The sequence below is a fragment of the Miniopterus schreibersii genome (genome assembly GCF_964146895.1).
Source record: "Miniopterus schreibersii genome assembly, chromosome: 12".
Taxonomy (NCBI): domain Eukaryota; kingdom Metazoa; phylum Chordata; class Mammalia; order Chiroptera; family Miniopteridae; genus Miniopterus; species Miniopterus schreibersii.
This window is the reverse complement of record NC_138112.1, coordinates 67,062,703-67,622,797: the sequence shown is the minus strand read 5'-3', so window position 1 is coordinate 67,622,797 and position 560,095 is coordinate 67,062,703. Positions and strand designations below refer to the sequence as shown.

General features: G+C 53.8%; 16 protein-coding genes and 1 pseudogene across 38 annotated transcripts; 8 read left to right on the top strand and 9 right to left on the bottom strand.

Moving 5' to 3' along the window:
* Positions 1-29,631: 29,631 nt before the first annotated feature.
* SCGB1A1 (secretoglobin family 1A member 1) lies at positions 29,632-32,991 on the bottom strand. The gene is made up of 3 exons (XM_081154932.1): positions 32,884-32,991; positions 30,872-31,104; positions 29,632-30,532 (listed from the first exon to the last, which is right to left on the bottom strand). Exons 1-3 carry the CDS (start codon positions 32,936-32,938, stop codon positions 30,485-30,487), a joined length of 336 nt encoding a protein of 111 aa, XP_081011058.1. The 5' UTR covers positions 32,939-32,991; the 3' UTR covers positions 29,632-30,484.
* A 19,016-nt stretch (positions 32,992-52,007) lies between these two features.
* On the bottom strand, positions 52,008-61,803 carry ASRGL1 (asparaginase and isoaspartyl peptidase 1; the record flags this gene model as incomplete). The annotated part of the gene is made up of 6 exons (XM_081154428.1): positions 61,608-61,803; positions 60,838-60,980; positions 59,860-60,017; positions 53,498-53,616; positions 52,635-52,745; positions 52,008-52,213 (listed from the first exon to the last, which is right to left on the bottom strand). Exons 1-6 carry the CDS (start codon positions 61,795-61,797, stop codon positions 52,008-52,010), a joined length of 927 nt encoding a protein of 308 aa, XP_081010554.1. The 5' UTR covers positions 61,798-61,803.
* Positions 61,804-87,173: 25,370 nt separating this feature from the next.
* LOC308564862 (mammaglobin-B-like) lies at positions 87,174-89,703 on the top strand. Its single transcript, XM_081153628.1, has 3 exons — positions 87,174-87,359; positions 87,748-87,935; positions 89,502-89,703. The coding sequence occupies exons 1-3, from the start codon at positions 87,305-87,307 to the stop codon at positions 89,538-89,540; spliced, it is 282 nt and encodes a 93-aa protein (XP_081009754.1). The 5' UTR covers positions 87,174-87,304; the 3' UTR covers positions 89,541-89,703.
* A 2,131-nt stretch (positions 89,704-91,834) lies between these two features.
* LOC308564861 (mammaglobin-B-like) lies at positions 91,835-96,842 on the bottom strand. Its single transcript, XM_081153627.1, has 3 exons — positions 96,582-96,842; positions 96,006-96,193; positions 91,835-92,036 (listed from the first exon to the last, which is right to left on the bottom strand). Exons 1-3 carry the CDS (start codon positions 96,634-96,636, stop codon positions 91,998-92,000), a joined length of 282 nt encoding a protein of 93 aa, XP_081009753.1. The 5' UTR covers positions 96,637-96,842; the 3' UTR covers positions 91,835-91,997.
* Positions 96,843-119,483: 22,641 nt separating this feature from the next.
* On the bottom strand, positions 119,484-142,359 carry INCENP (inner centromere protein). Of its 2 annotated transcripts, XM_081155112.1 has the most exons (19): positions 142,192-142,359; positions 139,171-139,320; positions 138,655-138,768; positions 136,949-137,751; positions 134,023-134,074; positions 133,104-133,158; positions 132,612-132,729; positions 131,517-131,568; positions 130,971-131,088; positions 130,765-130,899; positions 130,258-130,269; positions 126,830-126,939; positions 126,639-126,759; positions 126,139-126,261; positions 125,107-125,273; positions 123,278-123,356; positions 123,005-123,097; positions 121,446-121,596; positions 119,484-120,008 (listed from the first exon to the last, which is right to left on the bottom strand). In XM_081155112.1, exons 2-19 carry the CDS (start codon positions 139,308-139,310, stop codon positions 119,794-119,796), a joined length of 2,658 nt encoding a protein of 885 aa, XP_081011238.1. In that variant the 5' UTR covers positions 139,311-139,320; positions 142,192-142,359; the 3' UTR covers positions 119,484-119,793. The 2 variants fall into 2 exon arrangements, with proteins under 2 accessions (XP_081011238.1, XP_081011239.1); XM_081155113.1 differs by lacking the exon at positions 130,258-130,269.
* A 36,540-nt stretch (positions 142,360-178,899) lies between these two features.
* Positions 178,900-182,059, top strand: FTH1 (ferritin heavy chain 1). Its single transcript, XM_081155111.1, has 4 exons — positions 178,900-179,744; positions 181,076-181,222; positions 181,526-181,651; positions 181,739-182,059. The coding sequence occupies exons 1-4, from the start codon at positions 179,628-179,630 to the stop codon at positions 181,898-181,900; spliced, it is 552 nt and encodes a 183-aa protein (XP_081011237.1). The 5' UTR covers positions 178,900-179,627; the 3' UTR covers positions 181,901-182,059.
* Positions 182,060-182,174: 115 nt separating this feature from the next.
* BEST1 (bestrophin 1) lies at positions 182,175-191,680 on the bottom strand (the record flags this gene model as incomplete). Its single annotated transcript, XM_081155110.1, is given in 12 exon segments — positions 182,175-182,535; positions 183,782-184,420; positions 185,782-185,933; positions 186,242-186,322; positions 187,646-187,798; positions 188,134-188,211; positions 188,593-188,747; positions 189,283-189,356; positions 189,358-189,403; positions 189,406-189,510; positions 189,988-190,082; positions 191,529-191,680. Coding segments are annotated over 12 exon segments (1,749 nt in total). The 3' UTR covers positions 182,175-182,516.
* Positions 191,681-204,081: 12,401 nt separating this feature from the next.
* On the top strand, positions 204,082-224,314 carry RAB3IL1 (RAB3A interacting protein like 1). Of its 5 annotated transcripts, XM_081154606.1 has the most exons (11): positions 204,134-204,296; positions 215,319-215,577; positions 215,955-216,050; positions 216,120-216,197; positions 216,811-217,029; positions 217,581-217,727; positions 218,182-218,310; positions 218,396-218,508; positions 219,999-220,098; positions 222,226-222,292; positions 223,304-224,314. In XM_081154606.1, exons 1-11 carry the CDS (start codon positions 204,145-204,147, stop codon positions 223,384-223,386), a joined length of 1,443 nt encoding a protein of 480 aa, XP_081010732.1. In that variant the 5' UTR covers positions 204,134-204,144; the 3' UTR covers positions 223,387-224,314. The 5 variants fall into 5 exon arrangements, with proteins under 5 accessions (XP_081010728.1, XP_081010732.1, XP_081010729.1 ...); XM_081154602.1 differs by lacking the exon at positions 217,581-217,727 and having other exon boundaries at positions 204,082-204,296; XM_081154603.1 differs by lacking the exon at positions 217,581-217,727 and having other exon boundaries at positions 223,307-224,303.
* A 6,774-nt stretch (positions 224,315-231,088) lies between these two features.
* FADS3 (fatty acid desaturase 3) lies at positions 231,089-246,394 on the top strand. Of its 3 annotated transcripts, none has more exons than XM_081155562.1 (12): positions 231,089-231,546; positions 240,251-240,337; positions 240,808-241,005; positions 241,750-241,851; positions 241,982-242,104; positions 242,421-242,481; positions 243,087-243,163; positions 243,598-243,695; positions 244,080-244,176; positions 244,337-244,416; positions 244,600-244,725; positions 246,038-246,394. In XM_081155562.1, exons 1-12 carry the CDS (start codon positions 231,316-231,318, stop codon positions 246,087-246,089), a joined length of 1,332 nt encoding a protein of 443 aa, XP_081011688.1. In that variant the 5' UTR covers positions 231,089-231,315; the 3' UTR covers positions 246,090-246,394. The 3 variants fall into 3 exon arrangements, with proteins under 3 accessions (XP_081011688.1, XP_081011687.1, XP_081011689.1); XM_081155561.1 differs by having other exon boundaries at positions 240,227-240,337; XM_081155563.1 differs by lacking the exon at positions 241,750-241,851 and having other exon boundaries at positions 240,227-240,337.
* Positions 246,395-251,096: 4,702 nt separating this feature from the next.
* Positions 251,097-324,095, bottom strand: FADS2 (fatty acid desaturase 2). 3 transcript variants are annotated; one of them, XM_081155566.1, is made up of 14 exons: positions 324,017-324,095; positions 323,253-323,367; positions 281,829-281,946; positions 270,190-270,300; positions 268,205-268,402; positions 267,993-268,094; positions 263,365-263,490; positions 258,653-258,713; positions 258,244-258,320; positions 254,473-254,570; positions 254,149-254,245; positions 253,771-253,850; positions 252,977-253,102; positions 251,097-252,653 (listed from the first exon to the last, which is right to left on the bottom strand). In XM_081155566.1, exons 3-14 carry the CDS (start codon positions 281,877-281,879, stop codon positions 252,602-252,604), a joined length of 1,179 nt encoding a protein of 392 aa, XP_081011692.1. In that variant the 5' UTR covers positions 281,880-281,946; positions 323,253-323,367; positions 324,017-324,095; the 3' UTR covers positions 251,097-252,601. The 3 variants fall into 3 exon arrangements, with proteins under 3 accessions (XP_081011692.1, XP_081011691.1, XP_081011690.1); XM_081155565.1 differs by lacking the exons at positions 323,253-323,367; positions 324,017-324,095 and adding an exon at positions 283,738-284,125; XM_081155564.1 differs by lacking the exons at positions 281,829-281,946; positions 323,253-323,367; positions 324,017-324,095 and adding an exon at positions 276,719-277,422.
* On the top strand, positions 307,269-319,869 carry LOC308565601 (small ribosomal subunit protein eS27-like pseudogene; annotated as a pseudogene). Its single transcript has 2 exons — positions 307,269-307,277; positions 319,566-319,869. The product of its transcript is annotated as a small ribosomal subunit protein eS27-like pseudogene (transcript).
* Positions 323,508-337,643, top strand: FADS1 (fatty acid desaturase 1). The gene is made up of 12 exons (XM_081155567.1): positions 323,508-324,161; positions 326,116-326,226; positions 326,821-327,018; positions 327,722-327,823; positions 327,929-328,057; positions 331,551-331,611; positions 332,921-332,997; positions 333,923-334,020; positions 334,232-334,328; positions 334,618-334,697; positions 334,799-334,924; positions 335,285-337,643. The coding sequence occupies exons 1-12, from the start codon at positions 323,970-323,972 to the stop codon at positions 335,334-335,336; spliced, it is 1,323 nt and encodes a 440-aa protein (XP_081011693.1). The 5' UTR covers positions 323,508-323,969; the 3' UTR covers positions 335,337-337,643.
* Positions 337,644-339,680: 2,037 nt separating this feature from the next.
* FEN1 (flap structure-specific endonuclease 1) lies at positions 339,681-344,226 on the bottom strand. The gene is made up of 2 exons (XM_081153364.1): positions 343,887-344,226; positions 339,681-341,578 (listed from the first exon to the last, which is right to left on the bottom strand). The coding sequence occupies exon 2, from the start codon at positions 341,555-341,557 to the stop codon at positions 340,415-340,417; it is 1,143 nt and encodes a 380-aa protein (XP_081009490.1). The 5' UTR covers positions 341,558-341,578; positions 343,887-344,226; the 3' UTR covers positions 339,681-340,414.
* Positions 344,227-344,267: 41 nt separating this feature from the next.
* On the top strand, positions 344,268-347,512 carry TMEM258 (transmembrane protein 258). The gene is made up of 4 exons (XM_081153365.1): positions 344,268-344,345; positions 345,997-346,106; positions 346,657-346,793; positions 347,404-347,512. Exons 1-3 carry the CDS (start codon positions 344,343-344,345, stop codon positions 346,781-346,783), a joined length of 240 nt encoding a protein of 79 aa, XP_081009491.1. The 5' UTR covers positions 344,268-344,342; the 3' UTR covers positions 346,784-346,793; positions 347,404-347,512.
* Positions 347,513-348,094: 582 nt separating this feature from the next.
* Positions 348,095-381,774, bottom strand: MYRF (myelin regulatory factor). Of its 10 annotated transcripts, none has more exons than XM_081155596.1 (27): positions 381,620-381,774; positions 369,378-369,465; positions 368,913-369,176; positions 366,291-366,352; positions 365,101-365,380; positions 363,881-364,131; positions 363,665-363,788; positions 361,856-362,055; positions 360,559-360,631; positions 360,266-360,376; positions 359,743-359,833; positions 359,164-359,364; positions 358,829-358,940; positions 358,168-358,277; positions 357,258-357,418; positions 357,108-357,180; positions 356,761-356,849; positions 356,433-356,501; positions 355,933-356,013; positions 355,673-355,761; positions 355,363-355,554; positions 354,861-355,112; positions 353,149-353,251; positions 352,842-352,916; positions 352,410-352,512; positions 350,857-350,931; positions 348,095-350,667 (listed from the first exon to the last, which is right to left on the bottom strand). In XM_081155596.1, exons 1-27 carry the CDS (start codon positions 381,663-381,665, stop codon positions 350,587-350,589), a joined length of 3,456 nt encoding a protein of 1,151 aa, XP_081011722.1. In that variant the 5' UTR covers positions 381,666-381,774; the 3' UTR covers positions 348,095-350,586. The 10 variants fall into 10 exon arrangements, 9 of the variants coding, with proteins under 9 accessions (XP_081011722.1, XP_081011725.1, XP_081011724.1 ...); XM_081155599.1 differs by having other exon boundaries at positions 353,149-353,236; XM_081155598.1 differs by having other exon boundaries at positions 355,673-355,758.
* A 4,638-nt stretch (positions 381,775-386,412) lies between these two features.
* On the bottom strand, positions 386,413-445,886 carry DAGLA (diacylglycerol lipase alpha). Of its 4 annotated transcripts, XM_081153058.1 has the most exons (21): positions 445,781-445,886; positions 415,485-415,602; positions 410,028-410,166; positions 409,472-409,683; positions 408,292-408,393; positions 407,736-407,874; positions 404,586-404,673; positions 402,622-402,756; positions 401,922-401,999; positions 399,678-399,802; positions 396,179-396,332; positions 395,520-395,603; positions 395,362-395,439; positions 394,837-394,917; positions 394,309-394,451; positions 393,975-394,043; positions 393,531-393,603; positions 392,706-392,902; positions 391,802-391,931; positions 391,114-391,301; positions 386,413-389,815 (listed from the first exon to the last, which is right to left on the bottom strand). In XM_081153058.1, exons 3-21 carry the CDS (start codon positions 410,120-410,122, stop codon positions 388,864-388,866), a joined length of 3,123 nt encoding a protein of 1,040 aa, XP_081009184.1. In that variant the 5' UTR covers positions 410,123-410,166; positions 415,485-415,602; positions 445,781-445,886; the 3' UTR covers positions 386,413-388,863. The 4 variants fall into 4 exon arrangements, with proteins under 4 accessions (XP_081009184.1, XP_081009187.1, XP_081009186.1 ...); XM_081153061.1 differs by lacking the exon at positions 415,485-415,602 and having other exon boundaries at positions 445,781-445,803; XM_081153060.1 differs by lacking the exons at positions 415,485-415,602; positions 445,781-445,886 and adding an exon at positions 412,504-413,082.
* A 56,633-nt stretch (positions 445,887-502,519) lies between these two features.
* Positions 502,520-559,741, top strand: SYT7 (synaptotagmin 7). Its single transcript, XM_081152936.1, has 13 exons — positions 502,520-502,602; positions 526,143-526,246; positions 530,366-530,445; positions 533,968-534,099; positions 534,978-535,202; positions 538,883-539,251; positions 542,939-543,061; positions 547,807-547,942; positions 552,132-552,402; positions 555,494-555,663; positions 556,114-556,228; positions 556,669-556,868; positions 558,925-559,741. Exons 1-13 carry the CDS (start codon positions 502,572-502,574, stop codon positions 559,027-559,029), a joined length of 2,061 nt encoding a protein of 686 aa, XP_081009062.1. The 5' UTR covers positions 502,520-502,571; the 3' UTR covers positions 559,030-559,741.
* Positions 559,742-560,095: the final 354 nt, after the last annotated feature.

Sequence of the window (560,095 nt, the reverse complement as noted above, 5' to 3'; positions counted from 1 at the left end):
ACCCCACTCTGATGTGACCCTATTCTTGGGCTCTGGCCTTGGGAGTCTCCTGTAATCTGGGGGCTGTTCAGGTTCAGGAGGAGCAGGTGCTGGCTGAGTTCCCTGCCTCCGATCAGGCCGCCCTCCGGACAGCGCTTCTTGCTGTGAAAACCAAGCCTTTCAAATGCCATCTTTTTGGAATTCAAATGCACCAGATGGATGAGTTTCAGAACCATCCCGGGGGCATTTCCATGTCTCAATGTCTCTTGTAACTTGTCCCCATCTTTTTCCTCCCAGTTTCTTGGGGTTAAATCCTCCCAGGAGGAATGAAGAATGTTTTCCGTTCATGAATAAGCTATTGCTTATTGATGTTCTGATTACAGATAAAATGTTCTTGTTCTGCCTTGTTACGCTTGAAACTGCAGGGAACTGTATGATCGACTGTAATTAAGTGCTTGAGTGATGTGGCCTCTACCATGTCAGGTGTAGAAATTCAGGGGAAAAGAGAATTGAAGAGGGTCAGGTGGTTAGGTAATAATAAAAATTAAAATAGCCCTAGCCTTTGTGGCTCAGTGGTTAGAGCATCAGACCGCAGACTGAAGGGTCCTGTGTTCGATTTCAGCCAAGGGCACTTACCTCAACTGCAGGCTGGATCCCTGGCCCTGGTCGTGGCATGTGCGGGAGGCAACCAATGGATGTGCCTCTCTCACATCGATGTTCCTCTCTCTCTCTCTCTCTCTCTCTCTCTCTCTCTCTCTCTCTCCCCCTTCCACTCTCACTTTAAAGCAATGGGAAAAATATCCTCGGGTGAGAATTAAAATAAAATAAGTAAGTAAATAAAAAATAAAATAAGAACTAACCCTTATCAAGCATTTTCTATGTGTCAGGCATGATACAAATACATTATGTGACTTAACTTCATTTAACCCCCATAACAACCCTATGAAGCAGGTGAAATCCTATCCCCGTTTTATAGTGGAGGCACCTGAGGCACAGAAAGAGGGAGAAATTTGCCCAGAGTCAGAGAGAGCCGGTGAGGGCGAAGCCAGAATTTGAACCCAGACCAGCTGGCTCCAGAGTCCTTCCTCTTAAGGGCTACATCCAGTGGCCCTTGTGAAGGCTTCATGAAGGAGGTGACACTGGAGCTGTGCCTTGAAGAAGGATGGGCCCTACGGCATGGGGACAGTCTCACTGATGGCCCAGGGATGGAGTGGGTATGGCAGACCCCCAAAGGAAGATGACATTGCCCTCACTTGTAGAGAGGGTGCATTGGAGAGCAGTGGGGAAAGTAGATGGTGGGGCAGTGGGGTGGGGACAGATGGTAAAAGGTCTTAACATTTAGGCAGAAGGTCAAGACTTGATTTGGAAGGATATCGCCTTTGAAGAGCCTTAATGACCTTATTTTAATGTCACTACTTCTTTAAAGACATATCCTCGAATACAGTCACATTCTGAGCTACTGGAGTTAGGACTTCTCCAGGTTACCTCACGGTGAGGGGTCAGCCGGCGACTGTACCAGCCGCACGGTTCTTCCACGTGGCTGCTCATGGACGGCGGCCCCTGAACCTTCCTGGAGGGTGGAGAGCGTTGTTCTTTGAGGCCTGTTTTCCTGTGCACGTCTGTCTTTGCGGGGCAAGAAGTGTCCCTCTGTGCTACACATTCCAACTTGGTCAGATCAGAAAGCGGCAAATCCAGGGGGATTTTTTTTTTTTTTTTTTTTTTACTGCTTGTAGAATTCCTTGCATAGCAGAGAGCCAGCAAGGAAGGCCCTGTTTGGGGACAGAGGTCAGGGCTGCGGAGTTCAGGGCCCTTGAGAAAGGGGCAGACTCTCCTCTGCTAATTCCAAACTTGCTTGGTACCTAGAATAAACTCTGTCACAACCAGCAACCTAATTTAACCCTTCAGCTTTATTTTCTCCCATCCCTAAAGTACAGTCAATGAGGGGAATTGAGGACAGCTGGCCACTGGGTCCAGCCTACTCTCCCAGCGGGCACAAGCGGGGAACGGAGGGCCACCCTGCCTGGCAGGAAGCCTGGTCTGGGCTAGGCTGGAGGTGAGAAGAGGAGTGTGATGCCCTCCTCCAGATCTGGTAGAATCAGCCCGAAGGGCCACCTGGCATCCTATCTTCCCCTGCCTGTGGATTCTTGCTCCCCGGGACTGGCCAAATTTGCCATCACCTTTCATTGAAGTGAAAAACAGGTGAGATGGGAATATTCCCTAAAGCCACTTTGGAATACTTTCAAGAATAGTTTCAAACCAAGCGGGGGAAAGGACAGGGTTGCACACAGGGCTCGTCACCCACTTGGAGCGCTGGTTCTAGACAGAGAACTGGGATTTCCCGCTGGGGCCTCAAACAGGGCGGAGGAAGGCCCGAGGCGCTGGGTCGGAGGGATGGGGGCCAGGCGGCCCCCTCTGTGCCCCAGCGGCATCTTAGGGAGGGACCTTAATAAAAGGGTCAGGAGCAGCCTGGCAACCTTCCAACCCTCCTTGTCCCCGAGACGAAGATGTTGGCCTGACCAGACTGTTTAGGTAATTTTCTAGCGCATTAGCCACTTTACAAACCTCCAACTACTCAAGTAAATTGATCTCTTAAAAAAAAAAAGCTATTAAAGGGTGGGTCCAACTATCTTATTACAGTAAGTGCTCAAGTGGAGCTCTTTGTAACCCTAACTGTTGACATTAGGGAGACAGTGCGCCGGAGGCCTAGGAGGCGTTGTTCGAGTGCCTTCCTTCCGTCCTGGTGCGCGCTCCTCCTTCCTGAGCATGGCCAGGGCGGTCCACTTGGGAAAAGCAAAAGAAGCGTTTTCCACCAGCGCTCTCCTGAGGTCTAGAAAATGGTTAAAAGGGCCCAGAGGCCTACGTGTGCGTGTGCATGGGGGGGGTGGAGGGGTGGGGGGGGATGGGGGGTCAGGGAGAGCTGGGCAGTCGGAGCCCCGCCCCTGGGGCCCTGGGGTCTAGCTGGGAAGGAACGGAATGTGTGTTCCGACTCCCGGCCCCGCCTGGGCCTGGGTGGGGCTGGGGGGGGGGGGGGGGAGAGGCCATCCCAAGGAGCTGCAGGCAACGGTGGGTGAGCAGATCAGCAGGCCTAGTGCTTTGTGCTCTAAGATAACCCTGCTCTGTAGGGGAACATTCCCTGGAGCCAAGGCAGCTGGAAAAGATGCTGATGTCTGGGGGCCTCTAGGATGCAGAGGATTCTGAGTGAAACCATCTGACCAGGTTTCCCTTTGATGTGGTTACATTCCCCAGCCTTCCTGCTCTGTCTTGGAAGTTCCAGAGGCCCCTCGGCCTTTGCACGTGCTAGTCCTTTGGCCAGGAATGGCCCGGCTACCCCCTAAGGCAATTATCCTTTAGGACTTGGTGCAGCCCTCACCCCCTCGGGCAAGCCTTAACCCTGGACTGGATTGGGATGCTCCCCTTTTTTAAATCCTCACTCAAAGATTTTTTTTTTTTTTGGAGAGAGAGAGAGGGAAAAAAACATTGATGTGAAAGAGAAACATCAATCGGTTGCCTCCCACGCATGCCCCGACTGGGATCGAACCTACAACCTAGGTGTGTGCCCTGATGGGGAATCGAGCCCCTCAACCTTTTGGTGTATGGACGATGCTCCGACCAACTGAGCCCCCTGGCCAGTGTGGGATCCCCTTTTGAGTGTCTTCTGTCTCCCTGAACTTTGCCTCTGTGACTCTTCTCTCCTTCGCCAGGTTGTAAACCTGGCCTCCGAGAGGTCAGGCACCTGACGCGTTGCCAGGGGTTTCTCTCTGGTAGGGACTCCTGCTTGTCTGCAAGACATGGGACTTGGGGTTCGCTGTGTGCTGAGCCTGGTGTCTGGGGCCGCTCAGGAATGTTTGTGGACGGACTGAATGTTGTTTTGTTGAGCAGCTGCCACACGCCTGCACTTTATATTCCTTACCTTGTGTAACCCGCACAAGAACTATGCGAGGAAGGTGAGCCCATTCCCAGATGAGGACATGGCAGCTGGGCTGAGGTGACAGAGCCAAGGAGCTGTAGCAGCTCCCAGCTCTCTCGCGTAGGGTGCATGAGAACCAGGGGGAGCCTTCCCTGCACCGCCCCAAGATTTCCATTTTGTCATAGCATTATTTTCTATTGTGGTAAAATATACATAATATAAAAATCTACCACCTCAACCATTTTTAGGTGCCCATTTCTGTGGCATTAAGCACATTCGCATTAATGTGCATCCGCAGCGCCCATCTCCGGAACTTTCTCATCTTTCCAAACGGAAACTCTGTCTGCATTAAACACTAACCCCCACCGCCCCTGCCCCTGGACCCACTGTTCTATTTTCTGTCTCTATGGCTGTGAGTACTCTAGGGACCTCCTCTCAGTGGAATCACGTAGTATTTGTCCTTTTGTGTCTGGTTTATTTCACTGTCACAGCATTTTAAACAAGGGCCCCTGGTAATCCTCTTGTAGGGGCCTGGACCATTCTTGGGGAAATTCTGGGAGAGCACGGGGGCGGGGTGAGGGACACGCCATCCTGGTCCCCGAGCGGGCTTCGAGGGCCGAGTTGATGTGGATGGGGACGGCTGGGGCGAGTAAGAGGGCAGTGTGGGCTGAGAGGCAGAGGGGGCGGGTGAGGGGACGGGTGACAGAGGGGCTCCGGGTGTGCGGTGGCTGGTTTCTGGCAAGTATTGCTCAGGGGTGGTGTTGGTCAAGGCCTGAGAGCTCAGAGTGGAAGGATGCGGAGGGACAATTGTGTGGACTGGTCAGTTCAGGGATGGTCTGTCCGTGAGCTGTGGGTCCCAGGCCAGGATGAGCAGCTGACAAAGGAAAGCCGAGCAGGGGGGGAGCCTGGGGTGGGGTGGGGTGCGGGGGCCACAGAGGGCGGGGAAAATCAGAGTGGGCGGCAGCCCGGGTGGAGGCACCCAGGAGGAGCAGGGACCCGGGACCTGAGGCAGGTGGCTGGTGTGAGGGTCTGGGGCAGTGGCGAGGTCTTCAGGCCGCTCAGCAAGCAATGGGGGTGTGGGTGGCGGCCACCCACGGAGGGAGACGCTGAGGCGGAAATCACGGCCGACCTTTCGTGGGAGCAGGTGGGTCTGCTTCGGAGACACGTGAGCAGCCGTGTGGGGACTTCTGGAGTAATTGTGTGTGTGCACGCGCGTGTGTGTATTTAAGGGGGTAGATTTTGGAGAAGGCTGGGACCCCATCAAACGCATCGGAGGCAAGAGTCATTGACATCCACGTCATTATTGTCAAATGGTCCGACCTTCAGCCCAGATGGGTGGCCAGGCAAATGCAAGTCTGCACGTTGCATTACATTTGCCAGTTACACACTGATGAATAAAAGATGTTACCTCTTCCCACTTAAGCGGAAAGTTTCCTCTCTACGTCAGGGAGTGAGATGTGAGCTGGCTTCCCACCTTTAAGGGGTCCTTGATATCCCCCCTGTGCATATGGAGCTGGATCTGCTCTCAGACTTCCAGCCTCCAGAGCCGTGCGGTGGATGGTGCAGTTCCAGCCCCCCGGTCTATGGCATTTTCGTCATAGCAGCTTGAACTGACTCAGACACCAGGGATGCTGCTAAACACCCTACCACGCACAGGACAGCCTCCCACACCCTAGAATTATCCAGCGTGAGTGTTTTAGTGTTCCCATTGAGAAATGGCTCTCCGGGGGCTTGGACCGTGTTTGCAGTCAGAAAGCACTCCTGCAGGATTGCCGCCTCCCCAGGGTGCGGGTTCCAGCACCTCTGCCCCCTTCCCTGTGGCTGCAGGAGGCTGAAGCTCCTGCCCGACAAAAGGTCCTCCCTGACTCTTTTCCCTTAAATGAGACGGGACGTTCTTTTAACTCGCAGCGGCGACCCCAGGTGCAGGAGGCACCTGGGCTGAACGACAGGGCGGGCTAGGTCCAGGGGAAGTGCAGCAGGCCCAGCACCTGGTGTCGCCTGTTTGTTCTATTGAAGTCCACCAGCTGGGTAAGCGTGGGATTCTGGTGCACAGTTCAGCTCTTTAGAAGGTTTGTTTGTTCTCTGAAAGAATAAAGAGATGAGAGATGAGGTCTGGCAGGAGACAAGGATCTGATGTACACAGTCGTTCACAAAATTACTGACCTTGCCCGCCTGGGATGGCCGCCCAGCGGGCCCTTTAATCGGCGCTCGAGCCTCATTGTGTGGCTGTGGCACAAAGCATTTGGATGATCAGCTGCGTTTTCTCTGCTCTGCGTGTGTGGTTTGGGCAGCTAGGAACCAGAGCTCTAGTTACAGGAGGCATCTGCAGGCCCACAGGCTTTTCCACGCCATTTTTGGTTTAGGATCCAGCACTCAGACCTGGGGGACTGTGCTCCCTGCTTTCCCCATGCCGTCCACTTTGTGGTTTCACATGTCACCTTCTCTCTCCCTCTCCGGAATCACCTGGTCCCTTACCTGTACCCACACAGCACCTGAGGCACCCTCAACCGTAGCTCTTGTTATAGTCTGGTTATGTGAATACAATCCCAATATAATGACCGTAACTCGTATCGCTAGCCCCCGGTGGAAGAAGGCTCTGGAGGGCAGGGGCTTTGTGGTGTTTCCCACCTCTGAGCCCTCGGCACCGGCGCTGGGTCTGAGGTCAGGCTTCAGGTAGTGTTTGTTGAGTTGAACTGAATTTCAAAGGCGTGAACTATAAGCAACAGTTTCATGGGGAAAAATGGCAAATTTGGGCCACTGCATGCGTGTGGAAGAAGGCGCTGCTCCTTGTTTCAGCAGAGCATGCTGCGAACTGCCTGAGAGTGTCCGTCCCTCCTTTTCAAACCAGTTACAGCTCCAAAGATTTTTTTCCTCCAAGTCAAAAGGCTTGAGTGTTTCAAGATGCATTTTTGGAATGCTGGGCGAGCCACGCTGGAGACCAGAGGCACTGAGATTAAGGTGTTTATAGCACGTGCTTTCTAATGAGGTCACTGCAAAAAGTTCAATTGTGGAACATGTATTTTCTCTTAAAGAAATGCAGTCATATGACTTTGAAGGATATCCTGTGAATGTATTGAACTAGGCTGAGAGAAGAGACGCAGGCTTTGCATGACCACCAAGTAAAGCAGGTCTTTTAGAAAATAAACCTGGGGCCATGGGTACACCAATGACTCACAATCAACAGGCGTGTTGTTTGTGAACAGTTTATTATCCCACATAGTGAAAGCGCTTCCTTATTTTAGTTATACCGTTCATTTGCTTAGTAGCCTCTGTTTAAATGATCACAAATTCTCAGCATTTGAATGAAGAGGGGTTTATTTCATTCATCAATCTAACAAGTATTTATTGAACACCTATTATGTTCCAGGCCCTGGGACTAGCAATGTACAAGACCATGTCTTTGTCTTCTTGGAACGTTCCAGTGGGGCAAGGCATGCTGATGGTTGGCCGAGAGGAGGGAATACGTTGCGTGTAGAGCTGATGGCTGCCGCTTATGGACCAGCCATGTGGGGGTGGGGGCGGGGGTGAGAGAGAACTCAAGGATGTTGCCTACATTATTGTCCTGAACAACTGGCGGCGGGATGGCCTTGCCTTTTACTGAGTTGGGGGAAATGGGGAGAAAGGATCTGAGAAAGAAAAACAACTGAGAGTTCAGTTTGGGACACGTTAAGTTTGAGATTCTTTAACAGACAGCCAAGGGCAGATGCCAAGGCCGCAGCTGGGTGCGTAGAAGTCTGGTGTTCAGGATCGCGGTCCAGGCTGGGGATATAAATTGGGGCTTGTATTAGTTTCTTAGGGCTGCTTAAAACAACAGAAATTTATTGTCTCACATGCCTGGAGGCTAGACGTCTGAAGTCAAGGTGTTGGCAGAGCCATGTTCCCTCGGAAGGTTCTAGGGAAGTTTAAAAACGGGAAGTCCCATGTCCTGGGAACCCTCCAGTCCCGGGCAGGCCAGGGTGACAGCCCTGAAGGAAGAGTCGGATGAAGGGAGGCTGAGGGTTTCATGGAAGAAAAATGAAGCAGCCTTTGATGGTGGCTCTATTTTCTTGGTGACGTGAGGAGCGAGATCATGACTGGAGAGCAAAGACAGGGAGGGGGCTGGAGGAGAGAGACGGTGTGGAATAGCCACCTCGGGAAGGGGCAGGGCCTTGTAAGAAACGGGGGAGCGTTTCCGGGCAGTGCTGGGTGGCAACTTGAAATCGGCGGTCATAGTTTAAAGTGACGCCAGTCAGTGTGATTGTGGGGTGGATACTCTGCAAAAAAATCCAAACAGCTAACATTCTGTTGTAATGAACTTGTTAGATACATCATCAGAAACACGCTCCTGGGCTGCAGGACTGGCGGATGAAGGCAGAGATTAACGACACCGTCACCGCGGCCTGGGGGCTCGTCACAGATACACTGCAGACCCGCGCACGTTGTCCACACCCTTTGCCAGCACGTCACCCTTCCTTCCATCTCCGCGGCCGACGTGTGCCAAACACTTGTTTGCAAGTAGCAATGATAACGATTAGCACAAGCAACACGAATGGAAATAAAAAAGTCGTTGCCAGGCTTCGTTCTACTGATCTTCATGTTAAAGGGGCTCAGCTGGGCTGCCACGTTTCACTTGGCAGATTTTAGGTCACAGATATTTAATCAAAGTAGGTGATTCAAGAACAGCCAAGTATGTGGACTTGGAGTGAGAAGACCTGAGTTTAAACTGTCCCCCTTTTGAAGCTCATCTAACCTATAAATTTGAGTTTTGTCATAAAAATGTGCCTGAAGCTGCCTGTGCTGGCTGCGCCAGGACGGCACCGGATCTGTAAACGAAAGTGCTGTGTGTCATGTGAATGGGCTGTGGCTAAGATTATCTGTAGCACGGCTCGGTGACTCTTCCGAGGTTTCCAGTCCTATGGCTTTAATAAACAGGGACAGAAACTGCTGAGCCACTGGGCGTGGCAGCCGAGCTTCAGTAACCGTAGCAGGCGGGGTGAGGTGCTGGACTAGAGACCAGAGGTGAAATGACACGAGGCGCAGGGTGGTGGCCCTGAGGCACCGCGGGGGGCAGGGTGGGGAGGCCCTAGGGATTGTGGTGAGAGAGGGAAAGTTCTGAGTGCAAGAGACTGAAATTAGAGTAGATCCAGGTGCTGACAAGCCCCGAGTGGCCGCCTTAGCATGGGCTGCTGGGACAATGTCCTGCGTGCTCCGTTTTAGGAAGCAGGAGGTAAAAAGGCCGTTTTAGAAAGACTTCTATTTAAAAATTTCAGTGTCTATCACTTAAAGGTTTCACCTTTAGCTATTCAGGAAATTCTACTCTATAAAGTGACTCATTCATTCCCCAAGGGCTCGGCCAAGCCAGGGCCGACCGCAGAGACAGCCATTCCTGGAAGACTGTTCCAGTTTGTCATAGGCTCTAACTTGGAAAGTAATATTTTTGAATTCTCAGTTAAGGAGAACTCAGAATACTTTTTAGAAATTAGTTCTGCAGTTCTTAGGTGTTGTCCTTCTCTCACGATGGAGTGTGACAAATTCTTTATCTCAGTGTTCATAAAAAGGCAACTAGAGTCCAGCTCTGCCACGACACAGACATCTGGTCTCCCTGGCTTTCCAAAGCTCAGGGCTGGGCCTCCTGCTCTTTTCTCACTGTCTGCTAAGGAAAGTTCCCCTCCTTTTATCATTTTATAAAGATATCAATAAAACCTAATTCTTTTCAATTATTTTATACAACTCAAAACTGTTTATGCCTGGCCGGGTGGCATAGTGATTGAGCTTCGACTCATGAACCAAGAAGTCACCAGTTCGATTCCCGGCCAGGGCACATGCCCATTGCAGGCTCGATCCCTGGTAGGGGGTGTGCAGGAGGCAGCCAATCTATGTTTCTCTCTCATTGATGTTTCTATCTCTCTCTCCCTCTCCCTCCCTCTCTCTAAAAATCAATAAAAACATATTCTAAAAAACTGTTTAAAGTGAAAAGTGAAAGCCACCTCCACTTGGCCTGGTGTACTCCCTCTCTGGACAAGCTCTCCAGGCTCAGTGGCTATGGATCCAGCTCTCCTGTTCCAGCTGTCGGTGCCCTAGTCCCCCCCTTTCTGCTGGACACTGTCACCAGGGTCTCTCATCTCAGATTCAGGGTCTTCAGAGTTGTTGACAGTCCCACTTCTGTAGCGACTGTGGACAGACCTTAAGTGACCTGCAAGAGGGCTTCCCAGGAAATATATTTGACCTCCGTGGGCCTCAGTGTCCTCATCTGTGACATGCAGGGGTTAGGACACCCTGACCCCTCAAGCAGCCTTTTGCTCTGGCCCGTCTCTGCGTCCAGCCTCCGCTTCCCCACAGGTATATGTCTGGTTTCCTTCTCTGCTCTTGTCATTTTTTCCCGGCGGGAGGGCCTGCGCAGAGGTGCGGAGGTCAGGGCAGCTGGAGTCATCTTTTGGCTGGCCAGCCGTGTGACCCTGCCAATCGCTTGGCCCTTCAGGACTTAGTTTTCTCAGCTGAGAAACGAGAGACCAGGACTGTTTGGTGTCCAGGAGACTTGCTGGTCGATACCCCATGACTCTCACTATCTCCTTCTACCCAGGGTGAGCCCACTGATCCTGAGGGGGCAGTCGGCTCAGGGCAGGCACAGGGTGGGGGGTGACAGTAGGTTTTGGGGCGGGGGCAGACTGGGGAAGCTGGACTTTTTTCCAGAGCCCTGAGTCAGTTCCTTGTGGCCTAACTTCATTTTTTATTTGAAGTGTTGTGAAATCCCAGAATGTCACCCACGCCCACTTCAGCTCCAAGTGCTGCGTTCCGACACCGTTCCAACAGCACGCAGGAGCACTTTGCAGAGAGTCTCTCTCACCTGTGAGCCTGGAACCCCTCTCCTTGTGCTTGTGTGGGGTCGGAAGGGGGCCTAGGATAACCAACTGCCCAGCTTGTCCTGGACCGTCCTGGTTTTAGTGCTGGAAGTCCCATGCCCCAGGAAACCCCTCAGTCTCGACCAGATGGTTGGCTCCCCTGTTGATGTTCCATGTCAGGGCCTGGCCGACTTCCTTAGTGGGACGGGTCCTGGTTAAATAAAGGAGCTGGCAGGTCAGTGAACCTCAAAATCATCTGGGGTGCTTGACAGACACAGGTTGCTGGGCCCCACTCTGGAGAGTCTGACTGAGCAGATCTGGAGTGGGCACTGGAATTCCCACTTAATAAAGGCCTCCAGATGGGTCTGGAGCAGGTGGCACAGGTACCACCCCTGGAGAGACACGCTGTGGAGGAAACAGAGCCAGCTCCTGCCCTCCCGGAGCTCCTGCCCAGGCGGGAGCAGCCACGCAGGGAACTGACTCGGGAAACGCCGAGAAGGAAATGAGAGCTGGGACTCAAGTGACATCAGGAACGGCCTGTTTTTGTCCCGCGCTTACTCCGGGCTCACAGAGCTCGGCTTTGTTCATTAGAGGGTGGCCTTGGCCTTCTTTGGCAGGGGGCTGCAGGGAGGAGGGGCTGTGCCAAGTTCAAGTCCTGCACCAAACCCCGGCTCTGCTGTTGACCAGCTGGATCTCCTGGGTTGTTTTCAAGCCTCCGTTACCTCGTTTCTGAGTTGTCGTGTGTCCCCCACACATTACATACTCAAACAATGATGGATAACTTCTTATTTTCACTCATCCAGCCTCCTCAGCCCCAACGGCTTTGAGTATAGTGGTCTCCCCTGGACTGGAGAAAAGGTGGAAGAAATTACCCTGGGGCCACAGTGGTCATCAGGAAACCTGCCCAGTGACAAGAGCAGCAAAGGCCAGCTTTAAGGCATTGCTTGGTGAAAGATTAATCTGAACTGTGGGACAAAGTGGACACAAGCTTCATGTCCTAAGCACTCCTCACATGTCCAGGCCAGGCTGCTTGCCCCCCTGGAAATGCAGGACAGAGGTGTGATGGGCTTGGAAAGGGGTACTCCTGGGGCAGCAGACAGGCGTAGGGTTTTCACATTCTTGTAAAATTTGCTGAAACACGTGTCCCCGTGTGTGAGGCCCGGAGGAGCTAGAAATGGGGATGCAAAAGCCATGCACATGACACTATTGTTGCAAGGATGAGATGAGATTATAGAGGTGAAATGCAGGGCTGTGGGAAGCACTCAGTAACTGTTATCTGTCACTGTTATTACCCTATGTGAGATTTGTGATCTGCCCGCAGGCCTGAGTATGTCGCTGCCCCAGCGGGTGGCTTGGTTGGTCGGAGCGCCATCCCTCACACCAAAAGGTTGCAGGTTCAATTTCTGGTCAGGGCACGTACCTAGGTTTCAGCTTCGATCCCCTGTCGGGGCGCATACGGGAGGCAACCAAATGCTGTTTCTCTCTCACATCAGTGTTTCTCTCTCCATCTCCCTCTGTCTCTAAAATCAATAAAAAACATATCCTCGTGTGAGGATTAAAAAAAAGAATATATTGTTAATTGTCATAGGTCCTGAAGAGCCATCTACTCTGTGAGATTCATTTTTTTGAGACTAAAGGCTTTTGGTTTCCCAGGGATTCTTGTAAAGATGCAACCACTCTAAGCGATCTAGCAGCTGTCTTGCCAAGTGGCTGGCAGGGCGAGGACCTGGGCTGGGCAGGGTGAGTGCCTGGGGCTGTGCTGGGCACCTAGAATGCAAATACAGGGATGTCCCGGTCTGTGAGCCCAAGTCCAGGGCCGGTGGCTCTTGGGCCTCTCCGCTGACAACTTCCCGCCCCCTGCCTCGTGGAGAAGGGCGAGGAGGGTGTTCTGGGCACAGAGGCAGCCAGAGCAGAGGCTCGGAGGGGTAACAGCTCGTGGAACATCCAGGAAGCGAGTGGCACTGTGTGGCTGGAGGAGCTTGTGTGGGTGAGCCAGACGCTGAGACCAAGACCAGTGGGGGCCGCTAGAGGTTTCCGTATAGGGAAGTGACACGAGCTGTTTGGTTTTCCATTATAATTATAACAGCAGCCTCGCCACGATCAGTACCGAGCACTCTCTTTGTGATTGGCATTAGCTAAGTGCTTTAACATGGTTACCTCCCTCATTTAATCCCATTTCACAGATGAGGCTGGGAGAGTCCGCAAAGCGCACTCGTGTAGCAGCAGAGCTGGGACAGACCCACATCCTGCCAACCCCGAAGTCCCCGCTTGTGAACGGCTCCTCAGCCTCCCCAAACCTCAGTGTCCTCCTCTATATATCGTATCTCCCGCACAGGGTTATTTTATTCAATTGGGGGATATAGTAAAAGTGCTTGGCACGGAGCCTGGCACACTGGCAGCGCTCACTGAACCGTGGCCTTTGCAGTCTTTGCTGTGCAGCTAGTCTCTGGTTTAGCGCCTCTTGCTCCCAGGTGCTGGTAGTACCTTTGCGTTTGAAACCACACGGGCCGGCCTGAGTAAGCTGGGCTGAAAAGCCGCGGCCGCCCGAGCGGGGTGCTGCGCAGGCGTCTCCTGCGCCCGCCTGGTGCTGTGGTTACCAGCTGGGGCGCCGGCTCTCTCTGCGCGCAGGGCAGGGGCACGTTCCCACCCGGCCTCGCTCCACCGCTGCGCTCGGAGGCCGCCTCCTGCGCCCTCTGGTTGTGGTTTTGCTCCAGCTGAGCTGGGGCGACGGGAGGCTGGTGAAAATCTCCAGGGGAGACGAGGGGAAGGCTGGAAGGGCACTGGCCGTGGCAATGAAGAGAGAGGACAGCTTTAGGAAATATTTTGGATTTAGAACTGACAGGAGGTGACAATCTAACATCATGAGGAGAAGAGAGGGGGGAGAAGTGAAAAGTAAACGATATTTCTACCTTGAGTGACCTCACGGCTCTATGCGGGCCTCTTTCTCTGCTTCGCGTAGTAGATCTCACCCATGCCCGTGGCCTTCAATGCCATTCCGAGGCCCACAGCCTCCCAGTTCCCAACTCCCCGGGCTCCAGCCTCGAATACTTGCCTGTCTCTTGCCCTCTTCACTTGGATGTCTCTCTGCATTTCAAACTGAGTGTTTCCAAAATGGAACTCCAAAAGCCACTCGACTCCCTCACTCCTAAACGTGCGTCTCCGTCGCCATCAATGGCACTACGTTCCCTCGTGTTGGAGCTAGAAAATATAAGTGCCATCCCCGATGCCTTCCTCCTCCTGGCCCCTGAATCCCACCCATCGGTAAGTCCCGTCGTTTCTACCTTAGGAAATACATCACCTCTCACCACCTGCAGTGCCACCTTCCTAGGTCAAGCCACCCCCACGTCTCACCTGGGTGACAGTCCACACTGTCTCCCCACTTCTACTCTGGTTCCAAATTCCAGCCACAGCGAACTTTTAGGACCACAAATTTGACTGTCAACTGTTTTACCTAATGACTTCCAACTACACTTAGCATAACAACCACCACCCCCCCAGGACTTACGAGGTTCTACCCTGGGACTTCCCTCCTCCCCACAGTCCCCTTCCCTAGCCTCACGGGCTTCCCTGTGATCCCCTAACAGGCCAGGGCTCCCCTTCCCCTGCACCATGGCTCGCCACTGTCCCCACGGTCTGGAAGGCTCCGCCTCATCCCCGCACGGCCAGTTTCTTCTCATGCTTCAAACTTCAGCCTAAATGTCCCCTCTCAGGTCACTGCGCGTGACCTCAGGAGGCTCCGCATTCTTTTCAGCCTCCTCCTAGCCAAGCATTTCATTCAGAGCACACGCTGGTCGCCGCTTGGCATGTTTCATGTGTTCATCTTGTCTCTCCCACTGGGTCTCACCTCTGCAAGGGCAGCCTGGCACATCAAGGGTGCCAACAGGTACTTATTGACAATGAACAAGCGCGCACCTCGTCGACAATGTGGGCAGCACCCAGGAGCGCAGAGGGCCAGGAGGACACTGATATTCACGGGGTGGGCAGAGGGCTGCCAGGCACTCGAGGATGCAGGACAGGAGGGTAGAGTCAGTGACCAGGAGAGGAGGGACACATCAGTTGGGGATGCTTTTGGCTGCAGGTAACAACAAACCTGTACAATGGTGATCCTGACAAGACGATCATTTTTCTCATGGCCGGGATGTTCAGAGTTCTGGTCAGTGTCTCTGAGGTCCTCTTGGCCTTCACTCAGCTTCCAGCCTCACATCCTCCCATGGCTGGCCAATGACAGGAAGCAGGGGCAGTGTGGGGCACACTCTCCTCACTCGGCTCCCTCCTGTTGGTGGGGCCGTGGTGATGGATGGGTTGTCCCCAGAAGGCCCCAACCAATCTTCCCCTATATATTCTTTGGTCAGAAAAGACACATGCCTGCCCCTGGACCGGGGCCTACGCCCATCTTGCTGAAATAAAAGACTCTCTTTCCTGTCCTTGAACAAAGTTGGGATTCTGCCAGCTAAGGAGAAGGGGAATGGCTTCTGAGTAAGCAATGATAGTGCCCTGAGCACATGCGCACAAGGAAGAGCTTTTTCTGTTGGGTTAATGGATGCAGGGAGGTGAGATGGGATGGGTCTTGAGAAGTGGCTGCTGGATCAGTGCTTAGAGACTATTCGTGACCCTTGAAAGGTTGTTCTCACAGAGCGGCTGAGCGGGGCTGCACACCTCGGGGGGCTGCGGAGTTACTGGGAGAAGTTCAGGAGATGAAGGGGGACTACCAGGAACTCTGGTGTTCAAGGTCAGAGAAGAGATGGGACCATCTCTGGGAGCAGGAGGCAGATACAAGGGTCTGAATTTTAAGTTTGGGGCAGGCTTGAAGATGTTTGTTTATAGGCTGAGCAAAAGAAACCAGCAGGAGAGAGAGAGCAGCAGTTCTGAAGCAGAATGGGGTAGTTGGTTCCCACGCTCTGAAAGAAAAGGGGATGGGGCCAAGCACAGGAGAGGTGAGGCTCATTTAGAGATTGAATCCATGACCTTGACCTTTCCATCAACTTTTGTTTTTACATTCTGATAGAACACACTGAAAAAACAGGTTCCATTTGTGTGGTTGTACTCTGGAAAGCCCACGGACAAAGCCTGGTCCTTGGGTTTTCTTGTTCAGATAAAGGCGGCTGCCCAGGGCCCCGGCAGGGGCGTGGCTATTGCATGATGCTGTCCAGAGGATGCAGGTCTCCCAACCGACTGCGCAGGGCCACCACACCCTGCAGCCCAAGGGCAGCAAGGCCAGGGGGAAAGCTGGGCAGAGAAGACTTGGGTTCCAGGCCCAGGTCTGCCACTTACAAGCTGGGGTTCATGAGCATCCTCCAAGCCTGTGACCTCATCTGCAGAAGGTTGGGTTGTGGCAGCTCAACCCCTCCCTTCTCTGCTCACAGTTATAAAATGTGCTGGCTCCTCATTAGGGAAAGACAGGAATGCCTTCTTGTCCTTCCCCCACCCCTCTCTGGGCACTTTGACCCTGACCAGTAACCCCCTGGAGCAGAACAGTGTAATCCTTCACCATTAGCCCCAGTCCCTCACTGCTGGCATCTTTTCTCCTTTGTTTTGGGGAAGGATGGCACAGGGCCCAGCTAGTAGGATTGGGAGCCAAACCTTCCTCCTCTGTTTATTCAGATGGTAGCTATGGATGCGGCGGAAAGCAAACAGAAGTTTGACTGGATATATGCGCTTGATATCCCACATTTAAAACTGGTGTCTGCTTGCGTAGGAGGCAGAAAACACCACCTTATGTTAAAATGAATAGCAGCCCGACAGGAGAGAAGAGTACATTATTAGAAAAACTGAGTGCACCGTTCTGACACTAAGCTGGTAAGATGGACACTCTGTGTGTCTCCTCCTCAAAGCCCCTCAGTGTTCACCCCCATCACGTGTGGTCTCTTGGGGTGGGAGTCCTGAAGGGGACACGCCGTCTCCTAGGTCACCCTCTTTCCCCGGTACCTGGGGTGGGGCTTTGACCTGAGCAGGGTGTCACGCTGGCCTCGTGGAGTCCTTGGGGGAGGTTGACGGTGGTGGGAGGTGAGGAGGAGGGTCATTGGTCCCATGGAAGCTGCCCCGATCCATCGATGGGTCCTGGCCACCTCACCGGATGGCTGTGGGGGTTCAGTGAACGAGCCTTTAGCAAAGTGCCCGATGGAAGCAGTTATTCAGGCGACAAACACAGAGCGCCTGCAACTTGCCCACGTTGTGCCCGGTGGGAAGGAAGCGTCAGATGTGGCTCTGCCCTCAATGAATAGCTGCCGAAAGGAACCGGACACCGGGAATCAATGGGGACCAGCGGGGCCTCGGGGACCAGCCCCTCCCTGCAGGCGGACGCCCTGGACGCCTGCAGCTGCTGGGTGGGGCGCGCTGTCAGCTTAATCTCCTGGCGGCCGCAGCAGGAGAAAGGAGAATCTGATATTCATTGTGCGGTTGTTTCTAATTTCCTTCTGCTTTCGAGATCCTCTTCTGAGAGAGAGCCGGGTCCCCAACAGGGCCCGGGCTTCCTCGCGGGCAGCGGCCCAGCTGCCAGGAAGGCGGCGCCTAAGGGAATGCAACGGCCGGGCAGATGGTTTTCATTCCGTGTCCTCTGAGAACCGCCGGGACAGTGGGATTTGGTGGACCTTTTGGGTTTCAGCCTATTGTTTTTTGTGCTATCCCCTTGCCTTGGAATAGGTCCCCAAGTCTCATTTATGAGTATTATTTTTAAACTGTCCCTATTTACTGAGGAAGGGCAGTCCTTCATGTACCGCCAGGGTCCTTCTGAGGCTCGGTGGGCGAAGGGGGCCCTGGAACCCTTGGGACTCCCTGTAAGATGGAGATTCTGGAGCCACGAGGCCACTCCATGCCCCTGTGTTGGGCCCTTGAGCGCATGGGCCAGGCCGAGTCCAGCTCACAGGCCAGCGCCTGGGAGGGATCCTCAGCAGAGGACCCAGGTTGACACGTCCCCAGCCAGGGCCTTGTAAGGCCAGCTGGGGGCAGAAGGTCCAGGACAGTGTCCAAAGAATGGGGTGGAGTTTCCTCATTTCTTTCTCTCTTCACACTTGGCTTCTACTTGTGGATTTCAGTGCATTCATCAGCCTTGTCTCGTTTATCACCAAAAGCGAGTGACTCACATGTGTAAAGGGGCAGAAGGCCGAAGGGCTATTTGACTGTGAGCTTTAAGTCTATAGGGTTTTATTGAGAAAGATGCTATGAGAACAGCAGGTGGGAATGAGAGGAGTAAGGGGGTGACACAGCCCTGAAAGGGGCTAAGGCAGGGTCTTTAAGATGGGATGAGACCAGAGCAAGGTTGCCCATGCTTGTCACTCAAGTGCCATCATCACTATTTCTGCCACATTCATATACTATTTTTAAAAAATATGTTTTTATTGATTTTTTTTAGAGGGAGAGGGAGAGAGAGAGAAACATCGATGTGAGAAAGAAACATCAATTGGCTGCATGCCCCCTACTGAGGATCGAGCCCACAACCCGGGCATGTGCCCTGACTGGGAATCAAACCGGTGACCTTTCAATGCCGGGGGTGATGCTCAACCAACTGAGCCACACGGGCCAGGGCATATATATACTATTTGTTTAATAGATCTCTTTAAATGAATTTTATTATTTATTTATTTATTTATTTATTTATTTATTTATTTATTTATTTTTAAGCGAAAGCAAAAGTTTATTGAAGGAGAGACAAAAGCTCCCGCTGCAGTGAGAGGGGTCCCGAATGGACAGCCTTGAATTTACTTTTAAAACCTTACACTTAATTGAAAAGAAATCTTTATGTTACTACCATAAATAAAACCTGGTGTTTTTAAAATAAGCACTGAAGCAAGTTCATAACCAATAAGGACAGTCATCACGTCCCACTAAAATCTTGACCGCCACCCACAGTGTATACGCTCATGGTGGAGGCTTTTACACGTGGGGGGGGCGTCTCTGTGCGTGTCTGATGCTGACATTGGGGTGAGATGATGTTGGCAAGAAGTAAGGGGAGGGTGACTTGTGCCGACTGTGACCCCATCAGAGATGCTCTGGGAGAGCACCTCTGCCGCTTGACCAAGGGTTCTGGCTCTGTGTCAGCACGTCCAACATGGGAAAATGACAGTGTCTCCTTCAGAGGCTGGTGAAGGTGAACAGAGTACATGTGTTTACAAGGCGTTCAGAACAGTGTCTAGGGCATGGTAAGTGCTCAACGAGCGTTACCACCCACCTTAACTGGGGAGATCCCGGCTGAGGGCTCTCAGCCTCCCTGAGGGGCCCCATCACCTGCCTGCGGGGAGACAGGGCCCGAGACAAGGTCCCCAGACTTCCCCTGCCCTCCACGGATCTCTGTTGCTCTGAGACACGTGTGGCCAGGTGGCATGGTCGTCATTTCTCTCGTGATTATAGGCTTGAACTAAGATGTGGTCACTGTATTAGTCATCATGAGACATCCCATTGGAAGTGGTGGTCATCTCTGCCCACTGGAGGCTCTGGAAGGGGCTTCCAGGGATGGCCACTCGCGTGCACTGCTGGGGGCTTGTCAGATCCGGGTCTGCCGCTCCATCTGAGCAGCCTCGGGTTATTTCTGGAAGGGGACTCGTGGCTTGGAGGAAGATAGGAGCTGTGGGAAGCAATCCCAGGTTTCCCACTGGAAATTCTGCCTCAAGCCCTGGAATTTTGACTTCCTGTTTGGCCTGGCACTTGTCCCCCCACCACCCCTACCCCCCACATACACATATTTGGCTCTGACACATCCTCTCCCTCCCCTTCTCAGGATCTGTTTCCTCATGTGTCAAATGAGGGGGTTGCTTGTACTAGATTGTATCTAAGGCCCCTTCAAGGTTGAGAAAGCTATGATTCACCTCCCAGCCACCCCTCACTTTCCCCTCAGGCCTCTTTACTGGCAGAGGAAAGGTAGGAAGGAAGGAGAAGTGGGGAGAGCTGTGCATCCCCCCACGTACAGGACAGGCCCCACAACACACGACTGTCCCGTCCAGAATGTCAGTAGTGCTGAGGCTGAGAAAGCTGCTTTAGGGGAAGGGAGGCAGAAGGAAAGAAAAGATTTAAAAGGCAAATGCATAATAAATGCCCTAGAGATGATAAATGGTTGGACAAATGATAATGAAAGGGAAAATTCAGGGAGCAAAGGAAATGCATAGGGAAAGATCATTAAAAGCAGGAAAAAGAACTTGCTAGGACGGGGAAAGAAGTTTCGCAAAGTGATCACAGCTGGGGCTGTTAGAGCGAGCGGCTGGCCCGAGGGTGTAAACCAGTGTGGGGGGCTGCTAGCCTCCCCTCTCCTTCCTGGTTCACTTTGGAGGGTGTCACTCCCCATCCCTTAGGGGCTCCGCCTACGGAATTTCAGCAGGGCCGCCAGGCAGCAAGGGTGCCTGTTGGTGCCACGAGGTGCCCTCGGATAACCAGCTGGATGGTCCGAGACCAAGGCAGTCATCGTCATATGAGAACTAACGTGTGAGTCAGTCAGGTCTGGTTTCCTACGAGACCTTTGTTCCTTATAGAAATAACAGCAAATCGGTTATCCCCGTTTGGAGGACCTGTGGTTTCCTACCTATCCTGCTCATCCTAACAGTTCTGTGTTGTAAACTCTGTGAATATTGAGAATATTGAGTGTTGACTATAGCAGGTAATATTGTGGGCCCAGTGCGAACCCAAGGCCTGCCCCCCTTGAGCTGTGAGGCTCTGGGGAAGTTACTGAATTTCTCAAAGCTGTTGTTTCCGTGGCTGTAAAAAGGGGACCGTGGCACTTGCCTTGCAGTTTCAGTGTGGGGGTTCATGATGTCATACACAAGAAGTGCCCAGCTCAGCATCAGGGGCACGGCCAGTGCTCAGTCAAGGGTGGTGTTAAAATGTCAAAGCTTCCACTCTATTGATGCCCAGTGCCTTCCGAGCCTCTGACAGGGGCTTAGCATCTTTCTTTTCTAAAGCATTCAGCACATGCCCTGCCAGTGTGGCTCAGCAGTTGAGCATCGACCTAGGATCCAGGAGATTGGGTTCGATTCCCCATCAGGGCACATGCCCGGGTTGCGGGCTCGATCCCCAGTCAGGGGCGTGCAGGAGGCAGCTGATCAATGACTTCTTCATCATTGATGTTTCTCTCTCTCTCCCTCTCCCTCTCCCTTCCTCTCTCTGAAATCAATAAAGACATATTAAAAAAACCACAAGCATTCAGCATACATTTGAAAGAGCAGCTAGACTAATGATTTCTCCACAAAGCAGAGCTGCTGAAGGAATGAGGGAATCTCGGAGCTGCAGTGAGGGAGGGGACGGGCAGGTCATTTCAGTGAGATTGGCCAGCACGAAGGTCTCATGCGAGAGGGCCTCCAAGATCGGGCGGGGTTTAGTCACAGGCAGAGGTCCGGGAAGGTCATCCTAAGCTGCGGGGAGGAGGTGGCACCTAGAGAGCAAAAGTGGAGTTTCGAATGGTGAGCAGGCCATTTTGGTTGGCGCCTAAATTTCTGCAGGAACTTGATAAAGTTGGAAAGGAAGACTGGCTCCCGATGGGGTCCCACCAAGAAAACGGGACTTTTTCTGTAGGAAAAGGAGTCTCGGGATGTCCCTGAGCAGGGGGGGTCTAAGAGGGAGCCGGGGCGTGCGCCCTGGTGGGAGGTGAAAGCTGCTGGGCCGGGCGGCCAGGCAGGCGAGCAGGGCGGGCGCAGTGCGGTGGGTTAGAGGGGGAGGGAGGGAAGGACGGCCTAGGGGGGCGGAGGACTCCCGAAGTTGTGGAGCCCATTTCCCGAGTTTCTGAAGCAGAAAGAGGGAAGCAGAGACAGTGAGCTTGGAGGTGATCATGGAAGGAATTTCTTACTGTCTGAGACTTAAGGGGGTGCCGCTCATCCCTTCCTGACGCCTCACTTTCTTCCGTCTGCTGTTTGCACGCTCTCAGGAACACGGTGTCCTTTTCTGGTCTCAGCCTTGTCGGGGGCACCCAAAGGACAGACACTGGCTTCTTACAAGCTTCCTTTCCACCCTCTCGACATGGAACTGCACAGAAGGAGGCGTGGCAAGACCAAAACAGATCCAAGGCAGAGTCCTTTCCAAGCCTACCCCTCCCCAAGACAGGGGTACCTTCACCCAGGGGTGGGGTGGGAACCCTCTCCAGCCCTGCAGAGTTAACCAGCAGCCTCCTGATTTTAGGGAGAGACGCAAACAGTGTTTTGAATAAAAATCTCTTTGTTATTGTTGCTTTGCAGGACTGTAGCCAAGGCCAGGAAGAAAACCGCCCCCTCGGAAGGTTGTTTTTGTAACTGTTCTTTGGAGCATTGTGCTAAAAATGGGAAATTGCATGTTGCCGTGCCAAAGCACACGAACACCTGCAGTGAATGGGACACCTTCCACCAGGCGGCTGTGAGGGCCCTGGCGGCGCCCGGTGTGCCGCCTGGTGCGCTTGTCCCTTCTAAGGGGACTCGCGGTTGTAACAGGGGGCTTTGGCAGCTGTGGCCTCGGTGACTGTCTTCCACTCCCCCACTCAATAAACACCTATCGAGCCCCTGCGCTGGGTCAGCCCTGGTGGTTTTCTCTCGCGTCGCTGGAACTGCCAGGACAGCTGGCTGTTGGCAGGTGGCGGGTCACTGTATTTCCATTTCAGAGTCGGTGCATGACTTAGAGAACCTCAGCCCGTTCTCTCCTTCCTCTCCTCTTCTTTCTCCCCCCTTCTCTTTCTTCTTTTATCAGTCCACAAAAATAAAAATGTTATTATTTTTTATTATTATTGATTTTAGAGAGAGGCGAAAGGAGTAAGAGGGAGAGAGAAACATCGATTTATTGTTCCACTTATTTATGCATCATTGGTTGATTCTTGTACGTTCCCTGACCGAGGATCGAACCTCCAACCTTGGCCTATCAGGATGATGCTCTAACCAACTGAGCTACCCGGCCAGGGCCATAAAAATGTTATTTTTAACATGTCAGTCAATAGATTTCTTTAGGTGTATGATTTTTTCCCAAAGTTACCAGTCACTGAGGTACAGTCAAAATTCTTTTTCCAAGGTGTTGGACATCAAAAGATACTTTTCTGGTTATCTGGTTAATATTTAACATCTGTCCACATTGATATAATTGCAAAATAATCATGTCTTGAAATTTATCACACATGAAAATGAATACATTTCATGAAATGCATACGTTTCAAATGGATTTGTGGTTTAAAAAGAGTCCAGTTTCATAAGTGGATCTCATCTTTATTAGAAACAAACAAGAAGACGGAAGCAACGGGAAACAACGAATTTCAAGCTTTGGGAATGTGTTGACTTTGGCTGGAACTGCCTGTCCACGAGGCGTGTGCATTCCGCCGGTGGGTTGGCCTGTGTGACGGCGAACCTGCTTTGGGAGCCAGGGTTGTCTCTTGGGGACCACTTGGTTCCATAACCACGTCAACATGTGGTCCCACCTGGAAGAGAGAGGAATAAAAGCCTCTCTAGTCCTGTGACATACTTAATCTACTGTCTTAGTTTCCACGTTGGCTTCAACTTTCCCACTGGAGGCCCCAAAGGGGGACTCTGCTATGAGGGGACCTATAATGCAGACTCATGTCCGAGTGATGAGTTTTCCTTTTGCTTATCTGGATTTTCCAAATATTCTTCAGTGAGGGGCAAGAGAACAAAAAATCGGATCACGCCTTCCTAGGAATCAGGTGCAAGCAGATGTGTCACAGTGAGGTGGATGCCCGACAGAGCCCAGCTCAGATGTGGTGGGTGGTAGAGAGAGCCCGGTCCTCGGGGCGTCGGAGGGGGTGCGGCGAGCCCAGGAGCTGAGTCTTGAAGGAATCTTAAGGTTGCCGGATTTAGCAAGTGAAAATACAGGATGCCTGGTTAAATTTCCATCTTAGCTAAATAATGAATTATTTTTTAGTATAAGCATGTCCCAAATATTGCATAGGTTACAAAGACTGGAGTTTGGGTGTTTAGGTGACTTTGGGAAGGGGAGGCACTTCAGTCAGTGGAACAGCCTGTGTAAAGATATGATGTGTAAACAGCATAGATTTGTTGCCTGTTTCAAATATTAACGTGTGTGAACCATCGTAATGCAAGTGTCACCTGAGGAAGGAGGTCTGCCTGCCAAGACCTGCTCTGGGCTGGTGGCATCAGGAGATTTCTCCTTTGCTCTCCCTTTTTTGCATCAGCCCCTCTTCCATGGACCACACACCTAGGGCTGGCGGGAGAATAGATGCCAAGCGGGATGTGGATTATTCTAGAAAGCAATGCCAGGCTCTGTCTCATGGCTTTGTGGCCTCAGAATCTGCTTGGGGGAACAAAGGAGAAGGGTTCTGTCTCTCAGAGGTGCATACTACCCAAGCCTCCAAACCAACTGCAACCAGAAGCACGTTCATTAATGAGAAATGCGATGGCCTAGTGGCCAGACAGGCGCACCCTCGCCCTGTGCACAAACCTCGTGAAGGCTCAGCTGCCAGCACAGACTTAGACTGAGGGGCTGTTGGAAGGGTGCCCAGTAGAGGTGCCTCGTCGTTGGCTCCTCCATTGCTCCTCCCTGCTCAGGACCCACCTGTCTCCCATCCCCCCTCTCTGGCCCTCCTGCCCTTCTGTTCATCCAGTGGGTGCAGTACCTTGGATTCGATTTCCACTTACTAGGCCACACCCACATTGGAGTCCTGTCCCCTCAGGATTCCTTGGTCACCTGGGTGCCGTGTGGAGTGTGGCTGAATTCTTCCCTCCTGGTTAGGGACAGTCTCTTGGTTCCTCCCTGCAGATGGCTCACCCTATCCATTGTCTATGAATCTGCCAGCTTGACTCGGAGGACAAGCTTATTCCCAGGCCTCGTGCACTGCTGCGCCTTGATGTAGGTGGGGGAAGCCGCAGGATTTGAGGCCAGAGCGAGAGGCAGGGCAGGGGTCCCAGGAGGGCCTCCGGAGCCGGGTGAGGAGTCTGAACTTTATCCTGTGGGAGTCTGGTAGTAGGGAAGGGTTTTAAGCAGAAGCATGAAATTACTGCCTGATGTCTGGCAATTAGGAGAAGAAAACAGGCAGACCTCGGAGACACTGTGGGTTTGCTTCCAGACCACTATGATAAAGCGAGTTTCGAAATAGAGTGAGTCCTAATCTTTTCCCTATAGAGGATCTTGCCCTCGTTTGTAAAAATATCTGATCTGTGAAGCGCAATAAAGCTAAGGGCAATAAAACAAGGTGTGCCTGTGGTGCGGAAGGGGCAAGACTGAAATCTTAGAGACCATTTAGGAGGCAGAAAAATGGTCCTCCAGAGATGTGCATGTCCTAATTCCCAGAACCTGTGACTATGTTAGGTTACATGGCAAAGGAAAGTGAAAGTTGCAGATAGAATTGAGAGTGCTAATCAGCTAGATGGGCCCAATGGAAGGGTCCTCATACGTGGAGGAAGGAAGGAGGCTGAAGAGGAGGCCAGAGTCCGAGAGAGAACTGAAGAGGCTGCACTGCGGCTTATGAGGGTGGGGGAAGGAGCTACGAGCCAAGGCTTGCAGGTGGCCTCTAGAAACTGAATAGGAGAGGAACCGAACTCTCCCCTAGAGCCTCGGGACTGCGGACACCCTGACTTTTAGCCCAGGGAAACCATTTTGGACTTCCGGCTTCCAGATCTATAAGATAATAAATTTGTGCTTTGTTGTTTTTTTTTAATGCATTAATTTTGTGGTAGTTTGTTACAGCCACCTTAGGACAGCAATTTAGAGGCTATCTGCAATAATCCAGGCCATAGATGGCGAAGGCCTGATATTGGCAATAGGAGTAGAGAGAAGGCAACAAGTTCAAGGTAAATTGAGAAGGTGACAGACTTAAAGAGCCATCGGACACATAGGGTCAGTGGGTCAGGAGATCTTTCCCCTGCCCTGAGGCCTGCTTCCCATCTCATCTCCACTGGGGAGCCCCCAGCCCACATCTCCATCTTCTCCTGGGGCTGAGGGAGTTCCCACGTCTGTTACCAGGACCATGAGAGGGAATTCTAAAGGCGCTCTGCAGTGACGTGCCTCTCCATTACTCAGGATGGTGGGTACTGCAGGCACATAACTAACTGCAGATATTTTGAGTTAACTAGGCTTTGTGATAGGATAGGAATCTGATCTGTCCATTTGATGGAGACAAATCTGAGTTCCAAACCCTTGGTTTATCCGTTCCTACGCTGGCGACCAGCATGCTTAGCTGAAACTATTTTCAGATTTTTTTTTTTTTTTTTGCATGTATTATAGTTTCATAATTTTAGTTTGGTCATGGAAATATGTTGGGTGGTTAACTCATGACTCACCCTCATATTGTTCCCCTGCGCCTGCTGGTGCACTCTGTAAGTGCTGGGAGGAACGGGCCCTAATTACACGTTTCAGGACGCCTCGTTTGTGTGGCCCTGTCACCTCAATCAAGGCCTTCTTTATCTTCCATCTGAAGCCATTTTGCGCCGCAATCGCCCTACGGTGAATTACTACCCACAAGCTCCCTGGCACTCGCCCACAGCGTGCCTGGCATTAGCCACAAACTGGACATCATTCTGTCCACATCATCTTGATAAAGTTGGTGAGGGCTGGTTTCATGTCCCCTTCCTGCCCTGCGAGTCATTTATAGATTTTCCTGCCCAGCTCGTGTGGTGAGGGTGTAAAATGCAGCTTTCCTACCCACCAATCACTACGGGTAGGGCAAGCCCTGGGATTTCGCAATGTGACAACCATGTTTGAGAACTACCTTTCCTCTTCAGCTTTCTTCAAGGGTAAATGTTCCCTTGGTTGTAGGTTGGGGGAGGTGGACCCGTAACAGGTAATTTTGAAAGAAAATTTTCACTCAGGTTGACAGTGTAGTTGACAATGTGACCAAGACATGTGAACTTTCCCTGGAATCCTCAGAGGCAGGAATGCTACAAGGAACAGAGTGCTAAAAATACATTTCTTGTTTTTAATCTTTTGTTTTGTTTTGTTGAGGTACATTTTACGTTTTTTCTTTACATAGTTGGTGCACAGTACTTTTCAAGCGCAGGAAGCTCATGTTGGAACGTCGTTTCTGGGCTTGGCATAGTCACAGTAAAATGACCGACCCTGTGATTGTGTATTTCTATGCGACGGGGGTGGGCAAACTGTTTCTCCCCCTCTTTCTTCTCCAAATGTAAAAGCTATTTTAGTTTGAATTTGGCCCGCTGGCCATAGTCTGTGACCCGTGCTATAGCATCCGATTAAGCCCATGCATAGGAAAGAACCCCATGAGCATTCCTCCAGTTCTCTCTGTTTCCTTCTGCTTTCTGGCAACGTGACTCACACAGTCTGCTCCTTTTAAATGGAATGCACATCACCTACATCTCTAGCCCCCTTGAGGCAGAGACGTCCCTCAATACAATTGTCCTTCCTTTTATCCCCACATACCTGGGTTGTATCTGCACCTAGGTAAATATTTTCCCAGCTGTGAATAGGTAATTACAATTCTGACCCTTTGATGGGCTTGGATCCTACCCCTTTGAACAATGCTCACCTAGGTGGGTGGCTCACCCAAGGCGAAGATACGTGAATTAATGATGACCCTGGGTGCAGAAGAAGCCAGGGCTTTAGCAGTGAGGGGGTAGGGGAAGTGGGGGTGGCAGGAGAGCTCCACCCTGGGCCAAGAATCTCTTTTGGAATTGTCTGTCCCCCTGACCTGCTCTGGAATTCGTACAATCTCCAGCCCTCCTCTGTGGCTGGCGATGTAGGGCCCCTTGGCGTGGCTTTATAGTTGGTGAGTGCACCTGTGTATTTTGGGGGTGGGGGGACATTTCTCATCAGTTTCATTTCATTTATTGTCTCAGGAGATTCCCACATTTGGGATCCCACTCTCCACAGGGCCGGGGTTGGGGCTGGGCTCTGGAGTCTGGGCTGTGCGAGGAGGAATCCGTAGATGAGAAATTACGAAAACAATCAATAAAGTAATTACTAGGTTGTGGCTTCTGTCTCCAGACTTTAAAAATGGGCAAACAGAGGTCAAAGTTCTGCCCCGCCCCAGGGCCTTGGTCCTCTCTGCATTCTGGGCCATCTCCGGTCCTAGGTGCTGTTGGACTTGCCCTTGGCATCCTCTGGGGATGAAATTATTACTAATTCCAAAAGGGCTGACGCATCGCTGGCAGGGCTCAGCAGGCAGCAAGTTTGTGTGGCTGCCTCTGTTTTCCCTCTGAGTTCTGATTTTAAAAAACCTCAAAAATAAAATTAATCATATAGATGATAAAAGATCCCTAGAGAGGGGCTGTGTTTCATCATCTTTCCCGCAGAATGAGCCTCGCCGCGTGTGACGTGCAGGGTTAGAAGCCCCAAGGCCAGGCCGGTCGCACGTCCGCTCCTGGACGCCTTGGGCGACACTGCCCCCTAGTGGTCGGCGGCGGCAACGGGCGCCGAGGGCGGGGAAGGCGCGTCCCTGCGGACCTTTCTGTGCTGCGGGGCTGGGGCCGAGCCCGGGACCCACCGCTAAGCGACTGGGGGAGGGGGGGAAGGGGGGGGCTTTATATCAGACACGGGACCTATCTTTATGAGTTCTGCCCTTTGCACATTTTGTTCTAGGGCGGTTTTAAAAAGCGATCAACAACACTTTTTGAGCGGCTGGTGCTGCGTGGCGTGTGCAGAGGGTGGGAAGGGGCGGGGTGGGGGAGAGGGGCAGGGCCCTGGGCCGAGCTGCGGGAGGGACCAGTGGGCAGGAGGCTGGGAGATGAAAGGGTAATGGGCACGTTCTGCATTTTGAGTTTTATTACAAGAGTGCTGGGAAGCTTCGGAGGATTTTATGTGCGGGTGGGTGGGGTGGGGTGGAGGGGGTTCCTTTTGATAAAAATTGCTTTGGGTGTGTGTGGAGAATGCACTAAGGGGGCGCTAGAGTGTGAGCTGGCAGCCAGTTAGGAGGTCCCCGGGCCGTGCAGGGGAGACCGCGGTGTGGTGGAGGGTGGGCCTGTGCCACCTGGGGGTAGGGGGAGGCTCTGCAGGGAGACTTGCTTGACCGGACCGACGGTCCTGGAAGGGGCGGGTCAGGATGCCCCTAGAATTTACTGAGATGAGAAACACACTAGGGAGGGGGATCATGACTTCTGCTGGACCAGTGGGGGTTGAGATGTTGGGTAGATGGTAGAATATAAGGGAAGGAGGTCTGGGCTCTCTTGGTGGCAGGTAACAGACACCTAGAAGGAAGGATCTCCAAAAGGTTTTGAGTTTTCTCCCTGGGCCCCAGGGCAGGACTCAGTGGGACCTCAAGGAGGGTGTGGGGCGTGGGAGGGAGCCCTGGGCACCCTCCACACTGCCTGTCTGTGCACCTGCCCGCTCTTCCTTCTTGCTTCCCTCTCTGCCCAGAGTGCCCTGCTCGGCCCCCTCGCCAAGTGACTGGCTCCTCTCATCGCCCCCACTCTCTGCTTAAATCCTGGGAGGAGGTCTCCTGAGCTCAAGTTGGCTGCCCCTGCTACTCTTGCTCTCATCACTCCACGTATTTCTTTTATGGCTTTAATCACAGTTTTACCCATCTGTCTGTCTGCTTGTTTATTTTGCTGGGCCTACGGCCTTCCCCGCTAGAGTGCCAGCTCCCCAGGAGCAGAGGCCACTGTTTCCTTCACTCGGCTCTATTTGGGGCTTAGTGCTTCACACATAGTGGTTGGATTATGAAATCTGCTCCCAGTGCCTCAGATGCTCAGTACCATGAGCACCTCAAAAGTGTCAGTCAATCTTAGGGATTAATTTCATTCCTGAAGACTCTTTGCCACAAGAGAAAAGAGGTCTTACTCTCTTCCTGCAGGAAAGTTGACTGGACAGGGGCTCAGGGAAGGGGGCAAGTTAGAGGGGCACGGGGTCAGAGCCAGAGCACTGCCCGGTGATCAGCAGCAACCAGGTGCTGAGCAGTCTGGCCATGACACCCCTCCCCTTCCCAGCCTCTTCTTGGCAGAGACGGCCATAGGCAAGACTAATATGAATGTATGGTTTGACTGAGAGGCCTCTGCAAATTAAGCCTGGAAACAGGATATCCTTAATAGTGGTGACAGATAAAGGGTCTAGAAAATGAAAAATTTTTGGTTTTTTCTTCAGTTTCTACCCCCTTTAGAAAATAGTTTGACAAATGATTTCATGTAGCAATTATAAAATGAGTAAAGAAAATTAACCCAGCATCTCTGGGGACTCCCCTTAGGGTCTGTCACGCCTCAAAGTCATTCCCAAGACCCTGGGTCCCTAATCAAGGCATCAAGTCCATTTCTTCCTCCAGCCTTTGCTTCCTGAGTTTTACAGGAATCTGCTTCCTTCCAGAGGCGAGGGCCATTGTCGTGTGCTACGTGTGCTCTGGGGGAATCTGACACAGGGCCACCCAGCCCTAACAGGTCCCCCAGTACTCTGTCAAAATGTGCACCCTTTGTCTTTGGGAAGCGGAACGCTCTGGAAAGCTCCATCTTTGCTCTCAGGCATGTTTGGGTAGCATAGTCACCTTAAATATATTTCTTTCTACCCAAGAGCTGAATCCCAAGGGGACTGCAGGAAACAGAACAGTTAATCTCATCACTAGATGGTTGGGGGTTGGAGGGTCAGCCTTGGGTCGGCCCCCGGTAAGCTGCCACCCCATATGGACCCCCCTTTCTCTGCAGGTCAAGTCTGAGCAGGGCCCTGGTACACGGCCAGGTGTGCTGGAGGCTGTTCCTGTGGCCTGTGCCCAGCCTGGTGGGTGGACCAGAAGTGAGGCCCACTGGAAGTGGGCTCCATGTATTTGCATGCCTACTGCCTTTGTTTTTTCTCTGGCTCGCATTTCCTCCAGCAGGTAAATAAAAAAGAGGCTGGGCACAAAGGTGAGATGCTTGTACTTTATGGAGGGGGGCCAGGCAGGCCAGGCTGATGGGGATGGGGTGAAGGAAGCGCCGGGAGCGGCAGGAGCTGCAGTGGTTGGAGATCTTCAGCTTGTAAATCCTAAGCACAGAGTGGGCTTTTTAATTATTTTGTCCTAAAACAAAGAAACAAAAACCCCAAAACCCTTAGTATAATAGTGAATGAACCTCAGCATTAGACCAAGACCCCAATACACAGAAACTTTGGTGTCAATTAAGAGGCTCAATTGCTGTGGGAGGAGCTAAGCTCCTAAGGGCTTGGGTTGTTTCTCAGCAGCCTGGTAAGGGAAGGGGAAATGGCTGTGCCTGCCCCCCACACCCAACCCCCTCCGCAGGGGACACCTGCATTGTGACCCTCCTCTCTGGGTTAGGAAAGGGTCCAAAACTGGGCCCACAGTGCAGCCGAGGGACTTGGGGACCCACCACCAAGCAGCTCGGGCAAAGGAAGCTCATACCATGGCCCTCCTGATGTTGTCCCTGTCCTGCTGGGGCAGGGTGTCCACCAGTCCCTTTATCTTGATCGCCACATCTTTCATGTCCTCATCAGGGCTGAAAACCTCTACTGAGGTCTCATAACTGGAAAGCGTGCTCATGAAGAAGGTTTTAATGATAAAGTCCAAGCAGATCTCAGCACTTTCCCATGGTGGCAGCTCCTCAGCTGAGTCTCTCCCAGCTGCAGACGCCGGGCCTGTCAGCAAGAGATAGCAGCCTTTTCATCGAGGACACAGCATGTGAGAGCTGGTGGTGCTCCAAGCTCTTTGGTGCTGTGTGGCAGCTTCCTGGGCTGCAGCCCACTTCTGTGGCTTGCCCGAGCCTCCCTTGCACCTTCCTGGGTTGGGGTGGGGGCAAAATGCCACTTGTTCTTTCTCTTAGGGCTCTAGGCAGACTATCGATCGCAAAAGCTGCTGATCTGATGCAGTGTGTGTGTGTGTTGGGGGGTTGGGAAGAGACCATTGAGGGTTTCCAGTTGTTGTTTTAGCAAAACGTGTCTCTTACCAACGGTTAATGAGAGTCTGAGCCACTCCTCACTGGGGCACATGGCAGAGTCAGGCTCTGGCAGAAAGAAGGCCTGTACCCCCGAGCGTGCACCGTGAGCGCTGGGCCCTGTGGGGCGCTCACCCACAGACAGACACTCTTCTTGTGCCTGTGCCTCACCCCACTGTGGCCCTTTCACCCGGTGTGCTCCCAGGCCCTGCTCCCTTTTCAGGTCCCTGCCCCCCGGGACACGGGGAGAGCCCCAACGTGGCCAGTCCAAACCAGATCTCTCCAGAACTTAGATCCCTGCTTTGCAACTATGTTCTCAGGCAGGTGACCGTAGCTCAGTTTTCTGGTCTGTGAAATGGGGATAACATCCCTGCTTTGCAGGGTTGTTGTAAGAATGAAGCGAGATAGTGTGTGAAAGGGGCTCAGAACAGGCACGGGCACATGGTAAGCACTGAATAAATGTTAGATGTTGTCGTCATTATTAGATGTGGGACACAAACGCATCCCAGACCCACCCCTTAACATATTTCAGTGCTATGTGGCTGAGCCACCCCCTCTGTACACAGCACTGAGACCTCCTAATTAATATACATTTTAGTCCTAAATGTTATTTTTCCTTAAAAACAAATATCTACACAATAGCTGTTGCCACTGCCTCTTAGTTTTGGTTTTTTAACTCCCCCACTATTCTTCAGGGTCATAAAACTTATCACCATGGGTATTATGAAACTTTCAAAGTCAATTAATTGGAGTGTGTTCAAAAATATATTTTTTTATTGTTTATTGAAAGGAGTAGAATGGCTGATACAGAGTAAAAAACAGTTAGGTGACCAATTCCCAAAAGAGATGAAGGGTTTGGAGGGAGGTGTGATCCACTTTTCTCCCTTCTCTCTCTCTCTCCCCCCTTTCCGATCAGTGACATCTGCAACTATTCAGATTCCTAATCCCTTCTTCAAAGGACAAAACTGTTTAGAAAACTCCACTCTGGGCTGGTAGTTTCCTAAAGGGAAGATCCCTTTCTAGAATATTCCTCTGCCAGGAATGGGAGATCTTGCCTTAGCCTGGGTTTCTTTTGGACACCTGAGGCTCTGCAGCTCCTTCCAGCTCCCGTGGCTGCCAGAGTTGGGTGGAGACCTCAAACCTGGAGGCTGCACCAAGATCTCTAGGCATCTTGGGGTCCATCCAAGATTGGGCTTTGGGGAGCTCATTACCTCACTTCCCTCCTTCCCTCCCGTCTAGTCCATTCCCTGGAACTCTGAGGGTGTTGGATGTGGAAGATTAGATACTTTTCAGGTTTCCTCATAGCCTCGGGGCTCTTCCCAAGTTTTCAGATGGGCTGGTCACCAGACCCAGCTTCCTGGCTTGGCCTCAGCAGTCCCAGGCCTCCCAGCAGCTGAGCAGAGGGTGCAGACAGCTGGCCCTCTCCTGGGCGGCAGGGAGAGTTCCTGAGCCCAGCTTGGGGCGAGGGGCTCTGGGTACTCACCAGGGCTGCAGCAGAGAGCCAGGGTGGCCAGGGCGAGGGGGAAAGCAGTCTTCATGGTGGCGGAAGGCTGGTGAGGGAGGCTCTGGCCCTGTCACTGGGCTGTGGTCTTGTGTGACCATCGGGTGCTTTCTTATATCCCTCCTCCGGAGGGGGGGGAGGGGGGGCAGGGCTTGGGCTCCACTGAGGGGCCCATGATATTTATTTGGGTATTGACTCGGTGGGAAAAGTAAATATTCTCTTTTCTTGGCACAGTTTCTGTCCCCACTGAAACCGAGCTCACACAATGAGCCACTTGGTGATGGTGGGGGAAGAGCCCAGAATCCTGTGTGGGGAAAGCAAGGGGACCTGAGTCGGAGGGTGTGGGGACCTGGCCGCCTGTGCCACTCTCTTTGAACCTGAGCACAGGGGCAGTCGGACCAACAGAAGCAACTGTAGAGCCCCCCTGGGCCCTCCACCCGAGGAGAAACTGAGGCTCACAGCTCTCTCAAGTGGCAGTGACAGGACTGGGCCTGGGGACGCCCACTGCTCCAAGGCAGGCGGCTGGACCTCCAGCCTGAGTGTCGCATGGTGAGGGCATCGTTGTGGTCAGACTCAGGGAGCTCCTGAACCGAAGCCTGGTGACGGATGGAGGACTTCTCCAGACAGACGCCCATCAGGAGCCCGAGAGGCGAGGCGTCAGGCTGCAGAGTGCACCCCCCGGGCTGGGCTGCGCCCACCGAAGCTGCTCGGGGCCTGCCCTCCTGGTGGCCAAATCCAGGGCACCTTCGGCCCTTATCTCGCTTGACCTCTTCGTGGCCTTGACCCTCTTGACATTTCCTTCTCGAACTGTTTTCTCTCCTGTGTTCCCATGGCTCAGTTCTTTTCGGTTTTCCTCCCGGTTCTTTAGACCTTTATTTTTCACTGACGCACTGACGTGCTGCTGGTGCCAGGCTTTGGCCGTAGCCCCCTCTCTCCTCCGGTCTCCCGTCCCCTGGCTGCTCCCTCCCCCTCCCCTCTCCAGCCCCGCCTGGGCACAGTCGCCTCTTAAATGGCCCCCACCTCCTTGCTGGCCCCTTCAGCCACCCTCAGAAAGACCAGCAGAGAGATCTCTCCAAGGTTGTGTCACTCGCCTTCTTGAAACTCTTTTAGAGCTTCCTTTTGCGGCGGGATGAAACTCAAGAGTGATTTAGGAGACCCCAGTGCCCGGCCTTTGCCTGCCATTTGGCAGCAGGGAGCTGCCCGGTGCCCGTGACTTTGGGGTCTGCCCAGCGACAGGGAGCTGTGTCTCTCAAGGGCACACCCTTCCCGGGCTGCTCACCTTTGGTGACTGAGCGAGAGGGACACTCCCTGGGCGGGCAGGACAGCTCAGAGGCGGACCCTTTGCCAGGCCCCTCGCAGGCCAGCTTTCCCTGCTGCCCAGCCCGCTGCCTTCCGCCCCCTTCCCTTCAGTCTCGGGTCCCTAATAATCATCGCGCACCCCGGGCTCCGTCGCAGCAGCTGCTTTCCTGACAGCAGCCGCCCACGACCGGGCTGCAGCGACGGAAGAAGTGGGCCCAGCTCCCCGCTGCTGTGGGCTTCCTCTGGCGGGGAGACAGGCGAGCAAACTAACTCCGGGGTGTGTGCTCAGTGCAGAGTGCGACCTGGTCCAGGGGGACTCAGGGCCGGCTGGTCCTCTCGGAGCAGGCCAGGCGATGCTGAGGCCTGTGGAGGGGACGCCCAGCACGTGTGTACCCCACGCACAGGACCAGTGGGGCCAGATCTCAGAGGACCTCCGCTGAGGCCTTTATGGACAGAGCCAGAGGAAGCTCACATTGTTCTACAGCCATCACGTAACTCTTTTCATCCTATAAAACTGAAACTTTGTCCCCATTAAACACTAACTCCAGGGGCTCCTCCCCCAGCCCCTGGCAACCGCCACTCTACTTTCCGTCTCTATGACTTCGATTGCTCTGGGGCCTCGCGTGCGTGAATCATGCAGCACTGGTCTTCCTGTGACTGGTTTATTTTACTGAGCCTAAAGTCCTCCAGGCCCATCCGTGTAGATACTGCAGAATTCCTTTCCTTCTAAGGCTGGGTAAGGTCCCATTGTATGTATAGGCCACATTTTGCTTATCTATTCATGTCAGTGGGTACTTGTCCAGGTTTAGGTGGTGTGAGTCATGCTGCTGTGAACGTGGTGTAGGCTCTGATTGGGAGTGACAGGTCTGATTTCCCTCTTGATAAGATGACCGTGAGGACTCTGGGTCGTCTGAGGTGGGGTGGGTGGAGTGCCAGAGCAGCTCAGCAGAAGACATGGTGGGGTTGGGACCAGCTGATGGCAGTGGGGTGAGGACCTGAGAGGCACATGGACAGGATATCGGGTAGAAGAAGGCGGGTAGGGGAAAGGGAGGTGTCAGGATGAGCCTGAAGGTTTCTGGTGGGGCGGCTGGGTGCCTGGGGTGCTGTTTCCTGACTGAGAAGACTTGGGAGGGGAGGGCTGGGCTAGGGAGGGACGAAGCCTCGTCCGACCTGTGGCTGTCGTCAGGATCGCTCTCACCCAGGCCCCTGCTCCCTTATGCTATGTGCCCACTGCACGGTGTTTTAACTTGGCAGGTTCTACACCAGCCACTCGTGCTATGCGGTTGTAATAAGGGAATAAAAGCTCGAGTGTTACTTTCAGAAAACAAAACACCAAACTTGCCACCCATGAAGACTTGTCCAGTAAATCACTGTGCGTCCACACAATGAACACCCTGTAGCTGAAAAACCAGGGAGGAAGATCTTTGGAACTGATAATGAAATCATGGCCAGGGCAGGCGACAGAGAAAGGCAAAACAGAACAGAACGAGGCAGAACAGAGTGAGAAGCAATAAAAAGGGGCAGAAAGGATCCACACGCGTAATTGCCTGTATCTGCAGAAAGCGCCTCTGGAAGCTGGTGATACTGGCTGTTTCCAAAAGGACACCCGGAAGGGACACGGAGGGAAGGAGATGCCACTGTGAGCACTTCGGTGCCCTTTGAATTTGCAATTGTGTAAATATATTATCGATTCAAAACAAAATTTAAAGAGACAGAAGCGGCCTGACACCTGCTAGAACATGGATGAGCCTGAGGACACTGTGCTAAGGGAAGTAAGCCCGTCACAGGGGACAAGTGCTGTGCGATTCCACTTACGTGAGGCTCCTAGGGCAGTCAGATTCCAAGTTTGAGGCTGGGGATATGTCCCGGTTCTCGGTGGGACCTGGACAGCCACACCCAAATGTGCCAAGACGGGCTCTCCCATCCCGCCCCTGGGAGAGCCTCCGTTGGTTCTGGCCTTTCTCTCCCTGCCTGGGAGGTGCAGGCTTCTCTGACTTGCCTGTGGGCCAGTTTGGCCAAAAATGTTAGCCTGCTCCTCAAATCCTTAACCCCACACACTGGGAGCTCCAGGCCCGAAAGCTCGAGTTGGCCTTAGCACATGGCAAGGACTGGGAGCCACGGTTACTGGCTGCATGCGGGCAGTAGCCTGGTCACTGTGCAATGACAAACTGTCTGGGGGATGGCAGTGGACTGGCTCAGCTCCTGCAGGGCCCCTCCAACCAGCAGCAGCCTCTGTGCTGGCTGGGTCTGGGTGAGCGCAGATCCAGGCTGCTGGAGCTGTAAGGGCAGGTCCTGGCTACAGCGGGGGAGTGGCCAGGGAGCCGGCTCTGGGCCCAGCCTTCCCCGGGCTCCAGCTTAGAGGGTGTGCCTTGTTGAGGGTGGGAGGGTCCTGGGGGATCTGGAAGGCCTGACCGGGGGTTTGGACTGTAGGGGTTGGACTGTAAGGTTTGCTGACCCCTCTCATGCATTTGGTATGTGTGGGTGCACATGTGGTGCCAGGCTGATCTATGTTCAGTGCCCCTAGGGAGCCTGCCTGGACCCCACACAGAGGTCTGGTAGCAGTGGGAGTGAAAGGGCCCCACCAGCAGCGGCCCCAGCCTATGCTGCCAGAGGTATTGACTCAGACCAGATGTTCGCCCCCTGGGCTCAGTGCTTGGCTATCCTAACAAGCAGGAAGCTGGAGTGCAGCTAGTGCTGGCATCGGGCTTGCTGCAAGTCCCAGCATGGCCCAGAAAACAGGTTGGATGCTGTGGGTGGACCATTCTGATCCTATCCATCTGGCTGGGCTGCTGGGGAGGGACTGGCCAGGCCACAGGCTCACTGGTCAGCTCCTGGGGCAAACTGTACAGTAGGCCCTCCTCCCTCTACCCTGAGCTTTTGGCTCTGTGTTCTCTCAGGAAGCAGCCCCCGAGCAGAGACTTTGGCCAAAAGTGTTAGTCAAGGCTCGGGGTGCAGAGCTGCTTAGGCTCTAACACCTGCCCCTCAAATCCTTAACCCCAGGCCTGTCCCCTGCATTGACACCCCCCCCCCCCGCCCCCTGCCAGGAGGGCTCTGCAACTTCTGTATGGTCCAGCATTTTGCCCCTTGGCCATGATGTCTAAAGCCTGTGAACTTTTGGAGGGCCTACAAATTCGTCATGTATCTGTTGGCTCCAGAATACAAAAAGAAAACCTTGAAGTTGTAGTGAATGAGTATTTATGTAAGTAACATTATTTCAGCTAGCTTATTGCAACTCAGTTCAACAGTGCCGTAGTTATAGAGAGACGCAATAAAATTTCAATCATGGGAACCAAATGTGTCATCTATTCCTAGTATCAGAATTATTAAATTTATACAAGCCTCTTCAAAAGTTTATAGCCAAAAAAAAGCTTATAGCCAAAGTGATACTTATTTGTGAGTGCCTATATTTTGACGTGTTTGATATGCTTTGGGGTGGAAACATCAAAACGCAGAGGGCCTCACGTCCTGGTCCCCGTAACTGCAGCTGTGGCCACAGCAGAGCACAGTGGCCACCAGAACAGGCAGGGAGGGACAGGGAAGAGTACCCCGCTCGCCTCTTGCTCCATCCCCTGGTCTATAGCCGGAGCCTTCCATTGGCCTAACCAGCTGGCTTTTAGCCAGCAAGGGAGCCCCGGTTTTGTGGTCCTTAGAGGTCGGCCTCCTGGGGCACAGAGCAGATCAGAGAGAGGTAGAGAGCAGGCGGGTAGGTGAGTGTCAACTGTGCACTAAGCGGCCCACGGTGGTGTCATTCTCTGTCCACACAGCTCTAGACCTTGCTTCTCCCACTTAATATTATGTCTCAGATAAGCTTTCAAAACTTTGACACTGAATAACTACACTTGATTTTTTTTTCATGCTACAGAATCTCCCTTTGAGGGATGTAATATAATTTAGGTCACCAGTCCCTTAGTGATGGGCACCTGTATTGGTTCTGGTTTTCTGCCCTTATAAACCGCACAGTGACCTACGCTGGGGGTTCCTGCCTTGGGAGAGCCACCTACGCCTGGTTTAGACCTGCTGCCTCTCTCCATTGCCACTGACTTTCCCAAGCCGAAGCCCATCTGTCACCACCCACCCCAGGCACAGGTGACCTGCCTTCTGCTGTTTCTGGGGTTTCAGGGAGGGGTGAGGGTGCGCCCTGTTGACCTGCTGAGGATCTGAGCACGTTCTTGGCTCCCCAGACCGTCTGATGGATGAGCTACAACTTGAGGGGTAGGAGGGTGGGGTGGGGCTGGGGGGTGGGGAAATGCCTTCGAGAGACCCAGGGCACCGGCAGAACCAGCAGGTCCTTAGCTCTGGGATTAGCTCCCTCCGAGGGGTAGGACCAGTCAAGTTGATGGGAGGCCCTGTTCTGCAGGGTGGAAACTGGTTCCCCTCCACTTTGCAGGCTGGCTCTGGGGATTTGGGCAGTAGATTTGGGGGTTGGCAGCACCTGACACAATTTACTTCTTGCCCTTTTCCAGGAAGCTTGCTGGCTTTATTGCCTAACTCCGCAGGTTCTTTGTTCTGCGGTGAGTCACACAGGTCCTGTCCTCCTGTCTGCCCTCTCCCGCCGTCCCCACCCTGCACTTGCTCTCACCGTGGACTTGGCAGGGCACTGCTGGGACCCTCTGCCCCAGCACCTCAGGGTGGGTTGTACGGCCCTGCCCTTGGCTGTGATGGGGACATGAGCCCACCTGGTCAGCAGACATGGGTCAGGGCCCAGCTCCCCTGCTGGCCTGCCGAGTGGCTCTGCAGGGCTGCAGGTGTCTTATGCATCATGTCTTATGCAGGTGACCCAGGCTCCTTCTAACTCTTAGTCTGAGGTCCAGAGGAGCCTGATGAGCCCCTGGCCCTGCGTCCCCCACCCAACTGCCTACCCTGTCCCCTCTGAGTACCATGTCACATTCTGCCCCAAGATTCTTCAACCCCATCTGGGGGCTCTGCCACCTCACTGAGGTTTGGTCTCTCTAGTGGCTTACCTGGCAGATTTGACGCCTGAAGAGGACCATTTAAAATTTTATTGATTGATTGATTTTAGAAAGAGAGAAGGAGGGGGTGGGGGGCGAAGAGAGATGTGTTGTTCTACTTACTTTTGCATTCATTGGTTGATTCTTGTATGTGCCCTGACTGGTGATCAAACCCACAACTCTGGCATATCAGGATGACGCTCTAACCAACTAAGCTCCTGGCCAGGGCTGGAGAGGACCATTTAAAAAAAAATATGTCTTTATTGATTTCAGAGAGAAAAAGGGAGAGGGAGAGATAGAAAACATCAATGATGAGAGAGTCATTGATCCGCTGCCTCCTGCTCGTCCCAGACTGGGGATCGAGCCCGTACTCCAGGCATGTGCCCAGATCGGGAATCGAACCGCGATCCCCTGGATCCTAGGTCGATGCTCAACCGCTGAGCCACGCTGGCTGGGCTGGAGAGGACCATTTTTTAACACTTCCCTGCTCCACACAACAAAAATTATTTTCAGTAATAACTGTGGAATGAAATGAAGAATTAAGGCCAGAAAGGAAATGCAGACAGTGATTAATTTTCATTTATTTATTTATTCAAGGTCATTTTCCTTTATTGAAATATACACATACACATGCAGATGTATAAAATCATGCCAATAAAAACATAAATATTAGAGCACACACAAATATTCACACATTAAAATACAATTTATTCGGTAGTCTGTATATTTACCTAATGAATTTTGATTCCTTGGAAATATTTATGTTAGTATTTTATGAGAATAATTATCCAATTAAAATTTACCTATAAGTGAATTTTTATGATAAGAAATATCTGCAAAATGTAAAATTTAAGCAACTACTAAATTGTACCACCGAGGTAATGGTTTATTTTTGTGATTTGTTCTTTAGTTCTAAAACAATCACCAATTGAAAAAGAATACATTTCAACTTTAAAGATATTATGATTCAAAAATATTTCACGTACAAACTAAAGTCTTCACTTTCCAAACAAAAATATTACGCCATTTTACTCTTTGGAATTTTAAACCCGAATACAAACTCCCAGTGCTCTCCTATGCGGCAGAATTGAAGCATCTCGTGTTCGATTTCTCGCTCTTTATAGCCGCGCGCCCTTGCCCTTTGCTTCCCATTTCTGTCTGATCGCGGGCACGTGAGAGCTGGAGATGAGCAGTGAATCTGAAGCCGCTTCAAGGATCTGAGCCTGCATAACTGGTGAGAGCCCAACTGTTCTTGGAAATAACTTCCATGCAGAATACAATGGAATAAAAGATAAGCAGTAAACATGCGCTCGTTTGCAGCCTGCGCCTATATTATGGAAACTCAACAGTAACCGTAGCAAATGCTTACGACTAGACGTAAGGAATTTTTCAAGTAGCAGGATTATTAGCTAGGACAAGGGTCTCAAGGTCTGGGTGGTTCTTACTAAATGTTATCTTGCTAGATGTTAAAATGTATAGCATAGTGTCTTCACAGCATAGCCGGAGGCTCGGGGAGGCAGCCCCCACCCCTCTGCCCCGTAGGCCGCATCTGTCCGGCACAGGCCTGGGCCGCTGAGGAGCCGGCTGCTCACCATGTCCTTGCCTGACCAGTGCGCTTCCACCTCCCGCCTCTGGACGGAAGGATACGTGCTCTCTAGTGATCATAGTTCCTGGAATCTGGATCCACCCAGAAAAGACCCACGGTGACAACCAGCTGTAAACAGGAGGAGCATGTCAGGAGCCCAACCATAAGTGTAGCCAGCGGCAAAGAGAAATCAACGTGTAATTGGCCAAATACTGTAAATAAGCGACAGCTAAGCCACCCTTGCAGGAGACAGCTTTGGATGGGAGTGTCGCCTCCTTTACTTGCTCAGGTAGCTAGAACTGCCTAACTACTACCAGATAGCCGCGTCTTGTTCTTGACTAGAACACCCCGAGCTGCAAAGCCCTTGAATTCGGTGACAGTATTTTATCACTGACGTCGTTTGGAATTGCTGGCGCGTAGTGGGGATATAAAGCATATTTTCTAGTGGGTCCTATCATTGCTTGTAGATCCTCTTACCCCCTGCTCCTGGAGTGGGCGGCAGGCCACTGGTTTCAGAGGGACCACCCCCAGTGGTTTTTACTTCCCTCCCACCCCGGGAGTCCTTTTCTAGTCTGGGGGTGTGGTGGGGGCTCTGGAAACCTGGCTCTTACACAAAACCGGTTCCTAAAGGCCTTTCCACTCCTTGGAAGGCCTAGGCTTTTGAACTCTACCTTCCTCTGCTTTCCTCTGTCACAGCCCTTCCCTGGGGCCGCCTGAGAAAGGGAAAGAACCAGGAGAGGAAAGGAAAATAGGAGAAAGTCACATAGGTTTAATGTTTCTGCGTCTGCCATGGCGGGGAGGCCCGGGTGAGGTCCTTGCTGTCTCTCCGGCCCAGGTCCCGGCCTCACAGGTAGCCGGGTGGTTCTCGGCAGCTGCCTCTGTCTTCCCCAGATGTGAACTCGGGGGAAGGTGCCTCTGTGATCTGGAAGGGCCGTAGGGAACATCAGCGCCACCCTCCTGTGTTCTGGAGAAGGGGTCTCAGGCCCAGAGAGGTGCTGGAAGTTATGCGAGGTTGCACAGAGTTAGAGGCAGAGACAGGACTTGGAGCCGGGCCCTGGGATGCTCTGCCCAGGGGATCTTCCTGCCGCTGTGGCCAGCAGAGCACAGCTCGGCCCTGTTGTTAACTGCTCAGCTCTGAGTGTATCCAACATCTAAGGAGCAAACTCACTTTAATGCGTTTATGCTCTGAACCTCACAGACCCTTGGGGCCTGTAGAAATGCTGAAAAATAACCACTGAGTGAGCTGTAATTCACTTTCCTTGAAGTCACTTTTGGGTCTTTTCTGGGTGGGTCCAGAATGCCAGGAACTATGATCACTAGAGAGCATGCATCCTTCAGTCCCAGAGGCGGGAGATGGAGAAGCATGGGTCGGGCAAGGGGCAGCTGTGAGCAGCCTGTTCCACAGCGGCCCAGGCCTGTGCCACACAAATGGCCGGCCTAAGGGGCAGAAGGTGTGGGGGCTGCCTCCCTGGCCTCTGGCTCAGCATGGGGTTTAGGTCCAAAGTTAAGGTCTCCACCCACAGTGTCCCCATGAGGTCAGTTCTCCCTGGAGGAGCCAGAGTGTGATCTTTTAAAAATGTAAATCAGCCCTGGCCTGTGTTCTCAGGGTTTAGAGTGTCAGCCTGTGCACCCAAGGGTCGCTGGTTTGATTCGCAGTCAAGCAAAGTACCTGGGTTTCGGGTTCACTCCCTGGCCCCGTCGGTGTAGGAGGCAACCAACTGATGTGTCTCTCTCACATCAGTGTTTCTCTCTCTCTCTCTCTCTCTCTCTCTCTCTCTCCCCCTCCCTCCCTTCCACTCTCTCTCAATGGAAACAATATCCTCAGGTGAGGGTTAATAAAACACACACAAAAAATGTAAGTCAGATCATGTCACTGTTCTGTGTAAACCCTTCCTGGCTTCCCACATGACCTGGAATAAAATCCCAAATCTCACCTGGTCTACTGGTGACCGATACCCCATCTCTCCAGTCCCATCTGTGTCACTCCCCCTCTGACTCAACCCTGAGGCCACACTGGCCTTCCCCGAAGCTAGCCTCCGGCCTTTGCTCTTACTTTCCCCTCGCCCGGCTGCCCACCAGATTATTTCCTGAGTGCCTTCTGTTTCTTGGTTACCTTCTATCATTGTCATAGAGGTGTCAACTTACAAGTCCCCTCCGAAGATAGGCCTTCCCTGATCTCCCCAGTCACTGTGGGTCTCAGGGTCCAGCTTCTCTTCTTCAGAGCCTTGGTCACCATCTGAAGTGATCTCGTTTATGTGTTTATTTCTTACTGGTTTCCCCCTAGGTCTCCCCCTAGAGCTCATGATTCTCCAGTGCCCAGCACATTGTAAGTGCTTATTAAATATTTGTTTAATGAATGAATGGGGCTCTGAGCCTTCCACCCTGCAGCCCCAAGCACCCCTTCCAGGTTCATTTCCAGGTGTTCTGGGAGCATCAGTGGAAGGATGCGTATAGCACATACTAAATATCAAAGTGCTCAGTGTTTTTTCCTGTGACAATTATTGCACTCAGCCCCCCCACCCTGCCCCCTCAACCCGGGGCCTGGCCTCAGTAATTTCTCCATCTCCTGAAATGCACTCAGCTGTCTTGCCCCATCTCCCCGTCCTGAAATCCTTCTTACCTTCAAGACCCAGGCCAAAGGCAGCCTTCCACCAAGTCTCCTCTCACCTCTTCAGGGAGACTATGTCATTAACAGTGACAACAGCAGCAGTAACTCATACAGACTCTGCAGGCCCAGCTAAATGCATGGTGACAATTCCATGACTGCGTGCTGTAGGAATCACCGGGGTGGGGTGTCAGAGGAAGTGTCCCTTGGGTGAGCTCTGTGGGGTCAGTGGGCAGTGTCTAGTGAAGGGGAGGAAGGAGCGATTTGGGCAGGGTGGAGAGTGTGTGTGCAGCTTGGTGGCCAGAGGGGTCCAAGCACACACACAGGAAGCCACCGTGGCCGGACTGATGCGCTAGGCGAGGCTCCAGACCTCCGAGTAGGGCCCGTCCACACAGAGCCTGGAGTGCAGAGGGGCGGCGTTTGGGTTTAAGTTGGTCATAGGACACTGCAAACGGTATTGAAGGGGTCGAGAGCAGGCTGCGAGGGAGGCTGGAGTGGGGGCGGGGGGGTAGTGGGCACAGGAGGGAGGAAGTGCTTTGGATGACTGGTGAGCCGAGGAGAGCAGGGTTTGTTGGGGGGGGTGGCAGGGGGTGAGCAAAGCCTGGCACCAGTTGCACGGTTCAATTCACAGAGCCTTCTAGAAGCACTGAATGCTGGAGGATGGCTGGGCTTGGTGTCACACCTATTTGAGTTCATTGACATTTCTATTTTGTGGCTCAGGCCTCTATGTTTGCTAAATAAATGTGAATGGTTCCCTTACTGGACTCATAAACTTGGATTCAGGCAGGGACCCCGCCCGCACATACACAGCCACACAGGCCTGGACCAGCCCCTGCCTCCCCTGCTCTGTTGGAGCCTGGCTCTGCCCTCAGCCCCACAAGCCCTGTGTCAGCAGGTAGGAGAGTTGCCTGGAGAAAAGGCCCCTGAGGGAGGATTTGGGGCTGGTGACTGGGTGTCTTAGACCTGGACCTCTCTTCTGCCGGTCTGGTGCTCAGCTCCTCGCCTCCCCCATCCCTGCTCACCTGCCCCCCTGGCATTCTCACAAGCCCTGCCCCCTCCCCCCAGGCCCTGACCTGCTGGAGGCTCTGCCAACAGAGCTTTCACTGCTGCTGGGACCTGACCTGTCTCCCTCCCAACAGCAAGAGGGCCCAGTGACTTGGCCAGTGGGGGACAGGGCATCTGGTGGGCTCTGCCTCTGGGCTGGGGTCAGGAGGGATGGCGGGCAAGGCCGGCAGTGTTTCCCTAGGTCTCAGGGTGGGTTTGCCCAATGGTGGTGATGAGGGCTGAGGCACAGGCTGTCACCCAGCCTTCCCCAGGCATCCCCACGTGGTAGTTTGGGAAGACACATCTCTCCAAGCCTCGATTTTCCCATCTGCACAACAGGCTTAGCACCTGGCTGGCAGAATAATTAGGGTTCGAGAGGGTTAGTGGCAACACAGCCGGCCTTGGACACTCCCTGTTCTGACCCCGGGGCTAAGGAGCCCTGCGCTCTGGGCTTTCTGGGCCCGGGGGCTCCTCAGGCCTTCCTCGGTGAGGACCTTTCTGCCAGGAGCTGAGCGCACGGGTGGGCCCTGGGGCCACATATCAGTTGTTCTTTCTTCCCTGGGAGCTGGTCCAGAGACCAGGGAGGGTTCTGGCTTCCATCGCGCGGCTGTCTCTAATTCCTTTGGCATCTGAGCTTCTTTGCAGGAGGAGGAAGCACTTAACTGGTTGTGCCCCAGCTCGGTGCTGGGGACAGAGCAGGGCTGGGAGTCAGGCAGGGCGGACTCGAAGCCCACCGCGCCCCTCTGAGCTGCACCACCCGGTGGGGCGCTCATTGCCTCTGTGGCCAAGGGCCCCATTTGGGAAACGGGAGTAACTATTTCTGCTCTGCCTCCTCCATGAAGTAGAAAGAGACGTGAAAGCGCTTTGTAAACCATAAAATATGAGAGTGGGGTCGCCTTTGTGTTGCATCTTCGTGGGCGGGGCTCTGCCCAGGGACCTTGCCCCACGCGGGACAGCCGGGTCTGCTGGCTGAGTAACTGGCCCATGTGTTCATAATGGTGAAGCAACCTTCTGTCCATGTAACAGGCCCGTTGGGGAGCTGGTGGCCCTGAAGAGTGGCAGGGGCTCAGAAAGGAAGGGCCGCTCTGGTTGGCATGACTTGGGAACAAAACAACAGTAACAGTAACTAACACTTACTGAGCACTTACTATGTGCTGGGCACGCTTCTAAGAATTTTCCACGTTAACGAATTAATTCTCACAACAACCGGCTGAGGGAGGTAACTATTATTCCCCCTTTAAACACTTTAGGGGGAGAAAGGCATTTTGGGAGAGGGATTGGGGCTGCAGAGGCCTGCGGAGCCCCTTGTGAACTGGGGGCAGTGGGGCCTTGGAAGGCAGCCGAGGCCTGAGGGCTGAGAGTCAGCAGCCAGAGCCCCAGGCTCTTGGGTGGGCCGGATGGGGCTCCTGGGAGGAGGGGCCTTCATGGACTGGCTGTGAGGGTGCAGAGTCCAAGGAACGAGGTGGGGGTTCCTCATTCTCTGTCTTCATAGTTGAGCACTGGCCCAGCTGCCACCCAAGTGGCCCATGGGAAGACTTGATGCGAAGACACGCTCCGAAGCTGGGCGGTCTGTGGTGCAGGAACCAAGGTCTCAGGGACCGGGTAGGCTAGTGTGGCAGCCAAGTGGCCTGGAGCAGGTCCCGCCTGCGCCAGACCCACCCTGGGAGCTGACCCCGGGAGGGCAGGGCAGCCCTGCCTGCGGGTTTGGGAGGAGTCTGGAGCATTCTGCCCACACCAGCAGGACGAGGGTGCCTCGGGGCCTGAGCCCCTGCGCAGTAGCTGGAACCTTTTCTCTTAAATAGGGTGAAGCCCCTTCCCGAGGGGGCCCAGCAGAGCTGGCCACAGCCAAGGCCTTCCAGGCGGAAAATTCAGGTGCAAACCCCGCTGTGGGGCCCTCAGATAACCTAAAGGCAGCGAGTCACACTCTCAGGAACTGGCCGCCAGTTTCCTGTGCATATCGGAGCCGAGCCAGGACTTGGGGCGGGAATGCTGGGTGCGTGCCGGGGAGATTCAGTTCTGCAGGGCGCCCTACCCCGTGTCCCGACCATTTCTGCCGGTCAGGACACAGTTGACAAACCCTGCTGGAATTTCTAAAGAAGACAGACAGGGTGGGGAAGGGCTTGGGGGGAGAAGAGCAGAGTTTTTAGTCATGAGGCACTCAGGGTGTGATATCTGTGCAAGAGCCAAGATGAGATGCAGGGAGATGGCCGGGAAGATTGGGGAGGCCTGGGGTGAGTGGGGTGAGGTCACGGGGCAGGCATGTGGGCCCAGAAGAGGGGAGGAGAGCAGACGAAAGGGGGGAGGAAGGGAAGAACTCTCCTCGATCTTTCTGACTTTTTAAAAGATTCAATACTTGATGTCCAAGTAGAACGCTGGGAGAGAGAGGTCAGGGATCTGGCACTGAGCGGACAGTGGAACGTTGTTCTCGAAGGCAAGAGAGCCCCAGCCTTTGTTCCCACCCCCTGGTGTATATTCCTGGATCTGCTGGAAGACAGGTCATCCACCGGTGGTAGGAAATACTTCTGAGAATGGCCCTTTGCCAGGGGGCACGTGGGGCAGCTCTGGCTTATTGTGTGGCAGGTCAGGCCTGGGGAGAGGTTGGTACACAGCTGGGAAGAGGAAGTGACCAGGGAAGAGGTGGCTGGAGAGGCTCCGAGCAGGACGGGTGGTGGCCAGTCCTTTCCTGGTGGCTTGGACAGGGTGAACTTGCTCCCCACCTGCTCTTCCGACTCGAGGTCACTTTTGGCTCAACCCACACTTCCCTTCCAAACCTGAAGCCCAGCGGTGTTCCCACAGCCCGGCCCTGCAGGCTTCTGCTGCAGAGGGATGTTGACGTGGGAAATGGCCCGCCTGGCTCCCAGCCCCTGGGATATGTTCTGGCCTAATGCCCACCTTGTCCCCCACCACCAGGGAAGGTATGACACTGCTGGGGACCGGCCCTGGACAACACTGCTGAGCTTAAAATGGGGCACAGTCACCAGTCAAGGCAAGGGAGCAGGGCTGGGCAAACCTGCCGTCAGGAGCATTTTGGAGAAAATGCAGAAATTTGACTGTTACATAAGTTGAAAGTTCGATGTGCAAAAGCGATTAACTGGAAAAAAAAGCATGCACAGTATGATCTCATTTTGGAAAAGAATACTTAGGAATGAGGTGCTAATAGTGACGTCCACTGGGTGCTAGGAAATCGCCCCCTTATCTCTTATTTTTATGGACCTATTTTCTCACTTATTTTAAAATTTTTGTTATCGTTTAGTTTTTCCAACTTCTCCAATGCTGCTGTATCCCTTCTGTCATATGAAAAGGTTGTTTTTAGCTTTAAAATGTTCAGTAAAACATTGCTACACTGCACGATTTAACAGTCCAGGGGGCTGCTGGGGCCTCGGACCTACGGGATGGGAGAACCAGCCTCCTTTCCCCTGGGCCCCCCCACTGCTCAGAACCCAAACTGCACAGGACTCAGAAGTGCTGACACTGCCTAGTGAGAGTTAGCTCTGAGATGGCCAGTGATTTAAAAAAAAAGGATTCTCAGCCTGGTTTCCTCTACCAACCGAGCCCATGCCTGGCCCTGTCTGAAAATCCAACTGCATGTTAATAGAGGGTTGGAAATAAAGGGCAGGATTTGAAGGGTAAAGTTGCCCCAAAAAGCTGGTCTTTCCTGCTTCTCACCTGGGGTGCTCCTGGGACTGCCCTAAGGTCTGGGGGTGGGGGGGAGGCTGGTCTCCATGAACCATGTGACAAGGACTGTCACTTCGGGTCCAGAGGATTTGGGACTGGGGAGGCTGAGGTAAACCTCAGTTTAACCTGAGTGGCATGACCGTCCTGGAGGGAGCTCCAGCTTCTCTGGGCCGTTTTTCATCTTTTAGGGCAGAATCATCCCTGCGCCTCTGCTCTGGCTCCACTCTTCTGGATGCCTGGATGCGGGACAGGGTAAGGTGGAAAGGCTGCATGCCCGTTTGGGTATGAATGGTATTTATACTCTGGATAGAAGCACGGATGGGCACCGGCCCCCACTCCCGGCCCCCACCCGACCTGTGTTCCAGGCCCAGGCCTCCTCCCACCCAAGCCCATGCCTGCACCTGGGTTTGCCTCCGTCCTTCAGCCCAGCACCCATTCCTTTCTGGGTCCCGCCTACACCTGTGCATAGTGGCAGGGACACCTGTATTCTTCTTAGCTGGACAGGCTCTGTCGGGGCACGTCCTTGCTCCCTCAAAGTCACTTCGAGGTGTGAATGCAGGGATGGTGTGGGGCTGACCAGGACCATGAAGATGTGGCTGGAAGGACCGTGTCCCCTGCCAGCTTCCCACACGCCACCCACTTCTGAGGAGAGGGACACTGGTCACCGATGAGGACGGGAGCACGTCCCACTCTATTCCCGCCCTCAGGTTATACACTCGCATGCTAGAAGGGAGCACGCGGAGAACGAACATCATTTGAAAAAACATTTATTGGGCAACAGCTACCAGGTGAGAGCCCTTCCTCCCCGGCTGACAGGTGTGCTGACGCTGGGCAGGCTCCGCTCCCGGCTCCGGCCCATCTCTTCCTCATCCCAGAATTTCAGTAATTTAGGCCAAATTACAATTTATCTGTCTTCCTGGCTGGAAGGAGCAACGGAGGGCAGAGGCTGGGCGGCCCGAGCGTGCTCACCTCGTCCCCGCGGCAGGCAGCAGGCCCCGCAGAGCGGGCTTCGACGGCTTAGTGCTGGACGCGGCGGATGTACCGGGTTCTGCGGGGCATTTGCTAGAGCTTGTGTTTTGGACGGTTCTGCTCTAAAATAAAGGGTCGTATCTGGATGGGCTGAGGGTCGGGAACAGGAAGCCTCTTTTGGTTTTATGTTCTCTGAGTAGATTGTTCTGATCCAGAGCCACCACCAATCACCTCCCCTCTGGCCGCGGAAACCTTTGGACATTTTGTAGTTTGCTGCCCTCTGCTGGTTCGGGGTGATGAAAAGATTGCAGTTCCCTTTCTGATACTATCTTGTACATACATGTATTTGTTTGACAGTTACACAGAGCAAGGCGCGCGACAAAGCGTGGGGCAAAAGAGAGACCCGTATGTGGTCTCCGCTTATGCACTTCCCAGGCCGGTGGAGGTGACTTATCACAGAACTTAGGTCCAGGGAGCCGACCCACACCGTGGCTTGCAGGAAGGGGCTGCCTCTTACTTAATGGGGCTGCTTGGCCAAAGAGGTCAGGGGGCCCCCGAGCTGAGCCTCTAGCGGTCTGATAACCAGAGTCACTTCCCTTGTGAAGGCAGAACTGATAAGCGCAAGTCAGATCTTTCAACTTTCCTCCGTCTTCCTTTCCCACTGAGTGCTTGTTACTGTCTCCAAAGAGCGTCTCCTTTCCCGACCGCTGAAGTGATTCGCTCGGCCTCCTGCGACGGGCTGGACAGTGCCCCCGCAAAGCCCCTCTCTTGAAGCCCTCACCCGGACTGTATTTGGAGACAGGGCCTCTTAAAGGGATTATTAAGTTAAAGTGAGACTGTTAGGGTGGGCCCTGCCTGAATCTGGCTGATGTCTGTATAAGAAGGGACACCTGGCCACAGGATATACAAAGGAAAGGACGCGGTGAGAAGGCGGCCGTCTGTAAGCCAAGCAGGGAGGCCTCAGGAGAAACCAAACCTGCCGACGCCTTGATCTCCCAGCCTCCAGAACTGTGACAAAATAACTGTGTTTAAGCCATGGTCTGTGAGATTTTGTTGTTGGCAGCCCCAACAAGCTAATACACCTGCTAACAAAATCCTTATTTCTAAGGGTAGGTGTTGCATGTTGAGGTTTTCAAGGACATCAACACACAGATTCCCTCCTGGGCCTGGCCAGTTTTACATTTGTCCATAGGATCCTTAAGACAAACACTGAGCAATTCTTTTTTTTTTTTTTTTTTTAAATGTTTTTATTGATTTTAGAGGGGGAGAGAGAGAATCACCGATGTGAGAGAAATAATCAATCGGTTGCCTCCCGCTGAACTCCCAACCTGGGCATGTGCCCTAACCGGGAATTGAACCTGTGACCTTCCGATGCATGAGTCGACACCCAACTGACTGAGCCACACTCGCCAGGGCCCCTGAGCAATTGTTTAATTTCATTTACTCTTCATAATGATCTGCTTTATAGATGAAGCTAACTTGCAGAATTAAACTCAGTTCTGCCTCCAAGTGCCATCTCTTTCTCTTTAGTTGTGAGCAGCTGGCATGGGCCCAGGGAGGGTCAGGGGGCAAGAGCTAGAACCCTGTGCCTGTCTGGCATGAGCAAGGACAGACTGCCAGCAGGCTGAGCCATAAACCCTGCTGGTACGTGCAAGTGCTCGTTTGGTTCCTTCCTGAACCCACTCAGAAAAAGTTCAATTTTTCTGAAAAACCCTTGCAAGTGCTCCACGAGGCAGGGCAGACTGTCACGCCCACAGGCCACCCTCACCTTGAAGCCTGTAGCTGGGACACCTGCCTGCACTGACAGACCAGGGAGCTCCTGCACAGCTGGTCTTTGTCAACGGGACTCCTAACCACACTGTTAATCTTTCAAAATACATTTTATTAGTGGCACATGGAATTTCAAGTTAAGCAATTTCTTTCCAGAGAGAAGGGAAGCCCTGGCAGACTGAAATACTGAGCAGATATGAAATACCATTCCAGTGTGGAGAGAGGCTAATCGGGATGCTCTCTGCTAAGGAAATGACTTTCTTCACCATGCGGGCCACACTGTCCTCACACCCAGCTCAGTGGGGGCCCCAGCACTGGAAGCACGAGAATGCGCTCGGCCACAGCCGCGGCGATGGGAGGCGGAGAGGTCGCGAGCCCCAATACTCACGGTGAGGACCCAGGGGGTCTGCCGCTGCCATGAGGGCTCTGAGCGGCCCCGCTGGCTGCGTGGGGAAACACGGGGTGAGCGGGCTCGTGTGTGAGCCCAAGAAACCTCTCAGACTTGGAGGAGCTCCAGCCACGGTCTCCACGATCACCCTTCATCCCCAGAGTAGGGAGCTACGGGTTACCAGAGGGTCCTTTTAAAGCATCTGGAAACATCTATATTAGTAAGTCAGGGAAGATCTGAACTTTCTTAGAAAAACCAGCCTATCCTCTCCTAGTGCCTTTTACCCAATGTCCTTCTGAGTCCAGTGGAGGCTGTGACATTTTGGGCTCAACTGGACTTCGCCCATTAGCTCTGCTGCTCCTGCCTGCTTTCAGGTACCTCCATGGACTCTCTCCTTCCCACCTCGCCCCTCAGGGTCCTGTCAGAAAGTGCAACCAAGACAGCCTGGGGGGAGGGGGGCACACAGCTCTGCCGCTGCGGGGCTGGCGGGTGTCCCAGTTCCAAAGGCACGCCGATGCCAAGGCAGTTTCCGTTGGGTTAAGATCATGCCCCTCCTTCTTTCTAACCGAAGACAGTGGGACTGCTCCAGAGACAGGCTCAGGTGTCTGCCATCTCCGCTTGTCTTGTTTTGACCTTACTGTGGGCATCTCTCATCACCTCGAAATCCGCCCCTCACCAAGCACTTACTGATCAAGGCAACAAAACCAGTGACAGACCGCAGAGTTTTTCCATCTCTAGCTCTAATTGGTTAAGCTTAAATCTCCACACCAGGAAACTGTCCTTCACCTGCAGGCTGGCGCCTGGGATACAGTCTGCGGGGGCTTAGGGCAGGTCAGTGATGCTGGTCTTGTGAAGGTCGATGCCCGAGTGCAGCTTGCCGTCCTGAGCGGCCGCCCAGGGCATGGACTCCGAGGTCCACTTGACTGCCCAGTCTCCTGCTTTGTTGACCAGGATGACACCACCTAGACCTTTGACCTTTGACTTCATGTAACCCAGCGATATATCAGCAGCCTCTTCTAATGTCTTTCCTGAAACCAAGGAAAGGTTGAGAAACAGCTCATTACTTTCAAAGGAATCTGGTGGGGAAATCATTCGTGGTATGAAAAAGCAAAGCGGCTTGATAGGGTTTCTTGGTAAAAGATTTCTATCCGTGTACTTCCAAGAAGGGCTGTCCCCATACAGGCCCTCCTCACGCTGACGGCACCCTGGCACCGCCCAGGCAGAGCCACCTTTTCTCCCCACCCCGGCTCAGAGTGGCTGCTGCCCCTGACATGCGACAGGCAGCATTCTAAACGCTCTCCGAGTCCAGATCCTAAGGGGTAGAGTCAACATAGTGTTACCCTGAAAGCAACACCTGCAGCGAGGAGAGAGGGTTGCGATCCATCTCCACCTACTTACAAATAGCTTCCATTTACTCGTCTCCGGACCGCATGAACTTGCTCCACGTACCTTGCTGTACGTGGAAGAGAGTGAGTCTGGCTAGATTCACCTTCAGGATGCTCTCCCCGTGCCCCGTTGCTGAAATGGCTCCAATGTCATTGTCAGCGTAGCCTCCGGATCCTGCTCAGAGAAAATGGGTTTTACCTGAGCAAGAGCGAAGGTCAGATACACAGTATGAGTCTAATGCTACATAAATGTTAAATCCCAAAGTGTAGACAGAGGTCAGAGGAGTAGCCGTGACCTTGGGATGCAGAGGTGGACTAGTAAGCACCATGGGACCGCCCTGAAACCAGAAGATGAAGGGAACCCCGGGTGGGAGTGGGGGGGAGGCCTGACCTTTCCTGGAGCAGCTACACCAGGACAGCTCCTCCTTTGCCCCAAATCCCCCCAGTCTGCATGGGCTGGAACATGCATGACCCCCCCGCCCCCTGGGAATGAGACAGAATCTGCTTCAATCCTCATGCAAAGGGCATTTTAATTTGTAACGTTTCTGTAGCAGCAGTGTATCTAGCCAGGCTCACTTCCATGCCACTCAACTCTAATAACTGCAAACTTAACTTCTCAGCTTTCTTAGCTCATTAATTTGCACCCTTGCCCTTGTGCCCCTTTGGGACTAAGTCTGTACGTCCTGAAACTGGAGCTAGAGAGAAGAAAGAGGCACTGTGGGCAGCTTGGGGGCCATCTCCCTCCCCAAGTCACCCCAACAGTGATGCCCTCAAGGGAAAACAGTGCCTGCTGGATTAGAGAGCAGCACTGCAGCCAAGCCCTCCAACCCACTGCCACTCCCAGAAATTCTGTAATGAAGCCAGAGGGGCAGTAAAATCAGGGAATGACAGGAAGGAGAGGAGGCAGGAGTCACCCATCAGCACTACCTATGCAGGGTGTGTCCCCGACTCGGCCGACCATTTTATTCATGGTGCCCCCCGTCGAGGTGGCACAAGCCACGTCTCCTTTGGAGTCCACGGCAACAGCGCCCACGGTTCCCAAGTTTCTGTGAAATGTTAACAGAAAAAAAGGGACAGGATGAAGGTGAGTAACTGTGTAGCTCCAAGTGCAAATTTCCACATTATATGCAAACTGCAAATGGGACACACTTTGACACCAGCATTCCTGGCTCAGGAAACGGCAGAGAAGGCCTGTCTGCTTTTTATTGGGCGAGTCGGTGACGGTCCCTTAGGCCTAAACAGTGAGGGTGCTTCCAGTCCCAGCACTGCCATTCTCTGGCTGTGCTCCTACGTGAAGTTTTATTGTCTCATTTCCCCCATCTATGAAGTGGGGATAAAAATAACAGTGCAGCTCAAACTTGAGCACAGATAAGAATTCCCTGGGTCCCTGGCCTTCCCCCAGCGACCCGGAGGTTTCAGATCCGGGGTGGGACCTGAGGCCCTGCACTTCCGTCAGCCTCCCAGGTGACGCCGATGGTGCCAGGCCAGACCCCACTTTGCCTGTTTTGAAGGGCTTGCTGTAAAGATGAAATAAGGTAATTTTCTCTACCATTTTGTTATAAATCTTCAAGTAGAAAAGTTGAAGACATTGCACATAAAACCCCAAGTGTACAAACCGTTCACAGCAATGTCGTTGTAATAACAGCAAACCTAAAACGAGACAAATGTCCACCAAAGGTAAAAAACACACACGAGTCCATTGAGATAAACTTCAGAAACCGGCAATGCTAATCCACGGTGTTGGAAATCAGGTAAGTGGTAGTTTTCTACCTCAATTTTTTTGCACAGGGTGTGACCACTGTCAGATCATTGTTCTTTTCTTTTTATCACTGAAAAGTCTATACTGCAATTGGAAGTAAATGTCTGATTTTCTCAGTAAGTAAAAAAAAGGGGGCGGGGGCCTGAGGGGGAGCTTCTGTGATAATTTTTCTTGCTCCAAGTGCTGATTCCATGGGGGGGCCCACTCCATGTAATCGACACTCATCCAGGCACACGTGACCTATGCGTTTCTGCACGTGCGCTAGCTACACTTTTTATTTTATTTTATAATGGTGGTTGCCTCTTTTTTTTTTTTTTAAAGATATATCTTTATTGATTTCAGAGAGGAAGGGAGAGGGAGAGAGAGGAACACCGTGGGAAACAGTTGGTGTCCTCAAAATGTTAGCAATGGAGCTGCCATTTGACCCAGCGATCCCACTTGTAGGAATACATCCTAAGAAACCCGAAACACCTATCAGAAAGAATACACGCACCCCTATGTTCACAGCAGCATGATTTACAATAGCTGAGATCTGGAACAGCCCAAGTGCCATCAGTAGATGAGGGGATAAAACAGCTGTGGGACATTCACACCATGGAAGACGACGCAGCTGTAAAGAAGAGGGATCTCTTGCCCTTTGCCACAGCACGGAGGGACCCGGAGAGCATTGTGCTGAGCGGAATAAGCCAGGCAGAGAAAGACAAGTATCACATCTCACTCATGTGGAATCTAATGAACAAAATAAACTGACCAACAAATAGGTCCAGAGACATGGAGGCATGGAACAGACTGACGGGGTCAGAGGGGAGGGGGGTGGAGGGGACGGGAAGAGATTAACCAAAGAACACAGAGGCATAGCCCACGGACACAATAGTGCGGCGAAGGCCTGGGGTGGGGCGGGGGCTGGGTGGAGGGGGCAGAGGGAGGGAAAACGGGGGACATCTGTAATACTGTCAACAATGAACCAAGTACACAAGAACTCACTCTCAAATATCAACTCCAGATAGCTAACCACCTAAATATAAAACGTAAAACTAATTTCTTCACGAAAATCTAGTGGCTTTATGTCTCGGGGTTGGGAGATCCTTCTAAGTTTCTCGTCTTACAAACCACCCAAGAAAAGGCACACATTTGATGACAAAAAATAAAAACTTATATATGGCAAAATACCATAGCAAAGTAGAAGATTAAAAACCACAGATTGAAGCCCTGACCGGGTGGCCCCGCTGGTGGGAGCATCACCCCCTACACCAAAAGGTTGTGGGTTCGATCCCCGGTTGGGGCGTGTGTATGAGGCAACGGATTGATGTTGCTCTCTCACGTCGATGTTTCTCCCCCCCTCTCTTGCACAAGGATTAAAAAAAAGGAGGAATGACCCACAAACACATGCAAAATGCTTAAACTTGTTAAGTCGGAGCAGAAATGAAAGAAACAACATTCTTCCCGGGTGAGGTAAGAAGTACTCGCAGCTACTGCGGGTGGCCGCCCGCCCCTAACGTGCAAGGGGTCAAGGCAAGAGGACAAAGACAAACGGAGGCCCGCACTCCGTATGTTTAATATGTAGTAGTTACAAATATGTGATAAATGTATCTCAAAATATACTGTACAGCTATGGTTTTCATGTGGCCGGGAGCTGACAAACTACCAGTGATGACTTAATTTTCACTGCTCACATCTGGATCCTCCGCTGATCAGCTGGGGACGCCTGGGTGAGTGAAAAAAGACACACACACAATACATAAGTTGTGTATCTATTCCGTAAAGTTAATTTTCCCTGCCCCATATCAGAGAGCACTATGTTCTCATAATCCACATTTCCACACAGGTCGCATGCCACAGAGGAAGTGCTGAAGCGGGCAACCTTTCCTGGGTCCACGCAGCTCTTGGCAAGTTTTTAATTCAGTGGAGTTTGGAGAAGCTTCACTCTGCTGAGGAGCAGCAACTGGCACTTCCAATATAATTCTTAGGTTTTAGCATTTCCACACTCAAATGCTATGTGGGACTACATATGCTAAACTGTTATCACAGAAGATATTATTTTCACTTGATTGCATACATCACAATCACTATTGTCGTCACTTTTACCATCTCTCAAGCAGTATTTAGATCCGTGCAGAATATCTTAATTTCTTTCCAATTTCAATGCTAGTTGACTACAAAGAAAACGGAAAATGGCAGTATGCTGTTCAAACCTCCCTTCAAATGATACTATCCTCGGATATATAATGAACAGAAAAGTAGCTTCTATAGAAACTGGTTTCAGGATTTTGTACACAAACCTTCTCCAAGTCAGGTCAATATTTTTGTTTCCTTGTTTCAATTTCCTTATATTTTATTGGAATATCATTCTTCATGCATATTTCACACGCAGTTTTGGTTTGTTTCTCTAAGCTTAAAATAATATTTTTAATCCTTAAAAAAATGAAATAACCAAAGTTGGGTGTTTCCAAAGCGAGCTGTCAATAGAAATGAACAGCTCCAAACTAAGTAACTGTAGGTAGCATACATTCAAAATTCATTTCACTTTCTGTCAAGGCCCATGATGCGTTCTTTGAGAATCTTCTGTGGTTCTGATCAACTCTTCTTGATCGAAATTGAATTAAATCACTTCAATAGCGTTTAGTTGGTGTTCCCACCATGCGTCTGAGATGCGTTATAAAGTCAGATATGCGTTTAACCAAGCTGCTCCATCTCTGGGCAGATCTGGAAAATCTTGTACTAGATCCTTGTTGTCCCCACACCGTCATCACTGTTGGCCTGTCTCCTAGAAAAAATCAGACTCTGAGCTGTACCTGTCACACAGAATACTTCTGGATCCTTGGCCCGACTCCCAACTCCAAATGTATACCTTTTATTTACTAACCACGTAAGCTCCATTATCATAGGCTTGCCTTCGATCACTTTTAAAAATAATTTTAGTCCAAGATAAAAAGCTTTCCCCAATTTTTCTCTTCATTCAAAATGCGTACTTTAAAAAGCAGGTGTAAAGTCATTGAAACGCTCATTGATTTAAACTTGTTTTTCCCCTCCGGGTAATGATGCATATAATGTTAGTGGTTCAACATGTCTTCTCACTGTGGAACGTTCTAGTTGAACTGAGTATTTAAAAAATTTTACCTATGATTTCATCTCTCACTTATTGCCCATTCAATCTGTTCGTATTATCTATTCTAGATAGTGATTATTAGTTTCATTATTATTTTTCCTAGTTACATGTTTGGCATTTTATCAAATTTTGAAATGTTACTAAACCTAGAAAATTTCTATTGTTTTTCTGTAAACGCTGTGTTGGTGGGACCACGAAAAGCGTCACTAGGCTCAGCTAAATACTGGACACGGTATTGTTCTTTCAGGGACATTACACTGATGTTTCATATCACTGTTTCTCCAGTATCATCAGCGGCCTGTTGTTTTTTCAGCGCCCCCACAATTTTAGTACCTGCTGTGTCCCTTCCTGTGCGTGATTCTTTGCGACCAGCAGTGAAACCTGCCTTTAGTGAAGACCCTGAGCTGCAGGGGTTTCCTCTGAACCGTCAAGTTGTGGATTTGGGGAGACAGGTTTGCTACTGATTTTCGTTGTTGTGATAAGTCAGTGACTCTTCACTGAGCAAAGAATCTGTACCGCCCTGTTTGTAGATTTTCTGGGGGCCATCCTGGAGGAAGGCCGCTTACTTCTACTGTTTTGTTTCTAAAGATGCAAGCAGAGTGCTTCTGGAAGATTTGTCTGCTGCTTTTTTCTTCTTGGTTTTTCTTCCGCGAGCTCTGCTATGGTATTCTTTTTCTATTAAGATCTGGAGACGTACACCCATTCCCGTAATCTAGGGATTAAGAAGTGAAACGCAGTTACATTGACTGTATAAAATTAGACAATTTCATCAAAAATAAAGAGAAAAAAGTTGAAAAAATGGAATCTGCAGATATAACTTCAAAAAGTTAGTTTTTTCCTAAAATATATATAATTATCTATTAATATTAATATTAAAGTCAAACCATGAATTACATTTAAAAGCAAAATAGCTTAAAAGCTGAAAATTCTAACATTATGCTTTTGAAAATGTAACTAAATCTTTTAAATACTCTTATAAGACCAAAGCCACTCCTAATTCTATATTCAGTGTCTGTTTAGTGGCCGACATAAAGAGCTGGCTCTCCTCGCAGGTTCTGTCTGGACCTGCGCTGCCCGGTCCAGCGGGCACTGCTCCGTGGGTACCGAGCATGGGAGACGGGTGTCCGCAGCTTCAAACATGTAGCGAGGACAGGGAACACACGTGGCCCTCCGAGAAACTACTCCACCGTGCAGGCCTTTGGCAAGTCACTCACCGCCTTTTCCTCTTACCTAAGCGTCGCTGTGCAGCTCTTCCCCACGCTCCAAAGCAGTGTCCACGTCTGACGTCGGAGAGGCACGATCCACGCACCTTTAGATCAGGTGGCCCTGGCTTCGAGGACTGAGAGCGAGAGACGGACAGACGAGCCGCCCTGGGGGCCGAATGGTGTTAGTCATGAGTGGACGATGCGGATTGTGGGTCACGCCGTGCATGCTGAGTGCCGGGTGCCCTAGGGGCCTGTAACACACCAAGTGCTTTGTGTATTTGTGACGTGAGGGTCCTCCGAAGGGTAGGGCCCAGGGCAGAAGCCCGGCGTGCTTTTGCCTTGGAGCGATACTGGCTGGTGGAGATGATGTTGCAGACTTTTTGGAAAACCATGTGGCAACATCTATGAAAAGGTACAGGAGCCATTGATAAAGTAACCCGGTCCCTGGGACTCTAGCCTATAGATACAACAGCACCGGGCCAGGTTATCAATCGGCACCAACCCTGTGAAATGCATTCTTAACCTGGGAAGCTTCTCCCTGATACACCTGCCTGGCCTCTCCACCTCAGCCCTATGAAATTGGATTTTTAGGGAGAGGGCCCAGCCATGTCGAGAGCTCCCTCGGTGATACTGAAGTACACCCCTGGTGAAACGGTACAGATCTAAACAACACGCAAAGGTAACAGACTACATTCCATCATAAACTCCCAGGCCATATCCAAATTTTATTTTTCACATTTTGTTTTGAATAAGGGGGGTTTCATTTGCGATGCTGAACTCTGTAACGCAGAAAACTGTAATTTAGAACATATGGTTAATTCAAACTTCTCAGAGCTGTGCTGATTTCTCTGCACCGTGAAAGAGTGTGGCAGGAAGGTCACAGGCACAGCAGGTGACGACCTGTTGAGTCTACTTGAGATAACAAGCTGGTCACGGAGCATCGGCGAGTTAATACGGTAACATAGGATTATTCTGTCAAACCACGCTGCAGAAGGACCGCTGCTCGCCTAGCTTGAGAGACTACTCACAGCAGTAATAAATGAGGTTAAATTTAAGAATCAAAAGAGCAGTTTTCCCATTATCTAGTGTGCATTATTTTGTTCAAAAACGGAAACTACCGAGTGATAGCGGACCTGTTTAAGAAATGTAAGTAACCAAACCTTTGTGAAACTTTCACACTTGGATAACTCCCCAAATGTGAGCCCCGCGTGGTACCTACTTTTCTTGGTGTGGTTTCTTAGCATCTTTCTTGTGCTGCTCTTTCTCTAGGTGTTTTCTGTTTCTCTCTGTTACCAGCTGCTCCCCAGGAACGGCTGGGACCCCCATGGCGGCTGCAAATTCTGCGGCGCCTCGGTCAGTCAGTAAGCAGTGAGGTGTCTGGACCAGAAAGAAATGGAAACCTGGTTAGTTTTTGAAAAAGTTGAAATTTTTTTAACTGTTCCTACTGCGTGGAGGTAATTACTCCTCTCTCCTGGTACAAAGCCTCAAAAATGCAAATTTCAGTGGCTTACTTTTCCGAATGTTGAAAGGAGCTGGGCTCTGAATTTTGTATTTAAAAAAAAAAACAACACCCAAAATGATGGTGTATTGCTAGGAAGGTGATTTACAGATGATCTTTTATTATTTGACCCTCACTCAAGGATGTGTTTATTGATTTTAGAGAGAGAAGAAGGGAGAGGGAGAGAGAAACATCAGTGTGAGAGAGAACCATTGATTGGTGGCCTCCTGTTTTGTGCCCCCACTGGGGACTGAACCCGAAACCTAGGTATGTGTCCTGACTGGGAATCGAACCTACAACCTTTTGGTGTACGGGACGACATTCCAACCTACGGAGCCACCCAGCCGGGGCTACACAGGATCTTAAATTTAGAGAACTTAATCCATTTTAATTTAACACATGCGATTAAACAGTTGGTCATTCAGTTTGTCTGCATTATGTTCTATGTGTCGAGAGAAGGCTGAGCAGAAGATTACACGGGAACAAAGTAACCACTGGTCAAGTGACATTGGTTACCAGTCAAATTCCATTGTCTACAGAGTCAGAGCCCTGGCTTATTGGAGAAACTTAGGGTTACTTCTGTTCTTTGATACAATTTTAGAAGGGTGAGCTCAAGTATTTCCCTACAGCCAGACCCCGCGTAGTCACTAACATACAGCAGTGTGGCACCTTAGGAAGGGGGTGCTTTGGTCACCAAACCTTTTCCATAACAAGCCGTGCAAGCTTAACGGGGTTTGCGATACATCGGACCGCAGACACGGCGCCTGAAGACAGGTCTTTTCCATTCATGATACTGGCATCCATTTCAACTTCACCATTTACGTTCAAGACAGATCCGCAGCCTAAATCCAAAACGAAGGTGAAAGCAAGAATTAAGAATTTAGAAATGGCTTCTGAGTGTCCTCTAAGCTGCCTACTTCAATTCATTCTCCACCTTGTTGCCAGAGGAACATTTCTTAAAACAAAAACCTGACTTGGAACCCCATGGCCTTCCTGACCTGGCCTCCGACTCGCTTTTCCAGCTGCAGCGCCTCTCCTTGGCTGCAGGTTCCTGAGACATCAGGTTTCCCTGAACGTGTCATCTGCTCTCACTACCCTGCCCTTGGCAATGCTGTTCCCTTTGCCACCAGAAGACACTCATTTCCTCTTTATTTATTTTATTTTTTGTTAACCCTCACCCAAGGATATTTTTTCCCTTGATTTTTACATCCCCCCAAAAGATGTAATAATAATAATAAAAAGGCCTCTTGGGATGTGAATTATAGGAAGCAGGTTAAAGAAAGAAAAAAAAAAGTCTGGAAAGGTTTAAAAATTCTTCAAGCACAACTTGGTCGAACAGGAAATAAAAGAAAAATCCAGCCTCTTGAGCGCAGTAAGCGCCCCCGCAAGGCTGCACCCCGGGGCGCTCCGGGGCGGCTCTAGCTATTCTGGGGGAGCCGCGCAGCCCCCGCGCCGCCGCGCACGGTCACCTGCGTTGAACTCGGGGTCGTCCTCCAGCACGGCGACCGCGCCCTCCACCGCGTCCACGGCGCTGCCCCCCGCCGCGAGGATGCGGTAGCCCGCGGAGGCGGCGCGCACCACGCCCCGGCGCACCTGCTCCCGGCGCTCCTCGGGGACGCGCCCGGCGCCGCCGCCGTGCACCACGACCACGGGGTTCATGCCGACGACCTGCGGGCCGGGCGACGGAGCGTGTTTTCACGGGGCCCCCAAAGCCGCCCGGGGCACTCGGTCTCCCCGGGGGGTTCCGTTGGGGACAAGGTGCGGTGCCCGCGCCGGGAGGAAGCGGGATTTTCAGGTCGGGCAATTTCTGGAAACCACGGGGCGGAGGGGGGGCGGGGGGGAGCGGCGCCCGGCCGGGTCCGAGCCGTGCAGGGCAGGCCCAGAGCGCCCCCTGGCTGCCCGACCTGGGGCGCCCGCGGGCCTCCGTTTCCCCGGAGCGCCCCAAGCCCCTGACCCGCGCTGGGCCGCCGGCGGGAGCGGGGCGAGGGTGGCGCCTGGGCCCCACGTCGGGTCCCGGTTTCCCAGGCGTGGACCCGCGGGGAGAACAGCCCGTTCCCCGCAGCCGCTTCTCCCGGGCGCGCCACCCCGGGGCGCCCGCCCGCCGCCCACCGCAGGCTGCAGGAGGGGTGCCTCCCGGGCCCGGGGCAGCTGCCGGACTAACCGAGACCGCCCCGCAGGACTCGGAACCTACCCGGCGGACCCTCGGCCAGGCGGGTCTGGAAACCGCCGGGCTCGCAACCGCCCCGCCCGCCCGGGGCTCGGGGCGCGCCGCGCGGAATTACCGTAAAGCCCCGAGCCGCGGCCCCGCCCGCCCGCGTCTCCGCTGCGTCGCCCGCTTCCCGCCGCCCCCGACGGCCTGGCTCCCAGAGCAGGGGGCACGCTGGCTCGGCTCCCCGGCCAGCTCCCTAGCGGGATGCCGGCACCGTCTCCTCCGTGTGAGGCGGGGAGAGGAGTGAGGGTGCTGGCGGCGAGAGGCGAGATGTGCCGAGTGTCCGCCAGCGGCCGTTGGTGCCCATTCAACACCAACGGAATCCCCAGTTTGGGGCTGGGGGAAGAAGGTTTTATAACGTAAAGTGTGAACCTTGAGAAAGAAGACAGCTACTAAGAAGGGCTTCTGGTGGCTAACTGGGCTCAAATTTTAAAAAACAGAGCTTACCAGCCATTTCTGCAGAGGGGCCTCTCAAGCAAACTGCTCTTTGGGGAGAACCCTGCAGGGAAACACGACCAGCCCCTGCACTGAGCTGTCTGTCCCCACAGTGTTCCCGCCATCTGAGCAGCCCTTATAAAGGAGTTCGTGGAATCCTTTTTTAACCAATAGGACTGAGGCCTTCCCCATCCAGCTGGAGCTGTGCAGCTCTACCAACCAGAGTGGCTCTCTTGTGACTAATCAGGACCTTTGCCTTTGAACCCAACCAACTGCAAGGATTTGGAGTCATCATCTGCATGAGAAAGGACCAATCAGGGATCAGGGGCAGGGACTCTTGTCTGTATAAACAAACTCTCTGGCTCTGAGAGCTCAGTTTCCCTTTGCACTGAAGATTAGGTGAAGCTAGAATACCCACAGCTAAGCTTCCCCTCGCCTCAGAACCCGACCTAGTGTGTAAACCTAGCCTATGAGCCCAGCCTAGCTTTGAGCCTAGACTTGGAGCATAGCCTTGAGAGATGGGATTGACATTCACAGCCTCCAACTCCCAGGTCAGATGCTATCTGGGGATCAGAACTTACAAGGCCCAGAGTCCAATCACCAATAACCATAGGGGTCCTTGGGTGCCACTGTTTTACAGAAGGAAGCCTGCGCCTCAGGGAAGAGACTGGCCCCGTACGCTCCTGCCAGTGTGGCCCCAGGAGAAGAACCAACTTTCTGCCTCTGGGGTTTCAACAGCCATGTCTACACTAGTGCTCAAGGCTGTGGGCACGCCTCCCGGGAGCCCCATTTCCTGAACATGCAGGGCAGGATGGCATGCCTCAGGGGGGCAGCCTTGCCTACAGAGAGCCTTCTGTCTTCCCTTTGCTTGTGGCCATTCGGTGATGCCGACCTGCCGTCCTGGTTGGCAGGCCTTCCCTATAGGCTCTTCAGTGTCTGCTGTGTGCCCAGTTTGTGTCTTATCCTGTATTTGTCTCCCATGTCTCACTCCTTCTCTGAAGAAGCCCGTCTTTCGCCATCTTGAATTGAGCACCTAGACTATTTTTGTAGAACCACCTGGCTGGCACCCACAAACAATACCTCTCCTTCCAGCAGGACCATGGGAGCCAGCCTCAGTGAGCGAGAGTGACTTGCACAGCCCCCTCTCCCTCGAGAGTCAGGAGCTCTTCCAACCTCTGGCTCCAAGGCCAAGTGTGCTCACTTAAGGGTCCTTTCCTGTAAGGCAATCTTTGGCACACCAGGACTTCCCCATGGCCTGGGTCATTTTGTGTTGAATGGATTCTGGACTCTTTCAAAGGGATCTGATCCTTTTGAATGTTGCACAGCCCTAGGTATAATCCCTTTTGATAACAGGGTCTTTGCTCCTGATGATAGGAGCATTGTGGAAGGTGTGTAAATGTTCTTATAATTCCGGGTAAAGTTGCTGTGCACTCAAATGAAACCAGTCCATGGCAGCTGCTGTCCTCTGTACAGGCCCATGATGGAACTCAGAAGAACCGGGGGGTTGGAATGAGTGTATGTTCCCTGCAGGCCAGTCTGGTGCTTGGACCTTTCGACTCACTGTAAGTAGCCACTGCCAACAGAAGACCAAAGCATGCGATTTGTCAATGTGCAGCGTGACATCATTAAAGACTAATACTAGCCTCTGAGCCTGGGAGAGTCAAGCTGAGCCCCATGGCTTTGGAGAGCTGAGCATAGCCTTGGAGCCCAGCCTCACAAAGCCTCACCTCACTTTGGAGTCTGGAGCCTGGCCTAGCCTAGCCTCCGGAACGGGTGACTTTTATGCCATGTAAATTGTATTTCAATAAAAAAACATACAGGAAAGTCCAAGAGCTCCATCTCACACCCACAGCCATTGTGCCATTACACAAACCTCTGGATAGGGAGCAGAAGATCCTACTAGGTCAGATTGCTTCAAAAAGGAAGGTGAGCCCGGCCGGGCGTGGCTCAGCAGTTGAGTGTCGACCTAGGATCCAGGCGATCAGGGTTCGATTCCCAGTCAGGGCACATGCCCGGGTTGCGGGCTCGATCCCCAGTCGGGGGTGTGCAGGAGGCAGCCGATCAATGACTCTCATCATTGATGTTTCTCTCTCTCCCCCTCTCCTTTCCTCTCTCTGAAATCAATAAAGATATATATTAAAAAAAAAAAAAGGAGGTGAAACCCCAGCGACCGTCTCGTTTGAGCTGCTTGACGCTATAGAGAACAAGGCCGGGGGAAGACCAGCTGTGTCGCGCCTGCCTGACAGTGGCAGGATGCGTCGTGATGGTTGGGGAGGGCACGAGGGCTGCCGAGAGAAACGAGTCTCGCACAAGCCTGAACTTAGAAAAGAGAGTTCCCCTGAGAGAGGAGGCAGCTGTAAGGCTAAAACAGAGCAGCAGAGGCAACTGTGTTGGCTGGGTTTTGAAAATCCAGGAGTAATATTTCCCCAACAAGTCTGTATTAAAGAGAATGTGGTGTAAGGATCCATTTCATGAAAGTATGATTTCTACAAACATACCTTTTCCCTATTTCTGCTCTAGAGGTACAAAGAAATTTTCTTAAAGAATTTTTTTTTTGGGGGGGGGGGGGGGATGGCCATGCATCTGCTCTCTAACGTTTTCCTACGATATAGTAAAAGAAAAACAAAGTCTCGGTCTCTTCACAAGTAGTAATTTAGATTGTCTGGATTTTTTCAGCCACAACAACTGGATTTTCTTTTCTGACTTTTGCTGTAGCTTCTGCTTTGTAATCACAAGGAATGGAAGGGAGGGAGGCAGAGAGAGAAACATCGATGTGCGGGAGAAACATCAATCGGTTGCCTCTTCTACGTGCCCTGACCGGGAATCAAACCCGCAACTTTCCTGTGCTGTACGGGAGGGCGCCCCAACCGGCCGAGCCGCCCTGCCGGCGCTCTCCTCTACTTTCAGAGCCAGCTGCCTTCTGTTCCCTCGCACTCCCCCCTTGTCCCCAGTCCCTGGAATTACTGCCCAGAGGCCACCATTTGAAAACTTGTTGCTGTATCTTCTCGGAGTTTGCCTTGCATCGCTCACCGATGCGTGCACACCGCTGTGACAGTCATCGGTGTCCGACAATGACCTCACGGCTCTCGGCGTTACCTCTTGACTTGCTTCCCTAGCTGCAGGCTGAGCTCATTTACTGGCTCTTCACCTCTTCTGCTTGCTTCTTGCCAATGGAGTTGCTTCGCTCTTTCCAGTTTCTCACTCAGTTCCATTTGTAAGGTGAAGTAATGTACTTACTCTGTCTCTGCTTCTGTCGCCTGGAGACCGCGTCGCTTGCCTTCCCACTTTGTCAGGCCAGGATATTGGTGCTGCCCCTTCCCTTCCTTTCGTCCCCCTTGATCTCTGACTCCCGTTGACGTGTAACTACAGTCAGCTCTCAAGTGCCTTGAAGACAGATTGACTCCAGAAGTTGGAGATCAGTGCCTCTCGTTTGCTTTATGGCCCTTCAATCTCCAAGCCCTGTGCCCTTGGTCTGAAATGATTCAGCATTCCCTGCATTCTAATAGTGCAACTTAAATAATTTCCTTGGAAAGAACTAAGATATAAATGATAAATTCAAAAAAATCCTGTTTGTTCGATTACTTTATCACTAACCAAATGCTTCCGATTTGTGTATATCTATCTTTTGGCCTATTGATCTAGCTCTCATTTTCTCGCCCTAGACTGTGCGTTCTGGGCCGAGGCTGTGTCCGGAGCCCCCGGCCTCTGTGGCGCAGGTTCCATGCCGAGCAGGTTCTCAACAACGTTTGTGCTCTGGTTGACCAGGGTAAGGAGCATGGTGATAGCGCGGTTTGAATCTCAGCTGTTTTCTGATGGGATAAATGAAAAAGATCTTTGGCTGGGAATTTATAGACCAGGCTGAAGAGACTTCTTTCAGAGCAGCAGCATCTCTTTCTGTCCTTTCCAGGGGCAGACGAACTCAAGCAGGTGCCTCCGCTGCAGCCTAAGCCAGCTCCTCCTGCAGAGGTACAGGGCGCAGTTACAGCTCTCCGGCCACCAGGGGGCGTTCCCTTGAGGAGCGGCTGGCAGAGGACTTGCGACCTACTGTTGGCCACTAGAGGGAGCCTTCTCTGCTCTGTACTAAGGGACCCTTTGGAAAACCTTAAAATCAATGTTATAAAATTGACTCCTTTTATGCGCTATGAATGTGTGTGCGTAATAATCTGTTCCCTGGTGGAAAGAAGACTTTTCTTTAAATAGCAAAGAACTATCCCCATCATCTATCGACAGTCAGATTTATTTTACTGAAAGTGTCATCCGAGATCTCGCCTTTTCCGCAGAATCTCCATTCTCCTTATCACACTCAATCTTCTGGGAAAGTTGGAAAGACACATGAGATATTTAAGTTAAATTTAATGTGTGTTAGGCACTGTTCTTGGCATTGGGGATACATCAGTGATGAAAACAGACAAAAATCCTTGCCCTCTTGAAGCTTATATTTTATAGAAGGGAGAAAAATAATGAATTAAATAAAGAGGTAAAAGATAAAGTACATTAAAAGGTGATAAAGACCATAGAGGAAAATAAGAACAGGAGGTAGGGCAGGCCTGCGGTTTTGATCAGGATAGACAGGGTATTTCCGCCCAAACCTGAAGGAGCATTAGGCGTCCAGGACATGAGGATTTCAGGTGGAGGGTCACTCTAGGATCCAGTCCTACAGCTCTCTTTAGTGTTTACATAAATATGTGGTGTTGTAAATTATTTTAGGGACCAGTATTCCAGGAAACAACAAATTTTTGAGGTCTTTCGGCCAACATATGCAAAATGCTAACAGGTTGTGCTCTCAATATAGCTGCATCCAAATCACCAGGAGGTCCAATGAGACAGCTTGTCAGGCCCACCCTTGGATTTTCTCATCAGTAGATCTGAGTTGAGGTCCAAGAAGTTACCTTTCAGGCCCGTTCCCAGGTAATGATGATGCTGCTGGTGTGGGGGAAATATTCTGAGAAACAGGCAACCTGCAGGTCTCCCTAAGGTGTGCTCGGGGAGTCTCAAGGCCCAGCCCCACGCCCAAGGCTGGGATGCGGGGCACACACATGGACGAAAGAAACCGCCCTCCTCCTTGTCACTGTGTCGGAAGCTCAGCAGAGCTCCGATGAACAATCTCTTCTGAGTGTGTTTGCCTGGCTGGGAGGGAGAGTGTCTTATTGAAGATCCTGTCGCTTCTCCTTCCAAACAGATGGCTTCCGTTGGTTTAAACCTCATTGATTTTACGAAAATGTATCTAATTTTAACAAGTTTGCCTCTTCATTTGCTTTAGCTCTTCTTAACCTGCATATGGCGAGAACAGCAAGCGGGATGTTTTACCTCTTTCCCTGTTGCCCTGGGCAGACCCAATGTATGTGCTCACACAGGGTGAGTTAATAGCGTCAAACTGCAGGCTCATTAGTTCTGCTGCGAAAGATGTAGAAGTACAGCTTCTAACTGGAATGGCTTGTCTCTCTCCCTCTCTCACTACTCATTTTTTCCTAGAGATTCAACAAAAAGTGGGGCTCTGATCCCTGTTCCTCTTCTCCAGGGAAGGCACAAAAAGAGGAATGGGGGTAGAAATCCCTAAGGACAATCTGAGGTCACTTTGGGAGAGGGTCCCTGCAGGCAGGTTCAAGGAACCCAGCGTCGTGGTGGAAGGAGCTGCTGAGCACCTGCAATAGTGTCAGTCAGTGTGGCCATCGCCTTCTCTGGAGCAGCCAACACTGATCTCGGATGATGTGCAGGGAAACCTGACACCCCTTCCGATGCCCTTGGCACTGCCCTGTAAACAGGGGTGTTGTCTTGAAGAGGTAGATGAAGCTCCATGAATGTCCCCATGTCCTTGGTCCTGACCTGATAGGTGTTCCTGCCACGTGAGCAACTCCCCTGCATTGTGCTCTCTGTGTTCTAGCAAATCAATAGGCAGCAGTATTTCAAGGACCAGGAGGGTCTGATTTTTTATTATTTTTTTAATTATTGATTTCAGAGAGAGGAAGGGAGAGAGAGACAGAAACAGCAATGATGAGAGTCATTGATCGGCTGCCTCCTGCACGCCCTGACTGGGGATCGAGCCCGCAACCCGGGCCTGTGCCCTGACCGGGAATGGAAACGCAGTCCCCTGGATCCTAGGTCGATGCTCAATCACTGAGCCATGGCCGGCCGGGCCAGAGGGTCTGATCTTGAGGATGCCAGGGCCTCAGGACATGTTCGTCCTACCCTCCAGTCCCAAGCCCATGCTAGACGGAGTGAGACGTGTCCCCTCTCCTCTGCTTCATGGCCAGAAGCTTGACACTGTTGTCAGGGGGCCAGAACCTTTCAAGACCCAGCCCAGCTGGGGGAATTGGCTCCAGCATTGAAATCAGACGTGCCTGGGACAGAATCCTCATTGTGCCTTGCTCTATGGTGCTGGGCAAGTCACATGGCCACACGGACAATTTGTTGTGAGGGCCAATGGACAAAATATATGAGAAAGTCCCCAACACAGTGCATGGCCAGGACACTTGTTCGAACATTTCCTTGCTTTTTCTCTCCCTGTAATTCATTCCCAGGGGAACAGCTCTCAAGGTTCCCAGCACAGAATGAAGCGGGTATTAGATGGTGTTTTTTCTTAAATAACAGCATCTTTGATTTGCACACCTCTGACCCACCAATCTCCTCCTGTTTGCCCAGGTGAGCCCACTCTCAGACAAAAGTGGATTTATCAAGAACTCACTGGACTTCATGAGATTCACCTGCAAGGTCATGACCACCCCAGTTACTTGTTAGTCAAAGCACAATAGAAATCAGCACGTCACCTGAGGCTGAACCAACAACACAGATTGACCAGGGTCCAATCTCTGCCCACCCTCCTTTTGAAATCACAGCCCCTGGCAAAACCACAGAATGATATTAGTACAACAGCAAAGAACAAAGCAGGAAACTCAACAGTGTTCTGGGAAAAGAAAGTGACAACATCTGATTAGAAGTGTTTTTCACACAGGTAGGGAGCAGTAGGTGAAATCTGCTGAGAAAGAAATCTGGAGGAAGGGAAGTCCCAGCATGGGCTGGAGAAAGCTCCCTTAGAGGGAGCACATTTCTGTGCAAAGGAGGAATCAAGGGTGAGGGTAGGGCTTGAATAACTATTAAAGTTAAAAATAGGAAAGGGCGAGAGAGAAGCACATGGCCAGCACTGGGCAGCTCCCTCACCCCCGCTCCCTCTGTTTGCTCAGGACGTGGTGTTTCACTGTAGGAGACAGAAGGAAAAGGCAGAACAACTGATTTCCTTTGGGTACAATAAGTTACAGGTCAGCTGATGACACCGAAATGACGCCGCATCACAAAATAATACTTAGTGTCCATTATCAAAGGAGCCATGGACGAGCAAAATTTCTGAGTATTGCTAATGGTGTTGGCTGCATGCCTTTGAAGATGTCAGAGTCTTTGTTCAGAGACTGTAACACACTGGGCCTTACTATAAGTTGACACTTTACCTTTTCCTCTAAGTGGCAGTCAGTGTGACCCACACTCAGTCCTGACGGTGAGGGGGCTCCTCCCTTCCCTGGTGACTGCAAGCTATGCATTTCCCCGCACAGTCAAGCCAGCTCTCAGCAGTCTTTCCCGGCGTTCATCAGCTGGGGTCCCATAAAGGAAATCGAACAGGTTCTAGGTGTAGTAAACGGGGAATTTCACCCAGCAGTTGGTAATAAAGGTGTCTGCAGGCTGGGGAAGCAAAAGAGGGGAGATGAAGGATGGAATCTCCCATTGATGGAAGATTGCGGCAAGACAGTTCCTAGAAACGGGAGAGAAAAGAAAACGGGGGTTGCCCGGACCCCATGACCGCAGGTGAAGCTGAGGCTGCTGTGGGGGCTGAGCTCACTGACCAAGGCCCCGGAGCCCGTGCACGGCAGCCGCCCCTGCGGACACTGCCTGCTGGGGTGCCGTGAGTATTCTGCACTCCGCTCCCACAGCCACTGCAAGAGGCGACGTGACCGCCGAGAGCCGTCACATCTCCCCTCTTCCCACCTTCAACCCCCCAGCGCCTTCCACTGGAGAAGCTACGAGGAGGGCAGCTGGAGGGGAGTCGGGATCCGTGACTCGCAGGCCTTCAGCTGTGACAGTAGCAGGGTGAGCAGGACAAAGCAATCCTGAAACTAAGACAATATGGGCCTCTGCACAGCCATGGTCATCCACAGTCCTCATCTTATTTCCAGCCAGTTGGAGGCCACGAGTTAATAACTGGTAGCTGGCTGCCCATAACATGAGAAACCAACTTAATTAACTTCCTAAATAGTCTAGAGGATCCTACAGTGAGTGTTAGTTAGCTCAGGAGTTTCCCTGTCCAACTCACAGATCCTGAGGTTATTTGGCTGCCTTCTCTGGGATGTTCTTCCAAGGTTCATAAACAACTTTATTCAGCCTGCTGTTGATGTCAGAAGGCGACTGTTTTCCTCCCGAAGCTAAAGACGTAGAACACATAGTCCCTTCTGTTCATCCTCAAAAGTGACAGCTGTGTGCACAGGGGACTTGAACTTCCCTGCGTGGAAGGTACCTTTGTGAGTTGTCCTCAAGTTCTTGTTGACACATGGGGCTGACCTACAGTAGGAGCATGTACCTCAGGATGGACCAGCAGGCCTCCTGGCTGGGGGATGGTCAAGAAGAGTGGTGAGGACGTGGCCTTCATGGCTCTGAGGCAGCTCTTCCTCAGCGATTGCTTTACATAGCATCAGCTCCCCAGGTAGAACAGGGGTTTAACAGAACCTCACCTTGGCCTGGTAACCTTGACTCCTGCTGAAAAGAACCTTAGGATGGAGAGAGAGTCCTTGACATTGAAGTGTCTTCTCCTGGAAGGTGCAAATCACTGGGGTGCCTGGAAATCTCACGGGCCCATGGCAATGTCGTCTGTGCAGAGCCCGAGCTCCTCTGGAGGCAGCCCGCACGGCCATCCTGGCACTGAGAGGGCTTTGGGCTCTCTCAACCCCGGGTGGTTTCTGTCATTTACTCGGGTCCTGATTTGCCACTGGATTTGGGCCTGACTCCCAGAGCCTGGGCGTGGGGTGGGGCGCATGGCCGTGACCGGATGAGTAAGACTTGGAGTATCTGTTGGACAATTTGTCTCATAAGTTGAGATTGTTGGTTTAGTCTCTCTTGAACAGAACACCCCAAGGACACTGCACACAAGACCAAAAGGGGTCCACGCCGATAACAGGTGGACCTGGGTAAGTGTGTGCAGGTGTTTTTCCAGCTTCTAGATCACTGCAACATTTCCGTAACTTTGAAGTTATTTTCAAGCTCAAAGTTGAAAATTGTTCTCCTGAGGCAAAGTGTATTGTGATGAACACACTCCTGCCGTCCCAGGAAGAAGGGTCCGCCACCCAGGGAGAGTCCAAGGTAGAGCTGGGTCCCGGGAGGACCCCTCGACGGGTGGCGGCAGGGGAGTCGATGTGCACTCGGAGGAAGGGGCCTCACTCTGCAGGTTGGGTCTGAAAGGGCAGCGACCTGATCCCCGGCCTTATGAGCACACAAGGGGGCGAGTGCACACAGTGAGACTAATGAGCCTTCTGGAGCAAACCAGACGTTTCTGACTTGTTCCTATTTTATTTTATTTTATTTTATTTTATTTTATTTTATTTTATTTTATTTTATTATTTTATTTTATATATTTTTTATTTTATTATTTTATTTTATTTTATTTTATTTTATTTTATTTTATTTTATTTTATTTTATTTTATTATTGTTTATTTTTTACCTATGTACAACAAGAAGAGATTTAGCCATCCCAGGAGAGCTGAGTTATGGGGAGAGCTGGTGAACAGGAGGCAGGAAACCACCTCTGATGCCCCACGGCCCTGTCCATGTCGGGGGCCTCCCTTTGCAGCTCAGGGCTCAGAACAAGAAGTCAGAGCACCGTTGGGCGACTGAGGACTGCGGGCAGGTGGCCTGTGGAGCGGTGAGGGGCCGGTGGCAGCTCTCACGAGTCCCTGAAGCCTCAGGGCACGAATCCCGTGGCTCTCAGTGCACAAGGGCTGGGGCAGGAGCAATAGCGCGGCTTCTGGAGTTTGTAAGATGAGGGGCTTTGGCGATTTGGGTGCCATCAGAGACCTTGCAGCTTTGCATAAAGACAAATGTGTATCTTTCAATTTTTGATTCTTTTTATAACAAAAAAATGTTCCCACGTCCATCTCTTAGTGAGCTGAATGAGGCCTGGTTTCGATTTTCTGCAAAGCAAGGACACGGGGACCACTCTCCAGAGAGAAAATTGCTGATCCCCCAATATTATTCCAGCTGTGTTCTTGACACTGAGAGTTGCATATGCAGAGTCACTGCTGCACAGGGTCTGACAGGGGACCTGTGGGCGTCTGTCTTTGTGAAATGGAACAAGGCTGTTTATGACAGGGGAGGTGGCGCATGGGAACCAGGGTCACCAGATGCTATGTACTGTAGCAGCCCACGTGGACATCATGATCCAGAAGTGATGTCTCAGGTGTCTCCAGCCCGCCATGATCCAGAGTGATGTCTGAGGTGTGACCCAGTTAGAGACTGAGCGCTGGGGGAGCCCTGGGATTCCAAGGGCACCAAAGGACACGTGTCACCAGCACATCCTGCTGAGGACAGAAGTCCACAGACCTGTGTGCCTTGGGATAAATTATACCTGTCCCCAGCTACCCATGCCCATGACCTTAGTTCCAATATCCAGATTTAGGGATTATAAAATCACAGTAACAGTCACTTAGATGGGATCAGTAAACAGTAGATTAAGTGACTGAAAAGTAAGCAGCTCTTTGTAACCAAGAGAAATCCCAACAAAACCAGAGCCAACTTCAGAAGCGCACTCAGTGGGCACCAAGGATAAACCAACCCTCGGCCTTGGCAGGGTCAGTTAGACCCGGTCTGATGTTTGCCTTTGGGGATGAGGTGATTTATTCTGTTTAACTTACTACTTACATTTTTTTCTGTTTTGTTGCATCATTTTAGTAGCTGACGTTTTCCCTCCGGATACCGTGCTGAGCATTTTTCCTGAATTAATTTACTTATCCTAACACTCATCTATGCTGTCGCCCCTATTTTACAGATGAGGAAACTGAGGCAGAGAGGGTCAGCGCCTCGCTGAAGACCCCACGAGCAGAAAGCTCCAGAGCTGAGCTTGAACCCAGGTACCCGGCCCTGAAGCTGGGCCCTTCCCCTCAACCCAGTGAGTGACGCAGCCTGAATTTAAAGGTCCAAACAGCTCTTGAGAATTCAAAACACAGCGTCCGACTGCCCGATGGGGCTCCGGCGGGGGCGGACTGAAGCTACAGTAATTTGAGAAGAGGTGACTTTAAAGTTTGTGCTATTTCTTCAGGAACAGGGTGTGAGCCCTGGTGGTTTAGACCCCTTCTTATACCTCTGAGTGAATTTTCCCGATTTGACCCTCAAGGTTTGCGAGCTTCAATCGTGTGAACGTCACTGTGGAGCTGCTGCAGCTCCAGCGGCCGACGGCGGGCTGTCTGCCTTGGGTCGCAGGGCGATCCCGGGTGTGGGGCGGGACGGGACGGGACGGCTGTCCCTGCGCCCATCTGTGCTCGGCGTTGTCACCTTCCACCCGGTCCAGCAGTTCCTCAGCGGATCCTCGGAGGTTCCCCTGGTGGCCGGTCGACTGTCTATGTACCTGATTCCCCCGGGGTGCGAACAGAATGTTTTCAACGAGATGATTCCTTCGTTTCCGACGAGTTTTGACTTTTACAGCAGTTTTAGGTTCACGGAAAAACTGAGCAGAAAGTCCAGCGAGTCCCACCTGCTTCTTTCCCGGGCGCAGCCTTCCGCAGGGTGGGCACCGCGCCCCCTGCCCTCGACCCCGCTGGGCCACGGCTGGCGCTTGGCGACAGTGCCTCGAGGTTACAGGACACCGCCACGCCGTCCCCTGGGAGGGACAGTTCCCGTGGCGCCACGTCCCCACCCGCACTTGCGGTGGTCGCCCGGGATCCTTTTAAAAGAAAAAGAAGGAAGAATTGAGCAGGGCAGGGACCAGGCTGAGTCACCTACGAGAGAAGCGGGTCGAGTTGGAAACTGAGACGCAAGTGCCCGCGTGAGAGCGCAGGGCTCGTGGTCTTGTTTCCGCAGGGCTCGTGGTCTTGTTTCCACCGGGCGTGTCACCTCTACCCGACACCCCGGCGGAAAGTCCCACTGAGTGACTTTCTCGCTCACATCAGTGCCCAGGCTGCACCTCGTGGCCTCCAGACTGTGCACGTTTGAGCAAAGTCCCACTTTCTGAAAGTTAGTGCACTCGCCTGTTGAACTGGGGCATGTGGTAGCTTATTGATTTGCAGCAATGATTAAATATGATAAATTATGTTGACACATGGTCCGACCAGAGTTAGCAAAAAAATATCGCTGCTCCTTTACTTACGACTATTATTAGCGACATAGTGTTTGTCACCCAAAGGACCTGTATGCAAGAGGATGGTGGGTCTCAGATCTAATCAGCTCACAGATATTTTAATGACATTATTTATTTTATTTTTTGTTAAGTCTCACCCATCACAGTGTGTATAAAAACCCATGTGATATTGATTGAGATCCGAGACAGCAAGAAAGCTCCAGGGCACAACATCCACTTGTGTCACCTCACCCACCCGTTCTGCCACCCGAGCTCCCGGGAGAAGGGACACTCTCCTTGGCGTGGCCCATCCTGTCTCTGCAGTCGCTCGGCGGCCCCCCTCTCTGCTCTGCTGTGGGCTGGGGGACACCGCTCCCCTGCTCCACAAGCCTCCCCGTCTGTGGCGTCTGGTCTTCCCTCAGGCTCCTGCCTCGGGTGGCTCCTCCGAACATTGCTTCATGTCGGAATGATTTCTGTCCAGAGTGGCTCTCAAGTATGCTCCCCTGTCACCAGACGGCTTCCCTGAGCCTTTCTCAGAGTGGTCCCTGCCCCCCTGAGTTTCCACAGAGCAGGTGCTCAGGGTGGGGGCAGGCAGAGGACCAGCCCTGGGGGCACTTGTACTGCTGGGACCCGATCACTCAGAGGGCCCTGTGCTCAGACTGAGAGGTGAGACTGTCCCAGGACAGTTCAGGCTTTGATTTGATGGGAACGTTTGCTTGGTAGCGTTAATGGGTTAGATTAGTTTAGGAAGTTAGGAGGTGGACGGGTTGTCTTCCTCTTGACACTGTTTTGTCTTGGGGACCAACCACCCCGGACTTTTTCACAATTGTCACCACACACTGACCTTTCCCCTCAACCGCCCAAAGGAACCCTGGCACAGTGGGCATCATTTTACACGAAAGATGCCCCTGAACCAGGTGGAGTGGTTTCTCCAGTCACAGTCATTCATTTATTCCAGGCTGAGACCAGGGAGCAACACCAGACACTGTCGGCGGCTAAGGCGCTGAATCCCAGGGGCTCCCTTCAATCAAGTGATTACACATTTGTCAAAGTCCAGCCTCGGTCTGTGCTGCAAGGCAGACGAGCACGGTGCCAGCAGTGCCTCCCTCTCTCACAGTCACTAGGGTGGGACCGTGTGGATGACATTGGCACTTACTGAGGAAGGTAGGGCTAGAAGCCAGGCCTTGTGACCTGCCACATCCTTTGTGGGCAGGACCAGCGAGGCTCACTAGGTACAAATAGACCCGGGCTCCCCAGGATGCTGAGTCCAGCTCCCAACTGTTCATTGTTGCCTAAAGCGGATCTCAAAGCAAAATCAGCCATGAGACTGTTCCTGCCTGTCCTGCTGGTCACTCTGGCCCTTGGCTGCCAGGAGGGTGAGTAGTATTTCCGATCGGACAGCAGCGGGCGAGTGAGTAACCCTCTGACCTAGGGGGCTGCTTGGGGAGAGTGGGGAACACATCAGAATCCAAGCCTTACAGAAAATCGCTGCAGAAAAGTGGAAGAGTTTTGCCATGGAAGCCCCCTCCCCCCCATGGTCTGTGTCCGGAAAGCAACAGGGCCTCATAAAACTGGTCTGTGAATCCTGCATCTGCTGCTTGGCAGTGCTGGGACCTCGAACAAAGGCTCCATCTCTCCAAGCCTCCCCAAATGCTTGGCTTTCCAGCTATAGCGGGAGAAGCTGTGACCATGAGTGACACGAAAAGTCAGAGGCCAACTCTGGTCTCCCCAGACGGTCTCTGTCCAGAGTCTTTTAGGTGCCATCGAGTCCAAGGCAGTTGAAATAGAGTCAGACCCATGGAAGGTTCCTGCAGGCGGGGGCTCAGCTCAGGAAGAGCCGCTGTTGTCTGAGTCTCGAGTCACCAGTGTTCCCGTGGCCTGAGGGTCAGCAGCACTCACTGAGGCCACACGTCCTGCTCCTGCAGGAGCCTAGCCAGGATGTGCAGAGCAGCGCTGTCGCCAGGCTGCAACTGCAGTGTTTCTAGGCAAACTGCAGACTTTCCGCCAACAGAAGGGCCCTGTGCTCGTGCCCTCGGGACTGAACCGAGGCCCTCTGAGCCTGTCTCCTGCACCTGACTTTCGGCACCTCCTCCCCTTCCCCGAGCGGCCCCTCTCCCCACCCCTCAGCCCTGCACAGCCGCTGTCTGACCAGGTGGGATTGGGCCCTGCAGGGGCGCCTTTGGAGATGCAGGTGGTTACAAAGCCCTGGGTGGGGGGGAGAATGCAGAGCGGGAAAAGGGGTCACTTCAGGTCTCAGTACAATCCCAGTGGGAGGAAAGTAGGCCCCAGTTCCTGCCTCCCCGCCCCAGGAACTCTGTCCGTCAATGCAGAATCCAAGAGCCAGACGTGATCTGTGTTTCAGCTTCAGAGGCATGAAGCTTCCAGACTTCTCTTCATAAGCTTTGTAGCAGTCTTCACCCACCGACCAAACCCCAGTGTAAAACTTAGTCAGAAAAGAGCGTCTCCCCTTGTTTCAAGTTTCCTTCACTCCTCCCCAGATGGACCCCGCTCTGATCTCTGGTAAGATCTGACCTCGCCCTTCATGGGAAAGACTGATTCCTAACATCTCCTCTCCCCCAGTGCCCAAGACAAAAGAAGGCATTGCCCTCCTAGAGGCAAACCTTCATGCCTGAGATCTAGGGAAAGCGAATTTCACCAAAGCAGGTGTCTCGGGAAGGCCTGGGTGTACTTGACAAAGGGTGAGAAGTGAAGTAGGGGCCGGTCAGCCTGTTTCCATCCTGGCTCTGCTGCTGGCTCTGTGATCTCGGGCAGGTCAGCACTGCAGGACTTTGCACTGACATTGGCACAATTTGGGGAAGACCACAGTCCCCTGGGGTTCCTTGTATCTGAGATCTGGGAGCCATGGGGGAGGCTGACCTTCGTTACATCAATTGTGTTTCTTTTTCTTCTACTCCAGCAAATGCAATCGCTTGTCCAGCATTTATTTCTGAAGTGAAAAGTTTCCTGTTGGATTCTGCTTCCATCTTCAATTGGAAACTTCAGAAGTTTGATGCACCTCCAGAGGCTGCTGAGGCCAAACTTGAAGTGAAGAAATGCATAGATAAGATCTCCTTCGGTGACAAATTAAGAGTTGCAGGAGTAGTGGTAATATCTCCTTTCTTCACAGAGGCAACTGCTCAGCTGCATGCCTGGAGGGAGGGGAGGGTGCTGCTCTGTGGGGGGCACAGGGTTGGGGTCCCTGCCCCTCTGCTCGCCTCTGATAGAGTGCCCGGGGCCAAGGGTGGATTATAACAAGACACCTGCTGAGCAGGACTAAGCCTGCACAGAGCATCTTGGGTATGATCCCCCTGGGCACCAGGTTCCCCACAGTGTCCAGAGTGAGGACAACCAGGGACAACCAGTGGTGATGTTGAAGGACCAGAGACTGCTGCCTCCCTGCCTGCGAGCTTCCCGAGGGAGGGCGAGTGCCCCTCACCCAGTGGCACTGTCCCCTGGGGACCCCCTGGCAGTGCTGGGAGTGGTGAAGGGGAGACAGTGGAGGGAGAGCGCTGGCCCCGCCCCTGTCAGGATGGAGCACTGGCTTCCTGGCTCTGGCACATTTGCAGAGCCAAGGCCCGCTCCCTGTCCCTGTGCCCCACTTTCCTGCCCTCCCCAATCAGGGCCAGTGGGCACAGACCCTGCCTGCTATGTCCTCTGCAACCCTTGTGGAGCTGACCCCTTCCTCAGGTGTCTGTGAGGGAGTCAGATACGGGAAGGTGTCTCTCAGCTCCTCTGCCCCCGAATGAAGTCGGGTTTCATGCCAATGTCCACACCAGCCGGACTCTCGGGGGGAGAAGTCCTTGGGCGGCCAGACTGCACTTCTCACCAGGAGGCTGGAATCTCCTGCAGGAAGATTTTCCCACTTCTCCCCCCAAACCCCATCCAGGTCCCTCAGCCCCGGGTCTACTCTGGAGGAAATACCCGGTCTTCAGACCCAGGACTCAGAGCAAGGAAATCCCAGGCTGCTCCCCCACCCTTGACCCTCCTACTGGCTCCAGCAGACACCTGAGCCCCTCTCTGGGGTCTCTGGGGTCTATGTGTGAGGCTGTGGTCATGCTCTTTCCTGACCTACTGGGTGCATTGTGCCTGCATCAGGACTATTGAGTCCCCACTCGCAGGGCCATCCTGCCTGGTGCCCGCTGGGCGTTTGCTGGTTGCAGTTTCTTTCACGTCTTGGTTGTGAACAGCCCTCTGTGTGAACCCTTCACCTCCAGGGCAGCATGACCGAGGCACCTCTCTTTTTCTATTTCAGGCAGGCATTGTGCTGAAGTGTGATCTATAGATTTACAAATTCTTACCCTCCAGTCTTCTGTTGCTCAACCATGACATGACCTTCCCTGGAAAATGTAGAGGTTTCAATGTCTTGCTTCAATAAATCACTTGACCTGTAATTCTCCTTGTGTCCTGTTTTATCCCAGCATCCCTGTCTTGGGTTGGGGCGTTTTCATCATGACATGGTCTTGGGTGGTGCCAATGGGGCATTTAATTGACTCCAAGAGCAGTGGCCGTGGCGTCTGAGGACAGGGATCAGAGAGGGAATGCTGCTCAGGAACCCCTGTGTCACTCACAGGTCTCCCAGGCCCGTGGCCCTGACAGAAAAGGAGGGTGATGGGTAAAAACACTCCACAGGGTCCTGCTACTGGGCTTGGTCCCCAGGGAACCGCAGCCCAAGCCCAGTCACCTGGTTCCCAGGAGCAGCAGCCGCCCTGCTCCCCCCTCCCATGAGCTCAAGCAGCCCGCTGGCCTCAGCCCTTCCCTGGGCTTGCAGGCTGGGAGGGGCCCGGGGAGCGTGTTTTCCCTCCACTTCTCCATCTGCAGGGACCGTCCAGGCTTCACTCTTTGCCCTGCACACACTCGTGTCGCTCACCACCCCTGGCTAGTGCCTCCTCCCCCAAATTCTCCCTAAAGCCCCAGAAGCAAGCAGGCAGCTGCCAGGGGGAAACTCCACTCAAACAGTGCACCCCGACCCCAGGGAGCCCGGCAGAGGAACACAGGGTCTGCGTAGCCCTCCTGTCCCCGGGGGCACAGGCACAGGGGCCCCCCACCCAGGGAGGCAGCAGCCCCAGAGCCCCAGATACACCCCTCAGAGTTCCAGGATGAGTGCCCAGGGGCTGCTGCAACACCCGCCACACACTGTGGCCTCAATTAAGTGATTGACCCTGTTGTGGAGGTCAAAAGTCTAAGATCTGTATCATTTGGGGAAATTTCAGTGTCAGGAGGAAATGCTGGCTGTGGACGGTAGAGGTGAACAGCTCTCCCTGGTCGCTGCCCCTGTGAGGGCTGCTCCCATCCTTGTCTGGTACCACATCGCCCCGTCTCTCCCCATGAGGTGACAATGCTGCGTCCTTTCTGGTGCTGAAAATCTCTCTGTGTCTCCTCCGTATACAAAATATGGGGTGGCAGTGAGAGGACCCCAGGAAATCCAGGATTATCTCCTCAACTCAACATCTGTAACTTTATCACGTCTGCAAAGTCCCCTTTGCCCTGGGAGAGAAATGACATGTTGTGGCTTTAGGGTGTGGAACTTGCTGGGGGCATCATGAGCCCACTGCAGCTTATCTCACCCCCGACACCTATGTGTCCACTACGTTCTGCCCCCTCCCTGGCCCCAGCATCCCTTGGACATCCTGTCCTTTCCATCCCCACAGCCATCATCATAGGCCAGGCCCAGTCCCTCCGGGCTTGTGTCAAAGTGTCATAAACTGTCCCCTGGGGTGGAAGATGCCCTTCCTGCAATCAGCTTTCGTTTTGACACCACAGTGACCTCCGACAACAAAATGGAATCCCCCCTACTCCTGTCGCCCTGAAACCCTAGGGCTCATGTGCTCCTACTGCTCCAGGAAGAGCACTTAGCTTTAGTCCCCTGAGCATTCTCCAGTTGTACAGGGTGCGTTTCTACAGGTTCTGATGCAGACACTAGCAGAGAGGCAGAGAGGACTACCTGCGGTTATCGGCTCTGGCCAAGGCTTTTACAGTAAGTGTGTACTTTGATCACGTCCGGAAGCATATATACTCTAATTAGTCTCTATTTTCTGAAACACATTATGTATTCAGTCTACCTCCTATGCTGGGTGGACACAGGACTCTTGGGGCTCTTGCAACAGCCTGAGAAACAGGGAGTGGAATTGCGCGGGGAGGACCAGGGCCCCGTCTGGCTTTGTACACAAGGCCCATTCCTGGCACCCTCTCACCTTAGCTCCATGCTCACCCAGTATATGTGCCCAACCATGGTTGTCTATATGCCATTCAGCCATGCTTTACCTTCGGTCACACCACTGCCCGTGGGCATGTCCTCCTCCCTCTGCCTCCACATTGTTCCCTGTAGAGGACAGCCGACCACCCCACCTATAAGGTCCACTTCACGTCTCCTTCTTGATGGTGCCCTATCTGACTCTTGCCCCCTAAAAAAAACCTTTATACACAGACATAATTTACACTCAACAACGCACACAGATACACGTTTTATACACACACACACCCCTGAGATGTGCACAATGAGACCCATACATTCACACAGACAGACATTCACACAGACAGACACATGCATTCACACAGACATGTACACACAGAGACATATATACAGATAGGTATAGTCATCCCTCTGCTATCACTGTATCTTTCTGTGATGTGGTGTTCATATAACAGAGTTGTTTGAAGAACAACTGTCTGCTTGATGTGCCTCCCGGGTTTTCCTTATTGACAATGTGACAACTTTTAGAAACTCTGCTTGTAACAAATGGAGTTTAACCAGGTTACAGGACTGACCTCTGCAGACTCTTTGTTTTACCTGTGAGCCTCTACTCCTTCCCTGGCAAGTGCTGTCACTGTCAGTCTCACTCTGCTCCTCACACATCTTCCCTCCCCATCCCACTTAAGCTCTTGGACAAGCTCTATATTCCCCACCCAAAGCACTGGTTTTGGCATAAGCTTAATTCAAGCAAACTTTCAATGGCTCTCCATTCTTCGAATATGAAACTCATTGTCTCCATTCAAAATTACTATGTGCAGGCCTGAATGACCATCAAAACTTCACCTTGTGTTAAAGTGAACACCTCCCCTTCCTCTCTCCCTTTTAATTCTACTTTTTCTCTCCCACATGCCAACCTTGTTTCTGACAGATTGAGGGTATAAAAGTGGAGAGAAAAAGAAGACAAGCAACTTCTTAATTGACACATATTCTTTGGAGACTGGTCTAAGTTCTCTGGGCCAGAAAGAACTTTCTCTCAGGGGATACAATCAGGGGTCTTCAGAAAGCTAAGATCACAATGATCTCCTGTTGTCTTCATGGGTCATAAATACTCAAAGCAAAACAAGTAGTTCTGGAAAAATTGTAAATGATTTGGAAGACAAAGCCAAATAGTGTAACAAAACTATAGGTACATGCAGGATAAAGAACAGAAAAGTGAGAGAAAAGCAAAGCATGATAAGGCATCCATTCATGAGGCCCAGCTAACAGGATTCCAAATGAGAGAGATCAGGGTGGGAGTAAAGTCACCAAAGAAATACATCAAGAAAATTTCCCCACAGTGAAGAATATGAAATGGACTAGCTCACCCATTCCCCACATCAAAACACATTGGTGGGACTTGGAAACAGTGTCCTGAAGACATGAGATTCATTCAGAATGCAAGGATGGGTTTAAAACTGAGTCAACACAAGTTTGGGAGACACAAAGTAATCCTGAAAATTCCAAGGCTCTGACCTATAATTGAATATGAATAGAATTCTATATGCAGTCAGCTACCATTTAAGCATGAAGATATACATAAAGGTATTTCAGAAATGCAAATCTTGAAGAGTTTTATCTCTAATGAGCTTGCTCTCAAAGGAAGGAGAACATATGCTCTACAAAGAAGAATAGATGGAAAAAACCAGAGCATGGAATCCAGTAAGCACAGGACATAAGCTACGTGCTTACAGATGAATCTGTACTCCTCAGAGACATTTCCACACAAGAAGACACAATGAAGAAGCTTGTCATGGAGATTGTCTCTCAGTATTTACTCTTTGGAACAATGCTCCTACACCATTATTTCCAAATAAAAACTTATAAAATTATAGGAATTTTAAAGACAGAAGTGAAAAGGAAAGACAGGATTGAAGAAAAAGACAAAAAATGGTTGGGGCCAACATTTGGCAAAAAATAGGTGAAGATGCTACAAACCATCTCGGGTCAACTTGGAACCGACATGCAACCAACTTAGGAGACACTGGATGTACTTTGTTGAAGGACTAATTGATTCCCTCAAGCAATTGATTATCATGTGAAATGACAAGACATAAGACAGAGAAGTGAATAGATATATTAGGTATGTCAGTAGAAGAAGTTTCTTTCATAGCAATTAGAGGCCTATAGACAATCAAGGAAAACAAAGTCCTTCTGAGCATACATTGTCCAGGAAGAAAATCTCTGAGAGGAGGTGAGGACTGAGTTGGATGTTGAAGGACAAAGTCAAGGAGGAAGAAAGAAAGGAGAAATCGAGGCCCTCCAGGAGTGAGGACAAGCCTGGCAAAGTCTCAACCATGAAGCTGAGCTGCAAGCACTAGAGGACACAAGTGCCCACACTCCTGTCGGCATCGTTCTGCATCGAGGCTCCACTCACTGTCCACCAAGTATGAAAACGCCCAGCACTTTATGAGGGCACATGCTTTCAGAGATTTCTCTGTCACTGGGTGACTCAACCATGGCTCTAGTACCACGGGACGTAGGAGGGTTGTTTTCCGAGTGGATGTCCTGGGCATCGCAGGCTGTTTAGCACCAAACCTGGTCTCACCCATTTGATTCAAGGAGCACACCCCTACCCTGTGGGGACAACACAGTATCTCTGGACATGAACAAATGTCAGCAGGGCGTGTGTAAGGAGAGAGAAAATCAGCCCCAGTAGAGAATCACAGATTTGGAAATTAGAAATACATGTTACTAGATCTCCCATATTCCTCTTTTGATACCCCAAAGGGCCAGAAATTCCCACTATGGAAGCCTACAAATATTGAGAAAATGTGGGCATGAGCTAGAGGGAAAATTAGTAATGAAAGAGAGAAGCTCATGGTGTAGAAATCAAATGAACCATATCAACTGTCAAATGTGTGGGGAATTAAATATATAACCACACATTTTGTATAAATGTCAAGTTGTGTAAAGTTCAGGGTTTTAGTGAATGAGCCAAGGAGAATTAGCTGGAGGTGACAACTGATCCTGACTCAGCTTCCAAATCTGGCTCCTTGTCCATAGTCATTAGATGGATCCGGGTTAGATGGATCAAGCTAATGTTTACTTCCAGGGAACAGAAGGACTGAGGTGGCCCAGGCCCTGGATGTCAGAGCTCCAACTTCTTGCTCTCCCAACCTGGCCCTATGCTGATCCCACAGTTCTCTCCAGAAACATAAAGTATGTGGTGTTAGCACCAGGATGTCAGGCTGATGCCTGGGTTTAGTGCTGTGAACGAGACTTGCCTTTATTAGAGTTTGTATTTGAAATAAGCTTCTCTTTCTAAATAGACCCAGTAATAAAACATGTTATATAATCAGAGACTTCTTTGTAGAATCTCAAAATCTGTCCCAAAAAACAGTTATACAACAATTAATTAGACACCTACTTTATCACTAAGGTCACTCACTCAAAACCCAGAAGAGTACAGGTCATGCCTGTAGGACCTGAACAAGGAGGAAAGAGTCATAGGGTCAGGTGCTGGTTGCCAGCAGGAAGGTGCACAAAAAAAGCCATGGGTCTGGAGAAGGTGATCCCTAGAGATTCACAGCCACAATAGAACAAAAGAAGTTGGCTGTCTGTGATGTGGCATCAGGAATAAATAATGAGTTTCAAGCTAAAGGGACTCAGGCAAGGACAGTGGAGAAGTAGACTTCACATGGAGCCAAGACCCGAGCAGAAAACTGTGGGGCCTGCACAGAAATCTACCTAGAGTCCACATAGGGCAGTTGGGCAAGTCAAGGTCATGAGAATCCATCTGAATCAGAAAGTGAAGGTCCATCAGGGTGAAACTAAGGAGGTCAATAGTGTTGAGCACTGTCTCTGATGCTAGAACACCTGGTTCCTTACCTGGCTCTGCCACCCATTAGCTGTGTGCCCTTGGTCAGGTTACTTGACCTCTCTTGTCGCATTGTGTGCAGCTCGTGAGAAATGGTATACCTAACTCATGGGGGGGAGACCACACATCTCAGTTTGCTCAGGAGAATCCTGTTTTTGGTTGCTGTCACAGAAACCTGTGAAGGGTCCAACGTCGCAGCAGACAACAGGGCAGGTCCATAACCATGGGGGCACCAGACAAAGTCCTCACTGAGTCCTGTTTAAGGAGACAGTCTTCCATTTCTTTACGAACATCTTTCACTTGCTTTTGGAATGAAGATCGCCAACCACTGTCACCTGGCAGAAAGTACACACATAAGAGCACATCCTTGTTTATGCCTAGCTTTTTCCTAAATCAATATTGTTCTTGACAACTTAAGATCCAGCTGATTGATGGAAAGAAATGAGTCTGAAATAATCCAGACAGAGAATAATGCATTCACAGGCAATTGCTTATTGGCTCATCTCTCAGGCTCTCTCATTTGTTTCTTTTTTCTTTACTCTAAGCCAATGTCATCTCTCTTTGTCCTTCATACCATCCAAGGTAAACTGATGTGGTTTTTGTATCTTATGAGGCTGTCCTGTCCCTCTCTGACACCAAGAGGCACGCTTTCCATGCTTCCTTTACCTTGCCAAGTGCCATCTGCGCTCAGGGCCTCTGTACTTGCCCAGAATATTCTTCCCCAGATGGTCCCCCAGATTTCACTTTTCACTCATGCAAGCTAAAAAGTCCTGGCCTGATAGCCTGCCTGGACCTCCTTGCAGGATGCTGCCCTAGTGGTTTTTCTGTTGTTCACGACACAATCACTTTCCCTTTATGTCATATTCTACTGCAGGCTTGTTTGTTGACTTCCTGTTAGAGGTAAGCTGCACAAGTGCAAGGTCCTGGTCTAACTTATTCCTACAACTGAATCTGTGACACGTAGCACAGGGCTTAGTCATAGGGTAATCATGGTTGTTATGAACATGGATGGATAAATGAATGGATGGAAGGATGGATGAATGGATGATAGATGAATGGCTAGATTAATGGATGGATGGATGGATGGATGGATGGGTGGGTGGATGATAGGTGAGCAGATGAAAACCTCTGATTTAGTCACGATCACCCTTTCTATGCCCTGTGCTGGGCTTGTACACTGACTGTCTGCTATTCTTACAAAACCAGGCTTGGTATCATTGTGCCCCCTTTAGAAATGAGCAAAGGGAAGCTCGGGACAACTAGCACCAACTTCCCCAAGGACACTTCATGATGAGCAGCTGCATCCAAGATTCACTCCACATCTGCAGGAGCCCAGACCCACCATTCAGCGCCGCCTCCCTTAAGCACCTGTAATTCTACTTCTCACGTCAGCTACTGAATCAGAGGACCAAAACCCCAGAACGCTAACAAAACTAAACAAAAATTAACACTACATTTATAACTAAATTTATGAAATTGACTTAACTAAATGAGATAGTCTTTGTAAAAACAGCCCTCGAAGAAGGTGAAGAATTATAGTACTTTTCCAACAAAGGTATCTGGCGGGTCAAGTCTATGGGTGACGAACGTCTGCCCTCCACAGGTGCTATGTGGTATCACACCCAGCCTAGGTTTCTCATGACTCTGGAGGAGCAGAAAGAGGGTAAGAAGAGTTTTGCACCTTGAAGAAACAGACCAAAAAGAGGAGTCTCGGGGTGTGGGGAGAGGACGAGGTCAAGGGGAGAGCAGGAGTGGCAAGGGAAAGGAGACCTGCAGGAGGAGAGAGAGGTAGTGAGGATCCCAATAACAATAAAACAAAAATGACAGCACAGGCTCAGGGCGTAATTTGCTTTTATTTAGCAAGGCCTTCAGCATTAATTTCACCTAATGTCATTTCCACTATTGCAGCTCTGAAATTTCTAAGGGTTCTTAAAAGTTCTGTCTCCTTGGTTTCTACAAACAGAGCACAGGCTGGCTGGGTTCCAGTTGATTCTCGAGTCCTTCCTGGGGCCCAGTGCCAGGTTTATCTGGTGACTCATTCCGCCGTCATTGGCAGGGATTCGGGTGCCCACCAGGAGAATAAAAGGAGGAGTCTGGGCCCTCTCCTCCAAAGTGAGTCAGTCTCTTCTTCCCTGCCACATCGGAGTGACCGGCCAACCACAGCTGCTTGAACCATGAAGCTGGTGACAGTCCTCATGCTGGCTGCCCTCCCCCTGTCCTGTTATGCCGGTGAGTACTGACAGGGCCAGGCTGTGGGTGAAGGCTGTTGTCGGGCCCCCTGTGGAAGATCTCCTGCCCCCAGACCCCAGTGCAGAGCATCTCATTTCTCTGGTGTCTTCTTTGTTCGCGGTTACATAGTGTTTGGTTTCTGGGCTGTGGAAGCCAGGCAGCTGGGAGTGGCGGTGGTCGGGGGGAAGGAGGCAGATGTTTTAGGGCTCAAAGAAAATCTCAGATCCTGAGATTACTCTCCTAGAATTGAGGGCGCAGACCATTGCCCATAATCTCTCTGAATATCTGTCTCTACTGGGGTGTAAGAGGAGGACAGGCATCGTCGCTATGTCCAACAAGGATGTGGTACCTCTGTGCTCCAGCCTGCTTTTGTGCACTTCCACCCCAGGCTCTGGCTGCTCCTCTTTGGAGGATGTGATCGAAGAGGCCATTGATCCTACGGTGAACATAGAACAATACATCAAACTTCTTCAAGAGTTCATACCGGGTGATGCCAGCACCGATGCCGTAATGCAAGTGAAGCAATGCTTTCTCAACCAGAGTAACGAAACTCTGGACAACGTCAGAGTGATGATGGTAATCTTGGTTTGTTCCTAACAGCTTTTACAGCACTGCACAGGGACAAACAGGCTCCCAGGTTGTTGCTAACTTTTTGAAAGCAAGTGTCGATCACATGCCATTTTATTTCAGTGAATTTAGTTGTTGGTGAGTGTGAATACTTTGACATCCAGAAAGCCACCCAAGGGCTGGGGTTGGTTTGCCTGCTCACGTTGTGGACTCTGTAGTGAGTGACGCATGGAGAGGGGAAGGAGGGCTTGAGCAGAGGCCTACCTACCTCTCAGCCTCTCAGAGACATCTGATTCTCAAGAAGACCCTCACTTGTAAGAGTGATCAGCAAACAAACAAAATCCTCTTGTTCATCAAAGCAACTAGTGAAACACTTTAAAGAATTTTCAAGAGTGCAGAAAATTCCATTTCAGGAAGAATGACTTCCATATTATTACTGCCACCCCAACGCACCTTCAAGCAACCACAGTTTGCTAGTGTGAGTGAGTGCATTTCTTGACCAGGAATTAAAGCCCCATGAGTGACAAGAGGACACCATGGCTATGCATCCACCATGGGTGATGGAATTGTTGAAAGCAAAAATCAGTAGTTAAACAATGAGATCTTTTCTATTTAGAACAGGTGTTGTTTAGTTTTTTTTCTAGTATTTATTCCCTGCCCTAACATACAACTGAAAACATTCCAGGGTAACAAGTTAGAAATATCGCCACAGCACAAAGATAAAAGTCTACATTGCTCAGAATTTTCTGACACAGGGTTTCTGACAACATGGATAAATCTGGAGGAACTTTGATTAAAAAAAAAAAAAAGCCAGTCATGAAAAGAGAAATATTGCATTTTGTGTATCAGGTGATCCCTGAGAAACAGAGGTAGAACTGTGGTCTCCAGGGCGGGTGGTGAGGAAACCGGGAGCTGTTCAGGGTCTGGCGCTGCACTGCAGCAAGGTGAGAAGGTCCTGGAGGTTGGTTGCTCTGCAGGGTGAATGTTCTTAACACGACTAAACTGTACCTTTAAAGTGGTGAAAATGGTCATATTTATGTTACATGTATTTACCATAATTACAATTTGAAAACACTAACAAGCCTTTCAGTGAAAGGTGATGGGATTTTTCCTTTGAAAACCCAGGTCAGACAAGTCACTGGAGTGCACGTCTCCCAAGGTCTGTAGCCACAGGGACGTGGGAGGCCTCAGTCTGTCTGCTCTCTTTCTACATGTAGGCCGTGCAGGATCCCAAAATGCACATGTTCTTGGGCTTGGGCTGAGATACTGAAAAGTGATAACACAGCATATTTATTGGATATGTTATTTCAAGGAAGAGGAGACATGCAGATAAGATCATCAAAGGGATCCCTGGTGGGGACCAGATCTGGAAGCAGCAGCACGTCTTTGGCATCAGGAAATGTCTCCTGAGCAACAGAACAAATGAGATCATTTTGACTTGGCTTTCAGCACCAGCTCTCTGTCGATGGCTGTGGACAAGTCCAGGAAAACAATGAGAGGCCATGTTTGTCTTTCAGGATTTTCCTTTGTAAGGAGAATTGAAATGTGAGTGATGTCTCTGCTTCTGTTTTCCAGGAAACAATATATGACAGTAAATGGTGTGCTAGGTATTAACTTCCCACCAGACCTTTGGCTCAGACTGCAGAGATGTCAGAAACCGGCTGTCAATGGGTGGAAACCACACCAAGCTTTCTTTTTTGTCTTTTGATCTTCAGCCTGTAAGACAGTTGTTGAAACCTCACATACATTTTCATTTCAATAAAGAAGCTGCAAACCTAAAGTTCCTTTTTGGTTATTGATTAGAATGGAGACTCTAGAGAGACTCACATCACACATGCGTTCCTCACACACACCCGCACACACACTGGGACTCAATCATTCATTATAGAAATCCATCATTCTGAGTATTTTCCAACCACTGTTTGTGCATTTAAGCAAACTTTGCCTCTCATGAAGTAGACTCTTGAATTCCCCCACTTTTCACAAGATACGTGAACAGCATGGCAATAGCCTGGAATAGACATGATAATAAACCTTTTCTTTCTAGATCTTTGAGGATGACAGGAATAGAAATGACATATGGTGTTTGCCTACAAAAATCAGCCATTTGCTCTAGATAGAAAGGATATTAAAAACAGTAACATAGCCAGTTTTTCTCAGTGGTTAGAGCATTGTTCTGTGTACCAAAGGGTCACAGGTTTGATTCCCGGTCAAGGGCATGTACCTTGGTTGCAGGTTTGATTCCTGGCCTAGGTAGGGCACATGCAGGAGACAACTAATAGATGTGTCTCTCTCACATCATGTGGATACTCTCTCCTCTCTCTCCCTTCCACTCACCCCTTTCCACTTTCTCTAAGGAACCAAGGGAAAAAATATCCTCGAGAAAGCGTTAACAAAACAAACAAACAAACAAACAAAAAACCACCAGTAACATAATGAAGCAGAAGAAAGAATATGTAACATCATAGACAACTCATTTGAAATTGTGTAGTTAGAGAATAAAAAAGATAAAAGATGAAAATGCTTAAAGAAAGCCTACAGCTCTACTGGGATATTATTAATTAAAGCAGTGCTTGCATTTTGGGAGTCCTAGAAAGAGTAGGGAAATAGAAAGTGGTAGAAAAAAAGGGTCTTTGCTCCTGATGATAGGAGCATTGTGGAAGGTGTATAAATGTGTTTTTATAATTCCATGTAAAGTTCCTGTCCACTCAAATGAAACCAGTCCATGGCAGTTACTGTGCTCTGTACAGGCCCATGATGGATCTCAGAAGGATTGCGGGGGTTGGAATGAGCGCCTGTTCTTTGTAGGCCAGTCTGGTGCTCAGACCTTTAGACTCACTGTAAGTCCCCACTGCCAGCAGAAGACCAAAGAGTGTGACTTGTCAATGTACAGCGTGACGTCATTAAAAACTGATGCTAGCCACAGAGACTGGCCTAGTCTCTGAGCCTGGGAGAGGCCTGCCTAGCCCCAAAGAGCGGTGCAGAGCCCCTCAGAGAGCCAAGAGAGGGCTGCCCAAGCAAGGTCTTTATCTCTGGTTCTGCGCTTCACCCCTGCTCTGGTACTTTCTTGGAACCATTGTTCAGAATCCCCAGTCCATTCCTCCCTTCCAAGCTGGTGACCACTTTGACTAGAGAATGGGAATCTCAGTGACTACAGTCATATTTCTCCTTCTGACTCCCCAACACAAGGCCTTCTACTGCTTCATCAAAAGGTCTACTCCACCTGCAAAAATATAGACCCCTCTTCAAATGGGCCAGGGTCAACCACTGAGCAAATGCAAACTTCTGCATATGAGTCAAAGCACCAAGACCGAGCATGGCCCATGAGTTCTTACTAAATAACTGAGTGTGCATGTGTGCGTGTGCATGTGTGTGTGTGTGTGTGTGAGAGAGAGAAAGGTAAAATATAAGCTGTGGGTGTGGGGAAAGGGTCATTTTGCCTGGGCCTAATGGTGTCACGAACCCGGAGGTGTTTTGGGAAGTAGGAGGGAGTTCAAGACAGGATTCAGCCCTGCTTTGCCTGAGTCACTTCTCTCACTAGCTCTTTTCCTCTCCCTGCACCTCGGGTCAGGGACAGAGAGCACCCAGGGAGGAGCCTAGCCCTGGTGAGCAGGGCATAGCCTGCACATGACATGGGTGGATCCGGGAACCTGAGCCCCTGAGCACTGCCCAGATGGCCCGGGGGGTTGGGGGTGATGAAGGGAGGACAATACTTTTCCTGAGACAGGATCAAAGCTGGACTACGGATGGTAAGGAGCAGAGGACCTTTCAGATTCTCTGGCCTTCAGTCATGGGGTCTGTAATGAATGATTCAGTTCTAGTGTGTGTGCGGGTGTGTGTGAGGAACGCATGTGTGATGTGAGTCTCTCTAGAGTCTCCATTCTAATCAATAACCAAAAAGGAACTTTAGGTTTGCAGCTTCTTTATTGAAATGAAAATGTATGTGAGGTTTCAACAACTGTCTTGCAGGCTGAAGATCAAAAGACAAAAAAGAAAGCTTGGTGTGGTTTCCACCCATTGACAGCCGGTTTCTGACATCTCTGCAGTCTGAGCCAAAGGTCTGGTGGGAAGTTAATACCTAGCACACCATTTACTGTCATATATTGTTTCCTGGAAAACAGAAGCAGAGACATCACTCACATTTCAATTCTCCTTACAAAGGAAAATCCTGAAAGACAAACATGGCCTCTCATTGTTTTCCTGGACTTGTCCACAGCCATCGACAGAGAGCTGGTGCTGAAAGCCAAGTCAAAATGATCTCATTTGTTCTGTTGCTCAGGAGACATTTCCTGATGCCAAAGACGTGCTGCTGCTTCCAGATCTGGTCCCCACCAGGGATCCCTTTGATGATCTTATTTGCATGTCTCCTCTTCCTTGAAATAACATATCCAATAAATATGCTGTGTTATCACTTTTCAGTATCTCAGCCCAAGCCCAAGAACATGTGCATTTTGGGATCCTGCACGGCCTACATGTAGAAAGAGAGCAGACAGACTGAGGCCTCCCACGTCCCTGTGGCTACAGACCTTGGGAGACGTGCACTCCAGTGACTTGTCTGACCTGGGTTTTCAAAGGAAAATCCCATCACCTTTCACTGAAAGGCTTGTTAGTGTTTTCAAATTGTAATTATGGTAAATACATGTAACATAAATATGACCATTTTCACCACTTTAAAGGTACAGTTTAGTCGTGTTAAGAACATTCACTCTGGGAGAGAAACCAGGTAGCGGCGTAGGTAGCAGCTGCGCCCGCTGCCTCCTGCAGCCTCATCAAAATTACAACTAAAATCCAGAACCACCGTCACTCAGAGCCTCCTGGGATCCGGCTGCACAGAAGCCCCACAACCAGGGAGCTGAAGCAGCACCGACACGGGTAGGAGGGGTGGAGACGCGTACGGATAGGGGATGAATCGCAGAGACGCTGCAGCGGCCCACACCTGGTGCCGCGGGGTAAACCCGGGAGGGAATCTCAGTGGCGGAGGTTTCCCGGAGGAGGGAGGAGGGAGGGGTCCCAGCCCCACAGCAGGCCCCCAGCCCAGGGCTCCAGGCCGGGAAGAGACGTCCCCACCACTCCGGGCTGTGAACCCAGCGGGGACTGTCCCTGAGGGTCGCGGAGGCCGCGGGAGCCCCAGCAGCTCCTCTAAAGGGCCCGGCTCGGACTCACTCGGACGCTCCCTCTGAGCCCAGCGCCGGGAGCAGCCGGAAAGGAACCGGGACACTCGGGAGGAACTAACCTGCCTGAGATCCGGGCGAGAGGCGGAGGGCGGCTTCCTCCCAGGCAGAAGGGCTGGCGGAGGCCGTGGCTCCTGTGGCGAGTCCTCCCCGCACAGCCGGCAGGCAGGCGCCATATTTGAGTCGCCAGCACCTGACTCACCTTTGGCCCCGCCCCGTGACTCCCGGAGGCCCCGCCCCTCCCCACCTGCAGCTCATCCGGCCGTTTCCAGGGGCTTTTCTGTGCAAGTGGCCTCTGGAGCCTCATGCTTAAGACTCTCCTAAAATCTCTCAAACAGGCAGCAGCGGGCCCCATATAGCTTGATAAGTGGCCCCAGGCTGGCACTAGAGGCAGCTGCACTGGCTCATAGCTTGGCCTCTCCTGGGCTCCTCCAAGTGCAGCATAAGGAGCAGCCAACTACAGTTGCTGAGTAGCTCATGCTGGGTGGCCCTGGGCAGGGCACAGGCACAGGCTGACTTTGCACCTCCCGGGAGGCCCCAGAGACAGTGCACCTGGTGCTCAGACTCGACCACGCTGGATTACAACCCTACCACATCCATAAGTGACACTCAAGGGGCACATTTGGTGAACACCAATGCTCCACTGAAGCAAGTCCTGCTCCATAAGGGTGTCTCCAGCACAGCAGCTCTCTGGCTGTAGGTGCAGCTGGTCCTCACAGCTGATTGGTCTGGGGGTCAATTCCTCCCAGTGACACCAGCAGCAACTAAGGCTCAACTACAACAGGACAGTGCAGACAGCCCACACAGGGGAGCACTTAGAAGGCCCAACTCAGGACTGGGGAGGTTGAGCCACTACAGGACACCTACTACACAAAGCCACTCTACAAATTCCAGGAGACATAGCAGCTTTACCTAATACATAGAAACAAATACTTGGAAGCAGCCAAAATGTGGAGGCAAAGACACATGTCTCAAAAGAAAGAACAGAAGAAATCTCTAGAAGAGGAACTAAATGAAATAGGTCCAAGCAAGCTAACAGATACAGAGTTCAGAACTTTGTTTATAAGGATGTTTAAGCAGACTATTAGAGAAATAACTGAGAAAATTGATAACATAATAAAGTACCAATTTGAAATGAAACCTACAGGAACTGAAATGAAGAATAATTTACAGGGAATCAACAGTAGAGTAGAGGACGCTGAGAATCCAATCAGCAATTTAGAACATGAGGAAACAAAAAACACCCAACCAGAAGAGAAAAAAGAAAAAAAAATCCAGAAATATGAAAATAGCATAAGGAGCCTCTGGGACAACTTTAAGAGGCCCAACATTCGTATTATTGGGGTTCAAGAGGGGAAGAAAGAGAGCAAGAAATTGAAAACCTATTTGAAAAAATAATTACAGAAAACTTCCCCTACCTGGGGAAAGAAATAGACTTACAAGTCCAGGAAGCACAGAGGGTCCCAAACAAGAGGAACCCAAAGAGGCCCACAGCAAGACACATCATAATTAAAATGCCAAAGGTTAAAGACAAAGACAATCATTTAGAATTGAAGGTCAAATAAAGAGCTTCACAGATAAGAAAAAGCTGAAGGAGTTCATCACGACCAGACCAGCACTACAGGAAAAGTTGAAGGGTTTTCTTTAAGAAGAAGCTAATGAACAAAAGAATCTGACTAACTAAATAGATCCAGAGACATTGACGCATGCAACAATCATATTTCAGAGGAAAGAGGGAAGGAGGGTGGAGGGTGGGAAGAGATGAACCAAAGAAGTTATATGCATATATGCATAACCCATGGACACAGTCAATGACAGGGTGAAGGCTTGGGGAGGGGGTGGGAGCGAAGAGGGGGGGTCAATTTGGGGGGAAAAATGGGACACCTGTAATACTCTCAACAATAAAGATAAATTAAAAAAAAGAACATTCACTCTGCAGAGCAACCAACCTCCAGGATCTTCTCACCTTGCTGCAGTGCAGCTCCAGACCCTGAACAGCTCCGCGTTTCCTCACCATCTGCCCTGGAGACCACAGTTCTATCTCTGTTTCTCAGGGATCACCTACTACACAAAATGCAATATTTCTCTTTTCGTGACTGGCTTTTTTCTTTTTTTAATCAAAGTTCCTCCAGATTTATCCATGTTGTCAGAAACCCTGTGTCAGAAAATTCTGAGCAATGTAGACTTTTATCTTTGTGCTGTGGCAATACTTCTAGCTTCTACCCTGGAATGTTTTCAGTTGTGTGTTAAGGTAGGGAATGAATACTAGAAAAAAAACTAAACAACACCTGTTCTAAATAGAAAAAAATCTCATTGTTTAACTACTGATTTTTGTTTTCAACAATTCCATCACCCATGGTGGATGCATAGCCATGATATCCTCTTGTCACTCATGGGGCTTTAATTCATGGTCAAGAAACGCAATCACTCACACTAGCAAACTGTGGTTGCTTGAAGGTGCTTTGGGGGTGGCAGTAATAAGATGGAAGACATCTTCCTGAAATGGAATTTTCTGCACTCTTGAAAATTCTTTAAAGTGTTCTACTACTTGTTTTGATGAACAAGAGTATTTTGTTTGTTTGTTTCCTGCTGATCACTCTTACAAGTGAGGGTCTTCTTGAGAATCAGATGTCTCTGAGAGGCTGAGAGGTAGGTAGGCCTCTGCTCAAGCCCTCCTTCCCCTCTCCATGCGTCACTCACTACAGAGTCCACAACATGAACAGGCAAACCAACCCCAGCCCTTGAGTGGCTTTCTGGATGTCAAAGTATTCACACTCACCAACAACTAAATTCACTGAAATAAAATGGCATGTGATCGACACTTGCTTTCAAAAAGTTAGCAACAACCTGGGAGCCTGCTTGTCCCTGTGCAGTGCTGTAAAAGCTGTTAGGAACAAACCAAGATTACCATCATCACTCTGACGTTGTCCAGAGTTTCGTTACTCTGGTTGAGAAAGCATTGCTTCACTTGCATTACGGCATCGGTGCTGGCATCACCCGGTATGAACTCTTGAAGAAGTTTGATGTATTGTTCTATGTTCACCGTAGGATCAATGGCCTCTTCGATCACATCCTCCAAAGAGGAGCAGCCAGAGCCTGGGGTGGAAGTGCACAAAAGCAGGCTGGAGCACAGAGGTACCACATCCTTGTTGGACATAGCGACGATGCCTGTCCTCCTCTTACACCCCAGTAGAGACAGATATTCAGAGAGATTATGGGCAATGGTCTGCGCCCTCAATTCTAGGAGAGTAATCTCAGGATCTGAGATTTTCTTTGAGCCCTAAAACATCTGCCTCCTTCCCCCCGACCACCGCCACTCCCAGCTGCCTGGCTTCCACAGCCCAGAAACCAAACACTATGTAACCGCGAACAAAGAAGACACCAGAGAAATGAGATGCTCTGCACTGGGGTCTGGGGGCAGGAGATCTTCCACAGGGGGCCCGACAACAGCCTTCACCCACAGCCTGGCCCTGTCAGTACTCACCGGCATAACAGGACAGGGGGAGGGCAGCCAGCATGAGGACTGTCACCAGCTTCATGGTTCAAGCAGCTGTTGTTGGCCGGTCACTCCGATGTGGCAGGGAAGAAGAGACTGACTCACTTTGGAGGAGAGGGCCCAGACTCCTCCTTTTATTCTCCTGGTGGGCACCCGAATCCCTGCCAATGACAGCGGAATGAGTCACCAGATAAACCTGGCACTGGGCCCCAGGAAGGACTCGAGAATCAACTGGAACCCAGCCAGCCTGTGCTCTGTTTGTAGAAACCAAGGAGACAGAACTTTTAAGAACCCTTAGAAATTTCAGAGCTGCAATAGTGGAAATGACATTAGGTGAAATTAATGCTGAAGGCCTTGCTAAATAAAAGCAAATTACGCCCTGAGCCTGTGCTGTCATTTTTGTTTTATTGTTATTGGGATCCTCACTACCTCTCTCTCCTCCTGCAGGTCTCCTTTCCCTTGCCACTCCTGCTCTCCCCTTGACCTCGTCCTCTCCCCACACCCCGAGACTCCTCTTTTTGGTCTGTTTCTTCAAGGTGCAAAACTCTTCTTACCCTCTTTCTGCTCCTCCAGAGTCATGAGAAACCTAGGCTGGGTGTGATACCACATAGCACCTGTGGAGGGCAGACGTTCGTCACCCATAGACTTGACCCGCCAGATACCTTTGTTGGAAAAGTACTATAATTCTTCACCTTCTTCGAGGGCTGTTTTTACAAAGACTATCTCATTTAGTTAAGTCAATTTCATAAATTTAGTTATAAATGTAGTGTTAATTTTTGTTTAGTTTTGTTAGCGTTCTGGGGTTTTGGTCCTCTGATTCAGTAGCTGACGTGAGAAGTAGAATTACAGGTGCTTAAGGGAGGCGGCGCTGAATGGTGGGTCTGGGCTCCTGCAGATGTGGAGTGAATCTTGGATGCAGCTGCTCATCATGAAGTGTCCTTGGGGAAGTTGGTGCTAGTTGTCCCGAGCTTCCCTTTGCTCATTTCTAAAGGGGGCACAATGATACCAAGCCTGGTTTTGTAAGAATAGCAGACAGTCAGTGTACAAGCCCAGCACAGGGCATAGAAAGGGTGATCGTGACTAAATCAGAGGTTTTCATCTGCTCACCTATCATCCACCCACCCATCCATCCATCCATCCATCCATCCATCCATTAATCTAGCCATTCATCTATCATCCATTCATCCATCCTTCCATCCATTCATTTATCCATCCATGTTCATAACAACCATGATTACCCTATGACTAAGCCCTGTGCTACGTGTCACAGATTCAGTTGTAGGAATAAGTTAGACCAGGACCTTGCACTTGTGCAGCTTACCTCTAACAGGAAGTCAACAAACAAGCCTGCAGTAGAATATGACATAAAGGGAAAGTGATTGTGTCGTGAACAACAGAAAAACCACTAGGGCAGCATCCTGCAAGGAGGTCCAGGCAGGCTATCAGGCCAGGACTTTTTAGCTTGCATGAGTGAAAAGTGAAATCTAGGGGACCATCTGGGGAAGAATATTCTGGGCAAGTACAGAGGCCCTGAGCGCAGATGGCACTTGGCAAGGTAAAGGAAGCATGGAAAGCGTGCCTCTTGGTGTCAGAGAGGGACAGGACAGCCTCATAAGATACAAAAACCACATCAGTTTACCTTGGATGGTATGAAGGACAAAGAGAGATGACATTGGCTTAGAGTAAAGAAAAAAGAAACAAATGAGAGAGCCTGAGAGATGAGCCAATAAGCAATTGCCTGTGAATGCATTATTCTCTGTCTGGATTATTTCAGACTCATTTCTTTCCATCAATCAGCTGGATCTTAAGTTGTCAAGAACAATATTGATTTAGGAAAAAGCTAGGCATAAACAAGGATGTGCTCTTATGTGTGTACTTTCTGCCAGGTGACAGTGGTTGGCGATCTTCATTCCAAAAGCAAGTGAAAGATGTTCGTAAAGAAATGGAAGACTGTCTCCTTAAACAGGACTCAGTGAGGACTTTGTCTGGTGCCCCCATGGTTATGGACCTGCCCTGTTGTCTGCTGCGACGTTGGACCCTTCACAGGTTTCTGTGACAGCAACCAAAAACAGGATTCTCCTGAGCAAACTGAGATGTGTGGTCTCCCCCCCATGAGTTAGGTATACCATTTCTCACGAGCTGCACACAATGCGACAAGAGAGGTCAAGTAACCTGACCAAGGGCACACAGCTAATGGGTGGCAGAGCCAGGTAAGGAACCAGGTGTTCTAGCATCAGAGACAGTGCTCAACACTATTGACCTCCTTAGTTTCACCCTGATGGACCTTCACTTTCTGATTCAGATGGATTCTCATGACCTTGACTTGCCCAACTGCCCTATGTGGACTCTAGGTAGATTTCTGTGCAGGCCCCACAGTTTTCTGCTCGGGTCTTGGCTCCATGTGAAGTCTACTTCTCCACTGTCCTTGCCTGAGTCCCTTTAGCTTGAAACTCATTATTTATTCCTGATGCCACATCACAGACAGCCAACTTCTTTTGTTCTATTGTGGCTGTGAATCTCTAGGGATCACCTTCTCCAGACCCATGGCTTTTTTTGTGCACCTTCCTGCTGGCAACCAGCACCTGACCCTATGACTCTTTCCTCCTTGTTCAGGTCCTACAGGCATGACCTGTACTCTTCTGGGTTTTGAGTGAGTGACCTTAGTGATAAAGTAGGTGTCTAATTAATTGTTGTATAACTGTTTTTTGGGACAGATTTTGAGATTCTACAAAGAAGTCTCTGATTATATAACATGTTTTATTACTGGGTCTATTTAGAAAGAGAAGCTTATTTCAAATACAAACTCTAATAAAGGCAAGTCTCGTTCACAGCACTAAACCCAGGCATCAGCCTGACATCCTGGTGCTAACACCACATACTTTATGTTTCTGGAGAGAACTGTGGGATCAGCATAGGGCCAGGTTGGGAGAGCAAGAAGTTGGAGCTCTGACATCCAGGGCCTGGGCCACCTCAGTCCTTCTGTTCCCTGGAAGTAAACATTAGCTTGATCCATCTAACCCGGATCCATCTAATGACTATGGACAAGGAGCCAGATTTGGAAGCTGAGTCAGGATCAGTTGTCACCTCCAGCTAATTCTCCTTGGCTCATTCACTAAAACCCTGAACTTTACACAACTTGACATTTATACAAAATGTGTGGTTATATATTTAATTCCCCACACATTTGACAGTTGATATGGTTCATTTGATTTCTACACCATGAGCTTCTCTCTTTCATTACTAATTTTCCCTCTAGCTCATGCCCACATTTTCTCAATATTTGTAGGCTTCCATAGTGGGAATTTCTGGCCCTTTGGGGTATCAAAAGAGGAATATGGGAGATCTAGTAACATGTATTTCTAATTTCCAAATCTGTGATTCTCTACTGGGGCTGATTTTCTCTCTCCTTACACACGCCCTGCTGACATTTGTTCATGTCCAGAGATACTGTGTTGTCCCCACAGGGTAGGGGTGTGCTCCTTGAATCAAATGGGTGAGACCAGGTTTGGTGCTAAACAGCCTGCGATGCCCAGGACATCCACTCGGAAAACAACCCTCCTACGTCCCGTGGTACTAGAGCCATGGTTGAGTCACCCAGTGACAGAGAAATCTCTGAAAGCATGTGCCCTCATAAAGTGCTGGGCGTTTTCATACTTGGTGGACAGTGAGTGGAGCCTCGATGCAGAACGATGCCGACAGGAGTGTGGGCACTTGTGTCCTCTAGTGCTTGCAGCTCAGCTTCATGGTTGAGACTTTGCCAGGCTTGTCCTCACTCCTGGAGGGCCTCGATTTCTCCTTTCTTTCTTCCTCCTTGACTTTGTCCTTCAACATCCAACTCAGTCCTCACCTCCTCTCAGAGATTTTCTTCCTAGACAATGTAAGCTCAGAAGGACTTTGTTTTCCTTGATTGTCTATAGGCCTCTAATTGCTATGAAAGAAACTTCTTCTACTGACATACCTAATATATCTATTCACTTCTCTGTCTTATGTCTTGTCATTTCACATGATAATCAATTGCTTGAGGGAATCAATTAGTCCTTCAACAAAGTACATCCAGTGTCTCCTAAGTTGGTTGCATGTCGGTTCCAAGTTGACCCGAGATGGTTTGTAGCATCTTCACCTATTTTTTGCCAAATGTTGGCCCCAACCATTTTTTGTCTTTTTCTTCAATCCTGTCTTTCCTTTTCACTTCTGTCTTTAAAATTCCTATAATTTTATAAGTTTTTATTTGGAAATAATGGTGTAGGAGCATTGTTCCAAAGAGTAAATACTGAGAGACAATCTCCATGACAAGCTTCTTCATTGTGTCTTCTTGTGTGGAAATGTCTCTGAGGAGTACAGATTCATCTGTAAGCACGTAGCTTATGTCCTGTGCTTACTGGATTCCATGCTCTGGTTTTTTCCATCTATTCTTCTTTGTAGAGCATATGTTCTCCTTCCTTTGAGAGCAAGCTCATTAGAGATAAAACTCTTCAAGATTTGCATTTCTGAAATACCTTTATGTATATCTTCATGCTTAAATGGTAGCTGACTGCATATAGAATTCTATTCATATTCAATTATAGGTCAGAGCCTTGGAATTTTCAGGATTACTTTGTGTCTCCCAAACTTGTGTTGACTCAGTTTTAAACCCATCCTTGCATTCTGAATGAATCTCATGTCTTCAGGACACTGTTTCCAAGTCCCACCAATGTGTTTTGATGTGGGGAATGGGTGAGCTAGTCCATTTCATATTCTTCACTGTGGGGAAATTTTCTTGATGTATTTCTTTGGTGACTTTACTCCCACCCTGATCTCTCTCATTTGGAATCCTGTTAGCTGGGCCTCATGAATGGATGCCTTATCATGCTTTGCTTTTCTCTCACTTTTCTGTTCTTTATCCTGCATGTACCTATAGTTTTGTTACACTATTTGGCTTTGTCTTCCAAATCATTTACAATTTTTCCAGAACTACTTGTTTTGCTTTGAGTATTTATGACCCATGAAGACAACAGGAGATCATTGTGATCTTAGCTTTCTGAAGACCCCTGATTGTATCCCCTGAGAGAAAGTTCTTTCTGGCCCAGAGAACTTAGACCAGTCTCCAAAGAATATGTGTCAATTAAGAAGTTGCTTGTCTTCTTTTTCTCTCCACTTTTATACCCTCAATCTGTCAGAAACAAGGTTGGCATGTGGGAGAGAAAAAGTAGAATTAAAAGGGAGAGAGGAAGGGGAGGTGTTCACTTTAACACAAGGTGAAGTTTTGATGGTCATTCAGGCCTGCACATAGTAATTTTGAATGGAGACAATGAGTTTCATATTCGAAGAATGGAGAGCCATTGAAAGTTTGCTTGAATTAAGCTTATGCCAAAACCAGTGCTTTGGGTGGGGAATATAGAGCTTGTCCAAGAGCTTAAGTGGGATGGGGAGGGAAGATGTGTGAGGAGCAGAGTGAGACTGACAGTGACAGCACTTGCCAGGGAAGGAGTAGAGGCTCACAGGTAAAACAAAGAGTCTGCAGAGGTCAGTCCTGTAACCTGGTTAAACTCCATTTGTTACAAGCAGAGTTTCTAAAAGTTGTCACATTGTCAATAAGGAAAACCCGGGAGGCACATCAAGCAGACAGTTGTTCTTCAAACAACTCTGTTATATGAACACCACATCACAGAAAGATACAGTGATAGCAGAGGGATGACTATACCTATCTGTATATATGTCTCTGTGTGTACATGTCTGTGTGAATGCATGTGTCTGTCTGTGTGAATGTCTGTCTGTGTGAATGTATGGGTCTCATTGTGCACATCTCAGGGGTGTGTGTGTGTATAAAACGTGTATCTGTGTGCGTTGTTGAGTGTAAATTATGTCTGTGTATAAAGGTTTTTTTTAGGGGGCAAGAGTCAGATAGGGCACCATCAAGAAGGAGACGTGAAGTGGACCTTATAGGTGGGGTGGTCGGCTGTCCTCTACAGGGAACAATGTGGAGGCAGAGGGAGGAGGACATGCCCACGGGCAGTGGTGTGACCGAAGGTAAAGCATGGCTGAATGGCATATAGACAACCATGGTTGGGCACATATACTGGGTGAGCATGGAGCTAAGGTGAGAGGGTGCCAGGAATGGGCCTTGTGTACAAAGCCAGACGGGGCCCTGGTCCTCCCCGCGCAATTCCACTCCCTGTTTCTCAGGCTGTTGCAAGAGCCCCAAGAGTCCTGTGTCCACCCAGCATAGGAGGTAGACTGAATACATAATGTGTTTCAGAAAATAGAGACTAATTAGAGTATATATGCTTCCGGACGTGATCAAAGTACACACTTACTGTAAAAGCCTTGGCCAGAGCCGATAACCGCAGGTAGTCCTCTCTGCCTCTCTGCTAGTGTCTGCATCAGAACCTGTAGAAACGCACCCTGTACAACTGGAGAATGCTCAGGGGACTAAAGCTAAGTGCTCTTCCTGGAGCAGTAGGAGCACATGAGCCCTAGGGTTTCAGGGCGACAGGAGTAGGGGGGATTCCATTTTGTTGTCGGAGGTCACTGTGGTGTCAAAACGAAAGCTGATTGCAGGAAGGGCATCTTCCACCCCAGGGGACAGTTTATGACACTTTGACACAAGCCCGGAGGGACTGGGCCTGGCCTATGATGATGGCTGTGGGGATGGAAAGGACAGGATGTCCAAGGGATGCTGGGGCCAGGGAGGGGGCAGAACGTAGTGGACACATAGGTGTCGGGGGTGAGATAAGCTGCAGTGGGCTCATGATGCCCCCAGCAAGTTCCACACCCTAAAGCCACAACATGTCATTTCTCTCCCAGGGCAAAGGGGACTTTGCAGACGTGATAAAGTTACAGATGTTGAGTTGAGGAGATAATCCTGGATTTCCTGGGGTCCTCTCACTGCCACCCCATATTTTGTATACGGAGGAGACACAGAGAGATTTTCAGCACCAGAAAGGACGCAGCATTGTCACCTCATGGGGAGAGACGGGGCGATGTGGTACCAGACAAGGATGGGAGCAGCCCTCACAGGGGCAGCGACCAGGGAGAGCTGTTCACCTCTACCGTCCACAGCCAGCATTTCCTCCTGACACTGAAATTTCCCCAAATGATACAGATCTTAGACTTTTGACCTCCACAACAGGGTCAATCACTTAATTGAGGCCACAGTGTGTGGCGGGTGTTGCAGCAGCCCCTGGGCACTCATCCTGGAACTCTGAGGGGTGTATCTGGGGCTCTGGGGCTGCTGCCTCCCTGGGTGGGGGGCCCCTGTGCCTGTGCCCCCGGGGACAGGAGGGCTACGCAGACCCTGTGTTCCTCTGCCGGGCTCCCTGGGGTCGGGGTGCACTGTTTGAGTGGAGTTTCCCCCTGGCAGCTGCCTGCTTGCTTCTGGGGCTTTAGGGAGAATTTGGGGGAGGAGGCACTAGCCAGGGGTGGTGAGCGACACGAGTGTGTGCAGGGCAAAGAGTGAAGCCTGGACGGTCCCTGCAGATGGAGAAGTGGAGGGAAAACACGCTCCCCGGGCCCCTCCCAGCCTGCAAGCCCAGGGAAGGGCTGAGGCCAGCGGGCTGCTTGAGCTCATGGGAGGGGGGAGCAGGGCGGCTGCTGCTCCTGGGAACCAGGTGACTGGGCTTGGGCTGCGGTTCCCTGGGGACCAAGCCCAGTAGCAGGACCCTGTGGAGTGTTTTTACCCATCACCCTCCTTTTCTGTCAGGGCCACGGGCCTGGGAGACCTGTGAGTGACACAGGGGTTCCTGAGCAGCATTCCCTCTCTGATCCCTGTCCTCAGACGCCACGGCCACTGCTCTTGGAGTCAATTAAATGCCCCATTGGCACCACCCAAGACCATGTCATGATGAAAACGCCCCAACCCAAGACAGGGATGCTGGGATAAAACAGGACACAAGGAGAATTACAGGTCAAGTGATTTATTGAAGCAAGACATTGAAACCTCTACATTTTCCAGGGAAGGTCATGTCATGGTTGAGCAACAGAAGACTGGAGGGTAAGAATTTGTAAATCTATAGATCACACTTCAGCACAATGCCTGCCTGAAATAGAAAAAGAGAGGTGCCTCGGTCATGCTGCCCTGGAGGTGAAGGGTTCACACAGAGGGCTGTTCACAACCAAGACGTGAAAGAAACTGCAACCAGCAAACGCCCAGCGGGCACCAGGCAGGATGGCCCTGCGAGTGGGGACTCAATAGTCCTGATGCAGGCACAATGCACCCAGTAGGTCAGGAAAGAGCATGACCACAGCCTCACACATAGACCCCAGAGACCCCAGAGAGGGGCTCAGGTGTCTGCTGGAGCCAGTAGGAGGGTCAAGGGTGGGGGAGCAGCCTGGGATTTCCTTGCTCTGAGTCCTGGGTCTGAAGACCGGGTATTTCCTCCAGAGTAGACCCGGGGCTGAGGGACCTGGATGGGGTTTGGGGGGAGAAGTGGGAAAATCTTCCTGCAGGAGATTCCAGCCTCCTGGTGAGAAGTGCAGTCTGGCCGCCCAAGGACTTCTCCCCCCGAGAGTCCGGCTGGTGTGGACATTGGCATGAAACCCGACTTCATTCGGGGGCAGAGGAGCTGAGAGACACCTTCCCGTATCTGACTCCCTCACAGACACCTGAGGAAGGGGTCAGCTCCACAAGGGTTGCAGAGGACATAGCAGGCAGGGTCTGTGCCCACTGGCCCTGATTGGGGAGGGCAGGAAAGTGGGGCACAGGGACAGGGAGCGGGCCTTGGCTCTGCAAATGTGCCAGAGCCAGGAAGCCAGTGCTCCATCCTGACAGGGGCGGGGCCAGCGCTCTCCCTCCACTGTCTCCCCTTCACCACTCCCAGCACTGCCAGGGGGTCCCCAGGGGACAGTGCCACTGGGTGAGGGGCACTCGCCCTCCCTCGGGAAGCTCGCAGGCAGGGAGGCAGCAGTCTCTGGTCCTTCAACATCACCACTGGTTGTCCCTGGTTGTCCTCACTCTGGACACTGTGGGGAACCTGGTGCCCAGGGGGATCATACCCAAGATGCTCTGTGCAGGCTTAGTCCTGCTCAGCAGGTGTCTTGTTATAATCCACCCTTGGCCCCGGGCACTCTATCAGAGGCGAGCAGAGGGGCAGGGACCCCAACCCTGTGCCCCCCACAGAGCAGCACCCTCCCCTCCCTCCAGGCATGCAGCTGAGCAGTTGCCTCTGTGAAGAAAGGAGATATTACCACTACTCCTGCAACTCTTAATTTGTCACCGAAGGAGATCTTATCTATGCATTTCTTCACTTCAAGTTTGGCCTCAGCAGCCTCTGGAGGTGCATCAAACTTCTGAAGTTTCCAATTGAAGATGGAAGCAGAATCCAACAGGAAACTTTTCACTTCAGAAATAAATGCTGGACAAGCGATTGCATTTGCTGGAGTAGAAGAAAAAGAAACACAATTGATGTAACGAAGGTCAGCCTCCCCCATGGCTCCCAGATCTCAGATACAAGGAACCCCAGGGGACTGTGGTCTTCCCCAAATTGTGCCAATGTCAGTGCAAAGTCCTGCAGTGCTGACCTGCCCGAGATCACAGAGCCAGCAGCAGAGCCAGGATGGAAACAGGCTGACCGGCCCCTACTTCACTTCTCACCCTTTGTCAAGTACACCCAGGCCTTCCCGAGACACCTGCTTTGGTGAAATTCGCTTTCCCTAGATCTCAGGCATGAAGGTTTGCCTCTAGGAGGGCAATGCCTTCTTTTGTCTTGGGCACTGGGGGAGAGGAGATGTTAGGAATCAGTCTTTCCCATGAAGGGCGAGGTCAGATCTTACCAGAGATCAGAGGGGGGTCCATCTGGGGAGGAGTGAAGGAAACTTGAAACAAGGGGAGACGCTCTTTTCTGACTAAGTTTTACACTGGGGTTTGGTCGGTGGGTGAAGACTGCTACAAAGCTTATGAAGAGAAGTCTGGAAGCTTCATGCCTCTGAAGCTGAAACACAGATCACGTCTGGCTCTTGGATTCTGCATTGACGGACAGAGTTCCTGGGGCGGGGAGGCAGGAACTGGGGCCTACTTTCCTCCCACTGGGATTGTACTGAGACCTGAAGTGACCCCTTTTCCCGCTCTGCATTCTCCCCCCCACCCAGGGCTTTGTAACCACCTGCATCTCCAAAGGCGCCCCTGCAGGGCCCAATCCCACCTGGTCAGACAGCGGCTGTGCAGGGCTGAGGGGTGGGGAGAGGGGCCGCTCGGGGAAGGGGAGGAGGTGCCGAAAGTCAGGTGCAGGAGACAGGCTCAGAGGGCCTCGGTTCAGTCCCGAGGGCACGAGCACAGGGCCCTTCTGTTGGCGGAAAGTCTGCAGTTTGCCTAGAAACACTGCAGTTGCAGCCTGGCGACAGCGCTGCTCTGCACATCCTGGCTAGGCTCCTGCAGGAGCAGGACGTGTGGCCTCAGTGAGTGCTGCTGACCCTCAGGCCACGGGAACACTGGTGACTCGAGACTCAGACAACAGCGGCTCTTCCTGAGCTGAGCCCCCGCCTGCAGGAACCTTCCATGGGTCTGACTCTATTTCAACTGCCTTGGACTCGATGGCACCTAAAAGACTCTGGACAGAGACCGTCTGGGGAGACCAGAGTTGGCCTCTGACTATTCATGTCACTCGTGGTCACAGCTTCTCCCGCTATAGCTGGAAAGCCAAGCATTTGGGGAGGCTTGGAGAGATGGAGCCTTTGTTCGAGGTCCCAGCACTGCCAAGCAGCAGATGCAGGATTCACAGACCAGTTTTATGAGGCCCTGTTGCTTTCCGGACACAGACCATGGGGGGGAGGGGGCTTCCATGGCAAAACTCTTCCACTTTTCTGCAGCGATTTTCTGTAAGGCTTGGATTCTGATGTGTTCCCCACTCTCCCCAAGCAGCCCCCTAGGTCAGAGGGTTACTCACTCGCCCGCTGCTGTCCGATCGGAAATACTACTCACCCTCCTGGCAGCCAAGGGCCAGAGTGACCAGCAGGACAGGCAGGAACAGTCTCATGGCTGATTTTGCTTTGAGATCCGCTTTAGGCAACAATGAACAGTTGGGAGCTGGACTCAGCATCCTGGGGAGCCCGGGTCTATTTGTACCTAGTGAGCCTCGCTGGTCCTGCCCACAAAGGATGTGGCAGGTCACAAGGCCTGGCTTCTAGCCCTACCTTCCTCAGTAAGTGCCAATGTCATCCACACGGTCCCACCCTAGTGACTGTGAGAGAGGGAGGCACTGCTGGCACCGTGCTCGTCTGCCTTGCAGCACAGACCGAGGCTGGACTTTGACAAATGTGTAATCACTTGATTGAAGGGAGCCCCTGGGATTCAGCGCCTTAGCCGCCGACAGTGTCTGGTGTTGCTCCCTGGTCTCAGCCTGGAATAAATGAATGACTGTGACTGGAGAAACCACTCCACCTGGTTCAGGGGCATCTTTCGTGTAAAATGATGCCCACTGTGCCAGGGTTCCTTTGGGCGGTTGAGGGGAAAGGTCAGTGTGTGGTGACAATTGTGAAAAAGTCCGGGGTGGTTGGTCCCCAAGACAAAACAGTGTCAAGAGGAAGACAACCCGTCCACCTCCTAACTTCCTAAACTAATCTAACCCATTAACGCTACCAAGCAAACGTTCCCATCAAATCAAAGCCTGAACTGTCCTGGGACAGTCTCACCTCTCAGTCTGAGCACAGGGCCCTCTGAGTGATCGGGTCCCAGCAGTACAAGTGCCCCCAGGGCTGGTCCTCTGCCTGCCCCCACCCTGAGCACCTGCTCTGTGGAAACTCAGGGGGGCAGGGACCACTCTGAGAAAGGCTCAGGGAAGCCGTCTGGTGACAGGGGAGCATACTTGAGAGCCACTCTGGACAGAAATCATTCCGACATGAAGCAATGTTCGGAGGAGCCACCCGAGGCAGGAGCCTGAGGGAAGACCAGACGCCACAGACGGGGAGGCTTGTGGAGCAGGGGAGCGGTGTCCCCCAGCCCACAGCAGAGCAGAGAGGGGGGCCGCCGAGCGACTGCAGAGACAGGATGGGCCACGCCAAGGAGAGTGTCCCTTCTCCCGGGAGCTCGGGTGGCAGAACGGGTGGGTGAGGTGACACAAGTGGATGTTGTGCCCTGGAGCTTTCTTGCTGTCTCGGATCTCAATCAATATCACATGGGTTTTTATACACACTGTGATGGGTGAGACTTAACAAAAAATAAAATAAATAATGTCATTAAAATATCTGTGAGCTGATTAGATCTGAGACCCACCATCCTCTTGCATACAGGTCCTTTGGGTGACAAACACTATGTCGCTAATAATAGTCGTAAGTAAAGGAGCAGCGATATTTTTTTGCTAACTCTGGTCGGACCATGTGTCAACATAATTTATCATATTTAATCATTGCTGCAAATCAATAAGCTACCACATGCCCCAGTTCAACAGGCGAGTGCACTAACTTTCAGAAAGTGGGACTTTGCTCAAACGTGCACAGTCTGGAGGCCACGAGGTGCAGCCTGGGCACTGATGTGAGCGAGAAAGTCACTCAGTGGGACTTTCCGCCGGGGTGTCGGGTAGAGGTGACACGCCCGGTGGAAACAAGACCACGAGCCCTGCGGAAACAAGACCACGAGCCCTGCGCTCTCACGCGGGCACTTGCGTCTCAGTTTCCAACTCGACCCGCTTCTCTCGTAGGTGACTCAGCCTGGTCCCTGCCCTGCTCAATTCTTCCTTCTTTTTCTTTTAAAAGGATCCCGGGCGACCACCGCAAGTGCGGGTGGGGACGTGGCGCCACGGGAACTGTCCCTCCCAGGGGACGGCGTGGCGGTGTCCTGTAACCTCGAGGCACTGTCGCCAAGCGCCAGCCGTGGCCCAGCGGGGTCGAGGGCAGGGGGCGCGGTGCCCACCCTGCGGAAGGCTGCGCCCGGGAAAGAAGCAGGTGGGACTCGCTGGACTTTCTGCTCAGTTTTTCCGTGAACCTAAAACTGCTGTAAAAGTCAAAACTCGTCGGAAACGAAGGAATCATCTCGTTGAAAACATTCTGTTCGCACCCCGGGGGAATCAGGTACATAGACAGTCGACCGGCCACCAGGGGAACCTCCGAGGATCCGCTGAGGAACTGCTGGACCGGGTGGAAGGTGACAACGCCGAGCACAGATGGGCGCAGGGACAGCCGTCCCGTCCCGTCCCGCCCCACACCCGGGATCGCCCTGCGACCCAAGGCAGACAGCCCGCCGTCGGCCGCTGGAGCTGCAGCAGCTCCACAGTGACGTTCACACGATTGAAGCTCGCAAACCTTGAGGGTCAAATCGGGAAAATTCACTCAGAGGTATAAGAAGGGGTCTAAACCACCAGGGCTCACACCCTGTTCCTGAAGAAATAGCACAAACTTTAAAGTCACCTCTTCTCAAATTACTGTAGCTTCAGTCCGCCCCCGCCGGAGCCCCATCGGGCAGTCGGACGCTGTGTTTTGAATTCTCAAGAGCTGTTTGGACCTTTAAATTCAGGCTGCGTCACTCACTGGGTTGAGGGGAAGGGCCCAGCTTCAGGGCCGGGTACCTGGGTTCAAGCTCAGCTCTGGAGCTTTCTGCTCGTGGGGTCTTCAGCGAGGCGCTGACCCTCTCTGCCTCAGTTTCCTCATCTGTAAAATAGGGGCGACAGCATAGATGAGTGTTAGGATAAGTAAATTAATTCAGGAAAAATGCTCAGCACGGTATCCGGAGGGAAAACGTCAGCTACTAAAATGATGCAACAAAACAGAAAAAAATGTAAGTAGTAAGTTAAACAGAATAAATCACCTCATCCCCAAAGGCAAACATCAGACCGGGTCTAACTGACCCTGCCAAGGCCGAGGGTTGGTTTATCCTTGGTGCCCACTGAGTGCGCTTCTGAAGTTGGCTCTGGTTTTGTTGGGATTTCTCTTGGTTACAAAGAGCTGCTTACTTTTCAGTCACTTAATCTACTGTTTACTGATCCCATCTAAGTGACTGTTACTGTGATTTTATAATCCCTAAATCTGGATATTGGAACTAAGGTCATGGGCATGGGTAGCTGGGGACAGGTATAATTTATCCCAAGGCACACAGGTCTGTGGACTTCTGTCCTCAGCAGGATGTGCTGGTGACACGTGTCCTTTGGTGCCCTTGGAATCCCAGGGCTCCCCCAGCGCTCAGTCTCTAACTGGGTCACACCTCAGACATCACTCTGGATCATGGCGGGCTGGAGACACCTGAGACATCACTTCTGGATCATGATGTCCACGTGGGCTGCTACAGTACATAGCATCTGGTGACCCTGGTTCCCATGCGCCACCTCCCCTGTCATAAACAGCCTTGTTCCATTTCACAAAGACAGACGCCCACAGGTCCCCTGTCAGACCCTGTGCAGCAGTGACTCTGCATATGCAACTCTCAGTGTCAAGAACACAGCTGGAATAATATTGGGGGATCAGCAATTTTCTCTCTGGAGAGTGGTCCCCGTGTCCTTGCTTTGCAGAAAATCGAAACCAGGCCTCATTCAGCTCACTAAGAGATGGACGTGGGAACATTTTTTTGTTATAAAAAGAATCAAAAATTGAAAGATACACATTTGTCTTTATGCAAAGCTGCAAGGTCTCTGATGGCACCCAAATCGCCAAAGCCCCTCATCTTACAAACTCCAGAAGCCGCGCTATTGCTCCTGCCCCAGCCCTTGTGCACTGAGAGCCACGGGATTCGTGCCCTGAGGCTTCAGGGACTCGTGAGAGCTGCCACCGGCCCCTCACCGCTCCACAGGCCACCTGCCCGCAGTCCTCAGTCGCCCAACGGTGCTCTGACTTCTTGTTCTGAGCCCTGAGCTGCAAAGGGAGGCCCCCGACATGGACAGGGCCGTGGGGCATCAGAGGTGGTTTCCTGCCTCCTGTTCACCAGCTCTCCCCATAACTCAGCTCTCCTGGGATGGCTAAATCTCTTCTTGTTGTACATAGGTAAAAAATAAACAATAATAAAATAAAATAAAATAAAATAAAATAAAATAAAATAAAATAAAATAAAATAATAAAATAAAAAATATATAAAATAAAATAATAAAATAAAATAAAATAAAATAAAATAAAATAAAATAAAATAAAATAAAATAGGAACAAGTCAGAAACGTCTGGTTTGCTCCAGAAGGCTCATTAGTCTCACTGTGTGCACTCGCCCCCTTGTGTGCTCATAAGGCCGGGGATCAGGTCGCTGCCCTTTCAGACCCAACCTGCAGAGTGAGGCCCCTTCCTCCGAGTGCACATCGACTCCCCTGCCGCCACCCGTCGAGGGGTCCTCCCGGGACCCAGCTCTACCTTGGACTCTCCCTGGGTGGCGGACCCTTCTTCCTGGGACGGCAGGAGTGTGTTCATCACAATACACTTTGCCTCAGGAGAACAATTTTCAACTTTGAGCTTGAAAATAACTTCAAAGTTACGGAAATGTTGCAGTGATCTAGAAGCTGGAAAAACACCTGCACACACTTACCCAGGTCCACCTGTTATCGGCGTGGACCCCTTTTGGTCTTGTGTGCAGTGTCCTTGGGGTGTTCTGTTCAAGAGAGACTAAACCAACAATCTCAACTTATGAGACAAATTGTCCAACAGATACTCCAAGTCTTACTCATCCGGTCACGGCCATGCGCCCCACCCCACGCCCAGGCTCTGGGAGTCAGGCCCAAATCCAGTGGCAAATCAGGACCCGAGTAAATGACAGAAACCACCCGGGGTTGAGAGAGCCCAAAGCCCTCTCAGTGCCAGGATGGCCGTGCGGGCTGCCTCCAGAGGAGCTCGGGCTCTGCACAGACGACATTGCCATGGGCCCGTGAGATTTCCAGGCACCCCAGTGATTTGCACCTTCCAGGAGAAGACACTTCAATGTCAAGGACTCTCTCTCCATCCTAAGGTTCTTTTCAGCAGGAGTCAAGGTTACCAGGCCAAGGTGAGGTTCTGTTAAACCCCTGTTCTACCTGGGGAGCTGATGCTATGTAAAGCAATCGCTGAGGAAGAGCTGCCTCAGAGCCATGAAGGCCACGTCCTCACCACTCTTCTTGACCATCCCCCAGCCAGGAGGCCTGCTGGTCCATCCTGAGGTACATGCTCCTACTGTAGGTCAGCCCCATGTGTCAACAAGAACTTGAGGACAACTCACAAAGGTACCTTCCACGCAGGGAAGTTCAAGTCCCCTGTGCACACAGCTGTCACTTTTGAGGATGAACAGAAGGGACTATGTGTTCTACGTCTTTAGCTTCGGGAGGAAAACAGTCGCCTTCTGACATCAACAGCAGGCTGAATAAAGTTGTTTATGAACCTTGGAAGAACATCCCAGAGAAGGCAGCCAAATAACCTCAGGATCTGTGAGTTGGACAGGGAAACTCCTGAGCTAACTAACACTCACTGTAGGATCCTCTAGACTATTTAGGAAGTTAATTAAGTTGGTTTCTCATGTTATGGGCAGCCAGCTACCAGTTATTAACTCGTGGCCTCCAACTGGCTGGAAATAAGATGAGGACTGTGGATGACCATGGCTGTGCAGAGGCCCATATTGTCTTAGTTTCAGGATTGCTTTGTCCTGCTCACCCTGCTACTGTCACAGCTGAAGGCCTGCGAGTCACGGATCCCGACTCCCCTCCAGCTGCCCTCCTCGTAGCTTCTCCAGTGGAAGGCGCTGGGGGGTTGAAGGTGGGAAGAGGGGAGATGTGACGGCTCTCGGCGGTCACGTCGCCTCTTGCAGTGGCTGTGGGAGCGGAGTGCAGAATACTCACGGCACCCCAGCAGGCAGTGTCCGCAGGGGCGGCTGCCGTGCACGGGCTCCGGGGCCTTGGTCAGTGAGCTCAGCCCCCACAGCAGCCTCAGCTTCACCTGCGGTCATGGGGTCCGGGCAACCCCCGTTTTCTTTTCTCTCCCATTTCTAGGAACTGTCTTGCCGCAATCTTCCATCAATGGGAGATTCCATCCTTCATCTCCCCTCTTTTGCTTCCCCAGCCTGCAGACACCTTTATTACCAACTGCTGGGTGAAATTCCCCGTTTACTACACCTAGAACCTGTTCGATTTCCTTTATGGGACCCCAGCTGATGAACGCCGGGAAAGACTGCTGAGAGCTGGCTTGACTGTGCGGGGAAATGCATAGCTTGCAGTCACCAGGGAAGGGAGGAGCCCCCTCACCGTCAGGACTGAGTGTGGGTCACACTGACTGCCACTTAGAGGAAAAGGTAAAGTGTCAACTTATAGTAAGGCCCAGTGTGTTACAGTCTCTGAACAAAGACTCTGACATCTTCAAAGGCATGCGGCCAACACCATTAGCAATACTCAGAAATTTTGCTCGTCCATGGCTCCTTTGATAATGGACACTAAGTATTATTTTGTGATGCGGCGTCATTTCGGTGTCATCAGCTGACCTGTAACTTATTGTACCCAAAGGAAATCAGTTGTTCTGCCTTTTCCTTCTGTCTCCTACAGTGAAACACCACGTCCTGAGCAAACAGAGGGAGCGGGGGTGAGGGAGCTGCCCAGTGCTGGCCATGTGCTTCTCTCTCGCCCTTTCCTATTTTTAACTTTAATAGTTATTCAAGCACTACCCTCACCCTTGATTCCTCCTTTGCACAGAAATGTGCTCCCTCTAAGGGAGCTTTCTCCAGCCCATGCTGGGACTTCCCTTCCTCCAGATTTCTTTCTCAGCAGATTTCACCTACTGCTCCCTACCTGTGTGAAAAACACTTCTAATCAGATGTTGTCACTTTCTTTTCCCAGAACACTGTTGAGTTTCCTGCTTTGTTCTTTGCTGTTGTACTGATATCATTCTGTGGTTTTGCCAGGGGCTATGATTTCAAAAGGAGGGTGGGCAGAGATTGGACCCTGGTCAGTCTGTGTTGTTGGTTCAGCGTCAGGTGATGTGCTGATTTCCACTGTGGTCAGGGCTTTGACTGATCATGAGCCTGTGGCCAATGGAAGTTTGTTTATGGGTTATTTTTTAAGCAAATAAAACTCTAACTCTCCTTTTGAAATTTTTTCTGTACTGATTTCTATATTGGATATTAGTGACAAAGATAAAAGATCTTTGCCACAGGGAAATAGTTTCAATATCGTTTAAGGGAGACAACTAGTCTGGTTTCCTCTGTCCAGTTTTGGATCCCTCTGTCTGTAGCACACCATTCAGGCTGTGCTGGTGCCTTCCCAAGGTCAACAGGGAAGGGGCAGGGGGACTGTTCAGTATCATCAGGGTTCAGGGTGTGGACCTAGTTTTTCAACTGGGGGTTATATGGTATATGTCAGCTTGAGAGAGTCTTTAATTTTTCTACGTTTCAGTAAATGGAAACTATTCTTTCTTTACAAGAAAATAATGGGAGTTAAATGATAGCATGTCTGTACAACACTTACAGTGTCTTGTTCAGATTATCCTTTGAACCCAGCCGGGCGTGGCTCAGCGGTTGAGCATCGACCTAGGATCCAGGTGATCGGGGTTCGATTCCCGGTCAGGGCACGTGCTCGGGTTGCGGGCTCGATCCCCAGTCAGGGCGTGCAGGAGGTGGCCGATCAATGACTCTCTCATCATTGATGTTTCTCTCTCTCCCTCTCCTTTCCTCTCTCTGAAATCAATATATATATATCTTTTTAAAAAATGACTGGATGTTTAAAAAAAAAAAAGATTATCCTTTGAGCAGGACCCATACATGCAGACACTGTCTTTCCTCTCAAATAAGGCGCTTCTGCGTCATCTCCTCCTCCCAGGCTCCATCGTCCAATTTTCCTCCGGTCCTTCCACACCACCAGTGCGATCATTCATCTGCCCCCTCTATTTCCTCTGACCTCAGTGGTCACGCCTCAATGTGAGCCCCACGTGGCTTTCGTCTCATGGCTTCAGCAGCCCATGTTACCCTCAATTTCTCGTCTGCTGCTCTGCGGGTGTGACATTGAAAGAGGCAGCCATTTAATACACCTGGCGTGACTCTGAAGAGCTTTCTTTTGTCAAGAAGAGATTGTCAGTTGCTGTGAACTAGTACAAATCCAAGTGAAATTGTCATTTGGAGTAACTTTGGTCGTTGCGTCCAGAGACAAATATTAAAGGCTCCCCTGGTGATTGATGGTAGACTGCAAGTGTTCAGGGAGAGTCCAGATTCTGCGTGAAATGGTGCCACCTGGTGGCTCAGACCTTAGAGTTGTGTTCAGTCTAAGAAAATCAGTGGACGTTTCTACTGTAAGCCAGTCCCACAGGTTGACCTGATTGTGCCTGACTCTTTACTCCATGATCAATTTAAAAGGTCTGACAGATGAATAATTAGGATCCACAAAGGAAATAAGTGAAACTAGTGGGATAATAAATATTTGAATTGATAATCCATGAGAAAATTCCGAAATTATGAAAGACATCCAGCGCCAGTAAAGAAGCCCTTCAAACGTCCACTTCTGCCTATGATCACATAGCTTGTATGAGACCAACACTTCACCCAAGAATAAGTAGAAAATCTAGACGAAATGCAAAAATCAGACATCTGAAACAGAATCAAACGTGTGATGAGTTGAAAAGTGTAGGGAGACTACATTTGTAAATGTGCTTTATCAAACCAAGGAAATTCCCTTTAAATTCAAATTTGCTTAGAGCTTTTATCATAAATTAGAGCTGAATTGTCAAGTGCACTTACAGTATCTATTAAATCACATGGTTTTCTTCCTGTATTGATATGGTAAGTTGTATTAGTTGATTTTCAAATGTTTAATCTACATTATTGGGATAAACTCTATTTGGTTAAGGTGTATTATTCCTTTTTATATAAGATCATTTGTTGGATTTGATTTGCTAAAAAATTTATTAAGAGTTTTATGCTGATGTTCATGAGGAATAAGTGTCTGGTTTTCCTTTCTTACAATATCTTTTTGTCTGGTTTAGGGATCACAAAAATCTTGGCCTCATGGATGGAGCAGGAACGTATTCTTTCCTCTTCAATTTCCTGGAAGAGGTAGTATAGAATTGGTAGTATTTCTTCCTTGAGTAGGTGGTAACATTGACTACTAAAGTAATTTAGGCCTAGAGTATTCTTTATAAGATTTTAAACTACAAATTCAATTTCTTTCGTAAATACGGCTATTTAGGTTTTCTATTTCTTCTTGAGTGAACTAAGATATTCTTGTATCTTTCAAGGAATTTGTGCTCATTTTACCTTAATGTTTAATTTTTTGTTTAATTTATTGATTTTAGAGGAGGGAGAGAAACATTGATGTGAGAGAAATACATTGATCGGTTGCCAACCATATGTGACCCAACCAGGGATTGAACCCACAACCTAGGTATGTGCCCTGACTGGGAATCAAACCTGTGACCTTCTGGTGCTTGGGAGGACACTCCAACCAACTGAGATACACTGGCCAGGGCCTAAATGTTTAAATTTATTGCCATCGTTGTTCATAATATTTGTAGAATCTGTAGTGGTATCACCTCTCTCATTCTTGGCATTGGTCATTTCTTTCGATCCTGTTCAGTTTTGGCACAGGTATATGAATTGTTTTTGAGCTTCTCAGAGCCAGCTTTTGGTTTAAATTTTTTCTATTACTTTTTTTTCAATGCCATTGATTTCTGCTTTACCTTTGTTATTTCCCTTCTTCTGCTTCTACTTTTATTTGCTCTTTTACTTAAGTGGAAGCTGGGACCACTGATTTGAGACTTTCTTCCTAACATAGCATCTAGTTCAGTAACTTTCCTTCTAATATTGCTTTCATTGCATCACCAGATACAAGGTCAACACACAAAAATCAACTGTATGTCCATACACCAGCAATGACAAGTAGAAACCAAAATTAGAAAAACAACACCATTCATAATAACTCCAAGAAAATACTTAGCTCTAAATCCAATAGAACTTTGTACAAAATCTGTATGTTGAAACTATACGATGCTGATGAAAGAAAGCAAAAAAATGCAAATGTGGAGACACATGTCATGTTCATGGTTTAGAAGATTCACCATCATAAATATGTGATTTCTCCCCAAACTTATTTATAGATTTAATGCAATCTCAGCAGGGCTTTTGCATAGATAAGCTGATTCTAAAATTTATATAGGAAGGCAAAACTGATAGAAAAGCCAAAATAATTTTGAAAGAATAAAGTTGCAGAAATCACACTACCAGCTTTTTAAGACTTACACAAAAAGCTACAGTAATCTTGCCCATATCAATAGATGAGAACACAAAGTCCAGAAATAAACCCATACTAAAATGGCTAATTGATTCTTAACAAAGATACAAAAGAAATTCAGTGGAAAAAGAACAGTCTTTTCAATAAAGGGTCCTGGAACAACTGGACATCCATCCATATGCCCCCAAACCAAACAGGAAACATAAGCCTCACACTTAAAATAAATTAACGCAAAATAGATCATAAATCTAAATTAAATGTTAAACTATAAAACAGAAGGAAATCTTCAAGAACTGAGGCTAGACAAAGATTTCTTAGACATGCCACCAAAAAGCACAACCCATAAAAGAAAAAAAATAAAATGGACTTCACCCAAATAAAAACTGTTGCTCTACGAGAAACACTGTTAAGTGAATAAAGAGACAAGCTGCAGACTAGGAGAAAATATTGCAAAGTATATAACCAGCAACTGATCTGTATCTGTAATACATAAAGATCCTAAGCTCAACAGTGAGAAAATTACCCAATTTAAAAAAGAAAAAACCCAAAAATAATAAAAAAGGCAAAAGAAATTAAAAAATAAAAATGAACATAAGATTTGGACACGTCATCAATGAAGATACACAGATGGCAAATAAGCACATGAAAAGAAATTTGCCATCATTCCAGTAGTGAAATGTAAATTAAAACCATGGTGAGATTTCACCACATCTATTAAAATGGCTAAAATAAAAAATACTGACAATACCAAGTGCTGGTGAAGACACGGAGCAACTAGAAATACCTTTTCACTGAGTGAATTTTTCTCAAACGCACTATATAAATATGCTCACAAGAAGTAATATTTTAACATTGCGACTTCAGGAAAACACAATCGCCAGTTGACTCAACAAAAGTTTCTAGTCAGAGAATATATGGATCAAATTTGAACCATGCACCAAATTTGAATGAAGTGTAAGATGCTTTCCTTGGTATGGGTGGAATCCTCTAGATGTCAGCATACCATGTATGGTCACTAGTTCCTCCTTTTTCAAGCACCCCTGAATTTAGCCTCTGTTTAGTTGTAAAGCAGGAGTCAGCGAAGGTCTTCTGTAAGGCTCATAGCATGTTCAGCTTTGTGGGCCATAAGGCCTCTGTTGCAACTACTTCACTCTGCCCTCAGCAGAGCAGCGGAGACAATGGGCATTTGTTTCTATTGGGTGGGTTCCAATCAAACTTTACAGAAACTGGCTGTGGCTTGATTTGCCCACTGACCTGATGTGGGGGCTAGAGCAGCAGAGGAAAAGGAGCTGGCCCTCACACAGTTAGAACTCAGCTAGCAGCTCTGGGGCAGGACCAGGGCCAGCGTCCATTAGCACTAAGCAATTAATTAGCAGCTTTCTGATTTTGTTGGGGAAATATCTCAACTGCTTGCAAACACTGGCCCCAAGGTACTTTCAAGAGACATCTCCTTTCTAATCCTACTTATGCAGCTCAACCCGTCACCATCCATGCAGCAAGGGGCTGAGGGACTGCCTTAAGCGGCAGAGCTGTACGAAGGGCCCAGTTGTCCTGACCTCGACCCTAGGTCTGTCCCAGTGAATAAGCACCCCCCTTAGCAAACAGGGGGCTCCAGAGAAAAACAGAAGTATCTTCTTCACCTGCCCATCATGAGTAGCAGAAGTGTTTCTCAGAGTTGCCCAGGATGGCACCACAATCACCCACTGCATCATTACCTCTGGGGGTGGGACCCAGATGACCTTGAAACACAAGGACAAGGAGCCCATCTGGTGGCCTGAGACATCTGGCTGCAGGGCCAGGGTCCAGCGTCTGCCAAAGCCCCTGGTCTTTACAAAACCCACAGCAGGCATGAATGAATAAACTTTATTAATCTAGCTCTCAAACACCAGAGGCTAAAATGAAGGCAACCTATTTACAGAGTGCTGCCAGCAGGCTGGTGAGGCTGGGCTGTCACTTCCCCAACACCCAACAAGTGCAGCCCCCAAACAGGCCGGGGCCACTTCCCACCTTCAGCACACAGAGGACGTTTATGTATATATACATGTGACCAACCCCTCGGTGACAGAATGCAAGGGAGAACACCAGACCAACAGAGAGATGGACAGACACAGATGGCCTGAGACAGACGGACCGAGAATGCGAAGGCCAGCGGGCATGCCTCAGAACTTCTTCAGGCTATAGGCCAGGCTGCTGGGGACCCGGGCGCCCTGCAGGGGCGGCGAGTTCCACACGGCGGAGCTAGTGCGCTTGTGGTAGCGAGGCTTGCTCTTCTTGAAGATGTCCTCCAAGTCCAGCTGCAGAATGGTGCCGAAGAGCTCGAGCAGGTTCGGGGGGTGGTAGTACTGGTGGATGATGGCCTGGCTGAGCTGGGTGCCTGTAGGGGAGCACCGGGCCGGGTCACTGCCCTGGGGTTCCCCATGCCCCCGCCCCACCCAGAGCCCTGCAGCCTCTCCGCACCAGCATGCCCATACCTCCTGCCATGCCAGCTCCTCTGGGCCCCGCTCCTCCCGCCCCACCACCAAACACCAACAATGCTCTCCCTGCATGTTCCTGTTGCCACCGTCTGGGAGCCTGTGAACACAGGTCCTCAGAAGCTCATAGGGGCCGGACTCTCCTTATCCACACACCCACCTGGGAGCCAGAGCCTTCATTCTCCCCATCTTATAACAGCAAGATATGCCCGAAGGCACATCGCTAGCAACTGGCAGAGCCGGGGTTTCGAGCCAAGTCTAGCTCCAGAGCTGCACAGGCTCCAAGGTAGAAGGTGCAGACTGAGGGGGCCTCAGGGATGAGGCTGGGGGTGGCATACCCTTGTCAACAGGGAGGATCAGGTGGAAACCGTGCCCAGCTTGCTCTGCACCAGGTCTCCCATATACTAACTTCATCCTTAATAACCCTTCTCAGCTGGGCACTATTATCATGCCCTTTTCACAGATGAGAAAACTGGGCTTAAGTAAGCTGGTGAATGTCAACTACAATTAGGGGGCTTTGCCAGCCATTTAGCTCCCTGGCCACACTGACCTCTGCTTGTTGACACCTCTCAAGTGACTTGATGCTAGTAGTTGGGGAGATTAAGTCAGATTCTGGTTACATGGGGTTCAAATGAGGTGGCACTCATAAGAGCATGCTGTCTTCTGTAGAGCAAGACCCCTGGGGAGTGAGACTGCAGCCCGCCCTGACCCCCAGCCCTGCAAACTCTGTAGAGCACCACTGTATGCACTGGCCCTACCCTACTGCCAGCAGGCTTCGGAGCAGTCACGCTCAGCCACGCTCCTGTTTAAACGCTGGGGCTTAGAGTTGGGGCCTGTAAACTCCAGGGGCAAATCCTGCTCAAGTGCCCTGCCCCTACCGCAGGGCTTTCTTTCCTGCCTCCCTCAGCTCACTGGAACGCCCAGACTAAGCTCGCAGTGTACTGCTAAATCCCATTACCACTCTTAGCTCTATTCCCACCCCAGGCTGCTTATTTGGGTCCAAATCTCATATGGCCTCCCAGGCAGGACTCCCAGGAGGGGCCTAGAGCCTAAGCCGGAACACCCAGCACCACAGTGCCCACAGCCAGATGCAATTTAATACATTTGTTGAGAACAAAGGTGTCCAACATCTGATCCAAAGATGAGTCCACTGGCCATAGAGTGCCCATCCTTCCCTGAGTGCATCCCAAGTCCCAAAACAGGCCTGTCAGGCCAACACATCAAGTTTCCAGCCCATGAGCACAGTCTCCCAACACGTGCATCCACTGAGCCACTCCTCCAGGGCCCCAGAAGTCACAAGTAAGGACCCAGGTCTCCAGGGAGCTCTGGGCCCTGCTTACCTCTGGCCCAGGAGGGAATGGGCTTCCGGGGATGGGACTCATCATCGGTGGAGTCATCGCTATTCAAATCCATCCCATAGTTGTCCGGGTTGATCTTGGGGGGAGCCCTGTGCCCTTGTGGAGTCATTTGATATGAGGTACAAGCTGGAGACTGGGGAAGATAAACAAGGCCGTCAGCTCCCCTTCCCCACTCTGGCACCTCCTACCATGGAGGAGTGCTGGGGCTTGGGGCACCTCCCCTCATTTCACAGGAAAAATCAAAAGGCTCAGGGTTGCTTAAAAAGTCACCCCACATACACTACTCTGTATCTTCCTTTTTCATGTTAAGTAAGTTGCAAACTACTTCTAGGCCAGCATGCCCTCTGTGAACAGTTCCCCAGGACTCCACTGGAAACCCCACGATTTGAAACTTAAACATCCACGTAGGTGAATGTTCAGCTCACTTCCCACTTTCCGACACTTTAACCTATGCTGCACTGAACACCCTGCGTCATAGTACGTTTTGTTTGGAAAGCATTAAACTGGAAGTCACCTAAAGAGTTGTCTACAGGCGCTGGTTAAAGAAAGTCTGGTACAACTAGCTGGTACACAACACTCAACGACAAGAGATTTACAAGTGCTGAAATAGACAGATGTCTACAATACGCTATATATACTAAAAAGGAAAAAAAGGGGAGAAAAAAATCAAGCTGCCAAATAGTATGTATTATAGAGTAAGTGTTGGTGTCCCCCAATTCCTACGTCAAGTCCTCAACATGATGGTATTAGGAGGGGGGCATTTTGGGAGGTGCTTAGGTCATGAGGGTGGAGCCCACATGAATGGGATTAGTGCCTTTAAGACACTCCAGTGAGCTCCGTCTCCCCTTCCACCGTGCAAGCGAGAAGACTGTGAACCAGGAAGAGGGCTCCCAGCAGACAAAGAATCTGCTGGCATCTTGAACGTGGAGTTCCCAGTCCCAAATAAGTGTTTGTTTAAGCCACCTGGTCTATGGAGCTTTGTTAAAGCAGCCTGAGCAGACTGGGACAGTATGTACAGTCTGTGCCAACTTAACCCTTTGTGGTCGTATGTCTACTCTCAGCCAACAAAGCTTTTTTACCGTTCCGGTCGTATGTCTGCTCTCAGCCACCACAGCAAGGAACCGTACGAATCTTAACTCTATTCATTCATGTATCAGTTCATAATTTCTCTGCAAGCTCTTAATTCCGACCAGGACGACACCCATGTCCAAATTTAATACGACTACAAAGGGTTAAAACTGTGTATAAATGATTGTATGTGTAAAAATAGAGAGAGGTGTACACCGGAATCAGTGTTCATCTGCGATATCTTTCTTCTGCTTTATCTCCTTTTATAAAGTTTAGTTTCTTTTTTTTTTTTAAACAACAAATTCTATTTTGATAATAAGAAAGAACACACGTGTCAAAAATAGTAAAAACTATTGGGCCAAGTGCATCCTTCCTCTTTCCTATGGTCCTTAGATAAGATCTGTGCCTCCAGGTACTGGGAAGAGAATAATTGGAGTTGGGGGCCCCTCTCTGCTCTGGGGTCCAGGACTCACCTGCACGTCCATGGTCGTGTTCAGGCCTTTGCTGGCCACTGCAGCCTCCTTGGCCTTCTTCTCCTGCTCCTCCTGTAGGCGCTGCTGCTCTTCCTGGGACCAGTGAACCCAGTGTTAGGGCCCATGTGAATGTGTTCTCCCCCACCCCCAGGCCAGCAGCACGCGGCCAGGCAAGCAAGGCAGCTCCCACCCCAGGAGCCACTAGATCAGGGCTCCCCAGCCCAAAGCTCAGCACAGACCCCGAGCGAGCCCCACACACCCAGATCCCTGTACCTTTCTCTTCTTCTCCTCCAGTTCCCTCTGCAGCTTCTCTTTCTGGAGCTGTAGGGCTTTCTCCCTCTCCTGCAGCTCCCTGAGGACCAAGCAAGAGCCTGTCAGGGCAGGAAGCTGAGCCCTGGCTCAGTTTCCATCCCTGCCAGGGAAGCCAGGCCCATTGGCACTGGCTGTAGAAGACAAAACAGCAGAATAGGCACAGCAGCCACGAGCCCACAGCTGCGCCTGTGCCCAAACAGCTGGAAAGCACACAGACGGGGTGCGGGGAGCACCCGGCTTTGGAGTTCACCAAATCTGACCCCTACGCTTCTACACAACTTAGGGCTCAGCATCAGTCTTGTCTGCTGTACAATGGGGATCAAAACCTCTCCTCCAGAGTCACCACAAGAATTAGATGAGAAAAATCTAAGTCCCTCCGATTGTCCTGGCCCACAGGGTGGCTGTTGGGCTCAAGCCTGGCATGAAGCAGGGCTGGGCTGTAGTCCAGCTTTGGAGTCACCTCCACTTATTAGCTCATGACCTGAACAAGTCATTTAACCTCTCTGCACCTATCTCCCGTTCTGGTAAGTGGAGCTGCTGGTTCCTATGCCACAGGGCCTTCAGGTGAGGATTCAACAAGGAAAACGTGTAGAGCTTGGAGTTCAGTACCACCAAAGCTGCCAGCTATTATGATCATCACGTCGTCACCCCCTAAAGCTCCTGGCATTGCCCGGCACACATCCAATTCTAAAACCACATCAACTATCACCCATCCATCCTTTGTTCCACTTCCAGACTCTAGTCTCTGACTCTGCCACAGGACCAAGACACCTTTGTGTCAATAAAGAAGCACAGGGAGCCCTGGCCAGGTAGCTCAGTTGGTTAGAGCATCATCCCGATACACCAAGGATGCAGGTTTGATCCCCAGGCAGGGCACATGCAAGACTCAACCAATGATGCATAAATAAGTGGAACAACAAATCGATGTTTCTCTCTAAAATCAATAAATTTTAAAAGAAAAAAAAAAGCAACACGGAGATGGCCCCGATGCAGTTCAGCCTGATGGCTTCTACTCCCCACTTTCCACTGGGCCCAAAGCCATCCAAAGACAGACACAGGAAGCGTTTCCTAGTGTTTCCAGGAGGTGGACGCAAGAGGCAGTTGCCAGGCCTGTTTGGATATTCCCACATACATGGGCACAGCTCTCTACATCCACACACAGCAGGTTCATCGAGACGTGGATCCCACCCATCCTGGCCAGCAGTGCCTGTGGCTTGTCCTCGTTGCAGCCTCAGGATCTGGCATGACCGAGCTCAGGGCAGGCCCCAGAGTAAGGCTTGTAGAGCTCAATGTGGGAATCTTGCCGCTGAGCATAGACCTCAGCCTCTGAGCACTGTAAGACCTCAGGGCTCTCTGCCACAGTCCCCAAGGGAGGCAGTCCAGGAATGCTGGGGGCGGGGGAGATGGGGGATCTCATCACCACAGAGGAGGCACATGTAGTGGGGAGGGCCTGCAATGCACCGTAAAGAACTCCTGCCCAAATGCCCATGGGGATCCTGTTGAGCCCCCGCCACGTCAGCTGAGGACTAAATGAACCAAAGGGGGCAGCACACCGGTTGGAGGCAGCTCTGAGTCTCAAGTGACTCCGCCCATTACATCTGCAATGTCCCACGGGCTGCAGACCCCGGAGTTTGGAGCCAAGGGAAGCGTGACCCTCTTTTGCAAACCCCAAGAGAAGGGGAGCCGCTTCTAGAGGACGGCGCCATCTCTCGTCCACACAAGCACACGGGCAGAATGGCGCCTTGGCCCCCAGGGGCTGGCCCACCGCCTGACCCTCGGGGCTCCCTCACCTCTCGGCCTGGAGCCGCTCCTGCTCCCTCCGCCGCTCCTGCTCGTGCCGCTCCTGCTCGCGCTGCTCCGCCAGCCTCTTGGCCTCAGCCGCCTTCCGCAGCCGCTCCTGCTCCTCCTCCCCTTTCTTCTTTTGCAGCAGCTCTTGGTGTCTCCTCTCCTCCTCTTCCTGTGGACGCAGAGCAAGGTCAGGGCCTCAGGCCAGGCTGTAGAGGTGCAAGAGGTGTGGGGAGGAGGGCGCATTGACGGGAGGCTGCTCCCTCCCCACAGCCCGGGGCCGATCACACCAGAGACACTCGGACTGAGCCAGGGTCACCCATGCCAGGCGCCACAGGATCATCGCCACCAGCCTGAAAAGGCATCTGGCAACAACCTCTTTTGCTGCTGCAGTAGATTTAGGAGTTAAGGGTACAGACTAGACCAGATGTGCTCACTGTGGGCACCGGGCTATCATTTAAATCCTCTGGCCTCAGTTTCCTCATCCATCAAATGGAAACAACAGTGATACCTACACCTCATGAAGTTGCTGACATACCTAGAACAGTGCCTGGCATGTAGAAAATAAATTTTAGCCGCTAGTATAACCCCAGACAGATTTGTGTTTCCTGGGTTTATAAGATCGACAGCTCCAATGAAGAGGTAGGTCCCTACTCTTACAGGCAGAATATCACTTCCTCACAATAGCCTTATCAAGTAGATACCACTGCTACCTGAAGGGCTCAAAGCACAGAGAGGTCAATTAACCTGTCTGGGGTCACACAGCTAACAAAGGGCAGAGCTGAGACTGGAAGTCTGGCTTAGAGTCCATGTACTTAACCCTCAAAGTGCCACCTCTACAGAAACACAAAAGCAGGTTACTGTCACCATCCCCATCTCCAAGGCATTTGTTGAACGTCGTTGGGGCTTGAAGCCACAGGACCCACCAGGATTAACCCAACGAAATGGGACATACCCGCCAGTCTTCGGGGGCAGAGGCAGTGCCCCCCCAGCCCCCCTTCCTTCCTGATGCGCCAGCCGTCCACCTGCGTTCGCACCTGCTGCAACCACCTGAGCCTCCGTGCCTCCTCCTCCTGCCTCCTGCGCACCTCCACCTCCTCCATCTTCTTAGCTGCTGCCTTCTTCTTGGCCTTCTCCTCTGCCAGTCGCTCCTCCTTGGCCTGCAGAGCCCACCCACACATGGCCATCAGAGCCCTCCTCACTCAACCCTATAGAGTGGCTCCCAGAGCTGGGACAGGCACCCCAGGCCCCTGCAAGCCCGCCTTGCTCCTCACAGCCCAGAGGAGGGGGCGCCTGGATGCCAGTCCTGACCGAGAGCACTGGCCCAGCCAGTCGCGAAGGGCTGCTGCTGAGACCTTCCCCCCTCGGCTGAGCTTGGACCAACTCCAGGGCCCCTGGACAGACAGGACAGGGGTCAAGGGCCTCAAGCCCACACCTTCCTGAGGGGTCTGGTTCTAACCCTCGGGCCAAGTTCGACCTGCAGGGCCCGGCCGGGAATAGCCCCCCGACACTGGCCACCACCAGCCCCGGCTCACACCTTCTCCGTCTTCTCATCCAGCTGAGCAAACTTCTGCTCGATCTGCTTCTTCTTCTCCTCCTTCAGCTGCTCCACCCGCTCCCGGGCCTGCAGCACCTTGCGGAGGCGCTCCTCGCGCTTCCTGAGGGCACAGGACAATCAGGGGAGCCCGGCCGGCCTGGGCGACCACGGGCTGGGGCTGGGCCACTTACAGCTTCACCTCCTCCAGCCGCCGCCGCTTGTCCTCCTCCACCTTCTGCCTGCGGAGCTGCTCCGCCTCCTCCTTCCGCCGCAGGGTCTCCAGGCGCTGCCGCTCCTTCTCCTGGGTGGGAGGGTGTGTGAGCGAGGGGGCTGGCCCAGGGGGCATGGCTGGCCCAGGACGATCCCAGGGCCATGGGCTCCAGCCAGGTGGACAGCAGCGTCAGGCTGCTTCTGAGGGCACAGCTGCCTCCAAACAGCCTCCACTCCCACCCAGTTTGAGGACTGGGCCTGCATCATGAGTGCCCTCCACTCAGCCCTGCCAAATCGTGGGCAGTACCAAAAAAGGCTCAAAACTGGATGTATGCTCTGCTGATAACTATATAAAAGCGCATTGGAAAGGAGAATGAAGAAGACTGGAGACTTATTACTATGCTTTATAACTTTCTCACTTGTGTATGCTTTAACAAGTAATCACAAACATGCTTAAGACAACTGGAAAAATAGAAAATCTCAACAAGTAGAAGATCTAAAGAACAAAACGGAAATTTTAGAATAATACAATAACTGAAATAAATCCAGTGGGTGGGTCCAAGAGCAGATGGAGAAGACAGACATCAGTAAAACATAAAGATAAATTAATAACATGTATCCAAGCTGAACACAGAGAAAAAATATTGAGGAAAAATTAATAGAGTCTGAGGTAACTGTGAGATGACACCAAAAGGTCTGTCATTTGTGCCATTGTCATCCCACAATGGGAAGAGTGCAATGCAGGAAAAAAACATGGAAAAATAATGGCTTGGAAGAACTCCAAATTCGATAAAAGATATAAATTTTACAGACTCATGAAGGTCATTGAAACCCAAGCAGGGCAAATGCAAGGAAACCCATTTCTAGCCACATCATAATGACACTGCTGAAAACTTAATACAAAGGGAGAAATTCTCAAAAGCAGACACACAAAAAAGACACATTATCTAGAAGGGGAGGGGAGGGGGTGAGGGGGGGGTCAATGATTTGAATGTCTGAAAACTTTTCATCAGAAACTATGGATGCCAGATGGAAGTGGTACAAAATTTGTTACAAGCTGAAAGAACTGTTAACTAAGAGCTCTGTATTGTGACAATATCCTTTAGAAATGAAGTGAAAGAGACTTTCTCAAGTGAAAAAAAACTAGACAATTTGTTGCCAGCAGACTCCTTCTCAAAGACCTTTTTTGTCTCTAGACAAAAAAGAAATGATACCAGAAGGACACACGAAAGAAACATCAAGAATGAAAGAATAAAAATGATCAATATCTTGGTAAACATACACTATTCTTCTTGAGTTCCTTACATGAATGACAGTTGAAAGCAAAAATCATAACACTGTCTGATGGGGTAGTCAATATACGAAGATGTAACATGTAAGGCAAGAGTGGCACGCAGTGGGGAGAGTGTAAGAGTTCCACAGAGGAATTGAACTGATATCGATTCTAAAGTGACTGAAAGTTAAGTGTGTATTGCCTAGAGTGACCAGTAACAAACTGGAAAAGAGTCAAAGTCACAATAGACAAATTAAAATGGAATACTAAAAAGTGTTCAAGTGAACATTTACAAAGTATAGACTTTACCATAGAATTTTAGACATAAACTTTACTGCATAATTTTTTAACATAAAAGTACCTGTTTTTGTTTTAAGATGGAGAAAGAAGTAGAAGGAAAGAGGTGACCATGAGCCACAGAGGCTGAGTGGGGTGCAGGAAGGCCCCAGAGGAGGGTGCTGGCCTTTGGGAGGCCCCCATGGGGAGGGAATAGGTGGCCTTCAGCTGGCTGTCACTCTCCAATGGCCCAGACACAGATAAGACCAGCAGGAGGCTGATCCTCCAACCATCACACCCACCTGCTCTTCTGAGGGAAGCACCTTGGAAGTGAAAACCGGGTAGCCCAGAGGATGCCCACCACTATCTCTTCCTGCGCCAAGAGCCCAACAGACTCCTGCTTTCAACAGGGCTCAGCAAGACAGGTTTTTGTCCCCAAACTTCAGTGCTAAAATTTCCCAGCATAGGTCAGAGAACTTATCCTGTTGCACTATGAACTTCCTCTCTGCCCCAACCCTTAAAGGTGTGCTGGATAGTCCCTACTCCCCAGAGGCTACCGTAAAGGCCAAATCAGAAGGTGGGAGGAAACCAAAAGCTTGTGCAGCCCCTTCTGCCTCCAGGATCTTCAACTGAGCAGTCTCCCTTCATGCCAAGCCCTGTGCTGGACGCTGGACACACATTACTCTGGTTCATCCCATCTCTATGAGGGGGCAAGCAAAGTTACTTGCAAACATTAGGAAATTAGTCCAAAGCCCCAAGGCCCTTGTGACCTACCGAGGACCCCTGGTCTCCTGAGGACTGTCCTACCCCCATCAGATGCCCTGGGCAGGGACCTGGGCTCCCTACAGCAGGAAAAGGCAGTTTCCTGGACCTCTCAGTCATCCCCATGAGCCCTGCAAAGCCCCACTCAGTCTGGATGGGGCACAGGAGTTCCCTATAGGGTGAATAGTCTGAGTCTGGTTCAGTGCTATGGGCCCAGGTGCCTAGCAGGGGCCTGGTAGAAAAACAAGCATGTAAGGCCTCCCAGTCTGCTTGCTGGCATATTGGAAGGTGTCCCATGGCCACATAGAGGGGACCAGCGTCCTTGCAGGAGAGACAAGTTCAGGGCCCACCTGACCAACTGCTGGGAAGCCCCTTGATCTGCCAAACCCCATAGCAGTGCTGCCGAGGCCCTCGGGCCTTTGGTGGAAGCAGAAGTCCTCCTAGCAGGAGGCCCTTCAAAGCAACAGCGGAAACTTAAGGAATGAAGCAGCTGCAGCTTTGCAACTCAGAAGCCCCAGAGAGCCAGGACTCAGGCCTAGCAGATCCCAGCTCTCCGTGGCTCCTTGTTCATGGCTGGTAGCCCAGCTCAGCCCTGAGGTGTCTGAGAAGAGAACAGCTTCTGTGGCAGAGGACACTGCTGACAGTTCCATCCTCAGTTACCTGCCTGGCCTTCAACCACCCATTGCTCCACCCTCCCCTCAAGGTAGTAGCTCAGGTGTGTGACCCAGTGAATCTCAGCTCAGACCCTGAGAGGAAGCCCAGGGCTGGGGAGGAGAGAGGGTGGTGACTGTGGGGAACTTCAAGCTGTAGCCCTGGTGACAGCTGCAGGTCACACACCCTTTGCTTCCTTCTGCCTCAAGGAGGCTCCAAGACTGCTCCTGGTAGGAGAGTCAAATGCAGAGAGGCAGGGAGGAGGCCTGGTCCAGAATGGCCTGAGCCTGCAGCTGCCACCCAGCGCCCCAGTTCACCTCCCACCTCCCTTACAGCTCCCACTTGAGTGTTAGTGCCTCTGTAAGTGCTGTCAGTTTTGCAAGGACAGTTACAGTAGCTAAGTGCTAAGCAGAGCAAGGTTACAAGGATGGGAAAGGTTTTACTTACAACGAAGCTGCACTGTGGAGAGGAGACAAGGAAAAGCCGAGTTAATGGCAGGCCAAGGGATGCCCCAGAAAGCTGGCCAGGCTCCTGGCTATGCCAGCGAGTCTGCTCGGGCCTGTACCCTTATCTCACTCAGCCCTCATCCCCAGTGAGTGAAGGAGTCACAAGTGTGTCCCTCACCTTAACCCTCAAGGCACTGGGGGTGTGGGATGGGTGGGCAGAGTGGGGGCCTGCTGGGCCAATTCTGTGACTTCCCAGCCTAGGGCCCAAGACCCAGGGGTCACACGGAGTTGGCCAACCTCTAGGCCACAGTACAGAGCCCAAGAAGCAGGACAGTCCCCAAATGCTGAGGCAGCTCAGGAGAGGCGTGGGCTGGCCACTGACCAGTAGCAGGCCATGCCTGTCTTGGCCCAGACCCACGCTGCTCCCAGAAGCACAGGGGACACCTAGGAGCCTCCAGCCATGCAGCCCAACTACAGCAAAGCTCAGCTTGGGGCACGGCTCCCTCACCTTAGGGTCCACGCGCAGGGGAGTGTTGCGCTTAATGAAGGATTTCATGACACTGCTGCGGGAGGCTGAGGTTGGGGTCATGAGCATCTGGTTCCTCTGCACGGTGTGCAGGAAGGTCCGGAGAGGCCGCACCACCTGCAGACGGAAGCAGGGTCAGGACTCGTGGGCAGCGAAGAGGCACTGAGGGAGGGCAGATGCCCACTCACCTTGCTGGCTGGACAGGGTGGGGAAGGGGTCTTGCTCCGGGGAGGCTGCAGCTCCTCCTCCTCCAGCTGCTGCTCTTCATCCAGCTCACTCACAGCCTGCTTGTAGCTGCGCTTCCTCCTGCAGGGGTGGCAGCAACATCACAGGGCTGACCTTGGGGACCCCCTCCAGAGCCCTAGCCACACCCCATAAAAGGTCACCCCTATGAAGAGAACTGGAACCAGCCCATAGGACTCTATGCTGCAGAGGTGGGGTCTCCCTGACCGACCCTCCACAGCCCAGTCAGAGAAAGGGAAGTGATCAGTCCAAGGTCACAGGGCTAGGAGGCCACAGAAGGATGGGGTCTAGGATCTGGTCACTCACTCCCAGGCCAGGCTTGCCCCGCAGCATCAAACTGCCTCCCTCACTAAGTCAGCACCAGGCCCCACTCCTGCTGAGAGGAAACGGAGGCCATGACCTCACACCCATCCTCCCCAAGAGGACTCAAGGTTCCTGCCCCTCTGGGCCCCTCAGAATAGTGGCCCACACACCCCTTCCCAGACACAAACCTGACACTCTGGGGTGGCTCCTTGGGTCCATCTGCTTGGTTGATCTTGGCCTCTATGAAGAGAGCAGTTTCAGTGAGGCTGCAGGGGCAGCATGGAGGGGTCAGGAAGGTCCCACTGGCGGCAGCCATGGAAGGAGCAAGGCTCTCCTCCAGGCCAGGGGGCGTCCAGAAGCATTGGCCTCAGCACTGACTGGCCTTGACAGGTCTGTGGACATCCAGAGCCCAGCACATGATCCCAATCTACAGACCACTCACCCCCAAGTCTGGCTTCTGTGACAAGAACTACAGGACAAACCACAACCTGGCCACCCCTACAAAGAGCTGGAGGGTACCTTTCAGGAGTGAAAGCCTATGGAAGGTGCAAGCTCTAACTGACCCATTGATAAGCTTGGAAATCCCACTCCTCCTGGTCCTTTCAGCTGGAGCCGATGTGACAGGAGGAGGGGAGGGCTCCTATACAGGGTCCACATGGGGGAGGGGGTCAGTCCATTTTGTTTCACTGCTGACCTCTCCCCGCCCTTTATTCCAGCAAGTCCTTGCAGCCCCCCAGGTGGCTATGGGGCTGGCATGGCCATTGTCCCTGACCCACCGTCACTGGGGGAGCCATGTTCAAGACCTGACAAGTACCGTGGCTCTTCCCACCAGGGAGACATGAGCTGGACCCAGGGCCTCTCTGGCAGACTGGGGATGCCAGAGTTCAGGGCCTATGGCGCTACCAATCTCAGTAGATAGGGACCCCCAGAGGTGAGAAATGAGCCAGAACCAAGGATAAAACAAGACCCCAGCATACAGTTCCTCCTGCTGCCCCCTGGAGCAGAGTTCAAGGCCTTGACCCAATTCAGGTCTTCCCCCCACCTCTCCCTATCTCCTACACCAACCAGCTATGGCCACTCACATGACACTTGGCAGGAGCTCCAACCAAAAGGTGGGAAATGAAAACTGCAGACTCAAAGGAGATCTGTGTAGCCCTGGGTCTCATGTGCCTTCAGCCTATCAGCCCAGAAAATGTGGCTTCCCTCTCCCCAGAGAGAAAGGCCGAGGCCCCCAAGGCCTGCATGGCCTGGGTATCTGCACATGGCAGGTCAAGAAGACTCACCTCGCTGCCCAACAGAAGGCGTTTCCTGGCCACCGGCCACAGGCTGCGAGCCGGGCGTGCTAATGGCAATCTTAGTGGCACTGCAGGATAACAAGGTACTTCCTTCATTCTTAGGGACCTGGGGGAAGAACCAAGATTTTAAGGGTCTGCCCATGAGGTCTGCAACCAGGGCAGCAATAGGCAGTGGCAGTTTGTTCCAGGCAAACCCCCTGACCCTGTCCCCAAGTCCCCCTTTCCTCTGACTTCTTAGTGAGCCAAAGCAGCCCAGCTCAGGCTCATTTCCACGTGTAGTCTCTCTTCTGTTAACCTAGGCCCTTCCTTGTTTCACTGTCCCCAGCTTTAACAAATGTCCTCTCAAATAAAATAAAATAAAATAAAATAAAATTTAAAAATAAAATAAAAAAGACTTTAAGGGTCTGCACCTGGAACTAACAGCACAGAGTACAAGCTCAAGGCCCTGTAGCCCCCCTGCCCCTCGCCTGTCTACCTTACCTCCAGCTCAGCTCCCTCCACAGGCTCAGTCACCTTGCTGGGGTCCTCCTCGGGGCTGAAAGCAGGAGACCATGTGAGACCCACCCAGTCCAAATCGTCCCCACACGAGCTCTGCCCCTGACCCCTGGGGTAGAGACCACAGAAGGTGCATGGCAGATAGCCTGGCCTGGGCCACAAACCCACAGTCCCAGGCAGGATGGGAGGACAACAGCCAGAGCCAGTGGCTCCCTGGAGTGTCTGCTGCCTCAGTAGATGAGGGATGTCAGCTTCTGAATTTGGCTTCATCTCACCCCCATCGGGGCTTTGATTCAGGCTGTGAGCCCTTTCCCAGCTCTGCCTCAATCCCTTGGGCCTGGATAAGCCACACCTCTTTTGAGGCCTGCTCTCCATTCACCACGGGGCCAGCAGAGCCAGCAGCTCTGCACAGTTACCATCTCACCTCCCAAGCACTGACCCTCTGTTCCAAAGCAAGGGTGCAGGCCTAGTTTTAGTGATGGCAGGATGTAGCCTCTAGGACAGGAAGCGGTGGCCCAAAGCAGTGCTGGGGTGTAATCCTGGAGCAGGGAGCAGCACAGCCCCCATGCTGCTACCATTCTACCCACCCCAATTTGAATGTGGTTCCTCATGGCTGCACTAGCTTATCTACAGACCTTTGGATCTGACAACCTATGGAGTCCACATCCCAGAATAAGGCTTCGAGGGGTCCAGGCAACACCAGAGCTGACAAGTGATACTGACAAGCAACGTAAGAAGACTTGACACCATGCCACTTGCTTCCTGGTTAGACTGGAGCAGGAGCAGGGCTGCAGCAGTAGGCAGCCCCCAGGAGGAGGGAAGGGTCAGGCATAGGAAATGCTTCCAATCCTGGGGTGCACCAAGACAATCTGGTTCCAGAGTACCCTGCCCAACCCTGACTCACCTGACTTTCTGCGGCACCTCAACATTCAGGAGCCTCTCCAGGTAACTGTGACCTGATGGAAAAACAAAGGAACAAAAGATGACCTCAGAAACTGTCCAGGTGCCAGGCCGACATTTCACAGTGGTTGAACGTCAATCCATGAACCAGGAGATCACTGTTCAATTCTCAGTCACAGCACATGCCCGGGTTGTGGGCTCGATTCCCGGTAGGGGGCGTGCAGGAGGCAGCCGATCAATGACTCTCACATCATTGATGTTTCTCTCTCTCTCTCCCTCTCCTTTCCTCTCTCTGAAACCAATAAAAACATATTTTTAAAAAACACACAAAAAACCCCCAGCCAGGTGCCACTCTGAGATGTCCGAAACCAGGCTGGTGGGAGCTTGGCCACTCCTAGTCTGAAGCCAGGCCCTCCCCACCTCAGAGACTCCTCTCTTCACCAGATAGACCCTCTCCATACTCACAGAACAGAAATGTCATTTCACTTAAGAATGTCCTTGATGAAGGAGTAGAAATAGTCACTTTAATAAATTTAAACTGAAGTACACATCTTTGTAAGATTTTGTGTGGTGCCCTGCTGGTGTGGCTCAGCAGTTGAGCATCAACCTATGATCCAGGAGGTTGTGGTTCGATTTCTGGTCAGGGCACATGCCCGGATTGTGGGCTCCACCCCCAGTGGGGGGGTGCCAGGGGCAGCTGATCAATGACTCTCTCATCATTGATGTTTCTCTTTCTTTCTTTCCTTCTCCCTTCCTCTCTCTAAAATCAATATATGTTAAATAATAATAATAAGATTCTCTGTGGTAAAACAGGAAGCTCGTAGAATGCCCAAGTTTTTGTGAAGAGCACTCATGTGTGAATTCCCAGCTAAACTAGTCACTCTTCTCACGAAACACTGTTTTTAACTGAAGGAACAACTGACAAACTGTGGTTATTCAAGCTTGGGTATTTGGCAGACATTTTCTTAAAAATGAACAAAGTGATACAGTCACTTAAAACAACTAACAGTATTTGTTGTCAATACTAAAAAATTGAGCCAAAAAAAAAGCCAAAAATAGAATTTTGGAAAAAGGATATCTGCCACCATGAGCTTCATAGCTTCCTAATACCTAAAGATTTTTCTGATGAGACCAGAACTGTCTTCTTGACTTTCTTCCTTCCACAACAAGGTGGAGAGGAGTCAGACACGCTTGAGCCAAATGCAAATCAAATGAGAAGGCTGAGGGGGAGGAGCAATTGGAATGGCTTAAGTGCTGGGGATCTGGATTCAGATCCAAAAGTAAGAACGAGCTCTAGAGTCTCTCCCACTCTCTCCCTGGAGCTCCAGGCTTGCCAGCCCCATGGGGCCTCTTGCTAGAATCCGATTCAGGCCTGAGGAAATCTCCAAGGCAGGTCACCACCTGGGCCCTTCTGAAGATCCGAAAACAGACCGTGGGTCAGACCACACACCTGCATGTGTCCCAGATTTAGTATCCCCAAGCCCCATGGCTCAGATCAAGCCTTTCCCCAGGTGGGGAAGAAACCTGGCAAGGTGAGGTACCTTCACCTGCCTAACTGAGCCCTACCCTGGGGCTTTCCACCAGGCCTCCTCAGCAAGCGGTTGCTGGCCAGTTTATAGACTCAGTGACCTCATTAAGCCTGTTTCCTTCTCTGTGAAATGGGGAAATTCTAACAGGCTAACAGAGCTGTTGTGGGAACCAAATGAGGTAACCTTGAGTTTTATAAATCTTAAAGTGCCAGGCAGATGTCAACTATAATTTTAATGCACATTAATATAAAACCTAGCCTGTCCTCTCCATCAATCCATCTCCCTCTCTGTCCTCTGGCTGGACCCTTGTAGCAGCCTCCTGCCTGACCTCCCTGCGTCTTTCCCTCCCTCCTCTTGGTCATTTTATACAGTGCCAGGAACCTCCCAATAAACATCAAGGGCCACATCCTCCACTTTAGTGGGATCAAGCCCAAACCTCTGTGTGGCACATGAGGCCCAGCCATTTCTTGCCATTTCATGCCTCAGGGTCTTCGCACAAGCTGTTCCCTCTGCCAGGAATACCTTTCCCCACATTTGTTTCACCTGGCAGGACCCCACCTCCTCCATGTAGCCAGCCCTGACTCTTAGAGCTGCCTGTCCTCCTCTGTGGCTCCCACTGGGACAACAGTCCTCTGAGCTGGGATTCAATGATGATAAAAACTGCTAAAGTTACAGGGCCCTTTGTACATGGTAAACACCTTTCTAAGCACCCTCCGTGGGATAACTATAGAAACCCCAACCCTTTCAGCTGATGCTAATATCAGCCCAGCTGACAGATGAGGAACTGAGGCCCATAAAGAAGTTCCTGTAATCTGCCCAAGGTCGCAGGGGAGGTAAATGCGTGAACTGGCACGCAAATCCACTTATCTGTCCCTCCCAGAATGAATCGGCTACAGTGACTATTCACATCTCTTCACCTCAGTATCTTCAGACTAAACAGTTTCGGTCCACGGAACTACCAGGAACGGTCCACGAATGTGGTGAACCTAAGAGAGCCTCTGCAGGAGGAAAGCAGAACACCCTGGCCTGGGTAAAGAGCGTGGGTTCGAGTCTCAGAGTGGCATTACCACAGGGACACATGGTCAACCTCCCTGGACCTCAGTTTCCACTAAAACAAGAGGGTTGGCTAAGATCTGCACTGTCCAATATAATATAATAAACACTAGCTAAGTGAGGCTATTTAAATCTAAACTAAGTAAAATGTAATAAAAGTAAAAATTCAGTTCCTCAATCACACCAGGTACATTTTGTGGCTAGCAAATATGGACATTTACATCACCACAGAAAGGTCTATGGACAGCTCTTTGCTAGATAATTAGATGGTACCCCAGAACCCCTCTGGCTAAGCTGGGCACCAAGGACCCCCCCCCACCCCACCCACTACTGAGCCCCCAGACTCACAGATGATGCGGGCAGAGGCAGCCGGCTCTGTGGTGGCCTTCTTGGCAATTCTTCTGCTTGACCTGCGGACAGCGCTCTCCGTTTTGGCCACCATGGAGTACTTCTGGGCCACAGAGTTCTGGGGACCCGGGGAGGACGGGGCAATCAAGCTGCGCCGCACTGACTGCCGGTCCACAAGGGAGCCCTTGGGCGTGGAGAAGTTATCCGGCAGGATGGGAGCCAGCACCCGCGCCTGCCATGGGGAGGCTGGAGAGCCAGGTGAGTCCTGCCGGACTGGGGAGGTCCGTGCAATCCTGAGCTTGGAGACAGACCGGTCTGCTTTGACCCCTCGGCCCTTGGGGTCCTGGGGTGTAGCCATCAAGGAGCTTATGGCGACAGACTCCTGTCTCCCGGCCTCTGACTTCTTGAGTGTTGATTCCTCATCCGATGTCAAGATGATCTGGGAGGTGGGAGCTGTGGCTGGAGCCAGGGTTGGGGATGGAGCCAGGGACAGAGCCCGAGCAGAACTGAGCTGGCTGAGGCACTGCTCGGCACTGCAGCGCTCACTGACGCCTATCTCCACCACCGGCACCAGCTGGCCCTGGGCAACACTATTCTTGGGCTTCCTGGTCAGCACTGTGGGTGACTCGGAGGTGGGCGAAGCAGAGGCCATGGTGGCTGCTGCAGCTGCAGCCGCTGCACGTGTCACCCTCCGCGGGATGGAGCCATTCTCCCCGACCACCATGGCCAGCTGCTCCACCTTGTCCTTGCTGTGCAGGTGCCGGGAGCTCAACCGGCTGCTCCGAGTCTTTCTGCGGGACAACCTGCCAAAGGCCACAGCGCAGAAGCTGAGAAGACCCAGCAGGGCAGGGAGGCACCCTAAAATTTGAGTGGGGGCACCAGCCTCCCCAGGAGCTGCTGGCTCAGGTGGCGTATAAAGAGAAAGGCTTGAAGGCAGAAGACCAGAGTTCTAGTCCACTCCTTGCCATGAGACTCTGGGCCACCCTCTCTGAGCCTTAGTCTCCCAACCTATAAATTGGGGATAATGCCAGTCTTCACTGCACCACTGGGAAGATTAAATGCATAGAAACCTCTAGCTGACTGAGCTCACACTGTGCCAATCACCCTGCTACAGGCTTTGCTCATGTTATCACTTAATCCACAAGAAGGTCCTGAGAGGCAGGGACCATTCTCACTCTAGATTTGAGGAAACAGGCTGAGAGAGATGGAAAATTAACATAGGACATATAGCTACTAAGGGGAAGAACTGGGGTATGTGCCCAGGACCTCCTGACCCCAAGACCCAGCCTCCTTTGCTGATAGTCTGCCGCCCACGGTATTTCCATGGGTAGCATATGAAGCAGAGCACAGGGACTAAGCAACAGACCCTCTGGTCCACAACTCTAGCAGCTCTCCCCCAAGCAGAAAATTGAATTATTTCTTCTCCCACCTCTGGAAACCCTTCCCATCGTCCAAGGCCCAGATCAAACACCCCTAGCCCAACACACACAGACACACACCCTCTGGACTCCATGGCCTTGGGTCATGCTTTGTTTCCCTTTGATATTTCACCCTTCAGCATGGCCCACATGGCACCCACCACCACTCCTACAGGCCTCTGCTCCCAATTACCACCTGGAAATCATACTCTCCTAGTGAGTACCAAGCCTCCAGACCCTGCCCAGTTGACCCTCCCCTGGCTAGTGGCAGCCCCCGACCCCTCCTACCTTTTCCGGATGGGATCTCTGTTTTCATCCTGAACATAAGAAATCCGTTTCTTCTTCCGTCGGTTCTTCTGAGAAGGTGTTTTGGGCATTAGCTCAGGCTCTTTGCTGAATTCTCTATTTGGTACAAGAAGGGTGATATTTGTGGATGCCTGGAAACCACTGGCCCCCTCCCCTCCCCAGCCCAGCCCCTACCCATTTCCTGGCAGTGACAGGTCAAGCTGGGGTGACCAGTACCTAGTGAGCTCTTCAAGGCCATGTGCAAGTCCCCTGCCAGGCACTTGGGGCTTCCTCCCAGGGATGTGGCAGGGGAGCAAGGTTGCCAGGCTAACATGTGCAGCTGCATCCCCTGAGACCCAGCCCAATACTTCTCCTTCCTCTTCCCATTATACTAGGTCGGGCCCCCAGCAAACTGGGCACTCAGGAGAGACCCCTGGCAGCCTGTCCATCTGGCCTGGCCAGTCCTCACTGGGTTGCTATGCCCCCACACTGTAGCAGCCAGGCGGCCCCCACCCTCACCTGGTGAACATGCGCTTGGCCTCCTCCTTGATCTCCTCAAGCCACACCAAGTCCTTATTGTCCACATTGCAGACAAACTCCATGAGCTTCTGGTCACATAGCTCCAGCAGGTGAATGGGCCCTGGGGCTGTCGTCCCCATGGTGTTCTGTCTGATGAAAAAGACAAGAGGCACAGGGGCTCAGGGCTAGGGACTAGAACCTTCCCCATCCCCTAACCACCACAAGACACCAAGTGCCTGAACCAGAGCCCCTCCTTGCTAATAGCTATTAGCCAGAGGTCCAGAATTCCAAATGCCAATCCACTAGCGTCATTTTTGCAAAAGGAAGGGCCCGTCCTACTCACACTCTTCTAGCACCTTCCCTCTACCCACCCATTAACAGCCTGTCTCCGTAAGTCCACACTTCCAAGCTAATTCTGGTTTCAACAGTCCTCCTTTTGGCCTTTTCTGGGGCTTAAAATGACAAGGCATAGCCAACTGCCTTCCTGAATCAGGGAGAAACTATGGCCACCATGGGTACCCTGTCTACTTGCCCAAACACAGCCCTGCTCTTACTCTCCTGTGGGCTCTCCTCTTCCTCCCTGTGGGTGAGCAAGGGCTCAGACACAGTCACCCTGAGCGACACGAGCTGACCCCAGGCCTCAAGCCAAAGAATATTGAATCCAACTGTCTCTTCAAGAGGCCAGTGAATGGAAGGGGTTCTGCGTTCCAAAGGAGTCAATAAGAAAGTAGGGGGCAGGCTGCTTTTCTCCAAGAGGCCCCCACACCTTCTCTCTCTCTTGAGCTGAAATGCCCTAGAAATGGATAAGGAAGCATGAGGGGAGCAGATAAGCAATAAGTTGTGTAGAAATACTGGGCAGGGGAGAAATACAAAACCAGTTTTCTCTTAATTTCTTAAAAACCAGCAGCTCAGGTGTCCTCAAGACTAGGTTATAATATCATCACCAAAGTCCCAGGCAAGGAAGCAGGGGCTCAGTAAATATTCCGACTGGGTGAATGAAAGAACAAGTGAATGGGTGAAGGTCAGAAGTTATAATAACGACCGCATGTCTCATGCCATGGCAGTGACCCACCACCCTGATCTATACCTTCAAAACCAAGAACCACGCAAAGTTCAGCCTCCCACCTAAGATAGAAACTCCTAGAAGAAGGGTCTAGGCTAAGTCAACCCTTAACACTCAACTGAGCTTAACAGCAGGTCATGCTGCAGCCTCATGGGACTTCCTGGGATCTGATTTCCAGGGCACACAGCCTTTATTCCTCAAACAAACCCTGCCCTCTGTCTCGAACCTCTGTCTCCTATTTTTGTACAGCTCTCTCGTCATCATTTGGATCTCAGCAACTCAGGGAAGAGCTGACCACCAGCCATGATCCCATCCCTCAATTTCAATTCTCTGCATGGCACTTGGGTGACTGTATATTTGTTTGCTTACTGACTCTCTCTGCCCACTAAACATGGTTCCCTGAGGGCAAGCCCTTTTGTTTCGCTTATAGCTTAAAGTCCAGAGCCCAGCCCAGTGCCTGGCATGAGAGAAATACTTGTTGAAAGAATGAATCCACCTATCAACTCAACACCTTGAAATAAACACCCTACAGGTTCACTTCCCACCCCACCCCCCACAGGGACACCAAATAAGCTCATTCTGCACAGGTTTGGGCACGCCATATCCAAAGTTCCTGTTCCTAGATGCCAAAAGCAGCACTAATCAGGGCAGGGCCAATTGGGCAGGATCACAGAGGCTTTGCACAGAGACAGCTCTGCAGCCAGCCAATCATGGCCTCTCCATTGCCATCCCTCTGGCTCCCTCCTGCCCCCTCTCTGGCAAAGGGCAAGACCCCAGTTCCAGGCCAGGAAAGAGATAATTATTTAAGGATGCCAAAACCAAAACAAAGGCAACAACTTGCTATGTGTTGTGGGGTTTTTTAAAGTATTTGTTCAAAATCGGAGAGTGGGTGACAGCTTCTTTCACAAGTACAAAAAAGTGTTTGGGCTTCTTCCATGGGGAAGTTTGTTTTTGGCAGTCCTCAGCTTTAAAAGGGGTCACCATAAGTTAGAACAAAGGTGACCCTGAGAAAAAGGAGGAATCAGTGTACCAAGAATGAGGCTCCTGGGAAGAGCAGCAAAAATGTCTTCAGCCCCTGTCAAAACCTGTGCACAAACCCAGAGCACCCCGCATCCCACGGATAGAGAAGGGGGCTCATCTTTCCCTTCCAGTACTTCCCTCACACCACACACCAGAGCAGAGCCCCCACCGCCCTCCTTTGCAATGCCTGTTCTTTTGAGAGTGCAAGAAGTTAGGGAGCTGCTCCCATCTACCGAGACCTACTCCATGCCCCGGTCAGGCGTCATCTGTCTCATTTGATTCTCACCTCAACCTCAAGGCTACCCATGTGCGAATGAGGAAACTGAGGCAATGAGAAATTAACTCCGTCACCTGGGGGCCTGGATTTCAACTGTGCTCTAAAGCACAAGCTACGCCGCCTACTCGATTTCAGCCTCTGAAAGGCCGGCGTCCAGTTTGGGCTCGGGGCACCCGCAATCTAAGGCCACGGAGTCTGGATAGAACTGAACCGCTGACGGCGAACGTGCCTGGGAAGTAACAAGGGGCGGCACCGGCATCGGAAATGGTTAGTTTAAAATGTTGCTCAGCTGAGGGCGGAGGTGTTGGGCGAAGGTTAACTGTACAGAAACGCCATCTGGCATAATTCTGTCACACGACCCGGTCGCTGTGCGCTTCCTCCGCGTCCCGGTCAATAAAACGGCCTCCAAGACACGCAAGGGTGCGAGGCACCGGGAGGGGATAGGGTTATTTTCTCGGACCCTGGTGGCCTAGATGGAAGGGGGGCGGGGGGGGTCATCTCAGGCCCCGGGACCAAAGAAGGTCATCTCCCACGTGGAAGAGGTGACCAGTCCATTCCCAGGCCGAAAGGGGACAGAGTCACGCCCCCGGCCCGGAGTTGGCGGAAGGAATAATAAATGGCTAACCACCCCACTCCTCCACCGGCCGCCCCGCGCACTCACTCGGTTGCACCGCGTCTCCTAAGTGCTCCTCAGATCCAAGTCCCGCGGCCTCCCCTACACGAGCCCCCCCGGCCCGCCCAGACCCTGAGCTGCCGGACTCTCAGGCTTACGGCACCGGGGAAGCAATGGAGCCTTGCAGCGCGGGCGAAACCTACGATTTTCAAAACTGAAGGCTCCACCAATCCCCGGCAAGTTTGTCTGGGCGGAAGCAAAACTCTCAGCCAATCAGGTAACAGAAAGCGCCAGTCAGGCGACCTATTGGCTACTTGGATTGGCATCTGCGGGTCTAAGAGGCGGGGAAAGGAAGCGTTGAAACTTTAACTTGCTCAACTTCCGGGAGCCGCGGCCCGAGGCCGGAAGAGAATGTCGCCCCGCGGTTGCGGATGCGCGCGCAGGGCTCCGCACGCCGGAACTACAAGCCCCAGCGTGCACTGCAAAAGCCCGGCTGGGCGTGGGCGTCGCGCCTGGAGTCTCAGTGAGGCGACACCTGTGGACCTCGGAGGTCGCGCTAGACCAGGGAGTCTTCCACTTTGCCTTCCGTACGGGAAGTGTGACTGACAACTGGAAGGTGTTTGACAGGGAAAGCTCTACAAAATCTCTATTAGTTTGCTAGGGCTGCTGTAGCAAAGTGTCACAAAGAGTGGCCTCAGTGACAGAATCGTGTTGTCTCACAGTTCTGAGGACAGAAGTCCGAGATCAAGGCGTGGGCAGGGTTGGTCCCTTCTGAGAGCTGCGAGGGAGCGCCTGTTCCATGCCGCTGTCCGGCCTTACGGCGGTTTGCTCCGATACCGAGCTCTTCCTTCACGTCCCCGGGCGTTCCCGTGTGCTCGCCCGGGTAGGCCTCGTGGCTGTGCCCAGGGCGGCCTCCCGCTGCCAAAGTTCTCGACAAGGGCTGGCATCCTCCTTTCGCTGCCGCAGGTAATAGCAGTTCCCGGCACTCAGGAAGTCTGCGGAGACAGGTGGAGTCCGTGCAGCCTGTGACGCCGCAGTGCCACGTAGCGGAATGGCCCCAGACTTGGGACAGATGGCCCTGCACCCCAGTGTGTGACTTTGAGCGTCAACATCCCCATCTGCAAAGTGAAGGAAGTGAAACAGGTGGCTACTCTAAGGTCCCTGCAGCTCTAAAGATGAGTTCTTGCAGCACCTGGGAAATCCTGTTATCAGCGCTGACTTTAGAAATGAGCCCCGTGCTGTGCCCACTGGGAGGCAGTAACTGTCTGCGTTTGGATCCACTGCCCTTTGAGCAGAAGCCTCGCCTTAGGAGATGCCAGTTCATGTGAGGGGAAAGGGGGGGGGAAGGGGCAGAGGGGAGATTAGGAATCTCTTCTCAGTTTTACCCCCAAATACTAAGCTACTGTAGACTAATAACTTATAAGTCATGTCCATTTCGGGCAATAAGAAAAAAATGAGTGTTTGGTTGCTTTCTGCATCAGTCTGAATTTCCCCAGATTTAACCCCTTACCCATGAGAAACCATCACTTTTTCCTACTATGTTGAACTTGGGCATCATTGTCACAAAATTTCAGGCCTAGAAGGGCTCTTTGCAGTTGAGGAAGCAGACCAGAGTAGTGAGTGGCTAGTTCAAGGTCACAGGGCAAGTGAGTGGGAGCCCAGGACCAGAAACCTTCCAAGGCAGTTTCTCAGTTCCATAATGAGAGGCAATCTCTGAAGTTCTTTGAGGCCTAACAGTCTGATGTTCTGGTCTCAGTTATATCTGACCAGTAATCTCTGCTCCCCCATGGTGGTTGTAACAAAGCATTGTTTGCTTGGTGGATCGACCTTTTGGGGAGGGGGAAGAACAACTTTTTAGGGTTTTATTTTAAAATACAACCCAGGGAATGTCATGGGCTGCTCCAGATTTAACCAAGCCACTCTTACCTTCTGCATCAACTGTACTGTTCAAGGAACACTGATGCTCAGAAAGGTGGACCTGAAGCATTTGGAATTCTGATTTGTCTGCAAAGTCATCAAAAAAATATTACATCTGGCTGAGGTTTTTTTTAATTGTCAAAATTCTAGAATGCTTTATTTTTCCCCTTTTATTGAATGTATTGAGGTGACATTGGTTAACAAAATTATACAGGTTTCAGGTGCACAATTCTACAACATATCATATGTACACTGTATTGTGTGTTCACCACCCCAAGTGACATTTTAAAAATAGATTTTATTTTTTAGAGCATTTTTAGGTACACAGCAAAATTAAATGGAAGGTACGGGGATTTCCCATATACCCCCTGCCCCCATACATTCATAGCCTTACCTTTTATGAACATCCCCAACCAGAGTGGTACATTTGTTACAGTTGATGAACTTACATTGAAACCTCATTATCACCCAGAGTCTATAGCTTACGTTAGGCTTCACTCTTGGCATTGTACATGCTATGGATTTAGATAAATTTATAATGATATGTATCTACCATTATAGCATCATACAGAATACTGTTCCGCTGCCGTAAGAACCCTCTGTGCTCTGCCTGTTCATCCCTCCCTCCTCCCAACATCTGGCAACCACCGATCTTTTCACTGCCTCTAAAGTTTTACCTTTTCCAGAATGTCATATAGTTGGATTCATACAGCATACAGCCTTTTCAGATTGGCTTCTTTCACTTAGCAAATGCATTTAGATTCCCTTCCTGTCTTCTCAAGGCTTGATTGCTCATTTCTTTTTAGTGTTGAACAGTATTTCCCAGTCTGGATGGCCTACAGTTTATTGATTCCATTCACCTACTGAAGGACATCTTGGTTGCTTCCAAGGAGGTTGGTGTTTTGTATGTACAGAAATGGATTACTCAAAACCTTCCTCATCAGAATGAGATTCGATTAAATCTTATTGTGGGGGGGAGAAAGAAACTTTTCTTTATCCTCGAGGTTCTTTCGACTAGTCTAATAATCAAATAGACCAAATCAATTACATACTATATATGGGAACCCCACATACATGAGAGAATCAGGGACTCCAAACATGAGAGGTTCAAAGACAAAAAGGAAATCCTGAGCTAAGGATGGGATAGGGTGCCCTGGGCTTCAGAGGGGAGGAAGGTATTGCAGGACGGTACAAAGAGCAGATGCTCAGTGATAAGAAGTTCGCTCTGCCCTATAGATTGGTTATCAAAAGTTATTTCTGGTGATAACTCTTATTGTGGGCGAGGCCCCTAATTTAAATTCTTTAAGGGAGAGGGAAAAGTTTCTCATGAGCCTGCAGGGTCTTGGTTGCCTTAAGCTCAAAGTATTTCACATGCCAAAGTGGTACATCTTGGGGTGACTTGTTCTGAACCCCCACATTGTTAAATCCATTGGCTCAAATTAAATCTCTGATTAAATCCATTAAAACGGTGGTTCTCTGGACTTCAGGATTTCACAAAGCAATAAAATTAACAAAAATGTTTGGGCATCTGCACTGGGTTAATTTTATTGTGTGGCTTTTTTGGTTTTTTTTTTCATGTTTTTATTTTAAACATCACTTTTTATGATCCTACTATTATAAAAGAAGACATTTTTACTCAAAAAGTAGAGAGTACACAATCTCAGAATATATCACAGCAAGATAAATTTCTTAATGAAAAACTTGCATTGTTCTTGTTTTTCTCACTTTGTACAAATCAGTAAAATCTTGGTCACCCACTGAATCCAGCCTACAGATCCGCCGGGGCACCACTGTTTTAAGGAACTGGGCAGAGTTACCCAAGTTCCTCCACAAGAGAGCTCTTCTGCCCGTGAATGGCTCCTTTCAGGAGAGCATGGAGGCTGAAGATTTCCAGGCTGGGTCAGAAAACAGTGAGCGATGGAAAGTGTGTCATTTAAAGCCGAACTTCCTGGGAGAAGACTCGAACTTCTATTCCTATAGTACATTCTTGAGGCCTAAAATGCACTAAAAGTAGAACGGGGGTGGGGGGTTTTCTTCTGTGAATGCAAACACGTGGGACCAGTAAAACAGTAAAATGTAGGTTAAGTGCTAGGTCCATGGTGGAGACCGTCGTCGCGTGGGCCCAGCACAACACTCACATTCGGCAAATGCAGAGAAGGCGGCGAAGGGAGAGGGTAATAATCCCAAAGAGAAACTGAGAAACCAGAACTCCTGCTTTTATTTATTAAGTGGCTTTTTGGCAAACTGCCTACTCCCAGTCTTCAGCTTTGCAGGACACCATACAAGTATTAGCAATGTCTGCTAGGACTATGCTGGAACTTTTTTAAACAATATCAGTTTTGACGGACTGCATGTTCCTCACCGTGGTGCCTGCACTTCACTTTATCTGTGTCTTACATATATTGCCTGAGAAAAGATGCTTTAAAACCACCTTTACCCCTTCATGGAATGTACTGGGTGTATACAAGTCAGGGAATAATAATTCCTATGATTTTTTCGGTCATAAGACTGGACCCATGTCCTGTGTGATTGATAGATAATGCTGTGCTTTGCTGTCCCTTACAGCACGCTGCCTCCCTTCTAATAGGTAAACATCACTCTGGGTCTCTTCCTGGATAATAGGGGCATTCAGGGCTCTCCCTGCACTGTGTGCTTCTGATCTCCCTACAGGAAAACAGGAAACCATAACTGCTTGAAACGTACAGGCGCTCTTGCCACAACCTCTCTCTTGAACTTGATATTATGCCCAAAGATCTCATTGCCTCAGAGAAGCTGAAAGGAAACATTCTGGGTGGGCTGAAAAGGGGGAAGAAGTTGAAATAAGAAGAAAAGTTGTTTAGGATCATAAGGTCTCTGCTAGAAGATTGAAGCTCTGGTGGCTTAGTACAGTTTTTCCCAAAGACAGGTCTAGCCTGTTCACCCGGGTAGGATGTGTAGCCCTGGTGGATGTTCTAGAATCTTCTAGAAAGTTGTGGACGGTTCAGCTGTCCCTGCAACTTAGGCTCTTGTCAACTTAAGAACTGAGATGTTTGAGCACTAGATTTTTACATAATTCAAACATTTTTTAACATATAAAAGAAAATACTAAAATAACATCCTTGTTAAAGAAACTCTGGGGAAAACAGAAGTAGAAAGTGGTCACCATAATCTCAGCACCGGATTCCACTGTCACTCCACTTCCTTCTATTACTTAGCTCTTCCTGGGTATTTTTTTTATGAACAGTTGTCATCATGGTATCCGAACACTTGTGTGTGTATATTTTACCATGTCACCACTCTGTGAGTCTCACTTCTACTGCCTGTGAACTTCCTTCTTGTGGGTGGCACATTTTAGTTAAATATGCCTTGTTGAGTTTGAGGATACTAAGGTTTTTGTTTTTGTTGCTGTTACCCACTGGAAATCTATGAAAGTGTATATTTGCCACAACAGTGCCTATTGCAACCATTGTTATGCTTCAAAATCTTTATTAATTAAATAGATACAAATAGTAGCTCATGTTCAATATGCATTTATTTGGTTCCCAGCGAAAATGAACACTCTTCCATATTCTTTTGTTTGTGCCTTCTATTTTGGTGACCTCTTGGTAAAGTCTTTTAGGCAGAACCAATTGGAATGATGTTTCCCATCGATGACCATTTAAAGCAGGGGTGGGGAATGTCCGGAACGAGGGCCGTGTAAGGCCCGAGAAATCATTTGGCCTGGCCCTGCCAAGGCAGGTGGGACTTGAAATTCAATAAATCTATGAGTTTTTTCATAGCTAATTTTTAAGCTGATAATTTTGTATGGCCTTCAAATGATGTTATAAATATCCAAGTGGCCCTTGGCAGAAAAAAGGTTCCCCACCCATGATTTAGAGATTAGCAGTAAGTGTTCAAAGGGGGAGCATTCCACAGGGAATGCAGCAGAGAGGGCTAAAATACATAATTATAATTATCAAACATACTATTTGAAATATAATTATAAATGTTGTTTTAAAATGAAAGACTAGAACTCCCTCCCCTGTTCCTTCCCTGTGTGGTTTTAACTTGGGTCAACACTTATATGTGACATTCAACTCATCTACCTGTGAAACAGACTGGTTAGTTTTCTGTCTGATTCCTTCTGTGGTCAGTGAAGATGAGAAAGCAGTTATGTACGAGGTTATTAATTGAAGGCCCCTAAAAAAAGAGATTCACACATTCAAAGATTCCAAAATATAATCTTAGGACCTTTTCTACTACTGTTGAAATGTCCCACCTCTAGTTGGAGGGCTAGCTCCAATTGTTCCCACTCGGCTTCCTGGCACAGGAACGTGACAGCATGTCATCTTTTTCTTTTCATTTTGCCTCAGCAAAGCCTAGGAAAAATCCCAGGCAGGTGCTAATGAAGAACTTCCCCCCTCGCCTGGCTGGCGTGGCTCAGCGGTTGAGCATCGACCGAGGATCCAGGAGATGGAGGTGTGATTCCTGGTCAGGGCGCATGCCCAGGTTGCAGGCTCGATCCCCAGTTGGGGGTGTGCAGGAGGCAGCTGATCAATGACTCTCTCATCATTGGTGTTTCTATGCCTCTCTCTCTCCCTTCCTCTCTCTCTGAAATCAATAAAGATATATTTAAAACAAAAAACAAAAAACTTCCCCCCTCACCAGGTGGGCTTTCTGTGCAGGGGCTCTGACTGCGGAGGCAGTCTCTGTGCTCTGCTTTCCACAGAGTCTGATGAACAGTTGAGGGGTTCAGTGAGCAAAACATAAACCCAAAAATGTTCTGGAAGTGGATAGTGGTGATGATCGCACAACATTGTGGATGTACTTAATGCCACCAAACTGTACACTTAAAAATTGTTTAAATGGTAAGTTTTATGCAAATTATAATTTTAAAAATTTTTTATTGATTGATTTTACAGAGAGAGAGAGGAAGGAGGAGAGAGAGAAACACTGATTTGTTGCTCCACTTATGTACGCATCATTGGTTGCTTCCTGTATATGCCCTGACCAAGGATAGAACCCGAAACCTTGGCATATCAGGAAGACACTCTGAACAACTGACCTATCCGGTCAAGGCAGTCATTATAATTTTTTTTAAAACGTTTATTTAGTCTTATTCATTTTTTAATTGGGTGTGTCTTTCAGGCCTCCTTAATTTATGGATTTCCCTACAGTTTCTCTATGGCAGACCTGAAGAGTTTCCCACAGTTTGGGTTCTGCTGGTCATGCTCTCCCAGTGCTGGGAAGGCCCCTGCCTACCATTTGAGAGGATGGTGGTGGGTGTAACGGAAAAGGCCCCTGTTCGGGGACCTGAGTGTCTTCCCAGCTCTTACAGCAACTGGAAAACAATGTGGCTCAGCCAGGGGACACATAGTGCACTGGTCACAGGGCCATGGGCCATAGGCCATGGAGTCCATCGGAGCAGTGATCATTCCTATTTCCGGGACTTAGGATACTTTGAATCTGTTTCCTCATCTATACAAAGAACATGCTATTCATATCACAGGGTCATTGTAAGGACTGAATGAGAAAGGCTCTTTTTGCTGCCCCAGATATAGAATAAGTATTTTTTGCTGCTATTATTACTACTTACTCTTACACTGCTAGTATTACCAAGAATCACTTTGGGCAGATCAGGTCACCTCTGTGAACTTCAGGTTGGTCTGCCGAAGAATCAGTTCTTTTCTGTTGCATGGTTAAAAAGACACGCCTTTAAAAATACATCTTATTAAGTTGACATATGTGTCTGCTTTTCTTCTGACAAAGCTGCTTGTCTCTGTTGGCTCTGGCATTTGAACGTGTTTCAGACAAGTGGGTCGGTTGAGATGAGGTGGATAATTTGCTTGAGCCAGACGTGTGTCAGCCTTCCTCTGGGGAGGGAGTCGGGGGAAGGTGCTCATTCACACCTGTGCAAGAACTGGGCAAAATAACCTTAAAACATGCCCTACCTTCCCCATGGGTCTGTTTTGAGGTTCAAACAAGATGATCATGTTCTTCAAATCTCTGAAAGGGAAAGCACTGGCCAAGGGCTAGTGCTGTCTTTGTGTATTTTATTCTCACAGACTTGTCCTCCTGCCTGACTGATGGCTGCGCTAGGACTAGAACCCAGGTATGATCCCCCAGCCCTGGCGTACAACATGCCTGGCAGAGTGCTTATCTATGTCTCACATCTTATAACTCCTTTAATTAAAAGCACTTTATTTTTAAAAAATATGTCTTTATTGATTTCAAAGAGAGGAGGAGAGAGGGAGAGAGAGAGACAGAAACATTAATGATGAGAGTCATTGATCTGCTGCCTCCTGCATGCCCCCCACTGAAGATCGAACCCACAACCTGGCCATGTGCTCTGACCGAGAATGAACTGCTGAGCCACGCAGGCCGGACAAAAGCAATTTAAACTATTGTCTAGCGGGAGGAAACTCTGCCACCATCTACATTCAGCACTGAAGGAAGGTCTGTCAAACTAAGGGTGGTTGGTAGGAGCAGATGGAGACGCGGAGCTGAGCAGGGCAAGACCGGGAGGCAAAGAGATTGCAAAGAAGTCATCCTGGCAAGAGACGGTAAGAGTCTGGATTCAGAAGTAGCAGAGCAGAGGGATCCAGTTGAGAAATGTTATTTATCTTTTGTTAAATTTCACTTCCTGTTTTAGAAACATTCAGACTCACCCACAAACAGAGAGGGTAGTGTGACCCTCCATACACCCAGCACCCACATTCATCAGTTAGCAACTATTGACACTGGAGGTTGTAGAAGATGAGACTGAGAGGAATTGATGATTGATTAGATGGTGGGGGAGCAGGGATGGTGATGAGGGGAGGAGAGCAAAAGAGAAGGAAGACTCCAGAAGGACTCTGGGCCCCTGGTCTGGGTAAGGCAGAGAATGTAGGAAGTCAGGCCGGTCAGGAGGAAGGCGATGAACTGGGTGACAGAAGCTCTCTGGAGCGTCAGCTGTGCTGACACCACACTGATGTCTACTAAATGAGCAGGCAGAGGACACAGGGTAGCAGGGTCCACCAAGAGCTCTCTGAGCCTCCCGCGGGACTGGCCCAGGCTGAGGGCGGAGCCGGAGGGAGCTGGCGGAGCATCTGGTTTGTCTCCCCTCTAGGCCTTATATGTAGGTTTTGCTCCTTGAGGGTTTCTGAAAATGCAAACCACCTAGATTTCCCCCCAGAAAAAGAGTTCTAGCATATGAACAGAGGGATGCAAGGGAGTGTTCTAGAAAGAAATCAGGTGATGTAACAATGCTCAGGTCCACTTGGCGGGCAGCTGCAGAGGTTCTGCTCTGGGGCCTCTCCGGGGAGCACAGAATCCAGCTCTGCCTCCCAGCCGCCCACATTCCCTCCCAGCTGGGACTACCCCGGGAGCACTTGGTGCAGGAGGCAAGGCAGGTCATGCTGACCTACAGATGGGGGCGGCCCCCACATTCCAGACGGGGAACTGCCTGTCTTCTGTTATGTCAGGATGACACTCACCGTTCTTGGGCATGCAGAGGTTCCTGCTTCTCCGCTAGTTGTAACCAGCGATGTTATCACCCGGTTACCTGATCCTCATGATTATAATGTGACGTCCTTATCGCAATTTACGCAATTATGGGCAACACCGAGGGTGCTCTTTGAGTCTGGTTTTATAACCCTTTGGGGCGTAAACAACTCTGAGATATAGGCCTGAGCCATCAGTGTGCGTTCATTACCCAAGAAGCCCTTTGTCATTCTGGCCAGTCCTGCACTGTTGCGGTCTTTCCTTCGCCTTCCAGCCAAAAAGCGAAACAAACAACTCGATTAAACTTCTACCAGCCTTCCAACCCCGCTCAGTCTTAAAGGAGCCTCTCTTTACACAGTGATTTCTCTCTTTAATTTGAACACAGAGCATGTGCTGCTCGCAGAAACCTGTTGCACGGGGTCTGCGTCCAGCGTCACCGTGTTGTTGGACGCTTTCAGCACCTTGTCCCCTCGCTGGCTGGGTTCAGGGCTCCTGGATGACTCACTGCTTTTCCTCGCCTGCAGAGGCAGGTGTGCAGAGACCGCCAAGCTTGATTCCTTCACAGGGCCTCGTCGGATTTGGGGTCAAGACAGCCTCCTGTGCAAAACATAGAGACGGGAGCCTCAGGCAGCAGAATCTCCCCAGCACCACGCAGGGCGTTTTGAACGGACTTCAGCAGCTGCGACACCGTGGAGATGTTGAGAGCGTCTCAGAGGGCATTCAGGCCTTGGGGCAGTGTGGCCCACGAGTGAACCCGCGCTGAGAGTCACACTTAGACTACTAAGGTTACTAAGACTTGTCATACTTAAGAACTTCAGTCTCATCTGAGTGCAGTCTCCTCTCAGCCCCGCCCACAAGGTAGTTGGGTTCGCAGGGACAGTGGAGGTGCGCGGAGGGGGCGGGGGGTGTCAGCCCCTTGGGCTTGTCCTTTCGGTGTGGTGTTGAGAACAGGGCTCCAAGCTTCTCTGTGACTGCCCGTGGCGACCTGTCCCGTCTTTGTTCTTTGTAACAGCCCCTCATCCATGCTTGTGACTGCTTCTCTGTCCAACACTGGCCTTTCCTCTCTTTTAAGAGCCCACACCCCTGCTTCTCCAGGGACACGGTTCTCAGCCAGGGGGACACGGTTCTAGGTTCTTCAAAGGACCGTGAGGGGTCTGTCCCTGCACAGTCCCCTGAGGCCCAGGCTCTGCCCCCTACCACCTCCTCGGCTGGGCTCAGTGCCTCTCAAAGTCCCTGGGCTGAAGAACCAGGTAGTTTTTCTTTACTGCAACATGTCACAAATCAATGCCTCTGCAGAATGTTAGAAATTACCTTGAGATAAGGATTCTTTTGAACTTAAGACACTTAAAAAGCAGCAGGTATGAGAAGGGTGCTGTGACCTTCACCTTTTTTTCCCTAAAAGCAAGAGATAAAACCCCCTGATGGAAGATGTCCTCCAACACCAGTTTCACTGGACAGGCGCTGGGTTGGGAGTTGTCTGTAGGGGTGTGGGTTCTTGACTTCGCGCAGGAAAGACTTCACTACACCAGTCCAGGTGATTTTGGGAGTGTTTATTAAATCGGGGGACAGTGAGACAAAGGAACGGCTTCAGGTAGAAGAAGCAACAGGAGAGAGACTAGGTGGGGTTGCTGTCAGCTCACTGGAAAACCAGAGAAAAGGGAGCCTTGGAGACAGGTTTGGGGGGTTAGCCCTGGAGAAGCTGCCATTGCCCACTGCTCCCCTAGTTGCCAATCTTGTGGGGACCCTTAGAGTTTAGGAGATGCATGCCTGTGGGGGAAGAATTGGAGGAAGGGAACGGCACTGGGGTGCTCCCGGGAGGGAGAGCTCATTGGGTCCTCCCTCCTAAGAGCTTTTAAGGGTGGAGAGTTTAGGGGAGGTTCCAGGGGAGTATCTCAATAGAATATTCATCAGCTTTTCCAGGTGTACCCTTTTAGGTCCTGCTCTCCACTGATGGTTCGGGGTCAGGGCAGGAGGTCCTTAGTCATCACAGCTTGTCCTGGCATCACCTGCCTTGTTTTGCTGCTTTTCTGGGCCTGGAGCTGAAATACCACTGAGGCCTAGATGTTATCTCTAGGGAGGAAAGGTCAGGGGTCTAAACAGAATGACCAGCAATATTAAAGGTCAGGGGTCTAAACCGCATGACCTGCGATATGCCAGGGCAGGAAAGGCCACCATGGGGGCAAGGCCCGGCACCAGTTTTGCCTATTGCTAGGCACCCAGGGCTTTCTGCCTGGTGACCTTCTGTATCTGGCTGTAAATTGCTCAGCCAGTTTGTTCAGCTATCTGTCTCAGTTTCCCCATTCCACTTGCCAAGGGATTTTCCTACCTTCTTACTATCTTGCCTCACCAGGAGGAAAGTAACATTCTTATCATCGGGACACGAAGTAGAAGCCGAGAGAATTCTATACAAACAGGCCTTATTAAAATAAAAATTATCTTCCTTGAGCCCCCATATGTTCTAGTTACTTTTCTATAATCCCCTCTCTTTGTTCAGCCCAGTGTAAAAACATTTCGGTTTTGTCAGGTCTTGAGGTCTTCATTTCCTTATGAGGGCTCCTGTGTTCCCTAAAACCTGCATTAAATAAATGTGTACGATTTTCTCCTGTTAATCCGTCTTGAGTCAATTTAGTTCTCAGGCCCAGCCCCCAAACCCTAGGAGGGTAGAGGTAAAATTTGTCTCCCTTACACTAGAAAAGAAACAATTTTTTAAAGACGAAATACAAGTCCTGTTTTCATTATTAGACTCAGCAGTCAGACAATTATTCCCTCAAATTGCTATGAAACTTCCTACAAAATGTCTCTCAGCTTCTGTGCGTGTTTCCTCTTGGACTGGTACACAGTCCGAGTCAGTCCCTGTCCCTGGCTACAGGCTGCGTAGCAATGGCCTAGCCCACCTTGAGATAATTTGCTGTTTTAATAAAACACATTCTTTACTATTTAAAATAATATAAAAAAACTAGTTTATAATTAATTCTCTCCCCCCTCCCTTGGCCCAGCTCTACTTTCTCCTTTCTCTTCTCTTTCTAGACTCCCTTTCTCTTCCCCTAGAATCTCAATAGTGAATTAACTGGATGGTTTGGCCTTTTTTTAAATTTTCACCTGAGGATATGTTTATTGACTTGAGAGAGAGAGAGGGAGAGAGGGAGGGAGAGAGAGCGGGAAAAACATTGATCAGTTGCCTCCAGTGCACACCCTAACCAGGGACGATGCCCCAACCAGCTGAGCCATCCGGCCAGGGCTTGACCTTTTCTTTGAGTCAGTTTATCTCTCTGTGTTGCAACTTATCTGGAGGACAGGGAGGAACAGAGCCAAGAACTCAGACTGAGTAGGAACAGTGCCTCCGGTCCTATCTTGGGGCAGAGGTGGCTGTAACAACCTCTAACATGGCAGAAGGAGAGATAAGAGAGGCTTATTCTTTGTTAAGCAACAGTAAGGCATGTTCCCAGCTTCCATTCTAGGGAGGATGGTGCCCCGGGAGCCTCTAGCTTTGCCCCTCTGGCACAGCATGGGTGCCAGGTACTCTGGAAACCACTTCACCTCATCTCTGCCTTTCCTCACTCTTTCGAGGAGCCCACGTACCCTGTGGTTTCCAGTTCTGGCTTGGCCGCTTGGCCAACCGTCTTTCCCGGTGATCCTGCCTGTGGGCTCAGCCTTGTGTCCTCAGTTTCCTGACTACCACACTGAGGCTCGTGTCTGCCCTGCTGACTCCCACGGCAGGGGCCCAATAGTTCCTTGGCCTTTCCTTCAATGCCCCCTCGATGACCTGTGGTAGGCAGGACCACCCCAGAGAAAAAACCCAAAGGTAAGAGTTGCCTAAAATTCATTGAGGAAACAGATTTAGGGTATGTATCACATTGATTATTAAATCAGATGAAGTGGGGCCACCTAGTTGTCTGCTGGGGGAGCCCGGGGGGTGGTGTCAGCCAGGGAAGGACTCACGGTGGGCAGGATGTCTGAACTGTGCTCACTGGGTCACGGGAGGGGACTGCAGAAATGGGGTACGGGATGAGCAAGGGGAAGAGAGTGGGAGGCTCAGAGACTTGCTCAGGTTCACGGTGGTGGAGCTGCGGAGGCCTGAGGAGGAGAAGCTGATGATGTTGCTGGAGGACAGGGCCTGGTTAGGCAGCTTGGCCCCGGCTCCCGTCAGTCTCATGAGCTAAAGGCAGCTTTGGCTGTGAATGCAAGAGAAATTTCTGCCCCTCTCTTAACTACGTAGAAGAACTTGAATTAGGGGCCTTATCCATAATAAGAGATGGCCTCTTCTGACCTATTTACTAAATATCTGCTCTTGTTATCATTCTGCAATGACCCTTTGAAGCCCCCAAGCCACTCTACTAATCCCTAGCTCAGAATGTCTTATATACCCATGTTCCCTTTCTGTCTCTGAACCTCTCGTGCATGTGGGGGTCTGTCTCCATGTGTGAAGGGTTCCCATACATATGTATTAAATTTGGTTATTTTCTCTTGCTAATCTGCCTCCTCTCTATTTAATTATTAAACCAGCTGGAAAGAACCTTGAGGATAGAAGAAAGTTTGTTCTCCCACTGCAGTGGCACCCAGCTAGCTAGGAGTCATAAATTCTGATCTAGAGCTCAGAAATTTCTCGAGTATAGACCAGGGTTTGGCTCTGCATTTAGGTAGCAACTGATGCCCCACAAGTGAACTGTCTGGGGACAGTGTCCCCAGATGGAACAAGAACATCACTAACGTGAATTGGGCTCAAAAATATAATCAAGTACAGGGGATTTAGACAGGGGCCAGCAGAGGGGAAGGAGGAGAGGGCAAGAAAGGAGAGAATTTAAACCCAACAAGGCCAATTCTCCCAACAGTGTAGAGAGCCGAACAACGTGCTGGGCTTTGATCTTGGGAGATCACCTTAGAGAAAGGAATTTTGGTGGCTCTGTAGGTCCCACATCCCATCTGCATTGAGTTGAGCCAATAGGAGACCAAACAGGGCTGATTTTGCAAGCAGTGTGACTGCCAAGCAGTGGTTCTTAACCATTTTCCCTGCTCTGTTCTACACTAGGTGAGTACCTCGCACCATCAGCAGCTGCAGTGTTCAGCACAGGGTGACTTTCAACTGATGCCACCTTCCTCCCATCTCATTTTAAGAAACATTGTTATAAAAAAAAAAAAGGCTAGGAAAGGATGTTATACCCAGAGAGGATATCATATTGCCTATAAATAGAAGAGTTTGGGTTTCTGCCCTACACAAAGGTGAATTCATGGTCAGTGCCCTTGAGGAACTTATTGTCTATAGGGGAAGGACTACAAACACCTCATAGGAATCCAAGGCAGGGCGTCAGGAGGGCTGAGCCAACTCAGCAGCTGTTTGCGGCAATGGCATCAAGGAAGGAATGGCTAATTCTGACCAGAAGGAGCAGGGAAGGGCTCCTTTATACAGGGAAGGGTGTACAAAGGAGGAAGCTTTTAGGGAGTGGACTTAGTGGTAGAGCCAAGAGCAAAGGCATCGAGGTGGGCCCGGCTGGGCAGCACGTGAAGTGTCTTACCTAGAATGTAGGGAGAAGGCAGAGGGTGAGGCTGGAAAGGAAATGTGGGGCTCCATAATGGGGGACGTGTAATGCCAGGGGTATTTGTGCTTACGGCCTGCAGGCAATGGGGAGCCACTGTGGGTGTCTGAGAATGAGAGTGGCATGACCAGGAGCTATCTGGTAGCAAGGTGCGAAATGAATTAGCTGTCAGGAACCAAAGGAGGAATTACCAGGAGGCTGTTGCAATGGAAATGGAAGCTCTTTGCAAACTGTAAAACAGGGTAAAACCTGAAGGTGGGAATCCTTTAAATGAGCATGTCCTTGTCCTCTCTGGCAAGGGGAGAGTGTGCTGTCCTTTCCATAGAGGGTAATGGTTGGGCTAATTTCACATTCCCTCTCATCCCCAGTCTCCTCGTGCACAAAGGCAGAAAATGATAAGACCAATCAGGGCCCAGAGCCAGGCTGTGACCAGGCTGATGGAAGCTGTGTCCCAGGTCATGAAGGAGCAGAAATCTGCCATCTTCCTAATGTAACATCAGTCTCAAAAGACTCACTTAGCCAAGTTTGGTGAATCTCTGAATGAAGACTTCCCTGACAGCTTGAGGGACAGGAGGGATAGGCCTGAGATCTCCAAAATAACAATGCTTATTTAGAAAGCTCTCTCTGGGAGACCCCCTTTTAAACCCTCAAGATCATCTATTATCACTTGCCTTTTGGGGTGCTTTTAAATTTCACCTCTCAACTTGACTTTTTTTTTTACCAAGAAATATGAAAACTATCAAACTACATACACATCTTGATTGGGAGGCTCAGATAATATGGTCTCCACAGTTATGGGACAAGTTAACACCTTAAGTCCTCAGTTTACTATTTGTGAAATAATTTGGACACACAGTAGCTGAGTCCCAACTAGTGGTCCTAGACACTAGATGCAGGGTTGACTCCAGACTGCATCCCTTGTTAGCTGACTACTCAGGCAAGCCACTTTACCTCTCTGTGCCTCAGTTTCTTCATTTGAAAAATGGTGCGGATGTCGCACCAACTCAGAAAAGTTCTGGTTTAATCTGTCTGGGTGCGACCAGGGATTGGGATTTTTTTTAAATCCTCACCAAAGGATATTTTTTCCATAGCTTTTCAGAGAGAGTGGAAGGGAGAGAGAGAGAGAGAGAGAAACATCAATGTGAGAGAGACACATCCATTGGTTGCCTCCCTCACGCACCCTGACAGGGGCTGGAGACTGAGCTTGCAACTGAGGTACGCACCCGTGTCTGGAATCGAACCTGGAACCCTTCAGTTCCAGGGCCAAGGCTCTAACCACAGGGCGGGATTAGGATTTTTAAAAGCTCTCTGGTCATTGTAATGTGCAACTAAGGTTCAGCACCTCAGCTCTAAGGTTCAAATAGGACTGTGGCCTTGTTATTGAAGGAGGAGCTGCAGCAGAGGCCCAAACAGCAGAGCCAAGGAAGCAACAGAGTGGTGGCTTCACAAGGGACAGTTGTGTGCCGGGTGGTGCCTGGTTGTCTCTCAGGGGCAGGGCCATTGAGCTGACACTGTTTTGATCTTTGCACACAGAGTGACGTGAGGCCCTGCCTTATGCACTGAAAACATGGTTTTGTGAAACATACAATACTCCCCCCAGATGGTCACTTTTCTGCCAGTCACGGTGTCCGGGCTTTCCCCTTTGACTTGTCTGGAATGGCTCGGAAGGGTGTGGTCACAACAAACCCTGACACATCCTGTGGGTGTCTGCTGACTGCAGCTCTCCTGAAGTCATGATGAGGCTGTCAGATGGGCTCCTTCACTCCGTGAGGTCAGCTGTCCCTTGTTTTGAAATCCTCGTGTGGCAAGGTGCTGACTCACTTCCCCCAGGTTACAGAATGCTCCTGCTTCCTGGATCAACAAACCCCGCTGGCGCCTCCCCTTCCAGGGTTCAAGAAACGGGGTGGAAACTTCCAGTTTTAACCCTAGAGTTGTTATTCTAATTTAACAGTTGAATTCTAGTTTCAACTCTCCCACTGCTGGGTGGTAGGGGAAGGGGGTGTCGTATAGATAGCTAGGTGACATTTAGGGCTTCGAGATCTTTGTAGGAAAGGAGAAGTGGTCGAGCCTAACTCAGACCTGAGGAGGGACCAGAATGTTTCTTGCACTTGTGCAGTGACCCACTGCTGCTGGGTCACTCTGACTCTAACCAGCTTTTGTTCAGTCATTCAAGACACGTTCCTCACCAGACCCTGTTCTAGACTCCTGAAAAATGGCCAAGGCGAGACTGGTGAATCCTGCCCGTCTCTTATTTTCTAAGATTTTATCTGTTTAGAGCAGTTTTAGGTTTACAACAAAATTGAGGGGAAGATACAGAGATTTCCCAAAACATCCCCTGCTCCCACACATGCAGGCACCCCCATTATCAACATCACTCACCAGAATGGTAGGTTTACCAATAATGAAACTACACTGACACATCAGTCACCTGAAGTCCATAATTTACCTCAGGGTTCACTCCTGCTGGTGTACATTTTATGTACGCGCTTGGATAAATGTGTAATGACATGTAGTCACCATTATGGTTTCACAGAGTCATTTCACCCTAAAATCCTCTGCACTCAGTCTGTTCATCTCCCCCTCGCCCTCCCCCTGGGACCCACTGATCATCACAGTTTTGCCTTTTCTAAAATGTCATATAGTTAGAATCATACCATATACTCTACAGCCTCTTCAGATCGACTTCTTTCATTATAATATTCATTTAAGACACCTCCAAGTCTTTCTTTTTAGCACTGAATAATATCCCAGTGTCTGGATGGACCACAGTTTATGTATCCATTCACCTACTAAAGGACATTTTGGTTGTTTCCAAGTTTGGGCAATTAGGAATAAAGCTGTCATAAACGTCTGTGTGCAGGTTTTTCTGTGGACAAGTTTTCAGTTCCTTTGGGTAAATACCATGGAGTGCAATTGCTGGATTGTATGGTTAGAGTGTTTTAATTTTGTAAGAAACCCACAGCTGCACCCTTTGGCACTCCCACCAGCAACGAGCAAGAGTTCCTGTCGCTCCACATCCTTGCCAGCATTTGGTGCTGTCAGTGTTCTGGATTCCAGCCATTCTGAAAGGCGGTATCTCGCTGTTGTTTTATGTGCATGTCCCTGATGACATATGATGTGAAGCATCTTTTCATGTGCTTCTTTGCCATCTGTGTATCTTTTCTGGTGAGGTATCTGGTACGGTCTTTGGTCCATTTTTTAATCAATTTTTTTGTTTTCTTACTGTTGAGTTTTAAGATTGTGTATTTTGGACACAGTCCTTCATCAGATGTGCCTGTTGCAAATATTTCCTCCCAGTTTGTGGCTTGTCTTCTTGTTCTTTAGATACTGTTTCCCACAGAGTAGAAGTTTTTAACTTTAGGTGGGCCCCATCCTCAAGGAGCTTACATTACTTGGGCAACAGCGTTCATGGACTATTCTAATTACCTCATAATAGCTAAGACTTAGGGGGTGCTTACTGCGCACCAGTTTCTGTGCTAAACCCTTGGTTTGCACCCCTTATTAAAATAGCTATTTCCATCTTTTAAAAAAAAACCATCCTCACGTGTTTCACGTATGTTCTTGACTGTTCGGGCAAGTTCAGGTTGTTGTTTGCTATGCAGCTATTCTAATTTATACTCATGTCAGATATGTTCATGTACGTTAGCACGCTGCCCTTTTCTTCCAGCCTGTGTTAGGGAGATCCGCCTGTGTGGCTTTGCGTATCTACCCCCTTCTCACGGCCGTGCGACAATCCAGAATGCGGCCACCGTGTTTACCCGTCCATTCCCCCATTGAAGGCCCGCTCATATTGTTTCCTGTCTCCACAAGCAACCCTGTGCTATGACGACCACTCTCACGCACGTGTCCTGAGGCCACTTCGTGAGAGACTGCAGGATGGATGGATGGATAAGATGAAACCTGCAGGATGTCTGTACCACCTACCTATTACCACCAGTAGTGTAGGGAGCTTATAGCCCCTACCTGACCCACTTGGCTTTATTCAGCTTTAAAATATTTGCCAAATAGAAAGTAATACCTCGTTGGCTTAATTTGCAATTTCCTTGTAACCAATAAACATCTCTCCACATATCTGCTTAGGCCTTTAGGTTTCTTAATCTGAAACTTAACTGTCCATACTTTTTGCCCATTTTCCCACTGGGTTCTTCTCCCTGCCTTGTTGGAACACAGGAGTTCCTGCAGATTTCAGATCTTAGCCTCTTTTGGGCATCAGATATTGCAGTATCTTTTCCCAATCTGTTACCTGTTCATTATACTGTGTCCTTTGTTTTAAAGACATCCTTTGTTTGGAGGGATCCCACTCGCATTGACTTTTGGATTGTGCTTCTGAAGTTTTTTATGAAGTCCTTCACCTCTAGTTCGTAAATATGTTACCTTACAGATGTTTTTCTATGACCTCCAGAGGTCACATTTCACGTCAGGGCTGTGGTCCATCCACAAACAGCTTCGTAAACGGTGTTATCAGGGACCCAGCTTTGTTTGCCTTTGCTCACTGTACTCACTGGACCTTCATATCAGCTCTCTGAGCTACAGGAGGAAACAGGGCAAAGAAGGTCACAGTGCTAGAAGTGGCAGGACACAAATCTGATTTTGTTTCTTCAAATGTCAAGTCGCTGGACTGCATTACAGATCTCCAGGGCAGGGGAGCTATCAAACCAGGGCCCCTCGCATGATTCACCCAGAGAAGGCATTGTTAATTACTTAGTGAATGGACAAGGCTCTTGGTTTGGTCTCTTGGACTTAGTTCAACCTGAAATGCTATCAGACCCCAGGGAGGGTCACACCCAAACCCCAGCTTCAGTAGGCAGCCCCTTCCCATGCCTCCAACCCCGACACCATGTAGGTCACACACGCAGCTGACTCAAAAGTAACTTCTCCCACATCTTAGGGGCCTCCATCTACTTCCTGTGCTTATGATCTTTATTAAATCATAATTACTACCCTGGAGTGAACACTTTCTACACACCAGGCACTGTTCTAAGCTCTTACCATGTACACACTCATTTAATATTCACAACAACCCTATGAGGTGTGTATTATATAATTATTGTACCCATTTTGCAGATCATAAAATTGAGGCCAGGGTTCACCTTACTAGTAGCAGAGCAGATATGTGAACCCAGGCCAGCACGTGATACTGTCCCTTTAAGGTACACTGCCGTCCGGTCAGGCACAACTATCAGAGAGGATACAATACAGGTAACTGAACTAGGCTCTGACTTTTATTCCATGCTGCTCTCACATGCTGCCATTTGACTTTCCAGCCTCCAGAACTGCCTCGATGGAGACCTGCAGTCATCTCGGTGGCCCGGCTACCTCCGTCCCTGCTCACGTGAAACACCCTGGCCATCTCACTCTGCGACGAAAGCCACCTAATTCATTAAGGCTCGCGGTGCGAGGGCGCTGCATGCAGTGAACAGCTGGTTGACTGTGCAGCCCGTCTCCCAGCCCCGCCAGACACAGGGCGCTTGTCACTGTGCTTGGCAGATGTTCTTAGTCCCCATTGTGTAACCAAATCCTGGGGACGGCTTCCCGGAGCCCGGGCTGGCTTGGGGGCCTTTGTTCTCTCCCGTGACCCGCTGTTCTCAGCTCCTTTGCTTTCTGCGTGATCATCTTGTTTTCACCCCATCTCGGCTACTCCTAATCGTCATGTTTCCCCTCCTCCCCCCTCGCCTCCAGCTTTTCTCTCCCCTCTCTACCTTTTGCCGTCTCATGTTCAATGACACCGTATCCAACTGTCCTTTCTCGCCCTTCTTTCTCTCTGACCATCCATTCTAAAGCCGTGTTGGAGCTGGCTCTGTGCAATGTCACTATTCCTTCCCTCCCTGTCCCCCCTTCTCCTCCACCCAGTCCTCCACGAAGGCTCAGCCCCTCCGGGGGCAGCCCCCCTGCTTTACCCGCTTCCTACCTTCCACCAGGGAACAAGGGAGGGGGCAGCCCCCTCTGGCTATGCGAAAGTGGCTCTAAATTGTCCTTTGGTCAGATCTGCATGTGAGCAACAAATAGTCCCCACTGCTCCTGCTGAGGTCCGATCATGTCTCTGTCTCGGGGGAAGGCGGCCGCGCTGAATCCTTGTTGGCGTCTTTCATTTCCCGGGAACGAGCTGCCTCCCTCGGCTCTTCCGGTTAACCTGTCACTTCAACTCATCCTGCTCCCCGACCCACATATTTCTGAGCACATTTAATTACAAGGCCCTCCTACCCTGTCAGCTGTTCCCTCCTTACCTTGTCTTTCAGGGCGCCTGCCCTAGACAAACACTCTGAGCCCCTGCTCCCCATTGCCCCAACGGACTTCCCAGGGAAGGCTGAACAGGTACCACAGGGACACCGACACGCCATTAAAGGGACATGTGGGGTTGTCATGGGTTTAATTTAATGGAACAGAGATTATTTCCCAACACAAAACCTGGCCTCCCTCAACAGCTACGCCAGCCCCTCCTGACCCCTCGTAACTGTGGACACCTTTTCTGTCAACACCTTCCTGCCTCTGCTCATTCTGTCCTTTCCCCCTCAAATCTCTGGCAGGAACCCCACGGCTGAGAATGCTGCCGTGACAAGTAACTGGATCAGTAAGTGTGGAACCTCAGACCCCCCCAGAACAGAAGGCCTAGGCAGTGAACCCTGGACCTTGGCACCGGGAGCCCAGGAGGAACTGGGTGTTTGAGGCCTCGGTAGGGTGTCTGTGTGGACCGCGCAGGTCGGGCTCTCGGTTCCATGCGCCTTTCGCATCCTTGCTTTCCTGCTGAAGTCACAGAGCTAACTGGCTCTAGTGGAGGCCCGTGACTGGGGATTCAGGACCCGGGGATGCCAGCTCTGCCTTCCTGGGTCTCTTGTTCCTACTTTGAGAAATCGTGTCACCACCAGTGGCGTGGTTGCTGACCATGCCTATGTTCATTTTCTGTGGCTGCTGCAACAAATTGCCACAAACTTAGCAGCTTCAAACCACACAGGTTTATTATCTTGCAGTTCTGGAGGTCAGAGGTCTGAAATGAGTCCTGCAGGGGCTAGCAAGGTGATAACAAGGCCATGCTCCTTCTGGAGACCCCAGGGCTGCCCACGTTCCTTGACTCGTGATCACATCACCCCAACTTCCGCTTCCATCTTCCTGTCTCCTGACTCCCAGGCTCCTGCCTCTCCCACCCAGATAATCCCTCCAACTCAAGATCCTCAATCACATCTGCAAGGTCCCTTTTGCCATGTAAGGTAACATAGTCACAGGTCCTGAGATAAGGAAGGACCTGAACATTTTGGGGGGGGGCAGATCCCACGGCCTGTGTGCTGTGTAGAGCATGGATTTTACCATCCGGGAGGCTGGGCTGTCGGCCTGAAGTAGGGGAGAGGTCAATAAGGCCGAGAGGGAATGTGGCCCTGTCACTTGTTGGCTGGTGTGACCTCTTGGAGGTTACTCAGCCTCTCTACTCCTATTTCATCTATAAAACCAACAGAACCCTTAGACTTGTTGAGAGAACTAAGTGAGATAAAGAGGTAAGAATTGCTCGGGACTCTGAAAGCAGCCCCTCAATCACAGTCCTACTCCTGCCCGTTGCTATTGTCATTGAAGCGGTCACCCCGGGGAGAGGTGGCAGCACAGTGCAGCGAGGAGAGAGGATTTATAGCTCCAGGCACCTGTGGGCAGATCCTTTCCTGGCTGGCTCTACAGAGGTGCCAGGAAAGCCAGGAGGCCCGTAAGTGGTGGGAACTTCCCAGCAGCTCAGCCTCCCAGGGAGTTGAAAGAAAACAAAGCTCTTCCTGAAGCAGCCTCCCAGCCTCCGATCGGCCCCTTCACCACTCGAGCGGCCTGGCCCCTCCTCACCGGCCCAGCCCGGGGGAGCAGGCTGGTGGGAGCTGCTGCAGCTCAGCAGGGCCTAGGAACTTGGATCCTCTCCTTCCTCTGCACTGCTCAAGGCGGGATCTTCCTCCGATTCACCTGAATCCCCCCAGCCCCCCACTCCCACTGCACCCTGTGACCTTGAGCTGCTCTCAGCCCTGCGGGTCTCCGGATTCCATTTCCAAGGACCTGTTACGTTGGAAGTTCCCAGAATGGCACTACTGGCTGACTCTGGGTGTGGGCCCTCACCACCTGGGATTACTTCTGTTTCTGAGAAGAGGCCCAGAGACCAGGGCTCCTGGGACAGCCAGTTCCCGGTGAATACAGAGTGTCCGCTGGACTTCTGTGGAACGTCAGTCATTCGCAGGCAGCCTATCAGTGGTCCCTCAGCCACCTGCCTGGTCCAACCAACAAAACATTCTTTAACAAAACAGGAAACAAAGGTGATTTACGGGACACATAAATAAGAAGAAAACAAAAAAGTCCCCTTGTCTAAAAATCTCCATTTTTCCACCCCTGGCCCAGGGGCAGAAGGCTCCAACTAGTGAAACCAAGGGTTCTTACAGCCTTGATTAAATTTAGTTTTAAATTCTAGCTCTACTTTAAACATTCTCTCTCTCTCTCTCTCTCTCTCTCTCTCTCTCTCTCTCTCTATATATATATATATATATATATATATATATATATGTCCCCCTCAGAGATCTAGCCTTTCCCCCCATAATCAGAAGGCAGCAGCCCAGACCTGACTAATGGTCCCATGGTCAGGACTTCTGCAGGCTAAAGATAACATCTCGACCTAAGATATGTTTCTGCTCCTGAGCCCTAATGTGGAACAATCCCCTGGCTACTTTTACATGAAACCAGACAGAGGGATGCTGGACCAGACCTTAGAACTGTCCTCAAGGCCTAAAGAAAGGATTCACCACCCTCACCTCACCTCTGACCACTTGCTCCCAGTACAACCCGAATCCCTAACCCACGGTGTCTTGTGATTTTGCCCTGTAGAGCCTGTACCTACGCGCCGTCGGGGAGTTCCGGCTTTTCAGCATTAGCCTCCCATTCTCCCAGATGGCTCCACTCATAACAAACACGGCTCTGAGCCCAGATCCCCTTGTGCTCCATGACCTACAGCTTGCAGCCGGCGGCCAGGCAGAGCCGGCGGCCTTCTCCGTTCCCCCACACCCCAACCTCGGGACAGGAAGGCTGGTGCTCAGGGAGAGGGCGGGAAGAATTTCAGAGAGCGAGGGGGTGGCTGAGCAGGAGAGCGAGGCCGCGCGTGGCCCTCAATACCATCTTTCTTCGCACGATTTTCTTTCTCCAGACTGGTTTGAAGGCATAGCCCAGCTGCTGCCTTGACTTGTTCAAAATTATCACCGATGGGCACGTCCTTTCTTAGCTGTTAGAGAGCAGATACAACACTGCCTCCAAGTTGCCCAGGAATGCCTTGCCTTTTGTCTGTCCTATCCATTCCTCCTGGCTGTCCTAGGGCTGGGTCCTAGGGCAACTGCTCACGAGAGAGAGAGAGAGAGAGAGAGAGAGAGAGAGAGAGAGAGAGAGAGAGAGAGAGAGAGAGAGAGAGAGAGAGGGAGAGAGAGAGAGGGAGAGAGAGAGGGAGAGAGAGAGGGAGAGAGGGAGAGGGAGAGAGAGAGGGAGAGAGAGAGGGAGAGAGGGAGAGAAAGAGAGAGACCCTCTTTGCTTTCTAAGTGCAAAGTCCATGGCCAGGCATCAGAGTCTTTGTGACACCTCCCAGACCCTCAGGGGACACACGGTAGCCTTGGTGCTGACAAGAGGCTATTCTGTTGTCCACTGGGGGTGTTGTGAGCTTTTGGCTCAGGGGAAGTCAGCTTGTTCTGGGTTGTGAGGCAACGCTAGCTGTGGGGACAGGCTGTGGCTAGCTGGTCTGGGTGTCCCAGCTGGTGCTGAAGTCAAGCTTTCACTTCCTCTGGAAATCCCACACACTTAAGCTCTGGCCTTCTGCAATATGTGTGTGTTCCAAGTTTTCAGGGGGTTTTGGTTGTTGGGTATTCCAAGCAGTGGGTCAACTGCATTAAGATTACACACACAGAGCTCTCCAACCCAGGAGAGCAGAGGATACAATCCTCACAACGTTAACACCCAAAACACAGAACCCTGAGACCAGGTGAGTGAGTTAGAAAACCTGTACTCTTGTCTGGACTGGGCAGCAGAGGGATTCGAGGGGCATCATGGGTTCTAAGCCCAGCTCTGCCTACAGCCTAGAGACCCAGGACAGGGCCTGGGCAGTCACCTCCTGAGTTCAGGGTCCCCTGAGTTCTGTTGTGTCTATTCTGAGTCACTTCATAGATGCCCGGCTCTGTTCAAGGTCCTTTAAGAGACACAGAGGGAAAGATGGGAGTGTCCTTGGCCACCAAGGGCACGTGGAGACAAGTCCCATACACCAGAATGGGATAAGGGGCTCAGGAGGCCATGAATGGAGTCAACAGCACAGTACGAATCAAAGGGTGTGGTGGCTGTGCTTGAGGAGGACTTTCAAGAGGCCAGGGAAGGGGACCTTGAAGCCAGGGGGGGTGGCAGAGGCAGAGGCCCCAGGGAGGGGTGTGGTTCATTCTGGGGCAGCAGAGGGCAAGGTCAGAGGCTCTAGGAGACACTGTAGATGCCTTGCCCAGATCTCCATCCCCAGCAGGTGAACCCACCCCCAGCAGCTGTACCCTTCTCCAGAGAACTGCCTTTGGCTGGCAGGAGCCACACAGTCATTACACCTGCCAGGGGGTGACCTGCAGCCAGTGACTGTGTGAGACGGGGTTACGGAGGCCGGGCCTCATCAAGGGGAACAGCTTTGTGCTGCTACTCACACTCTAGAGCCCGGGGGCGCCAGGCTGAGGTCAGACTTGAGCTGCAAACAGCTCTGCTTGTCTTCACCTGCCCCATCCAGCTTTTTCCTTCCTCCTTTACCAGTTTTCATGCTGAGAATTCTCCCTCAAGGTGTCATTTGCACAGAAACCCTCATCTCAGATTCCGCCTCCATGGAGCTCAATCCAGCTCGGGCCGGCACGAGGCAGAGCTCAAGGGACTGGATGGTAGAACTTGGAGCTGGAACGCACACCACACAGACGGAAACCTGGCTCCTGCAACTTGTTCCCACCTGCGTCACCTCAGTTCAGCAAGTCAAAGGGACCCCCACTATCCCGGCATGGGCTCCAGGGTTCCAGCCTCACACGGACTGAGAAGAATTTTCAACAGATTCCAGTGGATCTGCTCATGGGGCTGGAAGTGTTTGGATTTAGGTAGAGAACAGGAGCCAATATGAATCCTGCTGCCCCACATACACCTCTGTTGGGGGACCCCCTCTGCCTGACCCTGCCTCGGGGGGGTCTGTCAGCCTCCTTGTGGCTGAAAGGGACAGAGACTGGAGGGAAGTCTCTTCACATGATTGGCCCCTCAAGATGCATATAAAGAGGAAGCGGATATGTCAACTTTTTTCTCAAAATCATTTTTCCCTTCTCCATCCAATCCAAATGCCACCCACCCATGCGACAGGCACGGTTTGAGGTACTGGGAGAGGTCAAGGATCACCACCGTGAGGCCTGGCTCTCAGGGAGTTCACAATCTAGCCAGTAGACACTGGGAAAAGAAAGTAAGTGTATTAAACAGAAATCATATGAACTACTACAAAGGAAAAACAGCAGTGGCTTAGAGAGACTCAGGCTTAGGGGAGGCGCTACTAGGAGTAGGGCTCAGGGGCAGCCTCTGGGAGCTGATGCTGGAGCCAAGCCGTCAGTGCTGGGAAGAGGCCAGGCCAGCAAAGACTTAGGGGCAGAGCATCCAGGCAGAGGGAACAGCCAATTCGGAAGCCCTGAGGTACACTGAATGGCCAGAACCAGGAGAGCGAGGGAGATCACTGGGGAATCTCCTGGGATCTGTTTCCTGGAAAGGAAATGATCACGGAGAGATGATCAGGGAAGCAGGAAGTCTCATCCATCCGCACGAAGTAGATACACATTTACCTCAAGTGTCTCTGTGACAGAGCAGAGCTCTTTGCTGCTAGGTTTTCAACAGGGACCCAGAGCTTTCAGAAGGACAGCCAGCCTGCTGTTCCCTTTCAGCGCCTCGTGGAGCCAGATGTCCCGGTCACTCTGTACAGACTGCTGACTCCCACGTGCTCGGGATGGAGATGGTGCAACTTCCTGTCCGGGTGCAAGAGCTTCAACTTGCTTCTCTTTGGACACAAATGCCTTGAAAACTTACAAACCCAAACAGTCCTCTTCGCAACGTAGGCACAAAACACCTCTTAGGGCTGAGGGCCAAGGGCCTTGATCTCTTCTCCCAGGAGACATGGAGCCAGACAAGGTACTGATTAACCTGCCAGCGGCTCCCTGCCAGGCCGTCCCTTGGCCCCCTTACCTAACGGTTCAGCTCAGCCAAAGCCGCTTCCCTCCTCCACTGGCCTCTGAGCTGTCTGATCACCAGCTTGGCTCACAGCAGTTTATTTGACTTTATTGGTAAATGCCAGGGTCTCCGTGGTAGGACAGATGAGCGTAGGAACTTCGAGCCCCAGTGTCAACTGCTCTTTCCTCCAGCAGACACCAGGACTGTGAGATTTGATCCTGGAGGCTTGGTTTTCTCTATGAAAATAATCACAATAAGTACGGGGAGAGAGAGGGAGACTCATGCAAAGCCCTGCAAGTCTCAGGGTGATGTCCACTTGGTTGCATCATGCCATGGAGGTTTCCGATTGTTTCTCTTCACGGTCCTTCAGGAGCCATTCCTCGCCAGCCACTGTGGGCAGCAGGAAGAGAGAGGGCCAGACCCCATGTCTGGGAGATGCCTGTCCCTCTGTTCTCAGCACCAGGCACCATTCGGGCAGGCAGGAGAGCGAGGCTGGTGAGGAGCCAGGACAGAGAATGCCAGAGATCGTGGCACGGGGGGCAAAGGCAAAGGAAGCAGGTGCCCGGTCCACAGGGTGGGAGGGGATCAAAGTGGAGCACACTTAGGTGACGTGGTATGACTCCCCAGAGTTGGAGAAATGCGCAGAGGTGACTTTGTTCTAAGGAAGAACAGCCCAGTTCTGCTGCAGCCCAGCAGAGGAAGGGGCTACCTCAGGTGGCCGGTCCCCAGCCCTGCTCACTATGAGCTTCTGGTCCTCCTGGCCCAAGAGGACAGTCCAGGAGAGCAGGTGAGCATCGCCAGCCTGGTCGTGGATCTGGATGAGGCCTGCACTCGGGGTAGGCTGGACTAGAACCAGACCACCTGGGCACCTCCTCACTCTGCACACAACTCAGGGGAGGACACCCCCCCTTAGGGTGCCCAGCTTCCCATTAAAGTAAATCTCAACAGAGGGGGGTGCCGGCAGCAGGGGCCATGCTGGAGGTGATTCTCCAGAAACACATCCTTACACACTGACTGTGGATGCACATAAACCCTCACAGATCTCCCTCTCAGGAGCATTTGCCACTGAAGCTTGACCTCAGCCTGGAGCAGTGGCTTTGCTGGCAGGTGGGACTCCCCAGGGAGGGTCCTGAGAGGATGAGTGAGATGAAGCAGCTCCCCTGGACAACAGTGTACAAAATCCAGAATCAGCCCCCATTCCAGCCCAGGAAAGCTCGTAGATCATAAAGGCAGCATCACAAATTGTGGGGAAAGAATGGGTGACTTAACAGTTAGTGTTGGGCTAACTGGAGACCCTGTGGAATCAGAAACAATTGGGGGCGTTCATCCTGCATACCAGGATAATTACTGCAAAGGGACTGGAAAGCAAGTGCAGAAATGAAGCCATCCAGGAACTAAAGGGAAGCGTAGGTACATTTTTCTATATTTTGGGAGCGGGGAAAGCTTTCCTAATTCTGAGTCAACATCCATAAGCAAACGGGAAAGATTAATATCAAGGAATTGAAGTTTTATATGGCAAAAAAAATAAAAGTTAATTTAAATAAACAAGTAAAATAAAAAAGACAAATGGCAGACTGGTAAAAATAAATAAATTCACAACCTACATCACAGACAAAGGGTTAATATTCTTAGAATATAAAGAGCTTCTAAATTAAAAGATCAACAGCCTACAAGAAAAAAAGCACTAAAAATATGAAGTTTACAGAAAACAAGAGGCAAGTATTTCAAAACTATATGAAAGGTGCTCAACCTCAGTGACAGTTAAAGAAAGGCAAACTGCCCCCAAGGAACTATTTCTTACTGATCACATTGGCCAAAATGTAAAAGTTTAACAAGATAGTCTCTTGTCCAGGCTGTGAGAAAACAGCCATTCTTACACTTTCCTGGTGGGAATGTAGAATGGTACAGTCTCCATGGAAGGGCATTTGGCAATACCTGGCAAAACCACATGTCTATTTGCTTTTAGAACTTGCAATCCCTTTCTAGGAATCTATACTAAAGATACACCGCAAACAACACAGACGGACACAGGACAAGACTATTTACTGCAGCTCTATTTATAATAGCCAAAGCCTGGGAAAAAATCAAATATCTCTCAACAAGGTTCAGTAGAATAAACAATAGGACATCTACACAATGGAGTACTTCACAGCTATGCAAAGAATGATGAAAGCTCCTCCAAAAATTAAAAATAGCTCAGCCAGGCGTGGCTCAGTGGCTGAGCATTGACCTAGGATCCAGGAGATCGAGGTTCGATTCCTGCTCAGGGCACAGCCCAGTTTTGGGCCCGATTCCCAGTCAGGGGCGTGCAGGAGGCAGCTGATCAATGACTCATTATTGATGTTTCTGCCTCTCTCTCCCTCTCCTTCCCTCTCTCTGAAGTCAATAAAGATATTAAAAAAAAATTAAAAATAGAATTACCAAACGATCCAGGATTCCACTTTTGGGTATACACGAGAAAGAACTGAAAGCAGGGTCTTGAAGAGACAGATATGTGCACACCTACGTTCATAGCAGTGTTACGCACAACAGCCAAACCATGGGAGAACCCAAGTGTCCGCTGATGGATGAATGGGTCGGCGATGGGATATTATTCAGCCTTGAAAAGGAAGGAAAACCTGTAGCATGCAACATGTGGATGAGCCAGGAGGACATTATGTTAAATTAAATAAGCCCATCACAAAAGGGCAAATACTGTATGACTCCTCTTACACGAGGTTCCCTAGACTAGTCACATTCCTAGAGCCAGGAAGCAAAACAGTGGTTGCCAGGGGCCGGGTGAGAGAAGCTGGAAGTTGGTGTTTCATGCAGACAGAGTTTCAGTTCAAAGAGCCCTGGAGGTGGTAGCACCACAACGCGAATGTACTTCATACACCTGCACTGTACACTTAAAAATGTAAGTGGTAAGTTTTATGTTATGTGTATTTTACCACAATTTAAAGAGGAAGGAGGAAGGTCTCTGCACACCAATACAACGTGACCCTCAGCACCACTGTCAAAGAAAAACACAAGGCAGAGCGAAGCGTGCATAATGTACCAGCTAAGAAAGAAATATGAAATACAAATAGACTTTTCACAATTAAAACGTAAACGCTGGTGGCTTGAACAAAAAGGAGGAATGGGGTAGAAGAAAGAAAAGCTGCTAGGTCCCTGTGAACATATCCTGATTTACAGATTTGACTTTGACCATGCATGTATTTTACATCATCATAAAACTAAGTTTTAGAAGGCAATTCCTAAAACTCGAAAGCAAAGCAAAGTACATGCTCCTGAGGAACGAGCTGGTAGCATAAACACACAGAAAGGGACTGTCCAAGGAACCGACACGCATGAATTGATGTGACTGGATCTTCCTAGTGGGGTTTGCTTAAAGAAGGAAACTACAAAAGCAAAACTTGAAGCTGTTGTCAATAATGATTGTTTGGTGGTAGTACTGGGATTGTTACTCAGGCTGTTGCGTATGCATGTGATGGAGAAAAAAATGTAACTAAATAATTAGGTAGGTGTCCCTGAGAACTGAGATTTGAGGCGTGGGAGAACGGAGATTCAGATATAAAAGCGACACTTCCTCCCTGGCCCCTCGTGACCTCCCACGCATTCCCTTTGCCACAGCAGCAGGCAAAGGGAACCAAGCCTCAGAGCAAGGAGCCCGTGACCATGGCATCACTATCCCCGCGGCCCAGCTGGTCACGGAGTCCTCAGGTCTCAGACCCCAGAAAGAATCACTTGTCCTCCGCATGGTCCATGGGGGAGGTAGAAAGAGCCGGTGCTACTTAAGCAAAGGTGGAAAAGCAAACCTGGGAGGCAAGGGGTGGGGGGAGGCCCATCCTCAGTAACAGGAAAGGTGAGTAAGGGCTGGGCCTGGAATGAAATCTGACCCGTGGTTCTCAGCAGCCTGGGGCCTGGCGCTTTGCTGGGTACTGAACTGGGGAAGGGAGAGGCACTGCCAGGCGAATAGGGCAGAAGCCCCCCTCCCGGGGTGGGAGGCAGGTACATGACAGGTCGCTGCAGTGGCCAAGTACCTTGCAGCACTGGAGGGCACAAAGAATGGAAACCCTGAAGTCTGCAGCCGGGGTGAGGGGGGCCTCACCCAGGTTATGTGAGCTGGGTGTTGAAAGCTGGGTCATTTTTCAGGCAGAAAAGTCAGGGCCGAGCAGCAGGGCAGAGGGACCAGCTGTGCCAGGTTCCAAGGTGTGAGGGGACCGCTGTTGGGCAGGGAATGAATGGCTGGAGAGGAAGTCCAGAGGAGTGTGACAGGCTGATGGGCAGGGCCTGGGCCGCGTGGAATTACACTCTTATCCCTAAGGCAGGGCTAACCTTTGCATTCCTCAGTGCTGGGAAGGGCAGGCAGCAAGTAAGGAGCTTGGCATGCTGGTAGCTGCCACAGGTTGACTGGGACCTCTCCCAGGATAACCATGAGGTCTTCTGGGCCCTGACCCTCTCGTGGGACACTGAGGACTCCCCTCTGCTGACTACTGGGCCCCATCAGCTGGCTTGGCTGGAAAAAGTAACTTGCCCAGGCTGCATGTAAGCGACCTTCATTAGAGGCAGAAAAGTCACTTGGCAGCTCACTCCAACTGCTTCATTCTGCTGCGTCCAGGCGTGGTCAGCCCTAAGCTGCCCTTTGTTCCTGTTCCCCTCTGCCTCCGGGCTGCTGACCTCTTGGATTCCTAATGAGCTTCTCTGTCTTGCCCCCCACTTCTTCACCACCCACAAGGAAGCTAGGATCCCCGCCCCCAAACTCTGTGTGTGCAGCCTGATGCTCAAGCTTCTCCCTCAACTCCTCTTTCACCAGCAGACAAGGAACTGGGCTTGCTGGCACAGCCTCCCCCGAGTAGGCAGAGTAAGTGTCCACACCATGAAAGGCTTAGGCCCATCCAAGCCGGCATTTCCACGAGAAGGCACTCCCCACCCCTGGCTGCTGGGCCTGCCAAAGCAAGAGCATCAGCCTCTTTCTGAGGCCACCTTTGCCGAGCAGGGCCTCTCCTAACGTGGCCAGAGTGAGCATGGCTGGGCATGGATTGTGTGACATGGTCAAGCCACATGTCTGGGTACTAGGTCATGGAGTTCAACATGAACTGTGGTGACCAGGGCACCCAAAGTGGGGGGGTGGCACCCATGGTAACATGGGGGAGGGCTGGCTCCAGGTACAGTAAATAAATATAGGAATCAAAGTTTAGAAAGGCCAGGTGACCTCTTTGAAGTGTCTAGAATGTGGGCAGATACCCAGGAGGTCATTTGGAAGGACACAGCAGGAGAATCAAAGGCAGGATCCTTGACCTCCCAGGGCCTCCTGTCAGAAGGTAAACACCAGATATTCCACCGGGCACGAGGGCACAAGGGCTTGATGATCCCCGGGCACGGCCGTGGGGCTGCAAGCTGTGAAGCTGGAGGGGCCCCTGGGCTGCTCTAGGGTCTACGACACAGGGTGAAATGGAGCTCAAAGTCTAGTGGGAAGGCAGACAAGCAAACAACAGCCAGGGCCCAGGGAGTGAGGTCTGGCAGGGGTGTGGCGAGCTGGGCTCTCCCCTCGGGAACTCCACAGAGGCAGCAAGTCCCGAGTTGCCTTAAAGGGATGGGCCTTCCATTCTCTATTATTGTCCAACATCCCAGGTCAAGGCTCTTGACTTTAACCTCCTGGAAAAGGGGACCCGGTATACCTAGACTTTGAGTCTACATTGCTCCAGGGGTTTTCAAGAAATGGCTTCAGGACAAGCTCTCTGAATCATGGTTACATCATCCAGAAATGTACTCAGTACTGTTTTTCTCAATTTCGGAATTTCTAAACTTTAATTCCTTATACACTTCCCTCTACTTAACTTCAGGGGGGAACCCCAGACATTTAAAACATCAGTTATTCAGTTAAAACTTTACTCAGTCCATTCCCTCCCAATTCTCATCTATGTTTCCAGCCCTGTGGTTTTTCTTTATTGTAGTCAGCTTTGCATGACATTTTGGGCTCTGCTTTTTCATGTAACATTTCACATACACACCCCAGAAACAAATGTATTGTTTTTAACAACCATGCCATATTCCATTATGTGCCTGGTCCTACACTGTAGCTTGTGTTTCTGCCAGTGACTATGGCCTTGGACAAGCCCTGGCCTTCTGTGGGGCTCCCACCTCTTTATCTGTAAAACACGGTGATTTGGAAACTCTAAAGTCCTTCCTAAGCCTTGACATCCTGAGTGTCTATGATGTTTCCAGCAGTGGAATTCTAAACTGTAACCCCACAGCAACAATTCCTAGAAGGGAGAGCCCCAACATCTGTTGAGAACTCCCTAAGAGGCTGGAAGGCACTGAGGAAGAGATAGGTAGGAAAGCGACACCCACCCCTTTCCAGAAAAACGGTGTGGGGCCTGGCTTGGTGACCTAGACCCCTTTGTTCCTGATCCAGCCTGGGCAGCCAGCCACATGAGGAAACGGGTGTGCTTTCCCTCCCTCACACTACAGTGAAGTCACAGCCCTCCAAGCCTTCCCCCTCCCTCCTTGACAAAGCACTTTTGGAGCCTGTGCCCAATCCCTCCAGACCAGCAGAGTGCTGAGTCACGGTGGGACAGCAGCTTCCACCACAACCCCCACGGACCTGAGCTAGCGGATCCTCCAGAAACAATCCCTCAGGCTCTTCTCCAGCCTGTGGCTCCTCCCACCAAGGCTGCAATCCCTGGAGGCCAGCCAAACTCCGGCCTCCTCAAAGTCACCAGGAGCTGGGGCCAGAGGGGAGGGAGGCTGAACGCTGGTCAACAAAGGTCCAAAGACCAGGCCCTTGCTTCAGAAGACTCTAGAAGCTTGGAGTTGGCAGTTCTGACACCCTGGGTGCCCAGAAAGTGGGGAATGGCCTAAGCGCGCGCACACACACACACACACACACACACACACCACCACCCCCCCCACCCCCAGCACAAGAGTTTCCTTTCACTCTTCCCAGCCGGCCTCCCCCAGTGACCTACAGCCCAGGCTGTCCCTCAGTTTTGCCCGACGTTCTCTGCAGCTGCTGTTTAACCAAGCACGCAGCCAACACTGACTCATAAAGCCTCCTTTTTGCAACAGACCAGCCTCATTCCTGTGGGTCCGACTTCATGCTGGCCCTGTCCACCTGGACGTCCTGGAGGCCCTGAAAATCGGCACCTCCAGTCCAAAACCTAGCTGGCCTTCCCCCTAAACGACATTTCCCTCCGGGGCACCCTCTCAGTGCATGGCAGTGCAGCCCAGGCAAGAAAGGTGGGGACTCTCTGCCCACCTCCCACCCCTCAGCTCCACCCCCGATACCCAATCAACCACCTCTGCCCCTCTGTTGGCTTCTCCAGGTCTCTCAGACCTACTTTCTGTCTCTCTCTCAATGAAAAGTAGGGCCGTTGCTTTGCAATCGGCACCCAGTCCTCGGGCCTGACCTTAATCCACCCTCCACATTCAACCCATGAGTCGCTCTGTTCACTCAGTAAATACTGAGCACCAAGTAACAAGCACCTCCCAAAATGCCGGGAGCCCAGGGTGAAGGCAGAAATAACGCCTGCCCTCCAGCAGCAGGCAGCGTGGAGGAGCAGCCACGATAATGGAAACGGTGTGACCTACACGTGTGAATATGTATTAGTTATTCATCTTCACTACTTACGGGGCTATGGGGCTACAAGTATCAACTCAGTTTGTCACCTGAACTTTAACTTGGCTTATGGCATCTTTTGTCTTTCAGCTTTTCGTTTTTAAGTAGTCAGTCTGTCAACTGTCCTTTCAAGGCTTTTGACAGCCTCAGAAGAAACTCCCTATCCCCAAATTCTAAGGTAATCTTCCTATATTCTTTGAATAACTTCATAGGCTTAAAAAAAATTTTTTTTTTAATTATCTTTTTTGGTTTCAGAGAGAGGTAGGGGAGAGGGAGGGAGGACCATCAATGATGAGAGAGTCATTGATCGGCTGCCTTCTGCACTCCCCCTGCTGGGGATCGAGTCTGAAACCCAGGCCTGTGCCCTGACCAGGAATCGAACCACAATCTCCTGGATCCTAGGTAGATGCTCAACCGCTGAGCCACACTGGCCGGGCCATAGGCTTTTTTAAGGCTTGAAACTTTAATCTAGCTGGAACGTGTTTTGAAATACAGTGAGTCATTTTCTTCCGCATGACTATCAATTGTTTCAACACAGTTTGTTGAGCCCATTCTTTCTCCCCTAATTTGAAATGCCACTTTAGCATCTACCAAGTTCCCATTCAATGAGGGTAGGGCTGTTGTGTTACACTGAGGTAGTCATCTCTTCCTGTGCCAGTTCCAACTGCTCATAGCACTTTATAGTACTTTCAAATATCTATCAGAGAGGGCAAATCTACCCTCATAATCCCACTCCCCCCAATACTTATCATTTATTCAACACACTCTTCCAAATGAACTTTGGCATCATTTTGCCAAGTTCCCCAAAACCACTAAGTTTTATAGAAATTGCATTGAATTTATAGATTTTAGAACTGACATCTTTACAAAACTGAGGCTGGCTATCTAGAAACATGGTCTCTTCATTGATGCAAGTTTTCTTACCTGTCCAGCAGTAAATTTATAGTTTTCTTCACACATTTCTCGTTAACGTTATTCCTAGGTACTTTAAGCTTTTGTTGTCAACGTAAATGATTTTCCTTTCATTACATTTTCTAACTGGCGGTTATTGTTATATAGAAAAGCTTTGCAACTGATGACCTTGCTGTACGCTCTTCGTAAGGGTTTTTCTGTCGATTCAAGTGTAAGGTTTCTGAAAACAAGACCAACGTGATAGCTCCCCGGCTGAAATCCCAGAGCGTCACCATGTCCTCCAGGACAAAAATTAACAACCCTTCCCGAGCTGGCCCTGGCCCCTATACTGCCCTTCCAGCATTCTCCAACATGACCCTATTTTCCAAGCCCGCATACTTTTCTTAGGTACCTAGGACAGACCATGCAGTTTCACAGCTTTAAACCTTTGCATATGCTGTTCTGCCTGGAATTCCCTTCCCCATCTCCCTCTTCTACTTCACCTTTCCTTTAACTTTTTCTTCAAACTTAGCCCAAGCCTCACTTTCTTAGGAAAGCCTCCCCAGACCTCCTACCCCAGGCTGGGTAAAGCACCCATCTCTCCCAGCATCTTTCTGCTTACTGTATTGTAGCTCTACCCCCACTAAATTTTTCCTGAAATAATATATGTTCATTTTGAAATGAACAAAGACCCAAGAAAGTGCCATAATTCCATCGGCAACTTGTTTTAATATTTTAATAGAATCCTCCCCCTTTTTTTTTTTAAGGTTTGGAAGTCAGCTCCCAGTTCCACCTCTGGGAGCATCCTGAGAGGGGTCTTGGGTAGGTCTCCCCGCGACGTGTGGAAGGACCTGGCAGGGAACCGGGGACCTCGAAGCCAGCTCGGGCCCAGCTCCGGTTCTGCCACCCACGAAGGCACACCGCGCCCGGGACGGGCTGCGAGCCGTCGCGGCGGACCTACCCCTCGGGGTCCCGGGGCCTGATACACGAGGCCATTTCAAAATGGCCTCCCAGCATCGGCTCCGACCCAAGTCGCTGCTCCTATTTTTCCTAACCAGCCATCTCTGAGTTTTAAGCACTACCGGGGTTTTCCTCAGAACCCCAAGGAGGCTCCCTCGGGGAAGGCGGCCTCAGTGCCCGCCCAGCCTTTGTTGCCGAAACTGCCCAGGAGCCATGTTTGTTCTCGCACCAGGCGGGCGGCCGAGCCGCGGCGGCGGGGAGCCCGCTGCGCCCGTTTCGCTGCCTCGCACACCCCGAGGAAGGGAAAGCGCGCTCTTTCCCCGCCCCACCCGACTCCCTCGGCCTCCCCGGTCCGCGTCGGGCGGTCTTCGCGGGTGTAACTGCTGCTCCGGCGCCCTGAGGACCAGGCTCCGCGCCCAGCGCATCGGGGCGCCGCCGGGGACCTCGGGATCGCCCTGACGCCCTGGGCCGGGGGCGGTTTCCCGGCGGCCCCACGACGCAGGAGGCCTTGGGGTGCGGGTCGATCTGGGCCTCCCACCCCACAAACCGCACCAAACGGGCCCCACAGAGCAGAGCCACGCCTGCCGGCCCCCCGCACGCTCCGCCACACGCGCCGCAGCCTCCGAGGCTCCCCTCCCCCACCGCCCCCGCAGGGGGCTCCCCCGCACACGCCCACAGGAAGAGGCGGGGCTCCGCGCGGCGGGCGAGCGGTGTGATTGGCCGGGGCGGGCCCGACCCGCTCCCGTAAAAGGCCCGCGGCTGAAACCTGCGCCACAGTCTTCGCGGAGAGTCGCCGTGGTTTCCTGCTTCAACAGTGCTTGGACGGAACCCGGCGCTCCACCCGTCCCAGCCAGCGGCCACACCGGCCCCGCCAGCTCCGCACCGCGCCGCCGACCGCCCCGAGGCCCCCGCCACCGCTCCAGCGCCGCAGCCGCCTCACCTTAGCCGCCACCATGAGCACGACCGGGTCCCCCTCGCAGGTGCGCCAGAACTACCACCAGGACTCGGAGGCCGCCATCAACCGCCAGATCAACCTGGAGCTCTACGCTTCCTACGTCTACCTGTCCATGGTGAGCGCGCCGCGGCCTCCTGGGCTGCGGGGCCGGGGTCGGCGGTGGGACGGGGGTCGGGTGCGGCCTCTCGGGGGCGGGGCGGGGCGGGGCGGAGGTGTGGCTACGGTGGGGTCTCCCGCTTGCGTGCGCCCTTCGGGAAAATGGAGGCTGCTCGAGGCCTCTCAGGACTTGTCTTGCGCAGAAATCCTGGGCACTTCGCCCTTTCCGACTGTGTCCTGGGAGGGCTTCCTCATAGGCAAGGGCCGCCTCTGCGCACCACTTTATAGTTGAGAGCCTGGTTTCCGGGCGATACTTAATACAGTATATACAATTTTGCAGTTGGGAAGGTGGATTTTTGCATTTCTTTCCCCTCCCCTGCGTCCGATCATGTGCCCCTGATGCCCTCGGTTTGCTTGGCTAACGGACCGAGAGGTCTAGCTCCCATCCCCCAGGGTATGGCGGAGCCTGCTGGGTAATGGTGTCGAATAGCAACCTTGGGGGCTGGCGCTGTGGCTTATCTCGCGTGGGCGCCCACTCCCGAGCAGCTGTCTCCACCCCTCTGCTCTGGTTATCTCAAAGCCCCACTTGAATTGAAGCATGTCTTAGAAATCTCCCCTTTGACTAGTGCCTACTTAGTTCTTTATCCTTTCGTGTGTTAAGAATTGTAGCCCCCTAATTGAATGCTCAGTTCTTGGGTAAAATCCACCAACAGTTACTGGGCAAGGAGTTTTTCCCTGTAATCGGTAGGATCAGTTTTCCAAAATCCTGGTTTTAGGCGGTGTGGTGGGAGTTTTAGTTAGAGTTGTCTTATGACTGTGCAAATTATCCAAGAATAGACAAGTTCCAGATGGATTTGAAAACAGGCCTGGGTTTCTATGATTGCCATTCCATTTCAGGAGCTCCTGAGTACAGCAAGTGTCTAACACTGAATCAGATTTTTGCTTTCTACTGGTAATATTTACCTACAATAGCATTGCCCACAGTTGTGACCTTGCCTAGTGGGTTAATTTTAGAAATCCTACAGTCTGCCTGTAAGCTGGCAAGCTCCTGTTTTAAAGTGGGTTTATTGGCGAGGAGGGGGAGAAGGCACTATAGTGCAGGGTAAACTGCACCCTCTCCAGTGAAATTTGACACTGGCTCTAGGAACTGCAGTAATACATGCCCTGAACACATTTCATACTGGAAGCAACTCTTATGATACTCTAAAGGTTCCTTATAGTTAACTTTCAATTTGAAAGACCAGGTTTCCTTTTTTTTTTTTTTTTTTAAGAGTAGAAACTGATTATTGTTGTGTTCAATGCAGGAACACTGCCTGCTCCTAACATAACTTGTTCATGTTCCACTTTCAGTCTTACTACTTTGACCGAGATGATGTGGCTTTGAAGAACTTTGCCAAATATTTTCTTCACCAATCTCATGAGGAGAGGGAACATGCTGAGAAACTGATGAAGCTGCAGAACCAACGTGGTGGCCGAATCTACCTTCAGGATATCAAGGTGAACAAAGATCGGAGGGATGTCATGCTGCATAATTTATCTAGCAGTCCTCAGGTGTCAGAAACTACACTCAGAGACTAGCAGCTTCCCTTTTAAAATGAGGATACATTTGGCTTTTGTGCTTTTTTCGGGCCCACCGTCTAAGCCAGAGTAGGCAAACAGGAATGGGCAAGGATGTTAAACTGGAAGCTGTTATCAAGGGAAACTTAGATGTCCCTTTTGCCAAAAGGTTACGTATTTGGTACCTGCTTGGTTTAATTAGTAGAGACTACAGATGCATTAACCTAACTTCCTCTTCTCCAGAAACCAGACCGGGATGACTGGGAGAATGGGCTGACTGCAATGGAGTGTGCATTACACTTGGAAAAAAGTGTGAATCAGTCACTACTGGACTTGCACAAACTGGCCACTGACAAAAATGACCCTCATGTGAGTATTGGCAACCTGGGAGGAAATGGTTTTCCTTGGTTGCTGGGAAAGTTTTACCAATAACTTTCTTCCTGTCCTGTTTTCTAGTTGTGTGACTTCATTGAGACTCACTACCTGAACGAGCAGGTGAAATCCATCAAAGAATTGGGTGACCACGTAACCAACTTGCGCAGGTTGGGGGCCCCTGAAACTGGCATGGCAGAGTATCTCTTTGACAAGCACACCCTGGGAGACAGTGATGAGAGCTGAGCCTTAGGCTGGCTTCCCATAGCCACGGGGTGACTTCCTGGTCACCAGAGCAGTACCTGCATGTTAGAGTTACCTTTACCTTTTCTATAACTTGTACCAAATCATCCACTTACGTCTTTCATTTGTACCGTTCCTTCAAATAAAGTAATTTGGTACCCAGCTGCTGTCTTTGAATTCTTGGGATCGGCTAGAAATGTACTTAGGCCATCTTTGCCAAATCTAAGTGCCACAATTCACACTAATCAAAATGAAACACCTGAGAGGACTTGTATTTATGAAAATCCTTAGTTTATTAAGCCTTAGTTATATGAAACTCCTAAGTTTGGTAAAGAAACCAAGGCTTGAGTGTGTTGAATTCGGATAGGACTTCAAGACTCCTGATTCTGAATTGCATGTTTCCAGTGGCTTATTCTAGCTTTTGTTATTTTTATGTACAAAAGGCATTTAAAAGCTTAAGTAGTCCTGAAACTAATGATTATTGTTATCCACTGAGCTAACCATTTAGTACAGGCTGTCAGGAACATATTCTTCAGTGTGGACAGCTACATGGCTACGACTGGATCGGTGTACACGCAGGTGAGACCAGGCTAGTGGAGCATCCCCCTTAGGAAACAGGCTAGGAATGTACTTCATCCCTATTGAAAATGAGAAATTTTACATGAGTATGGAAAATAACTTCATTTCAATATTAAATTAGCTGCAGTAGGAGAACAAAGATTGAGACATCTTAAATACTGAAAACCAATGACTAGTATCAGGCTACTGCAGACCTGTTAATATCCTTTCCCAAACAAGCCACAGTGATAAGTTTCTATCTAGCCCTAGAAGTAAGAAGGTAGCCCCTTTTAGTTTTCAGTCAAAGCTGTGTATTCCGACCACAGAAGTTCTCAAGAATCTAGAAATAGGAAGTTAAAACTTCCCTCCCACGGCACGATGGGGTGGGAGGGGAGGGCAGATGTATAACGGTGAGTGTCTACTAAAAATGGAATAAAACTGGTGGGGGAAATCTGGCCCGTGAAATCATTTGGTCTGGCCCTGCCAAGGCCTCACCGAAGAAGCAGTTCCAGCCATCACATTAGGGGTGAGTTCATTAAATGTTTGATCAAATATAGCAGGCTAATTTTTAAGTTTATAATTTTGTATGGCCCCTTGAATGGTGTTATAAATACCTGAATGGCCCTTGGCAGGAAAAAGGTTCCCCATCCCTGCTAAAGGGAAATAGCTGGTGGTTTTGTGACAGCTTAAATTGACCCCAAGGAAGCAGGAAAGCACATTTGAGTTCAGAAGTCTTGCTGAGGTTCCCGAAGCAGTGAGATACCCCAAGGGACCTGCATGCCCTCACCTTAACCATGTGCCTGTTCCCAGAGGTGTGGCACCCTTTGCAGGAGCTTCAGGGCCACCAAGTGGTCTTGGAGGAGTGCTCATACAGTCTTCCCAGCTAAACTTGGGCAAAGAGGCTCCTGACAAACTAGAGCCTCCAGTTCTGCCCCATGATTTTGTGTCTGCCACACTGTTGAAAGTGGGCTGGATCCAGGGGTAATGTCTCCACCTAAGCCTGGCCTGGTAGCCCTTCCTAGCATCATTCCTGTCCATGTAAACTCATCTTCCTTCACCCAGGTCCCAGGGACTTTTTCCTGTGTTGCCAGGCTCTTGGGTGAAATAAGCAAAAGTCCCCAACACTTCCCTAGGGCCCCTGCTGAGGTGGCTAAGTGTATGCCCCAAGCCAGTGCTGGGCATAGGTCCAGCATGCTTTGGCAGTGATGGGACCATAAGGAAATCATGGAAGGAAGGGTAGGTAGGCTCAGAGCAAGGGAAGCTGGATGGGGGTTGGGGGGCACCCAAGGAGTGGGTACAGTGACCCTGGTTTGGTAGAGCACAGACCTGTTTTCCAAAGCCCAATAGGGATCATGATCTTTGAGTACAGTGTGCATGTTGCTTGTTGATTGTGTACGTGGTTCTCTGAGATGACTTTCAGGGGCCTCTGATGTGTCGGTCAAGTTAAACTCGACAGTTTTCCTCTTGATGTGACACAATTCCGGGTGCTCCAGTGAAGCCCCTGCACACACTGGGAACAATTCAAAGCTTGTCTTGGTCCCAGGAGTGGCAGGCTGTAGGCTTGGGTCTTTGGCAGTGCTGTCTACACCTGAGACTCTGTGAAGACTTGAGGGTGCCCGCAGTCCTGATGGAAATACCATCAGGGTGGAGCTGAGCGGCGTCTGAGGGGCACTGTGGTAGCCTGGCCTCCCGTACAGCGCAGCAGGCTTAGAGGCATCCTCCCCCTTCATCTTCCAGGCCCTGCTATCTTCCTGGTCCCTAAAGCTCTTCCTGGCCCCAGCGAGATTCTCAGGCGCCTCATGGAGGACAGACTTCTTGGGCAGTAGTAGTTTGGTCTTCGAGCTTGTCCTGGGGTGGGGGTGGTCGTGGGACTGCAGCCTCAGGAAGCGACTGATGATGCCATTATGAGCACCCTCCTCTTCCTCCTCTGGGTTTGGCTGGAACTCCATCTCTTCCTCACGTAGACTGGAGAGAAGCAGGAGATTGAGGGTTGAGTAGGGGGAACAGACGGACCAAACCTGGCCTATTTCTCCCTCACCTCCTCTCCTCCGTCCCTCTGGCCCAAGGTCAAAGACTCAGCCTTCCTCACAGTGCCCTGACCCGCCTCCTGATCCACCCTGTACCTCCTGACTAATGCCTCCTGGCCCAGCTCACCCAACTGTTCTGGGACTCCCCCTTGCCCACGCTAACATCCAGGCTCCCTAGCCTGGCATTTAAGGGCTTCCTGCTCATACCCACATCTTCCCTTTCACACTGTTCACTCCAGGCAATCTGGATCACTGGTCCCCCGGCAGGGGTGGGGACATGAAGCCCAGGAGCGACTGGGCAAGCCAGGGATTTGTGGTTCTGACTAGCGAGCAGCATCCCCAAGGAGAGAAGTCTTGCCTCCTGGGAGCCCAAGGCCTTTACTCTGCAAGAGAAAGCCCTCCTACCCCAGCGTGCGGCCTGCCCTTGCCCTTGTCCAAATGCTCCCCACGCTTCAAGGCCCAGCTGCAGGCCCAGCTAGAGGCTACCTCCTCCTAGGTGGCCAGTGGTGACCTCTGTTCTGTGTCCTGTCCCTTTCCCAGGCATCCAGTACCTGCACTGTGTATCCAGAGGTTCAGCTCCCTCGCTAAAGTGTGTTCCTTGGAGGCAAGGCCTATGCGTTATTATTTTCTGTTATTCCCCCTCCGTCTCCACAACCTTCAGCTGCTGGAGCTCAGATCATGTAGAACTTGAAGGCAACCTCCAGAAATGTTTCTGATCTAAGCAAGCCTTCATTTGATCACTTTTCCAAACCTTGTTCATGCCAGCTGGGGAACTCCAGCTAATTTTAATCACAGCTTAATAGAATATTCAGTTCTTAAAAGAGCAAGAAGAAGGGGGCAAAAGGGGGAAAATGGGAGACATCTGTATTACTGCCAACCATTAAAAAAAAAAAAAAAAGAGCAAGAAGAGAACAGAGCATAATACTGTGGAAGAAAACCTTGATGCTATGGGCCCAAACAGGCCCTAAAGTCCTCTTTACTCTCATCTTAGAAAGAGAGAGCTGTCTGGGGTGACCCTTCAGCCCACTGTGGCCCAGCAGCAGCTGGCCCACATGTGCTTCTTGCCAGCTATGTGATGGTGGGCTGGACAACTTAACCTCTCTGAACCTGGAATTAATCTTATCTGAAAACTGGAGATAACAAACCAAGGCTGTTGGGAAGAGAAAAACAGTTAATATATATAAAGAGCTTAGTATAATGCCTGGCACTTAGTGAGCACCCAGTATGCATTAATTAGGCCATTCTAAGGTCCCAGGCAGGCACTTGGGGTTTTCTATCCACCAAGTGGTTCCCTGGCACCTGATATTAAAGGTAGAGCCAGAAAAGGAGGGTCGGCGAGACTGGGCAGAAGCGGCTGTGTAGGGTGGCTGTGGTTCTGGGTCATTCCAGTACATGTCCCGCTCCAATGGGGGCAGGTCCTGGTACATCTCGTCTACAGCCAGCAGGGACACCTGGTCACCAGGGACAGAAACCGAAGTCTAACAGAAAGATCAGACCAAGCAGGACCATGAACTTGCTGGGTGACTAGGAGAGGTCACTTCTGTGTCTCTGGGCCTCAGTTTCCCTACCTGCGAAATGGAGAGACTACTGCCTACCTGAAGCCTCAAAAGTTGGGGTGAGAATCCTGGGAGTGAATGGTTGGCAGGGGAGGGGAGAGGAGGATATTCACTGTCAGGTCTCTCTACAGAATTGTGGGGTCCCCCTCCCTGAGTCCAGTTTGGGGAGGTCCATGGGGTGGGCTCCCTCCTTCGCCCCACACCTGCAAGCTCCTGTCAACAATCCAGTTGGTCTCAAAGTCGTCATCATCTTCTCCAAATGGGTTGATGAGCTGCTCTGCCACCTTGGGGACAAGTGAGGCTCTGGGAATCCTCAGGTGGACTCCTTGCAGCCTTGCTTCCCCCTCTTAAGCCCCAGCTCCTGACATTTCCATCCCTTGCCCCTCCCCCAGGATCCCCTCTTGACTGACCATCATCTCCAAAGCCGCTGTGTAAGGGCTCCTGCCACCCACACTGGGGGCACCCACACACACTGCCTCTCCCTGTTTAGGACACTGGGCCTTTCTGACTCCCCTGAGCCAGAACCCCCTGAATACCCAGTCTCTGAGTGTGTCACTCAGCCCAGTCACCACCTTTATCTCCCCTCACTGCATCTCACCTGCATTGGAATAATTACTCATTTGCTCAGTTATTCATGTTTTCAAACATTCATTTATTCACTTATTCATTATTTTCTAATGCAACAGACGTATATGCTGAGGCAGTGCTGAATTAAAGGGCAGACTCCTGGGCACTGACCTCTGCAGTCTCCTGACAGGGCCCTGCAGTGGCAGTGAGTGCAATGCACTAAGGGGTCAGATGACATCCTAAAAGCCACCAGGAGGACTTCAAGCAGCAAAATGGTGTGATCTGGTTTGATCTGTAGATAACTGGGGAGGGGCGTGAATAGCTCTGTGTGTGTGTGACACATGGACAGGAGGGAGAGAGGGAGACACTACCACCACCAAAAAATATAGGAAGAGAGGGAGAGTGGACGGGAAATGGATGGAGAGATAAAGGGGTGGACAGAACACAGTCACTCAGAACTCCTGTTAGTAAGAGCGCTGGATGTGATGGGAAGAAGGACTTGGATAAGTCACTTGAGGTGGGGTCGACGACCCCTATTATGCCACCATGGACAATCTGAGTAAAGAGAGGTGGTGCTTATCTATCTTGTAAAGGGTGGGGACTGGGGGTGGTTAATCTCAGGGCTTTAGTTTTACTAAGGACAGTGAACAAATTTGGGACCTAATTGTTGGGGACAGTGAGAAATCGCCTTGCCAGAACTGCCTGCTGCTGCTACTCTTATTTCACACATCCCCTTGTTCTTGTCAGACATTTGGAGATTATTTTCTCAAGGAGGCATCGAATGGTTTGACAACTGAGCTTTCCCCGTCTCTCGTGCCTGCTAAGTCCCAGGCCCTGGGCGAAGCATTGCCATCAGATACAGGCCTCACGCAGGCCCAGCTCTCCTTTGGGTCTCACGTTATTTGTATGTAAAGAGGTGGAGAAACTAGAGGGTCATGGTCAGGACCCAGTGCCCTACTTTCCACACTTGAGACTCCTCTCCTGGCTGGCCATGACCCCTCTAGCCACGCCCACAGCCCAACCTTGTCCCCAGGGCTCACCTTCAGCCAGCCAGCATAGAAAAAGAACTGCAGGAATGTGAAGATGGGTACAACGAGGTCCAGCTTGTGGCCAGGGTAGGCCTTGGCTGGGTTCAGAAACTGCCGCCCAATCAGGCAAGCCAGGAAAAAGCTGTATACCGCCACGGTCACCACCTGGGCAAGGAAAGAGGTGGTGGAAATGGGCTGGGTGGGGACCTGGGGTCAGAAGCTCCCGAGGCTGGGAGGACAAGGCCTTGCTCTGACTTACACACTCTTGGGATTTGGGGTCTCTGTGATCTCTTTAAAATGGGGATAGTCACACTGCCTCCAGCAGGCTGGATCAGGCAGGAACCTGGACTCTTCGAACTTGGCACTAGAGGAAACTTGCAAAGTCCAGACCCAACTCCCAGGGTGAGCCTCTTTCTCAGCCTCGAAGTGAGTCCTTCCCATCACAGGGTCCTCCTAGCCTCAGTTTCCCAAAGGGGTGACTTCACTGGCCTTGTGTTCACCTGCATGTATACCAGCGGGACACTGATCCAGTCGTAGGCATACAGCTGTCCACACTGTGTTCGCAAGGCGTTCATCTCCTGGGAGGTGGGAGGGAGGGGTGGGGTTCTGACCAACACCTGCTCTCTCCCAGGCTCTTCCCCAGGTACCAGGGTCTGTGCTCATGGTCCAGCCCTAGCTGTGTGATCATGGGCAGGTCACTTAACCTTTCTGTGCCTCAGCCTCCTCATCTATCAAAAAGGAACCAGGCTTTCAGAGGCTCACTTTATGGAGGGGATGCAGGAGATTTTGGAAGGTGTCACATTGGGCTGTGGAATCCTGTTGGAAAAGATCCTACGATCCCAAGGCAGGCTCCAGAAAGACCCTCAGGGGCTGGAGCCTTCTCTGTGTTGGAAGCCTTGTTCCTCTTGGGACACAACCCTCCCTGCTCTGCTGCAGCCCCATCTGCGTAGTGGGCTTACGGTCAGCAGGCTCTGGAGCAGGACAGGGTCCCGGATTCGACCTCCAATCCAAGCTTTCATTGACAGGTTAGCAAACCACACCCAGGGCACCCAGAACGTGGTGTGCCGCAAGCTCAATTTTTCTAAGTGCTTGTGTTCTGCGGGAGTCATGATGCCTGCAGGGTAGAGCGAAGCAGCAGTGGGCGGGGGTCCTGTACAGGGGTGGCTGGGGCCCAGGATTCAGGCCCAAGTCCCTGCTGAGCCTGTAGGGACCTCGGAGCTCCTCCGCCATCCTCTTTCTTTCAAAGAATAATTCCTGAGTGCCTACTATGTGCAGTTCTGGGCTGAGCAGGTGAGAGGGGGCTGTGTTACAGGTGTACAGGCCTGGAAGCCAGAGGACAGGAGAACGAGATGGGGGATGGCAGAGGGAGGCAGACCCTAGTTCCTCACCACTTCCCGAGGCCCCCCGGTCCCTGCCACCCACCGCCCACCCCTGTCCTCCAGCCGCTCTCCCCTTACCCCTCAGGGGTCCTTGGCCCTACCTCAAACCGGGTGCTCCTAGGAAAGCTCCCCGGCCTGGCCCCACCTTCAGTCACTCAAACCCGCGGGGCCAATTCGGGCCCCAGGTCTCGACCCCGCCCCGCCCCGCCCCGGGGCCCCACCCAATCCCCTGCGAGCGCCTCCGGCCCCGCCCCGCCCCGCCCCGCCCACCTGCTTGGACCAGGTGCTGGGGGCTGGGGAGGCGCCTGTAGACGGCGGCGCTGACGCTGCGCGGGGTGAGCGCCGCCCAGGTTGGCGTAGCGCGCGAGCGTGCGCCGCGGCCGCCGCCCTGCTCGTCGTCGCCCTCCACAGGCCGGCAGCGGGCCCAGAGGCGGTCGGGCCGCGGCAGGCTCCCGTACTGGTTCCACCAGCCGGTCACCACCAGCGTCACGTAGAAGCCTGGGCAGAAGGGGCGGGGGCGGGGGGCGAAGGCCCGGGCTGCGGCCAGAGCCCAGGGGGTGACGCCTCGGCGTCTCCCGCTTCCTAACGGGGGCGCGCCGGGCCCCGGCCCCGGCCTGGGAGGCGCCCGGGAAGGGCAGGCCATCGGAGCCCCGCTGGAGGCGGAGAGCCTCGGCTTAGCTACCCCGGACCCCTCCCCGCCCGTCGGAGAAATCCGCCAGATGCCCTCCCCGCCTGCACAGGCTCCGGAGACCGTGCCGTCAGCCCTGCCCGCGGAAACTGAGGTCTCGAGTGCTCACCGCGGGGTCCTTCCTAACGTCTAAGGGCATTCCCTCTGGCTGCAGCCTCCCCTCTTCCCGGAATGGCCGGGAGGCACTGACATGACGCTGGCCTCCCTCCCCCGCCCCACCCCACCCCCACTAACTCCTCGTGGTCCCAGCAGCCACGGGGACCCAGCACCCCTCAGACGGAGCTCACCCAGCACGAAGGGGATGGGGATGAGCTGGATGTAGCTGTCGCAATACAGAGCCAGCTTCTCAAACATCACCTGCCGCTCCTCCGTGAGGGCCATCCTGGGGGAGGGTGCGGGAAGATGTGTAGACCCTGGAGGGGATGGCAGAGACCGGCCCGGCTCCGGCCAGGCTGGGGCAGGAGTGTGGCTGCCTCTGCTGCCCCACAGCCTCCCTGCCCCGCACTGGCTGCCCAGGGCCCTTCCTGTGGCCTGAGCCAGGTCCCACTTGCCCTCTGGTAGCCCTGAACCCCAACGGAGCTCCATGGCTAAAGGAGGTTCCCCAGGGAGGTTTCTCTGAGGTGCAGGAAGGAAAGTCAGGCTGAAGGGGTCAGTTTTTAGGGACCCCCCTCCACCACGTGCTCTGCCAATCCTGCCATTTTCTGGGAGCCCTTTTTTTTTTAAAAATATATCTTTATTGATTTCAGAGAGGGGAAAAGAGAGGGATAGAAACACCAATGATGAGTCATTTGATCGGCTGCAGCCCGCAACCTGGGCATTTGCCCTGACAGGGAATCGAACCCTGATCGCCTGTATCCTAGGTCGATGCTTAACCACTGAGCTACGCCCAGCTGGGCTCTGGGAGCCCTTTTAAAGGATCCAAAGGACAGTTGTGTTTGAAGTAGATTGAAACTAAGTGTGTTTGGCCGGTAGGGATGAGTAGGCAGAGCACAGCGGGTTTTTAGGGTAGTGAAATTATGCTTTACAACACTTTAATGGTGGGTACAGGTCATTACCAGAGGATGTACAAGGCCAGGGTGAACCCTAATGTAAACTGTAAAATGGACTTTGGGTAATGACGGTGTGTCCCTGTGGGTTTGTCTGTTATAACAAATGTACCACTCTGCTAAGGGATCCTGATAGTGGGAGAGGCTCTGTGTGTGTGTGTGTGGAGAGGGGGGTTATATGAGAACTCTGTACCTTGGGCTCAATTCCACTATGAAAAACAGCTCTAAAAAATAAAGCCTAATTAAAAAAAGAGGATTATATTGGTGCCCTAGTAACAACCAAGGAAAATCAATGTGCTTTGTGATTAGTATTCCCACTATGAACTCAAGAATTTTATGTATCAGGTATTTTCAATCCATTCAGTCATTAATGCGTTTTCCATTTAAAATGCTATCATGTATTCTGTGATTATATCTGGCCTATATTATTTTAAATAAACATTTTTATTGGGCAGTAAAAAAGGTACAGTCTGGACCTATAAGCCTGTGTGGGATTCAGGAAAACAGGCTGGCTGAGTGGGACCAGGTAAGGCCTGGGTTCCAGGGCCCTCCCTGGGCTGGAGGAATGGGGTCTAAGATGCTTCCAACCAGTCTGCCTCCTTTTCTCTCCTCCCCAGCCCCCAGGCCCAGCCCCCAGCCCCCAGGGCTGGGCCACAAGCTCAGCTGAGCCTTGTAGGTCTCTGGTGCATGGGCCCCCTACGTGGCTTGGAGGTCTCCTAGGAGCTCCAAGCCCCAGCTGCACCCCTCCCAGGCCACACCTCAGCCCCTCTCTCTACCTGTACCTATAAATGAAGCGGATGGTGTAGTAGCTGAGCAGGAAGATGAGGAACTCGCTGTAGAGCAGCTTGTAGATGCTGCCTCGCCAGCACAGCAGCAGGCGAGAGAAGGAGCCTAAGCGGGCATTAGCCACCTGGCTTGAGTAGGTGACGGTCATGGTCAGGCACTGGGCTGTAGCAGGTGGACAGAGAGGGACACTGATGGGGGTGCAGGATGGAGCAGGGGCCTTGGTCAGAGCCTGTCTGGGGCTCTTGTGTGACCTTAGCCAGGATGCTTCCCTGCTCTGATCCTCAGCTCTTTCTTCAGGACACCGAGATGCGGATGAAGTGGTCTCTAAGGCCCTTGCCCCTCTCACTGCCTGTGTGAGGCAGGAAGGGAACCCAGAGGCTGCCCATGACCTTGGCGAGGAAGACATAGATGGGTCTGTGCCCTTAAATTGTACGACAGGGACAATGACAACAGTGCACACACTGGGCTCAGACCTCTATTCTGAGCCCATCTTTTCTGTAAGCTCCCTGAGCTCCCTCAGCCACCCTGGAGAAAGAAGGGGTCAGTCTTGTCCACAGTCCTATCCCCAGTGCCCAGAACAGAGCCTGGCTGGCAGAGATGTTCAAATAATGTTACCGAATGGTGGTCCCAGGGCCTTTCCACCTCCTTACCTTCTTGCCTGGGGGATGCTCTCTCTGATCGAACTGTATGGCTCCTTCCCACTTCAGGTCACCTCTCCAGAAAGAATGTCCCCAGCCACCCACACTTTCTATCCCCTCACCTCAATCTTTCTACACAGCACTTAATCATGTTATACTTGAAAATATAGTTTGCACACTATCTGCTTGTTTATTGCCTATTCTTTCCTTAGAATGGAGGCCCCTGTTGTGTCCTCAAAGGAGGCGCTCAGTAAAAATATATTGAAGCAATGATTGATGCTCCCCCCTCCCCCATGTGCTCTGATGCAGCCTCTCTGGCTGTGTCTCTGTGCCTGGTGCATACTAAGCTCATTCCCACCTCAGTGCCTTTGCACAGACACACCGGTGCCCACACCCCTGCACGCATGTTGCCTGTGTGTATACATCACACACACATGCTGGGACAGTCATCCACCTCAAAGGCCCTCAAAGCCTCAGCCCAGCCCACCTGGGCAACCCCTACTCACAGGCTGGGCTCCAGACTGGTCATGCGATCACACAGAAGGTCTGGCCACTGGACTGGTGGGACTCTCTAGGGTCCTTTGGCCAGTGCCCCTGCCTACACTTAGGGGTTGGCACTGCCCATGTGGGTGCTAGGCGGTCACTTGACTCCCTAAGCCAGCACCTCCACAAAGGAGCCCTTGTGTTGGTTCCTCCCCATAATCTGTCTGTAAACAGCAGTCAGCACAGCCTCCCAGGACCCCTCTAATTCCTTCCTGGGGGAGGAGGGAACATGGGGCTGAGAGCAGGGCTGAAATTTCTGGCAATCCCCCTCCAACATGGGCCCTGCCTTTGCTGCTGTCTTCTTGGGGCCCTAAATTCCGGAGATTGAGGAATGCATTTCTGACCCCTGAGGTCTTGCAGGAAGTGCTGTGGGGAGGAGGGCCGGAGCTGTCCGCAGAGGGGGAGCCTCTGCCAGGCAGGCCCTGTGGGGCTTTGGCAACACCGGGAGCCACACTCAGAAGTCGTGGCTCTGGCACCTGTGTGCTATGACCCTGGGTGGGCCTCTGCTCCTCTCTAGGCCTCAGTGTCCCTATCTGCAAAGGATGGCGTTTCTTTAGAATTCCATCACCTCAGTAAGAGGGACAGAATTCTGTGTATACCCAGGAGGAGCTCTGATTGGCTGCTGGTGACATCAGCTATTCGGGCTGTGACTGGCTGGCAAGTAAGAGTTAGGATGCTTGGGAGCTAGGGAAGGAGAAAGGGGGCAGGGAGCTGCTGTGTGCGGATGACACAGCAACTCTGGTGCTTCCAGCCAGCCCATGCGAAATGGGAGTATGTACCCAGGTCCCCAAGGACAGCCGGCTGGCTCCATACATTTTAATGCATCAATCCAAACTCGAGGGCCCTCCTGAGCCACTGAAAGTGATGCGTGTCTAGGACACGTTCCTCTTGAATTAAGGGAAAGCAAAACAGTGGTGGCGCTTGGTCTTCAGTGGCCGCAGGAATGGCTGGGAGTAGTTATTAAATGTGAGTCTTCTCAGGATCTTTCTGCAGAGTCTGCTTCGGCGGCCTAGGGGTGCTGCATTTCTAACACGCATGGTGGGCTTATGATGCCAGTGGTCTTCGTACCACATTCCCAGGAGCCCTGATTTGCAATCTGACCTTGAGCCTTGAAATGAATCCACCACCCCCTTCCTCCCTCTCTCTGACATACTCCTGAGTGTTAACCTGCTGAGACTGCAGGTGACTTTGGTGCGCAGCATTTTTGCCTCTTTAATTCAATGCCTAGAAAAAGTTATAATTATTTCACAATGGCCTTGGTTGTTTGTTTGTTTTTCCTATTCCTGACAAACAATTATGAAGGAGTCTCTTCAGAGATTGGAGACAGCCCTGGAGGAGTGTTTTTCGCACCCCTGCTTCCCTTGCTGTGGGAAACACCTTTCCCATCAGGGAAAGGAAGGTTCACTTGAACCTCAGTCACCTCATCTGCAAAATGGGACACCACCACCTACCTCAGCAGCCGGTGAGAAATGTTTTAGTCAACTCTCCACACCACTGACTCTCATGCCCGGCTGCCTGTTAACTTTCCCTGGGCCACCTGCAAACCCAGGGTGCCTCTGCCCCACCCCTCCAGACTCCGTTCACCTGAACGGGGTCCAGGTGCTGGAGTTTTTTCAAGTTTCCCAGGCGAGTCTACAGGACGGTCTGGGTTGAGAACCGCTGCTGTAAGGGAGTATTTCCCTACCTTGTATTCCCTCTTCCCCCACCAACACATGAGCTTTCCTTTTAGCAGATGATTAATAAATACGTATTTTAGTTAAAATTGAAACATGTGCCTGGCACCCAAAGGCTCACTCTGCATTGGTCAAAGGAATAAATGAAACCCAGGCCTTTGCGGGGTCAGGGTTTTGCCTCCCGATGGTGGCCACTAGAGGGCACCCTAGACTTGACTGGTCTGCTGCTTAGAATCTGTGTGGACCCTGGACCTGGGCTCCTTCATCTCCTTGACCCTGACCAGCAGCTATAGAGCCATGAGAGGAGCTGGGAGACACTGGAGTCCTCCCTTACTTTCTCCTGAACTGCGGGTTCCTTTACAATATCCCCAAAGTCTCACCAGGACCAGCTAATGGTGCTGCCCCAGGCCCTCTTCCCGTCCCAGATGACCCAGGCTATCCCCAGAAACAACCTTGGGCAGCTAGGTGCTCCTGGCACCACACCAATGCTAAGACAGGCACACTCCAGGCACAGGTTGTGACATCTCCTACTGGGTCTCAGCCACAAAAATGTTCCCAGCCAGCCAGGGGCAGCTTGGGCACACAGAAAAGCCACAACAAGCACTGACTGACCCAAGTCACGCTTGAACAAAGGGCCCCAGGATTGACCCCTTCCAGGAAGGGGCTCAGTGCAGTCAGAGTCAGCCTTTCTGCTTTCCATTGGCAAAGTAGTCATTCACCAGACCATTTCTGATGCCAAAACTGAGACTATCCTGATTCCCACCTCGAAGAATTCATAGTCAATTTATCCAAAGAATTCCAAAACACTAATTAGAAAAATTACATGCATTGCTATGTTCATTGCAGCATTATTGACAATAGCCAAGACATGGAAGCAACCTAAGCGTGCATTGATAGACGAATGAATGAAAAAGATGTGGCACATATATACAATGGAATATTATTACTCAGCTGTAAAACCATTTGCAACAACATGGATGGACTTGGAGGGTATTATGCTAAATAAAATGTCAGACAGAGAAAGACAAATACAATATGATTTCACTTATATGTGGAGTCTAAAAAAAACAACAAAAAAACAAAACAGAAACAAATTCATAGATACAGAGAACAAACTGATGGTTGCCAGATGGGACGGGGGTTGGGCGAAAAAGGGAACTGGATTAAGATGTACACACTGGTAGTTATAAAACAGCCGCAGGGATGTAAAGTACAGCCTGGGGAATAGAGTCAGGAACAGTGTAATAACTATGATGGCACCAGGTGGGTACTAGACCTACAGCGGTCACTTTGGAAGGTATATAAATGTCTGATCACTGTGCGGCATGGAAGAGACTTCACTGCAGCAGAGCCTGTGCTCTCGAGGCCCCTAGCAGAGAGCCATCCCCGGGGGCAGACAGAGCAGAGCTGGGCAGGTGGGTGGGGGTTCCAGAGGCAGAATGCTATGGCCTTCTCATCTAGGATCACCATGGCAACAGCATCATCACAGAGAGCGGCCACTGTGCCCTTCCAGGGCCTGCCTCAGCCAGGCAGGAAGAAGGGGACCCAGCTCGGCTGGGGGCAGTGGGCAGGGGGCTGTGGGGTGGGCCAGCCAGGCCTGGATGCTGCCTCCAGGCTCTACATAGGGCACCTGCCAGCCCACACCCCTCTCTTGGGGCAAACACAGAGCAAACAGGGCAGAAGCCAAGAAAGAAAAAGAAGGGCTTGGCAAGCTGGACAGGGGAGGGAAGGGATACTGCCAGCCTGGGGCCTGAAAGTAAGACAGACACCTCCACCCTCACCCTTGAAGGGCTAGGTAGACCCAACATTCAGAGAGATGAACACGTAAGCTTTGGCTCCTGCATAAGGACCCAGGGACCAGAAGAGGCAGGGAGAGGCTGGGACACGCCTGGGTCCAGCTTCACTAAGCCCAGTCCCACCAATGACAACGGAATAGCATGGAATAGGCCAGAGCCAGTCCTACCAGAGACGCAAGGCAAGAGGATTCACCACAGCCCCGGGGAGAACGTGGATCTCTGAGCTGCCCTGTCCCCATGGACTCTGCCCTGCTGAGGCCAGCCAGGTGAGGCATAGACCCCTTCCACCTCCCCACCCCCCCACCCCCCCAGCTGGGAACTGGGGCCATTGACGAAGAGGAGCAGCCTCCCAGGTCAGGCTTCTCCTGGGTGTGAGAAGACCTGGATGCTGTCGTGCATTCACTATAAGCCAGTGGCCTCAGGTTTCCTCATCTGTTGAATGGGCATGTTCATGGTTTGACACGCTCTGAGAGAATGTGAATGGCTTCTCAGCCGGCTGCTCATTTTGCAGACAAAGACACCCAGGCCTAGAGAAAGAAGCTGACTTGGCTCAAGTCACCAAAATTAGAGTCAGAGCTGGGAGGTGTGAGGAGGTTGCTGTCTGAGTCAGAGCAGGGTGGCTCTTTTCTGTTCCAGAATGTTCCTGTGGTTTTAGTTCCACAAGCAGCTGTGCTTGGCGCTGGGGTTGGCCTTGGGTTGCGGGGGAGAAGAGACAATGCTTTCTCCCATCTGAGCATTTACTGGTGCCTGGCAGGCACTAAGTCTGTTTAGAAATGATGTCACCTCCTCATCAGAACAACCCCCTGGGGTACAGGAAGTGTTACCCACCCGTTACAGGTGGGTGTCAAGGCCCAGAGAAGAAGGTACCTGGCCCCAGCCTTCACTTGAGCCCAAGTCTGCCTGGTCCAAAGCCCTTGCCGGAATGACTGTGCAAACTGCCTCCTGGCCCTTAGCTGCTGTCCTCGGGGTCCCCTGGCAGGGACACCTGGAGGGGACTCCTAAACTGGGTGAGTTTGTGTGCCAGTTTCCAGGAGCCTTCCTCAGGAGGTGGCCAGGTGGGTGGAACGGACCCAAGGCAGTGGGGGATGACGGCACGGGGCACACTGAATGATGAGTGAGCCACACTGGTGACATCTGTCTGATCAACAGGGTCAACAAGCAAGCTGCCTTTAGTTGCCTTGAGGTGCTCAGGCACAAGGTTGCCTGGGCAGTCACAGCTCCATCACTTTCTCTACCCTGGGCTGGGGCTCCAGAGTTAGCAAATAAAAATACGGGACAGTCCATCAAATACGAGTTTCAGATAAACAATAATTTTCCAGTGTAAGTGTGGCCTACACCACAGGCTCCTGGGGGAGGGCTCCAGCTCACCTTGGCTTTGGCGGAACACTTCACCCACCCAGCGCCTCCTACGCATTCATGTTGCAGCAAGACCAGCACTTCATTACTTTTTGGTTGAATAATATGGATATATCACAATTTGTTTCCATTTTGGGGGCTATTATTGTAGATTTATGTAAAAGTTTTTGTTTAAACTTCTGTCCCCAGTTTGGGGAGTGGAACTGCTGGGTCAGATGTTAGGTCTATGGTTAACTTTTGAAGGACAACCAAACTGTTTCCCATGGTGGCTGTACCATTTTCAATTCCCACCAGCATTGTATGAGGGTTCTAACTAATTTCCCCACATCCTCAGACACACTTTCTATTTTCTTTTCTTTCTTTTTTTGTAGCCATCCTAGTGAGTGTGCCGTGGTATCTGTTTGTGTGGCCTTGATTTGCATTTCCCGAATGACAAATGACGTTAAACATCTTCTCATGTGTCTATTCCCCATTTGTATATCTTCATCGAAGAAAAGTCTACCCAAGCCCTTTGCCCATTTTTCAATTGGATTACTTATTGTTGAGTTGTAAAAGTTATTTATATATTCTGGATCCTAGACCCTTATAAGATATATGATCTGATTTACTAATATTTTCTCCCATTCCTTGAATTGTCTTTTCATCTTCTTGAGAATGTCATTTGGTGTACAGAAGTTTTTTATTTCAATGAACTCCAGTTTATTGATTTTTTTTCCTTCTGTTGTTTGTGTGTTGGTGTCATATCTAAGAAACTACTTCCAAATCCAAGGTCATGAAGATTTGCCCTTCTGTTTTCTTCTAAAAATTTTATAGCTTTAGCTCTTACATTTAGGTCTTTGACCTATTTTGTGTTAATTTTTGTATGTGGTGTGAGATAAAGGTCCAACTTCACTCTTTTGTATGCAGATATCCAGTTGTCCCAGCACCATTTGTTGAAAAGATGATTCTTTCCCATTGAATGGCATTAGCACTCTTGTTGAAAATCAACTGACAACAGATATATGGGCTTATTTCTGGACTCTTGATTGTGTTCCACTGATCTCTATGTCTATCCTTATGTATTCATTGCTCCATTCAGTTTGTAAATATTGCATGTAGAATTTTTGCATCTAGAATTAGTGATATTGGCTTATACTTTTCCATTTTCATACATCCTTGTTGAGTTTCTCTTTTTCTTTTTAAAATTAATTTTGATTTTATCAAAGTAGTAACATGAGTATATCATTTAAAAAGTCATCCTCCTGGCCAGTCTCCCAGCTTCATTCTCACTTTCCTCTGTGGGCTAAGAAGTGTTTTTTAGAGATCTTGGTAGACAACAGGGCCTCAAGGAATCATGGCCTCTTTTTTGGGAATAGTAGGAAAGTTCCCCGCTGCTCCAAGCCCACCACATCACTAGAAGTTCTCCAATCCATTCCGCACACATCTGTAAGAGCCCCTGATACGTCATTTTTTGACGTGTAAATCTGATCATATCACACTCCCGCTTCAACCCTTCAGGGGCTCCCCTCTGTACTCCAGCATCATGTCTGAGCTCCTTACCTAGCACGCAAGGCCCTGTGTGATCTAGCCCCTGGTGCCCTTGCTGGACTCATCTCTTCTAACAGTCCCCCCCCTACTCCCCAACCCTTCTCTTGGGAATATTTCCCAGCTCCCAGGTCCAGGTTAGGAGTTCCTTGAGGGACTTCCCACCCCTGTACCTGTCACACAGTGTTGGAATTAGATGTCTGAGTGCCTCCTACACACCCCTCCCCCAAACTGTATACATCCTGAGTGAAGAAACCCTGTCTCGCCCACAGTTGTCCCCGCCCTTGGCACGGCGTTCATTAAATATTTGTTGAATGAAGAAACATGTTTATTGAGCACCCAGTGTGTTTTCTGTGAATTCTTTATTAAAGATCTTAACGCTGCCATTTGCTGGGAATTTTCCCCAGGCTATCTGCTTTTTAATTTTGGCTACTTTTTGGAGAAGGGAGGAACACAGGGAAGCTGTCAGTTCTAATGTAAACAGACTTATTGATCTTTCTTTTGAGGACCTTTCAGACGCTTCTAAGTTTAGAAAGTCTGTCCTCTCTGGATATTTGATAAGTGTTCACTTATATCTTTCATGCACACTGCTGTCAATTCCATCTCCCCAAAGCAGGGCTCTGAGCACGTCAATCTCCTGCTCAAAGACTCCTTGGAGCCTTTAGAACAAAGTCAAAACGCTTTAACTTGACCCCCAAGGCTTTTCGTAATTCATCCTGAGCCTGCCCATCTCCTCTTTTCTTCACTGTCCCCAAATCAGCTTGAGCTCTCCCAGAGTGAAGGGTTTACTTCTTCGGTATGTGCCCTGCCCCGCCCCGCCCCCAAGCCTTTGTTCCTGATGGTCCCTCCATTTCTATTTTGTCATTTCTATGTATTTAAGTTGTGCTGCTCCATCAAGCCCTCCTTCCTCCTGAGAGAGTAAATGCTGGAGGGATAAGAACATGAGCTTTGGAGTCAGAAAAACCTGGATTAAAGTCCTAAATCCAGGTTGCTTCAGTGGTTAGAACGCTGGCCTGGGAACTGAAGGGTCTTGGATTTGATTCCCGGACAAGGGCACATACCTCGGTTGCAGGCTTGATCCCAGGCCTGGTTGGGGAGAGTGGGGGAGGCAACCAATCAATGCGTCCCTCTCACATCGATGTTTCTCTCTCTCACTCTCTCTCTTTCACTCTCTGAAAAGCAATGGTGGAAAAAATCCTAAATCCTTGAGTAGTTTTCTGTTGCCAAATTATTTAACCCTTCCAAGTCTCAGTTTCCTCATCTTTAGTATGAGAACAGAAGGCAAGGAAGTACCACATTGGGTGGCTGCGAAGGTGAACTATGTCTGATATCAAGTGTAAATATCCTAGCAAGGTCCCAGCCCCACTCCACATTCTGCCGTTTTGGAAGGGAGTCTCCAGGTGTCTGTGGTGGGGGACGATGTCCTACCCTCCCTCTCTAGCCACATCTGCCCCTAAAGGTTTGGCTGGTTCTCAGATTCCATTAGGTGGCTGAGCTTTCCCATTTGGGAATGAGCAAACAGGTTCCACACTAGGGATCCAGCCAGGCCCTCAGGCACCTTGGTAGGACTCCCATACCCATTTGGGCCCAAAGGAATCTCCTCTCTCCTTTCTTCATTTGAGCTCTAATGGTTTTGTCACTGGGCAATATTTAAGTCTCCAAAGGGATCCACCAGCACCCACTGCCCCTTCAGCACCCACAAATATGATGAGTCAAGTACAGCAAGGATAATATAATCCTCCCAATTTAAAAAAAATATTTCTTGATTTCAGAGAGAGTAAGGGAGAGGGAGAGAGAGAGAGAAACATCAATGATGAGAGAGTCATTGATCGGCTGCCTCCTGCACGTCCCAGATTGAGCGATTGAGTGCAAAACCCCGGCATGCGCCCTGACCCAGAATCGAATTGAGATCTCCTGGATTATAGGTCAATGCTCAACTTCTGAGCCACTCTGGCTGGGCAATCCTCCCAATTGTAAAGTGAATAAATTGAGACTCACACAATAAATTATATCTCCCATACAACTGGGTCCAAGACTTAACTTCTCAGCCTTCCTCAGGGGCTCTGGGAGGCCTGGGCAGCTGTGGTGGGGAATCTGGGAGAGCCCTGGCCCCAGAGTAGCAGATGGTGCACGAATCCTGCTCTCAGGGCCTCCACCCCTTATCCACGAGTGGGTCAGTGCTGGCGGGGAGCTCAGCATCTCTGAATCTCTGTGTGAACCTAGAGTCCCGCACTTGAGTACTGGTCATTTGGTGAAGAGCAAGGGTGACGACAAGTCACTGGCTGGGGTGTTATGTATGTCTGGGGCTGGGAGCGAGAGTGGGGACGGCCTGGACAGTGAGAAGAGTGAGCTTAAGATCCAGGAACCCTGGATTCCAGCCCAGCTCTACACCCACCTGGGGAGAGTGTTTGGCCCTCCTGGACCCCAGTGGCCCTGTCTGTAAAATGGGGGCAGTGGTACATGGGACAATCTTTGTCATGGGAACTTAACCTTCTCCAAGTGCTGTTTTGGGCTGGGCCCCTCCTGGAGCCCAGACTGTCCCTGGGGCCTGACTTCACCATGTTGGCCCTGTCAACTATCTGACTCCATTGGGCTGCTTCCACCCTCTGTCCTGCCCTCCCCTGGGGCCTGGGCCTGGCTGCAGCTCCCCACCCCGCTGAGACTGGGTGGGCAGTGTTTTGGACAGTCCCGGGGGGGAGGCTTCCAGGCCCACATCTGACTTCTTGAGTGTCTTCCCCTCTCCCTGGAGCCAGTATCCTCTCCTCCCACCCTCTTGAAACATGAGCTCGGGGATCCAGGGAGGACTCTCGTTGCAAAACATTCCATCCAGTTGTCCAAACACCGCACAGCTGGCGGAGAGGGGGAGGCCAGAGCCAGGCTTTTGGAGCCCTTAGGCTGTTGCAAGTGGTAGAGTCCTCGCAGGAGGGTCGGCCCTAGGTGCCCCGAGGGGTTCCCAGGGCCTGGGGGTGGGGGAAGGGCCCCCAATACAGGCACTGGCGCTGCCTGAGGGTTTGCCCAAGGCCCGCCGCGTGCCAGCCCCGGGTGGGGAAGATGAGGCCTGCGGGCCAGGGGCCTCAGACTCTGCCTGCGGCGGAGGAGACTGGGAGCCTCCCCGCGTGACTAGGCTCGGCGGGAGGGGAGGGAGGGAGCGACGCTGAGATAGCATCCCCGGAGGTGACTTTGGAACGCAGCTTTTATTGGCTGGCGGTTTCAGACGCAGCTGCCTCTAGCCTCAGACTCACCAGTGACCCCGGACAAGTCTCCCAGTCTCAGTTTCTTCACCTGCAACAGGAAAGGGTGGGGCCTCTTCTGGCTCCAATTTTTCTAAGAAGTTGCAGCCAAGGACAAGGCCCTGACAGCTCCCAGTTCAGTCCCAGCTGTGCCTAAAGGTCCAGAAAATGGTAAAATTTTCTATACAGTTCCCAAAGAGACTCTGACTCAGTCACCCCCCCCCCCCCCCCCCCCCCGTTGGTTGGGGCTTGGCAGGGAAGGACTATCTGACATATACTTGTCACCAGCTGGACTGAGCCCCTTCCCCTCCTGCCATGTTGGGATGATGGGGAGACCCCCCCCCTTTTCACACATCCTGTTTTCATTAATTGTTTCCAGGTGGGCCCAGAGGTTGCCCTGCAGAGGACGTGGTGGGGGCACAGAAGAATTTAGCAGGGGATCCGTGAGGAGCAAAAACAGGAAGGGGGTGGGAGCAGGCCATGGAAAATTCACTGCCAGGAAAGGGAGGCCAGCATCTGGTTCGCATTAGGCTGAGAGCGCTTCGGAGCCGAAGCCTGAGTGGGAGATATTGTTATCCGCAGGCGGGTGGGCGGGCAGGGTGTGACCGCTAGTCAGGAACTGGCAGCTTCTCCCCAGTGGGAACTCAGAGGCTGACCGGAAAGAAGAGGGAAGGCCGGGGCGAAGGGGACAGGAAAGGCTCGTCCCAGTCTCCGCTGAGGCAGACTCTTCACAAATATTACCGAATTAGATGTTCACAACGTCACAGGGGAGAATTGTTCCCATTTTACAGATGAGGGAACTGAGCCCCAGAGAGGTCAAGTGACTTGCCCAAAGTCACACAGCCAGGGAATGGCAGAACTAGGCTTAGAATTCAGGACAAACGAGACAGGGTGAAATATTCAACCTCTCCTGGGTGGATTGAGACTGGCCATGTGCCAGGCGAGGGGGCACTGAGGATTTGGTGGTGAGTGTGAGCCAGCCTCTGCCCTGGGTCACTCAGTTCTTACAGGGGTGTCCAACAGTACCATGGGACACTCACCATGACACAAAGCAGACGGTGTGTCTGAGGGCTAGAGCCTGATGCCTGCAGAGAAAGAAAGAAATTCAGAGAAAGGTTTCCTGGAGAAGGGGGTATGAGCAAAGGAGAAATTTATCAGCAGGGTGGGAAAGGGGTTAATGTGAGCAAAGGGAGGTTGTAGGGCATAACTGGGCAGTAACAGCTGGCCTGATGTGCCTTACAGGGCGAGATTCTAATTTATACTTGGGGAAACTGAGGCACAGAGAGACTAACATGTCCAGAGGTTCATAGCCTGGAAGTGGGGTTGAATTCAGCCTGACTCCAGGCCTGTGTTCCTAACTGCTTTACTGAGTTGTCCCCTTTTGGTTGGTGGTCAAAAGTTTGAAGGGGACATTGAGAACAGGGGTTAGGGTGGTGAAGTCAGGGAGCCTTACCCAAGGCCACACACCAGCTAGTGATAAGCTAGGGCTGGACAGGCTCTTTCCAACTTGCCCACCTGGGCACGTAGGGAATAAGCAGCCCCATCTGTGTGCCTAGTTGAAGCCTGGGGCCTTGGGCATGTAGAGGAGGCTCCCACCTCCCTTCAAGGACTCACCTTCCCAGACCCAGAGCGCAGGAAGGAGGGCCCCAGAATTTTCTGCTGCCTGCTGAGCCACAGGAGTTAATAATTATGGGTTTAAGGAGATAGAGGCCTGTCTGGGAGGCTCCTCCCTCCCAGGCAGCTGCTTCTCAGAGATAGCAAAGGTTAGTGTGAGCCTGGGGGTGGGGACAAGGTTTCTGTCACCTGCCCTCCTGGCAGTCTCCAGAGGGACCCTTGGTCTGGCCCTCCAAGCATGAACCCCCCTGAGGAATGCTCCAGGTGCCCTGCCCGAGGGACATGCCCCGAGTACCTGGCGATGAGCTCAGGGACTGTTCGCTATGCCCCATCTGGTCTGGGCTCTGCACTTGAAGGGAACTTGGGAGAGGAGTCCTGGGACACAGACAGGTGAGCTAGTGACCTGGGACATGAAGGGGAGGAGGGAATCTTGCCACTCTAAGGGAGTTTAGGGGCGGGGTTGAGATGCCAAGTTCCAGACAGGGGACTGGCCTGGAACTATGAGGAATTTCATGAGCCTCTTACAAGGTCAGTGTTCAAGGGGGTGGCCCTGATTGTCTTGTGTAACTTGGTGGTTATACAGCCATAGGATCTGAGGCTCAGAGAGGCAAAGACACTCATCCTGGGTCACACAGTGGACTGAAAACAGAGTCAGGGCTTGGGTGGTCCAGGCTGGCAGTTCTGCTCCACATCTCCTTCCAGCCAAGGGTTTATGGCCAAAGCTGGGGATGGGGATGGTTAGGGAAGTTGGGAGGGAGGGAGATTTGGGCAGGCTAGTGGCTTGGGGGCAGAGGACATACCTTTTTATATTTCTCCCAGGCACCTAGTAGGCATCCCTTGTTGCCTGACTGCATGCAGATGCAGCTTCCAGTGAGTCCTCTGGTTTCTAGGCTCTTTTCAGAAAACGGGTATAAAGGGTCTCAGCCCTACCACTTCTGGCTGTGTGACATCAGGCAGATTCCTTACCCTCTCTGAGGCCATCCTTTCAGTTGAGGAGAAGAGCTTATAAGGCTGTGGGGAAAGCTAGTAAAGCCTGCGAGTCCAAGATAACTGGATAAATATATGATGGGATGTTTTTGGTTAGTAAATGGGGTGTCAATGCTCCCAGAATGGTGACCCCACACGTCCTTTGAGACCTTGCTCAAGGACCTCCACAGCCCCCAGGCTTCCCATACTGAGGATTCTCCCTCTGGAACCATGGCCTTGGGCTGCACAGCCCCCACCCCTTATCTCCCACCAGTCTGGGTTGCCTGACTAGACCAGGTCTTATCTCCTGCCTGGGCTTGTGAAGATGGACGGCAAGGCTCCCATCCTGGGCTCCTTTAGTGTCATCTTCTCCGCCTTCCCCTAAATAGTGAACAGAGCAAGGGCCAAGAGGACAGCAGTTGCTCAAGACTGGGCTGGGGTGGATGGAGCAACACAGCGCCAGGAAGGAGCTGGTCCCTGTCCTTGAAAAACCACAGTAGTGGAAACAATTGCCCTGCAGAGTGAAGGGTATGGGAGGCTTGGGCCGAATGGTTCTGGGAGGTTGGAAGGGATGCCCAGGCGGTTCACTGTATAAGGTCCTGGCCAAGGGAACAAGTGAGCAAGGTGAGGAATCCAACCTGCTCTCCGCTCACCAAGTCCTGGACCTTGGTGTGGGCCGTGCCCACCTAGGAAAGAAATATTGTTTTCTACTTTGAACAAAGATATCACTCACTGAGCAAGGTGGGTGTGCCCTCGGCAAGTGGTGGCCCTGGAAGTGGAGGTCCTTGAGACTATGTCCTGGTACCCCCATCTCCCCACTATATGGGAGCCCCAGGAGGACAGAGCTTGTATCTAGGTATTTCCTTTGGGTCCCCAGCCCTTGTACAGTCCCTGGTTTTGTACCCAGAAGGGGTGGTTGAATGAATGAATGGAGTGAATGAATGAATGAATGAAATACACGGCTGGACAAAATTGGGTTTACAGTTATTTGTATGGATAATAATACAATAATTAATAATAATACAAGAATAAACTATTTCGCATACTCATAACTGTAAGCCTATTTTTGCCCACTCCAGTGTGTGTCCCCAGATGAAGACCTGACAAACCCAAGCCTGGGACGCTGGCTCTGTGGGCCTGGAAGACTAGTGCCTAGAGTTCTGGAAGCATCCAGAAGAGAAGCATCTCCTTCCAACCCCCCCAGTGGTCCTGTGGACAGGGAGGGTGGGAGCCATTGTCCCACAGGAGAGACAGGTTTATGCTCTCCCTGGATCCAGTCCCATGTTGAAGTTGAGGTCAATGCAATGGTCAGAGCTCGCTCAGGATAGTTAGCAGAGGGACAGAGAGATTGAAGGACGCGGAGGCGAACGGTCTGGGGTTCAGGGAAAGGTTTTGCAGAAAATGTGGGGCCAGCCAGGTGTGTGTAGGGGGCAGGGGGAGGCACTCCCCCAGAGAGAAGACTGTGGCCAAAAGCAAGGATGGACGGGGTGCTCATAGGCAGGAGAGGCTGGGGTTGGAGACTTGGGCCAAAGGTGGGTCCGCCTGGGGTAAGCACTCAGAGAGTAAGGCGACCGCTTGCTTTGGGGTCTGCCCCCCTTCCCACCAGGAGGGTGTTGCACAGGGACAGGCATGGAGCGGGGAGCTCAGGAAGGAGTGATGGCCGGAGGGCCGCTGAGGGGCAGGAGAGTGTCCGCTGACCTGCAGGAACAATCCGGTAAGAGCCAGGGAGCGGAAAGCCCGGGAACCATTGTAGGTCCTTGAGGAGTGGCCCGGAGGGAGGGCTGCGCGCCCGGGCGGCGGACCCGAGACCAGGAACAGCGGGAGCGTCTGCGCGCGGCGCCGGCCGCGGGGTGATGGGGCTCCGGCTCCTCCCCGCACCCCAGAGCGTGGCCAGTCCGGGGGCTGGGACCGGGTGGGGTTGGGCCGGGAGAGCCCGGGAGCTGGAGATCTGCGCCCGCAGGCCGGAGGGGCGGGGCCAGGCACGTGTCCCCAGGCCACCCCTCGGCCACGTGACCCCCGAGGGCAGGGTTGGGGCCGAGCTGGGGGCCGGGGTGAGAGCAGCGGCCGGACCCACGGACAGGCTGCCGACGGGACTGACAGGCGGCGGGGCAGCCTGCCGGCCGGGGCGGGGTCGGCGGCGGCGGGGACGCGGCGCAGGGAGACCTGGAGGTGGCGGCGGGGACGGACGCCCGGGCTCCCCGAGGCTGCGGGATGTGGAGCGGGTAGGTCCGGGCGCGCTCGCGGCCTTGGGGCTGGGGAGGTCGGGGATCCCTGCCGGGCTTGCACCCCCGACTGGGAGGTGCTCTGCTCCCCGGTCCTGCGCGCAGCCCAGCAGCCCGCTGTAGCTCGAGGACCGAGAGCAAGACTCTAAGACGGAGGTGCAAGGACACTGCGCACGGAGAGGTCAGGGTGCCTGGGGGTGCGGTTGTGGGGGTGGGTAGCAGACGGTCCCAGCGTGACAGCGTCAACTCCTCCTAGCTCATCTGGACAGCAAGTGAGAGGGGGGAGGGGTGCAAGTCAGAGGAAGTCTGGGGTACGAACCCAGAGGAGGGCCCCCCTAGGCTAAAGAAGCCCTGGAAAGCAGTGCAGATGGGGAAACAGGACTGGGTCTCTGCCAAAGTCGCTTGCAAGTTGCTAAGCCTCCATCTGGGGCTCCTGCAGCCGGCAGGGCTCAGAGGTGCAGGGTGGGATCTCTTCTCAGAACCCATATCTGCTCATTGGCTTTCAGGGGTGGTCCTCGGCCCTGGCAGACAGACCCCTGCTCTGCATGCACAGAGAGGCTGCAATCCTCTCATGGAGCTGGGTAAACACTTCCTCTTTTCCAGGACCTGGAAAGACTAGGTCCTGGGTGGGGATGTGGCCAGAGTGAGGGTGGGTTGTATTCCTGTAAAAAACTGGGCCAGATGGGTGGTCCCAGGACAGGGCTCCCGGCTGCAGCTGGGGAGTGAGGGAAGCCTCCTGGGGAGGCTGGCTGGATCCAGTGTACCCTGTGGCACGAGCAAAGCCTGAGCTGAGATGCCAGGGGAGGAACAGGCTTCATCCTCAGCGAGGGCTGCTGAGAAGGGGCCCCTGGGAGGGGCGAGGTGTACAGAGGCCAGAGACTCTTAAAGGGGGAGTGAGTGTTGAAGCGGAGCAGGTGTGTTTTGGACCTGCGCCTCCAGGGATGGAGACTGAGTTTAGGGACCTGTGGTTGAGGTGGGTTGGTGATACCTGGAGAGGCGAGGGCAGTCCTGCCTGGGGTTAACTGTGTTTGAGGAGCAGCCTGGTCTGGAGGAAACCTGTGACCTTCCGTGTCAGGTGTGCCCAATGCAAAACACAGCCACTGAGCTGCTGTCTGATCTTGACAGTATGGTCTCCCTTCTCTGGGCCTCTGGTGGAATGAGCAGGTTGTGGGTGGGGAGTGATCCAGGCCCTGGAGGCATCCAAGCCAGGGTGGGACCGCCGGGGCTGGGCTCCACCAGGAGATGGACGTTCTCTTTAAAAACAGAATCAGAGAAACTACTCAAGGTTCTGGAGAAGGTCCCCAGTCCAGCCTCCTTGCCATATCCCCAGCGACCTTCTGGATGAACCAGGTCGCCACGCTGACCCCCATTCGATCGTCAGTAGTCTCACTTTTTTTTTTTTAATATGTCTTTGTTGATTTCAGAGAGAGGAAGGGAGAGGGAGAGTGAGAGTGAGAGAAACATCAATGATGAGAGAGTCGTTGATTGGCTGCCTCGTGCATGCCCCCTACTGGGGATCGAGCCCGAAACCCGGGCATGTGCCCTGACGGGGAATGGAACCGTAACCTCCTGGTTCATGGGTCGACCCACACCAGCTGGGCAATAATCTCACTTCTTGTATGAACATTTGAATCCCCCGGGGTCTAGCTGGATGCAGAGCACGAAGTAGGTGCTTCATAAATGCAGATGGGAGCATGAGGACACAGAATGAGGAGCTGTGTACCTGGGGAGTGGGAGGCAAAGTGTTGGGGTTACCTTGACCACTGTCTTTTTATGGACCCCCTCACTTGGATATTGGAGGTAGGGATCAAGAGATCAAGGGCCAAGCTGCCAGCACCCAGTGGGGGGCTGATGTCCTAGGAGCTCACCCAGACCCTAGCAGCAGTTGGAGGGACCCTGCTTGGGGGCCACGCTTGCCCTCATAACTGATGAGCTGCTTGTGGTCCCCAGTTGCTCACGAGAACTCTGGGCAGCTGTGCACTGCGCCCTTCATCCTAGACTCGGGGCCATCTGGGATTAAGAATCGGTGACACTGGCATCCACATCTGCAAGATGAAGTGAGATGTCTCTCTTGGGTAACTGCTGTTAATGGCCAGGGCATGGTGCTCATTCACCACCCCCCGGCCCTAGACCCAGGGCTGCCCCCTGGGGTAGATGGCAGTGTCAGGACTGTGCAGGAGCTCAGGTGCACCCTCTTTCTTGGGACTCTGAGCATGGACTTTAACTCTGGACCCAGAGGCAGCTCCCCTCAAATTGGGCTGCTCCCTTCCCTATCCCCAACGGTGCCCCAAGTCCATCGTTTTGGGCGCCAAACCTGCTCTGAGGGGATGGGGCGAGGACTGTGTCTTGGGTACTTCTGCAGCTAACACTGTGCTGGGCACTTGGAACTTGGTCAGCAGAGATTGGGTCTGGGCTAGTTTTTTGCCGCTAAGTGGCCACATGACATTGATGTAGCCCCCCTCAGTCTGAATTTCCCCATCTGAGAGATGGGGCTAATCATACTTGTCCCGGGGAGGGCCAGGCTCTGATGGGCTGCAGGAATGAGATGGACCTCCCCGACCTCCCAGGCATGGGGGATTGTGTCTGCAGCAGGCAGGATGCTAGAGAGCTCCAGGGCTGCAGAAGGGCTGTGTGGTTTTGAGCAAGTCACTTAACTGCTCTGGGCCATGGCTTCCCTAAGGGGTCTGAATCTGTGAGCTCTTCTTGCCTAGAAGGCCTAAATCACAGGAGACTATAGCTCCGAGATAGTTCTTTTTTTCTTTTAATTTTTATAAGATTTTATTTGAGCCAAACTACTCACATTGCCAGGAAGTAAGATCTCAAATGCCTCCCTGAGACAGTTCTGAAGTATGGCCTGGGGCTTCAGGGTCAGGAGCAGGGGGAAGGGGGTTGTTCAACCCTCACTGTAGCCTCTTCCTGGAAGTCCTCCATGAATTACTGCCTCCCTCTTCCCCTCAACAGTTCCATAGTCAGCACATCTGTATGCGGGACTCACTGCGTATGTGTTGGACGTTTGAGGTCTTGGGTGTCAGATTCTTCCAGCACTGAACAAGTGGATACGGGGCACGCGCTGTTTCCCTGCCCTGCCCAGCGAAGGCCTTGTGCTGGCTTTCAGTGGCGACACAGGGCTGGATTTCCTTATCAGGGCTGGGCCGGGCCGCAGGCCTGGGCCTGGGGCTGTGGCTGCAAGAGGCATGACCTGGCCTACCTGCTTCAGGCGTTCTGACCTCCCTCCTTAGCATCCCAAGGCTGCTCCTGACCTTCTCCTGCTCCTGCTCCCTGTTCTCCTACCAGGTGTTGCTGCTCCTGCCTCCCGTGCCCACTCCTGCTTCCCCTTCCTGGAGTGGTCCAGGCCCACCCTCTCCCACCTCCGGAGTGCTGCTCTTCTGTTCCCATGTATGACCCATTGTCTCATTCTTCTGGAACTCTCCCGTCCAACGCCTGGGATCCCTCCTTGTCAGATCTCCAGGCTGGCTCTCTGGCCTCCACTCTGTCGCCCATCCCCTCAGCCAGGCTCAGGCTGCGGCCGCTCCCTCCGGCTTGGTGCCTCTGCCTCCCTTCAGCCGGCACTTCCCAAACCCCTCAGCCACCCCCTTTCCCTTCCCTGAAGGACCCCCTCCCAGTCCCTCATTCCTGCCATGGGTACCACTGTCCTCATTCACCTTTCCCTTGGTTTTCCGATACAATAATTAATTGCTGCAACTTTTTTTTTTTCCTGTCTCTCTAGCCAGTGCCTGGTTTTCCCACAAACCCCATGTCAGAGTCTTTTGTGTCTGTGTGTCCCCTCTGCATGTCCCCTCCTAGCTCAGAGCCTGCCTGGCTTGTGCAGCAGCCTCGGGTGGGACCCACCACCACTTGGGCACTGTCTCAAACTTCCTCAAACCGCGACTGCATCCTGCTTCACTTCTCCGAAAGCACCATTTCTCCCCTTTCCTCCCCTCCAGGCTTCTCTGGGTGACAGGCCACATGACTCACTAGTGCCAGCGCTCTGGGTTCAATTCCCACCCTGCCACTTCCGGCCAAGTCACCCTCCCTCTCGGAACCTCAGTGCCTCATGGTTCAAACTGGGCTGAGGAGAGCATCTCCCGGCAGTGGCGTAAAGAGGTTCACACACAATGACATCTGTGGATACAGGTGTCCAGGGTGGGGGCAGTGCAGCCACCGTAACCCTCACACCCACCCAGTGCAGTGGTGGGCTGGTGTGGATACCCATGGCAGGGGCCCTGGATCCCAACATGCTGCTGGGTTTGGAGCTGAAGACTTGGCCCCTCTTAGTAAGCTGAGCCGGGTGGGGTTGGGAGGCTGGTCACTTGACTGTCAGCCTCAGTGCCCTCAGGGCTGGCTGGATGCTGCTGAGTGTGTGAGCATGAGTCTGAACCCAGCCCCTGTGCCATGGCACTGCCCCGGGTTCTTGCAGCAGATTAGCCGCAGCCACCCTGACTCGTGGACCTGGTGGCCCCGGGCAGCGGGAGAGTAGTCCCAGCGCGCCCTCCTAGCCCTGTTCTTCCTGCAGCTTTGGAGCTTCCCTTGCTGGCAGCACCCCTGCTTGTTTAATGAACCCATTATGCCCATTAGCTCAGGGGTCTTGGCTCAGAGGTGACCTGGGCACCGGTGGCAGTGGAGGGAGAGGTTGGAGGGCAGAAAAACCTCATGGCAGGCTGGTCTGGCTGGGGTTGGAAAGGGGGGAACAGAACCCTAGTTGGGCCCTTCTGGCCTCAGGAATGGCCTCTGGCCCAATGGAGGCTGCTGGGTGACTGGGGACCGTAGAATCCAGGGGTCCTCATTCTGTTTGCCCTTTTTTGTGGCAGGGGACAAAAGCCCCGCTGGCTGTCCTAGGGCAGGCCTGGATGGAGGGTGAGGATTATGGTGGCTGCATTCCCCCCACCCCTGTATGTTTCCAAGGGAAGTGACCCAGTGGGACCCTTCCTGTACGAACTGCCCTGGGCTCTAGGAAGCGGCCCCCCCTTACCTGTGACCTTGACTCTTCCTATCTCCTGGCCCTGCGCAGACTCCTTCCCAGTGGCCCCTGCAGTGTCGTCTCTGGATGCTGGACTCCTTTTCTGCGGGGAACGGGGGCTGAGAAGGTTTGGGCAGAGGGCGTGGGCCTGGACTTGAGGGAGAGAGACAGAGCAAAGAACTTAAGGTAGCCGCTGCTCACCTGAGAGAGAAATGTGTCCCCTGCACCCAGGGATTCACACCCAGGCTACCAGGCTTGTGGTCTGGGTGGCTGAGGTGTGTGGGGGATGGGTATTCTGGCTTGGGCTTGACCCAAGGAGCAAGGGCCTGGGGTCCCTGCTTAGTCTGAAATTTCTGAGTCACCCAGCTGGCCTCACAGTCGGGAAAGGGGAGGAGGAGGGTCCTCAGATTGGAGCTTCCTCCCCCAGGGTAGGGTAGGCCTTGCTTTCCCTTCTGCTCCTGCAGCCCTGGCCCCGGCATTGGACAGATGATGACTGCGGGGTGGTCTTGCTGTTCCCACGCTTTCTGCCATTAGAACTTGAACACTGGGCTTTTCCACTGCAAGGAGAAGAGGGGAGGGGAGGGGAGGGGAGGGGAGGGGAGGGGAGGGGAGGGGAGGGGAGGGGAGGGGAGGGGAGGGCGTCACAGAGACTGTCTGGGGCCGCTCAGGGTCACTGTTTCCTCTGGCAGCAGAATAGGGTCCCATCCCCCTGGCAATGGGCTGCAGTGAGGGCCTGTGGGAAATTGATGGGGGCTGTCCGGCCACATCCCCAGCCCATGCCCTTGGGACCAGCAGGAGAGTTAGAGACTTTCACTGTGGCCAGAGGCCCAGACCACACTGGTGGTGGCAGTCTTCTCCTAGGCAGGGGTGTGGGGCATGGCAGGGTGGTCCTTGCAGAGGGAAAGGCACGGAGTCTGGGTGTCTGGGACTTGGGACCCTGTCTGTGCCCTGTGCTGTCTCTGTGGGTTACCCCCACCCTTGGGCTCTCGCTCTTGCTCATTCTATCAAAGTGGGCAACACTGAGGTGGGATCTGCTACCTCCGCCTGATTGAGTCCCCAGCCCCTGATCGCCAGACCGCCAGTGGGGACAACTTTCCAGGGCCGAGGTTTCAGCAGCGGGACCCAAAGTCTGGCAGGCATGGGGGGTGGGCGATGTCTGCCAAACGTGGCTGTGGGCTGCACACCTTTACCCGGTGCCGTGTCCAGGGACTTGTCATTCAATTCTTAGTGCACCTCCTGCAGGTTTTAACCCCCATCCCCAGGTGGGAAGCAGGTGCAGAAGGTGTCCGTGACATTCCCAGGAGCTCACATGGACCCCAGCTCAGAGCCTGGCATGGCCTCGGGCTTGCCCACCTCTGGCCTCTGCTCTCAGTTACACCTCACCCAGCCCTGGCCCTCCCCCCGGGGGTGGTTTCTGGGCCTGAGCAGAGGCTGGGAAGCCCGTTGGGGCAGGAATTGGGTCAGATTTCTCTGCTACAGTCAAGGAAGAGCCTCCTGAGTCCCTCTGGGCCCAACATCCTGTACCCACGACAGAAGTGCTAATTCTACACTCACACCCCCCAACCACTGGGAGCTTTGGGCCTGGGCTGAAGGCCTAGCCACTTGTCCCAGCACTGCCACCGACCAGCTAGCTGTGTGACCCTGACCAAGTTTTGTCACCTCTCTCAGACTCCATCCCTAATCTGTAGAATGGAGACAATACCACTACTGCTGTTGAGAGTTTGAAACTAGATGGCATGGGCAGAGCACCCTGTATCGATCCTAGCGTAGTGTAAGTCCCCTGGATTCAGACACAGCCCAGGGCCACCAGAGCACTGCCACAGCCCCTCAAGCCTCAGGGACTCCCAGGTATTGTAGGGGAGGGTTCCAAAAGAATGGGACAACGGTGTCACACATGGGAACAAGGGATTAGGAAGACCCTGTATGGTACACACACTGTTGATGAAGCGATGGATGTGTTTCTGCTTTACTCATCAAAGCCCAAGTCCCTGCCAGGTAGGACCCAGCCCAAGAAGCCTCGAGGCCACGCCTGGGCCAGTGTCAAAGCAGAGGGCCAGCTGTGCTGGCTGGCTGGACAGGGCCATGTGAAGGGTTAGGAGTGGGCTCATTGCTGGGGTTCCTGGGTGCCCAGTTCCTTGGTGTTACCCTGGGGGAAACTGAGGCTGAGGGGCTGCTTGGTGACTGTCCCAGGGTCCAAAGGACAAGGAGGGAGGACCAGTCCCCAGCCTTGCCTTTCACACTTTCCCCTCATCAATCCTGAATCTCAGGGCTTTTTGGTCTTGTCTTTCCTCCCTCCTGTGTGGGCCCCCTGAGCCCCCTCCCCTCCACTTCCGCACTGTTATCAGTGGCCTGGCCCAGCCCCCCACCCTCAGCCCAGCCACAGCCACTCAGAAGCTGCTGGCTCAGGAACCACCAGCTTTTGCTGAGTGAGCGAGTCCAGAGGTGCTGTCTCTGCACAAACCACTGCTGGCCAAGCCCCCTCCCTCCTCCCGCCTCTCCCCTCCTCCCTCCCTGGGTCATCTTCCATGGGGGGAATGTGGATTGGCTGAAGGAGAGGAGGGCATTTCTGGTGGCCCCCACCCCACACTGCCTCCAGGGGAGGAGGGTCCTGAGGCCGCGAGCACTGGGGGACGGGGGTGGGGGGGTGGGGGGGTGCGGGGGGTGGTGGTGCGGTTTGCCTGAAGTCACAAGGCAGACCTGGGAGAGCTGGGTCCAGGGGGCAGGAAGTGGGTCTGCCTTGCTGTTCCAGGAATCTTTTGGCCTCAGCCCTGCCAGCCCTGGCTGGTCCTTCCTCTCTGGTCTGCCCTTAATTTGCATAAAATTTACATTAACAGTAATAACAAAGGCAGTTAAGTGCCTCCTGTGTGTCAAGGTTTTATGCATTCAGCAACCCTTGATATTGTCCACACAATGCAAGTGGAAACTCAGATCTCAACACCAATGAACTGACAATCACCTGTTGGACAAACAGAACCGAGCACCTGCTGTGTGCTGACCACCTACTGTGTGCCACACACACAGTCCTAGGTCCTGGGCTGGAGGGGTTGTGGTGGACAAAGATGAATGAGTCCTGTTCTTGCCCCCAAGAGATTTCGTTTGGCCATTCTGCCCTTGTGACAACCCTGGTGATGGCCTCACTGGCAGCATCTCTCTTTTACAGAGGGGGAAACTGAGCCCAGAATGGTAGATATGTTGCCCAGGGTTCGTCCCTGAGCTCAGCTCTCTAGGTCTCAGGACCCCACCTCATGTTTACTGTTTGCCTCACAGCCAGCCCCAGCCGGACGAGGGCCACCTGCCGCCCCTTGAAGCTGTCTCGGTCTCCTGGAAGAGTGTGGACTCCTGCAAAGGCCGCAGGGAGTCCCCAGGAGACCAGGTGGAGGCCTCTGCAGAGGAGGAGACCCCAGGTGAGGAGGGCCCTGCAGCCGCCCAGGCCCGGCTGGACGTGTCTCGCCTTCGCAGCTCGTCCATGGAGATCCGCGAGAAGGGCTCAGAGTTCCTGAAGGAGGAGCTGCACAAAGCCCAGAAGGTGGGGGCCTGGGGGGTACCTGGGAGAGCTGTGGGCTCCTGCAGAATGCCCAGAGATCTCATGCACCTCTCAAGGCCTGCGCGGGGCACGAGGGAAGTGCAAACGAAGGACAGACCAGGGCTTCTAAGCTGACTTGTATAAGGCAGTTCTCTGAAAACCAGTTCCAAGCTCTGAGGGACTGACAGCTGGGGTTTCAGCCTCCTGCCAGGAGCTAAATGGAAAATGCCTCATAAACTAGAGCGTAGAGCGGCGCACGAGGCAAGCTCAAGCCCCCATAGGATGACTCGGGGCATGGAGCCTGGTCAGGGGCCTGGTCTCCCCAGTGTCAGGCCTGAGGGCCCCTGAAGGGTGACAGCCACCCACCTCGTGCCCCCCAGGAGCTAAAGCTGAAGGATGAGGAGTGTGAGCGGCTGTCCAAGGTCCGCGAGCAGCTGGAACGGGAGCTGGAGGAGCTGACAGCCAGTCTGTTCGAGGTACGTGGCCGGCCAGCTGGGGACTGGGGTTGCTGGGTGTCCATCCGCTCATCACTGCCTTCTTCCCAGGAAGCCCACAAGATGGTTCGAGAAGCCAACATGAAGCAGGCAGCGTCAGAAAAGCAACTAAAAGAGGCTCGGGGCAAGGTGAGCTCCCCCGCTCCCAATTGCCCAGAGCTCCTGCCCACCTCCCTACTCAGTCAGACCCTGCGTGGCCCGGCGGGCCACCAGGGATGGGCAGACAGAGGCTCAGAGGGCCGGGCAAGATTACACCCTGGAAATTCCACTGTGCCACAGAGACCTTCCTGGGGCCTTCCAGGAGCAGGGAGGATCCCGTGGTCTTTGCCATTTCCCCCTCCACTGCACACCCCCTCTATAAAGCAGAAACCCCAGTCTGGCTGTGTGAGCCTGGGCAGGTAACTTCCTGTGTCGGAGCCCATTTGTCCATCTGTAAAATGTGAGGGCTGGGCTGTCCCTGGCTTCTGGGTGCCCCTCAGTGGGAAGCCCAGACAGCTCCCAGACATGGGCATCTAACAGTCCTGCCTTGCAGTGTGACCTCAAGCAGGCCGTGTCACCTCTCTGAGCCTCAGTTTTCCTGTCTGTAAGATGGTTGTCTCAGGTCCCACCCTGTGGGCTGTTCCAAGGTTAACTCTTGGGGTTAGGTGCCAGTTGCTGCTGTCCTGAGCTGGCATGGCAGGTGGTGGCAGCCAGGGTGGCATCCACTCTGGGCTAAGGTTGGCAGCCATCTCATTCTGGCCAGATCGACATGCTGCAGGCGGAGGTGACAGCCTTGAAGACACTGGTCATCACGTCCACACCGGCCTCTCCCAACCGAGAGCTCCACCCACAGCTGCTGAGCCCCACCAAGGCCGTGCCCCGCAAGGGCCACCTGCGTCATAAGAGCACCAGCAGTGCCCTCTGCCCTGTTGTGTGCCCTGCTGCAGGCCACATCCTCACCCCAGACAAGGAGGGCAAAGAGGTGAGGGGCAGTGGGTGGGCAGTGGACACAGGAAAGGGAGACAGTCCCACTGTCAGCTGGGCAGTGGAGCCCGGTGGGGCCCAGCCTGACCCCCCCTCCCCCCCCCACACCTCTGCTGTGTGACCTGGAGCCTGTCTTGCCCGCTCTGGGCTTCTGTGTCTTCTGACCACAAGGGCTGGACAGAATCCTTGTAATATGAGACATATGGTGCTCAGCATCCTTGGCTGTGGCTCCTCGGGCGAGTGGGGATGCCTGTCAGTGCCTCAGTTTCCTCACATGGTGGATGGGGACTCCTGGCTCTAGAGGAATTGAAGAGTGTGGGTGTCAGGAGCTCAGCTCAGGGATGTACCCTGTAAGTCCCACAAGGGCTAGTGGGATTCAGTTCCCGGGATGTCTGACACCAGGTGGTTCCAAGCCCCATCCTGTCCTGTCTCCGGAGCTTCCAGGAGGAGGCTCAGGCTAGGCCTCTTGTCCCCCTTCTGAGTTCTGTGCTTCTCAGACACTAACACCTGCTTCCTTCTGTCTGTCTGCCCCCGGCCCCATCTACCCAGCCCGGGCTGCCCGCCCTCCTCTCCCTGCTCCTCTGTGTGATCCCCAGCAAGGCGGTTCACCTCACCTACGAGCCGGCCTGGCAGCTCCCACCTGGGGAGCCGCCCGCAGCCCCCACCTCCACTACCTCTCTCTCCTTTTCCCGACAGGTAATGGCTCCAGAGAGGGGCCACCCCTCTGTCCTCTCTGCTTCCCTCACTCCGCATGCACCCCAGGGCGGCCGTGTGTGTTTCCTCCTGTGTGCACGTGCTTGTGTGTGCTGGGGGGTACCTGCGTGTACCTGTGGGGTCACTCCAACCCTTCCTCCTTGAGGAGGCAGCGAGGGTCTTCAGGATGAGGCCCCAGACCCAAGTCTGTAGTCCTGCAGTGCAGGGAACAGAATACACACCTGGAAGGGACACAGCTGTAGCCTCTGGGGCAGCGGAAGAAGGGACCTCTTCCTCTTCTCGGGACTCGGCTCTCCTGCTCGGCCCTTGGGGACTGCCCCCCGGCACACTGCTGTCTGCCTGCGTCCTTCCTGGCTCCCGCCTCCTTCGCTCTCCCCGTCTCTGCCCTGCTGGCCCCCAGCTCCCTGACCACCCACCCCGCTCGCCTCCCCCGCAGGTGGACACAACGCTGTTTGCGGAGTTTCAGGCCTGGAGGGAATCGCCCGCCCTGGACAAGAACAGCCCCTTCCTGGAGAGGGTTTACCGGGAGGACGTGGGCCCCTGCCTGGACTTCACCACGCAGGAGGTGAGCGCGGGCGAGGGCAGCCAGCCAGCGGCCCAGCCCCGCAGCCGCGGCCGCCCCTCACCCCCCGCACCCTGGTCTGCCACAGCTCTCTGCTCTGGTTCGGGCTGCCGTGGAGGACAACACGCTCACCATCGAGCCCGTGGCTCCGCAAACACCGCCCACGGTGAAGGTGGCCGCAGTTGAGTACGGCAGCACCAAGTAAGCTCAGCCCCCTTCACTCCTTCCTGCCACTCGGGGAGCCCCCCACCTGGACCCTGCCAGGGTGGCCAGGGAGGACTGGGCCTCTGCCTGCCCGCATATAGGCCAGGCTGGGGAGGGGTACAGGGGCACCTGACAGAAGAGGGACAGTGGCTGCCCTCATGCAGGGCAAGGAGGCATTTTTGGCTCTCTGCCCACTGACCCACCCTGCCCCAGTCACGGCCCCCCAGGTCTCCAGGGAGTCCAGGAGCTGGGGCCTCCCTCTTCCTGGCTGGCCTGATGCATACTCCCCTCCCACCCCCCCCCCAGCAGTGGGTTCCGGGCCCCGATGGACATGTAAGTGATGTCCGTTGCCAGCTCTGCCTTCTGCTAATAAATGACTGAATGGCCCTGGCATCTCTTCCTTCCTGCTACTCAGCCGGGACCGAGCAGGGCTAGAGCAGAACAAAGTTGCCAGGATGGAGCAAGGGATGGAGACTGGGGAGCACTTCCCCTCGCAGCCCAGGGGATGGGCTTTCAGGGGAGGCCCGTGGTGGGGCATTTGAAACAGGTTTTAAGGATGAATAGCAGTTTGCCAAGTAGGGAAGGGCCTTTCAGGCAGGGGGAGCAGAATGAGTACAGGTAGGAGAAGCTGGAGATTAATGGGAACACCCTGAGTCAGTGGGTGGAGCAGCAGGGTGGGCAGAGAGATGGGGCTGAGGCTGGAGAGGGTGTTTGGAGCCGGAGTGTAAAGGTCCTCAAATGAGATTTGGGCTTTAACGTGCTAGGCTAGCATTTCACAAATCACCGAAAGATGTCCCTGAGAAGAGGGTTCTCTGGCCCAATCAGAGTCGTAGTGAACCTGGAGGCAGCAAAGGCTCTGATAAGTCCCACACCCAAGGAACCTCTTTAAACTTTCTTTACTCAGGATTCTTCATAACTGTTTCCTGGGCAGTAGGTAAGCAGCAGGGAAAGATGATGGGCTAGATGTGGGGTTTTGGAGGAGCCCTGACCCCTTGGCACCCACGGTAACATGAAAAAGAAGACACAGGACTGGTTGGAAGGAGCTGAGGGGAGCCAGGCAAAAGGCCCTGCTGGCATGACCTAGTTTGGGGACTTGGTGACTAAGTGGAGGGGAGAGTGGACTCCTGCTTAGTTGTGGGAAGGGGTGACTGGGTCTGAGGGCTCCAGTAAGGTAGGAGAGGCATTTTCAGTGGTTTCAGGGGGTGGGGTGGGGCTTTGGTACACCTGGCATGAGGTTGACCAAGCTCTCCTGCCCAACAGGGGCAAGGACAGGGGTTCTGGGGTAGGGTCTAGCTTAGTTTAAAGGCCATTTCAGGGAGTTCTTGGCGTGCCCCCATCCTTGGCCTGGCCCTGGACTCCTTGGGACAGTCCCACTCCCAGGTCTGTTTGCTGCCCCTTCACTGTGCCTTCTGGCTGCTGCACCCTCTCTGCGTGAGCTGGGTGGGTGAGCCCCAGTGGCCCCAATGGCCCCCTCTGCTTTCCCCCAGCACATGCGCCCTGAGTGGGTTGGCCCGTGACTGTCGCCATCGAATCCGGCTCGGGGACTCCGAGAGCCACTACTACATCTCGCCATCCTCCCGGGCCAGGGTGAGTCATCCATTTGGAGTGTCATTTGGCTCCTTATAGGATCCCTGGGCTGGCATTCCGGGCCCCAGGCCTTGATCTACAGAACAGATTCAGAGATGTGCAGAGACTGACTTGGGCCACACAGCCAAGCCAAGCATACTAGCCTGCTATTGCTGCATAACAAATTACCATCCACTTAGTGGTTTCAGACTCCTGTTTATTCTCATCTCCCTGGGTCAGGAGTCTGGGCACAGCTCAGGTCTCCTAGACTGCAGTCAAGGTGTCAGTCGGCTGCATCCTTTCTGGAGACTGGGGCCCTCTTCTGAGCACACGTGGCTGCTGGCAGAATTCAGTTCCTTTGTGGCTGAAGGACTGAGATACTCATTTTTTCCCTAGCTAAAACCTAATCAGGGGAGTGACACTAGAGTTCAGGTCACAGCTCCAGGCCCTGACCCATTTGTGCTCCAGCCCCAGGCTTTGGAGAGGGTTCTGAGGCATGTCTGCTGCAAAGCCTGACAGTCAGCCGTGGGTGCAGAGGTGACACTGTGGATGGGCCCTCTCTGAGGAAACGTCTTCTCTCCTGGACCTACCAGGGGATCCTCATGGGGACTAAATAGACAAATGGCCTCGTCATTCAGCAGCAGACTGGTCAGTGAGGGCAGCTTGTCTGGTCCTGGTGAATACCCCCCAGAAGTGAGCTGGGCTCCCACTTACCCGAAGGGAGTCTGAGCCTTAGAAAGGAAGAGTATGCCTGGGTCTCAGCCCACCTTGGTCTCCCATTCTGTGCTGGGCAGGCCGGGAATGGGAGATGAGAAGGGTGTGAAGTTTTAGGCTGTGGTCCCCTAGGATGTGGTCCCCATCCTGAAGAGACCAAGGAGCGTGGTGTTCATAGGGAGAAGGGTTCTGTCCTCAAAGCACAGCCATGGGGAAGGAACCCCACTGCTCCCTGCCACCCCTGCTCACGAGTCTCCTGTGAGGGCCCCCTGGCCACTGAGCAACACCATGGCCTTTTCCTGCCCATCCTCTGCCATGTCCCACCCCGCCCACCGCAAGTTCCCTGACTTGGTCGCACTCTCTTCATACCTCCCTGCCTTTGCTGGGCCACCAACCACCCTGCACCCACTTTGTCCCCCTGGCAAGGGTTCCTGTGTGTTTGAGGGCCCAGAAAGAGCATTGCTTCCTCCCTACAACTTTCTCCACTCCCCAGACCATGGCCCCCACACACTGGACATCCCTTCCCCAGAGTGCTGGACATTCAGTAGGGACTGCTGTGGGTATAGCTGCCAGCTGCCTTCCATCCTATTTCAGGGTGGGTTTCGCTAGAAGCAGAGCCTAAGAGAAGTTGTGTGCAAGCCTGAGGAGCTAGTGAGGGCGCAGAATGAGGTGGAGGGCAAGGGGAAGTGGTAGAGCAAAGGACAGTGTGGCCTCAGCTGGAGTCTGGCTGCAGCTCAGAGTGGGTTCCACCCATGTCAGTCAGTCACTGGCAGAAGGGCACCTATGAGCCATTAGTGGCCAACACTCTCAGCAGCGGGGAGATGGGGCCCCAGCCTGGGGAAAGGGCCTGGGCAGGGCACAGTATGAGAGTCCTCATGGCAGGGCCTGGGTCTGAGCACAGGGCCCGGCACAGAGGCTGGGGGCTTGGGGCCTGGGGATCCAGGGCTGCCGGGTGAATAGCTTCTGAGCACCTTGACTTTCCAGGCATTACAGAGAGTGCCTGGCTTAGGCCTGGCTAGCGGGGCCTCCAGCATCCAGAGCAGGCAAGCCCAGGGGTGAGCGGAGGTTCTAGGCAGACTGCCTGGTTTCACATTCCCCCTCTGCCGCTGCGAGCTCTGTGACCTCCACAGTTGTCAGCTGGCTTCATTTTTAGAGTCTCCGTTTTCCCCACATGTAAAACAGGAATGATAAGCATGTCTGCCTCATTGGATGCAAGCACTTGATTTCTTGTTAGTTGCTGCTATTGTTTTTATTAGAAGTAGTAATAATACTCTATTGTTAATTAAACAGCCCAGCCCTGTTCAATTCAGGGAGCATTATTAGTGAAGGGACAGGACGTGGGGCTTCCTGCTCTGGTCTCTGGTCTGCCCTGGCTTTTGAGGGACCCCAAGTCTGAGGGCCGGCGGGTCACACCCTTCCCCCTTCTTCCTGCAGATCACGGCTGTGTGCAACTTCTTTACCTACATCCGCTACATCCAGCAGGGCCTGGTGCGGCAGGACGGTGAGCGCCCCCTGGTGGCCGGCAAGGGATGGCGCCGGGGGGGGGCTCGCCTGCAGGGGTGGGATCAACCAGAGGGTTTTGCTGTCCTTGCCTGAGGCCAGGACTCTGAGGGGGGGAGATTGTGGGTTAGTAGAGGGCTGGTAAGCCTCCTGGTGCTGAGATGAGCTGCAGAAGGAGCCTCCTGGACCCCGCCTTACCAGGAAAGCTAGCCCGATGCCACCCCCATACCTGGGTCTGACTGCTTTCTTCTGCCCAGAAACCTCTCCCTGCCCTCGGGCCCACAGGGACAGGTCTCTGTTACTGGCCCGGCATTTGAGGACATGCATGAAGGGCCTCCCCTGGGAATCCTCTCTCCTCCAGGTGTGGCCTCCTTATGGTCCCCTGAACATGGGCCTCCCACAGTGCCCTTGCCCAGCAGGTCCTCCATCCACCCGTTGTCCCCCTCCTCCCATTCTGCAAAGCCTCGCTCCCCTCTCCTCCAGAGTTTGTCTCCTGATGAGTCTTCTCCTGATCCAATTTGGAGTCTGAGTCTCTCCTTTCAGCTTGTGGGGGTCAAGTCCCTCTGGGAGGCCAAAGCCTGGTCAGGGGATGAGCCCTGAGGGGCCACTTCCTCTCGGGAGCATGGACTGACACTGTGGCCCTGCTCACTGCTCAGGGTCACTGTGAGACCCCAGGGAGGTGAGGTTGGAAAGCATTTGTGAGTGTGTGGCGGTGTAAACATGCACATCTGTGTCCGGCTGTGGGAGTGGCAGTCACCTCCTCCCCCAGTACATTACAGATCCTTCAGTGTGTTCACAAGTTTACAAGGCCTCAGACTGGAGCCTCAGACTGTTTACAAGGCCTCAGACTGGAGCCTCAGAGAGGTTCAGCCCCTCGCTGAAGTCATCTGTCCTGGGGAGCTGGGGAGCCCTAGAATGCCTGCCAGTTGCCCTGCCCATGGGAGGGGACCAGGCCATCTACCTAGGGTGACCCTGAGCTGTCACAGAGCTGTCCACCTCTCTCTGCCTACAGCAGAGCCGATGTTCTGGGAGATCACGAGGCTGCGGAAGGAGATGTCGCTGGCCAAGCTGGGTTTCTTCCCCCAAGAAGCCTAGGGCCTGGCCCTGGCCTGGAGTGGGGCTCGGAGCTGGAGCCAACACCTGCCCCAGGACAGATAGATGGACAGGAAGACAGGGTACTGGAGCCAGCCCTGAGGCAGAAGCTGAACAGATGGACAAATGGCCAGGCCATGGAGGCAGCACTGAACCGGTACCAACATCCATTCCCGGTCAGACAGGATCTCATGGGATGATCCTCTTTCTTCCCCGGTGGTACTACAGCCACCAGGAGACTCTAGAAAGCACCAAAGACCAAGAAGCCTGGATCCACACTCAGGAGCTCAGCTTTTGGGGGGACACCAAGGCAGCCAGCACCCTCAGCCCCAGTTCCTGGAGCTGCTGCCTACAGGTGCCTTGTTGCTGCCATTTCCTCCAAAAGGAACCTGCTGGGTCTCCTGATCTCCAGGTATCCCCCACCCCAGTTCCCAAGCCCAGGGCACCAGCACCCCCTTGTGGCCATCCCTCACCCCATCCCTGGTGGCCTCTCCTTTGGATTGCCTCAGTGGGCCAGCCATCCTGCAGAGGGGCAGTGGTGCTAGGAGGGGCCAGCAGGGACTTCCACCCCAACTGGCCCTCCCACTTGACCTGCCCTGTCCCTGTCTGAGCCCTGTGTTCCAGAAGATCAGGCCCCATCGCCGCTGCAAGGACTCTGGCACTTTTCTCCCAAAGTAAAACACAGACAGGACTTCGGGGCACCATGCCTGTTTTCAGCTGTGGTGGCCATTCAGACAACAGGGAACTGAGGTCACCAAGCCCTGCACGCAAGACTAGGGTGGGGCCCCAGGCCCCTCCTCACCCCTCACAGCCCACTTGGGACTGGGGTAGAACCTGGACACATCCCTCAGCACGTCCAATTCCCTCCTCTGAATGGAATGTAACGCCATCTCTATTTAATAAAGGAAGCCTTTGTTGGTAGAGGCTGGGCAGCCACGCGCCTTCACTCCTGTGCCCTGGGGCCCGGGCCAAAGCTTGGACATCTAGGGGAATGAAACCAAATCCTTTCCTTGCCCACCCACCCTCGTGCTTGGGATTAAACCCAAATCCTGAAGGGATTGCTGTAGAGAGGACTCCTCGTGTCCTCCCCTGTGTTCTGTGGGCTGTGGTTGTTGGGGGATGAGCCCGGCTTCCTTTCCCCAGGGGAGTGGCTGCTGTCGGGGAGAATGGCTGGCTCTGCCGCCCTCCAGAGGGCTTGGGCCGATCCCCCTGCAGTCCCCCTGCCTCGGTCTAATGGAAGCCTGGAGCCCAGAGTCAAAGCATCGAGGCTGCCTGGTGCTCATGGGACAGGGGCAGGATCGACTGGGGATGTCCGCCATCACACAGGCAGGGACTGTGATGCAATGGGGGACAAAAAAGGGTGAAGGTCTGGGCCCTGGTACTGCCCATCCCTGCCCCTGGCACCTGTCCCCCTGACCCAGTCACACCTAAGACCAAGGAAACACTAAGCAACATTCCAGAGGCCTGGCAGAGGGTCCCACAACCCAGACCTGCTCTGTCTGCCTCTGCAATAGGTGACACTTGGGATAGATGACACTTCTGTTGTCAGGACCACGTGGGACTACCATGAGCAAACAGTACCTGCGATACCCAGGGCTGTGTGTGAGGGATGGGGGGACACACTCTGGCCCATTGTCTCCTTACGATAGCTAATTTCTGAGCACTTGTCATGTCCCTGGTTCCAAGCCCTTTAAATGAACAAATACACTTAATCCTGAGAGCAACCCGAAGTGGTACTATTATCCCCATTTTGCAGATGAATCAGCCGAGGGACTGAGAGGTCACACAGAGGAAATGGTGGCCCCACGACAGGAATGAATGAGCCTAGCTCCAGAGCCCACAGTTTTAAGCAGCACCCTAGACTCCTTTTACTAGAACCTGCCATGTGCCTGGTACCCAGTCAGGCCCCTCCTTGTTTTTCGGAGATGGAGAAGGGGAGGCTCAGGCAGTGGCAGAGTCAGATTCAAATCTGGGTTTGTTTCCCACATTTTTTGCCCATGACCTCTTCCCCTACCCTTGTTCTTCTGGCTTGGGGTACGGGTGGGGGGCTCTCTAAAGGAGCTCAGGGCTTTGGCTCCTGGAGTTGGGAGGGGACAGTTAGCCAACGTCAGCCACACAGGAGTTGTCCCTCTTCAGTGAATTTTCTAGATAACCCACTTGGCCCTGGCACATGTGGCCACCTCTATTTTTTTTTTTTTTTTTTTAATATATCTTTATTGATTTCAGAGAGAGGAAAGGAGAGGGGGAGAGAGAGATGGAAACATCAATGATGAGAGTCATTGATCGGCTGCCTCCTGCACGCCCCCTGCTGGGGATTGAGCCTGAAACTCAGGCATGTGCCCTGACTGGAAATCGAACCTCGATCTCCTGGATCCTAGGTCGGTGCTTAATCACTGAGCCACACCCGGCCGGGCTGTGGCCACCTCTTGGAAGCACTGACCATAGCCATTGAGCCTGAGCCCAGCTGCAGTGACCTTATGCATCACTCTGTCACATCCCACCACCTGCCAGGCTGTCCCGATCTGATCCTGCCAGGGCTGTGTACCTGGGCATGTCACTCCCCTCTGTGCCTCAATTTTCTCATCTGTGAGTTGGGAAGATTGGCCTAAGCGACCTTTGCAGGCCCCCCTCCCTCTTTTTTCGTTTATTTCATTGTAGACACATAAAGCTTCCCATCTTAACCATTTTCAAGCGTACAGGTCAGTTGTGTGGAGTATATTCACACTGTGGGGAGACAGATCTCCAGTGCTCTCTCATCTTGCCAATCTGAAACTACACCCATTAAACAACTCCCCTCTTTTTGCCACTGGCAGCCGCCAGGCTACTTTTCGTTTCTATGAAATTGACTACTTCAGGTATTTAAGTGGAATCATGCAAGGTTTGTCTTTTTATGACTCTTCAAGGTTCATTTCTGGTGCAGCATGGGACAGGACGCCTTCCCTTTTTAGGCTGAATGACATTCCATTTGTGTATAGACCACATTTTCTCTGCCCACCATCGATGGGCACAGGTTGTCCCCACCTTTTGGCTACTGTGAATAAGGCTGCTGTGCGGCTATCTGTAGGTATCTCTTTGAGACCCTGCTTTCAATTCCTTTGGCTATTTAACCAGAGGCGGGATTGCCGGATCATGCGGTAGTTCTATTTCTAATTTTTTGAGGAACCTCCACACTGTCTCTTCCATAGCAACTGCACCAATTTACACTCCCACCAGCAGTGCGCAAGGGTTCTTCCAATCTCTCCACATCCTCGCCAACACCTATTACCTTGGTGTCTTTTTTTTTTGTTCCATTGCTTTTCAGAGTGGAAGGGTAGGAGAGAGAGAGAAACATTGATGTAAGAGAGACGCATCGACTGGTTGCCTCCCACACATGTCCCAGCCGAGGCCTGCCACCAAGGTACATGCCCTTGGAATCAAACCCGGGACCTTTAGTCGTGTGCTAACACTCTAACCACTGAGCCAAACTGGCCAGGGCTACCTTGGTGTCTTTTGATAATGGCCATGCTAATGGCTGTGAGGCGATGTCTCATTTTGGTTCTGACTCGCATTTCTGTGAAGATTAGTGATGTTGAGCATCTTTTCATGTGCTTCGTGGTCATCTGTGCGCAGCCTCTGTTTACTACAGGGCATCCATTCTAAGGTGCTCCACTGTGCCACCACAGTGATGCCTTTAGGGAGAGTCTTTGTGGCTGGGAGGGCCACAGGTCTTGAATAATTCTGCGGGCCCTGCCTCCCCAGACCTTCCTCTTCACAGAAGAGCTGTGTCCAGGGACTACCAACCAAGCTGGCAGTGTGGTGAGCCTGAACTCAAAGCCAAATCCTGAAGCTCAGGCTGGAGTCTGTTTCGTGTGTCTGCACAGAACGTGTCCGGGCTTTGTGACCGCTCTCTCTGGGAGGCCTGGTGCTTTCTCATCGACTTTCCTGACTGGGCCTCCGCTGCGCCCGTGCTGCTTGCCCGAGCCCCACTGGCTTGCACAAGCATCACTTGGCTCCGGAACAGTGGCTGGCAGCTCCACTGGGTGGAGACTTCAGTGTGCCCAACAAGAGGCCTGTGTGGCAGCTCGTGGTAGGGAGAAGCCCAGCGGGGCCTGGGACAAGGGCTGTGTTTGAGTGTCCCCTCCCAAAATGCTTTAGCTGCTCAGACCCTCCCTTGCCTTTTGTCCAGTTCCCCCTTCTCCTCCCTAAACCCAACACTGCCGGTGGCCCAGTGGCAGCTCAGGAATGTCAAGTGGTGCCTCTCCCTTTCCAAGTGGTCAGAAAGGGCTCGGTTGCCTTGATGGGGGTGTGGGGACAATGAAGTCCCCAGTTTCCCTTGACTGTAGGAGAGTTGCAAGATCCACTGGGTTTCAGCCCAGAGAGGTGAAGCAACCTATTGAAGGCCCCAAGGCCTGCAGAGAAATCCTGTGGGACGCGGTGGGGAGAAGACACAATTCGGGCTTTATGGGAACACGACCCCGGGTGGCCAGAGGACTCGAGCACTTCCTTCTTCCGCTGGGATGAAGTGGCCTGTGGGGGTGACGGCACTGACCCCTGTCCTTGCATAACCTCCTGAGAGGCCCTGTGCAGGCCTTCCCCTCCCCCATCTCACCACGTGCAGCAGGGGGTACGTGGAGGATCTAACTCACCCCAAGCCCCCAGCTGCCTCACACAGGAGCTGGGGGCAGGCCAGGCTCCAGGGGGCATCAGGGGGCAGCACCGACCACTGAGGGCAGCTGAAGACGGCAGCGTGAGGACCATGCGCCCGTGGAGGGGCTGGGTGAGAGCATTTAAGATCTACTCTCCTAGCAGCTTTCAGGTATATAATATAGTATTAATTGTAATCACCACACTGTACATCAGATCCCCATAACTCATTCATCTCATAACTGAAAGTTTTTACCCTTCAACCAACATCTGCCCATTCCCCTTACCCCTCAGGCCTTTAACCACCTTTCTCTCTCTGTGATTTTGGCTTTTTCAGATTCCACATATAAGTGAGACCATGCAGTATGTCTGACTTATTTCACTCAGCATAATGCCCTCCAGGGTCACCCATGTTGTCACAATGGCAGGGTAACCCATATTGTCACAATGGAGTTCCTTCTTTCTTCATGGCTGAATAATATTCCACATCATCTCACATCACCTTTATCCATTCATCTGAGGGCGGACACCTGAGCTGTTTCCACATCTCGCCTCCCGTGAATAATGCTGCAGCGAACGTGGGAGGGTGGGCATCTCTTCAAGATCATGTTTCTATTCCTTTGGAGGCCTACCCAGAAGTGGGAATGCCAGACCGTATGGTAGTTTGCTTTTTAATTTTTGAGGCATCTCCATGCTGCTTTCCATACATTCCCACCAGCAACGCACAAGGCTCCCCTTTTCTCCACTTCCCTGCCAACACTTGTTATCTCTGGTCTTTTTTGTGACAGCCATTCTAGCAGGTGTGGGATGATATCTCACTGTGGTTTCGATTTGCTTTTCCCTGAGGTTGAGCACCTTTTCATGCACTTCTTGGCCGTTAGAATGTCTTCTTTGGAAAATGTCTATTAAGTTCCTTTGCCCATTTTTAAATCAGATTGTTTGCTTTTTTGCTATTGAGTTGTATGAGTTCTTTACATATTTTGGATATTAGCCTCTTATCAGATACATTATTTGCAAATATTTTCTCCCATTTTGTAGGTTCCCTTTTTGTTTTGTTGATTCTTTGGCTGCGGAGAAGCTTTTTAGTTTGATATAGTCCCACTCATTATATTTTGCTTTTGTTGCTTGTATTTTGGTGGTATATCCACAAAATTGTTACCAAGACCAATGTCAAGGAGCTCTTCCCCTATATTTTCTTTAAGGAGTTTTATGGTTTCAGGTCTTATGTTTAGGAACTTCAATCTTTTATTTGGCATAAGTGTATATATTTTACCAGGGCAAAGTTATACTTGTGAATGAACTCATGTCACAAACACTGCAGTTGCATCATTTAGAGGCATTTGCAGCAGACAGGGGGTGGGCCCGACTCCTCCTGCTACTTGCTGACCCACAGCTGCGGGAAGGAGAGGGCAGCCGGCACGGACTCCACCACCGCGGGGTTTTAATTTATTTTTTCACCCATCCCTCCCCCTTTGGCAACCATCAGTTTACATCTCTATAATTTGGTGCAGGAGGTTTATTTCCTCCAGGAGGATGCCTCCTCCATCCACATGCCCACGTGCTAACGTGGTGGGAGAAGGGGCATCTGCAGTGATCTCCAGCCTCAGCTGCCAGCCACACTCCTCTACCCCCACTACACACACACAGGCTGTGGAGTGGGTTTGAGAATACCACAGTGGAAAGGGCCCGGGCAGCCCCACTGGTGACGGCCTCACAGCCTCACTGGTTGTCCTGGCAACCAGCGGCCCTCCTGGTACCAAAGAGAACCCAGAGGCCTCCTCAGCCCTTCTTCTGGGCCCTGGTCTGTCTACCTCACAAATGTTAGCTACAGTGATATCCTACAAATTGTTAGACCAAGATAAAATATTAGCATATAAGAGAAATATACAGTTGACTCTCGAACAGCACAGGGACTAGGGGTGCCTACGCCCTGCACTCGAAAATCTATGTATAGCCCTGGTGGGATACTCAGCTGGTTAGAGCATCATCCTGATAGGCCAGGGTCACAGGTTCGATCCCCAGTCAGGGCACATACAAGAATCAACCAGCGAATGAGTGGAATGACAAATCTATGCTTCTCTCTCAAATCAATAAATAAGAAAAAAATTGTTTTAAATCTACTTACAACTTTTGAGTTCGCTGGTATCCTCAGAGGATTGGTTCCAGGACCCCTACAGATACCCAAACCCAAGGATTCTAAAGTCCTTTACATAATAAAATGGTGTAGAACCAAGCATATGATTGGCCGTCTGCATCCAGGGATTCCCAACTTGGGATGGAAACTAGTGTTTTCCACCTGCAGTGGGTTAAATCCGTAAATGAGAAACCCAGAAATAGGGAGGGACCACAGTATGTTTACTGAAAAACATCCACCCACAAAGTTGAAACCCCTCTTTCAAGTCTCAGCTGTATTTTGCCTGAACCGGCACATCAGTATCACCTGGGCACTTGTTAGAAACTCACACTCTCAAAAGAACTTGTGTTTAAGTAAAAAATGGGCTGGGAGGGGCATAACAAGCAAGCCACCTAGCGAGCCCCCAGTGAATGGCAGCGCCCCAATACCGACTCCGGGGCCCCTCCATCCCTCTCGCCCGGTGGTCACCCCTCGACATCCCCAGCCCTACAGCCGCAACAGCGGGAAGACCACCGGCCCCCAGAGGCGCCCCGCGGGGACCGGGCCCGTCCCTCAGCCCCGATGGCGGTCTCTGCGCGCAGTCCTGGGGGTCCATTGTTTGAATGCTGTTTACGGTCACCCCGAGGTAGCGCCCCCCACCTCTGTGCGCTCCGGGTTTAGCGTCCCAGGACGCGTGGCAGGAAGCCCATTACCCTCGGACCGTCGTTCCAGGCCCTCCCGGCGCAGACGTGGGCGCCCGAGGGCGCGGCTCCCCCCGGCCGTGCGTGTCCGCGCGCGTCCCTCCCCTTCCCGCCCCACGGAGCCGGAGCCCACGAGCGGACCGAGCCGGGAAGCGCCGGGCGTGGCTGCAGCGGGCCTGGGCGCGGGGCGGGCCCGCTCGACCCGGAGGCGGGAGCGCCGAGCAGCCAATGGGGGCCGGGGCGCCGCGCGGGGATTGGAGCGCGGGGCGGGCGGCGGCTCTGCGGCCGGCGCGGTTATAAGGGAGGAAAGTTCTGCGCGCCGGGGAGAGCCGGGCGGCGCGCGCTCGTGCGGTGGCTGCGGCAGCGGGGCGGGGCCGCCGGGGAGCGCAGTCGGCGGGGGGAGTCCCGGGAGGGCCACCTCGCCCCCCTCGGCGTATCGCGGGAACCTCGGGAAGGTCCCAGTGTCCGAGGACTTTTGGACTTTTGCACGCAGCCATGGGCGGCGTCGGGGAGCCGGGCCGGGGGCCGGGGCCGGCGCCGCGCGAGGCGCCCGCGCAGCTCGGGGCGCCGCTGCCCACCTTTCGCTGGGAACAGATCCGCCCGCACGACCTGCCGGGCGACAAGTGGCTGGTCATCGAGCGCCGCGTCTACGACATCAGCCGCTGGGCACAGCGGCACCCGGGGGGCAGCCGCCTCATCGGCCACCACGGCGCCCAGGACGCCACGGTAAGGAAACCCGGCGCTGGCGGGCGGAGCCCGGCGCTCGCCGGGCCTGACCCTGGGCGTCGCGCCCCGCTCCGCCTGCGGGGCCTTAGCGTCCTTCCCTCGCTTACCTTTGACCTCCCGGCCCGGGACCCCGAGTTGGGATAGACTGACTAGGGCCTGATGTGGGGCAGGGGGGCCACGTCCCTGCCTGGAGGACTGCACCTCGGGCCATGGACCAGGGCTGGGCTGGAGGAGGGGGCTCTCGGAGGTGGGCGTGTCATGGCCAAAAGAGCCCCCTAAAGAGGACCCTTCTTGTTGCTCTGAGGTTGCTCCTCTCAGTTCTGCGTTCCCCCAGACCAGGTCCCATGCTGGGTGCCAGGGGTAGGGCCAAGACCCTAGCGGATGGGCAAAGATGTGCCATCAGAGACTGGGGACTGGGCAGCAGGGGTTGGGCTGGGCCCAAAGGTATGTGGCTTGCGCTGGAGCTGCTGTAAATATCAGTAAGGATCAGTGACTCACCTCTGATCTGGGCTGGCAGCTGCAGGTGGGAGAACTTTGCCAGCCAGGCTGGGTCCACAGTCACCCCAGGAACAGACTGGCTCCTGGGGACCCCGTCTTCCCCTTCCCAGCCCATGTCTAGACTTGCCTTGGCCAAGGAGGGGTGTGGCCTGGTCCATTGAGAATGGCTGGCTGGAGCCCAGTGGCAGAGCAGCCAACTGGGACTCCTCATGAACCCCTTTCCTGAAGTCCCCCATGGGGGCAACAGGAGTTGGAGCCATGATGCTCTGTCCTTGACCTTCCAAAATACTAGGTGGACCGCACTGGGTACCAGAAAGGTCTTCAAGATCCCAGGGGATGAATTCCTAACTGTCAAAACTTTAGGCAGCAAAAGAGATTGTGTTCTATCCCAAGAAGGCCAGTGTCCCTGTTGCCAGGCCACCTGCTCTCTGCCCACTGCCTTCTGCCATGTGTTGTGCAATCTTCACAGGACTCTTAGGGCAGCAGTTTCCAACCTTTCTCATCTCATGGCACATGGACTAATCACTAAAATTCTGCAACACACCAAAAAATATATATTTTTGCCCATCAGAAGAAAAAGGTATAATTTAGATTCATTCATACCAGATGGCTATTGTTGTGTTGACTGTTGTCATTTTTTTATTTGACAATCTAAGGGAAAAGAGGTCAGTGCCCTAACTAAATAGTCAGGTATTGCATGTTTTAACATTTCTTGTGGCACACTAGTGTACCTACCGCGGCACATGGGTTGAAAATAGCTGTTTTAGAGGAAAGAGGTCTTTCTTCCCCAATTCCAGCCCAGAAAGCTGAGGGGTTAGGGCCAGAAGCCTCCTAAAACTCCAGAAACTGACAGAAGCCTTGTCCCTAGGTGCTGAGAGGTCGAGTGGTGGCCACGGCGCTGAAGCTAACCGTGGCCAACAAGTGTGTGACCATGTACAGGCCTGTATGTGTGAGAATGCTGTGCGTGTCTGTGTGTGGTTGTATGTGTGTGCACTTCTGTCGGGGTGTGGGGGGTGCGAGGCGCCACAGCCCCTCCCCCCTCAGCCTGACTGAACCCTGGCCACCCCTCCAGGATCCTATGGATGCCTGCTCCGGCCTTTTTCAACCTCTGATCTGAAGGACAGGATGGAGGCAGGTGAGAAGAAGATGAGGGGAGCATTCATTAACTGCATTTTCCTCCTTGCTGCCCAGGCCTGTGCTGGGGACCCTCCCACGTGGGAACCCCATCATACAGTTAGTTCTTGACCCCAAAACCTCCATTTGACAGTTTTCTTATTGATTCATCATCAATGAAGTTTATTTCTTGTTTCCAAAAAATAATCTTCCCTGGGGCTGGGTCATGGCTCAGCCATTGGAGGCCCCAAGTGACCTTGAACCAGGCATGTCATTCCTCTGAGCCTCATTTTCCTTATCTGTAAAATGGGGAGAGCTGAGCCCGACAGCAATCTGACTGAGGGCAGGACTGCGCTTTCATAACTCCATAGCTGCAGCTGCCGTGCCTTTGTTCCTGGTCAGTATATGTTGCTGGCTAATGAGTGTGGGTGTGCCCTGCAAACTGTATTGTGCATGGGGACAGCCATGGCGTAGCCACCCCTTTGCTGGGTCACCTTGTCTGGTTCTGCCTATGTCTGTAACAGGAAAAGTTGCATTAAACCATTTCTTAGCTTCTTTAAGGCCCCAAACCGGGGGATGGAGTTGCCAGAAACACCTGGTCTGTTCAGGCCAAAGCAGTTAGGAGGTGGCTGAGGCTGGGAGACCCCAGTCTTTGTCCATAATGGGCCCACCAGGCAGACCAGGGGTTGGACCAGCCCAGTGCTTTGTGTGGTCAAGCCCAGACCCCAGGCCTCCTATCCCAGGTCCTGGAGCACAGGTGGGGGCAGGGCAGCTGTCTTGCCAGGGTGGCGTCCCCTGGCCGTCCATCAGCTGTTCTCATGTCCAGGCAACAGAAGGCTTCCTGCCAGGAAATTCCCAGAGTTCCTGTGCCATTAAGTCAGCCTGTGGCCATCCTGGGATACAAAGCGGGTACCCTGGGGAGAATGCTCTGGGCCCTGGGCCAGGTTTGTCTAAGAGTCATAGGCAGCCTGAGGGGAGGGGAGCCAGCTGGGGAGAGGCAAGGCCTGGCTGTTGCGAAAGAGGTTGTGTGGTATCCCAAGGGCTCACAATACTCCATGGTCAGAAGTGTACCAGGGCCGGGCACTGAGCACCCACTGCAGCTGTGAAGTCAGATTTATAGATACCCTCTCTTTTAATCCCCAGGATACCCTGTGAGGCAGGTACTCTTGTCATGATTCCCACTTTACAGGTAAGGAAATGGACTCAGAGAGGCAAAATGACTTGAAATTAAAATTTAGGTCCGGGATTTGAACCCACAGCCCATGCTCTCCACCACACGTGACACTGCGATTTAGCTGTTTATTTCATATATTCATTCTTCAGCTGTCGGGTTACCATACCCATCAGTAGATATGCAGTGAGCATATCCTAAGCGCCAGGGTCTGTGCTCACCTCTGAAGATACAGCTGTGCACAGACCCTCTGCCAGGGGGCAGTTCCTGGCAGGCAGACCAGCTAGAGCACAGGCTTTGAGGTGGGACCTGCTCTGCCATTCAAGGAGCAGCAAGGCTCCCTGCGTGGCTGGAGTCGAGCAGTGGGGAGAGGGGCCGGTGGTTAGGTTGAGGGGTAGCAGGGGCTGCTCCTGCTGAACTTCTGTTTTATTCTTAGGGGGCCTTGCAGGGTACAGCAGGGAAACCAGGGGCATTTGATATAGATTTTAAATGATCCCTAATGGGGAGGGGGAAGGCAGAGCATCCCAGGAGAAGGGCAGGGGACTGAAGGAAGAAATGATGGGTCTCAAAAGGCAGGTGTAGCCAGGGCAGAGGGCAAGAGATGTTGTGAGTGCAGGTGCGCGGGGGGAGCCACTGGGATGTAGCTTAGTGTGGCCTTCAGATAACAACCTTCTGAGGGGGTACTAGTGTTAACCCATTTTGCATATGAGGAGACTGAGGCTGAATATGGGTGATGTAAAAGAACCTTCTTGGGGCCCTTGAACAGCAGGGCCTTGTTCCTTGGGCTTGAAGGGTGGGGTTGTGTCTGGGTGGGAGTTGGGGAGAAGCAGGGCAGATCCTGAGGCTCTGGGGTGAGGGCGGGGTGCAGAGGGGACCAGTCATGAACTCGGAGGATCTGGCTCCAGAGCCCATACTCTGCTTCCATCCACTACGCTGGCTGCCGTGAAAGCCCTGCTGCTTAATGACATGTGACCTCTCTGGGCTCCGTAGGTATTTTCTTCAGTGTCCCACCCCCCAAGCCCCTCCCCAGGGTTGCTGCTGTGACCTGCTCCCTCCCTGGGCGGGGAGCTGGATGGCCCGGCACTGGGCAGGAACGCAGTGTGCTGAGGTGAGGGTGCTGGCAGTCTCCCTGTTTCTTCCCAAGGGTCCCAAGCTGCTGTGGGCTGCTCATGGAACAGCCGAGAAGAGCCAGAGCCAGAGGGCCTGGCTGCTTTGGGGCCACCACTGGGTCAGTGACACTTGTGAGGCCAAGGGTGCCGGGTGGAGGAGGCCCTGACAGGTGTGCCAGCCTATCACCAGGGACACCAGCAGTGCTGAGGAGACAGGGGTGGCTTTTGGGGGCATCTGTCCTGAGCTGCAAGGGTGGGCATTGGATGTGCCCTGTCCACAGTGTGTACCCTTTGGCCACTTGTGCCTCGGTTTCCCCATCTGTAAAATGAGGATACTGATAGAGCTTGCCTGTTGGCCATCTGTGAGGAGTGGCAGGGAGAGGATGAGAAGGAGTGTCTGAGTGCTGGGCACAAGTTCCTGCTCTGTCTTCCCACCTGGGAGAGGGAGGGAAGAATTCCTTGGGTGTCCCTGGAGGCATATCCCCTGATCCCCCATCTCCACAACCCACTGCCACCTTCTCAGCAGAGGCTTAAGGAGCAGACCCAGACCACTCCAGCAGCCCTGCTCCACCCCCTTTCTGGTCTGGAACATTCTAGAATCTTTGGAGAGTGGCCAGAAATGCTCCCTTCCCCCACTGTGTCTCCGGGACAGAGGGATGTCACCAATCCTGTCTTTCTTCGGCCTCAAATTGGCCAGGACTTGACCATGCAGGACAAACAGCATGTCATAAGATGTCACCTGCACACCCACCCTTCCAGGCAGTAAATCCGAGTGGTCTCAGGAGACACGTCAGGCTGGTGGAGGCTCAGGTCAGAGCTCGCTGGATGCCGGGCCCTTAAGTGCTCCATTGCACTGACTAGGTCCTCCCCACAGGCCCATGAGAGCGACATTGGTGGTTTCTGACTTGCTGGTGAGAAAATAGAGAATGGAGAGCGGGGTGTGGTCTTTGTGGCTCCCTGGCCTGGCTCATAAGTGGCAGCTCATATTCCATCTCAGGCAGGCTGGCTCCTGCCCCCTACACGTCGGCCCCTAAACCAGCTGCTGCAGCGAGCTCAGGGCTGGGGGTGGGGCAGGAGCCACTCCAGGGTTTCTGGGGGACCGAGGCAGGGCTGTGTGGTGGCTCTATCCTGAGAGGGCGTGGGCATCGCAGAAGGTGGACCTGGGTTTTAACCCCAACTCTGCCGCCGCAAACTCTGACCTGGGCAGGTGTTCCCACCGCACTGAGCCTGTGTTCCCGCAGCAGTAAAGTGGTTCCTACCCCTGCTTCGTGGGCTGTGGAGGGCTGGCTCTTCTCCACTGACTCACACCTACTCCAGCCCCTGCTCGTAAGACACCGCTGTGAACAGAGCCTGTCGCAGCCACCAGCAGCTTACGTTTAGGGGCACAATTTTTATTCCAGCAGTTACTCCCAACTTTGTCCCAAGACCCAATGAGAGACCTTGAGTGCCACCTTCAACTTGTCAGGTGGGGGAGGGTCACGGGGTTTGCACACGTGTCCCTGGAAGGACACTTCCGAATGCACCAGGGGTGGGTGACCGCAGTGCCTCTTGCAGATCCCTGAAACTCAATCAGTGTGGCCAAAAAATGCCAGGACCACCCTAACCTGTTTTGCTCAGTGGTTAGAGCACCGGCCCGCGGACTGAAGAGTCTCAGATTCAATTCCAGCCAAGGGCACATACCTCGGTTGTAGGCTCGATCCCCAGCCCCGGTCAGTGCATGTGTGGGAGGCAACCAATGGATGTGTCTCTCTCACATCAATGTTTCTCTCTCTTTGAAAAAGCAATGGAAAAAATATCCTCAGTGAGGATTAAAAAAGAAAAGAAACACCAGGACCACCCTCCTGTCCCCCAGAGCCCAGACTCAGAGCAGCCGGGTCCTTGGCTGCTTGGGACGGTGACCAGCCTCATGGCAAGGATCCCCCCACACACCTAGGAGGTCCACTGCCTCCCCTCTGGCCCAGGAGGGGCCACCCTGGGGCTACTGCCCAGTGGCCACAAGCACAGTCAGACCTGGTTCTGATCCAACCTCCATCAGGTGGAGCTGGATAAGTGGCTTAGGCTCTCTGAGTCCCCTGTCGGGTCCCTGGGTCCTAAAGCAGAGGCCCAGAGAGGACTAGGTCACAGGGCCCCAGCCAGTGTTCCAGGAAAAGCTATTTGCTCGTGCATCGGGAGTTGGTCTGAGGCCAGGGATCCACCTTGCTGGTGCCAAGAGCATGGAAGCCCAGGAGCTGCCCTTCTCTCCAAGGACCTGTTCTTCAAGGACCCGCCCAGCCCCTTCCCCTAGCCCTGGCCAGGGGCCCTGGGCCATCGCACCTCCCCCGTCACTCCAAGGGATAGACCCGGCTGGCAGTCGCTTGGGTGGGCCTGGCTCTGTCCTCTCCCTAGTGCATCCCCAGGACCAAGGGAAAGGAGTCGGGGAAGCCCACCTACTCCCAAAGCGCCTCAGCTCACGGCATGGCCCTGGAGCACCTGGGAGTCGGCTGGGTGGCTGGGGTGGCCCCAGAGCAGACACAGATGGAGCAAGAAAGGACTGGGGGGCGGGAAGTCCTGGGTGGCCAGCACAGCGCGTGCTGCTCTGTGTTTGTGTGCAGGCCGCGTGTGCTTGCGGGCTCTGACCGTGTGGGTGTTCCCCAGGGTGCGGGTATGTCCGAGTGGTCATGCGAGGTGGGGTGGGTGTGCCCGCAGGTGTCAGCACAGCTGGTGCCAAGCATCGGGCGCTGAGGGCATTTCTGTGGCCGCTGTGCACCCCTGGTCCCTGGGAGCATGCCTCTGTGCCCCGGGGCAGTTTTGAGGGAAACGAGGGGATCACATTCATTGCTCACTTGGCCTTAAAGAGGAAGGAAATTCTGACCCAGGTTGCAACCTAGATGAACCCTGAAGACACGCTAAGTGACAAGTCAGTCACAAAAGGACAGATACTGTATGATTTCTGTGAGGTCCTGAGACTAGTCGCAGTCATAGGGACAGAAAGCAGAATTGTGGGTGCCACGGGCTGGGGGAGGGGATGGGAGTTGGTATTTAATGGGCACAGCGTTCGGTTTGGGAAGATGGAAAAGTTCTGGAGATGGATGGTGGTGATGGTTGCCCAACAATGTGAGCTATACACGTAAAAAATGGTTAAAATGGTAAATTTTCTGTATGTTTTATCACAGTTAAAAGAATAAAGCCCTGGCCGTTGGGGCTAAGCTGGTTGAGCGGTGTCCCGTCCACTGAAGGGTTCGGGTTCCATCCCTGGTTGGGGTGCATGCGGGAGGCAGCTGATCCATGTTTCTCTCTTTCTCTCCCTCCCCCCTCCTCTCTCTCTAAAATCAATAAAAACATAGATATTTTATTAAATTAAGGGGAAAAACTTTGCAGTCCAGAGCCAGAATGGCCCTGGAGTCTTGCCCCCTAGAGTTGCCCCTGAATTTGCCTAGTTCCAGGCAAAACAGATTCGCCCAACACCACCCTGGATGGAGTCTGCTGAGCCCCAAGGGCAGTCTTGCCTCCAGTGCTGGTCAGGGTCCTGGCAGCTTCCTGTGGGGCCAGCCTCCCCTCCAGCCCCCTTCCTCCCAGCCGTGTTGCCCCTCCATCAAGATTCTTCCAGGAGAGACGGTCTGCACATAACAGCCTACACAGCCCCCTCTCCCCTTCCCGAGAGCCTAGGTTATTCCAGGAGCCTCAACCTCCCAACTCAACCCCCACCCCCACCATCCCAGGCTGCCCTGGGCCAGTAAGAGAGCAGGCATCCCTCAGGTGTGGCCTCTGAGTGGGGCCTGAGGGATGCCCAAGCTGCTTCCTTCCTCCAGGACTGTGGGGCATCTGACAGTAAGTACAGGGGCCCGGCTGTCACTCACTAGAAGCTGGTATGTTTATTAGTCAGAGAACAATAGGAGACCTGCCCCTGGTCTCAGTCAGCCTTCTTTGCAGGTATTTCCTTTAGCAGCCAGCAGTCACCCAGCCCAGGCCCATGGGGATAGCACCTAGTCACTGCTTCTTCAGTTCAGGCTGCTGGGTGGCTGTGAGAGAACCTCGGAAAGTCCAAGGATAAAAATCAGCTGAAGAACTGTGAACAGCAACGAGCCAATTAGACCAAGACTAGATCAGGAGACTGAGTGAGCCCCAGGTGTGAAGTTCAAGCTCACCGACACCTCAGCAAAGCCCAGGCCACTGTTCCTGCTTTTAAAATTAAATGGGTTTAACTGTTGGAGTATCTTCCTTGCAAACCTCCAAAAACTCAGTCTGTGTGGCCCTCAACTGATTTTCTCCTGGTGGCCCAGTGGTCCTCAAGTACAAGTCGCTGTCGTAACCCCCTACCCCCCCACTGGGCAAGTACAAGTCGCCGTCGTAACCCCTTACCCCCCCACTGGGTAAATGTGACATATGTGACCCAGACCTTATTTTATATGCAGTAGAAAAGCATGTGATTTTAAGAAAACTTTCCAGGAGTTTTGTGGGTTTTTTTGGAAAAGTTGACCCCTGTCATGAAGGAAATCAGGAGTCTGGACCTTTGTGCAAATCCAGATTTTTATTCACCAGCCACGTTTGGAGAAGGGCCTCCTGTGCTGGTTGCAGCAGCTGGGCCTGGCTGGCAGGGCACCAAGGCCCGGGGAGGACCAGGGCAGGCTCATGGGCAAGGCTGGCCTCTGTGGAGCTATTTCTCTGACCGCTGGACAGCCGGCTGACTCTCTGTCCATCTGTGTTGTCTGCTCTGTCCTTCCATCAGCAGTCCTTCCATCCTGTCTGATGCCTCTGGGTGCTGCTCCAGCTGTCTGTCTGTCTGCCCACCTGACTGTCTGCTCTCCCTCAGGATGCCTTCCATGCCTTCCACCAGGACCTCAACTTTGTGCGCAAGTTCCTGCAGCCCCTGTTGATCGGAGAGCTGGCCCCAGAGGAGCCCAGCCAGGATGGACTCCAGAATGTGAGCAGGGCCCTGGTGGAGGCCAAGCCACCCTGGGAGGGTGTGGGGCGTGGCCGGGAGCAGCTCCATCTGCATTGCCCCAAGGGGACCCGGGGCCAAGGCTGGTTTGCCATCCCTTCCTTGGCAGTTGTAGGAGGAGCTGTGGGATGCCTGCCAGGAGCCCACTTGTGGCCAGGCGAGCCCTTCCCTTCTCTGGGCCCAGCATCCCATCTACAATGAGGATTTTGATGAGCTAAGCTTTAAGGGGTTTGCCCTCTCTGGCTTTTTCTGCTTCTCACATACCCCTACCTTTTGCAGGGGAGCCTTTGCCTCCAGGCAGTACCCAGGTCACACCCCAAGCCTGATGCTCTTGTCTCTGCGACCCCTTTGGCTACACCCCTTGGGCCTGGAATGGGAGGAGTGGCTAGGGAGGGTTTCTGGGGATAACCGGGACTTGATTTCCTTGCCTGACTGGCCACTCACCGTGGCAGGCCCAGCTGGTTGAGGACTTCCGAGCCCTGCGCCAGGCAGCCAAGGACATGAAGCTGTTCGAGGCCAACCCCACCTTCTTCGCTCTCCTGCTGGGCCACATCCTGGCCATGGAGGTGCTCGCCTGGCTTGTCATCTACCTCCTCGGCCCCGGCTGGGTGCCCAGCACTGTCACCGCCCTCATCCTGACCGTCTCCCAGGTGAACCCAGCACTGTCCTGCAGCCCCTAAAGTGCCCAACAGACACATGTGGACATTCTGGACATATTTGCTGAATGAATGAATGAATGAATGAATGAACGAATGAATGAACGACCAGCCAGAGACCCCATAAGGTGTGTATCTGAGGGTCAAGCTGCATTTATATACACACACACACACACACATATATGTATATATATATGTGTGTATATATAGAAAACTATATATATATATATATATATATATATATATAGTTTTCAGAGAGGAAAGGAGAGGGAAAGAGAGATAGAAACATCAATAATGAGAGAATCATCAATCGGCTGCCTCCTGCACAGCCCCTACTGGGGATCGAGCCCCAAATGGGCATGTGCCCTGACTGGGAATCGAACTGTGACCTCCTGGTTCATGGGTCAGTGCTCAACCACTGAGCCACCAGCCAGGCTCAAGTTGCATTTAAGGAGCTAAGGAAGCTCCTTACTTACCCCTGAGCAAGCACAGACGGGAATCCAGAGGGCTGCCGCCCGACAGCTCCGTGACGTGCAGGCCCTGAGACCTCCCGAAACTCAGTGTTCTGTAAAAAGAGGAAGCTGGTGTACAGGGTCATAAACTGCAGCATCAGCTGTGGGTGTGCCCAATGAGCTGGGGGGACTCACTGGGACTCCAGGTTGGGCCCCCAGCCAGCCAACACCCTCCCCCATGGCCGGAGTCAGGTGCCAGGTCTCTTGAGCCTGCCTCTCTCCCCAGGCTCAGAGCTGGTATCTACAGCACGACCTGGGCCACACCTCTGTTTTCAGGAAGTCCCGGTGGAACCACGTGGCCCAGCAGTTTGTGATGGGACAGCTGAAGGTGAGGGTGGGGTGGGTGGTGGGCAACCAGGGGCTGAGTTGGGGTGCCATGCTGCGACTGCCCAAGCGCACAGGCATGGAGTGGTGGACACGGCCTGGCCCACCCCTGAAAGCCCCCTCCTCTCCTGCAGGGCTTCTCTGCCCACTGGTGGAACTTCCGTCATTTCCAGCATCACGCCAAGCCCAACATCTCCCACAAAGACCCCGATGTGACCTTGGCGCCCATCTTCCTCTTGGGGGAGTCATCTGTTGAGGTTCGTGGGGAGGACATGGACACACACCGGCTGGGCCTGCAGCTGAGGGGGGACTTGTAGCTCCTGGGGTCCCCTACTGTGGCCCAGCCCGAGCCCCTGACCAAGCCCCCCATTCTAGTTCCAGGCTGAGCCCCTACCCCAGATGTACTCCCCCCCCAGTCTGCTGGTGATAGAAGCCAGAGTTGCCCCTGCCCCTGCCCCTGCCCCTGCCCCTGCCCCTGCCCCTGCCCCTGCCCCTGCCCCTGCCCCTGCCCCTGCCCCTGCCCAGAAGGAGGGGCCTGGGGAGCTGCCCTCCCAGCCACGCCCGTCTCCACAGTACGGCAGGAAGAAGCGGAGATACTTACCCTACAACCACCAGCACCTGTACTTCTTCCTGAGTGAGTGTTCCTCTGTCCCCGCGACGTGGGGACTGCTGGGGTGGGGATCACGCCTGAGCTCGCACTGTCTGCCTCCCGTCTGCTGGGCAGCGTCCAGCAACCTCTTGGGGAAGAGGCATGTTAACCATCCTCATCGTGGCACCCCCAAGCCTCTCCCAGCCTCTGCTCCGCTGCCCCTGCCTGCAGCCAGGCCTCTGCCCCTGCCAGTCCCTCTGCCCCGGGGTACCCTCGGGCGAGTCGTCACAGCCCTGCCCGGAGCTTTCTGAACCCCTTCCTGCCCTCACATCAGGGTGGTCCAGAGCTCTAGAGAGTTTGAGCAGTTGTTGGGGTGGACAGGATGAGGATTGATGGGATGTGGCCAAAGGGGACAGGGTGGGGACATGTAAAGCTGGCCCTGACCTGCAGAAGGGACACAGGAGGCAGTGAGGCAAGGGTCAGCCTGGGGACGACCAGGCCCTGTGGGTGCTGCAGGGTCATCCCAGCTGGCTGGGCCCGACACCAAGTCCCACTGGTGTCCCTGGAGCCACAGAGCGCTGCACCCCACCGTGTCTGCCCAGCCTGCCGGCGCCCGCCCTGTGCCTGAGCCTTCCCCCGCCTCCTTGCAGTCGGCCCGCCGCTGCTCACGCTGGTGAACTTCGAGGTGGAGAATCTGGCCTACATGCTGGTGTGCATGCAGTGGAGGGTGAGTGCGCCCCGCTCCGGGTCCCAGGCTTACAGCTGTGGCAGAAGGGGGTGCTTCGGGGGGCAGCCCTGTCCACGAATGCAAACAGGTGTGTGTGTGCATGCAACAGTGCGTCACATGTGTGCAGGGGGAGAGCCAGTGTGAGCTTAGGGCTTGGGGTGTCCTCCCTGGGGGTGGGATCGGCTGGGCCGACTCCTCCAGGCATTTGTCTCCCAGGCAGCCCTTGGTTCACCCTCTCAGCTCCTCCATGGCACCTTCACTTCCGTGCTCAGTTGGCAGGGCAAGGACCCTGTCCCTTTACCTGGCTGAGAAAACCAAGGCAGGCCCAGAGACGGGCGGTGACCTGTCCAGGGCTCCGAGGCATGCCAGCAGAGGGGGCAGATGAGCTCAGCTCCCCCCAGCTGCTTCGAGACCTCTGTCCTCCGCCCCTGCAGGACTTGCTCTGGGCCGCCAGCTTCTACTACCGCTTCTTCATGTCCTACATCCCCTTCTACAGCGTTTCCGGGGCGCTGCTGCTCTTCGTGGCCGTCAGGTATGCGGTTCAGAATGGCAGGAGTGGGTGGTCATGCACCGGCGGCAGGGCGCCCTGACCACAGCGCTCCACTCTCAGGGCCTCCATTTCCCCCTCCGCACAATGGGAACAGCGAGACTGCCTCCCTGGGGTGTGGAAGAATCAAGCGACAGGAGAGGGGCGGGCTCCCGTTGACAGTGGGTCTGGCGGAAGGGGCCCTGTGGCTGCTCACTCTCTTGGGCTGCTGTGGGCTCAGTCTGGCATGGAGCCTGCTCCTCTCAGCTGCTTCAAACACCAGCAAGGGAGAGCTTGCCACAATCCCATTGTACAGATGAGGAAGCTGAGGCCCAGGTCTGGTGTAAGTGGTGTGTTGGACATGGGGCAGTGCCTGGGCTTTCCCCACAGGGTCCTGGAGAGCCACTGGTTCGTGTGGGTCACACAGATGAACCACATCCCCAAGGAGATTGGCCACGAGAAGCACCGGGACTGGGTCAGCTTGCAGGTGGGCAGCACAGGTGGACCGGGACTGGTACCTCCTGGGGTGGGGGGGGGGTCACAGCTGAGATGGAAGGGGACCCTGATGGAGCTACCAGGTTCAGGGAATGTGTGGGTCAGGGCTTCTGTCAGCCTCCCTCACCTGTGCCCCCGCCTGCTCCTGGCAGCTGGCAGCCACCTGCAACGTGGAGCCCTCACTCTTCATCGACTGGTTCAGCGGGCACCTCAACTTCCAGATCGAGCACCAGTGAGTAGAGGCCCTGGGGCCCAGCAAGGGTGGAAGTGAGTCTTCCCTGGGGAGGCCAAGACAAGAGCCCTGGAATCCCTGGGGCCCAGGAGGAGTAGGGAGCAGGGCCTGGGTGGGGATGGGCGGTGGTCCCTCTGGCACCTCCCCACCTCAGTTGCCAGCATGTGCTCTCCTCCCCGCCAGCCTCTTCCCCACGATGCCCAGGCACAACTACCACAGGGTTGCACCGCTGGTCAAGGCGCTGTGTGCCAAGCACGGCCTCACGTATGAGGTGAAGCCCTTCCTCACCGCACTAGTGGACATCGTTGGGTAAGGGCTCATGGCGGCTCCCCGGGGCCCCTGTTCACCCTGGTCCCCGTCAGTCCCCTCTGAGCCTTCACCAGTCCCTCTCTAAGAGCTGACCCTTGAGGCCTTTCCCGTCAGCCGTTCTCTGCTCATCCTGTGGCCTCCCTTCCCAGTGTTCACTCACATGCCACCTGCCATGGGCCCCGGTCCTGTCCTGGGTGCCACAAAGACACCAGTTGGAAAATAGGCTGAGATCCCTGCTTTGTAGGCGCTGATGTCCTAGCAGGGGAGACAGAAAGCAAGCACTTAAAATAAGTAAATGACAGAAAACGTGAGAAAGGGAGAAGTGCTTTGGCAAAAAAACAAAAAAAAATAGCAAAACTTAAGGGTGGGGGCAGGAGAGGGGCTGGGGAGCACCAGGCAGAGATTACAGTTTTCACTAGGGTGGCAGGTGGCTGGTATTGAGGTGACAAGTGAGCAGAGACAGGGAGGGGAGAGGGCCGGCCATGGAGACATCCAGGGGAAGAATATTCCGGGCAAGGGAACAGCAGTGCAAAAGCCTCGAGCAGGTGCTGGTGTGTGGGGGCCGCTGAGCGGAGGAGGGACCGGCGGGAGTTGGATTCTGGGAAGGTGCGCTGGCCGGGCGAATGCGCTGACGGGGCTGGAGTCGAAGCAGATAGAACAGCGCGGAGGTTCCTCCAGCTGTCCTGGCGAGGGCTGATGGGCTTGGCCAGGTGGCAGCCTTGGCAGTGGGGACCAGAGGTCAGATTCCCCAGCCAGAGCTCTTCCACCTCTGTGCCTGGACACACGCTGTTCCCTCTACTTGGATGCCCTTCCTTATGTCCTGGTGTTTGAACTCCTGCCTCTCCTTCACGGCCCTTCCCAGCCTCATCCTCTGAACCCCTGCGCTCAGCCTGGCGCTGTTAGAACACCAGGCAGAGGGTTTCCTAGCAAGTCGTTGATATTTCTGGCTCCTCTGCCTGACGTCGGGTTAGTGGTGGCCAGGGGCCAGGCCTTAGAAGTCTCTGGGTTGCAGGGCCCAGCAGAAGGAGGCAATAGACAGAGCTGGAGGAGGGTCAGGCCCACCCTGGCTCCTTCCTGGATTTGGCCTTGGCTCTGCCCCTCCCCCTGTCCCCACCCAGGTCCAGATTCCACTCCAGTTCATGGGAGGGTAGCCTCATTTCCCAGTCCACCCCTTCATTCCCACCCAGCTGCCTCCCCAGGGGAAGGGGACTCGGGAATGGGGATACCTCTACTCACACTCATCATCTTGGGGAGACGGGGTTGGTGTCTTGCAGTTGAGTCCCCAACACCCACATCCACCCCTACCTCCCAGGTCCCTGAAGAAGTCTGGCAACATCTGGCTGAAAGCCTACCTCCAAGAGTGAAGGCAGCACCCAGGGCCCCAGCATCCGCCACGAGGGCGCAGGCAGGCTCCCCAACCCCCCACCCCACCTGGGCCTGGGGAACCCTGCTGCCCCCCTGGTCGGCCATCTTCCCCTTGGTCCTCTGGCTTGTCTGCTGGGCAGCCCTAGGGCCACAGCTCTGGGCCCAACAGGAGGGGGGCAAGGGCGATGGTACATAAAGCCACATGGTGAGCACGGCATGTTTTCCTGGAGCAAAAATTTAGGGAAACTGTTATTTTTATATAAAAACAAACCCAGATATATTATGGAATAAAGTATTGAACTTGCATGAATTTTGGAGCTGGATTCTGCCAAGATCCCCAAGAGGCGTTCAGGCCCTTGGGCCGTCAGGGTGTTGGGGGGGTGGATGGGGGCTTTCAGAGTTCCCCTCTGCTCTGTGTCGGGGAGCTGACAGCTTGGGCTTCCATCTCCTGAGGGCCTGGTCCTTTCCTGTTCTTCACCCACTCACCATCAAGCTCAGGTGGTCACATGGGCTCACCTCATTTTACTCCTGGTCACAGTGGGACAGGGGCTGGCCCAGTGGACCAGGGCCCAGGGCTGAGGGCCATTCTGCAGGTGGTCCCAGAGCATAGGATGGGGAAGCCAGTATGTTCTGGACCTGTGCTGGCCCCCTCCCGCAGCCTCTGGGATGAAAGGCCTCTTAGAGCATGGGCAGTGGGCCTCCTGCTCATCTCAGTATCACACTTGTCAATGCACCAGTGGGGGTGCACCAGTGGGGGACTGCACTCAGTCACCCACAGGAGGTAATACCGCTCTCCCCGGTGTCTGCCTGGAGCCAGGTGCTTTGCAGTTGCCGCAGTGACTAAGCTGGGCTCTTGAGAAGTGGCCGTTGCCGTCTCTGGAGTCAGATCAGCATCCAGGGGCTCGCCCTGGCTTGGCTGGTATCCTTAGGCAGGCACTGTGTTTCCCTAAGCTTCAGGCTCATCTGAAAAGTGGGTGCAGTGGCCTTAGGCCTGTGGTCTTTGACAGTTCTGTGGAGGGCTTTGAGTTGCCCATTGGGGCTTCCTGAAGGTGGGAGAGCTGGGCTGCTGGACCCCTGCAATCCCAGTACCCACGCACTTCATCTCCAAGCTGAAGTGAAGGGTCCATTTGAGGAAGCGTCAGCAATTTGAAGAAAATACTGAAATGCTGAGCTGGAATATCAGAGGGCCTTTCTGGAGTGGGAGCCAGAGTCTCCCCGCCAGCTGCGGGACTGTCCCCCACGGTTAAGGCCCCCATTGCCCTGGACTGGGTTCCCTCCAGGAAGCAGATGGGGTACAATACTTCAGTCCTTGTTCAGTCCTCCCAGGGATCACCCAACCCCACCCTGGTCAATTCCACATGGCTTCCCCTCCAAACCAGTCTGGCAGATCAGGGTTTCTGTCAGGACTCAAGGCTGTGTGACCTCGGGGGTTATTCGACCTCTCTCAGGGTAGTATGACCTAGGGTGATGGAAGATAAAAGGGATGTTGTGGAAGGATCTTGGCATAGGGCCCAGCAACAGAGCTCAGAGACTTATTTACAAATTTTATGCACGCAATTCAAGGCACCTGCTCTGACTTGGGAACAATCCTAGGTTTTCTCTGAGCCTGTTTACTCCTTGAAAGGTATTTCTGCCTTTAAGGCAAATTCCTCATGTCTAGGGCAGGGCCCACTCAGGGCCCCTGCATAGGCTATTCCCTCTGCCGGGAGTCCCCCCTTCCTGTGGCCACCTGTGGAAACCCTGCTGACTCCTGGTGCCATGTGGGCCCTTGGATGGCATTCCCTCTATCCCCTGCCTGGGCAGATGGTCAGTACATTTCCTGCAGAAGCTTTGATGCCCTTATGGGGAGGATACTAACGCCTGGGACTCTAGGGCAGCACGTCCCCACTCAGCCCGAACGCTGGGCCTGCAGCGCCCCCCAAGGGGCGCCGGTAGTATCTTCACCATTGTGGGGCAGGCTGTACTCCGTGCTGCCCCTGGTGGTGGCCATGGGGAGTGCACCCTCATCTGCAAATTGGTAGTTGCCTAGTAACTTAAGGGACCCTTAAGGCCACCCTGGCCTCAAGCAGCCGCCCCAACCTCTCCTTATTGGTTGGAATTCTCTGGGCCGGTCATCTTTGCCCTTGTCCCTCTCGGCTCCCCCCATGTTGGATCCCCTGGGGACAGGTCACCACCCTTCTGAGCAGAGCTCTCCCTTCTCCATCTGTAAGTTCCTTAGGCAGTCACAGAGCAGGAACTTAGGGAGCATGTGCAGGATTTGTAAAAGGGAGGAGTGAGGGTCCTGGGTGGGGCCTCTAAGAATCCCCCTCTCCCTGCTTTATGGTCTGTACAGAGCCTTGGGCCCTGAAGAAACGTGGAACTACTGAGAGAAGCCGTGACTACTGAGTCACCTGTGGGCTGACCAAGGCAGGTGGTGGCAAAGGAGGGCCACAGAACCAGGCCCTGCCCGTTATGTCTGGAGGGGCTGGTAGGGGTGACAAACTTCTTTGGCACAAGACAGGCTGTGGCTCTTTCACTGGTCTTCCCACACTCCCCTCCCCCACACATGCCCAGGAGCACTTGGCTGCCCTGGTCAACTTGGCCTCTCCCAGGCTCCCGGTGCCTGTCACTAATTCTCTAGGACACTTGCTCCTGAACCAGAAGATTTGGAAGAAAGACCTAAATGCCTTCAAAATGAAAAGCAGCATTCATAATGGTGGAGGGCAGTAGGGACATGACCTTTAAATCCCCACATGCTGGGTGGCCGATGGTTCTGCTTACGCATGGCCAGTCTGGTTAGAAACAACGCCCAGCCCAAACAGCGCTGGAGTTCCTGACTGGGGTGCTTTCCCCTCCAGGCCCCCATACAGATGGCTGTAGGGTCCCTGGGACCCACAGCTTATCATTTCCATCCCAGGCGTGGGACCAGGGGCTCTTGCAGAAGCAGCGTCCAGTCCAGAGGGGTGGGCGTCTCCAGGGAAGCTGCACCTGGGACAGCTGAGGAGTCTCGATTGGTCCAAGGCTCTGTGTCACCTGAGCAGTGGCCAGTCCGAGCCCAGCCCAGGTGGCTGCCACCTCTGTCCTGCTCCTTCTCACCAAAAGCCTCCTCTTTCCTGAGTCCAGAGTGTTAAGTGTCCTGCTGACACCTGAGGAACTTGCCAGGCCACTGGCTGCCTCTGGGGTTCCAGGTCCACACACAGCTCAGGCTGCTCTGCCAGCCCCTCCTCTGGGCCTGGCACCCTGCACATGCCCAAGTCCCCAACAGATTCCCTTTTTTCGAGGTAGCCACCTTAGCTCCCTGTGGGTGGGCTCCAGTCTCCACCCACTCAGGCCAGCCACTGGGCCTCCTGGGAGATCTGACATTTGACAAGAGGGGGTAAGGGGTAAGTCTTAGTCTGAGAAACAACCCTTCCCCTGTAGCAAGTGAAGGAGATGGTCAGGTAAAGCGCTGGGAGCGCTGGGTGAGGAGTCAGGATCCCACGCACTTGCCCTGACCCAGCTGCTGTCAGAGTGGCCTCAGGCCAGTCCTTTGCCCTCTGGTCTTGGCCTCCTGTGAATTGAAGCTTCAGATCTTGTGATCACTCAGGGCCTTGTGCGTTGTGTCACAACTCTGACGGGGTGGGGATCAGAAACCCATGATTTGTGTGTTGAGCAAGAGCCTCAGTGAAGTATGGGGACAGGAGGGGCGGTTAGATAGCAGGTATGGGTGTCAGCTTTCTGACCCAAGGGCAATACTTCAGGGCAAGGTTGGAAGGAAGAAGTCACAGGGAAGATCCAAGTGCCTGTTGACCTGAGCCAAGATTTACCTGGTGTACTCATAGCCACAGTGTCTACCTAGCTTTGTCAGCTCTCCCTGGATCCTGGGCTTGAAGGCCTCTAATGGGTCTAAAGGAGGGCAACGCCAAGGCCAAGGGTTCACAGGTGTTGAGATAACAACATCCTTGGAGCCTGTACCCAGTCCCTTCACTGGACAAATGGAAAGACTGAGGCCTGGAGGGTCAGGGAGGGCAAAAGACTTGCCCAAAGCCATTCAGTGAGCCAGGGGTGGGTCTCTGCCCCGGGCTCAGGCTTCTGCTCCTCGGTCCTACTTGAGTCCCTGCTGGCTGGCTACCCTGAGGTCAAACAAGATGGGGACGAAGACAGTCTATTGTGGAGTGGGCGGAGTTGCAAGGCCAGGTGGGGAGCCCCTGAGGTAGACTAGCCTGACCCTCTTGGCCCTTCCCCGGCTTACCACTGAGCCAGGTCAGAAGTAGTTGGTCATGGAGCAGCATTGCCAGCGGGGGCCCAACTGTACAAGTGTCCCTGGTACATTCCCTTGGACTCTTCGCAGGCTCGGGGGTCGAGCCCACCTGCAGGACTGCCCCCTTGGACCCAGTCTCCATGACATTACCTATGAGCTGGTTAGTGATGCTAGGCTGGCATGGCACATGCTTCCTTTGGCCCAGGGTGTGGGGACCAAATGAGCCACTGCAGGGGCACAGGCCACATATGGAAGCCTCAGTCTCCAGGGGTTTCCTCAGAGCTTCTGACATTCTTTTTGCCCCCAGGGCTGTATACTGACCAGGAAGTGGGCAAAAGGGAGGTGGCAGAAGCCAGCTGACACCAGGCTGTGGGCACACAGCTGGTCTAGGGATGAAGACAGAGATGGGAATGTCAGGAAGGTGGCCTGTGACAGCCCGTTCTTGCTGCCCACAAAGATCTTCCGGGAGGCCTCACCCGGCTCCAGGGTGTTTGGAGTTGGGTTTGCCGAACTGCTAAGAATCCCTAGGAGGAAGGAGGGTCAATTTATTTGGATCATTTGCCCAAAGCTCCTGGCCTGGAGAGCATTTCAGAGAGGGGAAGAGGAAGTTCATGAGTAGAGGCAGCAGGGGTAGGGAGGCCAGAGGGGAGGAGGGGACAGAGGAGAAGGGCTGCCAGTGCCAGCTGGCCTCCTCCCTGCACCCAGTCCTGGCTCCTGCTGCGCCCCCCCCCCCCCCCCCCCAAGCATTAGCAGGCAGGAGCACAAGGCAGTCTGCTCAGCAGGGAAGTGAGAATAAAATTACCTCTTTTATTTCCAAAAAATGTAGGGCTGGGGGAGCAACATGATAAAAATTAAGATCAGTTCCCTATGGATCCATTGGCCTAGGGAGGGACAGCAGCTCCTTGGGCCTCTGTAATTTCTGCAGCAGGGCCTCAGGCAGGGCCAAGGCAGCTCGAAGGCCTGTCATACTAGATACCAGTCCCTCTGGGATGTCCAGCACTGGGGGCTGAGATGCCCTCCCCAAGGCCCACTCTGAATTTGTTCCTGCCCCAAAGCTAAGTACTGGTTAGTGGGTTAGGTTTCCAAATGCAGCAGCTCTGGACGCCCCCAGGGTGGCGGGCTCAGCTCCTACTCCTCACTCTCCTGTCCCCTCGGCTCAGGCTTCCAGCCCCAAACTCTTCCTGGTCGCACTTCCCACGTCGCCCTCGCTTGTTAGGTGCCCCCAACCGGTTACCCAGCTCCTCACAGTCACCTCCCCTGGGGCTCCCTCCTTCTCTGCCCCACTGCCCTCCCAACAGTGGTGGCCCTGACAGTGACAGTGGGGGCCACCATGGCCTCAGTGAGTGAGCCCCGCTCAGCCCACTGGCGTCGAGGGGCAGGTGGTAAGAAGCAGATTGTCACAACACCAAGCCCCAATGCCACTCTGGCAGAATGTATCCTGTGGCAAAAGGTTAAAAAACCAGTAGACACGACAGAGTGGAAGACAGTGAGAGCCTGTCCACCCGGCAGCCCCAGTGCGGCTGCCTGGCGGGTCACAGCACTTTGGAGAAGGGTCTGTCTGAGTGCTACAGAATCTGAGGCCTACCAACTAGGACAAACATCTGAACGGGGTGGGGGATGGGACTGAGTGACGAGGCCCCCTGACCGGGCCCCCAACCTCTGCAGAGCCACCTGCGGGTCTGCCTCCTTGGACCCCAGGTCCCAGGCTCTGGAGGTGGGAGGAGGGTGGAAGGTGGTGGGACAAAGTGCTCAAGCCCTGGCCAGAGGGCTCCAGTGGGGCGAGGACATTTTCCTGGGCCCGAGGCCTGAGCAGGCCGCAGCCTGGAATCACTAGGCATCTCCCTACAAAAGGGCAGACTGTGGGTGCTGTCAGAGCGTGGAGCTGGCCTGCAGGGTCAGGGGGTCAGGGGGCCATCTTGCCCGCCTGACTGGACCCAGCCCACACACCCCAAGAGTAGCTGAGGGAGGGTGGCAGGAGTGTGAAGCCTGAAGGCCAGGCTGCAGGGGGCAGGTGTGTCTGTGGACAGACGTCTGGCAGATGTGTAGGGACAGAGGGTGGAGGCAGGTCTGCAGCCTCCTCTCTCTCTGCTCCCAGGGGGACTGACTGAGAGCGAAGTAGAAGTAAAGGGAACATGGAGAGGAAAACAGGAGCAAGACCAAAAATGGGGTCTGTGAGCTGGCATGTACCCCAGCCTCATGGACACCTCTCAGAACAAAAACCCACCCCTCCCTCTGGCTGTCATCCATCCCAACTTGCTCCCCCTTCCCTATGGGCCCCCGAGGGCTGCAGCTTCATTTGTGGAGGTAGGCATCCAGCCATAGCTCCCCAGACTTCTTCAGGGACCTGGGAGGAAAAAGGGGAGGGGACAGTCAGGGGCTAGGAGAGGGGCTGGGGAGGCCACGCTGGAGATGCACGTGCTTCCCCTCAGCCCTCACCAGGGGCTGCCAGCTCAGGGCTCCCCAGGGGACCCCCCGTGGAGGCACAAAGGGAAGGCCCTCATCCAGCCCAGAGAGAGAAGCCCTGCAATTTCTAGTAAAGGAGGAGGCCTGGTGGGCACCCGTGCCAGCTGGCTCCGCCCCTCTGGGGTTGCCCAGTCTCCACCATGGGTGGTCCCGGCTAGTGCCTCCGGTCCGAGCCCCGAGCCCCGGCACCCGTGGGCCCCTTACCGGACGATGTCCTGCAAGGCCCTCAGCAGCGGCTTCTCCTGGTACTGGATGCCGTGCTTGGCACACAGAGACTTCACCAGCGGGGCGATCTTGTGGAAGTTGTGCCGGGGCATGGTGGGGAAGAGGCTGCGGGGAGTGAGGGGCAGCGTGAGGGTGCTGCCTCCCCTCGGCCCAGAGGCTGGCAGGGCCCAGGGAGGCCTCGTTTACAGCTCTCCCTATGTGCCCACCCAGGTGGGGGGTTGTTCGTGGATGGCTGTGTTTGTGCTCTGGGGACTGGAAGGAAATTTGATGGCTGGAGACAACACCATAATTTTCTAAAGAGGAAATAAATGAACTAGAGGGGGTGAGGGGGAAAAGGTACAGTGACTGTGGAGAGGAGAGGATGAGGGACAGCAGGGGTGGTAGGGGTTTGGGGGAGCCCCTCATCATCTCAGTTCCAGATAAGCTACCTAACCTAGCCTCAGTTTCCCAGTAAATACAGTGGGATCAATTGCCCTGCCCTGCCAGGCTCACGGGATCAAGGGAGATGCTGGTGTAAGCTCTCGGTGACTGCAGAGCTATGCCCACAAGTGAGGTGGCTGTGACGATGACCACGTGGCACAGGGAGCCCGTGCTCTGGCCTCAGTTGGGCTGGCTATGGAGCATGCTCTAGGGCTGGTTGGTGGGGGACCTCACCACGGGGGAGAGAGGGAGCCCCCCAAATGCTGTCCTCTGCCCAGATGGGGCTGGTGGCCACTTTCCCTCCCACTGTGTGTGGCCCGCCTGCCCCCGGCCCCACCCACGCCTGCACTCACTGGTGCTCAATCTGGAAGTTGAGGTGACCGCTGAACCAGTCATTGAAGAAGGACTGCTCCACGTTGCAGGTGGCTGCCAGCTGTACGGGGTGGGAGTGGCGGGTGGTGGCAGGAGTGAAGAACAAAGGGCCTCGTCTCCTTCCCATAAGGCCCGGACTTACCCAAGGTCTCAGGGCCACCCCTCCATGTCATACTGCTCTGCCTGGAGTCCTCAGTCCACCCAGATTCCCCACTGGTCCCTCCCAAAGAGCCCTGCCACCCTTTCCTGCCTAGCCCTGTGCAGAGCAGGGGAAGGACAGACAGCCCCAGGGAAGCCCAGCACAGCTCTGAGTCCACTGGGGAGCCACAGACATGGACGAAGGGCCCTGGTGACCTCACCTGGCTGCTGAACCAGTCCCGGTAGGGCTCTTGGTCAATCTCCATGACGATGTGATTCATCTGCGTGACCCATACAAACCAGTGGCTCTCCAGGAACCTGGGAGAGAGTGCCGCTCGGTGCCGGGCCCTGCCACAGGGGGGACAGCTCCTCCCTCCAACCCCAAGCGGCCCAGGCAGGTGCAGGGGGTGCGCTGAGGTGCCAGGATGTGAGGCCCAGGGCAGGAAGTGGGGACCTCAGAGCCTTTCCTCTTGGGTCCCTCTAGTCAAAGCTCCTGTCACTGCCAGTGCTGGGGACCCAGGGATTGACCGGCAAAGCTCAGGCACCTGATGAAGTTGAGGAAGAGGGTGGCTCCGAGGACGCCGTAGAACGGAGTGTAGGTGAGGAAGAAACGGGCGTAGTAGCTGATGGCCCAGGCCAGGTCCTGCCGAGAGAAACACGGCTAGACCGGGAGGGCCCATCCTCCCTGGGCCTGTGGCCCCACCACAGCTGAGTGCACGTGCCCCCCAGGCAAAGTGTCCGAGACACTCCCACGGGCGCCTCAGAAGCTGGGCGGCAGGTGCCTGCTCGTGGGGCCCTGAGAGGTCATCTTTGTTTCCGGGGAAATGCTGAGCATTTCAGCAGCAGGAAGGGAGCTGTGTGCTCTGCCTTCAGGGAAAGAAACAGAGATGGCACCAGGGGACATGAGCTGAGGGGCATCCACAACAGCCCTTTCGTGGTCCCGGGGATTCTGACTGTGCACCTCCCCTCTCCATGTCACCTCCCCCCCCCAGCAGGCTCAAAAATAGCACCTTCCTCCACACTCATCCAGCACAACAGTGTGTGTGTGGGGGGGCAAAGGCCAGAGACCATCCACCCCCTGCCTCGGGGCCCTTGCAGGTATGCAGTGTGCTTTCTGTGTGCCACCCCTGAGTCCATGTGCCTCAGCTGGACCACATCAGGAGCCTCCTACAGGTCTCTGGCTCTCCCTCATGCACCCATGGCAAACAGAATGGCCATCCTAACACCAAGCAAATCCCCTGTTAGGCCTCCCCCCTACCCAGAGTAGCCCCTCTCTCCTCAGCAACCTCAGGGCCTTTGCACTGTGTCCTCTGCCAGGAATGCTCATGCAGTAGCTGGATCCCCATCACTTCTCCTTCCCAGAGCCTTAGAGGGTAGTGATCAGAGCACAGGCTCGGGGTCAGGCCGCCCGTGCTAACCCAGCTCCACCACTGGCTTTGCATAGCTGTCAGTGGTTTACTTCGCTGTGCCTCAGTTCCCCCATCTGTAGGACGGGGAGAAAACCTCCCACCGAGGCTCTACATGGCTCGAATGTGTGCTGTAATAAGTGTAGCCTGCAGTATGAGCTCTCATGACTCCAGTCAGCCCCCTGCACCACTTTGCCACCATAGAGATCTTCCTAACATGCAGATTGGATCAGGCCCCCTCCATCCTCGGAGCCACTGCTGGCCTCATTCCCTGCCGGGGGACAAAGGATAAAATCCAGCCCCTGGGTAGGACACACCAGCCCTTCACACACCTGCCCCTGACCTTGTCTCGTCTGCAGCCCATCTCCTGACCTACGTGCACCGGCCAGGACATGCTGTGTCCGGGCTGTATTTGCAGGGAGGCAACTCCTTCCCTTATCTGCTTGGCAAACTCATCCTTCAATCAGCTCTGTTCAGTTAAGCTCCACAAACATTTAGCAAATGCCTTCTCTGTGTCAGAGGCTATGTTAGGTGCTGGGAGCAAAAGGTCATTCAGAAGCCAGAGCCTCCAAGGACAGGCTTATAGAGATTCCTTCCATATCACATGGGAGGGGACAGGTAGTCACGGGGGTGGGTGGATGAAGACATGGTGTGGGGCCCTGACACTACCCTGGGATTTAGGAAAGTCCTGAGCTGGGCTGGGATACACCAGAGGTCAGCCAAGCAAAGAACAGTAGGAAGGATATTTGCAGAAGAGGCAAGGATACAAAGAGAAAGAAAAGCCCAGACAGGGGAGACTGCAGAGGGTGTGTGCTGGGGGAGGCAAGCGGCAGGAGCTGTGTTTACATACAGATTCTGTTATATATTCCCGAGGCCAAGTTCTACACACGTGGTCATGGGCCCCTGGGTCCCTAGTCAAATCCACCATGAATCTGCAACACCAAGTCTGGGAGCAGTCAGGAGGCCCAGCCTTTTGGCCCAGCCTGAACGCTATTTCCTGGCAGGGGCCAGGGCAGGCCTGGAAAGGCCAGGGGGCCCTATCAGATTTCCCTGGCTCTGCCATCTGATCCTGTTCAGGTATATAGTCTGATTTCCTTTCCTGCTGTCCCTACTTAATTGCTTTGTTCCTTAGGGAACAAACAGTTAAAAAAAAAATTTAAAACAAATAAAAAAAGATTAAATATTCATGTCAGGAGTCATCTGTCATGAAAGCAGATTAAAATACCCCCAGCAGCATCACCTGACCCAGCACAGCAGGGCTCACATTCCTTTTCAGCCAAGACTCTCTCCAGGGCCCAGATGAGCCTGGTGCAAACAGCGGTCACTGTAGGAGCAGATCTGGGTTCAAATTCCCATCACTTAACTGATCTGGAAATTCCATTCCTCCAGCCCATTCCTGCCTTGTTGGTCAACAGGGTTAAATGATACACTGCAGGTGGCAGAGCCTAACTATTCCTAGAACTCCGAAGGTACCAATGAAATGCTCCCTTTTGGGACTATAACATATCTTGGAAGTGAGTTGTGCAGGTTTTACCAGCACAGGGCTGGCAGAGATTTCCAGAGTCTCGCCTCTGCCCCAACCACCCCGCCTGCTCCTGAGCCCAGTCCTGGCTCTCGCAGCAGAATCAGCAACCGTGGGTGGCCCCTTTGCCTGTACTTGCAGTGAGAAGATGTAAGACAAGGTGCTTTGATGCTACACATACACAAGGTACTGTTATTTCAGAGAGATTGGTGGCTGAAGTATGGGGGGAGGGTCTTGGATATGCATTGGGAGGCCTGGGTTCTACAGCCCCACCCACCCCTTGGTGTCCCCTTGGCTAAGTCCCAAACTCTCAGTCTCAATATCTTCATTTATGAAACTGAGTTTTAAAAAAAGTAAGAGACCAGCAATACCTAGCAAGTGACTCTGTGGAGAGCAGTGCCCTGTCCCTGTTCCACTGAAACCCGCTCTGCCTGTGCTGACCACTCCATCCAGGCCATGCCATCGCGAGCACCTTATCCTCTGGCAGAATCACGTCTACAAGTCTACACGAAGCCAAGGACCGATGCGTGCACAGCACGGTCAGTCCCTCTCCAGGGTCCCCTTCTCTCTCTGGGGCAGAATCCGGAGACTCCCTTCACTCTGGGGTCATGGGCTGCACAGTGTCCCCTAAAATGCCTGCGTTGGAGACCTAATCCCTAGGACCTCACAACTAGATCTTATTTGGGGACAGGATTGCTACAGATGTGATTAGTTAAGATGAGGTTATTAGGAGAGCCGTTGTCCTTATAAAAAGGGGAAATTTGGACACAGATGCAGACACCCGGGCAGGGAAGACGATGGGAAGACACGTGAGAAGGTGGCAGCCATCCACAAGCCAAGGAGAGAGGCCGACCAGAGGCTTTCTCACAGCCTCACAAGGACCAACCCCAGCCATGCCTCTGCCCTGGGCTTCCAGGCCCCGAACCGTGAGACAACGTGATTCTGTTAACAGGACGGCCGCTCAGTCTGTGTACTTTAATACCCAGCTTTAGCAAACTAATACACCTGTCGTCTCAGCCGCCGCCGGGCTGCCCTCTACTGACCAGCCCAGTGCCGTGTGACGAAGGCAAGGGCTGGAACAGAGCCGCGGATGGGTGGCCACCCTTGGCTCTGATCACACTGCCTTCAGGAACTTTCTGAGGGGGCTCTGTAAAGGTAGTGGCTCCCCAGTGGGCCCCCTGTGAGGGTGGACCTTTAGGAGTGGGGTACAATGGCCTGCCAGCTCCTGGCAGCCTCAGAGCAGGTCCCACCCTGAGAGTGATAAGGCAGCCACCCCAAGAGGAAATGCCTGGGGCCCCACAGGGGTGCCGGAGGGCACAGATCTCTGGGGTCCACCACCCAGACTCCCCCTCCCCATACTCCCAGGCCAGCTGTGCCCCTTGACTCACCACCCAGTCTTTGCGGACGATCATGGTCATGATGATCTGGTACTGGAAGTACATGGGGATGAGCAGCGGTGGCCCAACTGCAGGGGAGAGTGGAGCAGAGGTGCTTAGGTGTCCCTGGTCTGGGCTAGAAGAGCAGGAGGAGCCAGGGTGGGGGCCCTGGTGCCCACAGGGGTGGCTAGGAGCAGACAACACCTCTACCCCACCCCCACCCGGGGATCACGGAGCAAGTGCTTGCCTCTCCCGGCCTCTGTGTCCCAGCTGCATGAATGGCCAGCAAGGATCTGCACGGGGTGGCTGCTATGGCCCTGCTTTTCCTAACAGGTTTAGTGTCACTTTCCGAGTCTGGAAAGGGTGTCAGTGGGAGAGGAACAGATGGGGTCCGGGAGAGGCTGTGGGCGCCCGCACTCACTCAGGAAGAAGTACTCGTGCTGGTGGTTGTAGGGCAGATATTTCAGCTTCTTCTTGCCATACTGAGGACAGAGCAGAAACTGTGAGTGTCTAGCACCTGGAACCCTTCTGGGCCCAGCCTCCCGTGCCTGCCCCCAAGCCTGGGCCCCTCTGGCCCTCTAGGCTCCTGGCCCTGCAGGGTAACAGCAGCCAGCATTTCCTCTGCCCTGGCTCAGTGTGCGTCCCCGAAGTCCCTGCGCTGCATGCAGGCCTCAGCTCATGCTCCACCTGAGCCCATGAGCCACTTCTCAAGCTAAGGAGCAGGGTCAAGTCCCTGCCCAAGACCACATGAGAATGGGCCCAGCAGGGATCTGCACTTAAGAAAGCAGACTCAGAGCCCAGATGACAGTCACTAAATAACTGTTTGTTGGTGAATGCACAACCGAACAACTCACACAGGGGCACAGGCCCCCAGAGGGAGTACCTGGGCTAGTCTCCATCCCTTTGGGTGATCCCGGGGAGTTCCCCAGAGCCGAAGGAGCTGCAAGAGCCCAGGTAAGGGCCTGGGGAGTTCTGAATAGTCACCGCGGGGCTGGGAGCATCTACCTGGGAGCCTCCTGCAGTTTCCAAAGCTGATCACTCCTCCCAGGGCTCCAGTTCCCTCCCCGGTGGAGCCTGCACCCCTGGGCAGCCTGCTGCCCTGATACTCCGAGGGAGGAGGGCTGGGCTGGGGCCTGGGCATCCTCACTGTACAAAGCTGCTCAGGTCACTCTGAGCATGAGCCAGTGGGAGAGCCATGGCTCCACAGGGTCCCTATAGCCCTTTAATTCTAAAGCTTAGCCCCCTGGGACCAGCCTGCCCTGCTCCTTAGAGGCTGAGACCAAGAGATGCTGCTTGCTTGCCATGCTGGGGTCTGTGAGGGGAGTCCGGGCCAGGGCGAGACCCTGCACAGGTCACTCAGCCCTCTGAGCCCCATTTGGCACCCATATCAATGTTAAGAAAAGACAATGAGCCCTGGCCGGCGTGGCTCGGTTGAGAGTCATCCAGTGCACCAAGAGGTCATGGTGTGGGGCTGACTTTCTGGCTCTTTTCTTCACATACTCAGTTCTTCGCCAAAACCCAGCCTTGTAAGTCATGGGCCCAGGGAAGGGAAGGGAGAGGTATTTTAGAATGTACCAAGCTAGGAGGGGGACTCATGGCTTCTTCTTTCATCAGAAAGGAGTGATCCACAAACGCATTTCCCTTAACGCCCGCCAGGTGGTGGCCCTGGGCAAGGTCCCATGGGACCCAGAAGCCCTGGCTTAGAGCAAGATGGGCTGGGTTTGGATGGTGGCCCTGCTTTTTCTAGCTGTAACCTTGAGCACGTTATTTCATCTCTCTTAGTCTCAGTTGTTCCACCTATAAAATGGGTTTGTTGAGAGCTCCTGCTTCATGGTTAAGCGAGGATTAAGTGAAGACCTGCGTGCAGCACTCAGCACAGTGCTGGGCCCTGGACTTACTCGCTAAGAGTCTGCCGTCCTCCCCAGTGGGACCCCCACACCTCCTCTCCTCCAGGAGAGCCCTCACCACACACAGGGAGAGAGCTGGGGGCGGTGGGGCTGTCAGAGGGGAGACACAGGGAGGACAGAAGGTGCTTTCACCCAGGCGGGGTATGGGTGGCTTATTGTGTCCAGACCCCAAGAAGGAGATGGTGGCTCACAGGGCTCTCTTTGATGCATTCCCAAACTTAGACTGATTGGGGACCCAGGCCAGGGGCACGGGGAGGGGGAGCACTGCCAGCCGGGTGGCCTGGCTTCCTGGAGTCCCACAACCCTTTGCCCTGGCCGGCTGGCCCTCCTGCGCTCAGCCCCTCCACGGACCACAAGGCCAGGCTTGGATTACGGGCTTGGATGCCAGGAGCATGTTCAGGGGACTTTTCAGCTTTGGAACAAAATGTCTGAGTAAGGACAAGGGCCTTCCTTGTCCGTTCAGGGTGGGGGAGGGGAGCGGTCGCAAAGTCTAGCCCCAGCCTCTGGGAACCTGCAAACTCACAGAGGGAAGGAGCAGCAGGGCCGCACCAGGCATGCGCAGAGCAGCACCACCCCGGACCTCAGTCCACGGGCCCGGGAGGGCCACTGGGCTGCTCAGGGACGGCCGCCTGACCGGGAAGCCCAGGGGTCAGCGACGGGCAGGCGGGGGGGCGGGAGAGCGCTCCGACCGACGGGTGGGAAAGCAGGATCTTGGGCAGGGCGGCGGAAACCTCACAGCGCCCTGGGGACGTGGCCTCGATGACGTGGCCAAAAACAAGGGTGAGCAAAGTCGGGCTGCCCGAGCCACCGGCATCGCTGCCATTTCATCCTGTTCTGGAAGCTCCAGGGAGGTCGTAAACCCAAGCCAGACAAAAGGGTGTGGCGCTAGGAGAAGGAAAGAGACTAATATTTCATTATTTCCGGGGATAAGATTGTCCACCCAGGAAACTCAAAAGCGTCACCTGAAAAGCAACTAGGCGGCTCCGGAGAAACGTGAGGGCAGAACATCGACTTAGCCCAGTCCCGTCGGGCAAAAGTGAAACATTCAAAAGCAAAACTACAAAACACTGAAAAGACTATGTATGAAGAACAGTTTAAGCATAAAATAAATGAAGGACTCTAGGGGCTGGGGGAATGAACACATTTTGCTACACAGAACGAACAAAACAAGTTGGGGGAAGCCATAAGTAAGATGGAAAGGCAGACACCCACTAGGCGACGCCTCGCCTCACTGCGTGCTGGGCGGCCTCTGGAGCGCTGGCTGGGCTCCCTTGTTCATGGCGTGTGGGCGTAAGAGCCCTGGCCCTGGTGTGGGGGGTGGCCTGCATGGGACAGATGCCATCAGACTCATTGTCACCAGAGTCCCTTCCAGGGCAGTATGGTTCTGTGGACACCAGGGCACAGCTCAGCCAGGAACCCGGAAAGAGGTGCCCTTTCCCCACAAAAGAGAGGATTGACTGGAGCACTGTGGCCCTGGCCATAGTTTTTCAAATGCTACCAGCAACTGATTACCAGACCCCCAAAACCTCCCGCCCAGCCCCTGCCCAAAAGCCAGCCTTGGAGAAGTGTCTAGAGAGAGGAGACGTTGGAAGACGTTTCACTGGCCACCAGGCAGACAGGAAAGACGCCTCCCTGCCAGAGTCGTTGGTGACACTAGATCTTGTTAGGGACAGAGAGCATATCTGTCAGGACACAGCCAACAGCTGTACAACATGAAGCCTCACTCGGCAAGGGCAGCCTTTGTCTTCGCTTACCAGGAGGCCCCGAGTTAATCAGGTCCACCATCTAGATACCTCTAATCAAAGCCAGCAGGCTTTCCTAGAAAAAACCCTCAAGCATGTACTTTGGCACAGAGGCCCCACGCTTCCAAAGTACCAAGTTTTGGCTCATTTCCTCTGAATCGATGATGTCACAGAACCCCCATTTTTCTGCTCAGGTATTCTATCAGGTGGACATGAAATGGGAGAGAGGAGGTACAAACCGGAATTGGGGCAACAGGCTCTCTCCTCTCCTGTTGCAAGCCTTGGATGCCAACACTGCTGGGAACAGGACGGAATTCAAGGCACTGCTCCTCACCGAGGCCCACGTGCCTCACCTGGCGGATGCTCACTGAATCTCTACTCTGTGCCCTGCTCTGTGATGCTAAGATTTTCATGAAAGCAACAAGGACGGTCTCATCTTTGACATCATCAGTGGAGTTCCAAAAATCAAAGCATACGTGAATTTCTTTTTTTGGAAATTGAAATATAATACAGGCTGTCACAAAGAGGTTCCACCTTTTTAAAAAATGCATTAAGTGAGGACATTCTTCATATAAATTGGGAGTGCTTTTATTAAAAGGAAATGAAGGATGAGCAACACCAAATTTTCCTATCTATAAAATAGCGTGGGAAACATTACAGAGTAGAAACAGAGCAGAGCTCCGGGACTCTCGGGAGGAGGTCCATGTTTGCTGAGGCGGCAAGCTGCAGAACAGGGGATCTAAGTTTTAATCTTTGCTTTTGAAAAACAGATTATGCGTGTTTATACACACATAGAAGATACATGGCATGTTGTCACAGTGGTTACCCTCAGGGGCATGACATTTGGGGCAAAGGGGGGATGGCGGAGAGAACAGGAGACACATTTTTCAATTTTGTATATTTCTGTTCCACTTTATAAAATGCACTCATATTAAAATAAAGGTGTGTGACAGAGTGGAAGAAAATGGCCAGCTGTCAGGTCTGGGGCCTCCACCCCACCACTACCTGTGTGACCCTGAACACACCCTTCCACCTGCTGAGCCTCATTCTGTCACCGCTGATGAAGTGGGTGGACCGGACCATGCCCATGTGCCTTCCAGCATCGAGGACTGTGACTTTCCAAAAAGCCTTCCTTGACCTGGCCTCTGGGGATCAAGCCTGAGCCCTGGAATTGTGTCTTCTTGCAAACCGAGATCAGAGTTCCCCCTTCCCCGGGAAAAAACAAGCCAGGAAATGCCTTTCCCCGGCATGGGGAGTGGGGGAGGCATCTAACCAACACTAACACGCTGGAAGGAGCTCTGTCCACTTTTTACACGTGAAATCATTCCACAGAAACCCCAGCTTGAGGAATTCAGGGCGTCTAGGAGAGGGGTCCATGTAAACGTCGAAACATCAGGTCTGGCTGGCTGTTCACTCTCCAGAATTCTTCCCCATCCCCACTCAGGCCGAACACCCCCCACGTCCATACCGGCCCCTTCTCTTACCTCAATGGGCTGCCATTCGCCCAGGACGAACACGTGCAGCATGTTCACATCTGGATCCTTCTGGAAGATGTTGGGCTTGGCGTGATGCTGGAAGTGGCGGTGGTTCCACCAGTTGGCAGAGGCACCCTGCGGGGGAGAGGGGGGTGAGGGGTGCGGTCTGCCGGGGGACCTGAGCTCGCCAGCTACTCCAACGCCCAGGGCCGGCGTCTGTTACACTCAAGGTCTCTGTGAAGGAACTCGGCCCTGCCAGTCCTGAGTCAAGGACGCTGGCGGCCCGGGCTTCTGAGTGGAGCAAGTCACCCCATCCCTCCAGGCCTGTTTCCCCAGTAGCAAGGCGGTGACGGCGGGCGAGGACAGCCGGTGACGCCCCACGGGGCGAGCGCTTCAGCAGGCGAGGGGTGGCCTCTGCGCCCCTCCAACATCAGGTGGGAGCCTCCGCGCCCCCTCCTCTGCGCGGCTCCTGTGTGCCGTGTTGTACGAGAAGGCGTTTCAGGGACAGTAGGAGTGGTCACGGTGCACGGGGCGGCTACAGGGAGGACTGGTTAAATCTCCAACACGCACAGGGAAAAGCTTCCTGTGTCTAGCATGAAGGTATAAAACTAAGATTCCAGGAGACAGAAGCATTACATGAGTATTTCTTTCCAGGCCACAAATGTGTCCCACCAGCGGAAGCTCCTAATACTTTTTTTTTTTTTAATATGTCTTTACTGATTTCAGAGAGGAAGAGAGAGGGAGAGATAGAAACATCAATGATGAGAGAGTCGTTGATCAGCTGCCTCCTGCACACCCCTGACTGGGGATCGAGCCCGCAACCCAGGCATGTGCCCTGACTGGGAATCGAACCCCGATCACCTGGATCCTAGGTCGACGCTCAACCTCTGAGCCTCGCTGGCTGAGCCTAACACATTCTGAGGGCACATCCCGCCACACAGTGGCCCCCTGATGCACAGAAAGAAACAAGACTCTGAGCCTTCACATCAGGACTTCATGGGTAAACTGTTGTTGGATCCATCAATGCTTTGGCCAAGGATCTGGCCCGTCTATGGAAAGGAATAAAAACTAAAACAAACATTTTACTTGGGAGATGTTCTGGCACACCCTGGGCGGGAACAGCCGTGAGCAGCTGTGGGCTTTGCAGTGACCTCAGGCACCTAGGCGCGGGCGGGCCTCAAATCCCGTCAGAGCAAAACAAAGTGTCAGGAGTGAGAGCTTAGAGGATTAAGGAATCTGATGACACACTCGACTTCCTAGCCAAAAGGAACCAAATTCCTAATAAAAATGAAACGGAAAATCTCTGGAACAAAGAAATTAAGACTCAAGGCCTGTTATGAGTAAGCACCTTTGTTGAGTAACTGGAGGAAAGCAAGATGGGCTGTGGGTACCAACGAGGTGGGACCATCCCTGCACTCAGATCGGACGGAATGACCCAGCCCGTGGTCTCAGAATGTGGTGGCGACACTGCCTGCCCCAGGGCTGAGGTGGGAAACAGAGGCGAGCCCCTGTCTAGCGAGGGAGTCGGTGTCACACCACACTGAGACAGGGCCCGTGGGGCTGGGCAAGTTTCGGGCGGCCGCTCAGGCCTGCACTTGGCCTGCAGGCTGGGAGGCGGGTCCAGGCCCGAGCCAGGGTGCTTTACTGACAGAGGGAAGAGCCTAGGTGAGGGCCTTGGGGGAGGGAGGGGGACTGTGGGCTGTTCCAGAAGCCAAAGGAGGGCCCCTCGGTTGGGCCCGAGGCTCAGGATGGCAGCCAGCGGTGCTGGGCTGAGCCACATCAGAGCCCGAGAGAAACCTAAGGTGCACCTTGGTTTTGCCTCGTCAATGACATTTTCCAAATCTACTTTTTGGCTCATCTCGTTTTCAATTGAGAGAACTGCTAAGTGTGTGATTTCAATCAAGTGATGATCTTAAATGATTTTCAATTAACCGAAATTAAAACAGCAAATTGTTTTGCTATAAATAATATGGTTAAACTTAATGTTGGGGTTTGTAGTACACTGACTTTCTAATTTTTAAGTATTTGTTAACTACTATAATGCTCTGGGGGGGAAAGAAATCAACCATTAAGAAAAGAACACTTACGAACATGTGTACAGAGACACGAGCTTTTCCCTTTGCCTCCGGTTCCAATATGGCTCAGCACAGTCCTGATCTTTATTTGAAATGTTGATATTTTGGGCCCTGGTCGGGTAGCTCAGTAGGTTAGAGCATTGTCCCGATACGCCAAAGTTGCAGGTTCAATCCCCGGTCAGGGCACATACAAGAATCAACCAACGAACACATAAGTAAGTGGAGCAACAAATCAATGTTTTTTTCTCTCTCTCTCCCTCTCTCTCTCTAAAAACAAAACAATTTTTTTTAAAAGTTGATATTTTGTTGATTGTGGATTTTTTTTGCATTAATTTTGCTTTTTCAAGAAAGTAGTGCATTAAAGCATCATCTCGATTATTGTTTCTTGGTGTTCCCTTAAATTGCCTCATTTGCTTCACCCTAGTCCTGGCCCAGTGGCCTGGCCCGAGGCGAGACTGTGGAAAGGCTGGCGGGTTCCGGGCCTCCATCTCCAGAGTCTAGATGGCGCCAGACCCTGCTGTTTGCATTTTATCCTAAGTGCAATGCCGAACTACAAAAAGGTTTTAAGCAGAGGTATGAGTGCTTAGGACTTCCTTTATGTAAGAGCATCCTCCGGAAGAAATGTCCACCAGAAGTGGCATGGGCCGAAGGAAGAGGGAAGTCAGGACGTGGGGAGCTCACACATGGAATCCTACAACTGCGCAGGCTGAGACTAAGAAGCAGGTCCCAGTCCCTCAAGGCTCCCGGCATCCTGTTCACTGTCCTCACTGCTTGTACTAGAACATCTGAGTTGACAGGGCTCCCTACAGTCAGACCCTTTTTGTCCCAGCAAAGGGACCGGAGGAACAGATCACCTCATGAGACTGTCTGCAGCTGGGTGGCCACCCAGTGCAAGAGTAATTCCAGGCAACCTGTGATCGCCCCGGCTCTGGGGAACCCCTGGGTGAGCTGCACGGCCACGCCACTGGCCTAGACACAACACAAAGGACACAGCCAGCAGGGGGCCTGACCTCCTCTAGTCTGTGAGCTCAAGGACTGTCTTCCCATCATTCCAGAATTCCGATTTCATAAGAGAGGGTTCTCCATGGAGGCTGACCCTCTGTTCTGACCTTGTCTTCCATTGGACACAGGAGCTGTGCTCCAGGGCCCTTCAAGGACTGGGGACATCAGCTCCTGCCCAGAATCTGGGAACAGGACACAGCCCATCTTTGTTGAGTGCGTGGGGATAGCATGGGTTGGGCGTGAAATGCTACTTTCCAATACTGAGGAGGGTTTTATCCAACAGAAAAGCATATAAAATGAGACAAAGTGCTCTACTATGTGCACCCTCTCCCCTCCCCTCTGAAATCCTGGAAGAAAACCAGGTTTTCAGACTGCTTCAGGTTCAGCGCCAGCCCAGCCACTTGCTGTAGAACTGGTGACTGGTTCACCCCCAACCAGATCTGGAGCCTGCAAGCCAAGGGCTTGAAGGTCTGGATTGCAGGGGGATAAGTTAACCCTGACATGTAGCTCTTCCCAAGCCAGGGTGGGGAGGGTGGAAGTCTTCAGGATGCAGCCTTTCTTAGAATGCAGCTGGATGCTGTTGGGAAAGGGCTGGGGCGAAGGATGATCTGTTTCAGAGAGAGAGCTGGCAAGGCCTTGTTTGCCAAACCAAAGAGATAACGCCTATCAAATCAGCACAAGGTCAATGGCAAGTCCAGTTAGGGTTTTACAAACTTACCACTTCCGTGGGCCAGCCTCCTGTCTGTAGGGTGGACAGTAGATCCCCGTCTTACCTCCTGGGTTTTAAACAACTTTGGTCCTTTGGCTCAGACACTCATTATACTTGTGTGATGTCCCCTTATCTAAAGACTTCTATGATGAAAGTATCTCCTTTTCTTACCCCAAAGCATTATCTGAGATGGCTTATGATAAAGGACTCACAAAACAAAGCGATGAAAATGAAGATAAACAGCGCACAATGAAACGGGAGGTTACATTTAACAAAAGCTAGACTGAGGATGGCCCTGCTCCAAGTCTTGCTTTGTTTCCCAGGAGGGGAAAAAAAAGGAGGACCTCAATGTATCAAACAGCTCACATTACTCCAATTCATCAAGACAAGCTGTTTCTCTACTGGCCCCAAACGAAAAGGAATGTATTAGAAAGGAGCAAACAGTATAATCAACAGAGTCAACCGACCAAAGAGGCATGTGTCTGTCTTCAAAACTAGCATACTGGCCCTAGTTGATTTGTCTCAGTGGTTAGAGCGGTGGCCAGCAAACTGAGGGGTCCCAGGTTCGATTCTAGCCAAGGGCATGTACCTCGGTTGCAGGCTCAATCCCTGGCCCCAGCTGGGGTGCGTGCGGGAGGCAACCAATCAATGTGTCTCTCCCACATCCATGTCCCCCCCCCCCCCAGCACACTGGTTTTGTGGGCCTAATGAGATAGGGAGTCCAGGCTCAGAAGGTCGGAGAAGTGGGGGATTTGAAAGTTGCACAGCTGGGGACCTGGTCTCGGGGGAAAGGGAGACGCGCTGCACCAGCTGTTAACTGATGGAGGACACCCAGGGCTGCTGAGACGTACCTTTAAGTGGCCAATGATGAACTTGTGGACGATGTGGTTCCACGTGGATTTCTTGTAGACGGAGAGGTGGCCATAATCGTGTTGCAGCCATCCAGCTTGGGCCTGGGGACAGAGGGCCACAGATGCTCTCCCAGCGGTGGCACAGGCGCCAGGCCTCCGAGAGCTGGGGGGACCGGGCGCTCTGAGTGGCTGGTGAGGGCGTTGTGCCTCACCTGAGAGGTAGCAAGGACAAAGGCCACGATGAGGGTTGGGACCCAGCCGTTTCCGAAGTACAAGAGGGTGAGCCATGCCACGCTCTCCATGGCGACGATGTGGGCCAGGAGGAGCAGGAAGAAAAGGTGATTGCTCTTGAACAGGTTTAGGTCCTCGGCCGCCTTCCTCAGGGCCCGGAAGTCCTCGGTGATCTGCAGCTGCGGGGCAAGGGCACAGGGACAGCGTCCACCACCCAGTTGCCAGGCAGGGCACCTGCTGCGGTCGCCACCGCCCGCCCGGCCCTGGCCCCGCTCTGGGGGCCTGTGCGTTTGTCCAGGTAAGTGGCAGAGAAAGGGTTAGACTCAACAGCTTGGTTCCGCACACCCACGTCCACAGCACTGTCCCCAGTGAGCAGAAGGCGAACACGGACCAGAACCATCGATGGGTGGATGAAGGCAAACCAAAACGGTCCGCCCATACAACGGAGTGCTATTCAGCCTTGAAAAGGAAGGACATTTTCACACGTGTCACAACATGGATGAACCTTAAAGACACTATGCTCAGTGCAATCAAGCCAAACACAAATGGACAAACCCTCAGTGGATCCCGCCGTCTGAGGTGCCTGGAATAGGCAGATGCATAGTCAGAAAGGAGAGGAGCGTTTGCCATGGACCGAGGGAGAGAGAATGAAAATTAATGTTTAAGGGGGACAGTCTCAGAGTTTGGGAAGACGAAAAAATTCTGGAGATAAATAGTGGCGATGGTTGTACAACAGTGTGAATGGACTCAAAGCCACTGACTGTACCCCTGAAAATGGTTAAAATGGTAAATGTTGCCCGGCCGGGCGCGGCTCAGCGGTTGAGCATTGGCCTAGGATCCAGGCGATCAGGGTTCGATTCCCGGTCAGGGCACATGCCTGGGCTGCGGGCTCGATCAATGACTCTCTCACCATTGATGTTTCTATCTCTGTCTCTCCCTCTCTTTTCCTCTCTCTGAAATCAATAAAGATATATTAAAAAAAAAAAAAAAGGTAAATGTTATTTAATGTCTACTTTACCCGCCCCCCCAAAAGCTTGCAGTTTCCACTAGCGGACACTTGTTCTGGGTACCCCATTGAGACTTGAGGTAGAGGTGGGGGAGACACAAAAACAGTGCAGGACAAACTCCCTGCCCCCCAGAGCTGGGCAAGGGAGGCGGGAGAGGACTGGCAGGGCCCGGGGGGGGATGGAGGCAGAGCCCAGGATGGCTCTGGGGAAATGTGGGCATCGCTGGAGGCAGGCAGGGCAGGAGGAGAAGGGAGTGGACAGCAGGGGCTGAAGGTATCTTCTTTGGGGACATGCCCAGGGTACTGTGAAAGGCAGACATGGTCATGGGGACGTGGAGGAGGCCAGATCTGGGAGCCTGGGTGATGGTGAAGCATCTGAAGAGTATCTCTGGTGCCCACTGAAGCAGCAGTAAAAGCGGGAAATGGTGGGAGCGAGAAGCAGGGTGAGGAAGGGGAGCCTGTGGGACTCTGCCGGGTGGGGAGAGAGGCCGCCTGGAAGGGTCTGTGGATAAAGCCGCGTGTGAAGGCCAGGTGGGACCCCAGCTCAGCTCCAGGAGGGGTGAAGGCAACCTTCTCATCAGCCCTGGGAGGAAAGATGAGAGGAGGGGCAGACATGGAGATCTGGGAGGAGGGGAGGTTGACGTCTGGAGGACACATGGACAAGGGGGAACGACCCTCTGCCCAGACTGGGTCCACTGAGGTCCCAGAGGTAGAGAGGAGGCTGGGAATGAATTCTCGAAGTAGGGGCTCAGCCAGGCTGGCAGCAAGACTGGGTGGGTGGTGGGGGTAGGGCCTTCTGCAGAGGCTCTGAATCTTCCCTGATCCCAAGTGATGAGTGGTGGCTCCCCCTGGAATGGCGTAAAGCTCCCCTGCCTCACACCCAGCACTCTCCACCTGAGGGTGGGGTCCTCATCTCCCCACAAACCCTCCCCTCCTCCTTCCTTGGTAGGTCTGACTCACACTCTTGCCCCGGTCCTGGCTGGGCTCCTCCGGGGCCAGCTCACCGATCAGCAGGGGCTTCAAGAACTTGCGCACAAAATCAAGGTCACGGTGGAAGGCGCGGAAGGCATCCTAGGGAACAGGGGGTAGGCATTGAGTGAGGACCCCAACCTCAGCCTGTGCCCTTACCTGGGAGGGCAGGATTCACCAGCAAATCCGTGTGCCTCCCACTCAGACATCGCTGGGGCCTCCTACGAGCTGGCCCCAAATGCTCTTTCATGCCTCATCCAGGGCAGATCCCTCAGTGCCCAGCTCCCACAGAGGTGCCACCTGGGCCTCTGCCCTGACAAGGGGCCACTGAGCTGGCCAAGTGTGTGTGCATGGACCTGTGGGCTGCCACTGGGCGAGTCAGAACAGTGCGCCCCTCCAGGGAGAGATGCAGGGTGGGGGTGCCAGGCTGGGCTGGGCCGGCCGGGCCAGGGAAGGACGTGAGTTTCCTTGGGCTCCTCCGCTGGGTGCCTGGGACCCTGCAAAATGGGCCACCCACAACCCTGGCACTCGGCTACCAATGAGAGGAGCACGGCTGGAGACTACACAGCATGGAAAATGTGCTTAGAGATGATGTGAAACCAAAAACAAATGCAGAATTAGGTACCAGCACTTCTGAAAAGAGATTTTTCATAATTTGAGAAAGTATGAAAATAATTTTTATGGAAGGCTCTAAACCATTACATGCTAAGGTGGTGGCATTATGGCTTGCTTTATTTCCATTACTTTCCAAACTTCCTCTAACATCGCTCTATTGCTCTCACAATAAAAAAAAAGTTATCCATTTTAATCTTTTTCCCATTTTAAAGTAATAATGTACATAGTTAGAGACTGTCTCAATTCTTAGACGGTGAAGAATTTAGGGCTGACGTGGCATATGGTACAATTTGTTTCCATTCCATTCGGCAAAAGAAAACTGGGTTTGCCTAAAGAGGAGGCCAGCCAGTGTGGCCAAAGGTTAAAATCAGTGGATCCCGGGCGAAGCCGTACAGGTGTGTTCAGTTATTTCTTTCAACTTTTCTGGATGTTTGGGAATTTTCAAATTAAAAAAAATAAATAAATGGGGAGAAATGGGAAAGTGTTCGCAAGGCATAAAAATGTTTTCACTCGCCCCCACCTCCCACTAAAGTATCTCACAGTGGTAGTTGCCAGCCTTCTCCCACTTCCTTACCGCATCCCTGGCACCAAGTCCTCCTGCCTGGCCTTTGTTCTATTTGTGTCTAGAACAGACTTACAAAGCAACACTGTGCAGAGGAAAACCGGGCCCAGAGCATTTTTAAAAAGGCCTGTGCCCCACTAACGGAACAGAAAAGGGACCCGATTGTGTGTATTTCCAGAGAAGGGCCCTGCTGCTATTTCAGGGGCCCTGGGCCGGCAGTGAGGAGCCTGGGGTGCAGTACTGACCAGCTGTGCCCACAAAGGCCAGCCGCCCCCACCCAGCCTCAGCCTCCTCTGCAAAGTGAGGACCCTCCCAGCCCCCATGTTCCAAAGCCCCAGGAGTGGCCCAGCCCTGCTGCCCAAGTCCGGGCCCAGTGCGCTGGTGGTGTCCTGGTGAGCAGAGCTGCCTCCCCCCAGGTCAGAGCCTAAAGGAGCCCTTTCATTGGTCCTCCTCACATTAGACCAAAGCTTTTGAGACATGATCAGGAAGTCCTTGAAAAAAGGAGCTTCCTGAGGAACAACTGCCTTGTCTGACAACTGAAGGTTGCTCTCTACTTTTCACGGAGGTAGAATTCGGTACAGTGGCCCATCTGCAAATACACTCACCCCACATCCAGCTCCCACCGCCCCCACCAGGTCCAGGTCATGCCTCCAGGCCCTTGCGTGGGCTGGGGACCTGGTGGAGTTCTCAGGTGGCCTCACCTCCTGGGAAGGGAAATGCCAGGCAGGGAGCCAGCGGTTGTTTATGTTATGTTCCTGAAGCCTCAAGCCCTACTTGACAATGAAGGCCCTGGAGCTCAGAAAGGTGGCCTCTTAGGTTCCCCATGGCAGAGCCAGGTTCAAATGCAAGTTCACCTGGCTCAGGGACTGCCTCCCCCTACACCTGACGCCTCCTACCAGTTTAGAAAGCCAAGTGCCATTGGAGTCTCTCCTTGTCCCTGGTAGGTCCGGCAGTTTTCTGAGTGGGCCTGGTGGGAACTGTCATTGAACCTACCAAGCTCGTTTCCTCATCAGGGCCTTTGCACGGCTCTTCCCCTCTGCCTAGAGTCCTGCTCCCACAGCGTCCCATGGTGGGCTCCATTTGGGATGTACCTCAGTTAGGCTTCTCTCAACCACCCCATCTAAAGTAGCCACCCTCCAGCCCCACACTTTCTGAGACATGTTTTATCTTCTTCCAATTAGTTATCAAGACCACAGGCTCTATTATGTATAGATGCTCTGACTTACATACCTAAGTAGAAAATGCATTTACTATGCCTAACCTACTGAAGGTCAGAGCTCAGCCCAGCCTACCTTAAACGTGCTCAGAACACAAGTCTACCCACAGATGGGCAAAACCATCTAACACAAAGTGCATTTTATAATAAAGTGTTGACTATCTCATGCAATTTATTACACATATCACTTTTGCAGCATCGTAAAATCAAAAAGTCCTAAGTCAAACCATTGCAAAGTCAGGGACCACCTGTGCTCACCTCCTCATTGTCTGTCCCCGCCCCCCCAGAACATAAGCTACACAAGGGAATATCCACACCTGTCTCGCTGGCTGCAATAACCCCAGGCCTACAATAGTGCCTAACAGAAGGGACCCAGGACCCCACGCTGTGCACACCCTAATCCCAGGAGACTTTCCCACTCTGCCGTCATGTTCAGACTCTTCTGCCGTTTTGCACAACTCAGCTTATGCTTCTGGAAACTCCTCACCGTCTCCAGCACTTACACACTGGTGGTTGGAAGAGGGGCCGCATGCTGGGATTATGTGGGCTAGCCACTGAGTCACCAGCTGTATGTACTCAAGCCACTTATCTTTACCAAACTCTGGGACAAGTCCTATTTTAGGGATGAGAAGAGACCGGGGGAGACGAAGCTACTCGCCGCTGGTATCACACTCCAGGTGTGCTTAACTCTAGACTTTCCCACTGTTAATGCAGAGGCTTCAATCAAGCTGAGCTTGCTCTTCCCTGAGAGTCGATCGCTGTGTCTCCCTCTTCAAAGTGCCGGATGTGCCACACACTTGCATAAGGTTCCCAGTAGCTGCCCCGCTACAGAAGTGCCTGCTGCTGTAAAGCAGGCCGTATGCGGGGAAAGGCAGGACAGAGACAACCCAAAGGCCGATTTTGGAACAAGAATTGGAACCTGTTCCACCCTCGTCTGATGGGGAGAGAAGCCAGGGACACAGGTGAAGAGAAAGGAGCCGAGCACCCCCGCCCCCCCCCCAGCAGGGTATGTCAGGGGGGAAGGAGGTCAGGCTGTAGGAGGAAGGACCAGAACCCAGAACACCCCAATTCCCAAGTGGAAGACATGTGCATGCCCCACTCCCTGGTCTTCACAGTTCCTGCTTCTGCCACTGCCCGGCTCCACGCTGGCCAACTTCTGCAAGAAAACATAATCCCTGCCCTGGTCCCAATCAAGGCAGAGCTCATAGCTCCTCCCCTTGCACTGAGCATAGGGTGCAATGACTTGTTTCAGCTGTATCCACCTACTCGCTGGTCTCTAATCCAGCTTCACACCTGGGGCGCTGAGCTCAGGACTCAGAAGTGCGGGAGGAGCCAACTCCAGGCATAACAGGAACTCTGGAACACGTGGTTAGAGAGGGAGAAGCAGGAGCGGGATCTCAGCTGGAGACAGGGATGCCTATTTTTTTTCCAAAGCAGAGATATGCAGGCAGGCCAGGAAGACCCTGTGCCATGTCCCCTCCAAGGGAGAGAAGCAACGGAGGCCGGCTCGGCAGTGCTCTGTGCCCAAAGAGCCCTTGGCCAGTGTTCCTGCTCATGCAAGGGAAGGCTACACAGGAAGTAGGCCTCAGGCAGGCAACCTGAGTGTGATGAGATTACAGCAGGAAACAGGACTCTGCATAAGATGTCAGGAATTCAGGGCTGGGTGTGGGATCTTCCCTGAGGCTGTAGCCAGCAGGAGTTAGACCCCTCCTCCCTAGATCTAGCTGCCCTCCAGGCACAACCAAGGGAGGAATTTCTATTGCAGTAAATGTCTTTTCTTTGGTAAAAATGGGTCAGTGACGTTCCTGCCTTCACACTTCCTTTCCTATTTACTGAGTGCCCCCCCCCCCCCGCCTCCCAGCGCGCTGGAGCATAAACACAGTAATGGCCCTTCACAAATTTAAACAATGACCTCACACACAGCCCACTTGAGCCTGATAAATAACTTGCCCATTTTATAGACCTGGAAAGGGAAGTTCAAAGTAAGTGCCTTGCCTAGGAAATCATAAGTCTGACACTCAAACCCAGGTGGTCTGCCTCTATTGTGACTCTCCTGCCCTGTCTAAAGGAGGGTAGAGATCCATTCCATTTTCAATCTGCTGCCTTTTCACAAGAACAGCGGAGCAGCAGGTTAAAAGACAATATAATCCTGACCTCTTCTCTCCTTCTCTGGGTTCTAAGAGGGGACAGGGCAGGAAAGTGCTGGACAAGGAGGGTGGGGGAGCTGGTATCTAGAAACAGAGGGTCAACATTCAAGTCCCAGTTTGAAAGGAAGAAGGGAAAGTGGATTACTCATCTTAGTGCCCAGGGCCCAGCTCTGAGCAATGGAGACACTGAATAAATATGACGAAATTGCAGTTGAAGGTTAAAAGTCCCCAGTGGGGAAAGCTCCGCAGTGGTGGGACTCTAACATGAAAAGAGCAGACACTGTTGGGACATGGGTGAGGGTTCCTCTTGTCCACAGCAAAGCAAAGACCAAAGAGGTACCAGAGGACCAGAGGGAGAGAGATCAGAATGAAATAGGGATGGAGGGAGGACTCAGTGATGGCAGGTTCTGAATTTAGGCCCAGGGCCTGGGGATCAAACCCCAAACCGTGGTGTATTGAGATGACCCTCTAGCCAACTGACCTACCCTGCTGAGTTACCTGGTCAGGGCTTGAGCAGGTTTCTAAACCTAACAGCAATGAGCAATCAGAGATGCCTACAGGGCTGACCACAGGCTCAGATAAATGAGGTAATAGGTATGAATGTAATTCGTAAACTGTAAAAATTAAGCAATTTTTCTGCTGACAGGCAAGGCCAAGAAGTTCTAACTCATGCAGAAGGCCCAAATGGCAACTGCCATTGCTCTTCGCTGAGTCACCTTTCTGGGGAAGAGGAGGTCCTGAGTTCTGGGGTCTTCTCTTCTTCAAAACGGGAAAATGCTCTGTTGAGAGCCTGAATTGTTCCAAGAAGAGCTCCTTTGACTTTCAGCCTCTTGTGAGGATCTAAGTAGTACTTCACTCCCAACAGTGCTGCAGGGGATGCAACCTGTCTGCTTGCTTGGCCCAAATACTGTCACTCCCCAGAGCTCTGAGGAAGGCAGTCCACGCCCCAGGAGCAAAGCGCCTGCTCAACAGCCTAAACACAAAACTCTTGATTCCCAGCCGGTTTCGGCCTCTCCAAGCCCACTGCCCATACTTCCCAGGGGATACAGAGAGAGAATGAATGGCCAGTGCTCACTTCACCACCATTCAACTATATCCCCAGTTAGTACATTTCACATTCCGTGCCCTAAAAGTCTGATCTTAGAAGGAAATAGCTTCTGGGATAGGGGTTGTGCGAGCTGAGAGAAGGGCATTCCTGGCCGGGTTTAAACAGAGGACCATTGAGTTGAACGTCCCAGAGTAACCTCGGGTGCAGCGGGACCTGTTGCCAAGCCGCCTGGTGCTGCTAACTCCACGCGGCTTAGGACGCCTCTCGACCTGGGCTTTGCAAACTCCAGCCCTTTCTCTTCTTTACCAAGTCCCCACCCGAGTCCCCAAGAAGGCCGATTCTAGGGGTGAGGCGGTCCTGGAGTCTTTGAGGGCGTGGGAACAGGAGCTCCCAGGCAGCCTCTCCAAGGCAGCCATCGCGGACCCCCTCAGACCAGACTCCAGGCAGAAGCAGACCCGGCCGGGGACAGGCTTCCCTTCCCGCCCCCTCGTCTGGCTGGAGAGTGAGGGGCGCTCTCCGGGTCCCACACCTGGCTCCTCTCGGGCTCCTCTGGGCAGCGCCCGGGGCGGCCATCTTCCACGCCGGGGCGCCAAAGCTCCAGGGCCCGAGCGCCCCCTTTGGGGCGTCCCTGGTTCCCGTGAACCCGGCGGAAGAAGCGGACGCGTGGGTCCCGGTGCGCGTGGTAGATCCTGCACGATCCTCCGCCGCTCGGATCTGCACCGCGCCGCTGCCTCCCGGGGTCCCAAGCCCGACCCCACAGCAGGCTGGCCCGGGGACAAAGCTTCGGAGCAGGGGGCGAGCGCAGTAAGCACTTTCTTTCCCTCCTGGGCGCCCCGAGCTCCATTCAGCGGAGGTTTGGCGCCCTGGGACCCACGGCTCCCTGCTCCCGCCTGCAGCAGAGAAAGGTGGCGGGAGAGCCCCCAGGCCCTTACCGTAGCATCTTCCCCCGCGTAGTGCCCGATGACCCGGTGGCCCCCCGGGTGCCGGCTGCACCATTTGGTGATGTTGTAGACCTTGCGGTCGATGACGAGCCACTTGTCGGTGCGCAGGTTGTGCTTCTGAATCTCCTCCCAGCTGAAGGTGGGCATCGGCGCCTCGCGCTCGGCGGCCCCCTCGCCCTGGTTCCCCCCCTTTCCCATGTTGCCTATCGACCGGGATACCCCGTGCGCTGCGGCCTCCCGGCGCCGGTCGCCCGAGTGTGCCGCCAAGCCCTCCTCGCCGTCGGCTTTTGTCTTCTCCTACTCCTCCTCCCACCGCGCCCCCTCCCCCAGCCTCCTCGACTTTGCTTGGGAGTGTGCTGCCAAATATCCCTCGGAATATCCCTGGCCTCCCAGTGCCCCCAAGCAGTCCCTTTCCTCCGCCCCGTCCTCCGCCCGCCAGCCCGCGATGGACTTTTGCCACCAGTAAAAACTCTTGGGTGCTCAAGGCCTCGACGCCTCCTCCGCCCGCCCCTCTGGCTCCTCCCGCCCCGGGCTCCGCATCCTCCCGCGTTCCCCGCCGCCCGCGTTTCCACAGTGATCAGCAGAGCGCCTGCACCAATCCGCGCGCGTCGCCCCGCCTGCCATTGGCCCAGGAGGATCTTTCGAAGGCCAGCGGGCTGGAGCGGCGGTCCCCGGCTCCCCCGCCCGCCCGGCCGCGCCGAGCCGAACCCAGCCGCGAGGCCGGCTACGTGTCCGACCTGCGCCCCCCCCCCCGTGCCCGGGGCGCAGGAGGAGGTCTCGGAGGAGCCCGGAGGGCAGCGGAGGCCGCAGCCAGGCTCCGCGCGCTCTGAGCGCGTGCGCGCACGGCCCGCGCTCCGGGGGTTTGCACCTGATGCCCGCGGCACAAAGAGCGCGCGGGCCCGCGGGCCGGCGGGCGGCGCCCAGCCTGCAGTCTCGCGAGCTGCGCTGGGAGGCCGGCTGGGCTAGGTGAGGCCCCTCCCCAGCGCGCTGGAATCGGGACTCCAGGATCTCCACATTGTCTGCACTTTCCACCTTGGCGCCTTCCTGCAGCCTCCCTGGAGGGCTTGTCCAGGGCCCTAAACCCTGTGATCAGACGATCTGAGACAAGAATCGCGGAACCTCTGCTGTGCTTCCTTGTGCTAAGCGCCATTGGCAGGGCGGGGGCGCCTTGGTGGGGGCAGCGGGGACACCACCACGAACAGGACCAGGTCCTTGCCCTGCACTCGAAGCTCACAGGCTAGTTGGGAGACGAACATGGAAGCATTACAGGACCACACACGATTAATTGGGCAGTGTTGTACAGGCTCCAGGAAATAAAGATAGGGGTGTTAAAAGGATAGGTGGAGGGGTAGGCCCCCGGACCCTAGGCGGATAGACCTGCTCAGATCAGTGCCCCGAGGAAAGGGTTGGCAAGGAGCCCTGGATGCAGAAGGCTGGTTGAGAACAAGTGGGAAGTGAGGATGAAGGGGGGAGGGGGGAGGAAGCTTTGGGAATCAGGAGTAAATAAGGGGCCCTAAGATTCAATGGGATAATTTCCAGGCCCCTGAGAGATGGCACACTCTCCTTGTCAGCATTTCACTCCAACCCTATGAGGTGAACAGGCTCCTATTGTTCTATGTAAACACCCAGGGGCAGGTTTAGGAAAGATGAAAGGGCCAGATGCACAAGGGGCACAGCCGGGCCCCATCCAGCCATCACACTGCCTCTCTCCTAATGCGCTCAGTGGAAAGGAAGCATTGCAAAATTTTTGCTGGGGAGCAACCTGATGCATGGGTAGTGTAGGGAAGCTCACTCTGGCCAACTGGTAGGGGACAGAGCAGTGGGGGGCCACAGTGGGTCCCTTCATGTCATTCCCGCAGCGGTGAGCCGCCTCTATAGCACTGTCCCATCATGCTGGTATCCATCCCTAGCATCCTTCATTCATATCGCAAACTCCAGGCAGGAGGTTTTGAAGAGTGGGAACACATCCACACCAAAAGCCTCGCTCACAGGGTAAGAGGATGAAGCAAGTACTAGGGACACTGATTTTTATTCCTGTTAAAGGTTTACTGAAGCCCCGCCCAGTGTGGCTAAGCGGTTGAGCATGGACCTAGGATCCAGGAGATCGGGGTTCGATTCCTGGTCAGGGCACATACCCGGGTTGTGGGCTCAATCAATGACTCTCTCATCATTGATGTTTCTATCTCTCTCTCTCCCTCTCCTTTCCTCTCTCTGAAATCAATAAATATATATATGTAATTTTTTAAAAAGTTTACTGAAATAGTAAACAAGATTGTGATTTTTTTTAAAAGGGGGATTAACACAATACATAGATAACTTTAATAAAAAATAATTCAGAGGTCGTGGAGCTCAAAGAAAAAAGTGTTATCTGAAAGGGAGACCTAGAGAATAGCTATGGAGGGGGCTCGCAGGCTGAGAACAGGGCATGTGGGAAGGCACTGGGCCCCAAAAGGCAGGGAGGATGTTTGGGGTGGAAAAGAAGTGTGGACTGGCCAGGGTGTGTGGTTCCCAGCAGATACTACCATAGAATAGACCATGAAAAAACATTTGCTGAAGATGCCAATGAATGAATAAGTAAAAGAACAGCGAAGAATGGCTTTGGTGAGGGTTCTAGGCGACCTGCTGTGAGCAGGGCTCAAATTGGAAAGGCCTCTCAGGCTTTGGTAAGGTTGGAGGACTTTATCCTGGAGGAGGTAGGAAAATGCATAAAGCAGGAATGTGCTATGATCAGGTCTATGTTGTAGAAAGAGATCTGGGGAGGCCGGCTGGGGCTGGGATGGCATGTAGGGGAGAGACCCTGGAAACAGAAATATCATCAGGGGCCACTGCAGCACTCCAGGCCAGAGAGGAAGAGAGGCCTGAACTAAGAGAGAACTTTAGAAGGCTGGAGCCCACAGCAGGCACTACTGCCTTGCCTCCATCTGCTGGCTTCCTACTCTATTATTTATTGCTCTCAACTACTTCGATAGACTGATAAGACCGGTCCCTTAGAGCAGGGGTGGGGAACATCCGGCCCTTGGGCCGTATGCCGCGAAATTATTTGGTCTGGCCCTGCCAAGGCAACCGCAGGTGGGACTTGAAATTCAATAAATCTAGGAGATTTTTTCATAGCTAATTTTTATGTTGATATATATATATAAAATATATCTTTATTGATTTCAGAGAGAGGACAGGAGAGGGAGAGAGAGAGATAGAAACATCAATGATGAGAGAGTCATTGATCAAGCCCGCAACCAGGCATGTGCCCTGACTGGCAATCAAAATATGTTGATATTTTTGCATGGCCCTCGAGTGATGTTATAAATATCTAAATGGCCCTTGGCAGAAAAAAGTTTCCCCACCCCTGCCTTAGAGAAAACTCCATAATATCTAGCTGATCCCAGAGACTCTTAGGGAAAGGGGTGATCTCAGAGAGGGAGGAGGTTCGCATGGCTTCCTCTTGCCTCACAGAATCCCTCCCCACTGCCTCCAGCAGTACCAAGGACGACAGCTTCCTGGGGAAACTGCCAGGATTCGTTGCCATCACTGCGCTTTATCAGAATCAAAAGAGACCAGCCTGCGTGGCTTGGAGCCCATGTCCTCTCAGCCAAGTGGGTGAAAGGCAGGGCAGAATGGAAAGGTAGGGCCTGCAGGGGTGGAGCCCACGCCGCCAGTCCCCAAAGAACAGGTGAGGGGAGCCTTCCATCTTACCTTCACAAGGAGCCTGATGTCTGCTGGAGAAGGGACAGGGTCACAGAAGGTCATCAGAGGGAGAGAAAGAGTGAAAGTGAAAGACACCCAAAGAAGGAATATGTCTCGGACACAGTGCACCGCACAGGCTGAGTGGTCGGCGCAGACCGCTCTTCCTTTCCTTCGCTGATAAATATGGCCAAGTGGTCCTAATCTTTAAAAAAATATATTCAAAGTCCACTTTTTCTCAAGTCATGGTCCCTACCTTTCATAGTTCATTTATTGTCGAATTCCGTGAGTAGTCAAACCTGTCCGGGTCCGCTCTCTGCCTCCATGCATTTCTCTGACCATCACGATCTCTAATTCTGAAAGGTCAGGGTGGCCACGAACTCAAGCAATGGACAGTGCCTGGTACGGAACAAGGATTCAGTAGGCGGTGGTTCCTATTCTTCCTACTCCTGACCTCCTTCGCATCAAGGACAAAGGGAAACAACAGGCCTAGCCCTCAAGCAGCAGGAAGTAGACAGTTCTAGAAGGCAAAGGCCAGACCCTGCTCCCATCAAGCCTTCTAGAACCCTCTCTGAAAGGTCGCGAGCCCAAGGCCTCTCAGAGGCGCCTGGCACGCCGGCATCCCCTCCCCCCCTGCGATCCCACACTCCCTCGGTTCTTTGGTAGCACACAATCTCATTCTACGCATGGGCAACCTCTCCTGTGTTTCCTCCAGTTGCTCTCCCTAAATGTTCTTGCCCTTGGCTCATTCAATATTTTCTCCTTTGGGACCGCACTTGGGATGACTCTGCATCTTGAATCTACACCCATTCACCTCCTACTCATGCAAAGCTGAATGTCCCAATAGCACCTCAAACTCAACATCACCTCCCTGAATCAATGGTCAGGTCTCAACAAATGTGTCCTTTGGGTTCATCCAGAGATAGACCCAAAGAACACATTTCTTTGGGTGCAAAACTGAATTTGTCATCTTCCCTTCCCTTCCTGTGAACGTCTTCATTTCTATTCATGGCACCACTCTTTCTTAAACTCAATCTCAGAATTTCAGAATGTCTTTTACTTTTCTCTTGTCTCCCACCATTGCAAAAAAGTTGTTGTGGTCAATGGATTCTACTTCTGACAGCATTTCCCATCTGCTCCTTTTATTCCATTGCTGCGGCTATTGCCCTGGTTCAGGGTTCTAACGCTCAAACATTGCAGTCATTGCTGTGATGTCACTTTGCTGAGTCCAGCTCTTATTGGACTCTCCTGCCCATGGTTTCTCGTTGCCTAGTGAGTTGGGGGGATGGGTGGGAGGAGGAAGGAAAGCACGTAAATATTGATAATGTTACCTGAAGACACTGGCTTTGCCAGAAGCTCCAACCCCAATATTTGGCTAAAAATATGTAGGATGTCATCAGAGAGGATGCTGGGGGGAAATTACCTTATTTTTGTACAAAATCATGGTAGGAACATCCCATGTAGTTCTGATCATGGAGTCAACTAATTACTAAGGAGATGTATGTCTTACTGCCAAAAGATGCTTCTCATGAGTCTGCAGTCTGAAAGGAGAAACAAGAAATAATAAAGTTTGAATTAAGGGAAGATCAGATGATCCAACGTGCTCGCTCAATCCTAGAATAGGACGAGGGAGCTGCCTTGAGACCTGAAGAGGAGAGCTAACACAATGATACCTGTAAAAAGAAGGCTGGCTGTCTAGTGGGGAACCAGTGTAAGAAGGACCGGCTGTTGCTTGCTCTAGAATACTTGGGGAACACAGGCTGGGAGGTGTCTAATCTTTCATTCTCACATAAGATAAAGTTGTCATGCACTTTTACAGTGTGTCCTTGTGTGTCCCTGACAGAGAAGGACAATGACATGATGGACCACGAGCCAGACCCCAGAGAATACGGGTATTAGAAAGCCTGGATTCTAGAACAAGCCCTGGTCTTTATTGGCAGTGTGACCTTCCTTGACTAGGTCACTTTATTTCTCTGAGCCTACCTTACAGGATTATAAAGACAAAATCAGACAAATACAGTAAAAACTGAAAACACCTGACAGTTTGTGAAGTACTATACCCAGTAAAAGGAATCTGTTATTATTTCTGTTGTTGGATCTATTATTATTATTACTGGTGCCACTGCCAAAATTTGTGGGTTTTTTGGGGGGCTATCAGTGCTGATAATTAACATTTCTTGAGCATTTATATGACTCAAGCACTGTGTTAAATCTTTTAAATCTATTCTCTCTTTTAATCCTCATTATAATCCTACAAGGACCACTAAGGACACTAAGGCTCAGGGAGGTTAAGTAGTCTGCTCAAGGTCCCACAGTTTATAAGCAGAGATGGAATTTGTCTGACTCTGTAGCCCAAGCCCTTTCCACCAAATTGCACTGCCTTGATGACAGTAGAGTCTCCATGATAAACAGGAAGACCTAAAGCCATTCATTCATTCATTCATTTATTCATTCATTCAATTCATGCAAAAGCTATTGAGTGTCCACTCATGCCAGGCTCAGAGTGGACAAGGCAGGCAGTATCAGTGGACTGAACAGTCCTCCACCGGGAGGAAGAGCTGTGCTGCAAATCTTCAGTTCTGCTTTCGAGTTTGCTAAGTTCAAGTGCATATGCTCATTTCCTAATATCATCAAAGGTCTCATTATACCACCAAGATGGCCAAGGCCTAACAAGGACGAAGGGCTTGACCAAGGGCACGTAGCAAATCCGTGGCAGAAAACTAGAAATTCAGGTTATCTGACTTAAAGGTCAGTGCTCTTTCATCTATGATCTACTTATTGGCAATGACCAAGATAAATACAGATGGCAGGACCCGATCCAACACCACAGAATATGCGCATGCATTTGACCGTGATGTTTATGGTGTCTAAGGGCTTCAAAGAGTCTCCAAGCCTGGACTGAAGGCTCCTCCTGCCCTTGCCCTTTGCTGTGCTTGGGTCCTCTCCCCTCACCTTGGAGAGACCCATGGTTAGGAGGCTCCAGTACACTTAGGGTAGGGACTTCCAGGCTAGTCTCCAGCTCCCAGCCCCCAGCCTTTGGTTCGCCACGCAGCTAGGTCTCACTGTTAGTGCTCCGACATGGGGTGACTAAAAGGAGGGGATTTCCTGAGAAGCGGGCGTGACCTTATTGTCCAGTTGTACAGTTAGTTGGGAAATCAAAGCTTAGTGAAGTTATGTAATTGGCATAACCGGAATTTGACTTTCAGTTCCAATTCCAAAGTATAAGCTCTTTCCAAACTAGCATCACTCAGCCAACCACTTAACCCTCACGTAACCCTTCGGATGCTCAGTGTTCCTATCTGTAAAAAAGAGAAACATACATGTCCTCTTACCTCCAAGGGCTGCTGTGACAATCACTTCATCTATGGGTAGAACAACACTTTCAATTTGTTATCAATGCAGCCTAAATAATGTAGATGGCCATTGATAGAGACGACATCTACACACATCTATAAGGTTGGAGGCAACTGCATGTGATCTAATCACCCAAGCACACCACGGGTGGTGGCTGAGTTGATGCCTTTTGCTGTCTCTTCAGAGCTGGGCAGGAACGTTGCCTCCTTGCTTCGGTGGCTCTCCTCCCACGTTCACTGTTGAGTCCTCGGAGTCCAGTTTGTGCATGATCAGCTTTGAGAGGCTCAGTGTGGGCAGAGGAAGTACTGCCAGGAAAGGGAGCTGCAGGTGGCCATAGGGGCAGAGCTGAGCACAGGAGGAACATAGCCACGGGCCCTGGGGCAGGAGCACAGGGACACTGTAACCTGGAGTGGAGGAGAGCCTGCTGATTATCTGCTCTTACCTTTAAGACAGGGAAACAGGCCCAGAGATCGGCTTGTCTAAAAATCACCTAGCAGTTAGGAACCTGAGAGATTTCTGTTTCTAACAGCGTGGTCTAGGCATCTAGATCTGTCCTCTCACTGAAATTTACTAAAAATCCTCGATAAAATATATATACTATCACTAAAATGCAGCAGCCACCAATTGCCTCAGCTGTGCAAAGGCTATTTAGACCTTGGATGACCCGTTCTGCCGATGGCTCCCCTACGTGCAAGTCTCATGGGGACCCTTAGAGTTTAGGAGATGCACGCCTGTGGGGGAAGAAGGGGAAGGGAAAGGTGTGGGGTGCTCCCGGGAGGGAGAGTGCACCTCAATCCTTCTGGCTTTGATCCAAGCTCATCTCCCGGCTAGAGGTCCCTTCCCACCTCCTCTGCCTGCAACTCCTACTCACTCGACCTTAAAATTCAGTTTTCTAGTCACTTCCACTGTGGCCAAGTCAGACGTTCCCTGCTCTGAGCTCCCAAAGCACTTCATATATAGCATCAAAACTGCTTATACATCTACCTCCATCCCTCGCCTTGTTGGCTTCTGTGAGAGGAGCCTGACTCAGAGTCAAGTCCTCTGTGTGGGGCACAGGCTGTGTGCTCATTAAACATTTGTGAAAACCCCAGGGAGAGCGTCGAGGAAAAGAGTCTGAGCAGGGAGACTCACAGCAGACAGGTGGGGTGTGCTGCCTTGCGGCCCCACTGCTGCTCTACAGAAGTAAGTGTGGGGTGGTGGGAAGCCAGGCCCTGGGACGGGAAGACCTCCCGGGAGCCAGGCTTTGATGACCTTGAGGCTGTGTGAGCCTGGCCTAAAGGAGAGACCTTTGAGCTCTGTCCACGTCTCCCTGTTAGCTCAGCCAAACAACCACATGTTATTTTTCTTTCTTTAGTCCTGAGGTCAAAGACCTTCCACGTTGTGTGTGTGAGGGGGGCACGCAGCCTGCACATTGTGCTTCTCAAACTCTCAGTGATAACGAATCACCTTTAAAAGAAAAAAATTCAGCCAGTCGCAGACTGACACTTTTGTAAAATACGATGAAAATGAATCAGAAAACTGAAGCAAAAAAAAATACAGCATCCAAGGCCAGAGTTTTTATTATTAGAGTTAGCAGGCATAAAATTTCTCCATCAGATTGCTATAAACACTTCTAAATGCTTACCCTTGATTCCTGCGCTTACCTCGGCACAGACTGGTACCAAACAGCTGTGGACCGCACTTGGAGTAGGCCTGGGCTACCCGCAGAGGCCAGCATGGGAGGGGGCCCAGCTCGGAGGCGCAGGCACTGCTCGGAGGCTCCGAAGAAAATAGGTCTCGGAACCCTTCACTCGGTGATCTGTTTCAATTCTGAACCTCTCGGGTCTCAGGACTCTCCTCTGTGAAATGGACTGTTATCAGAACAGTAAGGTGACTTAAGCTGGTTAGGGCATATTGTAAACGCCCCATCGTATAGTGAAGGTCAGCTGCGCCTGAGCTGGGACTTGGGATTCGGCTGTGGCTGCTCATCTGCAGTGGCTAAAAGGGACCTCCCAGAACCACATTTTGGGAGTCCTGGGGGGCAGACAAGCGGCTGAAGAGACAGCAGTGTCTTGCTCAACCAGCCTCGAGGCCAGCGTCAGCTGAAGGATCGCTTTCATGAGGTCTCTGCAAATAAGGGCACACGTGCTGCCTCCACCTGGAGACACAGAATATACAGAGGGGTAGGGCACGCGCCTCAGTTCTATGGGACATCCGCGAGCGCTGCAAGAGTTTATGAAGTCTGGTGCAGACTGCGGTTAACTCTACCGAGCTAGCTAAATACCTGCTCTTATATCAGCTTCCAGAACCGTGCGGCAAGCCTGAGGCCGTTCCCACAGTTGGCCAAAGGGAGAACTCTGTCCTCAGCCCTGTATCCAGCCCCCCAGGGAGCCTGTCTGTAACAGCAGCAGCACCTCCAGGCTTCCCGTCCCTCCCCGCGGAGCCTCCTGCCATCTCCCGGCTCCTACTCTTGCCTGGTCCATTCATCTGGAGTGGTCCTAACATACACATTGGATCCTGTCACTGCCCTGCTGAAAATCTTTCCCACTGTACTTAGCAAGTTCAAACTCTTCTATTCAAGACTGCTTTCTGGTTTTGAAAAGCCAAGTTTCCCTGTTTCATGGCCTTGGCCCAATCCGCCGGCTTTGCCTAAAATGCCCAACCCTCCCAGGTCTGGCTCTAAAGCCATCCCTCAGAATTCTCCCTACCCACCCTCCACCACCCCGACCACCCCTCATTCTCTGCCACCCTGGTTTGTTTCCTTCGCAGCAGTTGTCACACGTTGTTTACTGATTTCTTGTCTTCCTTCCCACTAGCCTAGAAACCTCCAGAGGGAAGGGACCAGGTCTGTTTGCCCACTACTCGGCCCCTGGCTGTGTGCCGGCCATGGTAAGCGTGGGGAGTTACTTGTAGAGTGAGAGAATCCACGCAGGAGTGAGGGGACCCTGCGGTGAGACGCGGGCTGGTGTGAATATACGGGTACCTGGTGACTGTCTCCCACAGGGCCTCCACCCCACGGTCAAGGCCCAGCACTGCTATTAAGGATCCACATGGGCAGGTGACGACAGGCACTGAGGCCAGGGAGGGTGCTGCCCCATATTCTCCAAGGCCTAGGCTCCGAGTGACCCTGGGGGACATCACATTCTCCATCACCCACAAAACTTAAGGGCAATTAACCTGGGAGGCAAGTTCCAAACTCTTCCCTCCTCCCGGGACAGCTGCTCAGTGGGCTGGTAGGAAGGGCGGTCCCCCCTCTGCCTGGTCCTGTCAATAGGTCCCCACTGGACAGGAGGGGGGGAGGCGGGGTGGGCACCCCTGCAGTACTGGCAGCGTTAGCAGCCCCTGCTCGCTGCAAGTGTCCTCTGCTTCTCAAGGTACTGTCCTGACTTCGACCCGATTTCCACAAAAGTGATCCCCCCACCCGATTCAGCCCCGCTTTTGCCTTGTGTTAGCAGCAACACCAGTGGCTTTCTGTCCTCGAGGAGCTCTCAGGTCTTTGCTCCCCTGAATCAGTGAGTCTCCCCATCTCTGCTCCGCTCTGGGGAGGACATCGAATAGCTTGCACACCAGAGCTACGCTGGCTGCTCCGCATGTTGCCTCATGGACGAGGCGTTGCCTGTGTGGTGGCGTCTAGCGTTTCCATTTCACAGCAGAGACAATACACAGTGTGCTCCAGACCAGAGAGGAATGAACTGAAAAGTAATGAAGAGTTCTCTGTCGGGCCCAGCTGGCGCGGCTCAGCGGTTGAGCGTCAGCCTAGGACCCGGGAGATCACAGTTCGATTCCCGGTCAGGGCACAGGCCTGGGTTGGAGGCTCGATCCCCAGCAGGAGGCATGCAGGAGGCAGCCGATCAATGACTGGCTCATCATTGATGTTTCTATCTCTCCCTCTCCCTCTCCCTTCCTCTCTCTCAAATCAATAAAGTTAAAAAAAAAAAAAAAAGAGTTCTTTGTCAGAACAGATTGCGTTCTTAAGTCCTAAGGGTATGTGATGAAAGAGTTATACTTGGATTAAACTTGACATTTTATGTAATTTATGATTAAGTCGGATTTCACTAGAGAGGACGCTTAATAAACTCAAGCAACATCTGTTTATCAGCCAGCAAATGTGCACTGGGAGGTTTTGTCCTGGGTGGAATGAGATTGGAGGGATTTATGTGGCCTGGAGCGAAAGCCTCACTGGATTAAATGCCACATGGAGGCTTGAGCTCAGGTCCAAGTCTCATTTTTCACACAGTGCGCCTTTGAGTCAGCCCCTTCACCTCTCTGGGCCTCAGTGTCCCTGATAGCAAAACTAAGAGGTAGAATTAGATATCACTTACAAAGTCCTTTCTAGCTCCAATGTTCTGCGAGTGACAGGTATTATCATACTTCCTGGCTGCAAGTCTCAAAAACTCAAGGTCCCCCTTGCCCCAGATTTCACTGATTCCCATCCGTCGCTGTTGCCCCCATCCTGCTTCAGGTTCCAGGTGCTCTCCAGCTGGTCTCTCCTTCAGCCTCAGTTAGTTCTGGTTCAGCCTGTGGGTGCTACAAGACCAGTGTTACTAAGAGGCCATGAAACTGGTCTCTCTGCTGTAAACCCTTCAGTGACTCCCCCAAAAGCTGCAGCCCTGCCCTCCAAGCCCTCCAAGGGCTGGTTGCAACCCAGCCTCTTTGCCTCTTAACTATTCCCATGCACACATAACCTCTTTCCTCGCCTAGGAAATACAGAGTAGAGAAGGTCCAGCTGACAATCCTTTTCCGATGGAAAATGCCCTAAATTTGGACAGCCAGATTTGTCTGCTGTGTTTCAGGGCAGTTGGCCCCAGGGCATCCACCAGGCTCGGAGGCCTGGGAAGTTTGTGGATGTCGCTCACCCTGTAGGAACATTATGCCCACACTCAGGCCTTCATAGGTCTGCCCTTTTTCTGGGCAGGAACCTCCAAGGTAGGGGAGCAGACATATTACTGATGGCCTGGGGGACCCAAACCAATAGGACTTTGTCACTGTCATCTGAGAGGCTGACACCACCCCACTCCCGCCCCACCTGCCCCCTACGAATCACAAACCACACATATTTCCTCCTGAGGCTTAATGATTAGCACAGGCCCTGGGTCCACGTGCCGGGGGCAGCAGGCGGGCAAACACCTCCACCTACATCATTTCATTTAGTCCCTCCATCAAAGCTCCATGAAGGGGTCATTATTTCTATTTTGACCCCGTGAAGAATTAGAGATGAAGACAAATATGAACTAGGCAGCCCCCATTCACAGAGCTAATACTTGGTAGACCTGGGCCAGCAGCCCAGCTCTACCTCCCATCAGTGCTCCCGTCTATGCCCAAGGCTGACAGCACCTGCCCTTGGACCTGTGCCAGGCTGGCTACAGTGGGAATCAAGGACCGGAGATTCCCAGCGCAGCCTCCCCACGCTCTGGAAGGAAGGAGGAGACCGTGAGGGGTCTAAGGGCTCTTTTTTTTTTTTTTAAATCCTCACCTGAGTATACTTTTTCCATTGCTTTTCAGAGTGTGGAAGGGAGGGAGTGAGAGAGAGAGAGACATCGATACGAGAGAGACACATCGATTGGGCCTCCCACACACGCCCCAACCAGGGCCGGGATCGAGCCTGCAACCGAGGTACGCGTGCCCTTGGCCAGAATCGAACCGGGTCCCTTCAGTCCACAGTCAAACCAGCTAGGGCTCTAGGGGCTCCTGAGTGAGGGCATGGTCGCCAGGTTAGGTCAGGCTCACTCGGCAGAGCCGCACTGGCAGGCCAGCTTCCCCTCAGCTCTCGGACCTGGACAGCTGCCCCTGCGAAAGGCCAAGGCCAACAGGAACAGCTGGATGCAGCAACCACATTCGCGATAGAACCTTGCGCTGTCCCTCTGTGTCCCACCCAAGACCTGAATCCTGACCATTAGCCATTTAGTAGCCGTCTCGGTTATCAGATCAACTGTCACAGTATCAGTGGGGTGTAGCTGAGAAGGAGCTGCTGGAGGGCGATGGCCCACCCAGGAGAACAGAAGAGGGGACATGGGGAGATGGGAGTTAATGTCACCCACTGCTACAGGCACGGAGACTGGGCCCTGAGAGGCTACATCCAAGACCCTGCCCTGCGCTCAGCCCCACCAACTCCACCTCGTCCTGCAAACAGCTGGCAAGTCCACTGGAGTGTTAGCAACAAGGAGGAGGCGATGACTGTGTCCCTCGGGAGCCCACAGTGTAGAGGAGGTAACCTGCTGCTGACCCCAGTCCAGTGGGATAGAGCCACAGAGTACAGGAGCTCGAGGGAGGAAAACGTTCAGCTTGACAAGAAGTGTTTCAGCCAGAGAGGTGGGAGGAAGGGACACGTAGTCAGAGGTCACGTCATGAGCATGGCCCAGAAAACATCCAAAAATCACATCCTGCGTACTCACTGCACAGAAAGCTCAACAGTGGGTGCTGGGGTGGCCGTCAAAGAATAAACGACAGTAGCTCCCCTCCCTGTCCACGGCTCCACCTTTGAGGTTTCAGTTACCAAGGTCAACCATGGTCTGAGACTATTACACGGAAAATTCCAGAAATAAACAATTCATGAGTTTTAAATTGTACGTTGTGATTAATGTGATCGAACCTTGCGCCGTCCCTCTCTGTCCCACCCAAGGCCAGAATCATCCCTTTCTCCAGCGTCTCCACACTGTGGACACTCCTGACTATTAGCCATTCAGTAGCCGTCTCGGTTTTCAGATCAACTGTCACAGTATCACAGGGCTTGTGTTCAGGTAACCCTTACTTTACTTAAAAGTGGCCCCAAAGCCATTCATGTAACTTTTTTTTAACAGTATATTATCATAATTATTATATTTTACTATTGTTAATTTCTCACTGTGCCTAATTTATCGATTAAAGTTTATCATAGGTATGCATGTATAGGAAACACACAGTATATGTAGGGTTCAGGACTATCTGTGGCTTCAGGCTTCTGCTGAGGGTCTTGGAACATATCCCTAGCAGGCACCAGTTTGGCAGGAAAATGAGGGAAATACAAGTAATTGGGCATGCTGGAGCTTTGGCTATAGATCGAAACTTCCAGGTGACCTGGCCCAATTTCCTGTTTTCTAAACATGGAGAAATAAGGGGTGGAGTGACTTATCCAAGGCAAAACACCAGCTGGTGGGAGAGGTTGGGTCAGACTCAGATCTTCAGATTTCTATCCATGCTCTTTCTCCTACTCCAGGTATGACACACGCCACAGCAGAAAACTTGAAGGTGGTGTGGGAACTGGGAGGAGAGGGTGAGGCCTTCTGGCTGGGGGAAGGGTATGTGGGTGAGGTGCCCGGAGCCCGGCCTTTAAAGCCAAGGAGGGCACAGGGTACGTATGCTCAGGAAGTGGGGGTGTGCAGCGGCCCTGACACAGGGGGGCGGCAGGGGGCTTGCTGGAGCCACGGCCGGGGCGATGGGACAGGCCAGTCCTCCCACTGACCTTCTAGAAAGTCTATACTTTATTTCTGAGCAATGAGGACGTGAAGAGGCACTGAAGACACTGCGCCACCATGGCAGCCCAAGTGCAGAGTGGGCAGAGACCAGAGGGAGGGAGCCTGCACAGCCAGCCCTGCCGGGGCCCCAAGGTACTGCCAGCCATGGCTGGCCGGCTGCTCTTCTCCTCCTCCTTGTAGAGTAGTTTTTCTTCTCCCCCCTGTAGAGTAAGCTCCTGGAAATCAGGGGCCATTCGAGATGATAAGTGTGCTGGTCACTGAAAGGGACGCAGAGAGGGTTGTCTGTGCCTGTGGGATCTGACCATCTTGTCGGCCTGAGGACACAAGCGACTTGAGGCAGAGCATTGGGGGTAGGTAGTAGGTACAAAAACCTAGGAAATTTGGGTTACTACTACTAAAAAGAAAAAAGAAGAAACAGAAAATAGTAAGTGTTGGCGAGGATGTGAAGAAATTGAAATCCATTAGTGGGAATGTAAAGTGGTGCCATTGCTGTTGAAAACAGTATGGCAGTTCTCCAAAAAACTGAAGATAGAATTACCATATGACCCAGCAATTCCATTCCTGGGTTTATATCCAAAGGAACTGAAAGCTGGATCTTGAAGATATATTTTACACCCACGTTCACAGTGGCATTATTTGCCATAGCTAAAGCATGGAAGCAACCTAAGTATCCATTGACAGATGAATGGATCAGCAAAACATGTTCTATACATACATACAATAGAATATTATTCAGCCTTAAAAGGGAGGAAATCCTAACACATGTTACAACATGGGTGAATCCGGAGGACATGATGTTAAATGAAATAAGCCAGTCACAAAAGACAAATACTGTACGATTCCACTTATAGGAGGTTACTAGAGTAGTCAGATTCATAGAGACAGAAAGTAAAATAGTGGTTTCCATGTACCGGGGAAGAGGGGGATGGGGGAGTTATTGTTTAGTCCATACAGTTTTAGTTTGGAAAGACGAAAGACGAAAAATTTCTGGAGATGGATGGTGGTAATTGTTGCACAACGTGAAGGAATTCAATACCACTGAGCTATACAACTAAAAATGGCTGAGATGGCACATTTTATGTTATGTGCATTTCACCAAAATAAAAATAACTAAAAAAGAAAAACAAAACCCTATGTCAGATCAGGGCTTCACCGACTTTTTCTGTAAAGGGCCAGATGGTAAGTACTTTTAGCTTAGCAGGCCATACAGTCTCGGGTCACAACTACACAACTACTCAACTGTGCCAATGTAGCACAAAAGCAAACAGACAACAAATACACAAATGAGCATGGCTGCATTCCAATAAAACTTTATTTACAAAAATGAGTGGAAGGCCGAATGTGACCCATGAGCTGTAGTTTGCTGACTCTTGATCTGGGAGTCTGAACCTGTATTTGACTTTCTGCTGAGTATTGATTGAGGCTCTGGGTCTGTGAAGCTGCACGTCAACTTATAGATTTTTGTCAGGCAGAGTGCAGATGCTTCCTCTCAGGTAGAAAAGATAATTCCAAAGGTTAAGCTGTTTGCCCTGGACAACACCACCAGTTTTGTGTCTGACCTACCAATCTTATTCTAACAATTCCTATAAATACTCTGTTCTTCAAATTGTACTGGGAGCCATCTTGCCATCTTGCTGGTTCCCTCATTAATGAGTTAAAAACACCTCCAGGGCATGTTCTTCCTTTAAAAACAAAACAAAACAAAACAAAACAAAACAAACTATGAGAGATCAAAAAAGAAGGTGATTCAAATTGTTGGGGAAATCAGGAAAGACTTCTTGGAGGTGGCAGCATTTGAGAAGGGCCTGGAAGGTTGAGAAGATTGGTTGGCACGTAGGACAGTGTGGGTCAGGGGAAGTCTGGAGAAGTGGCTCGGGGCTGGCACAGGTAGCAAGTACATCTGGCTGAGAGTATCTCCCGTGGACAATGGCTCAGGGATTTCTAACTCCATTCCCAAGGTCTCACGTGGTCTCCTGCTTGAGTCAGCCTCTAGCAGGGTTGATGCTACTGTGGAAAGAGGTAGGACTCAGGGGGCCTAGAACAGGAGTGGGGTCCTCTCTCCAGCATTGCTGATGACTGTGTGATCCTGAGTACATTTCTTAACCTCTGAATGTCTGTTTTTTCACCTACAAATAAAGATAATAGTAACCAGAATTGGTAACCCACTGACTCAATGGCCCTGAAGGGCAAATGGTTTCCTGTCATGGGCTCAGGCTGTGCCACAGCTATCTGCTGTCTGTCTGGGAAGGGGTGTGACAATGAAGCCTAAGAGAAGGACTTGTCCTGGTTAGACAGCCCTCAGCCACCACCACTTTGCTGGTCATTCCCACAGACAATAAACAATTGCTGAGGCTTAATGCAATATTTCCTATTTACAGGGCCATATTTACTCCTGGTGAGCAGTAAGGCACACAGGAACAGGGACTGCTAGCCCCTTGTACCCGTGAGCAAACTTGGGTTCCAGAGGGAAAGTGACTTGCAGTCACCAAGAAGTCACTGGTAGGTCTGGGGCTTGGGCCCCCTGGCCGGGCGGCGTGCTTCCCTGGCATGTCCTCCTGCTGTTGTATGAATACAAGGGACTGCGCTGGGTGCCATCAGACTGACGACTGCAGGTACAAAGGTCTCTTCAACTTTCAGTTGATTCCAATGCCTGGTTGTAAAAAGTGCTCACTAGGTTTCAAGTTTTCTGTAGAGGCAGCCAGCATCCCAGACAGAGCCCAGTCGCTGAGAGGCTTCCAGGGGTGACTGCCCTCTGCTTTCAGACTCTGATTTGCTGACCCTGGTGGTGCCACGAGGGCAGTCCTCAGGAGCTCTGACCCTGCTGAGCTGGGGCTGCTGATCTGTTCCTTGGCTTCCTGCTCATCTGGGCTTATATCCCAAATCAAAGTCCTCCTCCAGGTAGGACGTGGATGCTGGCCTGAGTGGAGCAAGCCTGTCCGCAGCTCCGAGGACGTGAACTTATTTTCCAGATCACTTATTGCTCTGCAGGATGTCACAAAGCTTGAATAAACAGCCTGGGGTGTATATGTGTCACTGAAACAAGATCTTGAAATGGGCCACTCGGTCTGGCTCCAGGCTGTGGGGATTGGGCAAGATAATCTCCCTGCAGTCTGGGGGCTAAAGCCAGCCTCCAGCTGCTGCCCCTTCCAGAGGGACGCACTTGGCCGGCACAGTGCTTCTCACCATTCCACAGATATCCTCACAACTCCTTCTGTGGCCTCGGCATGCTTGGCCAGGGCAAACCCCTGCCCATGCTTCTGGACATTTCCTTAAGAAACAAACTGTGAGCAGGTAATTCCATTCCCAGGTAGATCTACAAGAGAAATGAATACGTGTGCCCATTCAAAAAACAGGCACAAGAGGGATCCGGGCAGCTTTGTTCACCACAGCCCCTAACTGGAAGCATGCCCAATGTCCAGCAACAGTAGAAAAATAAACAAACTGGCATGGTCTTACAACCAAATACCACTCGGCAACAAATAAGGCGAGCTGCCGCCAGTGCCACAACTTGGAGGAATCCCACAGACATGATGAGCCCACGGCAGCCGCAACGTATTATACGCTGCGTGACTCCGTTCAGATGGTCAGGAAGAGGCGAGGCTGACGGGGCGGTGCAAGTCAGCATGGTGGTCACTGTGGGGGGACTGCTTGCAAAGGGCAGAGGGAAATTCTGGGGTGTGGAAAAGCTCCTTGTCCGGGTGCCGTTGCGTGTGTGCGCGCATGTGTGTAAAAATTCTTCAAGGTGTATACTTAAGATTTGTGCACTTTACTATAGGTATGTTGTGCCTTGATTTTAAAAAATTAAATGAGGAGGGGTGTGGGGGAGGAAAAAAATTAACTGATTAAGTACATTCGTGTCCTTTAAGGTATATGCTGTGACTCTCCTCTCCCACCAGTGGGAGCATCCCAGCCGCCCTTGCTCTGTCACCTGGATGCTGGGTTGAACGGTTCCGTAAGTGGCTCTTCAGGGGTTTCCTGCTCTGACATGAGTGATGCTCTGAGCTGATTCCTCCATGACCAGCCCACAGAGGCACCTCCTTCTCTTTGCCATCAGTGTCCTAACCACTGTCTTCCCATATAAAGAGCCAGGGAAGAAAGTAGAAGGGAGAGATGGGACCTGGGACACAGGAAGGCTTCATGAAGGCGTGAAAATGTGAGCAGGGCCGTGGTAGAAAAAGCTCTGGGAGGATGTTTGCTACACTGGTAACAGTGGTTAATTGCAGAGAGAATGGCATTCACATTTTACCACATATATTCTGCAATGCATAAAGTTTTGAAATGAATATGAATTACCTCTATATTTAAAAATGATAATAATAGCACACAGTCACAAAACTCATATCGTCCAACCTTCTCAGTTGAGTGGAAATAAAGGTGGGGGCGGAGGAGGGAGCACTTTGGCTGAAATCACACAACTGCCCCATGGCCAGCCAGGGCTGCTCATCAGGCCAACTGGTTACTCAAGTCTTGCTCTTTGGAATTTGTTTTGTACTGGACCTGGCCTGAAGTACTATTGAATGCTCTTGGCTGCTGCTGATTTTATTTGTTTTTCTTACTGAGTTGTTCTTGGGGGAGGGCCAGCACATCTTTCAGGATACATAACATATTAGTTAGCTCAGGCTACTAGAACAAAATACCATAAACAGAAGAAATTTGTTTTCTCCAAGTTCTGAAGTCTGGAAGTCCAAGACCAGGGTGCCAGCATGATGGAATTCTGGTGTGGGCTCTCTCCCTTGTTTGCAGACAGCGCCGCCTTCTCACTGTGTGTTCACATGGTGTTTCCTTGGTGCATGTCCACAGAGAGGGAGATCAAGCTCTCCAGTCTCTTCTCATAAGGGTATTAATCCCATCAGACCAGGGCCCCATCCTCATAACTTAATTACCACCCAAAGGTCTCATCCCAAATACCATGACATTGGGGGTTAGTGTTCCAACATATGAATTGGAGGTGGGGGAAGAACACAAACATTCAGTCTATAGCACAATAATTCCTTGACATGATTTTGAATCCCTTTTCCAACTTGCATCTTTTTTTTCCCCCTGAGCTTGATTTAACTTAATCAACAAACATTTATTGAGCACTTATTGTGTTCTAAGCTTTTGGGATACATCAGTGGACAAAAAAGACAAAGATCCCTGCCCTCGTGGATTCTCTTAATGTTAAAGGCTCCAGGACTCAGCTCTTGATTCTCCCTCTCTCTCTCTCTCTCTTGTTTTAATCTACTTTCACTCTTTTTTTCTTTTTTTTTTTTAATGCTCACCCCAGGGTATTTTTTCAATTGCTTTTCAGAGAGAGTGGAAGGGAAAGAGAGAAAGTGGAAGAGAGAGAGAGAGAAACATCGATGTGAGAGAGACCTATGAATTGGTTGCCTCCTGCGTGCGCCCCGACAGGGGTGGGGATCAAGCCTGCAACTGAGGTAACATGCTCTTGACCAAAATCGAACCCGGGACCCTCCAGTCTGCAGGCTCACGCTCTAACCACTAACTCAAACGGGCTCGGGCTACTTTCACTCTCTTGATGACCTCATCCAGTTGCGTGGCTTTAGGTGATGTTTTTATGACAGAATTTCACTTTCTGCTTCCAGCCCTAGGAACCTCTCCTGACTCCAAACTCATGGAACCACCTGCCTACTCAACAGCTCCACTTGGTTGACTAATGTCCGCAGTGGATGCTGTGGAACGCAGCCTAGATTTTCCCCCCTTCATTCCCCCAGCTTGGCTGCTCACAATGAGTCCTTCCCCAGGAACCGCCCTCCGCTGAAGGGGGCTGCCTCACCCAAGGTTAGGCCCCTCCCTGGGGCAGCCCGAATCCAGTGACTGGTTGAGGCAGCGAGACCTTGAACTGAAGGTTGCTTCGATTCAAGTCAACTCCGAGGAGTCATTCCAGGTCGGGTACGTGGTTTGCAGCCACTGATATGGTGGGTGAGTTCTGTTCTATGCCTATCTGGAAGGAGTACTAGAAGCTGTTCACATTCACAAGGATGGGCAACAGTGTACACCAGGGTCTTGCCCCGAGATCTGTCCACTCTCTTTCCTCTGTCACAAACTGAAAAGATTTGGGCCATCTGGACATACTGCAGAATATCTCATTGACCCACTATAGCCATGAACAAAAGTAGAAAGTATCTGGAGGCCTTGACAAGAGATATTTGTTTCAAAGGATGAGAGAGAAATCCTATGAAGGCTCAAAGGAGCAGTGGAAAACTTATTTCTACATAAAAAGCTGCACAGGGATATTTATAGCAGCTTCACTCACAATGACCAAAACTCGGAAGCAACCAGACACCCTTCAGTAGGTGATGGATGAATAAACATGGAGACAATGGAAGATTATTTAGTGATAAAGCAACAAGCTATTATGCAGTGAAAAGGTGTGAAGGCAGCTTAGATGCATATCACGAAGTGAAAGAAGCCAATCTGAAAAGGCTAATTACATATGATTCCAACTACAAGGCATTCTGGAAAAGGCAAAACTATGGAGACACTAAAAAGATCAGTGGTTGCCAGGGCTTAGGGGCAAGGAAGAGATGAACAGGCAGAGCACAGAGCATTTTTAGGGCAGTGAAAATATGACACTGTAACAGTGGATACGTGTCATTATACATTGTCCAAAGCCATAGAATGCACGACACCAGGAGTGGATCCTCATATAAACTAGGGATTTGGGGTAGTACTGATGTGTAATATAAGTTTATCAGTGGTAACAAATGTACCACTCTGGTGGGGGGTGTTGGTGATGGGGGAGGCTGTGCATGAGTCGGGGGCAGGGGTATATAAAAAAATCTCTGTACCTTCTGCTCAATTTTGCTGTAAACCTAACCCTTCTCTGAAAAATAAAGTCTATTAAAAAAAAGTCAAAGGCCTACCCCATTGGTAGAATTTTTATGGGTCCTGGAGCATTCAGAACAGCCTTTTCTAAGTAAAGGACAGACTGCATCTTTCACCACTAAGAGGGAAGCACAATGCCTGGGTGGGGCGCCTCAGGTCCTGGAAGCTGCAAACTCTACACTTTGGAATACCACTCTGACCACTTCCTGCGTGACTCAGAAGGATGACTAGTTTGAATGGGGTTCAGTAGAGGGAAAGTTTCTGCGGTAGGTCTCGGCAGGAGTGCGAGAAGCCCTGCTGCGGGGATCAGTCAGAGGAGCTGGCAGAGCCCTCTGCTACCACAATATTAGAGGTGTCCGGGCTCTGAAGAGATGGGGGAGTGTATGTCAAATTCCACAAGTGGAATCGCCTCATAAACCCTCAGAGCCCTGAAACAAAGCTATGCCATCTGCAGCCAAGAATTTGAAAGCCAGCTCCTGTCAGAGCCACTGGGACGTAAGGTCGTGTGGGCCCAGCAGCAGTGGTTTGTAGGACAGGACCTTAGGGCACAAGTAAACTGAATGAGCCGTTTACCCAGATTCCCACGTAATCAGGGACCATTACACAGGTGTCTCTCCTTAGTGCACATGTCGGGCTCCATGCTGGGTCCCTATGACCAGCTGATGGCCTCTTGGATGCTTTTAACACTGTTGCTCACCTTCTCTTTTTAAAAACACACTCTTGCCCTGGCTGCCATGACCTTGTCTCTCTTGCTTTTTCCCCTTCCATCCGACTGCCTCTTCTCAGTCTCTTTTGCTGGCTCCCCAGCACCTCACTGGGGACCTTCCTCAGGGCTTTGTCCCAGGATTTCCTTCTCGCTTCCCAGCATCCCTGAGGCAGCCCAGCTGCTCCTCAGCTTCCTTCACCACCCAGGGGCCGATGGCCCCAGACCCATGCCTCTAACCAGAGCTCTCTCCAGCCGCTGACTGAACGACCTTGCTGGGGTATCACACATTTCTCAGACTCAGAATATCCAAACCTAAACTCATCCCACCCCCATATCCTGTACCCCGGCTCCTTCTCTCAGCCATGGCACCGCTCTCGGCCTTGCTGGGTTTGATCAACGCTGAGGCTCGGCCGCCTGTTTCATTCTGTTCCCCCGCCACTATCCCCATCGTGACTATGGCCATTCCCGCGCCGAAGCCAGAGGGTCCTTCATGGCAAGTCTGATCAGACTGCTTTACTACTTAAAACTGTTCCAGGTTTCTCATTTCTGTTAGAAAAGAGGCAGATCTCTAACCATGTTTTCCTGAGTAGGGCCCACGGTATGACAAGCTTCCTCGTTATCACTCCCCGTCTCACCTCCAGCCCTATTGACCGTCCCATCCCAGGCTGGCCAGGCTTCCCTTCTCCCACCCACACTGTGCCCTGCTTTTCTCATACAAACTTGCTGGGGAAACTACCAGAACAAATGCCAAGGCCAACCCACCCCTGGATGAACAAAAAAGCCCCACATTTCTCCAGAGAGAGGGGGGTGGGGTTGGGGGACAGAGTTCTCTTCACTGCAGAAGGGTTAGGGCCTTTTTTTCCATACAGGTGGGGAAACAGGCCCACTGGTCATCAGGGCTCCTGGCTCCCCCTTCCTTCTGGAGCTGATCTCCAGAGATTGGCCCAGGGCGTGGGGAGGGACCCCTCAGTTGCTGATGACCTCTCCCCTCTGCATTCATTCTGTAGTGCAAAGAGCCACTGCCTTTCGGGAAGACAGATGAGCCTTCCACGCTCTGTGGCTTACCTGTCAGAAAATAGTAAGGAGGTTATTGAATTTCAACAAGATTTGGGGGAACTCTAACAAAAGGATAACTCCAAATCTCATGCTGAAAATGCCCTGACCCCAGATCTAGCCAAGCCTGCCACACTCCTTCCTCCCCCACCCCTGAGAAACACATGCCTGTCATACCTGAACTTCTCCAGTCCAGCAAACCATGTCTTCTGAATGGGTCACAGCATCGCTGAACCTGGAGGCTTACCCTTAAGGCTTCCCCTGGCCCCAGAACCACATTCTTGGGACTTCACCAATATTATAGAAACAGGTTCCAGCTCATCCCAACTCCGGGAACCTCTCATCTGGTTAGGACTTGCTTAAGCAGGCTGGGTTATGTCTGACCACTGGGACTAGAAACAATAATCTTAATTGACAAATGCCCACCTGAGTGCCCAGAGAACATGGGAGGGAGCTTTCCTGTGCTCCAGGGAAGGGTGGGGAGCCCAGTGACTATCCCATATCTGTGCCTTTTACACTGGGGGGCCAGTACCTTTGGGGCACACCAGGCCACAGGGTAAATTTGGCCTGTGCCCAGGGTCCCCACTCTCTCTCCTCTGACATCATGACACTCCAGTGGAAGAGTCTAAGAGGCAGATAACTCCAAAGGGGTAATGTTGCTTACTGAGCCTTAAAGGGTATTTCCACCTGCCCTTTTTGGGGCCAATGGAACCCACAGAACTACAATTATGACCCAGAATCAAGTAACACCCAGACTCAACTCCCAACACGTCTCCAGAATGACCTGAGTAAGGTAATGATGGCCTCCTGTACTCATTCATTTCTGAGCATCTATGAGCCAAGCATGGGATTAGGTATCAGAAGAAGAGGCTGATGTCCAGAAATATTCTTGAATACAAGTTTCCAAGGCTTCCCTGCCACTAAACACTAATGGGAGGACATCGGGACCAAGTTTAAGCTTCCCAAAGCCCTCCATAGAGGCCTTGGAGAATGGAGAACTGCCCTTTGACACTGACCTGAGGGCCAGCAGCCACACCTGTCTTTCAGTTCTTAGGAAATACTTCCATCCAATATTTTAACACTGGATATGATACAGATTTTATGACCAATTTGAGGCTCAGAGAGATTATGCAACTAGTTTAGGGCCGAACAGGTAAGTAATAAAGCTGGTATAGAACCTGGCCCTATCTGACCCTAAACTCCACGCATGCTCTTTCCTTGAAGTGTCAAAGCCCTTGAGAAAAAAAAATCTTAGTGCCAACCCTGGCGCTCAGAAACCTTATGCAAAGAAGGGCTTCTCTCAGGGGCTTGGGATGCAAAGAGACTGCCTATGGGGTACAGGGTTTCCTTTCGGGCTGAAGAAAATGTTTTGGAACATTGTGAATGGACTAAATGCTACTGAATTTACACTTTAAAGTGGTTAATTTTGCGTTATGTCAACCTTACCTGATTTTAAAAAGAAATACAAATAAAGCTTCTTCTTTAAGAGGCTGGGCATCATGCACCCCCACCCAACCCAGCCCCACCTTTGTCAGGTAACGGGCACTCTTGCTAAGACGGCAAGGGATTTAGCTTTCCTTAATCGCCTGTCTCTAGAAGTTTCTCACACATCAATCTGAAACCTCAGGCTCTAAGTCTTGGTGCTGCAGAGTATCAGGTATGGCCCAGTCTTATATCGCCGGCCTTACCATTGCTACAGAAAAGACAAAGGAAGAAGAGATTAAAGACAGCGGTAGACTGAATGGAAGCTACACTGACACTCTCCCGGGACCAAGCTGGAATGACAACTAAAATATAGAAAAACCACCCTGCATAATTAACTGCAACTGCAGACAAGCTGGAGAGCACCCTCATAACCAAGGAGGAAGAGCAGAGACCACATAGAGACTGGCGGGAAGTGCGGAGGCGTGAGAGGGCTGGCTGGGCTCCCACAGTCAGCACTGAAGGTACAGAGGGAGATCTCAGCTGTGGGGGGTCCCATAGAGGACTCTGGGGCCTAAACCCCAGGCTGGGCTTCCCAGCCCAGAGCACCAGAACTGAGACAGGTGCCCACATAACATCTGGCCCTGAAAAGCAGCCGGTTTCTGTCTGCCAGGGAGAGGCAGCTGGAAATGCAGGCACCTCCTGGATCCTAGGTCAAAGCTCAACTGCTGAGCCACGCCCTGCAGGCCATCTTTGTTTGTTTTTTTAAAACAAAAATGTTTACCCTGCTCCAAATGCCTAAAACAGGGATTTTTTATTTTTCCGAGAAAGGAAGGGAGAGGGAGAGAGGTGCACTTTCCACAATGACATTTAAATAGATTAATGGCATTTCTGATAGTCGTGTGGCTATTGACAGCTAGACTAATCCAAATAACTAAAAGGGATAAAAAAGAAACACCAATATTTCAGATGATGTATAGTTACGTGGCCATTTCACAGTTTATTTGAGATGAAATGTTTCAACTCACTGTTTTTGATAGTTAACTTTTGTTGATGATAAAATTATACCAGGCAATTTCTAAGATTCTGAGTTAACAAGATCCAAAAAGCATTTTGTGGAAACAAGCTGGCTAGGAACACTGCAACAGCACTTGCAGTTTAGCTCCGAATTCTCCTCTTCCAGCTTAGGAACTCCAAACCGGCTTGCACACCCGACTCAGAGAGGGTGGTCCTCCAGCAGAGCGCGCAGTGCTGGGGGAAGGTGATGGCTCTTCTTCCCACTTTCTTGCCGTAAAGTCAAATGCGTTCCGAATATAATTTACAAATAAACACTTTAATTGTTACTTATTATTTAGACATCTTCTTAACACTTGAATTTGTAAAATTAAGACCACTTAATTTTACAAGGGTATGTTTTTAGAGAAATGGAAATTTCAATAACCCACAGAACATCTGTGATTTTTCTACAGCAGTTTCGAGTTTTGTGCCAACATTCCATGTATCCGAATGAGTTAAAATGATGCTTCTTTTTTTGTCCGGCCAGCGTGGCTCAGTGGTTGAACATCGACCTAGGATCCAGGAGATCGAGGTTCGATCCCCAGACAGGGCACATGCCCGGGTTTTGGGCTCGATCCCCAGTTGGGGGCGTGTAGGAGGCAGCTGATCAGTGACTGTCTCTCATGATTATGTTTCTCTCTCTCTCCCCCTCTCCATCCCGCTCTCTGAAATCAATAAAGACATTTAAAAACAACAACAGCAACAACAACAGAAAAACGATGCTTATTTTTAAATAAGAACAGACTTAAAGTCGCTGTTTGTACGCCTTGATGTTCATTTTGATTTACCTGAAATCTCTACATTGGGAAGCGGGGTACTGTACGATCAGACCAAGAGGCACTGCTGTGAAAGATAACTCACTGTTCTAAAGTAACAATTTAAAATAAAGAACCTAAAAGGAAAAAGAAAACATAAGATTCCTCTGGGAAGGTTTGTTTTAAAACTTGCTTGTGTCTGCTCGCCTGGCTGGATTCCATGGATTTCAGACAGGGCAGAGCAGGAAATGACATGCTGCCCTTATTACAGCAGCGAAGGACCACGCATCAAAAGTCAGCTAATGCGTTTCAGTCCAGGGAATAATCCCAGGACAGAACTCAGAGAGGAATTACTTAAAATGCCATTTTCTGTTGTTTCATCTAAGAGCCCCTCAGACACAGCTTCTGTGTGAAGTCCTCCCCTATCCCTACAAGTGTGAGAGGGGTTGAGCTGGTGCCTGTCTGTGCCCCCCGGGGGCAGATGTGCGTGCTTAATAAATGTCTCCTCTCTTGACTTCCTCTGTCCCCGTTGTCCTTCCTTCCCCCCTAGGAAGTCTGGCCCAGGCCTGGGTGGCTGACCAGCTTCGGCTCTCTGCGAGAATGGTTTCTCTTCCATGCAGCTGGTCTTCATCCCTGCTTGACACTGGACATTTGTTTATACATGAAGGTGAGGTTGATTATTCCAGCAGCCAGTGGGCATTTCCTCTTTCCCCACAAAGCCTCTCTCCTGGCTGGTCCATCCGAGGGCCTGGGTCGGGCTTGGCGGTTTGCATGTGTTGCTTTAGGGTAAATGGCCAAGGGGCTAGCCCTTGGGTTGCAGGAAACCTTAAATGGCAGAATGGAAAGAGTGTACCTCTGGGGCACCAACACACGCCTAGGTGCAGTTCATTCAGTTTCTCTGGAGAATACTCTCCTGGATGTTTGGTTAGGGCTACGTGGTTGGCTATCTACTGGCACAGGCCTGGGGGTAAAGGGGAGGGGACGTGGATGTGAGCAGCTGTTTAACACACGGGTTTTCATTAATCCCTGACGCAGCCCTCCCATCTCGTTCCCCCAGTCCAGAGGCACCCGAGGCTCTGGGTTTCTGCTCGGCAGGTTGACCGTTTCCTCCAGTGCTTATTCTTGGCTGTGGCCTCCATTCCATTTCATCTGTCAAAACACTTTTATCCACCTTATATCTTCTGGAAAATCATTGAAATCCCTCGCCTTCTGATGGCTCCCTTGTCTTCCGATGGCACCCTGTTGTCCTCAGTATTACGAGTTTAGTTTTCTGTTTCTTTTCTAATTTTAACTGAGTATCAGGAGGCAGGGAAGACAAACACATGTGTTCCATTTGCTGTACTGCAAGGGAAGTCCAGAGTAACCTTATAAAAACTTCACCTGCTTCTTTTTAAAAGGTTCTGATCCACAACACATTCAAGTGTCCCAAGAAAGGCGCGACTTGTGTCATAAACATTTATGCCCTGGCCTAAGTGAAGGCTGTGGGCACGTCTGATTGACAGAGCAATGGAGGTCTGGCTGTCTAGATGTCTTACATTATATGAGGTGTTGTACTTGTATAACTCATTGACTCCACATGGAAATCTTAAAGATGAGGTTACTGGAACTTAGAGAGGTGACTAATATGTGGAAATATTCACTATTTTCACTTATTCAATAAATATTTAGCAAGGGCCTTCTATGTGCCAGTCACTGTTCTGGTGCTGAGGACACAGGAGTAAACAAGACAAAGTCCCTGCCCTCCTAGAGGTAGATGTAGATAGATGGTAGACAAACAAACAGGCCCTGGCCAGGTAGCTCAGTTGGTTGGAGCATTATCTCAGTATGCCAAGGCCATGGGTTCTATCCCCGGTCAGGGCACATATAAGAAACAGCCAATGAATGCATAGATAAGTGGAACAATAAATCGATGTTTCTCTCTCTCAAATCAATAAATAAAAATTAAAAAACAAACAAACAAGCAAACAGATAGATATATAGTGCGCCAGGTGGTGATTGTGCTTACAGAAAAGAATAAAGCTGGAGAGGGGAAGGGGAAAGCCAGGAGCTGAAATGGGCTACTCTTTAAAACTGGGCTGGAAGACCTTCCAGAAAATGTGACATCTGAGATCCTAAGGAGGACAGTACAAGCCTCCTCTTGAATAAGGGATAATAGAAAATGAGTCTTCTTTCAAGAAGGGGATCAGCTCTAACTAAATGGAGACTATGAAGGAAACCCTTGGACCAAAAAGTACTTTGATTCATCGGACACTGTGTGGGTACTTCTGAGAGAAGCTGATATTCCAACCTTAGAGAACTATACCAAGATCCCACTTAGCTGATGGTTCACCTCAGGCAAAGGTAGTCAATTGTCATCTCTACTGTATATTACACATCCCTCCACTTGATCTTCCCAGCCTTTGACATAAAGACATAATAACTCTAGCCCTGGCCTGTGTGGCTCAGTGGTCAGAGCGTTGTCCCATACACCAAAAGGTCTTGAGTTTGATTCCAGTCAGGGCACATGCCCAGGTTTTGGGGTTCGATCCTCAGTAAGGGCACGTGTGGGACGCAACCGATTGATGTTTCACTCTCACATCAATGTTTCTCTTTCTCCCTTCTCCCTTCTTCTCTAAAAATCAGTAAAAAATATATTTTTTAAAAAGACAACTCTTGCCCTAGCCAGTCTGGCTGAATGGTTAGAGGGTCAGCCCCTGGACTGAAGGGTCCCAGGTTTGATTCCAGCCAAGGGCACATACCTCGGTTGCAGGCTCAGTCCCTGGCCCTGGTCAGGGTGTGGGCAAGAGGCAACCAATCGAAGTTCCTCTCTCACATCGATGTTTTTCTCTCTCTGTCCCTTCCACTCTCTCTGAAAAGCAATGGAAAAAATATCCTCAGGTGAGGATTAAAAAAAAAAAAAAAAGATAACTCTCTTGCCAAATTGTTTGACTGCAACCTGTCTTTACATCTAAAGCATAAACTTTTATGTTTTGATAGACATCTAGGTTTGTAAAACAGGTTTTAAATATTTACAAAAGCCATAAAAATTATCCCACAACTTATGTAAGAAATAGGAAAAAGTATACCCCCTCTCATGCATACACTCACTCACAAAGGTTTGCTGTGGTAGACTGCAAAAAAACACCACAAATTCTCATCCCCACGTGTATGCCCTTTTGCAATGTGACTTCACGGCTCTTTCCATCAAGAAGCCGTCTATTTCTCCAGACCCCTGGAATAAGGACTGGGCCATTTGCTTTGGCCAAAGGTTCATGAGCAAATGTGATGAAGGCAGAAACTTGGAAGGTGCTTGTGCATGGGAGTGGACCCTCATTCGCTTCAGGGAAGTCTTGTCCTCACCATGAGTGAGGTTGGGCTGGCCTGTTGCACAATGGGAGGTGTGTGGCTGTCACACCAGCTGACACAGAGCCAACTCCCAGATAGGTGAAGACTTCCAAGTCCAAAGAACCTGTCGACTCCCAGCCTTGTGACTAAGGCCATTCCAGACCATCCAGTCCACTGAACAAGCTCGGACTAAATCGCCCAGAATCTTGAGCAAATACAAACACTAGAAGTTTTGGAGTGACTTATCAAGCAGCAAAGGCCAATATAAACATGCAGAGAATACTGTTGGAAAGACATCTTGTTGGTTACCCTGATTGCCTGGGGGTAGGCAGGACTGGGTCAGTGGCACAGAGGGGAGGAAGAATTCGTATTGCATTTCTTTTTGGACCTTTTCCATTTTGAACCATAAGAATGTCCGTAATATGTTCTAAAAAAGGAAATGCAATTGTAAAATGTTAAAATTAGAAAGAGCACGACTGGTGGAGAAGAGAGTTTCAGTTCATAGACGGTACTTTTGTTATTACTTCAAAATTGACTAAGCTGAAAATAAGCATATAGGGTTCTGTTTGTTTTCTTTCCTCAAACAGAGCTGAGATCTGCGTCCTCCAGCACAATAACAGCCCTAATGTACTGTCTGGTGTTTGAGACAACAGCTCAGTCTCTTGTCCCCTCTGAGGCAGCTTCATAGAAGTGCTTCTGACAGTTTCTAAAGCTCTGACACCATGGAGAATTGTTTTGTCCACATCGGGTCAGCATCTTACTCTGAAGTCCACATTCTCTCCACTAGACTACAGGGCTGGCTCCTCCCTGGCAAAGAGAATGACAGTGCTGGGATCTAAGCTACTCTGGTTGAGGGTGATAAAAACTTGCACTGGCCCAGGGAAGAGGAGGGACTTTTGTCTCACTAGGTTCCAGGAAAAGTGGACAATGTAACCATGGGGAAGGTGAGGATGGACTGGACACGGGGCCTCAGGAGTCAGTGGATCTAGGGACTAGGTGGCTATCCGGTTCCTCCCTCTGTTTCTCTCCTTGCAGACCAGTTTCAGCGGATAGACTGCTGAAAACCACCACGTCTTAGATCTTAATTCATGTTGCATTGGCGTGTAATGCCTTCTAATCTCTTGAGCTGTGAACTCAAACACAGGAGGAAGAACTCTCATAGGCGTTCCCTCCTTGGATTAAGTTCCCAGGCTCCAATGAATCAGCTGTGGCCTGGGATGGATCTCAAGTAACCCGCATGCTGGAGTAGGGGAGGAGCCATTTTTAGAAGAGTAGATTGTTGCTTCCAGGAAAAAAGAGTGCTGGGCAGAAAACCAGAATCAGAGGACAGAGACAACAGGGGCTTTGGAGTCACGACAGGCCCCAGCCTGTGTCCTGGTGTTGCCTACATGCCTGCTACAGTATGACTCTGGGCAGGTTGCTTACTGTCCCCAAGCCTCAGTTTTGTCACCTGTAATACCTGTTCTTAGTACTAGTAATAATATGTGTAGCATACGTGGTATAGGCTTCAGTGCTGACATTTATTCCTCGCTGTTTTGCTTAGGACCAGCACTCAGGATATCTTCTGTGGGCCTTTCTGCAACACAAAAACTACTTGGGTGTGGGCTCTGGCCGGGTAGCTCGGTTGGTTAGAGCACTGTCCTGATACGCCAAGGTTGCGGGTTCAATCCCCGCTTAGGGCACACGCAAGAATCAACCAATGATGCATAAATAAGTGGAGCAACAGAGAGAAACCAGATGGCGGCGTAGGGAGCAGCTGCACCTGCCGCCTCCCGCAGCCACATCAAAATGACAACTAAAACACAGAACCACCGTCACTCAGAGCCTCCTGAGATCCGGCTGCACAGAAGCCCCACAGCCAGGGAGCTGAAGCAGCACTGAGAGTGGGAGGAGGGGGAGATCGGGGCGGATCGGGGCTGAACCGCAGAGACGCCTCGGCCCACACCCGGTGCCGTGGTTGAAACCCGGGAGGACATCTCCCCAGGGGAGGTTTCCCGGAGGAGGGAGGGGTCCCAGCCCCACAGCAGGCCCCCAGCCCAGGGCTCCAGGCCGGGAAGAGACGTCCCCACAACTCCGGGCCTTGAAACCAGTGGGGACTGTCCCTGAGGGTCGCGGAGGCTGCGGGAGCCCCAGCAGCTCCTCTAAAGGGCCCGGCACGGACTCACTCGGACGCTCCCTCTGAGCCCAGCGCCGGGCAGCAGCCGGAAAGGACCCAGGACACTTGGGAGGAACTGACCTGCCTGAGATCCGGGCGAGAGGCGGAGGGCGGCTTCCTCCCAGGCAGAGGGGCTGGCGGAGGCCATGGCTCCTGTGGCGAGTCCTCCGGACACAGCCGGCAGGCAGGCGCCATGTTTGAATCTCCAGCACCTGACGCACATCTTTGGCCCCGCCCTGTGATTCCCGGAGGCCCCGCCCCTCCCACCTGCAGCTCATCCAGGCCACTTCCAGGGGCTTTTCTGTGCAAGTGGCCTCTGGAGCTCTATGCTTGGGACTTTCCTAAAATCTCTCAAACAAGCAGCAGCTGCCCCATACGGCTTGATAAGCGGCCCCAGGCCTGGCACTAGCGGCAGCTGCACTGGCTCATAGCTGGGCCTCTCCTGGACACCTCCAAGCCCAGCACGAGTAGCAGCCAACTACGGTTTGCTGTGTAGCTCATGCTGCGTGGCCCTGGGCAAGGCACTGGCACAGGCTGATTTTGCACCTCCCGGAGGCCCCAGGGACAGTGCACCTGGTGGTCAGACTCGACCACGCTGGATTACAACCCTACCACATCCACGAGTGACACACTCACGGGGCGCACTTGGTGAACACCAAAGCTCCACTGAAGTAAATCCTGCTCCATAGGGGTGTCTCCAGCACAGCAGCTCTCTGGCTGTAGTTGCAGCTGGTCCTCATACCTGATTGGCCTGGGGTTCAATTCCTCCCAGTGATGCCAACAGCAACCAAGGCTCAGCTACAACAGGACAGTGCACACAGCCCATACAGGGGAGCACCTGGAAGGCCCAGCTCAGGTGACTGGGGAGGCTGAGCCACTGGACCCTATGGGACACCTACTACACAAAGCCACTCTACAAATTCCAGGACACATAGCAGCTCTACCTAATACATAGAAACAAACACCTGGAAGCAGCCAAAATGCGGAGGCAAAGAAACATGTCACAAAGGAAAGAACAGAAGAAATCTCTAGAAGAGGAACTAAATGAAATAGATCCAAGCAAGCTAACAGATACAGAGTTCAGAATTTTGTTTATAAGGATGTTTAAGCATATTATTAGGGAAATAACTGAGAAAATCGATGACATAATAAAGTACCAATTTGAAATAAAGGGTAAACAAACTGAAATGAAGAATAATTTATAGGGAGTCAACAGTAGAGTAGAGGACGCTGAGAATCAAATCAAAAATTTGGAACATGAGGAAACAAAAAACACCCAACCAGAAGAGCAAAAAGAAAAAAGAATCCACAAATATGAAGATAGTATAAGGAGCCTCTGGGACGTCAAAAGGCCCAACATTCGTATTATTGCGGTTCCAGGAGGGGAAGAAAGAGGGCAAGAAATTGAAAACCTATTTGAAAAAATAATTACAGAAAAACTTCCCCTACTTGCAGAAAGAAACAGACTTACAAGTCCAGGAAGCACAGAGGATTCCAAACAAGAGGAACCCAAAGAGGCCCACAGCAAGACACATCATAATTATAATGCCAAAGGTTAAAGACAAAGAGAGAATCTTAAAAGCAGCAAGAGAAAAGCAATTAGTTACCTACAAGGGAGCCCCCATATGACTGTCAGCTGATTTCTCAACAGAAACCTTGCAGGCCAGAAGGGAGTGGCAAGAAATATTCAAAGTGATGAAAAACATGGAACTACAACCAAGATTGCTCTACCCAGCAAAGCTATTATTTAGAATAGAAGGTCAGATAAAGAGCTTCACAGATAAGAAAAAGCTAAAGGAGTTCATCACCACAAGACCAGCACTACAGGAAAAGTTGAAGGGTCTTCTTTAAGAAGAAGCTAATGAACAAAAGAATCTGACTAACTAAATAGATCCAGAGACATTGACGCATGCAACAGACGATCATATTTAAGAGGAAAGAGGGAAGGGGGGTGAAGGGTGGGAAGAGATTAACCAAAGAAGTTATATGCATATATGCATAACCCATGGACACAGTCAATAACGGGGTGAAGGGGGTGGGAGTGAGGTGGAGGGGGTCAATTGGGGGGGGGAAATGGGACACCTGTAATACTCTCAACAATAAAGGAAAAAAAAATAAGTGGAACAACAAATCGATGTTTCTCTGTCTCTCTCTAAAATCAATTTAAAAAACTACTTGTGCATAAAGCCTCAAAATATTAGGGTTGGAAAATATTATTTAGCCAGCACAAGTGATGATCCATGAACTGAGACCAAATATGATAGAGTTTTCAGCAGTAAATGGTAAAATTAGAAAAATAAAGAAAAATGTAGTTTTCCATAAAACTAAGGGTATTCAATTTAAAAAAAAACACATCCTGCATTTTACTTTAAAATTATGGCCTGTTTTTTTGTGTGTACTAAAATGTTTTTATATAATGAAATGGAAACAGTAGGTGATGGAGTTTTAAAAATATGTTTATTTGGCAAAGTGAAAAACTGACAACCCTACATTGATTTTCAATTTTAATTTATTTCTTCTAAAAAAAACTCAAAAGCACAAGAACCACTGATCTGGCCCAGCTCTTCATTTTCTCTTAGAAAATAAATCAAGCCTGAGAGCCGTCCCATGACCTGCTCAAAGACCTAGAGTTAAAAAGTGGGTATACAAAATCATCTAGCATTCTGACTCAAGGTGGGCTTACAACACACAGAACATAATGGTTTTTGGTTTTTAAGGTCTCTTTTATTATTGTTTTAATATTTTATTCCTTAGAGTAGTTTTAGGTCCACAGAAAAATTGAGCAGAAAGTCCCCATGCACACACAGCCTCCCCTACTATCAACATCCCCCCACTGGTGGTACATTTGTTATAACTGATGAACCTGTACTGACACGTCAATACTCCCCAAAGTCCACAGTGTACATTAGGGTTCGCTCTTAGTGTACATCAGTGTACACTCTAAGTGTTTTGACAAATGCATAATGTTATTTATCTACCATTACAGCATCATACAGAAGAGCTTCATTGCCCTAAAAATGCCCTGTGCCCCACCTATTCACCCCTCCCTACTGAGCCCTGGCAACCACTGATCTTTTTCTCTCTCCATAGTTTTTTGCCTTTTCCAGAATGTCATATAATTGGAGTCATACAGTATACTATGTACTGAACATTTCTGTGTCTCCCCCAAAATTCATATGTTGAGACCTAATCCCCAATGTGATGGTGTTTTGAAATGGGCTTTTGGGGGTGATTAGGTCATGAGGCTGATTAGTGTCTTTGTAAAAGAGATGCCAAAGAGGTCCCTCCACCCTTCTCACAGGCGAGGTTAAGCGAAAAGACAGCTGTCTAGGAAGTGGACCCTCTCATCAGGCACCCAATCTGCAAGTGCCTTGATCTTGGACTTCCCGGCCCCCCGAACTATGAGAAATACATTTCTGTTGTTTATAAGCTACCCAGTCTATGTTACAGTGGCCCAAATGGCTTCTTTCACTTAGCGATATGCAGTTAAGCCTGCGCCATGTCTTCTTGTGGCTTAATAGCGCATTCCTTTTCAGCACCGAAAAAATTGTTATTTGGATGTAGCAGTTTGTCTGTCCATTCACCTGTGAAGAACATCTTGGTTCTTTCAAGTTTTTGGTGCTTTTCAATAAAACCAAACACTGGTTTCAACGGTGTAAATCTTGGTGGCAGATTTTTGTGTGGACATAAGTTTTCAATTCAATTGGGTAAATACATAGGAGCTCAATCGCTGGCTTGTGTGGTAAGACTATGTTTAGCTTCGTGGGAAACTGCCAACGTGTCTTGTAAGCGGCTGTGCCATTTTGCATTCCCTCCAGCCATGGACAGGAATTCCTGTGGCCCTGCATCCTTGGTATGGGCAGTGTTTTGGAGTTGTGCCATCCTCATAGGTGTGTAGTGGTACCTCATTATTGTTTCAATTGGCAATTCTCTAACTACATCTGACGCTGAGCGCCTTTTCATGTGCTTACTTGCCATCTGTGTATCTTCTTTGGGGAGGTGTCTCTTGAGGGTTTTTTGCCCGTATTTTAATCCAGTTGTTCGTTTTCTTATTTTTTTCCAGCTTTGTTGATACTTTTGACATATACCATTGTATATGTTTAAGGTGTACAATGTGATGATTTGATTATGTATATATTGCAAAATGATGACCACAATAAGGTTAGTTAACACATCACCTCAGAGTTACTGTTCTGTATGTATATGATGAGATCTACTGCCTCAGCAGCCTCCAAATATACAATATAGTATACTGTTAACTATAGTCACCATGCTGTACATTAGATATTAATCTTAGAACTAGAAGTTTGTATCCTGTGACTAGCATCACCCATCTCTTCCATTCTCATTGTATCAATTTATGTTCCATCAACAGTGCACAGCTCCTTTCTCTACACCCTTGGCAACTCTTGTCTCGTCTTTTTAATAAGTGACATCCTATTAGGTGTGATATCTCATTGTGGGTTTGATTTTCATTTCCCTGATGATTAGTGATGTTGAGCACCTTTTCATGTAATTGTTGGCCATTTGTATATCTTCTTTGGAAAAATGTCCATACAGTTCTATATTGGAAAAACTAAATAGTCTTTATTTACCTCCTATGTGTCTCCTTTACTTTTGCACAGAACACTCCACTTCTGACACTTCCAGTCACCAAGTGTGGAGGTTTCCCTACACCAGCAATTGAACTCAATTCTGATACAATCTACCTGGAGATGGCATCACATCTTACAGTTTAAGGGCTCAGTCCCCACAAGACTGTCCCCCCAATACTACTTCAAATACCAATCAAAAGTGCATGCTATTACCTGCGTTTCTCACCAATTGGCTATATATCTGAGGTTGCCATGGTGCCCTCCTTGAGAATTTGCTAGAGCAGCTCACAGGCCTCAGGAAAATAGTTTCCTCACTCTTTGCCAGTTTATTATAAAAACATATGATAAAGGGAAGTGCCAAAGCATGACTGCCTCTGGACATCAAGAAGACAAAAATCATGACTACAGAATAAATACACAACTTTAACACAGATAATGAAGATACCGAATTGATAAAGATCTTGCCTATATTGGCTCAGTCATCAATTCAAATGGAGACTGGAGCCAAGAGAAGGCAGAGGCTCGGAAGGGCAGCACACGAAAAAGGTATTTTGCCCATTTTTAAAATAGATTAGTTGGGTTTTTTGCTATTAGGAATATATATTCCTAATATGAGTTCCTTATATGTTTTGGAAATTAACCCCTTATCAGATATATGGTTTGCAAATATTTTCTCCCATTTGTTTTCTTATTTTTGAGTTTTAAGAGTTCTCTGTATATTCTGGAAAACTGTCCTGTATCAGATATGTCTTTCACACATATTTTCTCCCAGTCTGTGGCTTGTCTTCCCTTTCCCTTGACAGTGTCTTTCACAGAGCAGAAGTTTTTAAATTTAATGAAGTCCAGCTTATCAGATATTTCTTTCATAAATTATGCCTTTGGTGCTGTATATAAAAAGCCATTGCCAAATCCAAGATCTAGATTTTCTCTTATGTTATTATTTAAAAAAAAAAAAATCTTTATTGATTTCAGAGAGAGGAAGGGAAAGGGAGAGAGACAGATAGAAACATCAATGATGAGAGAGAATCATTGATCGGCTGCCTCCTGCACACACACCCCTGACTGGGGATCGAGCCCGCAACCCAGGCATGTGCCCTGACTGGGAATTGAACTGCGATCTCCTGGATCCTAGGTCGAAGCTCAACCGCTGAGCCATGCCCAGCTGGGCTCTCCTATGTTATCTTTTAGGAGTTTTATAGTTTTGTGTTTTATATTTAAGTCTATAATCCATTTTGAGTTAATTTTTGTAAGGGGGGTCTAAGGTATAGATTCACTTGTTTACATTTGAATGTCTAGTTGTATCAACACCATCTGTTGAAAACTCTATCTTTTCTCCATTTCATTGCTTTTGCTCCTCTGGCAAAGATCAGTTGAGGGCTATATATGTGTGGGCCTTTCTATAGACTCTATGCGGTCCCACTGATCCATTTTTTTATTCTTTTGCTAATACCACACTATGTAGGTATTGCAGTTTATAGTAAGTCTTGAAACTGTGTTATTACTTTTAAATTTTTATTTATTGACTTGAGAGAGAGAGGAAGAGGAGAGAGAGAGAGAGAGAGAGAGAGAAGACACATCGATTGGTTGCCTCCTGCATGCCCCTGACTGGGTCTGGGGATTGAACCTGCAACCCAGGTACATGCCCTTGACCAGAAATCAACACTTTTAGGTTCACAGCAAAACTGAGTGAAAAGTACAGAGAGTTGCCACATATCCCCCGCACCCTCTCTCCCCTGCGTGTAGGCCTTCATTTATCAAGAATATTTTTACTGGATATAGATTCCTAGGTTGACAGTATTTTTTCCCATTGTCTTTCTAATGCTTATTTTTAAGCTTTATTGGAAAAGTCTACAGTAGCACATAGTCTAGAGTTAGAATAGCCCTACTAACACATGGCCTTATTGGGGTCTCAATTGAATGCTCAGAGTCTCTAGTGAGGTCTTCTTTTGATTCTGGCTAATAGGAACTCTTTTGTCTCCCAGTGCTGTGAGACCCAGTAGCTGTTCTCTGATGTGCTCTGCTTGGGTTCCACCTCGCTACAACATCAAAAGTGCCAGCAGGCAGAAGGCCTGGGAGACAGTGGGATTCATTTGGGGATCACAGTCTTGCATTGCCTCTTGTACAATGTCCCAAACAGTAGCTCCACTAGTTTGTCCAGTTTTATAGTTGTTTATGGTGGAAGGGCCATGCAGGATAGAATTTCAAATACCATACTTATGTAACTCATTCCCTGCTTTAATAGGTATTTTGGTTGTTCTAAATGCTATTATAGCGTAATGATTAAGTGGGCAGCTCTGGGTTAAATTCCTAACTTTGCTACTTACTGGCTGTGGGTCCTTGGGGAAGTTATCAGCTGATTTCCCCCATTTGTAGATTGGGATAAAATGATAATCACTTCATAGGGTTGCTCTTTGAAGTATATGAGATACTGTAAGAGAAATGCTTAGGACAGTTCCGGGAACACAGTGACTATGGAAAAATTTTGCTATTATTATTCCAGGGTCTTACTTTTTCAAACAATGCTACCATGACCATTCTGGAACATATTTATTTGATTCTTGTGCAAGTCTATCTCTGGAATTCCTGGGTCAATGGATGTAAGCCTTTTATAAGTTTGTTAGATATTGCCAAATGCTTTCTTAAAACACTGCACTAAATTACCATCCCACAACTTGTTTTTCCAAACTCTTGCCAAGTCTAAGAGACAAGGCCATACCTCTACATTTTGCCAATCTGATATATGAAAAGTACAACCCTTTTTTATTTTTTAAAGACTAGTTTATTCATTTTTAGAGAGAGGGGATGGGAGAGGGAGAGAGAGAAACTTTAATGTGAGAGTGTAACATTGATCAGCTGACTCCTGTATGCCCCCCACCAGCCTGACTGGGGAAGCAAACTGGCAGCTTTCAGGGCACAGGACGGCGCCAACCAACTGAGTCACACGGGCCAGGGCAGTACAACCCTTTTAAATTATGGGCAGGGTTTGAGCACCTTCTCATGTTTATTAGCTCTCTATACAGTTTTATTTTCGTATGAACTACTGGTATCACTGATTTTGGTTTATTTTTTTCGTATTGATTTCATTCATTCATTCAACTAATTGTATTGAGTACGTATTAGGAAGACAACAGTGAACAAGTCTCTCCTTCATGAAATTTATAATCCAGTCAGACAGATAGAAAATTAGCCAAGAAAGAATAAAATAATTACAAGTCCTGTGAGAACAGAGGATGTTATAATCATGAGGAAGCCGCAGTAGGGGGGTGGGGGTGGGGGGGTAGGGCCTGTCTTCCTTAGGAAGTGTGATTGTCATGGAAGGAGCATTTGAAAAAATGAAATGCAACCTGGGAAGAGATGGCTGAGGAGAGAATCATAGGGCAGCGGGGGATCATGCTTCAGGCAGAAGGAACGGACATGTGCGAAAGCTCATTCTAGAAGGAGCTTAGCCCGTTTGGGGGGCAGAAAGGCCACGTGGCCGTAGCGTACCTGGTGAGGGGAAGAGAGCCACCAGGCGAGACTGGAGAGGTAGGCAGGTGCCACAGGAGCACGGATTTTATTTCAAGGGCTATGGGAAACCAAGGGCAGGTTTTAAGCAGGACACTGACATGAGCTTAAATTCTCAAAGATCACGCTAGCAGTTTCGTGAGTTGATAGAAGGGGATCAAGTGTGGACAAACACTGGAAGGCTAGTTAGGAGACTGCTGCAGAAATCTGAGTAAGTGACAATAGCTTGGGTAGAGTGGAGAGAATTTATGGTATTTCTGAAGGTATGGCCAGCAGGACTTGGTGATGAATCAACTGTGGGGGCTCACCGAGAGTGAAGTTTCAGAAGTAACTCCCAGGTCTTCGGCTTGTCCCACTGAGCGAACAACGCATTGATCACAATGGGGGAGATGACAGGAGAGCAGGTTTGGGAGGTGAAATGGGAAATGCAAAGTTCAGGCTTGGACATGCTCACTTGGAGAGGACGGTAAGACATCTCAACGGAAGCGGGAAGAAGGCACTGGATACGTGAGTTAGAAGCTCAAAAGAGTGGTCTGGATTAAACATACATTTAATGAGAAAGACTTTTCGTGTTACTTCACCATGAAGCCTGAGAGTAATTAAATTTAATGATGTGAACACTTAGAGGTGTGCCATCTAGAATGGTTTAGCTGTTAACTAGACTTATTGTGGTGATCGTTTGGCAACATACACAGATATCGTTTGACATGTTCAAAGGTCGAATCATTATGTGCACACCTGAAAGTAACGTAACGCCACATGTCAACTGTACCTCCATTTAAAAAAAGAGCAATGGCCCAGCTGGGCATGGCTCAGCGGTTGAGTGTTGACCTAGGATCCAGGAGATCATGGTTTGATTCCTGGTCAGGGCACAGGCCTGGGTTGCGGGCTCAATCCCTAGTGGGGGACATGCTGGAGGCGGCCGATCAATGGAGGACTCTCTCCCTCCCTTCTCCCTTTCCCTCTCTGAAATCAATAAAGATATATTAAAGATATATATATACTTTAAAAAGAGCAATGGATTAGAAAATTTTAAAGCATGATTTAGCAATGAAAAGATCTTGCACTTATGTCCGGCCATTCTGTCAAAAACACAGTGCACATTCAATGCACGTTCTGGAGTCCGAAGGCTGGGAAGAATGAAGACACATTTAGCAGGGAGGGGCAGGGGAAGGGGCGGCCTCTTCATTGAGGAGCCCTCCTCCCACAGTTAGGAGTCCTTCTCTGCCAGGGCAGAATCACTTGGTCACATTTTTACAAAAACTCTTAATCTCCTCACGTCTTAAAAACAAAAATAGTTGAGATGCCATAGTACCTGGGGAAGGGGTTCCTCTTTTCCAGGGTACCACACTTAGCCTTTCTGAACTGGGGCTTTTGTTTCAGTACAGTAAACAAATAAAGCGTTTAGCACACTGCCTGGCATGTTGTAAGTGCTAAACTGCTCATTGCAATTATTAACATTAGAAAAAAGGACCCTGGCCTGAAAGCCAGAGCTTCTGGATTCATTTCTTGGTGGCAAATGACAAAAGAGAAATTCTAACTAGTGTGAGTAATAAAAGGAATGTATTGACTCACCTAGCCTGAAAGACTAGGCAGATAGGTCATAAAACTAAATTGCTGTACAAACCGGGGCCTCTGGAAGCAGCCACTCAACACTTTCTATTTGTCTCTGCTTTTCTTCCCTGTTGGCCTGATTCTCCTGCTGCAGAAAGGTCTTCTCCCTGACAGAACACATGGCTGTGCCTGCTAAGCAACCCTAGGACAAAGACCGCCCGCCTGTGCCCTGCTTCCATGAATTAGCCCAGGGAATGAATGGCTCCAATGGGCTTGAGGCCACACATCTAACCCTTGGGCCAATCACTGTTGTCAGAGGAATGAGACACTGACTAGGCCTAGGTGTCACAAGCCCAGCGGTGGATGTTCCTGTGGGAAGTCACAAGCCAAAAGCAACCAGAGACCACATCAGTATTCCTGTCTACCACTTCCCTGCAGGGTGTGAGGTCTCAGACTTCTCGGCCCCTCGTTTTCTCACGATAAATGGGACTTTCTGACCCATCTCACCTCATGTTCTGTTTTGTTTGATAAAACGGAATAAAGAGTGCAAGGTTTGCTAAAATGCCATATGTGTACTCGCTTAGCGAATGGTATTGGTCAGGCTGAACCACTTCAACCAAGCTCATTAGATGGCAATTGATTCATTTCTGGCGAATGTCAGAACTATTTAAATAACATTCAAAAGTTTCAACAATAAAAATGGCATATGTTCAACAAGGGTGTCCAATTTAGTTACCTTAAAATGGCAGGTCGGGGGACCAATCTAAGAGTTATAATCAGAAGCACTATCTCTAGATGAACAATCATCAGAGGTCTGGCATCTTGAGTGAAACTTTCATCAAAAAAGGCTCAGACAGCTAGTGCTGGAAGGAATCTGAGACCAGAGAGGTTGGCATGACCTCCAACATCACACAGCAGTTGGTGGAATAGCAGGGGTAGGTCCCATGTCTCTCAAATACCAATTCTTCTATTCCACCACATTCCCTCTCTTCCTTGCTCGTCCTGTTGAAATTTGACGAATCCCTGTCTAACTATGAAATGCATTAGAATAGAATTTGATTGCAGTTTGATAATGCAATTATTTGGATAGAACTCGGGGGCATTGGGAGACTCCCGGGAGATATCCAGAGTGGTTTTACTGTATGTTTAGAGCTCATAGTGTTGGAGGTGAGGCAGCTGGCCTGGGAGCAGCAGGAATACATTTATTCCTCTCATGTGCTGGTGACAGCAGCTGCAGTGAAACTAAAGAACACACAGTAAGTGCTCAATAAATATACTCTGCTGACAAGCAATTTGGCAACAAATAACAAGAGCCTAAAATGTTCTAATCATTTGATCCAATAGTTATACATGTAGAACTAATCCTTAGAAAGTGTTCAAATATAAACCAATATCTGTGTTTTTGTAAGAGTTCACCCCTGCAGCTGGAGTGCCCCAGGGGTGTCACATCAGAGATCTTGACAGGCAGGGCTAGAGAAAGGATCAACATACCCTTGGCTAGAAATTACTACATCCCTCCTTGGAAGAGGAAAAGAAAAGGCTAGTTCAAAGTCCAAATTCTTATTTCATGGGTGTAAAATGCCCAGGTTCCTACAAGATCATCAGTTTTCGGCCACACGCAGACGGTGGTTCTTTGTGTAGGTTGTTCAATCAACAGTGTTGTGCCAGCAGATGGCAGGAAAGGCTGGACTCACAGCAGGGTGTTCACTTAGAAGAAAGCAACACTAATGATCCACACAACTTCCTGAGTTTGTGCCATATCACAGAAAGTCTTATCAGTTCAGTGATTCTAATTAAACTCCAAGATAATCTAATTACATTTAATTTTGTAAGCATACAACAGTGATCTCCTATTTGGTGTCTATTTTTAAATAAAGTTTTGATTATGGGCAAAAAAAAAAAAGTTCATCACTGCACTATTATATGGGCAAAGACTTCTAAACAAGTGTCCAACAGCAGGGAAAGGGACATCAGGGTGTATGTAAATGATGACTTGTTACAGTGAAGTAAACTATCTCCTTACTGTAAGTATTCTAAGCTGAGCCTCTGTTTTGTTTTCAATAGAGATCCTTTTACTGTAAAGCTGCATAAAAAGACCAGCAAAAAGCTGCCAGGGTTGCGTGGGGCACTGCAGACCAATTCCTGGGGGCCTCTGAAGTTCGGGGCCACTGTTCAGGCCTCCCTTCTCTCATTTTATATGGGTTGGGATAAAGGCCTGGGAAGAAGGTGCTCCAGAGAAGCTACAACAGCAAAATGACCCTGCCACCTCTCCTTTGAGCCTGGGTGGCCTAATATCAAACACATTTATTGAACCCACTGCTAGAAACTCCTGCAGAGAGGAACTAAGGGTGTAAATGAGTCCTGGGGTAAATTCCAGCCCAGATCACCTATTTTTTGCACGGGGCTCCAGGTCTTTGGATCTCAGTCACCTTATCTGTAAAATTGTGGGTTTCACATAGCAGTCTATAAGGTGTCTAATAGTCAACACAACAAGATTGCCTTAAGGAAACCCATGAGTTCTTCCTCCATGAGTCCCTCATCCCCCACCTCTTGTATCCTTAGAATGTGGTAAAGTGAAAAAAAAAACACCTGTTTCTAGCTCTCCCTTTGCCTCTAATACAAGTGTGATCTTGGGATCCTTTCTCTCTTTCGTTTAAGCACTGTACCTAAAAACTATTAGAGACACTTCAACTGGTTGCCTCCCACACGTGCCCCAACAGGGGCCAGGGATGGAGCCTGCAACCAAGGTACATGCCCTTGGCTGGAATGGAACCCAGGACCCTTCAGTCCGCAGGCCGAGGCTCTAACTACTGAGCAAAACAGTCTAGGGCAAGATTATTTTTCTTAAAACAAAGACTGATTCAGTTAACTTTATTTGTACTTACTGTGTGCCAAGCATGGTGCTCACCTGTCCCCATAAAAGACCTAATTTCACAGAAACTCAGATACTAGGAAAATGGCTTTGATCTTTAGTGGCCTGAGGCGCCGTCAATCCAAGGAAGGCTGCAGTAGGCACTGAGCACCACCACTATTCTTCCTCCTACACCTGTTGACTTTTATGTCCTTGGACTATTATGTCCCTTGTCAAAACAGATCAAAATGTGAACCCACGCCCTGGCCTGTTTGGTTCGGTGGTTGGAATGTCAGCCTCTGGACTGAAGGGTCCCAGGTTCAATTTCGGCCAAGGGCATGTGCGTAGGTCACAGGCTCCATCCCTGTTCCATCCCCGCCCTGGTTGGGGCACGTGAAGGAGGCAACCAATGGATGTGTCTCTCTCACATCAATGTTTCTTTCTCTTTCTCTCCCATTCTCTCCCTTCTCCCTCTCTCTCTCTCTCTCTCTCTCTCTTCTACTCTCTCTGAAAAGCAATAGAAAATATCCTCAGTTGACAATATTTTGATCGTCTCCTCAGCCATTAAAATTTCATCACATTATTTTTAATGTCTGCATACTGCTTCAATGAATATTTTGTTTAAAGATATTTGTCCAAAAGGATCTCCTTAGACTATATCCCTAAACGTGAAATTATTTGGAACATTTTTAAGGTTCTAAATAAAGTCGCCAAACTATTTTTCCAGAAAGGTCAATCAATTTACATTCCCACTAGAAGTATAAGTGAGCTCCTAGCCCACAATACCTTCACTACAGGAATAATGGTTTAAGGAAGGTCTTTTACTTTTTAACAAGATTAAGCAACTTTACAGAAAAATAAACTTAAGAATGTTAAAACTATGAAATGTCTCATCATGTCAGACTCTTCTGTTATTTAGTACCCATGGGATTCTTACATAATTGTAATTTCTGAGTCTATGCTACTTTGGGTTCTGCCTTTTTCACTGCAAAGTATTTCCTACCTACAATACAGTTCACATCCTGGTTCTCTTTAATCCCTCTGTAATTCCTCAGTATGCTAACATCTCCCAGTGAGCTTGATGATTTTCTTATTGTCAGGAATTAGTCCTTTCTAGTTTTTGCTATTAAGTTTGCTACAAACATCTTTGCAGTCTCCTGACCCCTACTTTCCCAAGGGTGAAATTACTTGATCAAAGAGTACAAATAATTTTGTAGCTCTTGTTACACACTGTTGAGTTGCTGGGCAAGGTTTTTTTAGTTTAGTTTAGTTTTTTAAGGAAAGTTGGCTGTACAGAGGAACAGCTGCATGAACCATTTTTCCTGAGTAAGGTATAGTGGCCTTGCAGCTTAATTGGAAGCCAGGTCACATGAGCTTCCCCACAGGGACTTGGGAAGTCCCTTCTCCAATTTTCTTATCTATAAAGTGAAGGATCTGGATTGAATGGATTAAAGTCCTTTACCAGAAATCTAGCCATATTTCTCCCAGTCTGTTCTATATCACCCCGACTCTTAGGGGCTCAGACTTAGTTCAGTGCATGGGATAGGCTCTGCTTCCTTTCCCTTGTCTTCAGAGTCCCATCAAAGTGCCCCAATGCTAGTGTAATCAGAGGAGACACAGCAGAGTATAGGGGTCAGAGCACAAGAGCACAGGCCAGTTCTAATCAGCCTGCCACTCACTAGCTGTGTGACAAAATAGCCTCTCAGTGGCTCAGTCTCCCTCTGTAAGTGAGGTTAACAATAGTTCCTACCTTATAGGGTTGCCACGAGATTTAAATGTGTTAATGTTTGCAAAACACTAAGAATAGCTGCCTGGCACTAAAATGTTTGTTGAATAAATGAAATGTAGCCCATAAACTCTGGTTCTCCTCATATTGCAACAGCTACTTGGCTGGTGCCCCCAGCCTCTGGGTGCTTTCCTCCTGCTTCCTAAAGCCCAGAAGGCTGAGCCCCAGACCTCTATACTTAAAGGCCTCCTACAGTCCAGCTGCCTCCAGGATGGAGTAGATACCTCAAGCTTGAAGACCTAGGCTTTTCACACGGGACTTTCTAGAAGTCCCCCTCACTTCTTTTTATTTAAGGATGCCAGTTGATTTAAAAACAACAAAAATAAAAACCAACAAAAGAGGCAAACAGGATTACAAAAATTGAGGGGCATTTTAAATGTTATATGAGCATTAAAAGCAGTATTGGCAAAGTATTAACACTCGCCCCCACCACCACCCAACAGACCATGATTATGCCGTTCACAAGATAATTACCAACGGTTCTCAGAGCGTTGCTTCAGGCCGCACAACAGGTGGAGCAGCGTGCCGAGATAGGCAGGAGTTTATCAGGCGCACGCGGGAGGGTCTCCGTCTGGACACCGGTTCACAGCTAAGGATGATGCCCCTGGGTCAGCCTCAGCCCCGGGACGGACAACCTCGGGTGCAGGAGAGCTCCTCTCCACCCACCTCACCACGATACCTCACACGCCAGACCGACCGCCTCCCTCGCCGCCCCGCCCCCGGCCGCGGGCCGCGCCAACTCCTATAGGGCGCAGAGCCGCCCGCGCACTCCGAGTCGCGGTCCTCCGCTAGCGGGCCCCGCACCAAGGAGCCTCCGTCGGAACCCTTATCCGGCCCGCGGCGCCTCCTGGAAGCGAAAGCCGAGTCGGGAAGTGGATCCAGCAGCGCCCCGGGTGCGGAGCCCGCGAGGGGGCGCGCGGCGGCGCCCGCTCCGGGCCTGCAGCTGCCCGCCCTCCCGGCAAGGCGGAGGCTCGCTCCCCTCGCCACGCGGCTCGACTCCTGGGAGCGCGCGCCGCGGGTCCCGGCGGATCCGGCCGCGGGGGCTGAACACCCCGCGCGCAGGGGGCAGGCTCCGGACGCGCGCCAGCGGACGGCTCTCCGAACGCGCGAGGTCGACGCGCGCTACCCGCGGGCCCTGAGCGCGCGCCTGGTCTCTCCTGTCCTGCGGGCGCGCGACATCGCCAGGCCAGGATGGCCCCTGAGACCCCAGCCCAGGGGCAGACCCCGCGCTACTTCACCTGGGACGAAGTGGCACAGCGCTCCGGGCGCGACAAGGAGCGGTGGCTGGTGATTGAGAGGAAGGTGTACAACATCAGCGAGTTCACCCGCCGGCACCCCGGGGGCTCCCGGGTTATCAGCCATTACGCCGGGCAGGATGCTACGGTGAGCGATGCCCGACGGGCACAGGGGAGGAGGCGGGGCCCGGCGGCCGCGGCCGGAGGCTCGGTGCGCGACACAGGAAGTTTGGCGCCCACAGCCGAACCAACTAATTCGGGGGGGAAAGCGGAGGTGCCCGAGCATACCTGTTGCCCAGGGATTGGGTGTGCTGTGGAAAACGAAATGCAAGCGCCGGAGAGGCTGTGAAAATGAGTCGGGAGAGGGATGGAGGCCGACAGCGCACACACACAAAGGGGCCGCGCGGCCCCGCGTGCGTTCCGGCTGTGGCCGCGGGTCTGCGGTCTAAAGGCGTGGGCCGGTCCTGAGCAGGGCTCGGAGGGAGGAGATCGGGGTTGCAGGGCGCTGGGACAGCGGTGCTGCCACGGCCGAGGGAGGGGAGAGGTCTGTGGCAGAGGGGTCGGCGGTGCTTGGGAGGGGAGCGCCGCCGCGTCTGGACTGAGGGTGCTGGCCTGCACTCGCGAGCGGAAGCAGGAGCGGGACCCACCCTCGGGGAAAGGGCTGAGGAGGGAAGCCATCTGGCGCCTGCTGTCTCGGGAACCCCCGCACGGGGTGAAGGCGGGAGGGTGGGGAAGGGAGCCGATCCGGCCCGAGAGGGCTAGCGGCTGCTCGCGCACCGGGGAGAATGGGAGTGGCGTGCTGAAGGCGGGGGAGGGGGGCGCTTCAGGCCAGCGCGGTCCCCAGCTAATCGCTGCAGCGGACAGCTTTTTGTATTCCCAGCGGTAGTCGCAACCTTCCTTCCCTCCGGCCGCCCAGCGTGGTCAGCGCGCCCCCGCCCCGGTCCTTCTGCTTCCCTTTCTAGACCACCTGGCTGTCGAGCTAAAGCACCTGGCGCCTCCCTGCTGGGTTGGAAAGCTAGGGATCACCCCTTGGGACCCAGAGGTTGGAGCGTTCGCTTCGCCTCCTGCCTGCCCTTCCCCGACATCCTTCCATCCTGTGCCCAGCAGCTTGACCTCTTCCGCTGTCCCCACCCTCTGCCCTTGCCATCACGAAGCGCGCTTCGGGCCATCAGGGTTTCCGTTATGTCGCAGGGGAGCGCAGGCCTTTCAAGGTGAGGGCCCGCCTTTCCTTCGCGGCGGGCCTGGGGGACGACGCCAGAGCTCGCGCTCGTCACCCGGAGCGACTATGCTGGAGCTCAGACCTTGGCCCTAGGCCAAGGCCGGACCCGCGCCTGCGCAGAAGGAGCCGACTTTAAAGCTAGGACCTCAGGCCGAGTGATTCGAAGCTCTAGCAGCCTCGGCTGGGACAGCGATTGGTCCGGCTGTGTGGTGCCACTGGCCGCCGGCTCCACCCCGGTTCCCACCTCTCTGGCAGATTCCCCACGGGCCTGGGGCCTCTGGACCGAGCGAAGGCTCTTACCATCAGGGACCCCACTTCGAATAATCAAAATTAGCAGCCCTGGAGCAGGGTGTGGTCAAAGTGCCAGGGAAATACGGAAGGCCACCCGGAACAGCATGCTGGGGGAAGGAGGAGAAATGCAGAAGTTCCCCAGTTCTGATAGGGGGAGCCTCATCACATTTTATTGAGAATGCTGGCACAGAGGGGCTCAAGTTCCATAGAAAAAGAGAATTCTCCCAGCCCCACACATCCCTTATGTTTCTCACCAATACCTAAATTCATGCGTAAAAGTTGTCCCTAGAAATGCCCAGAGGAAAGGCCAGCCCAGGGAGGTCTTTCAGTGGTCCCTCCACCTGTGCTTCCTATTGGTTGGTGTGGTACCTTTCTTACTAGACTACAAATGCTGGGTGATCCTGAGCTGTGGAAACCTAGAAAAGGTCTGAGCACCCTCAAAGGGCAGCTGGCTGGAGGCAAGTGGTGTCTGTTTGAACTTCAGTACAACCTCTTGCTGGATCAGGAGGATTACCTTTGGTGGGAGCCCTCCAAGAGACCAGGGGGCCTGGGCTGGCTTTCTCACTGTTTTGCCTTCTCTCCATCCTTGCAGGATCCCTTTGTGGCATTTCACATCAACAAGGGCCTTGTGAGGAAGTACATGAACTCTCTCTTGATTGGAGAACTGTCTCCGGAACAGCCCAGCTTTGAGCCCACTAAGAATGTGAGACCCTGTTTGCTGTTTGGGGACCCTGTGGTTGTTGAGGGGCAGGGGGTAGAAGGAAGGCCTAGACAGGATCACAGGTAACTACAGTCAGTGGTTCTTGGGAGTTCTGATTCTTCTGTATAGTCACTGGGTCACAGGTCTAAGGGTGTGGGGCTTTGGAATCCATAGTTCTCACAAGGCCACCACCATTACCATAATCATCATCATGAGACCTATCTTGAGCACGTACTGGGTGCCAAGCATAATCTCATATAATCCTCAAACATTTACAGGTGAGAATACTGAGGCTCAGAGAAGTTAAGCAACGTGGCCAAGGATCATACTGTTAGTAAAGGGCAGAGCAGGGTCTTGAAAAGTCTAACTTCCAATGACCATGTGCTCTTGGGCATGATCCCATAGCACCTCCCCCTGCCATCCTTCCTCAATCTTGTGGTATTTTTATGTAGGACTGTGGACTTCCTACTGCTACCTCAGTGGACTTCCACTGCTACCTCGGTGGGATGTCCCTGAGCACAAGCGGGCCCTGCTCACTAGCAGTGTCATTTTGCAGCTGGAGGGAATAACAACTTCTCCCTCTTTACTCTTTCTCAGAAAGAGCTGACCGATGAGTTCCGGGAGCTGCGGGCCACAGTGGAACAGATGGGGCTCATGAAGGCCAACCATGTCTTCTTCCTGCTGTACCTGCTACACATCCTGCTACTGGATGTTGCTGCCTGGCTCACACTATGGGTCTTTGGGACATCCTTTGTGCCCTTCCTCCTTTGTGCACTGCTGCTCAGCGCAGTTCAGGTGAGACACCTTGGCTTGTCAAGAGCACAGCATCCCTAGGGAAAGCTCTTTGTATCCCTCAGGAGGCCAAGATGCCCTCCCCTCTGATGGGCAGAGCTGAGGACATGTGGGAGAGCTGGTGCAAAAAGAGAACATACATCCCATTGTTTGTGGCTTTTGCCTGCTCACTAGCCACTTGTACACATTCATTTCTCTCACTGCCTCTCCAGATGCTTCTCCCAGGGTTCCCTTCTTCCTGTGGAATTTCTCCTCTGAAACTTCACATTTCTTCAAGTGTGCCAAGAAACAGGATTCTGGTTTATCAGCAAAGCTTGGCTTCCTCCCCACCACAAGACCGCCCAACATGCCAATAATGCCTGGGTTCTAATATTTAGCTGTCTGAATCCATCTGCCAAGCCTCTGAGTTTGTTACTTTCTGTCCTTTCCTGTGGTCTGATGTTTAGTCCATTGTAAGTCACAAATCTTCAGAGCTAGGGAAACAGACAGGGAAGGGAAAGTGCTTTGACCCAATTTTCACGTGAATTAGTGCCAGAGCCAGAGTTAGGGCCAGACTTCCCAACTCCTTTCCTGATATACTCAGTTAGGGTACTGCAATTATCATAGGCCTAGATGGGTGAGGTCGAGAGGCTGAAGCAGCTGCTGAGGTCAGTGAGAGGGACACTGGGCTGGTGGGCTGCTCTCAGCACTAACCTTTCTCATCCAGGCCCAGGCTGGCTGGCTGCAGCATGACTTTGGGCACCTGTCTGTCTTCAGCACCTCTACGTGGAACCACCTGCTACATCATTTTGTGATTGGCCACCTGAAGGTCAGTGGGATTGGGAGGGGCTTTCTGAAACCCTGGCTAATGAAGGACTACCTGGGGGGAAAGGGGCCACCAGGCTTTCATACTCATGTCCTCGGTTTTCTGTAGGGGGCCCCTGCCAGTTGGTGGAACCACATGCACTTCCAGCACCATGCCAAGCCTAACTGCTTCCGCAAAGACCCAGACATCAACATGCACCCCTTCTTTTTTGCCTTGGGGAAGATCCTCTCTGTGGAGGTGAGCAGAGGTATCAGTGGAAAGGTCTTGGAGAATGGAAATCTGCCAGAACATTTGGGGGAAATGTTCACAATGCTGTCAGTGGGGGGAAGACATTGGGGGCTGGCTACCTGGCTGTTTGGAAGTTGTGAGGCAACAGGCAGTAAACGGGCTGCCCAGGACAGAATCACCTGTCCTCCCTAGTGAGTTCAAATCAGCAAAATAGTTATTGTATAAAGGTACCACATGCTGCTAAGGAACCAAAGGGCTCCTCCTTGAAGGTGATCGATGGACCTTGTCAGGTGCTTTTTTGACATTCCTCCCCCAGGCAGCCATCCCTCTGCCCCACACACTATTCCTCTCTCTTACCCTTTGATGTCCTACTGTGTCACAGTCTTCCCCATCAAGGGCTTGACTGTCTTACTCTTCTTTGACACCCAGTGCCTGGAACATTCATTCACCAAGTAATTCTTCCCACCCACCTGATCCCAGTCTCACTTCCAGGGTGTCAGTGTTGGGTTTGAGTTGTCATCTGAGGTTGTGAGCAAAAATCATAACGCAGCTGCTAAAGGAAGAGTGCCTTAGGGTAGAGATCTGGTGAGCTTTTAGTGAGCATAATGAAACAGAAGGCTTTGAATGGTCAGCAGAGTTCTGTGAAGAGTTAATATAGCCCTGATTGGGTGACTTAGTTGGAGGATTGTCCTGTATGCCAAGAGGTTGAGGGTTCATTCCCCAATTGGGGTGCGTATAGGAGGCAACTAATCAATGTTTCTCTCTCTCTCTCCATTCCTCTTTCTAAAAATCCATTAAAAAAATATCCTTGGGTGAGATTTAAACAAAGAAGTGAATGTAAAAGCCTTTGTCCTGAGGCTCTAAGCTGCAATCAGAGTTCTGCCAGGTCTCCTTCCACCACTTTATGGTATTTCAGCCTGCCAAGAATTGTTAAACACATTTCAGTTCCAGGCATGAGTTCAAGGTGGCCTGACTCTCCTCTCCCCTCTGGCCATGAGAAGAACTCTGTGCAAAGGCTTTGGCAGCACTGGCTGTCCTGGCACTAGGAGCCCCTAGCATGAAGCTTGTGTTTCACCTGTCCGTAATGTCCTAATTTTCCCACCTCCTAAACAGTTACCTATTTGGTTTGCTACATGCCCAACACTGTGTTCTAGTCAACATTGTGTGGATGATGAACCAGCCCTGGCCCCCACCCGGCTCAGGTGGCTACTTTGAGAGCATTGTGGGTTATTTATTGGGCAGAGCATGGAGCTCTTGGTAGCACTTCTGTGTCACTGTAGACAGTTAAAAAAAATGGGAGTCTAAGTGGAAGGGAACCTTCTCACACTACTGCCTGTATTGCTTCTTGGCACTAGGGTTTTAGAAAATTTCTGTCCTTAAACACTAAAAATAGAGAATGATCTGGGACCAAAAATAGCCCCCCCTTTTTTTGGCCTAGTTATGAGGTTGAAGATAGGCTGCCAGTTAGTATGTTAGTAAATGCCTGGGCTCCAGGCTGCTTGGGGCTTGGTTCATCCCCTCTGGGTATAGTTTACCTGGGCATTGATCCCTGTGCTGATCCACCTCAGTGCCTCCCAATTCTCTTAGAGGACAAGAGGTACAGGGGACACTTCCTCCTAAATATAACTCTTCTGGCTTCTGACATTCAAAGCACAATGGGGCAGTTATTAGGGTTACAGTGGCATGTGATTGCCATTCAAGGAGGCAACAGTGGACAGGGCTCCCTTATAACTGTTCCAAATTAGGAAACGAGTTCTGCCCCACCCACCCAGCAAATAAGAGATGCTCCTCTTCTAGTTTCCCCTCTCAGTTAATGTTGCTTAGGGTGGGATGATCTTCATCCCCACATCAGCAAGCTGTGTTAATAATGCTTCTAAAAACACCTCAAATCCGTCGACTTCTCCAGTTCCACTGCTTCCCCTTCCCAGGTGTTGTCCATTTAGGGTCTAGATCATTGTTCCAGCCTCCTCACTGGTCTCCCTACGACTATACCTGCCCCTACAGTTCATTTTCTCACTGCCAGCCAGAGAGCCTTTTAAAGCACAAAGCAGATCATGGCACAACCATTGAAAGCCCCCCAGTGGCTTCCCATCTCCATTGGAATAAAATCCAAACTCCTTACCATGGGCTTACCAGGGCTTTCTAAGGTCTGGCATGATTTGGCCATCCCTAGTTTTCTGGCCTTTTCAACTATTCTCCATTTTGTCTACTGTTCCCAGTCACACTGACCTTATTTCTGTCCCTTGAATATCTCAAGCCTTAGTACTGGCTGTTCTCTCTGCTGTAAATGCTTCTCTGAATTTTTACATTGCTGGCTCCTCATCATTCAGTTCTCAGTTCAGAGGTCAGCACCTCAGGGAGGCCATATCTGACCACCCCAGCCAAAACACCACCTCCCTCACTTTCTGTTACATTTTCTTATTTTTAATCTATAACTACCTTGAGCCCTGTTTAAAGATTTATTACCAGCTTCCTGGCAGATTACAAATTCCATGAGGATAGGAACTTTGTAGTTTACCTCTGTATCCTCAGTACCTAGAACAGTGCCTGGCACATAGTAGGTGCTCAATAAATACTTGTTGAATGACTAAATCAGTTAATAGAGAAAGGATTCGCCATTTGGTTGAAGTGCCTTGCACAGAATAAACTCAATAAATGACCTGTCAAAACAGGTAGTGGACATATGAAAGAAGAATGACAGGCATTTTGCTCTGGATAGAGTTCCTCTGCCCTGTAGTTGTCTGGTTGCCAGAACTAAGTGGGGCAGGAGGAGCAGAAGGAGCCATCAAGTGAGACAGCAGAGCTTTGCTGTCATGTTTCTGTAAGCTCATGCTAGGGGTTCCATGCTGGCTGGTTGACCTGACAGGCCCAACCTATCTCTTTAGCAGCTGAGCTTACAAAATAACCACCACCCACTGGGAAAAACCTTGCCAGAATCTTCACATTGCCAAGTTGTTTTTGGTACCCTGTCTACAAGTATTTGCCAAACTCTGCTTAGCTTTCAAGGGGTTTTATAAAGCTCATGTTGAAGTCAGGGGAACAAAAGATTTTGATAGGAAATAACAGGGGCTGGATGTAGAAGAAATACTGACTTATGTAGGGGCAAAAATGGTTGTTCATAGAGACTCTGGTGTCAGAAAAGTACCAGATGGAAGAAAGGAAGGGGAAAAGGTGGAGGGGCCTGGAAACCTTATGACAAAGGTATCTTTGGATAAACATGAGGAGTCCTGAGGATTTGAAGACACTTGTGTATGCACCTCATGTGAGCATGGGCTGTTGAGCTGCATGCCATGGTGTGGCGCATGCCATGGTGTGGCACACGTGGCTTCATGTGCCAGGTGCTGGAGGTAAGACTGCGCCTGCTGGAGCTTTCCAATAGCATCAACAAGCTGACATCCCTGGAGCAGGCCTAAACTCCTGAGCAGAGAACAGCTGAGGTCAAAGGGGGAAGAGACTGGTGACCGGTCTGGGGGTGCTGATCTGTGTTTGCTTTTCTTCACAGCTTGGGAAACAGAAGAAAAGGTACATGCCGTACAACCACCAGCACAAATACTTCTTCTTGAGTGAGTGATCCCATTCAACCCCGGAGACTCCCTTGGGAGGGGGCACCGGAGGGATATGAGGAGGAAATGACTCTCCAAGGGATTATAGCCTTTTAGGTGAAGGCTGGAGGAAGTACTACACCCAGCAGGTTACTCCCTGCTTGGGAACAATCTGCCATCTCAGCTAAGGAGAGGTCATTTGTGCTGGGGGCAAACTAGTTCCTCCAGTCCCACCCTGGTTTCCACAAGAGTGGTCGGGTGGGGCATCCTAATTAAAACCTCACCTTGAAACTTGTCAGAGACCTCAGTCAAAGTGACTTAGTGGGGTGTAGTCTCACCCCCAGGGATTTGTAGATATAGCCTTGGGGGGTTGGGACCCAAAGAGGGATTGGAGGAGCTGTTGGAGAATGGAGAAAACATTTCTGTAGTTGTCTTAAGCTCTTTCTGAAGACTGCTATATGTTCCCTGCTTTAAAAATCTGCTCCATAATGCTTTGAGTTTTAAAACTCCTTTAAAAATTCAAATTTTTACAGGAAGGAAGGGGATGATTCCATTGATCCCATTTTAGTTCAAAGGAATTTATCCTAACTGCCTATTACGATCCCTCCCTACTGGAGAAAGAGGGATAGGGTAGAGGGTAGAGCAGAAAGGTCCAGAACAAAGAATGTTAGAATGCACAACACCTCAGAATAAAGGAGCCATGGGTAGGCATGGTAATGCAGGGGTTTGCGGAGAAGGGATGCATAAGAGGAGATGGGACAGCACAGTGGATGCCATCAACGTCTTCAACTCCCAGGGTTAAGAGGAGCCCTTCTGCCCTTTTTCACAGCTGACCTCTGGAGCTTTGGGTTGAGAGGCACAAGCTCATTTCCCATGTCCAAGGAAGTGAGCTTTTAGCCCATGAGGCATCACCAGGGCCCCCCCATCCCCTAACACACACTTGCACACACTTTCCTGCTCCTGTCCCTTCACCTGCATGGTGGAGCAGCTAGAACACAGGGCAGGTGATTGCAAGGACAGGCATAGGGTCAGCAGCAGGACAACTTGGGGAGTGTTAGCTGTCACCTTTTAAAGGCACGGGAGCAGAGAAGTTCCATGTATAGAGCTTGAATTTCCCTAGCTGCCCTCTTCCACTGGAAAAGATTCCCACTCCCACTCCCACCCTCCTGGCGTCCACCTTTAGTGCCTGATGGCTCCACTGGGTTGAGGAGTGCCAAGGCAGCTGGAGAGGCAACAGGAAGAGATGGCAGAGGCCATCCCTCCAGCACCAGCTAGCTCATTAGTGACCCGCATGCTGCTCACAACTCCTCCGTCTCCATTTCCTCCCCAGTTGGGCCCCCAGCCTTGCTGCCTCTCTACTTCCAGTGGTATATTTTCTATTTTGTTATCCAGCGGAAGAAGTGGGTGGTGAGTATCCATGGCCCAAGAGTCCCACATCCTTTGTCTCCAGTACCCTGAGGGAAGGAAAGGAGTTCTCCAGGGGAAGTCCCACTGAGATTTACTCCAGGCCTAATTTAGAGCAAAGTAATAGAACCAGGTATAGATCTTCCTTATTTCTAGGTGGGATGATTTGGGCTCAGCCGGCAACCTGACTCCCAATGCCCTATTTCATTCAGCAGTATCTCCTGAAGTTCTTGTGCTAGGCATAAAGCCAGGGGCAGGACGAGTAAGAAACAGCACCAACTCCTAGGAAACTTCTGATGAAGCAGGATGTGGTTGACACCAAAGAGGTTTAGGCAGAAGGTTCTGAGATTCCAGAAGGGGCCTGGTGATAAACAGCTGGATGAGAGGCATCAGAAAAGGCTTTATAAAACGTCATATTTCCAACTGGCTTTGGAGGACAGACAGGTGGGGTGGAGGGAGGGTGGACTCTGAGCAGAGAAGCTGGGAAGTGAGGGGCAGATTTTCCACTGGACATTTTGTGGAGGACTCAAGTGTCAGGGGAAGAGTCTGGTGCAGAAAAGCGACCGGAGATTTGATAGGGTACTGGCACAGACTCATCCACAGTGCTGGGAGATTTATTTGGCAGCATGATGAAGGGTTGAAGGACTTAGATGGGTTGGGAGGAGCTGGAGGCAGAGAGACTCTGTAGGCCATGGCACCCATGAAGGAAACAGGCAAGGAAGGCTGGGGGTGCCACTAGGAATGGAAGGAAGAAGTGGTACTAGATATTTCAGGATTGGGCACCTGGGAGGGAATCTGACGGTGACTGAGTGTTCCAGTGTAGGTACCCGGGAGTGGCCACACCATGCAAAGAAATATGTGAAGTGAGAGGAAGAGGAAGAGGAAGAGGTGCTTCGTGCTAGTTATAATGCTCTGCCCCTCACTGCAGGACTTGGCCTGGATGATCACCTTCTACATCCGCATCTCCCTCACTTACGTGCCGTTGTTGGGAGTGAAGGGCCTCCTGGGCCTTTTCTTCATGGTCAGGTAGTATTAGATGGGGGGAGTAGGGATTGGCAAAGAAAAGATGTTTGGGAGTAACCAGTCTGGTCTGGGGGCTGTGCTGGGGCTTTGGGTAGCAGCAGGTGTTCCTTCCAGGTGTTGGCCCAGGAAGGTGGCCAGGCTGGAGCAGTTATCTGAGGGAGAGGGAGAACTCTGGGCTCTGCTTGTACTGTTTTTGTTTGTGTTATACCCCTAGGTTTCTGGAAAGCAACTGGTTTGTGTGGGTGACACAGATGAACCATATCCCCATGCACATTGATTACGACCGGAACAGGGACTGGGTCTCCACCCAGGTAAGGGATGGTCACTTGGAAGACCTAGGCATGACACAACTAAGAAAAAGGGTGGGTGTGCAGAGACGCAGGGCAGGGGGTTGTGTGTGTGGGGCGTGGTGCAGTAGCAACAGAAGTTCCCAACAGCATTGGCTCATTAGCCTGAAGCTTTCCTTGCTACCATGTAGAGAAGGGAATGACCAGGGACAGTCTCACAGCCCCTCCTCTGACAGTTTTACCTGGAGACGGCTGGACTGGTCTTTGCATCTGGTACTCAGAGCCATGCTCTCCTCCTCTCCTTTTCCTCCAGCTCCAGGCAACATGCAATGTCCACAAGTCCCCCTTCAATGATTGGTTCAGTGGACATCTCAACTTCCAGATTGAACACCAGTAAGTAGGGAGACCTGGGGAGCAGGATCTTGGTCAGGGTCCACATGTGTTGGGGGCGGTGGGAGCAGAGTAAGCTGCTGACTGTCCTGTTCTCCCTGAAGTCTTTTCCCCACGATGCCTCGACACAATTACCACAAAGTGGCTCCCCTGGTGCAGTCGCTGTGTGCCAAGCATGGCATAGAGTACCAGTCCAAGCCCCTTCTCTCAGCCTTCGCAGACATTGTTCAGTGAGTATCTGAGCCTGGGAAGATGGCTGGTGGGGAGGGAAGAGGGCGGGGCAGTGGGGTTGTCCAAGTGTGGGGTTGGAGCCATAGGAAGGTTTCCCCAATAGAATTAAAGTCACCGAGGCAAAAGCAGGGCACTCTATCGGTCTTGTGGCCAGGTCAGTTCTTTGCTCTCGGTGCCATGGCCCAAGCTTTTTCTCAAAGGGGAAGAGAGCGTCCACATGGAAGGGGGCCTTATGTCATGGAGATAGGCTTCCAAACCTCTCTAAGAGCTTCTCCACTACATTTCTGGTGGGTGGTTTGGCTTTGGGGCTCAGTCTGTCCCTGTCTCCCTCACTGCTTGCTCCCATCTTATCCCTACAGCTCACTGAAGGAGTCAGGGCAACTCTGGCTAGATGCCTATCTTCATCAATAACAACAGCCCCCCATCTGGAAGAGGAGCCTCTGGAGCCAAAGCAGAAGGGAACTTGAGGGACAATGCCACTACAATTCTAATATTCAGAACGGGTTGGTTTGAGGAGAAAAGGCTCTGGCTCAAACCTCTCCCCTTTATCTTCCAGGCAGATTTATGACCCAAAAAGGGTGGGGGAACAAGCAAGCCCCCTGGAAGAAAGGATGGAACTGTTGGGACAGGGATGTGAGTTTTGTTTCTTTTTTCTAGTGTGTCAGATGCAGATGGTTGGTGAGCAGAAAGGGAGTCAGGAAGGTGTTAGAAGAATAGGGAGGACCAACTGAGCCCAGAAATCAGGAGATTTAGCAGTAAAATTCCACCCAGGAAAGGGGTGAGCTAATTTTCCTGGTCTGCTTCCCCACCCTTGCTTGCAAACCTCAGACGTTTTCAAGCTTGAGGGAGATAGAGCCCCTGAACCCTTGGAGCAAGATTTAGAAAGAGCATTACTGCTTAAATCGTGAGGCTTGGCATAACACAGTGCCTGGGAGCTTGGCTCACTTTAGGGCTGTGACCTTCTTTTGCCTCAGGCTCCAGAAGCAATTTCTCCACTTTTAGAACTAGGCAGGACAAAGGCCAGGACTGTGGGACTGAAGACATCTGGCTCTGGAGGATCCTGTCACTACTGATGTTGGTCCCATGTTCTATCCGGAGTACCAAGGGAGCATTAGGTCCTAGGTCTTGCCAAAATGGCTAGCAGGGTTGCTGACCATTAAAACTCCCTTCAGCTTTGATTCATCTCTTCTAACCAGCACCTAAGGAGCAAAACAGTCCTAAGACAGGGAGTCCAAGTCTTGCTCCATGAACAAGTGAGCAGAAGGGGCAACTTAATTTTCTCCTCCTTAGAAACGAATGGGGGCTCCTAATGGTTCCTCTGTGCTTCCCTACCTATAATTCCAAATTTAAAACAATAGCAGTCAGTGAGCACAAGTGACCAGGCTGGGAGATACTGAATTACCAGTCATGAGGAAAACACAAGTTTGATCATGGAGAATGTAAGGGCTATAAAAAATTTTAACATAATTTACAGCATTACTTTTGAGCAGGAGCAATGGGGTTAAATGTAATAGCTTCATAGTTCTAAACTAGAAATAGGAAGATTAAAAACAGAAGTGATCATCTGTTGCTGTCATTAGGCATCTTACTCTGTCAACTCTGTTCAAGTATCTTTCTTTGCTGGAGACCAGGTAGGAATTTAGGATAACCTCTCATCAGTCTAATATTGAAATGCATTTTTTAAAATCTGTTTTTTAAAAGATAAAAACAATTTAACTGATCTCTAGAGAGCAAACACAGGAACGTGCCCCAGGAGTTTCACCTTAACCCAGGGCTTGTCATCAGCATTCACACCCTGTTCCCTCCCACACCCATGGCTGTTCAGTCCAGGTGAGAGGATTGTTGGCCTGTTCAACAGCATCTACTGTAAGCATATTGAGTATCTGGGACACTGGGAGGAGGGAACCTCAAACTAGAAGGACAAAGCAGAGCTCTGGGAGAGTTTGCATTTAGTTTTGGGAGATAAAGGTCTTAAGGCATGTTGAGAAGGGACTTGTAAGAGGGACCACCTATGGAAAAGGGTATCATGATTACTTACGAGGCTTGTCAAAACAGAAAAATTAAAATTAAAAAAAAAAGAAAAAAAAAGATGGGGGAGAACAGGTTGCAGAAGAGTTCAGATCTTTTTCATTTGGGCAGAACCTGGTTTAAATTAGAAGCACAATTGAAGAGTTCTGTTTTCACTGGCTTCCTCACTGCAGAGTAGGTGCTGATCCTTCTCCATCCCTCTGTTCCCTGCCACCTAAGGTTGGGGTGTTGTGTCACCATCTTGATAAGCTATCTATCTGGCTTTGGGCCCAGGCTGAGCAAACCCAGCGAAGCTTATTGAGCCAAGTCCAGATCTTCAGAGCACCTCAAACATGTGGCCTTTTCTCCTTAGCCTGGACCAGTGTGTTCTCACATGGCCAATAAGAGACACACAGGTGACAAAAGGCTCATACTACTACATGAGTGATCTCAAATCTAATGATAGCTGAGAAAATAGGCTTAGATAGGACAAGTCACCTCCGGTCACAGATTGTGGCAGAACTAACATTTAAACTCACTTTTGAAAAACTCCCGACTTCTGTGTTTGTCTTTGTTACTTTCATCTCCTACCACTTTGTCAGAGGCCTTTTCTTTAACTAAGCCCAATGTCAGTACCCTTTTTGTACACGCCAATCTTGTTACCACATCCTGATGGAGTAAAGCTGAAAAATAAAGTTAATTTTGACCAAATGAAGGCTATTCACTTGTAATCCACGACGTTTCTTTGCACATGTCAAAAGGACTCCCTGGGCCTATTCTTTAAGTCATTGTCTACTTCTATGGCTCTAACTTCTTTCTAAACAGGAGTCCCCAAACAGCCTCCCCTTTGCATAGTCCTCTCGGGCAGAAGGAACACCAGGACCTCCAGAAAACACCAGAGTACAGGTGGACTATGGCAAGGAAAAGAAAAGCCACCTCCTTCCCATGATACCCACATGTTCAAATGCTAGATACACTCCTTTTTGCCTAAGTCTTTTTCTGCAGACAATGCCTCAGAGCTGGACTACAAAACAATGACTTTTTAACCTCTATCCTACTAAAACAGCAATCTTTAAGCAAGCGTATTACAACATGCTAAATAAAAATTTGCAGAATTGATTTTCCTTGCAGTGTACAGTGGTTAACAAACATCTAGGCAACTCAACTTCAAAAAGAGGAAAAAAGCATTCTACATGCTTCTACCACAGGGTACAAGCCCTTAACTAGAGCTATTGTACTGAGTAACTCCTAAGAAGCAGGGGAGGAATAAATGTTCCTCTTCCCTGAAGGTTCTTCTGGTTGGCCTAATCAAACAAACATGAGCTTAACAAGGGAATATAACCAAATTTAACATTTGTGTGGGAACCCCAGACAGGAGAGACTCCAGTGCCCTAGAGGTTCAGAGATAAAAGGTTTGTCCCACCTCACAGAGGTCAAAGAGGTTATCTTTGATAATCTTGTAGGCAAGGCCCTTAATTCAGATTCTAGGTAGTAACACCTTGCTGACCCGCCACCAGTTAACTAGTGTCCGCACTTTCATTAACTAAATTTTAAACACCTTGCTGATAAAAGTAGCTGGCCACAGGAGCAAGTTCTGGCTCAAAACAGCCAGTCAGCAAGGTGTTAAAGAAGGGGCAGAGATTTCTCTAAAGCCCGCAGCTAAAGTTGCCTTTAAGGTAGGGCAATATGTAGAACACAGAAATTTTACCATCTCTGGGAATTACTTGAATTAGAAAATGGTACTCAAGAAGTAAGGGTGTGGCTTGGCTCAATCTGGGAAAAAATGGTTTTACTCATCAACTGGAGACAGGGCAGTGAATAGAACAAAGACCCCTGCCCTCAAGATAGGACTTTCTGTGTACACAAGTTGTTTTCAGAGTCCCCTAGTTACGACTATCCGATTTGTACTTCAACCAGAGGAGCTCTTATATCCTGAGATTCTACATAAGATTTTCATTTGAAAAATAGGTTGCTCCATTAAAAATTGTGAAAACTGCCCTGGCCGGTGTGGCTCAGTAGTTAGAGCATCAGCCTGTGAAGTGAAGGGTCCCGGGTTCAATTCCCAGTCAAGGGCACCTCCCTGGGTTGCAGGTTCGATCCCTAGCCGTTGGTTTGGGAGGCAACCAATCGATGTCTCTCCCATTCTCTAAAAAAATAAAAAATCAATGGGAAAAATATCCTCGGGTGAGGATTAACAAACAAAAAAAATTGTGAAAACCACTTGTCTTTGGTCTTCTATCTGCTTAATCTGTCAAAATATCAACTTAAATTTCAGACCACTTAAGTGTCCTCATTAACTTAAAATGGCAGTGATAAGATTGCTAAAAAATTAGAAAATCACACAGGACTACTCCCCGCCAAGTTTTATCAGGATTATAAAACTTGCAAAGTACAAAAACATCCCATCTCTGTGAGAAACAGCAACCTGAATCTGATGTCACAAAAGGAACAAGGAAGTGGTTTTGAATGGCGGCTTTCACAATTTACAAACTGGTAAACGCTTGAATGTTATAGTAGTTGATCTAAATTGTGAGGCTTTCTCAAAGGAATTCCTTTATCTCACACTGGAAAACTGGAAACTCGGTTCCTAGCAAGATAAACGGGTCCTCCAAATGGCTGGTGTACAACCCGCGCTCCTTTGGCCATTCAGTGGAGCATAGCGCCATCTTGTGGTCACACTCAAACCGCCTGTTAATAGGGTACAATTCCAGCATGTTATCTTAAAGCGAAAAGAACACTACATTCTGCCTAGTTTTGTAATTTTATTGACTTTTTTCATGTTTAAACAAAAATATAACATGACAACAGCATCTTATCCCAAAGTCTCAAGTCAGTTGACTGCCTCAGAGAGGCCATGAGAACTAAGCCACCTTATGCCTTGTTAATAACAACTAAAGATTCAAGTTACATAGCAAGTTCAAGTTTCTGCCCATCCCAGGACACACAGCCAGTAATCAAACCCATGTTTCCAACTCCAGGGACTCTAGCTCTCTGCCTGTCTTATTTCTCAGTAGCTCTTCCTATCTGTTAAGGCTGAATCTTTCTGGCTGGCTATCCTTCAGGGTGGGTCAAGGGTGAACCAGAGAGAAAAGTGCAATCTGGTTCCACCACCACTGGCTAACAGTTGGCCAGCTTGGAAATCATTTCCATAGTCTTTTGTCTCCACCATTTTATCTTCCCCCCATCTTTAAAACTTGTTGCTATCACTTTTATGTAACAATGGATTCAGTGTTCATTAAATTGACTGAAAGGTGGTTTGAGCCTGACATACTTTCCTGAGCTAAAAAAGAAGAAAACAAAGTACCTCTGTGGCCTTCCTGCTATAAGATCAAGTAAAAAAGGGAAAATCACTACTGAGAAGGGTAGTCCTGGAGAAGCAATGCAATCCCCTCCCTGCCCCATGGAGGTTTCTCTAGCGCTAGCTCTTGAGGGTACAAGATAGATATTCTGGGGTCAAGGAGGTATAATGAAGGGAAACTCATTTATTTCCCCCTTTTAAACTTCCCTGCTGCCCCAGTTTTTGCCTTCTTCTTAGCAGAACCCTTGGGTCCTGGCTCCTTGCGCTTAGCTGAAGAGAGAGAGCCAGTCACCTTAAAGAAATCTTCCAGGCGGCCCTGGGTGCTCCCTTGGCGACTCTTGCTCAGCCGCTTGACCCCACTGCGGATTCGCTCCTCAGAGAACTGCTTTTCACCACACATGAATCTGACGAGCTCTTCTTCATTTGGCTCACTCCACTTCAGCTCCACAGATTCCGGGTCCAGCACCTCAGGCTCTAGGAAGAGCTGCTGGGCCTCCTTGTGGAGCCAATTTTCTGGCACAGGGTACTTGTTCGGATCAAGTCGGCGTACAATCTCCTCAATGCTCTTGTGCTTCTGGATGAGGTCCACAGCCCGCTTAGGCCCAATGCCCCGAATGCTCTCACAGTAGTCACTGCCCAGCAGGATGCACAGGTCCACAAACTGCTCCTGGTTGAGGCCTAGCTCCTGCAGAATCCGGCTCAGGTGAAACTCCTGGATGGGCAGCTTCTTGGCCTCACTGGCTGTCAGGTGCCGCATTAGCACAGGGCTGCCAAAGGTGAGACAGTCCATGTCTTCTGTGGCCGCAGCATAGACTTTGCCAGCCTTCACCAGGGCTGCACAGCTGGCCTCTGCCTCACTGGGTGCATCAAGGTACGGGATGCCCATGAGGCTCAGTAGATGCTTGCACTCATCATTGTGCTGCTTGGTGACCTTCACCAGCCGCTTAGTAAACTTCTCCACATCCTCCTCGGCCCCAGCAGCCTGAGCTTGATGCAGATGCTTCTCTGCCTCTGCCCGCCGCTCACTGCGTTTGGCCAGCTCACCTGACTTCAGCTGTGGCGGCTTGCCATCAAAGACATACACGGGCTTGATGCCATTCTCTATCATGCGGATGGTGCGGTAGAACATGCCCATCAGGTGGCTGGTGGTCTCACCCTCCTCATTCTGCAGCACATCGCCACCCTGGCGAACAGCAATCAGGAACTGATAAATGCTCATGGAGGCATCGATGGCCACCTTGCGGCCAAAGTAGCTCTTGATGTCATTCTCCCGAATGGCACTGGGGGCCACATCAGCAATCAGTTTGGCCAGGCCTTGAATACCCATAGCAATTCAGAGGAGGAACAGCTAAAAAAGAAAGGAAAGCGAGACAAGGGGGAATTTAAAGGATGCAAAAAAACAAAAAAAAAAGGTTATAACTGGTGCTGTCTCACCACTGTCATGCCTTCAGCTAAATAAATTTAGCACAACAAAGATGATACCAAGTCGGCACAGCAGAAGAGGAAAAGATGAACAAGACAAGGTTTCCATGGCCAAGAAACTTACAGTCTAGCAAGGAACGCCACTCAACTAATACTAACAGGCTTCCTGAGTGCAAATGAACTGGGCACCAAGAGGAACAAGAGTCTGTTGATGCCCTTCACAGGCTTTAAGGCAACAGGACTGGCCTGCAATAAGGGCTATGACAGATGTCTGCATCAAGACCATGCAAATCCAGAGTGTGCCTAGCCCAGCTTGAGGAGTCCAGGGATCACAAAGGCAAGACTGAGAAAAGGACAGGCAAATACTGGTTAGACAAAGGCGAGACGAGACAGATACCAAAGCAACTATAATACACGACTGAATGTGTAAAGTGGTAAAAGAAACACACAAGCATCCATCTCGCCAATATGTGAAAATCACATTCATTCTCCCCTAAGTCATTCCTCCACCTCCCTCTCCTTAGCAGCTCTGATGGTTAGTTTTCTGTGTCATCTTGGCTAGGCCCAGTTATTTATCCAAACACTAATCCAGGTGTTGCTGTGACATTACTTTGTAGATGTGGCTAACATCTATCATCAGCTGACTTTAAGTAAGAGAGATTGCTCTCCATTATGGGGTGGACCTCATCCAAGTCATCTGAACAACCCTAACAGCAAAAACTGAGCTTTCATGAAGAAAAATCTGCCTCAAGACTGCAGCATCAACTCCTGCCTGAGTTCCCCACCTGATGACCTGCCCTACAATTTTCAAGCTTGCCAACCCCTACAATTACCTGAGCCAATTCCTTAAAATAAGTCTCTAGGTCTGCATTATCCTCTATATCTATTTGTTCTCTTTCTCTGGAGAGCCCTGACTGATACAGCAGCCCTGAAGAATAGGAGTGCTATGTGGGAGTACACACAGCACTAACCTCCCTTCAGTATCCCCTCAGCATTTACGAGTTTGTATTTCTACCCTGATGTTGTAGGAGTTTTAAGTCTTTCTCTTGTATGTTCTCTCCACCCCTAAGTTTGAAACGTGAATTCCATGGCTCCTACCATACCCCAGGCTCTGATCTAGTCACTCAGCCCAGCAATGCATTTCTGTGGTTCAGGCTCCTTAACAAATAAAAACTCACCCTCACAATTTTGCTACTTCCATTAAAACCTGTACTTTCATTCGCTTAAAAGTGAAATGAAATGAACACCACTGTTTCAAAACTAAGATAACTTGAAAAAGAGAACTCATCGTAAGCAATGTCTCTTATATCGGTCCATTTTAATGTGTTAAATGTATAACTATTCATAACAGTTAAAATGGATTTTGTGTGTGTGTCCCTCACTTGAAGTCATCATGTGCCCACTGGTGGTCTGTGTCCAACACTCTACGAAATATAACACTAGGCCTTTTGATTGTCTCCATTCTTCCCTCACAGGGTTCTTCCTAAAAGCATAAGTGACCCTGTTACAGCCTCCTCCTAATTAAGTTCAAACACCTCCGCATGCCATCTAGATCTTCTGTGCCCTGGTTCCCAGCCCCCCTTCAGTCCGGGTCCCAATGAAAAGGCTGGACCGAGGCCTGCCTTTTCTCACTTCTGCTCGGCTATGCCCTCCACCTGCCACCCTCCGGCCCCTTCTTCAAGGTTCATCTCATTCTAGTTCCCCTGTGAATGGCAGTGGCCTTGAATCGAGGCGCGAGCATTTACCACCGGTATTTACCGCCCGGGGAGCATCACTAAGTCACTGGGTGTGTGACATTACTAAGCCGTTTCCGTTTGGTCTTTACTCGCGACACGCATTAGGTGCCCTGTGGACGCCCCCTCCAGCACCCACGAGATGCTCTGGGTTCACGCCTCAAGCCGGCTGCTTGGCCAGAACGTATACTGAGAGGACAATGCCTTGCGAGCCGGTCATCCCGCCACAGCATCCAACAGCGGGGTCTAAACAAGCGAAGTTCAAGACTGTTTCTCATGCAGGATCTTCGTCAAAACACACCACGACCCCAGGAGGTGGAGTTATTATCCTGTCTACAAATGAATAAAGCAGCTCGGAGGTTCCGCGACTGGCCCTAGTCCCACAGCGGGAAAGCGGCGGGACCGCACTCGCGACTCAGCCCCGCGCGGCGGCCGGCCCCCGACAGCACCCAGCGCAAAGCAAGCCCCGCCGCTCTCCAGACGCTTCCCACGGGGTCTCACCTGGTCTTCGGGGCGCGAGGGATCAGCAGCTAGCGCTTGGTCCGGTGTCGCCTGGCACAGTCCTCACTCCCGCTCCCGCCTCAGCTCGCCCGCGGGTCTTCTCTCGCTCTACCGCCTTCCAAAGCCCGCGCTCCCGTCACGTGACCCGCCGCTGCGCACAGCCTCCTGGGAAGAGTAGTGCAGGCCCCACCTCTCGGCCAGCTTCTGTCACGGCAAAGTCCCCTCGTGGTGGACGGACTTTCTCGGTGACCTTACCCCACCCGCCTCCACCGCTTGCCCTCACTCCACCCAAGGTCCTCGCAGGCGCCAGCTCCTGCTCCATCAGAAACAACAGGACTACAAGTCCCACAATGCCACCTGCACGGGTGCCACTTCCTCTTCCGACTGAACGGCTCACCGGCTCCTGCCGACGTGTTTTTCCGGTGGCGGAGCAGCGGATTACCAGTGCCAGGCAAAATGGTGAGAGCGTTGAGGGGAGTTTGGAACAGGACTGTGAGCGCCCCTCGGGCCCGTCCCACACCCCGTTTCTCCCGCAGGGACCTCGGACGCCCTTGATCTAGAGAGCGGGAGGCTCCCATATCCTCCCGCTTGGGCTGAGGGGCGGGGAAGGGAAGCCCCTTGCCATGGACTCCTTAGGTTGAGGTTTTGATCTCGCCAGTTTTAGGGGTGGGGGGCGTGAGGTGCATTTTAATATCTTGGAGCTTTTATCTCTTTTATTTGTGATCAAGCTGTTCTCTCTACCTCGACATTTCTTCCCCCTGCCGAACTCGTACTCATACTACAAGGCCCTGGGCAAATGTCACCCTCCTGGTGAAGCATTTCCACCTCTTTCAGGCTGTTGGCCTCTCCTGGGAGCTCCCACAATCTCTGTACAGACCTCTTGCCTCGTGTCCCGGACTTCATTGTTATCTGCCACGCCTCCTAGTAACCACCATCTGACGTGCCTCTAGCCCTGAAACGATGTCTATTCATCTTTGTATTCCCAGTGCCTGCAATTGGAGGCTCAATAAATGGCAGCGATTGTCTTTATCATTTTGGGTGGGGGGCATAAATGTTTACCGAATTGAATTCCAGTGTCTCTTAGAACAATGGGGTCAATTTACTTCTCTAGAGTTGTTATGTTCAGGATCTTAGAAGCATTGGCTGGTGGGTGACAATGGAAGTTAACATTTGTACAGAACTGTATGTTTACAGCCCTCTTTCACAGGCATTACCTCATAATCGTCCCTAAACTTTGGGAAGAAAACAAACACCTATTGAGGGACTGCTCTATGCCAGGCAGTAGCCAGATGCTTTGACATTCGTCATCTTTCTTAAATCATACATCGACCCTGTGAGGTGTTATAACACCATGACTGAGAAGTGTGTTATTCACTAGAGCCAGAATTTTAACTGATGTCTTTTGCCTCTAGATCCTGAGATTCTGTAATGGCATAGTGAGAATAATACAGAATTAGAAGTGGACATCTGGGTACCGGTCCAGTGTCCACAGACATGGAGCCATAAAACTCCTAAAATTACAGGCAGAATTTTTCTTTTCTTTTTAATTTTTATTAATTTTAGAGAGAGAGAGAGAGGAAGGGAGAGAGCGAGAAACATCAATTTGTTGTTCCACTTGCTTATGCACTCATTGGTTGATTCTTGTACTTGCCTTGACCAGAGATCGAACCCGCAACCTTGGTGTATCAGGATGGTACTCTAACCAGTTGAGCAACCTGGCCAAGGCCAGACTTTTTCTTATATGTGGTTTTTCTCAGAAAGAGAGTCCATACTTTTTTTTTTTTTTCTTCATAGCGGTCAGTAACCTCAGAAAATATTGAGGGCCATTGATCTATAACTAATTAGTCACCTTCTATGCCCCAGCCTCTGACTCTCAGCCACCCTTCTTGTTTTGTATTGAAAAGACGAAGTGCCACCTTAGTTTCAGATGTAATTGTTGCCATTCCCGAATTGAATCACTTGATGTTGGTTCTGAAGGATTTCCATATTTCCCAGGCTGAAACAGGCCTTAAGCAGTCACAGCAGCACGAGGCTCCTTGATAACCCCATAATCCCCCCAGGTTGAAGTTGTGGGATTCTTTCATGGCTCTGATCTCATGCCTTTCCCTAGGAGCTCGAGGCCATGAGCAGATACACCAGCCCAGTGAACCCAGCTGTCTTCCCCCATCTGACCGTGGTACTGTTGGCCATTGGCATGTTCTTCACCGCCTGGTTCTTCGTGTATCCTTCCACTGAATGAGTGAGCCAGAATTAGTGATGTTGGAAACTGAGGCAGGAATCATGCTGGGTAGTACATGCACCCTGCCAGTTTTGTCCTGGTGTGGGGATGGGAGGAGTAAGGGGGTTGAAGGAAGGCCATTGATGTTCACGGTCATGTGGGCCCAGTTTGCTATTCAGATTTCTAGGACAGTAAGCAGAGGGCCTGGCTGGATTGGAGGCTGGGAGTAGATCTGGTTGGAAAAGTGGTATAGGGAGGGGTGCCTTCTGGTGTCAGGAGATTTGAGGACTAGTCTAGCTCCACCATTCATTAGCTGTGTGACCTGGGGTAAGTGACCTAACCCCTTTGGGCCTCATTTTCTTCCAGGATAGTAGAGGGGTAGTATGGAGCAACAGAGCCTAGGTCATCTCTTGGGCTTCTCTGCCTGGCTGCACCAAGCCAGACAAACTTCCCAGAAAGCCCATAACCCATACCTTTCTCTAAGAGCTGCAGTAGCCATGCTTCCTGCTCTGTGCAGTCCATCCCTTTGCTTCTCCTTAACCGTCTTACCAGTTACGAGGTCACATCCACCAAGTACACTCGGGACATCTACAAAGAGCTCCTCATTTCCTTGGTGGCCTCACTCTTCATGGGCTTTGGGGTCCTCTTCCTGCTGCTCTGGGTTGGCATCTACGTATGAGCTCCCAAGGGTAAGAGCTGTGGCAGGGTGGGGCGCCAGAGAAACCGCCCACCCCCACATCAGTGGGGTCCTCAGGCCTGCAAGACCCCTTAATTAATGGAGACAGACTCAGCAGGATAGGGACACCAGACATATGTGCCGCTTTCCCTATTCCTAATGGGGATTTGAGCCAAGTGTGACCTACTTTGTCAGTTCTGAATTCTGTACACTGCCCAGGGCCTCGATCTGGCTCTGGGATGTACTACATAGGGCTGTGGCTCAAGCTTCCTGTGGTTATGCATCTGCGTTCTTATATGTCATACATCAATAACTTGGAGAGGCTGCTGGGGAGTGGGCCAGAAGGGGTCAGGGTCTAGGACTTAAAACTTGCTGCAAAGAGAACTATTTTGATTAGTCTGAATGTTTCAGCCATTGAAATAAATCTTGACTGAGAGAAGAAAAACAAAAAACTTGCAGAAAACTTGCAAAAAACCAAACAGATCTTGAGAATTGACTCTGGTGGCTCAGCTTCAAAGAAGTGTGCCCCTCAGTCTTTACCCTAGGAGCATAGGGGCTCAGTAAGAAAAGTGGGTGGAAAGGGGGATCTTTGGTCTCATTTTGATACCCCTCTCCTCTTCCAGGTTCCAACCAGGCAGCTTCACTGAATCTCTGCTTTTGTAAATTAATTTTTTTACTATTGCTGGAAGTGTCCCGCCTGCTGCTCACAATAAAGGCAGATGTGTGACTGTCTGGTCTGGTGCTCATTCCGCAGGGTGGGAGTGGGTGCTGGTGCTGAGACCTACCTGACTTCCCCAGTTCCAGCTCTTCCCACTTCTCTTCTGCCTTTCAGATGGTTCCTGCTGCTGGGATGCCTGCTCTCTACCTATGAGGAGCAAAGGGGGTGCAGGAGGGGTGTCTTGCCATTGTAATTGAAGGCTTACCTGTGGATAGGCAGGAACAGGCATACTCTCTTCTGTTGTTTCTAGACAAACTTCTCTAGGAACCCGCACCAATCAAGTGCGCCCTGGGCCAGTCCTCTGCTCCAAATGTAGCCACTCTTCTCTGGGCTGGGAACCCTGGCAAAGGTTCAGCTTGTCCCCTAAAAAGCTTTTTCCTAGGGTGGCTGCCTTTAACCCGAACAGGGCAGTGGTAGGTCCCTGGGGTGTGGCTAGGGAAGGGGGCTGCTGAGCCTTGTTCCCAAGCCTAGCATGAAGCTAAGAATAATGGACTATGAAGCATTCATCTGGCTGAGGGATCCGAGATTCCAGTAGATCCTAGCCCCAAAAGTGACTCCATTTCCCACCAGAACAATCTCAAGAAGAGACAGGGAGGCAAGCTCAGATACAAAGCCATATTTATACATTTATTTATATACGTGTATTTACTTTAGAAGAAAAGAAGAGTTCAGGGGACAGGAAGCAAACAGGCCCAGAGCTGCTTCCCTCTGTCCACACCAGAGTCAGAGTGGGTACATGATAAATAGGAGTCAAAGCTCAGGGACGGGAACTGGGAGTTAACGGGGAGAGGGGCGCTCTGTGCACACGCAGGTATTTACTGGAGATCTATGAGGGCAGGGGTGTTGTGCATTGAGAGGCCCTATGTACAGCTTGAAGCTTGGGGGAAGTTAGCCCAGTGGCTACAGGAATAAATGCCAAAGGGGAGAGAGAAAGGGAGAGAGGGCTGCTGGACCCCCGGGTACAGCAGGGAGCCAAGACACCCACTCACCAGCACCAGCCAGGCAGCCGTCAGCTTCTAGCAGGTGGCCCATTCACTTTCCCTGAGGCCCTTTCACCTTATTGGGCTTAAGGCAACTTTGGTCCAAGGTTGACCCTGCTCTAGCAGCTTGGAGCCCCTGCTTGGCCCCAACCCCTGCACTGAGGATCCCCACCCCAGGCATGGAAACAGCCAGCTGCTAACCAGATTGGGGCTATGCTGTGTCCAGATGGGCTCCAGAGGGCAGTGGAGGGTCACTATCCAGTTAAGGACTGAGAGGCCACAGTCCAAGAACACACACCCCACTGAGGAAGCCCAAGAATCTTATTACAGGGAGCGGGGCTCAGCAGTTTTAAGGCATTTAAGGAGGTTCCCCCCATGGCAGGAGAGAGAACAGAGCAGTCCTAAGGCTAGGCCCCCTATATGGTATGAGAGCCAAGTAATTCCTATGTCAGAATGAGGGAGTCGTGCCACATTGGGGAGAGGGCTGAGTGGCCAGGTATCCCTATTAGCCCCCATCCTCCGGTGTCTCCTCATCCTGAGGATAAGTGCTTTGAGATCCATTGCAGAAGGGGGCCCGCAGTTCATAGGCTTTTTCAAGATTCAACCCCCCACCCCTACAGAAAGGCCTCCCATTCAGAGCTGAGAATGAGAGGTAAGAGGGGCAAGGCCTGGTTCCCAAAATAGTGGCAGACCACCACAGAGCAAGGACGTATGGGAAGTCCTGTCCTTTTATCTGAACCCATATTAGACATGGCTAAATGATTTCCACACTCCTATGAGCCAGATGTAGCCTCAGAATGCTGCAGGCACCCACTAAGACAGGTTAACATTGGCATCTGAGATAGGACTTCTGCCCTAACCTAGGCCTACCGCTCCACTCCTAGAAGGAATGGGCAGAGATGGGCCCTACTGCCAAGCATGGGTCCCTCCAGCTTGGCTGTCCAAGCTTAGCATGGGAGCCCTTGATTTGGGGAGACGAGGCCACCAGCAGACAAGAATGGAGGGAGAAGCCAGAGTCTTGGTGGTCAGGAGTGGGATGGGTATCTCAAGGCTCCCTGGGACAGATCAGAGCCAGGGCCCTGTCTTTCCAAATGTCATCCCAGGGTTCTGGCCCACTCTGGGCTTTCCATCACCATCCTTCCACTCCCGTTCTGGTTTAAGTGCATTTTAGTAATTCATTAATAACAGTGAAAGCTATCTGCATCCACGCATCAGCCAAGATGGCCTGATGCCTTGCAAGGATTCCTGCTCCTCTGCTCAGAGAATGATGGGTCACTGACACAACTGTGAGCTATGGCAGCTCCCAGGAGCCCAGGCCTTGGGGCTGTACCACTGGAAGCTCACAGGGAACTTCCCTTACAAGACACTCCAGGTTCAAGGCTCCGAGGCCTGTCTGGCCCACTGGCCCCAATGGTTCAGCCAGGCACTAAGTGTACATAAGGCACGTGGTCAGTCTCCAACCCATCCAGCGCTGGCTTCAGCTGCCCTGGGAGCTCTTGGAGCCAAGCCCTCATGAAGAAGAGACTTCCAGGCCACACTTAAGGCTTCGAAGTGCAAGTCCAGCGTAACAGTCAAACCCCCAAAGTCCACCACCTCGCTACCCCTTGGGGAGCAGCTTCGAGGGTGAGGGCTATTTGCCCTCCACTGATGCATGGTCCCAGCCAAGTCTCAGGGCTCCAGCCAAGCCCCCTCTGATCTCAAAGGCAGGCAGTTCCTCTCTGAGGGCCAAAATGGAGCTCCCAGTCTCCAATGGGGAGGCAGGGAGGGTGGGCTCCGGACAGAGTCCCAGGCTTCCCCTTGCCTCCAGGGCACCTGAAGCCAGCCCTCCAACCACACCTGGACAGATGTGAACTAGACCTGTCCTGGCCCCAGGAGGTCTCTGGTTCCCTCCAGGGTGTGGGAGGAGGGATCAGCAAGAACAGCAGCTCCAGTGTGAGGACTTCCAGTTTCACCAGGCAGGAGGGCCAGGCCCAGCTCAGTCTCTGAGGGAGGGAGTGCCAGTGAATGGAGAGCTGGTGGGCGCAGGCTCCAGTGTAACAACTGCATTCAGTGTGGAAGGGGCGCCGGGGACCCCGGGCCCTGGTGTGGGGCTGCCTTGGGAGGGCAGCTCAGTCACACAGGCGGTAGAAGCGGAAGTAGTAGTCTGTGGCCTGCCGGACCCGGGCCTCCGCACTGCAGTTGGCCTGACCCTGGGTAGAAGCGCAGGGGGACGGTGAGGTGGCTTGGGGGTTGCAAGGCAGGAGGCATTCCCCCTGCTGACATTGCCTGACACTGCCCCAACTCCTGCCCTGAGCTCTGCAACACGCGCCCCCCCCCCCCCAAGCCCCACACAGATAAAGGTGCCTGGACCTCTGGGACAGACAGGTGCCTGTGCTCACCAGCAATGCCACCTGGAAGTGGTAGGTGAATTCACGGAAGGATGGGATGGTTACTGGCCACTGGTGGGAAATGCCCTGGAGAAAGAGTGGAGAGTGGTCAGGACAGCCCCCTGCCCTACCCTAACCAGTGTTCCTGTCGCATGGCCACCACAGCCTGTGCTCTGAGGCCAAGCTGGAAAGGAAAGGAAAAGCATCTCTGAAGAGAGATGGGCGGGAGCAGGTTCTGCTTTGGGGCACAATGGCAGCCACCCTCAATGCAACCGTGCCAAGTACCTGCAGCCCACAGCTGCCTCTCCTCCCCATCCTGTCTGCCTTCCCTCCTACCCACTACGCTCTGGGCACATCAAGTATTTCATTAACCCACTTTCACTACAACCCAGTGAGGTGGCGCTACTTACAGATGGGAAACTGAGTTACTTGCCTAAAGCCACACGGTGACGTGTGGCAGAACAGGACTTCAAACCCAGGTCTGTCGTGCTCTTTCCCTGCCAGGGCAGTGTGAAGCCCAGTGCGGGTAGCTTGCCCATCTCCTATCTGAGGCTCTGGCTTCACCCTGCAGTATGCACGCTGAGGCCAGAGCTCCACGTCTACTGAGCGCCCTGCTGGGCTCTCCCTCCATTCCCTGTGCTCCCCCCTCTCTGTGGGGCCGCAGCACCTGGGCCTCTGGGGTTCTCACTCACTCTACCCTCTATTCGGGTTCCTTTCTGCACATCTTTCTCCCTGCCAGTGCACTGCTGGAAGGCAAGGCCCGTGAACCCTGCACTGCTGTCTCCCCACGGCTGGGCCCAGCACAGGGCCTGCCACAGGGGGTCCCAGTGAATATTTGTTGACTAAACACATGAAGGGTGAGAAGAAATTCCCTTAACTTGTGCTGAGAGTCACAACTTCAGGTCATGGCTAGGGAGAAATTAGACAGTGACAGAATCCCAGCCACTTGGTTCCCAGGGCAGGAGATAGCCCCCTACATGTATCCTGAGGGGTCTCCCCAAATCCAGATGGAACTGGGCCACTTCCCCAGCCTGAGCGTGAGGTCTAGGCCCCCCGCCCAGCTGGCCTGCTGACTCACAGCCCCCACCGTGTTTCCAACTCTGCCAGCATGCCACACCCTCCCTGTCCTCTAGATCTCTGCATGTGCTGTTCACCTCTCCTGGGACACTCCCCAAACTGTCCTTCAGGTCTCATCTTAATTAAACATGACTTTTTTCAGTGGCTGTCCTGACCCTAAGATCAGACGAGGTTAGCTCTCCCTGCCATGGGCTCCCAGGACTCCCTCCCTGTCCCTGTTCCCACCACTGCACTTAAGTTAGTCCTTGTGGAACCGATTTCTTCCCCAGGGCTCTGTCAGGGCAGGGACAGGACAGAGCAGGGGACAGGAAATGCTTAGCAGTAACTGGTGTACATATGCCCCCTCCCCAGGGCCCAGAGGCCCAGACCCAAAGTGTCCCTTGTGGATACACCTTCACTCTGACCCCTGGCTCCCTCTCCTCACCCATTTGGGGGCCCCGTTGTGCTCTGGGGCCTGGTAGGCCCACAGCCTCCCAGCTGCCCCCTACCTGAGTGTCCTGGTGGGTATGGAGGCTCTGTGGAGAGCCCCCCTCCTCACACGGCTCCTCCGACCTCAGGCTGCACAGCACCACGGACACGGGGAATGAGGAGCTGGGAAAGGCCCAGGTAGCTGGGAAGTGGGTTCTGAGGTCCTCCGCCCCAGCCTCCTCCCAGCCAGCCCTCCACTCCACCTCCCCTGCCCCACTGACACAAGCCACAGAATCCTCAGCCTGAAAACGATGCTAACAGTCAAGGCCATAGATGGCTATACACCCTTCCCTGTCCACCATCCCATAGGGTCCTCAAGGCCCCTGCAAGGCAGCAGCCCAGCCCATTCTACAGATGAGGAACCAAAGCCCAGGAAAAGTGAGCATCCCTCCTCAGCCCCCCTCCCAGTTGCCAGGGACCGCTGTCTCTTCCCTCCCCGACACCGCACTCACTTCATCTGCAGGGTCAGGCTGAGGTGCAGTGGGGTGCTGCTGCTGACAGGGATGTGGTAGGTGAAGTTCCCAGGCCTGAAAGGGCAAAGCTGGCTCCTCAGCCCAAGGCCACCCCACAGGCCCCCACCCCAGTAGACTCCTCAGCCCCCAGTCTATGCTGGAACCCTTCAGGGGTCTAGAAAGGGACTGTGCCACCTTGTGGGGGGAGTTCCTCCCTGAGGGGGGCAAGATCTAGACATCTCTACTGCCTAGGCTCAGGTCACCTGAGGGAACCTGTCCTTGGGGTGAGGGAGGGAGTCAAGCCCACCTGCAGGCGTCCCCCGGAACACAGTACTGGGCGGTGATGGGCATCGAATTCTCCAGCACCTGGATGGAGGTCAGGGAGGGGGCTGGGTCTGCAAGGAGAGAGGCTGTTGGGGCAAGGAGAGGAGGGTGACACAGCAGGACACAGATAAGAAGCAGCCAAGCCTTTCCTGGCTAGATTTACATCAGTCATTCACACCTTAGTATGAGTAACTTTCATGTTATTCTTTCCATACTCCCACAATGGCTGGGGGCCCAGCACCCTCTTCCCCAGCAGCCCTGGGACTAGCCAGTTCCCCTGAGCCTGAGGTCTGTCTCCTTGACAGGCCCAGGAGCAGGGATGGTCTTACATGTCCCTCGCCAGAGGTGTACAGGAGCCTGCTCTTCAGGCCTCGGTTCCTGACTACACACATCTCTAACACACTCTGGGTTCAATCTAGCGGGGCGCTTGAAATCAGCCATGGTGGGAGCACTTACACACACAAATCAGGGCCCTCCACCCCCAGAAAGCCACTTAAACATGTACCAGCACACCACTGCTTGTCCCTTCTGAACAAACCCGCCACAGACAGATCAGGTGGGTGTGGGACTGAAGTGTGACTTGGAGGGTGGGGGGCACAAGGCTGTCTTGTTCACCTCAGATCATCTGAGGCTTGCTGCTGCCTGACATGTACCCAGGAAGTGGAAGCTGGGGCACCAGCCATTGAGCGTTTGCTGGACCTGGTACATTTTCAGCTCTGTGAGGCGCCCAAGGAGCCCAACAGGACCCAGAACACGCCATGGGGCCATGGGTCGGTATCACATAAGGACATTGTGGATAGCACCCTTCCACTTCTTTTCTGGGCAAACTCCTACTGTCCCTCAGAGACTCAATTCTAATGTTATCTTCCTAACCCTCCCTGAGCAGCTCCCCACCTTGGCCTGGACTGAGTGCCCTCCCCAGTTACCAGGCCACCTGGGAATCCTCTCAGAGCCTCGTCACACTCTGTGTTTTCATGTCTGTGAGCTCTTGGGGGGCAGAGCATGTCTCTCCCCAGTGCCCTGTGCAGAGCAGCCACAGAGCAGGGCCCAGGAAATGGCTCTCGGGTGAGCATCTACCCCTGGGGGTTTCCCCATCACTTTGAATTTCAATCTCAGCAAACCACAGCTTCTTGGCTCCTCCCCCCACCCCCCCTTAAACCACAAGACCCATCAAATGAAAGTTGATGAGGAGGCCCAGTATTGAGAGCAGAGCTACCTGGTTGAAGCCAGGACAGTTCTTGGTCTCCTTGTGAACCTCCAAGGCAGTCCCCGGGCCCCATGAAGGAACCCGGTTTGAAAGCCTCTGCCAGAAAGGTTTCTCCAGCTTTGTTAAATCAAGGGTTTAAGGTTTGGAAAAACAGAAGAGCCAGGCACTGGAGTCAGACAGACTTGGTGTCAGGTTCAGCTGTGCCACCGATGGGCTATTCAACCCTCAACAAGTCACTTCATTTGTCTAGGTCTGTTTCCTCATCTGAATGGGGACCATTCCTTTCCTGCAGGAGCGTTGTGAAGATTAAATGGGCTATCTGTGCAAGGTTCCTGGCCTGACTCCTAGTTTCTTAGTCATGCTCAGCAAGTGTGTGCTGATAGAGTTCTGCACCCAGGCACTCAGGGGACTGGGCTGAAATGGGCTCTGGCCAGTGAGCCTGGCTGGGCTGCGCTGGGCTGAGAGGTGTAGGGGGGCAGGACAAGTACCTGGATGGTCCCAGGTCTGAGTGGGCTGGGCAGGGCCCAGGCCAGGCTGGGGGGCCCCTCGGCGAGCCCGGCCATGGATTCGGAGGCTGGGGCCATTCTTGGTTTTGCCCTGCTCCCCAGGGAAGGGGACTGAAGGACTGGCCACAGGCTCCAAGCTCTTTGAATGCTTGAAGTGGCCAATGCCATTGGCTGACAGGCCCCAGGACTTGGCTCTGATGTTGGTGACTGGCAGCAAGGCCATCTGGCTGGAGTCTGTGGATAGAACCAGGGATAGGCTGAGAAGAGGGAACTGGCTGCCTCCTGCCCAGCTGTTTCCAGGGCCCCACTGGACTCTGGGTGACCCCCATCTGTTTCTTGGTTCCCCCAAGAGGGCCCCCAATCTTTTCCAGAGCCTTATTCTAGGCTCCAGGAGACCTTCCCACTAATGAGTCTTTGGGGTCTTCCTCTGGACTCAGGTTAAAAAAAACAACCAACCCCAACCCAGGCCCCAAAATAGCCATACCTGAGTGGTTAGTGGAGGGGCTGGGACTGGGGCTGAGACCATGGCTGGGGTTAAAGCTGGGGCCAAGACTAGGGTCAGTGGTGGGGCTTGGAGTGGGTGAAGAGCAGCAGATGACAGGGCAGGGGTGGCTGGAGCACAGGTCTAAGGTGCGGATGGCTGGTCCCGGGGCTGAGCTGGTCAGGCTGGTGGTAACTGAGGAAGCCAGGGGCTGTATGAGCCGGAGGGGGTAGCAGAGCCCCCCACCCACAACACAGCCACCTCTCCCCCTTCTCCCCAATCCCATCCCTCCACACCCACCCCAGGCACGCACCCAGCAGCAAAGAGGGCTGTGTGCCTGGCAGCCCAGTGGTCACAGGGGACTGTCGGAGCTGAGTGGTCCCAAAGCTCTGGCTGGACCTGCTGGGGAAGGGTGGGCTGAGCTCAGGAGGATTGGAAGAGCCTGAGCAGGGAGCCTGGGAATCCCAGAGAAGCAGGAAGGGCAGGAGGAGGTGGAGGGGAAGGTGGAAAGGAGGCAGGAAGAGGGCAGCAGGAGCCAGAGGCAGGAGGGAGGGGCTTGATCCAGACACGTACCATGGGCACATGGCCTCACTCCCCCCAGGGTGCTGGGGCCGGAGCAGGGCCAGAAGACAGGAAGTAGACACGGCAAAAGAGCTAAGGGACGGCAGAGAGGAAAAGGGGGAGACAGGCACAGGGGAGGAGAGAGAAGACATAGTCAGAGATGGCCCCAGAGGCCGAGGGTGACAGTGGGCAGACAGAGCCCAAGGCCCTCCTCTCCATCCACAGTCCAACCTGGACCCCTCAGATGCCCTTGACTCTCAGAGGCCCAGCTGCCTGTAGGAGCACTCAGTAGGCCAGAGAGAAACACCAGCTTCTGCAGGGACTGGAAAACAGCTGCCTCCTCTCCAGGGAGACCCTCCCATCAATCCCCACAACCCCCCCATAAGCTGAGAGCCTCAGGTGGAACCCCCTTTAGAGGGGACAGCCTCCATGGCTCCTCTGACCCTGGCCTGCCCACCAAAGCCCCGCCGGACCTGGCGGCTCAGCGGGCAGTCAGGCCTCGAGAGACATACCCATCAGTTTCTACCAGGTCCTCCTCGGTGCGCAGGCTCAGCACGTACAGTGTGGACATGGACACCACGCTGGGAGCCACAGAAAAGGGCCGTGGTTAGAGCTGGAGCCACGTCCAGTGCCCTCTCTCTAGGGCAGGGCCTGGGCTCCCAGGTGATGCCTATAACCGGTCTCCCAGCCCCAGGGGGAAGGCACAGAATGAGGCAGCCCATCTCCTTCCCTAAGACCTCAGGGGCTCTCCTAGGCCAGCTCTTCCTCTCCCTCAAGCCCGGGCCCGTGGGCAGCTCAAGTCCCCTAGCCAGCCACCCCAGAGCCTGCGGGCCCAGTCACCTGAAGGCCATGACCACCACCAGGGCAATGATGGTTCCCTGCAGGAAGCGCTGGCTGATGCAGGCCTGGTCTGGGACCACAGATGATGGCTGAAGACCAAGGAGAAAAGGGAAGAAGCAGAAAGGCCCGGATTAGGGCGCCCATGGTCTTACCCATTGGGGTTTTGCTGGAGGTGGGCTCATTCCCGAGGCGGGCAGCGGGAGGGGAAGGGAAAACATGGCTGGGAGGGCTAGAGGGGCAGGGCAGGAAGGGGAGCACTCGGAGTCAGTGAACCCCGAGAGGTGCAAGCTGGGAAGGAAAGCCATGGAGGATGCCCCAACCTACCTCCCACCCCTGCTCACCCTTACCTTGCTGGCCACCTTGGGGGGCCTCTTCTTGAGGGGGACGCTGCCGGCCCGGCTGAACTGGCTCCCTGTGTGGCTGCAGCGAGAGGGTCAGGGTCAGAGGTGCCTCTGGGAAGCAGGCCCTCCCTCCCCCGCCCCGCTCCGCGCCCCCACCTGAAGGCGCCCGAGCTGCCGGTGGACTTGAGGCTGTCCAGGCGCCTCAGTTTGGCCAGCTTGTGGCTCCAGCGCTCCAGCTCATCGATGCGCGTCTCCAGGTTGTCAGTCAGCTTGCACAGCTCCTTCACGGCACCCACATTCTCCATGAAGATGCGCTCCTGATGCACGCAACAGGCCAGTGTTGAGGGCACTGTCCACACCCAGGAGCCCCAGGCTATAAGCCCGTCGGGGAGTGGGAAGGGAGCCCCTCCAAGCCTCCCTGCCCACGGCCAGCCTCTCCTCAAGCCCAGCCTCTCCTCCAGTCCCGTCTAGGTCCCACAGCTCCTGTTCCTGCCTCCCAACAGCCTCCCCACCCCCACACCTTTGCTCAGGCCCTCCCGCCGGCCTGAACAGTTCTTTCCACCTCATCAGAATGCCCTGTCTCCTAGAGGCTCACGCTCCCATCTCCCGCTCTCAGGGACAGGGTGTCTCACACTTCAGCTCTTCACTATTCAGCAGAGGCCAAAACACATTACATGCTCCTTGGAGCCCAGCCTCAAGCCAGATAAGTTACAAACACCATCCTCACGATAAACCACGTGGTTAAGCTTTGCAATAGCCACATGAGAATGTCTCAGCGGTTCCTACTGTCACCCTCCTTCTGCAGGGGAGGACAATGACCCTCAGTAAGGATCCTCTTGCCCTTATCACGCAGCCATAGAGTGGCCAAGTGCCCACCTGCCCTTGAAGCTCACCCTTTCCCTGTGGGGTGGGTGGGCACCCTGAAGGGCATGAGAGAAGGCTGGGCTGCTCCCGCCCGTTGTGCTTCAGTGCCCAGTCTCCTTGGAGGGTGGCTGCCCTCCAGCTGCCCCCCCAACCCAGCTCCCACCAGTTTTCCCCCTCCACCCCCCCACCCCCGGCCACAGACCTTGTTTACCACCAGGAAGTTCTCGATGGTCTTTCCATTGGCAAAGACCACATCTCCAGTGTCCTTCACGGCCTCAGGCAGGATCTCCTTCACCTCCTGGGCGATGACACCTGGGGAGGGACAAGCCAAGTGTGTGTGGAAGGGGGACTGACCACCCTCAGCACCTAAAGAAAGGAGGGGCAGGGGCTGGAGAGGGCGAAGTTCTGGATGCTAGAGATTTCAGTTCCACGGAGCCCTGAAGCAGGGGGCTCCACGGACACAAGTGTCCACAGGGTCACAGTTCAGGGGTAAAGGTGTAGGACTGCCTTGGCTGGGGGAAGGGGATTCCTGGGAATAAGAGTCCCAGGGGAAGAGGGTCAGGGATCCAGGAAGATGAAGGCAGGACTCATCCAGGGACAGAGGGGTGAGGGTCCCTGGGCACGATTCCCGGACTTCCAGTGTCAAGGACTGAGGTACCCGGGACCTGGCTTGGCATGATTTCCCAGGGACTTAAGGGCGGGGTTTCTAGAGGGCAGGGTTGGGGGGGCTGGAGTTCCAGGAGGCAAGGGGGAGAGTTCAGGGCAGGGGGGTTTCTAGAGGACAGGGACAGCACTGCCAGAGGACCAGGGCAGGGTTACTGGGTTCCCGGACTCCAGCCCCAGTAGCGCAGGCTGGTCCTAACCCGTCTCCGGCGCTGAGGCCTCGATGCCAGCAGTGGTGGCAAACTCCGGCTTGTATCGGTAGTGCACCAGCCGCATGCGAGAGATCCTCTTCAGCTGCTCCGTGGTGTCCACCTGCGTGGGAGCCACCCATGAGCCTCACCCTCCCCTTCTGGCCGTCCGGAGCGCCCCGGAGCCCAAGAGGGCAGCAGCCCAGAGGCTGCAGGGTGGAGGGGAGATCCTGCTACCAGGATGCCCTGATCCAGAGATCCAGGCTCAGCCTCCCCCTCCTCCATCCCCCTCCTCCTCCCCCTGCCCCTGGTAGCTCAGTTGCCCCCACCCACAGCCTTGTCCCCACCTCCTGCACGTGCTCCTTGGCCCGAAGGTCCGAGGGGTGCATGAGTGAGCCCATGACCTTGACGTTGCCGTGCACGACCAGCGCCTCATCTGGACGGTCCGTGTTGATGCCCACACGGCCATGGTGGAAGACTGTGTCGGGCACCTGTGCCCGCTGCCACAGCACATCGCTGTCACTCTCAAACTGGCCTGGGTTGGAGGCCTAGCACGAGTTGGGGTTGGATGGATCAGTCCTGGGGGATGGGAGACCTGCAGTCCCCTGGGGAAGGGGGAAACCCCACAGCCGCCCCTCCAGCTCCAGCCAGGGCTCCTCACCCCACCATACCCAACTTAAACTGCCCCTCCCATGTGGCAATTTTCACTTGTGGGATTTCAGAAAGCTCCCAGGTCCTGTCCACCTCAACCCTTTAGGAGACACTGAGGCTCAGAGAGGGCGGAGGCTTTCCCAAGGCCACACAGCCAGTGCCCAGCAGGATCAGCAAGCACACAGCCCAACACCCAAGTACCCCGATATTTCTCCTGGGTGTTTTTCTCCCAGCTCTGGGGAGGACTCTCAAGACCCTAGGGGAGGTATCCTCACCCGCACGATGATCCGTTCTGAGATCTGGGCAGCCAGCGTGTAATTCTGATTCTGTGCATGGGCTTGGAGGGCCACCACCAGCATGAAGTACCTGGGGCACACAGGGGTCTTAGAGGCACCCAGGGTCCTGCTCCACCTGCCTCTGCCCACCCCCCAGCCCCTGCCATCCTACCCAGGTCAGATGCACAGTGCACAAAACTGCCCCCTCAGACATCTCCCCCAGGCTCCTGCAGCCCAGGCAGTGGGCGTGAACACCCGGTACTACAGAGGAGGAACCTGAGTCTCCACTAGGGGGCAGAATTTCCCCAGGGCCGCAGCTAGGCAGCACAGAGCGGTTCCTTCATCCAGAAGCCAGCTTCTCTCTCCCATCCTTAGTCAATTAAGGGCCCTGACTTTCAGGTCCCTCATCTGTAAAATGGGTTAGTCTGTGGGACTCTGCCTGGCGTGTCACACGGGGTGGCAAATTCCTGGCCCTCCTCCTCCGAAATGGTGTTACTCTGGGACAGGGGTCTAGCCTGCTCACCTCTGGTCAGGATTGGGCTTGCCCTTCTTGCGCATGTTGTTGGCGGTGGTCTCACTGAAGTGCAACCGCCCCACAGTCACCTTTGTGACCTGCTCAGGCGGCAGACTGACCCTGCAGAGGAGGGGACAGGAAACTCAGGGGGCAGGCACGGGGAATGTGGAGAGCCGGGCCACAGGGGGGCACCCAGGTGAGGGAGGTGGACATTGTGGGTGCCTGCCTAGCCCCCTTCAGCTTCCAGGCCAGCTTGTGGGTCAGCCCTCCCAGATGCCACCCCCAAGGGGTCAGATACTCACGTGACAGGGTTGAAGGGCCGCTTGCTTCGATCTGACTGAGACTGCTCGATGTTGATGGACTGGTTCAAGGCCTCTAGCTGGGGGAGGAGCAGAGCCCAATGGCACCTCAGGGCCTGGTACCCACCTGGTTCTGGCTCCCTTCAGCCTCTCAGCCCAGGCCTGGCCCATCTGGAGCTCATGCGGAAACAGAGGCACCACCCTCCCCTCAGCCTTGCTTCCCCATAAACTCAGGTGCCCTCTCCTACACAGTCACCCCCCCCACAGCTGCATACCCACACCCTGCACCCACCTGTGCGTGCACACCCGAGCATACACACTCCACATCGCCCTCACAGACCTCAATCCACACCCACACTCCCCCAGCCTGAGTGACATCCCAAACTGGCCTCTACAAACATGCACTCACTCCAGCCCCCACACATGTCCCCTCAACCTCTCCACACCACACTGAAGGAGACATACCCTGCCACACCCCCAGGGAACTCTCGGACTTAAAATCATTGTCCACTAAGGTTGTGCTGCGGGGTGGGGGGTGGGGGTGGAGTGGGAGGGTCTACAGGGGTGGGGCCTCTAGGTCAAGACGGGCCTCAGAGCAGGTGTCCCCAAGGACTGTAGCCCAGTAGAAGGTGAAGGTCAAGGAGCAGTCAGCCAGGTGAGGAGGGATGGAGTGGGGGTTGGGAGGATGTCCCAGGGAAAGGGAACCGCTAAGGGAGGGCAGGGGCTGTGGATAGGTACAGTGGTTTGGGGCACAGCAAATGGCAGGGCTGAACCCCAAAGGCCTTTGTGAGCTAAGCTCAGAAGTTGGGGCTTTGCTAGGAGGGTACTGGGGGCGGTGGAAGAATGGGGAATGTCATGCCCGCCGGGGTCTCAGGTGGAGCTTGAGTTAGGAGCCAGAGTGGAGGCTGCTGTGGACATTCAAACGAGGAGAGGGGATGGCCTTGTCCAAGGAGAGGGTACATCAGGGCCTGGTGCATGACAAGGTTGGCAGGTAGGCCCCAGATTTATGGCCTGAGTGACCCAGGCCCTGGAGCCCCACTCCTGAGAAGGGAGCCCTGAGAAGGGGCAAGTTCACAGGGAGTTCACTTTGGGATGTGAAGCTGAGGGGGCTGATGGAGCGGTCAGGAGAGGGGGTCTTGGCTGGGGATAGAGACTTGGGGTCAGGGTGGAGACAGAAGCAAGGAGCCCGACAGTCAAGGGGAGAAAAGACGGAGGGTGGGTAGCAGGGGTGGACGTAGCCAAGAGGAGTTTCCTCCCTGAGCCTTCCTGGCCCCTGCTGCCCCTGCTTGCTGTCCCCAACCTGCCTTCACTCCGTGCAGCTTCAGGTAGAAGCAGTCGAGGGGCTTGAGACCTTCGGGCGTCTTCACGTACTTGGGCTCGCCCAGCATGCCGATGTACACCGTCACCTGGAAGTGGTTCTTCTTCTGGCACACGAACGCGTCGTCACCCACCGAGAAGTTGAAGCCTTTGTCGGCGTCCACGCGGTAGGTGAGCATGGGCCTGGAGGCAGAGGAGGCCCCAAAGCCAGGCCTGGAATGTCGGCTTCCCAATGTCTGCGTACAAGTTTCCTACCCCAAACCCCCGATCGTGGGGCTGCCCCCACTTCTCAGAAATGGAAACTGAGTCCCCGAAGGTTTGGGGCTCAGGTATGCCACCTCCTCAGTCACTATTCTTCCCTCCACATGCCTGGGACCAACCACCCTGCCCTGGGGATGGGGGAAACAGAGCAGGAGATCCGAGGCCCACCACATGGGAGAGAACTCCTGAGGGGGGGCTTTGATGGCCCCTCACCACACTTGACTCCTTTCCAGAACACTTCCTGAAGCCCCCGCCCTCATGGGAGATGGGGTTAGAGGGGATGGTCTGCAGAGCCTCACTGCGCCTGACAGCTGGTTGCCATGGAAACGGTGGAACCAGGCGCCAGCACCGAGCTGGCCCTGCCCACAGGCTCCCTCAAACCCCCCAAAATCCTCATTCTGACTTCTGTATGCCCTCGGTGGGGACAGGAGCACTCTGGGCAGCTGTACTCAGCCTCAGTTTGCCCATCAACAGCACTTTGGGGGACCTCCAGGTGGCCCACCCTCACCCAGGTTCCCAGGCACAAGCCGTGCTCCCAGTGCCCAGTGCCTGCCTGGAGGAAGCTGCGCAGGGACCAAGTTTCCAAACTGTGGGAAAAGGACTTTGGGCCTCGCTAATGTCTACAGGAAGGCCCAGGGCTTACTACTTCTCCCTCTCGGGGCACCACCCACCTGCCTGCGCCACAGAAACACCCAGGAAGTGCCTGGGCCACACTGGGGGCCTCAGCCGCCAGCTTCTTGTCCTTGAGGCCTGGGGTGGCAGGGCTGGCCCAAGAAGTAGGAGTGCGGGTTCCTCACCAGGCCATAGGGGTTGGACCCCCAAAGACCTCCCCTCAACCCTGGCAGGGCCTCAAGGGACCCTTCAGCCACCGGAGCAGCTGGACACCCCTAGCCTTGAGGGCTTCTGGCTAAGAGTCCCACAAAGCCCAGGTGCCCGACTCCAGGAGGCTGGTCTTGGCTGTGAGAGGGCCCAAGTACAGCCACCCTGCCCAGGCCTGGCAATGTCCAAGGTGAGTTGGGGGGAGCCACACTCTCAGCTCCAACTGGCCTTCCGCAGGAGCCAGGGGAGTGGTCCCATAGTGCTCCTGGCCAGGCCTGGAAACTGAATCCAGGTGGGCAGTGAGGAAGGGCTAGGAATGCCAGGCAGCCTCCGACCCAGTCCTCCCCACCCCGCCCTCTCCTCCAGGGAGGGTCTGCTGGAAGGGCCTTGCTAACACTCAGCTTCCTGCTACCTTCCTGGAATGCAGGAGGAGGTGGAGGAGGCCAGGGGTGGGGGGGGAGGAGCCAGAAAACACCGACTCCCCCGTGGGCCCCTCCCTGGCAGACACCACCTTCTTAAGCAGGCCTCAAGCTGGCCCAGGATCAGGAACCCTGAGCACCAGTCCTAGCTCTGTCCTGAGCCCTCTACTCCTCTCTAAAATGGGCCATTTGGTACCCAGTGTGCTCTCAGGCCCTGCCCTAGGACCACGATGCCAGGGTTGGGGGTCCAGCTGGGGTGGCCAGGAGGGTGGGGAGCAGCACAGGTCACTCACAGCTCCTTGTAGTTTGCATCGTACAGTGTCGCCCACTTGTTCTGCTGATGCGGTTGCCACTTGATGGACTGGTAGTTGGGGTCCAGGTAGGAGCCACTGAGGCTGTCATTGTCCTGCAGGAGTCCTGCAGGGTGGGAATGTCTATGTGGGCCCTGGGCTCCCCTCCCCAACTTGAAGGGTCCGCCCCCTGCAGGGTCCAGCAGGCCAGCTATGTACCTGGTGAGGGTGCACCTGGCGGGTGCCAAGGCGGTGTCTGGACCCGGGCGATGCTGAGGGGCAAGGAGCCAGGGCCTGGTGAGAGTGGGCCCTGGGGAGGCCAGGGTGGAGAAGGGGCTCGAGGGGGGTGCGTAGGCAGGGCTGTCACGGTCCCAGGCTCCTGTTTGATCATTCCATTCAGCATCTGGGCATTGAGGGTGTTGGGGGGCGATTCGGAGTGTTTCCTCTTCTTAGAGGGGTGTGTGGGGAGCCTGGAAAGTCAGAGATGTGCGCCATGGGGGGCTGGCTCCCTTTGAGCCCCCTTCCCCTGGGCAGTACCCACCCTCCCCTCTCCACCCTGCTGCTGGAGGATATACCCAGCCTGGAGAACACCTCCTCCAGGAAGCCCATGTGCTTTGCCTCCTCAGAGCTCCCCCATCACTCTGTGTTGTCATTCCCTGTTTCTGTCACTCTGCCCTACCCCCAAACTGTGGAATCCAGGAGGGCAGGAGCCACACCTGACTTGTCTGTGTGTCCCCATCACACCTGACAAGGGGCCTGGCACACAGAGTGCTCAGAACTGTTGGCGGAGTGAAGAAGTCCGTCCCTTCCCTGTGCTGCCACTCTCAGTGTCACCCTCTATAGTGAAGGCTCTCTGGAGAGCAGCCTCCGAGGTTAGAAACAAGCCACAGAGGGCCTGGGGGCTGAAGATTTGGGGGCCTGCACAGCACCCCTTTTCTTCTGGTTGACAAAAAGTTTTGGCAGTGGAATGTTTCCTTGAACTACATCTTTCATGAAATCTCAGTGTGTAGAACATAAAAAGACAATTCTGTAGGTTGGGGTCAAACCGGGGACCTTGGATCTACACCTGGTACCTCCTCAAAAACTGAGGATGCCATGAAATGGCTGGAAAGTCGCTGGTGTTGGGGTAACAGCACAGCCAGGTTCAAATCTTGATACTGGCCTTCCCGGCTCCATGACCTGGGCAAGCATTTCCCCTTCTTGGAGCCCCAGGTTACCCATGTGGGCCACGGGGGTGGCCATGTCCGCCAAGCACTTGGCCATGCTGGAAATACCTGCTGCCCTGCTGGGCACATGAGGACATATGCTGACCCCATGTCCTGGGGTCAGAGCCTCTTGCCCTTCCTGGGTTCATCCCTGTCCCCACCTCCACCTGTCCTGCCTGCCGGTCCCTGACCCCCCACCTCATCTTCCCACCCTGGGGCGCTGCCCAGCCTTACTCAGCTCCATGTTGCTGCAGCAGCTGGTGCAGCATCTGGGACTGCTGGGTGTGGTGCAGGTCGGCGGGCACCAGCCCCTGCCCCATGGCAGCGTAGGGGGGCATCGGGGGCTCCGCCTTCATGTACAGGTCCCGCTGTAGGACGGGGTAGTGAGGTGGGGGTGGCGGGGGCGGCGGGGGGCCTGGCAGGTGAGCTGGGGGTGGGGGCAGGTGCTCCAGGCGGGAGGGCCCTCCCACGTGGCACAGGGTCTCAGGGGTTATGGTGCGCAGGAGGTGGGGGTCTGTGGGAGAGAAGGGGAGTAGGCATCAGAGACTGCCCTGGGCACCAGCTCTCCCGTGGCCCACCTCTGCAGGGTCTCCTGATTCCCACCCTCCTGGGCCAAGCCTGGGAGCTGCCCTCCCACCAACCCCATGTGGGAGGAGGGTTGGGCAGCCTAGAGGCCTGGGCAGGGAGGCGAGCCTCGGTCCAGGGGGTGGGCAGCCTTTTGCCCCATTTTAGCCTGTTCCTTCCCCTGGCTGGGCTGGGAAGCTGCTCCCCGGGGCAGGTCCCACATCCCCAGATTCTCCGAAGCTCCTCTCAGGGCTGATCCTCCCCTGGGCCTCAGGAAGGAGTCTCCTGAGACCCCCAGTGCAGTCCAGTGGCAGCACCCTCCCTCCGGCAGCCCCTCTACCAGGCTCCCAGGGGCCAGCCCCCCAGCCTGAGGGGGGAGGCCCCGCTCCCTTTGTTCCCCAGGAGGCATTCCAGAGATGGTTTTGGTAAGATAAACAGAACTCTTGACCCCTCTCTGGCTGTGGGGAGACTGCTGCCCGTGATCCTTCTGCTCTTGGCCACCTGGGGGCCACAGCACCCCTGAGCACCCCCCAAGTAGAGGCAGGCCTGGCAGCTGGTGAGGCCTGTGCTGCGGCCCGGGCCTTCCCCAGCCGTCCACTTACCCCCGAAGGGCGCATCCATGATGGCGCCGGCAGGCAGGCGGGTGGCATCGCCGGCAGGGACACTTGCTCAGGGGCAGGGCCAGGCTCCCCACCCGCCAGTGGGGAAACAATAGCCAGCGCTGGGAGTATTTGACCAGCGATAATCTGGGCCTGTTGGGCAGCGAGGGCCCCCTCCCTCCCGTGCTCCCTCCCTCCGATAAGGCCGCCCCAACCACTTGCCCAAACCCCAGAGGGGGAGGGCGTGCCCGCTGGACTCACCATTCACCTGCTGGGGGGAATAGGCCTCGGAGCCCGAGTCTGGGGGAGAGTCAGGCAGCGTGCTGCGGGAGAGGGGGGGCTGTTGGGAGGGCAGCTGAGACGCTGCCTTCAGGCTGAGCAGCTCCTCTGTGGGGCAGCGCTCCAGGCACCCCAGAGCTGGAGGCATCGAGGTCTCCTCACTCCCACCAGTGGGGCACTTCGCTGTGCCAGTCACCTTGGGGTGCCTGGCAGTTGTTGGGGGGGAGCCCTGGGCTCCTGCCCAGCATCCCCTCAGACCTGCTGGGCACTTGGGGGCCAGTAACCAGGGTCCCTGATGATGCCACAGGCATTCAAGGGCTCTGTCCCCAGTCTGAGGGCCCAAGTCTGCTCTTCCCTTGCTATGCCCACGGAAGCCCCATTTCCTGGAAACACAGTGTCCTAGGGGGCTGGATGGGTCACTAGGGGGACCGTCCCACCACGGGCAGGTGTGGACTGGGCAGGGAGCCAGCTCGGCTGGGCCTCGGTTTATTCTTTTCTTGCCGGTTTTGTTTTTATCAGTGGTTCAAGCAAAAGAACAAACTCAACCCTGAGAGGCCAGCACGTCCCGCAGGAACCCGACTGGTCCAGTGAGGGGGAGAATGTGGCCACATGGGGACCCACTCTTTGGCCATCCTTGGTCCCCACGTCTGGAGAGACTTCCCACTGTGTGCCCAGCCGTCATGGATGCAGCCTAGAGCTGATCTCAGAGTGCCCATGCTCCCCTAGACAAGCCATCTCCCCAACCCCACCAGCTATGTGAGGATGCTGGAAAAAGTATGAAGTGATGGGAACTGAACCCTCCCTGTGGCCCTCACTGCTGACCAGGCCTCTCCAGCTCCACGTCTGTCATTGTCTGTCATCTCCTGCCTGCTCCCTACACTTCCCTGACAGTGGCCTTGGGTTTCTCTAGTCTGTCAAGGTCTTTCACACACTCCGATCCCTGCAATCAAATGCCCAAGTCCACAGGACCTCGTGTTCTCTCCTTTCAACTCCTTGAGGTGCTCACTAGTCCTCCATGTGGTGATTTATTAATTGATAACTTCCTCCCCAACGAGACTGCAGGATCCACAGCTGGAGGGACCTGTCTGTCTTGTTTACCATCTAGAGCAGGGCCAGGCAAGGGTGGGGCAGTGAAGGCCCAGGCCACAGAGGCCCCGTGTGGCTCTGGACAAGCCCCTTCCCTCTCTGGGAAATGACCTCCTGTGCCATTAGAATCCCGCTGTGAGGACCAGGGGAGCCCTCCTCAAAGGCCAGATACAGGGGCCAGCTGAGGTGCTCACACAAGCATAGGCACGGGGTCCAGCAGCGGGCACCCAGCCGGCACAAAGCTCTCCTCCCTCCTGCCTTCCCTTTGGGGTCTGTGGCTTCGTGACTGCCTCTCAGCCTCAAGCAGCTCACCCCTGACACTCCAGCTCCCCTCTGCTGCCCAAGCCCTGTAATCCAGGAGACAGCTCAGTCCCCCCAGCGCCGCCTCCCTTTATTTCCACAGTGCCTAGAGGGGAAGCGTTTTGGGCTCGCTTTACAGAGAAGTCACTGAGGCCCTGACCGAGGTGGTGGTTACTGAGCTGTCTGACAGGTGTCATGCTCCCAGCACTCAATTAGTCTTTCTCTCAGAGACCGGGTCCCTGTCCCCGGCTAGGGAACCCAGAACTTTCTCTGAGCCCCTCTAAAGACTTTCCCCATGAGCATGTGTCCATGGGCAGCTGGCTGGGCTGGCTGGCGGTCACCTGGAACCTTTGGTCACAGCCAGACCCAGGCTGAGCCCTTGAGTCAGGCTGTTGATGTGGACTCATCATGGAAGCTGGGAGGCTGTCTTGGGTGGACTATCAGGCACCACGTCTGCACCATCAGCCAACTCCTTGCGGCCACAGCAAATAGTGGCTCAGTGCACGACTGAGTGGATGGAGCTGGCTCGGTGAGGGGAGTCTGCGCGCCTGGGTATGTGCACACGTGTATAGGGGTGTATGCGTGTGTAGATGTGTACTCGTGTAGGTGGTCCCGTGAATGTAAACAGTTCTGGCCTCTGGTCCCAGCCCCTCCTGAACACAGCTCCCCTTTCCACACAGCTCTCAGAGGTTTTTCTTTTCTTTTTTCTTTCCTTTCTTTTGAATCCTCACCTGAGGATATTTTTCCATGGCTTTTTCAGAGAGAGTGGAAGGGGGGGAGAGATAGAAACATGGATGTGAAAGTGACGCACCAATTGGTTGCCTCCCACAAACGCCCCAACAGGGGCTGGGGATCGAGCCTGCAACCGAGGTACGTGGCCTTGGCTGGAATCGACCCCGGGACCCTTCAGTTCCTGGGCCAACGTTCTAACCACTGAATAAACCGGCTAGGGCTCAGAGGTTTTTCTAGCACTTCTGTCAGCCCTCATCACTCCCCTGCTCAGAACCCCCCATGCTGCCCACTGCCTCAGAACAAGGCCACAAGTCCCTCCTCAGCCTGGCCCTAGTCCTACCCCAACTTACCTGCCCACCAAGCACCCCAATGACCACTGCCAGGCCTTGGCCAGCTCCTCCCAGGTCCATAGGCACTGGCCCCATGCCCTGCCTGCCACTGGGCCTTGTATCTAATCTGCCCACCATGCTCCCTGCCCTCACTCACCCTGGGGCATACGGAGCCTTGGGCTCTGCCTTGATGGGGGGCCCAGAGCCCCCCAGGAAGGGCTTGGGAGCGGTGCCCATGCCATTGTTGTTGTTGCAGTTGAGCGGGGTGCTGTAGGTCGGGGGTGGAAGGGGGCCATGGCGCCCTGGGGAGGGTCCACCCCCAGGGGGGCTCAGGTGGTGGACCCCGCTGGAGCCGGGGATCACTGGCTGCCCGTGGGTGTAGGAGGCGGTACTGGCTGAAGCAGAGATGTCAGGGAAACAGCTGCGGAGAAGGGGGGAAGCTCAGCGCCAGCCAGGACCCCAGCCCCTCCCTGGGCCCCACCGGAAGGGCAGATGGCAGAGTAGTCAGCCACTGGGAAAGGACCAGGGGCCGCTTTCAGAGGTGGGGCCCTGTCACCTCCCAGGTGAAAAGTGGAGGCCAGAGGGCCTGGGGGCGGAGCGAGGCTGTCCTGGGGCCACTCACAGGTCGGAGGCATCCTCCTTGCTGATGTACTCCTCCAGGATGCTGGTGTCTATGTTGGAGGGCTCCAGGGCACCGTTGATGTCGTGGCCTGCAGGGAAGGGGCAGATATGAGCTCAGGGACTGGTGCAACTTCCCGAGACTCCTAGGCCTCTGGGCTCAGCCCTCCAACTGTCCCCAGGCAAGGCTGTCCAAAGCATGTGCCCTCCCCATCTGTGTACCCATCCCTGTGGGGCAGAGCCCTTCATCGTCCACCATTGGACACCCCTCCTAGGAGGCACTGACCTCCGCCAGCCCACAAGGCCACCTGGAGTCTCCAAGGAGGGGAGGGGACCACAGCAAAGATCTGGGACAAACAAGCAGCTTCCTTCCCTCCAGGCCCCTTTTTAGCTTCCTCACATGAGCAAGTCCCTTCCTCTCATATATAAAATGGGGTAATTGTCCCCGTCTCATGGAGTGCTATGAAGACCAAGCAAGACTGCTCAGTGGATGCCCACCACTCCCGATGACTCTGACCCGCCCTGTTCAGTAGTCAGTTCCAATGGCCCAGCTGCTGGGCACCTGGGAACATGAGGCCTGGTTGGGCTGGACCACACATCCTGGGGGGGCCCATGGGCTGGGGGAGCCTCCTGCACCCCACACCCCAGCTGCAGAGGGAGAAGGCATCAGAAACAGGAGTGCCCAGCCCAGTTCACTCTCATTGCATATGCCCATCATTCCGTAATGGGGCTGGGTGCTTAGCCCCCGTTTTGCAAAGGTGAGAGGCCCAGAGAGGTAAGGGCTCACCCTGACTTCATAGCGGTGAAATGACGGTGGACTGGGCTCTGGTCCTCCGCCCGCCCTCTCCTGGGCCCTCCTAGTTGGCCCCAGCTCCAGGGAAGGGAGGGACTCACAGAAAAGGCGGCCCAGTGCTCTTGGGCATCAGCGGGGAGGAGAGGGGGAGGCGCTGGCCTTTCCCCTCCCAGGGTCACCTTGTGGGGGGGGCAGAGGGCGGGGTGATAAGGGGGCTGACGTGAGAGATGCGTCAACTCTGATAATGGAGGACGGCCCCACCCACACTGCTGGCCAGGGCTGGCCAGCCCCACTGAGGCAGAAGGCACCCTCCCACTGGCCCTGGAGCCCGAGTCTGGGGTCTGCACCTTGTGCTCCCTCCCCCGGTAAGCCTGCGAGCAGAGCTCAAAAAGGTCCAGGAATAAATACTGGCTCACCTACTCCCTACTGTGTGACACTGGGCAGGCCACACACCCTCTCTGTGCCTCAGTCTCCTCATGAGTAAAATGGGGACATGAACTGCTAACACTTTACAGTCTCGTTTTGAGCATGAAACAGGTTAAGGTATGCAAGGTGCCTGGCACAGAGTGGGTGCTCAGCAAATGGAGCAGCTGACTTCACTTCCCAGTCCCTGGAGCCCTGGGGTCCCCAGGAGCCCCCACCCAGGCCCCTCCCCGGCCCTGGCCGGCATTTCAAGAATGCTGAGCCCCGCTTAGGTGATTAATGAAGGCTAAGCCCTCCTAGGAGTCACGAGCTGCCTGGGACAGGCCCTCCTGCTCCCCCACCCCTGGCTCACTGGCCGGGAACAAGGGACACCCACCGAGCACGGCCAATGGCTGTCCGGGGCCCTATGTGGCCAGGGCCAGAGGAGCTTCTGAAGCCAGGAATGACCAGTCTGCATGCTGAAGTTCTAGAACCCCCATCTACACTCTGGCCCCCAGCCCATCCTTCCCTATTAACCGAAGGTCCCGTTGATTGAGCGCCTACTGTGTGTCAAGCACTTTTGGAGCCAAGTACATAAATAATCACAGGAGCTTATTATATGCACGGCACCCCAAAGGCTCCTCGGGTAGTGTGACAATCTTCCCAACCTGTACCAGTGACAATGATGGTGACAATGATCGCTCATCTGTCTGCCTGCCTGCCTGCCTGCCAGGCCCTGCACTACTCTAAGTGCTTCGTGAGTTTACCTCCCAATCACTCTGCAGGCTTGGTGGTATTAGCATCATTCCCTTTGTGCAGAGAGGTCAAGTCTCCTGCCCAAGGCAACACAGCAAGGGGGAGTCAAACCCAGGTGCTGGGGCCTGACTACAAGTGGGAAGGTGTGGTTGGTGGTTACTGGGCTGTTCCACCTGATGGGGGGGGTGGGGGGGCTCCTGAGGGAGGGTGGAACACAGGAGACAGAGACAGAGAAGGAGAGGGCACAGGAGTGCAGCGCACCCTCCCCCGGCTGCTGAAGCTGCAGGTTTTACAGACTGAACTTGGAATCTACAGTGAATGATGGGGTGGCGGAGTCATGGTGCTGCTATCTATAACAGGCCAGGCCCTCCTTCCCCTCCTCCCCTGGCCAGGAGTGTTCCTAATCACCCCTAATCCTCCTGCCCACCTCCCCCAGGATAGGGGGGCCTCGGCACAGGCATCCTGGGAGACCCTAACAAGAACCAGATGTGGCTGGGGGGAGGAGAGACCCTCCCGTGCCAGGGGCCGGGTGGACGGAGGAGGGAGGAGAGGGCCACTGGGGCAGGATGGGGGTGGGCCAGTGGGTGGGAGAGAAGTTTAAGGTTTGGGGGTTGGCGGGCCTCCTGAGGAACACTGGCCCCACATCTTCTCTTTCTCTGGGAGCATTCGAGGCTTGCCTGGTTTTCTCCCCACACAGCCCGCCTGGCCTAAAGGGTCCAGCCACTGGGCAGATGCCCCAGCCTGCCCCACGAACCACACTGCAGATTTCTAACCAAACACCCTAGGAGGACAGTCTGGGGGTCAGGATTCCTGAGGCTGGGGCAGAACCCCCAAGAGCCCAGGAGGAAGGCAGGGCCCCTGGGCACACTCTTGGGGGTCTCCCTCCCCCACGGTTCCTGAAAGAGCACTGGAACGTTGTTGAGCCAACAACAGATACCTGTCAGCAGGAAACTAATTTTGTCTTCTGCTGATCTTCAAGGCCTCCCTGGGAGGTGGAGAGGCTGCCCATGGTGGCACAACCAGAACATGGTACCACCAGGTCACAAACCAGCATCCCTGCCCTCCCCCTCCTCAAACCCTCAACAACTTCCTGTTGCTCGGGATGACTAGAGCCCTCCGTGGTCCAAGGCTGGGCAAGGTCGGCCCCCTGCCTGCCCCTGACAGCCTCCTCCCTGCCTAGTTTTCCTCCCTGCAACTCTCCATGGTTCAGCCCCTACCTCATTACGGCCTGGGAAAAACATCCCTGCCCCGCCCTGCTGTGAACATCAGGGCCTTTGCACATGCCAGAGAAAGCCCACTCCTAAGCGCTCTTCAGGTTTTGGCTTAAATGTAAGTTCCCCCAAGAGGCCATCTCTGGCTCTCCCATCCTCTTGGCGGTGGCCTCCTTTCTATTTTCTCATTAGGCTCTTCGCTCTCCTGCTTGGTACAGACATCACAGGCAGGTGGGGGACCTGTCGCTGCCCACCCACTGCCCACAGCTCACACTCCCCGAGTGGTCATTGTGCCCAACGTCACAACGCACACTTTACACAAGTCATACTTAATTCTCGTAATGACCCTAAGGGGAGGTAGCTTACTTGTTCTCCGTTTTACAGATGAGGGAACTGAGGCTCAGGAAGGATGAATGTCTTGCCATCCCTTGCAGATGTGGGAGCTGGGCTGGGCCCCGCCCTGTTCTGTCTCCCTAGGATCTAAGCATCTAAGCCCTCAGTAGGCACTCAATAAATGTTCACGGAATGAATGAGCAAAGTGGCAAGCGGGACACTGGAACCAGGCCTGTCTGGGTCTGGGGACCTCGGCCAGGCTGTGCTGTGGTCAGGAGCCAGGGCTAGACAGGGCCCCTCCAGGTACCGTCCCTGCCCTGCTGAGCCATGCACCCCACATGCTTCTCATTAATTAGGTCCTTTATTACCTGCTCTTAACAGGATCCAGACACTGCCCCTTCCCAGGCAGGCTGGGATCGGGGCTGTGGGAAGGAAGCCCCTTCCCCTCCTCTTTCTTCCTCCCTTTAAGGCCACTGAGCTGGGCAGAAGGGAACCCAAGGGACATGAGCCAGGTGCGGGATGAGGGCGGGTGGGGGCCCAGGTGGTCCTCCACCCTGAACCCCTCCCTCCTCCCCTCCTCGTGCTCATGCCCATCCCCTCCCCACCAGCTGTGGCCACTGGCTGAGTCTCGGCCATTGTCCTGGGGGACGGGGGAGGGTGGGGACCCGGCACAGTGGGTGGCTTGTGCCCTGCCCACACCCTCCCCCCTGCCCGTCAATGGGGCACTTGTCAATTCATGCCCCAAACATGGCGGAAATCCCGTCAGCCACGTGGCTGTGGGCAGGGCAGACCAGGGTCTGAGGATGCTGGTCAGGCCTAGCTCATCTGAACCTGGGGACAACAGGACACGAGGCCCAAGCCTGTGCCCCTGCTGTGCTGAGTGTCCACCCCTGGTATTGGAACCTGAGGGGCATCCTGGCTCCAAGCAGTGGCAGGGGGCCAGGGCAGTAGTGGTCAGGGGACTGCCCACCTTAGCACCCCCATGATGCCCTAAGGTACCCCTAGGGTCAAAGAGGCCTGGCTGCTAATGTGGCACCCACGCCACACCCCCTTCAGAGCTGTGTGACCCTCAGCAAGTGACCTGTCCCCCCTGGGCCTGGCTTCCTTCTCTGTCAGTGGAGCAGGGATCACAGCATCTTCAGTGAGACGGTGGGACAGCGCCTCACCCCCTGGAGGCCACTCCTCAATCAACATGAACTGCTCTGTTTCCATCTCTCTTGGGACCCACACCTCCTTTCCTGCCCAGCTGTCCCACTGTCCCCCATTCCTCTCTACCTTACGGCACACTGGCTCCAGGGACCCTGAGGGGCCTTGCGCCTTCTCCTGAGCCCCTCTGAGGCATGGCCAGTGCCATGCTGTTATGCTGGCACATGCACAACACAGTCCAGCGCCCAGGCCTGGGCTCCAGCCACCCCCAAGGGTCAGCCCTCTGCGACGGCCTGCCTGCTGCAGCAACCCCTCCTCAGTCACCCGTCACAGAGAGCCCTCGCGCTGTGGCTTGTCTCCCAGTATGGACTGAGCCCATCAACATGTCCCAGACTAGTTCACACTAGGACAGGGCACAGTGGGCTCTCACTTCCTTTAGTTTGGACTTTCTATCTCTATTAATGTGATCTATGATTAATAGGATAACTGCTAGCTGTCTCTGTTTCAGGCTTCAACTTGTGACCAGAGTCTTCTCACTTAAAATGCCTTCAGGTCAGACCCCTGACTTTGTAAGCTACCCCTTGCATCTCTGCAACAAATCCCATTACCCTCGGGCTGACTGACAAGGACACGGCTCTTGAGTCAGTCATCTGGTCCTTAAATCTGAGCCACAGTTGTCTTTGTTCCCTCCCAACTTTTTGCTAAAAATACAGAAGATTCCTGCATTCTGCCTGCAGAGACCCACCTCCTCCAGGGAACCTGGAATCTTTGGCTACCCCTAGGCTATAGCTACGTTCCCCTCCAGGCCCCACATAGTTGCCACCCTCTGCCACCCTGTCCCAAGATGCTCTCAAGCCAGGTCCAACAGAACTGAGCCCGGCAGCTACCACCTGTTCTTAGGGAACCCACATTAGTCCCCAGGGACCTTTGCTTTGCTCTGGGGATCCCAGCCCTGTCTCCACAGTGCTGAGTTAGCTCCCACCTGATGCCCCCCAGCCCTCTCCCACAGGGACCAGGGTAGGCAGGCCCGGGGAAGGTCCTTCCTCACAAAGGTGGGATAGAGACCCTGCAGCATGGGGTAAGGGCAGGTCCTCTAGGGTTACCCATGCCCACCTGTGTTCACACACCAGCATGTCCCACACTTATGTGTGTACACAGGGTGTACTCCCAGGCATGTATCCACTGGTAAGTACATGAGTATGCACATATGAACACACACATATACATGGTGGCACACCCCTCCCACACTGACACACACATGTACACATATCACCATACGTGCTCATTCATTTAAACAATTATTTATTGAGCATCTACTATGTGTCAGGGACAATGCTAGGCTCTGGTGATATAGCAGTAAACAAAATAAACAAAACCTGCCCACATGGAGCTGACATTCTAGAGGCAGAGTCAGATGACAAGATAAATCAGTAAAATCTATAGCATTTTAGAAGGTGACAGATGCTATGGAGAAAACAAAGCAGGGAGAGGGGGTTGGGGTGCAGGAAGAGCAGGGAGAAACTGTGATTCTAAGCAGGATGGTCAGGGCAGGCCTCACTGAGCAAAGACATAAAGAAGGTGAGCCACAAGGATATCTGGGAAGAGCAGTCCAGGTGGTGGGGAGCCAGTGCAAAGGCCCTGAAGCACGAGCATGCTTGTGCATACTCACATCTCAGCACATGGCACAGACTTGTACACTCATGCACACAAATGCTCACTGACCCAAAGGCAGGCCCAGGCCAACGCACCTCCCCATCAGCTCTAGCTGGAGCCAGATCTGAGAAAACTCCGTGTCAAGATCCCCAAGGGCTCTGATAAAGGCCGCAAGCTACCAGGAAAGGGGATGGGGATGGCCCTCACCCCACACCAGGCTCCAGGCCCCAGACCCCAGGAGGGAGAACCGCAGAGGAAGAAGAGAGCACAAGGGATTGAGAGATGAAGAGGGGGGCGAGGGAAGGCCACTGAGGGAGGGAGGGTCCTCGAACTCCACAGAGAGATGGAGGCTGTGGTTATGCATTACAGGGGCTGGAGGGATCTAGGGCAAGTGGTGGGTGAACTATTCCACTGATATGGCCTGGAGGCAGGGGGAGAACAGGATGTCTTGGAGCCCCCCGGCTCCGGACCCCACTGCCCCAACCCAGGGTTTTGTCCTTCCTTCCCTTCCTACTCCAGGCCTTGGCACTCTTGGGGTCTCACTGCTTATATCACACAACCTTGACCATCTGAGTGAGGGTTCTGAGGCACAGAGGGTAAGGGGCTGAATGGAAGTCACCCAGCACAGTCATCAGCGGTGACCAGGACCCTCGGCACGCAAAAAAGAGAGGCCCCCTTTCTGCCTCACTCCAGGCTGCCACCCAACTGTGAGCAGCTGCAGTTCAGAAGACCCAGGATCCTGTCCCAGCTCTGCTGTGGCCACCCTGAGTGAGCCTGACACATCACCTTCCTCTCCTGCCTCAGCACCCCATCTCAGAAATGAGGGGACAGCACCAGTACCTCCACTGATCTCCAGGTCTCCTGGGAGACAACATATGCAAAAACCTCAGGCCTGAGTGTGGCAGGTAAAGACAAAGGACAGCCAAGCCCCCTTCCCCTTGCCCACCTGCCCACCCCAACTTCCAAATCTCTGAGGTGGAGGGTCGGGTGGGCCTTGATGGAGTCACCAGGAACCAGGACCAGGCAGGGCCAGACCTGTCAGGGAGCATGCTCAACAAGGCTGAGAGTCTCCCCTTATTATTTGAATAAGTAGCCCAGAGAGGGTGAGGGGCTTTCCCAAGGCACACAGCGCCAGCCAAAGGCTCCAGGTCAAACTTGGGGGCACCAACCTATCCTGTGGACCAATAAATCCTCAAAGTGAGGACACAATGCCCACCAAGAGCCCGCGCTGTGGGGCCGCACTGCAATCCAGCCTGACATCTGCGGAGCATTACTCTGCCAGGCACTGTCCTAGCCCCTCACAGGCCCTCGCTCGCCTAATCCCCGAGAAACGCTGAGCGGTAGGCACTGTGACACAATTATATTCCCATTTTACAGAGGAGAAATGGAGGCACAAAGAGGTGCGGAGATACGCCCAGAGGAGCGTGGTGAGCAGCAGAGCTGGGAGCAGACTCCGCAGCACACCCAGCAAGTGCCCGGGACCCTTACATCATCCGACCCCTGCCCCCAACCCAGGGGCTACCTGCACAGGGGGGCAGGGGCTGGAGACTTTGAGGTGGGAGAGGAGGCCCCCCATATACACATTCAGGCTGGGAGGGAAACTGAGGCCCAGGGGAAGGGCAGTAAAGAGGAAGCGGGTGGAAAGGAAGGGCAGGCGGCCGGCTGGGGCGTGGCCACCCCATTAGTGATTCAGTTAATGATTTCTGCTCCCAGCCCTTATCAGGAGGGCAAAGTCCAAGGGCAGCAGCCAATCAGGGGCCCTGCTGGACTGTTACCCAGCAGCCTCTGCTTCCAGGGCCCCCCAAGTCCTGGAAGCCCTTGGGAGTCAGGGAGTGAGGGCCAGGTGCCCAGGGAGAGGCCATTCTGCCCAGAGCGGCCTGTCTTTCTCCGAACAGCCTGCTTGGCGCTGCCTAAGACCCCAGGGGGCCCTCTGCCCAGGCCCCAGACTCAGGAAAGGCCCTGAGGCCAGCAGGTGGGAAAGAGCCTGCCCCTCTCCCCTGGACAGACCGTAGGCCCTCCCAGAGAGCTGGCTTCCTGGGGTGGCCCCCCTCCTCTGTTCACATAGCTGTTGTTGCCTCCACTGACCCTGAGAACATTTCCTGGCCCCTTACCCCCTGTGTGGCCCGGGGTGTTGGAGAAAAGGGGATGAGTCAGACCACCCCCTCACCCCCCCGCCATTTCCCCTCCAGCTGGACTCAGGACCTTGTGAGGTGGGGCTGGGACAGGAGTCCTCCCAGGGGCTCTGCGTAGACCTAGGAGGCACCTCATTTCATTTCCTTAATAGTCAGGGGTCTGGCCGCCTCCCCTCTCCACCTGCTCCCTGGGTCAGACCGTGAGGCTGACATGGGGCACAGTGCCACCCATCACACACTCCGGTTCAGCCCCAGCCTCCCGTCCAGCATGGGTGTCCTCTCCAACAGTCATCAGGTCCTCCTGCCCTCTGGAGCAGAGACGCTGGTCCCCATAGGAAGGCCACCCAGGGGAGACAGCAGGGGCTGGTGTCAGCTCTAACACTGGCTAACTCCCTTCACTTGGAGCCCCGGTCTTGGCCCCTGGGAAAGGGGGGCAGTGTTAGGCCCCATCCCAGAGCTGGGTGGAGGGTGGCTTTCAAACCAGGATCCTGGTGCTCTAGGGGACCGGGGGGGGGGGGCAGGCCCTGTCTCCAGTGTATATATCTTATCCAGAGACCAAAGACAAAAGAGTTTGTCTTTGTTTGGTGGCTAAAAAGAATCCCATGGGAAGTTCCATCTCTGGTCCAACCCACCTGCCCACCACAGAGGGGACATGAGGCCAGAGGAGAGAAGTTACCAGCCCAAGCCACCCATCAGATCTGGAAAGAGTGAAAACCCAGCCTCCCACCTCCAGCCCTGATGGGGCTCTAGAGGCTGTGTGAAGGTCCCCCAACTTCAGTGCCCTTTTCAGTACCTGCTGGAAGCACAGGTCCCCTCAGTTTCTAAGGCTTTCTCCACAACCATCTGCTTTCGGGTGACACTGGCTGCTCACTCAAGCCCCACGTGCCCGAAATGAGGGGCCAGCAGCCTCCCCCTTCCATGCTCCTTTCCGGGCTGAGATGAGGCTCATCAGAGCTGAAGGTATCATCAAGGCCTTCTAGGCCCCCCCTCATCTTGTAGGTAAGGAAAGGGGCCGAGAGAGGGTGAGAGCTCTGCACAGGGTCACACAGCTCTCGGTGGCCGAGCCTTCACCAGAACCTCTAAGGTCCTGTTGGTATCCTCCGGCACTGCCTTGCCCTTGTCCCTGACCAGGCTCTGGGAGTTCAAGGCCCCAGTCGGTCCATGTGATGAGGAGTACACCTGCCACTGCAACCCTGTCACCTGCTGGGAGCCAGTGCATCCTGCCCCGAGGGTCCCCTCTCTGCAGGCCCTGTGCCCGCCGAGCTGGGCAACTGTAGCCTCCCTCCAGGGGATTAGCAGGGCAGTCACGGGGGCCCAGTTGTACCAGCCTCGAGGGGGCCGCCCTGTCCCAGACTCCCACCCGAGGCCCAAAGCACCTTAGCCTTTGGCCCACCACGTTGGGCGAGCACAGCTTGGCCCATCCACACGCACAAATGCACAGCCTCCCACCCCTGCACTTTTGTACGTACACTCAAGAGCACACCCAGGCCTCTGCACTTCCCGGAGCTCCCTAACACCCCCGCTGAGTCCATACACCACTGCCCACCTGAGTCCCTGCCAGGCTGTCCCCTCCCACGTGGCCCTGGAGACCCCTGCCCTCAGCGCCCACCCCACCTTCCCCCATTTTGGGCTCTGGGAACACTACTCCAGCCCCTGGCTCCCTGCAGGCCCTCCTCAGCGGGCAGCCCCACACCACCCCCTGCTCCCCACAGACATTCTTGAGTCTCCTCTTATCTCTCTGGAGGGAGCAGCACAGCCTCCCCGCCAGGCCAGCCGCATGGCTGAGTTGTGGCGTCAGCCTCCACCCCCCACCCAAAGCCAGGAGGGAAAGTTTGGCTCAGGAGACAGGGAGCCAGGGCCAGCCAGGCCCATCCCTGTGCCAGGGCCCAGGGTTCTGGGAGAGGAGGCTTGGGAATATCTGCAGGAATCAAGGGGGCCTGGCTCATGGGTTCTAGCAGGCTCAGGGCACCCCAAAAAAAGTACCCTACAAGCCAGGACTAGTCTCCTCTTCCTGCCTCTCCAGGGGCCCCTCGCTCCCATGAAGCCCCTCGAAGGCACCTAAAGGGCAAACAGTGTCTGGGGAAAGCGAGAACCCCCGGGACTGATGGGCTGCCAGGACTATCACCTCATTTAATTCTGTTCAAACCTGATTTCTTGGGTCTAGGTATGTTGGGGCGCCCAGAATCCTAGCATTGGGAGGCCTGGGGTTGGGGATTAGCAGGGCGGACTGCTTGGCAAGCAGGAGGTACAGAGGCTCCCGCCTCTAAGTCACAGAGAGGGAGAAACTGAGGCAAAGAAGGGCCTTCTCTCCCTCATGAGACCTGGGATCCGGGTACTGGGCTTGAAATGGAGGTCCTGATTCCAGGTCCTGTGGCCCAATAGCCCCAACACAGTGCCCCCTGGGTCACCCCAGCCCCCCAGGGGCAGGTTCGCACCACTGGAAGTTTCTGGATCACTGAGTTCTGGGTTCTGAATACACTGAGGAGCAGGGTGTAGGCTTAGGGACTGGGGAGAAGATAGGGCAGAGGCTGGGCTCCCCAGGTGGGTAGAGAGGGGCACAAAAGAAGCCAGAGGGTCTGGCAAGATGCTCCAGTGAGGTCTGAGAAGCGGTGGAGGCTGGGACATGTCAGCCTGCACCTCTGCCTCCCCCTCCCACACTCTGTCCCATCCCTCTTGAACCTAGCACCCAGGAGGAGTGTAGAGCCCTGGAGGAGGGGCAGAGGCTACTCTGGGAACTGAAAGGGGAGTGGGTCAGATGTTGGAGAACTCTAAAACCATTGCGTTGGGGGGTGGGGGGATAGAAGAAAATATTGGAAGGTGTGTGTAGATCCCAGCCCTGGGGAGGGCCCTTACAGGGTCAAGGTGAGGGGGCGAGGTCACTCTTGGGGTGGGGAGCACAACCAGAAGAGGCAAAGCTCCAGGGACAGGTGTGGGCACAGAACCCTCGGGAGGCTGGCAGGATGCAGCTCACAGCTTTGGGAGGGTCTCCATGTGGAAGTGGCTGGCAGTAGGAACACCAACTTCAAGGAGGTCCCAGGCCAAGGAGAGCATTCCGGGTAGGGAGTGGGGGTGGAGGGGTACAGTCCACTGAGGAGTGCTGGGGAAGGGTTCCCAGCCCCAATTAGGGGAGGGGTAGCTGCTTCAACGGGAATTACAACCTTGGGGGAGGGAGCATCCTTGCAGAAAGTGGGTGACAGTCTTCAAGGGGGTCCCAGTCTCAAGGAAGCACAGTGGGGAGGTCCCAGCTCCTAGGTGTCAGGCTTGGGGGGGAGGGCGCCAAAAAAGCACACCAGGGGCCTGGGTCTCTAGGTGGTGGTCCAAGCCTCTGGGGGGAACGCTGGGAGTGGGGTGCCAGCCTAAGAGGCATGGAAGATTCCAGCAAGTGTGCTGGGGGTCCAGGCCTGGGTGGGGTTCCAGAGAAGCACAGTAGAGGGCCCCCAGACTCTGGAAGGGATAAGTGCGCTAGGGGTGGGAGATGCCAGAATTTGCGGGGGGGGGGGGGTTGGGGGTGCTGCAGGTCCTGGAAGGCATGAAGGAGGACCGAGCATGGAAGGGACACAACTCCAAAGAAGCCCCCGGCTGGTGACTGGGAGCCGGGAACCCAACTTCAGCGGAGGTGGGCAGTGACCTCCGGGGACTCCCAGCCCTGGGAGCCAGCCCAGAAGTCCGGTGCCAGCCTGAAAGCGGGCCCCAGCCTGCAGGAGGCGTCCTGGGGGTTCCCAGCGTGGTGAAAGGGCGGTTGGGGGTCCCAGCCCTCGGGGAGGTCGGAGGGGGATTCCCAGCGCGGGGCCGGTCGCCCCGCCGGCCCGCGGTCCCTCACCTTCGAAGAAGCGCTGCAGCGCCTCCGTCTCGTCCACCACCTCCATGTCCGACCCGCCCGGCGCGCGCTACCAGCCGGCCCCGGCGCGCGGCATCGCCGGCGCGGCCCGCGCGACAGTCCCGGCTCGGCTCCCGCCGCGGTCCCACCAGCCCGCCGCCGCGCTCGCCCCGCGCGCCCCGCCCCGCCCCTCCCGCCCCGCGCCCCGCCCGCCGCGCCCGGCGCCCCGCGCCCCCTGCCGGCCGGCCCGCGCCGCAGCCCCACGCGGGCGGGGCGCGCGGCCCCCGGAGGCGCTGGCTAGGGGTCCTTCCCGGGTCGCGGGTAGCGGGGGACCCGGTGTCGTGCGGGGATGGAAGGGCGTACGGGTCGCCGGGGCTGGGGCTGGGGTCAGCGGCCACTCCCTGGCCCCTGGGGCAGGGGAAGACCGCAGGATTCTGAATCTTAGAGTTTTAGAACCAAACCTCAGAGACATCCCCCATTTCCTCTCCTCACCCACCCCACCCCAGCAGTAGTAATAGCAGCCAGCATTTAATGAACACTTGTTAAGTGCCGGCCTGCAGGGGTTATCGCATTTAGTCTCACAGGTACCCTACCAAGGGGACACTATTAGGTGCATTTTAGAGACGGGGAAACTGAGGCCCAGTGACAGTATGTGCTATGCGTGGAAGTGCTGTGGGGTGTAATTTCCTGGGATGGTGGAAATGTCGCCTGTGTTGTCCCATACGGTAGCCACTAGCCACATGTGCCTACCGAGCACTTTAAATGTGGCCATTTGAATAACTGAGGAACCGACTTCTCGATTTTATTTAATTGTAATTGGGTCAGATTTAAATAGTCGCCTGCGGCTGCAGCATTGGACAGCACAGGTCTAAGGGCTTCGAGGCGGCGAGGGTCAAAGGCGGCACTGAGAGCCAGGCGCTGGCTGACCTGGGGAGCTGCTCTGTCAGCACTGCCCTGTGCCGCAGGATGAGGCCCGAGGGTTTTACCTCCAGGTGAGTCCTATAAACCCACCTCTCTCATCCCTTTGCCTCCGCCCTGAGCGCCTCCTCATCTCGGTCCTGCCCTCTGCACAGCATCCCTCCTCACCGATCCCGACAACCCTCCCAAATCACTTTTTTAAAACCGTAAATCAGATCATGCCATTCTTTTGCTAAAACCTGTGGTTTCCCTTTGCACTCAAAACAGCATCCAGTGCTCGCTTCGGCAGCACATATACTAAAATTGGAACCATGCAGACAAGGTTAGCATGTCCCCTGTGGAAGGATGACACTCAAATTCTTGAAGTGTTCCATATTTAAAAACACACACACACACACACACACACACACACACAAAACAGTATATAAACCTCTTGCCCTGGTTCCCAAGGCCTCATATGATCTGTCCCTGTCTGGGCCACTGACCTCGGCTCCTACTTTTCTCTCCATTGCTTGCTATGTCACAGCGACCAAGGCCTCCTTGCCAACATTCAAAACATGCTGACTGGCTAGGCACATGCTGATCCATCTGGCCACAGTGCTCGTCCCCACATGCCTGGTTCCTTCTCAGTGGCTGGGTCTCAGCTCACACACCACCTCTCTGACGTCCTACCTAGAGCAGTTGCCCCTACCTAGGCCTCTCTCTCTTGCTGTAAAAGATTTTTATTTAGTGTTTTATTATTGTGCTCGCTCTAGAATGGAAGCCCTGTGAGGGTAAGAGATTTTTCTGGCTTGATCGCTGCTGTAGCTTCTGCACCAAGTACATTACCGGACACATAGTAGGTACTCAATAAATATGTGTTGAATGAATGGATGACGGCATTTTCAAACTGTGAACTCCTAGACCTGAGATCTTGGAAGCAGAGAATTCTGGAATCCCAGAGCCAGCGAGTCATCTCACTATGGATGGCTCAACTCGCAGCCTCTCAGGACCCTGCAAGTCAGAACCCAAAAAACCTATCACACTTTTGCTGTTTGACACATAGCAAAACAGGAACCGTGGCCCAGAGGAGTGGGAGGACCTGCAGGCAGATCAAGACACCAGCCTAGCCAGCCTGGAGCTCTCAGCTCTGCCAGCCAGTGGCCCCTGAGAGGAGGAGAGTGGGGACAAGCTGGGCTGCCCAGTGGGGCTGGGGTGAGAGCCTTCAAAGCTGCTCCCACCCAGACAGCCCTCCCCCTCCTCAGTGACCAGCCATGGGGGAGGGACGACCAGTGCCTGAGCCCCAGATGTGGCCCAGTCAGCAGGCCCATGGTGGCCGGCCCACCGAGGGGGGTCAATGCCATGACAGTTCTGGCGCTGGGGGAAGGGGGGCCCGGCTAGCGGGTGCCTCACAATGAGGTTTTGTCCCCGGGGGCCTCAAGCTGTTGCTCTTAGATATATAGAATGGGATTTTGCTGGAGGCCCCAGCTGTGCGTGCCCCCCCTGCAGGGGCAGGGCCGAGAGGGGGGAGAGGGCCACACTGAGGCGCCTGTTCTTTCCCAGCTGATACACCCCAGAGGTTTCTCTCCCTCTGCAGCCTCCCTTAAGACAATTGTCATTCTCTGCTCTGACTCTCCCCCACCCGGGTCAGGCTTGCCTGCGGACAAAGTAGACCCACCTACACCATGTGATTTTTTAAAGTGAATTTATTTTAGGAGTTGCCCAGGGCCCACTGGAAAACCAGCTTCTTCATAAGCCTCCCCCACCCACAGGTTTTTCAGTCATATCCCACGCGGTGCCAAAATGTCCATCATTCAAGGGCCATCCCCATGAGCTAAGCCTTGCCTGTCTTGGTCATCAAAGGGTGGGGTCTGGAAGAGATACGTCTATTTTATTCCCAACACTCCAACTCCTCTGGCTGGATTATTGTCTCTGGGTAGCCTTGAAGTTGGACAGGACAGGATGGAGCCTCCTGTTAATTCAGTGGGAGCTGGCCTGTTAGGGGTTCAGGCCCTGCCATCTCCCCTGACTCCATGAGGCCATGAGCAACTGTCCCCAGGGATTTTCATCTCTGGGCTGGGGGAAAGAGGTGGCTGAAATATCCCAGACTTTAGGGCTCAGCCAAGAATTAAGGCTACCATCTCCCAACTCACCCAGCTGGGGCAGAGTCCGGGGGTGGGGGTGGGACTGGTGAGGGAACCCCAGGGAGCCTTGCATTGCCAGGACCTTGAGGGGCCCATGCATGGGGAGGAGTTCCCCTCTGCACCCTCTCCCCACCAAGCCACAGTGGGTGAGGGATTGAGAACTCAGCCCAGGCCCAGCAGATGTGCTTCCCCTATGGCTGGCTCAGCCACTCCAAGGCCTGCCCTCTGGTCCTTACAGCCCTCATTTGTAAATCAGCCCATTATTCCTGCCTCACAGTGTATGTAGGTCAAGTGCCAGGAAAGTGATCAGTAAATGGTGCTTTCGACGGTTCAGGTCAGGTCCCAGCGTCCAGTGTTGGCCCCTGAGTGGCAGCAGGGCCAGGAGGAGGCAGCAGGACAGAAGGCAGACCTGGCGAAAGGGAAGCAGGGGCTTAAGGGTTAATGAGTAACCAGCTGGAGGCCAGCCCAGGAGAGGGTGGGGCTTAGTCAACTGGCCAGACCTCCCTACCACAGGACTCCCGGCCTCCCATGGGCCTCTCCAGCCCTGGCACCCACCCATCTTACTTAGGAAGCCCAAAGGGTGGTGAGTGGGAACCCAGACAGTCATTGAGGCCAGGGGCACAGCTTCCCTTGGCTAGGGCGAGAGAGGACGCCTGGGGCTGGGGCCCTTATGCTCTCTCCCACCTTCCTCCAAGCTGAGACGGAGGGGCCATACGAGCATCCAGAGTGGGCGCTAGGGGGTGGAGTGCCACTCCTCTAGCCTCTCCCAGAATTGCCCCTCAGGAGAGCCTCTCTGCTGGCTGTGTGACCTTGGGCAAACCACCCAACCTCTCTGGCCCTCAGTTGCTTCTACTTCTGCTCCACTAACTGAACAGGATAATTTGCAAACTGAATGAGACCATAGGGTGGAAGAAACACCAGAGTCCTAGGCTGGGAGGGCTGGCTTCTAGCTCTAGATCTGTCCCTACCACCTGAGTGACTGTGAGCAGGTCCCTTATCTAGACTTTTTCCTCTTCTGTTCAGAGAGGCCTTGAGTGAAGACAGACCCATGCCTGTCCCGAGCCCCTCGCCAAGTAGAGTCACTCTGGACTCACAGGTGGGGCGCAGGGTTTAGGGAAAAGTAGGTCAAGGTTAGGTCAAAGCTTGGCTGGGTCAGTGCCTGGGCCAGACCCCCCTCAGGGCCGGACTGGCTGGAGGAACAGCGCCACCTGCTGTGTGGAGAGGGCTGGACATGGGGATGGCAGGAGGCCCAGGTGCCTACCCTCCCTGTCTCTGCAGCTGCTCCCCAGGTCCTACTGTCCTGGAGCCAGGTTGGGTTGGGTCCCCTGGGCCTAGCCAGGTATTTTGCATGCTCCAAGGGAAGCCCTCAGAAAAGACTTCCAGTGGCTCCTGCATACCCGGATGGGGGGTTCAGTGGAGTCTTCCTCCCCTGCCCTAGCTCTCAGCACTGGGGGGTGGGGGTGGGGGGGGTGGAGCACTGTCAGACCAGCCTGGTCTTGAGCAGTGCACTTACCCCCTTTGAGCCAACAAGCTCCCTCTCCCAAGGCCCTAATGGGTCAGACAGATCCCCTGGCATGCAACTCACACAGGCAGGGGCCTCTGGTCTCTCAGCCACCCGAAGGGTGGTCCTGGATCAGGGCTTTGACAGCAGTGAGGGCCAGGCTCAGGTGTCCCCTCCCACCACTCTGCCACTGACCTCAGCAACAAGCCCCCGTCCCCACCTTCTGGGAAGAGAGGTCACTCAAGGCAGCCAGCGTGCTTCTACATCCAGTTTATACACAGCTCTATACAATATACAGAAACCTTTATATACAGATATATTTATAGAATAAGCTATATTAATTTGTTTTTCCTTTTTACAGCAATATTAGTTTGGAACTTTCATACATTGAGTACAAAAAAAGGGGAGAATGGCACATAGAGTGCATGAGCGTCGTGGGCCCGGCTGCTCGCTCTCAATTGCATATGGAGGTCACCCAGGCCCCTGCGAGGATGGGCCAGCGAACAGCTGGGAGAGCTTGTGCTGCAGGTCTGGGGGACAGAGTGGGGGTCAAGCTGAGCCGAGCTGGGCTGAGGGGGGTGGCTCAGACCCCCCCCAAGTGTGATGTGGGAGGAGGGGAGAGACACGCAGCAGGCCCACCCTTCAGGTGGGGCAGGTTAGGGGTGGGCTGACCCTGGGGCATCCCGGGCTGAGTCCAAGTCTGCCCCGGCACCAAGCCTGTAACCCTGTGTGGCTGCAGCCTTGGGGTGGGGAGTCTGTCCCTGATGGCTCAGTCCTGGGCATGGGTGGGCACTATGCCCCCTTAGAGGTCTCAGGCCCACCTTAGCAGAGGAGGAATTAAAAGGCCAGACCGAAACTCTCCCTGCTATTGGCCAGGATGCTTGATGGAACGTTACTCTGATTTATGATTTGTCTTTTTTTACACTCTAGGAGCCACTGATTTGTCTTGCTTCTGTGCTAGGCCCAGGCTATGCCAGCAGTGGGGCCCTCAGCAGGGGCAGGGGCCTAGAACCTGGTGAGAAGTGAGAGTCACAGAGGGAGGGAGGCCCAGCTCCCTCCAGTCTCTGTGCCCATCTGTCAGGGTGGGCAGGGGTCCCAGGGCAGGTTCTGGGCCAGTCCCAGCTATGTGTGGGGTTGGGGTCAGGGTCAGGGCTCAGATACAGTGATCATGAGATAGGGGTCCTTGGTCAGGGTAGCCTAGCTCACTGGGAGACCATGGGCAGTGCCGGGGGGGGGGGGGGGGGGGAGCATGCCTCCGAGGAGATGAAGGCATAAGTGGGTGGTCAACGCCTGGGCACACAAGTTTTCCAAATCAGGGGTCAGAGCAGCAGACAAGCAGGACAGGTGATGTCCAAAACTGAGCTCGCCCTGTGTCCCCAACCACATCATGATCACTGGCTATTTTCTTGGCAGGCTGGGGAGGGGATGGCAGGCAGGTGGGTTGGGTGGCGTAGGCGCCCCAGCAGCCCCTTCCTCAGGAACAGCACACACCCATGCACATGCACACACACGCCCCACGCGAGCATGCACTCAGCCTCTGGGAAAAGGCCTGGTCTCCACCACCCCACTGCCTCCCCAACCCAACAGGAAGGAACCCCTCAAGTGAGGGCTGTGGAGGCCTCAGGCTAAACCAGGAGAGCCCAGAGCCCCTGACTCTCCTGCACTCCCCCCCAACAGTGAACAGGGAGTCTCTAGCCAGGTGCCACAATGCCCCACTTCCTGTCATCCGAACTAGGGACAGGAAGGAAGGAAGCCCAGGTGAGGCCAGTGAGGAGGGGAGTGAGGGGAGTGGAGGTGTGTTTGGTTTCAGATCCCAGGGCCCGGGGCTGCCCAGGCATGGGGGGGAGGTATGTGAAAGAGTTATATGGGGCCCTCAAAGGGAGAGGGATTTGGGTGTGCTCCTTCCTCCCAGGGCACTAACTGCAGCCAGGGGTGGTCACACGTGTGCCCTCCATCCTTTGAATGACCAGGATCCCCAGGAGTAGAAGACAAGCCAGGAAGTAATGAGCAGGTAGGGCAGGTCTGGGCGCCCAGGACCCACTGACAGAGAGGTAAGCATGAGGGAAACCAAGCAGAGAAGGGACATCCTGACCCCACCCTCCTCCAGGCCACTCCAGGCCCCTGCCCTGCTCAGAGGGGGGGCTACTGAACACATGATTGAGGATGGGGGGCTTGCAAGCCCAGGATACACCCTGAGCCCACCCCAGCAGCTTCTGTAAACATACACAGCACTGCGGGCCCCCTTGGCTGGGGGTCACCCCAGGGGCTGGCCAGCAGGCACCAGATCTGGGGGGTGGCCAGCCTAGACCACAGATGAGAATGTATAGGGAGGGGGCCATTCTTCTTCTCAGCCCTGGGAGAGCAGCCAGAGGGCAGTGAAAGGGAGTCAGTATGCCCACTGCCTGTCCTGGAGTAGGGGGTGCCAGGATGCCTCTGGGGGGTGGTCAGGCTGGCAGGCTGCCCCAGGCTCTTCCCCACTCCCCATCCCTCCACTATCTGGAGGGCCCAGATACCAGCTGCCTTGGCTCTGGGGGTCCTAAGCTGAGGTAGGGATATGGACCCCCAGCTCAGCAGCAGTACCTCAAGCCTGAGGCTAAACTGGCCCCTGGGGCCTCTCCTCAAAGCTGCCTGGCCCTGGGGGCAGCCACCTGGAGCCCGAGGGGCCACCTGCTCTGGAGCAGGCCTCCCCCGGCAGCTCCTGGGTGCTAGCGTGCTGAGATGACCAGGTCACCCTGCTTGGTGGGGCTGGCCCCGCGGCCAGTGGGGGTAGAAGTCCGGATCTTGTCCACTGCCAGGCACTCCTGGCTGCTGAGGCTCGTGGGCGTCAGGTCCATGAGTTCCCCCGAGGAGCTGAGTGGGAAAGAGGGTGACAGCGAGATGCCTGAGGAGGGGTCTGCTGAGCCAGCAAAGCGCCTCGGGGGCTTGGGCACCAGGTTGGGCTCGAACTGGGCACGGAGCAGGATCTCTTGCTGGCTGGGGGACTTGGGGCCCTCTGCGTAGTCGCTGGTGGGGCTCTCAGGCACCACCATGCAGTAGAGGTCCTGGAAGGAACTGCTCTTGCTGTCCAGGTTGAAGAGGCTGTCAATAAACTCTGCAAACTCCAGCACCTGAGGGCTGGGAGAATCCCCCAGGCGCCCGTTGTGCAGCGCCAGCTCTCTGCGGGGGGCTGCCCCACTACCCCCCTCTTCCTCCTGCTCATTGGCCACTACACTGGGGGGCCTCTCAGGAGTGGCGCCCCCGCTGCCTGGGGCCGCCTCTAGGGGCTGGGTGTCCTGTGAGTGCTTGGACAGGCTGTCGGCAGCCAGCAGCTCGGTGCGGGAGCTCAGGGACGGGTTTTCCTCTGGGATGGCAGGGTCGATGTAGAAGAGGTGGCCCTCGTCGCGCTCCAGCACCGCGTGGAGGCTGGGCGAGCCTCGGATGCTGCGGAAGCCCGAGGATCGGCGTGAGTCAAAGCTGTACAGCGACTCCGTGTCCGAGAGGCTCTCCATGGTGGCCAGTGGCGCCCGCCGAGCCTGCAGCTCCGCCGCCAGCCGCTCCTGGGTGGACAGCAGCAGCAGCTCCACAGGGTCCTGGCGGGCCGCCGAGGCTGCAGCCACTGGGGACAGCAGCCGCCCCTCCGAGAAGCCCTCCAGGCTCATCTCAGACTGGGACTTGCTTCTGCAGAGGGCAGGACAGGGAGGGGGTGAGACTCAGGAGGGGCACAGAGACTGACCCCCCAGCTCCCTGGTTGGAGGAAACTTAGGGAAAGGATCGAAGGGAAAGTTCATTTAGGGGTTGTTAAACTGTTTGGGGCAGGGACCCTTTTTTAAAAAAACAAACAACTCACAAGAACCCAAGACAGAAAATAGACCAATGCTGGGTTGAGCTAGGGTGGGCACCCTGATAGCCTGAGGCCCTGGTGAAACAGTAGGGCTTTGGGAGACCTGCTGGGCTGCCTGCAAGGTGTTCTGAGCTCTGCCCCTGCCTCCCTCACACTGGAGTCCCCCCTGCCTTGCCCATGGAGTGTCACCCTCTGCTAGGCAGGAGCCCTGGAGCCTCTGAGCTGTACAACCGTCTGCAGAGAGCGAATGAAGGTTGGGGGAGCGGGGCGTGCAGCAGTTACAGTGGTGAGGAGGGACACAGGCTCCCTCATCTGGGCATGCAGCTGCCTCAGGAAATGCAAGGAAGGTAGGGAGAGATGTCCAAGTGCCCCTCAGAGGACCAGGAATCAGTCGGTCACCCTTGTCATCAGACTCTCGGCTATATGTGGGCCCTCTCTGGGCTCAGTACCTGGGCAGGACGAGTCTCAGAGAGGTAGAAAGATCCCCCGGTAAGAGCACGACCCCCCAAAGAGTGTGTGAATGTGGGAGGTGTCTGGGAGCATGTGTGCACAGTGTACACACTAGCTGTCTGCATGTCTCCAGCCCACGTGTGTCTGTGTGGCTGGGTTTGGGCGCAGGCGCATTCATTCGTCCCCGTGCAGGCTGCTGTCGAAGAGTGTGCCCCTGTGTATCTCAACCTCTGTCTTGGTGGGTACCCTGTACACGAGTGTGTCTGCATGGGGCTGTGTGCGCCAGGAGCTGCTTGGGAGGCACATACCTGCACGTCAGCTTCAATACAAATACACGGATACACACGCAGGCGTGGATGTGAGTGCAGGGCGTCTGTCTGTCTGGGTCTAAATGGGTCTGAGTGAATCTACGTTTGTGATGAGGGGTCTGTGTATCCTTAGATGCCCACTAGCCATGTGGGTTTCAGGGATGGCAGGCCGTGGGGGGGGGGGTCAGTGGGGAGAGCAGGGCAGGGGAGAGCTGGAGAGAAGGGCAAATTCGCCCCTTCATGCATGTGTGTGCAGAGTCATGTGAGCACTCGGGCTCTGTCTGTGCATGGGACACACATATGCACAAGCACACATGCTCTGAAACCACACTTGTGGCCGCTGCACACACCCTCTGGGCCAGGAGGGCAGGACTCACCTGACGCTGCTGTTTCGGTGGTCTGCAGTGGGCAGCTCCAGGGCGAGGCCAGTGGGCACTGGGGGCCCCGTGGGCAACGGCTGCTGCTGGAAGATGAGCTCGGGAGTGAGGTCCACCTCGGTGGGGCTCACCATGACCTTAGCAGCAGAGAGCAAGGCTGTCTTCCCCTTGTTGTAGTTCTCCAGCACCTGGGGACAGGATGGAGACGCTGGTGGTGGTGGAGGGGTGACAATCATATGTGGCCAGGCCCCATGCCCCTTCCCCAGGTCCCTTCCCCTCCAAGAAGGCCTGGACTGGCCCTGTGACTGTGTCTGGCCCCACAGATGGGCCAGGTCAGAGTTTTCCTTCCCTGTGGTCAGCCTTTCTGTGGCCGGGTGACAGCCGAGACCTGCCCCTGTTTGGCTGTGCAGGTGGCCTTCAGGGCCTCTGAGCTCAGCCTGTCTCAGGAAAGGGTCCCTGTGAGTCTCTTAAACCCCTCCTCACCACAGAACCAAGTGGCCATGCAACAGAGCAGGGGTGCAGAGGCCAGAACACGAGTGGACTCCCAGCCCCACCACAGTCCCTGGGGACTCTGGCTAACTTCTCTGAGCTTCCACACCCCAGCCTGCAATATGGGGATGGAGATCTAGCGCCTGAGGTACTGCAGGGCTCTGAGAGGTGCCCCACCCAGCACTGCCCAAGGCCTCACCTTGTTGAGCCCCTCCATGACCACGTAGGGGAGGTGCTCATGCAGCATGGCCGGGGAGATGATCACCTCGTTGAAGGCCTTGTTGTCGCCCCAGATGGCGAAGTACGTGGGCTCCTCCTGCTCGCAGCAGCTGAGGGGGCACAGGGGCCAGGGGGAAGCTGAGGGTGGGAGACAGCCTGGCCTGGACCCCCCGGCCCTGGCTCTGTTCTCTGCCCTGGCTTAGCAGCGGTGGGTGGACTTGGAGGCCTCATGCCCAGCCTGGCCAGCAGAGCTGTATCCCTGGCTCTTGGCTCTCGTCTCGGTCTCGGCCCCCATCCCCACCCCACTTGGCTAGGAACATTTACTACAAACAGAGGCCCAGAAAAGCTGACCTTGAGCCCTCAGCCACAGTCCCTATACAGCCTTCTACACCCTTGTGACCTGGGCCATACCTGCTCCACCCTGGGCAGGACCCAGCTCACAAGCCCAGCCCTCTAAATGAAGTGACAGAAGTCAAGCGCTTGCCCATTCTTTTCTCTCTCCTCTACCCTTGGTCACCCACTCCCACCCCTACACACAGCTATCTGCCACCTAACCACAGAGGTGACGTCAAGTGACAACTGAAGCATAAGCTGGCCAGGCCTCAGGGTGACCGCTCCAGGGCATCTTCTTTTAAATAGACCACAAGTAGTAAGAGCAGCCCTGGGGGACACCAGGAAGAGGCTGACACTGGGGACAAGAGAGGAGCCTGGAGTCCCACTCGGGGACTGGCCTTTGTTCCCCTTCTAGGGCCCTAGGCTGGGACAACCCCTGCTGTGGGTGCCCTGGGCCATGTCCCAGCCTCCACACCCCCAGTGCCCTGGAGGCTACAGCTCCCGTCTGGACGCTGCTCCTTCCCAGCTGAAGGGGCGTGAGCAGCACCTACCAGCACTGCTCCGCTGGGTGGTTGTGGACCACGTGGATGATGCGGCCGGGCGGGTAGAGCGGAGTGCTGGCCGACAGGGCAATGGTCAGGTCACTGGGGTGTGTCCAGAGCCGGGTGTTGGACAGGGTGGTCACCTCCGCCTCCTCCGGCAGCTCCGACTTGGGGATACATTTAGTTGCCCCCACAATAATTCGCCACTGTGCGGGCAGGGGGGAGATGGGGACAGCTGAGCAGCAATGGCTGGGTGGATGGGGACAGAGGTGCTCAGATGGAGGGCTCATAGGTGACAAGTGGGAGCTGGCGTGGCCATGGGACAGAGGGATCAGAAGGGGATGATCCTTTCCCTCGGCTGCAGAACAAGCTGCACCTCAACACCCCCCCCCCCCCCGGTGAGTGCCAGCACCCCCCTGAGGCGGACACCACAGCAGGCTTTGGAAGGGGTCTTCCTGTCACACACTAGAAGCTCAGAGTCTGGGGATGGCTTTCTCCTGACTTTACGCAGCTGGGTGGGACAGGAGCCAGGACTCAGGAGTCCTCAGTTGAAAACTGACTCAGCTGCAACTTGCTGTGTGAGCAAATGCAAGTCCCTTGCCCACTCTGGGCCTCAGTTTCCCCATCTGTACAAGGACAGGTAGGGGATAGGTGGGATGAGCTCAGAGATGCTGAGGGTCTGATGGCCTGAGGTTCCCAGGACACCAACCACACCCCAACCTGGCTGCACTTGGCTGGGGCTGCTGTGCTTTGGGCCAAGGGACAGGCAAGGCAGGTGGCAGACAAGGTGCCCACAGCCAGGGTGCCCAGGCAGGAGGGCAGGAGGGAGCTCACTTTGGGCTTGGTGCTTCTCTGCAGGACATCCAGGAGCTGTCTGCGGAAACCCTCCAGCTGGGAGAGGCCAATCCTGGGGGTGGAACAAGATGGGCGTCAGCCTGGCTGGCTAGAGACCAGTAGAGGCACAGGGTGAGGGGGCAGCCAGAGCAGGCACATGCCTGGCCCCAGGAACAGGAAGACTCAGCTGTCAGGGTCACAGGGTGGGCGGAGGGGAGTCTGCGGCTCAGCAGGGCCAAGTCAGGGAAGGGGAGGCCAGGCAGGGTGGGTCCTCTAGGCTTGGACACCTGAGGGCATGGAAGGGAGTCTGGCGTCCTTCATCCCTCGTCCCTTGTCCCTCGGGGAGATAGAATCTGAGTTAGAGAGCTGTGGATCCTAGGTGAGGCTCTAAGGAGGGAGGAACAGCTCAGGCTGGGATGGCAGAGAGAAGGAGCAGTGACTCACCTGGGGACAAGGTCTTTGCCCAGAACCACGGCTGTGACAAATTCCTTGGAGTACTCCATGGCATCCTCACTGCAAGGGAAGCAGAGGGGGCACTCAGGTGGGGGAGGGTGCTCAGGTGGGGAGGGCACCCTGCTCGAGCACTCCTGGGGGTAGTGTCTAGACTCAGGGCCTCCTGGGGAGCTCGCAGGTGCCAGCTGGGCTTTGCCCGAGGTAGATCTGAGGTCCTCCTGGCATATGACAGAGACCCCTCTGTTTACCAGGCCCCCTCTGACCAGAGCCAGACTGCCCAGTAGAGCCCCAGCCCCGGAGAACACAGAGGGCCCAGGCAGCTCACCTCAGCAGGCCCCCTGGTGGGGAGTAGGCGAAGCACTTGAGGGTCGGGTACTGGGGGCGCAGGAGGAAGGAGAGGATGGCGGCGGTGCCTGCACCCAGGGAGTGGCCCACCACAATCAGGCCATAGTGTTTGGTTCCGCGGCCCTGGCGACCGAGAGAAGCCTGAGAGCCCTGCCCCACTGTTTGACAAGCTGTCTTAGCTGATACCAGGGAGATGGAGGAGTCCTCCCAGGGTCCTGGGATCAAGTCTGTGCTGCATGGTTGCTGGGGCCATAAGAGCCAAACTGGGCCCCCACAAAGAACTTCTCAGGGAGACTATTCTACCACACTCTTATTCATCCTTCAAAACCTTGCTCTTTGGAGAAGCCCTTCCTGATTTTCCAGGAGACTCCCTCCCTCCTAGACAGTGCATTTGCACCTGGGAATGACCCTTATATAAGGTTACACTCTGTTATAATCATTTGGTCACCTGCCCCGATCCCTGTGCCCCAACCACTAGACTGGGATTGATGCATGGAAAATGCCTTACCAGGTCTCTCCCGAAGGCCTGGGACAGGACCATCTCCTGCTCCAGCTTCTTCTTGATGTACTCAGCTGAAAGGACCATTCCCTGGGTGAGGAGGAACAGGGTGGGTGCTCAGAGAAAGGCCAGGGAGAGAGGGAGGCCTCTCAGAGAGAGACCAGCAAAACCACAGCGACCAGCAGCTCACTACCCTGTTCTGCTCACTTCCCCCTTTGGCCCCATAACGACCTGTCTGTGGCACTGGTGGATACTTTACGATGTTTGCATTTCACAGATGAGAAAACTGAGGTTCAGAGGGTTTGTGTGTCTAATAGAAACCAGTGTGATCTCTTCCCAGCTGCCTCCTCAGGCTCTTCTGGGTCAGGATCCTGGCCGGGCAGGGCTGTGGGGGGTCCCAGCCAGAGACACACCTCTCTGACCAATCTCTACCAGTGAGTCCAGCAAGCAGGGAGGACCCCACCCCACCAACAGGGCAGGTCGGCATGCTGGCAGGGGAGAAGACGGGGCCCTCGGGGCCCACGAGGCAGGTACCTTGTGTCCCAGCCAGGTGCCGTGGTGCCCCTCCACGGGGAGGCGCTCAGCATCACCAGTCAGGTCTGTCAGGGCGTCCTTGTGGAGAGAGGGAACAGGTGAGGGGCAGGGCTGTGAGGGGATCCCCAGGGGTAGGCAGGGAGCCACAGGCAGCGTACCTTGGGGGACAGAGTTCCCCGAATGCTGATCACCACCTTCTTCTTGTCATGGTCCACCGCCACATAGAAGGGGGTTTCGTACACCTGGGAGGAGGGTGGCTCATGAGCCTGAGCAGCCCTGGGATGGGGCCAAACTCAGGCTAGTGACCTAAGCAGGTCTCCTTCTGGCCGGGGAATCTGTCTCCACCAGTCACTGGGCCCCTGCCAGTCCGCTGGTCCCATAGACGGCACAGTAGATCCCTCCCGGCCCAGGTCACAGCCCACAATGCCTCCCAGGTGCTGCCACCCTGCCTGCTGGGTCCAGAGAGATGGCTGCCCCACCCCAGGGCCTTGCTGCTTCCTCCCCAGGCTCCTTCCCCCAAAGGCTGAGGCTGGGGAGCTCTAACCCTGGGTGTAGGGTTGGGGTCACTTCCAGAGAGGAGGTGTGGGGAGAAGGGCCCATCTCTGGCCTGCCCAGCTAGGGGAGGTCTGGAGGTTGCTGCTGGCAGTGCCAGCAAAGCCAAGAGCTCCCACTGACTGTGGGACAGCTCAGGTGCCCAGGCCCGGGGCCGCCTGCTCCGGGCACCAGGCCGCAGCCCCGACTGCCTCTCCGCAGCCTGCAGAGGCCAGAAGCTGGGGGATGCTGCACAACAGCCTGGCCCAGCCGCCCGCGCCCTCACCGCGTCATGGCAGGAGGTGTAGACAATGTCCACCGCCGTCATGTTCTCGTCCAGGAAGTGGCGCCGGATGGCAATGGCGTTGCAGCCGCAGCAGTTGTCTTCTTCGATAGTGACTCCCGGGGCAAACCGGGGCCGTGCGGGGCACAGGCAGCACCTGGGGCGGAGTGGCAGGGGCTCAGGGCCAGGGTCCTCCAAAACAGCAGTTTTCTCTGTCATGCCCTCTGGACCCCTCTTGCATCCCCACCCCCTCCCAATCCTCCTGCGAAGTTCTACAGGCCAGTTCCCAGCCCTTGTCTCACTTGGCTTCTTGGCAGCAGGTGACCTGTGATCTGGATGGTTCTCCCCTCCCCCTTGAGTGCCCTCAGTCCTGGACTGTGTCTCCCTCGCCAGCCGTCTCCTTGGCCCGTCCTCTCACCGAGGCTCAGAGGTCAGTGCTGGAGTCCCCTTCCCTCTGGCACACCCGCTCCGCAGGGCCTCATCCAGTCTCGGGCTTTAATACCACCCGGGTGCTAATGAACCGCTCAGGTGCTCCCATCCCACCACCAGCAGGGCTTCAGCCTCCCCAAGTCCCAGGCGCCCGTGCTCCCCACTGCCCTCCACGCCCTGCCCACTCACCCCTCAGTCCCATGCTCGGAGCCATCTTCAGGTCCCCTCCCCACCTCACAGCCCACATCCACTTGGTCAGCGCATGGGTTCGCACTACCTTCAGGGTCATAACCAGACTCTGACGGCCTTCCCTGGCCTCCGCCCCTCCCCCCTGCTCCATGACGCCATCATCTCTGCCTCAGTGGTCACAGTGGCGCCCTGCCCGGTGTCCCTCATCTACCTCAGCCCCCTACCTTCTCAACTCAGCAGCCAGAGTGAACCTTGCAGATAAAAGTCAAGCCACATCATTTCACTCAAAACCTCACAACGCGGCCCTTCTTGCCCAATGTCAGAGCCAGGTCCTTTCAGCGGCCGGGCCCTGCCCCATCTGGCCCCAGTTCTCCAGCCCGCTGCCTCCGACTTCCCTCCGGCCACAGTGGCCTCTTGCCCTCCCTCAGATGCCTCAGCCATATTCCTGCCTCAGCGCCTCTGCACCCCTGGCTCACCCTGCTTAAAACACTCTCCTGGACCCCATGTGGCTGGGCACCTCGTTCCTTCAGGCCTCTGCTGAAATGTTATAGTGCGTTCCACCCGGGCAACCTCGCCTAACAGCCAGCCCCGCACCGGGGTTCCCCATCTGGCTTTATTTTCTCCAAAATGCTCATCTGCTCCAACAGGCTCTGTTTCCTGTCTGTGCATTGTCTGTGCCTCCCAACCAGGTGACGGGCTCCTCAGGGTAGGCTCTGCTCTGCTTCAGAGCTATGTCTCCAGCACCCAAACAGTGCCAGGCACATAGTGGGCTCCCCACAAATGAATGGGTGTGAGCGGCTGAGCTAGGCACCCGGCAAGGGGTGCAGCTGCTCCTCAGGCCACCAGAGGGAGCCAACACCCAACAGATCAAGCCAAGAGCCAGGAGAGCACAGGACTGGAGCCTGCCGGCTGTCTTGAGATGACAGCTGAGGTTTTACGAGGAATCCTGAGTTCTGATGATGCTGAGAGGTTTTGTCTTCACTCGAGTAGCACCTGAGGGACCGTGACACACTTCCCAAATGGGAGAAGACTTGCTGAGAAAACCCAGGGTAGGGCCAACTCTTGGAAGCTACTGGGCAACCATCTCGATGCATGCTGAGTCCCTGCACCCCTTGCCAGGCCAAGTGGGGGCCATCCTGGGCTTGGGGGTTAGGTTCCTGTTCTCAGGTAGCTGTCCGCTCTCCAACCTCAGCCCCCTCTCCTAGCATTGAACATGTGGCCACACAGTGCGACCTTTGGACAGACCTGGACTTGAACCCTTGCTCTGGGTGTCCCTTCCTGACTGTGAAGGCCTGGAGGGTACTAGGCTGTCTGAAGCCTCAGTTTCCTCCTCTGTAAGAGCAGGTGCTAATAGTTACTTCACGAGAAAAGTGTGAGATCAAAGGCCCAAGATGCAGAGGGGAACCTGCATACAACAGGCACTCAATAATGGTGGCTCTCCCTCTGTCCAGTGAGGGGCTGCCTCTGAGTCAGTGATCTGGGGGCCAGGAGCTGAGGAGCACAGCAGGGCCAGCAGGGGGCGGGGCGCTGCATTTTTGAGGCCAGTGCTCCTGCCAGGAGGAGACGGGGAAGGGGGCAGATCCATGGGCAGGTCTGGCTTGCCATGCTCTTCCTGGGATGTGGGATGGGAGAAATGCTGCCAGGCCAAGGCGGGTAGGCAGCCCTCCTTCCTTTGGTCAGTGCTGGGTCTGAAGACCTTCAGCTCCCTCTTCCTGCAGCACCAAGAAGTTGCTACAAATGCCAACAGCCCTCCTGTCTGCAGAGGCCCTGAGTGCCTGGCCTGTCAGTGACTCCCTGGCTTCTGAGACAGCCTGTGGACACTGCCGTACAAATGACATCCCCACCCTGCCCGTGAGTAATGGAGCAGGGCCTGTCGGAGTCCCAGTCATGGGACTCTGGGGTTGGTGCTCATTTGAGAAGCTCTCAGCCTCGGCGGGAACTCCCAAGGATGCTGGGAGGAGCTCCAGCTGTGTGCGGGCTGGCAAAGATGGGAAGGGGGCGTGGGTGCCCTGGTCCATTCTGTCACTTGCTGGGATGATGGTGAAAAGAAGGTCCTGAGAGCCACCCAGTTTTCTGTGGAAAGGAAGGCTCTACAGGAGGGGTGGCTGCTGTGGGTCCTAGGACAGGGGTGTCGCAGACAGGAGCTGCCTGCCCAGCATGCCAGCCTTTCTGGAACAGGGAGCCAGGGAGCTGTCCTCCTTCTGCGTGGCCTGCACTGAAAGCGGAATATCAAGTATGGGGAGGCCCCCCCTGGAACTGTGCCCTTCCCTGGCCCACTGGGGAAAGCAGAATCCACCCAGGCCCTGGCTGTGGACTGAGGGCCGTGCCCAGCTGCCAGCTCCCTGCGGAGAGCCCTTCACTGGAGGGCCTTCCCAGAGGCCCCCACGGAATGGGCCTCTCCACCGGGAGTCCTTCCCTTGAGAGAGGCAGAGCTCTGGAACAGGCAGGAGAAGGGGAGATGGAGGCAGAGGGGAGTGGTTGAGAGGGCCAGGGAGAGGGAGGAGTGGCAGCCAGCAGTGCCAGATGGGCACCATCCCATTCAATCCTCTCAAAACCATCCCAGGAGGTGTGCACCACCATCCCCACTTTACAGGTAAAGAAACGGAGGCTGGCAGAAGGAGACACTTGCCCAAGGCTGCAAGTGACAAAGTCTAGATTCAAACCTGGAACTGTGTTATCCCAAAACCCACGTTCTCTGCCCAGGGCTAAGACGGAACGAGGGAGGTGGAGGCCCAGGTGGGACGGAGGACAAGCACAGGCCTCGGGGAGGTGGACCAGGGCACAGGCACAGTCTGCTTAGGAAAAGCCTTTCTCCTCGGGCCCAGCTTCCGGGCCTCGGCCCCTCCACACACGCTGACCGGGGGGCAGAGGGGACGGTACTCACGAGCAGGACCTGGCCAGCTGGCAGAGGCCACAGGCAGGCTTCCGCATCAGGTACATGGGCCACCCGTAGGCGGCCAGCGCGAACAGCATGTAGTAGCAGACCTCTTTGTAGCGGAGCATCTCTTGCTGGAAGAGAGGAGGCAGCGATTGTCACCTCCTGACCTTCACACCCGCAGCCTCAGGGCCCGCTGGCTCCCCACAGGCTCCCCACAGGCTCCCCACAGGCTGCAGACGCCTCTCCCGCCTTGGAGGAGGGACTGCTCCTCCAAATGATAATTGCATTTCCCTAATTATCTCCATGCAACCAGGGCACAAATCCTCCGGAGACCTGTCCTGTTGCTCCAATCGCAGAATTAATGATTTGGGAACAGAAAAGCACACGGAGCACTGGATTGATTTCTTTGCCCAGTTTCCCAATAAAGGAAGAGAGAGGGAGGGGTGAGTGGCCATCACCCGCCTCAGCAGTCAGGCCTGAGAAGGGAAATTTAACCCTGAGAGGCCCTGGGTTCTCTAGTTGGGCGTGTCCAGGCCTTGAGCTGCGGGGCCAGCCCTGGACACTGATACACCAGGTGACCAGACAAGTCACCGACTCTCTAGCTTGACACACTGAGTCACTAGCTTAAAGGGGGCAGCTGGGGAGACTGGGATCTCTCTGGGCAGACTGGGATCTCTCTGGAGAAAGGTGCCAGTTGGAAACCCAGTGTCTGAGGCCAGGGGCTATTATCAGCCCAGAGGGCTGGAGGGACGCAGAAGGGCAGTGCCCAAAAAAACAAAGCCAAGTCCAGTGTCCTGGCTCCCCAGGGGCTGGAGGACTACTGCACTTAGAGGGAATTAATCACCTTATAAAAGTTAGAGGGTGATTAGTCATCTGTGAAGTGAGAAAGGTATGCCTTAATCATGGCCCAGAGGGGTGGAACGGAACTGGAGGAGGTAATTATCCTCGTGTCAGAGCCCTAGGCTGCAGGGCAGGGCACTGCCTCTGCCATGTGCAGGCAGGGACCCAGCACCTATAGGCTGGGCTGCCTGCCCCGCCCGCTCGTGAGTGAGCACCTGCCACGCACAGGCTGTTTTCAGAGGGGATACAAAGGCCCGCTTTGGGGAGTGGGGACAGACGAGACCCACACTTTTCCGGGAGATTCAGATGGTAGGATGAATCCTTTCTAGCAACATCCTGATTGGCACCACTGTTTGCTGGCACTGCACTGAGAACTGGACTCAGGAGGGTTTGCTTCCTCCCCACCAGAGCTCTGAGTGCAAGGTGTGCCCAGGGCCATCTACACATGTGGGAAGAGGCTCAGGGGGTCAGTGGGGAGCTGATGCACACCCAGGTTTGCTCCTGAGGCAGAGCAGGCTGGTGGCAAGGGATACCCCCTCATCCTTGTGACACACACTGACTGGATGTCTACTAGAAGCACCGGAGGAGAGGTTGAGGTTCTGCTACTCGAAGCTGGAAACCCAAGTGCTACATCCCGCTGCCTTTTATGGCGACAGCAACGACAAGAGTAACGGTAGCAGCTCCCTCTGGGAAGCACTTTATAGCCTTGAGAGGCCAGGGCCGAACATCCTGCGCATGGGCAAGAAGAGATTCAGGGGGTTCGTGGATAGAACCAGCGTGGAGGGGGTTCTCAGGCGAGATCTAGAAGAGGGGCTGTCTGTCTGGGGAGCTCAGGGGGACTGATGCTGGAGCAGGTGGTTTGCTCCAGTCACTCCAGCAGAGAGAGAGAGGGGCTGGGTGTGGATGAAAAGGGGCCACATGCTAACCTGACGAGCTCAGGGAAGGCCTGCATGGTGGCCTTGCAAATTTACAGGCCCAAAGTAACCACAAAGGATGGTCTGAAATGAAAACTTTTTAACTACAGAGCAGTTTATGGTGAGCAGTCATGCCCTAGGCTGGTATCTTCCTTGACAAGGTCAATCTTTACCTTAACTGAGCCTGTCTATTGTGTTTTTGCATCTACATTAACATATAGTTGGAACATCAAAGTAATTTTGCTTTCTCCCGCCTCCCTAATCTATCACCAATAGATTCTATGTAACCCACTTACGTCTCCCCTTCTCAGCGTAATGTATAAAATACAACGCGAAACTGCCATTCTCCGGAGCATTATCTCAATCCGTTGAGGTTTTGGCTTCCCAGCAACTGTCGACAGTTTGCTTCAAGTAAACTCACAAAAATTCTTCACAGGTTTGACTGATTTATTTTGTTAACCCAGGACAGGGTGGGATGGGGGTGGCTCTGACTCACCGAGTTCTTGAGGTCGAGGTACTTGGTGTTTCTGGTCACTGGCATCCCAGACAGGAAGGCCAAGATGTCATTGTTGGCCTGGAAAACAGCTGTGTGAAGCGGCTGCCCCAGGCCCGCTGAGCGCTAAGAGAGGGGGCCCAGGCACCCAGCTCTGCACTCTGCTGCTTCCCCAGGGCCTGAGAGCCCAGCGAGGGAGGGGCTCCTAGCTCTCCCGTGACCGGGCCACTTTCCCAAAAGCCAAGGTCTTCCTTCTCTTCCACTCAAAGCATCACCCCCACCCCTTCCTGGGGACGTTCCTAGCCCCAGCCAGGGGGAACCACATTTCACAGGAGATGCCAGGAGGCCCTAGCTGGTACTGGTGTGTTGTGCGGGGTGGGGAGGGTGCAACGGAGAGGCAAGTGCACAGGCTGAAGCCAGAGCTGTGTCATTCATTAGCCCCTATGGTCAGAAGTCCCTTGTGGCCACCCGGCCTGGGAAGCAGCCACACATGGCCCAGCGGAGGGAAGTTGTTGCTCAAGCAACAGCCATGAGTGGTGGCTGCAGGGATGAGCCGGGGAAGAAAGGGGAGTGAGCACCAGAGGGTGACCTCCAGGGCCCAAGAGGACGTGGGGAGCCAGGAGCAGCAGTAGCAGGGGCAGCAGGGCGAGGCCTGGGAAAAGGTGGTGTAGGGAGGCCACCCGGAGAGGGGCCGGGCTCCTACCTCGTCCAGCACGGCGTTGCGCTTGGCCCGCTGTCGCTGCCGAAGCAGCACCAGGCCAGCGATGATGTCAGATGGCACAATGTCCAGGTCCCGGAAAAACTCAGCAAAGAGGTAGGCGATTTCTGAGTAAGCATCCTATGAAGTCCAGGGAGGCAGGAGGCAGGGGTGGGGGAGCAGGAGAGAGGACAAGAGACCAGGAGTGAATCCCCCGGAGCTGGGTGTCTGCTCTGGGCCCCTGAGCAAGTTCACCTGGTACCTCATGGCTCTAGCTGGGCCCGACCGTGTGGCCCTCTGCAGTGTAAGCCTTGGGGCCTTGCTCTGGGCCCTGCACACCTGAGCCTTCTCCATCTTCATCTCCCGGCCTCTCTGTCCTTGGAGTTCCCACGGCACCACTATCTAGCGTGCAAAGATGCCAACTGGAGCCATTTCCTGCTCTTTCCCCAGACACTAGGACTCAAGGCCTACACAGCCTGCTGTTTTCTCCGCCAGCCTTTCTCTCCAGCAGAAAAGCCAAAACTAAGCTTGTGCCTGCTTCCTCCCCACGCTGAGTTTCTCCCACCTCCTGTCCAGGACTGTAGGCTCAGGGACCCCCCGCCATGTGCCTGGCTCCTCTGCACGCCCTGACCTCAGGACAGTCCTGCTGCTCCTCCCTCCCTCACACGGAGCTGGAGTCTGGAACCTTGTCCTTAACCTGTTAGGAGAGGCTGTGGTGGGAACAAATTCATGGCAACTGGCTTTCTTTTGCGGGGTTTCACCCTTGAGTGTCTGGCACTTGTAAGAGAAGAAAAGTCAAGGGATGTAAACTCAAGTGCCTAATGGAGCCAAAGGGAGTCAGCTACGACTCAGCTCCAGCTAAGCGGCCCCGCAAGGGGCCGGAACTGCCAGAGCCAGAAATATAGAAGTTCATACCAATGCCCCTGGTTTTGGATGTTGGCATCCAATTCAAGTGTTTAAGCTACACGGCAAAGGCTGAAGAAAACATACCCTGGACTGGACGTGACCCCTGGGTCCCCCGTGATATTCTACCTTCTCACCAGCCTCCAGCACCAGCCCTGACACCGAGTGTGGCCTCCACGGGCTCTGGCAGGCCCAGCCCCCATCTGCCAGGGGACTGCTTCCTGCCCTACGCGTGACCTGCCTATGCACCTAGGCTGGTGGGGTTGTTCCCCACCCACGGAACCTCGGAGGGGCTTTCTTACACTTGATTACTCACTCGACAGCTCACCAGGGGCTGCTGATGGGCAAGAGCCACTCAAGGCTTCTGGTGGCTTCCATGGAGGGCACTTGTTGTCTGGCTCAGGGAGGAGCAGTCTCCTGAGCTCACTGGCTCTGCCACTAACTAGCTGTGGGACACTGAGCAAGTCACTCCACGTCTCTGGGCATCAGCTGCCTGGTTTGCAAAACGACGGGCGGGACTAGATGATCTTGAAGGGCCCTGCCACTGCTGGGAGCTTGGCCTCGAGGACCCCGAAGGCCCTGCCTCCCCTGCCCCCAGTGGCCACCCCCAGCTGACCAGGCCCTCCTGCAGCTCCCTGCCACTGACAGGTCTGGCCCTCCGGCTGCTCCTCAGAGGGCCAGGCTGAAGGCTGCCTGCGCATCTAGGTCGCACGGAGCACTCCATAGCTCCAACGGGTCTTCCGGAGTCACCTGCGGCTGCTGATATGCTGCTTTTCTTTGTCTTCAGGTTGCCCTGAGTTTTGAGTATCTCTTCTCCTAAACTAGCCTCTGAGCTCCAAGGAGGTCAGTGAAAATCTTTAAATCTTTCTGTGCCCTTGACAAAACAAGGGACAGCTGTTTCACATGCGGAGGGGGCTCACAGGAGGACGCTGTCACTGGTTCCTGCTCAGAACCCAGCTCCCTTTTGCCAGCCCTGCCCCCCCGGGCTCTGCAATGAGGAGCAGACTCCGAGTTGTTGACAGCAGGATGTGAGCCGTCTCAGAGGGACACGACCTCCCAGTACTTACTGACTGCGAGTCCTTCGTCCTGGTGCAGCAGAGGAACACTTTGAGCCGGCGAGACCAGCTGGTGGCCTGACCCTCCTCCAATCGGTGCCTGCAAAGGGGGAGAGTTGGTATGTGTGAGGTCACATGGCTGGGCCAGCAGAGCCAGGGCCCAGACATTATGAAAACAGGGTGGCCTGTTCCCAGGATCCCACAAAAGGGCTCCCTGAAAGGGTCTAGGGGAGAACAGGTCCAGGCCCAGCCAAAGCTAGGTGGCCGGTGACCTGGCTGTCCCCTGGGGGGACTCCTGCTGGCCTAAGGTGCCAAGGCTAGGGCCCAGGCAGACTGAACACCAGCACGCCTTGGGGGATTTGAAGCTGGGAGCCCAAACCTATCACACAGAGCTGTTTCCCCTCAAAAGGATTTTGAATACATTCTCTGTACTTAGGGGAAGTTTAAGGGCTGAATGAGGCTCTGAACTTCCCAGCTCCTTGGATCTGTGACATTAGAGGAGAGAGAGCCCTCAGCCTTCATCTGCATGGCTGGCCTTCGCCATTCTCCCCTCCACCCAGCCCCCCTGGGTCTGGCTGTTCAGATGCAGAGTCAGGTATCCAGGAGTCTGCATGCAAAGGCAGAGCAACTGGCCAGTTATAAACAGAGGCCCTTCCAATGTCAGGTACCTAGAAGTTGGTATGCTTTGAACATAAAGATGACAGATCCAATATTTAAAATGTCAATTTTCAGACTGAACAAGAAGGAACTGGCTTGCTTTTGTGATGCATGTCCTCCCACTGGCCCCATCAAAGCGTGATGCCAGGTGGTCAGGAGGGGGAGGCATGGGTGGCCCTGAACACTAAAAGGCACTTAGCGTCCACGAGGAGTGACAGGCCAGGCCCCCCTTCCCGAGCCTCTGGGCTCTTCTCTGTGGCAAAGGCCATGTCCTGTTCCCAACCCCGGTTCCACAAGTCCAGGGAAAGCCATAGGGCCTCCAGGGCTACAGGCGGGATTAGGAAAGTGTGCATGGGAACTGCTGTTTCTGGGACCTGTCAACCCTAAGGGACTTGGGCAGGCTTACATCTTAATCCAATGCCCTGCCTGCCAGGGGCTTGATAAAGGGAAAGCATGCTGGCCAAGCTAGGCTCCCAGAACATCATGTGTTGTTGTTTTTTTAACCCTTTCTAACCGAATGGGGTTTTCAAAGCTTCAAAGAGAATTTTCTGCTGGGTCTGTGCCTGATGGAAGTGCTAAGTGTACGATGCGCTGCAGTACCCTTTATGTCCACCAGGGGGCAGATGGCGATGGTGACAGGTTTGGCCTAATGCATTAAGTTAGGCGACAGAGACCAACACAGGGTGAGACATACTAAATCTGCACAGAAAAAGTTCACAGACCAGCACCCCTCTGCCCTGAGACTCACTAAAGTGAAGGGAGGTCAGATACTCCTTTTGCAAAGATCCAAGGTCAAGGCCCCCAGGGAGTAGTGCTGGGAATAATCCATTTCCCAACCCTCACCAGATGTCACTAGGAGAAAGGCCAAGGACCTAAACAGCTTCCTGACTTCCAGAAACTCAATTAACCTGTCAGTGAGACACAGCAGGGCTCGTGTGCACCCCTGAACCTGGAAGTGGACGAAGGGTCGGCGGGCCTCAAAATGTCCTTGTTAGAAACACTGTTTCAGAGCAGAGCGAGGGTGAGTGGAGAACAGCCCGAGAGGTGATCACACTAACCGAGCCACGGCCTGGCCGCCCTCCCGAGCCCCATCCGAGAGCTGGAGAAACCGCAACAGGACGGGACCTATGAGCTCTGAGGCCTCTTACTCACCACACAGGGCCCAGAGATCGCAGGAAGACTTTCTAGTTAAAATGACAGCCACTGCCAACCTCCAACTGCAAAGGCGTTGGCTCTCCTGGGTCCCAAAGGCAATTACACAGAGTAGGGGAGGGGAGATTTATATCCAGGGCCCCAGGAGCCCAGAAACCGGGTCAGGTGGGGCGTGTGCACGGAGTGAGCAAAATGGGACGGGTGGCCAGCTACACGGGGAGGAAAACAGGCTCCGGGGCCTTGGCTCTGGGACCTGGCATTTTGGGCTGGGAGGTGGCCAGTGCAGGCCTGGGTGTGGCTCTGACTGCAGTGCTGAGCTGACGTGGAGGGCCTGAGAGGAGCAGAACACGGAGGCAGGAGGGTCGGGAGGGGGTACTCCTGCTGGGCAAGGGGCCCTGGGCAAAAGGGGGGCAGAGGGCTCCTGACCCCGCTGCCCTGGGCTGGAGATGTAGAGCCAGTTCCGTGCCCCACAAACTGGACCTGGGGCAAGTGACCTGCCTCTCTGGGATTTCGACTCCTGTCTGCAGAATGGGACTCACAGCCGCACCAGGGTCGTGGAAGGGCTGATGGTGGAAAGGGCCCCGGGCCTAACTCTCAACAGAAGCCCAATTCACAGAACTTACTGTGACCGCCGCCCCCCAGGGAAATCCCTCTCTCTTTTTCTTTCAGTAAACAAGAAGTGCTATGACCCCGAGTGTCCTCTCTCATTTTCTCGGCCACGGCACACCTTCCTCTTTCTGCAAAACACCACGTGAAACTGACCCCCTCCAGGAAGCCTTCCTTTATTAACATCCTCTGGCCCCCTTAATCCTAGAGTCAGCTTAGCCTACTGGTTAAGAGCAAGGGCTCTAAAGCCAGGCTGCCTGGGCTTGATCCCAGCCTCATCATGCACCAGCTGAGTCACCTCAGGCAAGTCACATAACCTCTCTGGGCCCAGTTTCTTTATCTGTGTTATAAGGATGGTAACAGCTACCTCATGGAGCTATTGTAGTTAATACTATATACGATTGGCTCGGCTTACAAGTGCCTACTGCTATTACTGTCGTAGTTATTGGCTTTGAAGGTGAGAACAATGCTAACAATGGCTACCACTTACTGATCACGAACCAACGTGAGCACTGTGTTGACCACTTTGTGCGTATTACCTAATTTAAATCTCATTATAGCAGCATGAGGCAGGAACTATCAACTGTCCCACTTTATAGACCAGGAAACTGAGGCAGGGAGAGGCTAAGCCTTGGACCAAGGCCATGGCTCACATAGGCTGCGATGCAGTCTGGGAGGTGTGGGGCCAGCCTTGCCCACCTGTCAGCAAATCCCACGAGGGGACTGCCCACTGCCCAGCCAACTAACCGTAGGTTGTAGGTCCGCAAGTTGCGCTGCCTCCTCTTGGTGGCTCTCAGTTTGACGAAGGTACGGCCCGTGGGGTCAAAGACACAGAGGACGGTGATGCAGACGCTGAGGATGACCACCCAGTTGCAGACGACCATCCCTGCGGGGCAGCAGCAGGAAGCAAGAGGCGGAGGTTCTGGGACACCTCCCCGGCTCACCAGCTCTAAAGTAAAGGGTGCTGGAGGCTCCCTGTCCCCAACTGCTCATGGCACCCAACAGCAAGGCCCAGAAGCCCTGGCTCTAGGCTCTGGCCATGAGGCCATCCCCTTGCTGGGCCGTGACCCCAATGCCTACCCTTGGTACAGAGCAGGAAGCTCTGTAGGTTTCCATGAGATGCTGGGGGGGCTTCAGCTGCTGGCCAGGCAGCTCTGTGCCTGCTGCTGCCCCACAGATCAGGGTCCCCCGAGGTCGGTGGCAGACCACAGGGATGAAGGCCACAGCCCCCCATAGAAACTGCTTCCCCGGTGGTGCTCGAGCTTCCTCTCTACCCCATCCCTTCTACCCCCGGCGCACATACCGAGGGTAACGTTCTTGGCAGTGAGGTCGTTGCAGGAGGTGTAGTACTGAGTGAGCCAGACGATGCCCACGATGGCATAGATGAACTCAATCACCAGGATGGCTGTGAAAACAGCAGGGCCCTGGCTGAAGGGCAGCCACTGTCTGCCCACCCAGAAGGGCCCTGGCACCTCGGCCTGGCCATCCCACCACAGGGCCTCGGCCAGCTCAGCAGTGGGGGTGTGAGACCCCCACCTGCCTCCTGCCCAGTGGCCTCGTGGAGAAGAGGGCCCAGGGAGTGTGGCTGTCCTCCCAGCTCTGTCCTGCTGCAATGTGCCCTTGGACCCCGACACTCCCTGAGAAGGAGACTGGAGAGGTAGATGAAGAGGCGTTTCCCTGTTCTTTCAGGATTTTAGAATCATATCCATGAACTGGAATCAGACGTATCTTAGGCAAGTTACCTAGTCTCTCTGAGCCTCCGTCTCCTCATCTGTAAAATGGGGGACAATGTCTACATTACATTACTGTGTGAGAATTAGATGAGAGAGTGTTCATTTAAAGGAAACTTCTATTTTCCCAGGGTGAGGCCTCTGGCACTTGAGGCAGGAGGAGGAAGGAGGCCCTGCAGCCCACTGCTCAAGGCTCCCTGCTCTGGCCAGAGCGCTGAGCCCGGGGCCGAGGCGGGGTGGGGTTGGGAGATGGGGGCAGCACTGGAAGCCCCAGTTCCACAGGCAGCCCATGAGGAGGACAACGGCGGTCCTCCTGGAAACTGGCTGGTCCAGGCCCCTGAGGCCTTTCCCAGGAAGGGGCTGCTTGCCGAGGACGGCGAAGCAGCTGAAGAGACAGCCTAGGCCAAGGTGGGGGAACTTTCTCTGTAAAGGCCAGAGAATATTCCAGATTTTGCAGGTCACACTCTTTGTCACAGCTACTCAGCTCTGTTGCTGTCACACAAAAGCAGCCAGAGATAAGAAGAACATAAATGAGTGTGGCTGGACTCCAATAAAACTTTATTTACCAAAACGGACAGCAGGCTGGATTGGGCCTTCAGGCCAAGGTCTGCCCATCCCCGGTTTAGAGTGTAAGCTCAGTAAGCCTGCTGGCCCCATCGCATGTCCCAACAAATGTTGGCTGAGTGACGGAGCACAGGAGGGTGCAGGTGGGGGTGACCCAGAGCAGCCTCCACCCGAGGCGAGTGGCCTTACCCAGGCGCACGTAGAGCACATACTGCATGGACTCGCGGGGCTCTGTGTAGAGGATGCCTCCGCGCATGCTCAGCCAGATGATGGCCATCTCGGCGATCATGCAGCTCAGCAGGATGCCCAGGTAGCCGCGGCCGTGGTCCACCAGGTTCAGGGAACAGGCCTCGTGCGGGTTGTAGACCAGGCCGAAGAGCACCACGGACAGGATCACAAACCTGAGGGGACACGCACGTTGAAAGGGGCCGGCAGCCTGCACACCTCCCGTGGCCCCACCCAGCCTGGGGTGCCTCTGAGGATACGGGCTGCCAGGGACAGGGAAGCAAGAGAGAGGAGCCCAGCTGCAGCCATGGGAGACAGCAGCAGCTCCGCCCAGTGCTGGGGCTGGTGGTGGCCAGGTGAGGTCCCTGAGCTCCATGTGTATGTCACCTAAGAGGTTGTATGTTTCAAGCACCTCCTGTTGGGAGCTTGGAGCATGACAGGATCAGGACAGATGGCTAGGAAGCCTCCTTTTAGCCCTTTCTCCTCAAACCCAGGCTGGTGGTGTGGCCCCAAGACTCACCAGGTGGTGTGCAGGAGGAAGAGGAAGATGGCTGGCAGGACGAGGTCATCGCTGCCCACAGACCAGCGCCGCCGGAACACTACGATCCCGGGCATGGCTGGCGGCTCTGCGGAGGCTCAGCGGGCCTGGAGCTCACCTCCTGAAAGAGCAGAGGACCCTGTGGCTGCCTGGGCCACTGCAGCACCGAGGCCACTGCACTCTGGCCAGGTGTGCTCAGCAACACTGGCATCTCTCCCAGCCCCCATGGCCCAGAGGCTTCCTGGCCACCGGAAATGCTAATCCATCTTTGGGCAGGACCCACGCCCACTCTATCGACCTCCCAGAGCCAATATAAAGGACCTCAGCAGCCAGCTTGGCTTCACTCTACTCCTGAGGTCTCTCCAGCCCCTAAGACTGGCACTTGCCCCTTGGGATCAGCTCTGCCTGGGGTTATCCCAACAGAACTGCTCAGCTCCATTCAAGGCCTGGGCTTACCCCCTGCCTCCCCTACATGGGGCAAGGGGAGCTCCCTGGCCCTGCTACTGCCCTTCCTCAAGGAGACCTGGCCCAGTGCATGCAGTCCTTGGCGTGGGGTGGGGGCTTCCCCGATCAAGCATGAGCCTGTCTCCCGGCATGAGATGGGCAGGGGTAGGAGGTAAGGGCAGCTGGAGTAAGGGCATGGCAAGCATGGAGGTGGGTGTGCCCAGCACACAGTAGGTGCTCAGTAAATATTTGTTGAATTAGGTCTTCGGTTTCTTGCTTTGCTGGAACCTGGGAACATGCTCTATGACCTGGTTTTGCACCCACCAGACAGAATTCCCAACCTCAGCTACGCCTCTTGTTTGGTAAGGGCATGGTTGAGACCCAGGGTCAAAAGCATGCCTGAGGCACCCCGCCCCCTGCTGGAAGGGCGGTGGGTGAGCCCTACAGGGTGTCCCACCCTCCCGGAAGCCACATCTCCCATGCCCACCTGCAGCCAAGCAGCCTTTACCTCCCAAGTCCCAACTCTGAAATTAGAGTTCAAATTAACCTAGGGAAGCTCAGGGAGGAGTGCCAGGAATCCGGGCCCCACTCCCTAGAGCCGGGAACAAGGGTGGTGGAGCAGCCGGAAGGGTCCCAGGGGGGTTGCTCCAGGGATCCGGTGAGGACTCCAGGGTAGCCCTGCACGGAACTGTGCAGAGTACAGTGGACAGCTGCCCCCGGCCGGCAGAGGCTTACATGGCACCTGGTCCTCTCCCCGTGACGGCTCCAGGGAAAACGAGTATCCTCAGAGACCGGCATCACTCAGGAAGGAAGCGGCAATCTCCCTGAGCTGGACACAGCCCTCCGGGGGGCCGGGGGCGTGGGGCTGGCCAGGCCGTCCAGCCCGCTGGGCTCCAGCTCCCTCTCCGGGCGCAGCCGCTTCATGGGCTGCTGCGGGCTGCGGGCTGCGGGCTGCCGGGCCGGAGCGGGGCCTGGCGGGCAGCTGGCGGGCTAGCCTGCTGGGGTCGTGCTACTCCTCCCCCCACCCTCAGGAAGTGACATCATCACACTCTTACGAGGAGGAGTCGGAGCGGAATCTGGGGAGCGGGGAGAGGATGCGGAGCGCAGAGCGGTGTGGTGGGGTGGCCAGGGTGGGGTCTGGGCTGCGGGGGGCTAGGGCTGCGGTGGTGTGTCTGACAAGCGGCTGACAGCACCGGCTTCCGTTAGAAAGGACCGAACGGGAGGGGTTGGGACATCGTGGGTGGCAGCAGGGCCAGGGCTGGACAGAGCTGCCAACAGCTGGGGTTTTGCCACTGGTTCTCCACAGCCCCTCCTGGTCTCCAGATGGCTCCCGGCGGGGAAGGTGGAGTGTGGGGTGGGGCCTGGGGAGCCCCTGACTCACAAAAAGAATGGCTGAGAGGTCCTGGGCCAGCATGGGGCCAGACCGCCCAGGGGCGCTGCAGGTCCTCCTGCTCTAATCGGGACAGGCCTGGGTGGAGGCAGGGGAGCACCAGCCCCTGGGGGCAGCGGCAGGTGAGGACCCTGCCCCTGCCAGCAGCCCAGAATGTCCCATGCTTAGGTATGCCCCGGGGGCCCTTGCCAACTACCTCTCGCCCCCACCCTTCGCCTCTTGGAGTCTAGAATGATGAACACGCCTTAAACTCACATATATCATCCTCACCCCCCTCAAGCTCACACGCAGCCCCACGCGTGCACACAGCCCCGCCTTCCCTGCTCTCAGGTGGGAGAAGCAGGGCCAGCCCGGTGCCGGCCCTGCAGAGGCGGCCAGAGCTGTGTTAGACGCTGAAGTGATTCGGCCAGTGGCAGCCTCTGCCCCCAGCCTGAGGGCAACAGCATGGTCAGTGCCAGCGCCCACCGAACCATGTGGACCCCAATGGGTGTCTTGTGACAGGCCTGGGGACCACATCCTGCACCCTCTGGCCCGCACCTGGGGCCAGCCCACTACTCCTCCACCACCCGCTGATGTGTGACTTACTGGTTGTGACTCAGTTTCCTCATCTGTCGATTATCTCACCTGCTAAAAGTTCTGCTGATGACCACATGGGAGACCGTCCACAGAGGCCCCAGCCGCTCTGGAAAATGCCAGTGCAGGTCTTAGCAGGAGAGGGGGAGGCCGAGGGAGAGTGTGCGAAGCCCTTCTGGGCCAGCTGCCCCTCCCCTGCCTGGGCCAGTGGATTCTCCAGCTGGTCACCAACAGGTCATGGTCTGGGGTGAGGGTGACAGGGCCTGTGCTGCTGCTGGGGGGAGGATGGGACAACTCCAGTCCATGTGGATCAGAAATCTCAGGGCTGCTATTTTTAAGGGCCTGAAAGCCATCCTTTCTCTGGAGACCCCAGCTCTTCACAATGGGGGCCTGTTCCCCTGCTGGGGATGTGATTTCATCTGGAGGAAATGTCTCAGGCGGGAGAGGGCAGAGGCTACTTCCTGGTCTGGGGCTGCCACAGATCATCTGGCTCTTCTCCCCGGGCACAGGGTCGGTCCCTTCCAACAACCACAGTGGGCAGGCACACAGCCTCCCCCTCCTGACCCCAGACCAGTGGCACTTCCAGGGCAAGCATGGTGCCCCTTCCAGTGGGGGGAGAGCAGGGGCACTGCTGGGGCTCCCCATTCCCCTGTCTTAGCCCCCAGCCCAGGCAAGTATGAATGAGGTGCCAGGAGCCCCCCCTCATGTAGATGGGATAACTCAAGTGGCCCTAGGGAGTCCCTTTCTTCCCCCACCCACAAAGCCCAATTTCCCTGCTGGTGATTCAGGCCCCTGGGTTAAGTATTAACCATTCTGGGAGTTCCTCTTTCTAAAAATGCAAGTCTTCTCAAAAATGCACATGCTGTACCCTACTTTAAAAACCTTCCATGGCTCCCTGTGGCCTGCAGGGTCAAGTCCAAGCCCCTCCAGCAGTGGCTAAGGGTCTTAGTCATCAGTAGGCAAGCTGTGCAATGTTGGGCAGATGCCTTGCCCTCTCTGAGTCCTGAAGCAGGAAAATACTCCCTGATCCATGGGGACAGACTCCAGCGCAGGTCCTACCCTCAGGTAGGTGCTCCAGCCCCTTCTCACACTGCCCATTCTCTTTTACCTACCACCGCCAAATTTGCTGCTCCCTAAATTCACCTCTTTGGAAGGCACTGTGCTTTGTTTACCCCAGTTTCTCTGCCAGACAAAACCCTGCTCATCTTTCTAGACCCGCCAAAAGTCACCTCCTCTTTGAAACCTTCCCTGGTAGCTCCCACCTACCCTACCCTTCTCAGGCTAAACAGGCTGTCCCCTTATGGGATCCCAGGACTCCTCACTCCTGTGTGGCCCTGGGCACAGCCTTACAGTAAACTCCCTGATTCCTTGCTGCCCATCCCTGCCCCAGCTCAACAGAGAGTCCCTGAGAGCTGGGCCTGCACGTCCTTCATCTTCACACCCCCTCTTGTGCCCTTGGAGTGGGAGCACATCCAACCTCAAAGCCAGCCCCTCTCCTCCTGAGCAGCCTCACTTGGCTGCCCCCAATCCCCGCTCTTCCCCCCTGAAGCATCCCTAAGTCCCCCTGAAGGCGCTCCGTTCTTATAGGGTTGTCTTGGCTCACACCCTTGGCTTTTGGGGACACACCCCACCCAGTGCCTCCCCAGCCTGTTCAGGGAGGACCACCTGCCTCCTCTGGCTGTCTTAACTGCCCCCCAGGGCTTCAGTGTCTTCTTCTGCAAAGCAGGGGTAACGCCCCCCTTGGAAAGCTATGGGGAGAACTGACTGCGATGGTGTCACTAGAGGGTTTGCACAGGCCCTGGCAGACCCCAAGCTTCTATTTGTGGTGGCTGTCATATCAACAGAGCTCCTGAGACTTCTTGGCAGGGGGATCTGTGGCCGGATGCTGGGGTCTGCGCAGGTGTTGCTGCCGCCCACGACTGGCTCCGCCTGATGGAGAAGGGCTGGACTGAGCAGATGTAAGTCCAGACTGGGTAACACCCCCCCCCCCCCGTGGGCCTTGGGGGATTGTGGGCTAAAGCACCCCAGGCTGGGCCTTATCCCCTGATCCCAAGGTCCCCTTGGGCTTGGCCCTGGAAGCAGGTTTCAGGGAGAAGAGTCCCTCAACAGAAGGTCCCAGCTGAGGGGTGCCGAGAGCTCCCACGGGAGGGAAGAGGGTGTGGGCTGCTGTGTCCACCCTCCAGCTGGCCCTACACAGGGTCCTGGCCATGTGGGAGATGGGAGGTCACCTTGCTTGCCTGCAGTGCCCAGTGCCCACAGGGGACAGGCTGATGTGCTGGGAGAGATCCCAATAGTGCCACCTCCAGCTTCTAGGTCAGCTTGTGAAATTTCCCATCTGGCCAGAGGTAGCCTTGGGCATCCGGGCCCAGGGATGGGCTGGAGATGGAGTCTGGAGGGATGACAGCCAGGCCCAGGCCACAGGGATATGTCTGACATCAGCTGCAAACCTCCGGTGTCCCAACCCTGGGCTAATCACCTTCCATCCTCACAGCAGTGATGGGGTGACAGCGTCACTCTCACTCCACATGCACTAAAAACAGACTGTGTGAGTCCTAGCTCTGCACTCACTGGCTATGTGACCTTGGACAAGCTGTTTAATCTCTCTGTGCCTTGGGTCCTCATTTCTGAAATGGGGCTAAGAACAGTGTCTACTTCAGAACTGTCATGAGGGCTAAATGACTCACATACTTAAGACGGAACCTGTCACATAGTAAGTGCTCAGTAAGTGCTGGCCTTCCCTTATTGTCACTGTTGAAGGATGGGAGGCTGAGGCTCAGAGACTCTGGCCCGTTACCTTAGGAGGAGCAGGTCCTTCCTGCTGCCATCCAAAGCCCACACCTAACTCAGGAATGTCAGAAGAGACCTAAGAACCAGTCCTGCCACCCCCTTCTATGGGTGAGGAAGCTGAGGTTCAGAAAGGCCCCAGAGGCTCCAGCTCTCCCTGTGGACACAGAGTCCCCAAGTCCCCAAGCCAGCCCACTCCCTTCTCCTTCCTCATGGCACACCCGCTCAAACCCCCCCAAGAGACACACCATTAACAGTGTCACCCCAGGGAGCCTGGGCTGAGATCCACTCTTTCACGCTCTTGAAGATGCATAACCCTCTTGGACGCCAGCAAAATCCACATGAGCTCCCTCGCTGGAGATCAATCTGCAAGAAGGCAGCAATCATTGGTACGGTTGCAGGTCGCAGTCACCTATGTGGGCTCTCCACCCCCAGGCGGGCAGCGTCCCCATCGCTCTGCAGTGTGGCCAGGGAAGGAGATGAGCCTCCCAGACCCAAGCACACCTTCCCTACACCCCCAGACCTCTGCGTGCTGAGGCTGGTGACCAGGCAGGTCTAGCCACACCCTAGAGCTGCCAGTCCCAGACCAAGAGCAGCGTCCCTAGGCCAGAGAGTCACGGCCGCCCTGACCTCAGTCTCCTCTTCTGAAGAATTAGGAGCTGGGACTAATGGGAGGCTTGTCTTTCTGTTAGTTAATAGATGTCAATATTTATTTGTATTCATAACAAATGGCTCTGTGTGCCTTGTAGGAACCACAAACAATGAAAATGTCGAGTATAAATGTAAAAACCAATAAACCTCAGAACAAAAACTAAGACACTTAAGACAGAAGGTTGAGGGGATCTATTGGAATCCACTGCACACATGCAAGACGTAACTACACGTAAAACTATCATCAGACTCCAGACTTCCTGGCGGCCAAAGGGAAAAGGGAAACTGGGGAGTCTGCTAGGGCTCTTTTAGCTCTGAGGGTGTTCTGATCCTTGGTGCCCTGAGGGGAGGGCCCAGGGCTCCACCCCTACGATGAATGCAATTCCGTGGAAAGGGCCTTGAAATTGGAAGGTACTCTAAAAAAGGTGACAGGAACAGGCACCTGCTGGCTGCTAGGCCCCCTCGGCCTGTTTGATTCCAAGTGTTTCTGTTGGGTGCTGGAGCTTGTCTAGTCTTGGGGAGCATCTGACAGAGGGGGATTGACTGCAGTGAGGCTGCAGGGCAAGTGGTGGCCCCCAGGGGTCATCCTAGCTGGGTGGGCTCACCAACCGGCCCCCTCTTGCCTAAATGGCTGGGCAGATGGTTCCTGCTCTCTTCAGCAATGTCCAGGGCTCGGGCCTCATTGGGGGCCGAATCCCTGTTCTTCCACTCCTTAGCCACAGGGCTGGTTAACTTCGTTCAGAGGGAGGGGATTAACACTCTTAACTAGAATCATTTCCCAATACTGCAAGGCAGTTCCAGGGCTCCAGGGTGATGGGGGGGGGGGGTTGAGAAGGTAGCTCAGCCCACCTGTAAGTCAAGGACCCTGTCATTTTGTCTCCTGTGGCACTGGCCAGTCACCTACGATGCCCTGGGCCATGTCTAAGTCCTTCACAAACATCTCACTTTACTCTCGTAACCACTCTGTGAGGCTGGCACTGCCAGCACCATATTCCACAGACAGGGTGCAGTGACTTGCCTCCCGTCACACAGCCTAGTTCCAGCGCCTGTGTCTTAACCACTACACGTTGCCTCTGAGGAGCAGGATGCAGCTAAATGCCTGTGTCTAAGCCCAGGAGCTGGCTTCAAATATCCCCTTGCGGGGTGAGGAGGCAGGGCCTTCACGTCCTTGTCACACCACAGGGGAGAGTGTGAGTATCGGCCCCATTCTGCAGATGAGGAAAACTGAGCCCAGGGGAGTTCCACGGTGTGCCTTGAGGTGAGCGGGCTGTGGATCTGGGAGAGAGCACAGAGCTAAAACTCCATGCGTCATCTCATTCCAGCCTCGTCAGGCCATTAGTGGTATTACCCCAGCTTTACAGATGGAGAAACTGAGGCTCAGAGAGGTACAATGTTTGCCCAAAGATCCCATGACAAAGACTAGGCACAGCTGGGATTTCACGTGCCTCTGAGTTACCTGAAAATGTCCCTCTGCCGTCAGGCCCACTCCTTATTCCCACACGTACAGACAAGACCTCACAGTCCCTCCCCTGGATGCCCTCCCCTTTCCAGGTCCGCGGCCCCACACAGGGGCTGGGCTCTAAAAGTCACAGGAAGGGAGAAGGCGGTGAGGGAGGCGAGAGAGAGAAAGCACGCGTGGGCCGGGGGCCACATGCGCCACCAGCCTGTGCCCGGGTGTGTGCAACCCAAGTTAGGGGCCGAAAGCTGTCGCTTTTCTCGCATCAGCTGTGCAGGAGCAGAAGGCAGAGCTGAGCCCGCCTGGGGCCGGGGCCGGATTACAGCTCAAGATGGGTCCTCACACACCCAGGCCCGGGGACTGCAACAGTGTACCTGGTGTGGCCGGGGCAGGAAGGGACACCACTGCCATATGTCCCCCTTTACCCCCAGGGTCTTGGACTAATAAGCACCTTCCCCACAACCCCCGCCAGGATGGCCTGGAAGGGGCAGGGAGACACCTCCTGCATTAGGGGGTAGGCTGTTCCCATGTCACAGACGGGAAAACTGAGGCTTCTAGAGGTTAAAAAACCTAGTGAGTGAGGGCCAGACCAGGCTCTGAAGCCAGGTCTCTCTGCTGTGTTCTCTCCGCATCAACGTGCTCGGCGGCCAGAGCGCCACCCCACAGAAGAACAACCTAGGGGCAGGAACAAAGTCCAGAGGAGAGGGTGAAAAGGAGCAGCACCAACTACTGGGGGCCACGCCTACGGCCACTCTGGGCTGGACACGGAAATAGCTCCGACAATTATTCTGTCACCTGCTTATTTTTTAAAAATTCTTACATAGCATTTACTACACGCCAGGTACTGCAGCAAGCAGTTCATGAATATCACCTTCTTTAATTTAATCTTTCTAACAACCCTATGAGGTAAGTTATTCTTATTCCCACTTTACTAATGAGAAAACCGAGGCCCAGAGAAGTTAAGTAACTTGCTCGAAGTCACTCAGCCAGTGAGGGGCAGAGCCAGGCCGTGAGACTCCAGTCTGGGCTCATCCACTGAGCACTTCTCACGGAAGCTCCAGCTTCGATTCGCACGCTAAGTATTTCCCACAACAAGTAGAATTTGCCATCTGCCACTGGCCCTGCCACTGACACCAGCCAACTCCCTAGGAATCAACTGGGGCCTTTCGTTTCCTGCCAGTTGTTCCAGGAGGGCGGCTGGCTGCCGGGAATGAGGAGGAAGGGACCAGAGGGCAGCAGGACTTGCCCTGGCAGCCAGGCTGGGCTCTGCTGCCACCAGGGCCCTCCCCTGGTCCTCCGTCCAGGGGGTTTACACCAGGGCTCACTGAGTGGGGCTGGGATGGACCTGTTTCCAACAGCAGAAGGGGTTCTCCTGGTTCTGGCCGGGCCAGGTTTTGTTTCTGAATTCTTTTTGGAGACTTTATTTTCCTTAAAGTAGGAATGGGCCCTTGTCCCACACTCATTGTTATGGAGGGCAGAGGTGTCCTGGCACAGCCCAGAGGGGTGAGCGCAGCTGGCCTCCAGATGGGTACTTCCTGGCCACTTGAGTCTCCAAGCTCCAGACCATTTCGTCCTGTCTGTGGGGAGGGCACAGGCAGGTGGGCAGGCCGCACCCATTCTGGGTTTGTTTCTATTCGGGCTGAGTCCTTTCAGTGCCACCCCTGGGGTCTTCTCCTGTCCCCTCAGGCTCAAACATGTTCTTACCCCAGTCTCCCTGGGAACCTTCCCTCTCTTGGATTCTCAGACCTGGTGGTGGTGACTGTCCAAGGAACTCACTGCTATCTTTCCTCGGCCCTGGAGTGGGGCAACCCTGGGTTCAAATCTTAGTCCATCACTTCTAGTTGTCTGTCATCTTCACTTCTCTGAGCCTCAGTTTCCTCATCTACAAAATGGGATAATGAAGGTACCCACTTCACAGGGAGTCATGAGAAGTAAATGAAAGAATGCACATGAAACACTCGGCTCATAGAAAACTATTAGTAGCATCACTGTTATTTATTAATAATCTCCTCTGGGGGAGCGCTGACCTTTTCTCACGGCACAGAGCCCCTGCCCCTGAGGTGTGGCAGCAGTGCCAATCTCTCTGTGATCTAAGTCAACTCTCTCAAATAGAAAGGCCCTGCCCTCTATCTCTGGTGACCAGGCTGACCCACACCTGCCCTCACCCTGGATAACCTGCACAATGCCCTGACCTACCTTCTCAGGTAGAGATGGCCTCATCTCCTAGGAGCCAACCTGCCCAGGCTGAGCCCACCCTGCGTCTTTAATCCACAACAAGCCAGTGAGATGGGAATCACCTCGCCACAGGTCAGCTCAGACCATGGAGTTCCGGCCCAAGGCCATGCCTGTGAGCCTGCCGGAATGCCCCACATCTGTCTGTCTCTCTGAGTTTCAGGGTGTCATTGCAGGCCCCTTCCAAGTGCAACCTCTGCATGCGCCGAGGGGCAGATCTGTCCAGTCCCTCTGTCCAGTCCAGCATCCTCTGGCCCCAATCCCTGTCCCCACCTGTAGCTTCTCCCAGAGCCTCTGCTGTTCTGCCAGCCACCTGCTGAGCGCTTCTCAGAGCTTCCCCAGAAGAGACTCCCTGGCCCAGGCACTGGCAACACCTCCTAGAGGAATTAGCACCTTCCACTTCACTAGGGGCCCCTTAATGAGGCTGCTAATGAGGATGCTAAGTGGGCACACCTAGTATGACACCTCCCCTCTGGGTAGCCCAACCCCCATACCCAGCATACCCTGTCCCACCTGGGTCTTGTCCTGTGGCGCCTCCTCAAGATGCTAGCTGGGCCTTGGGGTCTGGCCTGTGCTGGGGAAAATGCCTCCCAGACTCCAGAAGGCTGCATGGGCCCCGGATCCGCAGAGGGCCATCTCCCCGGGCAGCACGGCCATCTAGGGCACAGGCCCGCCACTAGGGCTATTGGGTTTCACTCTGACCATTCCCTGGGCATCACAGAAGCAGGCAGGGATCGAGTGACTTCGTAACAGGAGCTCTTTCCCAGGGGAGGAGGTCTGCAGAGTTCCCGTATGTGACAGGAAGGGCTAACATTTTCTGTCCCCAAGGAGCATGGGTGGAGGTGGGCATGGGGACACAGGCTCCACCGTCTGTGGCCCTCCTTCTCTGTGCCCAATGAGTCAGTGCCTTGAGGATGTCAGTGCTCCTCAAAGTGGATTTCTGGGAACCCTCAGCACCCCCAGGGCAGGGGAAGGCACAGCTGAGGTCACAGCTGAGGCTGGCAGGAGAGGTCAGTCAGAGCTGTTGTTACCTGTTTTACACATTGGCATTCCTGTAACATTGTGTTTGAACTAAACAGTCTCAATGCCTAAAAATGTTTGAGAGGCACTGGACAGGATGACCTCTCAGGTCCATTCTGGCCTTGACTTTTAGAATTCCACTTGTTTTAGTTCAGGTTGGCTGAGGAGAGAGCCTTGGGGCTCCAGGCAGGAGCCTAAGCTAGTCCAACCATCACACACTTCTCCTGGCCTGAGTCACAAGGGCAAAGGGAGTCACAGAAAACACTAAGTAATGAGCTTGAAGACGGGGCCCGTGGCTGACTCTTCTGTCACTCAGACCACCCATTCCTCCCCACCTCCCTGAACAGGACAAAGCTGGACCAAAGCATAGGGTCTATAAAACGGGATGGTGATGACAGCGCCTCCCTCGTGGGGCTGCTGTGCGGACATGTGGACAAAGTGAGTTCCAAGCGGTAAAGTGCTGAGAGCAGCGTCCAGCACAGAGGGTGCTGGGTAGCATTAGCTACATGTACAGACAGCTTAAATTTTTAATTAAATAAATTCCCTCCTCAAAAGCTTATTATGGCTCCTAAATGCTCTTTAAATAAGATGTGAAACTCCCAACCATTAGCTATAAAGCTCTCCACCAACCACTGCCCTGTCCGTCCCTGCAGCAGGCAAGCCCACTTCCTGCTCCCATCTACATCTCCTACCTGCTCACCAATGCAGCGAACCCAGCCAGATGCCCCACTCACTTCAGGGGCTCCTCCCCAGTGAAGCTGGGGCCTGTCCCCACATGGCCTTAAGCCCCAGCCCTGGCTGATCAGCCCACTCTCCTGCACGCTCCTGGTGCACCTGCCTCAAATTCTGTTATGTGGAGGCTCCCAGGGAGAAAGCCTCAGCCTCCCCTGCTTCTTTCCCCTGCTAGCAGGGGAGGAGGTGGGCCTGGAGGATCTGGGAACAGAGACTTGAAGTGGGGGAAACCCAAACCCAGGCAGGGAGCCCAGGCCTCCACTATGGGAGCACAGAAACCTGTGCCTGATAAACGTCATCCTTCTGCCCATTCATGCCTAGATGAGACCAAGGGACACATTTTGCATTTGGGTAGGTACAGCCTTGACCTTGGACTTGAGTTTGACGTCATTTTCCTTCCCAGAGGACTCATCCTCATGGCTTGGGGCCCCAGCTTTGTCATAGTGTCACTTCTTCCTGGCCTGCTCCCTGGGTGTGGCAGAAGGTGGAGCTAAGGCCACCTGCCAGGCACAGTCCTGGTGACCATGGTTGGAACTGCTGCCCTCCAGCCCCAAGTGGCACTCCAGCGAGGTAACAGGCATTTGACGGGACCTCCTCCCAGTCAGCCTGGGGCAGGTGCCTGCGGCCCATTAAGTGCCTTCAGGCCTTCCGCTCACCCCTGTGGGCTCCAGGGAGGTCAGAGACGCTGCTGGTGACTGACTCCAGGGCATGAACCTCTCAACAAGAGCAGACAGTGCCACTGAGAGAGCAGCAGGCCCGGGTGCTAAGTGCTAATGGGATGCTCACCGGGGGCAGAGGAGACAGACAAGATCCTGGCCAGACTGGCTAAGGCAGAGGCGCCTGCCAGGCAGAAAGTGGCACCTGGCCTCCTCCGGGGCCTGGAGAGGCAGTGTGACAGCACCTGCCGTCTCCACAGGAGCGGGGGTGAGGGAGTCAGAGAGAGCTAGGGGACCTGAGGGGGCTGCCTACGCTATAGCTCCTGCTGGCTTCTCCACCCTCGGTGGCCACTGGCTGCTATAAATACCACTCCTGTTTCTGGAAGTTGCAGGAGGTGACCTAGAATTGCGGGCTCTGGGGCCCCCTGGGTGCCCCTCCCTGCCAGTGTGAGACTAAGCCTGCCTGACCAGAACATCCTTGCAGCCTGAGAGCCCACCCCCACCGGACAGGGCCTTGGCCAGGAAAATCCCAGCACTGAGGGAGACAGCTTCAGCTTCCAAACCCTGAGTCTCCTAAGGTGGGCATTTCTACCGGCTCATGGCAAGTGCTGAGGGTGCAGGGTCCCTGCAGAGCAAAGGCTGGCCAGCCTGCAGGACATGCGGCCCAAGGCTGCGGGCTTGGCTGAGGCCACCTACGGCAGCCTCCCCCAGCCTCAGGCATAGGGAATGCTCAGCCACTTGATCCCTCCCCACTCCCCCACCTGCTCAGTCCCATGGTCCCTGCTGGAGGTGACCTGGTTTCCAAACCTGTCATCACCCTAGAAGCCTCCCTGGGATGTACTCTACTTTGACAGGGCCCGGTGACAATGTTGGACAGCTGTTCCTTCTAGTAGCATGCTTCTGAGTGAGCCCCTTCCTCCTCCAGAGACCCAGACTGGCCCAGGCCCCAAGTTTCAGGCTGTCTGACCTGGGTTTGGCCAGGGTTTGGGTCCATTCAGCTCCCCGGCTTAGACCAGGGCCAGGATCTGAGAAGAGGCTGGAAACGACTCCACGAGCGGGCACTAGGTGGAGTGAACACAGGTGAAGTCTAGTTAAAAATAATTCACGCAAGCAGCCATTCTCCATCCATCCAACAAATAAGCAGAGTGCCAACCACACACCAGGGGTCCCAGCAATAAATAAAAGATATGAGGCAACCCTCACGGAGCCTATAGGCTGGGAGAAAAGAAGCTTCAAGCTAATCTTCACAGACAGTGAAGAATTCTGTGATGTGTGCTCAGTAGGGGGGTCCCATCAGGGCCAGAGCGGGGAGGGGAGAGGCAGCTGCCTAAAGAGTGGGGAGCATGAGCTGAGACCTGAAGGAAAAGCTGAGGAAAGAGCCACAGAGGCGAGCACTGGGAGAGCTGAGTGGAGAGTGCCCTCAGCGGGGGCCCGTGTGATGACCGTGCAGGACGGAGCAAAGACCAGACCAGTGCAGGAGCAGAGAGGGCGGCCAAGGTGGAGAGGCTGGTGGGGCCCTGAGAGCCAGGCTCCGGCTCTGAGCTTTATTCTCAGAACAATTGGAAACTGCGGGCCAAGGCGAGCACCAGGGTGGAGAGAAGTGGGGGCCCAGACTGAGGCTTGGCAGGCAGTGGTGACAGGTGGGACGGGCAGTAAGAGAAAGGGCATGTCAAGGCTGCTACACCTACTGGCCCATGCAGTTGGACGGGCAGAGGGGCAGCACTGGCATCTGCCCTGAGGCCCTGAGATCTCAGGGGCCATCATGCTCCTGGAGCACCTCCTGTAGGCAGAGCAGAATGGACGGTGCCCTGGCTCACCCCACCCTAGGGGGATGTCATGAAAAGAGAGGACAGGGGCAGTCTGCCCACCCAGCAGTGACATGCTCCCTCAGTTTCAGTTCAGTCCAGTCCAGTCCTGCCCTCAGGTGTGCAGCAAGCCAGGGCATTGGTCCAGCAGGCACCTGTTCAGGGGTGGTCCCTGGGCTCTGCCCCCACAACTGAGAGGTTCCCATAACAAGCTTGAGGCCGGAGGCATTTCCCCTGAACATTCAACTCCTTACATTTACTGCCACCTGGCTCTGACCACATGGAGGGGACCTTAACCGGGGCAAAGGAGACTGCAGAGCTGATGCAAACCCACACAGGAAGGGATGGAGGCTAGGACAGAGGAGGTCTCTGCTGGCCACCCCTCCCCCATTTCTAGTCGTCCCACATTGCTAACCGCACTTATAACACACCCCCCTTTGCTGGCCAGCCTGCCTCATCTCCTCCCAGGCTGCCCTGGCTTACCACCCTCCAGCACACTGTCCCTCAAACACACCAGAGTGTCCTGTCTCAATGCCCAAGTCCTCAGGCCTCCCCTTGCGTGGACATGTCCCCTTCCCCCAATTTCTGCGTGGCTGGCTCTCTTCTGTCACTGGTTTCTCGGCTCCAAAGTGGCTCCCCTGACCTGCTGCTGGCTCTCAGGTGCCCCAGCGCCTCTATCACATTCCTCTGCTGTCTTCCACCATCTAACACTCTCGGGCTTGTCTGTCAACATGTTTTCTATCCCCACCCCACCCCTGGGGTGTGGCTCCAGGGGAGGGGATCCCCATCTGTCTTCTTCCCTGCTGTGTCCCCAGGACCCAGCAAAAGGTCAGGCGCCCAAGGAGTCCCTGCTATGTGAGGAGGAGCTATGTCTGAGCACAGCCTGGGGGAGCCTGTGGCCCTGACCCCGGTCCTGTGCCCTTTCCACATCTCCACTGCCCCATTCCTGATCCAAGCCCAGCTGCACTGTTCTCTTGCGGCAACCACCATCTACAGAGCTTCACTGTCACCTGACCACCATGCTATGGGCGAGGCAGGGGAGAAGTAGGGTATCTTCATCTTCTGAGGTGGAAACTGTGGTGGGAAGGGGGTGTTGGGTGATTTTCTTGAGGTGACACAGTGAGCAGCAGATCCTGGACTGTGACCAGTTATCCAGGTAGGTCTTGCTGCCTGAGGGGCTCCGCTTCACCCACAGCCTGCTCCTCTCACCTCCCAGCCCCATGTCCTGGCTTCCCTGTGCCTCTTCACAAGCGTGACTTGTGGTATCACCTCTGAAAAGTGCGCTGCTGGAAGGAGGGAGCCCCTCCATGGCAGAGGACACAGGGACCTGCTCCCAGGGTACAGCCAAGCACTCGAGCCCTCACCCTGCACCAGGGCAACCCGGGCTGTGAGGGGGGCTCAGTGAGGATCTGCAGCCAGGCTATAACAAGAAAAGGAAGGACCTGGGGAAATGACTTCCCATCTGATCCTGCGTCTTCATCCTAAGATACAGGATTGGCAAATGCTGTACAGTTTCCCCGGGGTTCACTTTCTTATTCCCCCTGAATGCACAACATCCAAGGGTCTTCCATCTCCACCTCAGGAATACAGTCCCACAAAGACCCAGAAACACTGATGACACCACCGCACAGCCACCCTGGGAGGCAGATGGGCAGGAAATTGCCCAGTGTTTTACGAGCACCAACTTGAACCAAGTTCAAAACCTAACCCATCACTGACTTGCCAGTGACCCCGGGGAGTCTCTGAGCCTCAGTTCCTCTCCAGACAACGGAGGCAGGAACAGTGACTGCCTCCTGGGCTGCTGGGGGAGGGCGACTTGGTAAAGGGCCTGTCCTCCAGGTCCTTCCTCCCGTGACCCTGATGTTCTCTCTGCCAACTTCCTAGGAATGTGAGGAGAACAAACAAGATACATGGGAGGCTCCTTAGGAGGAAAGCACTATAAAAAGCCTCAGCAATATGATCACTTCCCCTGAAGAGAGAGCCCTGGGCTCCCACATTCCTGCCCCATGGGCCTCACCCAGATGCTCCAGCTTCCCTCCTGCTCCGGGCTCCCGCCAGTATGATCAGGGGGCAGAAGAGAGCAGGTGGCACAGAGAGGCATTACCCCACCAGCATCTCCCCACCGGGGGCAGAGGGCCCTGGACAGTGAGGGGCTGGTGCCTAGACTTGCAGCATGCTCCCTGCCAGCTCTTCCACTGCCCTCTGCACAGGGCCTCATCTCAGGGCTCGGAAGGACGCATGAGATCATGTCTGGGAAGTGCTCAGAGCTCCTCAGAGAGAAAAGGCCCGAGGGACCCACGATAGGATCAATTATGAATCAATGTGCTCATTTATTAGCGCCTCTGTTTACTGTGGGGCAGACCAGGAATGTGTGGGGCTTAGTGTCGGGTAACCCAGGTTTGGTACTGGGCTTGGCCAGTAATAGGTGTGGACAAGTCACAACCTCTTGGAGCCCCAATTCCTGTAAAAGGGGATAAATAACATCTCAGTGACACTGGTTAAAGTGTGACACAAGCAGGACTGTCCTTACCTGCAAAAGGGAACTCCAAGGGCACCAGCCTCACAGCATCACTATGTGGAGTGACCTCTGAGTGCTTAGCAGGGGGTCATCACTGCTCCTGGGGAGCAGAGAGTTGTGGGACCAAAGGCCTGAGGATGGGGCCACCTGCAATGCTGCCCTGGCTTGCAGATGCTGTGTCTGTCCCCAGGCCTGCCCTCACCCCTGACCAGCAGCAGGAAAGAGGCTTTGGGGCCTGGTGGCCACAGAGACTCAAACAAGTTACAATCCTCTGGAGACCAGCACTCCCCTTCCTCCACCTCTGTCCTGCTCCAGGCTAAGATGTGATGGTGGGACCTGGACTCCCCACAACTAGGAGCCAGAGCTACGTCACCAAGCCAGGCTGCCTCCCCGTACATGGCCTGTTCCCCAAGGGCCAGCATGGGAATGACTAGACAACCTCTTGCTGCCCCCACTTGGGAAGGCAGTCCCCAAGCCTGAGCTATGACACGCTCCAGGCTGCCCTCGGTTTACAGGGCTCTTGGCCCTTGGAGGGCACAGTGCAGCCTCTTGGTGACAGCCTGCTTGTCTGACAGCTACCAAGTGGTGGAGAGACCATGGCCAGAGCAGCGAGTTTGCTAAAGACCACAGTGCAAAGCAGGGTGGACACCCCGTGGTGCTGCTGGGATTCCTCACCCTCCCAGGGCCAGGCAGGCTAACCACAGGGGGCGCTGCAGGGAGGGCAGTGCTGGCTCCCTGCCCAGCTAATGCAGGCCTCTCCCTGAGGTTCCAGCTGTGGGGGAGAAAGGGTTCCCTCTTCCCTGGGACACCAGGTCCACTCGGCCTCTGTTTACCTAATCAGTTCCCATCAGCCCTGAGGACTAGGCCCGTGGCCTCAGGAACTGCCGGCACATTCCCTGGTCAGTGGCTGCCCACGCAGCAGGAGCTCAGTGAGACCAGGGAGAGGATGCTGGAAGCCACTCTCAGGAGGGGAGGCGGAGGGGCTGGAGAAGAAATTGTCAAGTTTCTGGGGCTAATTCATCTGAAAGGGGGTGACGGGAGGGGAAGGGAAGGGTTGGCTGACAGGCAAGCTCTTCTTGCTGGGAGGGAGGGTAGGGGCCATGGACAGGTCCAGGAAAGAAAGTGGCAGATGAGCCTGGTCTTGGGCCATGTGCTCGTCTGCCCCTGGCCACACAAAAGTTCCATTGATGCCGCCCATTGCCCCCATGCCCCGGAGCCAGTGCTCAACACAAGGGCTCCAGAGACTCTCTTGCTCCTGGCTGACCATCCAGCTGCTGCTGCCACTGCTGCTCTGGCATGCCAGGCATGCCAGGCCCGGCACTGCAGTCACATGTCTGTGTGGGTGAAGCAGGCACTGCTGGGGCAGCACTGGGGACCACAGGGTGTGGCAATTACAGGCAGTGCAGCCCTCCTTAGTAAAAGCTGGAAGCACAAAAGCAGTGGACCACCTGCCCGCCACCCTTGCCCAACCCCACCCATCTCCCTGGAGGGTAAGTCCTTGGGCAAACAATGAGCTATGCTAGGATCGAGGAACGGCACAGCAAATGCAGGGCTGGAAAAAGCAAACACCGTGGGCCATGGCTCTGCCGGGCAGCTGCTCTACAGGACAGCACTCAGCTGCTGGGGTGGCCTTGCCTACAGCTGCTGCTGGGGCCCCCAGGGAGAGTAACTTGGCCTTCCCCTCTCACCCCCCCACCCCTCCCTGAGAGGATCCTAAGTGTGAGGTGAGGGGAGGCAGCAACAAGAGAATGGTCAGGGCACAAGTCCTCAGGGAGCAGGGCTTCTAGGCTTGGGTGCCACCCCACCCCTGCACACTGAGCTTTCTCTAGGGACAGGGTATGAAACCCTGCAGGAGGTGTGCTGGGGAGGGTCAGGTTGACCTGGGCCTGGAGCCTTTGCTTGGCTACGATCCGACCGGGCGACTCTGAACAAGTGTCGGGACCTTGGGGCCAGTGATGCCCACATATACAGCTCTTGTAAAGGTTAAATGGGATGAGGCCCGTGTGGGAACACTTAGCGCAGTTTGGCACAGATGACGGTCTCTGTACATGGATGCTCTGCCCAGGGCCACATAGATGTGGGGTGGAGTCCGGGCAGGTCACAGAACAGTGGCAGCACTGTGGAAGTCGGGGCACCACACCCTCCGAGGGCATGCTCACTCAGCTGCTCTGTGGTCCCCTGGCCTCAGCCCCAAGGGGAGACTTCTGGGCTGTGGCTGCACCAGCAGGGGCTGCTCCACCAGCAAAAGTTACTCCACCAGTAGAGGCTGCTCCAGCTGGCCCCAAACTCAAGGCAGCCATGAGCCAGGTCCCAGAATTTCCTATAGCTGAGAAAGGCCTATGCCTCCATGGGCCCCCATACATGGCTTTTGCTTCAGGCGGATCCCACCCCACAAGCAGCCAAAGGAGCACTGTCTCTTCCTGGGGACCCCACCCTGGGGTTGAACAGCTCATGCTGATGAGGCAGCTTGGCCTTTATCTGCTCCTCTTCACACGACAGTCCAGTGCTCTGCAGGGTCAGAGCTCTTCATGCCTCAGTGCCTTTGCATAGACTGGTCTCTTTGCATGGAAGCCTTTCTAAATCTTGCTCTCCTGGGAACACCTCAGCCTCCAGAAGCCTGTCAACCCCAATGCAGACCTGATCAGTGGCCCTCTATTCCTGCCCCAGACACCCTGGTTCCCCACTAGGCTAGGAGCTCCCGGAGGGCAGGGCTGCACCTCTGCCCATGTCCTTGGCAGCCAGCATAGCGCCTGGTGCATAGCAGCTGCTCAAGAAATGTCAAACCAGGCCCTGGGACCAGCTCCCTTGTTCTTCTGAGATCACAAGGCTGGCCCATCTGGCCAAAGGGACTCGTGTGGGAACCAGGCAGGACTGAGTTTCCCTGACAAGGCAGGTGGGGCTCAAGGTCTTCTCTCCTTTGCAAACGGCCTACAATCTGAGCACCAAGCTTCACCTGTCACAGGCAGCTCTGGGCGTTGCTGACTGCCTCCCCATCTCCAAATGCAGAAACCAATGTTAACAGGAGGGGTGAGCAAAGGGAAGGGAAGTGCAACCGGAACTGCAGGGAGAAAGGGAGTTGTGGCTGCCATCTGCTGTGAACAAGATGTTTGGAGAACACGCACTCCTCAGTTCTGAGGTCTCCTAGCCAACTCATGGAGGGCGGGCCGCCCCTCTGCAGATGGGAGCTGGAGGCTCAGCCAAGTCTGAGAGGTGCCGGGGCCCCCTCCTGCCCACCCAGACCTCTGTGCTCTGGTGTGACCTCCTGCTTCTCAAAGGAACTGGAGCCAGGATGCGGGCCTAGGACATGAGTCATATTGCCTCTCCCAGGAAGCCCCCCACAGGCTCTGAGGAGCCAACTCCACAATAAGGACCATAAGACAAAGGTAACCCACTACCTGCCAGAAGGCCATTATCTCCTTCGCCTCACCACCCCAGGGAGGAGGGAGGAGGAAGCAGATTTCGAGAGGGGACCACTGCCCTGCCCCTCACTGCAGAGGCACCTGGCCACCGAGGCCCATCAAGAGAAGGTCCTGGGGCCTCCTCTGTTCTCTACAGCTGGGAGCTTAATAAACAACAGAAGACATCTGGGTGGGAAGGAACCTCCTGGGCCACTGAGTCACACATGCTCATTTTAGGGCAGAAGGTGAAAGCCAAGGATGCAGACTCCTGGCCTAGGCCACACCAAGGTCAGCAGCAGGCTGGGAGCAGGCTCCTATTCAGGGCTGTCTTTTGTCCTTTAAAGAGTCTTCTCTTGGAGGACTGAGGTGTGCTGGCCCTGCCTTAGGGCTACTCCCTCCCCAGGGCCCCTCCTGCTCATGCTGCCCACTCAGGAGGCAGTGGTTCGCCTCAGTGCTCCTGGCCACAGCAGTGGGCCCAGCTAAGAGCTGGGGAGGGAGAGAGCCCTGCCCTCTTGGCTGGGCCCCCAGTTCTGTCACTCAGGAGGCTGGGCCCACAGGCCACACTCCTTCCCTGGCTGCCCTGCCCTGCGCCTGCTCATGGAGGAATTAGTCTGGCCAATGGGGCTGGACATGCTTGCAGGGGGTTAGGCAACCTACTCATCAGAGATACTGGAGCTGCCCCAGGGCACCAGCCAACAGAAACTGCTGCATTTCTGGCCATTCCAGGAGGGTGGGGAGGGGACTGTCAGGGTCCCGAATGTCACCCTGTGAACCTCAGGCCTGGCAGCCTGGCCCCTGGGGGCTGCTGGCCCCTGCTCTTCCAGCCTGAAGAGGTCATGGGGTGACTCTCTCTCCCGCTGGCAACAGGAAGGCAGGGGCTCAGGCAATCACCCAGAACTGTACATCCCACCGCCCCCAACCCAGCGCCTCCACACAGCACTGCTGCTGCTCCACGGGCCTGCTTGCAAGCCTGCACTCCACATTTGTGTCTGCTTGTGCTCCCCCAGCCCCCCACACAGCTTAGCTGCAACACCTCCACCCTGCTGCTGGCTCAGCTGAGGGCAGTGCGCGCCCAAATGCACACAGACTGGTGTGAATTCTTCCGTGAGGAGAGCCTACAGTTGTCCCTTTCTCCAGGGGTCCTTGGTGCTTGGCTGGGTCACTGTGCTGGCCCCACTTCCTGCCTCTCAGTCCCCTGAAGGGTCGCCCTGTCTGCAGATCAGAGATCAATGGCTTCTCTGTTCTCTGGAAGGGAGGCACTGTGCCCTGCGTGGGGGAGGGGCTCTTCCAGGGACACAGGGAGCAGCCCCTCCGTGCTCGGGACCCTCAAGGCCTCCCTGCTCCTCCACGCTGAGAAGTGGGGGCGCTGTGTGGATGGAGAGCTAAGGTCTCTGGAGTGTGAGGGGAAGGCAGCTGGGTGGGGGAGGGGAGGCTAAACGCTCCATGGGGGTCCTGCTCACAGCCAGCCTGGGTCCCCTCAGCCCCCTTCCCAGTTTCTGGGACTCCCTCCATGTGAGTCGCTGTCACCACCCAGACACCTTCACAGACAACTCCTGCCTCAGCTGAGGCACAGCCAGGCCAGGGTGAGTCAGCCAGGGGAATCCCGACACCAGCACCCGCCGCTGGGTGACAGTTCTGCTGACACCTACGGAGTGGGGCACCCAGCCCCTCCCAGCAGAGGGTGAGAGGAACACCCGGCCCCCCCCACACCCATTTCCTGCTCTGAGAGGGGAGCCTGGCAGTGGGAGTAGGAGGAGCCCTAAGAGGCTGCCGTCCTGGGCCTGCACCTTGCTTCTGTGGCTTCTTCAGGCCTCTGATCCCTTATCCTTGTCAGTGGGGAAGGAGGTGAGAGGATGTTCACTGTGGCCCCCGCCAGCTCTTGCCTGGTGACTGTCACCCCAGCTACTGGGTGTCCTGCTTCCCAGGGTCACATGGGGCAGGTTGCGGACACCCACCTCACTGCCGTGGGACCCCTGGCCTACATCTCCTGCCTTGCATGCTGCCCTGGACCCCAAGAAGCACTGGATCAAGGCCATTCCTATGAGGCAAGAGGAGGGGTAAAGAGGAGCGCAGGCCAGGAGGGGACCAGCCTGAAAGCCTGAAAAAGGTGCAGAAAGGACAGGCACAAAGGCTGCTCCCAACAGGATATCCTGTCCCTCAAGAAACCCAGCCAGGTCCCCACAAACCTGCCAGACCGGTTAGCGGCCACTTCATTGCTGCCGGCTATCTGAGGGTGCAGGGGAGGGGGCCTGTGGGATCCTGCCTGTGGCAGTGGCCAGCTGGTCTGTCTCCTGGGAGGTTCTGCCGAATGCCACCACCCTGTTACTCCATTCCCTTCCAGCCTGACTCCTGCCCAGGTAGGGCCACCTTCTAGGTGTGGGTGAGGAGAATGAGGGGAGGGCAGTGTTCTGAGCACGCCTCACCCACTGCCTCAGGTGCTCCAAGACCAGGGGGGAAAAGCAGGCCTGGGGCCTGGGAGTTCCAGCCCAGCTTCAGACACACTCAACAGGACCTGAAGGGGGATCTCCTGGCGATGTCAATGTGAAGATGCCCAGCCCCATCCTGGAGAAGCTCACAGTACAGCATGACCAGGAAACCCATGCTCAGGCCAGAGAGCCCAGAGCTAGGATGCAGGGGACCCCACAGCCGGGACAGCTGCTCCGCCCAAGGCAGACAGAGAAGGCTTCCGTTAGGGCACTGACGGCTGAGTAGGAGTTTACCACCAGGCAGAAAGAGGTGGGAAAGCAAGGCTCGCTTGTTCTTTTCTCCCTACTCCTCCTACCCCTACACAAAGCCCCTCAGAACCCTAGAGGATAATGCACCGTGTGCAGGGGCCTGATCTGGTCAGCACAGAGACCTGCTCCCTCACCTCCGCCCTCCCAGGGCTCTGTGCTGAGCACCACCAGGTGATCTCCCAGCTCCTGCCTATGGGTCCTGGCAAAGCTGGTTTCTGTGGGCTCCCTGGGCCGGGAAAAAACACACTCATGAGTGCACAGAGGGCCATCAGGCTGTTGCCCTGGCACCACAGGCAGACACACGCTTGGTGTTACCTGGGCAGGTATCCAGAACCCCTCCAAGTTCAGGTTGCCCAGCTCCCCAGCTTTGATAGTCCCCTCTCTATGGGTCAGGCAAGGAAAGTGGTCGGGGAGACTCCCATCCATTTCTTAGAAAGAAGACTGAAAAGATGTGATCACACAAATCCCACGGGTTTACTGAAACGTCTTTAAAGCAAATGATTTGAATGGATGAATTTTTCCCACCGTCTCTCCCCACTGAGCCACTCATTGGAAAACAGCAGTTCAAAGGGCTGGACCCCCTGATGGAAATGGGGTCTCAACCACAAAGCCAGGCAGGGGGCACTGGGATAAAGGCAGCTCTGGGCAGGAGCAGGTGAAAAGCAGACACCTAACCACAGGCAGCGCCAAGAGTTCAGGGGAAGCCAATATCAGATCCAGGAACACGGGTGCCCTCGAGCCCTCTACTATCGGCGGGCTTTTCATTTCCCTGCACCTGGCGTCTCCTTTTCTCTGCTCCTCCCGTCGCCCTGCCCTGAGCAGCTGTCTGCACACACTCTCACTGGGCAGCTGGAACAGACAGGTGGAGTTTTCCTGGGCAGCACAAACAGCTTAGAAAACCAGGCAAGGGGCAGAGCGGGAAGGTGTGCGACTCCCCAGAGATCAGAGCTAGAAGGGCCCAGGGGAATCAGACATCAGGCCTCCCTGACTCCCTGAATTTTAGAGTTGAAGACCCTAAGCCCAGAGAGGTACACTGACATGCCCAAGGTCACACAGCTATAGGCCCCTGCCCTGTCCCGGGCTGCATTCCAAGCCTCAAACTCAACCATTATTTCCCAAGCACATCCTATGAAGCCATACTCTGGAACTTAGGTTTAGGAACCTAGGTGACGCCCTGATGAAAACTGAACTTGGCCCCAGAGGCTTGCAAGCTGGGGGGCTCCCCCTCTCCCCACTCTTTCCTCTGTTGTTAAGTGGAGGAGGCACCCTTGCCATCACCAGGGAAGACTCAACGCAGGCAGGAAGGAAACAGCGTGAAGGACTAGGGAAGACCAGGCACGGCCCGGAGGTGAGGGAGACGAGGGTGAAGGTCTCCCCAGCAGGTAGGTCGAGTGAGAGGAGCACTGTCCTGGGAGTCTGGGCCTGTGGCCTGAGGACCCTGGACCAGACATGCCCACCTATGCCTACTTTTTTCTTCTTCTGAGAAAATATATGTTCTCCTTAGAAAATAGAAACCGAGAGAGAAAACAAAGAAAGGGCAAGAAAATAGAAAACGCCCATGATCCCTTCAGGAAATTATTAACTATTAACATCTGTCCAGTCTTTTTTTTCCTATGGGGTCATTCTGCACCTACCGCCCTATTTCACTGAGCTCGAGAAGGTAAACATTTCTCTTCATCAAACAGTTTTCCCAGCCCAGTCTTCCCTCATTACTGTAGAGCAGTCCATGTGCCTGCTGGTGCCCATTAGGCTGTGTCCCACTTGTCCCTCTTCTTGCTGAGAAAATCCTGGCAGCTGGGGGGACCCCAAGCAGGACCCTGCTGGAGCCTGGGGCTCCTGAAGCCTGCACCCATCTAGTGCTCACTCCCACCCACCCCCAGGGCAAAGCTTTATACACAAGGGGTGGGGGAGTATGGAGTGGGCCCTGCCCTCAGCTCTCAAGCAGTGAGTGACTCCTGGGGACTCTCTCACTTGAATGGATAAATGCAGATTCCTAGCGCTCCCTCCCCCCCCGAAATTCTGGATGGGTTGGTCCTAGGTAAGGCCCAGGAGCCTATATTCTGAGTGAGCCCCACCATGGCCAACCCCAGGAGATCCTGATGCTGGGGACTGCCACCCCACACTCGGAGAAGCCGTGCTCCAGGGCGAGCCCACAAGGCCTCTCCTTCCTGAGCAAGCAGAGCGGGTTCAGATTCCTGGGCTCCACTCCCAAAGACTCTGATTCAGGGTGGGGGGAACACTGAGGTTCTGCACTTCTAACCCATTCTCAGGTGGCACTGCTGCTGCTGGCTCATGGGCCACACTTGGGAGTGCTGAACTCAACCCATGTGGGCACCATGGACAGGTGTGGGCGGGCAAGGGCGATGGTCACTTGGCCTGGATGGATAATCACAGCAGAGCTTAGTATGCTCTTCCTGTGGCTCAGACACTCTGCCCCAGCCCTCAAGGTGTGGGCTGTGAGCCATGTCACTAGGAGCTGACCTAGGCCCCCCACTGAACGGAATCTATATTGGCAAGTTCCCAGGTGATCTGTGTCTGCATTAAAGAAGCACTCTGCTGAGTGCTTGACGTGCATCACCCGTGTCCACACGGCGATCCCTCCTTCCGGGCCCACTTGTCTGTGGCGCGGAGCCAGAGCACCGGGCCTGGGTAGGGGTCCCTCCTCCAAAGCCCACAGGCGCTGCCGGGGCAGGAAGTGGGAACTGGGGCAGAGGAACCAGGAGCTCAGTTTGGTCTGAGGACAGTCTTTTTTCTCAGCCAGACTCTGTTCTGCGTGCCTCCTGAAAGGAAGCGGAGAATAGCTGTGCTTGGCCCAGCGAGGCCGGCTTCTTTCAACCTCCCAGTCACTGCCATTTGCAATTACAACTTCAGACGCTCCTATAATTTATACATCCCAGGATGCACTGCTCCAGCTGCTTTTTGACGGGAGTTCATTACCCCATGATGCTTAAACTTTTATAAAGTACTGAGCAGATGGTGGGCTGTGTGCCTGGCTTAGTTACCGCTGCCGGAAGCCTGCTGAATGGGTTCACCTGGGGAAGGGAGGGGCCAGGCTCTCTAAAGGGGCCAAGAAATGGAGAAGGCGGCTCTGGAGAACAGGGGCCCTCCATCAGCCGTTTACAAAACCGTAGGGCAGAGCAGACCGGCAGCAAGAAGCACCACCTGCAGCAGCCCGACATTACTGGCAGGGGGCACGTGGGGTGAGAGGAACGAGCCGTGTGTGCCTGAAAGCCACCTGCCAAGCCCAGAGAGGTGCTGGGTCTGAGGCGGTGGCCACAAGCCACAGATGGGCCTATATGTGGGGAATAGCAGACTTCCTGGGAGGGGGGAAGCTGGTTCTCTCAGCAATAGGGTGTCTAAAGGGGGCCTTCCTTTTGTAGGAACCCGTTCTCCCTGTGGCTCGCAGGGTCTCCAAACCCGATGCAAGGTGGGGGGGACAAGAAGGAATACCCCAAGAGCAGGGGCCAGACAGATGGGGGCCTGGGTCCCAGCCTGCCAGCTGCAAACAGATGACCTCTAGCAGGTTCCTTCAATTGTCCAAGGAAGCTGAGGTCTGTCTACTGTAAACTCGTGTGCTTCCCTGGGGGGGGGGGGGCACCGCCTGAGCGCAGAGCCTAGAGCCAGGTGAGTGCCCACTGAGCAGGAACTGTCACCATTCTCTGCATTAAAAGAGTTGCGCATGAAGCACTTAGAAGGAGCCAGGCAGAAAGGAAAGCCAGGCAGTGTCTGCTACTGTTGCCGTTGTTACACTGTAAATCATCTGTTACCTGTCAGTCACTCACCGGGACTCCCTGAGGACCAGGTGGTAACTTTTCTCTTATTCCCAGCTCCAGGCTCTAAGCTTAGGGCCCAGTGGTGTTAAACTCCCTGAGAATGAGTGCAGGGGAGGTTCTAAGTGGCAGGACTATTCTCTGCTCCACAGTCTGGCCCCAGGCCCAAGGAAGGTGACAGAGGAAGACCAAGTTCTTTTCAAAGGTATGAAAGCAAAACAACCTCTTGAGAAAAATTCCTTGGCTTCCCAGGGGGAAAGACACTCCTGATGTGGCTGTTTTTTCTGGCTCTGGGATTGGGGTTGACTCTGGCCTTCTCCTTCTGCATGTCCTTGGAACCGAGGAGGATGTGCTGTGACTGGGACTTCAGCCTCAGTTGGGGCTTTGTGGCTCCCACAGGCTGGGTTCCCCATGGCCGCCTGCCAGGCTCCCCTTGGCAGCGCTGGCTGGCCTCCTGCAGTCGCCAGGGAGGCTGCCCTGACTGACGGGCTTCCAGGGCTAGAGAGGACAGACAGGGCTCTGGATTTAAGGGTGCCAGTGTTCCCGGCTGTGAGGACAAGTCCTGACCCCTCTGGCATTGCACAATCTGACCCACAGGCCATCTTCCCACAATCGAGGGCAGCGGGGGGGGGGGGGGGGGGGGTCACTGGCACAGGAGGGTTAGAGAATCTCTGAGGAAAGATACTGGCCTAACCCAAAGGCCTAGGGGAGGGAAAGGTGGACAAAGGAAAGGCAGCCGAATGGAAGAAGAGCCAAAGGGAAGGAAACCAAATTAGGAAAGGAGCCAAAAGGAGCTGGGGGGCTGGGGGCCGGGGGCCTGCCTCAGAGAGGGTTGGGCAGGAACAGAAGGGGTAAGATGCCAGAGGGACGGTGGGACACTGCCAGCTCTGAGAGGACGCCCGGAAGCCCGAGGGGAGTGAAGGATGCCCAGGGCCCAGCCTGCCTCCCAGGCAGGCGTGGTGCTGGGGCTGCCTGGCTGCAGAGGAGATGCAGCCTCGGGAGAGGGAGGGTTCTCTTAGCTTAGCACCGGTCTGGGCAGACAAGGAAGAGTCACAAGAAATAATCCTGAGAATTAATAATAGCAGGAAACATTTGAGAGCCTGAGATGGTCTTGGCATGGGGGGGGGGGTGATGACACGACACGCTTCCTAGGTGGTATCTCGCTTGATCGGGACATCCAAGTACTAACCAGGCCCGACCCTGCTTAGCTTCCGAGATCGGGCGCGTTCAGGGTGGTATGGCCGTAGACTCGCTTGATCCTGACAGCAGCCCAGTGTGCCATGTTCCATTAGATCCCCCACTTTAAAAATGAGGAAACAGGCTCAGAGAGGTTAGGTGGCTTGCCCAAGTAGTAGTGGGCTCCAGTAAAGCTCCGTCTTTACACTATAGTCCATGCCACAGGCCTGCACTATGCTGAATTTAAAGAGAGAGAAAGAATGAATCAGAAGTGGATGACCAAAGAGACTCAGAATGGTTTGGTCTTGGAGACAGAAAGACCTGAGTGGGTGAGGTGGGCAGGTGCTGACTGCAGGTAGCACAGTGGGGATGACTGGCCCCTGTAGCTGAGACTGACAAGGCCACGGGAATCCCCTCAGCCGCTGGGCCTAGGGCTGCCGGAAACTGCAGCAGGACAGCTGCCCCAAGGCAGTGTAGGAGCTTGGATGAAGTGGAAGTCAGCTGAAGGGCGTGCCAGGGGAGCCTGATGTCATCCCGCCTGCAGAAGGCGGAAACTTGGGAAGTGAAACAAAACGTCACCTAACAGCAGCCCGGCCACAGATTTCCAGCAGCAATGCCAGGCATGCCTCGTCCCCATCTACCATCTGAGACCTCTGCCCTCTTCTTCAGGGGCCGGGGCCGGGGGCACCCTGGCAACAAGCGTCATGCTCCCCAGGCCCAGCTCAGTACAGAACCGAGCTCGGCATAAAGCTGATGAGAAAGCAGAGGATCCCTAGCCAACGCCCTGGGAACCCTGCCATGGAGAGGCCGACAGTCTCCCCGCTTTCCGGAACAACAGCCGCAGGAGGGCTTACCTCTCCACCAGGCTTTCCTTGTATTTGGAGGGGTGAGGGGAGGTCCTGGCGGCTGCTTGGTGAGCTATCCTTCCTCACCAAACCCAGCATGAACCGACCTAGTTAGGCCACCCAGGCGTGTAGGAGAGAGGAGTGGTGGGGTCCACAACCCCAGGCAGGCCTTTGCACTGCCACACCCCCCCAAAGCTTAGAGTGGGAGAGACTGCCACCAAGGGCCCAGGTCAGCCAACCAGGACACCAGACTGAGGCTGGGAACTCACTCCTGCCCAGCTCTTTGTGCAACAGGGTCCTCGAGCAAGTCCTTGCCAACCGGCAAGCCATGGACCTCACTAGCCTGTCTGGGCAGTTCAGAGGGTGGGTGCAGAGGCCCTGGCCTGGGTTTATGTGCCTTAAGCATTCCTGGCCTTCCTGCCAGCTCTTGAATCTCATACAAGAGCAACTTTAATCCTTGATTAGCACAGTGTCTTTCCCATCCAGCTTCACCTTTGAACACAGGGACAGTCGGTGAAGAAGAGAGAATAAATATCATTGTTGCTATTCTACAAATGGGGTAACTGAGGCTCAAAAGGGCTGGGTGACTCATCTGAAGTTGCCCAGCAGAGCCAGGGGCAGAATCCAGGCCCGGCACCCTCATATGCCTTGTTATCTCCCTAAAATCATCATCCTGTGTGAGTGGGCACTCCTGGTCCCCACAGCAAAGGAAGGGGCCCTATGCAGACTAGCACTTCAGGCCAGACAGGTGAGAGTGGACAAGCCGTTGGATAAATACACAGATATCTGATGAACACACAGGCCCAAAGAGATGGAGAGAGAAGGGAAACACAGGGAGAATCAGATAAGCATCTCAAGGCTGCTGGGCTCCAAACCCCGGCCCTGCTCCCTATTAGCTGAGAGCCTAGAGCACATTTCTCAACCTCATCTGTAAAATGGGCTCACATTTGCTGCCTCTCGGGTGGTTATAAGGATTCAATGAGCTAACGTATGAACAGTGCCTGGCACGGTGCTACCTTGCCTCTGCTGTTAGTCTTCCATGAGGACTTGGATTAGTGAGGGGAACAAGTCACCAACATTTAACACACATACTCTCGGGGGCACGGGGGCTATGCCCCTAACAATGTTAAATAGGACAGTCCTGGGGTTCAGTGAGACAGGAAGAAGGGCTTAATGGGAGAGGTGGGCTGTGTGGGGTCTGAAGGAGAGGTAGGGCTTGGAGAGGAGAGGGAAGGCTCCTGGTAGAAACACTGGCTCCTCACCTACTTGGTATGTCCCTGGGCAGGCAACTCAACCTCTCTAAGGCTCCTGTAAGACAGGGGTTGGGGGGATGGGGGAATGGAGGGAATGCCTGCTGCAAGGAGTAAATGAGATCCTCTACCTACTGTGCTGGGTTCAGTTCCTCCACATTCACAAAATAAAAACTATTGTTATTATTACTGTACTTCTATTTTGTGGCTGAGCAAAGCCTCTGGGAGACAGATACGCTGGGGCCTTCCCAGATCCCCAGACCTGAAATGGTTTGACAAAAGCCTTATGCAGGGCTCTGTCCTGGGGGTGGGGGGTGGGGGCAGAGGTGCAGCCCCACAGAGCTCACTCCGCCAAGTGGTCTCCCAGCGGGAGCAGCCATGCGCTAGGAGGTGCTGGGCGGATGGTATATAATGAAGGGACATCAATAATAAATTAACCTCAAGTAAGTCCAGGAACATCAATCATAAATTAATTAAGTGGCTCCAGAAGAGGAAACAACGAGGGGCCTCTTCAGGATGAATGCTTCACCTTACAGGGCCGAGGCCCACCCTCCCCGACCCTCCCCACCCCGCATCTCCAGGTGTAGGAGTCTGCTCCCAAAACACAGGTGGAGACTAGCCCTGTTCTCCCACCCACCCCACCCCCGGCTCAGAGAACTCTCAAATGCTGCAAGGGTTTTGATGAAACTTCCCAGAATAGTAACCTCCTGGGCTGAACTCAGGCAGGCAAAATTTCAAGGGGTAATTTGGTGAGGAAACGATCAAACGCCTGGAAGTGAGTGTGAGGAACGCTGGAACCCCTGGGCAGGTCCTCGGGGATAGCAGCCTTGCGGCAGCACGAACAGCCTCCTCGGGATCCCTGAAGGCCTCCACTCACACTCCTGGCCTGGACACCAGGAGTCAAAGCAGCTGAGAGTCAAGTGTGGGAAACGCGTCCCAGGTGGGACTCCGAGGCCCTACCCCATGCCTGCCTCTTATAGGCCAAACTGACAAATCTCATGGCTCCCACCTCACCCCCATAACCAATCAAGTTGGTCTCTCCCCTTCCCTCCCCAGGGTGGCTACTGCCCAGCTTCAAGCCCTCCTCACCTGGCACCTGCCCTAGCTGCCAGCTGGCCTCCCCACTCCTGTCCCCCAGTGCCTCTGGCACCTGCTGCTGGATACCTCTCCCTGGGGGCGTGAGCCCCACACTCTCGCTCAGAGCACTTCAGTGACTGCCCATGACCACATCCACCCTGCAGTCGTGGCTCTTGGGGGACCCAGCTCCAACTCACTTTTGCAATCTTAGCTTTCATTACTTCCATTTCCTGCACCCAACTTTCAATCCAGACCACAAACGGTCAGAGCCTTGCTTCCCCCGACACATCCCCCCATTGCGGCGGCTTCCTCTACAATCACCCGCATGGCCTAGGTTAAAGGCCATCGCCACCCAAAGTGCCCCCGATTGCCCTCAATCGAGTCCCTGAACCTCCTCTGACCTCCAGTGGCTCTGCCTCTTGAAACTGCAGTGCTGACCTTTATGTCCATCTCTACCTTCTCAACAGGTTCGGGACACCTCCAGGGCAGAACCTGCACCTCCTTGGCTCCGGAACGTGCAGGTCTTCATCATGGCCCTCACCAATACCAACCCTCAGTAGGTGCTCAGGAAATAACTACCCATCAGACCCAAGTGGAAACATTCCCCAGGGACAAAGACATTATTCTGTATACAATTCTGTTGACAGATCTGCAAGATTCCGTCCATGCCAAGAGTAGGGTGGAGTTAACTTCTCATCAGGAAGAGGGACATGACCAAGTGTGCTTGTTTTGTTTTTGATTATGAGCTCTCCACTCACCAGGCATTATCAGGGTGTGGCATTCTTACAACCACCCTGGAGGTAGGTTTTACTGTCCCCATCTTACAGATGAGGACACTGAGGTGTAGAAAGGTAACAGGATTCAGATCTGGGCCTGTTTGACTCCAGAGTCCCAAGTCATAACGCCCGTGGACTACAATGCTATCTTCTGTCACCCTGCTGTCCCCAACTGAATTCCATCTGGACTTGAGGAGGAGTGGGGAGCAGACGTGTGTGAACACATCCGGGTGTTTGAGAGCCACACCTCCGGCCTGGGCTTCCTTCGAAGGAATACTGAGAAAGCAGAAAGGCTCCTCTTGCAAGAATCAATGGGAGAAGTTAAATCCGCCCTCTCAGCCCACCGGGGAGCTGGAAGGCGGCCTCCCCGCCTGCTCCCACAGTTCTCTCCTGCTGCTCGGAGCCCAGCAACGCCCCGCTCCGCACACCCACTGACACCAAGCCAGCCAGACACAGAAGCCCACGAGTTCCCACACCGCCAGGCGCTCCACACCCCCTCAGCCCTCACTTCCCATGGAAACACTTACGGGCACACGTGGCTTCACACATGTGCCATCCCTGGGCAGCCCTTTGGCCGTGACAGCTCCATGCTTACTTATCTCAACCACGATCTTGCGGGGGACTTGGGCATTCCTGCCAAACACCCTCACCTGCGGCCACACGGCTCCCCTCCACATCAGCTTCCTGGACCCCCCTCCTCAGTGGCCAAGAGGTCCCCCTGGGCCAGGCGGTTTCCTGCATCTTCCTGGCCTACACACACTCCCCTGCCCAGCCCAACCAAAGTTAGTACCACCAAGGAGAAAAGAAAATCAAGACAGATAGCCCTGACCGCTGGGGAGGTAACCACATCCTGCCATGTCCTGGGGCTAGCGGTTCTTAAAGATTTATCTTCCTCTGACCACACGCTCATTGATATTTCCCCTGGCGCTACTTGCCCAGTCCACTCGAGTGTAATGTAAAGCTATTCCAGTAAGAAACTGAACTCAGGTGGGGCACTGGGCCAACAGGTGACTAAGCCCTGAGGTGCCCCTCTGGTCCCAGGAAGAGCAGGGTGGAGGAGTGGCTTCCGCGACAGGCTGTGCCTCCAGCCATGGCAGTGGTCTGGTGCTCTCAGCTCTGGTCCAGAAGCCTCTGTCCAGAGATGCCTGATTCCCCAGCACCCCCGAAGCAGAGCAGCTGGGCACCGTGATTTATGAGCTGAGGAAGGAAAGATTGCCAGGAGCTGAGTTAAGCAACTTTTGGAGAAACATGGACAAAGAAATGGGAATAGGACTGAGGACCAGAGTTGAAAAAATCCTCAGCTGCTTGCCCTCGATGTCCACTCCCACGTTACTAGCCTGTCGCAGCTAAAATCTGCTTAAAGTCAGCACCTGTGCACGACAAGGACCAGTGACTCGGGTGGGCTCCCTACTGCCTCCAAACCCGAGGTCTCAGAAAAAAGCTCTGCTCTGCTCTGGGGGAACAGAGGCCAGCTCCTCCTCTCTGACCTGCCCCAGCCACCATCCAGCTCTGCTGTGCAGAGTCCCAGCATCCCAAGCAGATGGCAAGGGGTGGCTGCAAAGGGCTCCTAGAGCCCAAAACCATAAGGCTGAACCGCAGATCAAAACAAGCAGGCGGAGGTGCGGAGGGTGAGCGGAGGGGACATGAACGCTGAATTTTCACAACAGGGAGATCTGAAGCTTCCTCTTACTGGACTTGCACTTAGGAGAGCTTTCCAAGGAGGAATGGAAACGTTGGCAACTCCTGGGAGGCAGAGAAAGGCACTGCAGAGTGTGAGGGACAGGCCTCTGAGCCCCTCTGACCAAACTGGGAACAAATGGCGAAGGGGAGCCACTGGGCAGGGCGAGTCCCATAGCGTAGAAAAGTCAGCTGGGTGGGGCCATGTCCCCATTTACCCACATGGCTTGACACTGCCGCCTGACACAGGGCAAGAACTCTGCCTTGGGGAGGAAGCTTTTGAAATGGGTTGCTGGCTAAGACAGACACTCCCTGGAATGTTCAAGAAGGGGTTTGATAGAAACAGGCCTTCCAGGGCAAAGCCTCCTAGCTGTGCGGGTCTGTAATTCAGACTCTGCAGCCTGTTGTCAGGAACTAGACCTCGGCTGTGGCAGAAGGCACAGAAATCTGCAGCCACCCTCATCTTCCCAGCCTGGGAAGGCCCTTCAGATGGAAGTGGGCCCATGTCAGGAGAGATGCCCTGGGGAATTCATGCCACACCTGCCTGCCCTTGAGGACCCTCTGAGGGAGCCCACAGCCCCTTCTCCTTGCCCACGTGTCTGAGGGCATCACTCATGTTCCCCAGTCCCCCTACCATCCAGCCTTAGCCTCCCTCACAGGGCCACATAGCCCGGGGTCCACCTGGTGGCTCTGACCCATTTTGCTTTCCTCAGGCCACAGTCTCAAAAATGCTGATGTGACAGCTCCCCACCCCCACCCTCAAAACCCAGAGCCAAAGGAAATTCTCAAGACAAAACATACATTTCCAAGACTCCCTCCCACATAGGTACCCCAGATCTGTCAGCCATAGACACCTCCCAGCCCTGCATGGACCTTGAGAGGCACGTCTGCAGCCGAGTGATGGGCCTCCTCTTGCCCAGGCCACTCCTGCAGGACTCCACAGTCGTGCAGCCACACTTAGGACTCAGCAGCTGACTCACATCGCCAACAGATCCCACTTTCCCCTGCCAGAGCCTTTACACTCAGGGCCTTTAATTCCCTACGACAGGTCCTCGACCTTCTGGCTGTCTTCCTCCCTAGTCACATTCTACGCCTCCATTTCCCATCCCCTCACAGCCTGAGCTCTTTACCTGAAGAGAATCCCTGATGTGTGCACAGCTTTCACTGTTTACCAAGGGTTTTCATGGGCACCATCTCCTTTCACCCTCTATGACCACCTGGTGACATAACTCTGAGAGGTAAAGCCACCTGCTCAAGGTCACACAGCCAAGACTGGAATTCAAGTTTTCTGGCTCCAAATATACTGGGCAATGCTCCAGCTTTAAGGAACCTCAGCAGCACCTCTAAGCACCAACCTGAGCAAATGAGCTGCCACCTGCTACCCTAGTCCCCCATACCCTCAACAGCGTCTTTCTGGATTCCTAAAGGCCTTCCCCAGACTCAGCCCAAGCTGAGCTCACCCCATTTATTCTTCTACCCTGATTCCACTTTCCTCAGAGATCCACAAAGACCTAAAGATTTCCTCCACATCCTAAGACTTCTCTGGGGGTCTGTAAATCACCCCTCTGTGAAGCATAATACCATGTGACACCGAGTGAGACCCTTACCTGAAGCTTTCCAAAGACCTGGCGGGAACAGACACAGTGCTAGCGCCCTCCCAGTGGCTACAGACTAGTCTTTCAAGCACTGCCCAAATGATCCTCTGGACCCAGAGGCTTCCCAGCATCCAAGAAGACAGGCCACTCCCAGACACCCTGGGAAACCATCAACCTAGGAGAAGGCTGGGCCTGTAACTACAGATAGGTGGTGTGCCACACCTCTCCCAGCCCGCTGACACAGGTCACCCCTCAGCCCCGTACATTTCTCAGGACACATGTTCACGGAGACCGATCACTGCTGAGAACCATCCACCTCCCTTCTCCAAAGCTGGATCCAAATTCATGAGCCGAGGTCAATGCCAGTGCCCGGGCAGATCTCCGTCTGGGTCACTATCAGGGTCCTCGTGGTAGATGCATCTCCTGGCGTCCCCCTTTTACGTCCATTATAAAGGACACCAACCTTCTCCCAGTCTTCTGCTTCCCCAGTCCAGTGTACCCAGCAGGCATTAAAGGGTCTGGTGACACAGGCAATGGCCCCTCTTCATCACCAGAGTGGGAGGGTGGACATACACCCTTCCCATCCGGCTGGGTCTGAGGGCCGCGAATCTGCTCTCACTGGGCCTGGCAGGCCCCTGCACCGCACTCTGCCAAGGCCATTTCTCACAGTTGCCAGGAACTCCTGTCACGCCGAGGACACCGATTCTTCAAGCCCCAGGTGCTCTCTGTCCAGATCATGTAAGGCCAGAGCAACCCAGCATCCCAGCAATGGCAGCATTTCCTTACACCCATGCCAGGGGCACCACCAGGCGCCCACGAGCTGGCTACCGCCGCCTTGCAATCAGTCCGAGCGCTGTGCCCACCACCTCCCTTGCACAGGGGCTGCGCCCGCCTCACACCTGGGCGGCCACCATCGCACCGGGGTGGCGGCGAGGCTTCTGACAGCCGTGCCAGGAAAACCACGCTGCCTGTGCCAGACCCACGCTGCCCACGCCCGTGCCACGGGTGTCACCATCCCCGCGCCGGCGCCCGGGGCTCCACGGAGCTCACACCTGCCACGGGCGCGCGAGGCAGCCGCACCTCCGCCCGTGGCCCCGTCAGCCGGCCACCACGCGCCGGGACGCTGCCCCGCCGGCCACGCCGCGCGCCGCGCCCGCGCCCAGGGCCCCGCTTACCTCCCGCCCTCCGCAGGGCTCGGCCCGCCGCCGCCGCCGCCGCGACCGCCACCTCCATCCCGGGCTCCCCGAGGCCCCGATTCACTAACGCCGCTTCCGCAGGGCGCCGGCGCCGGCGCGAAGGCCGCCTCCGCCCCCCGGGGGACGCCGCGTCCTTTACGTAAACCCCACTCCGCCGCCAGCGGTGACCATGGCGACGACCACGGGGCGGCAGCGCCCCCTTGTGCCAGGGAGGGGAGCGGCGCCGAGGCCGGCGCGAGCGGAGTCCTTCCCCGCGCCAGCCCGGGCGCGGGGGCGGTGGGCGCGGGGCTCCGGACGCCGCCCGGGCTCCGTGGGCGGCCGGGAGGGGCGGGACGGGCCCCGCTGCCTGCGGGGAAGCAGCCTCCTCGGCGCGCCTCCCTCAGACCCCGCGTGACCGGGCTGAGCGTGGGAGAGGCAGAAAAGCAAGTAGGATCCGTGGAGGACTGGCTCGTCGCGGGAGGAAAGGGAGAGAGGAGTTCCACCTCCCGGGGTCACCGAGAGCTCTTTGAGGGGCTGGAGCGCTTCATCCGTGTCCGCCCACCCTCACCCCACCCCCATGGGACCCAGCATGGTGCCCGGCACCCAAGGGGGCACTGGGCCAATGCTGAATTCCTGGGAAATGAAAATCCCCGTCCTACTCCCGCCCCCCCCCATTCATTCAGCTGCGAGGCGCCGCACACCTGCCCGAGCGCTCCCCAGCCGAGCGCTGCGGGCCCCACGTGGGGTGCTTCGCGGGCCGGGGGCGGGCACGGGGACAAGCGGGACCCAGGGCCTGCCCTCCAGGGGCTCAGCTGGCAGCACCCGCCGAGGGGCGCCTCATCATCTCAGGGGGGCCCCAGCTGGGGCTCGGGCCGAAATTCGCCAGAAGCCAAAAGGGGAATAGCATGTTTCTGCAAGGGAAGCGCCTCGAAATGTTCTCAGGGCCCTGTTGTCACCAAGAAAACAGGGCAGTGGGCAGCAAGCAGTTCAGTGCAGGCAGGAGGCCCGGCCAAGCGTGGGCAGGTGTGTGTAAGAGGGATGGGGGTGCAGCCTCAGCCCGAAAGCCACCTGCGCTTCTGAGTTTAAGGTGAGACTCTGAGGCCAGGGCCGCCTTCCTCTCTGCTGAAGCAGCAGCTGGGAGCTGCTTCTAGAAGGAGTTCTGTGTTGCCTGTGGTTATTTTGATGTCAAAATGCAGCTTACATTAAAAAAAGAAAATGGGGGTGAAATGCTAGACAAATACTGGGTGGGGCACCTCAGGGGATTCAGGGAAGAGTTGAACCCTCCCAGAGCCAGGGAGGACGGGGTCAGGAGAGGCTTTAAGGACTGATTGTAGCATTAGCAGTTTAGGGACCTTCTTTCTAGATCATTGCAAATAATCAGAATCGAAACTGCCAGACCTAATGTCCCTTGGTTCAAAGTTCTAGATCCCCAGAAGAAAGAATCTTAATGGTCCAGCTTGGGCCATGGTCAGTCTGCTATGGCCAGGGGAGGAGGTGCCATGTAACACAGCCGTGTCAGCCCACTCCTCCATTAGTGAGGGAAGTTCTCAGAGAAAGAGGAATCATGACTTGAACAGCCAGTCCAAAAATGGGCTACTACATTCCACCCCTTAGCTGTCCTGTGCACACAAATTCACACATTCCTCTTCCCATTCAATCAAAGTTGTCCTCACCAAGCAAGTTCCAATAGTCCCTGTTCAGCCACCTCCAGACTTGATGTCCTGTTCAAGATCCAAGTCCGAGATCTTTGCGGTGGTGTTCATTCATGTCTCCTCCAGTTCTATGGGCGATCCCATCTGGGCCTTTAACAACTAAATTAAAGGGTAAATTTAACCATCAACAATATGGCCTTTGAACTCTTACTACTCACAGCTTGGCCTTGGCACCATCTGAGACCTTGTTAAAAACACAGAATTGAAAGGAGGTAGGGGGAGGTTGAAGATGGTAGAGGGGGATAAATGGTGATGGAAGGAGACTTGACTTGGAGTGGTGGACACACAGTACAATATACGGATGATGGATTATAGAATTGTACGCCTGAAACCTGTATAATTTTATTAACCAATGTCACCCCAATAAATTCAATAAAAAATGAAAAAACAACGTATGAGTGTGGTACTGAGCATTATCATTAAAAAAGAAAGGAAACAAAAAACAAACAAAAAATGCAACATCTCAGGCCCAAGAATCTCTGGCGATTAACAAGATCCCCAGGCGATTTGTATGTGCACTAAAGTTTGAGAAGCAGACCTATTATCAATATTGGGGGGAAGGAAAAGGAACTATATGAGAAGTGTTCTTAAATTGTGATCATTTCTATTTAAAAAGAAAAAGGGAGAGGAGCTCATTATTTCATCTTTAGCAACTTCGGTAACCAGCAAGGAAATAGAGGTAGAGGCTATAGTCTTTATTTTTGCAGCTGGTCACAAACTCTTAAAAGGTGTTTACGACTTCCTTCCTCTAACTCCCTGTTCCATGACCCGCTTGCCTCCCCCTGCATCTCTCTCGGTCAGGACTCTGCTGTGGACTAACCTGAGTCTTCCTCCTTGTGGGCCTGAGTCGTTGGAGATCTTCGCGGTCAAGCATCGTAGCAGGTGTCTGCCTACAGTTCCCTCTGGGCACGATCACAAAGGAGGCCCCCCACGGGAACCTGGGTCCCACCCGTACCCCTCCTGTGTGATGTGTAAGCGATCTGAAGATCCCTAAGCAGCCAGTGGCGGTCTGTTTCCGATTCAGTGGAACCATTATTGTGCCTCCTGGTGGAAATGTTCCTCCCTTCAGTTCTGAAACCATCGAACAATGAAAACCCGGAGTTGCCCGAACAGGGAGCACGCAGCAGACGTTTTGATGATGATACCGAGTCACCGTCGCCGCCTCCACCCCTAGTTCTGAGACCCTTTGGAAGAAACCTGCCCTCACAGGTGTCTGGTTCAGAGCACATGTTCCCTGGGTGCCTGAACTGGTCCACAGCCAGCTGCACCCCCTCTGCTCCAACGCCACGCTGCACTCCCCCTGAGTGCCTCTGGCAGGGCTCGGCCAGGTGTCCTTGCAGACGGCCACCAGCACTGTGAACAGGCCGGAGGAGGAGGGCCAGAGCCAGGGCAGCGGAGCAAGTGACAAGCATAGACTGGGCCTGGTCCAGCTGCCGGGCTGTGTTCCCTCAGCTCGGTGCCAAATTCCCACTCTGGCCTCAGTTTCCCTCTGGGTCCCAGTGGGGTTAATAACATGGCTCCTCCTCCCAGGGGGCTGCGTGGATTAACTAATTAATGAGTGTGACGCCGTCTGCTTCCACAAAGGCGCTGATTAAATGCTGAGTGTTGTTATTAGAGAGATGGAGGGTGTGTGACAGGCAGTCGACTGGAGGCAGATCTGCTCCCCTTCTCTCCTCCCCATCTCCTTCCTCCGTCTGCCCCATGCTCTGCAAGCTGAACATCTTGCAAGACGAAACCAAGATGATTTTTGGCACCCCCCAAACAGTGCATAACTTTTGCTCATTTCCCCTGTACTGGAATGTGAGTCACGGCTGAGCTGCATAGCATAATCTGTCTCTGACAGCTGGCACAGCTGTGCCCTGCCCCAGACGCTGGGCTCCCAGCAGCTGCAGAATGGGATGGTTCAGCCGGTGATTGCATCAGGGTAAAGCCTCCTGCAAAAAGACAACTGCAGAATTCCTGAGCTGGGCACCCACCCCATCCCCCTCGACCTGCAGTGCCCCATGGTTCTGGGATTGAGTGACCTACTGCCTTTCCTGACAGCCCAAGGGAGGGAGAGCCAGCATGGCACACTGACGTAGACTGGGGGGAATTGAAAGCTGCAGGGTTTTAAAGTATAAAGTGTCTGCTCATGGCCGCAGGAGATCCAATGACTGTATTTTAGCTTGGTTGCAGGGTATAAGATAACTGGATGAAATCACAGCTATAATCCAGAGAGGCCCCCTAGTGAAATAGTGAATGTGACTTTCCCTGGAGCTACTGTGAGGTCATTGCCCACACCCAGATGCTGGGGCCCCCATTCTTGAGGGTTGTAGGGTGCTGTCTCCCACCCTGAGTCCTGGGAACTGTGATGGGGTGAGTGAGAAGGAATCACTCACTTCTTCATCAGGTAAATAAGTCTGCATCTGACAACCAAGGGGAGTATTGTTTACCCAAATAGCACAAACTCAGCCTGCCTGGGGAGGCGAGAGAAAAGCTCTGGAGGCTGAGCTGTCAGACTCCCACGGGGAGAGAAATTAGCCAGTTTCTGAGGTCTAGGAAACGCACGGGATTAGGGTTGGGGCACCCGGAGCCAGCTCTGCATCATAGGGGCATCTGCTGGCGGCCTTCTAGCTCCTCTCCCCTCTGAAAACTGCTGCTCTCCCTGCCTTGTTCCCCCTGCTGTGAGCTACAGGAATGGGTCACAGGGACAAACAGCCTGGAAGTGGGGGCTGGACCACACGGCTGTGCTTGCACCCCCGGGGGTGAAAAGACAGCCACCACTGGGGTGTGCTGAGGTCCGGTGCAAGAGGCAAGTTGCTCTTGCCTACAGAGTGAGCCTACAAGCTCAGACCTTTGACCTGAGTAAGCAAAATTCCCTGAATCTCAGCAAACCTGCATCGTGATGGGGCGATAATGGTGGAGGTGCTGGGGGAGATGATAGTGATGGTGGTTTGGGTGGTGACAGGGAGGAGAAAGAGGACTGATGGCTTCCCAGGGAAAGTTCTGAGAGGCTTATCCATCCCTCCGTCCACTTGGGTATTGCCAGTACTTTCGCTGTAATGCCCCGAGGATTGGGGGATCCCTGCGTCTCATTAAAGCAGCCTACCCATAAGTGTCTGCTCCCTGATGGGCATTGTAGTAACTGGTTTTCCTCCTTGGGGCACTGGGAGCTACGGAAGTGTAAACACAGATGTCTCAGGGGCAAGTCTGTGTGGTTACTGACTAGAGCAATTCATCTACATTTTCTGGACATCAATAATAGGAGAGTCTGTCCTCTTGAGGGTGTTTGTCTATCCATCCATTCTCCCACCTGCCCCTTCATCCACTCATTCATTCACCTACTCATTCAACCACTCACACACCCTTCCATCCAGTTTGTCCATTACCCACCTACTTTCCCATCCACTCATTTCTCCGTCCACCCATTCCTCCATCCACTCACCCATCCACCCACTCATCCACACATCCATCCATCCATCCATCCATCCATCCATCCATCCATCCATCCATCCATCCATCCATCCAACATATATCCTAAATCATGTCCTGTTGGCCCTTGCTCCTAAATATCTTTGAAACTACCCACTCCTGTCCATTTTCACCAGTACCACCCAAGTCTAGGGCACCTTTTTCTCTCTTCAGGGCAACTGCAACTGCTCTCACCTCTCAGCTATTTTCCGCCCAGCAGATAGAGTGACCTTTTATAAATGAACATCAGATAATGTCATGTCACTGCTTAAAACCTTGTTGCGGTTTCTTATTGCTCTTAAAATACAGACCCCTTTTTTTTTTTTACGTACATAGTGAAACGTACAGCTTCATGAATTTCTACATATGTATATCCCTGTGACCGCCCCCAGATGAAGATACAGAACATTTCCAGTCCTTTGTGTCCTTCGCAGTCAATACCCAACCCCCAGGAGTAATCACCATTTGGGCTTCTATGCCATTGATTAGTTTTGCCTGTTCTTGAACTCCCTGCAAAGTACCTGGCTTCTTTTACTCAACATTGGCTATGAGATTCATCCATGTTATTATGTGTATTAGTAGTTCATTCTTTTTTATTGCTATGTAATATTTCGTTAGATGAGTATACAATGATCTGTTTGTCTAGTCTGCTATTGATGGAGACGTGGCTTTTTCGAGTTTGGGGCGCTCCTAATAAAGCTGCTATGAACATCCTGGTAGAAACCTTGGGCTGTGCGGTAGGCCCCTCAGTGATGGCCACGCCCTAATCCCCAGCACCTGTGACTATGCTGGATTACATGGCAAAGGAGAGAAAATTAAGGTTGCTAATCGGCTGACCTTGAGATGGGAAGATTATTCTGGATTACCTGGTGGGTCCAATGTAATCACAAGAGCCTTTATAAGTAAAAGAGAGAAACCGAGTGAGACACCCTGAGAGATGGCAGCGGGACAGACTCAACCAGCCGTTGCTGGCTTTGAAGATGAGCCGAGGAAGACAGACAGCCTCTCGGAGCGGGAAAAGGCAAGGAAACGGATCATCCCCTAGAGCCTCGGGAAGGAACACAGCCCTCCCGACACCTTGATTTTAGCCCAGTGAGACCCATTTTGGACTTCTGACCCTCAGAACTATAAGATAATAAATTTGTTTTGTTTTAAGCCACCAAGTTAATGGCAGTTTGTTAGAACAGCATTTGGGAACTAATACAGGTAGATGCTTAGGAGCGGAATTGCTGGGACATAGAATGGGCTTAAGGCTCAAATTCTTCTCATGGTCTCTACCACCCAGCATGTCTGGCCCTGCCAACGTGTCCCCCCCATCTCAGGCACTCTCTGCTCTGCCCTCCATCCTCCAGCCACAGGGACCACACCGTTCCTCAGAGGTCTCCTTTGCATGTGCTGTTCCCTCTGCCGGGATGGCCCTCCCCTCCCCACTCTTTACATATCAATTCCCAGGGTTCTTCCTCAAGGCAGGAGGTCGGTTCCCTCTCTGGTGTGCTCTCCAAGCATTCTGTTCTTTCCCTCTGGGATACTTGTCAAGGTTTGCCGTAATGTGCTCACTGAAGGGGCTGAGTTTGCCCCCCGCCTCCACTCCACCCCCAAACTAGAAGCTCCAGTGGGCAGGGGCTGGGTACCATTGTGTCCTCAGTGCTTAACCCTCGCGCCCAGCACATAGTAGGCCCACAGCAGCTCCCTGCTCAATGTCCAATAAACTCTTCCTGCGTGGTAGGGAGGGGAAGTTGTCTGGATGCAGAGAGGATGTCTGAGAGCCAGGAGAGGGAGAAGGAGAAGGGAGACGGCAGGAGTGAGACGGCCTCAGCTTCAGTCTCACTCACCAGCCTCTCCAGCCAAGGAGACTCTTGAAAGCGCTTCATCTGGATCAAACCACAGGAGGGAAATGCTGATCTCTCAGAGAGAAAGGCCCTGTTTTCCTTCACACACAGCTCGACGCCTTTCCAGGGGCCTGTGAGTCACGCACGCTGCCCTGGAAACAGCCAGCCAGGTCCCTGAACTGGGAGGGATGTCATCCGTGAGTCTCGAGGAGACCAAGACTCAGGAGCGGCAGTGAGTTGCCCGAGGCTCGCTGACAGGTTAGAATCAGCTGGGACCTGAAACTGGGGCTCTCAACTCCCACCCATCTCAGTGGCGAGCATGATAGGGTTGCCAGATTTAGCAAATAAAAACAAAAACAAAACAGAAAACCCACACAGGACGCCCAATTAAATTTGAATTTAATTAATTTTAAAATTCAAATTTAACTGGCATCCTGTATTTTATTTGGGGATCCAGGGTGGGGATGGGGGTAGGACCTTGGGAAGGTGTTAACCCTGCTTCACCAAGCGGGCTTTTCTGGGACCACACATCTTCATGCTGTTTGGAACACAGCCTGTTTGTCCCCAGGTTGGATCTCTGCAGCCCCCATCTCTCTCCTCCACAGCATACAACATGCTTGTGACCACTTGTCAGTGTCTGTCTTCCCCACTAGACTCAGCTCCAGCAGGGCAAGAGGTGACTCTGTCTTCTGTGTCCCCACAGCTTGCTGGGTCTGAAGCAGGGGCTCGCTTAATATTTGTGTAATCAGTGGGTGAACCTTTAGCAATCATGAACTCCAGCCCCACCCTTGTACAGGTAAGGCAACAGAGGCAATATGGAGTATCTTTTCATGAGTTTATTGGCCATTTTAAAGTAGGTTTTAATTTTTTTATTGTGATAAAAGTTACATACTAATTCTAAGCTTGATTAATTTACTAATCAACTGGGTAACCATCATCCAGGTCAACATTTAGAACACCCCAGCATCCCAGAAGCATTTTGGTGCCCCCTCCAATCAGTGCTCCCTGAAGGAAACCACCATTCTGACTTGGATCATCATGGATAATGTTACCTGTTCTAGAACTTCAAACAAATGGAATCACAGAGTATGTTTATTTTCACAATTAGCTTCTTTCATTCACTGTTATGTCTGTGAGATTCACCCATATTATTGCATGTAGCAATAGCTCGTTTCTTTTTCATGGCTGTGTAGTATTCCATCCCATGACTATACCACAATCTACTAGGATTAATCACGTGAAATTGCTCATATTAACCTTTTTATCTCCAAAAAGACCATTTTCTAATGCTTGACCTAATATTTTTCCATTCTATAGATGACAGGTATCTGTTGCTATGTCCATTGTGGTGTATTTCTGTTGAGTATATTCCTAGGGATGGATCTGCTGGATCTTAGGGTATATGAATGTTAGGTTTGGCCAGTTCTTCCACTTTTAAAGAGCAGTCTTACCAATTACACTCCCATCAACCACGTATGAGAGTTCCAGTTGCTGCACATCCTTGCCAGCATTTGGTATGGCCATTCCTTTTAGTTTTGAGAACTATGTCCTCTACTTGTTCCCATGCCCCTCGCTGCAATGGCTCAGTTGGTCAGAGCCGATTGCTCTGCGCTGGCCCCCAGTCTGCAAGCACCTCTATGCGGGCCGGACGGAAGGCCAGTTAGCTGCCTGGTGGGGGCTGGCCTAAACTCCCCCACATGGAGTCACTCCATGAGTGTGCACTGTTGTGACTCATAAGAAATATAGATTCGGTCATTCAGATGACTAAAGTATGTTTCTCAGATATTTGGTCTTCATCGGCAGTTCCTGGCTTATAAATGCGCAAATCGTTGGAATTCCCTTTGCAATAAGAACGACGGAGCATCTTTTGTTATAATATTTGGTCTTCTGTCCTCAGTTCCTGAAATCTCTTCAGCTCCATGAAGGTGAAATATGCGTCTTATTTGTAACAAGTCCCTTTCCTGCATAACTGGATTTATGCTAATGAGGTGACTTTGGGAAAGCACCCAAAGATAGGGGCTGGTTGCCAGGGGAACCGACCATGAGTCAAGGGTTGGAACTTTCAGTCTCACCCCCTGATTTCCAGGGAAAGGGACTGGAGGTTGAATCAGTCACCAACGGCCAACAATTTGATCAATCAGGTCTACGTAATGAGGCCTCCATAAAACTCTGAAAGGACAGGCTTCGGAGAGCTTCCATGTTGGGGAACCGGAGCCCATCTGCATGCCCGGTGCCAGGTCCCAGGCTCCACGAGGACAGAGCTCCTTTGTCCTGTGCCTGGCTCTCTGTATCTCTTCATCTGGCTGTTGACTCCTACCCTCTAATAGCCTTTGTAATAAACCGGTAATCTGGTGACTAAACTGGTTGCCTGAGTTCCTCAAGCTATTCTAGCAAATTAATTGAACCCAAGGAGGGGTCGTGGGAACCTCTGATTTACAGCCCGTCTGTCAGAAGCACAGGTGACCGGCATCTGAAGGGGGGGCCCCCTTGGGGGACTGAGCCTGCAACTTGTGTGACCTGAGTCTGTTTCTAGGTAGATAGTGTCAGGTTTGAGCTGAGTTCTTAGACATTCTGCTGGTGCAGAATCGCTTGTCGGTATGGGGAACTCCCACCCCCCAACACACACTAGAATTAGGTCCAAGGGACCCAAAACAGTGCGGTATTAGGACCACCAAGTCCAAGCCTTTCTTCAGGACCTATGCCATTGGGCAGCAGGTGACATGGATCAGGACTGTTGTGTCCCTGAGCCTCCCCTGTGGGGCCATCTGGGGCCTGAAGGGTGTGTCGCTGACCCATCAACTGCCCCTCTGTGCTTTCCCTAGTTCCCACCTGTGCCCTTAACCAGGCATTGCCTGTAGGTTCCCCAAGCATTGTGGCGTTTGGTTCCCCATATATGATGTTTTTGAAATATACGTGGATGCCATTGTGATTGATAACATCCAAAGTCCCTGAATTCACAGCAGTCTTTTGTGTTTCATCTTCACAGCCAATGAATACATTACAAAACACGGATGTTAACAAATGGAGTGGGAATAGGCCGAACTGTTGACATGTAAGAGTTCAGAAAACGGGAGGTCAGATGGGTGCTGGGTGTAAGCCAACGTGCCCATTTCAAGGCTCCCTGAACGAGGGTGGACGGAAGGCTCCGAGCGCTCTGCCTGCCGGCCATCGCCCTTCCCGAAAGATCCAGCTGAAATGGCTGAATCCCCTCCTCTTTGTGCCGGGCAAGTCCAGCATCCTCCTGCTGTCTCTGGGAATGGCCACTGGATACTTGTAACCTCCTGCGATCTCTTCGGCCTGTCCCCCGCAGCCTCGCCCAGGTCCCCGCTGCTGCTGCGCTCCCCCTGCACTGAGCTTCCCCCCGCCTGGCCCTGGCCGATGGGCGAGCCGGGCTGCCAGGGTTCCAAGCCCAGTTCTGCCATTGACAGACTGGCTGGCTGACCTTGGGCAAGGTCCTCTGTCTCCCTGGGCTTCAGTTTTCTCATTATAAAAGGAGGGCAAGTGTGGCCCCTCCTCTTGGAGCTGGGGTCACATGAAGGTCACAGGAGTCGAGGTGGGTAAAGCCCCGGGTGCTGGCAGTTAGAGGGCACCAGCCATCGTTCTGACTTATCCCCCACCAAGCACTATTATGGGCAGCTGATTTTATGGGAGGCTTGGGGACAGAGGAGGACATTAGAGCCCCACCTCAGAACAGTTTACCACTGAGCGGTGGACCTCACCATGTCGAGCCTCTCTTGTCCATCCCATCGCAGCAAATGTCGCACCAGCCAGCTGTGTCCTCCAGCCCGGGCCTGATGCCATTGCTTGGGGCATGGACTCTCCCCGCAGTTCCACAGCCTCGCACCCTCCTCGCGGCCACCAGGAGGAGACGCAAAGTCGGTCTTTCAGAGCATCTGCATTTTGGTCTCAATCGCCGTCACTGTACAAGAGGCTCTAGGACAGTGATGCTCAGTGAGGCCAAGGCGGCCCCTTAGGAGGCGTCTGGGGAATCTGCAAGGGCGTTTTTTCTTGTCACATGGAGTGTGTGTGCGCGTGTGTGTGTGTAACCTGTTTATATATAAACACAAAGTAGTTTTTGCATGCTTTTAACACACACACAATTTTCCAGGAATGTGACTATTATGTTCACCAAATTGGTTGTGCTTGGGATTTTGCCAAGACGTGTTGCCCATTTCACGTCAGCAGCAGCAACACTGCTCTCGAGGCGCCTGAGTCACCAGCAGGACCACCTGGGCCCGTCTGCCTCCGAGGCTGTTGTGTTCACGGTGGTCCCACCTCTGGGAGCCAGTCTTGGGCCACGTCACCCATCTCCTGCTAGAGTCGGCTTGAGCATGGCCGGCCTTTATTATTTTATTACAAACTACTTTCCTTTTCATTCTCCATATTATAGTCAGGATATTACACTGATTTTTTTTTTTTTAAAGCGTGTGTGATTATTTATGAATTTAGCTTCAGCTTGGTGAGAGGGCAGGGTTTGGAGCCACCTCTCAAGGGCCCACCTGGGCATAACTGGAGAGGCCTGTTTCTGAGCCCCGCCAGCCAGGAGTGATTTGTCTCTGAAACGAAGTTCTCAGCTCCCTCGACTGTAGAGTCACGTATTCTTTTATTTATTATTATTATTTTTAATCTTCATGCCAGGATATTTTTTTCATTGTTTTTCAGAGAGAGTAGAAGAGAGAGAGAAACATGGATGTGAGAGAGACACATGGATTGGTTGCCTCCTGCACATGCCCCGACCAGGGCTGGGGATTGAGCCTGCAACTGAGGTACGTGCCTTTGGTCGGAATCGAACCCGGGACCCTTCAGTCCACCGGCCAACGCTCTAACCGCTGAGCCAAACTGGCCAGGGTGAGTCAAGTATTCTTTTAAATAGCTCTCTTCCTCTCCCCTGTAAATGCTCTGGGAGGGAGGGGGGAGAGGGGGGAGGTGGAGGGGGGAAGGAGGGAAAGGGAGAGGGAGGGAGGGGGGAAAGTGGGAGGGAGGGAAGGGGTAGAGGAGGGAGGGAGGGAGGGAGGGGGAAGGGGGAGGGAAGGAGGGAGGGAGATGGAAGAGGGAAAGTGGGAGGGAGGGAAGAAGGGAGGGAGGAGGAAGGGGGGGAGGGAGGGAGATGGAAAAGGGAAAGTGGGAGGGAGGAGGAAGGGAGGGGGGAGGGAGGGAGGGAAGCTGTGACCCAGACACCACATCCCGGTTGTGTGACGGAGGGTGCCAGATGGGGCAGAGGCCGGAGGAGAGGAGCAGAGCTGGGAACAGCGCAGGGAGCTTCTCTAATTTAAAATAACCTTTGATTATCACATGGTAAAAAGGTGGAGCACACAGATAAGCAAAAATAAGAAACTAAAGCCACTCTATTCCTACCACCTGGATCACCACAAACGCAGTGTTGTCTGTCCTCTCAAAACCCTTTTTTATGCGTATAATTTGTTTTTTATCCAAACAAGATCATAGTGTCCTTGTTGCATTTCAAGTCGCATTTTTTTTCCAGTGAACAACCTTGACCTCCCCACGTCAATACCGTTTTTTAAATCTAGTGCATAGCCTAGATTCAAATTCCCTCACTGTCCCCCAAATGTCCTCTCTGCTGATTCGTGCAAACGAGGGTGCTGTCAGGACCCTCTGGTTGGGTGGGTCCCTCTGGTTGGGGACCCTGTTAGGTCCCCTTTGGTCTGGCAGGTCCCTCTCTTGTGACAATCGCTTGTGAAGACTGAATAGGTCCCCTTGCAAAATGCTGCACCTTCAGCATGTGTCCTTGTTAGGTTCCTTCCTGGGTTCCCTATATTCCCAGTAAACTTGAATTATTGGGCGTTTGGAGTGAAGCTGCATCGTAGGTGATGGTAATACTTCACCATGCATCGCACCAGAAGCCGCGTAACGCCTCGTGAGTGACACTGAGTGAGGGTGACATTTCTTCTCGGGCTGGGCCAAAGGGTCTTCCGAGCTCCAAGGATCCTTTGAGCTCCTTGCTCTCGTTTCCAGACATGGAACTGAGTCCCCTGCACTTGGCAGAGGGTCCTCTCCCTCCGGGACCCCCTTCAGAGCTTCTGCATAGCCTCAAGATGCAGGGACTGTCGTTCCCATTTCAAGGAAACCAGGGCTCCGTGTGGCAGTGACGATAGCTGGGACGTGCCTCCCCTCTCTGTCTTCAGGTCTTTTCTCTCTCCCCTCTGCCAGGCCCTGCGCCTGACCTTCTCCATCGGGAGAGGCTTGGGCACATCTAGCCCAGGAGTCCCCTGGGCCCACCTGGGGGTCAAGCCTGGGGCACGCCTTCACCCTGGGCGGGGGGCAGGAGGACACAGCTGTCTGGTCCCCAAAATGTGCTGGCTCAGCAGCGCTCAGGTTTCCCTCTGGGAAGGAGGGAGCCTTCTCATAGGCAGCAAAGGCCAGAGGGGAGGCCCTGGGGCTCAGGAGGTGGCCCTGGCTTTGGCTGCCCCGAAGCTCCCTGGCTCTCCTTCGCAGAAACCTGCTTTGAGTTGGGAGTAAACTAAGTGTTGGGGAGTCTGACAAGCAGCTGGCTCTGGGGAACACAGTTGGATGTAGTAGAGCCAGGATTTGAATGCAGGACCCAGCTCCCCAAACCAGGGCAGCTCCCATTGCACCCCGTCTCCCCAAACCATCCTGGGGGAGGTCCCCACTCACCTTCTAGCCCCCAGCCCAGTTGTAGGCCGGGTGAGGTGAGGAGAGCAGTGGGTAAGGAGCTCTGGTCACAGGCCAGCCCGCCTTCCAGCCGCCGTACCCGTTCATTCCTTCATTCAGTCACTGCCGACGGATGTGGGCCCAGCCTGCACCAATGTGGGGGACAGAGAGATAAAAACCAGTTTGGAATCAGATGGAATTGTTTTCATACCTTGGCTCAGTGTCTCACACATTGTGTAACCTTGGACAAGTCACTTGACCTCTCTTAACCTCATTTCCCTCATCCACAAAACAGCGATAAGGCTCTGTGGCTGCTCGGTTGAGAGAAATGAAATCCACGGAGTCCTGACTGATAGGAGCCACCCTTATATAACATTTGCTACGTGCCAGGCGCCGCACTAGGCCCTTTACCCCAATGAATCTGTTTAATCTGCACCACAGAGGCAGGTGCTGTCATTCTCATTCTCGTTTTACAGATGAGGCCCAGAGAAGTTAAGTGACCTGTTCGAGGTCACACAGCATGTAAATGGTAGAGCTGAGTTTCCAACCTGGCAGGTTCCAAAATAACGTGTTCTTGTGATCACTATGCTTAGACTAAGGCCCGGCCATAACCCTCATAAACTGGTTGCTGTCAGGTCCCAGAAGGAGAATGCTCTCTGCCCAGACACTCCTCACCATGGTGCTGGGCCCCTGATGTCCTCTGGGACCAAAAGAGCCTGGGGCTGGTGTGTCTGTGCAGCACAGTCTGAGAAGGCGTGTTAGCAACGAATGCTGCAATGTGCTATGGCAATGCTGCGTAGCAAAGCACACGTGCTGGCGGGCCGCAGCTTGGTCAGGCTTGGCTGGGAGGCTCTGCTCCAGGCAGCGGGTCCGGCTCAACTCAGATGCAGGCCTCCTTCTGGGCCCCAGCTGAAGGGACGGCGGTCACCTGGGATGGGTTTTTCCAGGGGCTGTGGCATATGTGCAAGGGAGCAGCTTAGCCACATACCCCTCCTGCCCACTGGCCAAAGCAAGTGACATGACCACGCTTAGAGTCAAGAGCAGGGAGCGGTGCGCTTGGCCACCGCGAGGCCACGGTAGAGGGGTCCCGCCGCGACAGACAGTAAAGAATTGGGATGAAAAGTTCCAACTTCCACAGAAGGGAAGGGCCTGGGCTGAGGACTCAGCCTGTGGCCAAAGGCCAGGCTGGGACTCTCTCGGGAGCCGGGAGGCCTGGACGCGTCCAGTTTGGGAAATTCCCAGCTGATGAAAGAAAAGCAAGCTGTGCCAAGACAGCTTTACAATAATTGTGGCGCATTTGAGACGTTTACAGTTAACAAATTAACACTTCTGGCACACACACAAATTGCTGAGCAATGTAAATATGCCATTCACAAGAAAATTATAGGACATATTAAAATTATTAATTGCTGGTGCACTGCGGGCAAAGGGGCCAGCAATGGGCCACCGGTGTGAGGTGTTCTGACAGTGCCTTCCTCTGGGCAGGCCAGGCTCTCTGTCACCGGGCAGATGACCTCCTTGGGACATAGGCCCAAAGCCCAGCCCTGAGCCCTCACTGTTGATTAGAGATGACCTAAGTTTTTGTGAAGCCGATGCCTGGGCCCCACCCACCGAGTACCTGATTCTCTAGGACCTGGGAGGCTCCTAGGCACCACCGATTTTTTTGTTACTCCCTGTGTGATCCTGACCTGCAGCCCCAGCGCTTGAGAACCACTGGATTATGGGGCGGGCAGGTCTAGGCCAATTTGTGCTAATGAGATGAGAGGTGAGGCTTCCTGGCGGTGTTTGGGAAAGAACCTTCCTAATTACTGAGAGAGAGCCCTGGAAAGCTCCTTCCCTCTTCTGCTGAACACTAACAAGGAAAGGCACTGTCCAGGCTGCTACGGATGGCCGCCTGGCAGCCCCGAGGGAAGCCAGCCTGAGGGCAGAGGGCACAGAGAGGAAGTCAGGGACCCAGCCAGAGCCTTGATCTCACCCTACCTGACGCCTGCTAACCTTCAATTGTACAAGTCCATAAAATCTCCTGTTGCTTAAGTGACTCTAAGCCTGCTTTGTGCCACTTGGTCCTGTGGGCATCTAACAATGAAAGCAGTTCCTGTACCCGGCTGCCGGGAGGGCCAAGAGAGATGCTTCGTGCGGCTTGCTCAGCACAACCCTTACAGGTGTGAGAGCTCCACACATGTCGGCTACTACGAACACCCCTGAGAGGAGACGGGGTGCCCAGAGAAGGGCTGCCCTAGGAGAGGAAGTCCAAGGGCATGCTGCCTCGCAGAGCCTAAGCCTGGGGCCCGTGCATGGCAGATACTTGATTAACATGCATCCAACAGGATGGATGTTTTATGCTTTCATTTCCCTCGGTAATGCCCTGGGCTCTGCCAGAGGCAAAGGAAGAAGTAATCTCATTATCTGATTAAAGTATTACGGCCCCACGTACCAGGAACTCCACGGCTTAAGCCACCAGGGCAGATCTGTGCGGCTAAGAGGCTTAGGACCCCAAGGATGAAATAATCAGGCTGGCGGGGGGGGGGGGGCAATTAATTAAACAAATGCTTACAAAGAGCCTACTATGTGCTGGGCACTGTGCCAAGCCAAGGCAGCTGGCTGAGGAAGCCCCAGGGGGCTTTGCCCCCAACAGAAAGCTTGAGGGGTCTTTGAGAAGGGGAGAAACACCTCTGCCCCTTCTGCCCTTTTCTTCATATCTGGGCCAGCATAGTGGGGGCTGATGTCCCGGAGATGGTCCCGGGCTTCACCCCTGAGCCAAAGCACTGGACAGACAGGGACTGATGGGCGCAGCCCCCAGGGGTTGCCCCAACAGCCCGAGCTCACCGCAGTCCACCAAGGCCTCCACTCTCCAAGCCTTCCCATGCCCCAGGGTTGGAGGAGCAGGAATGGCAGCCACTATTTTGTGTGTGGAGTTTGGAACATTACTATTTTTGGCCAGGCAATACCGTCCCATGGTCCAAAACCCAAAACCATATCAAAAGGCAGAGTCTGAGAAGTCAGTCTCATTCCCCATCCCTGTCCTGGCCACCCCATTTTCCCATCTATACTGGAAGCCACTTCTTTAGTTTCTTGGGTTCCCTTGGGCAGCGCATACAGGGCAGGTTGTCATCTGCTGTGTTCTAGCTGTTAAATATTTTTTCAACCTGCCTTTCAGCACTATTGTGATAAAGTACAGGCAGACACAACATATACTTTCTCCCTTCCTCTCTTTCTTATACAGAACTAACTATATAAATACACTTTTCTATATCTTGGTCTTTTCATTAACAATAACTCAGTGCTCTTTCCCTAGCAGTAGAGAGTGCTTTCTTGTTATTTTTTTACAGCTGTATAGTATTCCTTCCAAAGTTTACTTAACCAGTCCCCTACAAACTGCATGTTTAGGTTGCTTCCAATCTTTTACTATATATAATGAGCCATACTACAGAGCCTAACCTCTTACATCATCCATGCAGAACTCCACCTATGGGACAAAATGTAGACTCGGGACAAAATATCGAGTGAAAGGGCAAATGCATTTGCAACTTTGGTAAGTATTACAAAATTGCCCTTCACAGGGGATACACTGTGTCGAATTCCCTCCTGAAAACAATGTCACGCTCCTTGCAGAAAACTGGGAAAACAGAACCACAAGGCAGAACGTAAAGAAACTCTTAATCCAACTGTGCAGACATCTCCCCTATCATCAGTCTGGCGTATTTCCTTCAAGTCTTGATTCACACTCTGCGTACTGACCCAGGATATCCGCCCTTTTACACCTTTAATAATCGTAATTATTTTAAAACTCTTGCTCACTCCAGGGGCTCTGTGGGGCATTGCTTCTACAAGGCAGATGCGGAGAGTGAGAGCCAGGAGATGGGGTGTCTTGCCCCAGGTCCCCTGACTGACCCTCAAGTTCTCTTCTTTGGGGATGTATGTGGGGGTCGGAGTGGGGTGGCGCAGTCTCTCTGGATGGGCGACACCTCTCCCCTGCTTCTACAGCACCCAGCACAAGCCCTGGCACTGAGCAGGGGCTCAAGAAATGATCGCTGAACCCCCCTCCCGGAGTGAGGTTTCACTAGGGAAGGTGCAGTCCCCCATCGGGCCACTAGAGGTCTCCACGCTCCACCAAATGGCTGCTCCAGGGCTGCTCCAAGGGGCTAACTGGGAGGAGGCGGGTCCTGCCCAGAGCCCCGCTAGGTGGTGCCTGGAGCAGGTGCCCCCTGCTCGCCCCTGGGGTCAGGTCGCAGGTCCTGGTGAGGACCAGCTTCTGGGACCGTCCAGCACAATGCCAGTGTGAGAGGGGGGACATCGCTGGGGGAGAGGGGGTTCGCAGCGTTTGAGCGCCTGTTCCACCTGCTCGGTGCTCACCTTGTGCGCCCGCTCAAAATGTTCTTTAGTTCAGACAGTTCGACCCTGTGAAGTAGACACTTTATAAATGAGAAAAGTGCAGGTCAGAGAAGTGAAGTGACAGTCCCTGGGGGGCTTGGGGGGCAGCCTGACTCTGCCTGGCTCCAAGGCCTGTGTTCTCATCAGCCCTGGGCACCTGGGCCTGGCTTCAGGAGGGACCCCCCCCAAATACACACACACACACACACACACACAGACACAGTCACTCGCTGGCACAGTCACACCATATACTCTCTCTGACACACCCACGCAGCCCTGTCCCCAGAATCTGAGCGCCCGGGCGGGATTTCCCCATCCGAGCCCCTCAAACCAGGCTCTCGTGGAGGGGTGGGCCTGGAGGAGCTACCACAAGGCCGGCTGCTCTGCTCTAACCGGCTCTGCATTTTTAATTGCCTTCCCTCCGACCAGACTTTGCATCAAGGGCTCGTCTTCTTGGCTCCTGTGATGAAGGTTCATTTCTGTTTCCCCTGCTATTACAGAAGCGGCCTGTGCCGTTGCAGAAAACACAGAGAAGACAGAGGATGGAGCCTCTCCCGTCCTCACCGGCCAGCGGCAGGCCCGGCGGAGCCAGGGCGAAGGCCCTCCGCACGCCCTTCTCCCACCGCAGAGCCCGGCCCCGGGAGCCTGAGCGCCCTGTGCTTGTCCTGTGTGCCGTGCACCGGGCCCGGGGTCCACATGGTCTCTCCTGAACATGGTGAGCCCGGGTGATGAAGTTCCCGGGTGCTGGGCGTGTTGTGCACGCTAACCTCCTCCCCACGCACCGCAAGGCCAGGGCACCATGGCCGTCGCGTTTTATAGACAGAACGTAGACAACGGATCATTGTTTCTCTCCCTCATGATACTTCTCTCTCTCTCCCCCTCTCCTTCCCTCCCTTCTTCTCTCTAATATCAATTTAAAAATTTTTTAAATCTCCCCAGGGGACCCCGTGCGCAACCAGGCTTGGGGACCCCTGGTTGGGGAGGAACTACACCCTGAATCTCTCCTGAATCTGTCCACCTCCCCAGCCTCGGCCTCCACCTTCGCAACCCCAGGCCCATTCCCCCTCCCAGCCTCCCTCCACCACGCAGCTGCCCCGGTGACCTTTCTAAATCTCAAATCCGATCCTCACACAGCTCCACTGAAACCGTTGCATGGCCTCCCATTGCCCTTGGAACAAAATAGAAAAAAAATCACAGCTTTCTCAGCAGCCAGGTAGTCAGGTGCGTTTAGGGAGCGGACAGGAAGGCTTTGGAGCTACGGCACAGGTCTGGGCAAGGGGCCCCGGCGCCAGGAGGCAGAGAGCAATCCTGCGTGGGGAGGGGTGGCAGGAAAGTGTCTCAGAAAAGAAGGCATTGTGCTGGGCCTTGGATGCTGAGCTGGGATTTGTAAAGGACTGGGGTGAAGGCAAGGGCAGGGGAGCAGTGGGATGCTCCAGGCTGATGACCCCAAGGGAAGGCAAAGGAGGGGAGGGATGGGAAGGGGGGAGGGGGGAGCTGAGAGAACAGTGAAAGGGGAGAATAGGAAGAGGCTGGGGAGGGGAACCCAGGGGGGACGGTAAAAGCCCCTTTCTGCTGGGGTGGGCCAGTGCGAGGTGGGGGGTGAGGGCCTCCAGGGCTGGCTCCACCCTGACCTCCTGGATCCATCCTGGAGTCATCCGATCCCCTACCCCCCTACTGGGCTCCAGTTACCAGCCTCAGGCCTGAGTCCTTGCTCCCCGCACACTTAGACACTCGGGGTGGGGGCCTGGGCAAGGTGATCTGGCTGGCAGGGGACATAGCTCCATTTGCACGGAGCCCCCAGGGTTTTCCAACTATCAGAACACATCCTTAGCTCTTAGCCCACACCCCAGGGCCTGACTGTGTCCTGCGGACCCTGTTCCTTTCTTGTCGCCTGTGTGTGTGTGTGTGTGTGTGTGTGTGTGTGTGTACACACACGTGCATGCAATAGTTTCTTCAGGGTTGTGTGGCCACACAGTCCCTGTCTTTGCTTGCCTGTGTGTCTGTGTTCTTGTGGGTGTATTTTAAAAGCTGGGGTTCCACAGCACATACAGGTTTATGAGTGTGGCCCCTCAGATTCTCAGGAAGCCTGGAACCTTCCTAGGATGGAAGAGGAGCCTGGGACCACATGGGTAGGGACCAGGCATGAGGGAGCTGCAGAGCTCCAGCCCCACCCCCACCCCAGATGAGCCCACCGGCCAGTAGAAGGAGCTGCACCCACGGCATCCGGCATCCGACTGGGCGCAGTTCCCCTCCAGTTGACTCCGTGCTCCAGGGTAGCTCCCATCACCTTGAAGAGGAATTCGGGAGTGGCCCTTACCCAGCCTGCATTTCAGGAAGTCCCCTTTCGCTGCCGTTAGAGAGCAGATAACCAGGTCCTCTGACCACATCTCCCTTCCCCATTGGGGAGGCCTCTTTCTCTGCCCCCACAACACACAGATAACCACACACACACACACACACACACACACAGTTCCCTGCCTGGAGCAGAAGCAAGGTCCCACCCAGACCTCGGGGGCCTGGTGAAGGACCCCCAAGGCCGCGGGCTCAGGGGCAGCGTCAGGTCACGTGGCCCCCCCTGGAAGGACATCACAGCCACCTCAGGGCTCACTCACGCACTGCTTCTGTCTTCTGGGGAGGAGATGGGAACAGAAATATCCCGGCGAGGGCTGCAAAGTAGATCACATCGCACAGTTGTTGGCGGGAAGGTTAATTGGATGCAGTCGTAAGCTTGTTCCTGGGACAGGTGTGCTAATAGCGCTAAAACATCTGACAGTGCCCAGGGCCACACGGAAGCATTAATAGGCCTGCGGAACCCAAGGTCACATTGAGAGCACGCGGGAGTGGAAAGAGCACTGGACCCGGAGTTCACCGCTGGCTCCTCACACCTCACACCAGCTCGCTGCAGCCCTGCCTCGCTGGACCCGGAAACCACGACCGGGTGGGGCAGGCCGCGTTCGCGCGGGGCTCCTGCGCAGGGCGTTGTCACCATGATCTGTTTGGAGGATGAAGACGTTGAGGTGTCCTGAGTGGAGGTGACTTGCAGCTGGCAGTGATGGTCAGTACTGCACCCCTACTCCAAGCTGAGAGCCCCCCCTGAAGCGGCTGTAATTGTCCACCACGGGGACAGACATTCCCCTGGTCTCCACTAAGAGGCGCTCCAGACTGTTTCTTCGTGTGGGCAGGAGCCCGGACCTCAGCCAGCGTGGTCTCCCCTGGCTGGTCCCTGAGCTAGGTGGGGCTGGGGGACAGCTCCTGGGGCAAGGTTGGAAGTCACAGTGGTCCTCCCGCACCCCCCTAACCCACCCCCATGAAGCAGCCTCCTGCCCTCACTTTCCAAGTGTGAGGGAGGCAAGAGAGGGGTCTCAAACCCTCAGGTCCCTTCCTCAGGTCCCTTGTGAGCCCTATGTGCCAGATTAGTCAGCTACAAAGATCAGAGGCTCAGAGAGGGTTAGTAACTTGCTCGAGGTCACATAGCCAGTCAGTCTAATTCTAAATGCCAGAGCCCAGTTCTGGTTCAGGGGTGGCTCAGGGTGGGTGCACTAGACTCAGCCTGTCATGCGCCCTGCAACAGGCAGGAAGGTCCTGGTCAGCTGGGCCTGTGAGCCTCGGTGGTGACAAGAGGGCTGAGCCTTCCTTAGAGTGTCCCTCCCATTGCTCAAGGGTCAAGGGCTTGGTCCAGGCGCCAGGGCCAGGCACAGGAGCTAGTGAAAGGGGAGGGGAGGCACTCAGTCAACAGCTGGTGGATGTCATTGGCATTGGGGTTGGCATCTTTACCAGGAAGTGGGTGTTTAAGTGAGGGTTTGTGGATGGGGTTCAGGACCCCCAGGTCACTCTGGCTCAGAATTCAGACTGGCAGCATAGAGGAGAAACGGGGGCCGAGCCATGTGGAGAGCTGGGGCGGGAAGAGGCCTTCCAGGGAGGGCGTGGGAGGGCTGTGATTTGAGGCGGGGGGTAAGCAAAGGCCTGGAGACGCTGAAGGAGCCAGTGTGAGTTGGTGTGGAGCTGACTGGGAGGTGCTTCGGGGCCCAAGAGGAGCTGGGCTGCGTGAGAGGAGGTGACAGAGGCATTGAGTGTGGGCCCGTCTCCCCCTGCCCAGCTCTCTGGAAGGTGGATGCTTCTCTACCACCCACTGGGATGGTCTGGGCTTGCCAGGGAAGCAGGAGGGAAGCCAAGGGTCAGAGAAGAGACTCTTCTTCCTTCCCCAGGGTGACAGCCAGTTCCTGCCCTCTCCTAGGCAGGCTCTTCGTGGCAGGACCCTCCCAGAGTAGGCCTGAGTCTGCTTGGTCCCCCCGCCCCCCCAGCACAGAGGCCATCTAACCCTCCCCTTACCCTCCCCTGTTACTCCGGTCAGCACGAAGTGGTGGAGGCAGGGGCGGGCCCAGGGCTGTGCTCTGGGTTCGGGGTGGAGATGAGCGCAGCCCGGATGCCAGGACACGTGGCAGAGCCAAGGAGAAATGCAGTGAGGAGGCTGCTGCAGGTGTAGGGGCTCCATCTCCCCAGGGGACATGAATGAGGGGGGCATGGAAAATCCCAGCCCTTCCCCAGGCAGGTTACAGAACCTGCTCTCCCAGCCTGGGCCCTCCTCTCCCTCCCAGCACCATGTCCAGGGGCACCTGACTTGAACGGGCTATAAATAGAGGGATGACGGAAGGCTCCGGAAGCCCAAGGGAGGGCAGGAGAGAGGGATTCTGATTCTCCCCAGAGGGGCCCAGGGAGACTGCTCTGACAAGGCAACATTTCCATGGTGGGTCTTCGAGGTTGAACAGGGGTCTCCCCCTGGCAGATGAGGCCTGGGAAGGAGCATTCAGGCAGAGGGACAATCTGGTGAAGCACGAAATGGAGCAGGTGGGTGGCTCAGACCGGCTGGGCAAAGGCTGCATGGGGTTATGACCCGTGAGAAACCCAATGACCCAAGGCCTTGAATGCCAGGGTAAGGACTTTATTCCAGGGTCTACCCCTTACTCTCACTAGGAGGCACCCTAGACTGTTTCTCCCCCTTGCTCTCAGGGTAGTTTTGGTTTTGCGAAGGGAAGAGCAACACACAGGAGCAAGTCAAGGGCAATCCCAGGCTGTCTGGGGCCCCGTGCCAGAAAGTGCAAGGCCATCCTCCCCGAGTGGAATGGAAGAGCATTATGGTGTGCCAGAGACTGTAACTATTCCCCAATATCTGTTGTCCCTGTCTTCTTTGCCACGAACCCCTGATTTTTAGCTGGGCACAAAACCACTTGAAATGAAGACTTCATTTCCTGGCCTTCGTTACAGCTGGCTATGGCCATGAGCATAAGTCTGCCACTGGGATGTAAGGAGTGATATTCAAAGGCAGGGGGTTGAACCCTTCTTGCCTCTTCCTTTCTGCTGGCTGGAATGTGCCTGTGATTGCTGGAGCTGGAGCAGCCACCTTGGATCACGAGGCAGATGCCACATGTTAAGGGTGACCAAGCAACAAGAAGGAAGGAAATGATCTGGGTTCTGACGCTTATGGAGCTGCCACATGATCCTGGACTAGATTCCTTGAAACGTTGCTCACTTGGAAGAAAAATAAGCTGCTATATTGCTTAACACACTCTTTCTTTGGGTTTTTCTATCTGCTTCAGCTGAACATAATCCTAAACAACACACAGGTGAGACGCGAACCTCAAGAGCCCTTACATTCAATTGTTCTGCCCCTGAAATAAATCCATTAAACAGAATCAAAAAAAAGAAAACCCCAAGGGTATTTACGCCTCTTAAGCAGTAACAACAGACACACTGCAATTACCTTCCAGGTATCTTCCCTCACTCACTGGACACGTTCCAGAATCTTCCTTCCCTGCAGTTTCAGTAGGATGCTTAGAAATGAGCACTGTTGGAGATAAAGCGCAACATCCTGAGAGAGCCTGTTCCCCGTGCCAGGCCCGTATCCAGACGTGCCTGGTCTCGATGCCAGGGCTCGGGGCCTCCTCTCCCAGCCTGCGATGCGTGTGCTCACTGAGCCCCAGCTGCCTGCGGAGTGAAAACACGAGAGAAACTTGAGCCAAGCCCTCGGCAGTCCCAGGTGGGTCTTTTAAAGCCCTTTCCCAATACACAGGGTTTTGTGGTCTTCTCTCTGCTATGATGAAATAATAATAGTAATAGTAATAAAGTCGCCTTTCCTGAAGGCCCTCTAGCGTTCAACCCTCTGTGAGAGGACTGGACAAATGCCCCCTTCCCTTGGCTGAAATGGAGACAGAGGAGAATGCTGCCCTTAGCTAAGGATTTAATGGAGCCCTTTCTGGGACTAGCCCCTGCGAAACTGAGACAGTGGTCGTTAAAGGCCTGGGCACCACTCTGCACAGTCGTGCCACCTACTGGATCCAGGGCGGGAGTGGTGCGTCCAGAGGGAGGCAGCTGGGGGAACGGTTCCCTCCTCCGGTCGCGGCCCATGTCATTGTCCCTGAGGCTTACATTTGCCTTCGGTGGCAGCTTGTGGGGCTCCCAGAGCTTGCTGGCCAGGCCACACCTGCAGAGGGAGGGCTGGGGTGGGCAGCGGGGGTCTGCCAGGACTACCCAGGGCTGCGCTAGGGCCAAGCCCACCCATCTTGCCTGCGCTGGGCCAGGGGACTCGCCACCCCCGTTATCCTGGCTGCAGAGGGAAAGCCGTCCAGGCAGGGCAGGCGCAGGAGGCTGAGGGTAAGGGGGTGTTGGGGTGACTGGAGCCTGACCGCCTGGGTTGGATCCCAGCTCCACCGTGGACTCTGGGATTCACCCTGCGATTTAACCTCTCCGAGCCTCACCTGGACAACAAGGGAGGTGACAAGTCCTTCCTCCCGGGGCTGTCATGAGGATTAGACGGGTTAACGCATGTCAGGTTTTAGGACGGGTACGTGGTGCCTAATACAGAGTGGGAGAGTACAGCTGCCAGTTGCTGGTTATTATTATTGTTGCCGTTGTTGTTGTATCACAAGAGAGAAGCTCAACGAGCCTCTCAGTGAGGGCAACTTACAGGAAGAATTTAGCTTCTCAGGTGACCTTGGAAAAGCTCCCAAGCCCACACCTCGCGGCGTCAGCTTCCACGTTGCAAAGCTGCCTAATGACGCCTCTCGCTCAGGGAGGCAGCAGAGTGCAGTGGTTTCCAGCACAGACTCGGGCCAGACGGCCTGGGTCCGAATCCAAGTTCTTGTCCTTCCGGAACATTCCTTAGCCCCTCTGAGTCCTGGTTTTTTCACTTGTGACATGGGCTCACGAAAATGACTCCCTGGGAGGTTTCAATGAGCTAGTAAGTGCTGGGTGAGCCCCGATGACAGCCTGGTGGTGGTGATGTGGAGACACCAGGGTCAGGGCAGTGGAGGGGGTGCTGCCCCAGGGCACCCCACACTGGTGCTCCTGAGGGATTGTTCCCAGGGACTCCAGTGTGACCAAGGAGTGGTGTGTGTGTGTGTGTGTGTGTGTGTGTGTGTGTGTGTGGTGGAGCTGTACCCGGAAAGCACCCTACACAGAGGAGCCACACCTGAGCGGCTGCCTCAGGTGAAACAGGACATTCAGGCTCCGTCCAGCTTTCCCATTGAGCTGAAGGTCCGACCACCAACAGGGGCACATCCTCTCGCCACCACTAGGAGGCCAGGATTTACTGCCTCATCCTGCAGATGAGGAACTGAGGCCGACCCAGAAATGGGGTATCTATCCCAGGCTTGACATACCCTGGAGCCCCCCATTCCTGACCAGGACATCCGGCCTCCCAGATCCCAGGTAAAGCCACTGTCACCCATCTCTGGGGTGCAGAACGGACCAGGCACACTTTCCCTCAGCTGACTCTCTCCCTCCAGGTCCAGCCTCTACACCAACTTACATTTCTATCCCACCTGCTGTTTCCCCCTTTGTCTGTTTATCCCAAAGAGCAGTGACTTCACACCAACCCTGCCCTGTAACTTCAAAGGCTCACAGAAGCCACGAACAAGCCCTTCCCTTTGAGAACTTGTCCTGGAGCCTGGGAGGGGGTCATGGTGGACTCCGAAGGGACCTGTGCTGGAGCTAGCCAGGAAGGCTTCCTGGAGGAGGCGGGGCTTGAGACTGACTCAGAAGAGGTGAGGCTCCTTTGCAAAGCAATGCAGGGAGGGCATAGCTGCTGGGAGCTCTGGTGCCTGCAAGCCTTGGCTCGAATCCCCATCTTGCAGTCAACTAGCCGGGTGACCTTGGGCCTGGTAACTAACCTCCCTGCCTCAGTGTCTTCCCCTGAAGCAGAGGCATAAAGAGTCACTGATGAGGAAGAGTGTGAGTCCAGAGGCTTAGATCTTCGCTCCACAAGTCAGGGAACTTCAACACAAATCATGGCTGAGCCCGTTGGACGCTTGCTTGGTGCTGCATAGTTTACATGTACTGTCTCTTTTAAATTTCATGGACGACCTTACTTGGGAGATCCTATGATTGTCCCCATTTTTCAGATGAGGAAACACGCCCAGAGGGGTTTACTGACTTGCCCAATGTCACACAGCAGGCAGGTAGCAGAGCGGAAGCTGGAACCCAGGGCTGTCTGATTTCAGAGCCTGTGTCCCTAACACTGCGGTCACTTTCTCCCACCCTCCCTCTCAGGCTTCCCTGTCAACCAGGTGTCATTCTGCTTCACCATGACTTGCAGCCCCAGTGCCAGCTGCAGCAGGAAGAGTCCCTGCTGGTCCCAGTCGCCCCCCCCCCCCCGCCTCTCTCTCCGGACTCATTTTCCTGCCTCTGCCAGGGCGTGGGGCTCCCATGTGGGAGGAGCTGGGTCCCCCATGCCCAGGCTCTGCTGGCTAAATTTAGGTGCTGGGATCTAGAAGAAACAAGGGTAATTAAGGGTGTTGTATCACTTTTCTGCTGCCTCTCAAGTCCCCTGAGCAGTCACAAGCCACTCAGGCAGGGGGGAGGAGGCGTGAGTGGCAGAGTGGAGGAGTGGGGAGGAATGGATGGACAGTTGGGGCGGGAGGAGGTGGGGGCACCTGCAGCCTTCACCCCAGACTCTAGGGCTTAAGGAGCAGGGCTGCCTGGGCCTGGACACTGCCCCTGTTGCCCTGGGACCCTGACCAACTGTGGGGACCACAGGAAGGTGATTTTCAGCCAGACATCCCAAGGGCGTCCTCTAGTTAACACCATCCATAAATGGAAAGTCCTGGCCTGAAAGGCACAAGCCCCTTGTCATTAGAAGTGCTCTGCCCGGGGGAAATCCACCAAGAATCGATCATGCACAGTGTGCAATAAGATTGATACACATGCTCTCAGCAAGCCCTCCCGGCAACTCTATGAGAAAGGCATTTTCCATGCCGTCTCACAGAGGAGGGAACAGAAGTTAGCTGTTCTGGTTTGCAGGGCTGAGTCTTGGGGGAGGCCGGGTATGAACCTGGAGGGCTGGCCTCACAGCCCGTGTTCCTATCCGTGGCCACAGCTGACTCGGGTCCACAGCAGCATGCTCAGTTGTCACTCTGTGACCAGAGGAAAATCACCAAGACAGCTTTGCCAAGAGGAGAGGAAGCATTCGAGGTGGTAAGAGCTGCCTCTGCAAAAACTAGAAGGTAAATTAGTCCACCCCGAAGTGCACAGACTGGTGGGAAGCAAGCCTGAAGCTTCTGTCTTGGGTCATAATGGTTGCTGCTATATCCCTATAAGTATTAAAACCAGACCTGAATTCCCCAATTAAAAAGTGGGCAAAGGACTTGAATAGATACTTCTCCAGAGAAGATATGCAAATGGCCAATAAGCCCTTGAAAGATGCTCATGATCCTTAGTCACCAGGGAAAAGCAAATAAAAACCACCATGAGAAACCCCTTCACACCCACCAGGGTGTCTAGAAGCAAGAGACAGACAATCACAAGTGCTGACAAGGATGTGAAGAAATCGGAACCCTTGTGCATCGCCGGTGGGGATGCAAAATTGTGCAGCTGCTTTGGAAAACAACCTGGCAGTTCCTCAAAAAGTTAAACATGAAGTTACCATATGGCCCAGCAAGTCCGTTCCTAGGTATATACCCGAGAGAACTGGAAACATATGTGGACAAAAAAATTGTAGGCAAATGTTCATAGCAGCACTATTCATAAGAGCCTCAAAGTAAAAATAATCCAAACACCCATCAGCTGAATGGATAACTAGACGTGGTCTGTCCATGCAGTGGAATATTGTTCAGCCTTAAAAAGGAACAAAACGGCGATGTGGCATCCCACATGCCACAACGTGTATGAACCCTGAAGGCATTGTGCTAAGTGAAAGAACCCAACACAGAAGGCTACGTATTGTAGCACAGGCAAATTCATAGGAACAGAGAGTAGATTGGTGATTTCCAGCTGCTGGGGGCCCGGGAGGGTGGGAAGTGACAGCGGGGTTCTGGGGGGTGCTGTAAGTGTTCTGGAATTGGGCAGGGGTGGTAGGTATACAACTGTAGAAATATATCAAACACCACAGAATTTTAGACTTTAAAAGAGTGGGCTTTATGGTAAGTGAATTCAATAGCAATAAAGCTGGTATTAAAAAACACACGATCCACCTCTAATATTTGCAGGAGCACAAATGGAGACCCACATACCATATGCTTAAATATTTAAAAATCAAGCCAACAAGCTGTTAAATAAAATATGTTCCCTTCTCTTACCTTGACAAATATCCCTCCATGGTGACAAAATTGAAAAGTATGTATAAAGCTATGGTTTTTATATGCTTGAAAGCTGGCGTGTTTGGGTGTGCTGCTGATGGACCGGCTGTGTTTGGACAAGTGATAAAAGAGACATGCATAACTCAGATTATTATAGTTTTACTCCATAAAAATGCTCATGCTTTCATTTCACCAAAGTTACTAATTCGTGTTCTAGGAACGGGAGTATTCTAAAATGACTAAAGAAATGGAATTTTCATCTAAAAGATAAACTATAGTAAATTTTTAAAAATTTTAAATATTTTTCAAAAAGGTGTTTTTCTAAAATGTTCAAAATTATGTATTGAAATTAAGAGGCAGAATACAAATTACAATTAATAAAACATTTAAAATCAAATCTGAATTTTTATTAATTTTTTGAACTTTTAATGAAATGTTATTGAACGTTTTTGACAAAAGAACACTGTTAGCCATTCTAGTGCTCAAAGCCCATCCGGTTGGTAATGCAAAGCACAAGTAGCACACTCATGCACGTTGTATCTAAATTTATAAATATGAATCTAAGAGAGATGTGAATTGTTTAAACACTGCACAATAAACGCCCGTCAGCGCCCTGGGCGTCGCTGGATTCACTCGCCAGGACCACAGGGACCGAGAGTTAGTACATGAAGAGAGCAAGAGGATGGCCCTGGAACCTAGTCTGGGAGAGAGACGGAGGGACGCTGCGGACCGTCCTGGGGTCACTTCTCTTGAATGTGTCCACACGCTTGGCGTTCATTTCGCACAGCTTTTTAGAGCTATGAGCTCAGACGCAGACATTTAAGCCAAGAGAGACGCGAGCGATGCTCCAAATTGAGCCCCATGCCTGGTCCCTTCAGGCCTGAACGTTTTGAGCCTGGGGAGCCATTGCCCACCCCTCTGCACCCCCAGGCCTCCATGTAACACTACGTAGCCCCTCAGGCCCCAGGGTCCGGCCTGATGACTCTGCCCTCCTCTCTCTCCTCTGCCCCTCACTCCCCCTGCTGAGCCAGCCAGGCCTCTGTGAATGGGGGTCCCCTTTCTGGAACACTGTCCTGAAACCTCACACAGTCAACTTCTGTCCATGCCTCATTGGCCAGCCGTAGACTCTGGGAGGAGCTGGGGAATTGGGGAACATGATTAGCTCCGACTAGCCCTGGTCCATTCATGGCGGTGAGGGACAAAGCAATCCCATACAGAATTGGAGTGTGGTTATTGGGGTGGAGGGATGGGTATTAGGGGGGCAATCAGCAGTGTTTGCCAGTCACACCATGGAGGGGGTGCAGAGTTCATTCTCTCTGTTTGTGTATTAGGGCATTGGGGTTTAGAGAGGAAAAGTGACTTGCTCAAGGTCACACACAAAGCAAGGGTGGACTGGAGCCCAAGCTTTCCACAGGCAGAATTCTTTCCAACACCCCCAACATGATATGAGTTCTTGATTAACAAGACCCCTTTAGAGGCCTCAGGAGTTGGGGACCCCCAAGGCTCCAGCCCTCAGAATCCTTCAGGAGGAGGGGAGACATTAGCCATAGTGGGAGGTGAAGGTCTTCCCTACTGTCACCAACTCTCGGGGGCAGAGCCAGCTCCTCAGGGTGGCTAACTGGCAGGCAGTTAATTACCTTTGTCACCCACTCTCTTTTGGGAGAGACAGGCATATAATCTGCCTGTCAGCAGGAGAGAGGGCAGACCCTCTACTCCACCCCCTGCTGAGGCCGCACTTGACAGCCGGGGGTGGCAGGGAAGCCATGAGGGAGGAGTGAGTGGGGTCTAGCAGGTAGGTGGATGGATAGCGAGGGAGGTCAGTGGGCCAGGGCAGAGCAAGGATGCCAGGTACCACAAGACTGTCAGGATGGGTAAACTGAGGCAAGACCAAGGCTAGAGCCCTGCCCATGTCTAGAGTGAGCTAACAAGCAGAACTTCTCTTGTTGATAGAACTCTATCTAGGTTCCCTGGGAGATGTCCCTGGGAGGTCCTGGTGGGAAGCACCTAACCCAAGGTGGGGGGCGGAGGACAGGGCAGGGGATATTTCAAATTGGATCTTGAAGGAGGGCAAGGGGTCTTGGAAGCAGGGAAGGGTTGGAAAGGCATCCCAGGCAGGGGGACAGCATGAGCAAAGGCGTGAGGACCCGCCACAGTGCCAAGGTTGGTTCTGCTCTGACTCTCAGCGAGGGGCAGCAAGAGGCACAGGGTGAGAGCCACTGATGCTGGGAGCGGGTGCTTTTTACTCTCTGTTTCATGAAACCCTCCAGCAACCACGGGGGCCTCTTCCCAGCCCCACTTGACCGGTGAAGGCACTGAGGCTCAGAAGTCACACCGCAGGCAACTGGTAGAATCGGGACTCAGGCTCAGAGCCTGTGCCCCCAGGCCCCCCACGGTCGGCTTCCTGCAGCTGGAAGGGTGGGAGAGGAGCCGACTTTGAGAACAGGGGGCCCTTGAAGGCCTGAGCAAGAGGAGGCATGGTCCCATCTGTGTTTAAAAGCATCCTTCGCTCTCTTTCTAAATGTCCCCCCCTCACCTTCATCTTCCTGTTTGCTCGTCCCAGGGTCCCAGGGTCGTCATGGGTTAGTGGCTAAGCATGTGGCAGCCCTCCCCGCCACATAGCGGCTGTGTGGCCGAGGGCAAGGCCCTCCACCTTTCCAGCCCTCGGTTTCCTGGTGGCCGTCTAGAGCACCTACTTCACAGTTGTGGCCTGGGGATTGAAAGAGTTACATAAAAAGTCTTGTAACACCGCCAGGCAGGTAGGGAACACCGCAAAGGTCAGCTACTGTTACCAGAGCGCCGTGTCCTGCGATTACACCCGTTTGTGTTAACTTGCTCCACAGGTCTGTCTCCCCTGCCACACTGTGGCTTCCGCAGCCTGGGGCCCTGTCACTCACTGAGTGCGTTTCCTAGGACTGTTGGCACAAAGTACCACAGACTGGGTGCCTCACAACAATAGAAGCATGTTGTCTCACAGAGGCCAGAAGGCTAAAATCTAGGTGTCAGCAGAGCCCCGCTCCCTCCGAAACCTGCGGGGGAGGAGCCCCCGCTCGCCCCTTCCCAGCTTCTGGTGGTGGCCGCCACCCCGGGTTTTCCGGGACTCGCAGCTGCATCTCCATCCCTGCCTCTGTCGCTGCATGGTGCTGTGTCTGTGTCTTCACCTGGCTGTCTTCTCTCTTCTCATAAGGACACCTGTCATATTGGATTAAGGGCCACCCTACTTCAGTGTGACATCACCTTAACTTGATTACATCTGCAATGACCCTGTTTCCAAATAAGGTCATATTCTGAGGTACTGGGGGCTAGACTTCAGCATATCCCCTGAGCAGACAAGGTCAACCCAAAATGCTCATCAAAGCATCCCCAGCCCCTGGCCCAAGAGAAATCTGTGGGATGGACAATAGGTTGGTCAGTGTTTGATTCCCAGTCAGGGCACATCCAAGAATCAACCAATGAGTGCATGCATAAGTAGAACAACGAATTGATGCCTCTCTCTCTCTCTCTTCCCCTTTCTCTCTCTAAAACTAACTAAACAAATAATTTTAAAAAGAGGATAAATGGGGTCTTCTGATTGTGAGTCCCCAAGGGCAGGACTTAGTGTCCCCATCTCCGTGTTCTGGGGACCCAGGGCAGAGCCTGCTCTCCTGGAGGGCCTGGAGGTAGATTTTAATTTAGATGCATTTCGGGGAATTTGCCTAGCCAGTTGACTGGCCAAAGCATTCCTGACAATAGTCCTCTGGGGCCAGGAAGGGGTACAGATGGGCTGGGGAGGGGTTCCCCCCTCAGAGGGGCAGGCCTGACTGCTGAGCCCAGAAAAGCTGACAGCGTGCTCAGCATTGCTGCCACTCAGCACAGACGGGGTAATCCCCAGGGAGACGTCACAGGCAGCCGGGGGTGAGTGATTTTCAGTGTCACTGCTAATCTGGGGGCCCAGGCTGCCTGTGCGTCAGCGGCAGGCAGTGACTCGCAGTGGGAGGCAGAGGGGATCCTGGGGGGTGGGGTGGGGCACCCTAATGCTGAGTCAGGGGAAGGTGGGCTCCCCCTGCCTGAATGAAGAGGGGAGGGCAACTGGTCTCCGCAGGGACCACCTCCCAGGCCCCCCGCCCATTGTCCCTGGTGCCCTGACCCCCCGCCCCTCCTGTTGTTTTACAAGGCTCCAGCTTCGGACGACCAGCCTCAGCTCTCCTGAGCCCAGAGGCCTGGAAGGGGTAGAAGGACGGAGGCAGCAGCTGTAAAGGTCAGCAGCCCTTGGGACCAGGAACATCCATGATGCAAATGTGGAATTTACACTCCTAGTGCCCGCTGGCCAGCCTGCCTGCCTGCCTCTCTGTGTGCCCGCCAGCAGCCTGGGCAGCGTGGGCACAGCAGATGTGTAGCTCTGGGACTCCCCACTCTGCAGACACTTCCCCAAGGAGGGCCCTGGGGTGTGCATGCAGGGAGGGCTCTCAGCTCTGGCTGGGCTTGTCCTACTGGAAACCAGCTGTCAGCCTGGGATTCCTAACATCAGCTCTCAGGGCTCGGCGACGGAGACATCCCGGAGGCCAGGGACGGGGGAAACAACTGGGCACCAACCCGTCCTCTTGTCTGTTTACCTGGCTTCACCCAGATGCTTCCCAGGGCCAAGTCCATCAGTGAATCTACCGATCATCCCACGACGAAACCTGGGATCCTGCTCTGAGCCAGGGGCTCTGCTTTAAACCTCCTAACAACCCTGCTGCCCCAGAAGAGGAAACTGAAGCTTGGAGGGGAAAGTCCCCTGATGAGATCACACAGCCACAGAATGATGGAGCCGGGACTCAAACCTGCACCTCCATCGTCACCTACGTCGCAGGAAGCCGCTCTCTGATCTTCACTCAGCCCCACCCCCCTTCCTGGCCACCTGCCCTCAAATTGCTTAGCCTAGTATAGACCTGGACAGGTGTCCTCTGCACCTTGCACCAGCCACCAAGAGTGTGTGTGTGAGTCCCATGCAGCTGTGCAGTACAAGGTGCTGTGCAGTGAGGACTGAGCCAGGAATCCCGGGCTAAGGCCCAGATCTTTGCCTGGCTTGCTGAGTGACCTTGAGACCTTCACCTAGCCTCTTGGGGCCTCAGACTCATCAGTGACCCCAGGACATTGGTCAGGGATCTTTCTAAGTTGGCCCTGCCCCCTCCTCCATTGCTGAGTCGATCCCCTCTCTCTTTGCTCTTCCCACCTGCCCCCAGCAACCTGTGTAGAACTTGATGCTATGTGGGTGCTTGATACAGCTCATCCTTGCCTGAGTGACAAACCTGCCACTCTGAGTCCCTGGGGACACCATCCACTGCCTCTTCAGAGGCGTCTAGGGCAGAAGGCTTTGCTTCTCGGTGCTCAGGCTTCACTTGCAGACTTACTCTCTTTTGCTGGGCTACTGGACCATCAGAGCCTTTAATCCTATTGACATTCGGTTAACCAGCCTCTGCTGCTGTTGACAGAAGCTCCTGCCCCACCTGGCCTGGACACGCTGGGATCAGAGTTCAGAACTGACGTTGGGCCATTTGGGGCTCAGGGGGAGGGGAGCAGAAAAAAAAGACGATAGTAAGTAGCAAAGGCCTCACAGTCTCCAGGTGGATGGAATAAGAGGGAACAGCCCCTCCTAGCAGCTGTAGGCTCCTCAGCCTCCCTTGGGAGAGAGACCAGCCCCGGGAGAGCTGGCAGATCTGGAAGGCACTTCACAGTTTGCAGGAGGCCGTGGGTGCAGTGAGGCCCTAGGGGAGGCAGATGGACAGGCCCAGGGCCACACAGTGAGGTGGACGCCAAGGGGTGATTCGGACACACTCACCAGTTGGTTGTTGCTTGTGACAGAGAGTTCTGGGGGCATGGACTCAGAGGACAGAGGGCCAGGCCTGAGGGACCCAGCACTAAATGTGGACAGGCCACTGGGACTGTAGGTTGCCTGCGGAGGGCAAGGGAAGGACTCTGGAAAGGAAAAGGCCTGGGGAGCAGCCTGCGGAAATTGCTGCCAGGAAACGAATCCCCATGAGTGCCAAGGGAGCTGGTGTTGGCTCTTCCTCCAGGGATGCCAGTTCGAGGAGCTTAGGACCAACGGAGCCCACCTCCTGCTGAGCCTCCACCCTGGGAGGCCAGAGCTGGAGCTCTGGGAGTCCTTCTCAGGGAGCCCCCCCCCCCCCCCAGGAAGAGCTATAGGGAACCAAGTCTTCAACCAACGCCCACTCCTGGGAAGCAATGTCCCTGGGTGGGCCCAGGCCAGGGGATCTTCCGCAGCCCTTCACTGCAGGGCAGCCTGGAATGAAGGAGCGTGGCGTCCAGATACACCAAGTTTGAGGGTTTGATCCCCGGTCAGGGCATATACAAGAATCAACCAATGAATGCAGAAATAAGTGGAACAACAAATCCATGTTTCTAGCAATCCTTTCCTCTCACTTTTTCTCTAAAAATCAATGAACCAATAAAAAATAAAAATAAAAAAAGGAGCATAGGCACCAGGCAGACAAACTGGGCTCAAATCTCCCCTCTGCTTGTTCAAGGCTGTGGGAACTTAGGAAAGTCGCACCCCCTCTGGGCCTCGGTTTTCTCCTGTATGAAGTGGACGCCTGCTCTCTGCTTCCAATGGTTCTTTGTGAGAAATGAGCATAAGTCACGTGGAGCACGCGCTTGGCAGGGTGCCTTCTGCTCAGGAGACAGACACCAGTATAATTGCTGTTTTAAGATTTCTAATCACACGGATACACCATCATTCAAACATCAAATTGGCAAAGTGCACAGCTTTTGATAAAACACCGTGCTGGCAAAACCGTGGCGGAACAGGCGAGTGCAGACACAGCTCGCGGGAGGGCAGCATGGTGCCACTGTGAGGGGGGCGATGTGACCCTCTCCACCCCTTTACAGCAGCACGCAGGCCGTTCCACTTGCGGGAATGTCTCTGTAGGTTCGCTACCACGCATGGGGAGCGGCCTAGGTACAAGGTTGTTTATTGCAACATTTAATGTAATTACCGAAGACAAGAAACAAGCTAAACGTGCTTCAATAAGGGATCAGTTAAAGAATTTGTGGCCCCTTCATACAGTTCTTACCTATGCAGTCGGAACTAAGAATGATGAACTGGTTTTCAACTGACACAGAACAATAACTTTATATATATATATTCGTTGTAATCCTTACCTGAGAATATTTTTCCATTGACTTTTTTTTTAGAGTGGAAGGGAGGAAGGAAGGGGGGGGAGAGAGAGAGAAACATTGATCCCCTGCCTCCCGCATACACCCCAGCTGGGGCCGGGGATCAAACCTGCAACCCAGGTACACACCGTTGGCCAGGAATCGAACCCGTGACCCTTCGGTCCGCAGGCCAATGCTTTAACCACTGAGCAACAGCAATCAGGCCCGAGGTGTGTTTCTAAGGGAAGAAAGCCAGGTGCAGAGCAGGATGTGCACGCCTTCTAAAAGGGTAACAAATGAGAGCACTTGTGCAGGCAATGGTTTGAAAATAGGCTCCCAGGGTCTCGTCAGCCCTGATGCCACAGCACCTGGGGCCCCTGGGCATAGCAGCGGCACAGACACCCATGTGGGGCTGGCAGCAAGAGCTCTGCTGCCAGGAGACCGTCTCCCTGGATTCCCTTTGAGGCGTCAGAGATATGGAGGAGGGAGGGTGCTGCCCACCTCCTCCCAGAGCCTGGATGCTTGGTGCTGGGCTCCCAGAGATGGGGGAGGGCTGGTCACCAGGGCTGCCTGGTAAGAAATCCCTTCTGGCCTTGTTGCCAGTGGTGGGAGCAGGGCAGAGAGGCACTAAGGATAGGTGGCTCCCTAGGGTAAAGGCCTCAGGTGACACCTTTTCCTGTGTTGCCAGCACCAGAGGGTCTTTGCTGGACTTCACAAATGCAGAAGGGGCCTCCCTACACCTGTCAGGAAAGGTAAGATCAACCTACTATGTGCCAGGACCTTCGCGTACACTATCTCTAAACCTCATGAGAAGCTCAATGAGTATTCCCGTTTTGCAGAATCTGAGGCTCTGGAGAGCTGGCAGCTTGTCCTCTCATCTATGAAATGGGGATGGAACACCTCACAGGGCTGTTGTGAAACGAAGTGAACTGAGACATGTCCAGCACTTGGAGCAATGCCTGTTAGAACATGGGAAACACTAAGTCTCAGCTCTCTGTTATTGTCACTGTCACCCTGGGACTCAGCCCTAAGCTACATGACATGTTGGTTCTGTTCCTGCTCTTGAAGGGGAAGCAGATGGGGAAATATGAAGCCCAGTGGGAAAGAGGGAGCTGCCATCACCGCAGATCTAGGTGTCCCTGCCCCAGATTTGGGTGGCCCCCACTATCTTCAGACCCCTGCTCGGTGACCAGACAGGCAAGGACTGCCCGTGGTAGCTGGGTTCCTGCCATACTCCCTCCTTGCCCCAATTCCTGGTGGACAGGGGGACTTCATACCAGTTTCCCTGGGCAGGGATCACTGTGCCCTCTTATCAAGGCTCCAAGTCAGGCTCCAGTGTCCCCCCTGCCAAGCCCAGGAACGGAGTGATATCTGGGCAGTGGGCCGGCGGGCACACCCAGGAGGCTCTAATGAGGCATATAAAGGCCACAGAGGCTGCCTCGGAGTCTCGGTCAATGGGAGGGCAGCCTGGCAGTCTCGTGTGACCAGCCCTTCACTGGCGGTTGCTTGGGTGAGCCAGTGTGCTCCGAGTCACTCGGCTGTAATGACTCTAATCTGCTCATTAGCACTCTGAGGCTGACGGGTGACTCAGACCTGAGCTGCTAAGAGTTCCTGCCTTTCTAACCCATTCTACCCTCCCCCCTCACATCTGTGCAACAGCTGGGCTCTGGGACAGCCAGTTCTAGGCAGGCCCGGCACCATCTGCTTCCCCCGGGGAGTCAGGCTCCGCAGAGGGTGCACCCATGGGGGTTGGGCTCCCTGGAAGGGCAGGGTGGAGCTAAGGTACAACTAGCCTGGTGTTAGGGCACTTTGAGCCTCACTCTGCTCCCAATAAATGGGGCAGGGGTCCAGATTGGGGACTCAGGAGGCCTGGGTTCTCTGGCCCCTGATGGACATATATGACTTGTTTTCCTGACACTCCTCGGTGGCTCCATCTGCATGATGAATGGCTCTCCGGCACCCTACCTGCTTCCCCAGCCAACCTGACCTAGTGCAGGAAGGTGTTGTTCCAACATGAGGCCTGGGGCTCCTGTGTGTGTTGGGGTCCATTAGATGGTAATTGAACTGCTGACTTCTTTGGGGTGTGGATGGGGTGTGCTGGAGAGGGATGAGGGGAGACACTGCTTCCCAGCACCTTTTAGCTCCACCCAACCCCAGGCTGCTCACCAATTTGGGGGGCCTTATCTCCTCTCTCCTACCTGTGCCTGGATCAGGGGACTTTTTTCTCCATGGCCACCCCTTCCTAAAACTGGGAGGAGCCCTCAGTATCCTCGGTAATATCGATAGCAACTTAGATGTATAGAGCTCCCACCATGCACCTTTGAAGGTTTTATGCCAGGTGGTCCCCCAGGTGGGAGGTTCTCCTTCTACCCAGTCCAAAGATGAGGGACCCGAGGCACAGAGGGTGACATAAAGTCACCTGCTTAGCAAGTGGTAGTGCTGGGGCTGAAACACTCTGGAGCCGTCTCACAGAGCCATGGAGCCACACGTGGCCCTGAGACAGGACAGTAAGAAGCCAGGGAAATTCCTTGACAACTGGAATTGGGAAACTGAGACAAAATAATTAAACAAGGTCAAACAAGTTAAGCAATTTACAGCCAGCTAATAAATCACAAGGTTCTATCTTCCCTAACAAAGGACACTAAGGAGCAGATGGTTTACACATTCCAGACCACTCGGGACAGGCCAGCCTGGCTCTCAGTCCCTCTTCAGTGACGCTCTTGATGACGTTTCTTAAAAATGAAACTAACCGGGAAATAACCCCTGACCCCTCTACACACACATTTTGATGAATCAACATATTGAAGGACACACTTGAAAAGCTAATGAATATTCTGTTAAGACCCTCCCCTGAAACCTCCCCTAGAATCCCCACAAGCCAAGGAAAGATAAAAGCCTCAAGACAAAGGAGTCACTGCACTCTCGCTAGAACACACCCACTCTTTGTATCTCTGCTCTTTTTCTAAGGGACCCCATGAGACTTGCAACCAGGGGAGCAGTGGGTAGTAGCAGTTTGTCCCAGGCTAACCCCCTGAACTTGTCTCCAAGGCCCCTTTTCCTCTGACTTTCTCTCTCCTGTTGCTTCTTTTACCTGAAGCCCTTCCTTTGTTTCACTGTCCCCAGCTTTAGTAAACACTCTCAAAATCACCTGGACTCAGGTTGTGAAATCTTTCCTGCACAAAGTCAAGAACCCATACACTACTGGCAGGCCCAAGGCAGACCCATTCTGGGCCCAGACTCTGTCCGGTAACAGCCCCAGTGCAGGCTCTGGGACTGGGGGCTCCCCTTCTGAAGAGGGACCTCTCTGGGGCTGGGAAACCTGGCTGTCTCATCTGACTTTATACCCACCTGGTATAGAGTGGGCACTCAGCAACTATTTGGCATGTGAACGAGTCACTAGGCAAACTGCTTAAAGCATAACTGCTCTCGCCAAAGAGAAGATGGGGGTCCCCTTGGGAAACTGTTAGTGTGCTTCTCTCCCTGCCTCTCATTTTCAGAGAGTAAAACTGAAGTTGAGAGAGAGAAGGGACTGCCCAGGGTCACCCATCAAGCTAGTGGCAGAGTCAAGACTGGAATCCATATGGAAGGACATACGAGGCTCCCAGGGGAGTAATGAGGCTGGACCAAGGGGCTCTCTTTCCTCGGAGAGAGGGGTGGCCACACCCTGCTGGTCCCTTCCATAGGCTGAGCCAGAGCCTGAGGAAGGGGACTGGAACCCCAGCCTGGACCACGTTCTCTGAGCACCTGCATTAACGGGCGTATCCTGTAGCAGGCTCCCGGGCTCTCTCCAGCCGCGCCCTGCACGGTGTTCTCGATGACTCTCTCCAGGGACAGCCCGTGTGTGTGTGTAGTTTAGGGCCACCTCATTCCCCACTGTTGACACACCTGACTGGCTTATACCATCAGCAAACATTGGGCCTGGAGAGACAGTCTAACTGGCTGGCAGTGTCCTACTCCCAACTCTCCTCCTTGCCTAAACAGAAAGACCTGTTTGTCCTGTCTGCCAGCCACCAGGACCTCACTGTCACCCAGGTCCCTGCCTCTCAGCAACTCACACCCCTCTGGCTCCCACAGAATCCCTGTCAGCTAGAGAGGCCCATGGAAAACTTTTAGGACAACCCCTAAGCACCTACCCGAGCCCCGCCGCCTCCACTTTCACAGATGAAACACCCTGAGAGGCAAGAGGCAGCCGAGGTCACAGCGCAGGAGGGCAGGGCCAGCACCCAACCAGCTGCTGTTTGGCTCAGCCTCTCTGTCCTCGCATGTGCTGTTCCTTTTGCCAGGAAAGCCCACCGGGTGAACAACGACCTCACCTGCATCCCCACACCTCCCGGGGCTGCCTCCACTAGAGCTCGTAATATCCACCACCTTCATCACCCTGCGGGTCCCTGAGGTCAGGACCTGGGCCGATTCACCTCAGGGCCCAGCTCCCAGCCCAGGGCGCCCAGAGTGAGGCCTTGAGAAAGGATCAGCCAGAACAGATCTCAATCCGGCCCAGCCTGGCCCATCCCTGGCCCCTCAAATCCCTGTGCCAGCTCCCCTGGCCCAGGGCTATTCTGGGAGGCCTTGCCCTCCCCCACTTGTTCCAGGATCTCAGGGGGCTTTTTAACACCATGGTCTCTCTTGCTTCTCTGTGCCTGGGCTCAGCCTGGGCAGAGCCTTCTCCAGGCTATGGTGGGTGAGTCAGGGGCAGACTGTAAACAACTCCACGGAGCACTGGCTGTACCACCAGGGCCTGGCACTCATCCTAGCCGTGCAGGGGGATCTAAAAGAAGACACGCCGGCTCCCACGCACCCACTATGGAAAGAAGGTGGACTAGAAACGATCCCAGATTTGCACATTGGCACGTGCACAGAGGTCTGCCGTGGAGGCCCAAACAGAACCTGGGGGGTTGGAGGGGGTGTTAGCCAGTAAAGACCTGCAGAGGGGAAGCGGGGTACCTGGTGGGAGTTTAAAAGCCACCAACATTGATTGGGCACCTGCTGTGTGACAGGCACTGCTGTGGCACTGGAATATCAGGGCGAGCTAAACCTAGGCCCCACGCTGCAGAGAACAGGAAAGGCAGAGCGGGGTGAGGGAAGGGAAGGGGCGTTGCCTCATTCTGCATGTGTGAGATCCTGTAGAGGAATGGGGTCTTGACAGATGGGGAAACTGAGACCTGAGATCACACAGGGAGACAGTGCAGAGGCAAGCCCCAAGACCTTGCATGTGGGCTCAGAGGTGAGGGTCACCCCAATGTGGCCCCTGTGCGGCCTCATTGCCATAGTCCCAGTAGGGGGCAGGATGAGGGCAGGACCACTCTCCTCTGCCCCTTGGGGAGGAGTACAGGGGCCCCAGGGTGCACCGCAGCAGAGGAGGCTCCTGGGTAAAACCAGGCTCCAAAGTCACTCAGCAGTGGGTTTCCATGACCAACCTCCTCCGTTCCCCCATCTATAAGTGGGCAGCTGTCTCTGTGCTGAATGGCCCTTTCAAGACCAAAAAAGATGCTTCTTTACTCCCCAGGAGCAGCCAGCTGGGGCCGCCAGGATGGTCTGGCGGCTGAAAACTCTCCCACCTACGCGGCAGCCCTGGGCGTGGAGCTCTAGGAACAGAGCGACTCCTTGCCAGGCAAGCACAGCCTGGCCGCTGCAGGTCAGACGGCGGGCGCCGGCATTTCAGAGGCTTGCGCTCTGCTAAGTGAACATTAGACACAGATTACTTAGCCACTGAAATTCGTGGCTGCCTCTTATATGCTGTTTTATAAGCTTTTATTGCCACCTCCCTCTTGTGCTGCATCCCCAGGGCCTGGGGCAGTTTGTTTGCCTGGAGACAGGAGGTGGCCAGAGCAGTGTAGGGCACAGAACCCTGGCTAGGAGCCCCTGCCCAGCTGTGTTACCTGAGGAACGATGCTTGCCCTTTCTGGTCTCACCTGGAAATGGCAATAATGTGACCTGACTTCCCTGTCCAGTGGCCCTTTCACCAGTCTGCTCCCCCGTGCGGTCCCAGACTTGGGACAAAGCAACCTATTCTGGGCCACTAAGCCAGCCCCACCCCCAACCCCTTACCCAAACTATTTGTCATTCCAGGCCCTCAACACCTCTTTCAGGAGCTTCTTAGGATTCTTTCTCCAATGCTACTCCTTCCTTCTCTGAGAGCCCATCACACCTGTCCAGGCTCACTCTGGACAGGGTCGTGGACTGCTGTGCATGTGGGTGCTCCATGGGACTGGGGCTGGGTCTTATTAACCACTGGACCCCCTGCACCAGCCTGGGACACAGTTGATCTCTATAGACGTCCATTCAGTCATTCAACAAACAACTCTTTAGGGCAAACTGTGTACCCCGCTCCACACTGGGTAGTGGGATACAGATAATGGGGCTAATAAGGCACAGCCTTACCTCAAAGAGCTCCCAGTCTGATGCGGAGAAATACAACTACATAACAGGTGATTGGTTTCCTGATGGGGGAAGCCCAAGGAGCAGCAGGAGCACACATCAGGGCTACCTGACTCTGGGAAAACCAGGGAAGGCTTTCTAGAGGAAGCAATATCTAAACTATGACTTGAAGGATCAGTAGGAGTAAGCCAGGTGGAGGAAAGTGTTCCAGGAGAGGTCTGGAAGCAAAGGTCTGGAGGGTAGAGGAAGCACAGTGTATTCTGGGAACACTCAGTAGTTGGGCTGGTCTCTTTGCTCCTCTCTATTGCCTGGCTCCTTCTACCCCTCTAATAAAAGAAGAGATAATTCCCTCCCATTGGGTCAGCTTCCCAAACCCCTATCCCTACCTGAAAAGGCCAGCGAACTCCCAGGAGACTGGCCACTTGCCCCAAGGGATGGATCTGCCAGTCACTTCTCCACTCTGAGCCTCAGTTGCCTCATCTGTTAAATGGGGTGGGGCACTCAGGCCTATGTGGTTAACGTGATAAGAGACCTGAAGGAGAGGAGAGCAGGCCGAGGCCTTCCCCTGCCCAGCCAGGGGGTACAGCCTGGATTTGGGCCTGGGTTCCCAGGGGTGGGATGGGAGAGACCGTGGCCAGTGTCTACCACTCTGAGCCCAGGTCTCCCATCTCAGGAGTCTCTCTTCCTGGGCCACCCTCCCTCCCAGCCATTTTGGATGGAGATAAAAAAAGAAAAGAAAGAAATGAGCCTCCCACAACCTGGCAGGCGGGCCCATGATGAAAAATGCTTTCTGCTGAGCGTGGTCTCCTTGGAGTTCCCGCTTCCACCCAGCCCTACCTGTCATGACCTTCTGGCTGCCCGCCCCATCTTGGGACAAGGGACTCAGAGCCTAGGTGTGGGAGCAAGGGGGAATGGAGGGGTGAAGGGGAGCCCTAGGACCACCTTGAGGCAGGTCATTGTTTCCTTCCTGGTTTTGAGGGAGACTTGGGGGTGGGAGTGGGGGGGCAGGAGAGGGTGTGCTGGAGTGGGGGAGCATGGAGTTCAAGACTAGCAGACATGCTGAGCCTGGTTTAATTCCCAGAAGGGGCTGGGCCCCCATAAAGGGCTCAACAAGCTTATGGAATCAGATTTGCAGAGTCAGGGGGGACATCAGAAATGGTGTCCCCTAATAAATGTGAAACTGATGCCCAGAGAGGGGCCTGGGCTTCCCCAAGGTAACACAGCAAGTTAGAGGAGGCAGAGTCAGGACTAGGACTTGGCCTTCTGAGTTCAGTCCCAGGGATGGGACCAGCAGTGGGGATGGGGAACAGGACCTCCTTGAGGACTATAGCGAAGCCAGGCCAGGCTACTCCAGCATCAGGGTCCAAGCCTGACCATGGCTTCTGCTCCTCCCATGTGCTGCAAAAGTTTGTCCTGGAGTGGGCTGGGTTCCTGTCCCACTGATCAGGGTGCCCTGGCAAGGAGAAGAGGTGAGAGAATGGAGGCCCAGGGAGGGGAAGACTGTCCCAAAGCCCAGAGCCCAGAGCCCAGAGAGCAGCCAATGCATGCCTTCCGATGCCAGTCCAGGCTCTTCCTGGTGTATCCGTGGTTAAGAGGCAGGCTGTGGATGGAGTCTGACAGACCTGGGCTTGAATCCCTGTTCTGCAGTTCACTGGCTATAGGACCTCACTTCACTCCCTAGTCTCTCTGAACCTCAGATTTCAGTGGCTAAGTAACTTTCTCCATCTGTAAAGTGGGGATAGCAATACTGACCATATAGGGTGTTATAAGGATTTAATGCAATAACGTGAGCCGCACAGGGTTAGACGGTAGACTTGGCCTCATTCACCAATGTATACCTAGCACCCAGAATGCTGCCTGGCACACAGCAGGCCCTCAATGAGAGGGAGCGGTACTTCTGGCCTGACATCACTAGTGGACAAAGAAGGGGTAACTTCTTTAATCCCACAGTCCCCTGAAGGGATGTGGAGGAGTCTGGCTGTTGCAGAGGGGGGCAGCCACTATCCTGGAAAGAATTGCTGTGCATCCTTAGGCAAGTCTCATGTCCTTTCTGTTCAGCTTCTTCCCACAGTACACGGAGGGCATTGCTAAGTGATAACCAAAGCCCCCCTAGCTCCAGGAACTGCTCTTGGACCCTGTACCCTGGCCCTGCCTGAGGGCACTGACCCGTTCCCTCTGGGGTACCTGGAGTGGGGAGTCAAGGGGCAGGGCTGGTGTCTGCGAGGCTCCTGGGAGCCTGGGCTCTGTTAGGCTGCCAGCTTGCAGGACATACGAGTGATCGGGGCAGCCAAGCATCAGTGCCAGCTCTGTCAGGCTGAGAACCATGCTGATGGTGGATGCTGGCTGGGTCATTAAAGGGGGGAGCTTGCTGAGCACTTCAATGGCTCCCACCCCACTCCAGTCTTACCACTACCTGGCACTTAGCAGCTGCTCCCCGCCCCTCCCGCCAGGCATCTGGGACCGGTAAGGAACATTGTTGATCTCATAACAGACCATGGAGCCCATTCTGGCTGTTAGCTCTCGCTCCTTGCAGGCCACTTGTGAGGGAGGCTTTATTGCTACTTCCAGGCGCCATAGCCAGGGTGGTGGGGGGATGAGCGAAGTTCTGGGAGTAAGATCCCTAGCTGGGCATAGCCAAGCAGGTCCGCCTGCCAGGCTGTGAACCCCTCCCAAGGTGCCAGCTCCCATCCAGCAGTCTTTCCATGGGGTGTTGCCAGCCCACTGGAGGAGGGCAAGGCCACATTTGCCCCCATAAATCCTCTTATCCCCTCCCTACACAAACACACACGTGGGACACACCCTCGGCGTAGCCCCCTGCATCCCAGCCTCCAGGGAGGGGCTAGCCAGTGGGTTATTTTCTAGGGGATCCCAAAAGCCCAGATCAAGAAGTTCGCAAGTCCAGAAAGCTCTGGGCTCTTCAGAGAGAAAGAACATCCTGCCCTGACCCCTTGGAGGAAACGGCCTCAGGGGCCAGGGAGGAAAACCAGGAAGGGCCGGGCTGTGGTGGAAGTCCCCGGGGTGGGGCCTGGCGAGGAGGCGCCAACTTCAGCCCTCTGTCCTTGCCTACAGCGGTGGGCTCTGCTCAGGGGGTGGCCAGGGGCCCTGGCTGTGGGCTGAGTCAGGGACTGTCCTGGGCTGCACTGGTGGGGCTGTCCCCAGCTGGCTGTTGCCCACCTAAGAGCTATGCCAGCGCCCCCAGCCCACACGGTGGGAACTCAGCAGTGTGGGTGGGGGCAGAGTCCTTCCTCAGCAGTGGTGGGTGCGTAGCTCTAACCCAGCCCTCCTCTCCCCACTCCTTGGCGTGCAGGGGCCCCGAGCAAATTACCCTCACCTCCCTCACCCCTTCCCTCTTCATTTACCGAGCCCCCTGTCCTGGCCTCCCCCCTCCACACCCCCTCACTCTCAGCCATTGACCTTGTTTCCCACTCCCCGAAGACAACCCAGTCTCTCCATATTTGCACGGGCACATCTGCCCCCACGGCCTCTGCACCCACACGCTCTTCCTCCCTAATCCTAGGAGACATGTCACCCACACTCCCACCCCACTCAGTGCCAGAGCCCAGCCTCTGCTCAGCTGAAGGATGGGGGTCCAGCAAGTCCCCCACACTCTCTCCTCACATCATCTCTTGTACCCTCTCCACCAGATGGCCCACATCAGGGAGCAGACTCCTGGTTCTTCCTCCCGTCTAACACACCTGCCTGGCTCCCACTTTCCCGTCCAGCTACTCCTGGAAGTTGTCTACTGCTACCATCCATTCTCAGCCTGTTCCTCTCAAACCTACTCCAATCTGGCTTCCACCCCCGCCCCTCCATCAAAAGTGCTCCAGTCAACATCTCAGTGGCCTCCGCAGAGCTAAACCCAGCGGTCAGCTCAGTCTCGCTGCCATGTGTCCTCCCGCAGCACTGGGCACAGCCTGGCCCGCCCTCCCCCTGAAGCACTCTTTCCACTTGGCTTCCCAGCCAGCTGCTGTGCTCACCGGTTTCCTCCAACCTCTCTGGCCATTCCTTCTGGGTCTGCTCTGCGGGTTCCTGCTCTCCTCCCAGGCCTCTCACCGTGGGGTGCCCAAACCCCGTTGCTGCCGGCCCTGGTCTCTGTGTGTACTCACTGCCTGACCGTCTCACCTGGCCTCACCGCTTTAAGCACCGTATGTATGCCGCTGACTCCCAGACCCATTCCTCCAGCCTGCACCTCAGGCGCGGGGGCCTCCCCGCAGCCCTCCCTGGAGCAGTCCGCTGGAGCCTGTCCTGTTCTGGGTGAACCCGGCTCCTGCCCTCCGGGGTACGACTCCCTCTGAGGCCCACATTCTCCGCGGGAGCGCCTTCTCTCCCAAGGGGGTGAAAGTTAGTTCTTAGGGGAAGACAAAATTTCTTAGGCATTGCAGTGGTTTGTGTGTCTTCAAAGGGCCAAAGTACACAAACATATACAAATTTCTTGGGAGTGGTGATTGAAGAAAAAATTCTAGAAAGTGTCCTTGGGTGTGGGTGATGCTGCGAACAAGATTGAGAAATGCTGCTCTCACATGAACCCCCCCTTTCCCGATGGCAAAAGTTTGGAGGTGATGTCACATCCTCCCTTTTTCTTACAACCCACTTCTAATCCATCAGGAAATCCTGTCAATTCTCCCTGCAAAACAGATCCAAAATCCAACCACTCCCCACCCCCCCACTGCCTCTCCCCTGGTCTCAGCCTCCTCGCCTCTTGCCTGGATTATTGCAACAGCCTGCTAACCATTCCTGCTTCTGGACATCGCTCGTGCCCCTCCTCTTCACGAAGCACCCAGAAGCTTCCCAGACTCCTTACAATGATCCCTCCCCCTGACTATCCTGCCTTCCTCTCCATTCCTCTCTCCCTCCCTCCCTCCCTCTGCTCCAGCCCCACAGGCCTCCCTGTTCCTCCAGCCTTCCAGGCGACAGTCCCACCTCAGGGCCTTTGCGCTGGCTGTTCCCTATCCCTGGTGCTCTGTTACCCAGACAGCTGCAGGGCTAAAGCCCTCCCTCTAGTCTTTGCTCAGATGTCACCTTCTCAGTGAGGCCAACTCTGACCACCCCTCCTTAATGCTGCAACGGGTCCCCAGCATTCCTGAAAACGCTGGCTTCTCCCTCCCTTTATCTCTCCGCAACACTCAGCACCTTCCACCTTACTAGGACGGTTACTTCCTTTGCTTATGGCTGATTGCCTATCCCCCTGCTAGAAGCCAGCTCCCAGGGGGCAGGGATCGTCATCTGGGCACTGCTATACACCCAGCATGAGCAGACTGTCTGGCACATAGTAGGTGTGTCTGATACCCCCTGGGAACCCACCCCAGGCTCCTGCCAGTCTCCCCACTTTTGCACTCACCCTTCCCTCTCTGAAATGTGCCCTCCCACATGCCCTTTAGCCAGTTCTTTCTTGCCCTAAGGACCCTTTCAAAGATGACTTAGTCTTTCTGGTCAGGTCAGGAAGGGCCCTGCCTGTCACACAGGGAGTGAGCTTCTCCCCAAAGCAATGGGGGCCCATGGGAGGGCTTTGAGCTGAAAAGCAACATGGTCACGTGTGCTTTGATGCCCATAGGACCATGGAGGGAAGGGGAGCCACCTGGAGCCAGAGGAGGGGACACAGGGAGAAAGCCAGTGAGAAATGAGAGGACCCAAGCTCGGGCAGTGCATTGGGGCAGGGGAGGGCAAGAAGGGTTGGAGAGAGAACCAGTGGGTGGCCTTTTCCCCAATCTATGTGCAGGTAAGAAAAAGAGCATAGGTGGGGACATGGCCAAGATGTGTCTGATTTGCAGGGTGGGGGGTGGCACCTAGCCAGGCTCAGGCAGTGGGCGGGGAGCACACATCAGAGAGGGTGAGGAGGGTTATGGTAGAAGCTTCTCTCTTCCCCACTACAGCTTCCATCCCCTCACTGGCAGCACCTTGTGCCTCAACACTTCTGGCCATAAAGGGAGAAGCACACCGTGATCTGGGGCTTCCTGGGGGAACCCAGACCTTGGACCTGGGATGGAAGGGAGGGGGGCCACATAGGGGGCTTTTTCAGAATACAGACTGGAAGCCTGTATTCCGCACCAAAATTTACAGAGAAACTTCCTGCTGAGAAATCCACACATGCCTCACTTTCTGCATGGCCTTGTTTGTCCACAAAGACAAACAGGACAGGGAGTGGCCTTTGTGACATCATGGGGACTCCTGAGCTCAGTCCAGGGTGTAGTGGGCAGGGGAAGACAGAGGGACAGAGGGTCCCACAGAGCATCTTCCTGGAAGAGTCAGAGACACTCAGGACCATCTCATCCCACATCCTCATGTTGTAGATGGGGAAACTGAGGCCCAGAGAAATAATCAAGTTGTCATAGGCTACTCCTGGTTTTCAAGGCTTCTGGAGAGGACTTACTGGTCTGGTGAGGTAGACTAAAAATTATATATATATATATATGAATTCAGAGGCCTGCATATCCCTGAGTTCATTTGTCCACAAGACCCCCCACTCTGGGAAGGGTAGCAGGGCCACTTTGTGCAAATGGGACAGTGCTACATCATTACCCTCCCTCCATGACGTTCCTTTCCTCCTTCAGTCTCTGCTATGTGCCCTTTCTTCTCCCATCCAATTTATTTCAGCAAGAATTAAAGAGGCTCCCACTTGGTGCAAGGGCTGGGCATTTGGGAAGCTTCTGGATTTCCCCAGGGCCAAAGTCATTGTTCTGTCTCCAGTGGTTTCAGAGCACTTTGTTCATTCCTGCATCTGTACACACACTGTTTCTGTATCTGCACAATCCCAGAGGGCAGGGCTTGGTCTTACTCCAGCGTGCATTCCCCCCAGTGCTTAGGCCAGGGTCTGGCATTCGGGAACCTGGAGAAAGGCTTGCCCAGGGCGGACTTGCCCCCCGAATGTGCCCAGAGCATCCCTCCATTGTCCCACTCTATGCCAATTACCCAGAGGCGCCAGAAGTGGGGATTCTGCATATGCAGCACCTGGCACACAGTCGCATGTCTGCTGATGGCTCAATTAAAAAAATGAATGAAGACGAAGATGGATAATGGGCGATTCCTGACTTTAAAGGGCATTGGGCAAGACGAGGAGGGCAGGGTCCTTATACTGGGGTCTCAGCGTCAGGCAAAGTTTCTTACACCTGATTGCACAGATAGTGGGGAGCCAACCGAGGCCTGGGGGCGTGTTGCTGGGAGCAGCAGGATCAGATTACCAGAAAATCACAGTGAAGAGGGCACTGGACTGGAATGGAGAAAGCAGGCAACTGGTCAGGACCAGGTGCTGAGGCTGAGGGCAAGAAGGCTGTGGGGGTCTGACTTAGGGAGGCAGCTGACAAGTTCACGATGAGGGTGGGAGAGGCTCCACAGAGGACAGGCCCGAAGGATCTGGAAACCGATTTGATGTGCGGGGAGAGCAGTGGGAGGCTTTGGGGAACTGATTTGGAGCTTGGAAGAGTAATGGGGCCCTAACGGGCATGGTGAGATCCCAGGGAGGGGCTGCTTCCTAAGGGAGGTAATGGGTTCACTCCGCCTGCATGGAGATGCTTCATTAAGGAGGCAGATGCCAGCTTAGGAGGGAGGTCAGGGCCCCAGAGACAGAGTTAGGAGTTGGGCTGAAGCAAAAGCTAAGGATGTGGGAGTGGATGAGCTCATGCAGGAGAGAGTGCGGGTTGAGAAAGGAGCTAACAGCTAAGGACAGAGCCTTGGGGGATGCCCACAGCTGGGAGGGGTGGGAGCAGGAAGAGAGGGGACCCAGGAGGAAAGGAGGGCCGTCTCCTATCCCCTCCCTCTTTCCCAGTGCTGCCCCATCTCTCTGCCCCTCACCTTCCATGAGTGAGGCTAAGCAGGGCTGAAAAGCCGGCCCTGCAGCCTGCCCATCTTCAGGAAAGTTCCAAGTTGAAAGGCAGCGAAGCCCAGTGGTTGAGCGCTTGGGCTCCAGGCCTGGTCAGGGCTGGGTGGGACTCCCAGCTGCCCCCCTCCCTCACCCCTTCCGTTTGTACACCTTCGGTAAGCCACCCTCTCTGATCCATAACCTCCTCACCTTCCTGAGGGGATCACAACTGGACTTCTTCAGGCTGCTGTGACTATTAAGTGGGATAATGCGTGTTTTGCACTTGGCCCTTGGGCCTCACAAGGCCTCAGAGCTCAATAAATGGTGGCTCCTGCTATTATGGTGATTATAGGGGTGGGACGATTCTGGCTCAGGGCCTGGCTGGGCCAAGGAGTCCAGCAGCACCCAGAGCCCTTAGTGAGGGAGGGGGCCTGCTGACCTAAACTGACTTGTCTTCCTGAGTGCGGGGCCCCTCCTGTTTTCCTCCCAAGAGCACAGAGCCAGGCAGGCATCGTGGAACTGGGGCAGTCATAGCTATCTCAGAGCTGATAATGCGACACCTGCTGAGAAATGGGACCCCCACCCCCACTGCGGTCTTCAACTCCAGCTGAGGTGCAGGGGTGGGGCCTTGGTTCCAGGATTGGGGCTACTTTGGGGTGTGTCATACCCCCAGCTGGAGGCACCAGTAGGTCCTTCTCTGTAGTGAGTGTCGACATGGATGAACCCTCTTTCTGCACAAGGTAATTCACCAGCTCCACGGGCTGGGCCTCCAAGATACCTCCTCCGAGTACATGCATCCCTGCCCCAGACCCCACTCAGCCGGAGACTTCTGCACTCTGTGTGGGTCCATCCAAGTTGGCAAGAAGGAAGGTGGCACTGGGGGTGCCCGTTGCAGGGCAGTGGTGGCGCTGAGCCCAGTGCCTCATCCCCCATATCTGTCCCCCACCCCCATGGATTCTGCAGCTGAGGCCCACCCCAGAGCCTTCTGGAGGCCCCGGAGGAGTGGCACAGGCTGTGATCAGGGCTTGCAGAGTGGGCAAAAATCTTGAGTTGCTGGGCACTGGCTCCTGTCCCCGAATCACCGAAGCCTGTACCAGGGACTACTCAAAGCCTCAGTTTCCCCTTCTCAGCCTCAGGCTAAGGGATCTTATTTTTTTTACTGGACACTGGAAACAGGTTAATGGATCCCATGGGCCACATGCCCATCTACGCAGCCTCAGTTGGGCAGGAAGAAGAAGGGTGTCCTGCCAGAGCCTGGGGGACACTTACTGAGACCTTATCCTACCCGGATCAGGTGGGGGCTCCCTGGCAGGAGCGGGGCTTGACTAAAGCAGCCAGCTAGGCTCAGGCCTGGGGTCCTGCAGTTGCAGGCTGAGCCTTCTAGCACTAGGAGGCCCCATTAACTAGGCCACCGCTGGAGGTGGGCAGTGGCAGCTGGAGCTGACTGGCGTGGGTCTCTAGGAAATGTGGCCACAAGAGCCAGGGCTTTGAACAATCCACAGAAGGTTTCTGCAGTATCAAAAGAGCTCTTAGTCACTAATATATGGAGGAGAGGGGCTGCTGGTGAAAGAGCCTCTGCTTGATTCCCATCAGCAGAGGATCAAAAAGCATTTGGTCAAAGAACCTTTAAATACCTTGAAAGGCAGGTGAAGCCTGTTCCATGGGCTCCAGGAGGGATTGAAACTCTGCTCTGAGCGGCAAGCTGGCTCCAACCACAGGGAGCGCTGGGGGAAGGGGCCTGGAGGCAGGAGGGAGAAATGGTGGGGATAGACCACAAGCCCACCCCCACCCCAACCCGAGGACCCCTGTGTGGAGGGTGAGCAGGGCAGTGGCTGTGTAGGCCTCTAGGGCAGGGATTTTCATCTGGACCCTGTACGACTCCCCCACCCAATATGGGGAAAATGTTGTGCCTATATTTGGATTTACATTTTTTAGGAAGGAGAGGTTCACAGGTTCATTAGATCCCCAAAGGAGTCCAAGGCCAAATCAAGATTAAACACCAGCATTCCTACGGTACAGACTGGCAACCTGAAGCTCAGAAGGATTGGGCGATTTCTTCCAGGTCACCCAGCTCGTAACTGACAAGCTGAGGTGCTTCCACAGTGCATCCTGAAAAGGGCATCTCACTAGTCCCAGGGCTCTCAGTCTGCCTCAGGGTCCCAGAGTTGCCCAAGACTGAGAAAAGTAGGGAGTGTCTCAAAACAGAGGCTTAAGGCCAAAATTCTGAGTAAGGCTGGGGCTGTCCCAAGTAGGGGCTGGCCAGGAGAAGGGGACCAGCTTTCATCTTTTGGGTTGGCAAAGGGTTTGAGGGGCTGAGCCAAAGTACATGGGGATATCAGGGTGACCATGCAGAGAGACTCGGGGCCAGAATCTATATGGGGAGGAGGTTACAGGGAGAAGGCTGGGGGTGGCTAGGATTGGGGAAGGGCTTTCTGGCAAAAGAATGTTTCTGGCCCGGCAGCATGACCTGAGGATGAGGAATGGGGACCCAGGGCTATGGAAGGTCAACTTGGGGCAAGGTCTTTGGTGCCTGGGGTCACCCCCAGGGAGTCAGAAAAGACACCCAACCCTTGCCTAGCCATCTCCCCAGTGTATTCTCACATACCTATGAGGGACAATTATTTAGCCCTATTATAGATGAGAAAACTGAGGCCCAGAGATATCAAGTAAGCAGTCAAGACCAAAGAGCTAGCTAGTGGCAGAGGCAAGACCAGAGTTCAAGTCTAGGTTCCTCCCTGGATGCTGTGGGCCAGACCTGGGTCTTTAGTATTAGGCCTCCAAAACAGGGCTGGGCAGAAGTGTGACGTGTGTGGACCCTGGGTGGGCTTTGTTCGAGATTCAGTGGTTACTGGATCTGGAGAGAAGATGTAATTGATCAGCTAGCATTAGTTCAGTCGTCACTGTGATAAGGTGGGCACAGAGATGGCAGCAGCTGCTTCTAGGAGTCTGCTGCCGTGTCCTATCTGGGGAGGTGACTTTTGTGAATTTTATGCTTTACCTTCTCCAGACTCTTGCTCTCTGCAGAGGAGGAAAGGGAAGACTCGGGACAGGGGTAGCTGCAGGGACAGGGTGGCAGAGAAGGTCTTCACTCTTGGTCTGGCACACCAGCAGGCTCTGTTGCCCATCACAGCTGTCTTCTGGCTGGTCTCTGAGCCTGTCCCTCTTGGATCAGGCAAATGCTCAGCCTGTGTCTCTTGCCACATGGATGGTGGCAAGGAGAGAGGTGTGTTTGTTCTGTCACGTGAGCTGCACAAACAGCTTCCTCAGCACTTTTATTAATAATTCAGCCATGGCCAAGGGGCGGGCTAGGGGGGTCAGGACAGCAGCATTGGAGACCATGTCAGGTAGAGGCCAGAGGGGAATCCAGGAGCCCTGCCTCCCAGCCGTGGCCTAGCAACAGAGCCAGGTGGCCTCAGGGGCCCTGTTTAGGAGAGTGCAGGCCTGGCATCTGTTCCTGAGGGACAGAACATCCCTCCCTGCTTCGAGTTCCTCCTGAAACTAACCCAGGACACCTGGGCCCTGATGAGGGCAACAGATTGGAAACAGGCCTGAGGGTCCACAGGATGAAGTGGCTGCCAGCATTTCCAGCCATGTCATGGAACCTAGGACACAGGGGCCAGCAGTGTTACAGAATGAGACGGGGGCAGGAGGGGAGGAAGAGGCAGAGCACCAAAGGCCCAGGCTCTCACCTGCAGGGGACAGGACCTGCAGGCAGGACAGGGGTGACCCACACCCTCTGGTCTCCTTTCTCAGAGGAACTGCACACTCTCAGACTTCATTTCCTGCCTGTGCCCAGTCCTCCATGAGTGCTCAGAAGACAGGAACTCACAGTTGGCTTGGTTCTCATTGATGCTCCAGCAGGAGAGTGGCCTTCAGGTGCAGCCGAATGGTTCAGAGGTTAGACACCTGGAAGAACTTCCTTGATAAGCAAAACATGGAAATGGGGAGTATGTGGTGTTTCTTTAAGGATAAACAACAATGATGGTATTTGATATCTAAAGTTCTGTGCTCCATGTCACATTTTAAGTGCTTTAATTGTATCATCTCATTTAATCTTCATAATAGTAGAAGGAAATAGGTGCTGTTATCATCTCCATTGTATGGATGAGAAAACAGAGGCCCACAGGTGTCAAGTAGTCTGCCCAGGGTCACACAGCTATGAATGACAGAACTACACGTATCTGTATTCTTTCCTCTTTCCAATGACTACATCTTCTAGACAAAGTGACCAAGGCCCAGAGAAAGAGTGTCCTCAAAGCTCTTACTGTGTCAGTGATACAGGCAGGAAATAAAGATTCCCAGTGTCCCAGAGCCTCAGTTTCCATAACTGAATCTCACAGGGTTTCCCTGGTATGTCTGATGGACGCCCCAGCTCTGATATTCTGGAACAATGGTTGTCTAATGACTGCTGGGAGTGAATGAGATTGGGATATTTAGTTTTGCAAGGGCCAGGCTGTCAGCTCTCGGATGGGAGCAACCATGAGTCTTCTCATGAATCTCACAGTGATATTAGCAAAAGGCTGGGAATCAGGACCAAGGGTACTTTCTACTCCTGGCTCTCTCATCAGCTCCCTGGGCTGTTAGCTCTGGGGCCTTTAGCTCCCTGTATCAATTCCTGCCCCCCTAGAGGCCTTGTCTTCACCATCTGTCACCTGAGGGGTGCCCTGGGTCATCTCTCAGATACCCATTCCCCTCTCACCTCTGAAAAACTCCACAATTCTAGATGCTTAAAAAGATCTGTTGAATTGCAGTGATGAATTCTGCTATCGCCTTCTGGAGTTTCAGGTTGATGGGTGGGGAGATTCCTGAACTGGGAACATTTCTGTGTGGTGCCTGCTGATGGGGGGAAGGTGAGGGAGGAGGGGTGAAAGGGGAGGTGGGGAAGAGGTGCACTATTTGCTCTTTACTAGAGCAATGAGAGAGGCAACTGGGAGAGGGAGCGGGAACAAGCCAAGCTTGGGACCTTGAGGTCTCAATCTGTTGGCTTGGCTTTTTGGGGTTTGCCAAAAAGGGGTGTGTGGATAGCTCCTGGATTCTCAGCTGCATGTGGGTATGTGAAATGTAATGGCCCTTAACCAGGGCATGAGGGCTGAGATTTATGCCCACTGAGGAATTATGGGCTAGAACCTACAAATGCCTTTTTTTCCTTCCATTTTTAATTAGAACATTCAATCCAAGGAAATCTGTTCTCCACCGGAACACTCCTCACGAAGGTTTGCTTGGGGGGATTTCCTTTATCTGTTTCTCAACCGGAAAGCTGTGGGTGGAGGGGCGTGTGTGTGTGTGTGTGTGTGTGTGTGTGTGTGTGTGTGCGCGCGTGCACATGTGTCCCTGTGAGTACTGGCTGCCTGCTGTGCTGTGGGAAGGTGGAGGTGTGGCTGGGTGTGAGCTGTGCCTTATAAAATCAGTCAAGTGGATTTCTCAGGGTGGGAGTAGGAAACCTTGACTCTGGAAAGCCTGGCTCATCTGTGAACCGCATTCTCAGTGGGGAGGAGGGCGGGCTGCTGTAGCAGGCCTGGGAGTGTGCCTTTCTGCCGACCCCCTTCAGTCAGGGTGGGGGCAGGCTCTGTGCTGTGTGACGCTTCCGTGTCTGTATCTCTGTGTGTGGGAGGTGTGTTTGTGTGCCTGTGCATGTGTGTGGGGGGGGATGGTGGTGGTGGTGATGGTGGTGGTGGTGTCACTGATGGTGTGTAGGTGTGTGCAGGAAGGTCTCTGTACCTGAAACCACCAATGGTTTGCTTCCAGGCCGTTCAATGCTTGGAAGAAGGGCCCTTCTCTTCTCTTCTCTGCCACAAAATCAAACAGTTCCAATGTTGCAGAGAACGAAGAACTAGGGTTCACTTGATTTGGACTGAGCTGAGCTGACAGAGGGGCCCAGAGGGCCAAGAGAGCCCCAGGGTTGGAAGGGCAGAGGGATTACTTTCCTACCCACTGAAGCAAGGTCAAGGAAAAGAAGTGGAAACAGTGGAGGAGCTGTGCGGAGAGGGATGAGCACAGGCTGTAAGGTCTGTTCTCTTCTATCGAGGGACTGGATTAAGTGTGAACGGTCACTAGGCCTCGGTGGCGATTCTAGACTTCTCAGTTGCATCTGTGGGCAAGCTTGAGGGATGGCCGGAGCAGCGGATCCAGGCTTAGCCTGGCAAAAAATTCCACTCCTGGTTTTTGCGCACACCAGCCCTTCTCCCCGGGACCGTCGCAGTGTGGAGTCCAAGGCTGACGCCCTCGAGCCGCCACCAAGCGGAAAACCTGGACGGGATTTCCGCGCCTTTTGGAGCGGAGTCAAAGGGCACCTCGGAGGAGGTGGCCCACACCGCGGCCCTGCCGGTTTCGAAGCGGCTTCCATCAGGAGCGCACCGGCCAAGCGGCCGGACCCGCAGGCTCGAGGAGCCCAGCCGGAGGGCGCCGCGCCCTCCCCGCGGGCGCTGCGGGAGGGCGGGGCACGGGCGGCGGCGGTGCCCTCGGGGCTGCTCCGGGCGGCGGCGGGCGCGGGCTGCAGTGCGGCGCGCGGCCGGCAGCGGGCAGCAGCGGGCGCAGGCGGCGGCGGCGGCGCAGCTCGGCGGCGGGCGGGCGGCGCCGGCGGTGCCCCGGGTGCGCTCACACACGCGCTCGCACACACACATACACACGGCCTCGTACACACACACACACACACACTCACACACACACACGCCCCGGCGCGCACACGCGGCGCGCGGGCCGGAGGGAGGAGGCTCGGCGCGGTCGGCGGCGGCGGCAGCGTGCTCGGCGGGCGGGCGGGAGGGCTGGCGGGCGGCCCCCGCTCCCCGGCTCCGCGGCTCGGTGCAGCCCGCGCGGCCCCCGCCCTCGGACCCGCCCCCGGGGGTCGCCCGGCCCCATGCCCTGCTGCGGCGGCGGAGCGGCGCGCGGCCACGGGCGGCTCTGAGGAGCCCGGAGGGAGCCGGCGACGAGGGGACCATGTACCGGGACCCGGAGGCGGCCAGCCCAGGTAAGCGCGGCCCCGCGCGGGCTGGGGCGCCCCGCACGGCGGGCAGGACGGCGGCAGCGCGGGGCGCCGTCTCGGAGCCCCAGCCGGGGCCGCGGGAGCCGCGCAGACTTTCCCCCCGGGGTCATGCCAGCCCCGGGCGCGGGCTTCGGCGACCGCGGCTCGGACCCCAGCCCCCACCGCCCGTAGTGGGAGCCCTGCGGGGCTGGGTGCCCGGCGCCGGCTTCGCAGTGTCCCCGCAAGGACCTCCCCCCCACACACCCCGCAGCCCAAGGACGACGTGCGTGGCGAGCGCGGAGCCGCGGCTCCCGCGGAAGCCCGGCGGTGCCCTCAGGCTTCCCCGGGTCCCCGGCACCGGTGCCCTGAAAGGGGAGGTGCCAGCGCTAGGGGACCCCAGGACCAGGATCCCGGGAAGCTTTCGGCCCAGGCTGCGGGCACTGGGGAGCGGAGTGACATCGGCGGCGCCAACTGTGACTCGAGAGGGTGCCAGGGGGCGAGCGGGGACCTGGTGCAGCAGCAGGGGAGGGGGCTGGGGAGGGAGCCGCAGGAGCGCTGGGGAGGGCGGCGGGGGTACCGAGGGGAAGGGAGGGAGCGGGGCTGCTGGCTCGGGGGTGCCTGGGGGATGTCCTCCTGGGCGTGGGGAGGGGGGAGCCGAGCACCCCAAACTCACTCCAGTCCTGTTGGGGGAGGGAAGGGGAGGGGCCGCGCTCCTTTGCATTTCTCCCGAGCTGGAGCCTGGGGAGTGGCCTGGAGCCCACGTCTGCTTGGCATCCTGGCATCCTGGCATCCTGGCAGCCAAGCCAGGAACCTTTCTTTCTTCCTTGGGCAATTGCTCTGCCATTTCCTCTTTGGCTCCCGATGCTTCCTCATGCAGTGCCCACCTGTAGGCAGGCCCCCTTCAGTTCCTGCCCAGGCTAGTCTCAGCTCCCTCCTGGGGTGCCCCACCCCAGGCCCAGCACTCCCAGTCTGCCAGTTGTGGCAGCAGGGTCTCAGTTTCTGGGTTTCTCTCAGATGCTAAAAGCACGACACCCCAGGCTGAGGACTTGCGCTCAGATGAGAATCTCTGGGGTTACTGATGCCAGTGCCCTGGGGGTGGGGGTATAGGTGGGAAGGAACAGCTCTGAGACCCTCCACAGAAGGGACCTAGAGCCCCAAGGCTTTTGAAGGCAGTCCAGAGGATGCCTGCTTTGCCTGCTCTGCTCTTGCCCTGGCTCCACTTTGCTCTTCCCTTCTGGGGCAGCCTCAGTCTGTCCTTGCCTCCTGAAGAGTCTGCTCTCACCCCCAAGTCATTGCAGCTGACTCCTGAGGGAGACCTACTGGTGCCAGGCATTGCACTCACTCAGTACTCAGGTATGACAATGAAAGAGACTCAGTCTCCCTCTTTGGAACCTCATGCCCATCTATGAATGTCCTCTATGTGATGGCTGAAGGGACATTGCCTTTGAAGATTCCCCCTTTCATCTGTCTGGACCTAGGGTACCTTCTCTGCCACCTTCCCCCAAGAATCTGCCAGCTTCCATCACTTGGACCAAGGGCAGAGGCATTCTCCTGCTTGGATCACCTTCTCAGAAGCATATAGCTTAGTTCAGAGACCAGCTCTGGGGTATGAGGATGGAAGGGGAGATGCAGGAAGGACACTCCCTTCCCCCTGCCCAGCCAGGCTGGCAGCCTTCCCTCACCTGTTAGGTTAGTGGCCTGGTCCCCTCTAACCCTCTTCTTCCCTCCCAGGCCTGGGCACTATGACATCACCCCTCCTTCAAGCACCTCTGCCTTCTCCGTGGAGGCCAACTTTACATATATGGCATCTGGTAAAGGACCTAGAGCCCAGTGATGGCCCCTAGATCTTTCCCTCTCCCACCTCCACAATGGGCCTCTGTGCCTGGGGTGGACACCTGTCTTGCCCACCCCCACTGCAGCTGCAAGGCCCACCAGTGCCATGACAGTGGCAGCTCTGGGAAATAGGCCCGCCTGAGGTATACTTCTCTCTGGTGTGGGCACTGGGCTGGGTGGGATCAGTCATAGGCTAGAGATAGCAGAGTCTGCTTTTGCTCCTAGTCTCCGGGGAACCTCTGAGGGACCAGAGACCTCACTCTGGCTCCTATGCTCCCAGCATCCCTGCCTGCCTCCTATAACCCCTACAAGTTCCAGGCTAGACTTCCCCTCCCCCCCAGCTCACCCCAGGCCCCCAGACTCTGCTCCCCCAGCCAGGGCTATGTGTTCCCCATTTCTGTTTCCCCATCTTTCCTTTGGCTGGCACCAGGTGGGAGTGAGATATGCAAATTAACTCCTGTGTGATTCAGGCCAGTCTCTCTGGTCCTCCAGGGTCCAGTACCTTTTACATCCTGATCCCTTCATCCCACTCCCAGGAACACCTGCAGCCTGATCCTTTAAAATTTTTAGTCTCCTGTCCTATCCTGCACTCCTACATCCCAAGCTGGTTCCTTAGGGTCCCTGTGGTACCCCCTTACTCAGCCCACTCACTCAGCATGTCCCCATAGGGCTCACCCTACTGCAAAGATCCTTATTCTCAGGACAGGCATAGCTCCCTTCCCACTTAGGGCCGTGGCCCCCAGGCAGTTCTCTTCCAGATCTATCAAGGCTGAAGCAAGGGACTGTGGGAAAAAGCTGGAGCCCAGTGAAGAATGAAGACTCCCATCAGCTTCTGCCCAAACTCTGCCTGACCTTCCCCAGCTATTCCTGCAAACTCACCTCTGCCTCCTCCCCTAGACATGTGTCCCTGTCCCTGTTCTTAGCTTTCTTCTGTTCATCCCCACGCTGGCCCGGCCAGGCCTCCCTGTGTCCCTCAGATGCCTGTCCCCAGGCCAGGCAGGGCCTTAGCAGGCCTGCAGGGGTCAGCGTTGCAGTGGGCAGGCAGGATGGCAGCAGGGAGGGAGGAGGGAGAGGTGACCTTGCAGTGTGCCAGTGATCAGGGCCAGAGAGGGAAAGTCTGAGCTTGTTCGGCCGTGTAGGGAGAGAAGTCAGGTCCTGATGGTGGCCTGCCCTGCCCCAGCCCTCTGCGAGCTTGTCCATGGGGGTGGCAGTGATGGAGGTCTCATCTGTTCCACCTGTTAGTGGGCTCTGTTTCCGACAGCGACTTTGCCAGGCAGGTCCATCCTAGGGAGTATAGGGGGCAACACTGCCTGGGTCAGGGGCCTTGGCAAGGCCTTCTGCCTCCCTCAAGGCGGAAGGATCCATGTGATTGCCCAGGCCACTGGGCACCCTCTGGGCAAGAGTTAGGGGCAGTGGCTGTTGGGTGATGTGTGGGACAGGAATTAGGGGTACGGCTGAAAGAACAGATCAGGGGTGTGCTGTGAGGGCCATCCGGGTTAGGGATCAGGGCTGGGGTGTGGGATGGTCCAAGGAGGCCTGACTATCTAACCATTTCACTGACAAACTCTTCCCCTACCTTCATTTATCCATCCATCCCCCCAACCCTCGCCTACCCCATCTGCACAGGCCCAGACCTCTCTGGCCTGTATCTGGGCTTGGGTCAGAGTCTAGGACTAAAGACCAAATGATCTCCCAACACTCCATGACACAGAGGGGCACCTGAGGCTGAGCAGGTTTAAAACGCAGGGCAGGAGGTATGCCTTCTGTGGGACTTGGGTCAGGGTAGCCAGTGTTCCCAAGCTATAGTGTTTCCCATGGAGAAAGGACCCCCTTGCCCTTGGTTCATGCTGTTGGGGACAATTTGACAAATGAGCTAGGTGCTCAAGGACTGTGGGATGCAAGGGAAGAAGCTAGTCTCCTAGTTGGGGAAGAGGGGCTAGAACAGGCTGGATTGGGATGGGAACCCAGAGGCCAGCAGGTGACAGCTGAAAGACATGGGAACAGGTGGGTGTCAAGTGAGCAAAGATAGGCCCTGGGCAGCTGGGACCTGGCTGACTCCAAACTCAGGCCCAAGGGGCATGGAAGGCAAAGAGAGTGCCGGTGGAGGGCTCTCTTCTTCCCCCACTCCAGCCCTGCTGTTGCAGGAGGTCTTTAGGGGAAGGCAGAGGAGGAGTGGGAGGTTACCCCCTCCTTTTCCCTTCCCGTCCCTGCCCGCCCCCTATTCTCTCAGGGACTTTGAATCCTTATTGAATCTGATGGACCGTTTTCAATAACTGCTTCCCCCAGGGGAGTGAAGCCGGAACAGCAGGGAGAGGAGTGGTGAGGGGTCTCGTAGAGGGTGGGAGGCCCAGTCTTGATCAGGGCTTTTGGCTGGAGGAGCAGTCCACTGCACAGCCTCTGAGGGGCACTGAGGCCTCCCAGGTGGGCATTGGCAGCCCTGCATAGAGCCAGCCCCCTGCTCCATGGGCAATGCCCCGCAGGTGGCACATGCAACTGGTGAGGTCAGCTCTCTCTGTTGGGGCGGTCACTGGTCTGGCCAGGTGCCAGAGCCAGCCTGTGCCAGGCCCAGCCCGGGTGCCTGCCTGCCTTGCCAGGGAACCCCAGCCAATGGTGCCAGGCCGACTGTGCCAGTTCCATGGACATAGAAGTCACTAACCTTCGAGGCAGCAGGGGCAGCCTTGCTGGGCCCTGTCCAACTTGTGTCTGGAGGGCAGGGCTGTGGTCTCACCCAACAGAATTCCCCCAGGGTTAAAACAGAGTTGGCAGGCAGCATGGGACCTGTGGAAGGGGCTGGATGTTGCCCAGACCTGGTTCCTGGAATTCTGCACCCAGTTGGTTGGAACGTGGGCTGGCATGTCGGGCCTTCTCCGGAGGGCTCTGCAGCTTCCACCTGGTAGGGCCACTTGGGAAGGTGTGTCACCTGTGGGGCTGGGCTGGGAGCCCACTTATATCGTGATTGTGTGGGGCCACAAAGCAGTGGAGAGGGAGGGCAGGGCCAGTGGGGAGAAGTATTGGGCTGTGTGTACCTACGTGCGGTGCGGTGCGGTTCGGGTGGCAGCTGGACGGGCCACCGTAATAGCTGCACTCATCTGAGTGCCTCGCCCGCTGTAAACAGCAGCTAATGAGTGTATTTGTCTCGAAGTACCTGGAGGTGCACAGGGAGCTGTGCCGGGAAGCACTGGGGGAGGGCCCCTCCCTGGCCCTGGGCCCCAGTCCCCAGCCAGGCGGGGCCTGTGCCCTCCAGGGGCCCTGCCTGCTCCCTGCTACACCCTCCCACCTGCCAGCTTGGCTGCCTCCGAGGCCTCCATCTGCGGGAGCAGGGCTCACCTGGCTGTGTGGCACGCAGGAGTGCGGATGTGGGTGTCAGAGCTTTGGTGTGTATGGATACAGGCATTTCCATGACAGCGTGTGGGTCAGTCAGCGGGTGTGTGTTTGTGTCTGGATCTAACTGGACACGTCTGTGTGTTTGTGACTATGTCTAATTCTGTGCCTGTATGTGTGTGTGTGTGCGCACCCTTCCCTCAGAGTCCCGAGAGGAAGACTGCACCCCCATCCTGGTGGCCCTGCTCATTCAGTGCCCTTCACGGAGTGTAGGAAGCTGGGGGCTCTCAGGCTGGCTGGGGGAGAAAAGGGTGTGACCCATTCTGCCCATCAGAGGAGACAGGAGGGAGAGATCTGAGCTGCAGCCCCAGGGGCTCCCATACTTGCCATTTGCATCAAAGAAAGGGAAGAACTTGGGGCCTACAGAGCGCAGCCAAACCTCTGGTCCTGGAGCCCCAGAAGCCCTGGGAATGGAAGAGGAGGGTCAGTCCTAGCGGGTGGGGGTCTCTGGTTGGTACAGCGTGCACCCTTCCCCCAGACAGGGTAGGGTGGCATGGGGTGTGGGAGGCCACGAGGGGTGCCTGCGTGAGGCCGTGCACGAGGGGGGCGGAGGAGAGAGCTGTGTGGCTAATATGTCCAATTAAATTACTTCAAACCCTGCCGCGGCAGCTGCTCCCGGCGGGGCCCTGGGTACAAATTGGATCCGTCTCATTACCACGGGATAGTGTCAGCGGGACCGGAGAGTGGAGGCCAGCTCAGTCAGCACACAGAGGGCCATCTCCCACTCTGCCCAGCCTGAGCCCGCTATGGCCCCTTCGAGCATTTGTTCACTCCAGCACCCTCAGTCCACCGGGTCCAGATATTTGGGCTCACTGCATGCCTCTTTACTATCCTGACCCCATGGCAGCTCAGGGGCTCTCCTGAGCTCTCACTTCCTTTCTCCAAGAATGGGGATTTCGTGCTTTTTAAGGGGTGCAGCCTAAGGAAACCATCTCGAGTCACCCAGCACCCCGTCCCCTCCCCTGATAATAGTGCAGTAATAACAGCAAGTTCTTACTTGTGGAGCACTCAGTATGTGCCAGGCACTTACGTATGCGCAGCAGGGGTTGGCTTGCTTATGCCAGGCCTCTGGGGTCAAACAGCTGTCTGTTTGAATTCTGGCAGACACTTGCTGCTATGTCCCTGAAGCAAGTTACTCTGCCACTCTAGCCTTATTTTCCTCCTCTGTTAAATGGGTATGATGATGGTTCTTACCCCCCATGGGGTTGGAGGGTGAGGCAAGATAAGGTGGGAAACATCTCTAGCAGAGAGCCCAGCACATAGTAGACACTCAGCCAGTGGCAGCTGTTATCAGCATTATCCTGAAGCAAGGGGTTGCTGTGTGGGATTAGGGTTCCAGAAGCTCTGAGGAGGACACGCCTGGCTTCAGCTGGGGTGGAGGAGAAGGGGGGGCTTCACCTAGTCAGTGCTAGTTGGTTACCATCAGAACAGCTGGAGGGGGAACTTGCAGTTAAAAGTCAGTTTAGCCCTGGCCAGTGTGGCTCAGTTGGTTGGGTGTTGTCCCGTGCACCGAAGGGCTGCCTGTTCGATTCTGTCAGAACACATGCCTGGGCTGCAGACTCGATCCCTAGCGGGGGGGCGTTCAGGAGGCAAGTGATCGATATTTTGCTCTCACATCGATGTTTCCCTCTCTCTCTCTCTCCCCCTCTCCCTTCCTATCATTCTAAAAATCAATACAAAATCTTTTTATTTTTTTAAAAAAAAAGGTTAGTTTGAGGTTTCAGCCATACTACCAGACCCAAGTGTGAGCTTTAGGCCAGGGCCGTGGGTCTTGAAGGAAGGATAAGAGTTTGCCATGTGAGCAAGCAGTGGTGAGGCCTTCTGTGTGGTGGGGACAGCACTCACAATGGCCCAGAGTTGTGACAAAGTTTGACCAGTTGACGCAGCAGTGAACGTTTGAACGTGGTTGGAATGGAGGCCTTTGGGGGGCTGTTGTAGGAGTCAAGGCTTGGGAAAGGTAGGATGGGTCAGATTATGAAGGTCCTGGCATTGTGAAATCGAAAAATTGGATTTTATTTTAAATAGAGCAATGGAGAGCCATGGATGGCTTTCAGGCAGATCTCTATAAAGAGCTGTAATGCAGGGCAGTGTGGAGGGTCTCCCACCTGAACAGGGCTGAGTCCAAGGCACCTGCACGAGGAGGTCTGCAGTATCCAGCTGGACGAGGGCCCTGCCCTTCAAAAGCTTATGGTGGGTCAGGGGCAGTCAGTGGGGCAGCCTGGTACAGGTGGGTATGGATGGACACCCCCAGGGGGCTTCCCTATGGAGCTGGGGTATCAGAGAAGGCCTTCTAGAGAGGAATATAGAGCCAGGGTAGACAGGCCCAGGCCCAGTGGGCACAGTTAATGCTCCTGAGGATTGGATCTGCACCCCACCCCTCACTGTGGGCATCAGGGCCAGGCCCTGGAAGAGCCATGTGGCCCACATGCCAGCTGCCAGACCTGAGCTTCAGAGCCCCACCAGAGCCAACCTGTTTCCATGGCAACTAGGTGGGCCGTCCCCCTCTCTGTGCCTATGGCCCCTGGCACAGGGGCCCATTCACAGGAGGGACTGGGTATGTCTTCCCACTTCCCTAGGGTGTCTTTCCTTGATAAACACCTCACACCTAGGCGCTGGCAGCACATTCGAGTGTTGGTATTTGGGTCCATGTGCACGTATAGTGTGTATGTGTACCCTTAGCAGGGAGCAGGGAGGCAGGGATGGCCTATAGTACCTACCCACCTTAGCTGGGGATTTGTTCCCCAGGGGGAGAGGGTCAGGTGAGCACCAGAGAGCCTGATGCCAGGATGAACTATAGGCCCCTTCACAGGAAGGAGGAGAGGTTAGAAGGATGTACAGGCCAGGGGAAGTGGTAAGGGAGAATCTTGAGCAGGGCCTGGTGGGGCCTCAGACCACAGCGTTCCTCACATACATCACATTTAATCTTCACAGCAGGCCCATAGGGAGATGTCATTATCACTATTGCACAGTTGAGGAAACTGAGGCCGGAGAGACAGAGTGTCTTACCAGATCATTCAGTAGAACACAGATGAGATTTCAAGTCAGCCTCACTCCAAAGCCTAGGCATTAACCACTGGCCTACACTGGCTGGTGCCTCCCTTATCCCACTAGGATCCAAGCCAGCCTGTCTCTCGACTCATCACTTGGGAGGGAGTGCTGGAAATTGGTGCTGGCTGCAAGCTGGACTCAGAGGGTGTCCCCAGTGGCTTCTTCAGTGCTCAAGATGTCCCCTAAAACCTTTGTTCTCAGGTCCCTGGCATGGGGTGGAACCTCCTCCCCACCCTGTCTCCTCTCCCTCTCTACAGGCATCGTGGAAGGATCCTCTTCCTCAGGGGAGGTACCCCTCACTCCCTGCTTGGCACCTGCCAGCCCTGGAGGAGCCTGATGAATTGGCTGTGTGCTCCCCCAACCCCACTCCTCCCTCTCCAGCCCCCGCCTAGTTGGGGAGGTGCGAAGGGAGCGATTTCACAGCCTGTCAGCTGAGGCCTAAAAATACCCAGAACTCTGAGATGCTTGGGCAGGGGGAGGAGAGAGCAGGGACCAGGGATGGGGTAGTGGGGGTGCAATGATAATTTGGCCAGAGAAGCCCTCACGGCACCACAGCCTACTCAGGAGGGATGGGCAGAGGTCCTCAGGTCCCCATCTGGCCCCGTATCTGGCAGTGATACAGGGGGGGCCATCTCTAGGGTGTTGAGAACTCAGTTCTGGCGTTCAGACCTAAGAGAGGGCTTAGTCTCAGACAAGTACCATAGACCCCAGGGCCCCCAGGGCCTCTGGTCAGTGCCTCTTTCTCTCTCCCCACCCTGGGTTGGCTGGCATCTTTGGGCCGTGGGAGCTGGGCGCGTGCCTGCTTCCTTCCTGGAGAAGGTGCCGCTTCTATTAGGGGAGAGGTGTGAAGAAGGCAGCATGGATGGGGGTGCCAGCAGGTGCAAGATGTGACGTGTGAGTCACCCAGGCACTACAGGGGGGCAGGAGAGAAGGGGTGTGGCAACCCATGTCATTGCCACATGGCTATGTGCTCAGGCATGGCACAGCCCCCATGAGTCAGCCAGTGCACAGAACAGGGGTCGTGCATGCATGTGGACCTGCAGGAGCTGACCTGTTCTTGGGGCTGGAATGCTTGTGGAAATGTATGAGCAAGCATGGCTATTCCAGACAGCACCTGCATGAAAGCACGGGAGCAGGTGTGGAAGCAAACACATGTGTCATGTAGACACATGATGGTATATGTGCTTCTCATGTGGATGATGGTGGCCGGTGTGCCTGTGCAGAGGGACATAGGCAGACCTCCCTGGGGTACCAGGCAGGGGCTGAGAGTCATTAGGGAAATAATGTGGAGTGATAGCCAGAGCAGGGGCTCTGGATCAAAACTAATGGGGTTCAGCCCGGCCAGTGTGGCTCAGTTGGTTGAGTGTCATCCCATGTCTAAGAGGTCGCCGGTTTGATTCTGGGCCAGGGCATATGCCCAGGTTGCGGGCTCAGTCCTCAGTGCAGGGCATGCAGGAGGTGGCTGATTGAGGTTTCTCTCTCATTGATGTTTCTGTCTCTCTCTCCCTCTCCCTTCCTCTCTAAAAAAATCAATAAAAACATATTAAAAAAAACCTAATAGGGTTCAGATCTCAGGACTGCCATGTATTGATTAGCTTTGTGACCTTGGGCAAGTTAATTAACCTTTCATTGATGCATTTCCCCATCTGTAAAATGGAGACAGTTGTAGCACCTACCTCAGAGGGCAGCTGGGAGGATTTGATGAGCTACTGTATGTAAACTGCCTAGAACCAGGCCTGTCGCAGAGTTAGTTCCAGATGTGTACTAGCTCTTATTATCTGGTCCTCCCCTTTGATGATGTAAGTGGGAGTCCCACGTTTGGGTAGGGCAAATGACCTACCCAAAGTCACACAATAAGTTAGTGGCAGAGCCAGGACCAGACCCCAGACTCTAGCACCTTAAGACAGGGCTTGTTCAAGACACTGTCCCCCTTTAGGCCACAAGAAGCCCCCACAACACAGGATTGTAACCCATTGGCATCTGGGGCCTAGGTTCTGCCAGGGCTGGGCCTGGATCTTGGGAATGCAGGGATCTGAGCATCATTAGATAATGCCAGGGTGGAGGGGTCCTCAGAGCAGTGGCCAGCTGCCCGAGTTAGAGCCATGGCACTGGTTAGCCTGTGGACTTGGCCAATTATTCAACCCTCCTGAGTCTCAGTTTCTTCCCTCTAATGGAATAATAGTAATACATACTTCATAGGGTTGTTGTGGGGATTAAATTAGGTCCTACATGTAACTGTAAGTGGCTGGAACACTGTACCTAGTAAATGCTCAGTGATATCAGCTGCAGTTATAACCAACGTGGAACCCTCCCCCCAGTGCTCAATAATGGTGACTTCTTGTGCTTCCCTTCCAGCCCCTGGATACCCTCGCTCCCTTCCGCCTACTACCCCGGGTTTAAACTGATCAGGGACTGACTTGCTGGCAACCAAGACCTGTGTTTGTTTTCTGTTACTGGCTTTGCCCAGGAGGGAATGGGACGCACCACTGGGACTCAGCCCCTGAGCCCTCTGTATCTGGCCTCATCACTTCCTTGCTACATGACCTTGGACAAGCACCATTTCATCTCTGGGCCTTGACCCTCCCTCTATAAAGTGGGGAGGCAGGGCCACACAGTCCTAGAACATTGTGGTCACGTTGCTGTGTGACCCAGGAGGGTCCCTGGCTCAGCCACTGGAGGGGGTGGCAGGTTGGCAAGAAGAGAAATGGGCCGGCTGCCCTGGGTGAGTGGAGCCTTCGGGGCCTGAGCTTGCTGGTGGCCTGCCATATGCCTGCCCGTACCTGTGGGTGCGTAGGAGGGCGTGCAGGCCCGACTGGCTGGGCACTGACATTGGGGGGGGCTCAAGGGCAATGATGTAGAGAAAGCCCTTCTTGGGGCCTTGGGAGCTGCCACTCCAGCTGTCCTTCCCTGCTCTCCTCTCCTTCTCTCCAGGGCTTTCCTCCAGCAGATCTTCCTTCCTCCCTGTCCTTCCTCTCTCCTTCCCCTTCCTGGAGTCTCCCAGTATCGCCCCCTCTCTGCCTCTTCCACTTCTGTCATCTTGACCATTTTCCAGGGTGCTTTTCTCCCTCCACAGAGGGGAGGTTCCCCCTTTTCCCTTCCTACGACATGACACATGCCCCCATTTCCCTGGATCTGCCTGGCTTCCCCTGCTGCTCCTGAGCCTAGGCCTCCCTCTTACTCTGCATGGCACGTCAAGCTCCTTCCAGCTTCCTGTCCCCGACTCACCCACTTCAGACATCCCAACATCCCACCTCCCTTCTTCTAGTTCCTTCTGCACTCCTTACTCCTCCACCAGCCCCCCCGACCTGTTCACCCTCAGAAGTTTCCTGGCCTCCTTCAGCTGTTGGGGCCAATCCAGGCAGTTTCTGCAGCTGGTGCTGCTACCCTGTACCTCAGTAACCCCCCACCCCTGTGAGTTGAGAAAAGGGGTCAGCCTAGGGCCCAGGGACTGGCAGCCTTGCCTCCTAATTAGTAGGAAGTAATTGCCTGGAAAAAAATTTCATTTAGAATGAGAAATCAAGACTCCAAGTTAGAGCTGAGCCAACTGATGGCCCCTAGGGAGCAGGAGGAGGGAAATAGCCCAGGTCAGGGCCTCAGGAAGCCCCTCAGGACATGACCCGTTGGACCCCACCTCCCTGGCTTGCTCCCAGGCCCCCAGCTTTGGGGAGGAGGGCAGATAACACTAGGCTGGGAGTCCCACCATCGTCATCTGAGTTCTGGCTTCACTACTCACTGTGTGATGGGGCAAGCCACTTATTCCTTTGAGCCTTAAAGTTTTCTCTCCTGTAAAATCAAACAAGGTCCTCAGTATTATAAAAGCCCTTTGCAGGCTGTAAAGTGCTGCGGCAGTGTGCGGAGTTACTGTCTTCCTCCGCATGGCTCTCAGCTGAGATGGATGGTGGAGAGGTGGTATTGGAAACACCTAAGGGGCAGCAAGGCTTCCAGAACAGCTGGACCCAGCTGAGCTGCAAGATTAAAGGCAGACAGATGTGGTTTGTTAGTCTCAACCCTTGCCAGCTGCATTGCCCTGAGTGGTCACCTCACCTACCTGAATCCTACTTTCGTCATCTGTGGGATGCTGGTCATGATGTTTCCTACCAGGGGGTGGTAAGGCTAAATGAGATAATGTTGGCAGAGTTCTTACCATAGTGTTTGGCCTATAGTAAGTACTCAATAAATGGCAGTGGCTATAGTATCTACTGTAATTAAAGGCTATTATCTTTACTCCCTGCCTAGATCCAGAGAAGCTGTGATTTTGAGTGTTATCTTCAGGTGGTTTTATTTGTTCTGCTTTTTTATTTTTTTGAAGGAGGGGAATTTTTGAGGGAGGCTAATATCAAGCAGTCCCTAGAAACACCAAGCAGATCTGCTTCTCAAAGAGCCCCCACCTGTGGGGTGGGGGACAGGACTGGGTTGCAGCTGTGGCCTTCTCCCCCCCACCACTTTTTCCTAGGGAGGGGCTGTGGGGAAGGGATATTACAGGCCTTTGTATTCCTCTTGGTAGGCCTGGCCCTGCAGTGGGAGGAAAGGTTGTATTTATTGAAACAGGTATACCCGATTCACCTTGGGGGAGGGAGCAAGAAGTTTCACCTGGCCCCGTTGGCCATCTGGGTTGTCTTTGCTCTGAACCTGGCAGCATGGCTCCCCAAGGCCGCTGAACACAGTCACGTAGCAGGAGCACGGGTGTTGGGCAGCTCGGCAAGCTCAAAGCGCCAGATTGCCCCGGGAAGGGTGTGGGGGCGGTGAGGGTGGGACAGTCTGCCACTCCTTCCCCAGGCACCCAGCACCACCACTGGGGACCTTCTGTGCGCCTGCTCTGAGCGCAGTACCCACGCCAGCCCCCAGGGGGCAGTGCAGCAGGCTCCCCTTGAGGGAATGGGATGTGGCATTTACAGTGGTGAGGGGGCTCTTTTCCTCTCAAGTTGGACTGCTGGCTGGGGACCTCATGCGGGGGGGAGCTCTTAAAGTCAGTTAGTCGCTGGCAGGGCTTCAGCTTAAGGCTGATCAAGGAAGAATTGGCAGCGGAAGGTGGGACCACTGTGCTGCAGTCCTGAAAGGGGTTCCTGTTGTTTGGATCCTTCTGGGCAGGGGCAATGCAAGCGGTAGCCTGGAGGAGGGCTCCGCCCCGGGACTGAGCCCTGTTTCAGCACCAAGGACAGTGGCTGATGGGTGTTTCAGAACCGCGGACAGAGCTCAGGGCCTTGCTTCAGTGGTGCTGTCTTAATATTTGTGATGCAAATGATACCCCTGAATATGGTAGACTGGCACCTCTGATAGGGAATCTCAGACACCCTTATATCTAACAAGGCGATTTAGGACCAGAGAACTGAGTTAGTTGCTCAGGTCACACAGCCATAGTGACACAGTGGGTGGCAGAACTGAACCCAATGGTCTCTTTCCACCCATTACTCCCACAACCGAATTCCCACTAGGTGTCCCCCTCCTTGTGGGATTAGCTTCACATTATGTTGCGTCCCTAAGGGCTCTCGAGCTGACAAAGATTAAGTGTATCTCCACCCCCATCAAACCCCCAGATCAAGAATCGGAATCTCAGGATGGAAGTCTCCCAGCCCCTATGGCTTTCATGGCTCCAAGCCTCAGGTGGGAGGGTGTCAGGGACTGTAAGGAAGCCTGTGACCTGGGGAGGTAAAATCGAGTCATCAGCATGAGGAACTCTTAAGTACTCTAAGATCCTCGAATAAAATATTGTGCACCATTTCCACCCCAGCTTCTTTGCAGCCGTGTATTATTAATAACAATAAGATGCTGATTTAGGCCAAGGCACAACAATGTATTATTCATAGGAGTAACTAGTGGTCAAGGCCTGTACTTAATCATCACACATCCCTGATCCTGCCTTCACTTCACTGTCCTGGCGGAGAGGCCCTCCATCTGAGCTCCCCCTTTCCTGGGCTCCTGCTGCTCTGATGGACATTGTCATTTTCATCGTTGCCCAGGCACCTCATCAGCTTTGGGATAGGGGTGGGTGGGAGGATGGCAAGTTCTGGGCAAACTTCTGGCTTGACACCCTTCAGCCTGGGCTCCCTGCTCAGAGCTGGCACCTGGCCCTGTTCATCCTGAATGGCTTTGACACTTTCTGGACTCAGTAGCTTTCTGGGGTCTGCAGATGGCCTGTCTCCCTCTCCCCCTCTTTTGAGGCTAAAGACTGAAGCCAGGTGCACAGCCTTCCCTACGCCTGGAATTGCAGGAGGTGGGGGTGGCAGTGATGAGGGGAGGGGGTCACCAGGTAGAAGGTACCTCCATCAACTACAACAGTGGTTGTGAAGCCGTCAGCAAACTCTAGAGCACTTTGTAAATTGTTCGGCACTAAACAAATGTGAGCCATTATTGCCAAGGCCGTGCTCCCTGCTGGAGGAGAGAGCAGAGGTAGAGAGGGGTGGCTGAGGCCCGTGTAGCTCGCCAGACCTCACCCCCTGGTGAGGAGTCGGAGTGCTTGTGGATCCTGACATGTCCCTGTCCAATTTCCTGCTGGAACAGCTCCTGGCCCATCCGGATAATCCTTCATTCGCTGTTTACTCATTCAGCATCTCTTCTGAATTCTAAACCGTCTGCATCCAGCCGGCCTCTGCAGCCCCTGCCAGCGTTCTCTCCCTAGCTCACTCACGCATTAGCTGTTTTTATTACAGTCAAGGTTGAGGCTTGCTCGTGCTAAGCCCCTCATTTCAGCTACTTTTAACTATCCAAAACAATTTCCCCAGGGCCTCCTCTTTCGCCAGCCTTGTTCCCAACCCCGGGCGAGGCCAGAGGGGTTGTGGGTGGCTCCCCTGCTTTCTGAAGGACACTCAGAGAGACTGTCGGGAGGGCATGGGAGTAGGGCCAAAGCCCAGCATTCCTGGGAAATGAATGCCTGGCTCTCTTTCCCTTTCTCTTTTTTCCTTCTACCCGCCCATTTCATTTTCTTTTTTCCTGTAGCAAAAAATGAGCTGCCCCCATTCCCAAGGTGGGTGGCCTGGAGTGGGGCATTTCAGTGTGGAGAGAAGGCAGAAAATTCATCATGACAGGAGGCCTGGCGCTTTGCCTTGCTATCTGGGGTTCAGAGTTTAGCTCATTGGTTTTCTGTTGCTATCTCCCAACTGTGCCTTTTTCTGGCTTTTTTGTGTGTGTTGGGTCGGTAGGAGGAAGAGAGATAGGATGGGTATCAAAAATATCCCCCCTTTCCCATGCCCAAATAGCCCTGGGGCTGGTAGGCTCTGCACCTGTAAATGCCCTCCCACCTTGCTCCATTTCCAACTGCTCACATGCACAGGAACTGATGCTCCCTATGGAAACCTGTGACTCCAGCTGTCACTGCTTTCCACCTGGAGCGTCATCCTGCAGCCACCAAAGGATGGGGGGGAGGTGCTGGGGCACAATAGGTCCTGGTGCAGAATCAGGTGGGAGGAGGTGGGATCAGGATGGGAACTCGCTGGCAGATGTAGCCCCAACCACCTCCAACATCACTCTGCTTTGTCTCCGAAATAGTAGTTGCACCCCAGTCAGCACAGCAGAGACAGGGCCCTGGGCAAGTCCTCAGGCACCCCACCCTTCTCTTCTGCCCCCACTCGGTCCAGCCTCAGATGCTCAACCCCCGACCTGTCCTGAGACCTTTAAGTAGACTGAGCTTTTATCTAACAAGGGTACTTGGCTGAGGCCAAGGGCTGGCCTGGTGGAGGGAGGAACAACCCCGGGAAAGGTGTGTGTGTTTGGGGGGGGAGATCTCTGAAATCCTTGGAGTAACTTGGGCATGGCTGTCTGGTAAAATTTCAGGGGAAGTGGCAGCCCTTTCCCCTGCTGTTCTTTATTTTGTGTTGACTCAGGGTCTCCCTTCTCTTCCTGCTATCCTTGAGCGACTTGTCTCTAGGCTCAGCGTCCAGTGGATGGAACAGAGTGAGAGCTTCAGGGTTTGGGGTCTTACAGACTCCAAATCCAATCCTGGCTTTTCCTCTCTTCTGCTGTGTGTTCTTGGGCAAATGTTTAACCTGTCTGAGCCTCAGTTTGCTTCTTTGTAAAATGAGCATTAGAGTATTTCCTTCAGAGTGGTGCTGAGGACTGTGAACGTGATTCAGTGTTGAGTATACATTAGTCACCATGATTACAGGCACTTGGGAAGGAGAGTAAGGGCCTGGGATCTGGGGTGCCCAAAAGAGGGGAGCAGTCTAGGTTGGGAGGGTGTGGACAGGCTGGGTATTATAGGGAGCGTGCATGTCACCATCTGAGAGTATAAGAGCAAATTAATTCTGGGGAAAGAGCCTGTGCACAGGTTTCTAGCATGTCCAGCAGCTTTTCTGTATTGTGTCCCAGGCTGTGGGCCAGGGGAGACCCCAAGCAATGGGGAGACAGGATCTTACCCCATTGGCCCTGCTTGGGGAACACAATTATCTCCAAGAAAAGGGTGGGTAGACAGTCAGTTAATTCAAGTTTGGAGAAGAAAGAGACTGCTGTGAGTGCATGCCATCCAGGAGCGCTTCCTGGAAGAGGTGAGCTTACATGGAGCCTTGAATAATTTCATGCATTTGTTCAGCACTTACTTATCCAGTCTCTCCTGTGTACCAGACCTTGGGCCACAGAGGTGAATGATCTGGGATCTCAGACCTACAGGTGCTCCCAGTGGGGGAAAGGCATAGGAAGTGCTAATTATTAATCCAAGGAAGAATTGCCACAGTGGGTTCCTTCTATTCTGCCATAGGGAATAGAAGGAAGGGCATTCCAGGCAGAGGGAACAGCTTATGCAAAGCCTCAGGTATAACGGACACTGGCCTTCTTGAAGGAAGGAGGGAAGTTGGATGTGGCTAGGGTGTGCAGTGTAGCATATTACACAATCTTGTCACGTCCTTCAGCTCAGAAGAAGTGGCTGGAACTGTAGTAAAGGACAGACTCAACTTGCCTCAATTCTCCATGCCTGTTTCTTCCTCTGTGACTTAGGAATAAGAATGGTACAAGACTACGGAGATCACACAAAATGGTGCAGATAAATTTCCTGGCACAAAAGGCAGGCTCTCAATTAATGTGAACTGTTATCTGATCCTGGCAGGACCCTAGCAGGGGAGGTCAGGGTTATTATTATCATTTAAAGGTAAAGCACTGAAGCTTAGAGTGGGCTATTCCAGGGTCACAGGCCAGGACCAGAGGTGGGACTTGAATGCAGGTCGTCTACCTCCAAGTCTGCTTTCTCTCCCACTGTTTTGCCTCAGAAGGACAGACAGAATTTGAGTAGACAAATACTGGGCATAGGGAGAAAATTCCAGGCTAGAGGAAGTGTGTGAATACCTAGACCCCATGGACCGCTGGGCATCTGCTCATGGCCATGCCCATGGATGACCATGCATGCATATGTGTGAGTGTGAGCATGGGTGTCTGTGCAAGCAGTGAGTCTCCGTGGCTCGCGTGTGTGTGTGAGAGAGAGTGTGTGCCTGTGTCTGTGGTCTGTGTACCTGCTCCCCCTCCGGCTCCCTTCCCATTCTCCCCGGGTAGCTGTGAGCTTGCCCTCAGAAGTCCATTCCCTCTCCAGCGGTTCCCCGGGGTATCGCAGCAGCCAGCGGCCCTGTTTGATTCTGTTCATCCATAAATCATGGCTTGCTGAGGCGATGAGAAGAAATTGGGAGCGGGGCAGATCCCTGGCAAGGGATGGGGCCGGGTCTCCAGTTCACACCTGAAGCCCAGCCTGGTTTCCAGCTGTCACTACCCCCCCCCATGCCTCAGCCCTCCCCACTCCTTGCCATGGGCATTCACTGATGCTTGCCCTTAGTCAGGCCCTGGGCCAGGCGGTCATGAGTCAGGGACTGGGGCGGGGGGGGGGGGGGGTGGTTCACAGATTTGAGTAAGATGTGACCCCTGGCCTCTGCTCTCCTTTGGGGAAAACTGGATGTGTATCTAGTTCAGTATTTCATTCAACACTCACTGACTGCCAACTCTGTGCCCCAGATGCCTCATGCCGAGCAAGGGATATTGCCTAGTTTTTCAGTATCAGGCACTGTGCTAAGCACATTGTATGTGTTAATTCCTTTAAACCTCACAACAGTCCTATAAGGCCTGTACTATTATTAGCCCCCACTTACAGATGGGAAAACCAAGGCACTCAGAGATTAGGTCACATAGTTTAGAAAATAAGAGCCAGAATTTGAGCCCAGAGAGTCCGGCTCCAGAGCCCTGGCACTTAATCACTGCACCCTAAAAGAAGGGCAGGCACAACATGAGGGGTGCTCAGAGGCAGGAGAAGTTAATTGTTCATTCCCACTGAGGAGATTATAGAAGGCTTCCTGGAGGAGGTGTTTTTCATCTGGGTCTAGGAAAATCAGGAATTGTCAGGCCAAGATGGGCATGAGGAAAGAATGGAAGGGGTCCTGGTGTGTGTGTAAGGGAGGTTCTCAAACTTTGTCACTGCAGCCTCTCCCATCTCTTCTCTCCCCTCTTGTTTGGGTGACAAGTGAGATAACATATACAAGCATTGAACATTCAACAAATGTTTACTGAGTGCCTCCTGTGTGTCAGCTCACAGAGGATCCTGGAACAAGCAAAGCAGATATAGCCCCTGCCTTTGTGGACCCTGTAGTCTGGTACACAGTAGATGCTTACTAAATGGTAGCCTCTATTATTATCATTATTCCTAGAGGCCTGGGATTCCTCTCCACTCATTCTTTCAACAAGCATTTGTTGAGCTCCTACTGTACGCTCGGCTCTATCCTTGGTGCTGAGAAGACAGAAGGGAAGACTGTGCCTGAGCATCTTGTCCACCCTCAGAGGTGGGCCACCTCCTGGAGCACACAGTCATTACCCTGAGAGCTCCTTGGGGGTGGCATGGCCAGGAGCACAGGCTCTGCCCATAGGACCTGGCAGAGCCTACAGAGCTCTGTTAGATTATCATTAATCCTGAGCCTTAATCAGCTGACATACCCACCACAGGCCCGAGCACAGGGGCAGCAGTGTGCCTGAGCTCGCACCTCACTCCCAGGACACCCCTGGGATCGGACCCAGGAGGCCTGGTTCTCCTCGCTCCTGGTTCACTTGCTTCCTGGGTCTCCCGATGTCATCAGTCTGCCCTTGTCTGTGTCTCACCCCCTGGGACCCAGGATATCTCCTCTGCCCAAGGATAGGTCGTGGAACTCAGCTCTGTCAAAAGGCTGACTAGGGCTGCAATATTTTCTTTCCCTGAATATTAATATGCTGACGCTAAGGGGACTTGAAACCATGTATGTCATCGGAGGAAGGGTTTAGAAGGGCATGGGCGGCTTTGCCTGGAGAAGACTGGAAGGGGACATGAGAGCTGTCAGCAGGGATTTGGAGGCCTGTCATGTGGCAGAGGGAGCCAACTTGTTCCCAGCAGCTCCAGAGGGCAAGCCTAGGACCATGAGGGAAAGTTCTAGGGAGACAGATTCAGCTCAGCACGAAGCGCAGCAGCCCCCCCAACAATGCCCATCCTGGAGGGCCTGTCTCCTGCAGAAGCAGCTTCCTGTCACCAACAGGGCCGCGTGGGGTGTTGTGCATTGATGGGGACTGACCTCATGACTTCTGAGGCCCCTCCAGCCTGAGACACAATGATTCCATGCTCTGGGAATAGTTTCACTCTGACTGGCAGGTGAGAACATGCTTGTTCCCCTTGATGGCAACATCGCATGTTGGCTGAGGATATTGTGTCACTTTTACTCACAGCATCAATGCAATTTACAATGGCAGGTGTTTGCCTCACCCTAGCTTCAGGGGCTGTCCAAGGGATGCTGGGGGATCTGGGGAGAGAGGTCAGCTGCCTGAAAGATGATAGCATCTGCCATGCTGCAGGGGACCCCAGGGTCACAGATCCGGGGGGGGCTCTCAACATTCTGTAGCAACACATCCCTTTGTTCGGTCGTCTGCAAAACCCCAAGATGTGAAACAGGGAATTGATGCTGCTTTGGTTGAAGAGAACTTGAGGGACCACAGCCTCATCTACTCAGCATCACTTCTGTGTCCCTTGAGAAATTTCTGGGAACCTTAGGCGTTCCCAAAAGCACACAAAGCAAAGAGCTTACTCTGAGCCAGACTGCCTGGGTTTGAACCCTGGCTCGACCACTTACTATCTGAATGACCTTAGACAAGGTACTTGACCCTTCTGTGCCTCAGTTTCCCCATTTATAAAATGGGGATAATCATAATGCTTACTTCAGTTGCTGTGAGGACTAAGTTGTTACCTCATGTGGAACATCAGAGTAAGAAAGGGTCAGCTCTTGCACAGATGAAGGCGTTGACCTCCGAGAGGTTGAGTGCCTTGCCCATGGCTACACAGCTGGTAGTGGCCAGAATAGGGCCTCAGCCTAGTTATCCTAGACTGCAAGCCCAGTACTCATTCTGAAAGCCACGGAATGCTCACTGCTTAAACGCGAGTTCCCTGGGCCTCTGGGGACCATTCCAAGGGTGCCCACTGGCTTCTGGGATTGACAGGCTCTGTCCTCAGGGTCTCTCCAGCTTAGAGCAGAGGCTGAGAAGCAGCTTTTGAAAAGGGCCTTGTTTGGCAGAGAGAGTAGGGAACTCCAGGGAGGTGACCCCTCAGAGAATTGCCCCATGGCCAGAGGGGTTTGTGTGTGTGTGTAGAGGAACCCACCCAGAGAACAGCCTCCTATCACAGCCACACAGCTACCAGATCATGAGCTTGCTAGCACTCCCTCTGATCCTGCCCCTCCCCTGCTCACAAACCCTCCATAGCTCCTATTGCCTACAGAACACAACAAGCCCCTTAGCCTGAAAGACAAGCCCCTTCCCCATCAGGCCCTACTCTCATTTCCAGCCTGGTTTCCATACTTCATTCCCCATAACCTAGTCCAGCTCCTCAGACAACATGCCTGACACTTCTCACCACCTCCTTGCCTTTGCTCTTGCTGTTCCCTCTGCCCAGAATGTCCTACCCTCTCTCACCCCCATTCCCCAGACCACACCAAATAACCTCTCCTCAGGGAAGCCTTCCCAGATAGCTCCCTAGTCCGGTGAACACTTTTTCATTCATGCTCCCAGAGCCCTCTGTTTGCACCTGAGACAAAACTAACACCAACAACCCCAGTAATCATATTTATCTACTGAGTGCTAAAAACAGTCCCATGGATTGGATGCCATTTTTATCTGAAGGAGAAAATGGAGACACAGTGGTTAGGACACTTGTCCAAGGCCACACAGCTATGAAGAAGTAGAGGCTTGTCAACTCCAATTGAAAAATAAATTTAAATTTAAAAATAATTTTTTAAAAAATAAAATAATTTTAAAAAATGGGGCAGAGGTTGTACTCACAGTTGGGTCCTTTCTCAGGTATTTTGGAGTCTGGAGCGCCAAGCTGGTGTCCTGCCCCTCACTGGTTCTGGGGCACCCAACATGCTAAGAAATAATTAGCTGGATTATTGCCTGTCCCCGGTGCCTCATGGTAGATTCTCAATGGCTAGTGGTTGAAGAAAGCTCAACCCAAGGATGGAATTTACTTTACTGAAAAGGGAGTTCAACAAAGGAAGGTGGGGGGTCACTTGCTTTCCCTACCACCCTGCCCCCTCCCTCCACCTCCTGCCAACCCTTCCAGTGGGGCAGGGGCAGTTCCTGTGGAGAGTGCTGGGAAAATTACAGGCCCTCTTCCCTGAAGTCACACTTGCCTATCTCCTTTACCACAGCCCTGAGTTTGGGGGCCCTGGTGACCTACCCTGTGGAATTATGGCCGTCACTCTCCGCAGTCATCTGCCCCACCTCCCCCCTTCCTGGGAAGCCTGGAGATTAAAGATGGAGGCCTCCCATTTGGCCTGAGAACTTTGGCAAATGTGCTGCTGTTCCGCCTGGGGGCGAGGGGGAAGGGCAGGATGAGGTCTTTGGTTTTTCCTCATCAGAGCTCCCAGGTGCTGTGGGCAGTGAGGTTGACAGTGAACTGGCTACAGGGGCCTCCTGGGGGCTGAGGCTGTGGACTCTGGACAAGAGGAAGTTTAGTTGACCTGGCAGGTAGATAGAAGGGGGCAGGTGAGGGTGGCCTTTTCCCACAGCTGGGAGGCTCAGGAAATCTGGAAGGGGGGGGAGCCAAGCAGGATTCTAGGGAGAGCAGGTAGAGAACCAGGTTCCCAGGGCTCTGGAGTGGTGATGAGAGGGAGCCCCAAGGGCCCTGAGAGCTGGGGTGACCTCTGGGCCCTCCTCCTGAGGCCCCACAGCACAGCAAGAGGACTGGAGCCCAGAAGCTAAAACCACAGGAACCAGGACCAGACAGCTATCATCAACTCTTAATTACCATCATCACAGGCACCAAAAAAAACCCCATGCAGGCTCCTCTGTAAATAAACAGTGTCTCCTTGACTTTAGGATGCATCCCAGTGCGCACATATTTACAGAGCATGTGTGATCTATGCCGTTCTCACTCGACTCCTTCACATGATCATTTCCTATCAAATTCTGCCTTCCTTATGTTTGGTTTGGGCTCATGTTTACAACCACCTGTAGGAAGGCAGGGAGGAAGTTTAATCTGCATTGCAGGGGAGAAAACTGAGTGGTTATGTGACTCCTCCGAAGCCACACAGCGAGCAAGAGGCAGGATTTGCACAGAAAGCTGGAATTTTCCTCCCAGGGCAGGTCCATGAAGATTTCCATTCCTGAGGTATAGGACCTCTGAGCTCTTGGAATGGAAGCTGCTGGGATTGCCCTGTGAGCAGTTAAGGAGACTGCACACAACTCGCTCAGGGACTAAGGGATGGGAGGGCAGGGTGTGCAGAGGCCAGCTGGGTGGGCTTCAGCCCAAGGAAAGCTGGGCTAAAGGGGCTGAGGGCTGATCAGAGGGCTTTAGAGGTTTCCTCTTTGACTCTACCTTTGGCTGTTGAGTCTTGACCAGACCCGAGGGTCTGTTAGTGCCCACAGAGCGATTGTAGGAGCTAATAATAACCCTTTGGGCAAATTCGGCTAGAGCTGTGCCTCCAAGTATGGGAGGAAGGCCTTGTAGAAGCAGTGGCTATTTTAGAGGGATTTGAAGGGCCTGTGGAGCCTGGCTGGGCTAGGGACACACTGGATTCTCCCTTAGAGGATGTCAAGTTTGGGGGATGGTAGGGATCCCATGGGCTCACACAGGGCCCATGCAGGAACAGACCAGGAGAGATGTCAACTGGGCACAATTCCCCCATTTTACAGATGAGAAAACTGAGGCACAGAGAGGGGAAAAGCCTTCCCAGGGTCAGCGAGTGGAACAGGACTCAGAGCTTCCAGTTTGAGGGCCAGATGGAAAGGCAGGGTGGTGGTTCTGGGGACTCTGGGCAGAAGGAGGGTGGTTGGCCTTGGCCAATGAGGGTCTGACCTGTGCATGTCCTCCCCAGGGGCGCCCACCCGCGATGTCCTGCTGGTCTCCGCCATCATCACCGTCAGCCTTAGCGTCACTATCATACTCTGCGGCCTCTGCCACTGGTGTCAACGCAAACTGGTGAGGCTCCTGAGGGCCCCGCGGGCGGGGCCTGGCCCTGTACCCCGCCCCCCGCAGTTACAGGCCCGTGAACGCCCCCGAGGGCGCGCGCAGATGCCCCGCCCGCGCACAGTCGCTTAGAAATGCGCACCGCAGGCGCCGCTGCCTTTGCGGGGGTGGTGGCCCCGCAGGTCTGCGCTACACGCAGAGCCACACGCCTCGGGACGTTCGCGGGTAGACACGGGTCTCACGGCATTCTCCCGCGCGCAGCTGCACGCACCCCGCCCCACCTCCCGCAGGAAGAGCCGCAGGCACACGCTCCGCCTGAGCATCGAGCCTCCCCGGGGCCGGGCGGGGCCGAGCGCGTCCTGGCCAATGAGGCGGCGGCGCCCGCCCCGCCCGCCCCCGGCGCCCGCACATTCATCCTGGTTCCCCGCGTTTGTACAAGCACAAACGGCTGGCTTTTCATTTTTAACGAGGGCCGGGGAGTGAGCGCGCAGGATTAGGCCATCAATAAGTAACGAGACGGTCGGGAGGGACGTTCACCACCGCGGCCCGGAGAGGGAGCGGGGCTGCGCCGCCCCCCTGCAGCCCGCAGCTCCCGAGGGCAGCCGCCCCGCGGGACCCCCACGCTTTCCCTGACCTGCCGCCCCCGCCCAGATTTGCCGTGGGGACTCTGCGGAGCTGCAGGGGACACCCCCGAAGGTGGGCCGGGAGGCGTCCCAGGTGTGGGACTTCTCTGAGGTTTAGGTGTAGAAGGGTCCCTGGGAGCCCCCTTCTCTCCCTGCCCTGGCACAGAGGGCCCTTAAGGACAAGGGGGGAGGGCTGTGGCCCTGGACACACTCCTATGAAAGAGAAGGGGCAGATGCCACTGGGAGGACCCAGCGTGCTTCCTTCAGGAAAGGCATGCTCGGGAACTGAGAATGCCTCTCTCCATCCTGCGATACACCACTCAGACAGCTCCTTCCTGCAGGGAGCAGCCATGGAGGAGGCCAGGCCTGCCCCATGTGCAAGTGTGTGTGTGTTTGCGGGACCGGCTGCTTCCTGCGTGCAGGTGGAGCCAGGCTGGCTGCCCTGCATTGTTTCTGGATCTCCTGTGGCTGCGTCTGTCTCAGAATTTCAGGGGAGGTGGAGGGTGGGGCTTGGCCACGTGCCTATGTATGCGAGTGTCCTCAGAGGCTGTGGGAGTGGCTGAGCACACACTGCAGCCCTGTACGTCTTGTTGGGCCCGTTGGGCTGTCCGTCTGTCTGTACTGGAAGGCAGGTGAAGGTGTCTGAGCAGGTGCTGCTAGAAAGACCTTGGGTGTGTGTGGGGGGGGGGTCTTTGCACTGAGTGTGTCGACTTTGAGGGTATTGGTGCAGTGTGTGTCTGTCTGTTCATGCTGCACCGTGAGATGTGGACAATCTTATCAGATCCCTGAGTGAGCTGATGGGTATGTCTGCCCCACTGTCCCAGCTTTCCCTGGAAGCACTGCAGTGTGCGTGCGCATGTGCGTGTGCGTGTGCGTGTGCATGTGCGTGTGTGTGTGTGTGTGTGTGTGTGTGTGTAGTGAGAGCCTCACCCCCAACCCCACTCACCTGGGGACAGGAGTTCAAAGATAACAGCTTTTGTAGCAGGTGCGCAGCTGAGAGATGCAGAACCTTCCTGAGCCTCAGCCCCTCCTCCCAGCCTGAGGCACTTCCCCAGGGGTTCAGACCACAGTCTGTCCTTTTTGACTGGCTCCTCCCAGCTGTCCAAGCCCTCAACCCTGCTACCCCCCCCCCTTTGCCCTCCCCTCCCCAGGTTGCAGGAGTCAAGGGAGCTTTTTGCCCAGACTATCTCCATGCTCCATGGAAGGGGCTTTAAAATGCCCCTTGCACAGTTTCTGGGCTTCCTTGCCCGCCTGTCCCCTCAGCAGCAGTGACGTGATACCCTGACAGCCCAGATCCCATTTCCAAACATTAATAACTTCCTTAATCTCCAGCTGGCTTTTTCCAGATAAGCTGGCCAGCCCCCTCCCTGACAAGCAGGCTGGTAGTATAGACTCCTTTGGAGCCACCTGAGTCACCTGGACCCCGCCTGGGGTTCCTATCCTTGCCCCAATTAACCTCCCCCTGTCCCCCAAATCAAGTTCTGCCCAATTCCTGTCCCCCATAGCACCCCAGCTCCTGTTGCTGTGATAGTTGCAGCCTGAGGGGAAAGTTCTCTGAGCTGTGGAAGGAGTGACCCTAGATGAACTGGGGGCCAGCCCACTCCAGCCATGCCTGGCCTCGGGGAAGGACAACTGACCAACCTCAGAAGGGGGTGCTTATGGGGTACATTCCTACCAAGACTAGGAAGAAAGAGGAGAGGAGGTGAGACCCCTGTTGAGAGCCCCACTGCCTGAAGTGTGGGAGAATAGTGGGGGTGGGGCTCCTGCCTGAGCATCACCCCAAGAAGCGCCCTTGGCCACCATGGACCAGCCCTGGGTTCTAATCATCCCATTTGGAACTAGGAATTGCCTGGGATCCGAGATGGAGTTGAGAAAGGGCAGCTTTTATGGACCCAGAGGATCCAGCAGGTCTGTTTTTTAACTCAGAGTTCTGACTCAGAGGCAACAGCCTGAGGCTCAGACCTCAGGATGGGTGGGACACTGGAGGGGCGCTTCTAGTTGATGGTTTTAAGAGCTGCTGGGTACCAGGTTCCACACCAAGTGCTAGAGGCCACACAGTCCCTGTCATTGGGGGTGACCTTCCCAGGGGTGGGAGCTGAAGCAAATAAGGAGAGAAATAATATCTGTGATGAGAGGCTTGAAGCATGAGGGCCCCAGGGCTCATCCCTCAAAACCACATAATTCAGAAGTAGAAGAGAGGGCAAGGGACATGACCAGGGTGACACGGGGGATGTGGGGCACTGCTGGGACCAGGATCCTGGCACCCCTGAGACATAGCAGTGCTGAAGGTGGAATGAGGGCCCCCCACTCCACACACACCCTACAGGGGAGCTTCGCTGCCACTGTCCCTAAACAGGTGGCCCTGTGCCCAGGAAGAGGCTGCAGCTAGCACTAGCATCAGGGAACACGGGGCTGTGCAGCTTTTATTTTGCTTTAGGGAGAATGGAATAATTGACTGTTGTGGCTGTGGTGTTGATGCCCATGACTGGATGTGGGGAAATGTGTGTGTGTGTGTGTGTGTGTGTGTTCCCACTGGGCAGGTGCAGGCCAGTGCCCAGAGGGAGAATGGTCTATGGGGACAGCCCTGGCCCCTACATGGCCCCCCACACACACCCACATCAGCCCTGGGCCTGGCCCAGGCCTGTGGCCCATGGGTGCATTGAGGACGCTTGGTGGCAGCCAGGAATGTTAATGGTGCCAGGCTGTGCATGAACTAAATTTAGAAACCCAAACCAAGAAGGTGAATGGTGCTCACCTTCCAGGCAGCAGGCCCAGTCACCGCTGCAGCCATGGCCCTTCTTCTAGCCAGGGACCTGGTGTGCCCCCTAATTCTGCCTTGTGCTCCCCTCTCCTGACTCATGCTAGTGAGAGGAACTCTGGGGGGCTATCCCTGGCCTCAGCCTTCTTACAAGGGAGAGCGCTCAGGCCCTGCCCTGCCTCCCATCCCCAGGCACAAGGACCCCAGGGAGCCCCCAGACAGTGAGGGACACAGCCTGGGCAGGACTGGGCATAGGCCCTCTCCCCGCCCCTGTGGCTCACGTCACTGGCTGCTGCCAACCTTGCCCTACAGGATGCCACCCCCACCATCTGGGGGCAGTGACGTGGCCAGTGTGACGTAGCCAGTGTGATGTGGCAGGCGCCTGAGAGCCATCTGTCTGTGGCAGAGGGAGATATGTTTCTGGGAGCCTGGCCAGAGCCCCAGGAAGACAGGAGGACAAGAGAGGCCCCATCCCTGGGGTCGGGGATGCGGTGCAGGTCAAGGGAGTGGGGCAGGTCTTAGGGCCCATCGAGGCCCAGGAGCTGCCCACCAGAGTAGGTATTGGTGAAGCTGGCACCCTACAGTTGTGATACCCTTACACCTTGGCCCCTGACCTTGTTGCCACGGCTGGGCTCCAGTCTACTCCCCTTCCTCAGGGGGTGTACTCCCCTTCCCGAGGGGGAGCCCGTTCTGGGAGGCAGGGAGGGTACAGCCCTGTGTCCCGGGAGTGACGTGGTGCTATCTCCCTAGGGCAAGCGCTACAAGAATTCCTTGGAGACGGTGGGCACGCCAGACTCAGGGCGTGGGCGCAGTGAGAAGAAGGCCATCAAGTAGGTGCCAGCCTTGGAATTTGGGATGGGGGTATGCAGGCAGCCCAGGTGGGAGGAGCCCCTGCCCCTCCCTAGATCTGCCACACACACATCAGTCCCCCTCACACCCTTGTGCCAAGGTCTCTTCCCACCCCACACACTCCCTGCACCTCAGGGGGGCTCCAGGGCTCCACCTTCTCTGCCTGTGCCCCCCAGACCCTCACAATGTTCCAGAGCCCCCAGCCCCATTTCCTGGCTGCTCTCCCAGCACCATTTCCTCCACCCTCAACCCTGGTTCCTTCATCCAACCCTCATATCACACACACCATGTCCAACCCCTGCCCAGCTTCCCTGCTCTTTCCTTGGGGCCCCATCAGTGTTCTTGGGGTGACCTGGAGGGGTGCAGCCCAGTGCTAGGCTGCTCAGGGGAAGCTGGTAATGGGGAAACTCTCCCCTCCCCCTTCACCCCCATTTCCACCGAATGTCTTGCTGCCTGTGACTCTCCTCAGTTTCCCCATTTTGCTCTGAGAAGCCTTTCAAGTAAGCAAGTCTGCCTTCCACTGTGGACCACCTGGGCCAGCCCACTGCTAAGGGTCACTGGGAGACCCCAGGAGAAGCCCCCCTGCCCCATCTGGTTGGGGGCTCTGTGCCCTCTGCCCAGTGGTCCTGGTCCCTTCCTCAGGCCTTCACTGGGAGGCTGTCAGGCCGAGGTAGGGCTGAGGGCCCCTCCATCTCAGCTGGCCAGCTAAGGGGCAAGCTGCCCCCAGCCTGCCCTGCCCTGCCCCCCTTTTTCCTTCCCTTCTGCCCCCTTCCCCCTGTCTAGTCCCCCCTGCCCTTCCTTTTTTGGTCTTTCTCCCTTTCTCTCTTCTTCTTTTCCTTCTTCCTTTCCCCTGCTCCTGAGGGCTCCCTTCTCTGCCTCTCCTTGCCCCCTCCTCTCTTTTCATCTCTTGCTCTGACCCTGTTTGGGGCCTTCACAGAAGCTGTGGGTGTGTGTCGGTGGGGGGCGGGTTAGTGGAGGGGATGGGCCAGGCCAAGGCTGGAGGTGGGGAGACCATGGGAAGCCTTTGAAGCTGGGTTCTGCTGCACACTCTCTGTCTTCAAAGCCAGAGCTGGCAGGTCTTGGGGGCGGTTGCAGAGCCCAGGCTCCAGGCTTTCTGAAGGCAGAGAAACCATGTGGGGAGCACACAGAGTCAGCTCAGCACCTGTGCTACCTTCAGGCCAGGCCCCTGAGTGTGCCGCCATGGTCTGGGCCAGGGGACCTGTGTCTGCCAGGTGACCATAACTTCTTGGATAGGGGAGTGTGTGGCAGGATCAGAAGTCCTGGAAAGAGCCCACAAGAGGAGATGGATTCCCCACAAGGGGGATGGGTGGGCAGCATGGCGGGCAACGGGCCAGCACCCATGAGGGCTCTCTAAGGCAAAGGAGGGCAACAGTGGGCTGTCCTCTGCCTGCAGCCCATGCCCCCCACCCTGCTAGTTGTCAGACCCTCAGCCCCAGGGAAAGGAAGCCACCATTCCTTCTACATGCCCACAGGTCACTAGACCTTTGCCTCTTGCCAAGGCCCAAAGCCAGGGGAGTGGCAGAAACAGGATTTACCCACTGCACAGTCTCCCCAGGGCTTAGACCTCCTTTAAAGGGATGGGCTTGTCAAAAGTTCTGGGAAGATGTATTCTTTAGCAGTGCTCTCCAAACTGTGTTCCTCAGAGCACTCGTGTCCCATAAATGATTAATAGTTATTCCACAAATCAAGGGTTCCGTGGCCAACTAAGTTTGGGAAACACTTCACACTGTATTCATTGGCACCTTAAAGGCTCTGAGAAGTCCTGCATTAAAGGAACCAGTGTTTCACAAACTTATTTAAAGATCCTCTTTTCCAATACTGCAGCAGACATCCTGAGGGACCTTGGAGCTCCTTGGAACACAGGGTGGGAGAACAGTCTGGCAGCTATGACCCTGGGTGGATCTTTCTCTCCAGAACCTAGGGTTGGATGGCCCTTCATTCGGGAGATTTTAAGGGGGCAAGGAGAGGGAGGTCTTCCAACTGCTCCATCTCCCTGTTACACTCGGGAAGGGGGGCCAAAGGACGTCTCTGGTGAGAATAGCATCTTCTGTCCAGAGACCCTCCCCAGGGAGGGGCCTCCTGCTGCTGAGGGCCTGTGCTGCCTCTCCACCCTTGGCCTCCACTACCCGTGAGCTGGCTCAGGGCTGTTTTTGAACCCTGGTCACAGAGTCCCTGTGAGATGTTTCTAAGGTGTACTATGGACAGAGACTCTGTCCACACCAGGGATGCCCAAAGGGGCCTGTGGTGGCAGCTTAGCTTCTCTCTGTCTGTCCTTAGTTTCCCAAAGTCTGAGGTTGAGAACTGAGGTCAAGGTCAAGCTTGTCTTTGGCTCTAGGGGTTTCCAGACCACGCATTTTGGCAGCTGAGGCTTCTGCCACCTCCTCCAATGGAAGTGCCCACATTCTCGCATGTCTGCTTCCATAAGACATACCATGGAGCAGGAGGGGGTGGGGGGACTGGGACAGAGGCTCCCTTCCAGGCTGAGGAGCTCTACCTTGGAAAGGAGCACCAGCCCAGGGAGAGGCTGCCCTGCCAGGTACATGCCAAGGGCCTGAGGTTGAATCTACCCATTGTCCCTCAGGGAAGAGCAGGCTCCCTTCACACAGGCCCCAGCACAGAGGACCTGAATGGCCCCTGTCACGCCCAGGTCAGAGGCCTGGAGATTCTTCCCTATTCTGGGGGTGACCCAACCACCACATTTGCAATGAGCAGAGAGGGTCTCCAGCTCAGCTGAGATCCCGCCCATCTCATGTAAAGGCTGCATCCCAGCCTTTGCCAAGGAGGGAGAGAGCAGAGGAGGCTGGGGGACCTCAGGCCAGTGGGAGGAGGAGGAAGGAAGGCATCCGGGAGCTGGGCCTGCCCTTGGAGCGGCTCAGTGGGGGTAGGTGGAAGAGGGGAGAACCTTGGGCTCCAGAACTGGGGCCTCCACCCAACCTCGGGCTCCAGAACTGGGGCCTCCGCCCCACCATGGCAGTTACGGCCAACCTCCTGGTTTGACAGGCAAGGAGACTGAGGCCAGAGGAGATGGGCGCAGGGAGTTGGCAGCAGGGTCTGAGCTGCATTTCAGCTCTTCTCAGCCAGAAGCCAGCACCCTCTCCTCCTCCCACTCCCCACTGCATCCCCCTGGGCCTTCTCCCCAGCCCCTTTCCCCTCTCCCCTCCTCTCTTATCATCTTTCTCTCTCCCACCAGCTTCCCAGGGTGCAAGGCTCCGGTCACCCTCCTGCAGCTCGCCTCCTCTGCACGGCTGCCCCCGCCCTCAGTGCGTGCGAGTGCCTGTGCGTGTGTGCGCGTGTGCGCGTGTGCACGTGTGCCTGTGCCGGGCGCCGGCCGGGAGCCCGCCTGCCTCTCTTCCTCCCACAGGAGCCGACCCTGGTCCACCCTGCCCTGTGTGCCCAGACCCGCCCCTCTGCCCCCCAGGACTGGCGGTTCTTGTTTCTTCTTGTATCTCCCTGTTTTCTCCCCTCTCTCTCTGCCCCTCCAGCGATCTAGACAGAGACTTTTGGAATAACAATGAGAGCACAGTGCAGCAGAAATGGAGCTCCTACCCTCCCAAGGAGTTTATTCTAAACATTTCACCCTACGCCCCTTATGGCGACCCACGACTGTCCCTCAAGTGAGTGACTTTACCTGGTTTGATCATATGTACCGAGTATCGAGTATCTGCGCACGCCCTCCTCCCCCTCCCGGCCCCTCACTTCTCCTCCTGCTCCCCTCCCCCACTTCCCCTCCCCTGCACCCCATGGGCAGGCTGACCATGGAGACGAGCAACCCCTCCTGCCCCCCTCGCCTGCCTGCCCTCCCCTGTCCCCACCCCCAGGGCCAGCCACGCAGGAGAGTCCCCTCGCAGCCGCACCGCCCGCACCCGGTCCGGTTGCCCCTCTGTGCAGTCAGGCTGGGGTTGCCCGTTTTGGTCCCTCCCTCGGTGTGGCTCAGCTTCCTCCCTGCTGTGTGCTGCTGCCCTGGCTGCTCGGTGGTGGTGGTCGGTTGGTCGTGGAGGTGGTGGCTGTGATGGCGGTGATGGTGGTGGTGGTGATGAACTCTGACTAACACGGCTTTCTCTCTCTCCCTGCCTGGGGGCCTCCTGGCCTGGACAGCCCGCTCTTCCTCCGTCGTTAACCCTTCGTTGTCCTGTGGGATAGAGTTGGAGGTGGCTGCCCTCCCCCACCCCCACCGCCCCTGCCCCAGGCGGTGGGGAGGGGCCCCCCTCCGTTGTCGTGGTGCGTTGTTCAACCCCCAGCCCGCTGGTCCCCTCTCTCCTCTCTGCAGGCTCTGCTGTTAACCCATTTGCAGTGCTGATGTCTCTCTCTCTCTCTCTGTCTGTCTCTTGTCCGTCTGTCTCTCTCCTCCTCCTCTGTCTCTGTCTCTTACTTCCTTTTATCTGTTATTGTTTTTCCTCCTCTTCACCCCCCACCCCCACCTGTGTCCTGCCCTCTCTCCCCCACCGCCACCCCTGGTGCCCCTCTGGCCTGGCTGCCTCATGCGTGCCTCCAGTGGTACCCTCCTGTCTGGCGCCAAAGTGGCTGCCGCAGCGGGGCTGGCGGTGGAGCGGGAAGGCCGGCTGGGGGAGAAGCCGGCACCGGTGCCACCACCCGGAGAGGACGCCTTGAGAAGCGGCGGCACTGCCCCCAGCGAGCCGGGCAGCGGTGGCAAGGCGGGGAGAGGCCGCTGGCGGACGGTGCAGAGCCACCTGGCCGCAGGGAAGCTCAACTTGTCCAAGTGAGTGATGGCCCCATGGCCGCCAGAGCCATGAGCTCAGGCCTGCCCCCGCCAGGGTGGACAGCGGGACCCCTGGCATGCCCGCTGCTGCCCCCAGAGGTGCCGTCCTCGGCCCCTGGCTCATTCCATCCCGTCATGAGACTCCCATCGTCCTTACCACCCAGCACAGCTAACAGCCATATACAGTGTCGCATCCCAGCCTCCGGCTGCTGCCCCCATCACTCCCTTTCTTCGCCCAGTGACCAGGTCATTTCATGTTCTGCCCCCGGGGCAACTTCATTTCAGTCCTTGAGTCATCCCATCCTCTTTGGCCGCCCCATATCAGCCGTCAGGTCACCCCTCCATGGGCAGCAGGCCCATAGTTCAACCATTGGGCCATCCCATCCTTGGGGAGCTGGCCCACTCTCAGCCTGTTCTGTGCCACTCATCTGCCACCAGACCTTCTCTCTTACAGCCAGCCGATGGCTCTAGACCCAGAGGTTGAGCCATGACATTTTTGACCATCAGGTGACTCCATTGGCTTGTCTCAGTCTTGCTTACACCATTAACACCCTCTGCTGCGCAGCCTCACCATGCAGCCGGGCTCTTCCCGTTGTTGGTTCACCCTCATCTCAGCCGTCCCACTGGCTGTCCCTGTCTTGGGCAGCAGGCTGTCAGCTGTTGGGATGGTATGTTCTTGGAGGTTGGGATTTTGAGCCCCAGCTAGCTTCTCTTTTTGGACCAGAGTGGTCTGGACATCAGGCAGGATTGACATTTCCTTTTTTTTAGCCATTTCCTTTTTAATAGCTGCCTGACCTTGTCAGACAGTCAGTCCCTCTCTTGGGCGATGGATGTAGGGCTGGTCCCTACTCTCAGCAGATAGCACGCTCCCCTCTCCCCCACCATGGGGCAGCCTTATTCTCATCTTGACTTTTAGAACCTTCTATCCCCCCACCCAGGCTCTAAATCCTTTGAACTATGACCATTCTCACCCATTGGGACGTAGGTTCCAATTTCAGCTATTATAACAGCCTTGTTCCCGGCGAATGGAGCAGCCTCTCACTGAGGAGACCAGCAGCCATGACCCCTTCTTAGCTGCTGGACTATCCTGTTTTCTCAATTCTGTGATTCCTGCCGTTGGGCCCACTGAGGCCCACTGTGCTGAGGTCTCATGTGCCTTTTGGCCTGAGAGATTCCCCCCCGACATCGGTCCTCAGGAGAGTCTGGAAGGAAGCCCCACACCCCCTCTGAAAGCCAGGCCCAGCGCTTACCCTCCCCAGGCTGCTCCAGTCACAGACTCCAGGCTGGCTGAGGCTTCCATGCCGCCCTGCTGGCTCCTGGCCTGGGAGAACCAATTTTAGTTTCCTGTGACTGAGAGGTTGTAAACTGGACTAATTTTGGATATGAAAGAAAACCAAAGTGAGGTCAGCAAGGAGGAGGAGGCGGCCACCCGGTGCCGTCCTCCAGCTGCCTCTGCCTGCCCCCAGGGAGCTGCGGGCCTGCCTGGCCACCAGGCCTGGGCCTGTCCCGGCTGGTAGCCCCAGCTCCAGCCCTGAGCCGGGCAAGGCTGCTGCCGGCCCCAAGACCCAGCTAAAGCCACGTTTTGCTTTTTTCTCTTTTCTTTCTTTTTCTCTTTCTTTCTCTCTCTACTATCCTCTGACTTTCTCTCCCTCTCTTTCTCTCTTTCTCCTCTCTCAGCCCACAGGGGCAGCCTAACTGTTGTCCTTTGGTTCCCAGGGTAGACTCAGGGCGTGAGCAAAGCTGAGGTCTGATTGCAGTGGTGAAAGCGGCTCCAAGGACCCTGGGGCCCCCTCCCTCGAGCAGCTCAGGGGTACATGGCTGCCCTGTGGCCCTAGACCAGGAGCTGGCAAGCTTTCTCTGTAAAGGGCCAGATAGGAAGAAGTTAGGCTTTTACAAGTCACGTAACCTCTCTTACAACTACTCAGCCCTGCCCTTGTAGCCCCAAAGCATCCATAGACAGGATGTGCAGGCAAACCTTAGAGACGCTGCAAGTTCCAGTCTAGATGGCCGCAATAAAGTGAGTGTCGCAATAAAGCAAGTCACACTGATTTTTTTGGTTTCCCAATGCATATAAAAGTTACATTTACACTATACCATAGTCTGTTAAGTGGCAATAGCATCACGTCTAAAAAGAATGTACATACCTTAATTTAAAAATACTTTTGCTAAAAAACGTCACTGATAGACTTGCTGGACCCAGGGCTGTCACAAACCTTCAACTTGTAAAAAACAGTATCTGCAAAGTGCGTAAGCAAAGCGCAATAAAACGAGGTGGCTGTGAATTAATGGCAGCAGCTGTGTTCCAGGAAAACTTTATTTACAAAAACAAGTGGCACAGGGCCCATATCGTGCCAGCCTCTGCCCTAGACCACTGGATCAGGGACAGAGGGAAGGGGGAGAGGAGGAGGTTGAGACCTCTGAGGCTCTGGCCCTGCTTATTGGATGTGCTGGAATCTCCAACCAAGGCACGAAGCAGGCAGGTTGCCCAGGGGAGGCCAGGGGTCTCGGACTCCTTCTACCTCCGTCTCCTGAGACATTTGCAGCTATTACTGGCATAAGAGTGTTGACTGTACTATGCATCCCTGGGTATGGCTTCCTTAGGTACTCAGAGGGGCAACCCTGTGACAGAGGCAGCTTGGATTATTTTTCGCTCCCATTTTACAGATGAAGAAACTGAGAGGTGGACTCACCTTTCCAAAGTCCCAAGGTTAAGAAGTAGCAGAGATGGGGTTTGAATCCGGATCTCTGACCTCATGCTGCCTCTGATCAGCCATGTCCTGTCTCTTGCCTGCCCTTGTCCCCACTCCACCCCAGCATTTTTCTGAGATGCGGGCAGGCCTGTAAAGTACCCCCTTTAAATTACATACAGGATAGGACGGTCACCCTATTTTCCATCAGAATTGTGCAAAGTGGCCAGACAAGTGGCTCCTCAGGCTCCCACGTCATCTGCTCCTTTCTTGGGTTCCCTCCTCTGACTAGGAGTCATTCCCCAGGATACCAAGAGGAGATACTAACCCTGGAAGGGGGGTGATGATCTGTGCCACAGCCTGAATCCTGAGGAAGTCCTGGCCACAAGGCAGAGGTCTGGGAGCCTGAGGACACCCCTGGCCTCTGTGGACAGGGCATAAGAATAGCCACCTCCCCCCTCTCTCCATGCAATTACTAGGCCAGCTCTGCACTGGCCTGGATTTCCTCAAGTCTCCAAAGGCCAGGAGTACTTAGAACACAGAGGCAGACTTTCCTGGGGTTCCCAGCGAGACAGCGGGAGGGGGCAGCAGCAGCTCCATCCACCCCCTCCCACTCCAACATGACAGGCAGCCACAGGGCCTTAGGGACCCGCCTTCACCACGCAGCAGCCTCCGAAGCTTCCGTGGCCCACTCAGACCAGCCAAGAGGTCTGCTCAGACAGGAGGTATCTGGGTACTAAGCTGAGCCGAGGCCAGAGGGCGGGCTGGGTGGGGCCGACCTGGGGGCCTCTGGGTGGGCTTGGGGCTTTATGGCCTCCTGGGTGAGGTGGCGACGGCGGCAGCAGCAGCGACAACTGCGATGGAGGCCTGGCGAGGTCCGGCAGAGCGCGCCCTGCACTCGGGCCTCCTAGTCCTGGCTCTAGGCTTCTTTCTTCTCCACTGTGATCCCTTCACCTGCTTCTCCTTTCTCTCCTCTCCTCCACCCACCCCAAGTTTCGAGGACTCCACCCTGTCCACGGCTACTACCCTTGAGTCTATCCCCAGCTCCACGGGAGAGCCGAAATGCCAGCGACCCCGCACTCTGATGCGGCAGCAGAGCCTGCAGCAGCCGCTGAGCCAGCACCAGCGGGGCCGGCAGCCCAGCCAGCCCACCACCAGCCAGAGCCTGGGCCAGCTGCAGGCCCACGTGGCCTCAGTGCCCGGCCCCAACCCCCGGGCTTACGGCCGAGGCCAGGCTCGGCAGGGCGCCTCTGCCGGCTCCAAGTACCGGACGGCTGCTGGCCGCAGCCGCTCCAACCCGGGCAGCTGGGACCACGTGGTGGGGCAGATTCGAAACCGAGGCTTGGACATGAAATCCTTCCTGTAAGTCCCCCCTTTGAGCTGGCCTGCCCCCTACCTCCCCGACCCAGCCTCTTTCCCCCACATCTCCTTGTGAACTGCTGGCCCTCCATCTCCGGGGCAGGGTGCCAAGCAGACTCGGCCACCCCCTCTCCAGTCTCTTGTGACTCGTGGCTCAAACTGAAGCCCCCCATGGAAGGATTCATATCTGAGCCACCCCTCTGAGGACCCTGGTATCTCAGGGCTCTGAGAAGGTCCCCCCTAAAAGTCAGTGGAGACACTTGCAAAGCTGCCGAGGCCCCCACATCTGTTTCCTCTTCTGGACTAGTACCAGGCTGCTCATGGCCTCCCTGCCAGCCTCACCCTCTCCTCCTGTGACCTCTTTCCTCCCCTGCTCCCCAACCAGGCCTCCCTGTCTCCCAGGCCCTGCCTCCTCCCCTCCTGTTTACTTCTGCCCTGTAACTCGACTCTGCTCACCTTCCTGCCCCGCACTTCCTCCCTCCCTCTCACTTCCCCTGTCCCTGCCATGGGCCCTGTCCTCTGGCTTTCCGACCTTCTAGAGCCCCCTGTCCTCCAGCTCCTGCCCTGGCTCCTGCCCTGGCTCCTGCCCTGGCTCCCCTAACAACCCATCCCCTGAGGACAAACCTCGTTCCTCCCAAAGCTTTAGAGAATGTTGTTTCTAATCAGAGCCTTCTTGCAAGTGTACAGGTCTGAGGTGTAACAACACACCATCGGTATGTAACCTTAGCCGGTCCCCCAGCCACATGCCCCCATGCCCCACATCGCTGGTAGGGCCCCCTGACCCAGGACCCCCTCTCCCCAGCATCCCTCTGGGCACCTGTGCTCACTCTCAGAGCCCAGGGCAGGTCTGGGCATCCATTCCTGCTATCACCACCTCCTTGGGGCTAACATGACCTTCCTTCCAGGCTCTGGGTTCCCCTCGCCCAGGTCTTTCCTGGGAGCACTTTTCACGAGCAGGAGATCCGCACACCAAGCCTGGGAGAAGAGAAAGGGAGGAGGAAGGGGAAGGCCAAGCTCAAGGCCCAGCTCGTTGGCAAGATGTGGGGATCCTGAAGGCAAGCAGATCCCTCAGGGCATTCTGCCTCCAGCTGGACCCCAGCCCAAAGTTCCAGGGCAGACGGGAGTGCTGCCTCTGGCAGAAGCACCCAACAGAAGAGGCTCTACCGTGCCAGCTTCCCACACTCGTGCAAGTGGCCTGTGGCCCCAGCCTGATGGGACATGCTGCCTGTGACTCTATTTGGCAACTCCAGGCAGCGCATCTGCTGGGACTCTCCCTGACCCGAGGACCCTTGGGAATCCCACTGGACGCCTGCATGAGACCAGCAGAACCTTCTGGTTTCCAGGTTACAGTTTGTTTTGAGACAGATGCTGTGGCACTGGTGTGGATTAGGAGAGTCCAGGGAATTGGTTCTGCTGTGGCTTGAACAGAACTTAAAACCAGCCAGGCCCCTGCCCCTCTGCTCCTCCTGACCTCGGGCTTCGACTCCACGTAGTACCTCGCAGCAGGGGTCAGCCAGTTGTGTAAAGGGTGATCATAGATATTTTAGGTTTTGCAGGACACATGTAGTCTTGATCACATTTTTAAATGTACAAACCATTCTTGGCTTGTGGGCTGTACAAACATGGGCCACCAGCTGTAGTTTGCTGCCCCTGCCCCCTGCCTTACAGTTTAGTTTCTGAGGCCTTTCACTCACCTAAATGCTGGTGGCCCAGGTAGAGGGTCAGGGTGAGAGGGCTAGCCAAGGTCAGACCCCCAAGATCCGACCCCCTCCCTCAGGGAGGGAAGCACTCCTGCTTAATGGGTGTGGCTGCCCAGCACCACTAGCTCCCCCCCCAGCCTCTCCCCACTTACCCCCACCCCCCACCCCCCTGTGTCCTTGCCCTTGCAGCCTGGCCTGCAATCCGGAGAGAATGACAAATCGGGGATTTATGCCGAGGAGCCGTTTTGTTCTCAACAAGAGCAAAAGGAGTGTCTGAAAAATGCATTAACCAGGGAAAGACATGTTGTTTTCACTGGGTTTGCCTTCCCCCAGCTCAACCAGCCAAATGGAATTTTACCAACTCTGAAACAGTACCACTGGTCAGAGAACAAAGGAAATGAGGATTCGTCCCCAAAGTTAGATGCCCGTGCAACTGTCAGCCTGGAGTGAAGGCACACAGGACAAAGACACAGAGAAGTCAGTGCGACCACTTAACTTCCTTCCCTCCCCGGGCCCCACTGCCAGCTCCCATTTTCCAAGAGCTCTGTGCTCTGCCCTCCCCCCAGAGGCCGCTTCTCACCTGCTAAAGTTCCCTGTTGGCAGCCTCTCTGGGACATAGGCGTAACCAGCGGCTTACCATGACCTTGCCCTCCCGGATGGTGGTGGAGGTGGTGGGCTGCCTGACCCAGGACCTGCCTCCCTGCAGAACATTGCGCCAGCTTACCATCTCTCCCTTGGACCTTCTTGAGATGCTTTCCTGCCTGCCCCATCTGAGAACCCCTCTCCCTTTGTTGGAGGAGAGACCCAACACTGGATGAGCTCCACAGAGCACCCAGAAAATGCCTGCAAACTCCGATGTTGTTGGGCAGCGGGCCACTTTTCTCCCCTGAAAAACACAGGCGGCCCTGCCGTTGCCTGGTGGTTCTCTGAGAATCCTCGGTACGAAACATTTACCCCTTGACCTCTGGCCCCATGCTGCTGCCCACATGTCAGCTCCAAGGGGTTCTTGCCTTCTTGTCTGCTCTGCCTCTCTGCCTGGACTGCCCAGCCTTCTCCAGACTGTCCTTGCTGCAGACACAGTCCCCCCCCCCCCAAGTCTTGCCTGGACTTCTCCAGATTTGCCAAGTTCCTGTGTTTTCTCAGACTCCATCTTGGCTTTTTGGTGCCTTCTGGACTGCTTCTCCAAGGAATGGCCTTGCAGTTACTCCCTGGATCTCCAGGAAGGGGCAGGGGAGAAGTCCCCATGGCTGACACACCATATGCCGGAAGGGACTTCCATTTCCCTCTGATGGGCTCTGCGTCCAGGGGCCCAGGGGAGGAAGCTCCTACGACCCCGTCCTGGCATCAAGCACGCCTAGCTGACCATGACCATGACCAAGAGACATCTTTATGAGGGGCTTCCATAAGCACTGGGTGGGGTGCCCACTGGACTTCCAAACTCCTTAGAACCTCCCGGCTGGGAGCCAAACCCGCCTGCACAGTCTGGAAGCAAGGTGGCCACAGAGCCCCTCCTCCTCCCCTCCCAGGGGCCCAGATGGTCAGAGCCAGTAGCCCCTGGCCTTGGTTCAGCTGGAGGTGAATTAGCCTTTGGAAGTCTGCTGTGTCCCAAGCCTGGGCTCCACTCCCCTCAGCCTTCCCCTAGTGTCCCCTCAGGAAATCCCAGTCACATGCCATCTCAGCAGGCCTCTGCCCAGCCCCTTCCCCATTCCTCTTCCGAGAATCTTGCTCTGGCCCCCTGGCGAGCTGGGTCTCAGACCACGGACACCTCCCCTCCATTGCCTCCTCCCCTCCCCCTGCCTCCACCCTGCTCTGCTCTACAACTGTTGACAGTGCTGAAGTTTGGTTTCTCTCCTGCAGGGCCAGTTTCTTATGCTTTTTTCTTTCTCTTTTTGTCTCTGTCTCTGTCTCTGTCTCTCTCTCCCTCCCCTCCCTGCCCCACCCATGGGGCCTCCTCCTTTCACCCGGCTGGTGGGCTGCCCACCCCGGGCAGGGAAGGCCGGATGGTGGTGCTATCCTTGGTCTTAGGGCTTTCGGAGCAGGATGACTTTGCCAATATCCCTGACCTGCAAAACCCAGGAACCCAGCAGAACCAGAACGCTCAGGGGGACAAGAGGTACGAGCTCAGGCGAGGGCCCGCGGCGGCGGCAGAGAAGGAGGTGCGGAGAGGCCGCCTGCCTCGACTGGCCCGGTTGCTGGACCAGGCAGAGGTGCCTTCCATGGATGCTGGAGCGGGAGGACTGCCCCTCCCCAGCCGGTGCCCTCACGCACAGCCACCCTGGTGGTGTCCTTTGGGTCTGAGGCCAGGGCGGCCGTCCTGGGACCATTCTGGATCAAGCCTGCTCCCCGGGCATGCTTGCCCTCGCCCGGAGCAAGCCCGCCTTCCTGCCCCATCCTCCTGCTTGGCTCCCCCCTGCTGCCCCCTCATCTTTCATCTCTGCCCCTACCCAGAAATCCCAGTTTCTCCGGTGGTTGGTGGGCGGGGGGGATGTCAGGGGAGGGGCACCTGCCCATTCTCCCTCATCCCCGCCACCTCAACCTCCCTCTTGCCTGGAGGTCCTGCTGGGGGTGACGGTCACACACCTCACTGCAGAGGTGTGACTGGCTACTCCGCTGATGGAAGATGATTCCCTGGTGGGGAGTGTCTGGGGCAGGGGAGAGGCCTGGTGACCAGAAAGAACCAGAAAGGCAGCCCCTGAGCCTGAGGTACCAAGAGGAGGGAACAGAGTGAAGGGCCGAGAGCAACCTGTCACCAGGAGCCCTGCTACTGTCCCTCAGGGCCCTGTGGGGACCAGGAATAGCCCATGGCCACAGCACAGGCTGAGCAGAGAGCTGGGCATTTAACTGTCCACAGCCTCGGACATCAGGCTCCCAGGGAAGCATCTCCTGATGCCCCCATCTCAGAGGGGGACATAGAGCACTGGTGGGGCAGGGGACAGGGAAGGGCTAGAGGTCCCGGGGCTCCAGCAGCATCACAAAGGCAGGAGGGTCTTGCACCTGATTTGGCTGCCTCCTCTCACCTGGCCTTGGGCTGGGCCTGCCACACGCCTGTGTTCGTGGGAGGAGGGCTCATCCCTGGTCAGGTCTGCTCGTGAGACCAAAGCCCTACACTACAGGATAGCGTGGGGCCCGGCAGCCAGGACGGCTGCCTTCCAGCTCTGGTTCAACCTCGGGCATGTCACAGCCCCTGCTGGGCCCATTTCCTTGTCTGTCAAATGAAGGATTGGACAGGGTGACCCCTTCCAGCTCTGACATGCTAAGCCTCTAATGAGGGAACAGGCCCTCAGGCTGGGACCACTGTCATATGCTATCAGCCAGGCAGGGACCCCAGTGCTTGCTCATTAAGAGGCCCTTAAGTACCAGAAGGGACTGTCCCAAGCTGCTGCCAGGGGCCTGTGGGTTAGGGAAGGATAGGCGGAGTTAGACAGCTGATTTGCCTGTCCCTGCAGCGGCTTCTGGAGACCAGCCCTCTCATCTTCTTTTCCAAGGCCACAGTTGCATGTCTGTGGTGGGCACAGCTGGAAGTCCCTGCAGAGTGGGAGGGGAGAGCGGGACCAGTTCTTCCACTCAGTGACACAGATGGTGTCACACACCCTGAGCCCAAGTTCTGGGGTACGGGAGGAACAGAGCCTGCCGCCTCCAGCTCACCTGGAGCTATAGGAGTCAGGCTTCCTGGGCTGGGGCCGCAGAGTTGGGCCATGGGCAGGCCAGAGGGCCGCAGGGAGAGGGCCGTGGGCTGTAGGAGGGGCTGGAGCCCTACGGAAAGCCTGCTAAGCACCCAAGCCCTTTGCCTGAAAAGGTGTGAAGCGTGAGGGAGTGGATGCAGGCTGGAAACGAGATTTCACGTCACCCATGTGTTAATTAACTGGCTCCATTTTCACCCACTGCCTATTTTTACCTCTTTGCCACTCAGGTCTCGCTCCATATTTTAACACACCCATCCCTTCTGATCCTTACATCAACTGTCCCCTGCCTTCCTGGGAAAGGTGGGTGTGGAAGTGGGGGCCATGACCCTCACCCAGACCTGGCCTGTTTCCGAGTACACCCATGCCATTCCCGCCTGGCCACATCCACTCCATCCTGGACACTCATTTCTCATGGCCTCTGGGGTGTTTACAAGGGTGTCCAGAATCCACTTCCTTCCCAGCACTCTCCCCACCCCAAGGTTGGCATTGGCACCACCCACTGGGCACCAGACACCTTAGGGCTCCACCCCTCTGGGCTCCTGGCTCCTTGGACCTTGGAATGGAAGGCTTAGGTCAACTGTCCCTTCCTCTTCAGCTTCTGCCTCCAGCCCCAGCCCCACCTTTTCCTCCCTGTGCCTGGGGTAAAAGGTGGGAGGCCCTTGGCTGTTGTTGGGGACATTCAGCCCCCAGGGTCTGTTAGCACCTGGGAGACAGGAGGACCCTGGGAGGAGGAGCTGCCACTCCAGGTCCCAAGAGAGATGGGGGTGCATTTAGCAAGGAACTCGAAGACGGAAGGGTTGGTCACTGCCTCTACTCCCAGGATTCTTGGTGGCTGGGAAACCCCCACCCAGGATCCCCCAGCCCCTGGGCCTCAGCACAGTGGGCCCCAAGAACTTCAGTATGCTCTTGGGCCCAAGAGGAAGGCCCTGGCTCCCACGCCCTGCATTCCACCTGCACCCATCGGCCCTGCACCCATCCCCACCTCATGCTCTCAGCCATCCCCTTCGCCACTGCTTCTTGGGATCCAAATGGTTTCCACCATGGCCCCACCTCCACCTGTGTGGGGCACGGGACAGGGCCAGGACCCGACCACCCCCATCACTCTCCTTGCCCCAAAGCCACCATGTTTCTCCTGTCGCAATGTGTGTCCCCCACCTCCTCTCTGCCTCTCCTCTCGGCCGCCTCGCTCCTCTTTGTCCCCTGTGCACCCTGCAGCCTTCACTCGTCTCCAACTAACCTTTCTTGGCCTCTCTCCCCTCCTTCCTCCCATCTGCTCCTCACAGGGATGTCCCTGGGCCAGTGACGGGCCCCTCCGCCTCTCCCTCTGCTCTCTGTGCACCTGTCTCTGTCCTGTAACCTCCAACAGCTTCAGTGGCGCTGACCATCTTTTCCCAGGCTGCTTGGCAGCTATGCTGATGCTGTGGTGTGGCCAGAATAACTGACTTTCTCATACCTTCAGCAGTCAAGCTCCGCTCTCTCCTCCTCTCCCCTCTATTTTTAACCTGACTTTACCTCTCCAGCTATTTCAGTCTCCTCTTCCTCCCCGTGCCTGCCTGCGTGAGCACGTGTCCACACGTGTGTCCGTGTGTGCGTCCACGCATGTGTGTTCCTGTGTGTGCACGCGTGTGTGCGTGCCGCTGTGGCCACGCCCCTGGGAGGGGCGCCCTCGTGTCCCCGGGGTGAGTGGGGGTGTTTCCGTGTTGGCCGAGCGAGGCCAGGTTCTCACGGCAGCTCCGCCTGAGGCTGCTCCCCGCCCTCTCTGGTTCAGTCTGCCCCAGTTCAGCATACCTTGGCATGCCTGGGTCGCCCCAAATGCGTTTCCTCTCAGGAGCGAAGTGTGTGCATCCCTGTATGTGTGTCATCTCGCTGCTCTGGTCGACCTGCCTGTCGCCTGTGCCGTTCTCTCCCTGTCCCCCTGGGTGTCCTTTGGGCTTATGTGCACGTGTGTGTGTGTGTGCTCGTGTGTGTGTGCGTGCGTGCGTGTGTGTGTGTGTGTGTGCGTGTGCGCGCGCATACCCTGCTCTCGGGTCCTGGTGTCTCCCCTCCAGGACCTGGCATATTCCGTGCATGTCTCTGTGCCTGTCGTGGCCAATTGTGTGCTGGTGGCTGGTCCATACCAAGGGCCGTGGCTTGTGTCCAGCCTGTGTGGTCCTCACGTCTGGCTCTGGTACTCTCAAAGCTGTTCTATCGTAGCCTGTCCCGAGCCCCATGCTGCCAGTCTCCCCATTTCCTCCATGCTGCCTGCCCCCACCTCTCCTCCTCATGGGATGTTCCAGCTGGTCCCTGGAGGCCTTTAGTCCCCCTTCTTGAGCCCCAGCTAGAGGGAGCCCGGCCTCACCACCCAGGCACTGGGCGGACAGCAGGTTCCCTGGAAACAGCATGGAGTTGGAGTGCACACAGGGCCTCTTGTGGACTGGTCAGATCCGGGGCTTCTTGGTGGTACCCCACCTTTCTCTGTCCCTGGGGGAGCCTTCTCAAATGTGTAGTCCTCAGAGCAAGGGGTAACGACTTGCCCTATCCAATAGATGGCTATTTAAATGAATTTAAGTTAAAAAATTAAATATTCAGTCTCAGTCACACCGGCCACATTTCACATGCCCAGTGACCACACCGGGACAGCACGAGCACACTTGTCATCATAGAAAGCTCCACTGGACGGAAGTGTGGACAGTGGTCCTGACCTCACCTGGTCAGTCTCGTGTCTGAAGGGCACCTGTGTTCTCGCAGAGCCTGAACAAACACAGGTGGGGCTCCAGAAGATAGCACTCTGGGCGTGTTTGTTTGCAGAGGTTAATGATGCGGAGAGGTGACCTGGACATGCCACCTCCCCTCCCAGGCTGGGGCGAGCAGGGATGCGGGCACTCTGGGGAGGGAGTCAAGCTCAGGGATCACCATGCAAGCATTGACTGGAGGGGGGGGGGTTTCTGGGAAACAGGTAGTGTGGGAGTACCCCCAAAACAGCACCCACAGGGACAGTCAAGGCAGACCACACTGGAGATGGTGCAGGGGTGGGAAGCAGGCCTCCCGGTGGACAAGAGCACAGTTCTTACTGGCCTGCAGGAGGTGGCAGCTGCTTGGGTCTCAAGAGAAAGGCCTGCTGCCACCCAGACCCATGGTGCCCAGCCCAACCCCACCCACCTCCAGGCATGCTCATTCGAACTCCCCCGGCCCCCAGGTTGCCTGCAGGAGGGAAGGCAGTGAACACAGCTCCAGTGCCCAGCCAGACGCCTCACGATGAGTCTGACCGTCGGACCGAGCCACGCTCCTCTGTCTCGGACCTCGTCAACTCCCTCACCAGCGAGATGCTCATGGTGAGAAGGGCGGAGGCCTGGGGCCCACGCAGGAGCTGGGCTAGGAGGCCCGGGGCAGGGGAGGGCCGTGTGTGGGGATTGGTGACAGTGTGGGAGTTGCCCACTCAGGCAGGGGAACCAGCATAGTGACCAGCTCTTTCATCACAACGCCTCTCATGCCTCAGTTTCCTCATTTGTCAAGTGAGAATAAGAATTCTCATCCTCCAGTCTCTTTCTGGGTTGAACAGGGGCCTAAGGAAACCTACTCCTGTGAGATATTTTTATGGTCCTAGAAGGAAAGGCTAGTGGACAGGGGACTTGGGACAGAAGGTATCCCCTTTCTCTGAGTGGCATCCCATTGAGTAGAGGTCTGAGGCAGAGCTCCCAGTGGAGTAGGTCTCATCCCATCCCAGAGAACTTCCCAAGCCCCCATTGCTGGGGGACCAGCTGAGGTCCAAAGAGGACAAGAGAGCAGGAACTGCCCTGCTCCTGCTAGGGGACAGCTGTGCTGGGGTTCTGTATACAGCCGACCCGGCTGGATCCAGGCCTTGTGGCTCAGGGGCGGGATTTTTTTCCACCAAGGCAGAGACTGTGGCTTCACAGAGCACCCCCTGGTGGCAGCATCTGTGAGTCAGAGTTACTTGCCCCACCTATGCTTTCCAAAGGCCAGAGAGTTTCAGGCAGGAGTCAGTCCAAGCTTTGGCAGCTCAGAAGCCCCAGGAAGGCTTGGGGAGGGTGTGAGGGTGGGAGCCCAGTGCCAGCTGTGTTCCTACTGCACATGACCTGGGACGAGTCACTTCTCTTCCTTCTACTAGGTCCCCCACCCCCTCCTCCCATAGAGAGAAGGAAGGGTCTCGGTGGGCTCTCAGGCCCTCGCCAGTGCCGACATCACCCAATTCAGATTTCCCTACCCACTGCCTTGGCACGGAAGCCCCCACCCTCCCTGAGGCCCCCAGAGCCCCTAGGCCCCACCCTTTGCCATTTACCGTTCAGGCCGCCTCTAACTATCATCCCCACTGCCCTTTTCTAGCCCATCCCAGAGATCTTGTTCAAATGCAGATCCCCAATCAGCAGGCCTGAGGTGGGCCTAAGAGTCTACCTATCTCTTGGGTGCAGATTAGAGCATCTGATTTTCCCTGTTCTAGATCTGGTCACCCCTGGGCCTCCTCACCTTTCCCCTTTGCCCTACCCTCTAGGCCCTTGCATGCCTGGCTCTCCACTGCCCTCCTGTCCACCCCCCCCCCCCACTCATGTAGATGGCCCTCATTTCCTCTGGACAGGCCTTCACCGCCCAGCCTGTCTCCCTCGCTGTACAGCCTCTTAATTGTTTACAGCTTCCCAGTAGCCAGGTTCCCAGAAGGGACAGCCCTTTCCCAGCCAGCCTGCCTGCCCCTTGCTGCTCCCAGAGAGGGGCGGACAGCCACGGGCAGAGGAGGGAAGAGTAAGCCTCCTGCCCTCACACTGGCCCAGCAGACCCTCAGGTGGCGGGCAGGCCCTAATTGCCCAGCCCTGGGCCAAAGGCAGATCATTAGCTTCAATGATGATGAAGACAAGCAGGGCAGAAGTAAACTGTTGTCTGATTGCCTGGCCCCAGGCTGTCAGAAGCTGGGGGTCAGGAGGAGTGAGGCGCCCACAGCTGGCCAGAGGAAGGGTCAGAGAGGAGGCTGGGCCACACCCCCATCTGAGTCACCCCGTCCTAGCACTGCCCAAATTCATGTCTTAAAGATTATTGATTGATTCGAGAGAAAGGGAGATATAGAAACATCACTTTGTTCCAATTATTGATGCATTCATCGGTTGATTCTTATATGTGCCCTGAGTGGGAATCTAACCCACAACTTTGGCCTATCAGGCCTATGCTTTAACCAACTGAGCTACTCGGCCAGGGTCCAAATGCTTTTTGATGCTTCTGCTTGAGCAGGGGCTCAGGCAGCACCTCCCTGGGGGCGTGGTGGGGGTGGCCAGCTTGGTTGCCATGGAAACAGCTCCTGGAGCTGTCCCAGCTGGTTAATTAGGGCTCAAGGCTGTGGTTCTGGAAGGCTGGGAGCTGGTACAAAACAACTGCCTGCTTCCGTGGTGAAGCCCCCCACCCCCCTTGTTTGGGAGCCAAGAGCCCAGTGACCAGAGGACCTCAGGTGGAGCTGGGGCCATCTGGTCTCCAGTCACTGGGGCTCCACCTCAACTTCTGGAGGAATAGGAAGGGGCGAGAGGTCTTTGCAGGCCCCAGGACAGCAGTGGCAGGGGCCAGACTGTAGAGCAGGACTATGGAAGGGACCTGAACCCATTTAACCCTCCCAGGAACCCCACAAGCTAGGTCCTACGGTCCCATTCTGCAGATGCAGAAACTGAGGTTCAGAGGGAGTGCGCTGGTATGAGGAGAGGGAAGGAGTACCAGGGGCAACTGGATCTGTGTAGGGAAGCCACACTCTCAGGTAACCTTCAGGGGAGCTCGCAGGGTTGCCTGGATCTGGCGAGGTGGCAGGGACTGGAGGGACCCTCTTCCGCTGTGAGGAAGAGTAGGGGAGGCAGCTCAGCCCCCTTCCAGCTCCAGGCAGGACCAGGGTGTGGATGGTGAAGCCCAGACACTGGGTTTGAGTGTGAGAGTGAGGGCAGCTGGAAGGGCACTCGTGGTGGCTGGCACTGACCTGGGTTTGAGCTTCTGTCACCACTAGGTGGCTTGATGCCAGTTAGTAATGTATCTGTGCCCAAAACCAAACTAGTATACAGCTGTGCCTCCGCCTCGGGCTGCTGCAGGAAGTGTAAGGGCCAAGCACCCGGCACAGGGCAGGGCCAGGTGCGTGGCAGTTACTATTATTTGTGTGACTTGGATGCTTCTCACCTGGGGCAGGTGAGTCCTTACTGGCTTGGGGGGAAGTCTCAACCCCGCCCTGGGATGTGGGCTTTCAAGTCAGAGAGCGTTCATATTGCTGTGCAGTCTTGGGCGTGTGACTTAACCTCTCTGAGCCAGTCTCCTCAGCTAGAGTGGTGATAACTGCCTCGCCCGCTGTTGTCAGGAATCAGTCAGAAGGTGATGTAAGAGTCTTCTGCCATGGTAGGTGCACACTATACATATTCTTATCACCTATATTATTTAGTATTTCAGAGCTTGGGGCCACCTCTCCAGGAGGAAAGGGGGCCACAGAGAAGGCTCCTGTGGGGAAAGTGGGGAGAGAAAATGGGCCAGCACTTGCATCTTAAAGTGGTGCCCTGAGCCCACCCCTGGCTCTCATCCAATCACCTGAAGAGCTTTTGGCACAGGGATGCCTGGGCCACGTGGACCCCCTGGGTTTGGGGTGGGGCCCAGGTGGCTGGGGGTGGGCAGTATTCTAAAACCTCCCCAGATATTCCTAATGAGCAGCCACCACTGAGACGACTTGGCTGGGAGACCCTCCCCCCAATTCCTTCCTATTTCAGTAGTCAGCCTGGGAATGGGACACCCAATGCCACCCTTGAGGGGTGGGGACTGAATCGGGTATAGTCTTCCCTTCCAGTGGTCCTCAGCCTGGTGTGCAGTACTGTCATCTGAAGCTCCTTTAAACTCTGCTGCCCACCCCGAGGTCCCCCCAACCCCATCACATCAGGCTCCCAGAGCCCCGGGCCTGGGAGTCTGTGTCTTTAGTGTCTCTGCCTTACACAAATAGATGTTGCTCCTGAAAACTCACCTCTCATTTGTAAATCACACCATCCTCAGAACTCCAGCCACTTTCCAAAGAAATATCACAGTACGCTCTTTTGAGATGTGAACAGTCTCCCTCATCTGTTTGGGAGCCCAGGTTTTTAGGTTGGTGTATTTCACAAAATACACAAAAATGCCCTGCAGGGCTGTGGGAGGGTGGGAAGCTAGAGGAGGGAGCTTGGGGGCCCAGGGCGAGCCAGCACAGCGGTGACCAGGGGAGGCGAGGGCAGCAGACCCTGGGCATCCGGGAGAGGCTGGGGAATGGGGTGCACACTGCCCTGGGGTTCAGACGACAGGAGCTGAACCAGCTCTGCCCTGGTCCCTGCCTCCCTGTGTGAGCCTGTGCAAGGAGCCTGCCCTCTGCCTGAGCATCTTCACCTGGGCGTGAATGTGGGCTGGGCCCCAGGCGCCACACGGCAACCAGAGGGACAATGCAGCTCCCAGCGGCCGGACTGGCCTTGGGCACAGAGAGGCTGCAGGGGGGCTTCGGGAAGCAGAATGCTCCCCAACCCTGCTGGCCTCTCCCCGCCCCAGCTCTCCCCAGGCTCAGAGGAGGACGAGGCCCACGAGGGCTGCAGCCGAGAGAACCTGGGCCGGATCCAGTTCAGCGTCGGCTACAACTTCCAGGAGTCCACGCTCACTGTGAAGATCATGAAGGCCCAGGAGCTGCCGGCCAAGGACTTCAGCGGCACCAGCGACCCCTTTGTCAAGATCTACCTGCTGCCAGACAAGAAGCACAAGCTGGAGACCAAGGTGAAGAGGAAGAACCTGAACCCCCACTGGAACGAGACCTTCCTCTTCGAAGGTGAGGCTGGTGCCGCCCCCACCCACCCAGAGTCTCTCTTCCCCTCCACGATTGCCACACGCCTGTGCCACATGACCACAAGCACACGTGCACTTACACGCGCCCACACAGCACACGTCTTGCCCAGTTAACCCGCTGCATTTTGTGTCTAGCTGACGTTAGGTTATAGCACTGAGCGGAGCCTGCGTCACAGCCAGAGGCTTAGAGGAAAGCTGGGCCTTCAGCTCAAACACAGAACTTATCCTGAGGAGGGCAGGAAGGAAGGGAGGCGCCCACAGGATCCAGAGGTGGAGCATCTGGAGCAACCACAGTGTAGTGGTTAAGAGCACAGGTTATGGCCCAGGCTTCCTGAGTTTGAATCCCAGCTCTGCCACTTACTAGCTCTGTGACCTGGGGCAAGTCTGAGTCTCTCAGTGCCTTGGTTTCAAATCAGTAAATCAGCCCATTGTAAAAGCACTTACAATGGTGCCCTCCGGGAGCAATGGCTCTGAACCGTGCCCCTGCTGGGACAAACGTCCTTCCTCTCTCCTGCAGGCCTTTCTTTATCTTTTATATCTGAGGATTCATGGTAACCAGGAAGCTGGCATGTGATCAGGGAGTGATTTCTGTCCCAGTAATCTGGGATATGCCCAGACCCCAGTTAGAGAAGCCATAACCCTTTCCCAACAGCCCTGTTCAGCCAGTGAGAACAACTCCTGGTGCCCAGGCTCTCCAGAACCTCCAGTGTGTGCCCTAGGGACTATCTTCCATCTGGTGTCCCAGTCATCTGGCACACTACCCCTTCTGCAAGGCAGCAGCCAGCTCACCTACTAAATAAATCATTGAGAGTGAGCTAATGGGTGCTCCTGTGTTTCTGGACCCTCCTCCTCCCCAGGTCAATGTAGGGGTCAGAAATGGTACAACCAGCAAGAGGCTCAGCCATCTGGAGATGTATGGAGCCAGTTAGTGGGACAAGGTTTATGGGCAGAGCCCCAATCCACTGGTCCCTTCTGCAAATATTCACCCAGCAGTAACTGAACCGGCACTTTCCTGGGTACTGGGGGTGCAGAGCAAAATTATGGCCCTCAAGGCATTCCTGGTCTAATGGAGGACAGATGTGTAAATAATTGTGCCACACACTGCATGACAGGTGCCACAGGAACCCAGTATAAGCTCCCCTTCATGGTGATGAAGAACATTTTCCAGAAGAAGGGCTATTCAAGATGGGTTGTGATGGATGAATAGGAGTTTGCCAAATAACAGACTGCCTTCCCTGGTGTTGAAGGGAGCTAACTCAGGTGCAAGGATCTCTTGGAACCTCCGCCATTTCCAGAACACTTGTCAAGCATTTCACCTGAAGAGATGCCAAGGGTCACCTGGACAGGGACCCTGGCATACTCCAAGATGTGCCAGACAGATATAGACCCCTCAATATGAGGAAGGGGCCCTGGAGGGATTCAGAGGCTGGAGGTTCAAGGAACATAGGATTTCGTCTTGTGGTGCACCTGCTCCTGTCAGAGGCTTCTCTGTGCTTCTGGTGTCTGTGGCTGAAGGCACTAGAGCCCTGCAGAGCACCTCATCTTCTCCATCAGTCAGGCTAAGGTCCTCACTCCTTCCTGTTCATACCCTGGTTGAGGATCTGATCTCCAGCCTGCAGGCTGGTCTGCAACCCCTGCACCTCCCAGGCTGTCCCCTCCTCCAACTAAGCCTCCCAGGGTCCAATGACTGCAGCTTCAGACCTTCCCCTGGCTTCCTAGTACCTTTTCCATCCCATCCAAGTTTCTTCCCCCGCTCTCCCTCCAGCCTCAGCTCCCTCTCCACTCCGCACACTCCTGCTGCTCCATCGGGCCATTTCACTGGCACTTACGTGCTTGTTCAATTATTGATTCACTTAACAAATATTTATCGAGTGCCTACTACGTGCCAGAAACAGTGTTAGATGCTGGGACCCGGTGGTATTGGACGGAGATGCCTTCCTGGAAATTCTAGCCTAGTGAGAGTCAGACTCAAGGAAGCAGACATGAATCTATTACAGCCTGTGATGAGCTGAAAAAGGAAAGTGCTAGAGTGTAGAACAGGGAACCTGACCCCATCTGGGATGTCAGCAAAGAAAGCAGAGCCAGGTGGGTGTGGTGGGGACCAGCTTGGGCCTCCAGGGCAGGAAAGGCGGGGAAGGAGGCTGGCCTGGCTGGAGCCCAGACATTGGGTGAAAAGTGGTCACCAGACCAGCAGGGAAAGGACAGCAGGCCAAGCTGTGGAAGGATTCGAAGCCAAGGCAGGGCTCATGGCTTTTATTCTAAGTGCACTGGGAGCCTCTGAAAGGCTTTAAGCAAGAGTATTATGATGTGATTCTATTTTTAAAAGCTCACTCTGGCCGTGGTTGAGAATGGATTGGAGAAGGCAAGCAAATGGGGAGGGTGGTTTGGAGACTCTTGTGACTGTCCAGGCAAGAGGTGCCGGTGGCTTGGATGAGGGAGGTGACAGCAGAGAAGGGGACAGCTGTGGGATCTGTTGAGGGAGGTCGGAAGAATGGGCTGATGCATTGGAAGGAGGCAAAGGGGAAATGTGGAGTCCTAGAATATGTGTTCACTCCGACTTCTGTGTCGCTGCCATTTCCCTCTGCCAGGTCCTCCTGGGACTTCCTGTCTGGCAGCGTGATCATCTCAGGCAGGGCCGCTTGCCCAGACTTGCCTCAGGACAATTGGTGGTGGCAGGGCTGCCCAGAGAACAAGGGGACCACAGCTCGGTCACCGAGATGGGTACCTGATGAATGAGTGAATGAATGAATGGTCCCAGTTCTGCTCTGTATGAGCTGTGGGACTTTGGGCAAGTGATTTAAGCCATCTGAGCCTCTGTCTCCTCGTCTGTAAAAAGGACAAGACCATCCACCTTGGAGAACTGTCTCTGGAAACAGATAAGACAACGACAGTTCTCGCTGAGGCTTCAGGAAGGTCTGAATGCAGGTGTGGCCTGCTGTGCCTCGGTGGGGTGGCAGCAGGAAGGGACAGGGCCATCCCTGCTCCTCACCAGCCTTCCTGCCCAGGAGCCTCGCCCTGCCCAGGCCCCGTGTGCCCCCTCTGTCCCACTCTTCACCTGCGCTGTCTGTCCCCAGGTTTCCCCTACGAGAAGGTGGTGCAGAGGGTCCTCTACCTCCAGGTCCTGGACTATGACCGCTTCAGCCGCAACGACCCCATTGGGGAGGTGTCCATCCCCCTCAACAAGGTGGACCTGACCCAGATGCAGACCTTCTGGAAGGATCTGAAGCCATGCAGCGATGGGAGTGTAAGTCCCGGGCCATGGGCCCCTGGCTGGGGGCTGGCGGGTCAGGGCTGAGATCCAGGCCTAATGCCCCTCAGTCTTAGGAAGGTCAGGAGTGCTGTGGGGAAAGGGTGCAGGTGGGTGGCTTCAGTGGGGCCGAATGCCCACTGGTGGTCTCAGCACTGTGGGGACTCACTTGAGCTATGATAAAAAACCTGGGGCTCTGTTCAAGGAGGGGGACATGGTGGGCAGTGCACAGGCCTGCCAACCGAAGGGAGACCAAGCATGACCGAGGTGACAGAGCAGGGAGTAAGCACCCAGATCGGTGGAGGGAACCTGGGGCTGTGGGGTCAGCCAGAGCTCAACAATCATCCCCTCCCCCTAGTCCCCATGCCCCTCCTGTTCTCCCTGTTCGGGGAGCTGAGGGAAGTGGCTCCCACAGCCCAGCCTCACACTTCCCCTTGTCCCTCCCAGGGGAGCCGAGGGGAGCTGCTTTTGTCTCTCTGCTACAACCCCTCTGCCAACTCCATCATCGTGAACATCATCAAAGCCCGGAACCTCAAAGCCATGGACATCGGGGGCACATCAGGTTCTGGGGCTTCTTGAGGCACAGGGCGGATGGGTCGGGGAGTTTCTGGGGACACAGGGGTCATGTTGGGTGTGGACGGCAGGGCCCATGCTGTTCCCATCAGCCCCGACTCCCACACCCCACCTCCAGTCTCAACTCTTCTATCCTGGAGTCCTGGGTGGCCCTCTTTGGAGCAGCCTGTGGGTCAGTGTCGTCTTAGACTGTGTCCCCAGCTCCAACACTACTTGTCTGGGACCTAGGGTGAGACCTGGCCTCTCTGGGGCTTGGTGTCCCCATTCGTGTTCTCAGGAGTACATCCATGATGGCTGAGGTCCCTTACAGCTTTTCTACCCCGTGACTTCCCCCAAGCCCTCTTGTTTGGTGCTTTCCTGACCCTCTGCAGAGGGCCCCCCACCCCAGCTCCCACCCACTGCCCCTCTGACCCGTCCCCTCGTTCCCAGACCCCTACGTGAAGGTGTGGCTGATGTACAAGGACAAGCGGGTGGAGAAAAAGAAGACGGTGACCATGAAAAGGAACCTGAACCCCATCTTCAACGAGTCCTTTGCCTTCGATATCCCCACGGAGAAGCTGAGGGAGACGACCATCATCATCACTGTCATGGACAAGGACAGGCTCAGCCGCAATGACGTCATTGGCAAGGTAGGGGCGGGGCAGGTGGCTGGCACACCAGCTAGCACCCGGCAAGGGTCTGTCCTCGGGAGCAGCAGGAGGGGTGGTGGGTGACACAGGGCTGGACAGCAGGAGAGAGAGGGTCAGTCCCGTCCCTTCTCTGAACCTCTGAAAATGAGGGGATTGGACGGATTCTCCCTACGTGTTGTCCCATGGACCAGTCAGCTGAGGACAGATTGCTGGAAAGGCAGAGGGAGGAAGAATTGCCCAGGATCCCCAAAAGACCTTCAGGATAAGGACCTCAGAAAAATGTCACCCAGGGTCCTATCTGCAGAGCTGTGTGGGGCAGTGTTGAAAGCTGCGGTCTGACTCCAAAAACCTGGCTTCACTTCCCACCTCATCTGCTGCTAAATGGCTGTGTGACCTTGGACAAGTCACTTGCCTCCCTGAGCTTCAGTGCTCTCGTTTGTAAAATGGAGCTACTAATACGGGCTCTACAGCACTTCACAGGATGGTGTAAGAATGGCCTGAGATATGCAGATGTTTTCCTTGTAAAACACGACCTCTCCTCATCATATATTAGCCAAAAACTCCATGCCTGGTCATGAGTTTTTCCAGGATGTACTTCTGTGACATACACCCTTCCATTTTTCTACTTTGAAACAGCTGTTCCTGTGTTTCTTTATGGTTTAGTTTTAACAGTATGGGCTTGGGAGTCAGACTGCCTGGGTCCAGATCCCAGCCCTAACTCTCAACAGTCATGACCTTTCTGAGCCTCATTTCCTCCTCTTAAAACAAGTAAGACAGTCCCAACCTCACAATGTGCAGGGATGATTCAGTAACAGGTGAGATGCTTAGCACGGTACTTGGAACATGTCTATTAGCTACTATTATAATAAAAGTTATTTTCGAAATGTCCCTACTAAGGGCATGTGTGTTCATTCAGACATGGAGGTTAGACCAGGAACAGTGCAGGAAGCCAGTGATCGGGGCAGGCTGAGAGGAAGGGTAGATGCCAGTAGCAAGCGAGAGAAGACAATGGATCACCTGGGGCATTGCCCTGCATGGAGGGGGAAAAAAGAGCCCCCACAGGGAGGGGCCAAGGTGGAGACCCTCCTCAGATGTTGGGAATGGAGAATGTAGCTGCCTCAAAGAGGAGCTCTGGCCCTGCCTGCCATCCAGCAAGGCCCAGAGAGCATGGCTGGTTGACCTGTTGTTACAGGTGAGACAGTACCCCAGGGTGGCATCACCCATGGCCCAGCGGGACCATGTGTTCTGAGCTGGGCTGGGGCCTGCTGAGCGCCTCCTTGACCAGCTCAGGCCAAGGACCAAGGACCTATATCTCCTAAGCTCTTCTGAAGCTGCTCAGCCTTCTGGAGTTGGGAGTTCCTCAGATCCAATTAGAGCTCCTTTTGAAACAGCCCTGCGTTCTGTTGGCTGAAGTAAGGTGGAAGTGAGTTTGTTCTGGCTTTGGCCTAGGCAGCTTAGGAGCTCTATGCCCTTAGCCAGCCACCTGTCACCAAGCTGGAGGTCATGTGTGCAGCCCCATGAGGCTGTGAACCCCCTAACGCAGAGGCTGGCAAGGTTGGGCTGGTAGTGTAGAGCCCAAGACCTGCGTTTAAATCCCTGTGCACCACTTATAAATTCTGTGACTGTAGGTAAGTGTCTTAACTCTCTGTACCTCAGTTTCTCCACCTGTAAAATGGGGGGATAATATACCTGCCTCACAGGCCAGGATTTGATGATCAATGTGTGGAAAGCCCCTAGCTCAGTGCCTGGTGTGTAAAAAGTGCCCAGGAGTTGGAGGTGATTGTAATTAAGGAAAGATAGTGCTCAACAGGTAGGGCATGGAAGAGCATAGATGCCAACTGCCACCACCCCACCCTCAAACCCCCCCACACACATAGGCAGGCAGGGAAAGGGAGGAAGGGCACTCTTTGAGGTAGGTTGTCTGCCTGATGAGGCCCCTTGGTCCCCATGATCATAGGTGACTGGGTCATTGTGGAGATGGAGTGGCACCCCCTGGTGGGAGCAGGGGACAGTGCCTCTGAGTGTGCCACTAATGCTGGCCTCTTCCCTCTCCCAGATCTACCTGTCCTGGAAGAGCGGGCCTGGGGAGGTGAAGCACTGGAAGGACATGATCGCCCGTCCCCGGCAGCCTGTGGCCCAGTGGCACCAGCTGAAGGCCTGAGGGGGCCAAAGGAGGCTGAGGGGGCCAAGGGACCGGGTCCCCATCATGCCCTCACCACTTTATGCACAAAGCCCGGCCTGGCCCCCCTGCCATGGGTGAGGGGAGGACCCTGACGGCTTGGCCAGGGAGGGGTCCTGGAAATCATTAGGGCCCCATTTCTAGGAAGAACCAGCCCCATCCTCCACCAGTCCAGCTCTGGGGGAGGGGCTCTGGGAGCCATTTTCCTGCTTTGCCCCTTTCCTTCCTGACTTGCTGATACTAAAGAAGTGGGGGAGGTCATGAGAGCCAGACGGGCAGACAGGCAGATCCCTCCAGAGGCCCGCCAGGTGGGCACAGTCCCCCCGTTTTCTTTAAGGCAGTGCCTGGAGTGGAGAGAGGCTGTCCCCTCCCCAGGACAGGGGAGGCCGAGGTGTTTGGCCCCAGCCTGGCCAGGGGAGGCCCGACCCAGAGCAGTTTCAGGTGCCGGCTGGGCCCTGAATGCCAAGGATAGTATATAGTGCCCTCTGGGGTCCTGGAGCCGCAGCCCTGTGTATTTGTGTTGTGTCCACTGTGTGTGTGTGTGTATGTGCACATGTGCGCGCATGCACATGTGTGTATGGGCGGGGGGCTCACTCCCTGTCCCCTTGGGGCCAGCAGTGCTGAAGATTGTGCAGAGAGGGCAGGGTTTCATGAAGTGAGGCAGGGCTGGAGGCCTGGAGGGGACAGTGCACTGGGCCAGGGGACAGGAGAGAAGCAGGTGAGGGGTGAGTGGAAGGGGTGGGGGAGGGTGGGGTTGGGAAGAGGGGCAGACATGAGCTGGGCTGAGAATTGGGCTGCCTCCAGCTGTTCCCCCTCCTGTCTCCCCTCACCCCCCGGGGCCCCTCTCTGCTCAGAGTTCTCCAGTAGCTCCTTCCCTGGTGATTTCATCTCTTGATTCACACCTTTTAGGCACCTACTGTATGGATCACATTCCACCAGGACCCACCTGCTCCCTCCCTTCCAGAGACACAGCCTTATTTATCCCAGACCTCATATCCCAGCCCTGTTGGCCATGTTCTACATGACTCCCAGTTTCTTCCCCTTCCTT

Coding starts and splice junctions, on each gene's coding strand:
- SCGB1A1 (XM_081154932.1), bottom strand. CDS start 32,938: ATGAAGACTGCTTTCCCCCTCGCCCTGGCCACCCTGGCTCTCTGCTGC. Junction 31,105..32,883: donor GGCTCTCTGCTGCAGCCCTG/GTGAGTACCCAG, acceptor TCTTGCTGACAG/GCCCGGCGTCTGCAGCTGGG. Junction 30,533..30,871: donor ACAACATCAGGAGGGCCATG/GTATGAGCTTCC, acceptor TCTTTGTTTTAG/GACAAAATAATTAAAAAGCC.
- LOC308564862 (XM_081153628.1), top strand. CDS start 87,305: ATGAAGCTGGTGACAGTCCTCATGCTGGCTGCCCTCCCCCTGTCCTGT. Junction 87,360..87,747: donor CCCCCTGTCCTGTTATGCCG/GTGAGTACTGAC, acceptor CTTCCACCCCAG/GCTCTGGCTGCTCCTCTTTG. Junction 87,936..89,501: donor ACAACGTCAGAGTGATGATG/GTAATCTTGGTT, acceptor TCTGTTTTCCAG/GAAACAATATATGACAGTAA.
- LOC308564861 (XM_081153627.1), bottom strand. CDS start 96,636: ATGAAGCTGGTGACAGTCCTCATGCTGGCTGCCCTCCCCCTGTCCTGT. Junction 96,194..96,581: donor CCCCCTGTCCTGTTATGCCG/GTGAGTACTGAC, acceptor CTTCCACCCCAG/GCTCTGGCTGCTCCTCTTTG. Junction 92,037..96,005: donor ACAACGTCAGAGTGATGATG/GTAATCTTGGTT, acceptor TCTGTTTTCCAG/GAAACAATATATGACAGTAA.
- INCENP (XM_081155112.1), bottom strand. CDS start 139,310: ATGGGGACGACAGCCCCAGGGCCCATTCACCTGCTGGAGCTATGTGAC. Junction 126,760..126,829: donor CGGCTGGAGGAGGTGAAGCT/GTAAGTGGCCCA, acceptor CTGTGCCCTCAG/GAAGCGCGAGGAGCGCCTCC. Junction 125,274..126,138: donor GGCTCAGGTGGTTGCAGCAG/GTGCGAACGCAG, acceptor CTGCGTCCACAG/GAAGAGGAGGAGAGGAGACA.
- FTH1 (XM_081155111.1), top strand. CDS start 179,628: ATGAGCACGACCGGGTCCCCCTCGCAGGTGCGCCAGAACTACCACCAG. Junction 181,223..181,525: donor TCTACCTTCAGGATATCAAG/GTGAACAAAGAT, acceptor CCTCTTCTCCAG/AAACCAGACCGGGATGACTG. Junction 181,652..181,738: donor CTGACAAAAATGACCCTCAT/GTGAGTATTGGC, acceptor CCTGTTTTCTAG/TTGTGTGACTTCATTGAGAC.
- RAB3IL1 (XM_081154606.1), top strand. CDS start 204,145: ATGAACCCCCCTGAGGAATGCTCCAGGTGCCCTGCCCGAGGGACATGC. Junction 215,578..215,954: donor AGCTGCACAAAGCCCAGAAG/GTGGGGGCCTGG, acceptor CGTGCCCCCCAG/GAGCTAAAGCTGAAGGATGA. Junction 217,030..217,580: donor CAGACAAGGAGGGCAAAGAG/GTGAGGGGCAGT, acceptor CCATCTACCCAG/CCCGGGCTGCCCGCCCTCCT.
- FADS3 (XM_081155561.1), top strand. CDS start 231,316: ATGGGCGGCGTCGGGGAGCCGGGCCGGGGGCCGGGGCCGGCGCCGCGC. Junction 243,696..244,079: donor CTGCTCTTCGTGGCCGTCAG/GTATGCGGTTCA, acceptor CTTTCCCCACAG/GGTCCTGGAGAGCCACTGGT. Junction 244,417..244,599: donor AACTTCCAGATCGAGCACCA/GTGAGTAGAGGC, acceptor CCTCCCCGCCAG/CCTCTTCCCCACGATGCCCA.
- FADS2 (XM_081155564.1), bottom strand. CDS start 276,925: ATGGGAAAGGGGGGGAACCAGGGCGAGGGGGCCGCCGAGCGCGAGGCG. Junction 263,491..267,992: donor TCATCATTGGCCACTTAAAG/GTACGTCTCAGC, acceptor TCTCCCCCGCAG/GGTGCCTCTGCCAACTGGTG. Junction 254,246..254,472: donor CTCTTCCTCAACTTCATCAG/GTGCCTGAGCTT, acceptor ACTCTCTCCCAG/GTTCCTGGAGAGCCACTGGT.
- FADS1 (XM_081155567.1), top strand. CDS start 323,970: ATGGCCCCTGAGACCCCAGCCCAGGGGCAGACCCCGCGCTACTTCACC. Junction 326,227..326,820: donor GCTTTGAGCCCACTAAGAAT/GTGAGACCCTGT, acceptor ACTCTTTCTCAG/AAAGAGCTGACCGATGAGTT. Junction 331,612..332,920: donor GCACAAATACTTCTTCTTGA/GTGAGTGATCCC, acceptor TTTCCTCCCCAG/TTGGGCCCCCAGCCTTGCTG.
- FEN1 (XM_081153364.1), bottom strand. CDS start 341,557: ATGGGTATTCAAGGCCTGGCCAAACTGATTGCTGATGTGGCCCCCAGT.
- TMEM258 (XM_081153365.1), top strand. Junction 346,107..346,656: donor TTCACCGCCTGGTTCTTCGT/GTATCCTTCCAC, acceptor CCGTCTTACCAG/TTACGAGGTCACATCCACCA.
- MYRF (XM_081155596.1), bottom strand. CDS start 381,665: ATGGAGGTGGTGGACGAGACGGAGGCGCTGCAGCGCTTCTTCGAAG. Junction 362,056..363,664: donor GATGCAAACTACAAGGAGCT/GTGAGTGACCTG, acceptor CTCTGCCTCCAG/GCCCATGCTCACCTACCGCG. Junction 355,113..355,362: donor CCCCTCCACTAACCACTCAG/GTATGGCTATTT, acceptor TTCTATCCACAG/ACTCCAGCCAGATGGCCTTG.
- DAGLA (XM_081153058.1), bottom strand. CDS start 410,122: ATGCCCGGGATCGTAGTGTTCCGGCGGCGCTGGTCTGTGGGCAGCGAT. Junction 399,803..401,921: donor ACCTCGACCTCAAGAACTCG/GTGAGTCAGAGC, acceptor CCTCTCTTCCAG/CAAGAGATGCTCCGCTACAA. Junction 394,044..394,308: donor CCACCAGGGGGCCTGCTGAG/GTGAGCTGCCTG, acceptor CTTCCCTTGCAG/TGAGGATGCCATGGAGTACT.
- SYT7 (XM_081152936.1), top strand. CDS start 502,572: ATGTACCGGGACCCGGAGGCGGCCAGCCCAG. Junction 526,247..530,365: donor ACTGGTGTCAACGCAAACTG/GTGAGGCTCCTG, acceptor CTATCTCCCTAG/GGCAAGCGCTACAAGAATTC. Junction 547,943..552,131: donor TCACCAGCGAGATGCTCATG/GTGAGAAGGGCG, acceptor TCCCCGCCCCAG/CTCTCCCCAGGCTCAGAGGA.